Below are 465,915 nucleotides of genomic sequence, written 5' to 3'. Positions count from 1 at the left end.
AAGCTACACATTCTACTAGGTGAGCTATATCCTGGTTACTACACACAGATATTTCTAATGTTAATTTTTTAACTGATATTTTTAATGTTAATTTTTAACAACCACTATAACAGAACTAGAGAATATTTTCATTTATTTAGAATACTAACATTTATCCAGTGTTGGAAAACAATTTAGTTGACCTATGCTAATGGTTTTTTCTTGAATTTTTTTCTTTTCTTGCCACCATTTTCTTGCTCAATGCCTGCACAACAAGTCCACTCTGTCCAGTAGCCATTTTTTCTATTATGATGATGATGATGATGATAAAGAGAAAAATAGGGTGAGGGGCCAGGCAGTGGCACACCTAGTTAAGTACTCACATTACAATATGCAAGCCCCTGCCCCACCTGCAGTGGGGAAGCTTCATGAATGGTGAAGCAGTGCTGCAGGATTCTGTCTCTCTCCCTCTCTACTTTTCCCTCCCCTCTCAATTTCTCTGTTTCTATCCAATAATAAACAAATAAATAAAATTACAAGTTTAAAAAATGAGAGAAAAATAGGGTGAGAAAAGAGGCCATGGGGCCAGGTGGTGACACATCTGGTTAAGTGCTCACATTATAGGGCTTAAGAACCTGGGTTCAATCCCCTGGACCCCACCTGCAGGGAGAAAGCTTCACAAGTGGTGAAGCATGGCTACAGGCATCTCCCCCTTCCCCTCTTAATTTCTTTCTGTCTCTTTCCAATAATAAATAAATAAAATTTAAAAGAAAAAAGAAAAGAGGAGGGAAAGAGACACATGCAGCCTGCTTCACAACTTGGAGTGCCTGGCCCCTCTCCTGAAATGTTCATTGCACCCCAAACCACATCACTTTTGCTTGAGTTAAATATATAAAAATCAATAGGGCCAGAGAGATAGTTCACTTGGCTAGCACATTTGCTTTGTCATGGACACAACACAGGTTCCAGTCTGGCCCCCATTACAATGAAGGAAGTTTGGGTGCTGTGATGTGTCTTTTTCTCTGTCTCTTTATCTTTATTTCTTTGTATCTGGAAAAGTTGGGCTGGATCAGTGAAGACCCAATTAAATAAAAGATAAATAAATGAAGGGAAAATAATATTTATTTTTTAAACTTATTTTACAAGTGAGAGCCTTTCTTTCTTTTTTTTTTTTTTTATCTAAAGCCTTCTGCTGAAATTCTGAAGTTTTTTGCAAATAAGTATTTCCCATGCCCTTCTCTCTATCAGACTTTTAAGTTAATTAGACCATTCATGTTATATAGCTTGTGGATAAATAAAAGCGGTTGGTCAGAAGAGAGATGTTGCAACAGTTTTTTCAAGATCGATTCTATGCTAACATCTAAGGGTCAATTGTGAAATTTGCTATAAAAAAACAAGCTACTAATATTTACTTCAGAGATGATTATCACAGTTCTGAAGACATTTGATCTTTGAAGTCTGATAAAGTGATACCAATTTGCCTTTATTACTTGGTAGCAGTATGAACTTGAGGTTATTTAAACACTGAGCATGGACATAGAGTAAGATGGTATTTCGTGTAAGGGTTAGATAATTCACTGTAAAATCACACAGTGTGTGACTTCATTTACACATGCACCTTCTATTTAAAGTATTTTCTCCTCCTTACTTATACATATCAAATTCCTGTTGGTCTCTTTTGTCAAAGGTCAAGCAACATCTTAAGTGGATTCTTCTCTGTTTTAGATGTCATTTAATAGGCCATAACAACAATTTGTGAAGGTCTTTTAAAATTTTTTATTAATAATTTAATATTGATTCACACAATTATAAGGGGTATAATTCCTCACCAGTCCCACCACCAGAGTTCAGTGTCCCCATTCCCTCCACTGAAAACTAAAGTAGTTCTCCCAAGGTCACAACAGATAGTGTTGACTATTATTAAAAAAATAATAATAAGGCTGGGTGGTAACACAACCAAGGGAACACATTACCATGTGCACGAACCCAGATTCAAGGCCCTGAACCTGAGGGGGGCGGAGGACAAGCTTCATGAGTGGTGAAGCAGGTCTGTAGGCATCCCTCTCTTTCCACCCATCTCTTTCCACCCATCTCAATTTCTCTCTGTCCTATCAAATTGAATAGAAATGGTTGCTGAGAGCTGTGGATTCATATTGCTGGCACTGAGTCCTAGCAATTACCCTGGAGGCAAAATAAAAAATAAAAAAGATTCACTGTATGTGTGTGCCTTAAAATACTTGAAGAACTTAACTTCTACCAGATAAAAATTTCATTTCTAAATTCATGTGCCCAGCAGTCCCCCCACTCCCCTCAACAGTTTTATTCTCAAAGTTCTCAGGTAGGCATCATGTCATAGGCATGCTCTAAGACTGCCATTATTAGCATGACATATACTCTCTCAAAATAACATTTTTCATTTTTCTGGGAACTACATGGATAGGTTTTTCAACTTGCTTTACTCTGCTGACTTTCCATTTTCACACTCTCCTCAAAATTCATATTTTGGAATTCCATATCAAAAAATATCACTTGGATTGGGAAGACAACATAATGTTTATATAGAAAGACTTTCCTGCCTGAGACTCCAAAGTCCTTGGTTCAGTCCTCTGCAACACCATAAACCAGAGATGAACAGAGCTGTCTCTATTTTTACCTGTCTTCCTGGCCTTTCTCTGTCTCCATTTCATTATTATAAAATATATCTTAAAAATGTATCAGTATCCAACAACGATGACAACAACAATAATAACTACAACAATAAAACAACAAGGGCAACAACAGGGAATAAATAAATAAAATAAAAATATTAAAAAAAAGAAAAAAAATGTATCAGTTATTCCTTCTTTGCTTGGAACCATCTGCAAGTCCTTAAATCACCCTTGTACCCCATGAAAATTTTAACACTTTGCTAAAAGCAGTCTTAGAATAATATTCCTGTTGTAAATATTGGTGATTTCAGTGAGCAAGAAAAGTTCCAATTCTTTTTCTTTTTTTTTTTTTGCCATCACGGTTATTGCTGGGTCTCGATGCTAGCACTATGAACCAGCTGCTCCTGGTGGTGGCCTGCCTGCCTGCATGCCTTCCTGCCTCTCTCTCTCTCTCTCTCTCTCTCTCTCTCTATATATATATATATATATATATATATATATATATATATATATATCTTTCTTTCTCTTTCCTGATTTTCATTAGATAGGAACGAGAAATTAAATAGGATGGGGAGATAGAGAGGAGAGAAATATAGACATCTGCAGATGCTTTTGAAGTGGACCTCCTGCAGGTGGGGAGCAGGGGCTCCCAGGTCCTTGTGCTTAATAATATCTGTGCTTAACCAGGTATGCCACCACCAGGCCCCCCCAAATGTTCCAATTATTTGACAGCTTAGTTTATTTTTTTTTTAAATTTTTTTTTATTATCTTTATTTACTGGATAGAGACAGCCAGAAACCGAGAGAGAAGGGGCTGATCGAGAGGGAGAGACAGAGAGACACCTGCGACATTGCTTCACCATTTGTAAAGCCTTCCCCCTGCAAGTGGGGACTGGGGGCTCGAACCTGGGACCTTGTGCACTATAACATGTGCACTCAACCAGGTGCGCCACCACTTGGCCCTAGCTTAGTTTATTTTATAAAAGTTTTCTACTCTAATAACCTTGCCTTCTACCAACCTCAATGGACATATCACACACTTCATCACATTTAAAAACTTCTTAAAAGGTTATTTCCACCTTCTGAATCCACAACGACCCTGGGTCCATGCTCCCAGAGGGATACAGAATGGGAAAGCTATCAGGCGAGGGGATGGGATATGGAGATTGGGTGGTGGGAATTGTGTGGAGTTATACCCCTCCTACCCTATGGTTTTGTTAATTTATCCTTTCTTAAATAAAAAATAAATTAAAAAAAATTCCCTTCCCTCTCTTCTCCTCTCCCCCTCCCCTCCCCTCTCCCCCTCCCCTCCCCTCTCCCCCTCCCCTCCCCTCTCCCCTCCCCTCTCCCCTCTCCCCTCCCCTCTCCCCCTCCCCTCCCCTCTCCCCCTCCCCTCTCCCCTCCTCCCCTCCCCTCTCCCCCCCTCCCCTCCCCTCTCCCCCTCCCCTCTCCCCCTCCCTTCCCCTCTCCCCTCCCCTCTCCCCTCCCCTCCCCTCTCCCCTCTCCCCCTCCCCTCCCCTCTCCCCTCTCCCCCTCCCTTCCCCTCTCCCCTCCCCTCTCCCCTCCCCTCTCCCCCTCCCCTCTCCCCTCTCCCCTCTCCCCTCCCCTCCCCTCCCCTCCTCCCCTCCCCTCCCCTCTCCCCCTCCCCTCTCCCCTCTCCCCCTCCCCTCCCCTCTCCCCTCTCCCCCTCCCTTCCCCTCTCCCCTCCCCTCTCCCCTCCCCTCTCCCCCTCCCCTCTCCCCTCTCCCCTCTCCCCTCCCCTCCCCTCCCCCTCCCCTCCCCTCCCCTCCCTCCTCTCCCCTCCCCTCTCCCCCTCCCCTCTCCCCTCCCCTCCCCTCTCCCCCTCCCCTCTCCCCTCTCCCCCTCCCCTCCCCTCTCCCCTCTCCCCCTCCCTTCCCCTCTCCCCTCCCCTCTCCCCTCCCCTCTCCCCCTCCCCTCTCCCCTCCCCTCTCCCCTCCCCTCTCCCCCTCCCCTCTCTCCCTCCCCTCCCCTCCCCCCTCCCTCCCCCTCCCCTCCCCCTCTCCTCTCCCCCTCCCCTCCCCCTTCCCTCTCCTCTCTCCCTCCCCCCTTCTCCCTCCCCCCTTCCCCCTCCTTCTCCTCCTCCTCTCTCTCTTTTTTTTTTGGCCAGAGCACTGTTCAGCTCTGGTTTATGATGGCATAGGGGATTGAACCTAGGACTTTGGAGCCTCAGGCATTAGTCTGTTTGCATAACCATTATGCTGTCTCACCCACTTAAATTCTTTATTTATCCTTGGTCTCCTAATTTGAGTGCCTCAGGATCCAGCCATTTTGTTTTGATGATCTTCTATCCAGGTGGATTTAATTCTACCTACATGTTGACAATTCCAAGCTTTTTATCTCTGATCAGGATTTTACTGTCATATAGATTTGTCCACTGTTTATTCACCAGTTCTCTTTAGATACATAATAAGTGTCTGATATGTAATATATTCCAAGTTATTTCCTCATCTAGCCTTCACAACCTTTTCCTCCTGAAATACTCCTAATCTTAAAAAAAGTGTAATTCTATCCTAGTTACACACACACACACACACACACACACACACACACACACACACACATTGGGATCATTATTGTTTTCCTTAAGACTCTAATTTAAGAAAACTCAAACTATATTCAGAATCTGAATACTTACCATGTCCACTTACCACTCTGATTCTGAATTTCTTCGACATCCTACAACTTAACTCTCAGAGTCACCCCTTACATTTACCACCCTTCCTCCTTGTCCCATGTCCCCTGTGTAAATCCCCAACACTAGATCATCATGTCAAAAGAGATATGACATTGCTCAAGCCCTCTAATGGCTTCCTTCCTCAGCGTATAATTCAAAGTGTGATGTCAAGGTATTAAATATAGTCAAGATCCTTCCCTAGACTGTTTTTCTCTAAGTATCTGCATAGCTCACTCAATCATCTCTTAGCACCCAAAGGACACTTTCTCAGTGAGAAATTCTCTGGACATTCTTTTAGACAATACTCCATATGATCTCAAAATTTCTTATTTTACTTATTCTGGTTATTCATTCAATATTAACTTTACTTAAATATTATCAGATTTATGTGCCTCAGCAATCATAAACTCACACTCATGGTAATTATCAGAGAAGAGTAGGCTTTGACTATTTAGTTTACTGCTATTTTCCCAGACTTATTAAATCATTAATAATTTTGATTATATATAAGAAAATTTCTCACTTAAAGACAATTTGAAGGAATTTAAAGTGATGTCAAAAGCAAAGACTTAAATGGGTAGATCCATTCTTGTGTAGGTATTATCCTAATTGATATTGTGAGATACTGTGGTCTTGGAGGTGGCGCAGTGAATAAAGCATTGGACTCTCAAGCATGAGGTCCTGAGTTCAATCCCCAGCAACACATGTACCAGAGTGATGTCTGGCTCTTTCTCTCCTCCTATGTTTCTCATTAATAAATAAATAAAATCTTTTTTTTTCTAATTCCATTCCAGAAGATTCACTTCCTAACAAAGTCCCAAAACCTAGATATAGACCAGGTCCCATAAGATAGAGCATATGTTCACATGTATCCATAAACTAGGTCAAAATATATACCTGAAAGCAAAAATACACAATAGTCTGCAGTGAGTCAGTATCAAGTTCATAATAAAATAGTGACTACTTACACTTAGATACCCTCCTCATCTACTTCCTATTACAGTTCTCTCACTCCAAAGCTAACCTCATCAAAGCAAGGACTGCAAAAGGTGAATAAGGGTAAGAGACTGGCATACTTTAACGATGACTCTTTAGTCACTGTCAGGCCACCCCATCAGCTGGGGCCTTATTCAGGGAGACCTGAGATTCCCAAACAGACATGATGGGCATAGACCTCAGATAAATCCCTCTCTCCATTGTTACTGATCATTTCTATCAGGAACAACAAAACAGACCCCTTTGTGGGCCCCCACAGGACCTTGCCCTCAACTTGGATCAACACCAGTAGAGAATGTTCCATCCTCCGAAGGGAGGATGGACAACATATTGTATACTATACCTGAGGAAGATGGGTCGATATTGGGGCAGCAAGGGATGTTCCTACTCATGACCACAGAATGTAAGCTCAGATCTACAGGGATGCAGAGGCTCCTAAGCTAATTATGGGACCCAGATCAGATCAAATCGATGGGTTTTCCAGTTAACAATATTTATACCCCTTTACCATAATAGGGAGCTACTCTCTTCCCCGATCCAGCTTTCTGGTCCTTTTCCCAGCTGTGCCATCATCTCCCCAGACAATAACTTGGATCCACCTGCATACAAGATTTCAGGCTCAGGGGCAAAAAGAAAAAGGAAAAAAAAATAGTATAGCCACAGGCCCTGTAGAATTTAACTAAAATATGCCTACTAGCTATCTATAAAATGGAGGACCCCCCCCCCCATCTCTTCACCTACACTATTCCAGCCTTTAGGTCCAGGATTGGTGAACAATTTGTTTGGCTTTGTATGTTAACTCTCTTGTCAACCACCAGGTTCCAAATGCTAGCATGATGCCAACCAGACTTCCCTGGATAGACAACCCCAACAATGTGTCCTGGAGCTCTGCTTCCCCAGAGCCCTTCCCCACTAGGGAAAGAAAGAGACAGGCTGGGAGTATGGATAGACCTGTCAATGCCCATGTTCAGCGGGGAAGCAATTACAGAAGCTGGACCTTCCACCTTCTGCACCCCATAATGACCCTGGATCCATATTCCCAGAGGGTTAAAGAACAGGAAAGCTATCAGGGGAGGGGATGAGGTATGGAATTCTGGTGGAGGGAACTGTGTGGAGTTGCACCCCTCTTACCCTATGGTCTTGTCAGTGTTTCCATTTTATAAATAAAAATTATTAAAAAATCATTATCTTTATTGAATAGAGACAGCCAGAAATTGAGAGGAAGAGGGGAGAGGGATGGAGAGAGACAGAGAGACACCTGCAGCCTTGCTTCACCACTTGTGAAGCTTTCCCCCTGCAGGTAGGGACTGAGGGCTTGAAACCGGGTCCTTGTACATTGTAACATGTACACTCAGCCAGGTACATTACCACCTGCCCCTTCAAGTAAATTTTTTACATTTGATTTGGAATACATACTATCCTAGAATGAAAATTACTGATTCAAAGTACCCAAGCTTCTTAAAAGTCACATTTAAAATTACTATCCAGAAATATTCTACCAATGGTAGCCAACAACTGCATCTCTCAATTAATATCTATCAGCTTTACACAATTCAGTGTTACACAATTAGCTTCAAAGTAGAATTTCACTTTTTTTCACCATATTTATTTGATACAGACCACATTTCTGCTAATCCTCTAGGTCCTATATGATCTTCTGAGGACATTCCTTTAACATATAAATATTCTTTTAAAAATATTTTTTAAATTTATTTATTTTCCTTTTTTGTTGTCGTTTTTATCATTGTTGTGGTTATTATTATTGTTACTGATGTTGTTGTTGCCGGATAGGACAGGGAGAAATGGAGAAAGGAGGGGAAGACAGAGAGGGGGACAGAAAGATAGACACCTGCAGACCTGCTTCACCGCTTGTGAAGCTACCTCCCTGCAGGTGGGGAGCCGGGGGCTCGAACCCAGATCCTTTCGCTGCTCCTTGCACTTTGTGCCACCTGTGCTTAACTTGCTGCGCTACTGCCCGGCCCCCAATAATAGATACTTCTTTCCTCCACTCTTTCTAGTTTCTTTCACTCAAACTCAGCATACCTTGTCATGCTCAAATGGCAAATATGTATTCTCATGGATAACATCAATATAACATATGGTTTCCTTTTTAAAAATATTATCCTTATTTATTGGATAGAGACAGCCAGAAATGGACAGGGAAGAAGGAGGTAGAGAGGGAGAGAAACAGAGACACACCTGCAGCACTGTATCAACATTCCTGAAGTTTCCCCCTGTAGGTGGGGACTGGAGGCTTGAACCTGTGTCCTTTTGCATTGTAATATGTGCATTCAACCAGGTGTGACCCAGCCCAGCCCCCATATAGTTTTTTTAACATAAATTTAACTATACCAGTATTCTGATGAATTATTAACACTACAGAATACACATTTTATTTTTTTCCTGAAACCTTCAATATTCTAGACTCTAAGTTGTTCATTATTACACGACATAACACTACTTACAATGCTACAAATTATTCAGTTCTCAATTACTACTAAAGTGTTCTCTGAAATTCCAGTCATCCTTAAGTTCTTGAATCATTTTGTCCATTATCCTCAGGTCTATTTAAGGAAGTTCTGTGCCCCATAGACTTCTTCGGAGCTTCAGATATTTAAGACATTAGATATGTCTCTAATAATTTTTTCTAATGCAGCACACTGACTAAATCAATTACTCATAAGAGTTAAGACCAGAGTCTTCTAGCAGAATTTGGAGCAATTCAGATTGTATTAGTGAGCGGGAACTAACATTATATCTATAAACTAGAAACAAATACAAAAACCTTGGCAGGCAAAATAGATCACCTGAATAGTGTGCAAGTTCTAGGCCAGCTCCCACCACTTGGGGGGAAGCTTTGTTGCTTGGGAATCTTTTCCACTCCACTCTCCTTCCCTATCTCTGTTGAAGGTCCACTGACACCACACACACATACACGCACACGTAAAAATTACCTGTGTTGTATGTTAAATTCTCCAGCCAGTAGGTGGAAACAGATTCCGTCTATTTGTAGACACTAAAATAAGTTTTTGACAATATAAGCAAATTCACATACTTGAATAGTCATTTAGCACTTTGCAACAAAAGCTGCTTTGTCTAGGAGTCCAGTTTCCTTGGGTGATATTTAAGCAGTCACTAATCCCTACTCAAAGAAGTTTATGAACCTTCAGCAATTTAACCCATGGCTAGAATATTACATTGTTTCCACTATGCAATTTAGAATAAGCAAAAATAAATATATTAAGAGTAAAACATCTCTTGAATAGGTTTTTGATGTTAGGATGGTAATCACAATACATGGCAAAATGAATTCTCTTCTTCTTATTATTATTATCCCAAAGGAGAGTTGTAGTAAGCTTAAAGTCAGGAAAAGGGACTTAGCTAATAAACACAAAGCCACAGCAGCAGGGAGGGTACACAGGACTGAATAAATTGACATGGGACCTGTGAGCTCTAGAGGGAAGTAATGTATCTATGATGTTTGTTTCAAAGGTTGACGTGATTCTGGCTACCCATTAAATGCTTGTTAAATAAAATGGTGAGTGAGTCAATAGAGGTCTGAATGGTTTCTCGTCTTAGGATTTGAGATATCATCATGCAAAACTTATGTGTAAAGGCAAGTGGAAAGGGAGCTGAGAATGATTATGTTTAGAGCTATATAATCATTACCCAAAGATACTTCTGGAACCTGTGAATTTAAGGTACAGGGCAGTGGTGCAACTAGTAGATCACACACATTACTATGTTTGAGTGAAGGGATTCAAACCCCCTTCTCCAGTTTCTACCTGCAGCGAGGCAGCTTCATGGGTGATGAAGCAGTGCTGCAGGTGTTTCTCTGTCTATCCCTGCACCTTTTGCCTCCAGGGTTATTGCTGAGACTTAGTGCCAGCACTACAAATCCACTACTCCTGGCAGCCATTTCTTTTTTTCTGGATAGGACAGAAAGAAATTGAGAGACAAGGGAAAGAAAGCGAGGAAGAGAGAAAGACAACTGCAGATCCGCTTCCCCACTTGTGAAGTGACCCCTTTGCAGGTGGGGAGCTGGGGAGCTTGGGGCTCAAATCAGGATCCTTGAACTGGTCCTAGTGCTCATACTATGTGTGTTTAACCTGGTGCACTACTGTCTGGCCCCCAGTCTCTCTTCCTCTCGGTCACCCCCTTCATCTTGATTTCTGGCTGTCTCTATCTAGTAAATAAATAATTTAAAAAATTAAAAAGAAAAGTTAAATTAAAATGGCCTCTCAGAGCGATAGACTTGAAGGCACCAAGCCCCAGTGAAAACCCTAGTGGAGGGTGGAGATAGATAGCATAATGGTTATGCCAAAACACTTTCATGCCTCAAAGTCCCAGGTTCAATCCCTGACACCATCATAAACCAGAGCTGATCAGTGCTCAGTAAAAAAAAAAAAAAAAAATAAGAAAACCCTAGTGGCCAAAACAAACAAACAAAAAATGGGAGGGAAGGGGATTTAACTACAGAGATTAGAGGAGATACAATGGCAGAAGTTGACTCTAAACATGGATGAGGTCACAAAGTGAACAACAGGTTGACTACTAGTAGAAGAAAAAAAAAAAGCCAGGAAATACATTGTAATCCCCTTACAGCTTCTGTGAAAAAGCAGCCCTGCTCACAGTGTGGCATTAATCTGGTGAACCTGATTTCAGAGCCATGACCCTCAGGACTTTATGAGAACATATTTTACTGTTTGAAGGTGCTTCCTGCAGCCCATCAAGAGGGCAAGTTTCTTCCTCATAGCTCAGCTCTTTTCTGCTGCTGGCTCCCAACTCTTACCTGGTGCAAAAGTGGCCGGTGGTACTTGTCTTAGGCCTCTTACTTCACTGAGTATAATCACCTCCAGTTCCAGTGCTGTCTGTGTTATCCCAAAGGATACAATGGCATCTGTTTAACTGCAGAGTTGTAGAATGAGTCTGTGTACACATATAATAAGTCTCTGTGTGTAACTTCCTTATCTAGTAGTCCCTGCTCAACCAGCTAATTTCTGCTCATATGTGGACTACAGATAATCAAAATATGAGGGAAAGTATTCCTCAGATTTTGTGAGAATACTGTGGCTGCTGGCAGGATTGGGGAGGGAGGGTGCTGTGGAGAGTGAAGGAAGACCCAGAACTTGGGTGGTGGGAATGGGATTGAAATGACAGAACTCTTACACTTTTGGAAACCTGGGTTCAACCCCCCACCTTTTTCTTGTAAAGAAAAGCTAGGGGGCAGGGGCAGATAGCATAAAGGTTATGGAAACAGACTGTCAGGCCTGAGGCTCCAAAGTCCCAGGTTCAATCCCCCGCACCACCATAAACCAGGGCTGAGCAGTGCACTGGTTAAAAAAAAAAACAAAAAACACACACCTATGGACATCTAATCTTTGATAAAGGGGCCCAAAATATTAAATGGAAGAAGGAGGCTCTCTTCAATAAATGGTGCTGGGAAAACTGGGTAGAAACATGCAGAAGAATGAAACTGAACCACCTTATCTCAGCAGAAACAAAAATCAACTACCAAATGGATCAAGGACATGGATGTTAGAACAGGAACTATCAAATATTTAAAGGAAAACATTGGTGGAACACTTTACCACCTAAACCTCAAGGACATCTTTGATGAAACAAACCCAATTGCAAGGAAGACTAAAGCAGAAACAAATCAATGGGCCTACATCAAATTGAAAAGCTGCTGCACAGTCAAAGAAACTATCACAGAAACAAGGGGACTCCTTACAAAATGGGAGAAGATATTCACATGCCATATATCAGACAAGAGACTGATCACCAAAATATATAAAGAGCTCAGGATATTTAGCAACAAAAAAAGCAAATGACCCCATCCAAAAATGGGCAGAGGATATGAACAAAACATTCACTTCAGAGGAGATCCAAAAGGCTAACTAAACATATGAAAAACTGCTCCAGGCGGCTGATTGTCAGAGAAATGCAAATCAAGACAACAATGAGATACCACCTCACCCCTGTGAGAATGGCATACATTAAAAAGGACAGCAGCAACAAATACTGGAGAGGCTGTGGGGACAGATTAACCCTTCTGCACTGCTGGTGGGAATGCAAATTGGTCCAACCTCTGTGGAGAGCAGTCTGGAGAACTCTCACTAGGCTAGACATAGATCTCCCATATGACCCAGTAATTCCTCTCCTAGGGATATACTCCCAGGACTCCATAACACACAAACAAAAAGATAAGTGTATGCCTATGTTCATACCAGCACAATTCGTAATAGCTAAAACATGGAAGCAACCCAGGTGTCCAACAACAGATGAGTGACTGAAAAAGCTGTGGTAAATATACACAATGGAATACTATGCAGCTATTAAGAACAATGAAACCATTAGAGCCCCCAGCTCCCCACCAGCAGAGGAGTTGCTTCAAAGGCGGTGAAGCAGATCTGCAGGTGTCTATCTTTCTCTCCCTTTCTCTGTCTCCCCTCCTCTCTCAATTTTTCTCTGTCCTATCCAACGACAGCAACAACAACAATAATAATAGCCACAACAAAAAACCAACAAGGGCAACAAAAGGGGAAAAATGGTCTCCAGGAGCAGTGGATTCCTGGTGCAGGCACCAAGCCCCTGCAATAAACCTGGAGGCAAAAAAAAAAAAAAAAGAGAGAAAACGGAGTCAGGCTGTAGCTCAAAAGGTTAAGCACAGGTGGTACAAAGCGCAAGGACTGATGTAAGGATCCCGGTTCGAGTCCTGGCTCCCCACCTGCAGGGGAGTCACTTCACAAGCAGTGAAACAGGTCTGCAGGTGTCTGTCTCTCACTCTCTGTCTTCCCCTCCTCTCTCCATTTCTCTCTGTCCTATCCAACAATGACGACAACAATAATAACTACAACAATAAAACAAGGGCAACAAAAGGGAATAAAGAAATAAATATTAAAAAAAATAAAATAGCTTTGTAAAAATATAAAAAATTCAAAAAAAGAGAACAATGAACCCACTTTCTCTGACCCATCTTGGATGGAGCTAGAAGAAATTATGTTAAGTGAGCTAAGTCAGAAAGATGAAGACGAGTATGGGATGATCCCACTCATAAACAGAAGTTGAGAAAGAAGAACAGAAAGGGAAACTCAAAGCAGGGTTTGATTGAATTTAGAGTAGGACACCAAAGTAAAAACACTGGGTTAAGGGTGAAGATTGTATATTCACTTCATGAGACAGTGGGGTGGGTGGATGGGATGGGACACAGTCTTTTGTTGGTGGGAATGGTGTTTATGTACACTCCTATTAATTTGTAGTTATATAAATCACTAACTAATATAAGACGGGAAAATTCATTGAATGTCTCAAACTTTTTAATGCACAGACCACAGGCTGAGTATTTGATATGTTGGCTCTCTTAAAACCTTAGACCAGGGAGAACAGAAGCAACCGGTGGCACAGCTATATACAAATGATGTCAAAGGACATAAATTATGGTGATGCTGTGTATGATACAGCGGATCCTAACAAAGGGATTTTTCAAAGTTAACCCAATTGCCAAATAATATGATTAGAGCAATAACTATCTATTGCCTTCTTAAACCCTAAGGCAGCAGGAACCTCCCGTTTCCTCTAAAGAGCCTATATTTCCCCCAATCTTGGAACCTCTAGAGTGAGGTTCACTTTCCTACATGCTTCTTTCATGCATACCAAATGATATTGCATCTGCTGATCCCAACTTAATCAATGCAGTGAGTACCAAGTACCACCTCAGTATGCTTCACTTCAGACTATGTCCAGAGACATCAAGCATGGAATGTCAACCCTTCAGCCTCATTACTTGGGTGAGACCTTTTCTTCCATAGGATTCTCTAATTCCATTCCAGGTGGTTCACTTCCTAACAAAGTCCCAAAACATAGATATAAACCAGGTCCCATGAGATAGGGCCTATGTTCACATGTATCCATAAATTAGGCTAAAATATATGCTGAAAGAAAAAGTACACAATAGTCTGCAGTGAGTCAGTATAAAGTTGATAATGAAATGGTGTCTAATTAGACTTAGATACCCTCCTCACCTATTTCCTATTACACTTCCCTCACTCACTCCCAAGCTATCCTTATAAAAGCAAGGACTGCAAAAGGTTAATAAGGGCAAGAGACTGGCATACTTTAATGATGACTCTTTAGTCACTATCAGGCCACTCCATCTAGCTAGGGTCTTATTTGGGGAGTCCTGAGATTCCCAAACAGACATGATGGGCCTCAACCTCAATTAAATCCCTCTCTCCATTGTTACCAGTCATCTTTATCAGGAACAAACAAAACAGACCCCTCTGTGGGCCCCCATAGGACCTTGCCCTCAACTTGGATCAATACCAGTAGAGAATGTTCCATCCTCCAAAGGGAGAATGGACAACATACTCTATGCTACACCTGAGGAAGTTGGGTCCTGATACTGGGGCAGATTGGAATGTTCCTACTCATGACCACAGAATGTGAGCTCAGATCTAGAGGGATGCAGAGGTCACATAGGCTCCTAAGCTGAATATGGGCTGCAGATCAGATCAAATCGATGGGTTTAACAGTCAACAATATTTACACACCTTTCCCATATTTGGGAGCTACTCTCTTCCCTGCTTTCTGGTCCTTTTCCCAGCCATGACATCATCTCCCCAGACAATAACTTGGATCCACCTGCATATAAGATTTCAGGCTCAGGGAAAAAGAAAAAAAACAAACTAGCATAGACACAGGCCCTTTGGAATATAACTAAAACATGCTTACTAGCTATCTACAGAACAGAGACACCTCCCCCCCCCAACTCTTCATCTGCACTATTCCAGCCTTTAGGTGCATGATTGTTCAACAATTTGTTTGGCTTTTTAAGTTAACTCTCTTTTCAGCCACCAGGTTCTAGATGCTAGCATGATGCCAATCAGACTTCCCTGGACAGACAACCCCAACAATGTGTCCTGGAGTTCCGATTCCTCAGAACCCCGCCTCACTAGGGAAAGAGAGAGGCAGGTTGGGAGTATGGATCTATCTGTCAACACCCAAGTTCAGTGGGGAAGCCGGACCTTCCACCTTCTGCACCCCACAATGACCTTGGGTCCATACTCCCAGAGGATTAAAGAATAGGAAAGCTATCGGGGGAGGGGAGAGGAGGGGATATGGAGTTTGGTGGCGGGAATTGTTTGGAGTTGTCTCCCTCTTATCCTATAGTTTTGTCAGTGTTTCCTTTTTATAAATAAATTTAATAAAAGAAGAAAAGAAAAAAAATTAGTTGGGGCCAGGTGGTGGTGCACTTGAGTAAGCGCTCACATTACAGTGCACAATGCCCCAGGTTCAAGCCCCTGATCCCCACCTGCAGGGGGAAAACTTTACAAGTGATGAAGCAGGGCTTCAGGTGTCTCTGTCTCTCTTTCCTTCTATCCCCCCCTCAGTTTCTGTCTTTATCCAATAATGAATAAAGAAAGAGGGAGCCAGGAGGTGGCTTACCTGTCTAAGCACACATAGTACTAAGCAGCTACTATGAGCTCAAGGATATGGGTTTGAGCCCCCAGTTCCCCACCTACAGGGGGTCCAATTCATGAGCAGCAAAGCAGGTCTGCAGGTGTCTTTCTTCCTCTCTCCCTCTCTATCTCTCTTCCTCTCTCAATTTCTCTCTGTCCTTTGCAATAAAATGGGGAAAAAATGGTTGCCAAGAGTAGTGGATTTGTAGTGCCAGCACTGAGCCCCAGCCATTCCCTGGAGACAAAATAAACAAACAAATAAATAGAATAACGAGGTGCTGTGCAGTGGTGCCGTGGGTTAAGCCCACATAGTACAAAGCACAAGGACCAGCATAAGGATCCCCACTCGAGCCTCCCCGCCCCCCCCACACCTGCAGGGGGGTCGCCTGGAAGGCGGTGAAGCAGGTCTGTAGGTGTCTATCTTCTCTTCCCCTCTATGTCTTCCCCTCCTCTCTCCAATTCCCTCTATCCTGTCCTATAAAATGAAAAAAAAAAAAAAAAAGCCTCCAGGAGCAACGGATTCATACTGGCAGCACGGAGTCCCCAGTGATAACCCTGAAGACAAGGCAAAACAAAACAAAACAAACAAACAAAAAAAACAAGAAAAAAAATTACAAGGGGCCAGGCAGTGGTGCAACTGGTTACGCACATACATTACAATGTACAAGGGCCCGGGTTCAAGCCCCTGGTCCCCACCTGTAGGGGGAAAGCTTTACAAGAGGTGAAGCAGGGTTGCAGGTATCTCTCTCTGTCTCTCCCTCTCTCCCCTCTCAATTTCTCACTGTCTCTATCTAATAAATAAGTAAATAAAGACTTTTTTTTAAAAAAAGAAAAAGTTACAAGAAAAATTAGGTGGCGAGCGTAGGACTTGCAGTAGGGGGAGGGCATGTGGGGGGCAGGGACCCCCTCCCCCATCAGGACCTTTGTGCTGCCATCCTGCTCTCTACTTTCCCCTCATCTTTTCTTCCTGAGTGACTGGGTTTTCTTGTTTTCATCCCCGCTGCATGTCACGGCCCTTCCATCTGTCTAAAACACACACACACACACACACACACACACACACACACACACACACACACACACTTTCATGTGGCTGCTTGCTTGGACTCAAATGAGCTTGAAAGCAACTGGCCAACTGTGGTTGTGCATATTCTCCGCAAATACGATTATGCATAGATTTATTTTATTTTTTCTTTCTTTCCTTCCCACACAGCCCTGCTCAGCTGTTTCAGGGGGATTGAACCTGGGACTTCAGAGCCTTCAGGTCTGAGAAGGTTTTGCAAAAACCATGACGCTACCCCCCTCAGCCTGGCTCCAGCACATTTTTTTTTCTTTCTTTTTTATTTTAATGTTTTTTTTATTATTTTATTTTATTTATTTATTCCCTTTTGTTGCCCTTGTTGTTTTATTGTTGTAGTTATTATTGTTGTTGTCGTCATCGTTGTTGGATAGGACAGAGAGAAATGGAGAGAGGAGGGGAAGACAGAGAAGAGGAGAGAAAGATAGACACCTGCAGACCTGCTTCACCGCTTGTGAAGCGATTCCCCTGCAGGTGGGGAGCCGGGGTTCGAACCGGGATCCTTATGCCAGTCCTTGTGCTTTGCGCCACCTGCGCTTAACCCGCTGCGCTACAGCCCGACTCCCTCTCCAGCACATTTTATCCCCTGTGGATGTTTCCTCCGAGGGCAGTTGGTCTGCCGGAACATAAGCCATTTATAGTCTGCTCACCTTTTTATTATTATTTTTTAAAATTTTTTCCAAGAAAATGGAAGGTGGCTGGGTTTTTTCTGTCAGACCCTCAGATTGTGAGTACCCTCCACCCTCCACAGATGCCATGTTTCCCATGGAGCCAAGACAGGGTGCCCCCACCCCCTGCCTTACCCTTCTGGAGAGCCTGAGGGCTCCCCCTGCTGCAGCCACACCCTGGGGGTGCCGCACCCCCCCAACACCCCCAGGTGCCGGGCTGCAGAAGCCAAGGTCCGCAATGTGGCGCTGAGCAAGGGCAGTGCGCGCACTCCACGCCCCTGGAGCACGTCCTGCGTGGGGCCTATGTGCACGTGCTGGAGAGAACGTGCAACGCGTGCGGTGGTGTGAACGTGCAGTGTGTGCGTCAGCTGGTCACATGTGTGCGTGCCGTGCCCTGCGTCTGACGTGCGGCGCATAAGCATGTTACGTTGGGCGTGTCTCAGGAACACGTGTCTCAGTATGGCCACCCCCTAGGAGGCTCATTCACTATTGGGGCGCCTACCTGTGTGATTCCCCACCTTCAGGGCTACCTGAGCAGTGGCCTGACTGGGTGGAGCTGGGATAGTGATGAGCCCCGGGGCCACACAGAGTTCAGGCCCGAAAACTCGGCCCTGGGCGGTGCTTTGATGTGAAGCTCAGGAATGTCCAGCAGGTAAGACCTGGGGATTTTTCTAGTGGCTCCTTTACCCTCAGCCATGGTTTGAGTGAGTTATCCTGGTTGACAATGAGGAGGGGGGTCTTCCTTCCCCTCCATTAGAGTTCTGGGCTGGTAGACCTGACTCCTCCCCCAGAGTGCTTCCCAGGGGCTGGGCCTCTTGGAAGAGTTCTCTGCCACCCACTCCACCCCAAACATAGATGCTGCCATAGGTCTCGTGACCTCCTGCAGTGACAGACAACCCCAGCTAAAAGTTTTGTTTCTTTTTAAACTACATTCTTCTTCTTTTTTATTTATTTATTTTTTTGCCTCCAGGGTTCTCACTGGGTTAGGTGCACGCACTACGATTCCACTGCTCCTGGAGGCCATTTTTTTTTTCCATTTTTGTTGCCCTTGTCATTGTTACTATTGTTATTGCTGCTGTTGTTGTTGGATAGGAGAGAGAAATCGAGAGAGGAGGGGAAGGCAGAGAAGGGGAGAGAAAGACAGACACCTGCAGACCTGCTTCACTGCTTGTGAAGCGACCCCCTTGCAGGTGGGGAGCCGGGGCGTCGAACTGGAATCGTTGAGCCAGTCCTTGTGCTTCATGCCATGTGTGCTTAACCTGCTGTGCACTCATTAATGTGTGAACTGGAGAAAGTTACTACAGTTGAGTATTATTAATAACAAGGCCTACCTAGAATGAAGTTATTTAACATTCTCCCACCCTTTAAAAATATATAATGTTTACACTTGTGAAAACCATAATAAACTTTTTGAATATTAAAAATTAACCTACAGAGGAAAATTAAGGGAGAAGGCTATTTACCTTGTGCTTTTTCCACAATCATTTTGCCGCTAGTTGTATGCCTTGCTAGTGCAACTGTCACCCATGGAACACTCATCATTTCGGTTTTATTTTTATTTCTTTCTATCCCCAGAAATAAGCCTGTTCATTTCCCCCCCTTCTCAGGCGACTGTGTGGTGAATTCTTTCTTGAGTGGTCAGGTTGCAGATAGACTTGTAAAGGTGTTTGCTGCATACAGTGTAAGTATGGTGACCGCCAATAAACTTCAATGGTTTCTAGAGAGAGAGAGAGAGAGAGAGAGAGAGAAAACGACTTCTTGCAGACGAGGCCAGATGTTGTGAAGATCTTCTCTGTTTGGGAAGATCCTGTGCATTTGCTGTCTGCATGGCAGGAGATGAATTTGAGATATTTCTAATGTCCCAACTTTAACTGCTTCCACCTTCACTGACTATTATTTAAGTTTCCTTTTTTATCTTAAAATTTTTATTGGGGAGAAATTAATGGTTTACAGTAAATACAGTTGTTGGTAAATGTGTAAAACCTGTCAGCTTTCTGCAAAACACTCCAGTCCCCCAGCTTAGGTCCGCCTCCACATCATGCACCTAGGACCTGAAAGTACCCCCATGCCACATGCACACAGGTCTGAATCCATTACTTTGTTGCAATGCAATAAACTCAATCCAAGTTCTGCTTTTTGTTTCCACTTTATGTGTTGTTGTTTTTTTTTTCCTCCTCCAGGGTTATTGCTGGGGCTTGGTGTCAGTATGTGAATCCATTGCTCCTGGTGTCCATGTTCTCCCTTTTATTGGATAGGAATTTGAGAGAGGAGAGAAAGACACCTGCAGACCTGATTCACTGCTTGTGAAGTGTCCTCCCCCCCAACCCCACAGGTGGAAAGCCTAGGGCTCAAATCCAGGTCCTTCCAGTTAGTATTATGTGTGCCTAATCTGGTGCACCGCCACCTGGCCCCCTACCCTTACTGTTCTTATTTCTCAGTCTCTCATGTGTTGTTGGACACCTGGGTTGATTCCAGATTTTGGCTATTACAAATTGTGTTCCAATGAACATAGGTATACACTTTTTTTTTTGATGGGTATGCTTGGTTCCTTAGGATATATCCCCAGGGAAAGAATTGCAGGTCATAGGTTAGGTCCACTCCTAGCCTACTGGGAGTTCTCCAGACTACTCTCCACTGGAATTGGACCAACTGACATTCCCACCAGCAATTCAGGAGGGTTTCTTTGCCCCTACAGCCTCTCCAGCAAACCTGCCAGGGATTAAACCTGAAACCTCACATATCTAAATCCTGAGCTCTAAAATTGAGGTTTCCCCCCAGAATTTATTGGTCATTGTTTTTTTAAAAAAACTACTCAACTGTTAAAAATGATTGATGAAGTCATCTCCTGTGCTTCATCTTGGATGGAGCTGGAAGGCATTAGATGAAGTGAGATGGACAAATGGCAAATACTAGATGATCTCACTTATAGGTGGAATTTTAAAAAGTACAGGGACAGAAAAGGAATCACAAAGGAGAACATGGATTAGATGTGATGTGCTGCACCAAATCATAACTCTGGAGGAGGAGAGGAAGGCAGGGGCTGAAGAAGGACTTGGGGTCTTACTGTATAAAGATAGAAAAAGTGGGTGGAGGGTAGATACCATAATGGTTATGCAAAGAGACTCTCCTCCCTGAGGCTCCAAAGTTTTAGGTTCAATCCCCTGAACTACCATAAGCCAGAGCTGAGTAGTGCTCTGGTAAAAAAAAAAAAAAAAAAAAAGAAAAGAAAAAGAAAGAAAAAGAGAGAGAGAGAGAGAGAGAGAGAGAGAGAAAGAAAGAAAGAAAGAAAGAGAGAAAGAAAGAAGGGGCCAGGTGGTAGCACAGCTGTTAAGAGCACATGGCGCAAGGCACAAGGACCTGTGTAAGGATCCTGGTTTGAGCCTCCAGCTCTCCACCTCCAGGGGGAGTCACTTCACAAGTGGTAAAGCAGGTCTGCAGGTGTCGGTCTGTCTTCTCCTCCTCTCTTGATTTCTCTTTGTCCTATCCAGCAACAACGATAGCAATAACAATAATAATGACAACAACAACAACAAATGAAGGGCAACAAAAGGGAAAAAATGGCCTCCAGGAGCAGTGGATTTGTAGTGCAGGCAGAGAAATAACCCCAGAAATAACCCTGGAGGCAAAAAAATAATATTGGGGAAATAATAATGGTTATTGGTAATTGTTATGAGTTCACATTGTGACAAATATATCTGGTCATCCTGTTCAGAGCCTACACTGACAGGAAGTTCTTCAGGCTTCTTTCTAGTTGTTTCTGGGGCATAACTGCTTTTGATCAGCTTTTTTCAGATTGAGAGAAACAGAGAAGGGGGTGTACCCCGATTCTATATGCCAACCCCCTAGCCACTGTCTTACTGGTGTTTGGATCTAGAAGTTTCAGAAAGTAATGAAGGTTAAATGAGGTTTAAAGGTGGGCCTCTTAACTCAGTAGGACTGGTGATCTTATTTGGAACATATCTCTCCTCCCATTTCCCTGCCTTTCTCTCCCCACCCCCACAGGAGCACTGAGCAAAGGCCATATAAGAGAGAAGTCTACAAAGCAAGAAGAGTGCTTTCACCAGAAACTGAGTCAGACTGCACCTTGATTTCAGAATTGCCCTTCAGAACTGTAAGAAAATGTTTTCTGATTTTTAAAGTCCCTTCTGCCTCCTCCAGCCTGTGGTAGTCTCCTATAGCTAACTAAGGAGACTAAATAGAGAGCCTGGATCCCATGAAGTCAGATGTCACTACTCGGATAAATTTCTAATAATGTGGAAGGGGCTCTACAGCTGGGCATTGGGTAGATGATAGGTGAATTTAAGGTACATTCTGGGAAAAGCTGGGGTTCTTGTGAAGTAACTGTTGGTACATATATTCAAGGCAACTCTGTGATAGAAAACAAAGGAAAGGGGGAGATAAGCCCTTATTTTTCCTGGAGAATGTTTAAGTGGGTATGCACAGAATGTTGGTAGAAATAAGGGTATTAAACGCCTTTATGGTTCATGCTGCACCCCCCTGCAGCGGGGGAGCGGTGCCTCGAACCTGAGTCCTTGCACATGGTAATATGTGTGCTTGATCCGGTGCGCCACTGCCTACCTCCCCAAAGTAACTCATTCTAGTATCAACTCTTTTAAAGTCCAAAGATGACATCTAGAGTACAGTTAACTAATCCTGAGATAAAATTCCCCTCCAATTTTGAACTTGTGAAACCAGACAAGGAATACAAAGTAGGGGATAGGCAGCAGACAGACAATCCTATACTAAGAAGGGACAGTAATAAAAAGAAAAAAGACAGCAAGTTCCAAAGAGAGTCTGATATGTTGTTTGTTAAATTTGATTCTCAAGTGTGAAAAGTCTGATATGTCGTTTTGCTTTGGTTTTTAGAGACACCAGACCTTCTTTTAATGCCGTGGAGACCATACTCAAACTTGTGTCTCCAGAAACTTGGAGAAGCAGCTATTTGAGCAGTACTTCTTTTACATCTTTTTTTTTTAATTTCTTTATTGGGGGGTTGATGATTTACAGTCAACAATAAAATACAATAGTTTGTACATGTGTAACATTTCTCAGTTTTCCACATAACACAACCCCCACTAGGTCCTCCTCTGCTGTCAAATCCCAGGACTTGAACCCCTCCCCCATCCCAGGGTCTTTTACTTTGGTGCAATACACTAACTCCAGTTCAAGTTGTACTTAGTGATTTCCCTTCTGATCTTGTTTTTCAACTTCTGTCAGTGAGTAAGATCATCCTATATTCATCCTCCTCTTTCTGACTTATCTCACTTAACAGGACTCCTTCAAGCCTCATCCAAGATGGGGTGAAGAAGGCACATTCCCCATTTTAAATAGCTGAGTAGGTTTTTCATCTATTTAATGGGGTCTTTCTCATCCAAATGAGGTGGTGGTATGGGATTAATTTTAGTTTTGTGCATTATGTAAGTATGGGTCATACATATGTCTTCTTTGGAGAAGTGTTTGTTCTAACATTTTCCCCATATTTTTTATTGGATTGTTTGTTTTTTTATGTGGTCATTAAATTGTATGAATTCTTTATATCTATTGAATATTACCCCCTTGCCAGCCAGTTGTATGATATACAAATACCTTCTCCCAGTTTCTAGCTTACTAGTGAACCCTCTGTGCAGGGTTACCATGTGGTGTCCAGGGGCTTATAGTCAGGTTTCTGCACATGGCATAGTTTGCATAATGTGTGTTCCACTGGGTGTGCTACCTCCCAGCTCTGATGCTTTATCTCTACAGACTTTGTTGGGAGTGTCCATATTGTATCTATCTTGTTTTTTTCTAAAGATTTTTAAATAATTGTCTTTTAAACCTAGTTTACACAATTATAGTGTATTGCCCTAGATTATCTAACTTACATTCACTGTGTTTTTCTTTTAGAAGCGCAGTATTTCAAACCTTAAATTACCAATTTCTAAGGAAATGAAATGCTAAGTACCTCTTCATGGCTTGTAATAAGTATTGATTATCCTCATTGTTTACAGACACAGATAAATACAACTGGAGAGACTATTGATCTAATGAAATGAATGAATACAGACACTGTAACATCCACAGTTTATAACTACATAATTGGGTCACGTTAGTAGGCTGGAAAGGCTCAGCTTCATCATCTGTAAAACGGGAATTGTAATACACTTATCAAAGTGACTGGCATAGTGAGAACTATGATCCTCAGTTCTGATTTTGAAAATCTTGCCTAAGTTAGTGTAATTTTTCTCCTTTATACTTGGGTCACTCTGACCTCAATTCTACTGGAATGCCTCAACCAAGACAAGTGTATCAGATTAAAAATTGCACACAACTTCTAGACTATAAGAATAACTGCTCTGCTGGGAATACAAATAGCATATCAGTGAACAGAAGACAAAATTAGTAAATAATATAAGGAATGTGCATGCACATTAAGAGTCTTAATATTAACTTTATTAGCTGCAGCCAACATATTCAACTGCATTTGTTATTAAGTGCATTATATAAAATCCAGGATCAAAAATAAAGTAGACTTTTTGAAAGGAGAAAGAACTTATACATTAAGCATCCATTTAACTAGAATATTGTGTAGAATTTCCAGAAGTCAGACACTATGACTTCAAGTCATAATTTTTCTAGAGCTGTGTTTCCTTGCCTGGCCAGTAGTTAAAATTTAGCAAATGATCACTTGTAGAACAAACTTCCTTCCTGATACTTGCAGACATCATTGTTTTTTCTCGCTTGGTCCTGAAGTTTCTGTGTTTTAAGGCATAATTTTTCTTTAAAGTGAGAAGTACTGCCATACTTAGGAAAATGGACATTGTGCCCAGTGTCATCGTAAGTCCGAGATATATGTGTCTAGAAGAAGAAAGAGCCTTAATCATAATTATAGCAATTGATCTAAAATCTGAAAATAGTCAATACATGAATCATTATCAATAAAATCAGCATGAGGATGGTTTTCCTTAATTCTGGGAGCTTGCTTTATTTGGTAGCTTGCTTTATGCATTTATATTGCAAGATTGAACCTCACACATACATGCATTACTACCATTTTCATTGGGGGGTAGCACTGTACTGGACCTTTCTAGGTTGTCATGATATTCCCAAGTGGGATCCTGACTCATACTTGAGCTACTTGCATGGCAGAGCACACACCCCACCTGGTGAACTCTCTCTCCAGATCTCAGTGGCTTCAAAAAGCTCTCTGACCATCTGGCAAGTATGTTGTAGAAAGAAGTGTTTATTGTCATTTTTAGTTATTACTAAATATGTGATCAGTCTTATCCTCTATAAATTATTTCCTTACATAAGTTGACTGTGCCCTATTTACCCAAGTCTCTGTTTCTGTTAGTGTAATAACAATATAATATATAACAGTATAATAACAATAGTAACAATAATAACTATTATTATTATTTTCTTAGCTATAGACAGAGAGAGTCAAAGAGAACACAGAAGAGAAGCTTCCTTTAGTACAGTGGGTGCTGAGCTCTAACCTGGGTTATGCACATGGAAAAGTAACAAATTGTACTTAAAAGTGAGCTAATTTGTCACTTTGTAATTTGATGATGATGATGGAGCTGCTGCCACTGGGGAAAGAACACAGGGCTTTACATGCGTGTGAAATCACCCAGAGATTTCTCCAGCCAAACTTTTCCTTCTTGTTTGATAGACAGAGAAAGAGGAGCTGAGTGGAGAGACACTTTAGAACTGCCCTACTATCCACAGGACTCCCCCATCCATGATGCTGCCATGTGGTGCTGAGACTCAAACCCAGGTTCTTACACATACAAGGAATGTTTTCTATGACATACACTATCTCTTAGCCCCCAATATAATTGTAATAGTACCCACCTTCACTCTCAGACATGTCTAGGTTTTAATTATAAATTATATGGCTACTCTTATCCTTGCATCTTGCCTACTTTTACAGAATAACTGCAAGAAAATGTTAAGGGAAAAAGAGGTTTAAGTCACTTTCTCTCTCAAAAAGCCTTCAATTCTACAGTCTAATAAGCTAGCAAGTTATGAAACAGCAGGTTAAATTATTCACACATGCTAAAACTTTACTGAGTTACATTGTCTACACATGTGATGAATAGAGCCTTAGCAAATATGAGGAAAGTGCACACTCCATTTACAGATCAGATCCCTTTCAAAGACCAGAATAAAATTCTCACGTAGCTTCAAAGCCTATTAAATCAAACTGATTTAAGATTGTTGGTTCAATTCATATCCAACTTTCAATTTGCATGGTTAAGTACTAAGATTCTAAAAAAAATGCTCAGATTGTAAGATCAGAAAATTCTTCTTGCTTTCAAACTATTGAAACATAGCAATAAAAGGACTAAATGTTTGATGAATTGATCTGACTGGTCCCATAGTGAACAGTCATGTCGCTCAGTCCCATGTACACAGAGAAAACCTTTTACTTTTATGCATTTCAAGTATTGGAATAATTGAACATCAGTTTGGTAATAAAAGCTGGACAGATTTAGAGCCAAATCTAACTCTTGCCTCAGGGGATTATAGCTGACGTAAATGGGTCAGTTTGGCTCAGTTTGAAAAAGAATAGAATTAAGCCCAAAATGTGACCTAAATTTAAATGCTTCTGAGTTTCAGGGGATTAACATCTTATGTATACAAACTTTCAGAATTCTAGTCTCTTAAAAAAGATGGCTAACATTTATTAGGTATACTTTATATAGTATCCTTATCCTTAGTAGTGAAAAGACATTAGTAATTATTAGTACCAATTGTATTGTGCAAACCTGGTAGTTTGAACAGTGAACACAGGATTGAGTTTGATACCATACCTAAAAGCATTTGAATCATACAATCTGCAGAATCCTCTATTTCCACATCTTTTAAATCTCCATTTAAGGCATGAAGTGTCAATCAAAACTCCAAAATATACAGGAGCTGGGATTCCTGCTGTGAGAAAGGAATAACGTGCATGGTTATTTGGTTAGTCTATAATCAATGATTATCTGGGACCATTTACTTTTACTCCAAAAATTGCTATTTTGGCCACAACAGGATACAGGGTATCCTATCCATGGGAGAAGAGGATCTGCCACCACCTCAAATAACTTAACACAATATCTTGAATTGAGTACATTGAGAAACAGGGAAAGCTCTGAATACAGAACATAAGTTTCCCTTTTGTAAGGGAGATTTACATTTATAAGTGAACACTGCATTAGTAAGGCTATTTCTCTCTTTATTACTAGGAAAAGGATAACTTAATTACAAGAGACTCAAAGGAGAAGGCTCCTACTTCTGCATAACAGAGCTTACCCTTGATTACCAAACTTTTTTCTCAGTTAACTTTGCTATGTGTGCTTTCTTTGTCTCAAAGTTGTAAACACTTTTTCCTTTGTTTCTGTCCAGATATCTATATAAATCCATTTGTAACCCTTTGAGCGAGATATCCCTGAGTTTTCCCCGTGTGTACTGTGTGTGTATCAGGACATATATGTGGGAATTGATTTGTGGGCTCTTAATTTCATACATCTGTTTGAACATTTTTGTTACAATACTATACCAGAAATTGTGATTATTAATACCACATAGAAGAGTTTGAAATTGGGAAGCAAATTATCTTCATTTGTCTTCTTTTTGTATCAGAATTGCTTTGACTATGTGGGGTCTTTTGAATTTCCATATACAGCTTAGCATTTATTATACTTTATTGAAAAATATGCCCGGTACACTTGTAACCCAGGTTTTAGCCCCAGTCTCCCATGGGTACTGTGGTTTTGATGGAAGCTCTAATATGTTGTCTCACCCGCTCTACCACTTTAAATGGAGAAAAAAAAAAGCAGAAAAGATGGTAAATTATGAATGTAGGAGGTCCTGGCTTCACATAAACACACTTATAAATGCAGATAAATAAATAAGAATAAATGGAAAATGCTATTGGAATTTTGATAGGTTTTTAATTGAATTTGTATACTGTTTTAGGTAAGGTAGCCATTTTAGCAATAGTGATAACTTTATTGTTTATAAATAACATATATTTCCATTCCTTTGTATCTACGTACTTTTTGTGTTGCATTTACAATGTATAATTCTTTCACATCCTTTGCTATGTTAAGTCTTATGAATATGGTCCTTTTTAAGGCAATTACAAATGTTGTTCTTAATATTTTTCCTGATTTATTTGCATACTGAAATTCAACCTGTTTTTACACTGATTATATGTGCTACTTCTTGGCTACACCCATTTATTGTTTCTAGTAAAATTTCAATGGAGTCTCTTAGGGTGTTTTATGTTATCTGAAAATAGTACTAATTTTTGCTTTTCCAATTTGCATTTCTGTTATATCATTATCTTGTTTAGTTCTAGTTAGAGTGTACAAACTGTGTTGAATAGTAGTAGCGAGAGTATGCCTGATCTGAAGAGAAGAGCTTTTCAAGTTTTTATGACTGAGTATGTTACCTGTGGCTGTGTCATCTCTATCCATTACTATATTATTTATCATATCCTCTGTGTGTGCTTGTTTAAGATGTTTTTTATCATAGAAGAATGGTAAACTTTGCCAAGTAACATTTTTTTCAGCATATACTGAAATTGATTATATGATTTTATCTTTCCACTTACTGCTTGGGATGTTACATTAACAAATTTATATATCTTGATCCATCTTTACTTCCATAGAATTAATTCCACTGGTTGTGAGGTATGATAGTTTTAATGTACTGTTAAATCTGATTTGAAGATTTTTACATCTATTTTCATTGGAGAAATATGTAGATTTCTCTTTTTGTGTGCTCCTTGTCTGGTTTTAGAACAATATTCAGGACAATAATCAGGACAATATTGACCTCATAAAGTATGTGAATTTAAGAAGAAGGATAGGTGTCTATTTTTATTGAAAGTTTGGTAAAATTTATTGGTGAAGCCATCTGGCACTGGAGTTGTATATTTTGAGAGATTTAAAATTACTATGTCATGTTTTGTTGTGTTTGATATGTTCCTGTTTCCAATTCTTTCCATTTAGCTTTAGAGGTCTATCTGATCCTAAGATTCTGTACATATTTTCTAGATTGTCCAGTTAGTTGGTGTATAGACTTGATGGTAGTCTTAGGAACCTTTGTTATTACAGTACCCATTGTAATATCTCCTTTTAATTTCTGACTCATTTTACTAATGTGTTCTTTTTCTTAGTGAACCAGGATAAAGATGTGTGTGTGTGTGTGTGTGTGTGTGTGTGTGTGTGTGTGTGTTTGTGTGTGTGTGTGTGTGTGTATAGAAAGCACAACTGAAGCTTCCTGGGTTGCACAGAAGTCAAAGCAGCACACTATTCAAGTAAGCTTTTTTGCCAGTGGTCAATTATGGTTTTGTTTGCAAAGACAAAGTTCTTTGATTCATCATTTCTTTGTATTGTTATTTGCATTTCTATTTCATTTATTTCTGGAGTAAGTTTTATTATTTTCTTCTATTGACTTTGGCTTTGTTCATCTTCTAGGTTCTTTTCTCAGATATCAGGTCAGATCATTTAAGAGTATTTTGTTTTCTTAACATTAATACTAGTAATTTAACACTGTTTTCTACAAAATTAGCAGAATTCAGGAGTATTTCCTTTTTTTACATATTTTTTAGATTTTTATTGATTTTTAAATATCTTACTTACTGATCACAAAATCACCTTATATGCCACAGATAGAGCATTGATTCTCCACAAATATTTCTGGAACAACGTAAAGGGAAAGTCAAGGAAATGTGTGAAGGGAAGGAGAAGTAATGGACATAAACAAGAATAGTAGGGATCAGACTATCTCAGTAATTTCATTATGCATAAATCCTATAAAACATGTATAAAAACATACAATACAAACTTGAGATGCTACCATAATTTAAAAAATTGATTATACTTACCAAGAACTCTTACTGCTAAGGTGTGGATGCCCAGGGCAAAAGACTTAAGCTGTGGCTTAATACACCTGAAAACAACAACAGCACTATTAAACTAAACAGAGTTAATTAAATCAGTTGCATTAATGATAGCCTACTTAATACTTGTTAAAATTCAAGTAGCATTTATGGAGAAATTCCTAATGACTCAGAATAGGAAGACAAATTATCTAAAAGCCAAATTCTGCTGCATGCAATGTACCACAGAGTTTATAGATAATTCTTTTAGATGGTAAACTCCTGAAAAACATATTGAATGGTACTTGGTAAAGTAAAAATCACAAGTTTAATGAAAAAAATAATAAAGACCCAGGAAAAAATGTTAATGAAGCTTCCACAATCAGAAGAACAATAAAGGGTCAACAACCTCTAACTGAGACTTTTGTCCTAATGTCACTGTCTCATTGAACAGACATACATAGTATCATCGTGGCATGCTCAGTGTTTTTACTAAATAGTGAGGAGCTAACTTTACCAGAGAATTGCAAGAACTAGAGAATACAGTTTTTAAATTAAAAATAATAACTTGCATTACAATTTAATGTAAAATAATAATAGACACCTTAATGTGACTATTTAGCTTTTCACTGATGACCTCACCTGTTGAATTTAATAATCACAATGATACATTGTAACCATGGAGTGTTAATCACGCCTATAATCATTTGTTCTCTACTTTAAGAAATACAAAAGTCACTTTTACTCTTTAAATTCAAGCCCACTTCTGATATTAAAATATACTGTAGTTCATGTAAGCAACTGGTGGTAAGGAAAATTCTTCCACTTGTAGCCTTGGTTATTTATTTTTCCCAGGTTACTGGTTGTTAAGAGTATAAGAAGCTGGGAGTCAGGGTGGTAGTGCAGTGGGTTAAGTACATGTGGTGCAAAACGCAAGGACTGGTATAAGAATCCCCTTTAAGGCCCCCGGCTCCCCACCTGCATGGGGAGTCGCTTCACAGGTGGTGAAGCAAGTCTGCAGGTGTCTTTCTCTCCCCTTCTCTCTGTCTTCCCCTTTCTCCATTTCTCTCTGTCCTATCCAACAATGACATCAACAACAACAATAAAAAAAAACCAAGGGCAACAAAAGGGAATAAATAAATATATAAAAAAAGAGTAGAAGAAGCTAAAGAAGGGGTCAGGTGGTGGTATAGCAGAGTATACAGGAAGACTTGGATGCAAGCCCCCACCCACCAGCTGCAGGGGGGAAGCGAGTGAGCAGTAGAGCAGTACTACAGGTTTGTCTCCATCTCTGTGTGTGTGTGTGTGTGTGTGTGTGTGTGTGTCTGTCTGTCTGTCTCTCTCTCTCCCTTTTCTTGATCTCTATCATAAAATACATGGTCATTGGTAATGGCGGAGTTGTGCAGACATGATAACCGTAGTAGAAAACAAATAAAGAAAGGAGAAGGAATACTCATCCATGAAAAACAGTTGTGGTATAACAATTCTGGGGCAGTCCTTTATCACTTTTTTAAACCAGTGCTCTCATTTATATACACAAATGTCTCTTGTTCTCCATAAATCCTTTTATAAATTTATGCATATCATGTCCTATTTTCTGTGTATCTTTCCTAATCAATTCAAAGTGAAAGAAATTAGATATTTTTGATTAACCTCACTAGAATAACCTAATTATACTTGGGTGTATGAAATTTAAATCACCTATTTATCTCATAAAGGATTTATTTCCAGTTTATCTTATTTATCATCACTGAGGTTTTGCCACTTTGGACTGACTTTTCCAGATAGAGACAGAAAGCCAGAGCCCATAGCACCAAAGATTGCCTCCATGTTCAAAGGGACCAAGTTCAAACCTTTTATCATGCACATGACAAAGCAGGTACATTATACAAATGAACTATCTTGCAGACCTTGAAATTTTACTTTATATGTTAGTAATTGTGTATATATATATATATATATATATATATATATATATATATATATTATGTTTAGTTCATTGAATAATAGTAATACCTAGAAAGTTAGCTCAGCTGGTTAAGTGTGCATATTACCATGCACAGGGACCTGGGTCCAAGTCCTTGGTCCTCCCCTGCAGTGGGAAAGCTTCACAAGTGGTAAAGTAGTACTGCAGGTTTTCCTCCCTCCCTCTCTCTCTCTCCCTCCCTCCCTCCCTCCTTCTCTTCCTCCTTCTCTCCCTGTCTCCCTCTCTTTCAATTTCTACCTATTACCTTTCAATTTCCCTCTGTCCTATCATATAAAGTTTAAAAAATCCTTTAAAAAGTTCATTAAGGAATACAATTTTATTGTTGAGAAATCTGGTTGTAAAATTAATATTCCAAAATTTAGTTTACAGAATTATCATCAGGAGGGTATGTTTCCACATCCCCTCCAGATAAAAACTAGAACATTCCACTGTCTACCAGATAGTCATTTTGTTCCACTATGGAGTCTTAGATTCCCAGCCTCCTGTTAATGTTCATTATATTTTTAAATGGAAGTATTTAGAAAATAACAGAAATCTATGATCAGCTCCTCTTTAAATTTATGGTAAAAGTGTAGTTATTCACTTAAAATAATGTAAAGGGGTATAATAGCTTTTAGATTATTTACATATTTATGAACAAAAATATTTTAAGTAATTGGCATAATAAATTCATGGATAAAAATCTTTAGGTGATCCAGTAGTGATAAAATCCTCCACAGAGGGAGTTGGGCGGTAACACAGCAGGTTAAGCGCACGTGGCGCAAAGCGCAAGGACCAGCGGAAGGATCCCGGTTCAAGCCCTTACCTCCCCACCTGCAGGGGAGTCGCTTCACAGGCGGTGAAGCAGGTCTGCAGGTGTCTATCTTTCTCTCCCCCTCTCTGTCTTCCCCTCCTCTCTTCATTTCTCTCTGTCCTATCCAACAGTGATGACATCAATAACTACAACAACAATGAAAAGCAACAAGGGCAACAAAAGGGAAAATAAATGAAATTTATTTTAAAAAATCCTCCACAGATAATTTGTCAGGTCAAGAATATAGAGAAAAGCTAATAACCTATGTAGTAAACTACTACATGCAAAGCATTCTGGTATTAGATGAGCCTTTGCAGTGTTTTTGAAGTGTATCACTTACAATTAGTGGAGATATGTTTAGTTTAAAACAGTGTGTTCATAATACTTAATATTTTATCACTGGTATTAGTAATAGCATACTTTTTTTACTGAGTTGTTAGGTGAGGCAAACATTAATACAGCTTTTGAAACCAGTGGTTTATAAACATTTTTAATTAGGTAAGCTTCTACTACTGATCATAGTTTTCTGTAAACATACAAAGTATGAAAATGGAACATGAATGTGGGCCAATATTCCTCCAACAGCTGTAAGAAACCATGATTTTATTGAGCAGAATTTCAAATTACTGCTCTAGATGGTAATAGTATGTTACAAGACTATAATATAAATAAAAATCTGAGTGGAGAGAGTCAGTGTTCACCTCAGGAGCACTATGTATCCAGGTATGCCACCTAGGGATAAAGTATAGGATGTGATGACTGAGATTACAAGGAAATACAGAAACATATTTGGACATCCATTATCTTTCTGACATCTGCCCACCGTGCCAGATAAATTTCCTGATTTATAGGTTATATTTCCAACACAGGTGCAGTTATAAAATACCTGTAACATAACAGAGAAAAGTCCAATTATTAGGGTAATTAAAGTTAAAGGTACTTGAAAGGTACACAAAATCTTTGTATACACAGTTCATTACCCAAACAAGATTGTTAGCCTACAAACTATTGATGCTACAGAACAATTTTCCAGAAGATTCTAACAAGTCTAAACCATCTTTTTGCTGGTCTGGTTACTGCATGAGTCTGCCCATGCTCAGCCTCTCCCTTTTGTTAGTTAGCCATCATCTTTTTTTCCCACACAGTAACCAAAATGAGCCATTAAAAATGACAGTCTGGGAGTCGAGCAGTAGCACAGCAGGTTAAGCGCATGTGGCGCAAAGTGCAAGGACAGGAAGGGCGTAAGGATACTGGTTTGAGCCCCTGGCTCCCCACCTGCAGGGGAGTCGCGTCACAGGTGGTGAAGCAGGTATGCGGGTATCTTATCTTTCTTTCCCCCTCTGTCTTTCCCTCCTCTCTCCATTTCTGTCATATCCCACAATGACTAACTACATCAACATCAACAACAATAATAATCACTACAACAATAAAACAACAAGGGCAACAAAAGGGAGTTAATATAAAATAAATTTTTAAAAATGACAGTCTGGGGAGTCGGGCAGTAGCGCAGTAGGTTAAGCGCACATGGCATGAAGTGCAAAGACTGGCAAAAGGATCCCTGTTCAACCCCCCTGCTTCCCACCTGCAGGGGGGGGATCCTTTCACAAGCAGTGAAGCAGGTCTGCAGGTGTCTATCTTTCTCTTCCCCTCTTTGTCTTCCCTCCCTCTCTCCATTTCTCTCTGTCCTATCCAACAACCTACATCAATAACAATAATAACAACAACAACGATAAAACAAGGGCAACAAAAGGAGAAAAAAAAAGCCTCAAGGAGCAGTGGGTTCATGGTGCAGGCACTGAGCCCCAGCAATTACCCTGGAGGCAAAAAAAAAAAAAAAAAGACAGTTGGATTGCATTGCTGGGCTCATCCTTCCAAATGACTTCTCATTATACTTGTATAAAATTCCAGATTCTTATGGGTGGCTTACACAGTTATCCACAGTGGTGGTGCTGGACCCCATTATGGTCTTAACGTTCAGTGACATTTAAATCTCTCTGCTTAGTCACACACAAGGATTCCCTTATGCCCTTGCCAGTACACAGATGTAGCAAGTTTAGCCATGTCTAGTGACCTTGTCTTCTCCATTGGATATATATCTATATATAAATAACATATATCACCGCCAGGGCTATCACTGGGGCTAGGTGCCTGCAGTACAAATCCACTGCTGCAGGCAGACATTTTAATTCCTATTTTTTCTTTTTGATCAAAATAGAAAAATTCAAAGGCAAAGGGCAGATAAATAGGGAGAGAAAAAGATACCTGCCTCAGTGCTTTGATGCTTGTGAAGCATCACTCCTCCCTTCCTCCCAACTAATATACTAATTCTTTCAACAAATTTGGTTCCACTGCCTATGGATTTATCTCCTGTATCCACACCAAATGACCATTGTTTAGTAAGAGCCAAGACTCCTACATGTGTGATCTGCAGCTAGGTTGGCACCTGAGCCGCCATAGAGCTGTGCGCTCATACACTGTAGCAGGTGTGGCCCATGAGCACATACTTCAGAGATATTTGCTTACAATAGCTTTTCCACTTCTGATGGAGGTTTGGCAACCAGCAAGACATGGTGATGCATATGTGATTCCATTTTCACCACATATGGGCTCCCATTTTGTCTCTGAACATTTGCATCTTGAATTGCAATCTGAAAAGAGATCTCGTTCATGATAAGAGGCAAGTTTGTTTCTGAAAAGAAATACAACAGCATAAAATATTATCTCTTAGTGGATTATACCCTAGTAGCTCCAATACCTTAGTTGCTTCAACAACTGAATCCCAAATGATATAAGTAGTGCTTTCAATAAAACTGCCTTTTGGAAACCTTAGTATTAGTAGAAATGCTAGCTACTGTGAATTTTATTTTCTTTCTGAAAATAAAATTTGTCCTAGAAAAGGAAGACAGGGGACCTACTGGGGGTTGTATTGTTATGTGAAAATTTGAGAAATGGTATGCATGCACAAACTATTGTATTTATTAGCAACTGTAAAACATTAATCCCCCAATATAGGAAAAAAAATTTTTAATTGTTTTAAAATAAAACTTTCAGAGCAATTTTTGACATCACTTCAAAGAACTGCGGGCTATATGACTGAGTGTGTGTGTGTGTGTGTGTGTGTGTGTGTGTGAATTTCTTATGTAATTGTGATCTGAGCATCAACAGATGGGGCGTTGCTCATGATATGGTGAAAAGAAAACTAATCCATCATTATACATCATTTCAGCACACTGTCAACATTTATAGGAGCTGCATATTCTACTTGTGTGTGTCCTATTGATAAGACCATTATCAATTTATGCAACTCTTCTCTCTCCTACATATCTTCCCCCGTATGTTGTTTTCTCCTATCACACATCAGCCTCTCTTAAATGATTTCATGCTATTTCTGTTAATTTTTTAACATGGTGACTGGCCCTTGTACATGCAAGTTGATGGTTCCTGGATAAACATTTTCATTTTTTTTAATAGTGCAGAGGAGACACTGCAAAATTGCTTCACAATACATACAGCTTCCCTTGCTGATTTTTGGCATTCACATGTGTTGTTGGGGGTTGATAAGCATGTTAAGATATATCCTAAAGGAAGTCGGGCGGTAGCACAGTGGGTTAAGCACACACGTGGTGCAAAGCACAAGGGCAGATAAGGATCCCGGTTCGAGCCCCCGGCTCCCCACCTGCAGGGGAGTCGCTTTACAGGTGGTGAAGCAGGTCTGCAGGTGTCTATCTTTCTCTCCCCCTTTCTGTCTTCCCCTCCTCTCTCCATTTCTCTCTGTCCTATCTAACAATGACAACATCAATAATAATAACAACTACAAAAACAATGAAAAACAACAAGGACAACAAAAGAGAAAATAAAATATTTAAGAAAAGATATATACTGTACTCAGTGAACTATCTTCTGGCCCTATTAAGTCACAATATTTTTAATACTGATTTATTTTTGGATAGAGACCGAAACATTGAAAGTGATGGGGGATAGAGAGGGAAACAGAAAGAAAGACACCTGCAGCACTGCTCCACCACTCATGAAACTTCCTCCCTGCAGGTGGGAATCAGAGTTTTGAACCTGAGTCCTCATGCACTGTGATGTGTTTGCTTAACCAGGTGTCCCACCCACCAGGCCCCACACAGTTTATTATTATTTTGTTTGCCTCCAGTGTCGTCACTCCTGGTGGCCATTTCTTCCTTTTAAGTTATTTTTTATTGGATAGGATAGAGATAAACTGAGAAAGGAGCAAGGATAGAGAGGGAGAAAGAGAGACACTTGCAGACATGCTTCAATGCTTGTGAAGTACTCCCTGCATGTGGGTGTAGGGAATCTGTGAGGATATGGTTGAGCTGGGTGGAACCTCCCATTGAAAGATGGGTGCCTAAGGAACACGGTCTTCCTGTCAGTCTCTCTCTACCAGAGATTGAACATGGGAGAGAATGGCCTTCAGGTTCAGCTTCACCTGTCAGACTCTCTGCCTCACAGGGACTCTGCATTCCCAATACAATAGCTTACTTCCTTGTCTTTAAACCAAATGCTCTGCTTATTCAAAAGCTATCAGAAATTATCATACCTGACCCATCTTCTCTCTGCCCTCAGGATACCTCTCTGTCTGCTAGCCATTGATAACCTTACTTCCTCATTCCCAAAACAACTCTCCTGCTTACACAGATGCTATCAGAGGCCCCTTTTCTCACTTCTTTGTTCTTGCCCTTCTGAATAAGACTATAACCAAACTGTACCCTCCTGACATGCAAGGACCCCTACACCCATGCACATCAAAGCCTAGCTTCCTCATTCTTTACATCACTCAACTGATAGTTTTCCCAACCTCTTACCTCTCTCTGCCCCTTTTCTGCTTTAACCATATATGGTATAAACAAGCTACCTCCTTCTGAAACCCCTTAAAAGTCTTGCCTCTCCTATCAATAAACAGATCATTGCTACCAGCTTGGTCTCCAGGTCATCTCTTGTCGCGGATACAGAGCGAGTCCCGTAAGACTCAGCCCCTGCTGCCTCAGGTGACATTCTCCTAGACCCCCGTATCTGGTGTGCAACAGAGTGGGCACGCCAGGAGTCTGCACCTGAGAAGAGGCCTCCCCACAGGAAGAAAGGCATGTGGGGAACCTGGGTCCTTGTACATGGTAATGTATGTGCTTAACCCACTGTGCCACCACAAGTTATTTTAAAAACTTACCAAATACTAGATTTGGTAGGAGAAAAGCTTGTCCTTAGAGAGCTGCCTTTTCATTTTAATAATTACATAATTTGATCGTCTTTTATTCTATTTTTCTCCACCTCTCCCATAATTCCTTTTCTTTCACTTCTATTGCTTCCTTTCACTTAAATTGCCCAATACCTGTACTTTTACTCATTTTGGATTAGTCACATTTCTCTGTTCTAAAAGTTTATATAAATATACTGACATCTACTTGGTATTTATCATTCACTGATGTTCAAAATATAACTTTTCCTATTTTGAATTTACTTCTCCTCTCCCCATTTTTTAATCATGGTATATAAAGGTCTTAAGTAAAAAACGCACTGTCATGTACTGTCATGAAGATGAAAATTTTAATCTATCATTTCTGTGACTCCACCACCAAAAATAATTCATGGCTTATGCTACACCAAGAGTTCTAGTATGAGAGTCATTTTGGCCATTGCCTGTAAGATGCAGTACAGTATTAGAGATCATAACTTCATAATCAATATAACAATAGTCCAACCAGTAGGAGAATAGCTATGAATTTAGTCACTTCTGAAGTAAAATCAAAAGGCCCCGAAAATGTCTCCAGTCATAACATTGTTAATTAGATTTCCTGAGAAGTCATCGAGGAACATTTGATCCTGTTCTCCTTTGCAACGTATTAATTGTTCACAAAAGTTGGTTGGTTGTATGAGAAAATATGAGTATGTGCTTTGAAAGCCCATAGTTACACCACCATGTGAGCACTACAGGGATGAGAACACAGCAAGTTAGAGCTTAATGTTGGCATGATCTAGGCTAATTTCTCATTTGCCTGAGCAGGAAACCCATGCACAATGTGGGCAGATAATTTCCTCCCAATTAATATTGCTTAGTCTTGGCAAACCCAAAAGAAGAACCTTTTCAGACTTCTTGATACAATGTTGTTGTTTTGCATCAGATTTAATTTTGAATCTTGTATAAACCAGATTTTTTCTATTACCACATATAAAACATATTTACAATATTTTGTTTAATATTTAGAATCAGAGCCATCTTTGGAGCAAAGAAAACTAAGGATAAACCCCCAAGGAGTATGTTATATTCATAAAATCAATTGTTTTATATTACCAAATATAATTAAATTTATAATCCAGGGTGATCTAGAATCAGAAGTTAATTGCATAGATAATGAAGTGTTAACTGTGTTATTTAAAATTTTGATAAATTTATCAAATATGCCAGAGTGTTTATATTCAGGTGCACTTTTTTTCTTTTGAAAATAGTTATGTTAGGTGGGAGATATTTCTCCCCACTCCCTCCAGCTTCCAATAGCAGAACTGTTTTTTTTTTTCATGGACCTTCCATATGACCCAGTAATTCCTCTCCTAGGGATATACCCCAAGGACTCCGTAACACCCAACCAAAAATATATGTGTATACCTATGTTCATAGCAGCACAATCAGTAATAGCTAAAACCTGGAAGCAACCCAGGTGCCCAACAACAGATGAGTGGCTAAGAAAGCTGCAGTATATATACACAATGTAATACTATGCAGCTACCAAGAACAATGAACCTGCCTTCTCTGACCCATCTTGGATGGAGCTAGAAGGAATTATGTTAAGTGAGCTAAGAGTCAGAAAGACAAAGAGTATAGGATTGTCCCACTCCCACTCATAAACAGAAGTTGAGAAAGGAAAACAGAAAGGGAAATTCAAAGCAGGATCTGAGTTTGGAGTAGGGCACCAAAGTAAAAATCTCTGGGTGGAGGGTGAGGGTAGATGATTGGCTTCACTGGGGGAGGAGGTGAGATGGGAGTAAAACTAAGCTTAAGTTTTATATCTTTACTGTTGAGAAAACTCTAAAATGTGGAAAGCAATTTTAAAAGTGTTAGAATGTTCTAAATAATAAGAACACTATTGCAGTGCATTATAGTCTTCTAAGATAATTGCTTTTAATGCCAAGTATTCATACAATGAATATATTATCTTTCATTTGTTTGAAAACATTTAATCTTTTGTTATGTAAGTATTTTTAAAATGTGAACCTCAAGAGTTTTCTGGTGATATGTTAGCATTTCTTTCTTTTTTATATATTCTTTAAATTTCTTTATTGGGGAATTAATGTTTTACAGTCAACAGTAAAGACAATAGATTGTAAATGCATAACATTTTCCAGTTTTCCATATAACAATACAACCCCCCACTAGGTCCTCTGTCATCCTTTTTGGACCTGTATTATGTGTTAGCATTTCTTAAGAGACAGAATGATGGGGGTCAGATGGTAGTATAGTAGGTTAAGTGCACGTGGCGCAAAGTACAAGGACCTGCATAAGGATCTTGATTCAAGCCCTGGCTCCCCACTTGCAGGAGGGTCGCTTCACAAGCGGTGAAGCAGGTCTGCAGGTGTCTGTCTTTCTCTTCCTCCTCTCTGTCTTCCCCTCCTCTCTCCATTCATTTCTCTCTGTCCTAGCCAACAACAACAATAATAACTACAACAATAATAAAACAAGGGCAACAAAGGGGAAAATAAATAATAATAATAAAGAAATAAAATAAAGAGACAGAATGATAATATAGATAGTATATTGAACATTGAAGAAACTAATTAACCTTTTGAAACTTTTCTTTAAACAGGATTAAAAAAAAAGCTTGGCTCATAAATGTGCTCTGAAGATACATGTGAGATAATAAAAGTGAAGTTTGCATATTGCAAAATTCCACTCGCACATTTTCCTGAACAGTTTAGATGGCAAAAAGTCCAAGGGATGTTCACTTAGATACTCAGGGAAAATCAAGTTGATGAAATTGACAGAGACTGAAACATGGAGACAGGATAGAAAAGGATGGAAGGCTACACAGACAGAGAGCTAGAGAGCAAACACTGTGAGGAACATTGCCCTTCGAGCCAGAGGCAGAGTCTGGGCAAGTGTAATCAGGGGGCTTGGACTGTCACACATAAGTGGTGCAAATATATATTTTTTAATAATGTATACATTGGTGGAAGGATAAAGAGAACTGCCTGTGGGAACCTGTAGAGTAATGGGAGGTCTCTTCAAGGCAGTGGGCAAAGCAGTTTCTTCAAGATAGATTCTAAAAACTAAAAGGTTATTCATCCATTCTAGTAGGTTGGCATATGTTAGGAAGCAGAGTACTCTGGCAACCAACTAAAAAGAACTAGAGACTACTGATAGGTGTCACAGAATTGAGGGATAGCCATTCTCTCCTAAAACTTCCCATGCTTTGAGTACAGAGACCATCAAGGATGGAAGGAAACTGATTCTAGTTATTCAGATGTTCAGAGAAAAAAAATAATTATTTCCATGACTGGCACATCCATTTTGTGCCAGGCAAGTATGGATTATTCTCATAATTATTATCTTGCTACAGTTTTACACTGTCTTTTTAAAAATATCTTTATTTATTTATTATTGGATAGAGACAGAGAGAAATTGAGAGGGGAGGAGGATAGATATAGAGGGAAAGAAATAGAGAGATACCTGCAGCCCTGCTTCACCATGTGTGAAGATTTCCCCCTGCAGGTGGGGACCAGGAGTTTGAACTTGGGACTTTGAACACTATAACTTGTGCACTTAGCCAGGTGTGCCACCACCTGGCCCCACACTGTCTTTTTAAAATGTCATATATTTTCATTTAAGGTAGCCTTACTTTACAAGATTATGTTTGAGATGTACAATTTCATACCTCTTCAGTATAATTTAAAGTATCTTAAAAGATAGTTGTGGGCGGGGTAGATAGCATAATGGTTATGCAAAGTCTCATGCCTGAGGCTTCAGCTTCAGTCCCCCACACCACCATAAACCAGAGCTGAGTAGTGCCAGGTTTTAAATAGTTGTTAGTTTTGCTTTAAAATGAGAAAACCTAGGTGGATTAAATTGAATGATGCATAGTACACTACAAAGAATGAACAGAGGCCAAGACTCATTACCTGTGTTTATCATTATCAGATTACTTACCTAGCATAAGATAAGGGTGTAGCATTTTTATATTTCTCTAAAACATTTAAAAATCAAAGGAGATAACAAATTTTGAATATAATGACCACTTCCATGTCAAAAGCATTTTCCACCATTCCACAATACAATAATTCTTTAAAGCTCTGTCAGTAATCAATATAATTAGTCAATCTCCTCAAATTGCTTGGTGAGTGAACATACCCTTGGTAGGAGACAGTTAGTCCTGCCACATCAGAGTTCTCACAGCCCAGTGCAAACAGGGACAGGAATAGGAGGTAACCAAAGACAGATGATCCCAAGTAAAGTTTTGCAGCTCCATGTACACCAATTCTGAATTTTTTCATAATGATGCCTCCAGAAAATATTCCCAGGGCCACTGCAGGTATATTGATGAGCCCTGAGGAACAAGAAGAAAAGAAAAAGTGTGTGTGTGTGTGTGTGTGTGTGTGTGTGTGTGTGTTTGCCAAGAACTAAACTTTGTAGAAATTCTGGCAAAAATACAAGGACTAAATAGGCCAAAATATGAATTTATTAATTTATTTTTGCCTCCAGGGTTATCACTGGGGCCCACTGGCTGCACTACAAATCCACTACTCCTGGAGGGTATTTTTCCCCACTTTTTGCCCTTTTTGTTGTGACTGTTGCTATTGCTCTTATTGTTGGACAGGATATAGAGAAATAGAGAGAGTAGGGGAAGATGGGGGAAAGAAAGAAAGACACCTGCAGACATGCTTCACCACCTGTGAAGCAACCCCCATGCAGGTGGAGAGCCAGGGGCTTGAACCAGGATCTTTGAGCTGATCCTTGCACTTTGTACCATGTGCACTTAATAATTACAAATACTGCATCTCTAACTCATAGCCCAATGTAGCATCCTTAAATAAAAATTAAACCCACTGAGACTGGGTGGTATCATAATACCAGGTAAAGATTACATGTTAGCAGGTGCAAGGACTTCCATTTGCAAACCTGGCCCCCATCTGCAGAGGAAAGTTTTACAAACAGCGGAGCAGTGATGCAAGAGTCTCTTTTTCTCATGCCCACCCCCGGCCTCCCTCTCCCTATTTCTTTCTGACTCTAAAAAGGAAAAGAAAGATAAAAATGGCCACTGGGAGTGGTGGAGTTGTCAAGCATGCACTGAGCCCTAGTGATAACCCTGTGGCAAATAAATAAATTAATAAATAATAAACCCACTGATATCTAGTTATAATAATAGATGCAAACTTCCTTCTTTGTTTTACTTCATCACTTTCTTTTCTGTTTTAGATTTATATATCTAGTTTCCATACTAAATTTCATAGAATTTAAGATACCAAATGTATCATGAACTATATAGTTATATTTTCTAATATTTTTACCTTATTTGATAAGGACATCTTGTTTCCTCTTTTTATTATTTGACTACACATTAAAATGACAACATTATAAATCAACATACTTTGGAAGGAGCATGATCATACAATTACATTTTTTTTAAAAAGATGTTAATTTTTGCTTCTTCAGCTAGGCTGAGGTTTGCAGGTGTAGCATATGACAGATGAACCAGACATCAGCTGAAAAGCATATAGTAATGAATAGTAACTAAGCACTACAAAGGATTCTGTGTCTATAATGTAAGTTCCTTTTCTAATACATAAATATGCATAATATTTGACTTTGAATCCTACACACACACACACACACACACACACACACACACACACACCCCATAGAATCCTATTGCATCTTTCAATTCAATCTTCCAAAAACAGTATAGAAAAAAAGTACATCTTTTGAAGACCAGGCTTTGAACTGAAATTCTTGGAAAATATGTTTAAAAGTTTATTTTGAAAAAAATTGTAAAGTATGAATTGAACCTAGGACAAAGGCATTATAGCATAAAGTATATCATTTTGGTAACTACATTTGATGCTGAATTCTAACCTTCCCTAGCCCTACCTGGCCTTGAGGAGCCTGAGTATTAAAAAGGGATTATTCTAGGGACTCCAGCTTCTCGGTGTGTATTATTAAAAATCAGGAATATTCCTTCCTTACTGACTTTTTAAAAGAGGTTCTATTTTCTTAAAACTTCCAAAAAGTTTTTGTCATCTTAGCTCCAAACCTTTAAATATAACTGATTCGTTTGAAGCAGTGTACTCCCAAAATCCTACTCTAATTCTCCCATTTTTATCTTTTAGCATCTCCTTTTTATTTTGTTCCATATGATGTCATCATTGTATCTTAGAGAATTAATTCTTCCTACTTCCAAGACTAGGTTTGTTTTCCCCCTGTACTGTGAGTTTCCCCTGACATCCTTTAGCACAGCCTCTGCCAGCTATATGGTGCCACCAGGGGAGTAATCTGACTACACTTTTTGGTCATCAATATGCCCTTTTCACCTGCAACCAGACCTCCTAGTGCTGGGAACTCAGAGACATTTCCTACTTGCCACAGTTACCTGCTAGCTTGTCTGTTTTGCACCTCTTACCCTCCAACCAAACCTTCAAAGCAATAACTGTGCTTACCATGAAATTTTGTGCTCCTTGAACATTTTCCATAAAAATGTACTAAAATATTAAGTGCCAGACGTGTCCTATGGAGGCACCTTTCATTCCTCTTCTATTCTTCCTAAAGTTAATATAACGCATTTATTGGCATGGAAGGGATGTTGGGGAAAATTTAAACCCTAAATATTGCTTTAGGTCACCATTTGATAACATGCTTAGATGTAGCACTTAATGTTGAAAGTAAAAGTTCAGTGGCACAGTCAACATTCAGAGAAAGAATCATCCAAAACAGATTAATAGATGCAAAATCTCCACTATCCAGGATTGTTAAAGGAAAAATCCATATTCAAACTGTGCTCAGCTGGTCTTTCCCCTGAGATTTCTTTCAGAGATAGAGATATAAAGTAATGATCTAAATACTTTATGAAGAAGAAATGATTTCAAAACACTCGTTTCCTGTTATAAAGGAATATGTTCAAAGGAAAAGGCATTTTTGTCTCCAGTATTAGCATCAAATGATGTCTTCTCAAACTACAGCTTTAAGACATATGCTCAGTGTTAATAATATAAAATGTTTTGTGTGATGTTCTCAGAGTCATCTTGCAGAGCTGTGAATAATTCTTCCTTAGAATTATATCACAAATTATCTAAATATCTTACTGAAGATGTCCACTCATTTTATTTTATTTTTAAAATATATTTATTTATTTATTTATTATTGGGTAAGACAGAGAGAAATTGAGAGGGGAGGGAGAGATAAGGAAAGAGTCAGAGAGACACCTGCAGCCATACTTCACCACTAATGATGCTTTGCCCCTACAGGTGGAGACCAGGGTCTTGACCCTGGGTCCTTGTGCAGTGTAATGTGAACACTTAACAAGATGCACCACCGTCTGGTCCCTTCACTCACTTATTTTTTAACTTCACACTTAAAATCCCATGTTTAATTATCAGTCTAAGGACTAAAACACTTTTCTCTAAGTTACTGAGGGTTAACTAGATGCAGCTAAGTCGATACCTATTGGAAAAAACATGGAGGACAGAGAAGCATACCGATCACAAAGTTGGCCTTAGATGATGACTGCCCATACTGTTGCTCAATGTATTTTGGTTTATATGTCACCATGCCAAGTAAGGAGTTGAACTGAACGGTGCTAGCACACAAATATAAGAAGTACACTGGATTTCCAAAAAGGCTCTTCAGTGATGGAAGAAAATCTGTAGGACAGAAATAATATGGAATCGTTAAAGATAGTGCCATACTTGGTAGAAGATGCAGCATGACATATGTGACTGAGTTCCATTATCATAGCTACCAGCAGTGCTGGCAGTGTAGCACACTTGAACACTGTAAATATTAGACCATCAGTACCAGTCAAATCTGATCTCTGGCCAAGTTCAGACTGAGAAACACATATTCTCTTCTAAAGCTCGGGTCTTCCTCATGCTGTTAAATTTCCATGTAGAGGGAATTCATTAGGACATATTTGGCCTTTGATCTCACACCACACTCACTCCTCGGTCACTGGGGGGAGATGTGCATGGTTATCAAACAGGGGTATCTCATGTATTGAGGCCTTTAGGGATTTAGCCACTTTTTATCCACTCAGAAATGGTAACACTAGGTAGAAGTTTAAAGGGTCTAAATAAAAAGGTAAAAGAATGGAGAAGTCAGTAAGGAAGGCCACCAAGACTTTGAGTTGTGTTCTTCAGTTTTCTTGTACTAAAGCTGACTTTTTATTTCACTTTGTTTCCTGTATATTTTCTCAGTTTTGTTCTAAACAAATGTGAGGGGGAGGAAAGGATGTCATTTCTAGGCCCCTAAAGTCCCAGCAGAAAAACAAAAACTACTTCATAATCAAGGAGAAGCTGACTCACCTCTTGCCATTTCCGTTATTTTTGCTTTTTCTCCATGGGGTGCTTGGTACTCTGTGTGATCACCCACAATGAACTTGGATTTCTCAGAGGAGGAGTTGGAATCATCTGTACTTTGAGGTCTTGGTAGACTCTTTGGTAAATACCAAAAAGGCATGGCTGCTAGAAGACTCACGATCCCTGCTATAAGATAGCCTAGCCACCAGGCACCCACCCACTGAGGGTCCTTTGGAGTAATGCTTATGTTATCTGAAAAACAGAATGGATGGCCAAGTAGCATACATACACACCAAAACTAAGCTGTTGAGGGAAGCCTTAAAATTTTCAACACAAGCTCTAGCACAAAAGTACCTAATACTTTCATATGATGACTTTTGTGAATAAGTATTATTTTACTTTTAGAAGGAATGTGAGTTTCTGAAGCATGATATTTTCTTGTATTCCTTAGACTAGAAGTATTGAGTCAAAATGCAAGGAAAAAAACATACCAAGTAACAACTATGGAAGGCTGAGGTAGCCTCCCACCAATACACATACACAGACATACACATACACACTCACTCACTCACTCACTCACTCACTCACTCCTTCCCTACAGAAGAAGTTCTCAAAAGGAAAGCTAACTTTCACTGTTTAAATGTTTTAAAGTTTAAATGTTTTAAACATTTTAATTGGAAATTTAATGAGGTAATTGTAGATTCATAATCAATGATAAGAAACAACTGTCTGTATAGATTCATATACCTTTTGTTTGTGTCCACCTTACCAAAAGATCTGTTAAACAAAAAAGGGAATTTTGTTTGCTAGAGAACTTTGAGCCCTTGAATTTTCAACTGAGTTCATGAATACATATATATTGGCAGAATGTTGAGACACCTGAAACCAACAAGTAGCCATAATTTGAAATCTTAACTATGCTGGAATGTGTTTGAACTGGCAAAGCAGAAATGGAAAATGATACATGTGAATAAGAAACCATGGGTTATCATTTATAATCAGCAGTTGCATTTTCATATTCCATTTCTTGATATGTAGGATGTTTTTATCAATTTATTTCCATTATTATTATCATTCTACGAAAGATTATTACCTGGTCATTTTATAAAAAGGTCAAGTTTATTTCCACCAAATAAATGAAAATAACCACAGTAAATGAATAAATAAAAATAAATTACCTTACCTAGGTTTACAAAGCCAATGTCAACATACAGTTTGGCACATAATGAGCCTAAAAGGAAGCCAAAGATCGGTCCTATAATTGCAACTGTCTGCACACACCCTGCACCAAGAAAAACAATTATTTGATTTTATAAATTAATACAATTTAACAAGTTAAAAATGGAATCTGGTTAGCAGCTGAATATATTTTAAGTGCTCATTTAGGAGTACTTAGTTTATCAAATTGTCAACTCCACTGAATCAGGAAAGCAGTCCTTAGGGTAGAGAGAAAAACAAATGCTTAAAGTATTCATTATTTTCCAGTAAGAAAGCAGCATCAAGACTCCAGAGAAGTTAGCGACCCCGAATGGAACAAACTTTACTTGATAGGATTAGATTCTACTAGGGAAAGAGAGAGGCAGACTGGGAATATGGATCGACCAGTCAATGCCCATGTTCAGCGGGGAAGCAATTACAGAAGCCAGACCTTCCACCTTCTGCAACCCACAACAACCTTGACCTTGGGTCCATGCTCCCAGAGGGATAGACAATGGAAAAGCTACTGGGGAGGGGATGGGATATAGAGATTGGGTGGCAGGAATTGTGTGGAGTTGTACCCCCCCATCCTATGATTTTGTTAATGTCTCCTTTCTTAAATAAAAAAATGAAAAATACAAATAAATAAATAAAAAGGTTTATGCTACCAACATGAAAAAGTACTTATGTTCATAACCCCTGTGAGAGCTATATTTACATATATTCCTTTGCAGCCAGCAAAGGAACTGAATTTGGGAGCTTGGAGAGGAGCTCCCTGCAACATCAGGACTAGCCTGGGCAACTTTAAGAGGTCAAGTGGAGCAGACTGCTCAGTTCTAATGAGAAAGAAATCTCCTTTTATGCCATGTATCTTCCATCTACCATTCATTTCATCCCAGAACTTAGTGGACACATGCTCTTGAGAGGCAGTTAAATTTTTTAAATATTTATTTCCTTTTGTTGCCCTTTTAAAAAATTGTTGTTGTAGTTATTATTGTTATTGATGTCATTATTGGATAGGACAGAAAGAAATGGAGAGAGGAAGAGAAGACAGAGAGGGGAGAGAAAGACACCTGCAGATCTGCTTCATCGCCTGTGAAGTGACTCCTCTGCAGGTGGGGAACCAGGGGCTTGAACTGGGATCCTCATGCTGGTCCTTGCACTTTGTGCCACAGTTTAACCCACTGCACTACCGCCTGACTCCTGAGAGACAGTTAAATTAAGTGGAGTATGTAGCAGCTACCAGATCCTTTGTGGACTAGAAAAGAAGGTGAAACACCCATGGCTCCTAGAGAGAAAGGGTATATTCTTAGACTACTGCATGCTTATCTTGGCTGCACCTTTTCTCTACTTCCCAGAGTAATTGCCTAGCTCATATGCTGGATGGACCTTCTGTTCCAGATCCACTTCTGACCTAGGCTGCCATCTTCCAGGTGCCCTATTTCAGACTGCAGCCTGCAGGGTGCTACATGTAGCCCAGTGCCCAGACTCTGTATAGGGATGGGCTAGCCAAAGAACCTGGCTGTAGCTCTCTGTTATGCATTTACATTGTGTTTTTAGGCTAGGCTTCCTGAAGTGTGGAACATAACTGGTTTTAGTCATCCCTTCATCCTGTAGTTTCTAGACGATAAGATACTTGACATTAGATGCATCTGGCTTTGGAGTTTGCTCTTTTTATTTTGCTATATTTTGTTTTGTGTGGTGTGAGTGAGTGTGTGTGTGTGTGTGTGTGTGTGTGTGTGTGTGTTTCTAGTAACCAGTTTCATCATGTAAATCTGTTTCAGACACATGGTTATGCAAAGCCATGGTTAAATTCCTTGATTCCTGCATCCCACACAGGTAAAAATGTTTTAAATAATTAGCTATTAAAAGATGGAAAGCCATTTCCAGGGCTACAGAAATAAAGTCTTAAAAATGTAATACCTTAATGTTTCATCAGTACAGAAATCCAATATAAAGAAGCTATATATAAAATCTGGTCTGTAAATATACAAAGTCATGTATATATAACACAACAGTTGAGCTCTCGGCTTATTTTAATGTGACATCCTCTGTCTAATGCAATAGGTCCTTCTAACTGATGCTTTTTTAAAAATTATCCAAAAACCTCAGTGTGGACTTTGTAAGTGTGTGAATTGAATGAAAAAGTTGGACATGTAGTATAAAACCTTCTGACGACGGCCATACCACCCTGAACATACCTGATCTCATCTGAAGTTTAAGACCTAGTACACCCCATTTAGATTAGGGTGAAAAAACCCAGGAACCCTGCTTCCCATGCTTTCGTGGGCATTACCGATATAGAAAGCTGCGTTGTTTTCGCTGGCAAAATCATCAAGATAGGCGATGCCTAGAGGTTGTATGGGAGTTTCTCCAATCCCACGAAGAAGATTCCCCAGGAAAACATAAACCCACATGGAGGAGCTGGCATCAGTCTCACATTCTTGAAAGTAAACAAAAGAATGGCAGATCACCGTCAAAGTTAAATATTTATTCAATACGCCACCAAATTGTTCTTAAAATCAATTAGAATGCATAAGTGAAATTAGCAATAAGCATAATTTGCTAGGAGTTTGAGTAAGATTAGAAACTATTTTGTAACTTCAGTATTTTAGGCAGTGTAAATCCCTTTGAGACTAAACAAGGAACTCTACTGTTTGCTGTTACTATTTCTCTTTACCCCTTATTTTATGACTTTTAAATTTTGTACTTATACTGAATGCTTTGAAATCTTGTACTCCACTAACATATGCTTTCTCTCTAGGACAAAATACAAAATTTTGAGCAAAATATTTTCTCACCTGTATCTTTAACTTTTTTTTTTTTTAGCAGAAATCACTTTTAATTTTATCACTGACCAAGTTTTATCTGAAGTTCAAAATTTTACATAGCATTTGTTTCAACTCTGGCCACTACTGTCCACAATTACAGTTGTCTGACAATGAATAAGCATTTTAGAGTTCATTATCTTTAGAGTATCTTTACAGTATCTTTAGAGGAAAGTTCAAACCATACTATATTTTTAGAACTTTCACAAAAGACATGTCTTAAATATTACCTGAAGCAGGATAATTTCCCACATATTACAAAAAAAGACATTGTTTTGAAGAATTTAGTCTTCTTTAGTCTTTTTTACTATCTTTATTTATTTACTGGATAGAGACATCCAGAAGTCAAGAGGAAAGGGGGGTAGAGAGGAACAGAGACAGAGAGACACCTGCAGCACTGCTTTACCACTCGTGAAGCTTTCCCTCTGCAGGTGGGGACCAGGGACTTGAAGTTGGGTCCTGGTGCACTGTTACATGTGCGCTTAATTAGGTGCACCACCACCTGGCCCTTCTTCTTTAGTCTTTGTGAGTAAATTAATCTTCAACCATCACCACTGCTGAATGGTCTTTTCATGCCAGGTATTGGATTAAGTGGTTTGTAGCCTTCTAACAGTTGAATTATCCTCAGGGTCTCATGAAGCAATAATTATTTTCACCTGCTATCAATAACTACTTGTGGAGTGATTTTTCAAAATAAAGTGTGGGTTATGTTAAGAACTGGAGAGAATACTTTTGAGTAGATGAATCAGCATGTATACCAGAAATAATCGGTGGTCAATGGTCAGTCATGCTGTTTTTAGTCCTGACTCTTCATTTTGTAGACATATAGCAAGTCACTGGAAGCTTCACTTGCCTTTTCTGGATTTCTATCCAACCTCTACAATATGCAAATGCCTTTTGTAAAAAAAAAAAAAAACTATTGCAATGCCTATATTCTATCCCTAACCTCTGTGTGCTTGTAAGACTAGTGTTTTCTTTTCTTTCTTTTTGCCTCCAGGGTTGGGGCTCAGTGCCTGCACTATGAATCCACTGCTCCTGGAGGCTATTTTTTCACTTTTATTGCCCTTGCCATTATTACTGTTATTGTTGACATTGTTGTTGGATAGGACAGAGAAATAGAGAGAGGAGGGGAAGACAGAGAGGTGGAGAGAAAGATAGACACCGTGGTCCGGGAGGTGGTGCAGTGGCTAAGGCACTAGATTCTCAAGCATGAGGTCCTGAGTTCGATCCCCGGCAGCACATGTACCAGAGTGATGGCTGGTTCTTTCTCTCCTCCTATCTTTCTCATGAATAAGTAAATAAATTCTTTAAAAAAAAAAAAGACACCTGCAGACCTGCTTCACCACTTGTGAAGCAACCCTCCTACAGGTGATGAGTCGGGGGCTCGAACTGGGATCCTTACTGTGGTCCTACTCTGGTCCTTTGGCTTTGCACCATGTGCGCTTAACTCACTGCTCTACCACTGGACTCCCCTAAGACTAGTGTTTTCTTATTACATTAGCTACAAGCCTGTTGAAAGCTATTGAAATTTATATTAAAATTGCTTATGACATAAACAGATAGCTCCTCAGTCACCCTAGCTGTTCTAAGTACATGGAAGACACAAATGGGAAGTAAAGTAGTGGGAAGCAAAGACATTGCCTATGCCCAGCACCACAGAAGTTTCTGTTGAGCAGCTTTGTTCAAGCGTGCTGCGGGAGTTGTGACGGAGCATTTTTCAGGAGACTCTATATTGATCTAGTACCTTTAGGATGAAGCTTGTATCTCCTAATTCTAAAGAAAAGGGCTTAATGGGAAAAGGGGAAGAAATAGGTTGGATTGTGAGCATTATTTTCTATTGTGGTTACATTAAATGTTTTCAATTCCAATTGCTAAATCCTGTATTTCTCTTTTTTAACATTAAAGACTTAAATGTGTCCCAATTTGCTGCATTGTAATTTGTATCATGTCTTTTCCCTGATTGTCAAAAATAACAGACATCCTGAGAGGGTGCCTGCTTTGCCATACACACAGTCAGATTCCAGCCGCTGGTGCTATGTTGTCTTCCCCTCTCTCAGTCTGAAATTTTCTGCCTTGAGTAGTAAAGTCCCAGTGATGGCAAAAGTACATAAAAGTAGCAAATTGTCCTCCATGCAGGTACCTCATGCACAGATGAAAGTCCAAACTATTTAGCTCAGGTTCTTACCTCTTGATGCTGTCCTGAATTAAGTGTATGATGCATTATAGTTGTATGTAAACAATCTCCATCCTTGCCCATAAATTTGTGTGTCCCCCTCAGTGTACCTGCTAACCTGAATTCATACTCTCCTCTTCTAGAATCATTTCTTTTTTGAATACAACAGAAGTTTATGTAACATCAAACTTTTTATTTGTTTTATGTTTTCCCTTTTTACTGCTTTCCTATCTCCTTGACTCTGAACTCCCCTTTTATTCAAACAGTGTTTGATGCTCAGGGAAGAAGATGTTTCAAAAGAAAACATTAGTGAGAATACTAGGATTTTATGGTATATACAAATATTTGGATTGATAGAGATATAAAAAGTAATGATTTCCAGGGCTGGAAAGATAGCTTATCTGTAATGTTTGCCATGTGTACCACCCAGGTTAAAGCCTGACCCCCATGGCACTGGGGGAAGAAGCTTTGGTGCTATGAAATATTTTACTCCTTCCCTCTGTGTCTGCCTCTATCTGAAAAGTTTACCCAGAGTGGTGAAGCTTTGGCAACAACAACAGAATAATGATGATTTCTATGCTTCCTAGAAAAAAAACTGATTCCCAAGGCTAAGATTACGGAGTGAGATTCAGGATGGTGTAGAAGAGGTCTTAAACGTGATGGTAAAGAGAGAGGAGGTTATTTGAACTCATTGTACATTGCCTGTACAATGTCCTGGAGACATGTCATACACTTATGGGTAGGTATGTGGGTTCCCTGAGCAAGGAGAATCTGTGCCACCAGTCAGGTGAAGTAGGGAATTAGCAGGACTGCAGAAATAAGATGTCTGCACAGTCTAGCCACACATAACTTCTTTGGCTTTTCACAGGGCTTTCACTGTCACCATGACTCTAAAGTTCCCTAGGACAGCTCACACAACAATACTGAATAGTATGCATCGACCATGTGGAACTTTAGAACTCCCTGCACCTTTTCTTGTGTAGGAAATAGAACTATTGAAAGGGCCAGGCTGTAGCACACCTGGTTAAGTGCACACATTACAATGCACAAGGACCCAAGTTCAAGCCCCTTGGTTCCCACCTGCAGGGGGAAAGTTTTGCTTGTGAGTGGTAAAGCAGGGCTGCAGGTGTCTCTCTGTCTCTCCCCCTCTCTATCTATGCCCCGTTCTTAACTTCTGTCTGGCTCTTCCCAATAAATAAAATTTTAAAAAAGACAATATAACTACTGAATATGTCTACATAACCTAAGAGGATCACTTTTATATCAGAGAAAAAGAAGATCTTTTGTGCTAAAAATATAAGGGCATGCATTTCAACATCAGATGATCTTAGGGTGAAATGGTGACTAAATACCATGACCAGAGGGATTTTAAACATTTAACTAGCAAGGGACCAATATAAGAGCCCTCTGAAACTGGCCGGTTGTACTGTTATGTAAGCTCCTGAGAATGTAGCAAGTTCTGTGAAGAACAAGAGTGGTGAGGTGCAAACTGAGATTAAGATTTTCCCATTCTGATGAAACACAATAATTAAACTGTTTTCTGGGGATATTATTTACCTCTTACCTGAGATAGGGAACTGTGATTTGTACATACTAAACTAGTTTAACCATATTTTCACAGCCTACCTTAATTGCAGAGACTGAAAATTTTCTCAGTCAATGTTAATGTTCCTCCTGTCTATAAGATTTAGTTTTCTGGGAGTCGGGCGGTGGCGCAGCAGGTTAAGTGCACCTGACACAAAGCGCAAGGACCAGCTCAAGGATCCCAGTTCGAGCCTCTGGCTCTCCACCTGCAGGGGAGTCACTTCACAAGCGGTGAAGCAGGTCTGCAGGTGTCTGACTTTCTCTCCCCCCTCTGTCTTCCTCTCCTCTCTCCATTTCTCTCTGTCCTATCCAACAACAATGACATCAATAACAACAACAGTAATAACCACAACAATGTTAAACAACAAGGGCAACAAAAGGGAAAATAAATAAATAAAAATTAAAAAATTAAAAAAGATTTAGTTTTCTGTATACTAGGACATTCTCATGTACTACTCTATATTATTGAATTTTCATGGCACTGTAATTTCTCTATTTTATAATCAAGCCTTTGACTACAAAAATTACAATTTTTTGTCCATGATAAAGTATAAATTCCAAAAGTTTATACCAGTAAGTAAAATCAAAGAATCTCACCATTATTTATTTTGGATTTTGATTTTTCCATAATTGAAACTGACAGTTCATTGTTTGACTTCTGGAGACATGGAGAGATGCTTACAGTAGAATTGGAGAAAGGAGAATACCTTTCATATCTGTACCTGTATAAAACAAATACTTTCTGAACAAAGACAGATCTGAAGAAGAAAATTACCCAGGACAACAAAAAAGAAAAATAAAAACAATTGTTCATAAAGGTTCAATTCAATATAAATGACTATTACAAATCACCTACTTCCATGTGGAAAATATTTCATAAAATCATACCTATACCTGATTTAGAAGAAAAAGCAGTATTTTAACAACAAATTACCATCCAGTGGTCTATGAGCTTCAAATTTTGTAGAGCAACTCAGTACTCATTTTAGAGAACACGGGTCTTTGAGACTATTTAGGCTCGTGGTATCTTTATTCTCTACATTTGTCAATCAGACTTAAATTATTTGTAAGTTTGTCCTTTTCTGTGTTGGTGAGGTTCCAGAGCTAGATAGACCAAACAGCCAATGTTTAATGGTAGGACAGTTCCAATTCTATCTAATTCTTTTTTTTTTATTTGTTATTGGATAGAGACAGAGAGAAATTGAGAGAGAAGGGGGAGATAGAGAAGAAGAGAGACAGAGAGACACCTGCAGACCTGCTTCACCGCCTGTGAAATGATTCCCCTGCAGGTGGGCAGCCGGGGACTTGAACCAGGATCCAAATCGGTCCTTGCGCTTTGCACCACATGCGTTTTACCTGCTGTGCTACCATCCGACTCCCCGTTCTATCTAATTCTATCTCCGCAAGTTCCACATTCCCACTTTATCTTTGTTCCAGTGTTATTCTTCATCAGTATGGGTTTCCTATCTGTTTGTTTTGCCACCAGGGTTATCACTGGGCCACCCTGTCCAACGCTTGATGTCTCATCACCAAATCTGGTCCCCTACGCCTACACTGAACTTCTTTGTTCCAGTCTCTTGGAAACAGAGTTGGCAGTCAGCTGAGGTAAAGGACAAACACCTCATCACAGACCCCTGCAAGCATCAACCTGGCTTTGACCTAGCACGTTATGATTGGGCCCTCCTCAATCGCTATCGAACAGGCCATGGCCAGTGCGCCGCTATGTTCCATCGCTGGGGAGCCAGAGACGACCCGAACTGCCCCTGCGGCTACAGACAGACTATGACCCACATAGTCAACGACTGCCACCTCTCCAGATTCAAAGGAGGTCTCGAAACTTTACATCAAGCTCAACCTGACGCTGTTGACTGGCTACGGAAGAAGGGCAAACGCTAGAAGAAGAAGAAGAGCCTGAAAAGTGCAGCCACCTCCAGCACCTTTGTGTCAGGTCCACTTTTCCTCCTTTAGATAGAGGATTAGAGACAGGGAAAAAGAAACAAGGTGACAAACACCACAGCAATGGCCCACAATTTGTGAAGCTTATATCTGAAGACTCTCCCATATACTGGGTCCAGGGCTCAAACCCAGCTTCTGAACATGTTACCAGGTGAGCTACCTGTCAGCCCCATGACTGACTGAATTTTAGATGTCTTTTGTATTTCATTAAATTAACATTTTTGTCATATATATATATATATTCCTTGTAAGATAAAACCACTGAGGGTTTTGGTTTAAAGCCAAATGGCTTAATTAGTTAGCTAAGAAGGACTGACTACAATCAAGTAAGTATCTTGAAAATCAGAGAAGAAAAAGTTTCCATGTCTATCCATAGCAAAAATGTCATGATAAAGTGATCTAAAATGGTCAATAAACACAGCTTTGATACTTAATTTTATGAAGTATGATATTGCTTTAAAGAATCATTGTAGTCATTCTCTTAGTCAGTAAAAGATAACCAGAGAGAAGGTTAGTAGTGTGAATATTCATATATTTCTGGGAAAGTCAGAAGACTTGTTTCAAGATTCCATCATTACAAGACACCTAACTTTGAGGAATTCACCAAACTCTTAAATATGGTTCTTATATTTAAAATATATGATTTGTTTTTCTATTCCATGGGTGGTTGTAAATGAAAAGATTAAAATAATGGTGAAAACCTTTACAACTACTACTGTTGAATGTAAGTACTAATTAAAACACTAACAATCCCATCAAAGGTAGACTTCAGGGTCAATGGGTATAGAAACCCCATGTCTACCAAGACAGGTCTTTGAGATACTGTTTGGACAATGTAATAATATGTACTTAAGTCTGTCATTCCAGTCTGTCATAATTCAGCATACTGAATTGTTCTTTAACTATAGGACATTCATTTGTCAATTACCTTATAGTACATATCTTTATTCACATAGTTTGTCTTCACAGACTAATTGCTGAATATAAATTTTTAATAAAAATTTCCTTTTATTTTTCTTGACATCAATGTACAAAGAGTATAGTGATTTTTTATTAACTTTTTTTGTCTCTAGTGTTATTGCTAGGGCTCAATGCCTGTAGTATGAATTCACTGCTCCTGGAGGCCATTTTTTCTCCTTTGTTGCCCTTGCTGTTTATTGTTGTTGTTGTCATTATTATTGTTGGTATTGCTGTCACTGCTGCTGGATAGGACAGAGAGAAATTGAGAGAGGATGGGAAAACAGAGAGGGGGAGAGAAAGACACCTTCAGACCTGCTTCATTGCTCGTGAAGCAACCCACTTGCAGGTGGGGAGCCAGGGGCTTGAAACAGGATCCTTATACTTGTCCTTGTGCTTTGCTTTGTGCCATGTGCGCTCAACCTACTGCGCCACCACCTGGACCCAGATTGTTTTAAGTAAGATTATAAAAATGCCTTAAAATTTAACCCAAAAAACCTGGAAGCAACCCAGGTGACCAACAACAGAGGAGTGGCTGAGCAAGTTGTGGTATATATACACAATGGAATACTATTCAGCTATTAAAAATGGTGACTTCACTGTTTTCAGCTGATCTTGAATGGAGCTTGGAAAAATCATGTTAAGTGAAATAAGTCAGAAACAGAAGGATGAATATGGGATGATCTCACTCTCAGGGAGAAGTTGAAAAACAAGATCAGAAAAGAAAATACAAGTAGAACCTGGGCTGGAGTTGGTGTATTGCACCAAAGTAAAAGACTCTGGGGTGGGTGGGGGGGAGAATACAGTTCCAAAAAGGATGACATAGAACCTAGTGGTGGTTGTATTGTTATATGGAAATCTGGGAAATGTTATGCATGTACAAACTATTGTATTTATTGTCGAATGTAAAACATTAATTCCCCAATAAAGAAATTTAAAAAAACTCACCCAGGAAAATAACATTTAAAACCCCCCATATTACTCTTAGCTGTGTGTCTTACTTTTAAGTCATTGAGTATGGCATAATGAGAGAAACACAGTTGTTGGTTAAAGCAAGTGACATGACTGCTACAACTTACCGCTCCATGAAGAACTGAGGCATTGCAATGAGCAGCGTTCCCACTCCCATGATAAGGCACCCTGCTCCAATTACTTTTGGCCTGTGAAGTTTGGCTCCAAAGTAGCTAACAAATGTTATAACTAAGAGATTCCCTTTGGAGGAAAGAACAAAATATTCACAAATCAGAGAAATTACAAAAAGTTACCACCATACCTAAATGAGTCCTATAGCAGGTGTACTAGTGGTTTTGATTCCTCTAAACTATCCTCCTACCATCTGTCTTCACCATCACTGTTTCATTTTTCTTTCTATCAGAGATGACTGTGGAAATTATCTCCCTGCTCATTACCTAGCCATCTCATTCTCTTATAAAAATGGTTTCAGTTACTAACTCATCTTCATTTTCATCCATTTTATGTATCCTTTTAAAGTATTTTATCTGTAAATCTAATTGTAGAAAGTTTCTGTTAGTCACTCTCAAAGTTTTTGGAGTTTGAAGTAAAATTTACATTCTGTTTCTTCATTAATTTTTTCTATTAAAACTCCTACTGGTTCCCCATTTGCTTCTGAAATGTACATTACCTTGCATTAGCTGGTATTTACAATAGACAAAATAAAACTAAATGCAATTATGAAACTCATATTTGCAAATGATGTTTTATAACTTGCTTATATACTTTTACAAAATACTCAAATAGAAATTAAAACTCCTCTACATAAACACATTCAGGAATACATCAATATATATATGGGAGCAGAACAGGAAATCAGCATTTCTAATATTGAAATGTGATGGTGGAGATTGGTCCTGGAACATGCTTTAACAAATATTGTCTAGGGCCTTGGATTTCAAGGAACCCTAACATTTTATCTGTTTGAACTTGGGATGTTTGGTAAGAACTGTAATGTTAGATTAAATAACTTAGTGATTCTTCCATCAGTTGATTGTAATGGTTAATGGGTGGCCTTGTTTTAATATTCTTGATGTTTACAAATTTCTAGCCAGATTGCATTTCCTTACATCTGTAAACACTCATCTAATTTATCAGTTTGTTCTCATTCCCAACTTCAGTCAAGTACAAAAAGAGTAAGCAGCAATTTTTATTTATTATTTATTTATTTATTCCCTTTTATCGCCCTTGTTGTTTTATTGTTGTAGTTATTATTGTTGTCATTGTTGTTGGATAGGACAGAGAGAAATGGAGAGAGGAGGGGGAAGACAGAGAGAGGAAGAGAAAGAATAGACACCTGCAGACCTGCTTCACCGCTTGTGAAGCAACTCTCCTGCAGGAGGGGAGCCGGGGCTTGAACTGGGATCCTTACTCCGGTCCTTGTGCTTTTGTGCCACCTGCTACAGCCTGACTCCCAAGCAGCAACTTTTATAGTTTTGAAGAATGCAGTGAAAAAGCAGCTTGCATAGTGGCTCTAGAATAAATCAAACTCTTTTAAATTCTGTATTAAAAGAAATTTAGTTAAGTTTTGATATTTTTTTAGTTGACACTTAAAATATTTAGTAGAAAAAGAAAGTACGACATTATGTTGGCAGCTCTATGTAGATTCATTAACATGTCATAATAAGTAAACCAACATAAAGTGAGACCTAACCATTTTCTATGCAACACGCACACGTGTACACACACATTCACTCTGCTACCCTGCTACCTACCCTCTTCAAAACCTACACCACAAAAAATCCACACCACCATTATCTCATAAAAAAGTACTCATGTTTACACAGATTGTGTTTGCGTCACTTCAGTATTTATGTCAAAATACTGCATTAACATTGTTCTCCAGAGATAGTTCTGTTTTCTTTACTTAGCTTTCTTTATGAATTTTTTTCTTTTTTTTTCTTCAACCAAAGCACTTCTCAGCTCTGACTTATAGTGGACCTGGGAATTTAACCCAGGACCTCTGGTGCCTCAGGCTTGAAAGTCTTTTTGCATATCCATTATGCTGTTTCCCCAGCCCCTCTCTGAATTCTCATAAGATTCTTTTGGAAAATAAATCATGGTAAACAATCCTTAAAAATGTATTGGAGGGCAGAGGAGATAGCATAATTGTTACACAAAGAACTTTCATGACTCAAGTCCCAGGTTCAAACCCCTAATATACCATAAACCAGAGCTATGCAGTGCTGTGGTAAATAAAAGAAAGGGAAAAAAAGTGAGTGAGAAAGATACCAGAAATATTTCAAATGTACCTTTAGTAGTCTCTGAAAAAACCAATCCAATGAGTTCTAAAGGTGTTTTACCAAACTTTCAAAAAAAAATTTAATTTTATTTTGTCTCTTGTCTCTTTTTCTTCACACACACAAGCTTTTTTTTTTTCAGTAAACAGGAAAAAACGTTACTGAACTCATAAGACTTAATATGAACCTGAACAAAAACAATGAAAAAAAAGTCCATGTGTACTTACTCCAAGGGTATGAGGATGTGCTAAATTTAAAGTTCTATTAATTAAATGACTGTGTTAAACAATGGAAGGAAACATTTCTCCATGATTCTATTAACTGAACCAGCAAAAAAAAAAAAGAATTCAACATACATAACAACTCATGTATGGTAAGCAAAGTATTCTAAGTATGGTAAGTTTTCAAAATTGCTCAAAGCCATATAGGTCATATATTACTTGATTTATTAAAATGTTTTGTTGGGGGCTGGGTGGTAGCGCAGCAGGTTCAGTGCACGTGGCACAAAGCACAGGGATCCATGCAAGGATCCCAGTTCAAGCCCCTGGCTCCCCACCTGCAAGGGGGTTGCTTCATGGGTGGTGAAGCAGGTCTTCAGGTGTCTTTCTTCCCCCCTGTCTTCCCCTCCTCTCTGCCTGTCCAACAACAATGACAATAAAGGCAAACAAAATGGAGAAAAATGGCTTCCAGGAGCAGTGGATTTGTAGTGTAGGCACCAAGCCCCAGCAATAACCCTGGAGGCAGAAAAAAAAAGTTTTGTTAAGATTTATTTCATTTTAATGAAAGGTAGAATGAGGATAAATCACTGTTCCATTCTGACTTATGGTGGTGCTGGAAAATGAACCTGAAAGCTCCTGGTCTCAGGCATGACAGAAAGAGAGAAAGACACCTGTAACATTACTTCACCACTGACAAAGCTTTCCTCCTGCATGTGGGGACCTGGGGCTTGAACCCAGGCCCTTGCACATTGTAACATGTGCACTCAGCCAGGTGTATTGTCACCCAGCCCCCAGAAGAAATTTCTATACAGGAAGGAAAAATGGTGCCACCTTGAAATACATCAGAGTTGACTAATAAAAAGTAAGCAGGCAATTGTTGTCCACATGGACATGGACATGCTGTCTTATTTAAGGAGGAAAAGAAAAAAAAAAAACTGAGAAAGACTTACTGAAGCTCACAGCCTGGAGGCATAAACTCCCTAAAAGCCTGGGGTCTGTGTTACAGGACTGTAGAAGGCTTCCCTCTGCCATACCTCACACCACTAAAGGCTGGTTTACAGTAGGTCTGGACTTTTTAGAGGCCAGGCAGTGGTGTACCTGGTTGTGTGCACACGTTACAATGTGCAAGGAACTTAGTTCAAGCCCCCAATCTCTACCTGCAGGAAGCAAGCTTTGCAAACCATGAAGCATTGCTGCGTATGTCTCTCTGTCTCTATCTCTCCTTCCCCTTGATTTCTCTCTATCCAATAAATAAATAAATAAATAAAGATAATATCCTCAAAAAGAAAAGACAGAGCCACCATGAGAAATAGCTATGGCAGAGGTATTGGGGATTATCAAGTTGGGAATTTAAAGCTGTGATCAAGATGCTGAAAACTCTGGGCCAGGGAGAAAACATAATGGTTATGCAAAATGACTTTCATATTTGAGGCTCTGAGATCCTAGGTTCAATCCTGCATCACCATAAGCCAAAACTGAGCAGTGAATTCTTTGATTAAACAACCAACAACAACAACAAAAACCTAAGAGCTCTAATGTATGAAATGCACAGCAAGGACAAACATGCAATACAATCAGAGAAATTCTAAGAATCAAAAGTTCATGTTAGAGATGAAAAAAAACCTGTAACAGAAAGGAAGAAATCTTTTTGTGGGATAATTAGTATACTGGACACAACTGAGGAAAAGTATCTATGAACTTCAGGATATATTAATAGAAATATCTAAAACTGATAATAAAAATATGCCTAATGACAGTTTCAACGAAGAGAAGCAGAATATGTATAACAATAGCTAATGATTAAATCTAACACCAACCATATATTCATACTATAGAAAGCTAAAATGAAAAAAATATATAGCCTCAAGTCAAAAGGTAAAAGCCCATCTTACTATAAAAGAGCAAATAAGATTGGTATCTGGCTTCTGCAAAATTATGCAGATAAGAGTGCTACATAATAACATGTTCAGAGAAAAAAAAAACCCTGAAACTATCAACTGCTAATTTAAACAACTAAGAATAGAATTGCCATTGTTGGCTTTGCTCTACTGCTATCATTTAATAGAATTCCATTCTCACAGAGTGGGGGTTGGGCAGGCAGTGGTAGGAGCACATACTTTTTACTATGTTCAAGGACCCAGGTTCAAGTTCCTGGACCCCACTTGCTGGGAAAGCTTCTTAAGTGTTATAGCTTTCTCTTTTTCTCTTCCTATTTCCCCCTTCTCCCTCCATTTCTCTCCATTCCTTTCTTTTTTTTTATTTTATTGCTGGGGCTCAGTGCCTGCACCATGAATCCACTAGAGGCCATTTTGTCCCCCTTTTGTTGCCCTTGTTGTTGTAGCCTTGTTGTTATTATTTTTATTATTATTGTTGATGTCGTTCAATGTTGGATAGGACAGAGAAATGGAGAGAAGAGGGGAAGACAGAGAGGGAGAGAGAAAGACAGACACCTGCAGACCTGCTTCATCACTTGTGAAGTGACTCCTCTGCAGGTGGGGAGCTGGGGGCTCGAACGGGGATCCTTACCCTTTGTGCCACATGCGCTTAACCCACTACGCTACTGCCCAACCCCAAATTTCTCTCCATTTCTATAAAAAACATGCAGGCACCAAACCCCAGTGATAACCCTGGATGCAATAAAAATAAATAAATAAATATCATCTTTATAGATGATGCAACATCTTGTGGTTTAGCTGCTGAAAAAATTATATATACATATAATAATAATATAATCTTGTGGTTTAGCTGCTGAAAAAATTATATATACATATAATAATAATATAATCTTGTGGTTTAGCTGCTGAAAAAATTATATATACATATACACATACACATACACATACACATACACATACACATATACATATACATTTTTTGGCCTCCATGTTTATCACTGGGGCTCGGTGCCTGCACTACAAATCCACTGCTTCTGGAAGCCATTCTTTCCCATTTTGTTGCCCTTGTTGTTATTGTTGCCATTGCTGCTGTTGTTGCTGTTGGATAGAACAGAGAGAAATCAAGAGAGATAGGGAAGACAGAGATGGGGAGAGAAAGATAGACACCTGCAGATCTGCTGCTTCACTGCTTGTGGGGAGCCTACAGGTGGGAAGCCGGGGGATCGAACAGGGATCGGTAAATTGGTCCTTGTGCTTTGTGTCATGTGCAGTTAACCCACTGCACTACTGCCCAGCCCCCTAAATAATTATATTTTTAAAAACTAACTGGATTCCTTCTAATTCTGAATCACTACACTTTTTGTAATATATGACTTTTCTGTGAAGACTTCAAATTCTTTTGATACAAAATGCCAATAGCATCTCACCTTATCCTTATTTGCTCAGAGGAAAATCATTCTCTCTTACACTCTGGCTCTCTGGCTGATGAAGAATTCTGAACTGTTTGAGTCATATAATAGTGGACAGACACCTGGGTTAGAAGATTTAGTATTGGCTTCTCAGATCAAACTCTTGTCTATTACAGCATGAAGTCATAGCAAATTCTGTCCAAATAAGCTTTTATGTATCTTAGCAGAAAACAGAATGCAGTGAGAATGTCAGTTTACCACCACTAGAAGATCTGGTATTACAAAATAATGTCAGGCATCTGCAATACCTACCAATTTCAAAACTACCATCAATAACTCCCACCAGTGAAGAGGGGATATCAAACCTTCTCTCTATCTGAGTGATGGTGCTCTTCAGATAGCCTTCTGCCAGTGCTTTGGCAAAGTAAATGAAGGATAAGGCACTCAAGAACACCTAGAAAATATAACATGTAACACTTAGTCTGACTCCAGTTTGACATACACCTGGAAATTAAACAAGCAGAATCCAAACCAAAACAAATGTCACAAGTGTGATATCCCTGAAGATTTCATTCAAGCATCGTTATAGGTTTCCTTCTGTCAAGCCAATTAGAAATCCACAATTCTCTAAAAAATTCAATATTCACTTAAGGATATATATTGAATACCTTCCTTATTTTTTTCCCTTCCTCTAAAGGAGTGTTCAAAAGAAGAGCCAGTATATGGTGAAACAAAAAGAAGAATGACTCATTTACAGATAAGAACACAGAAAAATCATAAACCAAGCACTTCCCACCTTATCAAAAGTCTAGAACTCATGAGTCTGCGTTTAAGAAGAGATCATATGCAATGGCAGCAAACACAGTAGACCAAAAAAGAGCAATTGATAGACCTCTGTTTAAAGACATACCTTAATTAAATTCATACTCCAGTCCCTATTCACTGAAGACAGTTTGGTTTAGGTTTATACTTTGTGCTAGACTTAGGTCTCTAGTGAAGTATTCACAGGATAGGTTAGGATTTGTAAGAAAAACATGTATTTGTTAGGAAATATTTGGTATAAAGACCAGAACTTGGAGTCACATAGAACACCATTTAAAAAGCAGCCATGGCCCAAGAAAATTTTTTTTTTAATTATAAAATGGAAATAATATAGGTGGTTCAAAGGTTTTTTTTTTTTTTGTCATTAATTTATTTATAAGATAAAAAATATCTACAAGACCATAGGATAAGAGGGGTACAATTCCACACAATTTCCACCACCAGGGTTGTATATCCCATCTCCTACCTTGAAAGCTTTCCGGTTCCTTATTCCTTATAATGGACCCAGGGTCATTATGGGGTGCAGAAGATGGAAGGTCTGGCTTCTGTAATTGTGTGTCAGCTGAACATGTGCTGCCAGATTACTACTCAACCCTGGTTTATAGTGGTGTGGGTAACTGAACATGAACATCTGGGACCTCAGAACCTCAGGCATGAGAGTCCTTTTTCTTTTTTCTTTTTCTTTTTTTTTTTTGCCTCCAGTGTTATCACCTGCACCACAAATCCACTGCTCCTAGAGGCCATCCCTCCCCCCTTTTGTTGCCCTTGTTGTTTATCGGTGTTGTTGTTACTACTGTTGTTGTTGTTGTTGGATAGGACAGAGAGAAATTGAGAGGGGAGGGGAGACAGACAGGTGGAGAGAAAGATAGACACTGCAGACCTGCTTCACCACCTGTGAAGCGACTCCCCTGCAGGTGGCGAGCCGGTTCTTGAGCTTTGCGCCACGTGTACTTAACCCGCTGCACTAGCGCCTGGCCCCGGAGAGTCTTTTTTCATAACCACTATGCTATCTCCCCACCCACCAAAGATTAAATACTTTAATTTCTTGGTACAGTATCTGGTATATGGCAGATATTTAATCAAAACTATTTTTTCTCTTTCTATTTAGGGAGGATAATACGATGAACCAGGACAAGTAATATTTAATAGTTTAATATGCATGATCAGACAGAAATTAGATTGCCTAAGAAAATGATGCTTAGTTGTTACCCAGTGTACTCTGGATAAGGGCAGAAATGGTTCTCATTGCATTATTTGTAGTTAACCTGCTATTTGCTTTCATTATTTTTGCTACACTCATTTCATTTTTATTTAAATGTTTTAGACAACCTAAGAACAAATGTACAAGTAAAGATGCAGTAAAACTGAGTTGCTTGATACCCATCATTTCATATATATCAAGCACAGAAGTAAAATGAAAAGCTCATGTGTTTAACTTTTTTTTAGTTTTTTTTTTTTTTTTGCTTTTGTGTTTTTTTCTTTTGATACTTGCCTAACATGCATGTGCTATAAAAATAGTTAACAGGGAAAATAACTTGAGATGATGGCTGGCTTTGTTTAATGTCTTATGAAATTTTCATGAACAATCCAAGCATAATTGTTAAGAACACTTGTATTAAGTTCATGTAAATGGAATAAAAATTTTATGAATGGAGTTGTTTTTTTTTTTTAAACAAGTGATGCTTTAAGGGGCCAGGTGCCTGGTTAAGTGCTCATATTACTATAGGCAAGGACCCAATTTCAAGCCCCTGGTGCAGTTCTCACCCACAGGGGGAAAGCTTCACTAGTGGTGAAGCAGTGTTGCATGTGTCTGTCTCTCCCTCTCTATCTTCCTCTCCCTTTCCCTCTCAATTTCTCTCTGTTGTATCAAATAAAATAAATAACATTTTTTTAAAAAAGATTAAAAAAGAGTATCTTTAAAAAATTGCCTCAGGGACCAGTTGGTGACCCACCTGGTTGAGCACACATATTACCATTTGCAAAGGCTTAGATTCAAACCCCTGGGGGGAAGCTTCACAAGTGGCAAAGCAATGCTACAGGTGTCTCTCAGTCACTCTCCTTTTCTGTTTCTCCCTCCTCTCAATTTATGCTCTATAAAATAAAAAAATAGTATTTTTAAAATAGCATCAAAGATTTAAAAAAAATTTTTTTTTGGTTAGATTGTATAGAAAATTCCGGGGGGGGGGGGCGCTGGGTGGGTGCATATATTAAAATGCACAGGGACCCATTCCAAGCCCGAAGTCCAAGCCTGCAGGGGGAAAGCTTCATGGGTGGTGAAGCAGGTCTGCAGATTTCTCTCTGTCTCTCTCCCTATCCCCCCTTCTCTCTCAATTTCTGATCATCTCTATACAATGAATAAAGATAATAATTGGAAGAAAAAAAATTCCAATTTGGTTGGACAGCCAAACACTTTACCTAATTCTTTGTTACTCTACCTTGAGTTCCCCACAACAGGGCTGTTTCTCTTCTGAGGAGGAATAGTCTGTTTTCAAAGAAGGCCTCCTGTCAGGGTGCACTGGATTTTTGCAGAATAATTGAGTATCTTCTTTGGATGGAGTGTCCATTATGAAAATATTCCTTGACCTGTCAACACTGATTAAGAACAAAAGATTCAGAACATCTTTTTTAAATCCATACAGTTTTAAATTCTGTTGTGTTTTGTTTTTTTTTTCCACAGAGAATCACAATTCCATAGACACTGTTTTAGGTGAAGCAACCCTTTTATACCACAGCAAGTTGGCAACATTTTTCAATTAAAATCTAGCAGGATATTCGATGAACTCATTCTGCTACTGAAATTCTGTAGCCAGCATTCTTTTTACATCCTTCCAGTTTAAGCCTCATTATGGCAAAGGAGAAATTTAAATGTTGCCTTTGGAATAAGTAATGATGTAGAATTTTGTTAACTTTGTGGTCTTGCCAGCTAAAACTAGAAACAGGCAGGAAAGGAAGAGGAATTCCATCTGAATATTGATTCATTAGAATGAACTCCTTAAAGCCTTTCTGCCTATCATTTTAGCAGAACGGAGAGAAAAGATCAATGTCCATTGCAGGGCCCCAAAGCACCAGATTTCTGTGAAGTCTGTATCATTCAACATAAGCATTCAAATAACATAAATAAATAAAGTTTGTCTATCATTTTTATTTGACAATTAAGGAGATAGCTCGATTTTTCATTGAAATATTCAGATGAAAGAAGACCTTACTTAGCCTCTTAAAGTAAGAAAGAGAACCATCTATCCTGTGTATAATTCCTAAACTCCCTTGATTACACCAATCCCTAAATAAGCTCACATTCTCTAAGCCTGACTTTCAATATTTGCATACCCTCAACCATACTTCTTTAGGGTTGCACAAAGTTCAGTGCCTGCCTAGTAATGCAACCAGACTCAAGTGACACAAAAATACAGTAATGGGGGCTGGGTTATGGCGCACCTGGTTGAGCATATGTATTAGTATGCTCAAGGATATGGGTTCAATCCTATTCCTCACCTGCAGGAGGTACACTTAATGAGAGGTGAAGGAGGGCTGCAGGTGTCCTTTCACTTTTTCTTTCTCTCTCTCTCTCCTTCTTTGTCTCTATTATAAAATAAAATCCTAAATAAAAGAATAGCTTATCCAAATTCATTAATATTATGAACTTTATTCACCTAAATAATCTCATTAAATTCAAACTGTTCAGGGAAGAGGGTAGCTCCCTAATATGGGGAAGGGGTATAAATATTGTTGACTGTAAACCCCATCAATTTGATTTGGTCTGGGGCCCATATTCAGCTTAGGAGCCTATATGACCTCTGTATCCCTGTAGATCTGAGCTACCCTCTTCCCTGATCCAGCTTTGTGTCCCTTTTCCAGCCATGACATCACCTCCCAAGACAATAACTTGAATTCACCTACATACCAGATTTCAGGCCCAGGGAAAAAAAATAGTATAGCTACAGGCCCTTTGGAATATAACTAAAATATGCCTACTAGCTATCTACAAAATGGAGGGCCCCCTAACACTTCATCTGCATTATTCCAGTCTTTAGGTCCATGACTGTTCATCAATTTGTTTGGCTTTGTATGTTAACTCTCTTTTCAGCCACCAGGTTCCAGATGCTAGCAGGATGCCAACCAGACTTCCCTGGACAGACAACCCAGAGACCCGCCCTACTAGGGAAAGAGAGAGACAGGCTGGGAGTATGAATCGACCAGTCAATGCCCATGCTCAGCAGGGAAGCAACTACAGAAGCCAGACCTTCCACCTTCTGCATCCCACAATGACCTTGGGTCCATACTCCCAGATGGTGAAAGAATAGGAAAGCTATCAGGGGAGAGGATGGGATACGGAGTTCTGGTGGTAGGAATTGTGTGGAGTTGTACCCCTCTTATCCTATGGTTTTGCTAATGTCTCCTTTTTAAAATAAATAAATAAATATATATATATATATATATATATATATATATGTGTGTGTGTGTGTGTGTGTGTATCAAGGGCAACAAAAGGGAAAATAAATATATATATAAACATTCAAACTGTTGTATATGTATATTACATCTCATTTGATGCATTAGTGCTATATAGTTTCGTCAATCATATCCCCAATAAAGTCAAAAACAAGAGAGACATAAAATACATTAAAATCTCATTTGATGTAAGATATTATATAATAAAATTTAATGTCCATTCCTGATTAAAAACAAAAAAAAATCCTAAGAGACTATAAACATCATATATCAGTTGGATTACTAAAATGACTTTGGTTCACCTGCATGTTAGCTGTTAGGCTCAGGCAAAAACTAGTAAAGCCATGGGCCCCTCGGAATATACCTAATATAGACCTAGTATCTTTTTCCAAAATGGAGACCCCAAATATGCTATATTCTTGCCGTTAGGTTCCTGATCACTAAACAATTTGTTCTGCTTTATATCTTAATGCTTTTTCAGCCACCAAGTAGCAGATGCTACAAATCTGACTTCCCTGAACAGACAACCCCACCAAAGTGTCCTGGAACCTCACCTCCCCAGAGCTCTAGCCCACTAGGGAAAGATAAACAGGTTAGGGGTATGGATCCACCTACCAATGTCCATGTCCAGTGGAGAAGCAATTACAGAAGCCAGACCTTCCACCTTCTGCACCCCATAATGATCCTGGGTCCATACTCCCAGAGTATAAAGAATAGGAAAACTTTCAAGGGAAGGGGTGGTGGAAATTGTGTGGAGTTGTACCCCTCTTGTCCCATGGTCTTGTTGATATTTTTATTTTATAAATTAAAAATAGACTTTTTCCTACTTTTTTTTTATTAGATAGGGCAGAGAGAAATTGAGAGGACAGGAAGATAGAGGGAGAGAAAGACAGACACCTGTAAACCTGCTTCACTGCTAGTGAAGTGAACCCCTGCACATGGGGAGCAGGGGCTCAAACCTGGATCCTTACTCATTGTAATAGATGTACTTAACAGGATGCACCACTGCTTGCCCCCCCATGACTTTTCCAGAATAGTGTTTTGCCAGAAGAATTAAAGAGAATTTAGAAAACACAGGTCTACACAATCTTAACTTTTTTCTATAAAAATGAGTACTTTTTTTTTTCTGCCACCAGAGTTTCTGCTGTGGATTGATGTAGGCACTATGAAACCACCACTCCCTGTGGCCATTTTTTCCCTTTTTTAAATTTGATAGAACAGAGAAAAATTGAGAGAAGAGATAGAAAGAGAGAGACACCTGCAGGCTTGCTTCATCACTCTTGATGAGTCCCCATTCCAGGTGGGGACTGGGGACTTGAACCCAGGTCCATGATAATGAGTGCATATAACCAGGTGCATCACCACCCAGCCCCCACTAAGTATCTTTAATTAAACTCCTGGAGAGAACCAATATAGTAATAGTAAAACAATATAAATATAAATAGTAAAACAATATAAATGTTTGTAATGAAATCTTTGAAGTCACAGAAAATATAAAATTTATCTATATAGAACCATTAAAGAGTTTATTATAAAAACATAAGCTATAAAATAATACATATAATAATAAAAAACTTATATATAGTTATAAAAACTTCAGCATGTTTGAAGAAAAAGACAACACATTTCTGGCTGGTGATATTATAAATGATTTTAAAAAACTTTTGTTATCTCTTTTGATTTTTTCATGAACATATATTCTTTAACATAAAAAATATTTTTAAACATTGGAAGATTTTTAAAAATTACTAAAAAGTATATATACTTTCTGGCTTATAAGCCAGAAAGATTTAAAAATGAAAAATATTAGATTTAAAGTGTAGAATGCAACACTCTTCCAAGATCCAGACTATAGAATTCAAATTAGCCTACTGTTCTATTTTTGCTATTTCCTCTCCACTACAATACTAAAAACAGTAACCAGAAAATGTAAATAGATTACATAGTAATAGAAAATAACTGTATCCTATAATATTAATGTTTAATAAAATAACATTTATGCTAAGAACTTGAGACTTTGGGACACAATTTCTTCTTCTATATGGAAGCACTGGCACAAAAAGGTCTCTAACCCAAATTGAGAAACAACAAAATCAATAGCCTAGGTTAATATTGTATGAGGGGCAAACTAATAGCCTGCCTCAAACATCGATGCTATAGAGCTTTACTCAATATATGGTTTCATTTTGATGCCCCATTTTCATATTATATCAAGTGCATTATTTTGCAAGGAAGTTGTAGTTTACCAGCATGGAGGTTTTCATTCATGTATGAAAGGGGCTGAGAAAACTCAGTGACATGAATGAACAGATTCTATCTCTCCCTTCTCCCCTCCCTCCCATTTATAGTTGCAGAAGTAGAGCAATAACACTTAGTAGACTAATTTCATTTTGTTAAGTCCTTAATTGCTCTTGTACCAACTTAAATCATGAACAACAGGAAGAGAATGATGGCAGGGTTTTCACAGAACACCCTAGTTAGAGTGTAACTTCTGAAAGCCAAATACATAGCAGAAAAACTGTTATTCCTCAGTTCAGTTTGAAAGCAAATTGAATACACACTGATTACAAAACCACTCTTCCTGTCTTTAATGTGTGTTAGCGTGTGTGTGTGTGTGTGTGTGTGTGTGTGTGTGTGTGTGTGTGTGTGTGTGTGTGTGTGTGTTGTAGCTGGGAAGACTGTGGATTGATGCACTGAGTCTATGTAGCCAATCCTGTGACACAGACTCACAAAGTTAGAAATATTGTCACATCATCACTCCCTTCTCTGTATCTCACGTGGGGAAGATACCTGGACTGGCTAACCTCTGACACTTGCTAGGGAGTGTGCTGCCTAGAAATATAAGTATTTGTGTCAAATTTAAATTTAGAAATATTTAAGTGCCAGGTTTGTACACACACATACACACACACACACACACACACACACATCTTAAAAAATAATAAGGGTGGTAAGGGTTGTATTTTATTTAATTCTATCTTATAGACAGGTTCAGAGCAGTTTAGTGACTTGCCAAAAGCTACCCAACACATAAATACCAACATCAAAATCTGAACTCCAGCTTCCATTTGATCTGACTTCTTTAACCAGTATTCCCTTCTGTTTCCATCAACTTAACAAGGAGCCTAACAACTTTCATGGGGAAGAGTTAGGATCAGACACAGTGCAGAACAAAAGGATTTCTTAACCTCTTTTCTATGGACATTGAATGTGATAGTCACAAACACAAAGGCAGAGATCCAAATCTTACCTGGAAATAGAGATCTAAGATGATCAAATCCTCTTGCACAGGGAGAGGCTGGACCACACTGCAGAGACTCACAGAGGAGTCCCTCCTGAGGTAAATTCTACAGTATCTCTGAGCAGTTTTGACAGGTAGGTGGCCTGGATGGACAGACAGCAGATGAAAACAAAGAAAAGAAGGGTATGGGCCAACCCAGGGCAACCTCTTCTCTCTCCTGTTTCCTCTTGGCCTCTTTGGCAGGCTGCAGAGAATTGGCCACGCTGGCAGAGCCACTGACGTGCATCTCAGCTCCCAGGGCACAGAAAGAGCTGAAGCTTTTGAGCCATTTCTTTGCAATTTGCTGCAAGTTTAAGGCCACACGTGATAAAGCTTTCTTTATGGGAGAGAGTTAAAAAAGAAAAAAGAAAAAGAAAAGCCCACTTGTGATCTTACTTGCTGATTCCCAGAAAACACAACTCTGTAGGGGGCAGAGGGCTAGGGAACAGAAGCAGGAGGAGGGATGGAAATTTGTAACAGATCTCTCCTCTTCCTTCCAAGAAGTTTTCAAGCCAGTGCTCCTTGAGGACATCACTGGGATCCTTCTGTTCTTTTTCTCTCTTTCTTTAATGCTCACGAGCTAATTCTCTGCATGATTTCGTTTCCCTTTGGGATTCTAGAATCTTCAGGGACCACAAAATCAGGTCAGGATCAAAGTCTTGCGGTATTTTTCTCCCCAAAAGTTCACTCTCAAAGACACATGATCATCTGCTCATATCTACGATTTCTGAATCAAGAAAAAAAAAAGTTGACTTTTTTGGCATCTATTTATTCTGCCTAATTCCAAAGAAAGAAAATTCCTTTCACTGAGAAATCCTATAATTCTAATAAATTCATTTTTTAATAGAGTACAATTTTAGAGGACTTTGAGAAATATTTGCTTGTGCTTGATTTATAGTAATGCATGCACTGAGAGCCAGATCCATCGTATTCTTAATTGGCTGGGACTCTTGTTCTGATCACTTAACTTTACTCTCCAATGATGTACAATGGATTATTCTTTTCCTTATTTATCTTTTAAGAGATAAATAGGCAGAGAGGAGGGGTTAGAGAGTGAAAGATACCACAGCACTGAAGCTTCCTTTACTTTGGTGGGGGGCTGAACTCAAAACTTTGGTCACACAGGTGGCAAAGCAGCAAACTATTCTAGTGAGCTGTTGATATTTCACTGGCCTTATACAGCAAAATTTTTATTTGTTAAAAATAGATTTGCTGGATTGCTTTAAGGATCAAATTGTATCTTCTATTCAAATATGCATTGCAAATGACAAAGGACTAAGTGACTGAAAGGTATTGTTAGTGCATATATTACCTCAGCTTACACAATATCCAGGACCCATAGTAATCAAATAGTATAAGTACATTTTTCTACAATAAATGATATAAAATGATATATACAAGTAAAACAAAAATAACCTTACAGTGAAGTAATGGTATATCCAGACTCTAGCCAGTCATACATTATATTGTAGCAACCAGTTATGAACAGTCATTCTAAAATATTTTCTGCTTTAAGTATTACTAATAGGTGACATTAGTGCATTAAAGAGGAGACAGTATGTACCAACTAAGAGTGCAAGGGGCCTACTTCTCAGCAATAAAGGTTATTCTCTCCTGAGAGTAATTTGAACAATACTTAACTTGCTCAAATTCACTACTATAATTCTTTTTCTGTTATCTGCAATCTGTAGCTAATGTTACTGTTTTGAATGTACATAATCCTTATTTTACATGATATTCAGTGCTTCTCACATACACCCTTGCATTGGTTTCAATCTTGATTTCATTCCTGAGACTAGAAGTTAGAAAAATGTTCTAACACTTCACGAATACTAAGTGTTACAGGTTTTGCAAGCCATTCACCCTCTGTCAAAACCACTCACTGTTGCCATTGTGTTGTGAAATTAACCATAAATGAATGCACTGCCTAAGGCTGCCATAATGAAGTAGCACAAATTAGGTCTTGGAGTTTTATTTTCATATTTCTTTTTTTTTAATTTTTTATTTAAGAAAGGATTAATGAACAAAAACATAAGGTAGGAGGGGTACAACTCCACACAATTCCCACCACCCAATCCCCATAACCCACCCCCTCCCATGATAGCTTTCCCATTCTCTATCCCTCTGGGAGCATGGACCCAGGGTCACTGTGGGTTGCAGAAGGTAGAAGGTCTGGCTTCTGTAATTGCTTCCCCGCTGAACATGGGCGTTGACTGGTTGGTCCATACTCCCAGTCTGCCTCTCTCTTTCCCTAGTAAGGTGTGTCTCTGGAGAAGCTGAGCTCCAGGACACATTGGTGGGGTCTTCAATCCAGGGAAGCCTAGCCAGCATCCTGGTGGCATCTGGAACCTGGTGATTGAAAAGAGAGTTAGCATATGAAGCCAAACAATTTGTTGAGCAATCATGGATCCCAAGCTTGGAATAGTGGAGAGGAAGTGTTAGGGAGGTACTCACTGCAAACTCTAGTGTACTTCTGCTTTCAGGTATATATTTTGCAGTAGTTTATGGATACGTGTGCACATAAGCTCTCTCTCACAGAAACTGGTGTATATCTAGGTTATGGGACTTTGTTAGAAAGTGAACTACCTGAGATGAAATTAGAGTGTACTATAAAAGGAAAGGTCTCACCCGAGTAATGAAGCTGAAGGGTTGTCATTCCACACGTGAAGTCTCTGGATACAGCCTGAGGTGAAGCATGTTGAGGTGGCAATCGTTGCTTTGGTTAGGTTGTGATCGGCGGATGCAATATTATTTGGTTTGGATTGGGAGATGCATACTGGAAATATTTTCATATTTCTTGAGATGTACATTCCAAAAAAAGATTACCTCACAGTCATACTCCCTCCAAAGCCTTTAAGGGAGAAACCTTCTCGCCTCTTACACCTTGTTGTGTTTGCTGCTTGCTGTCATTCTTTGACTTGTAGATGCACTATTCCAATCTCTGTCCCCAGTGTCATTTGGCCATCTTCTCCTGTTCTTATAATGATAGCATTTGTGCTGAATCAGGGCTCACTATTCACCTTGTGATAACTTGACTGCATATGTAAAGACACTTATTCCAAATTAAGGTCATATTCACTACTATGAAGAGTTAGGAAGTCAACATATCTTTTTTTTTTCCCCCTTTGGAGGAAGGTGAGGCACAATTCAACCCATAGCACTCATATTCTAATTGCCTTTCTTACCTGAGTTGAGTTTCATGCAAACACTTTAATCACTTACTTCATATTAGCCTTAATTCCCTTGTTCAGATACATTGTTGTTTGAAAATCATGGTTTAAATTCCATTTTTGTCTACTCTATGTTTATATCCACACTGCTTATAATGGATATAGAACAACTCACTAACACTCCCTAAGCTTATTTGGAACTTATGACAGTTGTCCTTGGTGTGCTTAACCTGCTGCGATACTGCCCAGCCCCTTACACTATGTTCTTTTTTTTTTTAATTTTTTATTTAAGAAAGGATTAGTGAACAAAAGCATAAGGTAGGAGGGGTACAACTCCACACAATTCCCAACACCCAATCCCCATAACCCACCCCCTCCCCTGATAGCTTTCCCATTCTCTATCCCTCTGGGAGCATGGACCCAGGGTCGTTGAGGGATGCAGAAGGTAGAAGGTCTGGCTTCTGTAATTGCTTCCCCGCTGAACATGGGTACACTATGTTCTTATTACCTGCTTTCTCTCCTGTCCTATGGATACAGGTCTATGTTTCTTATAAGTCAAATCATTTCTCTTTATCCTTTTCTAAAATTTCTCTTCTCTGGAACTTTTCTTATTAACTCTAACTTGTTCTTGCCTCCATCACTACTACTTTCATCAGTAACATCAGAAACCTTCCAATTAATAAATGCACTGATAGGGAGTCAGGCGGTAGTGCAGCCGGTTAAGCGCACGTGGTGTGAAGCACAAGGGCCTGTGTAAGGATACTGGTTCGAGCTCCAGGCTCCCCACCTGAGGGGAGTCGCTTCACAGGTGGTGAAGCAGGTCTGCAGGTGTCTTTCTCTCCCACTCTCTGTCTCCCCTCCTCTCTGTCCTATCCAAGGAAAGCAATGACAACAACAATAATAATAACCACAACAATGATTAAAAAATACAAGGGCAACAAAAGGCGAAAAAGTGGTCTCCAGGTGCAGTGGATTCGTGGTGCAGGGACCAAGCCCTGGTAACCGTCGAGGCAAATAAATAAATAAATTTAAAAAAAATAAATAAATGCACTAACCAGTTTCCAGACTTTACTTTCTACTGACCTTCTAGCAGAGCTTTATTCTGTTGATTTTACCTTTACCTTTGATCCATTTTCTTCATTGGATTTCAGAACATCATATTGCCTTACCTTTCTTCCTACCTCAGTAGACATTTGCTCTGGAGTATCTTGTTCAATTTCTGGAATGTCTTCTTTGTCTTATATGTACCTACTTCATTAGTGACTTCATTCAGGTTCTTGGCTTAAAGTGTTATAAGATGAATGAGGTTAAGGAAAACTGTAGTTCCACAGTTGAGAAAAGCATCTTCATTCTGATATATATATATACATGTATATATACATATACACATACACACATATAACATATACATATCCTAATTCCACACTAAAAAAAAAAAGAAAATTAGACCAATGAACAAGAAAAATGGGATGGGGATGGGGGAGCGAACAATGGCGCACCAGGTTAAGTGCATGTAGTAGGACGCACAAGAACTAGTGAGAGGATCCCAGTTTGAGTCCTGCTTTCAGCCTACAGGGGACACTTCAAAAGCAGTGAAGCAGGTCTTCAGGTGTCTTTCTCTCTCTCCCTCTCTATCTTCTCCTTCCTTCTCAATTTCTGTCTGTCCTATCCAATAAAAATGAAAAACAACATAGGAGTACATACCTCTTTTTGGTTGGGTGTTATGGAGGTTCCAGATGCCACCAGGATGCTGGCCAGGCTTCCCTGGATTGAAGACCCCACCAATGTGTCCTGGAGCTCAGCTTCCCCAGAGACCCACCCTACTAGGGAAAGAGAGAGGCAGACTGGGAGTATGGACCGACCAGTCAACGCCCATGTTCAGCGGGGAAGCAATTACAGAAGCCAGACCTTCTACCTTCTGCAACCCTCAATAACCCTGGGTCCATGCTCCCAGAGGGATAGAGAATGGGAAAGCTATCAGGGGAGGGGGTAGGTTATGGAGATTGGGTGGTGGGAATTGTGTGGAGTTGTACCCCTCCTACCTTATGGTTTTGTTAATTAATCCTTTCTTAAATTAAAAAAAAAATGAAAAACAACCTCTAGAAGCAGTGGATTCCTAGTGCTGTCAGAGAGCCCCAGTGATAAACCTATAGGAAAAAAAAAGTTAATAGGGAGGCTGGGTGGTGGTACAGACATTACAGCACACAAGGACCTGTGCTTAAGCCCCAATCCCCATCTGCAGGAGGGAAGATTCACAAGCAGTGAAACAGTATTGCTGATATCTTTTTCACTCTTTCCTTCTTGCTCCCCCCACTCCTCTCTCACTCTGAATCTTTCAAAAATATTAAAAGTAACAAGAATTAATAGGTTCAACAATACTGAATTGACATCTATACATATCACAAGAAATAAACTATGGCTTCTTGCTGTTACCAAGCTTAATGATACAAGAGGGATGGCATGCCATACAGAAACAGCAAAGAGACCATGAATGCTAGATTGTAGCAAAAGAATTCAGGAACCAAGTTGAACAGGACCCTGTTCAGCAAATTGCAGACATTTAAAAGGCAGTAAGAAAAGATAAACCAGTTGAATGCACACATTACCATGTGTGAGGTCCAGGTTCAAGCCTCCACTCCCAACCTGCTGCAGAGAAGAAGCTTCATGATCAGTGTAGCTGATCTGCAGGTGTCTTTTTTTGTTACTCCATCTTTTTCTCCTCCTTGCCTCAATTTCTCTTTACAGCTATCTAATAAAAAATAAAAAGATAATTAAGAAGAAGGAGAAGGAGAAGAAGGAGGAACAGTGGCTTCTGGGAGTGATGAATTCAATATGTAGACACAGCCCCAGTGCTAACACTGGCGGAAATAAAAAAAAATAAGAAAAGAACAATATCAGTAAGGGGTGAACACGCTAAGAACTTACAAAGAAGCTACATGATCACCTTTGACTGTTTCAACAGAACCATTTCAGTACATTTAAAACTGGTACTTAGGTGAAGGGGTTGTGCATTCCGCCCTTTCTGTTTGGCATGTTTATCAGACTTCTACTTTTTTGTTCATTATAATGAGGCTTCTGTGTTTCATACTTTCCACCCAGATGTTTACAGAGAGATGGGGCAAGGGGATATCATAGCACCAACACTTGCTTCTTTCAATGTGGTGGGGGCCTGGCTTGAACCTGCTCGTGCAGAAGACAAACCAGGTACACTATCCAGGTGAGCTATCCTGCTGGCCCTCAGCAGAATTATGAATACATGAAGACACACTGCTCTATATAGATGTATTACAACCAAATAAGAGATGAGGAATTTCATATTTCATTATTTTCAAACTTCTAATAATTAAAGAAGGTAGGTAATGACCATCAATGACTAATGTTATAAAAAAAATAGTCATTTTGAACATTTTGTTGCAAGTCAGAACTAAAATTACCTTTCTCTTTACTTCTGGGTGGGGATAGATAGTATAATGATTATGCAAAGAGACTCTCACTCCTGAGGCTCCAAAGTCCCAGGTTCAATCCTCCATACCATCATAAACCAGAGTTTACCATTGCTCTTGTGTAAAAGAAAAAGACAAAAACAAAAACAAACAAAAAAGCCAAATAAGCCATCTTCTTCCTTTCAGATTTATTTTATTTGATAGGACAGAAAGAAATTGAGAGAAGGGAAAATAGAGAGGGGGAGAAAAAAAGGGGGACACCCGCAGACCTGCTTCACCACTTGTGAATCTTCCCCCCTGTATGACCAGGGGCTTGAACCCAGGTCCTAGTGCATGGCACTGTGTGCCATCAATGAGTTGTACCACTGCCTGGTCCCCACAAAACAACTCTTAATAAACCTCAGTTAGGTATAAGTACCGATTCATATGAAATATAGCAAAGAAAAATGACCTGTTAAATGACAATTTAGAGATGAAAACAACAAAATCCAGTGTTGAGGGTCATATTGCAACTAAAAAAACAATCTACATTAGTGGATGTTAATAGCAATACTGCATTTTATCATTCTACTCTCACAGGGATTACAGGTGGTACCCTAACTTAGCTTTCACTAGGCTTACCTGACATTCTCAAGACTGAGTCTCTTCTTCTGACCCCATTGTCCTGCTGATTTTTGCAGTTGGACAAGCTTCTGCACTGTGGGACAATTTGTGGACCATATGATTTTATTCCCTTTAATGTGTTCCTCATCCTGTCCTTGATTTGTGGAAGAATGATAGCCCTCAAAGATATCCAACTCCCGATCCTAGGGTACCTATCAGCATAAGGTCATAGAGCAAAAGAGACTTTTCATATGTAGCCATAATTAGCGATGCTAAAACTGTGAGGAGATCAGTGCTCAATTCAATCATTTGAGCTGTTGAAAGCAAAGATGTTTCTCTAGCTGCAGACAGCATAGAGCAGAAGAGGAAGTCAGGGTATTAGGATGTAAGAAGGTATCACTTTATTGACTTAAAGATGGGGTGGTGAGGGTAATGAAAAGAACAACGTATATTCAGGGAGGGGAAGGAAGTTCAGGGAAAGGTAGGAAACAGCTCATCTGGTAGAGAGCCCGCTTTATCTTGTGCGAAGACCCAGGTTAGAGCCCTTGACCACAACATTGGGAGCACCTGCTTGAGGACACTTCACAAACAGTAAAACAGCTCTGTGGTGTGTTGTTAAAATTTCGTATGCTCTTGCCGGGCGGGCTAGCTTCACGGCGGGTAACAGAGACGCGGAGACAACGGCTGGGCAGGGAAGCTGTATTTCTTTATTCAGGAACAACGATTCACAAACTAAGACAAACTAATCACCAAACAGAACTCGGCTGTCTCTTTGCGGCGGCGCAAGCACTCTCTCTTACTCTGGAACTCAGGAACTTTCCAACTCTGGAACTCTGGAACTCTTGTACTGGGGAACCCCCTGAAACTCTTCCACTGTGGAACTCTCTCTTACTCTGTTACTCTGTAACTCTGGAACTCTCGAACTCAAGAACTCAGGAACTCTGGCTAACTCTGGCACTCTCGAACTCAGGAACTCTGGCTAACTCTGGCACTCTCGAACTCAGGAACCCTCTCCCTTACTCTCGAACTCAGACACTCTCGAACTCAGGAACCCTCCCTCAGGGTTCCTTGGGGCGGGGCCAAGCAGGCCCGCGAAATTAATTGGACTGATCCAATTCTCTTGGTTTGGGGAGGGCTAGAACAAACCAATGTAAGGCATACGACAATTCCCCCTTTTCTTTTTAACTAAATGACTATAGTATCAAGGGTGTGGGGTGAACAGAAACATATATAACAAAAACCAGCATGTTGCCAAGGGAAGGCCTGAGGGGGCCATATCTGAAAAAAAAAAAACACATTTCTTGCCTCTGGGGGGCTACTTGCCTTGAGGGGCAATTGCATGGGGGCAGGGAATGGCCTAGGGTCTCAAAGGCAGCTGGCTGCAACTTACTTACTATGAAACCAAACTTGTTATTAGCATATCTACTGCACGATCCAACCTTTCTAATAGAGAAGGAATTTGAGACTTTTACATATCAACAACATCTTTTAACCTTTTGTTACACCCATTCAAGATGGAGACACACCCTAGGTGTGGGCCGGAGAGGAAACCTCAGGCATGAGAATAATTAGCATAGCCATTGTGCGATCTAGCATTTCTAATAGAGAAGGTAGTGTTTTACATATCAACAAGTCTATTTAACCTTTTGTTTAGACCAACTTAGTTAAAATATATTGATTGTTAACTAATTTTTACCTCAGACTTTAAATGTAAGTTAATTTTTATCTTTATGAGAATTATATTGAAAACCTTTTTACATTTAACTTTGACTAGTAAGAATTTAGCCTTAAAGCTACTGTTTACCAAACTTTAAACATACACATAAACATGGTCATTAATACACAAGGAGAGAAACCTTTGTTACGAAGACATGTCATTTTAAACACGAATTTAAGTCTGTACTGTCTTAGTTGTTGGGGGGAGGGTTCACCATCTGGAGGTGGCTTCCCGCGCAGCTCCACTTCTAGGAATTGCAGGTTGCGATCTCTGCACAAATCTCTGCGTACTCCAGCTTGTCTGCCTTCAGACCGTACCCGCAGCTGGAGATCTCCTGTGCCCAGTTTCGGCAGGGAGCCTGGGGGTCCGGGAGGCCCGGGATGGTTCCAGAATTCATAGAAAGAGGGCAGGCAGGCCAGCTTTGCAGAAGGCGTGGGCCTAGATTCCCAGGGGTGGCGGCCATGATGGGCCGCCGCGGCCCTGCCATGTCTGCTGCCCTGTTTGCAGTGGCCGAGCAGTGTGGAAGGATCACGCGTCCAGTGCCCTGCGCCACGCGGTGGAGAGCCGGCTCCTGTGGGTTGGCCTCGGGCTCTAGCGTGGAGGCATCGGGCTCTTGTGTGTTGGCATAGGGCTCAAGCATGTTGGCATTGGGCTCCTGGGGCTTTTGTGTGCTGGCGTAGGCCTCCTGCGGGCTGTGGGGCTGCCGGGCTGCGGTGCGTGGGGTTGTCTGGGCGCAGCCGGCTGGCTGGCTGTTTAACCAGGTGGAAACTGCAGCTCTGTGCCTCGCCTCCCGCCTGCTGGCTCTTCCGGCTGGCTGTTCTGAGTTCGCCCGAGCGAGTGGAAACCACAGAGTGGTCCAGAGATAAATGTTCCAGAAACAGCAAAACAGTCTCGTAAAGAAAGAGCAGAGGCCTTTGGAGATCTCTTCACAAGCAGAAGAGAAGGCCATAGTGCATAGGTAGCCAAATTGTCTTTACTTATCTGAGAGATGTGCAGGTCAGGTCCACGTGGGCGCCATTTGTTGTTAAAATTTTGGAAGCTCTTGCCGGGCGGGCTAGCTTCACGGCGGGTAACAGAGACGCGGAGACAACGGCTGGGCAGGGAAGCTGTATTTCTTTATTCAGGAACAACGATTCACAAACTAAGACAAACTAATCACCAAACAGAACTCGGCTGTCTCTTTGCGGCGGCGCAAGCACTCTCTCTTACTCTGGAACTCAGGAACTTTCCAACTCTGGAACTCTGGAACTCTCGTACTGGGGAACCCCCTGAAACTCTTCCACTGTGGAACTCTCTCTTACTCTGTTACTCTGTAACTCTGGAACTCTCGAACTCAAGAACTCAGGAACTCTGGCTAACTCTGGCACTCTCGAACTCAGGAACTCTGGCTAACTCTGGCACTCTCGAACTCAGGAACCCTCTCCCTTACTCTCGAACTCAGACACTCTCGAACTCATGAACTCAGGAACCCTCCCTCAGGGTTCCTTGGGGCGGGGCCAAGCAGGCCCGCGAAATTAATTGGACTGATCCAATTCTCTTGGTTTGGGGAGGGCTAGAACAAACCAATGTAAGGCATACGACAGTGGTGTCTCTACTTTCCTTTTCCTCTTGCCATCTACCTTAAAAAAAAAGCCACAGGGAGCAGATGAATCATGTAGGCATGAACTTTAGTGACAGCCTTGTTGGAAAATGAAAGCTGAAAGAGATTCTCAGAAAATGGCCAGTAAGTCATCTCTGTAACTACTAGGAACTATGTTTTGTCTGCACCAGAGTGTGCTCAGCAGGATACTGTTCCATGGAAGTTTCAAGATGCCCAAAGAGAGCCCATGCTGACATTATTTCAGCCCCCCAGAAAAACACAATGCTTAGTCCAACCAAGTCACCTGGACCCCTGACCCACTAAGTTGTAATTTATTATGGCAGAAGGAGAGAACAAAGGCATTATCTTTATCTGCTACCAAGCCCCTGAAGACCAGAAACCAGGTCTTTAGTGACTCCTCCGGCATCTAGCAGGGAAAAGCCAGTGAAACTTACAAAAGAGGGAGGAGAGGTCATGACATGGCAGGAAGCAATACCCTCCTCCAACACCTACCTCTGTCTGGGCCCAGTAACCCAGTCTGCACAGGTAGATCTTGACCCCCTATTTTGACGGAGCAATAACAAAGTACCTCTAGCACCAAAAGACATCCTTTCCCTCTAGTTATATAAGCACCACTTTTATTGGCTTATTTTTATTGGTAGGGTTTGGTGTCCACATTTCAGACTCAGTCTCTTGGGGTTCAGTGAGACCAGGAGTGCAGGTGCTCTGTAGAGTTAGACTAAGTGTGGCTGAGGTGACCAAGGGCACACAGCTCTGGCTTTTGAGGCTTTGCACTGCAGACTATGGACACCACACTTCACTACAACATTCCCATCATCCCCCTCCTTACTCTATCTTGCAAATGAACATTCTTCTTACCTCAGACCACTTTTGCTAGCACCTTAGTGCAGGAAAGTGATGCAGGTTCAGACCAGATTACCCTTCCACTGAGGATCAGAGCATCACCAGTAAGACAAAAATCCCTGTTAAAGAGATGAGTTCATAAGCCTATTGTGCTGTGTATGCTGGAAGATTTGTGTGCATGTGCATATGCATGAACACACAAAAGGGACAGTATAAAGGGTGGAGTGCTCCACTGCTATTATCAGCCCTGGACATGTGGGCAGAAGTGATAAATGACTGGCTCCTTTGGTGGAAGAGTAGTTTGAAGTCAGACTGAAGGGAGCTTGAGTTTCCAGGCTTATGAGTGGGGATTTTTTAATTCCAAAGCTAATGTAGAAACCATTGTGTGTAGACTGAATAATTAATTCCTTGAGGTCTTTTATCTGGTTTCTGACAAATATATTCGTATTAATGAGAGCATTGAATGTCTTGAATCATTCAGACGTTTCTTATATTTTCAAATACAAAGAACACAAGTAATTCTGAACCTCAACAAATAAATATTACCATATATTGAATACCCAGAGATAATCTACAGGGTATATTGTAGAATTTATAAGGTAGGTGGGAATGCTGTCTGATTGACTGAATTTTGAAGTTTACCAGAAGTGTGGATATCTTCATTTTGGTGCTAACTACTGGGTTGAAGAAATGTGAAACACTGTATGAAGACAGTGCAGTTAATAATCTATGAATGATGGAGAAGGGAGTGTAACTATAGTTATTGGGACTCCAGAAGTCTTCAGAAATGACAGAAAGACAACAAATGTCTCACTACAGTATATACCAGTTACAAGTCATATATTTGGATGAGAGAAGAAATGATCTCCTCAAAAGATGGGATGGAGGACTTGGCCTATGAAAATAACTACATCAACCATGCTGCCACAGAATTATTTTTATATCATACATTATATTCATATTCTAATATACACATTGTGACACAATTTACTGTAATGTTAACTTGTGTACATATGTGTGTGTGTATACACACACACACACACACACACACATATTCAAGAGGCACTTCTAGTAGTTCTGAAAAAAAAGGAGAATCACTATAATCTCTAAGCTAAAAGGAAAAATAAATACAACATACTTTTTCTGCCCAGATTCTGATTTTTATAAACTACTAGTCACTAAGTCACATAGCAAATACTTGATAGGATGATATGCAGTATTGCTACATAGAATAAGAGCAAGCTGTATGCAGAAGATAAGTTAATTTCATCTGCAGAACAGTCACTTAAGTTCAATACCACACTCTTGTGTTCCTAAAAGATGACACATTTGGAAATTAACTAGAAAACATATTCAAGATTTTTGACAATGGTGAGAATTACACTGCTAACAAATTATCATATAGAAGTGACAGCCTTATACTATTATTTTGGTTGGTAGTTACATGAAAATAATGCTCTTTAGGAATACTAAAATTAAGTTAAATTAAACCTGACCTACAAAATAACATTCTAGGTACAAACATACAATTTGAGCTTTCTACTGAGAAGGTAGTGACTGGCCAGAATTAATCACTTCAACAGGAATCTGAACCAATTTTAACACCAAAAAAGGAAATCAGATTAACCAAACTTACCCCCGAACACTCTAGATTCATTCAGATACACCCAAGTATCATTATAGAAGGGGATCATTTTGGGGCCAGGTGGTGGCGCACCTGGTTGAGAGCACCTGTTACAATGCACAAAGACCCTGATTTGAGCTCTAGGTCCCCACCTGCAGGGGGAAAGCTTTGCAAGTGGTGAAGCAGGGCTGCAGATGTCTCTCTGTCACTCCCCCTCACCATTTCCCCCTTCCCTCTCAATTACGGGCTGTGTCTATCCAATAAATAAATAAAGATAATAAAAATTTTTTTTAAAAAGGGGGAGCACTTCATTTTCATTGTTTTGCACTGAAAGTTTCAAAATACAAAAGCACATTTCATCTTCTGATTGGCATGGAAAAAAATTTCTTTGAATAACTATCAGACTAGATGGATCCCTAGTTACACTTGATTCTATTGCTTTTCAATAAACAAAATGTCCTAGTTGTAACAAAGATGTTAGGCCATGATCCATTTTTGCATAGAAAAACAGAAAAATATATCAGGCTTTTCTAAAGCCCAGTATTAAGAAATTAAATGGCACATATAAATGGGGGGAGGGGAGTACCAGCTAAGAAAATCAAGCCAGACCTTCCGCCTTCTGCATCCCACAATGACCTTGGGTCCATACTCCCATAGGGTTAAATAACAGGAAAGCTGTGAGGGGAGGGGATGGGATATGGAGTTCTGGTGGTGGGAATTGTGTGGAGTTCTACGAACCCTCTTATTCTATGGTTTTGTCAGTGTTTCCTTTTTAGAAATAAATAAATAAATAAATAAAATAAGAAAAAAGAAAATAAGGTAAAATTCTCCTGCAACTATTTTAGAGTATTACAAACCAGTGATTTAAAAAAAAAATACTAAAGAATATGTTCTGGAGGTAAAGTCATTTAAGTTCCACTAACATATAGACACGGTATTATTATTTATATATTTTTATTTTTTGTAGACACGGTATTATTTAGAGATAGTAACACTATTGTTCTGCATTGGGCTTATGACTAAAATGAAGTATCTGATATACTATAGGATTTCCGAGTTATAAAATAGCTATTTTTTTCCCCAAAAGAAGGGTGATGAGATATTCTACCTACGAACTAGTTATATACACAAGGAAAATATCTTTTAAATATTTACTTTTTACTTTTACATGAGACCAACTGAGTATTTTTCTATAATGTAGAAATTAAAATTGCTAGGGGGAAAAAAAAAGTCCTTCCTCTGGATTCAAGTAGCAGTTTTCCAGGTCTAAGGACTAATTCACATTAGTGCTTGTTATAATGAAGGAATTCAGGGTTGAAATACAATTCTATGAAGTTCCTTTACTCCAAAATAAGCAAATAGCTAAACTGGGTCACTGCAAAGACGCAAGGGTGTCCTGGGATGATCCTTTGAGTTTTATGGAGTGTTTACTACTAGTTCACAACTCTGCCTGTTTCCTCTTTAGGGTCACAGCTGCACTCTCAAGTGTGGTTAGTTAGAACTTGAGGTGGGCTGCATTTGCTTATTCTCATTCCTACATAGAATCTCTAAATTTTTCCGTACTAATTTTGAGTTAAAGTAGTAAAATATCAGAGAAGCCATAGTTCTCTTGTATGCACTTGAATTTTTTTTTAAGTTTCTTACTATTGTACATTTGAAATAAGTACTTCTACTGACATTGAACATTTAAAGCATTACAGTATTTATCACTTTTCCACCAACTTCAAATTCAGCTTACCATTTGATCATGCATAGCAGATGAATGCAGTGTTGTGATTCATAGACTTGGTCTGTGAAAATCAGGATTCATAATTAATTTCTCTTAATAAAGATAAGTATTAATTTTTTAATTACTATAATCTAGTAAGATATTATACATCAGAGTATTAGTCTTTAAAACAAGCCGGACCATGATAAATTGCTGAATTTATCTTTTTTATTGGAGTAAATCAGAAGATCTCAGACTATAATTTGTCCACTTAACCTAATTATTGAGATTTAATTTAATTTATATATTTATGTACTTATTAGTTCCTTAATCAAATATTACCCTCCCTGGAGATTGAAGGACATTAGAAAAATAAGCATTTTTCTTTCCAGCTTTGTGCTATGAAATAAGGGTTCTAAATAGTCATGATCATACAAAAATATTTAGCAATTTCATACTATGGGGTATCATTTTGTGAGCTTTGTTTCAATTGAATAATTTTGAAAACTGTTTAAAAAGAGTTAGTTTAAAACAAGATAGTATTTAGACATCCTTAATATTACTTACATAGGATGATTCAGTATTACTCTGAAGCAATTTTCAACGCTTGCATGATTAAAAAGACACTTTTTGATGTGAAGCAGTGAGAGGAGTCTGTCTGAAAATGGACATGTTCAGTATTTATTTATAAGAAGACCTGCTTTTTCTTCTGTGCTCTAGAGCTCCTCAGGGAAGCAGAAATCCATGGATAACAGTGCCTGTCAAAACAATCAAACTTAACATTTTAATATGGATGAGAACCAGGTGCCTGGAAGTAAGAGTCTGGGATTCTTTTTAGAGCTTTAAGCGTATGTCAAAAGTTAGTTTTGTTTCATATGTCAAAAATTAGTTTTGTTTCATATGTACATTATCCCATATAGTTTATGGGCTTACCTGCATTGAAATCATTTGTACTAGATTGGTATTTTTTAATCAGCAGATTAACATCGTGGTCTGCCAAGTAAATAACACCTTAATTCTCAGTCTTATAACTACAAACACATTTAGATGCAAAACACAATTTTATCACCACTTTTAGCCTGCTGTTGGGATAATCTAGTAGTGTGAACATAAAGTGTCAGTTTAAAATAAAATATAAAGATAAAATATAAAGCAGCATATTGTTTTAAATATTTATTTACTTGTAACCCTTTGTTGTCCTTGTTTTTTATTGTTGTTGTTATCGATGTCATTGTTGTTAGATATGAGAGAAAGAAATAGAAGAGGAGGGGAAGACAGAGAGGGGGAGAGAAAGAGAGACACCTTCATATCTACTTCACCACCTGTGAAGCGACTCCCCTGCAGGTGGGGAGCTGGGGTTTGGAACCAGGATCCTTATGCTGGTCCTTGTGCTTTGTGCCACGTACACTTAACCTGCTGTGCTACCACCCAACTCCCAAAGCAGCATAATTTTAACACATGAAATCTATTAGGCAGTAGCACAGACTACACAGTATCCATGGTATCTAATGAACTGAAAATGTTTGTGTGTTCTCAGTCCATCAGTATGAAGAATACGATATTCATACAAACCTCATCTAAAACCATTATGCATTTTTTGTGGCTTAATTAATTTGTGGCTTTGGTTAATTAACTCATCCCCAAGTGAATTTCCATAAAGAACTTGAGTATTTTCTTATAGAAAAAACTAATATGAATATAGGATAGTCATTGTCCTTGATTTGAAATTCTTTTTCTTAATTTATTTTTTATTTAAGAAAGGATAAATTAACAAAACCATAGGGTAAAAGGGGTGCAACTCCACACAATTCCCACCACCCAGTCTCCATATCCTACCCCCTCCCCTGATAGCTTTCCCACTCTCTATGCCTCTGGGAGCATGGACCCAGGGTCATTGTGGGTTGTAGAAGGTAGAAGGTCTGGCTTCTGTAATTGCTTCCCCGCTGAACATGGACGTTGACTGGTCAGTTCATACTCCCAGTCTGCTTCTCTCTTTCCCTAGTAGGGTGGGTCTCTGGGGAAGCGGAGCTCCAGGCCACATTGATGGGGTCTTCAGTCCAGGGAAGCCTGGCTGGCATCCTGATGGCATCTGGAACCTGGTGGCTGAAAAGAGAGTTAACATACAAAGCCAAACAAATTGTTGAGCAATCATGGACCCAAAGCTTGGAATAGTGGAGAGGAAGTGTTGGGGGGGGGGTACTCACTGCACACTCTAGTGCACTTCTTCTTTCAGGTATATATTTTGCACTTGTTTATGGATACGTGTGAACATATGCTCTCTCTCACAGAACCTGGTGTATATCTAGGTTTTGGGACTTTGTTAGAAAGTGATCCACCTGGGATGGAATTAGAGAATGCTATGAAAGGAAAGGTCTCATGCGAGTAATGAAGCTGAAGGGTTGTCATTCCACACGTGAAGTCTCTGGACACAGTCTGAGCTGAAGCATGTTGAGGTGGCAATCGTTGCATTGATTAGGTTGCAATCGGCAGATGCAATATTATTTGATATGGATTGGGAGAGGCATGCGGGAAAGTGGGCCCTATCCTAAGGTTCTAGGACTGGGGGAAATATAGGCTTTATAGTGGAGATGTGAGGTTCCTGCTGTCTTAGGGTTCAAAAAGACAACAGATAGTTATTGTTATCATCACATTATTTGGTAATTGGGTTAACTTTGAAAAGTCCTTTTGTTAGGGTTTGCTGTATAGTACCCAGTATCTTGTATATAGCTGTGCCACCAGTTGCCTCTGATCTACTTGGTCTAGGCTTTTGAGAGAGTCTGCATATCAAATACACAGCCTATATATTAAAAAGACTCAGTCTGTGTTTTAAAAACTTTGAGACATACAATTAATTTTTCCCCTCTCATATTAACTTGTGATTTATATGGCTACGCTTTACTAGGAGTGTACATAAACACCATTCCCACCACCAAAAGACTGTGTCCCATCCCACTCACCCACCCCCACCCCCCACCGGCCCAGGAAGCTGCATGTCTACCCCTCACCACAGGGTTTTTACATTGGTGCCCTACTTTCAATTTAGTCAGATCCTGCTTTTAGTTTCCCTTTCAGATCTTCTTTCTCAACTTCTGTTGATGAGTGGAATTATCCCATACTCATCTTTATCTTTCTGACTTAGCTCACAACATAATTCCTTCTAGCTCTGTCCAAGATGGGTCAGAGAAGGTGTGTTCATTGTTCTTGATAGCTGCATAGTATTCCACTGTGTATATATACCACAGCTTTCTCAGCCACTCATCTGTTGTTGGGCACCTGGGTTGCTTCCAGGTTTTAGCTATTATGAATTGTGCTGCTATGCACATAGGAGTACACAGCTCTTTTTGGTTGGGTGTTATGGAGTCCTTGGGGTATAACCCCAGGAGAGGAATTACTGGATCATATGGAAGGTCCATGTCTAGCCTTCTGAGAGTTTTCCAGACTGCTCTCCACAATTTGAAGAATTTTAAATTTGAAATTCTTAGAATGCTTTAGTTCTTGGTCTTTTCCCATAAAATGAATAATTGTCCCTCTAATCTTAAATTATTAAAATGAACTGAGGATCAGCATATCCTTAGTCTCACTTCATGGGGAACATAAGGCAGAAACAAATGACCTAGAATGTTGGTATAAATTGCAATGTTGCTGACTAAGCGAGATGGTGAATGAAATGAAAATCAGTTTGGCTTCAACATGTATAGATACTCTAGCTCTCATTTATCAGGATCCGAGCTGTCAATATTTAAAAATTTGTTAATATTGTCCTCATGCAAATCTCTCAAAGAAAAATCTTGCTTCATTCTATATTATTGGAGCTATCTGCTTTACTGGAGTCTTCTGCCAATTTGAAAAAAGTAGTTTATTTTCAAAATGACACAAAAATTGGGACAGATTTTCTAGGGGAGTCAGGATTAGGATAGAAGAGATGGACATAGAGACTATAACTGTGGCATCATTATTATTTTAGAAATATTGTACTGCCAAGAGAAAATGGAATTCCCTTTACTGACATTAAAATAACAAGGCTACAAATCAAAACAAAACTGAAATGGTGTTCTGCATCATACATTTCTTGTTAGGAGTTTTTCATCACACAAATAGTTCACTTTTGTAAAGCAGTCATTTCAAACTTTAGACTTTATTTACAATGATAACTTTAACATCTTTATTACTTTGAAAATAATTTATATTTTTCCATCATTTAAAGTATAATAGGCCTGAGTCTCATGCCTTTTGCACAGCTTTTTACCTTCAAAGTAAGTTCTCTGGAAAAGTGACTGGGGAAAAAGGGAAATTGCAAACCAAGAGAGGCAAAGGACAGGAGAAAATCAAAATACATCCATCCATAGGAACAGTCTGCATGACATATAATACCTTTTCTTTTGTTTGACAGGGAATCTCAATAGTTAGGATTTGTTCTGGAATTCCACCAAAAAGGAACACAGACCTGTGTCATCTGCTTTTAGAAAGAAGATATTTTCTTACATATCAGGAAATTCCTTCACTTTCAAATGAAGATAGATGTAGATACATCTCTGTACAGAGAAACACTCTATGTCTTCTACTTAGGGCAAGACCAGGTCTCATAAAAGTGATACAAAAGAACTTAAATATCTAATGTAGCATCTTCATGAAAGAAAATTTTCTAAGGGCTGGCTTAGGTAACTGTAGAGACATCTAGAAGTGTTCTGGAAATGCTTTTGTTGACACTGATAGTATACCTGGGCTTTTACTGAATATGATCAGAGTCACCAGTCAGTCCCAACTTTTCCGACCATTGATTTCATAGTTGTCTACACAATTATCATTTTCACCAAATGGGATAGACGCTCCTTCATCTGAAAGACCTGAGTTTATCAAATGGCACCTATAAATAGGCTCATATAAAAATGTTGTAGATTGCAACAAAGATACCGGCACCACAGGAAGTAAGCTCAAGTTGGAAGTGAACACAGTAATATTGCTGTTACCAACTAGCGGAAGAGCATCACTAACTGATGTGCCTTTTAAAAAATTTTTTGTGGCCCTAGGTGTTCTTTAGGATGTACATGAAAGGCACACACTTCACCATTCTGCTTCAGTGACTTCTAGCTTTAGTAAACCAGCAATCATTTTGAAGCAGAATTTGTCAGCCTGGGCTGAAGAACAGAGTTCTGGAATGAATAGGTTCTGCCAGCTTTAGCAAACACCATTGTTTTCAACTTGTTGATGTGCCTTGAAACAAAGCACGACTGTGGCAGGTTAAAGCATTTTTCTACTGTGGCCTCCTACTCGAGGCTTTGCAGCTCTGAAGAAGCTGCCAACACTGTTCTAGACTCACAACTGTTCTGCTACTGACTTGGTAAATAGCTGTGTTTTCCTTACACTTACACTTAATTTAGATATGGCATGGCAGTTGCAAGAGGGGGAAAGATTAATTTTGTAAAGTGATCAGAAGAGGTATATATGGGTATAAACACTTTTTGCTTCTTTCTAAGGAAGGTGTTAGTTAAATTCACTGGGGAAATGCACTTGACTGTAATTTTTACAAACACTGATACAAAAAACAATAATAAAAAAAATGGAAAATAGCATAGTAAGTCCTTAATAATGAAGACCTGGTGTTAACTAAGAGAAAAAAAATAGTAAAATGATTCTAATTAGTTCCATGTCCATTATTATGTTATGTATTTCTTTAATTATTAAGAAATCTATCTTGAAATCATATTTATTTTTATTATATTGTTTTTCCTCTTTAGAACATGTCATGGACTATTATAAAATCGTTAGTCTGGAAGGGGAGAATGTAAGATCTATTCAGGAGAGACAAAGGCATTATAAATATAAACACTATTCTATGACTTCAGAGAAAATAAAAAGTTGAAATCACAGTTAAGGTTTACCTAGAAGCTAAGGTTTAGATAATAAGCAGGTTTGTATGTAATATTGCAGGGAGAGTTTTAATCAAGAACTTTTGGGAGAGAATTAACACCAACTATAGAAATTTAGTATTGGTGGAGAAAATTTTCTACTTGGGAGATATGGACCCCCAAGCTAGCAAAAGATACTAGTGAAAAAAAAATTTCTTTGCAGCATCTTCATTTAATTGGCATAATACAACTGCATCAAAGTCTCATTTAAATTAGAATAGACATATGAGTGGCTGTTCATAGTTCTCCATGCACATGAATGAATTATCACTCTCTTACTGGGTTTGAATTTGCTACAATGTATAAAAATGGTGATTAAAATATAACTTTATAAAAATGTTTCCCTTTTCCCCCCTTAAAAAAAGTTTACTATCTACAGAAACAAACAAAAACCCCCAATTTTCATATTTACATCATGATAACTATTCATGACAAATATAATAATAGGAAATAAAATTGAAAGTGAGTATCAACTTTTTTTTTTTTAAATAAGAGGTTTGGCTCACAGCATAAACAAGTGTAGATAAACAAACCAGGAAAAAAATTACTTTTAATAATAGGCCCAGCTCCCCAAATCCCTCTATAATCTTCCCTGCCAAAAGAAGCGTGACCATGGCCTTACTTCAGATAGAAAGGGCCTAGCCACACAGTGTGCGCCACGCAGCCGGACTACCAGGGTCCCTCTGACACTTGCCAAGGATCAGGCCTTCCCTAAGTCAATAAACATCAAACTCCAGATGGAAAAGATTCTTCTTCTCTGGCTAAATATCCCACGTGGATTTCTGCTTGCCCTCCTTTATTTTCAAATTCTCTATGACATATCACAGCAAATTAATAAGACATGGGACATCAAAGTTAAGAGCAATTGCCCACGTCTTCTGAGACAAGCTTTCAGATCCCTATGAAAAGGCTTGACTCTAGCTCCTTCCTCGTTGTTTATGTATTACAAAAATTATCCCCTTCTAGAGTGATTTGATCTTAGGTGAGAGGCAGTCCTACTCACACACAGCTCCTATACATTCATTAGGCGATTAGATTTAGAGAATGCCTGTCTTCCAGGTTTGAGGCCGGGGATAGAGCGCCTCCAAGTGGTGCATAGCAGTAGTACCAATCACAAGGCCCTGTCACCCAGCCTGAGAACACCTTCCTCTGCAGAGAGATCACTGCTGAAGCTCAATGGAGCAAGACATTTGGAAACACTGCTTCTCAGGGGACCTCCACAGTGGACTTCCTTCTGTTTGTTCACGTGCTGAGTCATCTGCTGCTGCTAGTCTATGAACTACTAAAACACAACAGCCTCTCACCACACACACACACACACACACACACACACACACACACACACACACACACACACACACACAGTTGGCAGGTTGTATAAGAATTCAAATAATGCTCTGGAACTTTCATCTCTGACTCCTAAGAGCAAAAAGCTCCTTAGATGTAACCTATGTTTGCTGCACTGTTTCCCTGCTAAGCCGCACCATTGCCTTTGTGATTTGTTTTCCTTTACAATTTATCATATCAGTGACCACTATATACCTTAATATGATTGTTAACTACATTGTGGAGCCAGTAATCCTGGCTTCAGTGTGTGTTTGTGTGTGTGTGTGCATGTGGAAATATGTTTTACACAGATCTACGTGACAGCTTATATACACACACATATATTTCTTCCTTAAAAAAAAAAATCCTTAGAAGCTGGTGTTGCAATGTGAAAGCTTCTTTGAACAAGATTTTTTTTGTGTGTGTTTTGTTTTGTTTTTTAAAGAATGTACCTCACTGTAAAAATAAGCACATAAAATGCAAGGAATTCCAAAATGCAATAACCATTTCCCATCTTCTCATATTTCTACAGTGTTGTGTCTAAGTGTTGTGCTGGCATGGAAAGAGTCTGTGACAAGTCACACTGGAAACACAGCTCATTCTAATCATTGTCACTGATTTGGCTCTGTGGGTGGGACTTCCTCTCCCCTTGGCTTTCCTTTCTCTTCCTCTTCCTCCTTGATGGCCTGGATCTGATCAGAGGGGTGCTGTTGAGGGGGTGGGTCCAAGGATTGGCTTTCCATGCCTGCCATCCTCTGTTCCTCTTCCATGACTTTCTTCCACATTTTGTGGTTCTGCAGGAGGTGCTGGGTTATTTGGCAGTAGATTTTCCTCCTTTTGAAAGTTTTCTTTCCTGAGAAAACAGCAAATAAGATGACTTGTTTATGTGTAATGAAATGATGGTTACTTCTTTTCACATTACTATTAGGCATTAAGTACTACCATGGGCTGCACAGTGTAATGTTTTCAGAGTATGGAAAATAAGATTAATAAATCACTGGTATATAGTGTGGCTAGTATTTAATAATGTTAAGTCTCCTTGTATCAAGATATTATCCCTCTACATTATCCCTATACATACAGACTCGTGTTTTTTGTTACAACACTGAAATGATTTCTTGTTTTATCTTGTCAACAAATTCAACTCAAAGATGTCTATGAAACTTATTTCTTTAAAAATAGCTTTGATATTACTTTTTTGTGGCCTGAAAATTTAATTTCAAAGTCTTCTTCCAAGTTGGCACAAATACACTTTTTCATCTTCCTTCTTCTATCTAGACTGCCCTCCTCTTCATGTGCATGCAGTAAACTCTTCTACTTTCCTTTGTTTTTTATATATATTTATTTATTTATTCCCTTTTGTTGCCCTTGTTGTTTTATTGTTGTAGTTATTATCGATGTCATTGTTGTTGGACAGGACAGAGAGTAATGGAGAGAGGAGGGGAAGACAGAGAGGGGGAGAGAAAGACACCTGCAGACCTGCTTCACCGCCTGTGAAGTGACTCCCCTGCAGGTGGGGAGCCGGGGGCTCGAACTGGAATCCTTTCACCGGTCCTTGCGTTTGGCACCACCTGCGCTTAACCCGCTGCGCTACCGCCTGACTCCCACTCTTCTACTTTCAAGCAGGTGCGTCCCCTCCTTTCAAAATGCTCAGTCACTGAAAGTTCATGTCCATTTTAACACCCAGTCAGATTTCACTGAATGCTGTCTTCTGAACCATTATGCCATTCCATAATATACTACTTAGAGATATTGTTTTCCTTTTCTTAATATCTTTTTTTCCTTTATTATTTTTCCCCTTTGAACTATGTATACAAAATCATTTAGGGAAAATATACTATATACTAAATTTAGCACATATATATATATATATATATATATGAATAAATCCAAATTCTTGCTATAAACCAATAAAACATATTAATACATTAGACCTTCTAAAGTGAATCTTTAAAATTACTCTGCTATTGATGTCTTGCACTGGCCTATTTCCTGTTTGTTTTTATTGCAGTTATGTGTACATCAGCTTCTGACAAGAGCTTTTTTTAATGCTAATATATTGTAACTCAATCCTTTGAATCAGGAGATTTAAATCTGACCACGGGCAGAAGACATGAATCACAGTAAAAGGAAACACCACTGCTCAAGGTGACTATTTCCTTTGAATGCCATGCACACGCACAGCAGTACATTCATAGGGAAGGATCTAACAAACGCTCAATTTTTCTCTTTTTCATTTCAGGGCAACCCCCATGAGAACAGCTGTTCTCTTTTTAATGCTGTTAAGTGTTAGCAATAAACCTCTCTGGAATTAAACCGAATAAGGTGACGTAGAAGAAAGTTTGTACCAAATAAATCTGCGTAGATTAGAGTCTGCAGGTGGTCTAAAACATGCCTGGATTGGGAGCCAAATTGTTCAGCACTGGAACCTTTTGAAATGAGAACAAAGAGCCTTTCATAGCTCAAATTTTAAATGCAGCTTAGTACTTCATTAGAAACCTCTTAGTTCACTGTAGGAATCTTTCAGATTTAATTATGAGGTGGGGAAAAAGCCTTCTATCCCTAGGATGCCATATTGAAACATTTTATTCTGTGTTTCCTGGGAGACCTCCAAGTTTCTGCAGATTGCTGAAATTATCAGTGTATACTTAATTTTTTTCTGAAGTCTACGTTTTTAAGTTGAACCAAGTTAGCCACCTCAGGCAAAATGATAAAATATAAATACTAAGAGTCAATAATAATGGACTAGAAAATTATAATGGACTTATAAATGTGGACGTTTGGGTTTCCTTTCTAGTTCTGCAGTCTTGGGAGGCTTCTGTACTCTGAGCTTCAGTTTAGTCTTTTGTAAGATGAGGTAACTGAATTAGAGGTTCAGTTACATGTTTAAAATTCCACTGCTCTGGGGGAGCCAGGTGTTGACATACCCATTAGAGTACATACATTATGATGAGCATGCAACAGCAGCCAGGTTCAAGACCCCAGTCTCCACCTCAGAGGGGAAGCTGCGATAGAGCAATGCTAAAGTTGTCTCTCCTTTTTACTTCCTGTTTCCTTTTCTCTCTGTCTCTTACCTCTATCCAAAAGCAAGCAATAAATAAATAAAAATGGACACTAAAAGTGGTGGAATTGTCATGTAGTCACCAAACTTCAGTGATAAGCCTGGTATGTAGTCACCAAACTTCAGTGATAAGCCTGGTATAAGTGAAAAAAAAAGAAAAAAAAAAAAGAAATTCCATTGCTCTAGGGCTGGGTGATGGGTCACCTGGTAAAGTATATAATTTCCCAAGTATAAAGTTCTGATTTCAAGCCCCCAGTTACCACATGAGAGTGCCTCCACAGAGAAAGTTTCCCAGATGGTGGAACTACCAGTGCTATGGTGTCTCCCACTCTTCCTTTCCCTGTCTCTATGTTTCTACACTTCATCCCCCCCCCCCCCCCAACACACACACACAAGAGCCTGGACCATCGGAATCCTGCAGGCACTAAGAGTATTATCCCTGGTGGCAGAAATAAAATAAAATAGTCTATTATTCTATGTAATCAGTCAAATACTAAACACCAACATTTCTCAACAGCATTTTCATGATCATAAGAGAATACTTAAAGATTTACTCCACTGTGGTCTAAGAAGATACTTGGGATGATTTCAATGTTCTTGAATTTGTTGATACTGTCTTTGTGGCCTAACATGTGCTCTGTCCTTGAGGATGTGCTGTGTGGATTTGAAAAGAATATGTATTCCAGGTTTTTGGGGTGAAGAACTCTGAAAATGTCCAGGAGGTCAACTCTGTCCATCTCTTCATTTAATTCTTTTGTTTCTTTGCTGATTCTCTGCTTCGTTGATCTAAGCGTAAGAGTGGCGTGTTGAAGTCTCCCACTATTATTGTATTATTATTGATGTATTTTTGTAATACTTTCAGTAGGTGTTTGATGTATTTAGATGGTCCCTCATTGGGTGCATAGATGTTAATAGTTGGTAAGTCTTCTTGGTTGACTGAGCCTCTAATCATTATGTAATGGCCTTGCCTATATTTTATTACTTTATTTAATTTAAAATCTATGATGTCAGAGATGAGAATGACTGTTCCTGCCTTTTTTGTGGTCCATTAGCCTGTATGATAGTTTTCATCCTTTCACTTTAAGTCTGTGTTTGTCATGTTGGGTCAGGTGGGATTCTTGCAAGCAGCATATGGTTGTGTTGTGTTTTCTGATCCATCCTCCCACTCTGTGCCTTTTAATGGGTTTTAATCCATTTACATTTATTGATATTATGGATTGAATGTTTTGTAGTGCCATTATTCAACAATTTTTTATTTGCCCTGATATATGGAAAGTATTATAGTGATGTTCTTGTTTATGGTGATGTTGTATATGGGACAGCAAATCCTAACAAAGGGATTTTTCAAAGTTAACCCAATTGCCAAATAATGTGATTAGAGCAATAACTATCCATTGTCTTCTTAACCCTAAGACAGCAGGAACCTCCTATTTCCTCTATAGAGCCTATGTTTCCCCCAGTCCTGGAACCCCTAGTGTGGGGCTCACTTTCCTGCATGCTTCTCTCAAGTCATACCAAATGATATTGCATCTGCTGATCCCAATCTAATCAACACAATGAGTACCACCTCAGCATGCTTCACTTCAGACTGTGTCCAGAGACGTCAGGCTTGGAATGTCAACCCTTCAGCCTCATTACTTGGGTGAGACCTCTCCTTTCATAGTATTCTCAAATTCATTCCAGGCAGTTCACTTCCCAACAAAGTCCCAAAACCTAGATATAGACCAGGTCCCGTGAGATAGAGCATATGCTCACATGTATCCATAAATTAGGGCAAAACATATACCTGAAAGCAAAAGTACACAATAGTCTGTAGTGAGTCAGTATAAAGTTCATAATGAAATAGTATCTAATTAGACTTAGATAACCTCCTCACCTACTTCCTATTACAGCTCTCTCACTCACTCCAAAGCTAACCTTATCAAAGCAAGGACTGCAAAAGGTGAATAAGGGCAAGAGGCTGCCATACTTTAATGCTGACTCTTTAGTCACTATCAGGCCACCCCATCAGCTGGGGCCCTATTCAGGGAGTCTTGAGATTCCCAAACAGACATGATAGGCCAGGAACTCAAATAAATCCCTCTCTCCATTGTTACCAGTCATCTCTATAAGGAACAACAAAATAGACCCCTTTGTGGACCTCCCATAAGACTTTGCCCTCAACTTGAATCAACAATGGTAGAGAATGTTCCATCCTCCGAAGGGAGGATAGACAACATACTCTATGCTACACCTGAGGAAGTTGGGTTGATATTGGGACAGCATGAAATGTTCCTACTCATGACCATAGATTGTGAGCTCAGATCTACATGGATGCAGAGGTCACATAGGCTCCTAAGCTGAATATGGGCCCCAGATCACATCAAATCGATAGGGTTTACAGTCAACAATATTTATACCCCTTCCCCATAATGGGGAGCTACTCTCTTCCCTGATCCAGCTTTCTGGTTCTTTTCCAGCCATGACATCATCTCCCCACATAATACCTTGGATCCAACTGTATATCAGATTTCAGGCTCAGGGAAAAAAAAAAAAAAGGAACAGAAAACTAGTATAGCCACAGTCCCTTTGGAATATAACTAATATGCCTACTAGCTATCTACAAAATGGAGGACCATCCAACTCTTCCTCTGTACTATTCCAGCCTTTAGGTTCATGATTGTTCAATAATTTGTTTGGCTTTGTATTTTAACTCTCTTTTCAGCCACCAGATTCCAGATGCTAGCATGATGCCAACCAGACTTCCCTGGACAGACGACCCCATCAATGTGTCCTGGAGCTCCAATTCCCCAGACCCCTTCCCCACTAGGGAAAGAGAGAGGCAGGCTGGGAGTATGAATCAACCAGTCAATGCCCGTGTTCAGCGGGGAAGCAATTACAGAAGCCAGACCTTCCACCTTCTGCATCCCACAATCACCTTGGGTCCATGCTCCCAGAGGGTTAAAGAATAGGAAAGCTATCAGGGGAGGAGATGGGACATGGAGATTTGGTGGTGGGTATTGTGTGGAGTTGCACTCCTCTTATCCTATAGTTTTGTCAATGTTTCCTTTTTGTAAATAAAAAAATAAAATAAAGAATAAAAAAGAATACTTAAAGATAATCTTTCAAAAGTTGCATTACCAAAATGTTTCTGGTGAATATTTAGCTTTTAATGCTCATTTGTGGAAGACAGTAGTAAGCAGCAAGTATTCAGTTTTCAGCTTGATAAAAAGGAGAAGGTTGTGTAGGGCAGTAGTGCACTGGGTTAAGTGCACATGGTGTGAAGCACAAGAATCCTGGTTGGAGCCCCCAGCTCCCCACCTGCAGGGGTCGCTTCACAAGTGGTGAAGCAGGTCTTCAGGTGTCTATCTTTTTCTCTCCCTATCTGTTTTCACCTCCTCTATTTCTGTCCTATTTAACAACAATGATGGCAATAACAATAACAATGATAAACACCAAGGGCAACAAAAGGGAAAAAATAGCCTCAGGAGCAGTAGTTTCATAGTGCAGGCACAGCAATGACTCTGGAGGCAAAAAAAAGAAAAAGAAAAGAAAAGAGACTAACACATTTGAACTTGGAAAGATACATGGTAATTCAGCCCTACAGAACAGAAAAGAGTCACATCTATTGACAAAGTCTAGCGTGATAAATTAAGGTTGTTAAATGTCCTAGGCTGGGGTCTTCAGATGTTAATGGCTGGACTATGTGTTCATTATTATGCACTGTGTTTGAGTTCAGTGAGTCATCAGTTAGGGCCCATGGGAACAAAATATTTCCAAGACTAAGCCAATAACACTTTTTCAATAATCTTTGTGGAAACAATGTCTGTCCTTAGTCAACAGTAAACTGCCTGGCTCTCTGAATGAAAACAAAGTAGAAAGAAAGACAAAGGAAACTAAGGAGTGTCTATTAAGTGAATAAGTAAATAACCCATAAATTCCAAGTCTTTGGTTCTGTCTCTGATTTTGTGCAAGATCAGCACAAAATTTCTAATGGAAACACTTACTTCACTATATAGAATATTAAATGAAAAAGTTTTAATTTCTTTCTCCCTGTAGAATTCTGTAGAACTTGATTTCACCAATGTATAGCTAATACCTCTTTATTTATGCATATATGTGCTTATAGTAGGCTCTACTATGTGGGCAAAATGTTAGATTATCTTTTACCACCTCAAATGAACCAAATAAAGCCTTTTCCAGGGATAAAAAAAAAAAAAAGCAACAAATGGTCAGTGTCTCAGTGTCCTTTTGTTAAGTAATAATAAGGTATTTTTCACATGCTTTATTCTTATTATTTTACTAGATTACTACTCAACTCTGGCATATGGTGGTACTGAAGATTTAACCTGGGACCTCAGAACCTCAGGCATCAACATTTTTTTGTCTATCGATTTTGCATAATCATTATGCTATCTCTCAAGCCCAAATGTTTTTCATTGACATTCTTTCTTGTAAAGACCTTGAAAAAAAGTTAAGTTAGTACTTAGTCTATGATGGTAGAACAACATACTGTGTTCACAAACGTAACAGTGTATTTGTGCAATAAACTCCATTATAAAGGTTATGGAGTTTATTAATTAAGCGGTTTTATAATTCTTCTCCTCAAGCAGGTAAAAAAACAGAGAATTTAAAGATGGAAATAAGCTACTTTCATAGTCAATTAAAACAAAATCACATTAACAGCAGTGATCAGATGTAACTCCTTGGCATATTCACTACTGCCAGACCCTGCTCTGAACCCTTTATCCAGAAATTCTCACTGGGATCATTTCAACAACTACTTAATCTTTGTATCTCTGCTACCATTCCAAGCTCAACAATATTCTCAACACAGCTGACAGTTAACATACAAAATGATTCAACTAGCATCTCTGCCCAGAACTGCTGAAAAGACAGACAAAACTGGGACTCACGCGGAGACTGACAAGAGTCCTTCCTTCAAACCCCACATCACATGGCTCATCTCTGACTTTCTCCTACTGCTTTCACAATCCTGCTTCTCTTCAGCCACCATAGGCCTCCTCACACACCTGCAACATCCACTCAGTGCCCAATTTAGGCCCCTCTCCAGGAAATGCTTTTTCCATTCCTAGACTTCTGTGTTACTCCCTCGTTTCTTTCACATCTTTTTCAATCATCCTTATTTATTCTTCTGTAGTTATCTTATCTGAATCTTTAACCTTTAATTTCACATTCCTCTTTCCTTCTTTTTTCTATACTCGAGCATGAGTATATAACCTAACATATTATGGATTTACTAATTTGCTTTGTTTAGTGCCTGTCAACCCCACTAGACTGTAGTGATAAAGGAATAAGGATGCATTTTTGTCTGATTTGATCTTCTTTAAATATATATTTGGATAGAAAGAGAGGAGAATGAGGATAAGAGAGAGAAGAAAAGGAATAGGAAAAGGAGGAAAGAGGAAAGGGAGAGGGGGAAGGAGATAAGAGCGGGGAGGGAAGAGAGAAATAGAACACACAATAGCAAAGCTTCCTTCAGTGTGGTGGGGGGCCAGGTCATACATAAAGCAAAGGAACGCACTAGCCAAGTGAGTTATTTTGCTGGCCCAAATTTGACCTTTTTTTTTTTTTTTCTTCTCTTTTTTGCCTCCAGGGTTATTGCTGGGGCTTGGTGCCTGCACTACGAATCCACTCCTCCTAGAGGCCATTTTCTTCATTTTGTTGCTCTTGTTGTTATTGCTGGACAGGACAGAGAGAAATGGAGAGGGGGAGGGGAGACAGAGAGGAGGAGAGAAAGATAAGAGACTTGTAGACCTGCTGCAACCACCTGTGAAGTGACCCGCACTATGGGTGGGGGAGCCAGGAGCTGGAACTGGGATTGTTATGCTGGTCCTTGCACTTTGCGCCATGTGTGCTTAACCTGCTGTGCCACCTCTGAGCCCAAAATTTGACCATGTTAATCAAATATTTGGTAGCTGAATGAATGTTTGTAACTAAGCATGTACTTTTTTTTTAGGGTTATCACTGGGGCTTGATGCCAGCACTATGAATCCACTGCTTTTGACAGCCATGTTTTCCTTTTTTCTTTCTTTTTTTTTTTTTTGGTTATTGGATAGGACAAGGAGAAATTGAAATTGAGAGGGATGGGGGAGATAGAGAGAAAGACAGACACCTGCACCTGCAAACGTGCTTCACCACTTGTGAAGTGGACTGCCTAAAGGTGGGGAGTGTGGGCTCAAACCTGGTTCCTGGTTCCTTGTGCTTAATATTATGTGTACTTAACCAGGTGCACCGCCACCCAATCCCCCTAAGTATGTATTTAATAACTATTTGTGGAATGAAGGAGAAATGAGTGACTCATACTACTTTGAATGGCCCAGTCAATATGGTACCTGACTCTTTTTCATTCCTGAATCACTGATAGTCTAACGAATAGGCCTCAGCTGTTTTGTTGTTGTTACTTTGTGACATCAAACATATCTTTGTATGGACACTATCTTTTTTTTTTTTTTTTTGCCTCTAGATTTATTGCTAGAGCTCAGTGCCTGCACTGCAAATCCACTGCTCCTGGAGGCTAATTTTTCCCTTTTGTTGCCCTTGTTGTTTATCGTTGTTATTATTGTTGTTGTTATTGCTACCATTGGATAGGACAGAGAGAAATCAAGAGAGGACAGAAAGACAAAGAGGGGGAGAGAAAGATAGACACCTGTAGACTTGTTTCACTACTTGTGAAGCAACCCCCCTGCAGGTAGGGAGCTAGGGGCTCAAACTGGGATCTTTATGGCAGTTCTTGTGCTTTGCACCTTATGTGCCTAACCTGCTGCACTACTACCCTGCCCCCTGGACAAAGTATCTTATCCCATAGTTTATAAATTCTGCTATGAGGTTGGAGAGAGTGGTTATGGATAATCAAATGCAAGAGATTATATCTGGCATAAAGTGTAATTCATGAGAAACAAAGTTCATGGAGTCTAAGTAGAACAATCCTAGCACAGACACGTTAGAGACAGGTTTTATCACTTACTTGAAGGTTCATTATTTTCACAGGCTTCCTCTTCAATGGGCCCTTCCTCCACCTCTTCCACCACCACCTCCTCTTCGTCTTCTTCTGGGTCATCAGTATCTCCCGACTCATCACTGTCTTCCACCCATTTCCCTGGCATTAGCCCAGCAGAGTCATAGGAGTTGCACAGTGGCCCCACAATGTGAGAAATAAAGGATTCCTGCAGATTGGCCAACTGAGGGGCAGAACGGTCCATGAAAGGGCTGATGGGTAACCCAAGGCTGGCTTCTTCATCACCCTAAAAACAGTAGTTTAGGATGAACTTGACCAGAAAGGTAGGGGTCAGGTAAAATTTGAAATAACTGCAAAGTCAACATTTACATGGCATCTAAAATAAGCAAGTAGCTTCTCACTCATGTGGGATTCACTCACTTCACTTGACTGCTCAGAGAGTCTAAGCAAAAGACCAAAACGTGTGGAGAAATGTACTTTTGTCATTCATCTCTTTTGTGATCTAAGGGGTTTGGCTTTCAATCATGAAGAAATAGAACGACTGCTGTGGTATTATAGACAAGACTCAAACAGACTAAAAAGCTTGTACCATCAAAAAATGCATTGACTTTCTAGGGGTGAAATGAAATCATAAGCAATCCTGAATGACTCACATACAGAAAAGATAAAAAAGGAAAATCCACTTGCATTATTTCTTTTTTTCTTTTTTTTATCCACCAGCATTTTCACTGGGGATCCATGCCTGAATAATTCTTCCACTCCTGGTGGATTTTTTTTTTCCTTCTTTCAAACAGAGAGGGCAAGGCACAAAAGGAGAAAGAGAGAAAGAGAAAGGGAGAGAGAGACGGAAAGAGAAAGAAACTTTAGCACTGATCCACCACTCGAGAAGCTTCCCCCATGCAGAGCAGGATCTCCAACGTGAAGGCTAGACGCTTGTATCTGGGTTCTTACAAGTAGCAAAGTATGTGTTTTACTGAGTCAGCCATCTCCCAACTCTTAAGTCTTAGCAGCTGACATTTTTTTTTTTAATCACAGCAGTAACTTACCCTTAAACTAAAGCATAGAGGCACCTTGAGCTACAATATTGGCAGTAACTATCAGATATATAATGCACCATATTTTCTCTCTGCTTTTGACTGTTGGGTGACTTAAATAATTTGCTTCACTTCTCAAAGTAGCTACTGTAGCTCAGTTTATGATTGAATTAAAGCTTCTATGATGATATGCTTTCTAGTATTACTGATTTGTATGTTTAGTAACATTACTGTATTCCTGCTTTTCTTTTTGGAGTGTTTTCATTCTTTCTGGGTAAAATTCTCAGATTGAAACCGGTGACTTAGGAAAACTAATGAAGGGAACTAGACCAACATATCAGCAGTGGTTATACATGTGCAGTAGACTTGCAATAAGTGGTCATTCCATTACCAAACTACCTTCTGCAGATACCTGTAGAGTTTTTATGGCTATTATTTAGTCTAATTGTTGTCGTTTTAAAACATTCTAACTAAAACTGGCTGGTGCATTTCCTGATATTAGTATGAATACAAAATAGGTTATACTTGACAGTTTTGGAGAGTTTTGGTAAATACATACATTATCTAAGTATGGAGTAAGAAAAAAACAAGTTACCTGTTCATAAAATTCATTGACGATACCCTCTGTCCACTGAAGATGAAGCTCTTTACATTTAGCCGGCCCGTTGATATCAGCCAATTTTATACACATTTGACAAACCAGTAGACGGTCATTTTCATTGGTCCAGTCTATTCCAACATCATCATTCACCTGTGTAAAGGACAACGTTTTGTTCCAATAGGTGCAAATGATGCACCAGATAATGAGAAGTTAAATATTTATTGTCCTATCAGGTGGAGATCAGAATACCAACTAATAAGAAATCTCTCAGTTGTTTAAATAGTTATTGATTTGTATAAAATGATAACATAGCCTGGGACCAGGTGGTGGTGCACTTCGTTAATCATACATATTACCATTTGCAAGGATCAGAGTTTGAGCCCCTGCTCCCCACCTGCAGGGGGCCAGCTTCACAACTGATGAAGCAGGTCTGTAGATGTCTGACATCTTTCTCTCCCTCTGTTTATCTCCCAATCCTCTCTCAATTTCTCTCAGTTCTATCTAATAGAATAAAATAAGAATAAAGAAAAAAGGAAAAAATTGTCACTGGGAGCAGTGGACTCAGTGCTGACACCAAGGCCCCAGCAATAACCCTGGTGGCAATAACTAAGTTAGTCAGTCAGTCAGTAAGTAAATAAATAAATACATGGTAACATAGCTTAAGTACAATGATGAATGATGCATAAACTGTTAAAGAATTGAAAGGAAGCTATTTAAAATTGGGCTGTGTTACTAATTAATCTTCAAATGATGCAGCTGCAAATGAAATACTCTTGGGTCTTTAGGACATTTTGATTTAACATTTTAACATTTCTTACAGTCACATAAGTTGTGAGTTCACTAAAGGATTTGAGCAAAATCAAGCAAAACCATAATGGCAGAGTTTTACTATTTCTCTGCAGCATGGAGTATATTTATAAAAGACATAATAAAAAATGAGTGCTGTTCAATACCCTGATTCCATGACATCTTTCTTTTTTTATTATTATTATTTTATTATATTTATTTTTTATTGGATAGAGACAGCCAGAAATCAAGAGGGAAGAGGTGATAGGTAGAGAGACGGAAAGACACTTGCAGCATTATTTGACCACTCACAAAGCTTTCCCTATGCAGGTGGGGACTGGTGGCTCGAACCTTGGTCCTTATGCACTGTAACATGGGCACTCAGCCAGATGCACCACCACCTGGACCCGACATCTTTCTTTTTTATTTCTTTATTGGGGAATTAATGTTTTAAATTCAACAGTAAATACAACAGTTTGTACATGCATAACATTTCCCAGTTCTCCATATAACATTACAACACCCACTAGGTCTTCTGCCCCATGACATCTTTCAATGTGACCATAAAATGAAAACTGGTACAAATCTGGTTACCTTGGCATTAAATCTGGCTACAAAGTCAAAGTGTTTCTTCAGGTCAGTGGCCAAAATTGCTTCAATGACAAGGAAACGGAAATGCTTAAATTCCACATGGTCAAGGTTAACTAAGAAGTTATACTCTGGCCTGGACATGAAAAGATTCCATGCAGCAGCTGCATGATGATTCTCCAACACTGAACGGTCATTATAGAGCACTGCCTAGACAAATAAGAAAGGGAAGAGGCTTTTTTGTTTTGTTTTGTTTTGTTTTGTTTGTTACTTAAAAAAAAAAAACAACACACACAAAAATGAACATGCTTTGCGAACTGTTTTCATGAATGGCAGAAATGTGACCTTGTCACTTCTGGTTATTGGGAATCACTCATTGCTTAATGAAATTTAACTACTAGAGGACATTAAAAAGGAAAATTTCACTTTTTTTTGTACAACCTATTTAAAATAGCCTTCTCATTAGCTAAGTAAACTCAGATTAGCCTTTAATTAGTTATGTCAACCCTTCTATATAAATTTTTATATCTGAGAAAAAAAAACACTATATACATTGACAACTGATTACTATTATTGGTTAAGTTCTTATTTTATAATGCTCATTTCCTTGAAATTTCATTTCAAATTCTTGCAAACAAGGCCTTTTAAAGTTAACCTTTATAAGACTTATTTGCATACCACATACTTTAACCATAAAACATTACATCTGTACAAATATGCCTAAATATACAAATATACCTGGTACTACTCTTAAGAAGTAGTGCCTAAATGTGCTATTAGATAAATATGTTATTGATAAAGAATAAAGGAGTTGGTGAGAAGCTCAAAATAAAAATGTCTTACCTATAATCACCCTTTATTAATTAAGGGCATATAGTATACATGCATATGTCTGGAGTTTTCATATAGTGTGGACTAAAGTTACAAAAGGAAAGTTGTCTAGAGAAATAATTGAATAGAAGTGTACTATACAAAGGGTGGGGGTACATGAACAAAAAGAAAAGATGAAAATTTAATACTGAGATAAAGTTACATCTACATGCTAGAAAATTTGAATGGTAAATGGTGAAGTTAAGGAATTTGCCAATTGTTAGAGAAAATAATTTTGGTATTATAAAAGGCATACTAAAAAAGACAAAAGTAAGTATTCATAAAAAATCAGTACAGTTGTATACAGAATAGGGGGGAATTCTAGAATTGTATTATAAAAAAATGTTGCGGAAATAGATGGGAATGAAGTAAAAGACGAAATCCAAACCACACAGAAGAAGAGTACGGAACCAGATTGGCCTCTAGATTTTCTATGAAAAAGACAAAATAGGATTTTAGGATATTTAGTTGCATGGATCCTCCTGATTATATTATGGACAAACTGTATTTAGCTATGTAATTTGAGATACCAATATACTTAATTTGATTAATATTTGTCTTAAACTTAAATACATGCAAAGGCAGACTTATTTAAAGCTATTACTTATAAAAACACTATGTTTCAGTAAAAGAATTCTCACAAATGAAATAAATTCATTTTTAACTTCTACTAACCAATGGAAATGACATAAAATCAATAATTGCTACAACAAATATACTTCAAAGAAATAGGATTTGTACACAAGGCAAGCTCATATTCAGAAAAATCCAAAAAAGATTTGACTTTTTTTTTTTTTGCTTCACTTTTCAGATATTTGATAGGACAGAGGAAAATTGACAGAGAGGAAGGGAGAAAGAAAGACGCCTGAAGCACTGGTTTAACACTTTTACTCCCTTCAAACAGGGGTGCAGGGTTTGAACCCAGGTCCTTGCTTATGGTAATATGTACAATAAGTCAAGTGCACCACCTCCTTCCTGACCCTAAAAGCTTTGATTCTTTAATCTTTTCAGAGAGGGCATTTTGTACAGGTTAGATTTTTTGTTGGGAAACTGAGATGATTCAGTAACATGAATATATAACATGAATGTGTAAAAGGTACATATATAGGAATATAGTTTTTTAAAATATTGATTACTTTATTTGATAGGAAAGAAAAAAATTGAGAGGAGTAGGGGAGATAGTAAGAGAGACACCTGCACAATGCTTGTAAAACTTTCCCCCTGCAGGTGGAAACTGGAACCCATGTGTTCTCAACTAGTATGCCACTGCCTAGCCCAAGGGTTTTTTTGTTGTTGTTGTTGTTTTCTTTTCTTTTTTTTTTCTTTTGTAGTTGTTTTTGTTTTTAGACTGGAATTTAGAAGGCATTCCCCTGGGTACTAAACCTGCCATTAATTTATTGAAATAAACCATACTATCTCTTCATTTTTATCTTGGGCTGGTAGAATAGCTCATTTGGATAGTGTGTTGCCTTGCCTTGTGTGTGAACTAGGTTCAACCCTGGCTTCCACTGCATTAAAGTAAGCTTCAGTGCTGTGGTCTCTTTAACTTTCTCTCTCTCTCTCTTTACTCTTTAACTTTTTATTAGCTTTATGTATTGGATAGAGATAGCCAGAAATTGAGAGGGTAGGGGGAGATAAAGAGGTAGAGGGGTGGGGGGGGGGAGAGAGAGAGACAGAGACCTGCAGTACTGCTTTACTACTTGCAAAGCTTTCCCACTGCAGGTGGGGAGTGGGGCCTGGAACCTGTGTCCTTGCGCATTGTAACATGTGTGCTCAACCAGGTGCACCACTACTTGAGCCCATCTTTTTAACTCTCTATCATTTATTCTCTGCCTTCTCTGTCTCTGTTTAAAAAAGAAGAGGAAGAATTTCACCCTGTGACTAAACAGAATTTAACTCATATTCACTTGATGTTTGTTGGGAGTCACATTTACAAGACTACTTTTCTTCAGAGAAATTTCGTAATAGAATAATTTCTCCTTTTCAAAATCACAAAGATTTACCTGAGGAGCACTAGTTGCAACCAAGAAAGCATTAGTCCGTCCTGGGTGATCATAGTCATGCATGGCTGCAGCCACATAAAGTGCCATCAACTCTAAGGCAGGGATGTTGCCAGATAAGCAACCGTATTTATCATCTTGCACATTATACATTTTTGAGAACACATAGCCCATATGACTGTGTGTGAATCCACTGTCAGAATCTAAGAAGAGGACAGAAGTAGGATCCTTAAAACAACTTAACAGGTATTTGTTTTATAAACACACACACACACACACACACACACACACGCACACACACGCACGCACACGAGGTCCAATAGCTCACAAGGGAGCACAGATGTACATACCTGAATCACTTGCTGATCCATGATCACTGATCACAGTTGAGAGGCCTGGAATAGGTTGTGTAGTAAGATACCACACAGCATGTAAGACGTCAGTGGCATGAATTCTGTTATGATCTGCAACCAGTGCAAAGGAACAAGCATTAATTTGAATACTTGGGGTCTGAGGTCCAAGAGTGCCATCTACTGGATAAACAGTCTAGTCTATCAATTTAATACCACAGTAGAAATTAGTCAAACACTATAGGACAAATAAATAGGCTTTGATGACTCTTCCATTATGTACTCTGTAGTATCCACAGTATTAAAGAAAAAATACACTCTCAATATTCATTATGCAGGCAAATGTCTAAAACCTGTTTTTAGTGTCTACTAGAAATGTATATGGAAAACTCACTATGTGATACAACTGTAAGATTGATTCAAACTACTTTCAGGATTCTTAAACAATACTTTGGAGAGGAACAGAATCAATGAAACATTCATAACTTCACTCAATTTTTATCTTAATAAATTATAGATGAATATAATATATTAATATCTCTGTTCCTCTATATCAGACTTTAAAGTTGTAAGAAACTGAAAAAATCTTCCTTGTATATGTAGGTAAAATACACAGAGCAAAATTTAAAACTAGAATCAACAATGTTCTCTATCTAGAAATTCTTATTTGGGAAACAGTTCTAAGATACACCTAAATACCCAAAGAGAAAAATAAAAATCTTTCTGATTATGCTAAAGATTCTCATGCCTGCTATTCTGAGGTCCCAGGTTCAATCCCCAGAAACATTAAAAGCCAGAACTACAATGTGTTCTCCTATCTCTCTCACTAAAATAAATAAAATATTTTTAAAAAATCAGTAGACTAATGTAGAGATCTGAGTCATTTAGGAGAGAGTAAAAACTATGGGAAAATCAAATCCCTTAGTTATGATGTCGCAGAAATTATTTTTATTCCATATGCAAATGTAATTTTAATCGACAGAATATCAAACGTCATTAATTATATCCATATAAACAGTGGAAGTTGACTACAGCTGATCAGATCATTGACCTATATCTGGGAATACAGCATTAATTCATAGATTGTATAGTGAGTAGCTGTTCTTTAATATTCTTAGTTATTTCCTTTCTTTAAGTGTTTAAATAACTTCATATCCTTTGAGAAATCATCAACACTTATGTCAGTCATGGGTGTCCAAGAAGAGTGGGCCCTGGGAAAATGGTATTAATGAAACAAGGCTTAATGTAAGATGCTTTCAAACGATCCTTTCATTGTTTTCTTCTTTCTTCTTACTCCATGGTCAGACTTTTCCTTTAGGTCCAATGCATTCAACTCCTTTCTCCTCTACAAGATCAGTCCTATTTTGTCTGCAATCTTATTTTCAGACTAAATTACTTATTCTCCTCTCCTGTCACACATCATCAGTGGTACATTTTCATTCCAATATATCATAGGAGCAGCATTTTGAAATAATATATTAGTAATGGACAGTATGTTGATGTGTCCTTTCTGGAAATGCCTGTGTTTTCTGTGTCTCCATATAACTCTAGATTCCACTAAGATCTTATAAGCCACACATTTCTTGTAAGTCTAATTTTATAAGCTACCAAGAACAATTTTTATTTAACTTCAACTCTTTGCAATTATGCAAACATAAAATCTATTATAGCAAAGTTAAAACTTAAAAGTTATGATATGATTTGAATTTGTATGTTTTAAGACATGTTCCAACACATATGACTATTTTTCATACTATGCATTTATTTCTTAGAAGTAGCAGAATAGTTCTATGCATTCTCACAACTTCCTCAGTTTATTTTTCTCTAGCTCCTTACATTTTAATATCTAGGAAAATTCTACTTTTATGTTCTAAAATACTACATGTTGAAAAACCTAACATTATCTTCTATGTTCCCATTTCTCATTATAAGTGACAAATGTAATTCCTATAACATCAGAAGTTCATGAGCTTAAACATCTGACTGTGCTTCTTCCTTCAGGCTTTGTATCTATCTGATTTTTTTTTTAATTGTTTCAAATTGTGTATCCACTGCCACTTTCAGCCACCTTTTACTTTATAATTAGACCATCACCACATGTCTCTCTACCTTCAGTTAAGGTCCCCTTATATTCAGAAAACGTCAATCGTTAGAGATTCCACTCTGCAGATATTGGAACAAAAGCAGAATTTACTCAATAAAACAATGATTCTTATTTTGTAAGTGTAAATACTTACATTGGACATACTATGTATAAAGCATCATTTTAACCCATGTTAAATTACCAACTCATTGTATGAATTAAGAAACGAAGCATATAGAGAGCCATACAGTAAACACCCAGGTTCTTAGCACAGCTAAGAGGCCAGGTCTCTATCAGATTTGGATGGCCTCATCACTGTGTTATGTAAGAGTAAAATGTTTATAATATGCAAATGTTATCCCATTAAGCAGCAATATCAGCAGGTTTTAAAGTATCATTTCACAAATAACTTATACTTACAAGGAATTTCCCTGTAGCCAATCTCCAGAGCATGAAAGTAATTCATAAATTCCCTAATTGGGATTTTAAAAGCTTCAAAGAGTCCCATGTCTTCAAAAAGTCTGTAAGATACCTGTGAAAGAGAAAGACAAGACTTACAAAGCATCCTCAGTATATATCAGATATTTAAAAAGGACATGGGGAAAGTATACATTCCATTACCCATATTTACTCATTGCCAACAGAGATACTGGAGCAAAGAAAAAAATTTTATGGCTGTACAGTTTATTTTTTCTAAATATTTATTTATTTCCTTATATTGATATAAAGTAAATTGAGATGGAAGGTGGAGATAGTGAGGGATAGAGAAAGAGAGTCACTTGCAGCACTGTTTTCACAGCTTGTGATGTTTCCCTCCTGCAGGTGAGGACTGGGGGCTTGAACGTGGTAACATGTGCACTCAACTGGATGTACCACTGCCAGCCCTATTATCTATTTTTTTAAATACAGACATACACCCAAGAAACAACTAATCAATATAGCACTATAGATTATAGGAACTTTCACATCACCCAGTTGAGCACACATTATGTTATGCAAGGTGAAGGGTTCAAACCCAGGTCCCCACCTGGAGGGGGGGGGGCGATTAGTGGGTGGTGATGGAGAGCTGCAGGTATCTCACTTTCTCCCACTTTTAAAAAAAAAAATTATCTTTATTTATTGGATAGAGAAAGCCAGAAAGAGAGGGAGAGAGAAAAAGAGACACCTGCAGGCCTGCTTCACCACTTGTGAAGCTTTCCACCTGCAGGTAGGGACTGGAGGCTTAAACCTGGGTCCTTGAGCATTGTAACATATGCACTCAACCAGGTGTGCCATCACCGAGCCCCCTTGCTCCCTTTCTACCTCCTCCTTTCTTCTAGATTTCTTTAGTCTCTATCCACAAATAAAAAATATATTTAAAAATATAGATTCAGTAGAAGTAACAATGTCTAAACCATTTTTCTTCAGTTGTCTTCCCTCTTCCAATCCTCTCTCATATATCTATTTTCTTTCCAATTACTTACACAATTTTGGTGACTCAAAAATTCAATCAAGGGGGTGCCTATAGGTGTAATGGATATGTTGGACATATAGCATGATGGGAGGGGGAAAAGGGAAAACCATGGAAGAAGGTAATGGGGGAAAGACATGGTTATTTATCTGGTGGAATGGACTCCAGCACCATTGGAAATGGTCTCTTTTGATACCACAAAGGCTGTGTTGGTTGTAATTCAGGAGACTTATTCAGAGAGAATTTTCATTATTTGCGTTCATTCTTAAAAATTTTCTTGAAAGATGTCTTCTAAATCATAACAGTGACTCCTAATATATAGCCATAATAATATTTGGTATTTAATAAGTGAGTTACCTGTTCTAAGTGATATATATATATATGTATATATATATATAATATTCTTATAATACGTACATAAATTATCTACAAACCATTTTAAAAGACAAATTAAGTTGTCTATTTGGATGAAAGAAACCAAATAAAGCCCAGTGTTTCACCCATGGAAAGGCATGGGTGCTGAACTGCTGCCTCAATTTTTATTAAGAATAGTATTATTAATCCATATAGCACTTATGAAATAGATAAAAGCAATGAATAACATTTGAAAGTAAACTGAGGCAAAGAGAGGTTTAGTAACTTATTCAAGTTTATACAGTTAGTGTATTGATAGAGCCAGAATTCAAGAAAAATATTTTAGTTTCAGATTTTTTACTTCTGTGTTTCAAGTACTGCTGCCATTATTTGCAAAGCAATATTGGTTGAACACTAGCAAATTCCTAGTGTCTCCTGTTATTCTCTTGAAACAGCTAAAGATAAATTGAAAAAAATGAAACAGCCAAGTATTTCAGAGTATGCTTTTAAAATAGAACATTTTTTTAAAGATCAACAAGCTACTAACAGTCAACCACCAGCAATCCAAACTCATGAAGAAAAGACACCATTAACTGGGTAAATGTGAAAAAGCAAACATCACCCTAAAACCCAAGGATGTCCTTTTAAATTTGGTAAAATAAACATGATAATTATCAAAAGGGCCGGCAGTATATTGAGACTGAGGACTTATTTCCATTGCACATATGACTGTTTAAAATTCTTTTGAAGTGAGACTTTTTCTGTGTAGTCTTAGCCAAAAGGTGATTTCTTGGAATGTTCAAGTTAATTCATTTCAGCTGCCCCAAAACCTTTTTTCTTTAAAGGGGGGGGGGGGTAGCCTTTCACACAGTGAGATTCTTTCTTTCTTTCTTTCTTTCTTTCTTTCTTTCTTTCTTTCTTTCTTTCTTTCTTTCTCTTTGTTTCTTTCCTTTCTTCATAGAAAAGAAAGAGAACTACCCCTCACCACTGGGTTTTTACTTTGGTGCCCTACTTACAATTTGATTAGGTCCTGCTTTTAGTTTCCCTTTCAGCTCTTCTTACTCAACTTCTGTTGATGAGTGGGATCATCCCATACTCATCTTTATCTTTCTGACTTAGTTCACTTAACATAATTCCTTCTAGCTCTGTCCAAGATGGGTCAGAGAAGGTGGGTTCATTGTTCTTGATAGCTGCATAGTATTCCATTGTGTATATATACCACAGCTTTCTCAGCCACTCATCTGTTGTTGGGCACCTGGGCTGCTTCCAGGTTTTAGCTATTATGAATTGTGCTGCTATGAGTACAGGAGTACACACCTCTTTTTGGTTGGGTGTTATGGAGTCCTTGGGGTATAACCCCAGGATAGGAATTACTGGATCATATGGAAGGTCCATGTCTAGCCTTCTGAGAGTTTTCCAGACTGCTCTCCACAGAGGCTGTACCAATTTACATTCCCACCAGCAATGTAAAAGGGTTCCTCTGTCCCCACATCCTCTCCAGCATTTGTTGCTGCTGTCCTTTTTTGGTGAGGGGTAGACATGCAGCTTCCTGGGCCAGTGGGGGGTGGGAGTGGGTGGGAGGGATGGGTCACAGTCCTTTGGTGGTGGGAATGGTGTTTATGTACACTCCTAGCAAAATGTAGACATATAAATCAGTAGTTAATTAATATGAGAGGGGGAAAATCAATTGTATGTCTCAAAGTTTCTCAAAACACAAACTGAATCTTTTTAATATATAGGCTGTGTATTTGATATGCGGAGTCTCTCAAAAGCCTAGACCAAGTAGATTAGAAGCATCCAATAGCACAGCTATATACAAGATACTGGATACTGTACAGCAAACCATAACAAAAGGACTTTTCAAAGTTAACCCAATTAACAAATAATGTGATAACATTAACTATCGATTGTCTTTTTGAACCCTAAGACAGCAGGAACCTCACATCTCCACTATAGAGCCCCTACTTCCCCCAGTCCTGGAACCCTTGGATAGGGCCCACTTTCCCGTATGCATCTCCCAATCCAAACCAAATAATATTGCATCCGCCGATCACAACCTAACCAACGCAATGATTGCCACCTCAACATGCTTCACCTCAGACTGTGTCCAGAGACTTCACGTGTGGAATGACAACCCTTCAGCTTCATTACACGGGTGAGACCTTTCCTTTTATATTACACTCTAATTTCATCTCAGGTAGTTCACTTTCTAACAAAGTCCCATAACCTAGATATACACCAGTTTCTGTGAGAGAGAGCTTATGTTCACACGTATCCATAAACTACTGCAAAATATATATCCGAAAGCAGAAGTACACTAGAGTTTGCAGTGAGTACCTTCCTAACACTTCCTCTCCACTATTCCAAGCTTGGGATCCATGATTGCTCAACAAATTGTTTGGCTTCATATGTTAACTCTCTTTTCAATCACCAGGTTCCAGATGCCACCAGGATGCTGGCCAGGCTTCCCTGGATTGAAGACCCCACCAATGTGTCCTGGAGCTCAGCTTCCCCAGAGACACACCTTACTAGGGAAAGAGAGAGGCAGACTGGGAGTATGGACCGACCAGTCAACGCCCATGTTCAGCGGGGAAGCAATTACAGAAGCCAGACCTTCTACCTTCTGCAACCCTCAATGACCCTGGGTCCATGCTCCCAGAGGGCTAGAGAATGGGAAAGCTATCATGGGAGGGGGTGGGTTATGGAGATTGGGTGGTGGGAATTGTGTGGAGTTGTACCCCTCCTACCTTATGTTTTTGTTCATTAATCCTTTCTTAAATAAAAAATTTAAAAAAGAAAAAAAAAAGAAAAGAGAACTCATGAGTTCTATTTAGCAAGGCAAGCTGCATTTCCCCAAAGTTCAATGTTTCATAAATCAGAAAATCAACAGTAATAAAAAGATCATATAGTAGTATGTTTCATTTTGAATGATGATTGGAAACATAAAGCTACATTTATGAGTCTTACTGAAATCTGTCTTTCAATTCTGACGTCTTGGCTACTGAGGCACATGTAAGAGTCTTAGACAATGTTTTGTGGCAAAGATAACCAAGTTCCATAGTTCCATCCCTCCAGGCATAGAACTTCAAGGGGGAAAGGGTACCTGCCACTTGTATGGTAAAACTGATTTCTAGTCCTATTCCTGATTCCTGCCTGGTCAGCCTCCCCATTTGTAGAGTTCAATGATATAAGTCTGTGTGTCTTAGGAAAAACTGAAAAGTGTTTACTGAAAAGTGTTTGAAATGAATGCAAAAAACCTGGACTCCTAACAGGGATAAAGTTGAGTTAAATCCCAGGGATGGTGTTTACCATATGACTTTAGGTGAATAGATTTATTTATTTATTAATTACCTCCAGGGTTATCAATGGGGTTTGGTGACTGCACTATGAGTCCATTACTTTTGGAGGCCTTTTTTTTTTTTTCCATTTTTGTTGGCCTTGTTGTTATTGCTGTTGGATATGACAGAGAGAAATTGAGAAATGAGGGGAAGACAGAGAAAAGGAAAGAAAGAACTGCTTTACCATTTGTGAAGTGACCCCCCCCCCCTTGCAGGTAGGTTGACATGGTTTGAACGGGGATTCTTACGTTGCTTCTTGTGCTTCTCGCCATGTGCTCTTAACCAGTTGCATTACTGCCCAGCCCCTAGATCTTTTAAGATTCACTTTTGGGACAAGGCAGTGGTCCATTTGCTTAGTGGGGGCTCAAACCTGCGTCCTTTAAGTATGTGTGTGCTCAACCAGGTGTGCCAATGCCTGGCCCTCCTCACCTAAGTAAATATTATTATTCAACAAGTTAGATAGTCATCAGTGTCTCTGCTATAATTATTATTCAGTCTAAAGAATGCATCTAAAACATTTTAAAGTAATTTTAAAAATATTATGTCATTTTTCCTTTTCATTAAGAGTGTGTCTTCTGAGAGATGTTCCGTAATAGAGCTAATCCATCGTGTTAATTTGTTTTGTTTTTTGAAAGTAAAAAATTCACCTTTTTATTTCTGTATTTTTTTTTCTCTCCAGGAAATAAACATTTCTTTGGGAAGCCTTAAAGCCTAAAATATGTGTTGCATAGCAATAGTTCATATTCTTTTATTTATTTTAATTCACAATGGTGCCTTCCATATAAAAACACAGAACTCTATCTGACAATTCTTCACAGCACTGGTTGTGCACGGGGGGGGGGGGGGGGGCGGGGGGGAGTATTTCTGTGTATCATCTTTTTCTTTCCCCCACAGCTTAACTACTGTAATATTCAGAAATAAAAAAATGGCCACAGGGAATAATTATAGACAATGAATTAGTGTTTAAAATTGGCAAGTTATTTTTTCCTTTTGATGTTATGTGTTATCAGAATTTTATATTATTCCTCCATCTTACTTGTGTATTTCTATCTCCTTCCATCTTGTATTAAAATATACACAACAAATTTCCAGCTTCTTTTGTTAATCCATCACCTGATAATTTATAGAATGCTGTTGTACTCAAATTTCCTTTATGTACCAATATACAGCACTGGTGTAAAGCATGTACAGAGCTTGATGTCACCAAGGAACTGTTTTTTTTTCTACATCTAAAATCACACATATGAATGCATTTCTTACCTGACTAAGATGCGGCCACATTTTCTTCCTATTTTTTCCACCAGATCAAAAATTGGAAAGTTCCATGTACTAAGCTGCTCCATAACTGAGTCCAAATTATCCATGACAAGAGGTTCTGGAGCAAGAATTAGTTTTTCCTGAAATGGAGATGAAAATGTTTCACCAATATGCACTTTTTCTACAGTGTGATTCATGCTTTGGGAGGTTCAGTTTAGCAGCAAGTTTAGCTGAAATAAGTGGCTTGAAACTTTTAGGGGGAAAGGATCCTAATGTTTCTGATCATGGGTTGTGTATTAATAAGTGCTTGTTATCACTGGTTCCTATGTATTACAACAAAATAAATCAATATTTCTTTCCCAAGTTAAAAAAAAATGTTTTTTTGGTCTACTTGCAGGCCTCAAATAGAGATTTGAAGACTTTAAAACACTCTGAAACTATGTGTAGATTTATCTCTTTATATATTCATACACATTTTTCTGGGATGTGGCTTTCCTGGCTTGTATTATACTTTCAAAATGCATGAGAGAGAGAGAGAGAGAGAGAGAGAGAGAGAGAGAAAGAGAGAAGAAGAGAAGGGGAGGAGAGGGAGGGGAGAGGAGAGGCGAGGAGAGGAGAAGAGAAGAGAGAGATAATGAATTACACCTACTTTAATTAGCTGAATTTGTATTATTGCTACAAAATCTGCATTTATCTGGGAAAGTGACAGTTCACACATTTTTTTTCATAGAGATTTTGATTTAATTCACATGGTGTGCATTTTTGAAAGAAACCTGCACCACTTAAATTCAAAACTGGTCCCAAATGAGGACATTCTTAAAAGTCCATTTATAAAAAATAAAGCCAAAGAAACATGTAATTTATCTTGTCTGGTGATTCTTTGGGTTTAAAAGTACAAATGCTAAATTGGAGATGAATGCTGATTTATCCAATCACTAAATGACACAAGCATCAATTATCAATAAAACTTAAGGAAACTTATTTTGATTCTATTGACACATGGGGGAGGGCATTAATACATATGTAGCTCCAGTGAGGTGCAGCTGGTTATCTATGGTCCAGTGTGTCTATTTCAAAGTCAGTGCAGAAGCCAGCTCCTCAGGCCTGTGAGTTAAGTGATGTAGGCCTACCAGGAATATCATATTCTTCGGCATGCACGTATTGCAGGCTGATGCTTTCCTCAGTTGGTCCCTGGAGCACTCGGTCTCATCTTCATTCTGCACAATATCGCTGCTATCACTGTTGTTATTAGTTTCATAATCAGAGGTCACTTGAGTGGTATCATCTGTAGTTGACAGAGAATAGCTGATTATGAAATTTGTGATAGAAAGGCTCTGTTAAGATACTTCTCCTAAAATCCATGTGGTAAATACAGTGTTTAGGATCCTATACTATTCTTCCTTCTAGAATCATATAAGAATACAGGATTGTTATACAGAGGGAGAAAGCACATGCTTTTAACCCAATACAACAGATAAAATTAGGATCTATGACATACATGACATTGGAGAATTCCTCAAGAGCAGGGCTTAGATCAGTAGTTCATACTTTAAAAATCCTTTGACTTTATATTTCTTTTCTCCCTTACACATTTTCCTACACACTTAAGTACTAACATTGGAATGGGCATAATGGTAATGGAAATTGAGTTAGCACCCCAGAACTAAGTAGTCTATAGAATATGAAGCTAGAACACGTGCTTTAGCACCTGTGAGATACTCCCTAGAAATCCGCAGATTCCTTTGCTAACTACCTCCTGTCTCTCATTATCCTCCTTTCCAGGAAGTACAAAGCCTTGCCAGCTGAATAATGCCAACTGTCTTCAGGACATGCTCCTGAGAAGACTTCAAGAAGTTTCTTAAGGCAGAATGCAGAGGCTGGAAAAAGTTTCTGCAACATTTTTCAGGCTGTTCCAGGAAGGAGGAAGCAGGTAACTTTCCCTTCCCACTATCCTCACTTTATAGAAAGGAAATCCAGGCACAGAAAGGATGCAAACACTGCCCAAGGTGACCAATTGACAAATGTTGTCATCACAAGCATTTGAATTCAGTATGTCTGAGTCTCCTTTTCACACTCTACTTTTGGGGAAGTTTAATTTATTTTTTTTTTACATAAACGTTATCTTCCCCATCATTACAAAGATGGTCTCCTTATCTATCTATCTATCTATCTATCTATCTATCTATCTATCTATCTATCTATCTATCTATGTAAACAGAGCACTGCTCAGCTCTGGTTTATGGTGGTACAAGGGACTGAACCCAAAACTTCGAAGCCTTAGGCATGAGAGTCTATTTGTATAGCCATTATGCTATCTACCCTGCCTGGTCTCCCTCTCTTGTTTCCTATACATTTTATTTTAGCTCTTGCATTTATATCTATGAGTTATATCTCAGAGTAATGCTCCATAAGGGATAGGACAAGAAATGTCATTCATTTTATTCTAGTCCCATTGGATTGCTCTGACATCTTTATTGCAATATAATGAGCCTGTAGCTATGGGTCTAATTCAAGGCTTTCTACTCTATGCTCTGCATTATATTTTTGATTCCCATGTAGCACTATACTCTCTTGAGTAAAGCTTTTTAAGTCTTCAAGTCAGGCAATAATATTTTTTGAATATTTTTTCTTTTTTTTTTTGTTAAAAAGTTCTCTTAATGAAAGAGAGATAGACAGGCAGACAGACAGAGATACCAGTGCATCATGTTGGCATATACAATGCCTGGGATGGAACTCTGGAAGTCATGCTCAAGAGTCCAGTACTTTATCCACTGCTCGACTTTGAAGTGGCTTGTTCTCCTTTTCAAAATTGTTTTGGATAGTTTATTGCACATGCTCATATATTTATTCAATGTTACTAGGGAATAGTGGCATTTTGTGTAGCCTATTCCAAACAGTATTTTATGGCACTTTAAAAAAGATACAGGGGCCAGGTAGTGGCACACCTGGTTAACTGCACACATTACAGTGCTGAAGGACTGGGGTTCAAGCCACTGGTCCCCACCTGTAGGGGAAAGCTTTACAAGTGGTAAAGCATGCCTCTCTCTCTCTCTCTCTCTCTCTCTCTCTGTCTCTCTCATCCCCTTCGTGATTTATGGCTGTCTCTATCCAATAAATAAAGATAATTTTAAAAATTAAAAAGAAAAGATAGAGGGGTAAAAGAAGGAGACGGGGAGGGAGTAAGTGAGAGAGAGACAAACCACAGCACAAAGCTTCCTCTAATGCAGTGGGAGCAGAACTTGAACCTAGGTCTTATACATGACAAAGCTGCATACTACCCAAATGAACTGTTTTGCTGGTCTATTAGCACTTGGATTCAACCTTATTGAAATTTTCTCTTGCAACTGCCTCTGTATTAGAATCAGACATTTTAGGCAAAAGCTGACAACTTTTAATCTCAGAATCTGTAGGAAAAAGTGAAGAAACACACACAAAGGCCATAGTTCTATCTGAGACAACAAACATGGTAAGAAAACACTCTCCTGTCTCAGCAGAGCCAAAGAAGATAGGGAATTGCAGAGAATGAAACATTCTAAGTTTGGAATGTTGTGAAATTAGATAATGGCCACAAAGCGAATTCTCTTTAGGATATTCCCTTGTCCTTGCTCCTTGTTCTTTACATACTGTCACAACACACCATCCTTAGGTAATTAATTTATCTTCTTGAGTATATAATAAGGTACCCAGACCATTAAACGGGGAAAGCAGAGTCTCTTCAACAAATGTTGTTGGAAAAAATGGGTTTGCAGAAGAATGAAACTGACCACTGTATTTCACCAAACACAAAAGTAAATTCCAAGTGGATCGAGGACCTGGATGTTAGACCAGAAACTATCAGATACTTAGAGAAAATGTAGGCAGAACTCTTCCACATAAATTTTAAAAGACATTTTCAATGAAACAAATCCAATTACAAAGAAGACTAAGGCAAGCATAAACCTATGGGACTACTTCAAATTAAAAAGCTTCTTCACAGCAAAAGAAACCACTACCCAAACCAAAAGACCCCTCACAGAATGGGAGAAGATCTTTATATGCCATACATCAGACAAGAGGCTAATAAAATATATAAAAAGCTTGCCAAACTCAACAACAAGAAAACAAATAACTCCATCCAAAAATGAGGAGAGGACATGGACAGAATATTCACCACAGAAGAGATCCAAAAGGCCGAGAGAAACAATTGAGAAAATGCTCCAAGTCTTTGATTGTCAGAGAAATGCAAATGAACACAACAATGAGATACCACTTCACTCCTGTGAGAATGTCATACATCAGAAAAGGTAACAGCAGCAAATGCTGAAAAGGTTGTGGGGACAAAGGAACCCTCCTGCACTGCTGGTGGGAATGTAAATTGGTCCAACCTCTGTGGAAAACAGTCTGGAGAACTCTCAGAAGGCTAGAAATGGACTTACCCTATGATCCTGCAATTCCTCTCCTGGGGATATAGGCTAGGGAACCCAACACATCCATCCAAAAAGATCTGTGTACACATATATGTTCTTGGCAGCACAATTTGTAATAGCCAAAACCTGGAAGCAACCCAGGTGTCCAACAGCAGATGAGTGGCTGAGCAAGTTGTGGTATATACACACAATGAAATACTACTCAGCTATAAAAAATAGTGACTTCACCATTTTCAGCCAATCTTGAAAAATTCATGTTAAGTGAAATAAGTCAGAAACAGAAGGATGAATATGGGATGATCTCACTCTCTGGCAGAAGTTGAAAAACAAGACCAGAAGAGAAAACACAAGTAGAACCTGAACTGGAATTGGCATGTTGCACCAAAGTCAAACACGAAGGGTTGGTGGTGGTGGTGGTGGTGGTGAGAATACAGGTCCAAAAAGGATGATAGAGGACCTAGTGGGGTTGTATTGTTATATGAAAAACTGGGAAATGTTATGTATGTATAAACTATTGTATTTACTGTTGAATTTAAAACATTAATTCCCCAATAAAGACTGAGCTTCTGGTCTTAAAAAAAAAAGAAATGTTAAAGCAGGTAAATAAGAATCATCCATTGATAAAGTCTACAGCTGATGAAAGCAGTTTTCTTTTAGAGAGACAGAGAGTAAAAGATACCATAGCACTGAAGCTTCCTTCAGTGCTGAGGGGGCTAGGTTTGAATCTGGGTCATGCACCTGGCAAAGCAGTACACTAAGTGAGCTATTTCACTGGTCCAAAAGCATTTTTCTACATGATGTATTTAATATTAACAAAAGCAGATTCTTAGGCCTGCATCAATACAAACAAAATAATAGTTACTACAGTATGAACAGCAAATACTAACTGCTTGAACTGACCAAGACCTTAAACTGAGGGCTTTATGAACTTTAAGCAATTTAATTCTCTCAACAGTCCTTCTTGGCAGATTTCTTTTATTATTCCTGTTTTATATATGAAAAAACTAAGACACAGATTACAAAGTATGAAGAAGCAGAATATGTACAGAAACTAGATTCCAGTGGGCAGGTTCTAATGTCTTCTGTAAAGTTGGGTCCAGGACAGATGATTTGCTTACATGTTTATAATAATCCCTGCAGAATCCTTCCCTGGAGTCTGCCACAGGTCTCCCCAGAGTATATCCAAGATAGCCATCACACTCCATCACAATCACCAGTCTACATGACAGTGCTATATAGTCTATAAGATAGCCTCTCATTTAAATTAGATATGTGGGGCTAGATGGTGGCACACCTAGTTGACACACATGTTACAATGTGCAAAGACCTTGGTTCAAATCATTGGCCCCCACCTGTAAGGAGAAATCGTTTCAAGCAGTTATGTAGTGCTACAAGTGTCTCTGCCTCTGTCTCTGTCTCTCTCTCCCTCCCTCTAGATCTCTGTCTGTCTCAAATAAAGAAATTGATTAAATTTAAGTTATATACACATTTTTATATAGTCAAGAGAAATGTTCTGGATAGTTTTGCATCAATATTTTACCCCTGACTAGCTCAAAGAAACAAGGCTAAGAAATATTTTTATTTCCTTGTCATTTTAACACTGTAGTTTTAAAAATGTTTATTTATTTATTTTATTATTGGATAGAGAAATTGAGAGGAGGGGAGACAAGAGAGGGAAAGATACAGAGAGAGACCTGCAGCCCTGTTTCACCATTTGTGAAGCGTCTCCTCTGTAAGGGGGTTGGTGGGGGACTAGGGGCTTGAACCTGGGCCCTAAAAGCCGGAAAGAGATGTTAATGCCTTGATTAGGAGAAAAAAAATAAATAAAGGCTCTGCATTTTGAGGACAGACTCCAGAGTATTACCAGTCCTGCTTGCTGTCTGCACGGCTGTGCTGCTTCCCTCCAGGGGCCTGTTGGCAGGATTCTCCTGGGAGTAGGGTCTGCCGCAGCTGCAGAAGATCAGAACATTTGTGAGCACATCCTTCCTCCCCAACACTATTGTGTGTACACCATTTACATGACCATACAGACAGACAACCTTTACTAAATTAGTCTCCCTTCTACTTCCATAAAAAAGGAAACATTTCCTTTTTTCTCACATGTGGCTGCTGGACCACTGACACACAGTGCTTGGTTCTGTCTTAACTGTGTGTTCAGAAGAGGGATGGGAAAATGCATTGCTCTTCCTCTATTGCAGTGTAAACTCTGTGTAACATGAACATTGACTGGTGACAAATGAATTCCTACTATCAGATAATGTGACATTATTTAGAGAACCTTGGGGCAGGCAACTACATATGGATGGGAGCAGCTTTGTGGAAGCTAACACACACTCGGGCAGAACTATCTTCTCCAATGGAGTAGCACTGAGACTACCTAGAAGCTCGGAGAGACAGAGCTGTAGATCACTGAGAGGAGGAAGAGGGCAGGGCTCTTAACAGGAGGCTAGAGGGTGGGGAATACTTTTGTTTTCGCAGCAGTTTCAGATGTTTCTCATAGCAAAGAAGCAGCCCCACAAGTGATCTGGCGTGTTTCCTTTCTCATTCATTTTATTTTTAGAGATGTTCTGGTTAGGTTCTAATTCTGCATCTTACTTCTAGGTTCTTTCTGTCTGATTACAAAGTTTCTCAGAGGGGTTTAGTTTGTTTGTTATCGAAACATGGATTACTTAACCTACAGGGAAAGAAAGGGGAGTTAGGTTATTACCAACTCTATGAAATGCCCGTCTCACTCCCACCCCCAGGTAGTGCCTATATATGTAACGTATAATATATAACAGAGATAAGGATTGTCCAGTTAGAGTGCATCTTCATCCTCAGTAAACTTAGTTTTCCAAATTTTGAGTGTGAGTGGCCAGGCCTCACACACAAGTATATCTGATTATGAAATCCCATCAGTTTGATTTAGAGGGTCAAGAGCAAATGACAGGAGCAAAGGAAAAGTAAAGTGGGAGAAACTGATGGGTTTATAGTATCTGCTTGGTAGAGAAGCAGGGTTTATTGGTTTTGAGAATTGTTCAATGCAAGATAATACTTAAAAGGAACACTTAAATTAGTAGTTTAAGTATACTCCCTTTTGTGCCAAAAAAATAGTTTGTTGCACAGACACTGCAGCTGCCAAGAGACTGCGATTCAACGCCAAGCCCCGCAAGTTCAGCAGGGGAAACCACAATAATTAGTCGTGTGTTTCTGGAGCTCTCTGTGCCTACATGGGTGGCTGCCTTGAAGGCAATAATAAAACATGGTTTGAATTATAGATTTATAAAGCCCAAACAAATAAAACACACACTACTGGATTTATAAACATTACTGAACAAGTAGGCAGTGAAATTCCCTTGTTTTTCTCCAAAACCTCTTCTATAAAGATCCCATTACATGCTTCCTGCTAAGAATACAGAAAACAGGCAATGTTGAGAAAAGTCATGCAGGCAGTAGATGCTTTCTGTGCAACACTCTGCTTTCTCCAGGGACCTGCTTTCCCAAGTGGGAGGCCACAGCAAGAGCACCTGGGTGCTCCATCAGCCTCCATCTTGGCTTAGGACCACATCACAGAAAATGCCTCTCAAAGGTATTCTGTCAACTTAAAGAAACTGTCTCTGTGGTGTAATTCAGAAAACACTGGATGAAACAGACAAGCAAGCAAGCAAACAAACAAACAAAAACATGAGGTTTTCTTTGTGCAGGACTCCACAGAGCTTTAAATAAAGTGGTGGCATTATGAATCTCTGAGAGAGAAATGTACACCATCTGTCTTACCACAGAATATTCTTTTGTGTATTAGGATAGGTGGTGTTAATATTCCAGAGAAATTATTTTATCAAAAAGCTGTCAGAAAGAGAGAGCAGCAGAATAACTTGAATGCTGGATAACTTTACTATGACCCTGGTCAAATAAACAAAACTGATTTTCCCTTTTAAACTATTTGCAAAGAGGAAGGAAGTAAAAATAAACATGTGAAAATAGCGATATAATTGGTAGAGTTTATGAATGATGTATCTGAAAATGAAATCTAAGTTTAAAACTGAAAAAAAATATTGATAAAATCTGAGTCAAATTTAATATTAGAAGACCATTATGTAACTAATTTATTCAAATCCTTATCCTTCTTAACTTTAGAAAAAGAAAGACTGGGAGTCAGGTGGTAGCACAGCGAGTTAAGTGCACATGTGGCAAAGCCCAAGGACTGGAGTAAGGATCCCGGTTCCAGCTCCCGGCTCCCCACCTGCAGGGAAGTCGCTTCACAAGTGGTGAAGCAAGTCTGCAGGCTTCTCTCTTCCTCTTCTCCTCTTTGTCTTTCCCTCCTCTCTCCATTTTTCTCTGTTCTATCCAACAATGATGACATCAGTAACAACAACAATAATAACTACAACAATAAAACAAGGGAAACAAAAGGGAATAAATATTTTAAAAAAAGAAAAAGAAAGAATGTTTTATTCAAAGTGCTTTCATGATTATTCATAGTCTTCAGGCACTTTCTACTTAAAATGATGTGCTGTTTTAAGATCAGCTACTCAAGAATAAGCTATTAAAGAATAGTAAAATATATTAGTAATAAGAGGTATTTCCTAGTGAACACATTGGTAAAATAGTAACTCTTAGCTTGAAAAGTTCTATTTCCTTCCTCTGGGATCAATGCCACTTTGCAATTCCACTTCCACAATTGCTGAAGTGCTTTGGAGGCTCCACATGAGTCCAGCCATTATGTGTCTTGTGTGTGTGTGTGTGTGTGTTTTCCCCATATTTAAATGAATGGAAAATGGGAGTTGCAAACTTAGGATTAAATACTTTCCAGTAGTATGAAACATTCCTTGCAGAATAAATTAAAAGAACATTCTGGAGCCAAGCAGTAGTAGTATATCTGGTGATAGGACTCAGGTTTAAGCCCCTGGCCCCTATCTGCAAGGAGAAGCCTCATAAGCAGTGAGGCAGTGCTACAGGTGAATCTCTGCCTCCTTCTCTATCCCTCTAGCCTCTCAATTTCTGCCTCTTTAAAAATTTCCAAGGGCTGAGGAGAAAACATAGTGCCTATGCCAAGGATTTTCATACCTAAGGCACTGAAGCCCCAGATTCAACACCCAGCACCACCACAAACCAGCGCTGAGCAGTCCTCTGGGCCCTCTCTCTTTATCTCTCTCTCTCTCTCTCTGTCTCTATTTCTCCCCCCCTGTATATACTAAATATAACAAGTAAAAATTCCAATAACACTAAATTACCTGATATGGCTCTTTAGTTCTATGTTTTGTAGATTCCCTAGCAGAAAGCAACTGATACAACTCAATGTTTTACACTAACTCCAAAGATCTGTACTGGAAGCTTTCTACTGATAAACAAAACCACTTTCTACTTGTTACTGTCACCTACGCAAGCAGACCTATACTTCCCAGTATGGACTAGAGGTGAGTGTTTCTAGGATAGAAAGTGGTCTTGCTGGAAGCAGCTGAGCTCCAGTTAACCATCACCAACCCTTACCTGCTACATAACACTGGTGGTGTCAGGATCTGTGGAGACAGGTCAGGGGCACTCTGAGTGTAAGTCAAGGCCCGGTGAGAACTGAGGCCTTGCTTGGCAAGGGTGCCAGCAGGCTCTGGAAACTGAGCTGCAGAGGTTTTGCTGACTGGGCTGCTGGCAGGGGTCCCTTGGAGAGGTGAGGCGCAGGGTGAGGGGACAGGGGAAATTGTGGTGAGTGCACCTGAAAAAGAAACAGAAGGACAGGCAATCAATGTCTTTGCAATATAAACTGGCAATCCAGCCTTCAATGGGGCCCCCTTATAGCCCAGTGGGGACCTTTACTGACTCAGGTCAGGGGGCTGGTCACCCTTGCACCCACCATTTGGCCATGGGCTGGACTACAGGGATGTCTTCATGGCCTGAAATATGCCCAAGGAATCATCCTGAAATATTCAGTGGCAATGTTGACAAACACAGTTAGAGCTTCAGTATCCCTGAGTCATTTCAGGATAGAACGATGTTATTTTCTCCACGTTCCCCGCCCCCCTTTTGTGTTTGTTTCTTGTCATTCTCACATGATGATCACAGTTCAGATATACTCATACATTTGCCTTCTCTGAGGTTGTAAAGTTTTTTTTTTTTTTTTTTTTTTTTTTTTTAGCAGCAGCTATATCTTCTATTATCTCAAACATGAGCTGCTATAGAGCAGGACTTGGCAGACAGTCAATGTTCAAAATATGTAAATTAAGGTAGTGCATTTTTTGATAGGTGCTTTATTAAGCATCCACATTTTCAGTGAGACAGGGTTTTCAGCAGACTCATTTCAGACAAAAGAAAGCATTTTAACATGTGGTAAGGATTTATTTCAGATCAAACAATAGAACTCATGATTAAATTCGTTTATTCTTTATTGTGAAAAAAAAAAATTTGCAGAACGCTGGCTAAGATATCCAAGTGTTAACACCGAACTATAGGGATGGTGTCTTTTGATGTTTCTCCCTCCCAAACGAGAGAATGAAGAGAAAAGGACAATGACTTTGGAACAGCCCCTTGCAGACCATCTTTCCTAATTTCACGGCTCAACAATGTACCATAAAGCAAGTGAAAATGAAATCACTAGAAGGGGTTTCCTTTTTCGAGTCCTTGAGGATATACTCAGCAGGCTTATGTCCCAGGATAATTATGTCTGGCAGACAGGAATGTGTACCCCCAGTTCCCTCACAAGTTTAACACCTAGAGGTTTTCTACATTAGGGAAAGGAATACATACCTGTAGAAGGGCTCCTGTGATCTTTTTTTTGTTTCAAAAGTGTGTGTGTGTGTGTGTGTGTGTGTGTGTGTGTGTGTGTGTGTGTGTGTGGTCTGTGGAGGGTTGTTTTAAATAAGGAGAAACTGCACCCCTTCTTTGATTAGCTGTAAAGGTCAAAGGCCTCTCCTAGATTTTTTTCTCAGTATTTCCAAAGTAGATTCCTAAATAACACACCAGCCTGTTTTCATAATGAATAGATACACCCAAACAGATCCAGGGAGGTTAAACAGCCTCCCCAGGGGTGCAGTTCTACAAGTGGGAGCAGGGAGAAGTGGGTAATCCTGGCTGTTGTCAGAGAAATGTGGTTTATGAGTCTCACTCCTATCAGACCTGTCACAGGAGGAAGGACATTTTACTAGCCAAACAGTATTTGAGATACTGTTGACAGTGCTGTGCCCCATGCTTTTTGCTGTGATTGCTATTTCTAAGGAAAAGACTTCGCTTTTTTCCTAAAAAGACACTGATAGCCCTTCACATGCAATAGTCATGTGAGCCAAAGAAAAGTAAGTTTTGTCAATCTTTAACAGAGAGTTTCAGCCCACACTGTGTGCAGTATGTTGAGTAGAGGTATCCCATGAAGTCCTACCAATTGTATTATGTGCATTCAACCCAGTGTGCCACAGCCTGGCCCCCAAGACCTACCAATTGTACACTTTCTTAGAAAAGGAAGATTTTATTTAGAAAAGGGCAGGTGGTGGAGCACCCAACTTGAGCACAAACATTACCATGTACAAGGTACCCAGGTTCAAGACCCAGGTCCCTACCTGTAGGTGGGGAGCTTTACCTACCATGAGGCAGGGCTGCAGGTGTCTCTCTAGCACCCCCTCCCATCTCAATTTCTCTCTGTTTTATCAAGTAAAAAAGAAAAAGAAAAAGGTGTTCCAGCATAAATTCAACTTTAGTATCTCAAATACTTTACATTCTATCTTAAATGTCAATTTAGAAAATGAAGGAAAAAGTTTTCACAAAGCTCTAAATCTCTTCCCATCTCTTTACTGCCATGTAACATTACATTACATTACATTATATACATATATAATTACTCATGCATATGTGTGTGCTTACATTACCAAAAAAAAAAAAAAAAGGCCTGGAAAGGACCACCTCCATTTATGGTTTTTTGCAAGGTAGAAAGAGTCTCCAGATAACCCAAGAACAGTGGTGTAAGCATTCAGAAGCTGAGTGTTCTCTCTCCTATCTCTCCCTATATCAGGAAAAAAAAAAAAGGGAAAAACAGTGGCCACCAGAGGTATGTATTCTTCATGCAGGTACCTATCTCTAGCAACAGCCTTGGTGGAAAAAAAATGACCTAGAACAGTGAAACTATAGGAATGATAAATTCCCCTTCCTCCCTTACTCTCTTTGTTCTTATTGCCACCAGAGCTATGGCTGGCACTCAGTGCCTATAAAATGATGCTACCACTCCCAGTGACCACTTTCCCCTTCCTCCTTCCCTACTTTCTTTTCTTTTTTGGATACAGACATAAAAAATGAGAAAGGAGGGAGTCGGGCTGTAGCGCAGCGGGTTAAGTGCAGGTGGCGCAAAGCACAAGGACCGGCATAAGGATCCCGGTTCGAACCCGGCTCCCAACCTGCAGGGGAGTCGCTTCACAGGCGGTGAAGCAGGTCTGCAGGTGTCTATCTCTCTCTCCTCCTCTCTGTCTTCCCCTCCTCTCTCCGTTTCTCTCTGTCCTATCCAACAACGACAACAACAATAATAACTACAACAATAAAACAACAAGGGCAACAAAAAGGGAATAAATAAATAAAATAAATATTTAAAAAAAGATGCTTAAAAAAAATGAGAGAGGAGATAGAGAGTCACAGAGAAAGAGAGACACCTGCAGTCCTGCTTCACCACTCATGAAGCTTTCTTTCTGTAGATGGTGACCAGGGGCTTGAGCCCAGGTCCTTGAGTATGATAAAGTGTACTTTATGGGCTATACAATCACCAGCCCCAATAATTTTTTTCTTAATACTCACAAATCTAGAAATACTATTTTATATGTTTTAATGCTTGTTGAACTGACTAATGATTTTTACAAATATTTATTTATTCACCATTTTGGCTAGTTCTTGAATGCTTACATAACAGTTTTCTTATTTATAGATTGCTTCCATCATAAATTCCTTTAGATTTGACAGGTTGCAAATTTTGATTTAACTGAAAATGTCTTATTTATTTATTTATTGCCTCCAGGGTTATCTCTGGGGCTCGGTTCCTACACTACCAATCCACTGCTCCTGGAGGCCATTTTTCCCATTTTGTTGCCCTTGTTGTTGTTAATGTTATTGTTGGTATTGATGTTGTTGTTGCTGGATAGGACAGAGAGAAATTGAGAGAGGAGAGGAAGACAGAGGGAGGAGAGAAAGACACCTGAAGACCTGCTTCACCGCTTGTGAAGAGCAGGTAGGGAGCCTGGGGCTTGAACCAGGATTCTTATGTGAGTCCTTGCACTTTGCGCCATGTGCGCTTAACTCACTGTGCTACCACCCAAGCCCCTGAAAATGTCTTAAATTCACTATTATACTAGCAAAGAAGATGGGTCAGGAACACCATTTTGGTTTGATAGCTCTGAGGAAAATCTGCCATACTCTGATGTCCTTAATTTCTTCTTCTTTTTTTTTTCCTTCATATTTATGCACTTAAGGGGCCAGGTGATGGCACACATGGGTGAGTGCACATATGGCCATACTCTAGAACCTGGGTTCAAGTCCCTGGTCCCCACCAGCAGAAGGGAACTTCATGAATGGTGAGACAATGCTGCAGGTATCATTCTCTTTCTACCTCCCCCCCCAACTTCTCTTTCTCTAAAAAGGAAAAAATCTTTATGCATTTATATATGTAAAAGAGAGAGCACAGTGTGGCGTGTGCAGTACAAGGATCGTACTCAGGACGCCCTATACACAACGCCAACATCTAGTTTGCTGCCCCAGCCTCTGCACTTCATTGCCAATATTTCTGCTCTTAGGCAGACTGCTTTTCCTGAAAAGGAAATATGTCTTTCCCTCTGTCTGACTATAAGACAAAAGTCTTTAATGTTATGTAGTCTCACTGGGTTGTATCCCATGTTTTTCTCCTTTATTCTGGCTCACACCAAAGCAATCAAGCCCCCTTCATCCTCTACTCAAATCTAGGACTACATACACACACCCTATGGTTTCTTATCCCTTCTTCTACAACTCAAAAGCCATTGAATTTTACAATTTCTCACCTATGGGACTTGCCGGGCTTTTCTTCCCATTCTCCCTGCATGATTTCTATCTTTGCAGTATTTTATTATGCCTACCCCATCACATTCCCTTGATTACATTTTCTAATGTTGTTTGCTGCTCTGTAATTAGGTCTTTTGTTATTGTCATTATTTTTTTTGTGTGTGTATGTGTGTGACCTTGTATACTTTTTTAAACATTTACATATTTTAGAAGTTGAGTATTGCCATCCTTAAGAGATCTGTAATGCTCCTGTGGCCTGGCTTTCTCTATCTTAGGTTGCTTCCTGTGTCTTATAGGAATCTTGCCTCTAAGCTCCATTTCCTTGCGATGCATATGCTAAAATTGCATGACCTGTAACTGATGATGCTTTCCTCCCCAAAAGATCAGTATGCATTTACTTAGAGAGCTGGGGGTTGCTACAATACTTTAGTGCCCCTTTAAAAGTCTCAAGTGTAATGTGGAATGCTCCAAATTCATTCCTCTACCTTGATGGGGTTCCAGAGAGCTCCAGTAATACTGAACTAATCAGTATTTGCTCTCAGGGCAATCTCAATTAAGTAGTGTTCTTGGATCAGGTGAAAGCTCTATTCTCTTTTGCATGTCGCTAATGACTTTTAAATTATACAACTTAATGAACACTTCTGAAAAGCAGAGAAGACCAAACTAGCTTTAGAAAAAACAGATTCTATGTTCCCTGTTTCCTTCAGTCATACAATTCCAACAAAACTGTATTTCTATATTAAGCAGCAGAGAGTTAAGCAGAGTAGGTGCTAAATGGTTTCAAGGAATAGTTATCAGGACAAAGGGAAAGACTATACTAAATTTTCCTTTCCAAGATGCAAAAAAAAGCAAAAGAAATGCTTCTTTAAGTGGCATCTCTTTTCCAAAGTGGCCTCTGAAAATATTAGTGGAAGGTGAATGTTAAGTTCTCTAACCATACTCCTTTCAGAAACACTGTCATAATTAAAGGTCTGCTTCTGACTACAAAGCAGTGGCTTATAGGAGATCCACACTTCCCTGAGAAGAAATAGAGAAGCTGAACTTAAAAAGAAAAACATGGGGCCAGGTGTTGAAGAAAAACATGGGGCCACCTGGTTGAGTGCACACATTACAGTGTTCAATGACCCAGGTTCAAGTCCCTGATCCCCACCTGCAGGAGGAAAGCTTCACAAGTGATGAAACAGGGCTGCAGGTGTCTATCTCTCTCCCTCTCTATCTCATCCCTTCCCTCTCAATTTCTCTCTCTGTCTTTATCTCATAGCAAATAAATACATAAAATATTAAAGAAAAGAAAAGTATCCAATCTAGTGAGAAAGGGCAGTTTGCCCAGGGAGGAGCCAAGTGGTGAGTTTCTAAGTTGCTATAAAGGTGGAAGGTCACAAAGCTAAGCAGAGTGCTCTGAGAGTCTCCTTGAGCTTTCTGCAGAACTGAGATCTGAACATGTAAGAGTATTCTGAGAAGATGTATCAGGGTCAACACCTCGGGCTCTCCATTGGGAATGTAGGAGGAGACCATTCTGAAGCTAAAAATGCAGATAATATGGCTTCTAGTATTTAATGAACTTAATCAGATCCAGACTTAATCAGATAACTTTCTCTCAAACCATTCTACTTTCCTACCTGAAACTTCAGTTGTGAATTTCCTTTCAGAGTATTTCTGTTTGGGAGTTAAGTGACATAAAGATTTCTTTGGGAAAAAAAAAAACCCATAAATGAGACATTTCCTTGAATCAGATACATACCAGGACTCCTGAAAAGGTATTTTAACAGGCATTAGAAATGAATCTGAAAAGTCTTTCCTGAGCTTTTATAAACTAGTGCTCTGGGAGATTAGTTTCTGTGGGGACAGTGATTTCCAACTCATCTATTAAGTTCCAGATAGAATGTCTGATACAGAGACCTTGGGAAAAAAAAATTCACCTCTGACTTTTTAATTGGTCCCTGAGGCTTTTTCTTTTTAGAGAATTCAAGTCAAATACACCCGGGGCAGGAATCCTGCTTTCCCATTTGGCTTGGTGCACTCTAGCTGCACACTCAGTGAACACCAACTCTTCTCCTAGATTCTTACCTGGTCGATTCTGTTTCTTGGCCTTGACATGGTTTGCAACAGAAATGGCAAAGGAGGAAGTAAAGGATCTGCTCTTGGTGAGCGTCATTGATGCTGGGTTACTCCAGGAGTCGGAACTAATTGCACTACAAAGACAGGATAAAGAACAGTGAGGAAATAGTTTACCATGACTAGGGCAGAACTTGCCAGAATCCAGCTGTCACTTCCATAATGGACCTGCCATCCAGGGATGGTTGAGGGTCAGTGACAGAACTGTCTTGACTTCCCACTGACCAGACTTGTCTTCTAAGATCAAATCTCTGCTGCAGTGAGGGAACAGACACCCATCAAACAGTCTGAGCTCAAAAAGGAGAGAAGACAAATTTCCACCTCATTCTCCTAGGCAATCCTCTTCCTCATGTTTTCTAAGACTTTGGCAACTAACACTTCACTTTGGTGAAGATGTTAGTGCACATGCATTATGCTCTGAAAATCAGGATGTCCCTATCTGTAGTCTGTATGGTTTATTATTCTTCATTTGTTGATATTCAAATATTCAAAGATAATAAATAGTCTTTGTAGTATTGGTTTGGAAGTAAAAGTGTTGTGTTGAATTTTCAGTCTACTATTTTTTAAAAAAAAAAACTAGTTTACTTGCTTTATTTTAATGCGAGAGATATAGAGAGAAAGGCCAGAACATTGCTCAGCTCTGGCCTATGGTGATAACAGGAACTGAATGTGGGATATCAGAACCTCAGGCATGAACGTCTTCTGCAAAACCACTATGCTGTCTCCCTAGCCCCTCTACTATTTCTTTAATGGTAATACCCTGGAAAGACAGATATGATGATCTGTGTCTTGTAAATATTCTGTGGATAAGCCAGCAATTGAAAATACTGATGCTGGCTAGTAGGGAACACAAGGTACTGGAGAGTAAGTCTTAATCCAGGAAATATTTTTAGTAGGACACATACTTGGTCTAGCTAAGCTGCTTCTGAATCTGGAATGAATAAATCTATGGAGAATTCGGTTGAAAAAAAGTTACATAGCCATGTAATTAATAGCATATACATTTTGGAGGTGTTCCAAACCAAAATTTCTCCACATACATTGCTCACAACCTTGTAATATGAGAAACAGAATCCATCCTAATTCAAGAGAGAAAGGAATTTAGGAAGCTACACTGACAATCCTGGACGGCTCCAAGGGAAAAAAGGCTTGGATTGTGGCCTACCAACACCTGTGTGCTTTCAAGCATTAGTAAGTTTGAAACTGGACACAATCTATAATTTATGTGAGCATAATTTGACAACTTGACCCTTTGCCAATCTGAGATTGGCACTGAAAGCAGCACATACCTGGTCTGAGTGACTTACTGGAAATAAACCTCAAACTGATGGAATTAGGGGGTCATGAATGGGTGGAGACTGTCAGACAAGCTGCAGAATTAAAGAGGCATAATTTGGAGGTGTTCCATAACCCCAGTGCCTTCCCCTGTGATAGCAGTATTATGCATGCACTGTGCAGAATCTTGCATGTTAAATGTAACCAGGACATCAAGTAAAAGGACAAGATTCAAGAGAATAACAGGGCTTTTAGGGTGCTGCCACAGTGTTAAGACTTATCAAAGGGAAGAACGGCAACCACATGTTTTGCTGTTGCCTTGTGATAATTAGTGCATTAAAAAAATTATTATTGGATAGAGACAGAAATTGAGAGGGGGAGGGGAGATAGAGAGAGTGAGAGAAAGAGAGAGACCGAGACCTGCAGCTCTCTGCTTCACCACTTGTGAAGCTTCCCCCATCCCCATGCAGGTGGGGACAAGGGACTTGGGTCCTTATGCACTGTGATGTGCATAATTAACCAGGTATACCACCATCTGGTCCCATTAGTGCATTTTTAATAGATAAGATTAGTAAATTTATTAGTAAATTGCTTAGTAAATTTGAGGGAAAATCAAAGCAGGATTTGACTGAATTTAGAGTAGGACACCAAAGTAAATACCTTGGGTTGAGGGAGAGGGTGGATGTTCGGCTTCATGGAGGTGGGGGTGGGGTGGGACACAGTCTTTTGGTGGTGAGAATGGTGTTTATGTACACTGGTATTAATTTCTAGTCATATTAATCACTATTTAATTAATATGAAATGGGAAAATTGATTCAGTGTCTCAAACTTTTTAATACACAGACCATAGGCTGAGTCTTTGATGTGTTGAACAGAAGCAACTGATGGCACAGCTATATACAAATAATGTCAAAGGACATAAATTATGGTGATGTTGTGTATGATACAGCAAATCCTAACACAGGGATTTTTCAAAGTTAACCCAATTGCCAAATAAAATGATTAGAGCAATAACTATCTATTGCCTTCTTAAGCCCTAAGATAGCAGGAACCTCCCACTTCCTATATAGAGCCTATATTTCCCCAGTCCTAGAACCTATAGAGTGGGGCATGCTTCTCTCAGTTCATACCAAATGATATCACATTTGCTGATCCCAACCTAATCAATGCAACGAGTACCAAGTACCACCTCGGTATGCTTCACTTTAGACTGTGTCCAGAGACATCAGGCGTGGAATGTCAACCCTTCAGCCTCATTACTTGGGTGAGACCTTTCCTTTCATAGGATTCTCTAATTCCATTCCAGGTGGTTCAATTCCTAACAAAGTTCCAAAACATAGATATAGGCCAGGTCCCATGAGATAGGTCATATGTTCATATGTACCCATAAATTAGGGCAAAATATATGCCTGAAAGCAAAAATACACAACAGTTTGCAGTGTCAATACGAAGTTCATAATGAAATAGTGTCTACTTAGATACCTTCCTCACCTATTTACTATAATACTTCCCTCACTCACTTCCAAGCTATCCTTATCAAAGCAAGGACTGCAAAACCTGAATAAGGGCAAGAGACTAGCATACTTTAACAATGACTCATTAATCACTATCAGACCACCCCATCAGCTAGGGCCCTATTTCCCTATTCGGGGAGTCCTGAGATTCCCAAACAGACATGATGGGTCTAGACCTCAAATAAATCCCTCTCTCCATTGTTACCAATCATCTCTATGAGGAACAACACAATAGACCCCTTTGTGGTACCCCACAGGACCTTGCCCTCAACTTGGATCAACAATAGTAGAGAATGTTCCATCCTCCAAAGGAAGGATGGACAACATACTCTATGCTACAACTGAGGAAGATGGATCAATACTAGGGCAGCATGGAATGTTCCTACTCATGACCACAGATTGTGAGCTCAGATCTACATAGATGCAGAGGTCACATAGGCTCCTAAGCTGAATATAGGCCCCAGATCACATCAAGTAGATGGGGTTTACAGTCAATAATATTTATACACCTTTCCCATATTAGGGAGCTTCTCTCTTCCCTGATGCAGCTTTTCGGTCCTTTTTCTTCCAGCCATGATATCATCTCCCCAGACAACAACTTGGACCCACCTGCATATCAGATTTCAGGCTCAGGGAGCTCCAGTGGCGCAATCGGTTAGCATGCAGTACTTATACAAATTTCAGGCTCAGGGAAAAAAAAAAAAAAAAACTAGCATAGCCACAGGCCCTTTGGAATATAATAAAATATGCCTACTAGATATCTACAAAATGGAGACTCCCCCAACTGTTCATCTGCACTATTCCAGCCTTTAGGTTCATGATTAGTCAACAATTTGTTTGGCTTTATATGTTAACTCTCTGGTTCCAGATGCTAGCATGATGCCAACAAGACTTCCCTGGAGAGACAACCCTACCAATTCCTGGAGCTCCAATTCCCTAGAACCCCGCCCCACTAGGGAAACAGAGAGGCAGGTTGGGAGTATGGATCGACCTGTAAACACCCATGTTCAGTGGGGAAGCAATTACAGAAGTCAGACCTTCCACCTTCTGCATCCCACAATGACCCTGGGTCTATACTCCCAGAGGGTTAAAGAATAGGAAAACTATGAGGGGAGGGGAGGGGATAGTGTTCTGGTAGTGGGAATTGTATGGAGTTGTACCCCTCTTATCCTATGGTTCTGTCAATGTTTCCTTTTTATAAATAAATTTAAAAAAGAAAAATGTCGACATATATGATACTTTGAATAAAATATTTAAATATCAAAAAAAAGATTAGTAAATTGTTTCGAGTTTAATCTGACACTCTAAGGCTTATGTTACTTCACCTCTTTTCATCATTTTCAGAGTTTTTTTTAAATTGTTGACTAAGAGAACTTAAACTCTAATTTTTCCCCTCTTCTAATACCAACTTACAAAACTTATCATTCAGAAACACTCGGAATGGGCAATGAACTCTAGAATCTATCAAATACAAATTTTAAAAGCATATAAGATAATATTTGTTTCATATCCTTCTTAGAAATCTTACCCAACTATTTGCAATGCCTGGAAATTTGAAACAATAAAATGAAAGGAAACTTTGAATGAGATAGATAACTATACTATTTTCTTATAGCACTATCCCTTTTCAGCTTCTTCATTTCCTGTGAAAAAAAATTTATGTGAGGTAATGTGTTGTAGGAATTTTAATTTCTCAGTATATTATACAATAGATTATTGTATTTTCTTTGCAGAATTTTAAAAAGGTAAGATCTTAAAGTAACTGGATCTTTTAAGCCATGTATGTATGCAGTTAAGAGAAAAGGCAAGACCTGAGCACTACTCAGCTCTTGCTTTTGGTGATTCCAGGGAATGAACCTGGGAACTCTGGGGTCTCAATTATTTCCTTTGCCTGAACTTATTTTTTAACATATCTCAAAAATTATGTTAATAAGCTTAGCTGGAAACTTCCTTATACTGTCTGGATTTTTAAAGGGAAAAATGGGATACATTGGATCGACCTTCCCGTGGTGCATCCGTGAGTACCCATTCATTGGGGAAACTGACGATCCTTCCTAGCCGACTGAATCCACATGGATCCCAGTCACTTTCAAAGCCATTAACTGGCTACGGAAGAAGGGCAAACGCTAGAAGAGGAAGAAGGGAAAAATCAGAATACATGTTGAGTTTTGTTTTGTTTTTGTTTTTTCAGTTATAAAAAGGAAACATTGATAAAGCGTTGAGTTTTTTTTTTTTAACTTAATACTTACTTTTATTTTCTCATGTTATTACGAGGACTTCAAGGCTCCAGGCTGAACTTTTGAATAACGATAAAAAGAAACAGAGACAGGGGAAGTGGGGGCACCACAGCACCTAAGATTCTTTCAGTGTGGGGGAGACTGGGCTAGATGCCTGATATAACAGCAAAGTATTCAAGGTAGCTATTCTGCTGAACCTATGTTGAAAAGTTTTATGAACTTCAATAAGAGGCGCTTTAATTGATACAGAATAAATGATCTTCCGGATAAAACAAATGCTAGCTACACATTCTAGTCTATATTGATTAACAAAGCAAATACATTTATGAATAAATATACCAACAGGGCTATAATAGACAGGCAGTTTCATGTAGAGTGTTGTGTATGATTCTGACTGACTTGTACCTTTTTGTTGCTGTCTTTTTAGAATAATTTTATTTTTAAAGCTTTTTATTGTGAGAGAAAGGAGGAAGCTGAGCCACCTCCAGGACTCAACCCCTCCAGTAGTTGATCTCTGCTTAATCTCATGCACATATGATGACTTGGACTCTGGAAAGGAAAATGGGTTGGGGGAAATCTTGACTCATTCTCTTCCTCTAGCAGCCATGGCAGAGGAGATAGTCCATGTCTGCAAGGGAAGAGCCCCACCCTCCACACATGTGGATTCCATTGTCTCAGCTCTTTCTCTTAGGTTAAAAAGCTTGACCTGTGGAGAAGGAACTACAGAAGCCAGGATTCCCACCTTCTGCACCTCATAAAGGTGCTTAACCTGGTTAAGCAGGTTTGAGAGTGGTGAAGCAGGTCTGCAGACATCTCTCTCTCTCTCTCTCTCTCTCTCTCTCTCCCTCTTTAACCCATCCTTCCCTCTCATTTTCTGGTTGTCTCTATCCAATAAACAAATAATTAAAAATATAAAGTAAAATAATTTTGGTCCCTATCACCAGAGGGGTAAGAGACAGTGGGAGATGACCAGAGGGCTCCAATTCAATCAAGAACCAGAAAGAGAAGAGGAAAAAAGGAAGGACATTTGGAAATGTGAATAGGTGTAGGCGTGACTTATAAAGGAAGAGTAGGCAGGACCATGGGCGGAGGAGGAGAGGTAGATAGCATAATAGTTATGCAAAAAGACTCTCATGCCTGAGGCTCTGAAGTCCCAGGTTCGATTCCTTGCACCACGATAAGCCAGAACTGAGCAGTGCTCCTCCGACAATAAAAAAAAAAAGGAAAAACAGGCATATATATATATATATATATATATATATATATATATTTTTTTTTTTTTTTTATAGAAATAATAATCAATCCACATCTGTGACCTTGGGAGAACTACTACAGTTTTCAATGGAGGGAAGGGGGACATGGAACTCTGGTAGTGGGAATGGTGTGGAATTTCACCCCTAATGTCTTATGATTTTGTAAATCAATATTAAATCCCTAATTAAAAAACAAAAAAAAAGTCTGGCCTGGCCCTAGCAGTTTCTATTACCAGGGTTTATAGCCTCCTTTCTGCTGCTATGCAGTGGGAGTCTTGCATAGCTGACTTAGAATGATCAGGGCTTGACTGGTCATTTCACTGAAATAAAAAAAAAAAAATCCTGGGAGTCGGGCTGTAGCGCAGCGGGTTAAGCGCAGGTGGCGCAAAGCACAAGGACCGGCATAAGGATCCCGGTTCGAACCCCGGCTCCCCACCTGCAGGGGAGTCGCTTCACAAGCGGTGAAGCAGGTCTGCAGGTGTCTATCTTTCTCTCCTCCTCTCTGTCTTCCCCTCCTCTCTCCATTTCTCTCTGTCCTATCCAACAATGACAACAACAATAATAACTACAACAATAAAACAACAAGGGCAACAAAAGGGAATAAATAAAAAAATAAAAAAATAAATCCTTAAGCCTGTTAAAGCACCTATTGATAGCTTCCACCTGCTTTCTCTCCTAGATATACCACAGCTCTCTTAAGGGCTCCTTTGTAGAGGCTCAGGCCAAGGACCTGCTTCTGAAGATGCACTTTCCATGCAGAAAACAGGTTCTTTCAGAATCTTTTCAGGCTGATTTGGAATTACCCAGGAAAAATTATCTGGATGCAAATTTAGAGCCAAGGACTTTCTCTAGTTACCACTCCCCACTTCGATTCTCTTGATCAGTTCAGTCCTCAAAGAGCCTTGATTAAAGGAAAGAAATGGAATGGAAGAAACTAAAGGGCTAAAATACAAATCAGTTGTGTGATAAATCAGTAGTTGTTACAAAACTGAAGAGGGTTTTGATTTTGTGTCTGACTGGGGCAAGAGATGCTCTTTGTCTATCTTTTCTCTATTTCCACCCGTGACAAAGTGTCAAACCAAACCAGTGACTTTGCATGGTCCTGTTGGCATTTCATCATATATACTTCTACCATAAAGGGCCCAAATCAAATGCTCTCCAGAATGAACTTTCATTTCTTCATAGTGGCAGTAAAGCTTTACCATACTCAGACCTTCTATCAAAACTACGAATAGTACACTAAAATGAAGAAATAGCAAGACAGTGGGTGGGGGTGGGGATTCTACATCCAGGCCAAAAAAAGCCTACATGCAGGTAACATATCTATGACTAGTTTTATGGGGCACACCTGGTTGAATGCACATATTACAGTGAGCAAGGACCCAGGTTCAAACCTCTAGTTCCCACCAGCAGGTGGGGGGGGATTTTCACAAGTGGTGAAACAGTGCTGCAAGTCCCTGTCTCTCTGTCTCATCTTGATTTCTTCCCATTTCTATGAAAAAAAAAAAACACATAAAAAGTAAATAAATGTGCCTTTATATAAGAGTAATTTTATGACAAAGAAATGCATACAAACACAATGTTGATGAGTTAGGGAGCCAGTCCAATTATATACATTATGAACATAATTCATCCAGCAACAAAAACCATAACCTAAAAATCACTATGCTATTAATTATCACTTATGAATATCTGCTGCTGGATATCAACACTGGCAAATACTTTCAGAGAAAAATATTTCCAATGACTTTTACTTTCTCTCTTTAGGAAATGTTTCGTTCCTGAGACAGATGGGTTATTATTCACCTGTGGTGGTGGTACTGGTGAAAACTTTTACAGAAATTCAAAACATAAGATGGAATGGAACTCCAGTAATACATGTAGAAGTTATTCCAGTTTGCTTGTTTCTATAACAGTATTATACCAGAAGCAACCATACGGAAGAAACTAGATAAGGCTATATTTAATCAAGAAAGCAGGAAAGGTCAGAAATCATTGAAATTCTAGTCTATGAAAAGTTCCCCTTTCTCTGGCAATCTCAGAATGTGTTTCATTTATATGCAGAGCCAAGGCCAGAAGAAAATGAGCATTTCCATCATGTCGTTCAACAAAGACATGGTTATTTTTTCACTTATTAGGTCATTAATGAAGCTGATGCGAATGTTTCAAAATCCTAACAGCATATGTTAAATGTTTGCATAATTACTGAACTCATTATATTATTCTTGATAGAAAAAGAAGAAACAAGAGCTCCTGATAAAAGCAATCATAAAATTCAAGATAACATTTCCTCAAAGTTCTTTCTAAATCTCTTTTAAAGAATTCCCTATTGATTGTGAGAGAGGTACTGAGATAGAGGCCACAGACAGAGGCCAGAGAATTGTTGAACTCTGGCAGAAAGTGGTGCCTGGGATTGAACCTGTGGTCTCTGGGCCTCAGGCATGCACGTTGGTGCTCTAACAGGTTGAACTATCTCCCCAGTCCCAGATCTTAATATTACCTTTTCTTTAGCATTTGGTAATTCTTTCCCGCCTTTCTCTCCCTCCCCCCCTCCGTCCTTCTGTCCCTCCCCTCCCTCTCCTCCTTCCCCTCCCTTCCCTCCCCTCCCTCCCTCCTTTCCTTCCATCCCTGTCCTTCTGTCCTTGTCCTTCCATCCTTACTTCCTTCCATCTTTATTGGGGTTAATGGTTCCCTGTGCAGCTGTTGACATACAGATACAATTTCTCATTTCCCTGCTCATCACACAACAGGACTTGAAGGTTCTCTCTACCTGCTTCCTCCCTTCTCTGCCCCAGAGCTCTTTGCTTTGGTGTAATAGGTAACTGATTTTTTTTTTTCAAGTATCTTAGTAAAATTGGAACTAAGTTGCATCATGTTTAAATCTCTGGCTTTCTGAGGATGATGCACATTTGGGTCCTCTCTTCTGAACTTCAGTGACTGCTAGTTGATCTGGTCTTGTAGGGGTGGAGGTGTCTAGCCATCACGTACAAATGTCAGGGTAGAAGCCTTACATTTAAATATCAATATGAATCTAGTCTAGGGAATATAGACTGTCTTTATTCTGAGCTCCACACTTCCCATGCAAAGTCATACTATCAGACATTAACTGGAGTCCCTGGCCCCATCTATACATAAAGCCACACAGGATGGCCAGACCTGACCCTCATTATTTCTCTGATGTCAACCATGTTTTTCATGTTTAAAGTTGGTCTTCAAACAACTATAATGGGTCGGGCCCTCCCACCTCCAGTGGTCTGCCAAGTTGTTGGTAAGGCAAAAGATTATTATTTTTTATTGCCACTAAGATTAGTTGCTAGGGCTCAGTGCTAGCACTATGAATCCACTGCTTCTGGTGACCATTTACCTGTTTTCTTTTTACTTTACTTGATAGATTAGAGGGAAATTGTGATGGGAGGGGAAGACTGAGATTTAGAGATACCTGCAGACCTGCTTCACTGCTTGTGAAGCTTTCCCACTGCAGATGGGGAACAGGGCCTTAAACTTGGATCCTTGTGCAGGGTAATTACACTCAACCAGGTGCGCCACCACCTGGAACCCAAGGAGAAAGTTTTGAAAGCAACAGGAGCCTTATCCCACCTGGAGGAAGGTGCCTCATGCAGTTTGATGCTGGCGCTGCGGTCCCTCCGCACAGGGGCCGGCTCCAGCGTGGGCAGCCCGGTGGCTGAGGTGGTGGTGGTCCACGTGGAAGACACTCGTCTCAGCAAGCCTGGGGGCAGGCTCCTCCTCAGGCGCTAGCAAGAGAACCACTGGTTTGATTAACTAGCACATACATATTTTCTTTCTTTCTTTCTTCCTGGTACCAGACATGTGCTCTGCTGGATGAGCTCTTTGCCAGCCTCTACAGCAAATTTTCTCTCACTGGCTGTGATGTAATATAAAAGATTAATGTGGCCCATTTAAGGGAAAGTGAATTTATTAAATTCTACTTGATGAACATCAACTATTTAAAATCTAGGTGCATAATGAGATGCTCCCTGACTGAACCAAGTACAACCCTGGCTCCAACTGTATTGGAGGGTCCTTTAGTGCTCTCTCTCTCTGTCACTCTCTCTCCTTCTCATGCTCTTTCTACCTCTCCTTTTTCCTCTCTACCTCTCTCTCTCTTTCAGTTGCCACAAGGCTTATTTCTATCATGCCTGCATGAAAAAGTCGTATTTTTATTTTACTACTGATAAAGACATGTGCACTCTACTAGGGTGCACTACTGCCCAATCCATCTCTCTGCCACTCTGTCTTGCTCTATCTGGAAAAAGTCATCCTGCAGTGATGAAGTCCCAGTAATCACACACACACACACACACACACACACACACACACACACACACACACACACACCCCTCTGGCCACACTGGATAACTAAAAAAAAAAAAAAAAAAATTTAGGGATATCTGCTGCATTAGTTATTCAAAAGGGGGTTTATAGATTTGAGAGCTAATTATCTTCTTCTAGCGTTTGCCAGCTAATTATCTTAGGGGTAATGTCAAAGTCTCATCAGTTTAACAGGGTTTACAAACCAACACACATATAATAAATGAGATATGGTGAGTAGAAATTTCTCCTCAAAGTTACTAGTTTGGGGCATGGATTAATTTATACTATCTTGTACAGTCACTTCTATACCAAAGTATTTACTTACTTGCTTTTCTTTTCTTTGATTTAGAACAGCAGGAGCTAAGTGTAAGTGTGTATCCCACATAACACAGTGGTGAGTGGAGTGAGTGTCTTAGGAGGCTTTTGGCAAGGCCATAAAAACTGACTCCTCTGAATGGAGGGCTGAGCAGCAGGGAAAGGCCTAGCCTTTGTTTTTCAGGCCATATCCCACGTGGGTGGGGTAGATGCTATCAGCACCAAGGCAAGATTGTAAGCTCCCAGGACAAGCACCAGAACTCTGAAAAGTATCTCCCTAATTCAAGGGCACATATGCACCACTATGTTCATAGCTGCATTATTCACAATAGCTCAAGTGTGGAATCAGCCTACATGTCCATTGACATATGACTGGATAAAGAAGTTATGGGTTGAGGGTAGGGTAGTAGCACAGTGGATTAAGTGCCCATGGTGCAAAGTGCAAAGACTGGTGTAAAGATCCTGGTTTGAGCCCCTGGCTCCCCACCTGCAGGGAGGTCACTTCACAAGTGGTGAAGCAGGTCTGCATGTGTCTGTCTTTATCTCCCCCTCTCTGTCTCCCCCTCCTCTCTCCGTTTCTCTCTGCCCTATCCAACAACAACGAAATCAATAACAACAACAATAACCACAATAACAATAAAACAACAAGGGTAACAAAAAGGGAAAAAATTAAAAGAAAGAAATTATGGGATATAATGAAATACTACTCTGCAACCAAGAAAGATGATATTGTATCCTTTGGGACAAAATGGACATAGTTTCAGGTGATTATGCTTAGTGAAGTGAGAGAGGAAAAAACAACTATCACATGGTTTTGCATATATATATATAATATATAATGTAAAATATATATAATATATAATGTAATATATATTATATATAATATATTATATATATATAATGTAAAGAATTGAAACACATGAATTTGTATATTTAAAAAAAAAAGCATCAGCCAAATCATCACTAAGACTTTGTTAAAACTATGGTGGTTATCTTGCAGGTAGGGGGAGAGGAGGGAGTGCACAGAATTGTGATGTTGGCTGCAATGTGGAAGAATACCCTTGTGTTCTTGTAATCATATGATCTTGTAAGCCACTATTAAGTCAGTAATAATAAAATAATATATATGGCTATGAATACTGAACTATTATGGTGAAGGAGTTCTTCTAATACAGCTGTAGCAATATCTGATCCCACTTTTATTTCCACAGGCTCAGCTGGTAGACCAGTTGTATTAGCATGGTATATATACACACTCTGCTCTCTTCTGAAAATGGCAACACTGTGGCTTCAGCAGTCCTGGTTGGCTTTTTCAGATAGAAAGGGAGAGACAAAAACAGCCGGGGAAAGAAGCACTGAAGCTTCCTCCAGTGTCATGGGGACTGAGTTTGAATCTGGGTTGTGCACATGATAGAAGAGGCACACTATCCAGGTAAGATATTTCACTAATGTTGGTAAAAACTTTTGAGATGGGATGTCTGTGATGCCTCAGGATTTAAGAATAGTTGTTTCTGTGATCTCTTCATGAAAGGGGGGGAGGTGTCAAGCACTGTAGACATCAGTACAGTCACGGCCTCTGTACCTGCCACTGAACTTACGGTCTATTTGAAACCCAAAGGCATCAGTGCACCTCCCCCCACTCTCTCCATGCCAGTAGAGGCCTATCATGCTCAGCCACACCTTCCTCAGAGAAGAGATGCGCAGTGCAGACTGTGAACACCTTCCTGACCAAGCTGGGTGAGGAATACATTCGTGAGTCAAGCAACAAGACAGATGGGCCAGCCATCAGCTCAAGGGACAGTGAGCTTACTTACTAAGTTGATAAAGTTCTGAGTGTACCAGAGACTATTAAAATCCTAATTATAGGGTCTGGGAGAGAGCTCACTGGATAGGGCATGTGCCTTGCCATGCTTGTGGCCCAAGCTTGAGCCCTAGAACTACATGAATCTCTCATGACATTGGGGGAAGCTCTAGTACCATAACGTTTCTCCACCTCCCTCTGCTATTCTAACCAATTTTATTTTATTTTATTTATTTTTATTTATTGTCAGAGCACTGCTGAGTTCTGACTTCTGGGAGTGCCTAGGATTGGGCCTGAGATCTCTGGTGCCTCAGGCATGAAAGTCTTCTTTGTCTTCTTCTTCTTCTAGCGTTTGCCCTTTTTCCGTCTAATTCCGTCTTCTTTGTCTAATCATAATTCTGTCTCCCCAGTCCTTAAATTGAATTTTAAAAAAGTCAGTCCAGAAGCAGTGAAATCAAACATGAGTGAATTCTCAACATCTCAAATAAAATTAAGATTTTTGTTTCTGCCTTTAGTATGACTTGTTTTCAGCTGATACTATGGTCTAAAGTAGAAGTGGGATCTAATTTCCAATAGTTTACTTTTATAAAAATACTTTCTAATATGTAAATAAGGAAAAGATAGTAACTAAATAATGAAAAAAGCTAGAGGATCTTACATTTCAAAAGGCAATGATTTTTTTTTTCCCAAGAGCACTGCTCAGCTTAGGTTTATGATGATGTTGGGGATTGAACTTGGGAGCCTCAAGCATGAGAGTCTGTTTGCAGGAACCTTATACTATCTCCCTTCACCCTGAATCTTAATCAGAACCTACACAAGAATGGGAGCAAGGGCTCATATCATTATTTTTTCCCTATATTTTCCGTAGACTAGAATCTGCCATCAAGGAATAAAACTTTTTCAAGAGTCAAGCCTTTATACATGTGTGATTTCACTGTCACTGGGTTATACTTTTTATACAGAAAGACAAAGAGGAAAGGAGAGACACCACAGAATAGGCTTTTCCTCTGCTGCCATAATACTCCCACATATGGTGCTAGAAACTGAACATTCTTGAAAGTCCAAACTGAAAAAGTAACATAAACATGTAAGTTCTTTATTTACAGGAAGGAGAAATCAAGTCTCTAAGATGCTTATGCCTCCGGTGACCATGACAAGTAGTCCTTCCCTGAGCTGCTGACAGGGATCTGCATAAGGGTCTGAGGCAGACAAAAAGGCTCAGGAGACATGAAAACTTAAAGCTCAGGACTGGAAAAGTAGCTCACTTGGATAGTGCACTGCTTTCCTCTTGTTTTCACTTGTATGCAACCCAAGTTTGAGTATAGCTCCCATGGCAGTAAAGGAACATTGGTGCTGTGGTCTCTCCCTCTTTCTTTCTCTGTTGCTCTATCTAAAACGAAATGAAATGAATAAAGGAAACAACATGATCGTTCTGCCAATAGACTCTCGTGTCTGAGACTACCAGGTCCAGGTTCAATCCTGAGCACTGTTCTGGTTATAAATAAATAAATAAATAAATAAATAAATAAATAAAGTAAAGCAAAAGAGGGGAGGGGAGGGGGAGGGAGAGGGGTAAGGGAGAGGAGAGGTAGGAAGAGGAGAGAAAGCTCAGCCCTTCAGGAATGCAGCATGCAGACCCACCCTGGGGATGGCCAGCTTGTCTTTCTCCGAGCTCTCTTCGGAATCCGAGCAGGTGATGCTGTCACTGAAGGATACCACAGGGCTGGCCCTGGGCTTGTGGACAGCTGGGAAGGTGAGCTGGGTGCTCAGCAGGTTGCTTACAGCCCTCAGTGATGTGCACACATTGGGGGGCAGCGAGGGGTCCGCCAGTAGGTCTGTGATGAGCCCATGAGCCTCACCCATCACGGCGATGTCCACGGTGATGCTGGTTCCTGAAGACTGAACCAGAGAAATGGTTAAGGAAGAGGCTAGAAGTGCAGAGTCATGCACATGTGTCCTTGTGCTGAGATTTATATATGGTAACTGAGATGGATATGTGGGTGTGTTTATTTATTTTCTTGTTGGGGATTGAACCCAGAGCACTGCACTGCTCTGGTTTATGATGCTACTGGGGATTGAACCCAGGCCCTTAGAACCTCAGGCATGGAAATATTTTTGCATAATCACAATCCTGTGTCCCCAGCTCTGGGCTTTTGCAAGGAGACAGATAGCTGCTATCTATGCTCACGGGACTGGCAGACAGTAAAGCTCACAGAACACACCTGCTTCAAACTGTGAAGAGACTGCTGATGACTTCTGCCATATTTGTGTTGGGGCACACTCCCCAATGCTGCAGTTTTGGGGTGGGGAATACTCTGGAAGAGATTCCAAAAATAAAAGCTAGTTTGCAAAAGACAGAAAAATGTTATGAAACTGGAAAGTACAGGGTCAGGCATGCCATATACAGAGGTCAGCCTTTAAGTGGGTAGTAGTTAGCAATTATATTCTGAAACAATACTTATATATCATGTAATTTTAATTTTAGTAATATATCTGACCTTTGACCAAAATGGGGCCTAGTGGGACCCTCTCCACATGCAGTTGCAAACTCAACTCTGATTCTCCCAGACTACTGCTGAGAGGAAGTCTTGCTGATGATGGAAATGTATATAAAGAGACGAGCAGACAATTCTGTTCAAATCAAATATATGAAAAGTTACTTGGACTTCTGATATTTAGAAATGAAAGTGAACATAATAAAACAACTTTCACTTTTCACTTAATTTTTTTTTTCTTTTTACCATCAGGATTATTGCTAGGACTCCGTTTCTCACATGATTCCACCATACCATGTAGAGTGTGTGTGTGTGTGTGTGTGTGTGTGTGTGTGTGTGTGTGTGTGTTGTGTGTATGTTTTCTCCTCTTCCCTTTTAAATTTTAGGGAGGGTGAGAGAAAGTGCCAGTGAGTGGGAGTGTAAGTGCACACAGGAAAGATCCACCTGCATATGAGATTTCAGACTCAGGCAAAAAAAAAATACAGTAGTATAGCTATAGGACCTTTGAATTATAACTAAAATATGCCTACTAGCTATCTACAAAATGGAGGACCCCCCAACACTTCATCTGCACTATTCCAGCCTTTAGGTCCATTATTGTTCCACAATTTGTTTGCCTTTGTATGTTAACTCTCTTTTCAGCCACCAGGTTCCAGATGCTAGCAGGATGCGACCAGACTTCCCCGGACAAACAACACCACCAATGTGCCTTGGAGCTCTGCTTCCCCAGAGCCCTTCCCCACTAGGGAAAGAGAGAGACAGGATGGGAGTATGGATTGACCAGTCAATGCCCATGTTCAGTGGGGAAGCAATTAAAGAAGCCAGACCTTCAACCTTCTGCATCCCACAATGGCCTTGCGTCCATACTCCCAGAGAGTTAAAGAATAGGAAAACTATCAAGGGAGGGGATGGGATATGGAGATCTGGTGGTAGGAATTGTTTGAAGTTGTACCCCTCTTATCCTATGGTTTTGTCAATGTTTCCTTTTTATAAATAAAAAAATTAAAAAAAAATAAAAGCAAAAGCAGCAGAGACACCGCAGCAGCACTCCAGTTGTGAAGCTTCTCCCCTTCAGAGGCTTCTACCTGATGGCCCTGGACTTGAACTTAGGTCATTGTGCATGGTACTGTGTACATTCTGCTCAATGAACCACATGATAGCTCCCAAGTTTCAATTTTCCAAAATGAAAAAGCAATAAAAGATCAACAGCCTCCAGTATTAACAATGGTTTGATCTGTATGAAAAATAATCCAATATTTGAAGGAAAATGTGTGCTTTATCAATCTGTCATTTAAATGTATATCATATACTCAGCAAAATAATAGATATCTCATCTAAAGAAAAGCTACAAATTTTTTAAATTATAGGGGGGCAAGAGCACAAAGGGTAAGCGTTGCTCTGACAGTAACCAAAGAAGATAGGCATACATACTTATCAGTGGAGAGATTTAACATTGTTAGTGTCCCATAACAATTTAGAAAACAAGCACAATATGTATGTCACTAATACCTCTGTGAAAGTAAAGCCCTCAAATGAAATTAAAGCAACATTACAGTCAATAAGAAGTAAATCATCTAGATTGGAACTGGCCAGGCAACTAAAATGAACATATTTGCTATTTAAAAAAAATTTCCTACTGTCAGGTTTTTTGGCTTTATTGGTTTTCTGACTCAAGAAGAGAATTGCCAAAGGGTTGAAAGTTACATCATACATAAGAAGTTATCACCAATTGTTGGCTCAGATTACTAAATTCTTGAACGACACAAAAATCTAAAACCAGTAGTCAGATTCTTTTGCCACAAACACCAAACTAACCACACATAAAATGCCAAAAGACTGAAAGATAGGCAGGCTGCTATTTTGGTGAATAGGACACCAGTTAAGGATCTCAGGGGACACGGGCTTTGTTTAATGAAAGATTTTCATCAGATGATAAAAAACATGAAACAACGAAGTGATTCACAAGGAATATTTCTACACCTACTTAACTTTAAACATAATATAATTAAATTTCGAGGTATGCCAAATAATAGAAATATTTAACTATTGGAACCTTAAATTGTGATCATAAATACTAAGGCCAACTTCATATCAAAGCTTCTTTAAAGGAAAATCTTACTTAATGAACAGCCTGACATCATCTTTACAAGGCTTTACAGATGCAACCAGTCACATAGTTCATTCTCAGGTTAAGTTGACCACTTTCTAAAGCTCATGGCACTATGAACATCTCACTTTCCCTCTTAATCCCCAGCCTCTCCTGGAAGTTCAATGTAATAGTGACCTGTGACTTTCCTAAATAAACGCAGCCTTGATGGAGGAACATCTATATGACACTAGTCATGGGAAACCGAGACTCAGAGGATTTGGAGTTATAAACAAGAAGTTAAAGAAACAAATGCATTTAATCACTAATATCAAACATTACTTCCAGGATAGGCATATAATAGTCATTTCAGTCAAAGATTTGCTTCCACTTTTGACTATTACTGAGCTAATACTTTGAAAATTGCATAGGAGTATAAAGAAGGGGAAATCACATGTGAGTAAGATGAGTTTACCAGAGCAATTTGCACTCTCTAAAGGCTACTCAAGTTTCTAAATTGCTCTATCTTTCAAATTTTGAAAAATTCTATCAAACAAACAAGACTATGTAATCAGATTATTAACAGAATATAAAATAAATTACACATATTTTGGACTGGGGAGAGAGCATAGTGGTTATGCAAAAGACATTTATAACCTGAAGCTCAGAAGTTCCAGGTTCAATCCCCAGCACCACCATAAGCGGAAGCTGAACAGTGCTCTGGTCTCTCTCTTTGTATCTTTCTCTCTGTATCTCTCTCATTAAGTAAAAATAAAGTGAAACTTTAAATAATAGAATTATGTATATTTGGCTAGCATGCTAGATTATTGGGTATGATACTGTGCTTGCTTTGTCCAAATACTACTCAAAAATGGACACTTTCTGAAAGAAAAAAAATTATCAGAAGGCTTAGCAATAACTAGAACAAGATAAATGAAAACAAAGAGGCAAGTATTTCTCTTAAAATGAAGGAGCCCAAGGGAAATATCAGAATGGAATTATAAAAGATTTTTTTTTTCCGAATTTGCTATTGAGGTATCTGGTGGAGAGTGTGGGGAGAGGATAATGTGCCCAATTCTTGAGAGTGCTCCCAGTCCTTGGAGGCAACACTGTTACTTAAGTTACAGCTCCTCTTCCCACAAATTTTGAAGCAAAGATTAAATTGATAATTTAGTGAAGTGGGTTGGATCCTTGCCCAAAGGCAGAAAATGTAGTCTTCAAGTCTTCTGACTCAGTGAATCATCTCATGTGTCATTTGCTTTGGAGATGAATATATTCTAACTGGAGGGAAAGAGTGAGAAATAGCACTAAGGCCCCTTTCCACAACTGTGCATAGAACTCAGCAGGGTTACAAATGCTCAAGCACTAGATTGAGACACATATCTGGATGATCTACTAGAAATTCTACCTGCTTCAAATGAGGACATTTGGATATTGTGTGTCGTTGACTGTTTCCAAAATGAAGCCCAGGTTTGTCCACCCCTCCCCAACACAAACAACAGAGAAAGTAGGGAGACAGAGAGAGAGAGAGAGACAGACAGTCCACAGCACAGAAACTTCTTTCAAAACCTGGGGCATGCACATGACAAAGCAGCACACTACCCAAGTAAGCTATTTCACTGGCCCATTTTTTTTTTTCTTTTAAATGAATGAAGACTACAGAGAAATTAGTTCTCTACCAATAAAAACAAAAGAAGGTAACAAAAAGCCAATGCCTAAATACTTTCACTCCTTAATTCATAGATCAGCATACTCATAAAGCCTCTAACCCTCATAGTCAGTTCCCAGTAATAGTTCTAAGATACAGTTTAGGCTCTTAGAAAGTAACTACCAAAGTCCTGGTTCCAGTTAACTTGGTTGGTTGCTCTAGTATGATCTGTAGCACTGTATGAAATGAATCCTAAAGGCAGGAAACTTAGCTTCATTGTTAGCAGTATTATTATTATTATTATTTTCTTTCTTTTCTGTTAGTCATCCTGGGAGGCACCCCGGGAGGCAAACACAGCATGAGAAAAACATTCTTAGGGAGAAGAGAGGAATAAACAGGGGAAGGGATGACACATAAGAAGGAAGAGTCACTGGGACTGCTTAACACAGCTTTGGTCCCCAATGCTGGGAAAGGACGCCTGTTGGGTTTATGGGTCCCCTCCTACCTCTGTAAAGCACAGCTTGTCTCCCACCCCCACATCCTCCTCAAACTCTTCCTCTGGGAGCCTGTCTGGGATCCTGGGAAATATTAACACTGCCTCAGTCCATCATGTGCTAAATTCATCTAGAAGATGAGCTAGATTCAATAAATGATCTCTGGTACATTACTGGTTCTGACCTCAGTGCCAGCAGAATTGCCTATGTGTTTACACTTTCCTCAGATCCATTTATAATTTTAGACTTGAAGTTGGTTGGGAAATTTTTAAAAAATGAAATCATGTGAACATTTTGCAGTAACTCACTCACTGTAGGCTGAGCCTTGGCTAAGTGCCACCCTCAGGAAGCAGATGTTTGCTTATTTTAATTTTCTGGTAGGGGGTACACATTTACATTTGGACTCTTGCCCTGGAGATAATATATATGTACAGCAGGAGGAAAACATATAGTATGCCACCAAGTGGGGTGGTGGACACAGCTTTACATTCTTATGTCTTTCCCTATCATCTGCCTGCAAACAAACCAAAGTGGCGGTGCTAGAAATTCCTCATTTTATGTCTTTAAGTACTTTCCAGATATCAGTGAATTCACTCAGTGTCCTCAGAAATAATAATGGTCACAGTATACTGTATATTGTTTTACGGTTTAGGAAAGAGCTGTATTTCCTAAGCTGCTAACTCTGGTTTCTTCAATCAGAAAAGAGAAGCTGGGGGATGGTGGTAGCATACCTAATTAAGTGTATGTATAACCATGCACAAAGACCTGGGTTCAAGCTCTTTCTCTCCCTGAAGGAAGAACACTTCATCAGCTGTGGAGCAGGTCTCAGTCTTTCTCTTTTGGTGTGTGTCTCTCTCTCTCTCTCTGTCCCTCTCTCTGTCCCTCTCTCTGTCTCTCTCTCTCTCTCTCTCTCTCTCTCTCCCTCCCTCCCTCCTTTCCCTTGCCCTTTCAACTTCTCTCTGTCCTGTAAAGTAAAAATAGGGAAAAAAAAAAAAAGGCCACTGGCAGTGGTAAATTCATAGTGCTTCCACTGAGCCCTAGTGATAGTCCTGGCAGAAAGAAAGAAAGAAAGAAAGAAAGAAAGAAAGAAAGAAAGAAAGAAAGAAAGAGAGAGAGAGAGGGAAAGATAAAGAAAGAGAGAAAGAAAAAGGGAAGAAAGGTGGTAGGCAAATCAACGAGGGACACAGGAAAAGGAGGAAAAACTTGGCTTAGTATTAATTAGCAATTAATTAAGATAAGTAAGAGTCAGCCTTCCTTCCTTCCTTCCTTCTTCCCTCCCTCCCTTCCTTTTACCCTTCCTTTCTCCTCCGTTATTTTTAAGGAAACACGGCTTGCCCAGCACAAGCTGATTTCACCCATTCCAGGTGGAGAAAAACACAGAGAGAGAACTGGCGAGGTGGAGAGACACCATTGCCACAGAAGTTCCCATGTGGTGCTGAGTGGGATCCTGGGTGCGCCTGTGCCAAGGTCTGCGGCCCACCCAGTGAGCACTATTATTTCTGCTGTTGGTGGAAATAACTGGATACTCTGATTAAACACAAAGCTGTAGATGTCCTAAGAAAAAATTAGAATCTAAGTCTGCACTCATAAAGCTGAAGAAGGTCTTTTGTCAGAGTTTAAAAATTGCTATTGAAGCTGAGACTTAGTCTAAAACAATTTCAGTGAACAACAGATGGCAGTATTCTGCCTTTTTAGAGAGCTTTGATTGTTGAGTATCTCATTTTGGTTGATCCTTGTCCTCTAATTAAAGACAAAGTTTACTTTTCTTAACAGATCAAAAAAATACACACTAGAATAAGAAAAACTTATATGATTATCAGTGCAGAGAAGTAAATAATTTCAAACTGCATTAAATTTACTGATCATTGTTAAAGTGAAACAACAGTCATACCTGTAGTAATGTCTAAATTAACACACATATCAGTTCTGCCACTTTTCTCTAGTACATAAGACACAGTTAAATTTTTAATTTTCCTCATGCACAATTCAATTTTTCACATTATTTCTTATTGTGACAGAAAAATACACACAACCTCAAAACATACATCCAATCACAAAAGCTTTATGAACCACCAATATTTTTTGTTTTTTTCCATATTTGTGACAGAGACAGAGATAAACAGAGAGAGAGATAGGCAGGCATGTGCAGCACTGATCCATCACTCCTGAAGCTTCCCCTGTGCAGGTGGGGACCTGAGACCTGAGCCTGAGCCCTCACATATGGTAATGAGTATGCTCTACGAGGTGCACCACTGCCCGTCTCCTATATGAGCTTTTGTGTCCATGGGCGCTGTGTTATCACTGGACTCCTTCTGTGCAAGGAGCACTTCTCTATGCCATGAATTTGCAACTTATGGTGGGGCAGCCTTACTTGCCTCCATGGCCCCATGCCTCCACCCCTCTCCTTCATCCACTAGGAGCACCAGCAGAAGGACAAATGAAAACTCCTGCAAGTTTGACTTACATACAAGCCCCTAGCCTGGTCTCACACATATTCACAGGCACTGTCACAGCACTTGCTACTGCACTGCAGCCAACTTTTGGTGGATGATCAAACAATAATCATCAGCCTTCCTCTTTTGGGTGCAAAGTTACACAAGGTTAAGGCAAAGCAGATTTTCATTTGCTGACTTAACCAGAGACTAGTTTAGCATCTGTTTCTGGGTAAGCACTCAATGATATAAAAATGAGGGATAAAAACATATTTAAATTACTAAAGACATGTACATTTCCTCTCTTTGATTCCATGTCTTAAAGAAATGCAAAGCAAACAAATAAAATAGTAAAATTTAAGAATATCCTTAAAACAAGCAATTGCATTTTCTGGAAACCATCCTAAAAATGCCAGTCTTCTAGCATTTTCATACTGACAAATGTTAGGCTTGAATACTGAAATAATGAAAAAAAATTTACATTCAACAAATCAATTCTAGAATAACTATTATATAGGAATTAGTGAAAAGACCAAGAAAAGTCAGAGCATTAACCAAGGAAAGTATCTTGGGACAGGGTGTGTCACACACAGTAGACTGTACACTATACCAAGCAAGAGGACCCAGGTTTAAGCTCCTGGCCACCACATGGGAGCATCACAAAAAGGGATGTTGTACTGTTTTTCCTCTGTATTTTACCACCTATCTGAAAAACAAATGAACAACAACAAACAAGTCCACTGGGAATGGTGGAATCATAGAGGCATGAAGCCCACAGGGCATTCCTGGTGGCAAGAAGAAAAAAAAAAAACATTTCTCCATTTTTCATATGATCAGGTACACAAATGAGAGTAAGCTGAGGATGGGGTACTTGGCTGAATAATGTCTCAGGTGGGAAGGATGTGAGAGGTTTGAAGGGTAGAGATTTTGAAGGAGACTTGAGTCCATCTCAAGCCCAGCAGGGCACAGAGCAGTCAAGTCTCTGCAGGTCATGACAGGAGCAGGGAATGTGAAGGGAAAAGTCAGGCTGACTTTGTTGGTGATTTGGAGACATGGGAGGCAGAGCATCCTTCCCTGACTCATGGATCAATGCAGAAGGAAAGCTTTTTTTTTTTTTTTTTTGCCTCCAGGGTTATCATTGGGGCTTGTGCCTGCACTACAAATCCACCACTCTCTGGAAGCTTTTTTTTTCCTATTGTTGTTATTGTTACTGTTGTTGTTAATGGACAGGACAGAAAAATCGAGAGAGGAGGAGAAGACAGAGGGGGAGAGAAGCACACCTACAGACATGCTTCACCACTTGTGAAGCAACTACCCTGCAAGTGCTGAGCCAGGGGGCTCAAACTGAGATCGTTATGCACTTAATCCGATATGATACTGCCTGCCCACCAAGGAAAGTATTTTGATACTTATGGGAGACTGTCATCCCTTAGTAGACATGTGATGGTGAGGGACTAGCTCAATAGGCATATTAGTAGAGACACTACTTCTACAAATTGCACTAATTCCTTTGTAGAAGTAGAATTTGTAGAAGTAGGGACTGGCTTTTATCATAATTTATTGTGGCTTAACTATTTTTTTTGTAATTTTTCAGTTGTTGTTACTTTACAGTGGTTTACAAAGTGATAAAATACAGGAGAAGGGCCACAAGGAGTCAGGCTCAAGCTTCTAGTCTCCACCTGCAAGGGATAAGCTTCGTGAGCAGTGAAGCAGTGTTGCAGGTATCTCTCTCTTCCTCACTCCCTCTATATATTATCCTTCCCTCTCAATTTCTCTCTGACCTATCAAATAAAATAAATAAAATTTAAAAGATTGCTAGGTAGCAGTGGACCCTGCTAGCAAAAAACAACAACAACAACAACAAAAACAATTAAAACTAAAACTAAAAAAAAAAATAGAAAAGTCAGGGATATATTTTCACAGCCATAAATGTGTGTGTAAATCACCATATCATCCAGCAAAGTTCTTGTGCCCTTCCACTCCCTCTATTAAATGCTAGTTTTCACAAAGTCTTAGAGACAGTTAAACTGTATTTCTTTATTAAGTGTGCTTGTTTTAGTCACCTATATTCCATCCATGAGTGATTTAAAACTTTCACTCAGAAGCATTATCTCCAGTTAGTTTTACTCTCATGTGCCTTGTAAATTAGTCACTGCCTTTTTACTGCTATGCCACCTCCAACCAATCTTTCTTTCCTTTTTGGATGATCTCTTCTGCTTATACTTTGTTGCCTTTTCACATAAAATTATAGGCTCAGTAACATAGAAAAGCAACCTGAGTGGGGCCGAGCAGTGGCGCACCTGGTTAAGCGTCCCCAGTACTAAGTGCAAGGACCTACACAAGGATCCAAGTTCAACCCCCCAGCTCCCCACCTCTAGCGGGGACGCTTCACAAGTGGTGAAGCAGATCTGCAGGTGTCTATTTTTCCTCTCCCTCTCTATCTTCCCCTCCCCTCTCAATTTCTCTCTGTCCTATGCAATGAAATGGAAAAAAAAAATGGCTGCCAGGAGCAGTGGATTTGTAGTGCCAGCAGTGAGCCTGAGCAATAACCCTGGAGGCAAAATAAATAAATAAATAAATAAATAAATAAATAAATAAATAAATGCAACCTAACAACATACTGGCTGGATGGAGACGGTGTGACAGTAGGGCTTATGGTATGCAAGCTTGAGGTCCCAAGTCTCATCTCTGATACTGCATATGCCAGAATGATAATCTAGGTATCTCTCTCCTTGATACAAACAAGTCGTTTTATTTGTTTATTTATTTTATATAAAACTAATTAAACTGGCATACAGAAGACAGAAGACTAGCTGTCAGATGAAGAACTAATTACAAAAGCCCAAGGAAGCATGAAGGCAGAGGCCAGGGCAAAGTGTTTGCATGAAAGAGACAGATGTAAAGCTCCACTAGCAAACTGTTCTTCCAGATAGGGGATGCACTATCTCTTCTTAAAAGAAAATAAGGTTGAAAAGGAAATCTGGCAACAGGTTCCAGATACTCAGCCATGGCATTCCAAGTGGTCTAATCTTATCCGTGGGTAATTGAGGGATGAAAGACATCTGAGAAGGAAAGCTGGGACAGGTGGAGGTGTGGTGTAGACACTGGATATGCTCATGAAGGCTGTGATTCCAGCAGCACTGGAGCAGGAGGGGAAGGAACAGTGAGGAGAGTCAGCTCACCACAGCATAGATGCCATGCTGGACCATTAAAAAAATAATAACAAAATACTTCTTGCTGTAACTGTTTTAGTTACTCTATTCACAGTTTTCTCTTGTTTTGTTTGTTTGTTTGTTTTTTCAAAAATCTCTTCAACTTCTCCTGTACTTGGATGGTTGGCTTGGACAGATGTAAAAGTCACATTGGGTCTAGAAAAATCTAAGAAAGTCTCTCTCTGTCTGATCATGGCAGTAGCTCTCCACAGAATGAGCAGACAGAAGTAGGGTGGGGGGTGAGAGGAGGTTCTGAATTTCCTCAAATTATGTTTGACTACACATGTATATTTTTAAAAACTCAATTAATTTCATCTTTAGCCACTAGTCTAAGATTACAAATTATGTGGTGATGTTTCCAAACTTAGAAACGGATCACAACTTAAAACATTTTAATTTTTTTGGAATTAAAAATATACATTTTAAAGATAAATAACATGTAAATTATAGTGAAGTTCCTTGATTAGCTCATACAGGCTTATACAATCTGTATGGCAGTACATTTTTGTTTTCCACTGTAAATGCATCCTATTTCAAATACATTGCAATATTCTCCTACTCACCATTTCTTTTATTTATTTTGGACAGAGACTGAAATTGAGGGGGAAGAGAGGGGGGGAGATAAAGACATTTGCAGCACTGCCTTACCACTTGTAAAGCTTCCCCTCTGTAGGCTGGGATTGAGGGCTTGAACCCAGGTCCTTGGGCACTGTAAAGTATGTGCTCAACTAGTAGCACCACTGTCTGGCCCTTTCTCAAACACATTCGGGGGCTAGAAAGAGTTCACTGGATAGGATATGCTTCTAGGTCTGAGTAGAATCCAGGCTTGGCGTCACATAGGGGAACCATGTCACAGAGGGAAGCTTTAGTGCTATCATGTATCTGTGTTTCCTCCCCTTCCCACCAGGCAGTGAGTGAAATTGCAATTGTGTGAAGACCAAGATACATGAGGAAAAGGAAGAGAGGCTGCTGATGGTCTGGATCAGAAATAGAATATAGAGGCACTGAAAACATTTGTTTCACTTATTTAGTAAGTATGTTATAACCAAACACCACAGGGTTCCTGGTACTGTCTCCTTACATTTCTGGGCTCCAGAGATGGTAGAATCTGGGTTACTTTCCTCAGGCAACTTGCAGCCCAAGGGATGGTGGCCTGGAGACTGAGAAACATCAGTGGAGAGGAGAGTAAACTGAGGGAACCCTGTGGATGTAATATTGCCTCTGATTATGAGCAAAGTGAAAGTGGCTCTCTCTCACAACACAAGTCTCAAAATGCCTACATCCAGTCATACGCTTCTCTTTCCAAAAACGAAAATGGCTGCCCTGACCTGAGTCCCATTGCTATCCATACCTCTCCTCAAAGGAGTAAGTACTTCACACTCAATTTCCAAAAGCTAGATTTGAATCCTTTTCCTTCACATCTACAATTCATTACTTCAACCCAAATCACAACTCTCCAACTTGGACTCTCGGGCTCTCCAGCTTTCTGGTCCCCCAATAAAAAGTAGGGATCTGGAAGCTCACAGGCCTCTCAGAGGACTTGAGGGTCAGCCATTCACTAAGTGATTTGAAAAATGAGGTGAGCTGCTCTGAGAAGTCTCTGCACACAGAGAAGTCTCTGCACTGAGCCTATAAAAGCATTTCTTCCTTTTAAAGAAGGTTACTCATGACTCCAAAATTACATTACAAAGGGAATGATGTAAGTTTGAAACCAGGAAACAAAAGGTTAAGGGAGTTATGTATCAGAGTCAAGTAGATAATTTAAGTGGAATTCCAAGCCAGACAGTCTAAAACCTACACTATCTATCAATCACAATTTTAAATTGCCCACCAGCATTTGGAGTTAACTGTTCCTGTATCTGGCCACTTACCTTTAATGATGTGAAAGTAACTTTGCCAATTTGCTACACACTGTTAGTTTTTCAAGCTCTTCCTTCAATTAATCTTCATCGACTCAGGCTCTTGTTATCAAGGGGAAGTTATTAACGTCATCAGAAAACTCTGAAAATTCATGGTATACTCCCTTCCTTCACATCTTTAAGAAAAATCTAATTACACTCTTCCCAGAACTAAGCCTAAGGGAAGACCCCACTATTACATGTTGTCTATCAAGAAAAATGTCACTTATTCTTTGCCCCTATTTCCCACACTTAAGTTAAATCGTTTATAACATTTGCTTCTGGTAGAAAAAAATTAGTGAGTATTTATTGCTACCAGGGTTACCACTGTGGTTCAGTGCCAGCATTTTATTTTTTAAATAAAGAATGAGACAGAGGGAGATAAAGAGGAGGAAAGAGACAAAGAGAAGGAGATGGACTTGTGCAGTACTCCACTGATTATGAAGTTTCTTCCTGCAGTTGGGGACAGAGAGGTTGAGCCCAGGTCCCCATGCAAAGCAACTTACACATGTGTTTTTCTAGTGAGTTATCACCTGGCCAAAGAGAGGGAGATTTCATGGGAACTCCTGTTGCAAAAATGAAGACAGATGCATCTGCTTATAAGTCTGGGTTAATGACTTCAGTTTAAGAAAATGCTTTCAGTTATAAACTTACTACATTCAGGAGACATCCAGATAATATTATCTTCAGATCAGCAGACCCCAGTAGCTCAACCAAGATATCTGACAGGCCAAATATCAGCCCATATCATAAAGGTTTTACCTGAGAAGCACTTTTCAAATGATACCCTACTCCTTAAGTTACCCAAAACATGAGCAAAGGAGGAAATTAGGCAAGAGAAAAAGTCATTTTGTCATAAGGATAAGTCATCAGCATTTATGTCATAGACTTGCTTTCTTGTGGGTATAATAGCTAGTTCAGTCAATACTGCCATATACCAGTGGGATAGCAATGACAGGGTATCTAAGAAATCCTAGGATACCAAGGACAGGCTATCAAAGAAATACAAGTGGCCAACAGTTCATCAAGACTCAGCACAGATTTTCAAGACAAAGTTCTATACAAAGACAAAACCTTTTCTGATTGTAATCTAATATGATTAATAAAACTGTTGGTTAAAATAAGGACTGCTGCTTTGGGAGGGAATTACAATGAAAGGTCTAGGGAAAGCTTCTTTCTCTCTAGCTACATTTCAGTGCATTTTAGCTTTATCCCATCTTTAAATAAGCAGACAAGATGGAAGTATGATGCCAGAGCTTTAATTAAGATATCCCAAAGAAACAAGCAAAAGATTATAAAAACAGATGAGAACAGACGCGCAAGGGATCCTCTCATAGACTTACTCTGAGGACGAATTGAAGACCATAAAACTATCTGGGAGACGCGTAGTAGTGCAGTGGGTTAAGAGCACATGGCACAAAGCGCAAGGACCGGTGTAAGGATCCTGGTTCAAGCCTGCAGGAGAGTCGCTTCACAAGTGGTGAAGCAGGTCTGCAGGTGTCTTTCTCTCCCCCTCTCTGTCTTCCCCCCTCTCTCCATTTCTCTCTGTACTATCCAACAATAATGACAACAATAATAATTACAACAAGGGCAACAAAAGGGAATAAATAAATATTTAAAAAAACTATAACAGAGTGAAATTTAACAAAAACAGCCTCAAATGATCTCCCTGCTGGATATACCATGCTAACATTCTTATGTACTATAGTGTATATCATCATCCACACTTCATATCCATACTTTATACAAAGAAGGAAATGTTATGCTCTAAGGAATTTCCATTACTCTGGAAACTCAGATCTTTTAGCCCATCTTCCCTCTGGATATAGTCACCCAATATATCCCACCAGTATCTCAGACCCACACACAAGAGAATATTTCATCTCCATCTTCTGGAACCCTCTCTGCCACCTTTATTTCTGATCTTGGCTAGCAACAAAAAACACTCACCAAAACTGAGCACTCTGATTTTCTTTTTTAACTCACCATGTTACTTACTGACCTCTAATATTGGCCACCAGGGCTAGAGATTTCTACCAAAGAGTGCCTTCCTCCATCTCAGTATTTCCCATGAGGATGGCTGCTGGTTTTGTCTTCACTGCAAGTAAGCAACCACATCCTCCAGCTTTCATTATGGTGTTACATCAGCCTAGCACACTTCATGTCTTCAGTATATTTGAATTGATGATCAAGATCCAACTTTTAAATACAAAAACACTGTAACTTCATTCCCAAAGTGACATCACATTAATCATTCCAGCCTCAAAGTCTCCACAGGACTCTGTTCTAGCATTTCTTATCACATTGTGCTGGTGTTAATTGCTTGCAATTAAATTTCTGGCCTGATTCTGAAATCGGAGGACAAGAATAACTTGTATTCATTTTCATAATCTTAGAACTCAGCAGACTGTAGAGGTTCTAAAAGCATAATTTTTGTATGAATTCTGCCTTCCAATACACCAGGATCACCTTAGAAATGATCCTCGGACAATCTGGATGACTCCAAAGCAGTCCAAAACTGTGGTCTATGCTTGCCCATGTCTAGTCTGACAAGGTCCCTGGTGGGGATGTCAGGTTGCTGAAGGTACTGCCTGCAATAAACACACTCATCTGATGGGTAGATAGATTCCCAAGAACAATGGACAAAAGGGGGTAGGAGGTGGTGCAGAAGAAAGGAAGGGCTGAATTAGTTCCTTTCCTTTGAATACTCTCCCTGATTTTCATTAGTCCTTGATTTGTGAGTGTGAGGTTTATTGCAAAGACTGTTTCATGACTACTCTTCAGGGAACATGGGCATGCTTAGCAAGGAGTGCCTTTCTTTGCAGTAAGGACATATTCTCTTCAGAAAATACTAGGACATAGTGGAAGAATAATAAGGATGGACTACTTTTTCACTTATAAATATTTCTTATTAACAGTTTGTTATAAGATTACAATGTATAGTTCCACGCCATACCCACCACCAAAGTTCCCTGTCCCCAACTTTCCACCTCCCAAAGATAACCACCAGAGTTCTCGCAAGTCTTACAGTTTTCTTGCTTCTGTTTTGTTTGGATTTTTTTTTTTCTTGGCAAGTTTAAGTAAATCAGATCTCTAAATTTGACTTATGAGTGAAACCATTTAGTAGTTGCCTTTTATTTCTTTACTTATTTTGCTAAGCATAATCACCTCCAGTTCCATCCCAAAGGACACAATATTGTCTTTTTATTGCAGAGTAATATTACATGGAATATATATCCCATAACTTCTTTAGCCAATCATCTGTTAATGGGCATTTAGGCTGCTTTCCCTCTTTGGCTATTGTGAACAATGCATATACGAACATGGGGTGCATATGTTCCTTCCAATTAAAGTTTGAGGGACTATTGGCTAAATGTCTAAGAGTAGTATTGCTTCATGAGTTACTTTCATTTTTATTTGTTAAAGAACTCTCCATACAGTCTTCCAAAGGGGCTGTATCAGTTTGCATTACCACCAGCAACATAGCAGAGTTCTCTTTTCTCTGCAACCTCTCCAACACCTGTCATTTCCTGGTTTGCTGATATAAGCCATTCTCTCAGGAATGAGATGGTATCTCAGTGTAGTTTTAATTTGCATTTCTTAATGATAAGTGAAGTGGAGCATTTCTTCATGGGTCTGTGGGCCATGTGTATCTCTTCTTTAGAAAACTGTCTGTTTAGTTCTTTGATCCATTTTTTTATTGGTTTATTTTTTGCTTCCTCTGTAGATCTGTACCAATTCTGCATAGATATTTGATAAAAGTTTTTTGTCTGATGTGTGATATGGAAATATCTTCTCCTATTTAATCAGTTTGCTTCTGATGTGTAGAAGCTCTTTAGTTTCATGCAATTCCATTTATTTACTCTTGTTTTCATTCCCCATGCCTTGGGGCTTGAGTCTCCAAGTGTATCTTTGATGTGAAGGTCCTGCAACGTTTCACAGACATTCTCTTCTATAAATTTTAGAGCATCTGGTCTAATATCTAGACTTTTAATCCATTTGGATTTGACATTGCTGTGTAGTGTCAGATGGTGTTCTAGTTTCACTTTTCTACATGTGTCTGTCCAATTTTCCCAGCACCACCTGTTGCATAGACCTTATTTACCCCAATGAATGGTTTTGGCCCACTGGCTATATATTATGTGTTTGTATATGTGTGGGCTCACTTCTGGGTTTTCAATTCTGCTTCACTGATTCAAGTTTCCATTTATATGAGCATATGCACTGTTAAGTCCCTTTATGAAATGCAGGTTGATGACTTATAAAGAAAGGTGAGTCTGGAGATCCACAGTCACCATTTCCCCACCGACATTGGTCAAAACAAACATCACCTATTGGCTTTTTTTAGTCTGATCAGCACACAGGCATACCATATACCTAGACATACTAACAAAGATCACTTTTTGACTTAAAAAAAATTTAAATAGCTTAAAAAAATACACATCTTTAACTGAATCATTCAATAGACAAGAGTGAACACACTTCAGCACCACCATCCACCTAAAGTGGTGAAGGATTGCTTTGTAGCTTGGAAGACTAACAGAATTTGTACTGAGCATTTGGGCAGGTGATGAAAATGCTATTTGTATCACAAAAAAGAATGAATACTGATGATAAGGAAAAATAGAAAGGAACAGCTGGAAAGGAAAAGCTGGTTTAATGTAACTCATAGACTTCTTAGCTGACTGACTTGAGCTTTCATAAGAAACTGGTAGAGGCAGACTTAATATCAAGAAACACATGTTAAGTTAGTGACAAGTGACAGTACACATTAAGCTTATTTGAATCATTTCAAACAGAAAGTGAATCTCCCAAGCAAATTTGTGATGTGAGTGGCTTCTCAGCCTTTAAATCTGCATAGGTCTTATCTCAGTAGATAGATTCAATCTCTCCTTGGATCAGACATAGTATGTTCTCTTTGAATCCTATATTTCCCCCCTCTGTACACCTTGAATTATTCACTACCACCCAAATTTTCAGCCAACATTTTTCAAAGAGAAGTTAGGATTATGTCCTTATTCTTTCTTCCTATGCCTATCCTAATCCAGTGGTGACAGTGATTTCTACTTGTCAGATTTTAAGGATAGTTTTTAGTTCCTGTGTTACTGTACTTCTTAAAAGTTTGCAGTACTGGTGACATTCAGTTTCTGAACACCTCTCTTCCTTTAGCTCCCATGATATCACACTTCTCTCTTTCCCTGTCACTCAGAACATACTATTCTGTGTTTTTTTTTGTTCTGGAATTTCATCTTCATATTCCATCTCAACACACACACACACACACACACACACACACACACACACACGAGAAAGAGAGAAAAGAGAGAAAATCCTCAAGTCTTACCACTTAGCTCCCTTCTATGCTTATTCTAAAGACTCTTTACAACGATATCACAGGACCAGTCAGGTAATTCAGTGATGTTAACTTTTAAAACACTTTCTGGAGTTCACTGCAACACATCAAGCTCACAAAGATGTCTGTCAAATTAAGGAGTGTATTGCCTTATTCACTGGTTTCTTTGCCCAGGTCAATGTCTACACTCCCAAAGCAAAACCCTGGACATATTAAGTGTTCTAATTTGTCTGACAATGCTACTTCTCATGAAAAATGACTATACTGGTATTTGATGTAAGTTAAATGCATGAGTTCATTGAAACCAGAGTTCTCTGGGTGAATGTAGTATGCAAGTCTTGTGTCTGAGTAGAAAGTGAAGACATCAACCAGTTGCTCAGTTAGAGTCTTGGGGCTGAGTCCTGGGCAGACCATCATTATCACTGCTTCCCATTGAGAAGGTTACTGCTTTGTGAAGGAATGCAAATGCTCCAGTGGTTACTCCCTACCAAAATGGCTTTGCATTAGGATCAGAGCATGAGCACTAAGATCACCAGTCCTGAAAATCCACAATAATTGTGTCCCATTAATGGTGTATTCAAATAATATGGCATGGTGCTCTGACTCTAAGGTTAGTTTAACAACTCATTATTCAACTCTTTGTCATGGCATGATGTTCAAAATAGAGTAAATTATGTATCTCATCTCTAGCTACATGGCTTATAGTGACTTCAAGCTGTAGCACTGCTCAGAGTATGGCATATACCACATTACTGCCCAAATGAAAAGCTGATTTATGATTGAGGAAGGTCAATTAGTAGAACATGCTTTTCTTTGGAGAATCAAATGGATCCTAGGCTGGTAGTCATAGAGCTTTGTATGGGACAAGTATATGACAAAAGCATCCATCATCACTGGGACTTGCATTCAGGAACATCTTGTTTTATTCTGGCAATGTTCTGGCAAACCTTAGCACCTTCAATAATGATAATGAATAAGCACCATTATAACAGAACAATGGCCCACACTTATGATGGGGACAAGTGCTGCCACTTTCAAAATCCTAAGAGCTAGGACATGCAAAGTATGCAAACAGAGTCTCATGCCTGAGGCTCTTAAATCCCAGGTTCAATCCCCTGCACCACCATAAGCCAGAGCTGAACAGTGCTCTGGAAAAAAAAGAAAGAAAGAAAGAAAACTAAGAAAATTCAGGTTCCTGATGGGGCTGGGTGGTGGTGCACTGGTTGGATGCACATGTCACAATGTGCAAAGATCAGGTTCAAGCCCCCAGTCCCCACCTGCATGGGGAAAACGTCACAAGTGATGAAGCAGATCTATAAGGGTCTCTCTGTGTCTCTTCCTATCCCCCTCTTCCTTCTCAATATCTGGATGTCTCTATCAAATAAAAGAAGATACAGTTTCCTGGTCATGCCTACATCAGCCCTGTCCTTGGCAGTTCAGAGGGAGAAAGGAAACAGGAAATTCATCATCATCACCACGATCCCTTCTACTCCATTTCCTTAAACCATAAACCAGAGCCAAAAAATAAAATGAAACTGAAAAGACCACACTGTCCAGAAATTCCACTCTTACTGTTTATACATAGAAACATGGCTAAGGGGGGCCAGGAGGTGGCGCACCAGCTTAAGTGCACATAGGACCCTTACAAGGATCCGTTCCAGCCCCCCCGCCCCAGCCCCGGCTCCCTATCTGCAGGGGGTTGCTTCACAAGTGTTAAAGCAGGTCTCTAGGTGTCTATCATTCTCGCTCCCTCTATATTTTCGATCCTTTCTCAACTTCTCTCCATCCTAGGCAAAAAAGAAAGAGAGAGAGAGAAAGAGAGAGAGAGATATGGAGGGAAGGTGGGAGGAAGGGAGGGAGGGAGAGAGAGAGAGAGGAAGGAAGGAAGGAAGGAAGGAAGAGAAAAATGGGGAGTCGGGCAGTAGCACAGTGGGTTAAGTGTACTTGGCACACAGCACAAGGACTGGCATAAAGATCCTGGTTCGAGCTCCAACACCAGCCAGGGAGTCGCTTCACAGGTGGTGAAGCAGGTCTGCAGGTGTCTTTCTCTCCCCCTCTCTGTCTTCCCCTCCATTTCTCTCTCCATTTCTCTCTGTCCTATCTAACAACAATGATGACATCAATAACAAGAACATTTCTCTCTGTCCTATCTAACAACAATGATGACATCAATAACAAGAACAATAACTACAACAATAAAAAAGGGCAACATGTTTAAAAAAGAGAGAAAGAAAGAGAAAAATGGCCATTTTTCTCTGTCCATTTCTCTCTGTCCTAACAATGACATCAATAACAAGAACAATAACTACAACAATAAAAAAGGGCAACATGTTTAAAAAAGAGAGAAAGAAAAAGAAAAATGGTCTCCAGGAGCAGTGAATTCATAGTGCTAGCACCAAGCCCTAGTGATAACCTGGTGGCAAAAAAAATAAAAAAATAAAAAAAAAAAAGGCCTGATCTTGCAGATGCACTTGGAGCAAGGAAAACTGAGTGTGCCTTTGAGTGTGTGTGAGTGTGTGAGAATGTGTGTGAGTGTGTGAGAATGTGTGTGAGTGTGTGAGAATGTGTGTGTGTGTGTGTGTGTGTGCGTGTTTGTGTTTCCTTGGCAGCATAAGAGCCCACAGGGAGAACTACTCCAGCCTTGCCTATCAGGAGCAAGTAGTCCTGGCAGCCATGTTTCACATCAGCAGTGGATGAGACAGCACATGATAATTGGTCCTGCTCCAAGTGACCTCCCCATCATCAGGGTTTCACTGCTCTGAATAGATCTCTTCAGATAGAAAGAGACATATAGAGACAGAGGAAGAGGGAGAAATATATCACAGAATTGCAATTTCCTTACTGCACTGGGGACTGAGCTCAAACCTGAGTTATGCGCATGAAAAATCAGATGCACTATCCAGGTGAAGTATCTTGCTGACCTAAAGCTTTTTGTAAAAATATTTATTTTCCCTTTTTTATTGTTGTTGTTGTTGATGTCGTCATTGTTAGATAGGACAGAGAGAAATGGAGAGAGATGGGGAAGACAGGGGGGAGAGAAAGACACCTGCAGACCTGCTTCACTGTCTGTGAAGCGACTCCCCTGCAGGTGGGGATGCAGAGACTCAAACCGGGATCCTTACACCAACTGGCTGCACTACTGCCAGACCCCCAACCTAAAGCTTCTTATTTCAGCACAACACACAGGCTTCCTACCACCAAAGTTTCTGATGTGCCCCTTGTGCTTGGGTTTAGGTGAAGGGCTGGGCCAGGAAGAAGGCAATATTTGCAGCACACCTCAGGTCTGTCACAAATGTCAAAGCATTTACCCTGAGCAATCTGAGTTACAGCCCCTAAGGACTTCCTCTGTCATAACAGTACTTAGGCCTGTTTTTCTTCATTTTCAAATCAACTCTAGAAGCAGTTGATGCAATTAGCACTCCCAGAAAAACGTACATTGCAAACTGAATGTATTTGATAACCTAGTGAGCTATAAGTTTGTCAACTGCCAGACATTAAAGCAAAGGAGAACATGCAAACTGCCAACAGCAGCAGAGAAGGGGAGGAGCCCACAGGTCAGAACTTGACATTCATAAACTCCTTTCTTCCACAAACAGACTCATAGCCTTCTTCAAAATTCCATGTTTTAGCTCCTCCAGATGGTGCTGGGAAATGGGGGTGAGGGTAAAGACAAAGCCATTCAGGGCAGGTGGGGACAGCCCAGTGTGGTGTATCTGCATGAGCTCATGGCCCAGTGGGCAATTTTCAGTCTAACAGGTCAAGTCAGTAAACCTGTATTTTTTCCATTTCCAACCTGTCACAGTCATTTCTGAGGCTTCAGATGATACCAAACTACTAGGGGAAGATGAGAGCTAGTGGGCCCAGAACCACAGTTAGTTAGAACCCCAGTTAGAACCCCATGGCCAATCTATTTGTTTGTTTGTTTGTATGTTTGTTTATTTATTTTGCCATCTGTTTGCTTCATCCCTTAAGAGAACACCAGGAAGTAGTAGGAAGAGTTTTATGAGGGCACCAGGAAATATTATTCACTATATGAGGTGCTTTAGAAATATAGCCACACCTAGAAAACAGAAGTCCAAGAGAAAACGCACATAATCATAACAGATTAATGGAAAACTGAGTCCACCTGAGACTAGGTCTGGGGATAAAACAAGAAAAGAACCCAGAGTGGGGGAGTCGGGTGGTAGCACAACGGGTTAAGTGCACATGGTGCACAAAGTGCAAGGACCAGCCTAAAGATCCTGGTTCAAGCCATCTGGCTCCCCACCTGCAGGGGAGTCGCTTCACAGGCGGTGAAGCAGGTCTGCAGGTGTCTGTCTTTCTCTCCCCCTCTCTGTCTTCCCCTCCTCTCTCCATTTCTCTCTGTCCTATCCAACAACAACAATAATAACTACAACAATAAAACAGCAAGGACAACAAAAAGGGAAAAATTAATAAATATAAAAAAAAAAAAAAAGAACCCAGAGTGGGGCAACTCTCTCATGTCTGTCTGCACACTATCTTGCTTCTTTGAAATAGTTTGCACACCTGGCCCAGGGTCTTTCCTGACTCTTCTGAAGCGATGTCTTGAATGGAACAGCAATTCTAGGGGGACTGATCCCCACCCAATCTTAGATCCAGGGCCAGGTGTCCTGTGACAAAGTATGTTTCTAAGGTTCTTTCAGCTACTAGCGGCCTCTGCAGAGGTGGCTTTCTGAATGAGACAGCCATGTCCTAATTAGAGCTGAGTATCTCAGTGCCCTCTGCAACTGATAATGACCCAGGCCAGCCTCTGTGCATGTTCCCCTTATCAGAGTCACTTTAGGTAACAGAGTCCTCCAACAGGCCTTCCAGGCCTCAAAGGTCCAGAGCCCTCATTCCTCCTATGGTTAGGGAAAGCTTTATACCACTTCTGGGAATGCAAATGAATGAAACTCCATGTGACAGCTGTAATAAAAGGCTCCTGTCTTTTTGCAAAGCATTCAAATGCCATCTGGCAATTTCGTTGACATCAGCAGGCATAAAAAAACAACTGCCCCCACCATCTTCTGCATCCTTCCCTGCCACCTCCCAGTGCTTCTCTCCCCTCCTTCCTTCCTCCCCAGTGGGCTGAATGCCCCAACTTTTCATTACTGAGAAGGGTGGGAAGGGTGGGAGGAGAATAACCTGTGTAAAAGATCCCCCTACCCTGCATTTCTTGTCTGTTCTCTTTTTAAAAACATCAGCATCATCAGCATGGCAGTGAGAATGGTAGCTGGGTCCTTGCCTTTCACATTCCATTTTGATGTTGGAGAGACATTACATAAAAAGACATTCTAGAGACTTTTCCTATTTGTGTCTTAGAGCTTGTGGGACCTTTATTCTGAGAACAGAGGTGTTAAAGAAAACTATTAATCTAACTTCTGATCCAACACATGCTTTCTTTGATCAGTGGAAATAAACACCCAGTATTACACTGGGAGTCAAGTCAGCAGCCTGAGGCTGGAGGCACTGAATTGTGAACTTGCACATTATATATTAGCCTTTCAACAGCTCACTAGATGCCGAGATGAACTTTGCAATGGGGAAATCGAATGATGGAACCATACACTCCACAAGAAGTGTATTGTTCTCAGTCATCAAACAGAAGCAATCGGGTCAACTGAAATACTTCTACCCTGCTAGAGAAATAGGAACACAGAAGAAACACCAGCCCACAAAAATTCCCTCCAGCAGGTCTCATAAAACAAACAAACAAATAAACAAAAACACCTTAACATCTGCACAATTTAGTAGGGCAGGGGAGTGTCCAGTGCCTGCTGCCTACTGTAGCCTCTTTGCAGGGCAGAGGCTGTAAGCTTACAATGCCAGGTCTGTTTCTGGGGAAGCAGACAAGCTCTGATCATAGGAGGAGGAACACGGCCTTATGCAAAGCCAACTGACTAGTCTCCTGTGCAACTACTCATGTTTTCTATTAAGCATAAGTCCTCTAAGTAACTATTAACAAATTTTAGCATTCCTGAGAGATATTGCTGCAGACATAATTCTTCACCTTTCTAAAATGGTTGCTTTTTTATCAAAAAAAAAAAAAAGAAAGAAAAAGAAAAGAAAATAACAAAAAACTTTCGAACACTGACATTCTTTTAGGGTCATCTAATTATAATTTTTTATGAAAATCCACTCATCCATTTAAAGTGCACACATGACTATGCTACTTTTAGAATAAAATCCTTTCCACTTTGCTCTCTTATCGATTAAACTTTGGGTCCTGGGCCAACAGAATAGCTCACAATCCCTCTCCTCAAGAGGAACTGGATGACTGCATTGTAAATGCCCTGCATCTGTGCCTTGACTGCAAGTTTTACTTTCATTACAGTATGTCCATCCCCCCATGAAGTTGTGGATACCATTAAGGCAGGATAGTAGTTTTCATCTTTGTGTCCTTAATGCCTAGTAGGCTGTGAAAGAGAACTAAAAAAGGCAAGAAAAGGCAGAGGAAGTGGCTCAGTGGTACAGAATCTGTCTTACCAGAAGGCCATGGATTCCATCCTTTGCACTACATAGAAGTGGAGAGACCAGTAAAGAGAACATCACAAGTGACCCAAAAGTACTTTGGTCTGTCTGTCTCTCATTTTAGAATACAAAAGAAAAAGATTTTAAAAAAGAAAAACTTGAGCATGGAAAAGAAGCCAAAAAGAAAAGGCATCGATTATGATGAAAATTAGCTGTCCAGGTGTCCAGGTCAGAGAAGAGAGAGCAGCTGCCTTTCAGGTCCAAGTCTCCGTCCCTTTCACTGCATAAGAGCAGTGGGTGGCAGAGAGATGCTTTGAGTTCACATTCTCTCATATTTCTATTTTTCAATATTATATTTTATTTTAATGGTATATATATGTGTATATATGTGTGTGTGTGTGTGTGTGTGTGTGTGTGTGTGTGTGTGTGTGTGTGTGTAGAGAGAGAAAGAGACCAAGACCACAACAATGCTTAGCTCTGGCTTACAGTGGTGCTGGGACTTCAGAGCCCCAGGCATGAGAGTCTTTTGCAGAACCATTATGATGTCTCCCTAGCCCTCTCTTTTTCTATCTATCTCCCCTTCCTCTCTCAATTTTCTCTCTGTCTTTTCAAATAAAGGAAAAAAGGCCACCAGGAGCAGTGGATTCATCATGCAGGCACTGAGCCCCAGAGAGAACCCTTGTGACAGACAAACGAAAACCAGAAAATGGTATTACAGAAGAAAAAATGAGTTTTTATGGCTAAAAAAAAAAATGGAGTTTAGGAATCACTATGCGCCTAGTACTCTGATGGGCATTTTTACACATTGCCCAATGAGGAGTCATCAGATTAAATGGGAAGTGCTGTCACCATTTGGATTTGAGGACTGAGGTGAACAGAGGGACTGGGTGGTTAATGAAAGGCCCCTTTGCTGATAAGTGGTGATCTTAGATGGGAATGCAGCAGAGTCCACCCTGTGAACTTAACATCTCAGAGCTTTCTCAGATAATGACCTGTATCAAGTTTCTGTTGTTGAGGGAAAAACAGAATAGGCCAGGAAATGAATTGTTGAAGTTAAGGTCAATCTTGCAAAGTTTAAGAATAACTCGATTAGGACACAAGACAGAAACTCAACAAAGCACATTTGGAAAATACCAACTCAAGGTTCCACCTCAATTGTGCTTCAACTCCAGGATTTCTGACAGCTTCCTGTTATGTTGGTATGCTTCTAAATTCTGCTTCTAAGACCCCTTCTGTTTCATTGGTTTAATCCCCCCTGCTTAACACTGTATTCTATTTACATAACCACTGTTAACTAAGCACTACCCTGCCTCCAGGGCATTGGTTTAATCCTCACTGTTTTGCATGCTTTTTCCTTCTCCCCACCCTCTATCCTACTTACATTCTCTTCGGACCTGACTCTTCCGCCTCAGGATAGAGAAGGACAAGATTGTGATTAGAGATAGCTTAGATTGCGCTGCCTTCCACATGAATAATGACTGAACTGTGTACCACTCAGTCATGAGTCCCTGGTTGTCTCTCTTTCCCGCCCGTGAAGCTAGCCTGGCACTGGTACGAAAGGTAATTAGTAGCTGCTGATTTAGAGAAAACATCTTCATCACACATATAAACTAAGGGGATTTTTCAAAAATGCCTGTCACTTGGTAACTGCTATTTTTTTTTTGCAAGCTGTTTATATTAGTTTAAGAATGGAAAAATAAAACATCCAGGGATCCCTGGCAGAATCAGACAAGGGCAGATGTCAACTGAGCAACAAAAAGAAAAAAAAATGAAACTGAGGGACTATTGGTAGACTTGTATATTTAAATTTGTAATAATGAGCTGAAAAATCTAATACACTTTCTAGGAAGAAATGTAGAGAAAAACCTAGTATTACAGTATGATGTATTAATAATTTTTAATTTAGTACCTATAACATGTTTATTTTTTTTATCAAACAGGATTTTCTAAGAGTTTTACCTGACAGTAGCCTTTAAGTGAAATTTAGTTTTCTTTTTTTTTTTTTCCTCCTCCAGGGTTATTGCTGGGCTCGGTCCCTGCACCATGAATCCACCGCTCCTGGAGGCCATTTTTCCCCTCCTTTTGTTGCCCTTGTTGTAGCTTCGTTGTGGTTATTATTATTGCCCTTGTTGATGCAATTCGTTGTTGGATAGGACAGAGAGAAATGGAGAGAGGAGGGGAAGACAGAGAAGGAGAGGAAAGATAGACACCTGCAGACCTGCTTCACCGCCTGTGAAGCGACTCCCCTGCAGGTGGGGAGCCGGGGGGCTCGAACTGGGATCCTTACGCCGGTCCCTGCGCTTTGCACCACATGCGCTTAACCCACTGCGCCACCGCCCGACCCCCGAAATTTAGTTTTCACAGAAGCTGACAAAGAAGTCAAGAGAACAGATTGAAGACATTTCCACAATACATATAATATTTGCTAGGGGAAGAAAAAAAAGCAAGACTTCAAAAATGAGCAGCACTAGAAAAGGATGACATTCAGAATCAACATCAAACATCAGTCACAGGAATGCTTTTTAGTTCTTTCTAGGACTGTCCTCATCAACCAGAACTCTTTTGCACTTCATGACTCTTGAGAGAAACTAAGCAGCTCTTCAGTTTCAATTACTCTAGATAGTTAACTAGGACTATAGACTATATATTATAATTTATATAGTAGATATCTAGAGAATATATAATCTATTATATTAAAATCAATACATATTAAGCTTGTGTTTTTTTTTTCTCACAACTAGTGGCTATAAAAATAAAAAAACTGTGGTCTGGGAGGTGGCAGTGGATAAGGTGTGTTAGATACTCAAACATGAGGTCCTGAGTTCAATCCCTGGCAGCACATGTACCAGAGTGATAATCTGGTTCTTTCTCTCTCTCTCCTCCTATCCCTCTAATTAATAAATATTTTTTAAAAATAAAATAAACTGTTTTATTAAATATTAGTATTTACTTCAAATGACCTTCTTTTTTTCACATCCTGCTTATTTGTTCCTTTAAAGAAAATCACTTTATGGGGGTGGGGAGGTAGTGGTTTACACTACAGCTGTTGACACACGGATATAATCTTTCTTCTCCTTGTGATAGGTGTCTGCAGGACGCTCTCATCCCCAAGCTTGGTCCTTTTCCACCATCAGGCACCAGGACCCCAGAGTCCTCTCTAACACCTTATCCCTCCTCAACCCAGACTCCTTTATTTTGGTGCAATCAATAAAAAAGCAAATAAAGATAACAGAAATTAAATCAAAAGAACAGTTATTCAGGGTTTATCACATCCCAGGCTCCAGTCTAAGCACTTTACATAGATTACGCCATTTGAATCTAGTTATCACTTATCACTCTGACAAGACAGTACTAACATTATACACATTTTGCAGATAATTCTGTGGAGTTGAATTGTCTTGCCTGTGGTCATGCACATGGAAGTAAGTGATGGACCTGAATATGAGTCCACTTAGTCTTTGACAATGCTGCCTGTCCTCTCTTAGCCATGCAACCCTCCACTGTAGCCCGACTGAAATCCAATTTAAAGAAAAGTACTATCAGTGCTCTCATTCCTAATGAAAATACCAGTAACATTAAGGAAGACAAAAAAAAAAAGCAACCCCTTTTAGAATAGCCTAAGAATCACCAGAAGAAAACAAAGATCAAGATAGTGATATTTTATGACCTTTAATTTCAAAACTTCTTATTTATTGAAGCTATAAGAACATGTGAAATATCTAAAACATTGCAAAGACCTAGCTTCTCTACTCAATTTATACTACAAATGAGACAAATTAAGGAATGGAGGGAGTATTAAACAATTTAATGGGGAAATGTGCAGAGAGACAGAAAGAGTGAAAGATAGTATACACCAACACAGGGCAAAGCAGTGCTCTAGTCAAGTGAGATATTTTGCTAGATCCACTTGATAAGATTTTAAGCATGTCAAATTTTTGTCAATGAGCATGGGAGGAAAAGGAAAGGACTTAGGAACAAGTCTGCAATTTGGGGAAGTATTCTGCAGAATTCAAGAACTTCTTAAGGGTAGCTTATAAACGCTAGTTTAATTGAAATGATTATTCAAATTAGTTTTCCATGCACACTAATATTGCAGGAAACTATTGTTTCTAAATGTATGTACCTATATATGTGTATATTCTTATTGCTATAATTCTATTTCAATAGGCTGTAATTATTACAGTATGCTGTAATAATAATTCTGAATTTAGTACCTATAACATGTCTATTTTTCTATCAAAATAATTTATTTTATATTTAATTCTAAATAAAGGGCCATAAAATTTCCAGTAGATCCCTACTTAATTGGAAGATAACAACTTTTTTGGTAAAGGTATGTCTTTAGAAATCTCTGAACCAGAGAAGAGAGACTTGTAAAGACTGAAATAAGCCAAGTATATGTTTTAAAAATTGAATATCTGAAGAGAATGTGCTCTCTGTAATATTAGTCAATGACACCAAAAATTCTATGTGAATTTTAAATTTAAAAACCATGTGCATAGGATCATACTAAGGTTTAGGGTGCAAAGGGGGGAAAATACAAGCTTTAATCCTTCAGTGTTCATAATGTCTATGGATGTGTATATTTAGCAGGTTTAGCAACAAATCCTAACAAGAGGAGAAAAGGCAATAGGTGAGGAAATAATGACTACATTTGAATCTACATCCTGAAGTATGATCTCATTAGCATCTCATAACTTTCCCAGACTATCCACATCTTTATTTTAAAAGCCACTTGTGTTATGATCTTTGTTTCCTTGTTTTTTACCTATTTATTTATTAGATAGAGACAGAAACTGAGAGGTGAGAGGGTGATACAGAGCTAGAGAAAGAAAGATATTTGCAGTACTGCTTCACTGCTCACAAAACTTTCCTCCTGCAGGTGGGGACCTGGGGCTTTAACCTGGAACCCTGAGCATTGTATTGTTTGATGATCTTTTTGCCAAAATAAAATATCACACCCCGCCCCACCCCAAAATAAAGAAAACTAGAATTTCACTTCAAACTCCTAGGGGTCTGAAAATATTTGGCAATAAGTATGTCCTTTGACATCCAATTGCTATCTGCTATTTTGAGTTAATTTCATAGTAAGGATATTAATCTATTTTCTAGTTTGTCTTTACATATGCCATTGTTTTAAGGTTCAATATTATAAACACCTGCCTTTCATAATTTTAAATGATATTTAGAAAAAAAATCTGTCTTCTGTTCTTTTGTCCCAAGCTCAAACTAGTTTATCATAAGAATGGCTGTTTAACATATTTCAGTGATAGATATTTCAGAGACTTTGATTTTCCTGAAAGTGGAACCTTCCATTTCCTTAAAAAAAACAATTGGAGACACACTGTTCCTTTCTCTATTATTCATAGTTCACCCCTATTGCTTATGTGGTCTGTCCTTTTGAATATGCCAGAACCATTGACTGCTGCTGTTAGGAAGTATGTGCACATGCTCTAAATGTCAGGATACCAAGAGCCTGTGGAGGGTGCAGGAAACTTGAGTATCAATCTACGCTATGCATTTCTGCTCCCGGACCTAGCACTTATTATTGCTCTTGGATTCATGGAAAAAAATAGAAAAATATAATTTGTAGAAATTTTTCCTGCTTCATGATCAACTAATAAATAGTAAAGAGGGCCCAGTGATGGTACACTTGGTGCACTTGGTTGCACACATTACCATGTGCAAAGACCTGGGTTCAAGGCCAAGGCCCCACCATCAAGGGGGCAGCTTCACAAGCAGTGAAACAGTACTTCAGGTATCTCCATTTATCTCTTCCATTCTATTTCCTCCTTCCCTATTGTCCTCTCCATCTCTATCAAAATAAATGAATACATGACATATATTTTAAAAAAGAAAGAGTAAAGAATCAGAAGGCCTTAGGTATCAAAATACAGACAAGTTTACAGATTGTTATGATCACAGCAGTTACAGAGCTGAATTTGGAAATGTCCCTTTCTTCTCTTGCCCTATTTTTATCCATTCTTCACAGCCACCAACATCTGTGGATCTACACTCACTTTTCCCCAACTTCTGCCCACTAGGGGCAATATAAGATGGGTTATACTGTCATTTATATCTCTCTCCCCCTTCCTTTTTTCTGGGGGTGGGGGTGTAAGAAGGGGGAGATACAAGGGATTGAACCTAGGACCTTATACACACAAAATATGTACTCTACTCTAGAATTGTACCCCTGTCCTTACATGGCTTTTTCAATTGTTAAATGTCCCTCTGTTTTTTAATACAAAATATAAATTTGGAAGTCATGTCTTTGAACTCTAGGAATTGTCATAATTTAGCTATTCCTTCCCCCATCTCTGTCCCCAAGACATAAGATGATTAAATCTGGTGCCAAAGCCTCAAAAGGTGGCTCAACACAATAAATATAACATGGATGAAATGAATTTTGATTAAAGAGATACTTGTTGCCACCTAAACAACTCCTGTTGGTTATAATTTGCCTCATATTTATTAAAATTGGGTCTATATTCATAGTCTTACTTCTCTATCCTGAATATTATAGCTTTTTCATTTTCTTCTAACTTTGTATTAAAGTATTAACTAAAATCACTGCATGCACTATTGACTACATAATAAAAAGTCACTCAGAGCCTGGCAAACAAATAAAAGTAGGTAGTTGTAAAAAACAGATAAAAAATATCTGAGAAGATCTGAGAAGAACACATGCAACACTGAATTCCAGCACCTAAGAAGGTAGATGACAGACCAAAGCAACAAGTAATTCTGGGGAAGGACCTGGGTTCAAGCCCTGCTCTCCACACCTGCAATGGGGAAACTTCACAAGCAGTGAAGAAAGTAATGCAGCTATCTCTCTGTCTCTCTCTCTCTCTCTCTCTCTCTATATATATATATATATATATATATATATATATATATATATATTCTCACTCCCTCTCATTTTTCTCTGTCCTATAAAATTAAAAGGAAAAAAAAAGGAGAATATGGCCACCAAGAGCAGTAGATTCATTTTGTGCAGTCACCAAGCCCCATTTATAACCCTTATGGGAAAGAAAGAAAATGAATGAATGAGTGGATGAATGAATGAGAGAGAGAGAGAGAGAGAGAGAGAGAGAGAGAGAGGGAAGTTCTAGCAGACTGACCCCAGAGCAGGATGTAAGCAATGTGAGTTGGGTGCTGTGTGCAGTATTTGACAACGTAAGACAAGAAACAGATGAGCTCAGAAAAGCCTAATTCATTTGCAAGAAAGAAAGGGGAATGAAACCAAAAGGTCATAAACAGGAAAGAGGCAACTGCCTGCCATTCTCAGATGTCTAAAGCACAAAAAAGGAAGGTCACCGAAGTAAAAAAAAATACCTATGTAGCTCTGCCTTAGTCAAGGTTAATCAAGAATATTGTCATCAAAGCTCTCAATGGATTAGGAAGATGTCTTCCAGGAAAATCTAATTAAGATCCTTCTCCTCCACACTTCCCTTCCATGGAGTAAAATAATACAAGAAAAAGACTCAAGACACTCTTCTAATGGGAAATTTGCTAAGTTTTATCAACAAGTTCTGATTCTGTCAGATTATAAGTATCTAAATTGGAAGTGAGAAGCATAAGCCTGAAAAATTGAGTAGAGCAAAGCTAAGAAAAATCAGATCAGATCAGATCAAATCAATGGGTTTACAGTCAACAACATTTATACATCTTTCCCATACTTGGGAGCTACTCTCTTCCCTGATCCAGCTTTCTGGTCCTTTTCCAGCCATGACACCATCTCCCCAGACATTAACTTGGCTCCACCTGCATATCATATTGCAGGCTCAGGGGGAAAAAAACTAGTATAGTCAAAGGCCCATTTGAATAGAACTAAAATAGGTCTACTAACTATCTACAAAACGGAGACACCTGCCCCCCCCCCCAACTCTTCATCTGCACTATTCCAGCCTTTAGGTTCATGATCAGTCAACAACTTGTTTGGTTTATATGTGAACTCCCTTTTCAGCCACCAGGTTCCAGATGCTACCATGATGCCAACCAGACTTCCCTGGACCAACAACCCCATCAATGTGTCCTGGAGCCCTGCTTCCCCAGAGCCCTGCTCCACTAGGGAAAGAGAGAGACAGTCTGGGAGTATGGATCAACCTGTCAACGCCCATGTTCAGCGGGGAATCAATTACAGAAGCCAGACCTTCCATCTTCTGCATCCCATAATGACCCTGGGTCCACACTCCCAGAGGGATAAAGAATAGGAAAGCTATCAAGGGAGGGGATGAGATGCAGATTTCTGATGGTGGGAATTGTGCGGAGTTGTACCCCTTTTTTTTTATTTAAGAAAGTATTAATTAACAAAACCATAGGGTAGGAGGGGTGCAATTCCACAAAATTCCCACCACCCATTCTCCATATCCCACCCCCTCCCCTGATAGCTTTCCCATTCTCTGTCCCTCTGGGAGCATGGACCCAGGGTCATTGTGGGTTGCAGAAGGTAGAAGGTCTGGCTTCTGTAATTGCTTCCCCGCTGAACATGGGCGTTGACTGGTCGGTCCATACTCCCAGTCTGCCACTCTCTTTCCCTAGTAGGGTGGGTCTCTGGGGAAGCGGAGCTCCAGGCAACATTGGTGGGGTCTTCAGTCCAGGGAAGCCTGGCCGGCATCCTGATGACATCTGGAATCTGGTGACTGAAAAGAGAGTTAACATACGAAGCCAAACAAATTGTTGAGCAACCATGGACCCAAAGCTTGGAATAGTGGAGAGGAAGTGTTAGGGGGATACTCACTGCAAACTCTAGTGTACTTCTGCTTTAAGGTATATATTTTGCAGTAGTTTACGGATACATGTGAACATATGCTCTCTCTCACAGAAACTGGTGTACCCCTTTTATCCTATGGTTTTGTCAATGTTTCCTTTTTATAAATAAAAAATAAAAATCTGTAGATGCCATAGTTTGCATAAGAAGCTGGGTGGATCAACTGAAAAAGGAGCAATATCTTTGAGATAGTCATATTGTTAAAGAACCATTTTTTAAACTAACACAACCTTTCAACTCCTAATTCTTGAGGAGTAAGAAGTGGTGAAATAAGGACACTCAAAAGGGGACATGATTCCCAATTCCAGTGAATAGGGGGTCTGTGAGGTGGGGTAATCAGAGCAGGGGAAAATCTCTTAGGTTGGAGCCAGAAGTTCAGAGGAATGTAAAGGAAACAGAACAGAGGTCTAATAAAAATGCATGTCATCCATAAATTGCTTCCCAGTAAATTTTTATTTTCCACCTCTAGGGTTATGGCTAGGGCTCAGTGCCGATACTACAAATCCACTGCTCCTAGCAACTAACTTTTTTTCCCATTTTTTATTGGATAGAGATGGGATTAGGCAGGGAGCCAGAGGCTCGAACCAGGATCCTTCCTCCAGTCCTTGTGCTTCATACTATGTGGCTTAACCTGGTATGGTCCCCGGCCCTGCAAACTTCTGGGATGGCTAAGGATTCGTCATGCAGTATGACTTCCTTTCTTCCTGTTGCTCAGGACAATGCATATTATCCTAAGTGTCAGAGGAAGAGAAAGGGAGAATTTAAAGAGTTATTTTATTTTATATAAGGTAGAGGAGAGAGAAATAGGAGAGGAAGAGGGAAAGTACAATGAGAGAATTTAAAGAGTTATATTACTGTATATAAGAGAAAGCAGCAGATGGGCACCACCAGAACACTTCCCCAGTACTTGTCTTAGACATGAGTTCTTGTGCTCTACAAGTATGTGTGTGCATGTGCATGTGTGTGCCTGTGCCTGTGTTATTTGGGGAAGGGAAAGATGGCTAGCCGGTCTTTTACATTTAGATTTCTCTAGACAAATAGGTACACATGGGCTAAATAGAGCTTCCTTTAAACTCAAATGTTAAAGGACCCAATTCCCAGGATCCCAAAATACAATACTATTTGAAGATTACATCTTTAGTATGATCTTTATGAAATATGATTGCTATCTTTGAAAAAAGGGGTATTTGGAGATAGATCATAGGGAGAACATCATGTGAAGAAGACCAAGTATTTACCCCAAAGACATGAAAATACTAATTTTCAGGGATGCATGTATCCCCAGATTCATAGCTACATTTTTCACAATAGCCAAAATATGGAAGCAACCTAAATGCCCATTGACATATGACTGAATAAAGAAGTTATGGGAAATATATTCAGTGGAGTACTACTTAGCGATTTAAAAAGAGCCCCATTCTCAAATCTGATACCATCTTCCCAGACAATATTCTTGGTCCACCTTCATAGTAGCTATCTTCTCAGGAAAAAAATTACTAAAGTCATGAGCCCCTTGGAACATACTCAACATAGACTTCCTCGCTTCTTCCCACACAAAGAGCCCTAATCTCATCTGTTCTATTCCTACCTTGGGTTCCTGTTTATTAAGCAATTTTTCCTGCTTTGTACCTCACCACCTTTCAGCCACCAAGTTGCAGACACTATTATGATACCATCCTGACTCCCCTGGGCAGATGACCTCACCAATGTGTCCCAAAGTCTCCCTTCTTCAGAGCCCTACCCCAGAGTTTCTACCTGTGTTGGTAGAAACAGGCTGGTTGTATGGAATGACCTACCAATGTCTATGTCCAATGGAGAAGCAATTACAGAAGCCATTCCTGCCACCTTCTGTATACCATAAAGAATTTTGGTCCTACTCCCAGAAGGATAAAGAATAGGGAAGTTTCCAAAGGAGGTCAAAGCACACAAAACTCTGGTGATGGCAACTGTATGGAATTATACCCCTGTTATCTTACAATCTTGTTAATCATTATTAAATCACTAATAAAAATAAGAACTAAATAAACAAGATAATGATATAGAACTTAAAAAAATGATGACACTGTGTCCACTGGAGAAAATGGCTAGTATTGGAGGTGATTATGCTTAGTAAAATAAGTAAAGACATGAAAGAAAATTTCCAGATGGGTTCACTCATATGTGGAATCTAGAGAACTAATACACATTAACTTGAAAAAAATAGTATTCAATGAATCTCTTAAGACCTTATGGAAAGTATGGCAGTTATTATTATTGGGAGGGTGGTGGCAATGAACTTTGGTTTTCAACTATACTGCTATTATCTTACAATCTTATAAATCACTACTTTTTTTTTAAAGAAGAAGGGTAAGGGGTACCAAATATTATCTGCTACTGTGACAGGTGATGCCTCACTGGACAGCTGCTGCACTTTGTCTGAAAGTGAAGATAACACAGTGCCCCAACTTGGAGTATGACAGACAGCATGTGACAGTGCAAAAAAGAAGCCTCATAGCTTTGAGAGTCCAGTTCTGGCTCCTGTTGCATGATCACCTCATGTACCCTGTATGACAGTGCCTGTATATTAGATTCAAGTCATAAGGATGATGGCTTTTCATGTAGCCCTGTAGAGCGTATCTAGACTAAGGTCTGCCTGGCACTGCATACACTCAGAGATAATTTCAAACTGAGGCAAAAGCAAACTTGAAGAATGTCAGCTATCAAACACCCAGCTACCCACCTTCTCTCTGGAACAAGTTAAGATCAGATATATAGAAGTCTCAGGGAAGCCCCAGCAGAGAAGGAAAGAGTCAACAAGTGGTGAAACAGAGCTATAGGTGTCTCTCTTCTCTCTTCTTCTCTATCTCCCCACTCCCCCTTTTTTTTTTTTTTATTTATTTCTGTCTTTAACCTAAACAAATAAATAAATATAAAAAGAAGAAGTCATCTCAGGGAGGATCTTCTTCCTTAGCTTGAGACAGCTTTTTTTTTTTTCTATTTCAAAGATTTATTTATTGATTGAGGAGGAACAGACCCAAAGAAACACTCTAGCATATGTGATGCCAGGGATTGAACTCTGTACCTCATGGGAATCCATTGTTTTATCCACTGTGCTACATACCAAATCACATCAACAGGTTTCTGACCTATGTTTGTTATAGTTTGTTTCTAATTTTGCATCTCACGTTCCATCTTTTGAGAATGATGGATTCACCTTTCTATATATTTTCATGAGGTTACTCTTAATTATATAAAGGTATTGAAGATTATTCCTGTGCCATTGATAAATAAAATGATTACAAATTTCTAGCCCATGTCACATTTGATCTACCTGCCACTAATAAAGTCATATAGTTTTAAAGCAAGATGGGGCATTAGCGATTACTCAGATGAATCCATGACTTCTAAAATGAATAAATGGGCACACAAAGAGGTTATCTGTCTGAGTCAGAATCATATGACTACCTGGGGCTAAACCAGCTCAGGCTTGTGTTCAGGCTCTGATTTCCAAGCTTCTGGAATTGATGCAAATGACACTTGAACCTAAAATGCACTGAAGCAAAAAATATAGTTCAGTGATGCTGTAGGAGGAGAAGTAATTTTCTGGTTCTTTAAGATCCTTTAGTGCTTCTTTTACTATCTGCTGGCTGAATTTTAAACTCCTTAGCTAGGTAAAGAAACTGTTTAAGTGGTTCCTATCACTATTTCAAACCCTCTTGACAACCACACAGAGGGAAAGTGTGTTGACAAAGGACCACAGACGTGTTCTGATATGTGTGTAACTTTGTCCTGGACTGTTCATTAAAAACCACACACCCTTTCTATGATTTTGTGCTTAGATAGTCCTTGGTCCAGTTTCTACTTGATTTTGAGAGATGCCCTAGTTCTTTCTTCCTCTAAAACACCACACTATAATAGCACTTCTTATTCCTGGCTACTAACTAACTCATTGTGATCCTTGTATTTCAACAATCTCACCTAGTTTAGTTCACAAGGTTTGAGCCATGTCTCTAGTCTGGCCATTTTTTTTGTGATCCTCACATTTCTTTTTAATGTGTGCAATTGCCTCTAGGTTATGAAGAACTTCTTTTTTTTAAATTTATTTATAAAAAGTAAACATTGACAAAATCATAGGATAAGAGGGGTACAACTTGTAAGTGAAGGCATCACCATAACATTAACAAAATTAAATCCATAGGCCCCTTAAAATGTGCTAATTTCCTTTGCATCTCCTACCTTAGGGAATGGCTACAAAGTAGATGCTGTAATTTCAAACAAAAATTAAGCCTTTTAATACTCTGGGCCCCCTTATCAAAGATTAGATGTCCATAGGTGTGGGGATTTATTTCTGGGCTTTCAATTCTGATCCACTGGTCTGTGTGCCTATTTTTGTTGCGGTACCATGGTGTTTTGATGATAAAGGCTTTATAATATAGTTTGAGATCTGGGAGTGTGATGCTTCCATTTCTGTTTCTTTTCCTCAACATGGTTTTGGCAATTCTAGGTGTTTCCAGGTTCCAGATAAATGATTGTAGTGTTTGTTCTATTCTTTTAAAGAAGCTTGGTGGAACTTTGATGGGTAGTGCATTAAATTTGTATATGGCTCTGGAGAAAATATTCATTTTGATGATATTTATTCTTCCAATCCATGAGCATGGGATGTCTTTCCATTTCTTTTTTTTTTTTTTTTTTAAATTTTTTATTTAAGAAAGGATTAGTGAACAAAGGCATAAGATAGGAGGGGTACAACTCCACACAATTCCCACCACCCAATCCCCATAACCCACCCTCTCCCATGATAGCCTTCCCATTCTCTAGCCCTCTGGGAGCATGGACCCAGGGTCGTTGAGGGTTGCAGAAGGTAGAGGGTCTGGCTTCTGTAATTGCTTCCCCGCTGAACATGGGCGTTGACTGGTCGGTCCATACTCCCAGTCTGCCTCTCTCTTTCCCTAGTAAGGTGTGTCTCTGGGGAATCTGAGCTCCAGGCCACATTGGTGGGGTCTTCAATCCAGGGAAGCCTAGCCAGCATCCTGGTGGCATCTGGAACCTGGTGATTGAAAAGAGAGTTAACATACAAAGCCAAACAATTTGTTGAGCAATCATGGATCCCAAGTTTGGAATAGTGGAGAGGAAGTGTTAGGGAGGTACTCACTGCAAACTCTAGTGTAATCCTGCTTTCAGGTATATATTTTGCAGTAGTTTATGGATACGTGTGAACATAAGCTCTCTCTCACAGAAACTGTTGTATGTCTAGGTTATGGGACTTTGTTAGAAAGTGAACTACCTGAGATGAAATTAGAGTGTACTGTAAAAGGAAAGGTCTCACCCAAGTAATGAAGCTGAAGGGTTGTCATTCCACACGTGAAGTCTCTGGATACATTCTGAGGTGAAGCATGTTGAGATGGCAATCGTTGCTTTGGTTAGGTTGTGATCGGCGGATGCAATATTATTTGGTATGGATTGGGAGATGCATATGGGAAAGTGAGCCCTATCCAAGGGTGCCAGGACTGGGGGAAGTAGGGGCTCTATAGTGAAGATGTGAGGTTCCTGCTGTCTTAGGGTTCAAAAAGACAATCAATAGTTAATATTATCATCACATTATTTGTTAATTGGGTTAACTTTGAAAAGTCCCTTTGTTATGGTTTGCTGTACAGTACCCAGTATCTTGTATATAGCTGTGCTATTGGAAGCTTCTAATCTACTTGGTCTAGGCTTTTGAGAGAGTCCGCATATCAAATACGTAGCCTATCTATTAAAAAGATTCAGTTTGTCTTTTGAGAACCTTTGAGACATACAATTGATTTCCCCCTCTCATATTAATTAACTACTGATTTATATGTCTACATTTTGCTAGGAGTGTACATAAACACCATTCCCATCAGCAAAGGACCGTGACCCATCCCTCCCGCCCACTCCCACCCCCCACTGGCCCAGGAAGCTACATGTCTACCCCTCACCACTGGGTTTTTACTTTGGTGCCCTACTTACAATTTGATCAGGTCCTGCTTTTAGTTTCCCTTTCAGATCTTCTAAGTCAGCTTCTGTTGATGAGTGGGATCATCCCATACTCATCTTTATCTTTCTGACTTAGTTCACTTAACATAATTCCTTCTAGCTCTGTCCAAGATGGGTCAGAGAAGGTGGGTTCATTGTTCTTGATAGCTGCATAGTATTCCATTGTGTATATATACCACAGCTTTCTCAGCCATTCATCTGTTGTTGGGCACCTGGGTTGCTTCCAGGTTTTAGCTATTATGAATTGTGCTGCTATGAACATAGGAGTACACACCTCTTTTTGGTTGGGTGTTATGGAGTCCTTGGGGTATAGCCCCAGGAGAGGAATTATTGGGTCATATGGAAGGTCCATGTCTAGCCTTCTGAGAGTTTTCCAGACTGCTCTCCACAGAGGCTGTACCAATTTACATTCCCACCTGCAATGTAAAAGGGTTCCTCTGTCCCCACATCCTCTCCAGCATTTGTTGCTGCTGTCCTTTTTGATGTATGCCATTCTTGCAGGAGTGAGGTGGTATCTTAGTGTTGTCTTAATTTGCATTTCTCTGACAATCAGTGACCTAGAGCAGTTTTTCATATGTTTGTTAGCCTTTTGGATCTCCTCTGTGGTGAATGTTTTGTTCATTTCCTCTGCCCATTTTTGGATGGGGTCATTTGCTTTTTTGGTACTAAGTTTGCTGAGCTCTTTATATATTTTGGTGATTAGTTTCTTGTCTGATGTCTGGCATGTGAAGATCTTCTCCCATTCTGTGAGGGGTCTCTCTGTTTGTTTAATAGTTTCTTTGGATGTGCAGAAGCTTTTCAATTTGATGTAGTCCCATTGGTTTGTTTCTGCTTTGGTCTTCCTTGCAATTGGGTTTGATTCATCAAAGATGTCCTTGAGGTGTAGATGGGAAAGTGTTTTACCAATGTTTTCCTCTAAGTATTTGATTGTTTCTGGTCTGACATCTAGGTCTTTGATCCATTTGGAGTTGATTTTTGTTTCTGGTGAGATAAAGTGGTTCAATTTCATTCTTCTGCATGTTTCAACCCAGTTTTCCCAGCACCATTTATTGAAGAGAGCCTCCTTCTTCCATTTAATCCTTTGGGCCCCCTTATCAAAGATTAGATGTCCATAGGTGTTGGGATTTACTTCTGGGCTTTCAATTCTGTTCCACTGGTCTGTGTGCCTATTTTTGTTCCAGTACCATGCTGTTTTGATGATGATGGCTTTATAATATAGTTTAAGGTCTGGGAGTGTGATGCCTCCATTTCTGTTTCTTTTCCTTAGGATGTTTTTGGCAATTCTAGGTGTTTTCAGGTTCCAGATAAATGATTGTAGTGTTTGTTCTATTCTCTTAAAGAAGCTTGGTGGAACTTTGATGGGTATTGCATTAAATTTGTATATGGCTCTGGGGAGAATGTTCATTTTGATGATATTTATTCTTCCAATCCATGAGCATGGGATATCTTTCCATTTCTTGGTATCAGTTTCTATCTCCTTGAGTAGCGACTCATAGTTTTCAGCATACAAGTCTTTCACTTCTTTGGTCAACTTTATTCCTAGGTATTTGATTGATTTTGCTGAAACAGTAAATGGGAGTGATTTCTGGATGTCTTCTTCTTCAGATTTAGTGTTTGCATAAAGAAATGTCACTGATTTTTGTACATTGATTTTGTAGCCTGATACCTTGCTATATTGCCTAACAACTTCCAGTAATTTTCTACTGGATTCTTTAGGTCTTTCTATGTATACTATCATATCATCTGCAAATAGTGAGAGCTTGACTTCTTCCCTTCCAATCTGTATCCCTTTGATTTCTTTCTCTTGCCTGATTGCTATGGCAAGAACTTCCAATACTATGTTGAAGAGTAACGGTGACAGTGGGCAGCCCTGTCTAGTCCCTGATCTGAGGGGGAATGCTTTCAGCTTCTCTCCATTGAGTATGATGTTGGCTGTAGGTTTGCTATATATAGACTCCACTATCTTGAGGAATTTCCCATCTATTCCCATTTTTTGTAGAGTTTTGAGCATGAATGGGTGTTGGATTTTGTCAAAGGCTTTCTCTGCATCTATTGAGATAATCATGTGGTTTTTGGCTTTGCTTTTATTGATGTGATGAATGACATTGATTGATTTACGGATGTTGAACCAGCCTTGCATTCCTGGGATGAATCCCACTTGGTCATGATGAACAATCTTTTTGATGTGTTGCTGTATCCGGTTGGCCAAGATCTTGTTTAATATTTTGGCATCTATGTTCATCAGAGATATTGGTCTGTAGTTTTCCTTTTTTGTTCTGTCCCTATCAGCTTTTGGTATCAGGGTGATGTTGGCTTCATAAAAGGTGGAAGGGAGTATTCCTGTTTCTTCAATCTTATGAAATAGCTTCAGAAGTATGGGTATTAACTGTTTCCTGAAAGTTTTGTAGAATTCGTTTGTGAAGCCATCTGGTCCAGGACTTTTGTTGTTGGGGAGATTCTTAATAACGGTTTCAATTTCTTTGTCTGTGATTGGTGCATTTAGATTTTGTAGTTCTTCTTGGTTCAGTTTTGGAAGTGCATAGGTTTCTAGGAATTGTTCCATTTCTTCCAGATTCTCTAGCTTGGTGGCATATAGTTCTTTATAGAAGTTTCACAGAATTCTCTGGATTTCTGTGGTGTCAGTTGTGATATCTCCTGTATCGTTTACAATTCTATTAATTTGAGTCTTCTCTCTTTTTTGTTTGGTGAGTCTGGCTAGGGGTTTGTCAATTTTGTTTAATCTTTCAAAGAACCAACATTTGGCTTCATTGATCTTTTGTATGGTTCTTTTATTTTCGATGTTGTTTATTTCTGCTCTAACTTTAGTGATTTCTGTCCTTCTGGTTGCTTTAGGGTTCCTTTGTTCCTCTTCCTCTAAGTCCTTGAGGTGTGTAGTAAGTTCGTTCATTTGGGCTTCTTCTTGGTGTTTAATATGTGATTGTATAGCTATAAGTTTCCCTCTCAGTACTGCTTTAGCTGTGTCCCAAATATTTTGATAGGTTGTGTCTTCATTTTCATTAGTTTCCAGGAACATTTGAATTTCCTGTTTGAGTGAGTGTCTGACCCAGTGGTTCTTAAGGAGCATGTTGTTTAGTTTCCAAATTCTATGTCTTTTAGTAATTTTCCGTTTGTTGTTAAAAGTTAGTTTTACTCCACTGTGGTCTGAGAAGATACTTGGGATGATTTCAATGCTCTTGAATTTATTGATGCTGTCTTTGTGGCCTAACATGTGGTCTATCCTTGAGTATGTGTTGTGTGGATTTGAAAAGAAGGTGTATTCCAGTTTTTTGGGGTGGAGGAGTCTGAAAATGTCCAAGAGGTCTAGTCTGTCAATCTCTTCATTCAATTCTCTTGTATCTTTATTGGTTCTCTGCTTTGTTGATCTGTCTAAGTGTGAGAGTGGCGTATTGAAGTCTCCCACTATTATTGTATTACTATTGATGTATTTTTGAAATTCTTTCAATAGGTGTTTAATGTATTTAGATGGTCCCTCGTTGGGTGCATAGATGTTAATAATTGTTAAGTCTTCTTGGCTGATTGATCCTCTAATCATTATGTAATGTCCTTGCCTATCTTTTATTACTTTATTTAATTTAAAATCTATCGTGTCTGAGATGAGAATGGCTGTTCCTGCCCTTTTTTGTGGACCGTTAGCCTGTATGATAGTTTTCCATCCTTTCACTTTAAGTCTGTGTTTATCTTGTTGTGACAGATGGGATTCTTGCAAGCAGCATATGGTTGGGTTATGTTTTCTGATCCATCCCCCCACCCTGTGCCTTTTGATGGGTGAGTTTAAGCCATTGACATTTATTGATGTTATGGATTTAATGTATTGTAGTGCCATTGTTCTAAAAAACAATTTGTTTACTCTGACATATTGCAAGTATTATAGTGATGTTCTTGTTTATAAGAGGTCTTTTAGTACCTCTTTCAGGGCCGGCTTGGTGATAGTTGCCTCCTTTAACTGTTGTTTGTCTAAGAAGGTTTTGATCCCTCCATCTAGCTTGAATGAAAGTCTAGCAGGATATATGATCCTTGGTTGAAACCCTTTTTCATTCAGGGCTCGATAGATATCTTGCCACTCCCTTCTGGCTTTTAGAGTTTGAGTTGAGAAATCTGCAGAAAGTCTTATGGGTTTTCCCCTGTATGTGACTTTTTGTTTCTCTCTTGCAGCCTTTAGGATCCTTTCTTTATCCTTACTTCTTCTCATTGTGACTATGATGTGTCTTGGTGTCTTCAGGTCTGGGTTGATTCTGTTTGGTACTCTCTGGGCCTCTTGCACCTTGATATCCTTTCTGTTATTCAGGTCTGGGAAATTTTCTTGTATTATTTCCTCTAGAATGTTTGCTTCCCCTTCCTCTCTTTCTTCCTCTGGCAGGCCAATTATATGAATGTTACTTCTTTTGAGATCATCCCATATGTCTCTGTTGTTGTTTTCAGTGTCTCTCAATCTCTTTTTAAGCTCTTTCACCTCTTTCTTAGTTTTCTCTAACTCATCCTCTGTCTGACTAATTCTGTTTTCTGCTTCTGTTAGTCTGCTTTCCCTTGCCTCAGCTTCTTTCTTCATTACAGCTATTTCAGCTTTCAGTTCTCTAATTGTCTCAAGAAAATCAGTATTTTCCTTGGGGGTCTCAACTGTTGTTTCCCTAATACTGCCATTTCTTTCCTCCAATGTTGTTTTCATTTCTGTGATTAATAAGTTTATTATTGCTTGCATACTTTTCTTATCTATGGTTACTTCTGACTGATTTGTGGTTTCTTCTGGGCTCTTGTCTTCATTCATTGGGGTAGCAGTTTTATTTGTTTTTAATCTACCCATTTTTTTTTTAATTTATGTGTTTCTCTCTCTTTTTTTTTTTTTTTTAATGCTCTGTTGTTCCTCAGTTGTTGTGTTTTGAGCACAAGTAACACTGTACTAAATACCTTTATGACAATTGCACTCACCAACCTCCGGAATAACAGTAGCAACTGAAGTAAGTATTGAAGGAGTTTGATCGTTACCAGTTAGCCAAACAATTTCTCCAGTCCGTGAAAAAATAGTAACCAAATCCCAGTGAAGAAAGAGAAAAGGAAGAGAGGATAGCAAGAATAGACAGTTATGCAAATCTACTATCCAGTGTATATTCTAGGGGTAACAAGAGTGTAAAGGGAACTAGAGCAGAGATAGACACATAGAGAGTCCACTCTGGGTCAGATTTCTTCCCCAAAGTAATTCACAAATTCAGAAAGGCAAAGAAGAAAGTAGTGTATGACAAGATTAAAAAAAAAAAAAAAAGAGAGAGAGAGATAGAGAGAGATAAGAGAGAGAAAAGGGAGAAGATAAGAAGAAGAGTTGTAATTAAAGAGCAGTGCGAGGAACTTCCCAAATGTGTATCAGTGAATAAAAAAAAAAAAAAAAAAAAAACCCTGTTTGATGGTATGGGGTATCCTGCTAGTAGCTGGTCCCAGGCACTGCTTCCGGGGGGGGGGGGGGGGCGGCGGGAAGGATGTATGCTTGAAAATTAAAAGGAAGAAAAAAGAATTTTTTCCCCTACTCTAATTCTTAACCCAAATTAAGTTATAGACACATCCTTGGTATGATCGCTATGGCCCCTTATTGGCTGGCCTGCTAAAGGCAGAAAATCCTATTGTTTACACGAGATGTGTCCGGAGCTCAAAGGCTAGCCGCTTCTCAATCGCCATCTTCCGGGAAACCCCGCCCTCCAGACTTTTTTAAAGGATTTCTCAAAAATGAAAACTAGCTCCAAGTCCTTTGATCCAATGAGAGCTATACTCAAGAAGTCTTTGGATCCACCCTCAGGGTCGCGGTGGACCCTGGCGACTCCCAAGAGAAAGCCCCCGAGCTAAAGTGCTCTCTCCGGGTCCTCTGCCCGCCACGCTCTGCAACCGGTGGAGGAGCAGCCTTCCCGGGCCGGCGGAGGACAATGCCCAGCGCACTCGCCTTGCCTGGCGCCGCCTGGGAATTCTGGCGCCCCGCTAGTCCGTGTCACCTTTGTTCTAATTGTTAACCCAAATTAAACTGTAATCACTTCTTTGGTGCCCCCCCCCCTTATTGACTGGCCTGCTAAAGGCAGAAAATCCTACCATTGCAGACGATGCTATCAGAGCACTCGCTGTTAGCGATTTCTCAGGGCGCCATCTTCCCCAGGACCTCCGTCTTTCCATTTCTTGGTATCAGTTTCTATTTACTTGAGTAGTGACTCATAGTTTTCAGTATACAAATCTTTCACTTCTTTGGTCAACCGAATTCCTAAGTATTTGATTGATTTTGCTGAAACAGTAAATGGGAGTGATTTCTGGATGTCTTCTTCTTCTTCAGACTTAGTGTTTGCATAAAGAAATGCCACTGATTTTTGTACATTGATTTTGTAGCCTGATACCTTGCTATATTGCCTAATAACATCCAGTAGTTTTCTGTGGATTCTTTAGGTTTTTCTATGTATACTATCATATCATCTTCAAATAGTGAGAGCTTGACTTCTTCCTTTCCAATCTTTATTAATTTATTTATTAATTTCCAATCTTTATTAATAAATAAATAAAATCTTATTTAAAAAATTTTTAAAAAAGAATGGCATACATTAAAAAGGACAGCAGCAACAAATGCTGGAGAGGCTGTGGAGACAGAGGAAGGAACCCTTTTGCATTGCTGGTGGGAATGTAAATTGGTACAGCCTCTGTGGAGAGCAGTCTGGAAAACTCTCACAAGGCTAGACATGGACCTTCCATATGATACAGTAATTCCTCTCCTGGGGTTATACCCCAAGGACTCCATAACACCTAACCAAAAAGAGGTGTGTACTCCTATGTTCATAGCAGCACAATTCATAATAGCTAAAACCTGGAAGCAACCCAGGTGCCCAACAACAGATGAGTGGCTGAGAAAGCTGTGGTATATATATACAATGGAATACTATACAGCTGTCAAGAACAATGAACCCACCTTCTCTGACCCTCTTGGACAGAGCTAGAAGGAATTATGTTAAGTGAGCTAAGTCAGAAAGATAAAGATGAGTATGGGATGATCCCACTCATCAACAGAAGTTGAAAAAGAAGATCTGAAAGGAAAACTAAAAGCAGGATCTGACTAAATTGAAAGTAGGGCACCAAAGTAAAAACCCTGTGGTGAGGGGTAGACATGTGTCTTCCTGGGCTGGTGGGGGTATGGTTGGGTGGGGTGAGTGGGATGGGACACAATCTTTTGGTGGTGGGAATGGTGTTTATGTACATGCCTCATAAAGTGTAGTCATATAAATCACTAGTTAATTAATATGAGAGGGGGAAATTAATTGTCTCGAAGTTTTTAAAATACAGACTGAGTCTTTTTAATATATAGGCTGTGTATTTGATATGTGGACTCTCTCAAAAGCCTACACCAAGTAGATCAGAAGCAACTGGTGGCACAGCTATATACAAGATACTGGGTACTATACAGCAAACCCTAACAAAAGGACTTTTCAAAGCTAACCCAATTACCAAATAATGTGATGATAACATTAACTATTGATTGTCTTTTTGAACCCTAAGACAGCAGGAAACTCACATCTCCACTATAGAGCCTATATTTCCCCCAGTCCTGGAACCTTAGGATAGGGCCCACTTTCCCGCATGCCTCTCCCAATCCATATCAAATAATATTGCATCTGCCGATTGCAATCTAATCAATGCAACGATTGCCACCTCAACATGCTTCAGCTCAGACTGTGTCCAGAGACTTCAGGAGTGGAATGACAACCCTTGAACTTCATTACTAGGGGAGACCTTTCCTTTCATAGTATACTCTAATTACAGCCCAGGTGGTTCACTTTCTAACAAAGTCCCAAAACCTAGACATAGACCAGGTTCTGTGAGAGAGAGCATATGTTCACACTTATCCGTAAACTAGTGCAAAATATATACCTGAAAGCAGAAGTACACTAGAATTTGCAATGAGTACCCCCCCCCCCCAACACTTCCTCTCCACTATTCCAAGCTTTGGGTCCATGACTGCTCAACAATTTGTTTGGCTTTGTATGTTAACTCTCTTTTCAGCCCCCAGGTTCCAGATGCCATCAGGATGCCGGCCAGGCTTCCCTGGACTGAAGACCCCACCAATGTGGCCTGGAGCTCAGCTTCCCCAGAGACCCACCCTACTAGGGAAAGAGAGAGGCAGACTGGGAGTATGGAGCAACCAGTTAACTTCCATGTTCAGTGGGGAAGCAGACCTTCCACCTTCTGCAACCCACAATGACCCTGGGATCATGCTCCCATAGAGAATAGGAAAGCTATCAGGGGATGGGATGGGATATGGAGATTGAGTGGTGGGAATTGTGTGGAGCTGTACCCCTCCTATCCTATGGTTTTGTTAATTTATCCTTTCTTAAATAAAAATTAAATTAAAAAAAATTAAATCTTTTGCAGCATGCACACGCACACACACACACACACACACAGATACAGGTATAGACAGACAGCCACATATTCTTAAATATTTATCAAGGTGCACGATGGTGGAGAAGGACCTAGGCAGGGGGTGTTTTGCAGAAAACTGAGAAATTTTACCCATGTACTAACAACTGCATTTACTGTTTATTGTACATCATTAATCTCCACAATTTTTTTTCATTATCAAGGGACTGAACAATGACACACTCATGAGCCGCATATGTTACAACATGCAAGGACCTGGGTTCAAATTCATGGTTCCCACCTGCACGGGAAAAAGTCTCAAAAGCACTGAAGCAGTACCGTAGGATTCTCTTTTTCTCTTCCCATATCTATCTCCATCTTACCTCTTAATTTCTCTGTTGAAAGAAAGAAAGACAGAAGAAAGAAAGGTAGAGAAGGAGAAGTGGAGGAAGGAAGAGAGGGAAGTAGGAAGAGAAAAAAATGGCCACCAAGAAAAGTGAACTCATCATACTGGCACTGAGCCTCAGTAATTACCTTGGTGGCAATAAAAAAATTAAATAATAACTGGCGGTGGGAGTTCTATGGAATTATACCTAATATTTTATGAATCATTAATAAAATAAATTATGAAAATAGTTACCAAATATATTTTGCTAGGTACTAGGGACATAATCAAGATAAAGCATCAGTGAGATCTGTCCTCTTACAAGTTACAGGTTAGTTGTGAGATGCATCAAATCAAAGAGGTATTTTAGGATTTTTTTTGGACGCATTTTATCTGAAAGATAACAGTCCACTACCTAATTGATCACTCACAGGCAAGGATATATAATGATTTTTTTGACCAGTGTTTCCAGATAACTGGTAAAAATGGTTTTCTATTCAACAAATTATATTTTTGTGTATTTCTATAAATTGAAAATCATTAGAATGTGACTCTGTCTGATTTCATTTCAGCTGGCAGGTGGCTGTTCAGTGCTGTAGTCAGTTCCTCTTATCTGCTTCTTGTTTGCTCATAGAGGATTCAGTGTTTTCCTATAAAGGCAGACCAAGGCAGTTCTGACTGCCTATGTCAGGTAGGCATCATGCCTCTGGTAAAATGCTCATTAACCTGTCATTAATTAATTTGCATACGACAGCATCTTTATTTCAGCATCCTCACATTTTAATTTTACCCAAAGTTCCTATTTCCTGTTAATCTAACATTCAGTTGTCAATCTAACAATCATATGAAATAGCGCTCACAACTGATTATGTGAGGAGACTTTATTCTTAAAAGCCCTTCTTCAGGGAACCAGGCAGTAGCACACCAGGTTAAGCATACATATTGTGAAGCACAAGGACCAGTGCAAGGATCCTAGCTGGAACTCCAGGCTCTCAACTTGCGGGGGGGGGGGGGGGGGAAGCTTAGCAAGCTGTGAAGCATGTCTGCAGGTGTCTATCTTTCTCTCCCCCGTCTTCCCCTCCTCTCTTGATATCTCTCTGTCTTGTCCAGGAGCTGTAAATTTTTAGTGTAAGCCTCGATTTCCTGTGATAATCCTGGAAGTGGTAGAATCATACTGTTGTGGAGCTCCAATGGCAATAAAACAAAGTAAAATAAAATAATTAGCTTCAATAATCATGTATATAAGAAATTACATGAAATTATCAGATTATAATTTATAATTAAACTTCACTTGCTAATTCAAATGAAAAGGTTTGAGCTCAAAAAAGAAGGATGAAATAAATAATCAGGATCTTTTAACATTGAAGTTCAGTAAAAAGTAGGAAAAAAAAACTCTTTGCATATACAGAATTCTAAATCAACCCAAAAATCATCTGTAAATATAATTTGTTATAGATTAAATAATGTGACTGGCTGTATACTACATGCATATGAAATATGCAGAAAGGACCTCCAAGCACTATGAAATCACATTATTAATAGGCCATGTAGGTGATTTTTGAGGTTGCCTCCTTAATCACCTAAAGCCCAAATTATATATCAAAATCAACTTGTGAGACTGCATAAAACTCTTTCTATGGCTAGAATAGATTAAAATGAATTTTTCTGTATTTTAATAGTTTTATTTTCCTTTTTTAACACTTTGTCCTTGATTTTATAGCTTCTTAATCCTAATTAAATGGTTTGATAAACCTAAGGAAGACAAAGCTTACTCAATGTAAGCTATAGTTTGTTTAGTGCCAATTTTGTTTAGTGTCAATTTTCAAAGTTAAAAAGTCCAGTTTTTTTGGAAAAGGATGACAGAGGGCCTAGTGGGAGTTGTATTGTTATATGGAAAACTGAGAAATGTTATGCATATATAAACTATTATATTTACTGTCAACTGTAAAACATTAATCCCCCAATAAAGAATTTTTAAAAATGTCCAGTTTTAATGAGGACAACTTTGTCTTAATTTGTTTTGCAAAACATAGCATGCAAAAAATAGTATCCACATGGAAAATACCCTAAACATACTTAACAGATGTTGTTGTACTTATTTTCATAAATTACTTCAGAAGCAGTCATTCCAAATAAGATAAAAATATATCTTAATGATGTAGTCAGGGGTAACTCAATAAACAGTGTTACATGACATTTACTTAAATTTGGAAGGGAGAGAATTTTCTCCTGGAACAATACTGTCAAACCATTTCTTACATATCAAAGTTATCTGGAAGCCCTACCCAACTAAGGAAAGAGAAAGAGGCTGGAGGTCTGGACGTAGGGATCAATCTGCTAATGCTCATGTCCAGTGGAGAAGCAGTTGCAGAAGCCAGACCTCCCACTTTCTATACCCCATAAAGAATTTTGGTCTCTACTTCTAAAGAGGGAGAAATTTTAGAAGGTGACCAGAGGGCTCTAAGCTCCAATTCCATTAGAACCGGAAAGAGAGGAGGAAGAAAGGAAGGATATTCAGAGTAGCAATAAGTGTAGGTGTAACTTAAAATGGAAGAGAAGGCAGGGCCATAGAAAAAAGGGCAAATATAAAAACATATAGTGATAGAAATAATAGTCATCCCATATCTGTGAGCTTGAGAGAACTATTGTAGTTTCCAATGGAGGGAATGGGGGTGCGGGACTCTGGTGGTGGGAAGGATGTTATTGTGTGATTTTTGTGAGTCAATATTAAATTACTAAGAAATTTTTAAAGTAATTTGTGGATAGGAAGGCTCAGATTCATCATTTGTTCAATGTGGCAAAATTCTCTGCCAAAAGATGATTGTGAGCTACCTTTCTGTATCTAGAAAGGACAAGAAAAGCAAGTGTGACCAATGAATGCATGTGATCATTGCACCAAGGTAGCTTTGTAGGCCAGTTGTCTGAAGCCCAGAGGGAGTGGAGTGGTACATGATCTGGACATTCAGAGGGAGACATGGTTTGGATCTTTCATGCCACACACAGGGCTGGGGAGAGCCACAAACAGAGATCCCAACAAGCTGGTGATGTTTCTAGCTGTCATCCAAATGAGCATTTTACCCAATTCCAGACACTTTTTCTTTAATGACTCACAATACACTGTATCCACACAATAACCATCCCAACCAGTTGGTATCTCATTTCCTAATCTTTGACTTCTGAAGGTGCAATCTCTTACTAAAGGGATAATGTGTGCATATATACTTAATGGTGGGGTTGGGGTCTTTATCACTTCAAAGCTCATTCTCTTTGCCACTACATCAACTTGGTTTTCATTTTAGTGTAGGACTATACTCTAAAATATGTAGTTCTGGGTCATGGCACACTCTGTAAAATGCACATGTTACTGTTTGCAAGGAACTGAGTTCAAGACCTTATTCCCCACCTGCAAGGGGACAAGCTTCACAAATGCTGAAGCAGTGCTGCAAGAATCTCTCTGGTCCCCTTTCACTCTCAATTTCTTTCTATAAAAAGCTACTTTAAAAAAAAATTTAATGTCTACTTTCATTGAACTTTCCAGGAGACTTAATAAGTGTTTAGTTTGACCGATGTTTGACGTTAAGAGGAAAAGGGATAGTGAAATTTACTTCACTGGACTGTAGCTAGTTAAATTAGGGCTTATACCTGGCTTAGAGGTCTTCCACAAATCATATGAAGAGGCCATTTCTATACCACCATGAATAAAATAACCAGTCCTGCTGCGTATGTAGGAGTAGATTGGGGCATGTTTGAACTAGGAATTTTCTATATACACTGTATGTAGTAAATTCAATTTATATACTGAAGGCTTGGCAGAAGGAAATGAAGTGGTATATTCTCTTAGATATAAAGGTATTTTTTCTGTCAGAAAGAAATTTTGAAATGTTTATTTCATGCACATTTACAGAGTTATTTGGAGAATCTACAACTCAAAGATTCACTGTTGAGTAAAGTAAAACATAATTAAATCCTTGGAGAGTCAAACTTTATGACCTCCATTAGACACTCAAATTGTGTTTCTAATTAAAATTAAAGTTTAATAAATTGTTAAATAAAAATAAGTTTATTCATTTTAAGTGAAGGTAAATGGTACTGCTTTAAATGAAATGAATTTCCATCTTATCTGACAAGTTATTTTATGGCCTGGTGATAAATCTAAGCTTAAATATGTCTTAAATGCAATATAACAGAGTAGAGCCAAAGCATTGCTTTAGATTCATATGAGGTCAGAACACAACTTCACCTCCTCCTCCTTCTGGTTCTGGTATATTTGGAAGGTCCTATAAAAAGTTCAAGATAGTCTTATCATAACTGTATAAAGCCAGCCTAAAACTCTGTAGCATGAACTTCTTTAAGGGCAAACTCTGGTCCTGTTTTCCATGGGCCTGCTCTGTCACTAGCACCATACCCCACACAGGGAGTACTCACAATTTAGGTAAATTACTATCAACTTTCCAGAACTGATTTGTAAATTCAGAGATTATATAAAGTACCAGGCACAATATATGGCAAAAACAACAACCACTATCCAGTGAATGTTGGGTGCTTTTCCTTTGTGGTTAACTTATGGCATATGTCTAACATTTTATACCAAATGTTTCCTTTCTGTCACAGAAATCAATGAGAAACTGCTTATCCCTAAAGACTGTCATTATAACCAATGTGAAGAAAAGGCACTAAATTTGTCAATTTATCAAGTTAGTCCCAGATAAACCAAACTCAAGTTTGGAAAGTTCACTAAGATTAGAGATACAAGGATTGGCATTTTACTAGAAGTGACCTATTAGCAAACACAATATGAGGGGAAGGTATAGTGCCCTTTCTGATACTTTACTTCACACATATTAAGGGTATTTTAAATACAGGATAAAATACACACTAATGCTATAGAACTGGGGGCTTCATGGCCATGGGGATGGGTATTTTCACTTGAAATACAACCACTTGCCTATTCTTGGATGTAAATATACTGTCTTCTCAAATAACTGTTTTTTCAGTAGATCTTTATTGTTGTCTACTATGCTAGCTTGATGTCATATAATTTAATACAGAACATATTCCATTGAGAGGACTAATACAGGGAAATAAAGAATCAAATGCATTAGCAATCTTCAGATGAATGCAGATTTGATACTGGTAAAATTTCTTGACAATTTCATCTTTTACATATGGGTGAAAAGACAAAATTTTCACAATACTTCTAACTTTTGGATTAAAATGGTAGGCTTTTATTTGGGAGTAGATCAAACAATTTTGAGCTAATGATACATTCTGTTTAATGTTTTAAGATAATTTTGTAAAAACTAAAACTAAGTCTAGTACATTATGAAAATGTTTGGCCCCAGGTGGTTCTTTTGTTAACTATTAGTGGTGAAATTAACCTAGTGAAATGGTTAAGAAACAAGTTTAATAAGTTGATCATAGGCAACATTTTTCAAACTTTCTGAATTTCTCTTTTTAATTTACTTTATTGAAGTAATACTGGTTTAAAACATGACATGTATTTTTTATATTTCTTTATCATTTGTTGTTGTTTATGAAGTTTTCAACAACTATTCTATAACAATTTTTAATCCTTACAGTAATAAGTAAATAAATAAATGCTATTCAGAGCTTTCACTGGCAGTGCCTCTGTAATTTAGTAAGTATTTTCTACATGTGTGAATATCCCAAAATCTAAATTAGACTGCAGCGCTCCAATTAACTTTCAGGAAAGCACAAGGAGCATTTTCTGACTCCAGACTTTCTAACATCTTCCTCTCTATCCAAAATAAATCAGATTTCTTGTACCTTGGAAAGCATCATGGTATTATATTGTTCAATTCTTTTGTAATCATATTTGTTCTGCCTTTAATAAATACCTTTCCCCTCCTTCTATTTTATTGAATAGGAGAGAGAAAAAAAATTGAGAGGGGAGGAGGAGATAAGAGAAGGAGAGAGAAAAAGAGACACCTACAGACCTGCTTCACCTGAAGTGTCCTACCTGCAGGTGGGGAGTGGGGGCTTGAACCTGGGTCTTGTTTCCCTGCCCTTGGGAAACATCTTAAACAGAATATTTCCTAGTCCCAACAAGATGTCTATAGATAGAATCTCTCCGTAGGAGATGTTGAATGGTTAGTCTTAATTCATAAAAAGGATTGCTTTAAAATAGCTCTCTAGGCGGCCTGGCAAATGAGCATCAGACATGTAAATCTGAGGCCCCAACACCTCAGTTTCAATCCCTGTTACCACCACATGCCAGAACTGAGCAGTACTGTGGTATCTATCTAGTTGTGATACAAATACTTCTTTGAAAAAATAAACTGTCTCTTTTTCTCAAAATCGTTTTGGCCATTCTAGGTGATTTCTAGTTCCAGATAAATGATAATAATTTCTGTTCTATTCTCTTAAAGTAAATTGGCGGGAACTTGATAGGTATCACATTAAATTTGTATATGTCTCTAGGTAGAATATTCATTTTGATGATGCTAATTCTTCTAATCCATGAGCATGGGATATCTTTCCTTCTTTTTTTTTCTTTTTGTATCATTTTCTATTCCCTTGAATAAAGACTCATAGTCTTCAATATACAAGTCATTCACTTGTTTGGTTAGGTTTATTCCAACATATTTTGTTGATTTTGCTGAGATAGTGAATGGGAGTGATTTCTGGATATCTTCTGACTTAGTTTTATGTAAAAAAATGCCACTGATTTTTTGTATATTAATTTTGTAGCCTGACACCCTATTGCCTAATGATTTCCAGAAGCTTTCTGCTGGATTCTTCAGGTTTTTCTATGTATACTATCATATCACCTGCAAATAGTGATAGTTTGACTTCTTCCCTTCCAATCTATATTCCTTTCATTCCTTTCTCTTGCCTGGTTGCTATGACAGAACATCCAGTACTATGTTGAAGAGTAATGGTTATGGTGGACACTCCTGTCTAGTATCTGATCTGACCAGGAATGCTTTCAGCTTCTTCTCACTGAATGTGATGTTAGCTGTTGGTTTGCTGTATATGGACTCCACTATCATAAGGAATTTTCCATATATTCCCATTTTTTGTGTGTATGTGTTTTGACCATGAATGTATGTTTGATTTTGTCAAAGGCTTTCTTCACATCTATTGAGATAAACATGTACTTTTTGGTTTTGCCTTTATTAATGTGGTGAGTCACCTGTCTAGTTGACAATACTAATTAATTGGAGGGGCTAGGGAGACAGTATAATGGTTATGTAAAGAGCTTTTCATGTCTGAGGCAACAAAGGTCCCAGGTTCAATCTCTAGCACTGCCATCAGTCAGAGTTCAGCAGTACTCTGGTAAAATAAATAAATAAAATAGATTTAAAAAACCAATTTAATTGGAATAAGTAGTTTGACAATAAAATTTCCTGTATTTTTCTTCATTTCTTTATTGAGGTAATTATGACTACTGGGCATGCACATGACTACTCACTTATAATTGTGCATTCATAAGGAAATACTTATTAATACAGTAGATTAAAACATTACTTGAAATTACATAAAGTGTTTCAAATGTTATTATCTAATACTTGAATACATGTTTAACACTACTATTTGCTTTAAAAGAAAACAATAAGCAATCCATCTTACTAGTGATCTTGGAAAAACTATTTTCACATATTCTAATTCTTTTCCAAACTCTCCAAATAAAAATACACCATATTCTCTAAGTCTCTTTACAGTAAAAACAGAAAGTAAGTTTACTAAAGTCATATCTACTGGGTGGTGAAAGAATATTTTAAGGAATCATTTATCTACAAGTCAATGAATTTTGAATCAAAGTATAAAATTGATTTTTATTAAATCTTGGTGGTAACCTCGTTCAAGCCCCCAGCTCCCCACCTATAGGGGGTAAAGCAGGTCTGCAGGTGTCTACCTTTCTCTCTCCCTCTCTGTCTTCCCCTCCCCTCTCCATTTCTCTCTGTCCTATGCAACAACGACATCAATAACAACAACAATAACTACAACAATAAAACAACAAGGGCAACAAAAAGGTAATAAATAAATACATAAATATTTAAAAAGTCTTAGTGGTAAGTATATGGTTCTATGGATTGTTCACTTTAGTTTGTTCTATGTTAAAAGCATTTCTTAATACACACACACAGAGAAAGGTGTCAAATATTTGATAATTATTATAACATTTTTTTTAGTTCCAGTTATATTCCAGTTAATCACATAATATGAATAAAATGCTGTTCAAACCAAGAAAATTGTTTTTCTTCCATACTGTATCTACCAAGTGCAATTTTCATAAGCATAAGAGCAATATAAATGAAAAAGAAATTTCTTTAAAATATCTGGAAATCAAGATTACTTATATTGCTATTGTTTTTATAGTTTTGCAGAAACAAATCCTAAAATACAGTGTTTTAAAATAGCAAATACCAATACTACTCATAAACAATGGAGCTTTACAGTAAATGCCAGGCATAAATTTTATTGAAAGTAAATCATGGTCCAGGAGGTAGCTCAGTGAATAAAGCATTAGACTCTAAAGCTTGAGGTCCTGAGTTCGAGTCCTGGCAGCATATGTACCAGAGTGATGTCTGACTCACTCTCTCTCTCTCTCCTCCTGCCTTTCTAATAAATAAATGATCTTTAAAAAAAAGTAACACTACATGCCTTCTTTTTTCTGTAACAATTTATCAAGATGAAATAGTGTTCACAGTCAAATGTAAGTGTTCCTTTATTTACAATTAACAAAACCAGTTGAAGTTTATGAACCACATGCTTTAATGAAACACATACAATGTAATCTTTGTAAGATATCATGTTTTATTTAAAGAGGTTAATATGTATTATTCCATGGTTGCACTGCATTATAGCAATCTGCATTGTAATAATAAGGGTTATGACACCCTTATTACTGTTGTTCTTACAACAAATGATTTTTAAAGGAACATCTGATATACTTATTTATCTAAAGTTAAAATAATGCATTTTCTTCTCTTGTCTTTTTCCATAAACAAAAGTCACAGTGCCAAGACCAAAACATAAGAAATGGTAAAATTATATTTTTTTCTTCTTTTTGAACAAAAATAGCAATGCCAAGTTCAGTTTGTTCCATTGGTTGTAAGCCAAAGAAATGGCAAAAAATAAATAGTGAAAAGCCTGGTCTCATCATGTGTCATAAGTTTCTATTAAAATACATCTATAAATTTCAGATCTTTGGGCTACATGAGACGTGATCACTGCAGAGGCTCATGCCATGAGAGAAAAGGGAAAGGAGGCAGGGAAGCAGGCACCTCACTGGCCTTGAGTATGAGAACATGCTCCTATATGGAAAAACACACTTTTACGTACTATCATATGCTTAATTAACATCAATATGACAGTTTTACCTTATTTCACTATGCCAGTTCACAGGATGAACAATAGCACAGCTCCATATAATATAGCTGCCCAGATTTTAAAATGAGGTATCTCAGCTTACCTCTAAGCTTTGAAATAGAAAAGCTTGTAGACAGAGTAATAATAGAAAGAAGATATAAAGCTTTTTTTTTTTTTGAGGGACAAAAAAACAGAAAACAGAAAACACGGAAAACGCAGAAAAACAGAAAACGCAGTGGAGGGACATTATTATTTTTTTTTGATATTTCAGAAATAATTTGACTAAATCCAGTGGGGTTGCTTTGTTTTTATTATATATTAGAAGAATTTTCTCTAATATTTTAGTTTCAGTCAGATGAAACTTAAGAGCTGGAAATCTCAACTATGCTTTTCAATTTCAGTGGCAAAGAGACAAAGAGAGGGAGGGAGAGACAGGAGAGGAGAGACACCATGGAAGCACCCCACCATTCATGAGGCTCTATCTTGACTCCATGCCTGATTCCCTCATGTGGTTCTGGATCAGTGGCCCAGGTCCTTGCACATGACATACCATGCTCTATACTAAATGAGCTAACTCCTAACATCTAACAAACTTTCATTATTTTATTTATTTGTTTATTTATTTATTTATTTTTTAGTTCTTGTTGCTAGGCTCTCCCACTCTGGGCTGATCTTTCTTTCTTTCTTTCTTTCTTTCTTTCTTTCTTTCTTTCTTCCTTCCTTCCTTCCTTCCTTCCTTCCTTCCTTCCTTCCTTTCTTTCTTTCCTTTTTTTTTCTGAAAGAAAAAGAGAGAAACCAGGAGGTGGTACAGTGAATAAAGTGTTGGAAACCTCAAGCATGAGGTCTTGATATCAGTCCCTAGTACCAGAATGATTTTGTACTTCTTGCTCTTTCCTTCCCTGTCTTTCATTAATTAGTAAGTAAATACAAGCCAAGGGAAAAGGATGCAGGGGAATGCAAAAATAGAGAGGCAGAAGATGGGGGGGGGAGGAAGAGGGTGGTCCAGGGAGGGGGCACAGTGGATAAAGCAATGGACTCTCAAGCATGAGGTCCTGAGTTCAATCCCCGGCAGCACATGTACCAGAGTGATGTTTGGCTCCATCTCTCTCTCTTACTCTCTCCCTCTCTCCTCCTATTTCATTAATAAATAAACAAAATGTTAAAAAAAAAAAGAAGAAGAGGAAGGAGATGGGGAAAAAGAAGGGGAAAGTGAAGGGGAAGGAGCAAAAAGAGAGACAGAGTCATAGCACTGAAGCCTTTCCCAGTGTAGGGAGGCCAGGCTTCTACCTGTGTTGCACACATGATAAAGTCTATGCACTATTCAGGTATACAATTTTTCGACCGTCTTTTTATTTATATTAGAAATACTTTTTAAATATCTATGTGTTAGACTGTTATAATGACAAGAGTGAATATATGCTAGACTAAACTACTAATCAGAACTTATTTAAAATAAGGAATGCTATTCAAACTTACCTAAATCTAAATATTTATTTTACAAATATGTTAATATTTCTACATCAAAAGGAAAATAAAACTGTCCTAGGATTGCATTTCAGAAATCATGCAGCGGATACTTTAAAAAAAAAAAACATACAGAGACCTGAAACTAAAATAAACAGCAGCATAGTGCCCAGTTACCAAATACTAAAGAACTGTCAAGAAATTACCAACAAGTAATCTGTAAATTACCATAATCCTAAAAGAATTAAAAGAAGTGCAGTGAAGGTAGGTGTGCAATATGCCACACCCTCAAATCAGAATCCTTGCATTAAAAAAATGTTCTGCATGTCTCTAACCTTAACAATACAGCTGTGATTATAACAACTTTTCTTTGCTTCACAAAATGCACTCACTTTTCTCTATTTAACTAATCTACTGAGCCCCTTCTGCCTCATCTTGATAGGAAAATTCTTTCCATTCTCCTGGTTCTAATACTTTAAGAACTAGAATTTCTTGATCATTGACAGTTTTTATTTTTATTTATTTTCTTATAGTTGCCAAGGCATCACCAGACAGACTTTTTCAGATAGAGAGAAAAGGGAGGGAGAGAAGGAAAGACACCATAGAACCAACCTTCTTTTTTTTTTAAATTTTTTTTATTTAAGAAAGGATTAATTAACAAAACCATAGGGTAGGAGGGGTACAACTCCACACAATTCCCACCACCCAATCTCCATATCCCACCCCCTCCCCTGATAGCTTTCCCATTCTCTATCCCTCTGGGAGCATGTCAATGCAGTAGGAGCCAGAGTGGAACTTGGGTTGTTTGCCTAACAAAGCAGGTATGCTACACCCAGGTGTGTGGGCCTTTGAAATTTCTGTTCCTTCTATTTGTCTCACCCATAATCTCTACCCATGAGTTTTTTATTTTCACTCCCAAACTTTCAAAAAGTATTTATAGTTATTTTTTAGTGTCTATTGCAGTGTTGTGTAAACCTTTCTGCAGAATTAGGATTAAGAATGATTTGAAAAGGGGCGCCAGGTGGTAGTGCAGCGGGTTAAGCACACATGGTGCGAAGCACAAGGATTCTGGTTTAAGGGCACGGCTGGTAGCATAATGGTTAGGCAAAGAGACTCTCATGCCTGAGGCTCCAAAGTCCCAGGTTCAATTCCCTGCACCACCATAAGCAAGAGCTGAGCACTGCTCTGGTTAAAAAAATAAAATAAAATAAAATAAAATAAAATAAAATAAAATAAAATAAAGGATTCTGGTTTAAGCCTCCAGCTCCCCAACTGCAGGGGGTCTCTTAACAAGAGGTGAAGCAGGTCTGCAGATGTCTATCTTTCTCTCCCCCTCTCTGTCTTTCCCTCCTCTCTCCATTTCTCTCTGTCCTATCCAACAACAATCATGGCAATAACAACAACAACAACAACGATAAACAACAAGGGCAACAAAAGGGACAAAATAGCCTCCAGGAACAGTGGTGAAGGTGTGGAACCCCAGTGATAACCCTGGAGGGAAAAAAATAAAAAGTGATTTGAAAAAAACTGTCTACAGTGTTAAAATGGAAACTGTAACAGATATGCTAGTGAGAACTGCCACGTGTAGAATTCAACCACAGGGCCACGGAATGCAGCAAGTAAATTAATTTGATTCAAGTTTTATAACTTGCAGAATTCTAGTAAGACTAGGCTCTAACTTGTAACCTTCAGAGTTTTCCAGTAAGTGGTCATTGCATAACTCATCACCACAAAAACAAACAAGCAAACAACAACAAAACACCATCACCAACAAAACCCCCTATGATCTGGAAAATCAGACTTGAGAAGCTTCAATTTTGTGACTTGTGAGACCATGGAGGTTCACTAATATGTCTAATGTTGTTCCAGGATTTTGCTTTATAGTTATTAACAACAGTTATTTGGATCTACTTAACTTTTCACAATAACTGTATTCTATGCAAAATAGGACAATCTTTTGTGCTGACAACAGAATGGCCAAGCAATCATCTTTCTCCAGTGTGTGTGTGTGGGGGGGGGGGGGGCGGGGGCGCGGGGCAGGGCTAGAACTTCTGAGGGATGGCAATATGAAATAATGTGGAGGTTGCTATTAAATAATCTTTAGTTTTTCTCTTAAAATAGAATAAAGTGGGAGTCGGGCTGTAGCGCATCCGGTTAAGCGCAGGTGGTGCAAAGCGCAAGGACCAGAGTAAGGATCGCGGTTAGAGCCCCCGGCTCTCCACCTGCAGGGGAGTCGCTTCACAGGCGGTGAAGCAGGTCTGCGCTCTCCACCTGCAGGGGAGTCGCTTCACAGGCGGTGAAGCAGGTCTGCAGGTGTCTATCTTTCTCTCCCCCTCTCTGTCTTCCCCTCCTCTCTCCATTTATCTCTGTCCTATCCAACAACAACAACAAGGACAACAATAATAACTACAACAATAGAACAACAAGGGCAACAAAAGGGAATAAATAAATATTAAAAAAATAGAATAAAGCAGCATTCCTACATTATAAGTAAGATGTTTTATATATTAGAAATGCCAACTTAGACACAGTCCTTCAATAATGACTTAAATAATTTAAATAAAACATTCATTTTTCCAAGTTTGTAGAAATCCTAGAAAGGCACTAAAAATTATTTTGATACTTTTTGTTAGTATACCAAAATAGATGTCCAATTTTACCCTGAGAAGTCATTTCAAATGTCCATTTCCTTAATCCTCACTACATAAAAGACCTTCTAAATGTCATATAACTTCTTATACCTTCCTTCTCCTTCACCTACTCTGAGGGATGATTTATTCTAGTCAATATATCTCAGACTTATTTTGTCTCCTATAAAAATCTAGTAGCCCAATTTTCATTAGCTTTTGCCTATTAAAAAGAGCAAAAACTTAAAAATCCTCAAAATATTCCTTTTAGACAATACTTATACAACTAAAAAAGAATAAGATCTTACCATATGAAAAACACTACAGACACATATCAAATATGCAATAAAACATATCCCAATGTCATTGATTGCAATTCAAAGAAAAATTTAATAATTCTCAACTGAGTATACCTTTTTAGCAAGGCTGAGACAAAATCTGAAGGCTGAGACAAAATCTGAAGGCTGAAAGCATTTTCCAGAGTGACAGCATTTACTTTCTAGGAAGTATTTTGCATTAAAATATGCAAAATACTGCATTCATTAATTAATATTTATACTAAAAGATTTTACAAAGACAGAATATAAGCTACAAAAAGTAAGCATATTGAGAAACTGTCTAGTTTATAGTTAGCAATTTCTAATTTAATTCTTTTGAAGTGTGCTTCCGTATGCTAAGAAAAAGTGACTTTTGTTTAAACTATTTATAACCCCTACAGATAAATACCTGTCACCAATAGCCCTTATTTATAACTGCTTTGTTTTATTTCATGTTAAGAACTAGAAAGTTATGATTTGGCAAAAACAGGCATAAAGGCAGTGCATGTGTCAAATGAGGGCTACAGTCACCAGGATAAGAGGGTCATTCAATAAGCATTAAATAGAATGTCCACTGATGTATAAACATAGAGTGAGTGCATAAATGCTAACGGCAATTATTCCTTTTATTCTGTGTACTTACTTCATGCCCAGTCACTGATGCCCTTTAGGATAGAGCAGAACCTTTTAGAAAGAGTAACTTACTCAGGGTCATCTCTGAGTTCATCAGGAACACAAGCATGGCATAGACAGTGACATGTTCTCCCTCAGACTGTAACTTGCAAACACTTGAATGCTCAGGAGAGAAATGAATGCATTTCCCCTTGTTTTATAGAACAAGATCCTACCGAGTAAACTATCTTTAGATGAAATTATGCTCTTTAAATCTCCTCTTTGGCAGACTTGAAGACTGAACTTGAATGAAAATGTATAAGAAGCATTTTCCTCCCTTCCAAAGGCACAGAAAAGATATTAGTTTCAATGCGTTCCAACTCTATACAATTTTGTCTTTTAATGGGGCACTTGATGATGTCTGGAGACTTTTTCACATTCGCAACCGGAAGGTGGAGAGTATACTACTAGCATCTGTTGGGTAAAGATCAGAAGGCTCAGAATATTCAGAACACACACACACACACACACACACATATTTTTGTTGGAGAATTTCAAAAAGTCAAGTAGTTCTTGAAATGATTTCCAATGCATTGCTAAAAGTTGATGAATTACTACATAAAAAAGTGAGAAAGACGAAAAAGTTTAATTAAGAAACACCATAGCTACAGAAGAAGTATCACTGGAAGCCATATTCATCTATGGCATGAATGACTCCTTGGTAACATGGGCACATTAACTCCCGGTAATACATTCTTGGGAAATCTGAGTGGGTGTTTTTCAAAAATGTTTTAAACGTATATGGCATTATTCCAACTGAATCAACAGTTTAGTCAATCTTCTTAATCTTGCATTAAAAAGAGATGACTAAATCCAGAAAAGAACTGATCTATACTACAAGGAGGGCAAATCTTGCATTCATCCACTTTAGAAGTTAGTATTAATAGATACATTCTCTTGGGTACCCAAGTAGACAAGATATAGAAATTTAACAATTTCTCATTAAAATTATCCCTGACATTGAACATGCGTCAGCTAATTCATCTAGGTAGAGATGCTTCTTATTCTAGAAATGGTGCAGTTTGGAACCCACGGTAGCTGGTAGACAAAATCCAGCTACTAAACAAGACTTAAGTGGTTTTGAAAAATACTGATAATTGGGTTAGCCTATACTAATAACTTTGTTCACCAGGATATTTGGTTACCTTGTTATATCATACATATAATAGTTCAACTATTTAGGAATATTCAAACTAAAATTTCATTATCTAAAATAATACAATTATTTGAAAAGTAGATCATACAGAATGATGTTTCCTTGATGAGTGAGATCCAATTCTAGTTGATAAAGTCTGACCTCACTGTTAGTAGTAAACCACTATTTATAAACTAAAATATTAAAGAACTTGCACATCTCTATTCATAAATATAGTTCTTCTAGTTTTTACTAGATTGAAACGTTAGTATGTCCATATATTCACACACTGGAGTACTTACTTTTCTCACATAAAGACCTTCAACAAAGTGATAAGTGAACCCCTTGCAATTTTCCTCCTGCCATTTTTAAACTTTTCAAGAGTGATTTTCACTGCCCCTTTACACTTCATACTGGAAACTTTTCTTCAGGAACTTAAAGGGGCAAAAATACCCAACTAATTGCCTTCTGAGAATTTCATCCCCTGACTTTATTTGGTATTCCTGGGAATGCTGCCAGATGAAAGAGGTCCACATGCTGCTGGAAGTTTATTTATCATTTAGCATCTTCCCTAATTTGGATGCTCTACTGTTTAAAAGCAAATACTTTCAAAAGAGAAAAAGAAAAATATCAGCTAGAAAGCTGGGAGTGAGCTGACAAATCACATCACAGAACTATTGAGAATAGAGTAAATAAATAAATGTGAATTAAATTCACACCAAAGCTACAGAGCTACATGCAAATAAAACTTGGAATATGAGGGAAGCCATGCATGCACTTTTCCATATGGTATAATATGATATATACTTGATATATAAAAGGTTTAATAACATGCTCAGACAGTTTTGGAAAGCTGGATACAATGTTTTCTTTAGGAAGCATCAAAGGGGAAAGCCAAAAGAACCTTAACTCTATTCTGGCTGATTTGTTGTTTTCATTTTTATTAGTGACTTACTATTGAGTTATAAAAGTATGTGATAATAGGGGTATTATTCCACACCATTCCTACAGTGTGTTGTTCTGTGTTCTCATTCCCTTTACTGGAAACTGCAATGTTTCTCCCAAGGTCACAGATATGGGTTGACCATTATTTTTTTCTCTTTATTGGGGAGATTAATCCTTTATAGTCAACAGTAACTTGTACATGTATAACATTTTTCAGTTTCCCAAATAACAATCTAACCCACCCACCTAGGTCCTCCTCCACCATCATGTTCTAGGACCTGAACAGCACCCCAACCCCCAACCCAGAGTCCTTTACTTTGGACTATTATTTCTATAACTATCTATGTTTATATATAGTTATTTATATGCCTTTTTTAATCCATGGTCCTGCCTTCTCTTCTTTTTTAACATTTCTCCCCCTCTAGGGGTGTAGACCAAAATTCTTTATGGGATACAGAAGGCAACTGGCTTATTATTATTATCATCCCTTGAGCACACATTCACTTTAGATAAAATCTATGTGCCTCTTGAAAGCCAAAGGTTAGTTCATTTTGGACTCAAGTCTAAAATTAAAAACACATCTAACATATATTGGTGTTTTTTATTCAAAGTGATCTAAGTGTAAGTTTCATTTGCAGTTCACTCATTTAGCTCTGTCAGAGCTCTTTGTTTCCTTTTCAGTATTTCTTGATACACAGAGAACAAGTCAATCTTCTGTTTTAGATATCTAATGTAACATTTACTGCCCTTTTCTACTTTTCAAAAATTTTCCACTTTTTTTTAATATTCATATTTCCATTTGTAAAGATCTATTTATGGTTTCAGGGGGAGAGGGGTTAGAACAGTGTTTATTGGGGGCTCCTGGAAGATGGCGGACTGAGAAGCTGCTAGTGGCTTGAGCTCTGATCACATAATCTGGAAACGGTAGGATTTTCTGCCTTTAGTAGGCCAGTCAATGAGGGGTCCTAGTGTTGAAACCAAGGAGGTGACTATAACTTAATTTGGGTTAAGAATTAGAGTAGAAAAAGGAACAAAAATATTTTTCCTTTTAATTATTAAGCACACCGCTCCCCCCCCCCCCCAACCAGTCCCTGGGGACCAGCTCCTAGCAGAATCCCCTGCTGAGCTTCTGTCTTTACCAAATTCCTGTCCCACCAGGGAGTGTCATTCATTCTAAGTCTATACCCTTCTGAAACCTCTGGCCTTTTTTCTTTCTAAGTAGCCAAACCCCCCACCTCACCCCGCATAGCTAATTAAATAATTAAAAATAAATAATTACTTAAAAAACTCTTTCCTTTCACCGCTCTTTTATGTCTGTTCTTTTTCTTATCTTTTTCTTTTTTCTCTCTCTTTCTTTTTTTATTCTTTTTCTCAACTTGTCATCCTTTCTTCCTTAATCCTACAGCTCCCAAAGCCACAGGCCCCAGCCCCCACACCACCAAACAGTATGCTTTTTTAAATTCACTGATACAAATTTGGGAATTATTTTGGGGAAGAATTCTGACTCAGAGAGGTCTCTCTATGTTTGTATCTCTGCTTTAGTTCCCTCTATATGTGTGTATCTCTGCTCTAGTTCCCTTTCCCCTCTTGTTACTCCTAGAATATACAGTGGATAGTAGACTTGCATAACTGTCTATTCTTGCTATCCCTTCTTTTTTTTTTTTTTTTTCTCTTTCTTCTTCACTGGGATTTGGTTACTATTCTTTCACGGACTGGAGAAATTGTTTGGCTAACTGGTAGTGATTAAACTGCTTCAATACTTGCTTCAGTTGCTACTGTAATTACAGAGACTGGTGAGTGTAATTGTCATAAAGGTATTTAGTACAGTGTTGCTTGTACTCAAGACACAACAACTGAGGAACAACAGAGCATAAAAGAAAAAAGAAACACATAAATAAAAAAATGGGTAGATCAAAAACAAATAAAACTGCTACTCCAATGAATGAAGACCAGAAGAAACTACAAATCATCCAGAAGTAACCATAGATAAGAAAAGTATGCAAGCAATAATAAACTTATTAATCACAGAAATGAAAACAACATGGGAGGAAAGGAATGGCAGTATTAGGGAAACAACAGTTGAGACCCCCAAGCAATTTACTGATTATCTTGAGTCAATTAGAGAACTGAAAGCTGAAATAGCTGTAATGAGGAAAGAAGCTGAGGCAAGGGAAAGCAGACTAACAGAAGCAGAAAACAGAATTAGTCAGACAGAGGATGAATTAGAGAAGAATAAGAAAGAGGTGAAAGAGCTTAAAAAGAGATTGAGAGACACTGAAAACAACAACAGAGACATATGGGATGTTCTCAAAAGAAGTAACATTCATGTAATTGGCCTGCCAGAGGAAAAAGAGAGGAAGGGGAAGCAAACATTCTAGAGGAAATAATAGAAGAAAACTTCCCAGACCTGAATAACAGAAAGGACATCAAGATTCAAGAGGCCCAGAGAGTCCCAAACAGAATCAACACAGACCTGAAAACACCAAGACACATCATAGTCACAATGAGAAGTAAGGATAAAGAAAGGATCCTAAAGGCTGCAAGAGAAAAACAAAAAGTCACATACAAGGGAAAACCCATAAGATTATCTGCAGACTTCTCCACTCAAACTCTAAAAGCCAGAAGAGAATGGCAAGATATCTATCGAGCCCTGAATGAAAAAGGGTTTCAACCAAGGATAATATATCCTGCTAGACTTTCATTCAAACAAGATGGAGGGATCAAAACCTTCTTAGACAAACAACAGTTAAAGGAGGCAACCATCACCAAACCGGCCCTGAAAGAGGTTCTAAAAGACCTCTTATAAACAAGAACATCACTACAATACTGGCAATATATCAGAGCAAACAAAAAAAATTTTTTTTTTGAACAATGGCACTACAATACATTAAATCCATAATATCAATAAATGTCAATGGCTTGAATTCACCCATCAAAAGGCACAGAGTTGGGGGATGGATCAGAAAACATAATCCAACCATATGCTGCTTGCAAGAATATCATCTGTCACAACAAGATAAACACAGATTTAAAGTGAAAGGGTGGAAAACTATCATACAGGCTAACGGACAACAAAAAAGGGCAGGAACAGCCATTCTCATCTCAGACACGATAGATTTTAAATTAAATAAAGTAATAAAAGATAGACAAGGACATTACATAATGATTAGAGGATCAATCAGCCAAAAAGACTTAACAATCATTAACATCTATGCACCCAATAAGGGGCCATCTAAATACGTCAAGCACCTACTGAAAGAATTTCAAAAATACATCAATAGTAATACAATAATAGTGGGAGACTTCAATACCCCACTCTCACACTTAGACAGATCAACAAAGCAGAGAACCAACAAAGATACAAGAGAATTGAATGAAGAGATTGACAGACTAGACCTCTTGGATATTTTCAGACTCCTCCACACCAAAAAACTGGAATACACCTTCTTTTCAAATCCACATAACACATACTCAAGGATAGACTACATGTTAGGCCACAAAGACAGCATCAATAAATTCAAGAACATTGAAATCATTCCAAGTATCATCTCAGACCACAGTGGAGTAAAACTAACATTTAACAACAGACAGACAATTATTAAAAGTAACAGAATTTGGAAACTAAACAACATAATCCTTAAGAACCACTGGGTCAGAGATTCACTCAAGCAGGAAATTCAAATGTTCCTGGAAACAAATGAAAATGAAGACACAACCTATCAAAATATTTGTGACACAGCTAAAGCAGTACTGAGAGGGAAACTTATAGCCATACACGCACATAGTAAAGAACAAGAAAAAGCTCAAATGAACGACCTTACTGCACACCTCAAGGACTTAGAGGAAGAGGAACAAAGGAACCCTAAAGCATGCAGAAGGACAGAAATCACTAAAGTTAGAGCAGAAATAAACAACACCGAAAATAAAAGAACCATACAAAAGATCAATGAATCCAAATGTTGGTTCTTTGAAAGATTAAACAAAATTGACAAACACCTAGCCAGACTCACCAAACAAAAAAGAGAGAGGACTCAAATTAATAGAATTATAAACAATGGAGGAGATATCACAACTGACACCACAGAAATCCAGAGAAATCTGCGAAACTTCTATAAAGAACTATACGCCACCAAGCTAGATAATCTGGAAGAAATAGAACAATTCCTAGAAGCATATGCACTTCCAAAACTGAACCAAGAAGAACTACAAAATCTAAATGCACCAATCACAGACAAAGAAATTGAAACCGTTATTAAGAACCTCCCCAACAACAAAAGTCCTGGACCAGATGGCTTCACAAACGAATTCTACAAAACTTTCAGGAAACAGTACCCATACTTCTTAAGCTTTTCCATAAGATTGAAGAAACAGGAATGCTCCCTTCCACCTTCTATGAAGCCAACATCACCCTGATACCAAAAACTGATAGGGACAGAACAAAAAAGGAAAACTACAGACCAATATCTCTGATGAACATAGATGCCAAAATATTAGACAAGATCTTGGCCAACCAGATACAGCAACATATCAAAATGATTGTTCATCACGACCAAGTGGGATTCATCCCGGGAATGCAAGGCTGGTTCAACATCCGTAAGTCAATCAATGTCATTCACTACACAAAAACCACAGGATTATTTCAATAGATGCAGAGAAAGCCTTTGACAAAATCCAACACCCATTCATGCTCAAAACTCTACAAAAAATGGGAATAGATGGGAAATTCCTCAAGATACTGGAGTCTATATATACTGAACCAACAGCCAACATCATACTCAATGGACAGAAGCTGAAAGCATTCCCCCTCAGATCCGGGAGTAGACAGGGCTGTCCACTGTCACCATTACTCTTCAACATAGTATTGGAAGTTCTTGCCATAGCAATCAGGCAAGAGAAAGAAATCAAAGGAATACAGATTGGAAGGGAAGAAGTCAAGCTCTCACTATTTGAAGATGATATGATAGTATACATAGAAAAACCTAATGAATCCACAGAAAACTACTGGAAGTTATTAGGCAATATAGCAAGGTATCAGGCTACAAAATTAATGTACAAAAATCAGTGGCATTTCTTTATGCAAACACTAAATCTGAAGAAGAAGACATCCAGAAATCACTCCCATTTACTGTTTCAGCAAAATCAATCAAATACCTAGGAATTCGGTTGACCAAAGAAGTGAAAGACTTATATACTGAAAACTATGAGTGGCTACTCAAGGAAATAGAAACCGATACCAAGAAATGGAAAGATATCCCATGCTAATGGATTGGAAGAATAAATATCATCAAAATGAATATTCTCCCCAGAGCCATATACAAATTTAATGCAATACCCATCAAAGTTCCACCAAGCTTCTTTAAGAGAATAGAACAAACACTACAATCATTTATCTCGAACCTGAAAACACCTAGAATTGCCAAAAACATCTTAAGGAAAAGAAACAGAAATGGAGGCATCACACTCCCAGACCTTAAACTATATTATAAAGCCATCATCATCATCAAAACAGCATGGTACTGGAACAAAAATAGGCACACAGACCAGTGGAACAGAATTAAAAGCCCAGAAATAAATCCCCACACCAAGGGACATCTAATCTTTGATAAGGGGGCCCAAAGGATTAAATGGAAGAAGGAGGCTCTCTTCAATAAATGGTGCTGGGAAAACTGGGTTGTAACATGCAGAAGAATGAAATTGAACCACTTTATCTCACCAGAAACAAAAATCAACTCCAAATGGATCAAATACCTAGATGTCGGACCAGAAACAATCAAATACTTAGAGGAAAACATTGGTAAAACAGTTTCCCACCTACACCTCAAGGACATCTTTGATGAATCAAACCCAATTGCAAGGAAGACTAAAGCAGAAACAAACCAATAGGACTACATCAAATTGAAAAGCTTCTGCACATCCAAAGAAACTATTAAACAAACAAAGAGACCCCTCACAGAATGGGAGAAGATCTTCACATGCCATACATCAGACAAGAAACTAATCACCAAAATATATAAAGAGCTCAGCAAACTTAGCACCAAAAAAGCAAATGACCCCAGCCAAAAATGGGCAGAGGATATGGACAAAACATTCACTACAGAGGAGATCCAAAAGGCTAACAAACATATGAAAAACTGCTCTAGGTCACTGATTGTCAGAGAAATGCAAATTAAGACAACACTAAGATACCACCTCACTCCTGTAAGAATGGCATACATCAAAAAGGACAGCAGCAACAAATGCTGGAGAGGTTGTGGGGACAGAGGAACCCTTTTACATTGCTGGTGGGAATGTAAATTGGTACAGCCTCTGTGGAGAGCAGTCTGGAAAACTCTCAGAAGGCTAGACATGGACCTTCCATATGATCCAGTAATTCCTCTCCTGGGGTTATACCCCAAGGACTCCATAACACCCAACGAAAAAGAGGTGTGTACTCCTATGTTCATAGCAGCACAATTCATAATAGCTAAAACCTGGAAGCAACCCAGGTGCCCAACAACAGATGAGTGGCTGAGAAAGCTGTGGTATATATACACAATGGAATACTATGCAGCTATCAAGAACAATGAACCCACCTTCTCTGACCCATCTTGGACAGAGCTAGAAGGAATTATGTTAAGTGAGCTAAGTCAGAAAGATAAAGATGAGTATGGGATGATCCCACTCATCAACAGAAGTTGAGTAAGAAGATCTGAAAGGGAAACTAAAAGCAGGACCCGACCAAATTGTAAGTAGGGCACCAAAGTAATAACCCTGAGGTGAGGGGTAGACATGCAGCTTCCTGGGAGAGTGGGTTGTGGGATTGGTTGGGAGGGATGGGTCACAGTCTTTTGGTGTTTGGAATGGTGTTTTTTTTATTATTATTATTAATGAGAAAGCTAAGAGGAGAGAGAGAACCAGACATCACTCTGGTACATGTGCTGCCGGGGATTGAACTCAGGACCTCCTGCTTGAAAGTCCAACGCTTTATCCACTGCGCCACCTCCCGGACCACGGGAATGGTGTTTATGTACTCTCCTAGTAAAATGTAGTCATATACATCACTAGTTAATTAATACGAGAGGGGGAAAATTAATTGTATGTCTCGAAGTTTTTCAAAACACAAACTGAATCTTTTCTCAATATATGCAGTGTAATTGATATGCAGACTCTCTCAAAAGCCTAGACCAAGTAGATCAGAAGCATCCAATAGCACAGCTATATACAAGATACTGGGTACAGTACAGCAAACCCTAACAAAAGGACTTTTCAAAGTTAACCCAATTACCAAATAATGTGATGATAACATTAACTATCGATTGTCTTTTTGAACCCTAAGATAGCAGGAACCTCACATCTCCACTATAGAGCCTCTACTTCCCCCAGTCCTGGAACCCTTGGACAGGGCCCACTTTCCCGTATGTCTCTCCCAATCCATATCAAATAATATTGCATCTGCCGATCACAACCTAACCAACACAACGATTGCCACCTCAACATGCTTCACTTCAGACTGTGTCCAGAGACTTTACGTGTGGAATGACAACCCTTCAGCTTCATTACTCGGGTGAGACCTTTCCTTTCATAGTATACTCTAATTCCATCTCAGGTGTTTCACTTTCTAACAAAGTCCCAAAACCTAGATATACACCAGTTTCTGTGAGAGAGAGCATATGTTCACACGTATCTGTAAACTACTCAAAATATATACCTGAAAGCAGAAGTACACTAGAGTTTGCAGTGAGTACCTCCCTAACACTTCCTCTCCACTATTCCAAGCTTTGGACCCACGATTGCTCAACAATTTGTTTGGCTTCGTATGTTAACTCTCTTTTCAGCCACGAGGTTCCAGATGTCATCAGGATGCCGGCCAGGCTTCCCTGGATTGAAGACCCCACCAATGTGTCCTGGAGCTCAGCTTCCCCAGAGACACACCCTACTAGGGAAAGAGAGAGGCAGACTGGGAGTATGGACCGACCAGTCAACGTCCGTGTTCAGCGGGGAAGCAATTACAGAAGCCAGACCTTCTACCTTCTGCAACCCACAGTGACCCTGGGTCCATGCTCCCAGAGGGATAGAGAATGGGAAAGCTATCAGGGGAGGAGGTGGGATATGGAGAATGGGTGGTGATAATTGTGTGGAATTGTACCACTCCTACCCTATGGTTTTGTTAATTAATACTTTCTTAAATAAAAATAAAAAATAAATAAATAAATAAATAAAAAAGAACAGTGTTTATCACTGGCATACGGCATTGCAAAATTTGAACCTGGGCCTCTTGGCATTTAAGGCATAAGGCTCATGGGCTATCTCCTGGGCTCTTCTCAGAAGTCTACACACCTTGCTGGCAGAAGACTGAAGTCAGCAGGCTCACAATGTATCTTTCATTTTGTACTATCTGTTCCTATTTCTTCTCTTGTCTGGTGCTTCCCAACACCCCTGTCCAACCCTGCTTTGCAAAGCATATGCATTTATTCCTTTTTGTAGACCTCCCTAGTAGTTCATTTACCAGATGATTAGCTTTTTCTGAAAAGGGGTGAATGATAGGGCATGGAGAGGGACAGAGTGAGAAAAACATAAACAGGCCAAAAAGGTGTTTAGAAGAAGGGTATTCATTCCCTTTTTTGACCCACACTATTTTCTCAGTCTTTAAATGGGTGGCTACTGAGAAATTTTCAGTTTTCATATCACCAGGATCAATTCTCATTGCCACTGTTAATTATTAAGATATTCATTTCAGCTTAGCACTTCACTCACTATTTCTATAATTTCTTTCATAAACCCAGTTTTCTTTTAGATTTTTTTTACTATTCCAATGCAATTTTCTTTTTCTTTTTTTTTTTAGTTTTTTAAAAAATATTTATTTATTTATTCCCTTTTGTTGCCCTTGTTGTTTTATTCTTGTAGTTATTATTGTTGTTGTTGTCATTGTTGGATAGGACAGAGAGAAATGGAGAGAGGAGGGGAAGACAGAGAGGAGGAGAGAAAGATAGACACCTGTAGACCTGCTTCACCGCCTGTGAAGCAACTCCCCTGCAGGTGGGGAGCCGGGTTCTAACCGGGATCCTTATGCCGGTCCTTGTGCTTTGCGCCACCTGCGCTTAACCCGCTGCGCCACAGCCCGACTCCCCCCAATGCAATTTTCTATATTTCTGTATATTGCTTTCCATCACTACTTCTAGATAATACTGTATTCTCACAGTTCACTGAAGTCTGTCTTATCACTAAGCCCTTAGTATGACTCATGCTTTCACTTATTTATTTCTACCTTGAGTTATTGCTTTGACTTAGTACCTGTACAACCCTACTGATCTGACAGTTACATCCCCTTTCTTATTTATTTATTTTGGCACCATGATTATCACTGGGGCTTAGTGCCTGCACTAAAAAATCTACTGCCCCTCATGTCCACTTCCCCTTTATTTCTTTTAATTTGATAAGACAGAAAGGAATTGAGAGAGGAGGGGCAGCTAGAGAGGGTGAAAGAAAGACACCTGTAGCCTTTTGCACTGCTCATGAAGATTTCCCCCTACAGATGGGTTTCATTATTTCCCCCTTGTTTCCATTTAATGGTGGATAACAGTCAGAGTGACAGAATGTGAGAGAAAAAAATGGAGGGAAGGAGGGAGTGAGGAAGGAAAAGAGGAGAGAGGGAAAGACAGAGAGAGAAAAAGAGAGAGAGAGAGAGAGAGAGAGAGAGAGAGAGAGAGAAGCAGACACAGGTGGGGAGAGACATACAGCACTGCTCTGTTGCTAGTTAAATTTCCCCCCTGCAGGTAGAGACTAGGGGCTTGAACCTAGGTCCTCACACATGATAATGTGTACACTTTACAGGCTGAGCCAGCACAAGCACCCAGTCTTCCCCCTCCCCTTCTTGTCTTCAAGCCCTGCCTGCAGCTTCAGTCCTCATCCCAATGAAACTCAATCTTTATTTCTTCTGATTCTGCTGCTCTGTTGTGAGCTGTCACCTCTTCACCCCAGTCTCGTCCCAGTCTTACAGCTAGTCTTCTCCAAGAATCAACCTTTTCCCTCTTAATAACTCTCTCCTGAGATCCATCTACTAAAGAAGTCCGTCATGAGCTTGTGTTCCCATACTGACATCTACTCCAATCTGGCTCAAAATGGCATCAAAATGGTGTCTCAAGTAATTGCCTGAAACTCCTTTACCTCATGGAGACATAACTGACATGAGTTTTAGGGGCACAACATGATGATTTAACATTTGGATATATATTGTGAAAATGATTACCACTCTAAGTCCAAGTAACAACCACCTCAAATACCCTTTTGGAATTACCATCCTCCCTTCTCACTTACTGCTGACATTGAATCCGTCATCTTTCCTAGAAGTAACTCAGTGCTCTGTATAACGATCCTTCAAGTATTTAGTTTCTGAGTCTGAACCCTCCTGAATTCTCATATGAAGTCATTAATATAAGGCACATATTCCTACACAGGAGTTTATGCCAATAGTCCCCATCCAATGTGTTTGTGAAGCAGCATGGGCAAAATCCACATACATCCAAACATTTCACACATTCTTCCATCTCTAACCTTCATAGGAGCTTTTGATTTTTATCATCTCTCTAATCCTACGGCTGGCACCTTACCCATCCTAACCCAATGGTTGGGGCACATCAGTCAGCAGGCGTTTGTCTAAGGTTTGAGTTCTGACACTTTACACAGTACTTGAGGAAGCTCCATAGCAGTTGTATACACACACACACACACACACACACACACAGAGAGAGTCAGAATTATAAAGAAGCCTAGAGTAGTGAAAATGCATATTTGTAGGATCCTAACTCCACAGAATAAGCAAACATTAACAAACTATCAAGCTTATCTACACAATGTAACACTGAATCTGCCAGTGTATTTTACATACAAATTATATATTCAAGTATGCCTCTACATCCAGCCATAATTATTAAGTTCTTGGAAAGTGGCAACCTCATCAGTCACATTTTCCTCAAAGTTATACCCACTATAGTGCTGTGCAGAGTAGTGACTTAAAACCTGCTCTTCGTTAAAGTAAAACGAGATGGGATTTAAGTGAAACCTTGGAGTGTGAGTGAGATACTAAGAATTCCACACACAAAACTAATCCATGTGAAGTTCCCTTTGAATGACGAACTTAATTGGTATTGTCTACAAAAATCAAAGGAAGATAAGAAAGGGTCAGTGATCTAAAACATAAACTCAGTGTCTCCCCCCCCACACACACAGTGGAGAAATAAAACCAGATCAGTGGTTATTATTTTAAGCTGAATCTTTTTAATATATAGGCTGTGTATTTGATATGCGGAGTCTCTCAAAAGCCTAGACCAAGTAGATCAGAAGCATCCAATAGCACAGCTATATACAAGATACTGGGTACTGTACAGCAAACCATAACAAAAGGACTTTTCAAAGTTAACCCAATTACTAAATAATATGATGATAACATTAACTATCGATTGTCTTTTTGAACCCTAAGACAGCAGGAACCTCACATCTCCACTATAGAGCCCCTACTTCCCCCAGTCCTGGAACCCTTGGATAGGGCCCACTTTCCCGTATGCCTCTCCCAATCCATATCAAATAATATTGCATCTGCCAATCACAACCTAACCAACGCAACGATTGCCACCTCAACATGCTTCACTTCAGACTGTGTCCAGAGACTTCACGTGTGGAATGACAACCCTTCAGCTTCACTACTCGGGTGAGACCCTTCCTTTCATAGTATACTCTAATTTCATCTCAGGTGTTTCACTTTCTAACAAAGTCCCAAAACCAAGATATACACCAGTTTCTGTGAGAGAGAGCATATCTTCACACGTATCTATAAACTACTGCAAAATATATACCTGAAAGCAGAAGTACACTAGAGTTTGCAGTGAGTACCTCCCTAACACTTCCTCTCCACTATTCCAAGCTTTGGGCCCACGATTGCTCAACAATTTGTTTGGCTACGTATGTTAACTCTCTTTTCAGTCACCAGGTTCCAGATGCCATCAGGATGCTGGCCAGGCTTCCCTGGATTGAAGACCTCACCAATGTGTCCTGGAGCTCAGCTTCCCCAGAGACCCACCCTACTAGGGAAAGAGAGAGGCAGACTGGGAGTATGAACCAACCAGTCAACGCCCATGTTCAGCAGGGAAGCAATTACAGAAGCCAGACCTTCTACCTTCTGCAACCCACAATGACCCTGGGTCCATGCTCCCAGAGGGATGGAGAATGGGAAAGCTATCAGGGGAGGGGGTGGGATAAGGAGATTGGGTGGTGGGAATTGTGTGGAGTTGTACCCCTCCTACCCTATGGTTTTGTTAATTAATCCTTTCTTAAATAAAAAATTTAAAAAATTTTTTAAATGCTTAAAGCGTAGTCTACTTATAATTTCCAAAGAATATTTTTATTTTAGTTGTTATTTTTTTCATGTTTGGGTATGTGTATTTACTTTTTATTTTAGCAATGCATAGCTGAGTTGAAAAATCAAGAAGACATTAAGAGTAGACTAGATTTAGAATAGTCATTTAGTTAGTGGACGGGGTGCAAGAAAGAAAATGATGCTAATAGTGGTAATTCATGCAGGAAGGTACTAATACCTTTGATTATACTTTATAACATTTATTTCTGTATATAAGTGACCAATCCAAACACAATGACAAATTACAATACACAAGTAGATCACCTGGGTAAAAACAATGCCTATCTTGCAGAGTAACCATGTCATACAATAGTATTGATACATCACTTTGAAGAGGTGTGCTCCTACCATGTTACTTAACATGTCTCCTCTGTAAAAGTGACTTCAGTAACTAGCCATGCAGCTCCTTACCTGTGCTCACCTTCATATTTTGCTTCTGTAGAATCACAAAACATTGTGAGTCATTATTCATGAACAATCTTGTATAAATTCTGATGTCAAATATTATAGATGTGGACAGAAGAAGAGGTGACAAGGAAGTAGAGCATAAAAAGAGTGAAGGAAAACAAGAATGGAACTTTTTGGGATAATCCCAATTTAATTGGGCTGGTTTATATTATTTACTAATCAAATTGATAAAGGACAAAAATAAAAGCCATGGGGAGTCAGGCAGTAGCGTAGCAGGTTAAGCCCATGGCACAAAGCACAAGGACCTGTTAGGATTCCGGTTCAAGCCCCTGGCTCCCCACCTGCAGGGGAGTTGTTTCACAAGCGGTGAAGCAGGTCTACAGGTGTCTCTATGTCTCTCTTCCTCTCTATCTCTCCTTTTTCTCTCATTTTCTCTGTCTCTATCCAATAACAAATAAAAATGATAATAAAAGACATGGTGATGAAAAATCTCAACAGAAAATACTGGACTGGCCTGGTTTTACTTTCTCAGTGACATGAATTAGACACTGATGCCTGAAACATACTGAAGACACAAGTCTACATCAGCTTAACACATCACACAGAAGTTCACACTTGACAGTGAATGCTTGTATGTACATACAACATTGCACATTCACACTCTGGCTTTTTAGTCGTAAATAGAAAGTGTGAGCAACAGAGATAAAATGTTCCACCCACTCAATTCTTGTTTGACACGTTCATATTGAGGTAAACATAAACATAGACTACAGTAAGATAAATGCTTATTTAATTGCTGGAGCACAAGAGACTGTAAAAGGAGAGATCATTTTCTAAGCATAAAATCCTGTCTTTATTCTGTCAGGCAAAGTAGTTATGAAAGCAAAACAAATCCACATTGTCTAATTAGGTCATTAAACAGCATAAATGCGTCATGGAAGCTTTTCTATTTGCCTAAGACATAAAGCAAGGCAATGAAAACAGTCTGGTAATATAGAAAGGTTGAGCATTTGTTTCTTTTAAAAAAATAATAGCCCCTTTCATCTTTCTATTTCCTTAAAATGAAGACAGTTAATTTAGAGACAAATTCTGTAATTAGTCTGGGGTTTATTCACTCAGATTATATCTCAAAATATTTAGCTAGAACAGGATAATAGAAAAAAGAAAAGAATACATAGAAAAAATAGCAAAGAAGTGGCTAAAATGAAGATTATGAACTGCTGATCAAAATGCATCTTGCAGAGATTAATATAAATATGGAATTTAAATTCATATAAACACACCCAAGCTGGGACACCAGAAGGCAGAAGGCTCTGCATTGGAAGACACTGGCATCTGCCTTCAGGAATTGAAAACCAGACTTTAATTATAGCTAACTTAAATAAAAACACATGGCAGGGTTATTTTGCCTCTGCCCCTCTCAACTTCTGAATATTTTTTTTGAATTTTAGACAACTAATGCATCAAAAAGTTATGACAGTAAACAAATGGAAAAGAAACTTACCTGTGATCCTCTTGGCCCTCGCTTGTGGTCCCATTCTGAATGTCCCATGAGCTGTAAGCAATATAATAATTTCAGTAAATAAAAATGCTATTTATTTCAAGGCAACATTTTTCAACTCTTAGTCTTAAAGAATTATTAGGTATTTGAAATTTATATGTTATATAGTCAGCATGAATAAATTAACATAACTGAAGTAACAAACTTGTGTTGGATAGCTAATATTTATACATGCTAGTCTTTCTGAAAATATTTGATATCAGTGTGAGATAAAGAGGGTCTGCTAAGGAATAGTTTCACATTTCTGTATTAGGAATATTCATAAATCAAGTTCAATTGTGTTAATCTCTATGTGCATATTATTAAAAATTCAGTGCATTTGGAAAATACATTGGAGAAATCCACTAGTGGGACTTAATCTACTCTCATGGATGATAAGAGCCAGAAGGCCAAACTATTTCCATGATTTTTATTTCTGTTTTGGTTACATCACAAAAATATGAGAGTTCTAAGAACAGTTATTTACTGTGAAAATAAACCACCAGTGTCTCAAAATGTAGATTTTCATAAAAACAGACTATACAGGGAGTCGGGCTGTAGCACAGCGGATTAAGCGCAAGTGGTGCAAAATGCAAGGACCAGCGTAAGGATCCAGGTTCGAGCCCTGACTCCCCACCTGCAGGGGAGTCACTTCACAAGCGGTGAAGCAGGTCTACAGGTGTCTAGCTTTCTCTCCTCCCTCTTTCCCAATCTCTCTCCATTTCTCTCTGCCCTATCCAATAACGATGACAACAATAATAACTACAACAATAAAACAACAAGGGCAACAAAAGGGAATAAATAAATTATAAAAAAAATAAAAAAAAAAACCTGTATAACACCATTATTCCCATAGTGGTAAGCAGTCCTGAGTTACTCTGCTAATAAATCACAGTACTTATTAATTGAAAAAAGTAGTGCACCATCAAAAGAAGAATACTAAGGAAATAGCAGATACTGAGAATGTACCACCTATCCAATATGTTCCCTGTTCGCACATAGCAATGCTAGAGCTCCTTACTACTGATGAACAAGGAGCAAAATGGAATACACAACACATCCATGTGCACTGCAAACTGCTACACAACAGAAGTGATTCCTAGTAGCATAATAAAAACATAAAGCCCCCTAATAATAACAATAACATTAAAATGATAGCTTTGTACAGCACAATTAAGAAATTTTTGAAAAACATTTAGTGAAAGCAGTAGCATTTTCATTGGTTGGCAAATAATCTTCCTGAGTAAGACTCAACTATCTAATAAATGCTCACTTATACCCAAAATTACAGGCTCAATTCAGTTTCAACCAAAAGTTAACTGTACTGTGGGAAACTGGAAAAAAAAAAAAAAGCTAAAACTTGTATCAGAGAGAAGAAATGTAAAAGAATTAGGTGATAATAGTGGAGATTAAATTGACCTAGGAGAGGATCAAAACACATTTTCAAATTTAACCCAAATGAAGTAATAATGACTTAAGACCCAAGATATAAATGAATGGGATGTGGAAGGCAGTTCTGAACTCAGGCACATACAACAGCATGTAAAATGGTAAATAAAATTAAAAAAAAAACTAGTATAGCCACAGACCCTTTGGAATGTAATTAAACTATGCCTACTATCTACAAAATGGAGACCCCCTCAACTCTTCATCTGCACTATTCCAGCCTTTAGGTTCATGATTAGTCAACAAATTGTTTGGCTTTGTATGTTAATTCTCTTTTCAGCCACTAGGTTCCAGATGCTAGCATGTTGCCAACCAGACTTCCCTGGACAGACAACCCCACCAATGTGTCCTGGAGCTCCAACTCCCCAGAGCCCCACCCTAGGGAAAGAGAGAGGCAGGCTGAGAGTATGGATCAACTTGTCAATGCCCATGTTCAGCAGGGAAGCAATTATAGAAGCCAGAACTTCCACCTTCTGCATCCCACAATGACCTTGGGTCCATACTCCCAGAGGGTTAAAGAATAGGAAAGCTATCAGGGGAGGGGATGGGATATGGAGTTCCGGTGGTGGGAACTGTGTGTTGAACCCCTCTTATCCTATGGTTTTGTCAGTGTTTCCTTTTTGTAAATTAAAAAAGAAAGAAAGAAAGAAAGAAAGAAAGAAAGAAAGAAAGAAAGAAAGAAAGAAAGAAAGGAAGGAAGGAAGGAAGGAAGGAAGGAAGGAAGGAAGGAAGAAAGAGGAAAAAAAGTGAGTAAGTGATGAAAACTTGATAATATACAATAAAAAGAAAAATAAGTTCAAGGAAGAATTTCAAGATGTAAAACCCAGGTTCAAGCCTTCATTACACCACACAGGAATATTATTGTACTGGGGGATATTTTACTACCGTGGTATCTATCTAGCTGTACCTCTGAGAAAGATGCCTAGAGCAATGAAGCACTCTGGGGAAAACAAAAGTAACTCAGTAACTTCAAGGTATTAATCACTATTTATCTAACAAAAAGGGGAACTATTTAATAAGTTATAGAATAGAAAATAATATAAAACAATAATTAATATTTGGTTCACAGTAGTTTTCCAAACATTTCATGAGAGATATTATATTATCAAGCATAATAAATTGAAATATATAACAAAGTAATTTTAAATTACTCACTTTTAATAAAAACATAGTTAATTGTTGTGAACCCTGGGATTTCTTCATTAATCATTTAGTTATAGTTTGGCTAATACAATTTTGGGTGAAATAGCCCAGAAACAACTATCATAAAAAATTGACTGCATAATAGTTGATATTTATTCAAATGTTTTTTTTTAATTTCTGAATCATGTCTCTACTAGTAATTAAAGTACTACGAATTTAAAGTTAATTATTATTATAAGGGTCACAGCCACTAATAAACTAATAAAATAGTATGATTTAAAAACTTTTAACTGAAGAACACTTAATTAGTTATTTACTAAAAATTTGTTCTGTGATGCATTTCAACCACCTATGCTACTATGTTACCGATGTCTTGGGAATCTCCCTCAGGAAAAAAAAGGTCCTTGTTTCATCGATCACATTAAGCTTTAGGTCATCAAGAAAAAATTAATTTTTAAGCAGAAGGCTTTTCTTTCTCTTTCCTTTACTGCTTTACTTAGATCTCCTGAAAAGAAGACTTTGTAAAAGACTGTCTTTGCCACTATTATCCCCTATGCTAATGGGCTAAAACAAATATGGTGATTTGGTAGATATTACTATGCCTGAGGAAAATAACGAGGTAAATAAACTTCAAAAATATAATCTATGGTATACTGACTTCAGAAAATGTGATTGTGAGAGGTGATACATCAAGAAGCATTAGAAAATATTTATAAAGATAAAATATGGAATTCATAACCGAATACATTAATTCTATCAGAGAGGTCAATTTTCAGAACCCAAAATACTCAAAATAAAAATGCACTTGAGTCATCACTGAAGAAAATGTTTGTTGACTGAAAAACCATACCTTACAAAAGAAATCTTCAAAATTAACTTCCTAAGTCTTATTAATGAAAAAGATTCAGAGAAAATAAACTCTATTACTATATATGTTATTATATTTAAAAGTCTTAATTGACTGAGCATTTAATACTATTTTAAAATATATTTTAAATTATTTATTATTTTCTTTTCATCCTCCTTTTCTTCCTTCTCTCTACCTTCCTTCCTTCCTTTATTTTCTCCTTTTTTCTCTTTCTTTTCTCTTCTGTATTGTTTGTGTGCTTCTTTATTCCAGACTGATTTTTGGTGTGCTTTTTTTTTTCATATGAAAGAGAGAGGTAGAGACAGAGAAAAAGAGAGAAAGGGAAAGACCCCACATCACTTCAGCTTCCTAAAATGAGGTGGGCGCTGTGCTTAAACCTGGGTCATATGCAAAGCAAACCAAAGCAAGCACCTTATGCAGGTGAGCAATTTTGCACTCCTAAATATACTTTCAGTGTAATAAAACTGTTACAGAAATCTATATGCAATGCTAGATAAACTCTAAAAAGAAAGAAATTCTGAAATGACAAGATAATGGGATGTTCTCTATTCAATAAAACAGTCAAAGATATCAACATGAAATTATTTCCCTTTTGTTTTAATGAAATAAAGCCCTATTTAATTCTTCTGTTTGACTATGTATGTATGTATGTATTTACTTATTTATTCATTCATTTATTTATTTTGACAGGCCAGGCAGAAATTGACAGTGGGAACGGAGAGTCAACGACACTTGCAGCACAGTTTGGCTTCAATGTTTGTGAAGCTTCCCCATGCACCTGGGAACTGGGGACTTGAGCCTGGGTCCTTGTACATGGCACTGTGTGTTCGCAGCTGAGTGTGCCACCACCCAGCCCCAGAACTCTATTTTTACTTAAATAATATGAGCCAAAACCTTAGCATTTATTATTTCAATGGAAAGTATATGTGGTCTGTAACCATATTTTTGTTTTTTCAATGCAGAGAGAGGTGGTGGTGGTTGGACAGCGTTGCAGGGCTTTAGTCTTCTCCATGATTCTGGCAGAACCCGAGAGGGTGGATTGAGGAGGGCCAGTAACATTGTATGGAATTTCACCCTACTTTCACACAGAATTTATTTTACTGACATAGGAGCCCTATCCTCAGACCTTGCATCACAGGCTAAAACAAGCAGAACATTTTCAGTATCTTCTCAACAAAATATCCATCATATGATAAAAAAAGCTTACTTATTACTAATGCCTACTTGACTCATTTGTTCACTGTAAATATTCCTGTTAAAGCAGAATCAAAAATCTCAATATTTAAGGAAGGACATAGACAACTTTCTGTCCCCTAATAATGAGAACAAATGAAACTAATTTGGTTACAATCAACAGTAGAGAGGAGAGACTGAATCGTAAAGTGAATTTCAGAACAAAATGCGAACTGATGTGTATGTTACAGCAATGAATCAGGTATGCAGAATAATGTTAAGTGGCAGCTAGCCAAAGCAGGCATTTGACATTAACATGGGCCTGGCTAAAAAGTCAGAAATAGGATATAGACCATGAGGAACAGAAGTAGAAATTGTGGAATTACTATTAAATATTTTGCCATTGAATTCATCAGAGCTAAACGTTTCTAGATAAATGACTAGCAGCATGATATCCAGGCCATTTGGAAAAGAGACAGAGCACTTATTAACAAGGCATGTTAGCCTTTTAGAGGATTTTAGGATTTGTTATATAAAAGTTCCAGAAATATGAAACACAAGGAAGGTAGAATGGGGAAAACAGAAAGAGTTTTATCAATTTTGACTGAAACTAGAAAAATAAATAAAACCCAGGAAATTTAAATATATTCTGGTTGATAAAGAGAACAAGACTACTTAATTCGGCGGGCGGGGGGGGGGGTCATGCTATCTCTCATTATCTATCTAAAAAAGGGTCCTCTAGGCTACTTAACTATGATTACTCTCCTGGCAAATGACATTTTAATAAGCGTCTTCCCAGAAGGTTTGGGGATGTATAGGTCACAACAGTTATGTCTACACATGGTAAACAGAATCTTCCATCTGATACAGGAATTTTCTCTCTCCACACACACACACACACACACACACACACACACACACACACACACACACACACACAGCTATTTTGTCTCCTTTCTCACTCCTGTTAATTCAGGATGAGGAAACTGAAGACTATATATATATATATATATATATATATATATATATATATATATATATATATTCCTTAGGGAAAAAGACACTAATATATAAGAAAACCCAAATTTCCTTGATACTAAAGTCATCTTCATCCTATGGCACAGATTACTCTCTCATTTATAAGGATAAAATTTTACATCACAGCCTTCAACTAACAGTGTGTTACACAGAGCTCAGTTCCAAGGAAAACAAAACTGCTGCCAAACACCAAATTTAAAAAGTTCACGGGAGAAGCAAAGGCAAAGTCAGCATGGAAAGAAAACGGCTCTATCCAAGCTGAGATATTTTTAATAAAAGCATGAGAAATGAGGATAGTTGAAAGTATATTTCTGTAGGTAAAATATTTTCCTTTCTTGTTTATATATTTGCCCTGTGCTATTTTTCTCCTATTGTGTTTGTTTGTTTATATAAAAAGTCATGACTTTTTAGGGAGTTCTTGGGAGAAAAATTCACCATCCCTATTACTGAAGGGATGAAAGTTGGAGGAAAACCACAACTTGAGGTGAAATAAAAAACAGCCCCTATATTCAACATGTGTGATTCTGCTAGCCGGTAAAGTTTTAGACCCCTCTACAGCCATGAGCAGCCTTTACCAGAACTGATAATTGTTTATCTTATAGGACTAAACTTTGATGACCATATTCAGACTTTATAGACCTAGCATATGCTTAACCCTTGATGATAATTGCTTATTTTGCCTTTTACCTGTTTCACCCTAATAAACCTTGTATTGATTAAACCAGTTCCCAGCTCCCGCTGTGAATCCTTCTATATGCACCACAAGCTGCCCCAACCCCCATACCTCTTTTTAACTTAATTTACAACATTCTACTTTCCCAGCTTGTATAATTTTAGTGAAGGGAGAAAGATCTCAAGGATCTCAATACAGAGTTTACAGGTGATGATAAAGCTCTGAAGATGTTTATTGAAAGTAAAGCATGGGGCATGAGTGGGGCAGGGTAAGTAGGAAATGAGAACAGAACTCATTTTGAGTAGATTAGTTATGTATGGACAGCCAAGATTTGATCAGGAAACTGCAGAAAATAGGAGAATCTGACAGAAAGGTCTTTGGAGGACAGGCATGATCCAGAGGTGCAAAACCCTGAGACAAGACAGTGAACAGCACATCTGAGGAACAGCTGGGTGTGTTGCAAGGTTTAAAAAGAGTGGAGTCTTTTTACCCACAGGTATGTATTTGGCATTTATTCCCTTCCTCTAACATGAAACTATCCAAAATGTTTAATTATTAGCTCCATTAACACGGATCATTTTCTCCACAGAAACTATTATAAGCCTGGGATTCATACTTCTCCAGTCTCCTCAGTACAAGTTCTCAACTATTTCATCCAAGTACCTCTGTGCTAGTCACAAAACGTAGCATCCTAGAAGGGTCCTTTTACGTGTGTGTGTGTGTGTGTGTGTGTGTGTGTGTGTGTGTGTGTGTGTGTGGTTTATCACCAGTCATAAAGTGCATATCAAGCAGTGAGTTCCCCAGCTCCATGGTTAGGAGAATATTACCATGCATATTTGTCTTTTTTTTTGGGGGGGAAAGGGGGTGAATGACACCTTGATCGACTATTCTCAAATAGATTCACAGAGAGAATGAACTAGCACTGAAGTTTTCTTCAGTGTGAAGATGCTGCCACGTGATGGTGTACTGGGATCCCGAACCTGGGGAAGGAAGGGTTCACTCTCCCAAGAGAGCTATCTTGTGTACAGCTTTACCAGATGGCTTTCCCCACCTAAGAGGATTTTTTTTACACCTGGTGTAGATCAGAGCAAGTTTAATCTAGTACTTCGGTGGGGTTGCTCCTAATTCTGGCTATTTTCATTCTGCCACCCTACCAACTATTATTTATTTATTTTCTGTTTTGTTGCCCTTGTTGTTTTTCATTGTTGTAGTTATTATGTTGATATCATTGTTGTTGGATAGGACAGAGAGAAATGGAGAGAGGAGGAGAAGACAGAGGGGGGGAAATAAAGCTAGACACCTGCAGACCTGCTTCACTGCCCGTGAAGTGACTATCCTGCAGGTGGGAAGTCAGGGGCTGGAGCCGGGATCCTTACGCCAGTCCTTGCACTTTGCGCCACATGCGCTTAACCCACTGCGATACCGCCCAACTCCCTCAACCTATTATTTTTTACCTTAATTTCATTTTATTAGTGATTTAATATTGATTTACAAAATTATAAGATAACAGGGGCATAATTCCATACAGTTCACACTACCAGAGTTCTGTGTCCTATCTCCTCCACTGGAAACTACAGTAGGTTCCCAAGGTCACTGAAATGGGCTGATTCTATAACTATCTATATCTATGTTTTTCTCATTTTAAAAAAAATAATGGTCCTGCCTTTGTTCCCTTTCTAGTTTACCCCTATACCTACTTGTTGGTATGCATGAGACCCCTTCTGTTTCATTTGGTTTAAATCCTCCCTGCTTAACACTATTCTATTTACATAACCACTTCATTCTATTTACATAACCGCTGTTAACAAGCACCTCCCTCCAGGGCATTGGTTCAATCCCCACTGTTTCATGATATGTTTTTGCTCCACCCCTCCTCCTTGTCACACCCTGATCCCTTCTTTATCACACCCTGATTTTCACCAGTCACTTTTCTCTCCACCCTCTCTATGTCACATCCTGTTTCCACCCTACTTGGGAAGTATATATAAAGACAGCATTATGAGTTTTAGAGTACTGTACTGTACCTTGAGTTCAGCTTAGCTCGTCTTAGATTGTGCTGTGTCCTGCATGAATAAAGAGATACTGCCTACAGCTCAACCATGAATCCCTGGTCGTCTGTTACCCACTTGTGAAGCCAGCCCGGCGAAAACAACATAACCCGTCGAAAACAACACCTACTACTACTTTCAGGTGTCTTTCCTCTTCTCTCTCTGATAAGCAAAACAGTGCCTGGCTTCCTCTGGTGTTTTCCAGATTTGCTTTCCTTTCACTGGTGGTATAAAAACAAGACTCTTGGTGACAAATGCTTTGGGTCCTTGTGGAATGGGGGTACAGAGCCCTCTCGTTTATTTATCCTATTGTTTACCTCTCTGGGTGTATGGACCAAAATTATTTTTGGGTTGCAGAAGGTGGGAGTTCTTTTCCCCCACCTATTATAATGGAGTACAAAATTTAAAACAACACTGAGCTCTTCAGATAAGGACCCTGGAAATCTTCATTTGGTTTAGGTCTTAGGCAGAAGTCATTAGTAGAATCCACAAGGCTCCTACACATGACCATCCAGGTTTCATGACTGTGGTTTAGGAGCTAAAAGCTTGTAGGGGGCATTTCTAAGGCTTCACTTCTCTGCTTTTTCTTATTTATTTGCCTGTCCCCCATACACAGACAAAGAGGGAGGGAGGGGAGGGGAAGATGGAGAGACTATAACCTAAAAGAAGTTTCCATCAATGTAGTGAGGCTCACACATGGTAAAGCAGCATACTACATAAGTACTCAAGTGTGTTACTTTGCCAACCTCACTATATGAAAGATTTTGCTAAAAATAGCAATTGATTTTGTTAAACTATACACACTATATATTAATTATATAGCATAATATATATATTATTTTATTTTATTGCCTCCAGGGTTATTGCTGTGGCTGGATGCCTACTGTATGAATCCACTGTTCCTGGAGGCTATTTGTCCCTTTTTTGCTGCCCTTGTTGTTGTTATTGCTATTGGTGTTATTGGATAAGACAGAGAGAAATTGAGAAAGGAGGTGACAACAGAAAGGGGGAGAGAAAGATAGACACCTGTAGACCTGTTTCACCACCTGTAAAGCGACCCCACTGTAGGTGGGAATCCAGGGGCTCAAACCGGGATATTTGCTCTAGTCCTTGTGTTTCATGCCATGTGCACTTAACCTGCTGAGCTACCACCTGACACCCAACGTTTGTTAATTTTAATAAGCCTTAAAGCAAAGGAACATAAGTCAACTAAATATCAGTTCTCTAAGTAAGTACACTAGTAAGGAAAAGAGAAAAAGAATTTGATTAGTACTCATGAAACTTATACTAATAGTTGATGTGACTTGATTTATTTCTCTAAAATCCATTTCCATTTAAAACTGTGGAATAAGAGAAAAAATTAATTTCTTTTTTTAAATTTTTTTCATTATCTTTATTTATTTATTGGATAGAGACAGCCAGAAATCAAGAGGGAAGGGGGTGATAGAGAGGGAGAGAGACAGAGAGACACCTGCAACACTGCTTCACCACTTGTGAAGCTTTCCCTTGCAGGTTGGGACCAGGGACTTGAACCTGGGTCTTTGCACATTGTAACATGTGCATTCAACCAGGTGCGCCACCACCTGGCCCCTGAAAAAATTAATTTCTTGTAAAATTCTATCATATTTTAAAATATTGATGAAGGAATTAAACATGTATAGTAAGTTAGGTCATATGTTAGGGTAAATTCTCTATTACTGTACCAAGTTTACTGTATTCATTCCCTATTTGTCCACAGATTCACTCATACAGTCTTTTGACAAAGTTTTATTAGGTTCCTAATAGAATACACTTTACTCATAGCTCTATATATTCTTAAATAATTTATTCATTCTCTTATTATGACATGAGAATGGGGAAGGGGCTTTAGAAAAAGAACTAGAACATCACTCTAACATAGGAGAACTGAACTTACTTCATACATGCAAGCCCAGTACTTCCAGTCATGTTGTGCTCTGTGTAAAATGTAGCAAAGGTGATAACTGCCAAACGACAGAAACCAGATCTTGAGGCATTCTGTGATTCATTAATACAGTATAGCACAGTAAGTAAGTATGTGGTTTCTCCAGCCAAAATGGTTGGTTTAAATCCCACCTCTGACATGATACATTATTTCAGAAAATTTACAAAATGGCAGGTGTCTCCAATTCCTTCTCTCTGGGATTTAGATAAGAGTAACATAAAACTGTTCAACAATTTGTTTGGCTTTGTATGTTAACTCTCTTTTTCAGTCACTAGGTTCCAGATGCCAGCATGATGCCAACCAGACTTCCCTGGACAAACAACCCTACCAATGTGTCCTGGAGTTCCAACTCCCCAGAGCCCCACCCTACTAGGGAAAGAGAGAGGCAAGCTGGGAGTATGGATTGACCAGTCAACGCTCATGTTCAGCAGGGAAGCAATTACAGAAGCCAGACCTTCCACCTTCTGCATCTCACAATAACCTTAGGTCCATACTCCCAGAGGGATAAAGAATAGGAAAGCTATCAGGGGAGGGAATGGGATATGGAGATCTGGTGGTGGGGGAACTGTGTGGAGTTGTACCCCTCTTATCCTATGGTTTTGTTAATGTCTCCTTTTTTAAATAAATAAAAAATAAATAAAAAAGAGCAACATAAAACTCTTGTGAGTTTTAGGAGTGTTAAAAGAATCAATATACAAAAAAAACTTAATGTAATACCTAGTGCTTGCTAAGTACTTAAAAAATGTCAGCTGCTGTTGCTATCATTATTATATATTGTTTATGTGTGGTTGCACTTTTAATTCTTTGAGAAGAGTATTTAATTCAGATGATAGGTATGGTTTCATTCTAGTAAACTAGAATAAAGAATCCCATTTCTTGCTCATACCTACACAGAATTTATAATGTTTGATCAGATTTACAAATAAAACAAAACTGAAAATATCATTAATAAAAGTCAGAGGTGATTCATGTATATAACCAGGAGTATAATGAATCAAATTCTGTTATTTTTTGCACCACAATTGGAAAATGCAGATTTTAACACTGCCAGGTTCCTGAGGCCTACAGGTAATGAGAACTAGAAAGGTGTGCTCTCCCTGTGGGAGAGTGGGAGAGCAGAGAAGGTTGAGAACCATAAAACAAAACAAAACAAAACACCCAAGGTCTCCAAAGGTCAGCTGGGAGACAAACCTGAGTGTGAGTCTGGTCAAGATTACAAAGACCTGCACCTTCAGATGTAACAGCCTTCTTTGTATACTGATTCATTTAACACTCTTAACACGCATAGACTTTGTTACTCTTATCTAAAACTTAGAGACAGGGAAATGGAGGCACAGTAACATTAAAATTGTCTGAGATAATGTATCAAGTAAGATTGAATATCATATCAGAGGTGGGATTTAAACCAGACAACCAAATCTTTAATGACAACTGGTGGTTAGGCCTGAAAAAAACAAGTGGACAAAACAAGCCAAACAAAAATCCACGTAAATGCTTCAAAAAACCAAACTAAAAAAAGATTCCAGTTCTGAGCAGCTGAGAAAAATGAAGCGTGCTTTGGAAGCAGTAAACATGTCATGATGGCTTTAATTTATTAACTCAACTAAATTCAGGTGAATCTTAAAGCTCAGAGAAGGACTGTAAGGGCCTGCAAATATTTACAAATCCTCAAACCCTTTCTTGTTCTTTATTTCTTCAATTTGTGTAACAGAGTAGAAAGCATTTCTTTAAAAGCTCTCCTTTGTTACTTTTAGCTCTTCATCACTTGTTTTTGGTTAGATCAAACTAATATTTTTTTTTCAGATTTCTTCTATACTCAAGACTTCACATATACAGTTTCTTATGAAAAGACTCATTCAAGGGTGTCCCCATGCAAATTATTAAAACACAGTTAAGTCTACTGGGACAACTTCATGAGACTAATAATAAAACTGACCCCATTAGAAGAAAATCTTAGAAATCCTAGAGAAAATAATGATATCCACACATAACCTTCGTTGTGGCAAAGCATTAGCTCAACAAAATTCATGAGGCCTTATATTTGGACACTTTTAATTTCAAATATACTCATTATATATCCTCAAATAGAATAAATTTCCAAGAAAACCCCGCTCCCCACGTGCCAGGGACTCACTTCACAAGTGGTGAAGCAGCTTTACAGGTGTCTGTCTTTCTCTCCCCCTCTTTGTCTTCCCCTCCTCTCTCCATTTCTCTCTGTCCTATCCAGCAGCAATAATAACTACAAAAATAAAACAAGGATAACAAAAGGGAATAAATAAATATTTAAAAAATTTAAAAAATGGATGAAAATCACTAATTAAATCACCACTTTCAGTAACAAGAGGTCTTAAAATCAGTGTGACTTATTAAAACAGACCTCTTCACTGACATAATACTTTAAAAATTCAAATATTTTAAAAGGACATGAAATACTGAATTCATTTTTATATAATTTCCTTCTAATGGAAATGATGTATTTCCCCAAATATGCATTTTTATTAAAATATTTAGTCCTATTTAATGTTTAGGCTGTGTTTTTTTATCTGTGCCTCCTCCCAATCAGTAAAATGAAAAAATTCCAAATATTTTATATGCTACCTCCTCCTGTGGATTTTGTTGAGAAAAATACAAATGGATAAAGGCAGAGGACAGCATGTGCCAGTTCCATTATATATCCCTTGGGTTTATTTCTTCCTCCTCTGAACATGGTTTTGACAAATTTCTTCAGTTCTTCTTTCTACAATTAGCTTTAAGATTTTTCTTTTTTGCAAAATATGTGCATTTTGAGCTTTTATATATTGCTGGAAACATTTTACTATAAGGCACAAAGATAAGTCTTAGTCCATGCCAAAGTGAATTATATCCATGCTCAAAATTTGACCAGTTCTTCAATTCTGTTTCATAGCCCCAAAACAAATTGGGTAGGTTGAAAGGAGTTCCATAAGTTTAGCCTACAATTAGTGCTCTTGAGTAGAAAAAGTTCTTTGGAGGGGGAGAGTTATTCCATATGGGAACATATAACATGGGTCTCTATTTGGAAGTAAACAAAAAGAAATTGGTAAGGCAAAACAAAGATTTAAAAAAATAGACAAAACAGGTAGATAGCATAATAGTTATACAAAGAGACTCTCAAGCTGAGGCTCTGATGTCCCAGGTTTAATCCCTTGCACCACCATAAACTAAGAGTTGAGCAGTGCTCTGGTAAAAAAAAAAAAAAAAAAAAAAAAAGTATACAGTACAATCTGAAATTGTCTATATCACTGGGATAAGAAAAATAGGTCTAAAAGGACTGTCATGCCCTGTCTCTGTTTGCTGGGAAATTGTGCAGATACAGTCACATCTGCCATGTTGTGCCCTCAGGGTATTGTCAATTCCCTGAGATAGAGTGCTTTGGTTACTCCTCCCCCTTCCCATTCTCATGAGTGTTATTATCCTACCCTGGAGTGCTATGGTTACTCCTCCCCCTTCCCATTCTCGCGAGAGCTATTCCCATAAAAGCCCTCCTTCCTCCACCCCTTTTTCTCTTGCCCTCCTTTCACTTCAGTGATTAGACGCAGGGAAGGTTGCTGCGCAAGGCGGCCATTTTTTGCTACCTCCACGTGGCCCAAACTGCTGCTCTCTCACCCAACTCTGAGGTGCCAGCGCAAATAAAGGATTGAGTTCCCTTTCAGCTCCAAACCTACTTTTTCTGTCCTGCCGCCTCAAGTGACATCTGTTCATAGCTTAAGTATGAGAATTGAGACTTAGTTTTGTTCTTCTCCAAGGCAATTACTATATACCAGAACTTGTATCAAAGGTAAAGCATAAAAAAGGACAAGAACTTAAGTGAATCTGAAGAGAAAAACAAAGATATAGACAAACAGTAACTTAAGAACAGTTACTTAAAAACACCATTCCAGGATGCAGAAAGGGAAGCTTGACTGATGTGTCATTAACTAACCATTTATTTCTTATTTTTTAAGTAATTTTTGTAGTGATTTAATAATGACTGATAAAACTATGGTATTAGAGGGGTGCAATTCCATACAGTTCCCACCACCAGACTTTCATATCCCCTCCCTTCCATTAGAAGTTATTCTATTCTTTATCTTTCTGGGAGCATGGACCAAAGATCTTCATGGGAAGAAGAGGTGGGAGTTTGGGCTTCTGTAATTGCTTTTCCACTGGACATAGGCACTGACAGGTTGATCCATACCCCCATCCTGTTTCTATATTTTGACCTTATAATTTTTGATCCATGCCTTAGAGTGAGCGGGATACTTGTCTCTTTGGTTATCTGTCTAAATTGCAAACACCCTTAATTTTTCCTTTATGGTAAGAAAAAACATTTAAAAGGAAGTATACAATAAAGAATTTTCAATTAAATAACATTTTCTGTGATTACAACAACTTAGAGGTCTGGGTATTTTACCAAGAAACTTATTTCAATGTACATTGTGATGTACACATAAGGGGAAGGTGGAAGTTGGCAAATACAATGTTTACAAATCACTGCCTAGTTACAAAGTTATTTATTAAAACTGCCACAAAACCCCTTCTTTTCCCATTCTTAATTGAGGCATTTAATTAAATCAGTAGAATTAAGTGCCACATTTGAAAATAGGACCCTTATTGAAATATCAGGGCAATTTCTTATTAACCTCCATTTCTTCCTCTTTGGAAATAGAAATAGAATAGAGGCTGTTAACCTGTTTTGAACTTCAGAGTGTATATGTAAAAACCTCAAGATTCTATTCTCAGAAGAAGGTCAATTCATTTTTCAGAATCAACACATTACATAGTCTAAATGTATAGTCAAATTGAGCTGCACAGCTTGGGGGAGTGATATTTTTCCTCTTTCAGACAACTATTCTCTAGAGAAAAATTTCTTGAGATCAAAAGACAATTTTACTCTTACTAGCCCCAGGAATGGAAGTTAATTATTTTTAGGTTCAATGTCCTCATCTATAAAATATAAGGTATGGATATGCCCAGATTCATATAATTATTAAGAAGAGAAGATGAACTAATCAGTGTTAGACCATTCAATAGCTTCTAACTTATTTTAATAGTAAAACTGAACTACCACTTACACCCTACAAAGCAGGACATTGCTTACCTGGCCAGGAGTGAATTTTCCTATTTCTAAACACATTATTCATTCTTTCTCTTCATTCAGATGTCATTACAAATAATATCTCCTGTGAGATCATTAGTGATCATCTATCTAGCCACCCAGGTATCTGCGTATCCCAAATCAGCAAATATTAAATTAGTGGTGACTCTGAGCCAAGCTTGATACTGGAGTGAAGAGGTGATAAAGGCCTTACATTACAGTTACTTTCCCTCATTTCTCTCCAGCATGGCTAGAACCTTCCATTACAATCTCCTTGTATGTCTCTCATTCTAAAATATAAATGTTAAGGCAGCAGAAGCTTTGCTGATCTCATGAGCTATGTATACCTCTGACACCAGTGAAGGGAGACTTGAAACATACCTGATTAAAGAATGCATATCTGCAAATTAAATAAAAGAAGTATACTAGTTAGGAATTTAAAGAATGGAAAGTTGATTCTAATAGTCTCTAGTGTGAAAATACTTCTAAGTATTCAACCCCATTATGTCTAGAGTTCTTCTACTACATGCATATTAGATGTCAGGCTCAGGCAAAAACTAGTAAAGTCATGGGCCCCTTGGAATATACCTAAAATATATAAATATAGATTTAAATGGAGACCATACACACACACACACACACACACACACACACACACACACACACACACACACACACACACACATTTACTTCCAGGGTTATTGCTGGGGCTCAGAAGTCTCAAAACTTTACATCAGGCTCAACCTGACGCTGTTGACTGGCTACGGGAGAAGGGCAAACGCTAGAAGAAGAAGAAGTGCCTGCACTATGAATCCACTGCTCCTGGAGGTTATCCCCCCCTTTTTTGTTGCCCTTGTTGTAGTCCTTGTTGCTATTTATGTTGTTGTTAGAAAGGACAGAGAGAAATCAAGAGAAGAGGGGAGACAGAGAAGCGGATAGTAAGACAGACAAACCTGCAGACCTGCTTCACCACTTGTGAAGTGACCCCCCTGCAGATGGGGAGTCAAGGGCTCAAACCGGGATCCTTATGTTGGTGGTGTCCTTAACCCTCGGCACTACTGCCCAGCCCCCAAGAGACCTCAAATCTTCATCTGTAATATTCTTGCCTTTAGGTTCATGATTAGTCAACAATTTGTTCTGCTTTCTATCTTACCTTTTTTGTTCAGCCACCAGGTTTCAGATGCTACCATGATGCTGACTTCCCTGGGCAGAAGACCATACCAATGTGTCTTAGAGCCCCGCCTCCCCAGAACCCTGCCCCACTAGGGAGACAGAGAATATGGACTGACCTGCCAATTCCCATGTTCAGTGGGGAAGCAATTACAGAAGCCAGACCTCCCACCTTCTGCACCCCATAACGGTCCTCGGTTCATACTCCCAGAGGGATAAAGAACAGGGAAGCTATCAAGGGAGGGGATGTGACACAGAATTTTAGTGGTGGCAACTGTGTGGAATTGTACCCCTCTTATCCTATAGTCTTGTCAATATTTCCATTTTATAAATAAAAATTTTTTAAATATGTATTGCAGGATCTATAAGTCAGTGGATGAACAGAATGCCTCACCATGCATGGGGTTTGATACCTATTATTGAACAGGACAACCATGGGCAGTGTTAATAAGAACAAAAGCTGGAATGCTGGAATGATAACATGGTATGTTATCCTCTCTCCTTTCTCTCTGGTTGTCTCTCCTTTTCTCTATTCTCTCTTTCTCTCATTAGATAGAAGAAAAGGGGTTTGGAGATAACTTACTGGTATACCACAACACTCTACTTATGTATGAGGACTGTGTCTAAGTTCCCAAAAGCACATGGGAGTACCGTGGATGGAACCAGTGAAGCTTAAGGAAGAGTAGAACAGTGTAGTCTCTCTTGCCTACCCCCCCCATTTATGTTCATATATGAATAAAAAGAGTCCATTTGGAGTGGAAAATTATAATTAAATTAATTTGTTAAAACCCAAAAAAGAAAAAAGTGGATAAGTAAGTTACTCAGCAGTATAAATTAAGCATGAGGTCCTTGCTTCATTTCTGGCAGCACATTACAAAAAAAAAACCTTGTAAAATACTTTGTCAAATTATACTGGATAAAGTGTCTGTAACTTTAGTTTATAAATTCTGTGGCATCTCCTAATGAAAATACAGGATTCTGAGTTGCTAAAAGTTTAGGGAAGCAAACCTGTGCTCCAACACAGGATATCTTGCCTGTCATACTCTGTCATATGGAGCCAACAACTTGGTTCATGTCTGTACCATGCATTTCTTACTTTTCCCCCTTCTTCACAGAAATTTTGCTTTACTGCTGAGCTACCAATATACTCAGCTTAGCAACTGTACTTCCTGACCTTCCTTCTTTTTTTATATTTATTTATTTTACCTTTTTGTTGGTCTTGTTGTTTTTCATTGTTGTTGTAGTTATTATTGTTGATGATTTTGTCGTTGTTAGATAAGACAGAGAGAAATGGAGAGAGTAAGGGAAGACAGAGAGGGGGAGAAAAAGATAGACACCTGCAGACCTGCTTCACCACCTGTGAAGCGACTCCCTTAGAGGTGGGGAGCCAAGGGCTCGAACCAGGACCCTTACACCAGTCCTTGCGCTTTACACAAAGTGCACTTAACCCGCAGCACTACTGCCCGACTTCCCCCTGACCTTCCTTCTATGACAGATCCGGTAAGCAAGTGGTACTGCCTCAGCCAAAGAGATAGATGTAAACAGAAATCACTGTCTGAAACTTCCAAAAAGGCTTTCAGTTTTTAAAACATGTATTAGTTTCATGGTATACAGAGAGAGGGAGGGAGGGAGGACACCAGAGTGGCACTCTGGCATATGTGGGACCCAAGGTTGAACAGGGGACCTCATGCTTGTAAATCCAGAGCATTATTATTATGCCACTGCCTGTATTGTATAAAAATTCTTGAAAAGCAGGTATCTATCGTTCTCCCCTGCTCTCTGTCTTCCCCTCCTCTCTCCATTTCTCTCTGTCCTATCCAACAACAACAACATCAATAACAACAACAATAATAACTACAACAATAAAACAACAAGGGCAACAAAAGGGAATAATTTTTTTTAAAAAAGTCTTAAAAAAACAGAGATACTGAAAGATATAGAGGGGAGAGATGGTGGCACACCTGGTTGAGAACATATGTTACAATGCTCAAGGACCAGGGTTCAAGCTCCCAACCCCACCTGCAGAAGGAAAGCTTTGCAAGTGTTGGAGCAGTGTTGCAGGTGTCTCTCTGTCTCTCTCCTTCTCTATCACCTACTCCCCTCTCAATTTCTGGCTGTCTCTATCCAATAAATAACTAACCACTAAGCTTTTATCTCCAGTCCTGATTTTTCTTTTTTAAAGCAAGATGTGATTAGCTTGTTTTCCTTGCCCTTCTGCCCAACTTCTTCCTGCCTTACAGAGACGTAGAACAATCATCTGACCACAGTAACCATGAAAGAAAAATAATTGCCTCTGCTTCAAAGTCCTAAAGCCATGAAGATGTCATCATAGAATTGTATCTGATCAGAAAAGTGTGAATCCAACCCTATGCAGACTCTTCCATAAGGGCAACTATAATGACAGGCAACCATTAAACACCAGGAAAGGACTTGGAAGTAGAAGAGAAACAGATCCACACACATTAACTGACTTTGGATTTACTCCAAAGCAAAACCATAACATTCTAACTGTATGGTTAGTACATAGAGGAACAATTTGTGTCATGAGTTTAATTCTCATTATGTACACAACATACCTCAAATTTAACCTCATGAATTAAACAAATATGGCAGAAATAACTTGCTCACTTTCCTTTGCTTCTTTCTCCCTGGATCTTAAATGGTATTTACTTTTTTAAAAAAGGACAAATGCCCAGAATGGTTGGTGAAAAACAGTCTGAAGACTAAACCAGGGGCTTGGTAGTGACACAGCTGGTTGAGCATACATGTTACAATGTGCAAGGATCCGGGCTGAGCCCCCAGTCCTTGTCTGCAAGGGGAAAGCTTTGCAAGTGGTGAAACAGTGCTGCAGGTATCTCTCTGTCTCTCACTTTTTCTATTACCCCCTTCCATCTCAATTTCTGGGTGTCTCTATACAATAAATAAACAAAAAATATATTAAAATTACAAAAAGAAATATTAAAGAAAAAGACTAAACCAAAATTATTATTTTTGAAATATATTTTTTGGACTCTGATACTAACAATCTGATGCAATGAAAAATAATTAAAATGGATTTTGGAAAAACTAAGGACATACACATGCTATTTTAATACAGAACTTCACATGGCCTTTTATCTTATGACCTTCCAGTGAGAAAGCAAACAAATATATTCCTAAGTGCTCTCAATTTCCTCAGTGGTAATTTTTATAACAGATACTGAACTCATTTTTATGAAGCATCCTGTGTAACAGCGAGCCCATTTTGAGGAACAATGAAATGAAGACTTTTTATTCTTCCACATGTTGTACTTTCAAATATACAAACCAAAATTTTTAGAAAAGTACAAAAAATCATAAAAAATAAGCATTAGCCCGGCTTCTTGCTTGCTTTCTGTCTCATGTGAAACTTTCAAATGTAAAATGGCATCTAACCTTAAAGTTGCCTTTTTTAGAATAATTTCTCCTTTTGTTCTGATGGGAAAGTCTCAACTGTATAATTTCACCATTATCAACACATTTTTTTTTCCAAATAGAGTACAAGAGACAGAAGAAAATAAAGGGGGGGGGGGGCTGAGCAGTGGAGCACTGGGTTGAGTGCACCTAGAATGAAGTGCAAGGATCTGCACAAGCATCCTGGCTCAAGCCCATGGCTCCCCACCTGCAGGAGGGTTGCTTCAAAGGTGGTGAAGCAGGTCTGCAGGTATCTTATCTTTCTCTCCCTCTCTCAATGTATCGTCCTACCCAACAACAGCAGCAGCAATGACAGTAACAATAACAACAATAAGGCAACAAAATGGGGGGAAAATGGCCTCCAGGAGCAGTGTATTCACAGTGCAGGCATGAAACCTCGCCGATAAGCCTGGAGAAGAGAAATAGTCTGGGAGCACAAGAAAATGTTGAGTATCATCTGTTGATGGGGAAATGCAAACTAAAGTCACAGTAAGAAATCAAATCATACCCATCAGGATGGCTGTTGGAATACATGAAACACAGAAGCAGATAAAGGCCCGCACTGGGCACTGGTAAGGATATGGAGAAATAGGAACCCTTAGATTTTGCAAAGGAAAAAGTCAAGTAGTATAGCCACACTGGAAAAACCACTGGGCAGTTTCTCACAATGTTAAATGTGGAGTTACCATATGATCCAACAATTTTGCTCCTAGGCAGGGACCCAAAAGAAATGAAAATCTATATCCACACAAAAATCTGAACACGAATGTCTATGCAAACATGAATCATAACAGCTGAAAAGTGAAAACCACTCAAGTGTCCATTAACTGATCAACTGACAAACAAACTGTGGATTGTTTATATAATTTTATAAGGCAATAAAAAGAAATGAAATACTGATTCATGCCTAACATGGATGAACCTTCAAAACACAGCATGCCAAGTGAAAAGAGGTCAACCAAGAAAGACCACAAGTAGTTTGGCTGCTTCCATTAAAAAAAAAAAAAAAAGAATAGGTAAGTCTATAATGATGGAAAAATACATTTGTAGTTGACAGAAACTGGAGTTGGTGGAGAGAGGCAGGAATGGGAAGTAATTGTAGATGAGTACAAGGTTTCTTTGATGAGGAGAAAAATGTTCTGCAATTAGTTGTGCAGCTTTGTGTGTGTACACACACACACACACACACACACACACACACACTGAATTTTAAACTTTAAAAGAGAAGAGTTGGGGGCCAGGCAGTGGCACACCTTGTGAAGTGAACATACTACAATGTACAAGGACCCAGGTTCAAGCCACTGGTATCCACCTGTAGGGGGAAAGCTTCACAAGTGGTGAAGCAGGGTTGCAGGTATCTCTCTGTCTCTCTCCATAATTCCCCCCCTCAATTTCTCTCTGTCTCTATCCAATAATAAATTAATTTTAAAAGGGAAAATATTATGATATATGAATCATTACTCAAGAGAGCTGTGCTTTCTTTATAGTTCTATACATCCCACACTAAAATATACCTTTAAGAAAAAAATGCGGTGGGGTATAGGGCTGCTAACCTGGTTAAGCACACACATTACCTTACTGTATATGAGGATGCAAGTTCAAGCCTCTGGTCCCCACCTGCAGGGAGGGGGAAAGCTTCATGACTGGTAAATTCATACTGAAGTTGTCTTTCCCACTCTACCTACCCCTTCCCTCTCAATTTCTCTGTCTTTACCCAAAATAAATAAATTCATAAAAATTAAAAATATATTATCTTTTTAAAAAAATATTTATTTTCTTTTGTTGGCCTTATTGTTTTTTATTGTTGTAGTTATTATTATTGTTGTTATTGATGTCATTATTGTTAGATAGGACAGAGAGAAATGGAGAGAGGAGGGGAAGACAGAGAGGGGGAGAGAAAGACACCTGCAGACCGGCTTCACCTCTTGTGAAGCGACTCCCTTGCAGGTGGGGAGCCGGAGGCTTGAACTGGGATCCATACGCCAGTCCTTGTGCTTTGCGCCACCTGCACTTAACCCGCTGCACTACCGCCCGACTCCCTAAAAAAGAGATTACCTTAAGGTAGTCTTTAAACAAAGAAGGAAAGATAAATGTGAGAGCTTTAGATAGGCATTTGAAACTGATAACTATTCTACTGAATAGTAGTAGAATTTTGATGGTGTGCATGGCTTATATACATTATACAGGCATATACAAAATTTATACAGTATGGTAAATCAAGAATCTTTTTATTAAAAAGTGAAAAGATGATTCAGTAATCTTATAGTAATGATTATTCAAGTAGTGTTTTGACCAATGTAGCGGGGGGGTAGGGGGAGGTGCTACCAGCAGTGGTGGAACCATGTAGAGACAAAGCTCTAGTGAAGCTCTGGTGACTGGAAAAAGGAAAAAAGAGTACATTCATCTAAGGGGTTCACAGTGTGCAGAGTGCTGGAACTGCAAGTATAAAATCACAGATTCAATCCCTGGCCAGAGTGATGCTCTGGTTTCCTCTCTCATTAATAACAAACACATATTTTCAAATTTTTAAAAAAGCCTAAAGCATAGGATAAACAATTTTAAGAATACTCAAAAGTTTCCCATGTTAAACAAATCAACTGATTCTCAGCCTAAGTGTCCAGTTGCCTTTGTAGTTATTTTTGAAAGTACTATTCCTGTCAAAATAGTTTATTTCATTAATAGCTCTATGTCTTTTTCAACATAATTCCCAAGTGAAGCTATACTTCTCAAGGCTCAAATAAGTTGTCCCATTAAAAGCTCACTGACCAGTAGAGTGAATTTCACACTAATGTTTGGGTCTAAACTCTACTGTGTAAGTGAACTGCAGAAATCCTTTTCACTTTTCTGAGCCTTAGTTTCTAAGTAAACTATGACAGTACTTGCTATACTGATCTCACGGATGGTACAAACGGACTGAAAAGGAAAGAACAAACATAAAAGGACTTTCTTATTCAATATAATGATTGTTAGCATAAGAAATCTACTTATGGGAGTCGGGCAGTGGCACAGCGGATTAAGCGCACGTGGTGCAAAGCTCAAGGACCAGCAGAAGGATCACAGTTCGAGCCCCCAGCTCCCCACCTGCAGGGGAGTCGCTTCACAGGCGGTGAAGCAGGTCTGCAGGTGTCTTTCTCTCCCCCTCTGTATTCCCCTCCTCTCTCCATTTCTCTCTGTCCTATCCAAGAACAAGGACATCAATAAACACAACAATGTTAAACAACAAGGGCAACAAAAGGGAAAATAAATAAATAAATATTTAAAAAGAAATCTACTTATATTATGATCAATTTTTAAAATTTCTTACAATGAATTTTGTACATTTAAGACCAATCATCTTTAATTTTAAGATTTCTTATTTTCACACCAAATAAACATTATTTTTTCCCTGTACTGGTGTAAAAGAGGTGACTGCTTATATGATGCTATCAGCTATCATTCTTCACAACCATGAAATATGTGTTCATATAGATATAGCTTTTCTTTTCTTTTCTTTTTTTACACAAAGGACATTGCTTTTGCTAAGGCCAAGAGAACAGGGGGACAACTTGTTTAGGAATGTCAAAATAAACAGAAACCAGTCTAAGAGCATGACACTAAGAGGAGAGTTGCCTGGGTATCAAAAATCTGTTCTGATAAAGAGAAACTCTTTGGCCCCTGGGAACTTCAAGCAGCCAGCTTTGGGGTGAATTTCCCAGGGATCTGTCCCTGGGATTATCATAAGGAAGAGCTTTTCTTGGCTGAAATGTGAACCAGTCAATGATAAATCTCTTTTCATTCTCAGGATTCCAATTAAACCATCTGAACTTACACTGAACAGAGATGTTTAGTACCACGGTCACTTTCTACAAAATGAACATGGCATTATTCTAATTAATGCACACAGATTAAAAGGCCTGGGGGAGGACTTGATTGATCCTTGTTCCAATTTTTAATTTGTTGAGCTTGGTCAAGCATACACATCTCCCTTTTTAATTTACTAATTAATTTTAACTTGAAAAAAAAGGAGGGAGCAAAAGTAGGGCTTTTTGTATACTATCAATTCTTAGAAAAATGAATTGCACAGTCATTAATATTGATTTGTAGACTCATACCCAAGTCCTCTAAAAGAAATTTGAATATGTGATTTATTGGCATTTGATTTATCTTATGAATGGATATTCAGACCCTTATTTTTACTTTCTTGAGAACTACAAGCCCAGAAGATGAGGTTGGTCAAGTTAGCTGCTATAGGGTATGACAGCTATGGTTTGAGTGTGCATGCACAGAAAAAAAAAATAATTACAGTGTTCTCTAGACTTCATTGACTGAGAATTTAAAAAAAATATTTGGTCAAGGAAATTTTACTTCCTCAAACTTGATTCTTCAATTTAATATGATACCATTAGCTTTCAAAAACCTATTATAAAGGAAATAGTCTGTGTGAAAAAATAACCAATGGCAGGTAATAAAAAAATGACAGGTGGGAGCTGAGTGGTAGCGCAGCAGGTTAAGCTCAATGGCACAAAGCGCAAGGACAGGTGTAAGGATTCCAGTTTGAGCCCCCAGCTCCCCACTTGCAGGGAGTTGCTTAGCAAGTTGTGAAGTAGGTCTGTAGGTGTCTATCTTTCTCTCCCCCTCTGCCTTTCCCTCCTCACTTGATTTCTCTCTGTCCTATCCAACAACAACAGCTATGACAACAATAAGAACTACAACAATGGCAACAAATAGGAAAAATAGGCTCCCGGAGCAGTGGGTTTGTAGTGCAGGCAGAAAGAGACAGATTGGAGTCCAATCTGCATTACCTCACAAGTCAGTTCACTAGGAGATGATGATTAGTAATCTCTATGATATATTCCTTTACTAGGGCACCACAAGAATGCAATATGGTTTGAGGTATGACAGACTTGAATAACAAACACTTATGATCTCAGGTTCTGGGGGTGATAAGTCTTGCATTAACAAGACACCCTCCTCTACAGCCTTTAAGGGGTGACTGAATGGCTGTTGCTGCTTCTTAGGGCCTTAGGATTTTTGGCTAATGACTACATCCTTCCAACCCTGTCTCCAGATGGCTATCATCTTCCCCAGTGGCTTTCTGTTCAAATTCCTGAAAGAATTTAAAGAAGATCCCAGGCATACTAAATCAGACAGAGTCCACCTAAATGGCTTCATTTTAACTTGACTGCCATTATAGAGATGCTACTTTTGAACGAAGTCACAGAGTCTTGGGGGTTGAATGTCAATACCTCCTATGAAGAAGAGGAAGCAATTCCACCCACACATAACTTATTCTCTTTTCTCAATGGTAGCATTGAAAAGATGGATTATGTAGAGAGTCAACACACCTATATGGATGAAGATACTTTTTAAAAAAAATTAATATTTATTTGTTCCTTTTTGTTGCCCTTGTTTATTGTTAATAGTTATTATTGTTGTTGATGTCATTTTATTTGGATAGTACAGAGAGAAATGCAGAGAAGAGGGGGAGACAGAGAGGGGAGAGAGAAAGATAGACACCTGCAGACCTGCTTCACCGCCTGTGAAGTGACTCCCCTGCAGGTGGGGAGCCAGGGGCTTGAACTGGGATCCTTATGCCGGTCCTTGTGCTTAACCCACTGCACTACCGCCCGACTCCCTGAAGTTACTTTTATTTGTTCAAAATAAAAAGAACACAATTGGATCATCTTCATATATTCCATTTAATTAAGTGGAATATATGAAGAAGTGAATGACAGTTATCAGATATATTTTCAAATATAAAGAAAGGGATAATTAAATCAAAGAAACTAAAAAAAAAAAACTATCTCACAGACTCTAATGAGAGCAATGTTGGCTATGGGGCTGGGGGCAAGAACTTTAGTGGTAGACTATGGTGTATACATACCCCTGCATCTTATAAACTATTAAATCACTAGTAAAAACTATTTAAAATACCTTCATGAATGGCACTGCTAGCAGTGATCTAAGGGCCTGATTGCCCTCTGTACTTTCTAGAAAATCCTGAATAAGATTAGTAATGTTTCCTGATGAACCATATAACTATTTGGAATACCTCTGATTGACAGTTTTAAGATTAGAAAGGCTCCAAGACCTTTCTGTCAGAACTTCTCTGATTTTAAAACTCATTTTAGACATTCTTGATATATAAATGAATAAGCAAAATATGGTGAATAATCTGTATTTTTTTCTTAATTTCTTTATCGGGGAATTAATGTTTAACATTCAACTGTAAATACAATAGAGTTTGTACATGCATAACATTTCTCAGTTTTCCATATAACAATACAACCCCCATTAGGTCCTCTGTCATCCTTCTTGGACCTGTATTCTGCCCCCACCACCACCACACAGTCTTTTACTTTGATGCAATATGCCAACTCCAGTTCAGGTTCTACTTGTGTTTTCTCTTCTGATCTTGTTTTTCAACTTCTGCCAGAGAGTGAGATCATCCCATATTCATCCTTCTGTTTCTGACTTATTTCACTTAACATGAATTTTTCAAGGTCCATCCAAGATCGGCTGAAAACAGTGAAATCACCAATTTTTATAGCTGAGTAGTATTACATTGCATATATATACCACAACTTGCTCAGCCACTCATCTGTTGTTGGACACCTGGGTTGCTTACAGGTTTTGGCTATTACAAATTGTGCTGCCAAGAACATATGTGTACACAGATCTTTTTGGATGGGTGTGTTGGTTTCCTTAGGATATTATCTCCAGGAGAGGAATTGTAGGATCATAGGGTACGTCCATTTCTAGTCTTTTGAGAGTTCTCCAGACTGTTCTCCACAGAGGTTGGACCAACTGACATTCCCACCAGCAGTGCAGGAGGGTTTCTTTGACCCCTTTTTGGGGTCAAAGCATTTGTTGCTTGATCTCCAGCATTGGCTGCTGTTACCTTTTCTGATGTATGACATTCTCACAGGAGTGAAGTGGTATCTCATTGTTGTTTTATTTGCATTTCTCTGGCAATCAAAGACTTGGAGCGTTTTTTCATGTGTTTCTCAGCCTTTTGGATCTCTTCTGTGGTGAATATTTTGTCTATGACCTCTCCCCATTTTTGAATGGAGTATTTGTTTTCTTGTGGTTGAGTTTGGCAAGCTCTTTATATATTTTGGTTATTAAACTCTTGTCTGATGTATGGCATGTAAATATCTTCTCCCATTCTATGAGGGGTCTCTTGGTTTGGGTAGTGGTTTCTTTTGCTGTGAAGAAGCTTTTTAATTTGATGTAGTCCCACAGTCCCATATGGGATATTTGCAGTCCCAGATGATCTCCTTTGGTATTCCTAGTTGACCCGGAGAGGAGAGGAAAGAAACACATTTGCTGTTGCTCCATAGCCTCTCCTATATGTCTAATCTGTTATTTTTAAAATTATATTCACAAGCCTAAAATTATTTATTGATTAACATGAGAGAGAGAGAGAATCAGAACACCACTTTGGCACATGGGGCTCTGGGAATCAAACTCTGAACCTCATGCTTGTTGAGTTCCTGACTTTATCCACTGTGAACTTTCCAGGTCCAACAAATATATGTTATAGCCCAAAGTTTCAGCTTGGAAACCTGGATATCAGGTGGGTTGGGGAGATAGCAAAAGGGTGGTGTGACATACTTGTTTGCCAGAAGTCTTGAAGAGGTGCATAGTTGAATCTTAGCCATCACTATATACTGGAGCTAAGCAAAGATATGGCCTCAGTCAGTCTGTCTCATCAAAAGAAAACTTCAAAAAAAGAAAATCATAAACTAGAAGAAGGAAGAGTATCAGATGACCTAATTCATGGTGGAATTTAAGAAACAAAGAAAGGAAAAACAAAGAAAAAGTAAAATTAAGACTAGCTAAGGCCTATTGCAGCAAAGCCAAAGACTTTAAATGGGGTGGTGGGAAAGATTCAAAGAGGTGTTGGAAATCCTGTGCTTAATGGGAGAGAAAAATTCCAGTTAGTGGTGTGAGTGGTGTGTACACACTGACCATAGGGAGATGAGAAACTCTACTGGTAAGAAACCTGTGTTGTAAACCATTACTTTCCCTAATTAAATGATCTGGGTAAAAATGAAGAAAAACACCTTCATTTTTCAGGGTCCATCAATATTTCCATCCCCTTTCTGATATTTTCCAATTTTCATGACCAGAGTCCATGTACATATGAGCCATGTTTCTTCCATATGCTCTACTCCCCTTGGATCAGATATCTCCAGGAATACCACACCCTTTTTTTTTCTTTTGTTATCAGAGATATTTATTTTTATTTTTCCTTCCTTAAGTATACTGTGTTTTTATAACTTTGCACACACATTTTCATTATAATATGGTTAGCTGCTTCATTCTCTTTATTTCTATAACATCTCCAAGAAGCACTAAGCCCTATAGTCAACTTTCCTCTCCTTTGTGTGCAGCACTCTGAGATGTTTATTATTATTATTATCATCTTCATTTATTGGATAGAGACAGTCAGAAGTTGAGAGGGAAGAGGGTGATAGAGAGGGGAAAGAGAGACACCTACAATACTGCTTCACCACTCCCAAAGCTTTCCCCTTCCAGGTAGGGACTTCGGGCTCAAACCCATATCCTTGTGCATTGTAATGTGCACTCAACCATGTATGCCACCCAACCCCTCCTATGCTCTAGCTATGATGACCCAGTCCTGCCTGCCTCTGTGGGTTGTGCTCTGTACTTGGGAAGCTCAGCACCTTACTTTCCTCAGCTGTGAAAGTGATATATACAAATATAAACATATATACTGTGATATATATATTTCCACACTACCAGGTATAAGAAGCAGCCTCAATTTAGCACTCATTCACTCCTAAATTAATAGAGATGTGATCAAAACAAGAAGGAAGATAAGTGACACAGCATACACAGTCTGGAAACTAGAAATATCAGGCTTACCAGGAATCTGTAATAAAAAGAGAAGGAGAAGCCTTCCATCTTTTCCCTTGGCTGGTTAGGAGATATACCTTGTCTGTCCTTGTGCCTATAATTCAAAGTGTCATCATCTCCCCCTGGGGAGACTGCATGGCTGACACCTCCAGAAAAGTTCTCAATTCATAATTCAACACCAGCACCATGTGTTCTCACAAAGCCTGGCTGTGCTCTTATAATGATGTGAGGGTCTGGGAGCTGAGAAAAGGAGTGAAATGAAAGGGGGGGGTACAGAACAGAGATAGACAGAAAGCAAACCACTGTCAAACAATGTGACAACCCCCTGGATTGCCAAGGGTTCCCAACCCAGTTTTTACCATTTGAGTTACAATTCCTGATAAAAAGAAAAGCATCAAGAGGCCAAAGAAATGACTCAAGCCATCAAAGCATTCCAAAGCCTATGGGTGTTTTAGTGGTCATGTTAACAATCCTGCTTAGAAGAATCTGCCTGGTCCACTTATAAACTCACTTTCCATCTGAACTCAGAGCTCAAACAATCAGGCACCATGCATCTCCAGCTGGGCTGGCAGGACCTGAGGAAGGCTTATAGGTTTTTTTCTTTTTCCCAAGTTTTTCTTTTTTTTTTTTTTTTTTCCTTTGGTCTTTTAAAGTTATACAGACATGCACAAAATGGCTGCTGCTTGTACCTCTTAACTGCCTCAACATATGAAATGATGGGGTTTAAACAGTAAAATAACAATATAGTGGGGGAAAATCTTGCCCCTGGCATCAAGTATTATAAACATCAAGGAGTGCCAGTATAAACCTTTATTCAAGAGACTGGGTTCTTTGTCAAGCAATGCCTTTCTTCCAAAACATCCTCGCTGCCATATGTCTGCACCCGGCCAGCTGCAGATCTAATAAGAGAGTTCTTATTCATCTTGTATAATGTTTTACAGGTTTGCCACGGGGGTCACTCTCCGTGAGTTCTTTACGTCAGAGCCAGCTCTCTAGCAAACAGAGGGCTGAGAGATGCCAAGAAATGCAGGTTGGGAGGAGGGAGGCCAAGGAAAAAGAAAGGAAACAGAGCATCAAGCTTACAGCCTTTCCGTTTATCTTGCTCTCTAATGCCAGAAGCAATGTTTTCATTATTATGCAAGAGAAAGAAGAGAAAGAGACAACTATCAGGTCATAAAAACATTATTATCAGAACTGTAGAACTAACTCTTTCTCTCTTTCACTCTATCTTGACTATAGAATCAAAGAAAGAGGAGACATTCATCTTTTCAGATGCTCAGTAACTAATTATGCTGAGATGTTGGATTCATCCTGTTAAAAAATAATAATAATACAAAGGAGACCTGCTTTCTGATGGCCTTAAATTTGAAGATCTTGTAATTTACCTTAGAGTAGAACTCAGATACACTATCCATTTCAAATATTAATATCCTCAGTCTAAGTCACGTTTATCTCCAGTGAAACATTATAAGTAAAATAAAATCTGATTAAAACAGACATTTAGTATCTTCAGAACAAAGTGGATGATAGTTTTTACTGAGTACTCACTACCCCAAGTATCCCAGGCCCTGTGATAAACTCATTAAGGAGATTTGTAGAATGTAGGTCATTCATGAAGCCACAGTCTATACTGCCAGATGCTTAGAGCTTTAGAAGACATGTCACAAATGTCCACATCACTTTCTTTCTTTCTTTTTTCTTTTTTTTTTTTGTGTGTTATCTTGCTTTAAGTTCACCACATTTTTTCTATAGAAAATTTGTTAAGAGAGTTTTTACATTCTTGATATGATTGAAATGAATTTTTATGCAATCTAAAAAAATTAAAAAAAAAATAAATGAAGTACTAAAGGCTCCTTAAGATAGACTTGTTTAAAAACCAACCTGAGAATATATTCAGTAAAGAGAAAAATAATTTTTTAGGACAGAAATAACACTACAACATAGTAATTTCTACTATGTGCCAAAACCAAAGTGTAGAAGAAGATGCAGCTGTATATCAGAGATCTACTCACAGGTAATAATCTTTGCATGAATTGTCCAGAAAAGAAAAAGTTGTATCAGGTTTCTAAAGACCTTACTGTTGACTTTTTGTGTATGTTCAAAATAACACTTATTTGACATAAAATCCTAAAGGAGGAGAAGGCTCTTGATTCTACTGGGAAAATTTATTTTTACGGCTTTTCATCTTTATTAATGAATATTCAGAGAAAAATAAAAAGTCTTCCAGTGGGAAATATTTCCTTGGCTCTCAATACTGATGAGATAGTAAGTAATTTTTGATAACTTATTTTATAGACTTTTTATTTTGCCAACTCTCTCTTACTCCATCATTTGTAATCTCGTCCATTTAGAATTATTCCTTGGTAAACTCATCAGGAAGCCCCAACCCCCCCAAAGCAAATATAATCCTTTACATAGGCTGTGAAATTTTAGTGTCATTTTTCATAAATGTATATTCATAAATATAATATGGCCAGCAATTGCATTATGTTTTGAAATACTGACCTGGGCATTAAAAATATTTAATAAAAATTTAATATATTTAAAAATTTAAAATATATTTAAAAATTTAAAATATTTAATAAAATATCCAAGCAATTCAATGGTAGGATCTTAGAAAGATATTTGGAAAGCACACAATAAAACAGATGACATAAAAGGGAATTAAAATTTAAGTCCTAAAGACGTGAAACAGAAAAAGTAAAATAATTATTCTTTTTTAACATTTTTAATTTTAATAAATAAAAAATTTAACCAAATATGCAGAAAAGGCAGTAGCTTTAGATCAGAAAATTAGTTGTGTAAAAGGAACATATAAACTTCATAATTAAAAAATAATTATTCTTACAGCCCACTTTTAGACCTATTTTTTATCAACAGTTGGCCTATCTCTGTGTTATTCCATACAAATACATCAGCAACAGGCTTATAAAGGCACAAACTCTGTGTACTTTTATTTTCCAGATATGAAAATTAATGTTTCTACAAAGTTAGTACCCCAGGGAGTTGGGCTGTAGTGCAGTGGGTTAAGCGCAGGTGGCACAAAGCACCAGGACCATATAAGGATCCTGGTTGAGCCCCCGGCTCCCCCACCTGCAGGGGAGTTGCTTCACTAGCAGTGAAGCAGGTCTGCAGGTGTCTGTCTTTCTTTCCCCCTCTCTGTCTTCCCCTCTGCTCTCCATTTCTTTCTATCCTATCCAACAACAAGGACATCAATAACAACAATAATAACTACAACAATATAAATAAATAAATAAATAAATATTAAAAACAGGTTAAGTACCCTACATAGACACAGAACAAATCAATGTGTGTAAGGGTCAAAGAGAAAAAAAACAGGCATAAGGATCCCAGTTTGAGCTCCCAGCTCCCCACCTGCAGGGGAATCGCTTCACAGCCAGTGGTGAAGCAGGTCTGCAGGTGTCTATCTTTTCTCTCCTCCTCTCTGTCTTCCCCTCCTCGATCTATTTCTCTCTGTCCTATACAACAACAACAACAGCTATAACAACAATAGCAATAACAACTACAATAAGGGCAACAAAAAATGGGAAAATGGCCTCTAGGAGCAGTGGATTTGAGTTCAGGCACTAAGCCCAGCAATAACTCTGGAGGCAAAAAAAAAAGAAAGAAAAAGAAGAGATGACTTCATCATTTTGAATAGCTGAGCAGTATTCCACAACTTGCTCAGCCACTCATGTGTTAGGAAACCATCTAGGTTGTTTCTAGGTTTTTTGTTATTACAAATTGTGCTGCTATGAACATACATATACACAGATCTTTTGGGATGGGTATCTTTGCTTCCTTTGGATATATTCCTAGGAGATGAATTACTGGGTCATAAGGTTTATTGCATGAAACCAAAGGACTTTGAGACAGAGGACAGGGAAAGAAGTGGGTGAAATGGAACTTCCAGGTTCTGGTACATAATGATGTAAAAGGACCTGAGTTGGGGGTGAGAGTCTTTTGCAGACACCTGTCATGGTGAGATGCAAATTTGTACCCATGTGCCAATAACTTTACTGTAAACCATTAACCTCAAAAATTTTTTAAAAAACTGTTCTTGCTACTTATTTATTGTCTTCCTTATTTGTTTGTTCTTTTATTTTCTAGGACAAAGAGAAAATGAGGGGGATGGTATGATAAGAGGAGAGAAAATTTTACCTGTAGGGCTGTTTCACCTTCTATAAAGCCTCCCTTCTGCAGGTGATGATTAGGGGTTTCAACCTAAGTCCTTGGTGATGAGAGTGCTCAATAGAGTGTGCCAATCCATGGATGCTGTTTTTGTTTTCAAAAGTTTTAAAATCACTGTGTAGGAAATTCGGAGATAGTTTAATGGGTAGAGAACACATCTTAGCAAGCATGAGAGCTTGGGTTTGATCCCCATAACCATGTAGGGGCATCATAAATAATATTAAGGTCCATGCTCCCAGAGGGATAGAGAATGGGAAAGCTATCAGGGGAGGGGGTGGGATATAGAGATTGGGTGGTGGGAATTGTGTGGAATTGTACCCCTCCTACCCTATGGTTTTGTTAATTAATCCTTTCTTAAATAAAAAAGAAAAAAATAATATCAAGGGAATTTCAGGGGTGATAGAACAGTACTTTGGTATCTTTACTCTTTTTTGTCTCTTTCTCCCTCCCTCTCTAAGTATATAGAAATTTTAAAAATCTGGGTGTCTAGGAGATAATTCATTGAGTAGAGCAGGAGGACTCAGGTTTAAGCCCTTGGCCAACCCATGGGAGCACCATGCAGAAGGGAAACTTCGCAAGCAGTGAGGCCCTGCCATGTTGTCTCTCCTCTCTCTCTGCTTCCTTATCTCTCTGTCTGGGAAGGGGGAATTGGAGGGAGGGGGAATGAGTCTGCTGTGAGGAGTAGAATTACACTGGCCACAATGTTTGGAAAGAGAAGAAAAAAAAACTGAAATAAGAAATAAGAATCAACTCTGTCTCTTTGCCTCTCTATCTCTACCTCCCCTCTCAATTTCTCTCTGTCTCTATCCAATAATAAATAAATAAAAATAAAAAAGAAATAAGGATCTGGATCCATTCCCTAGAATCATATACAATTACCACACAGATATTTAAAAACAGATGTGTAGATATCCGTTCCCTATTTAGCTGGATAGATATTAGTGAGGATCTAGCTGTATGCCAGGTAGTGTTAACTATAGAAACAAGTGAGGCATTTCTTGGGCAGGTGCATGGCCCTGTGTACACCTCTTAGGGGGCACCCACAAGGCATCCCCTTGCTTAACATTTGGCAAAAAGAATCTCCTCATTCTGGAACATCTGCTTTCCTCGTGAGACAAACTTGCCACATATAAGCAGGGAAACATTAACTGCATCTTTCTAGAAGAGAAGATCAAGGAACAACTTTGGTAGAAATCACCTGTCTTATCCGAGATGATAAACACAAGTCCAACTTCTACTCTTACAAAGAAGCCAACAGCCATTTCCACAGCCATTTCCATAAGCAGTGCATAGTACACTAGGTTTGCTACATAGGTCAGTTTACATTACATTAATATAAAGCTAACTGGCAGCAGGTGGTGGTGCATCTGATAAGCACACACATTACCATGCACAAGGACCCTGATTCAAGCCCCCTAGTCCCCACCTGCAAGGGTGGGGGAAGCTTCACAAGTAGTGAAGCAGTGTTGCAGATGTCTCCCATATCTTAGAAAGATACAAATACTGAGGTAATATAGAGTATCAGTTTAATCAGGACACAGCCAGTATTTAGTTCCCTATGTAAAATCAGTAAAGTGTATTTATGTCACTATAGTGTCTATCTCACATTTGAGAAAAGCATTCAGCATTTCCCTATCTGAAAACAGAACATTCTCATTATTGAAGTTTCAGAATGTTATCACCATTAATTTATATGGAATTTTTGGGCAGTTCCAGGCCCCCAAAATAATAAAGATACTAAATAAAATCTTCTTACTTGGAGTAGAGTGGTGACACATCTGGTAGGTGCACACATGGCAGGGATATGAATAATGGTTATGCAAAGAGACTCTCAGGACTGAGTCCCATGTTCAATCACCCACCCCACCATAAGCCAGAGCTAAGCAGTGCACTGATTAAGAGGAGGAGGAGGAGGAGGAGGAAGAGGAGGGAGAGGAGGAGGAGAAGGAGTAGTAGTAGTAGTAATAGTAGTAGTAGTAGAAGAACAGTGGGAGGGGGAGGGGGAGGAGGAAGAGGAGGGAAAGAAAAAAAGTGCATTTGTTATCATGTGTGAATACCTAGGTTCAAGTCCCAAGACCTTAGGTGGGAATTTATCAGTCTCTAGAAAAAAAATTTTAAAAAACAAATTAAAAAAAAAAAAAGACCACTGGGAATGGTAGAGTCAGTCATGCAAGCATCAAGCCCCAGCAAAAAAAAAAAAAAAAAAAAGCCTAGTGGCAAAAAGGAAAAGAAATACTAAAAAGAAATTTTGCTTCTGGATATTGAGGGAAACCTACAGGAGCTCTTTTTTTAAAAGAAAATGTGATCTTTATTTATTTATTGGATAGAGACATCCAGAAACTGAGAGAGGAGGAGGAGATAGAGAGGGAGAGACCAAGAGAGACATCTGCAGCACTGCTTCACCACTTGGCACAGCTTTCCCCCTGCAGGTGGGGTCCAGGGGTTCAACCCAAGTGAGTCCTTGCGGACTGTAACGTGTATTCAACCAGGTGCACAACCACCTGGCCCCTATAGGTGTTCTTGTCACAGGATACTGGTTAAAAACTAAGCAATGAAGCTACAGCTTATGCCAGTTCCCCAAGTTCAAAGAGCCACAGTAACCTCCAGTCTCCAGCCCCTCTCCTTCATAGTATCAACAGGTCAGGAACCAAGACCATGCCTGGTTTTGTACATCCTGTATTACAGAATCGCTTGGGCTGTTAAACTAAACCTCTTTGAACGGATGGATGCATGCATCAGTGATAACAAGGACAGTAAATGCCACCTGCTGCTATGAAAGAGATTAAACAACATTCAAAATTACTTGTCATTTCCTAGCACTGAATTAGAAAGCATCAAATGAAAAAACTCCCATTGATTCAGTCAAACATGTAACTTTGCAACTCTGTCTTCTCCTTCTAGCATTTGCCCTTCTTCCGTAGCCAGTCAACAGCGTCAGGTTGAAAGCTGTCAGGAGCTGCTTGTTGCTGGCTTTGAAAGTGACTGGGATCCATGTGGATTCAGTCAGCTAGGAAGGATCCTCAGTTTCCCCAATGAATGGGTACTCACAGGATGCACCATGAGAAGGTCGATCCAATGCAACTCTGTAACTGAGCAAGTCAAGAGTTTTCTCTGAGCTCTGTTCCCATCTGTAAAATGATAAGATGGCCTTCTTGCCTTGAAAGTTTATTCTTACATGGGGTGGGGGGGGGAGTATTAGTGGGGATAGGGAGAAGTCCTTAGCCTACTTACAGTTTCCAGCTTTGAGTGTTATAACAAATTTTTCTAGTTTCATTCTCTTGGTAACAAGTCATCTCAGTGCATTTATCTTTAGTCTTTACAGTTAGGTAAGCTTAACCATATAAAGCAAAATATAACGCAGTAACGGAAAGTAAAAGCATTTGATTTTGAAAACCTCTTCACTATTAGCCACAACAAAGAAAACCTGAAAAGTTAAATCAACCACATTTTAAGGAATTTGAGAATCTCAAATCCTAAAATAACTCAATCAGTATAAAGCAAAGGAGATCAGAGGTTTCAATTTTTCACATATGTAAATATTCTACATATTGGGCCCATCTGAAATATCTTAGGAGTTGAACTGGCTATGTATACTGTATGACTATTTCCCCAGCACTTGGAAAGATAGAAATCACTTTCACATTTCCACTTCCTTTAAGACCTACTTTATTACAGGGGAAATAAACAAATTTCATCAACAGCTAATTGACCACACAGTGAACTAGACCTGGGGATAATATAAAAGCAGAGACTGTGGTCAATGAACATTGATTTTGCACAAAAGACTCAATATTTACCCTTAATAAGAGTTCGAATAAAATTCCATGTGAAAAATAACCATGTGTCTTTCTTCCCAGCTCCAGAATAATTGCTATCACTCTTATCACTACTTGAGCTGAGTATACCGCATGTATTTTCCTAGTGCTCTGTTGTCCAGACAGCATTAAGCAAGCTGTGTCCTGCAGCAAATGAGAATCCACATCATTAAATATTCAGAACCTCTACTCTGCTTTGGATTCCTGAGTTAGTTTTCAGAGTTACAAATGTGATGGTCAGAGTACTAGAACTTTTAGCCTATGGTATCTACTCCAATATCCTGGTTATCTACCAGGAACTTCTCAAACCATGGCCATGTAGATACAGGTGGTGAGGTCTTAGAATCTAACACCTGGGCTAGTCATTAAAGAAAAAGAAAAAAAAAAGAGATTGCAGAGTTAACACAGAATTTGGAGCCATGTATTCAAATGCACATTTAACATATTAGTGGTACAGCAAGTTATAATCATTCGCAACCACTTGTTAAATGTGTGCTAGGTCATGCACTAGATGTCTTAGAGGCTCAAGGGTCAGAGAGCGACAGCAGAGTTAGAACACAGGACTTGTTTGATACCTTACTTTTCATGCCTGACACCACACATGTGAGAGCCGAGTGGTGCTCAGGTCTCAGTGTCTCTCTCTCTTTCACCTCTCCTCCTTCTTATAAACAGTATTTTTTAATCTTGAACTAAGCACTATAATAGGTATTATTAAAATACCATAAAACAAATCTATATTGCTAGGAACACATGGAACTCACATTTGTAGACAAGTTCACTTCTAAAACCCATATGCTCCCCTGTAGGTTTCACTGTTCTGTTTGGCCATGATGTTTAAGCCTCAATAAATGTATAAGGAAATCTAAAGCAAATGATTTATTCTGGAAAACAATGACTTTTAAACAACTATAAAAATGACAGAAACTGAAACAGAGCTGGAATCCAAGTACTCTGATTTCAAGGATAGTGTTCTTTTAAAGACAATAAATTCTAATGGTTGTGTTGGGGCAATGTGGGTTTACATGGTTATGTTTGAGGGATACAATTTCACTTCTCTTCAAAGTTTGTGACAGCAAGCCCCCACCCAAGCCCCAGTAGGGATATGCTTTCTCCACAATCCTCAGGTAGTTCTTCACCCTCCATCCTGCCCACTTCGTCTGTTAACTTCTTTTTTAAAGTACCTATTTATTTACTGAGTAGAACACAGAGAAATTCAGAAGGGAACAGGAGACAGAAAAGAGGGGAGTGTGGAAGGTAGGGAGAGATGAAGGAGGGAGAGGCTAGGGAGAGGGAGAGGGACAGAGAGTGACCTGTGGCATTGCTTTACTACTCCTGAAGGTTCCCCTGCAGATGGGGTCCAGGGACTTGAACCCATGTCCTTCCTTGTACATTGTAGGTGACCATGCCCATTCCCCACTCACTCTCCCCTCTAACTTCAGTGCTGTGTTTAAATCTTGTGTAGAACTTCATGATGTTATCACATCAAATCCTAACAACTGTGCTTGACCTTAACACAGCACAAAGAATGGAATTTATACAAATGGTGTGGGTGTGAAACCAGTGGCTATTAGAAAATATGGCTGAACTGGAGCACTCATAGGGAGTTTAGCAAAAAGAGACTATTCCTTTCAAAAATGTTATACCCCAAACCATAGCAGTTCATTCAGCAGTCAAAAGTAATACCCTGGAATGATCTGAAAATAAAGAGCTAACCAAAATATTTGCTAGAGAATACAATGTAATTTTTTTTATTAAGCTGATTTTCTTGTGACCTAAAATAGCTGACCTTCTTTTGGAAAAATTCAAGCACTAGAAATAAGGATATAAAAAAGGAAACCTGACAATTATAATTCAGCAGTGTACTGAAATCAACAGAATAAGACCAGAAGTCACATCAGTAGACACTATTTATAGAAAAAAAGTGATCTTCAGAAAAGTTACATGCCTCACTATGAGACAGTAATTCTCATATTTAGTTGCACACTGGAATCAAATGAGGGGCATTTAAAATCTTGTCAATTATTATTAAATCACTAATAAAAATAAATAAATAAATAAAATGCCAGGCATCACATCACATGGGGAAACAGCTCTGGTGCTGTGGTCTTTCCCTTTCTTTGCCTTTCTCTCTGAACAACAACAAAAATGTCTGTCTAGGCCTGGTGAAACCACACAGGCATGAGGCCACAGCTCTGCAAAGTCAATGCATATAAAAACAATTCAAGGAATATACAAAGAGGAAAATAACTGGGTTATTTTAGTGGGCTATCAGAAAAGTAAAGACATACTTTTGCATAGAAAAACAAATTATATTTTATATTTATTTTTAAATAAATAAGTTATATTTAAATAAGTTATATTTTATATTTATTTTTGCATAGAAAAATAAGTCATATTTTAATTGGGTAATCAGAAAAGTCATGACACATTTTTGCATAGAAAAATAAGTTATAACTTTTCCAACAACTCAATGATCAGGAGATATAAAAGTTACAAAATTGATTTCTGAAATGTTATAGCTTTTCTGACAACCCAGTGATCAAGAGATAAAAATCACAAAATTGATTTCTGACATTAGGAAATAGTGGAGTGGACTGAAATGTCTGCTGGGATTGCCAGAGTGCCAAAAATCTTTCTCAAAATAATTCTCCAAGGAACTTATTCATAGCCTTTTTAATGGGGGGAAAAAGACTATTTACTTAGTTGAAAATTAAGCTACAAAGCAAATATTTCCAGAATAAATAGTTCACACTGAGACAGTTTTAGTGAGGGAAACAGAAGATAGTGCAGTAGAAAATAAACAAACAGACACTATGTGAGAGGGAAATGGGCAATAAACGAAAGCACAGGACGCAGAAAATGGGCTTTACCTGATATGGAAAACTATGTTTTACAAAGATTCTATAAAAGGCTCTTGTCCAGAATATTATGCTATGTTTCTTGCCTAAAATGAAGCAGCTGTGGGCCCAGATGTGGTCTCCCACCTCCAGAGAAGCAGGTTAATATAGCTTTAATGGTAGCAGATTAGATATGTGGCCTGTTTGTCAGACATAATTGAATCTGCATTTTTGAGAATAGCTCTTGATGACGCACAATGTCACAAATCCAACATAAGAAGGGCAGTTAGAGATCAGATGACAGAATGTGTGTGTTAGTGGAAGATAAATACTGTGTGTCTATGAGAAGTACAAATGTAAATTACAGCGAGATTCTTTATTTTGATTAGGGATGAAATTCCTTATCTAGAAAGGCTCTCCTCTTCAAAGAATAATTTGAACATCCCCATTTATGGGGTGGGGGACAAGCTTTCTTTGAGTCAACTACATCTTTATAATTTATTAAACATAAATAATCATAAAAAATATTTAAAAATCAGAAAACTGATGATCCCAACAAACCTTTGATATAGCCAATACAAGAATCAATCCCTGAAAGTCCTACATCTTACCCTGATAAGAACATCTTGCTTCTCAGTTGTTATCAATTTGCCAAATGGCTGCTCTAATATTTGCTCTGTTGAAATGAACCTTTTTAAAGTAATTAGCATGGGATAAAATATAAAGAACTCTAAGAATGTGTTTTTTTTTTCCTGATTTAATTGCCATTTACCAAATTCATTCTACAAATGTGTATGGGGCACAGACTATGTGTCAGACACTGTCCTAGATACCAGCAAAGATCAGTGAGAAAAACAAACAAACAAAAAAGTAGCTTCATCAGCATGAAGCTTACATGCTAGAGAAAGAGGAGGTAAACAATGAAAGTAATAAATCAATTCAGGCAGAGGTTAGATAGTATAATGGTTATGCAAAGAGACTCTCTCATGCCTGAGGTTCCAAAGTCCCAGATTCAATCCCCCCCACCTCACCTCCACCCCTGCACCATCATAAGCCAGAGCTGAGCAGTGCTCTGGTAAATAATCAGTTCTACCACATTTGATAAGTGTTCTCGGAGGAAGGGACAAATAAAGAGGATTGCTAGTTTAGCGAGGTGGGCTTTCAACTGGAATTAGGGGATCAGAGTAGCTCATGTTGGGAAGGCAGTATCTGGTAATTGATTTGAAGACATAGGGCCAGAGGGAATGAGCTATGAGGATGCCTTAAGATGAAAGCATCTCTGGATATGAGAATGGCCCATGCAGAAGCCCTCAGTGAATGTGCAGAGGGTACAGAGAAGAGAATGCCTGTGAGTAAGCTGAAGGAGGGTAAGCAAAGAGAAAGGCAGTAAAGATGATTCTTGATCACTGTGGGTTTGAACTGTGTGACTTCATTTTGGTGTCATTTTTTCAGCAAACATATAGTTAACCCTTAAACCTCAATAAAAAATATAGCCAATGCATTTTCTCTTCCCACTAGTTTTCTTAGTAACATGTTTTCCCCCCTTTCTATACCTTACTCTTAAGAATACAACATACAATACCTATAAGATACGCTAGCTGACTTACTATATATTGGGAAGATTTTCCAGTCAATGAGCTACTATATAGTAAGTCTGGGAAACTCAAAACGTACAGCACAAGAGTTATGTTTTTATAGGAATGGTTAACATACACACACTCTCTCACACGCCTGTTTTTGTAAGCCCCCAACCCCCCAAAGAGATGAAGTAATGACAAAGATAATAGAATTGGATTATAAGGGATGCCAGTGGGTATGTGTATAAAGTCTGAATCACTGCAGTGTGTCAAGCAGAAGAGAGCCATCTTCTAAGTCACCTAGGCTGCTCTGATGTAGAAAAGTACAAGGACCTTAATTTCTACAGAACTAGGGGTAGACAGGGTATTACCTAACTATAGTTCTAGTGGCAGTGAGGAAAGTAGTTCAGCAAGACTCTTACCTGTGTCTGCAGGTGGGACTAAGTGTATTCGCAGGTGGGCTGGGCTAGTGAGAAACAGCATGAAAGGAGAAAGATGCCTCCAGGATCTTCATCAGAGCAGGTGGAAGCCTGAGCTTGCCTTGGGCTTCAATGAGGAAGGCTCATTGAGGGCTAAAGCAATCATTGGGAAGGCTCATTGAGGGCTAAAGCAATCATTGGGGATGCATGTAGAGTTTGAGATGCCTTAGATATCCAAGTGAAGAGGTCAATTACTGCAGCTGTAAATAGAATCTGGAATTCAAGAGAGAGGTCCAACTAGAGACAGATGTTTAAGAGCAGTCAGTCTGATGTCTAACTTCCAAGTTAGGAGGATAGCTTTCCTCAGTTACTTAACAAATGCCATGTTCTTCACCATAAGCTTTCACATTCCTTATGACTCTGAATTCCTACCACTCTCCTGTTTTTCAGGCTAGAATGTTCTCTTTTATCATTATATTTATTTATTTATTTATTGTGGCACTGGGCCTTGGTCAGACACAATTCCACCATTCCTAGAACTTTTTATTTTTCTTTGATTCTTTTTTATTTCTCTGAAGATAGGCAGAGAGGTGGAGGAGGACACAGAGATGGAGTAGGAAGGAGGGAAAGGAGATAGGAGGAAAGAGGCCTTAGGGCTCAAACCCAGGGCTTTGCACAAGGTAAAATGAGAGTCCCACCAGGCAAAACTAAGGATGCTATTTGCAGTCCTAGACTAGAGTATTTCAAAGATTAGTAAATTAAGTTGAAAAAAAGTCTCAGCAATTTGACACTAGCCAAGTTCCCTTAAGACAATGAATCTGGGGGAGGGGGAGGGGGGAGGCAGACCATGGATTCATATATAGACTCTAGCATTAGCTATGTAATATCAAAGACCCAATACAAATAGAAGCATCTTCTACCTTCTGGCTGTGAAAAAGGATAGAAGGAGTTCCAAGAGTGGATGCAAAATTGTGAACCATTTTCCCCTGGTGTAATAAAACAAATCTATGTAATTATTTGAATTAAGTTTATAATTGAGCTTAGTAACTTTATAAAGGAGTAAGGAAAGCTTATAAAGCTTCTGAGGATTCCAGTCAAAACGTTTAAAACATTTAACAAGGTTGGCAAAATAGCTCATTGGCAAATGTGCTGCTTTACCATGTGTGAAGCCTGGGTTAAACCCAGCACAATTTTCTCTACCCTACACCCCACCCCACCTCCCGTCTCTAAGAAACAAAAACAACTTAACAGCTCTGTTTAGCTGTTTTTCTTTTGTTACTGGAGCAGTGTACCTGCATGCTATCACATTTCCTGGCACCTCCCCCCCCGCCCCTTTTTTAGCCGGATGGGAAAATTATGATGGGAGAGAGAAAAGAGAGAAGCAAAGTCACCACGTAGCATTCCATCATTCATGAAGCTTTTCCTTGTTCTTATGTGGAACCATGTGGTGGCTCGGGGCTCAGACTGGGTTTTCATGCATGTAGAATGTGGATCTAAAGAGTGAACTATCTTCAAGCCCCCCAGTTTTGTTTCATAAATATCCTATCAGGCCAGAAATCTCTTGTGGATAGTGTGCTGTTCTGACAAGTGGATGACCCAGGTTAAAGTTAAACCCTGAACTTGATGCACTGAGGAATGCTTTGATGGTGTGCATGTGTGTATGTGTGTGTGTGTGTTGTATATTGTGTGTGTCTGTGTGTCTTTTTCTCCCTGTCTCTCTCTGTCTCTACCTAAAAAGAAGAGGAAAAGATAACACTGCATATATTATCTTTTTGAAAAATCACCTACTGCTCACAAGTCGCTTTCTCTCTCTCCCTCTCTCTCCCTCTCCCTCTCTCTCCCTCTCTCTCTCTCTCTCTCTCTCTTTTTCTTTACCAGAGCACTGCTCAGCTCTGGCTTATAGTAGTGCAGGGAATTGAACCTGGGACTTTGGAGTCTCAGGCATGACAGTCTCTTTGCATAACCACCATGCTATCTACCCCTGCAATACAAGTCACTTTTTTTAAATGTCAAATAATATGTTTCAAATTGTGAACATGTATGTGGACCATTAGTTATTTCTTAAAAACAAAAAATAAAATATTGCTTATTCATTTGGAACTACATTTTTTAAAAGAAAAAATGGTAAAAATCTCCTTTCTGGGGCTGGGCTGTGGCAGACCTAGTTGAGTACACACACTTCCAGGTGCAAAAACCTGGGTTCAAGCCCCTAATGCCTACCTGCAGGGGGGAAGCCTCAGGAGTGAAGCAGGTCTGCACTTGTCTCTTTTTCTCTTTATCTCACTTTCCCTCTCACCTTCATTCTGTCATATTCAAATAAAATAATTATTTTTTTTAAAAAATTCTCTTCCTTCCCAGTAACTTGGGTTTAAACATATCATGTGCTGTATTTCTCCCACATCTGTACTCAAGTTTATGTAGTTTATATAGTTATTCAAGATGCAAATAACCTGACAAGCAGGTAAAAGTATCAAATAGTATTCCAGAGGATGTTTATGGGAAAATGGTAAATTCTGCTATAAAACTAAAACTTTGCCTGAGGGGAGCTGGTGGCAGCCCAGTGGACTATGTGCATGTGGCGCGAAGCACAAGAACCAGCGTTAAGGATCCCGGTTTGAGCCCCTGGCTCCCCACTTGCAGGGAAGTCGCTTCACAGGTGGTGAAGCAGGTGCAGATGTCTATCTTTCTCTCCCCTCTTTGTCTTCCCCTCCTCTCTCCATTTCTCTCTATCCTATCCAACAACAACAACATCAGTAACTACAACAATAAAACAACAAGGGCAACTAAACAGAATTAAAAAAATCTTAAAAAATAAACTTTGCCTGAAAAAAGTGCAACATTTGAGAAAAGGTGGAACAGATTTTTTAATACAAGACAAAAAATGCTATTATGACAAAAATAGTTCCACAATTTTCTCTAGCAAAGAGATTAATAAAAATGTTCCATGCACCCATTTAAACCTTAATATCCAAGAGACATTCACAACTTCTGTTCTCTCTGCTCATGACAGAAAGATGCAGAAATCATATTTCAAAATTAGAGGTTATATTTTTAAAACTATATAACTTATAGCAAATGTACTTATATATCATGGATACAAGTAATCTACAAGTAAATGCCTACTTTATGAATTTGAACTAAAACTTTCAAGAAAAATAATTTAAAAAAATATTTATTTATTTTTCCTTTTATTACCATTATTGTTTTTGTTGTTGTTGTAGTTATTGATGTCATCGTTGTTGTTAGATAGGACAGAGAGAAATGGAGAGAGGAGGGGAAGACAGAGAGGGGCAGAGAAAGATAGACACCTACAGACCTGCTTCACCAGTGAAGTGATTCCCCTACAGGTGGGGAGCCAAGAGCTTGAACTGGGATCCTTATGCAGGTCCCTGTGCTTCACGCCTTGTGCACTTAACCCACTGAGCTACCACCTGACTCCCCAAGAAAAATAATTTAAATGTAAATATTAGCATGGGTTATGGTTTTATAGGAGAAGTTAACTCAGAGAACAAACATTGACTTAACATTAGCATTTACAAAATAAACTTGTGGAAGAACTCATATTTATTTAACCTGTTCTATACACACAGACACACACACACACACACACACGCACGCGCGCGTACATATCCCCAGTCCTCATTGCTTCTTAACGTGTTGCTAGAGACTATCGCATACTCTTTACAACTTAATAAATGCTTTAAAAGCCTGTAGCCATTCTTTCCTGAAACCCACTGATGGTGGCTTAGCAGATACTGAAATCTGTCTCTGTGGAGCCACTGGCCAAGGACTTGGTGCCTCTCTCCCTCCTATTCAATCAGACCAGCTGCATATACTATGCTAGTCTGAAACAAAGTGTCAAGTTGTTTACAAAATAACTTGGGGAACCACTGTCCTAAAAAATTCCAAATTGCAACTACACTTAGAATTATTGAGCCATCAAAGTTACACATTTGTGTCACAGAACTACAGAAAGAAAAATGGGACCTTCATGAAGAGACACGTGGGTTAACTTTATTTTTCCAAAAGAAACAAGGGGAAAATGCATCTGCTTTGTATAATAAACCCATACTTTTGACACTGGCAGCAGCATTAAGTACTGTTGTTACAAAATGCTGTTATTTTTAGTAATTCATTGCACCATGGTGTATCTATGTTGATAAAAACACTTTAATACAAAGAGTTCTTTTTTATTTTATTTTTTTATTTATTTTTATTTATTCTCTTTTGTTGCCCTTGTTATTTTATTGTTGTAGTTATTACTGTTGTTGTTGTTACTGATGTCATTGTTGGATAGGACAGAGAGAAATGGATAGAGGAGGGGAAGACAGAGAGGAGGAGAGAAAGATAGACACCTGCGGACCTGCTTCACCGCTTGTGAAGCGACTCCCCTGCAGGTGGGGAGCCCGGATCCTAGCTCAGGTCACTGCACTTTGCACCACCTGTGCTTAACCCGACTCCCCAAAGAGTTCTTTAATAAGGTCTAGAGAAGTCTTATATGCAGAGAGCACTACACTTCACAGAAAACTATTCAGTGAGACATTCACTCTGGGAATTAACCAAAAGATGTTTAGTTACTAGCTGTAATGTATATGTGAGAGAATAAAGTGCAGAAACAAACAAAAAAGATTGACAAGGAATGCCAAAGTCAGCAGTAGTATGGTATTCTTTGGTCCAGCTCTTGACTTGACACTGAGTGATAAACTCATTAGGAACTGACTGTATTTGGAATTCAAGTACTAACTCATAGCATACAAAGTTCTAGAAAACAATTGCTCAGGTTGGCAAAATAGCTCCCCTGGATAGTGTAGCTACTTTGCTACAAGCTTGACCTAGGTTCAAGTCAGGCCCCCAATGTACTTGAGAAATCTTGGTGCTACAATTTCTTTCCCTCTATCTCTGTTTCACTTTTGATCTGAAAAAGTGGTCCCTAAGCAGGGAAACCCTTCTGAAATAAAGGAAGGTGTTGGTATGCTTCTGGATTCTGCTTCTAAGACCCCTTCTGTTTCATTGGTTTGGTCCCCCCTGCTTGGCACTGTATTCTATTTACATAACCACTGTTAACTAAGCACCGCCCTGCCTCCGGGACATTGGTTTAATCCTCACTGGTTCATGCTTTTTCCTTCTCCCCGCCCCCTATCCTAGTACATCCTTTTCGGACCTGACTCTTCCACCTCAGGATAGAGAAGGACAAGATTGTGATTAGAGATAGCTTAGATTGTACTGCGTTCCACATGAATAAAGACTGAACTGCGTACCACTCAGCCATGAGTCTCTGGTCGTCTCTGTCTTCCGCCCGTGAAGCTCAGCCCAAGAGGAAGGAAGGAAGGAAGGAAGGAAGGAAGGAAAGAAGGAAGGAAGGAAGGGAAGAAGGAAGGAAGGAAGGGAAGAAGGAAGGAAGGAAAGGAGAAAATGGTATAATAAGAGGAGAGCAAAAGAAACAAATTTCTTACTACACACTTGGAATAAATGCTAAATCTAAAGGGATGGGAGGTGGGTAGCACACCTGACTGTGGTCATATGTCACCATGCTCAAGGACCCGGGTTCAAATCACAACTCCCTATCTGCAGGGAAGAAATGTCAGATGCAGTGAAGCAGGGGTTTCTGTGTCCTATCAGATAGAAGAGGGGGAAAAGTTGGGGGCATTCACCCAGAGCATTCATTGCATAGGTACCAAAGCCCCAGTGATAACCTGGTGGCAATAAAAAAAAAAAAATAAAACAAAACAACAAGATAAAAACTAGCTCATTTGTAGCAGAAACTTCAGATGAGTTTGCCCAAAACACTTGCCTCTTATTGAGGAAGTGTAATTATGTTCCCTGGAATCAGTGGCTATGTCATTTATCTACATGACAAGGGGAACTTTGTAGATGTGATTAAGGACCCAGAGACAGAAAACTTATCCTTACTTATCTGACTGGACCCTAAGTAATCACAAAGGTGCTTCAAAAAGGTCCAGGAGATAGCTCACCAGGGACAGCACACACTTCACTATGTGTGAGGATCCAAATATAAGCTCCCCAGGCCACATGGGAGCACCAGGCATGGTGCCAGGGGCACCCTTGTGAATGGTAAAACATGCTACAATGTCCTATTTTCTCTCTGAAGTTAGAAAGTGAAACTATGTATGCACAAGTACTTGAAATCACAAAAAATAAAATTAAAGCACTACAATCTACAGATAGTGAACCTCAAAGCAGTCTATAAATTTAATGACTATCAACAAGAATGGTTATATTGAAATTAGGGCCAAAAACCAAAGCTAAAAAGTGTGAAACTATATTAACACAGTGTAATAGTATCTTAAAATAAGCATCTGAAAACTTAGCTTCTTAATAATATCAATTATCCACATGATTAGAAACAAAAAGTAGAAATTCAAATTAGGTGATGCATTGAGATAAAAAATGATCAATATCGGGAGTCGGGCTGTAGCACAGCGGGTTAAGCGCAGGTGGCGCAAAGCACAAGGACCGGCATAAGGATCCCCGTTCGAACCCCGGCTCCCCACCTGCAGGGGAGTCGCTTCACAGGCGGTGAAGCAGGTCTGCAGGTGTCTATCTTTCTCTCCTCCTCTCTGTCTTCCCCTCCTCTCTCTATTTCTCTCTGTCCTATCCAATAACAACGACCACAATAATCACTACAACAATAAAACAACAAGGGCAACAAAAGGGAATAAATAAATAAAATAAATTTAAAAAAAAAATGATCAATATGTAGCTATGTAACTCACCCCATCTATCATATCATCCATGCCTTCTGTTCACTGGTTTCTGACTGATAAAAATGTTTCTATTTTGAGTAGAAAATCAATAAGCATAAAAGAAATGTACTTTCCCTTGCATTACTTTTTACACAGTTTTAAGTTCTGTCTATTGGTGATAGAATCATTTTGCTATGAGACACCTGTTAAAGCTCTAAGAATCAGACACAGTAAGTTGGTGAAAATTCAACATTATAAACTAGTACAGCTATGAAACTTCATATGAATATTACTGGGTATTTTAAATCAGTGTATCAACTAAGCATATGTCTTAGATCACCACTGGTGAAAAAACTCTAGGCAAAAGAAGAAAAGAAAAAAAAATGGTAGAAACTGGAGAAAAATTACAGAAAGTAAAAGAGTAGATACCTATACAATATATGAAGATGACTAAGTGCTGCCGATGGTGGTTTCCTACCAGGTTTTGTTTAAGTCCTGTTTTCTCAAAAATGTAAAGAGACAAATATCATCTAAATGGAGAGGAAAGTACTTCTACAAAGTAACAAAGCAAGTTAAGTGGTGGAGCCAGGAATCATACTCTGACAAATTCCAGCTCTATATGATTCCCAAACATCACTCCACAGCCCTCTCCTATGCCTATTATGAAATAAAATCAGTGTTACAGAATGCAGTCCTAAACTCAGAGGCTGGTTATTTCCTCAATACCCAACCACATAAAACAAAGGGAATTGATAAACTGTTCTTATGTTTACTTTCCTTTATATAAACTAGAAAGGCTAGATTAGATGCCAATTTTTCTTCTTCAAAAGGTTAGAATTCATATTGTAAAAGATTTTGTTTTGGGAGCCAGGTGGTGGCATCCTGGGCACAGGTCAGTATGCACTAAGACTCAGGTTCATGTTCAAGCTCTTGCTGCCCACCTGCAAGAGGAGTGGAAGGTGGGGAGCTTCATGAGTAGTGAAGGACATATGCCCATATTTCTCTGTCTCTCTTCCTCTCTATGCCCCTGTCTGCTCTCAATTTGTATTTCAAATAAACTAGAATGAAAAGAGAGAGACTAGACTAGAGAGAGAGAGAGAGAAAATGGCTACCAGAGAGTGGATTCATGGTGCTGTCACTGAACTTCAGCAATAGCCCTGGTTATAATAAATAAACAAGTAAATATTGTGTTTATTTACATATGTATGAGAGAGACAAACCAGAACACTGCTCAGCAATGACATACACAGTGGAGGGATTTGGGTTCCTAAGTCATACATTCTGTCACTGAGCATTCTTCCTTGCCTCCAAAGTTCAATTTAGATCTATAATTCATTCATTCTTACACATATATATGTTTTGTAAATATATAGTAGAAAATACCTAGAAGACAGAAGAGGCTCTAGTGGGGTTACAATTGCTATGTGGGAAACTGAGAAATGTTACACATGTTCATACTATCATATTTTATTTTATTGTTGACTGTAAACCATTAATTCCCCAATGAGGAAATTTAAAAAAACCTATTCCATTTGTCAGAGCTATTTCCCTCGATCCCCGCCCCTGTTGCTTTCTTTCTTTCCTTTTTTTTTAAATTGCCACCAGGGTTATCACTAAGGCTTAGTGCCAGCACTGCTTCTGGTGGCCATTTTCCCCCTTTCTACTTTATTTTTATTTGACAGAACACAGAGAAATTGAGAGGGGAGGGCATACAGAGATGGAAAGAGACAGAGAGACACCTGCAGTCCTGCTTCACTGCTCATGAAGCATCCCCCCTACAGGTGGGGAGCGGGTACTTGAACCCAGATCCTTGCTCATGGTTATATGTGTGATTAACCGAGTGCGTCACTGCCTAGCCCCCTTCATTACTAATCATAGTAAAGGACAGAAAAGAACTCCACTAGTGTCACTTCACTGAGGGTAGCAGACAATAAACTTTAGTGAGCATCCATCCTCAGGGAAGGTATTGTCTATAAATGATATCTGAATTGTGATCAGACCAAAATGAGAAACAAAGACAAAAACATAACCTAGGGAAAGATCTTTCTAGACAGGAGACTCAATACATTAACTCCTCCAAGGTCAATCATGTTGGACATCCTACTGACTAGATAGGTTATTTATTTAGCCACGAGGGTTATCTCTGGGGCTCAGTGTCTGCACATGAAACCATTGCTCCCAGTGGCCATCCCCTCGCTCCGCATTTTTTTTTTTTAGATAGGATAGAAATTGAAAGGGGAAGGGGAGATAGAGAGAGAGAGAAAAAGAGAGACACCTGAAGATCCGCTTCACTACTCCTGAAGCTTCTTACTTGAAAATGAGGAGCAGGGACTTGAAACTAGATCCTCGAGCATGGTAATGTGTACACTCAGCAAGTGTGCCACGATCCAGACCCCAGTTCTTCAATTCATGATTCTCATACATCAAGTGATAGATTAAGAATGATTTTTTGCCTCCAGGGCAAACATATATATATGTACACAAACACACACACACACACATATATTTACCGAGACATCAAACTAACTAGAATTTGTAAACAGTCTAGAATGGTCACTTAGAATATTTATGGTCACTGCAAAAAATAGCTTCATTTTTATATAAGAGCTCACAAGATGAACAAACAGCAACTCTTGGTATAATTCTTAGCAAAATAAGAATAAGGGTATTAAACTATTATACTCTGAAAATAATCTCAAACCACTTCTATGACCCAAACAGAAAGTCTAACTCAATTTATGTAACTAAAAAGTGGATGTAAACAGATTAAGGTAATAAGTTTATTATATTCAAAGTAAAAATATCTTTTGTGGTTATTAATGTAGAATTAAAACTCTAAATAATTTATGCCTTTATTAATTTAGCTTCATAGATATTTACTTAATACTTTACAGGCAGTAAATAAACCCTGAGTGTGTAACCCTGAGGCTACAGAAATTATAGTATTTTAGACAAAATTCTAAATAAAGACATACTACCTTAGACTCAAACAGTGTTTTTCTCTCTCCTGAATTAATCTTTTTTTATCTTCCAGAGTTATCACTGGGGCTTAGTGCCCATACTAAGAATGCACTGCTCCTGAAGGCCATTTAAAAAAAATAGCATAGGACAGAGAAAAACTGAGAGAGGAGAGGGAGATAGAGAGGGGGCGAGAAAGATAGACACCTGCAGACCTGCTTCACGGCTTATGAAGCAAACCCCCACTGCAGGGGAGCCTGGAGCCAGGATCCTTGCATAGGTCCTTGTGCTTTGTACTATATGTTTTTAACCTGGTATGATACCACCCAGCCCCCTCTTGAATTCATTTTTCTTTTTTAAAAATTTATTTATTTTCCCTTTTGTTGCCCTTGTTTTTTTAAAAATTATTGTTTTGTTGTTATTGTTGTTGATATTGATGTAGTTGTTGTTAGATAGGACAGAGAGAAATGGAGAGAGGAGGGGAAGACAGAGAAGAGGAGAGAAAGACACCTGCAGACCTGCTTTACCACCTGTGAAGCCACTCCCCTGCAAGTGGGGATCCAGGGGCTCAAACCGGGCTTAAGCTGGTTCTTGAGCTTCGTGCCATGTGCGCTTAACCCGCTGTGCTACCTACTGCCTGACTCCCCTGAATTCATTTTTCTGAGATTACTTTTTTTCATTTATTAATTATAGAGGTGCAAGAGACAGAGCACACACACATTTGATGCCTAAGATTAAACTCATGATCTCTTACTTTTAAGTCCAGTGCTTCAGTGCTTCTAATCATTGCATCATCTCCTGGGCTGCTCTAACTTTATCCATGAAGAACGTTTGCAAACCCAAAGCCAACGAAAAGAAGTGACTCCTTACTCATAAACTTGTCCAAGCATAGTATTAATAAGGAAACACCAGCCTGGTTAGATGTCATAGCAGTTACATAAAACTGTCATAGCTGAGAGTCTGAGGTCAATCCCTGGTACTAACATAAGCCAGAGTTGAACAGTTGTATGGTAAAGGCAGCGGTAGAGAGTAGAGATAGAGATGAGGGGGAATTTATGCTTGAACTATGATGTCATGATAATATTTTTATTATTCCGCAATGCTTACCAGACTCATTTAAAGAAAACAGATAGGAATCCTGGTACTATATTCATATACCTCTACTTATTTCCACTAACGTTAATAGCACCGAATGGGAAATATAAATCAAATTGAAAGTATTCAGATCATCAAATTCAAGGTAATCCAAGTGTGATGACCTAGTGAGAATAGAGACATTATTTAATATGCAGATTCATTTAGTACAGTAACAAAAATCCAATAGCCCAGAATATTTATCTTGATTGTAACATGTCTCATCTCTCCACTTGGTATTTTACTAAGTGCATCTCATGAAAAACATATAGCAGAGTGTCAGGCAGTGGCACATCTAATTAAGCACATGTATTACCATGTGGAGCGACCTAGGTTTGAGCCCCCTCTTCCTTCCTGCAAGTGGACTCTTCAAGAGCAGTGAAGCAAGTCTGCAGCTGCTTCTTTCTCTCTGCATCTCTAGTGTCCCCTCCTCTCTCAATTTACGTCTGTCTTATCTAATAAAAACAGGGGGGGAAAGGTTAAAAAAAAAAAAGACTGCCAGGAGTGGTGGATTCACAGTGCCAACACTGAGCACCAGAGATAATACTTGTGGGGCAAAAAAAAAAAAAAAAGCATACCATACTGCTGGCGGCAGTGTAAATTGGTATGGTGTTCATAGGAAGCAATTTGGCAATAGGTATGAAAAATATCAAAGGATTCATACCATTTTTAACTAGTAATTATGCTTTATAGAAATATATTGTAAAGATATCTGTAATTTGAGTCTTTATTAGTCTTTTTCCAATTTTTCATTATTATTTGTAATGAGAAAATCAGGACACACCACAAACATAATAACAAAGTTATGTCACAGCTATGAAATAGAATGGCACATGATCACTAAGAGTGTTCTTAAACATGTAAGACAAGAAAAAAATTGCTTGCAAAATTGAAAATGCATTTCGAAACTAAGCATAATGTATTGCTATATCTATGTAAAATGCCTAGGCATAGAATAATTACAAAACATAAATCACTCTTTATCAGAGTCAAATAATTTCCCCCTTTTCTTATTATCTAGAATACTCTCTAAACACTGAGTTTGCAGCAGTAAAAGTTGAAGCAACTTCAAATATGATATTTTGAAGCCATTTCAAATTGACTAGGATGTTATGCTAGATGCTAGGGATTAAGGCTTAAATTTGAGCCCTGAGGATATGATGTTAAAGGCACTTGAAAGAGAGAGAGAGGGAGGAAAAGTTGGCAGGAGCAGATTACACAGCCAAATCCTGAGCCAGCAGTGAGAAAGTATGCCACAGATTTTTGGAGTGAAAAGGGAGGCAGAAGACTCAGAAAATTCATGAGACATTAGCTTTTCCAATGCTTACAGGGAACAGTCCCCAAATTGAGTGATATTAGACAGAAGGTATGTTTGCATAAATAGCACTATAACTTTGCTGCTTCACAACAATCCCATTTATGCTAAAACACTTATTTGATGGAACTGATCAGCAATATTCCTAGAAGAGATTGCCCCTGAAGTCACCAAAATAGTTGTTTTACAGTATTGTTTAAAAAATAAAATAAAATAAAAACTTATGGCTACCAGTGTTATTGCTAGGGCTTGGGGTCAGCACTATGAATGCACTACTCCTGGTGGCCATTTTTCCTTTTTTCTTTTCATTTTTACTTAATAGGATAGATAGAAATTGAAAGGCAAAGGAAAAATGGAGAAGGAAAGACAAAGAGAGACATACACAGACCTGCTTCAACACTTAGGAAGCTTTTGGCATCTACAAAGCTTTGGCTCCTGTAGGTGGAGACCAGGATCTTAAAGCTGGGTGTGTTACTCACTGCTTGGCCCCACTTAAATTCATTTTTCAAATTTTCTTCAACCTAAGTTAACTACAGCGTAGAGCAGGCTGTCTGAACAGATAGTTTTCTAAAAAAGAGATGTGTATTTCACATAAATATGAGAAAATGCTCCAGTAACACTTAGCATTAGACAAATGAGCATCAAAAACACACTGGCATTCCACTTCACACTTGTGAGAACAGCTTACACCAATAAGACAGGAACTGACAAGCATGTTGCCAAGTATACAGAGAAAAAAAAACTTTGTTAAATTATATGGTAGGAATTTGTAAACTGGTACAGCACCTATGGAAAACAGTTTGAAGACTCTTTAAAGGAATAAGAAGGAAAAGAACTTATGATCCTGCAATGCCACTCCTGGGCATTTACCCAATGGAAATGAAAACACTAATTCAGGTGGACATATACACTCCTATAATTACTGCATAATGAAATTATTAGATATACAATATATATGGAGAATAGTATTATAGGCCAATAAAATAGGCGAATCAGATATAGTTGTAGTTAAGATATATAAATCAAATATAGTTATAGATACATTATTTCATTTAAAACCTACATACACCGTATAAGGTTTCTATCATCTCCATGTAACGGTGCTTCTTAGATCCATGTCCAATGAAGTAAACCTATGCAAGAATTTATCCTGGAGTTTGTAAGTGTAAATATCAATATTTTGATAAAATATAGGAAACCAAGTGCATAAAACACTGAACACTGAAATTCGTCAAAGTTAAAGGCTATAAGAAAAAAAGAATCTATAAAACTTTCCATGCTCTATAAATCTGAAGTTAGGACACAGAAAAATTAAAATATCAGTCACTTACTAAACTGTTGTACTAAAATCACTCAATCACATTCCTTTTTAATCAGACTGATCTGATGACTTGATCTAAATAGTACAGGGTCTTCAGTAACTCCGTTGACTGAGTCACTTATATTCACTTAGGACCCTGGTTCATTCATATAGAGAGAGTATTCAAATCCACCACACCATAACAGATTAAGGTGCATGCTGGCACATGTATCTTATTTAATTTTAAAAGACTGTGCACTACCTACAGTAATTTATTTGAGAAATTGGATTATAGAAGGGAATTTAAAATTGTAAATTTATAGGACTATTGAGTTAAATTTCATTTTGTTTTGCTAATAAAAATGAAATTTACTGAAATATCTCAGACATTTCTGGGGTGACAGCAATAAGAATTAATACTATGTATTAAGATTACCAAACTCAACAACAACCAAACTCAGCAACAACAACAACAAAAACTCCATCCAAAAGTGGGCAGAGGATATGGACAGACTATTTAGAAAAGAAGAGATCCAAAAGGCCAACAGACATATGAAAAAATGTTCCATGTCATTGATTGTCAGAGAAGTGTAAATAAAGAAGGGCCAGATGGTGGCAAATCTAGTTGAGTACACATGCTACAGTGTGCAAGGACCTGTGTTTGAGCCCTTGGTCCCCACCCAAAGGGGAAAAGCTTTGCAAGTGGTGAAACAGTGCTTCAGGTATCTCTCTTTTTTCTCTATCTTGCCTCACTCTATTTGACTGTCTCTGTGCAATTAATAATGATAATTTTTAAAGAAATGCAAATAAAGAAAATGAGATACTACTTCAGTCCTGTGAGAATGCCAGATATCACAAAGTAAAGTAACAACAAATGCTGGCGAGGTTGTGGAAGTAAAGGGACCCTTCTGCACTTCTGGTGGAAATATTAATTGGTCCAAGATTAATTGGGGAAGAGTCTGGAGAATTCTCAAGAGCCTAGAAATGGACTTTCCCTATGACTCAAACTTGGAAGCAACTTAGGTGCCTAACAACAAATGAGTACCTAAGAAAGTTATGGTCTATATTCACAATGGAGTACTACTCAGCTATTAAGAATGATGAATTCACCTTCTTCATTTCATCTTGGATGAAGCTTGAAGGAATCATGTTAAGTGAGATAAGCCAGAAAGAGAAGGATGACTATGGGATGATCTTATTCATGGATAAAAATTGAGAAATAAGAAAAGAAAAGAGAAACAAAGTAGAACTTGGACTAGGTTTGGTGTATTGCACCAAAGTAAAGAATTTTGAAGAGGAAGTGGGGAGGGCTGTATGTTTGTTGAGGGTAGATCTAGTTCCTGGTGCATGATGGTGGAAGAGGACCTAGGATAGGCCTGAGAGTATTTTTCAGAAAAACTGAGAAATTTCACCCATGTGTTATTAACAGTATTTACTGTAAACCATTAATTTCCCCAACACATAAACACACTGTACTACTACTGATTACTCATTTCAAGAAATGTGTTATACCTATAAAATAATCTCCTTAGAATAGATACCCTATTTAAATGTTACAGTTCTAATTGTAAGACTCATAAGAATGTATAAATATTCTCTTTCTTTCTTTCTTTCTTTTTTTTTTTTTTTGGCCTCCAGGGTTATTGCGGGGGCTCGGTGGCTCAGTGGCTCGGTGCCTATACTGCCAATCCACTGCTCCTGTGGCCTTTTTTTTTTTTTCTCCATTTTTACTGGATAGGACAGAGAGAAACAGAGAGGAGTGGAAGATAGAATAAGATAAAAATAGAAACCTGCAGACCTGCTTCACTGCTTGTGAAACAATCCCCTTGCAGGTGGGGAGCTGGGGACTTGAACTGGGATCCTGGTGCGGGTTCTTTCACTTTATTCTATGTGCACTTAACCTCATGTGCCACTGCCCACCCCCCATTAATACTCTTCTTAAGGAATATTTTAAAATTTTATTTATTTGTTTTTAATTAATTTATTTATTTAAGAAAGGAGACATTAACAAAATCATAGGATGGGGAGGTACAACTCCAAACAAGTCCTGCCACCCAATTTATTTATTATTGGAAAGAGATAGAGAGAAATTGAGAGGGGAGGGGAAGACAGAGCTTGAGAGAGACACCTGCAGCACTACTTCACTACTCGTGAAGCTTTCCCCCTGCAGGTGGAAACTGAGGGTTTGAACTCATGTCTTTGCACACTGTACTATGTGCGCTTAACCAGGTGTATCACCCCCTGGCCCTTGTATAATTCTCTAACACAGAAGTCTAGATAATGTGTTGTATATTGATGCTGTTGAATTGTTTTTTTCAAAGTCCACAGATAAGAAAATAGTCAATAATCACTAAATCTTTATTCCTCCCATTATTAATAATTATTATCAAAAAACAGTGGGTACAAGCTCTTTTGTCAGAGTGAGAGTCAAGAGTGTAATTTAACCTTACACTGCCAAAGTGTAATTTAACCTTACACTGCCAACTGTACAGTTTCCTCTAAGGAAGCACTGAAGTGTAATGTAGCATTTGCTTCAAAATATACTGCATGATGAGCCTGTATCTGCAGTGTTTTATAAGGAACTGAGGTCTAAACCACACTCATATGCATAAATGACTCTGCTCAGCCACAATACACCAAGATTTAACTTCTCCTTTTCCATGCAGTTGATATTATATTCACAAAAGACTTCTGAAATTCACTTCAACCTTACCAGTTAATGTCCTCTGAGGAGAAAATGTTAACTCTGTTAGCAATTGTGTCCTATTGCTAGAAACTTTGAAATGCTTCATTTCCACATATTCATAAATAATTGCAATTACCTTTTCTGATAAATAAGAAAAAACAATCTTCACTTTCAAATGACAATGAATAACAGACTTGTGGGAGTTGGGTGGTAGCGCAACAGGTTAAGCGCATGTGGCGCAAAGTGCAAGGCTGGCGTAAGGATCCCAGTTCGAGGCCCCAGCTTCCCACCTGCAGGGGAGTAACTTCACAGGAGGTGAAGCAGGTCTGCAGGTGTCTGTCTTTCTCTCCCCCTCTCTGTCTTCCCCTCCTCTCTCCATTTCTCTGTGTCTTATCTAACAATAATGACATCAATAACAGTAACTACAACAACAATAAAACAACAAGGGCGACACAAAACGGAAAATAAATAATAAAAAAATTTAAATAACAGACTTGTATCCCTGACACCCACCTAGCTCAAGCAATGTTTTTATTTTAGCACTTAATAACGAATGAATCGATTCTACTCAATGGGGAAAAAAAAAGTAAAGGAGCAAACTTTCTCTTTCAATGCTCTCAATCTGAAATAATAAGCACATTAGTTACATATGCGGTATATCCTAAAAGCTGAATCCAGCTTACCAGAAAAATCAATGTGAGCACACAATTCCACGACTCCTAGGACTAGAAAGCCTCCAGATGTCACTCAAATCCCCTTCCACAATCAAGGATTTAACAGTGAAAGACTGCCAACAGAGAATATAACAAAGCCCCAAATCCTTCAGCCTCTATGACGTCAAGACCTGAAACGTGGGGAAATCCAAGTCTTTCATTACTGGAGAATAAATGTTAACAATCAATGTCTCCAAGTTACAGAAGTAGCCTGGCCTAGGACCCATCTGTCATCAATATCTAAATTAATGCATATTACTTTCAGACATTTTTTTCCAAAGAATAAAACTATATACTCCAGGGATGAGGCAAGATACACAATTAACTATACACTTTTAAACAGTGTACCTTATCATAATGTGAGATGGCCTATAAAAGAGTTGCATTAATCACAGATGTATTTAGATATAGGTAATTTTCCTTCTTTCAAAGAAAGTGGTAGAAAGCTTCGCATTGACTTTCCATTCTCCCCATAAAATTATACATAAAATTATATCCATAGGACAATAGGCTCGTCTGTCTTATTTTCAGAGTACTGCATTTACTTTTAACCAGAACAATGCATTTCTTAGGAAATAGTAAGAACACAAGGGTGATATTCATTTTCATGTCTACCTTGAACTTGTCCATTCTCTTATGGACTGTTATGACAAACTAGCTTCCTACATTACAATGACTCTGTCAATTATAGCCACAGAAACTCTTTCTCTTTAGCAAGGATTTTTTTTGTATCAGTTACTAGGAAAGACAAAAATATATAAATAAATGCATCCTTTCTGTCATCCATGAACTCAGATTAAAGCAAAACACAGAAATGTCTAGTGATGTAAGGAAACAACTGGACATTTACTGATAAACTTACTATGGCATACAGAGATGTTGATTTATACTATTGTATACTTGAAGTCTGCAGAACACTGATGCAATGCTACTTCCCCTGGGGGGGGGGATACTGATTAGGAGATAAGTTGCCAGGTAGAACATATACTTTCTTGTATGTGATTTTCAAGTATCAGCACCACACTGTGAGTACCATGGATGATACCAGGAAATTTCTGTGGTAAAGTGGTGTTGTAACATCTTTTTTTTTTCCTCTGTCAATTCTCAGACTCTCAAAAAAAGTAAATAAATAAAAGAATAATAAATTAAGGTCCAGAGGATGTACAGTGACATTGTGCAAGCAAGGCCCAGGATTCAATCTATAGCAATGCATAAAAGTACATCAGTTAAAAATTTTAAGTGAACAAAAATAAATAAATGTAAGAATCTATCCTTAAAAGCAGATATTTGTAAATTTGCATGTTTAGATAACTGAGGATGTAACTAAATTTGGAAAGACTCTCTTTGATGTTTCCAAAAGAAATCTTTAATTGTCTAAGAATTTTTTTTTCCTCCACCTAGTTGACTGCACATGTTACCATGCTCAAAAACCTGGGTTCAAGTCCCTGTCCCTACCTGGAGAAGGAAATCTTCACAAGTTTTCAATCCCTCTCTACCTGCTTTTTTTTATGTCTATCTCTAGCCAATGAAATTATCAAAAAAAAAATTGTTCCTGAAAAATGTTTAAAGTCTTTATAAAAATATGTAAGATCACCTTGACACTGAATATTGAATACCCAAACATAATTAGGCAACTAAATATCAGGAATGAGAGTTAGCATTCACAGCATTAAAGAAAGAGTTAATTCTCTTAAAAGTCTGTTAATTTAAAAAGACTGAAAATATTTATCTCATGAGAATGACAACAGTCAGATATGTGGACAAGTGACTGAAGATTAGACTAATGTGGCAACATTCTAGGATCAGCAATTCAACTGAAATTTTGCCTGTAAGTGAACATTAACAATTCCTGCTCACCAACCCTAGACAACATCTTTGCAGGTTGTTCTTAAAAGGTGTGACTGGTATCAGCTGAAACAAGGAGAACTCCTGATTTCACAATAAGATAAATGAGGCAGGGAAGGAGATTGAGAAGGTGGAGTGGGATATTAATGATACAGGGGAAAGGAGAGAAAAAGCATAGCACTGGCATACTGCCCACAATGGGAGCAAAGGAAAGAGTTTGCAAGGTAGCACAATTTGTAATAACCAAAACCTGGAAGCAACCTAGGTGTCCAGCAACAGATGAGTGGCTAAGAAAGTTCTGGTATATGTACAATTTTGAATACTACTCAGCTATTAAGAATGATGGATTCACCTTCTTTACTTCATCTTGAATAGAGCTTGAAGGAATCATGTTAAATAAGATAAACCAGAAAGAGATGGATGATCTTGCTCAGAGACAGAAGTTGAGAAATAAGAACAGAAAGGAAAACACAAAGCAGAATATGGACTGGTTTGGTGTACTGCACTTAAGTAGAGGACACTGGGGATAGAAGAGGGGGAGTTCAGATCTTGGTGCATGATGGTAGAAGAAGATCTAGGTTGGGAATGAGAATGTTTTTCAGAAAAGTGAGAAATTTTACACATGTACCAACAACTGTATTTATTGTAGAGTGTTAATACCCTCAATTTAAAAAATAATGTTTAAGATAGGTATGTTTTTGATAGCTTGTCAGTATGTGTTTATTTAAACATATCATGATGTTCACTGGTAACTTCATGGACAAAGTAATGTCAGTGGAAAGGAACACACATAATTAATTTTCAGTTGCATTCACTTTAGGCGGAAAAACAGAATTATAATTGACAAAAATAAAATATTGACATAAACTGCATGGAAAACTTGAGAAAGACTTTGGGATAGGCAAAAAAAATAAGACAAAAGAAAACAAAACAAATTTGTGATGCCCTGAACAGCTAACACTTTCTGGTTAAATCTGGTTTTTATTGCTTTTGAGCTATTTTACAACTCCAGAAGTAACGGGAAAATAAGCCGCAATGCAAATAACTGTCACAATACAGACAATAGCAATGCAGCTGTGCCCATTGGAATGAGACAAATTCTTGTTCCATATATTCTGATCAGTTTGGCATCTTTTAAGAAACTGTTTGACTTATTTCACGAGTGAAGATAAAAAGAGATGGGAGGGGCAACACAGCTTTCCTCTGGTACCAAGAATGGAACCAGGAGCCTTGGGTATGCAAACTAACTAGCTGAGCTATTTTCTCTGTTGTCCTTGTGGCATCTTTTGAAAATTCATTTCATCAATACTTATCCAGCTATCAGTGAGTGGTACTTTGACCTTTACTGTGAATCAGTTAGAGCATTATACTGGTGCCCTTTGTTTATCAACTTAGTAACCTATTTGGCATGTTATTTATTTTCATAGACACATGACTCATGATGTAATTTTTAAAAAAGATTATCCTTTAGCTCTTCATGTAGACATATGTGCTACTCAAAGGAGCACACAAACATCAATAAGATCCAAGAATGGGGGTAGGGTGGTAGTGCAGTGGGTTAAGTGCATGTAGCACAAAGCTCAAGGACCAGCATAAGGATCCCGGTTCGAGCCCCCAGATCCCCACCTGCAGGGGAGTCACTTCACAGGCGGTGAAGCAGGTCTGCAGGTGTCTATCTCTCTCTCCCCCTCGCTGTCTTCTCCTCCTCTCTCGATTTCCCCCTGTCCTATCCAACAACGAACGACATCAACAAGAACAATAATAACCACAAAAAAGCTACAACAACAAGGGGAACAAAAGGGGGAAAAATGGCCCCAGGAGCAGTGGATTCATGGTGCAGGCACTGAGCCCCAGCAATAACCCTGGAGGAAAAACAAACAAACAAACAAAAAAACAAGAATATCCTTATTGAGGTTGGCTTATAAGTTGTTTTTCCTACAAACATTTATTACATCTCCCCAAATTTAATAAGTATTGGTTGGGGCCAGGCTGTGGTGTACCTGCTGTGCAGGGATTCTGGATCAAACCCCCAGCCCCCACCTGCAAGGAGAAGCTTCATGAACACTAAAGCAGTGCTGCAGGTGTTTCACATTCTTCCCCTCTCTCCCTCTCCCTCTCTCTTTCAGCTCTTCCCTCTCAATTTTTGTCTGTTTCTGTCCAAAAAATAAATACATATGAAATATTTTAAAAATAAATAAGCATGGGTTGCTTGATAATAAAAAGTAGTTTTGAAAACTAAAGTGGGTCAGCAATACAACTCACCTGGATAGTGTGCCAGCTTTTCCATATACACCACCTAGGCTTAAACTCAGCCCTTAGAGAATCGGGTGGTAGCCAGGCAGGTTAGGCGCAGGTGGTGCAAAGCCACAAGGACTGGTGTAAGGATCCCAGTTCGAGCCCCCGGCTCCCCACCTGCAGGGGGGTCACTTCACAGGCGGTGAAGCAGGTCTACAGGTGTCTACCTTTCTCTCCCCCTCTCTGCGTCCCCTCCTCTCTCCATTTCTCTCTGTCCTATCCAACAATGACAACATCAATAAAAACAACAATAAAATAAGGGCAACAAAAAGGAATACATAAATATTTTTTAAAAAATTAAAAAAAATAACAGCCCTTGTCATAATGGAGAATTTTTTGGTGCTGTGGTATCTTCTCCTTTCTCTATTTGAAAAAGCTACCTCAGAGTGGGAAAAACAAACAAATATACAAATAAGCACTCGCCCATTAAAAATAATAATAAAAAAAACTAAAGCAATCCTTTGTGAGTTTCAAACAAATATTAATGTCTATTCTTCTTTAATTCATTCAAAAGCATCCAGTTTATAAATTTTCAGTCTCACACTTGTGAACTACTAAACTGCCTCCCTAGCCCAATTATTCCCACTCCTTCCTGCCTTCCTTCCTTCCTTTCTTTTTGTGGGGAGGAGGAAGTGAGAACAAGGTGAGAGCTCAAAGCTCCACTCTACTATCCATACAGTTTTCCTTGCTGTTCCATTGTGGTGGCTTGAACTGAACCCTGAGCCTTGCCCAGGAAAGTGAAGCGTTCTAACAATGAGCTAATTCTCATGCCCCATTTTTTCATTTTTCAAAAAAAACATAAGAGGGCAACTGGACAGTGGTGCATCTGGTTAAGCACACACATTATCATACACAAGGACCTGGGCTTGAGTTCCACTTCCCACATACAAGGAAAGTGCTTCACAAGCAGTGAGCCATGTTTGCTGCAGGTGTCTTATCTTTCTGTGTCCTTTTCTATCTCCCTCTCCCTTCTCAATGTCTCTGTCCTATTCAATGAATCTAAAAAAATAAATGAAAATGAGAGAGAGAGAGAGAGAGAGAGAAAGGAAAAAAATGGCCAGCACTGAGGCCCAGCAATAACCCCGATGACAAAACAAACAAAAAACTATGAGCAATATATACTCTAGAAATTAAAAATCACTAACTGCAAACAATTTATCATTCTTTCAGTTGAAATATCAGGGTAATGTATTTTTAAACGAAAGACCTGGCAGAATAAAATGGAAATAAAAATGTGAACTTATATTAGCACGTAAAATAATTATGCCTTGAGTATAATTTGACTAAACAGAGAAATAACAATAAAACTATAAGCAATGATATCCAAATTTTAGTAAGATGAAATCCTTAATCTAGCTGGTTAGACTGCAGTTTTCTTGGTTCTTCCAAAATGTACTGTTGCAAAGTGCTCATTTCATACTTTTTTTTCCTAGTTCACTAAAAAAGAACATAAAACAACTTTGTTTTCCAAAGTCTGTGATATAACAAAAGAACACAGATGCATTAATTTGCTTCACAAGATATAATAATACTTGAAGGCACTGATTCCATCATAAATAAGACAGGTGTAACCGTTGGATTAAAGAATTTTCATACAAGTGCCAGTATCAGCACATATAAGACAGGAAGTAGGTAACTCCATTATGTAGCACAATTAAATATCAGCCAATTGTTCTATTAATTAAATCAACATACATGAGTGGCCTTCTTTATGTTATTCTGAGCACTCAAATTAAAACTAACAAGTACATGGAAAACTTACTGAAATGCATCCCTGAAAACAAATCAGTGTTTCAAAAATTGTTTGGGTTAGCCAGTGTTCCTTCAAAATACTGAAGTTCTAACCTCCTACCCTCACCCTAGCTCAGAATATTTAAATGTGACCTTAGTCAGACAGAGCAGAGAAATCTACAGGGGCTCAACTTAAGGTGTGAGCACTAAGAAGGGCCTTGAACTAATCTGTCTATAAAATGGAGGGGATTTGGATTTAGAGAGGGAAAATGATAAGAAGATACTAGAAGAATGGCATCTACAACCAAAGGACACCTACAATGAGCAGAAGTGAGGAGAAACAGACCAGTTTCCCTATGACAAGTTGTCTCAAAAATTCCATCTTCTTCAGCTTCTGCAGTCCTTGCTTTGCTAAGGTTAGCTTTGGAGTGAGAGAACTGTAATAGGAAGTGGGTGAGGAGGGTATCTAAGTCTAAGCGGACACTATTTCATTATGAACTTGATACTGACTCACTAAAGACTATTGTGTATTTTTGCTTTCAGGTATATATTTTGCCCTAATTTATAGATACATGTGAACATATGCTCTATCTTACAGGACCTGGCCTATATCTAAGAGACTGGCATACTTTAATGATGACTGTTTAGTCACTATCAGGCCATTCCCACAGCTGGGGCCCTAATTGGGGAATCCTGAGTCTCCCAAATAGACTTGATGGGCCTAAACTTCAAATAAATCTCTCTCTCCATTGTTTTTGGTCATCTCTATCAGTAACAACAAAATAGACCCCTTTGTGGGCCCCCATAGGACCTTGCCCTCAACCTGGATCAACAATGGTAGAAAATGTTCCATCCTCCTTTCAGAGGATGGACAACATACTCTATGCTATACCTGAGGAAGATGGGCCAACATTGGGGCAGCATGGAATGTTCCTACTCATGACCACAGAATGTGAGCTCAGATCTAGAGGGATGCAGAGGTCACACAGGCTCCTAAGCTAATTATGGGCCCCAGATCACATCAAATTGATGGGGTTTACAGCAATATTTATACCCCTTTCCCATATTAGGGAGCTACTCTCTTCCCTGATCCAGCTTTCTGGTCCTTTTCCCAGACATGACATCATCTCCCCAGACAATAATTAGGATCCACCTGCATATCAGATTTCAGGCTCAAGGAAAAAAAACAAAACATTAGTATAGCTACAGGCCCTTTGGAATACAACTAAAATATGCCTACTAGCTATCTACAAAATGGAGGACACCCCCCCCCCCAATGCTTCACCTGCACTATTCTAGCCTTTAGGTCCATGATTTTTCAACAATTTGTTTGGCTTTGTATACTGACTCTTTTCGGCCACCAGGTTCCAGATGCTAGCAGGATGCGACCAGACTTCCCTGGACAGACAACCCCATCAATGTGCCTTGGAGCTCTGCTTCCCCAGAGCCCTTACCCACTAGGGAAAGAGAGAGACAGGTTGGGAGTATGAATCAACCTGTCAACACCCATGTTTAGTGGGGAAGCAATTACAGAAGCCAGACCTTCTACCTTCTGCTTCTCATAATGATCTTGCGTCCATACTGCCAGAGGGTTAAAGAGTATAGAAGCTATCAGGGAAGGGGCTGGTATACAGAGGTCTGGTGGTGGGAACTGTGCGAAGCTGTACCCCTCTTATCCTATGGTTTTGTCAATGTTTCCTTTTTATAAATAAAAAAAAAAAAAGAATTCCATCTTCCTGAATGTGAGAGGACACATTTCTGTTGCCTAAGCCATTCAATCAGCAATGCTTTGTTACAGCAATTACAAGGAACAAATGTTTAGTATTATATCAGTGCTTACTTGTGTCTCCAATTTTTTTTTCTGTGTTTAAAAAATATAGAATTTTAAATGATAGAAGAGAGTGGGTCCTCCATAGCAACTGAACTGACTAGATTGTTAAATAACATAATAGAAAAAAAAGAAATAGAAGGAGACAGCAGAGGACATATGTTTAACTTTAACTTAAGGCAAGAAATCAAAGATGCAAGTATCTTTATATTATAAAGTCAAAGTTTCACTCAAGGATGCATGACACTGAGCTACTCTCAAAGCAGATAATATTTATAATTAATGACTATTACTTTCCCCTCATTTTTAGGTAATTTGCCAGAAAGTGCTCTAGCTTCCAGGACTGATGTCTGGGCTCTTTGCTGCTGTGAATAAAAAAAGTATGTCTAGGCAAAGTACTACTATAAACATTTCATGCTTTAAAAAAAAAAAACCAAGCAGGAACTATCATTTGCCTAATTCCTATTTCATATCATCACACTTTGCACTTTCTAGGAAAAAGAAATCAAGCCTTTCCCGTCCACAAAAACATGAAACATTGCTTCCGAAAGACTGGAAGCAACAAACTAAAAATTAAGCAATTGTTGCCAATTAAATCTGTAGTACAGCTGTGCCCATTTAAAAAGAACAGCTGTTGAAGAAATAAAAAGTACATTCTCTGAATCAAACTCCAAAAATTTAAAAACATAACAACATTTGATTGAATAGATATTTATTAGTGACAGCTCCATATGGCTTTTATAGATTCTCTGACATAAGCATTAGCTTTTGCTTTTTACACTAGAAGCTGAGAGGCATTTATCTATGAAGCCATCAGACTCACTCACTTCCACTTTTGTACTCTGAGAAACATTTTATTTTATTCTTATGTGCATTGTACATGGAGCAGCTTGGTTATGTATTACTGTGAGCAAACGAGTTGCATTTTTTCAACTTTATGTGCTGGATCTCTTTCTTTCACCTAAAACTCAGCTTTCTCATCTGCATGATGTACTGGATGCTTTGTTTCCTGTATTAGGCCAAGGAGAGCATATCTGCACATTTAAAGCATATGCAGAAAAGAAGACAGAGTATTTCTCTGCAGCAGGGCTTTCTAGTCAGTTATCCTGGAATAATAATAACATTTGTGACTCTGTGTGTGTTAAGAACATTCTTCTATCTCAAGTTGCTTAAAGTTGCAAGGGAAATGCCTGTGGACAGAGTATTGAAGTAGCCACTAAAATACAAAATATGCTTCCTTTTCCAGTTAAGTGACTACTATAGTCATAAAGTCTTAAGAGCTGTGGTAATAAGAAGTAATAATAATGGCTATTTTTCATAATTGCCACAGAAAATTTATTGGAAGTTGCTGGAAAATCTATGTATTTTTCTATGCAAAAATGCATCATTATTTCTGACAACCCAACATATTTATCAGGTCCATTCCCTGGGATCTATTATTTAAGCCAGGAATCTGAGTAGAGTTCAGGGGCTTTGAGAAGAGAAGCTTTGAACAGTAAATGGGGTTACTTTTCATGTTCAGAGATACAAATAAGCATTAAAAATTTTCCATCACCATATTCTTATGGTGTGTGTGTGTGTGTACACGCACGTGCATGCAAGCATGCTGCTGTACATTCATCTCCCAAATGCTAGTCCCATGGTGTCCAATATTTAGTTAGGCTTAGATTTAGATAAAAGTTTTCCAATCTGGGTCAGCAGGGTCAGTCATTGACTAACAAAAAAAGAGAAAAAAAAATCAGCTTATACAGATGAAAATTATTTAAACAAATTAAATGTGCATGCAAAAACCATCTGAATAACCAAGTTTAAATACTCATTTGCCAGTCCTTCTATAAAGAACAAATCCTTTCAAAGTACACTTGACCCCTTAAAAAAAAGAAAACCTAAACACCTGTAATGATGGAGGTTTAGTTTATCAAACAGTTCTCTAAATAGTTCAGAACAACGTATTCCTAATTATTTAATGTAGGTATATCTAGTGTAACACAAGTGATACCTCCACTTGGCTTTCGGGAAATCTTTCAAAGAAAGTATATAATAGTATTTATAAAACAGCAATAAATAAAAGCGCCCACTTATATTTCAACAACTGATACTTAAATTTTAATGCATAACTGCAAGGCCAGGAAGATCTCAGACTATTAAAGCACAGAATTTGCATGCCTGAGACCCTAGAGGCCACAGGCTCAATCTCTCACACTATCTGACATCAGAGCTAAGGAATTCTCAGTACTCTCTCTCTCTCTCTCTCTCTTATAATATGCATAAAAGAGAATGTCTATTTGCAACAGTCAATATAGTCAGGAACAAATACAATAGTGGGCCATCAGTCCTCAGGTATTAACAGAGACTAGAGATCATTGATTAATTCGATCAGTGAAGAGAATTCCTCCCAAGGTTTCTTCTTATGCCATGTGTTCCTTCTGCACTGTCAATGCTACTTTTGTTTGGTTAGCTTCCCCTCCTAGAATATATCACTGATGAAATTTGGTGAAAAACGCTATCTGTAAATGTTTCTTCCGTACTTTTTCTTCTAAGACATTTCTATTAGATAAATTTGCTTCTAGAAAAAAAAAAAAATGGTTGCAAAAACTATTAGAAGAAGGAATGTGATCCACAACAGACACTAAAGGATAAAAGTTTCTTCCCTGGTCCTTATGGCAGCCATAACATCATCTCCCCAGGCAATAATCAGGATGCGTCTGCATATCAGATTTCAGGATCAGGCAAAACAAAAAACAAAACAAAACAAAACAAAAAAACACTAGTATAGCCACAGGCCCTTTGTAATATAACTAAAATATGCCTAATAGCTATCTATAAAACTGAACCCCCCCCCCAACTCTTCATCTGCATGATTCCAGCCTTTATTATCCATGACTGGTCAACAATTTGTTTGGCTTTGTATGTTAACTCTCTTTTCAACCTCTAGGTTCCAGATGCTAGCATGATGCCAACCAGACTTCCCTGGACAGACAGCCCCACCAGTGTGTCTGTGAGTTCCGCTTCCCCAGAGCCCCACCCTACTAGGGCAAGAGCAAGGCAGGCTGGGAGTATGGCTCGACCAGTCAATGCCCATGTTCAGCAGAAAAGCAATTACAGAAGCCAGACCTTCTACCTTCTGCATCCCCCAATGACCTTGGGTCCATACTCTCAGAGGGATAAAGAATAGGAAAGCTATGAGGGGAGGGGATGGGATACAGAGTTCTGGTGGTGGGAATTATGTGGAGTTGTACCCCTCTTATTCTATTGTTTTGTTAATGTTTCCTTTCTTTTTTTAAATTTTTTTTTATATTTATTTTTATTTATTTATTCCCTTTTGTTGCCCTTGTTGTTTTATTGTTGTAGCTATTATTGTTGTTGTCATTGTTGGATAGGACAGAGAGGAATGGAGAGAGGAGGGGAAGACAGAGAGGAGGAGAGAGAGATAGACACCTGCAGACCTGCTTCACCGCCTGTGAAGTGACTCCCCTGCAGGTGGGGAGCCGGGGTTCGAACCGGGATCCTTATGCCGGTCCTTGTGCTTTGCGCCACCTGCGCTTAGCCAATGTTTCCTTTCTTATAAATAAAAAATTAAAAAAAAAAGTTTCCTCCCATTCGATGAAAATCATCAATGGACCAAGTTAATAAAATAATTCTTTGGGAGTCGGGCGGTAGTATAGTGGATTAAGCACAAGTGGCGTGAAGCGCAAGGACAGGTGTAAGGATCCTAGTTCGAGCCCCTGGCTCCCCACCTGCAGGGGAGTGGCTTCACAGGTGGTGAAGCAGGTGTGCAGGTGTCTGTCTTTCTCTCTCCCTGTCTCCCCACGTCTCTAGATTTCTCTCTGTCCTATCCAACAATGACAACAATAACTACAATAAAAATAATAATTCATCAGTTTGCAACTAATTAAGGTATTCATCCCTTCCAAATAATTCTTTGTTTTGTAAATGTTCTAGCCTATACATTTGAGAGATAATGTTTCTAAAAGACACAATTGGTGATATTATATTTTATAGCTCTTAGTTCACACAGCAGCTGACCCATAACCAGAATAATGTTTTAATTCTGGGTGTTCTACTATGATAAATAAGGGAGAAATTATAAAACTTAGGGGCAGATAACCTCTTTTATATAAATTTTAAATGCTATATAAACAAATGTTCTTTTGCATTGATTTGGTGTTTTCTTCCATGATTTCCTACCACATGTTTTTATAGCAGTGATACTAACAGCAAAGTCACTCCCATGGCATGTTCATTTACAAATCTCCAAGAAAGTCAAAGCTTTGCAAGGTCACCCCTCTTATCCCACTATGATCATTATTAAATAACTAATAATAAAGAAAAAAATATTGTGGAGAATTTGAACCCTTCAGCTTCATTACTCAGGTGAGACCTTCCCTTTCATCGTATACTCTAATTCCATCTCAGGTGGTTCACTTTCTAACAAAGTCCCAAAACCTAGATATACACCAGTTTCTGTGAGAGAGAACATATGTTCACACGTATCCGTAAACTACTGCAAAATATATACCTGAAAGCAGAAGTACACTAGAGTTTGCAGTGAGTACCCCCCTAACACTTCCTCTCCACTATTCCAAGCACTGGGTCCATGATTGCTTAACAATTTGTTTGGCTTCGTATGCTAACTCTCTTTTCAGTCACCAGGTTCCAGATATCATCAGGATGCCGGCCAGGCTTCCCTAGACTGAAGACCCCACCAATTTGTCCTGGAGCTCCGCTTCCCCAGAGACCCATCCTACTAGGGAAAGAGAGAGGCAGACTGGGAGTATGGACCGACCAGTCAATGCCCATGTTCAGCAGGGAAGCAATTACAGAAGCCAGACCTTCTACCTTCTGCAACCCACAATGACCCTGGGTCCATGCTCCCAGAGGGACAGAGAATGGGAAAGCTATCAGGGGAGGGGGTGGGATATGGAGATTGGGTGGTGGGAATTGTGTGAAATTGTACCCCTCCTACCGTATGTTTTTTTTAATTAATCCTTTCTTAAATAAAAAATAAAAGAACTTTCTATCCCCCCCCCAAAAAAATAATATAATTGAGGGACTTCAGCTTTAGTCTACTTTCTCTTACACCTCTCTACCTTCTTGCTGCATAAGCACTAGTCAAGCAAAAACCAATTGAAGGCTTTATTATACAGTGATGATGTATTAGCATGCAAAAACTTTGAAGTAATGGCCAGTCTTTTATTTTCTGAATTTCATGTTTACATTTTTAAAAATTGTTTTATTAGGCAAATTTATAAGACAGATATTGTCACATGAGTATGATTTATCTCTACATGATGTGTGTCCACAAGTCCAACTACCAACATGAGTCCTTCTTCACCATCATGTACTAGTTTCCTAAAGCCCTCTTCTGCCTCCTCATCAAACAGAATCCTTGGTTTCACTGCAACAGACCACACCTGTTGGGTAGTTGCCATCTCCCCCTGGCTTCTTCTTATCTATATGTCTATATAGGGATTTACTGATCCAAAGGTTTGGTCTATTTACATAAATCACTTTTACATAAAGCACTCCAGGGCATTGGTGGTTCAGTTATAGGATTCTCGCCTGTTCCGCCCCCTCTTTGTCACACTCTGATTTTCACCAGTCACTTTTCTCTCTACCCTCTCTATATCACATCTTGTTTCCACCCTACTTGGAGAGTATAAAAACAGCTGCTCTTCTGATTAAAGACACTTGGAAATTGCTTTCCGGCTCCGAGAGTTTCAGAGTGTATCTCCTGCGGAAGTTGGTGCAGCACGTGTTCCTGATCCCTCTCCCACACAGCAGCCTAGATCAGCTCCAGTTGAGTTCTCTCCAACCCAGAGAGCACTAGCTCGGGAAGAAGTACCCTCAGGCTATCCCGGCATCTGGCGCCCGAACAGGGACCCGTAAGCAGCAGATTTACAAGAAGACATCTTAGATAAGTACACACCTTTTGGGTATCTGCAATATTGTGTTAAGGCACTGTGATTTTTTTTTCTTTTTTATTGTTTTCCGGAGATCTTTCCACCATGGAAAATCTTTTCCAAATCCTGCATTCTTTTTCCAGTATACAATTTTTATATATCTGGGACATTTTTCTCGGGGCTTCACCTTATATCCTGTTGATCATCATAGCAGCTTTTAAGGGATATATAGGGCAACCTCTCAAAAGGCTTAAGAAACTAGAGGCTGAGGTCCAAGAGATAAAAGAAGTAATCATAGAACTTAACCAGCACCTTAAAAACAAGAAGAAACAAAGGCCTGTTGTGATCTTGACCCACCCTAATTCCTCTGCATCTTGCCCTGAGGCCCCTATTTTGGCATCTTGCCCTGAGGCCCCTATTTTGGCAGACACGTGTCCGAATTCTCCTTTGGACTCCACAGCCACTTCTTCGGCCACCCCCATTTTGGCAGAAACGTGTCCGGAACCTCCTGCTGCCTCCACGGCTGCTTCTTCACCCCACCCTGTTCATTCCCCCTTTTGATTTCTTTTTTAAGTCTTGATATCAATATAAAATGTTTAGTCTTAAACTGTGTGAGTAAAGATGGTTCAACTATGACAGTAGTTCTAAATTCACATTTGAAATGATATATCTTATTTACAAGTTTTTCTCCTCCTGTGTGTTATAAACTACATGTTTAATATGCGTGTTTCAAGTTTGGTAAACATTAACTTGACAGTTAAATTGTAACTTCAAAGTTACATTTTTACGAGAAGAGGTAAAATCAATTCATTTAAGTAACTGAGTGTTTAAGGTAAAACTCTAAATATTCAATGTGACAATTCATCATCTCCTAAGTTAAAATACAAATTCTCTATACAGGACATTTTTGGAGGGCCCCCAAAAATGTCCTGTAAGCTATCTTGTGGAAATTAATCCACAACAAATTTGACATCAATCTGATATTGTAAATGTACCAAAAAAAAAAAAATTGTCACTAAAATGTGTTAACTCTAGTAACCTGAGTTTGCTTAAAAACCCAATGTAAAAATAGTTAAAAATCAATATATGTAACTTAAATTCGGTATGAAAATTTTGCTATATAAAGACTGCTACATGAGGTCACGTAAGATGACCTTTACACAAAATTATAAAGATACCTAAACCAGTTATAATCATTAAGTTATCAATTGTAGTAAACTTCTAATTTGTTACAAAGTTTTTTCATAAGTAATTGACTACAGCTATGACAAGCCTTCACATAAAAAAACATCTGCTCATATAAAATCCCCAGAAATCCATCTTGGACCCCTGACCTCTGACATCACCCACAATTACAGCCATCCCCCGAAACCCATGATGTGACCTGACACGATCTGAAAAACCTGATTCACAGACTCCAAAGGACAAGACTTTCCTACTGCCTTTCTTTCAACCATCGGTGTCTGCTCTTCCTGCTTCTGTTTCGCCCATCATGTTTTGGCGGTTCCAGGTCACTCTCTACAGAGAAGAAAAGTTCCGGTGGCCGTCCTCCTCCATCAAGATAGACGTGTGGCATTTATTTCCTGGCCGTTGACATTAGACTGATGCTTCTATAAAACTCGCTGGACACTCCTTTTATACTCCTGGACTTCTTAAAGAATGACTGTAACAGTTCATAAAACTTACCGCCAGCTGACTCGGGATTTTGCAATGCCAGATCACCCCTCTAGCCCCTCGGCTTATCAGGCCCCCACTCCTCCACCCATCAGGCTCACTCTGTCTCTTGCTACTCTTACTTATCCCTCCCTGTCTTGTGCTAGTTATTTTTGAAGACACTTACACACTATCATTCTGCTTTCTTCCCAACAGGTTTCCGTTCACCCCTACACTGCTATTCCCTTACAGAGATGAAGCCTTTTACAGACATTGACCCAGTTATATATGGCCATTAAGTAAGAAGAAGATGTTGGAGAATTGTGAAGATATGGTTGAGCTTGAAAGGGCTTGAGCCTGAGGGGTGTGTCAATCCTGTTAGTCTCTCTCTCCACGGAGAGGTTGAGCAAAGAGAGACAGTAGAACCCCAAAAAAGGTGTGCCTCTTATCAGTCTCCCTGCCTCACAAAGTGCCCCACACTCCTGATACTATGACAAAAAGTTAAAAAAAAAGGGAGAGATGTTGGGTAGTTGCCATCTCCCCCTGGCTTCTTCTTATCCATATGCCTATATAGGGATTTACTGATCCAAAGGTTTGGTCTATTTACATAAATCACTTTTACATAAAGCACTCCAGGGCATTGGTGGTTCAGTTATAGGATTCTCGCCTGTTCCGCCCCCTCCTTGTCACACTCTGATTTTCACCAGTCACTTTTCTCTCCACCCTCTCTATATCACATCCTGTTTCCACCCTACTTGGAGAGTATAAAAACAGCTGCTCTTCTGATTAAAGACACTTGGAAATTGCTTTCCGGCTCCGAGAGTTCCAGAGTGTATCTCCTGCGGAAGTTGGTGCAGCACGTGTTCCTGATCCCTCTCCCACACAGCAGCCTAGATCAGCTCCAGTTGAGTTCTCTCCAACCCAGAGAGCACTAGCTCGGGAAGAAGTACCCTCAGGCTATCCCGGCACACACCCAATGCAAGTTTTGCTGTTTTCCCTTGTTTCTTAAATTTCACCTATAAGTCAATCAATAACTTTCTTATAGCAAGTTACATAGGCACTCATGTAAATGCAATTCAGAAAATGAAGATGAATCATTTAAGAATCTTCAACTGTTTACAATACAATATTCTCCTCAAATTCTAGGCTCATTATATATTTATGAGCATGTTTTCTTCTTCCTTTTTCTACCCAGAGTCTAACACAAAATCCGTATAGGACATGAAAGATGTTTTCTTTAAAGAATGCTTAAATTAAGATGGTTTCTTTGAATGAACCGGCTAAACACATTTTTTTTTTATTTGTCACTCTCTCCCCCAAGCAACCCCAGATGCAGTCGTCTGAGATCCAAGTGTCCTCCATGTAATTTGAATCACCTTCAAACCACACTTTTTGCCACGCTGGCCCCAGTAAAGCATTTTATAAATGTTCCTGTGTTTGATCAGAGAACTGAGATTTAGACATTAAGAACAAGTAATATATATTACAATCAAAGTCTTTCTCCTTAACTTGATTTTAACTTCCAGTCTGGGTGATTTTTTTTTTCCTTTTTTATTTTTTTATTTGATCTCTGGGTGATTTTTAAGTCGGCTCTCAACAAGGGAGATGTAAGAATCAAGGACTAGTACAGGGGCATAAACTGGTAGGGACTTAGGGAGAAATATATGTAAAGTTTTGCACTGAACAGGTCAGAGGTGTGGGAAAAGGTGCCCTAACAACAATACAACCATATTATATACATAACAAGGGAGAAGTCTCCACATTACTCACTGAAATGACCCTTTTTTACCAGCACACGATGTTGGTAAGTTCCATGTAAGGAAAAAAAGTAATGTTCTTCAACTCCTATTCTGATTTTAAAATTATACTTATTTATTTATTTTTTATTTGATAGGGCAGACAGAAATTGAGAGGGGATGGGGAAATAAAGGAGAAGGGAAGGAGACACACCTGCAGCACTACTACAAGCTTGTGAAGCTTCCCCCCTGCAGGTGAGGGCTTGGGGCTTGAACCTGAGTCCTTGAGTTGAGTGATGTATTAGATTAACTAATAGTGGTCTGTCCGGCATTAAGCCAGTCCCCCGGCTCCATTCTGCATTGCTGATCCTATGGCCTATTTACATAATCATTGTTTTTGCCTGAAAGATTCCCATCCACTGATCTATCTCCTTTCTATCTTGAGACCCGCCCTGCCTGTAGGGTAACATTAATCCCACCCACTAAAACCATCACAACAGTTGGTAAGGAAGCTTCTACCTTCCCAGCATGCCTTTTTCCTTTTTCTACCCCCTTCCCCAGCAATTTCCATTTCCGACTTGCCACTTCTGGTTTTATCCTATGAAGACACTTCTGTTTCTGGTTTCTCTCTCTTCCTCTCTTCTGCCTCCTGACCTAGAGGAGGGAAGGCGTGCAGGGGGAGGCTGACTCTGGCCATTGCAGTTTTTGGCTCCACGTGGCTTAACCTGCTGCACTCGGGGCTCCCACATGAATAAAGATTTGTATTGCTACAGCCACGAGCTTGGATCCTGGATTGTCTCTCTCTCCCGCCCACGACGCTAGGCCGGCAGTGGTCTCTGTTAATTCTGTTGACTCTGTTTTAAGAGACTGGATTTTTAAAAATGCATTAGGGAATAATATCTCAAAGTCAAATACCTCATAGTTTGATGTTCCTGAGAAATACTAAAGTACCCCCCAAAATAGGGATAAGACACCCTGCATTAATTTACAATTTTCTAAGCAAAAATAAAGGAAGACGGCAAGTTGAATGAGTATAAGGAACGTTGACAATGATTATGGGGAGATAAAAAATAGGAAACATGACAAAAACCATCTTGTAAATCACCATTTCCATTAATAACATGATTTTGAAAAATAAAAAAAGAAATCTGACCAGAAAAAATGTAGATTTTTAATAAATTTTGAAAATACCACATGTAAACATTTTTAAATTAAGATGGTTGCTTTCAGCTCTGTCATTAAGATGGTTAGGAAAATGCATGGAAAGACTTATTCACCATTCAAAATTCTATGCAAGATGCATACATCAAAATTTTTACCTGGAAATTATTTAGAGCCTATAATAAAAGAGGGGATTTTAAAAAATATTAGCTTTAACAATAGGAAATACAATTTAAAAAACATGGCATCTTTTTGCTGCTTATAAGGATTTTGAAATATATAATTATTCCACTAAAATGTGTTCAGATTATAAAGCAGGAGACATGCTATTTAAATCACATTTCAAAATAGGTAGCATAGATGGATAAAAAGTATGATTTCCTAGAAATTTTTACAGTAACAACAAACAAGTAATAACATTCACAGGCAATTTTTAATATTGTTGAATACATCTTTTTGTTTTTTTGAGCTCTTATTGAGTGTTAGGGCACTCACTCTTGCTAAGTATTAAACTGCCTCCCCCCTTACACTCAAAGAAAGAAAAACGGGCTCACTGAACAAAGCATGTGCAGTGGGTAGAGTCAGAGGCTCTGTGTCCAGTCCTTACCATGAATGTGACATAACTAAGTGCTTCCAGATGCTGGATCTGATGAAGGATTATAAGATGCACATGGCTGCCTGAGGTGCTTATGTCTGATTGCAACTATCATTGTATGTTCTCAGCAGTCTCTTTGAGATCATTATTTTTTCCCCTTAAGACACCACCTCAGAGCATGACGCCCCCTCTTTATCCCTCACAGACAAGCTGTCAATAGGAATCTAACCATCTTCATTCCTAGGAGCCTTTTAAAGTAAAGATTTACAGGAAGAACAATTGCTAAAGTTAATTATCCCTTACTCTCACACTTGTTATTATGAACATTTCAATTGTTGACAGACTATTTTGAAAGAACATGAGTCATCAGCAGAGCCTCAGAGTCCTGCACATTTTATTTATTTGTTTTTTAATTAATTATTTGAGAAATGAGACTTCCGAGGTTTCAAGTAGCCAACTTTGTGGCTTCCAGAAGAAGATTAGATCTGGAAAGAGCTGCTGACTCTAGTGACAAAGGAGTAAAGCCAGCTGTTGGAAATGAGTCAGTGAAGACTTTTAAAACTCCATTTTCTGTTGTTACAAAGGGAGAGAAGGGCCCACTAAGATGGCTTTCAAAAAAGAACTTAATTCAGTTTAAAGGTCTCATACTCAAGTAACGTGCTCAGGGACAGAAATAAAGACATCTTTCTAGGTTTCTTCCTATAACTTGTTCTTTCCCGGGGACCAGGGCAGCAGCACACCTGGTAGAGAGCACATGTTGCCACATGCAAGGACCAGAGTTCAAGCTCCTCAGTCTCCACCTACAGGGAGGAAACTTCACAAGCAGGTAAGTAATGCTTCAGGTGTCATTCCTCTCTCCCTGTCTACCCTTACCTTTCCTCTCAGCTTCTCTCTATCTCATTTTTTAAATATTTTTATTTATTTATTATTGGATAGAGGCAGAGAGAAATTGAGAGGGAAAGGGGAGAAAGAGAGGGAGAGAAGCAAAGAGACACCTGCAGCCCTGCTCCACCATCTGTGAAACCTCCCCCATGCAGGTAGAGACTGGGGGTGGGGGGCAGGGATGGGAAGGCTTGAACCTGCATCCTTGCATACTGTAATGTGAGCACTTAACTAGGTGTGCCACCTCCTGGCTCCACCTTCTATTTCTAGCAAATGAAAAATAAATACAATTGAGTTTTCTTTTCTTTATTATGAAGTTAGTTTAAACACACGCACACCCTCTAAGTAACATCCTCTCAAGTGGTTTAATCATATGAACCTCTATTTCCATGTATCAAATTAAACAGTATACATAAAGTGCTTAACACAGTGACAGTCAGTGAAAGAAAATGTACCCATCCAAGGTCAAAACTGCTTCTTCCTGTCCAATCTCAATCACTCCTAGTTCTGATAGTCTCTTACTTCCCACAAAGACTTTGTTCAATCAAGAGGTTCTAGACTATTTAAATTCAAAACTCCAATACCTCTAATAACTCAAAGCAACAACTTAATGCCATGAATGCTGACACATCTGGGGAATACATATCCATAACTGAAACTTAATTCAAAATGCACGAAAAATATAGGTACACTGGTGGGTTGGTAAAGAGGTGGAGAATGGAGAGAGATGTGACTGAGCAAATACTGTACAAAGTTAACAATAGAACTTAGCTGCAATGTATTTGGATATGCCATGCACAGTCCTTTCAATTTTTCAGTGTGTTTGTCAACTTCCATTTTAAAAAGTTGGACGAGCTCAGGATATAACTGCTCTTCATAGAACCTCTGAATCTTAATGAGTCTCAAGGTTCAGTTACAGATAAAGGAAACAGTGGGGAGGGATTGAATGGACTTTCACTTTTAAATCTAGTATAATCCTTGTAGTATTGACTAAGACATTCAGAATTTTAACTCAAACACAGAAAGCTTGAGCTGTCTAGCTAATGTATAAATCACTCAGATGAAAGCAACAACATTTTCTCTTTTCCTCATGATGTAAAATATCATGTCCATTGGTCATGAGGGTCTCTTCTAAGTTAATCCTGCTGATCATCATGTACTGGAGAGACAGTATAACTGAAAAGTGAGTCTTTATATCCTATATGTGAATTTTGAGAGACCAAATCATGAATATGTAACTCTAAAAATCATGCCTCTACTATTCTCTGTTCCACATCCTTCCTAAGACCAAACCAACTAAAAAGACACACACAATTGTTTTATGTTTAACAGAGGTTTAAGCATAAATTTAGGGTCCCTATTTATCACCTCCGCCTAGCTAAATGCTGAATTATTTTGTTTTTGCTTTTAGCCTTGCCAGTTTGTTTCACATCTAGAATATTTTTTTCCTTATGACTGCTAAGTATATATTATTTGCTTGAAAGTGGAAAATGGAGGTTATTGCTAATCAGAAATTAAAAGGTTTGAATTCCTTTTAACTTGAAAACTAGATGATAATTACTTATGTATTTATTTTAAGCGCATGTGGTGCAAAGCGCAAGGACTGGTTTAAGGAACCCGGTTCGAGCCCCTGGCTCCCCACCTGCAGGGGAGTCACTTCACAAGCGGTGAAGCAGGTCTGCAGGTGTCTATCTTTCTCTCCCCCTCTCTGTATTCCCCTCCTCTCTCCATTTCTCTCTGTCCTATCCATCAACTCCATTAACAACAACAACAATAATAAGTACAACAACAAGGGCAACAAAGGAACAAATAAATGAATAAATAAGGGAAAAGGGGCTGGGCAGTAGCACAATGGGCTAAGCGCACGTGATGCGAAGCGCAAGGACCGGCATAAGGATCCCGGTTTGAGCCCCCAGCTCCTCACCTACAGAGGCATCGCTTCACAGGTGGTGAAACAGGAAAAAAAAAATTTTGTTTATTCATTTATTGGACAGTAACAGAGAGGAAAACAAAGGTGGGAAGGATAGCTAGAGAGGGAGAGAGAAAAGAGACACTTGCAGTCCTTATTTTACTGATAGTGAAGCTTCACCACCACAGGTGGAGACTGGAGGCTTGAACCTGGGTCCTTGCACACTGTAACATGTGCACTCAACTGAGTACACCACTACCTGGTCATGATAATTACAATAATTACTAGGGACATATGATATCTTGCTTTTGACATAAAATTTCTAAAATGAGGAAATGAAGTATTTGTGGTGAAACATTTAACTCATATTCTTCGGATGGTAGCTCTAGATTTTACATACAACTTGTAGGAAAACATGCAGCACACATATATGTGTGTATGTGTGTGCTTATCAATGGACTTTGAACTTCTTGAAAATACTAGAAATATACACATATATATATATTTTGAGGAAGCACTTGCTAAGTATCTGCTAGAGAGAAGATCCTGAAAATAGGGCACAGCAATGGGTTTCTGGGTGAGATGAGGGGTTGCCCACCTGCACTTATTCCCAGATATTATTAGCAGACTATAAGACAATTTCTCTGCATTTTTTTTTTTTAACCAGAGCACTGATCAGCTCTGGCTTATGGTGGTGTGGAGGACTTAACCTGGGACTTTGGAGCCTCACGCATAAAAGTCTTTTTGCATAACTATTGTGCTATTTACCACTACCCTCTGTTCTGTTTCCTTGAAACCCCCAGTGACCCTGTTATAATATTCAGCTGCCACTTCCTTGCTAATAAAAGAGAGGAATATAGGGCATTCAGCAATTATGTTCTCAGTAATTTCCTATGTATAGTTTAATAAGTGCTGACATTTTCAGCCCACAGATTCAAAACAATTTGATGGGTTTCATCAGGAGTTTTAATTCTGTTGACATTTATTTTTGCTCTTTGGGGAAAGACTTTTCATCTAAACCCCAAGGCTTTGGTTTGAATTCTCATGGAACTAAGCATATGTTCAAGAGACTCAGACTTTACCCTTCTTGGATAACTTAGGTAATCACATGGAATGACTTCCCCTTCAATGCCAACTGAATTTTCCTGAAGTAGGTTCACAGTTATCTGATGCTACAAGAAATACTAGGCAGGCAATGATCAAAAGAGACAAGTGATATGAAACCTGTCTTCAAGTTCCCACCTTGAGGGCAGAAATAGCATTGCATTACTCTTTAGCCCAGGCAAGTTTTTTTGAATGCTTCTAGAAACTTTCTTATCACTGTATATGTCAATCACAAAGGAGTTTTATTCTCCATGGATTAGGATCACAACCTCCATTAAATCCACCTAACAAAATGCAAACATAAAATTAAATATCATGTAACACAAAATACATAAATACACTTGTCTCTGTTACCTATAACCTGGGACAGATAACAGTCCTGGTTCCCAATCTAAGGGACATTATAGATGAACTGTTTATTTTGTGAAATTAGTATTTTGCTTGTCAATAAGAACGAGACTGTGATAGTAGGTTTGTTTTCTGTGTGTTTTTGTTTTGTTTTGTTTTGTTTTGTTTGATAAATACTGTGCTAATCCTCAAAATGAAAAACAAGGGAAAAAACCTGTCTTTTGTATCTTAAAAATAAAAATTAAGCAAAAAGCATGAAAAAGTGATTGAATATAGAGACTTAACTAAAAAGAAAGACCTGCTTTTAAACTCTAACTTCTAAATTGAGCTAAAAAGCAAACTGAAACATTTGCACAATTCTAGTGCTATGATTTCTTGGCTCTGGCTCCCTCTACTTCTGCTCCAAGCTTATCTAGCACCAGGCTCCTGCATTCCCCATAGTACGGTCTCAAAATATCTCCTCTTTACTTTTCTCTTTTAACAGGAGTAGAATCCGTGTTTTCAGCCCATTGTGTTCCAGTCTACCTTCATATATATAAAAACAAAAGAATTATTTTGTTCATTGTATATCAGGTCTGCTTTAAAGTTATTAAATCACTATAGAAACAAGGTGCAAACAATCTCTGCATCATTTTTCTTATCACTAGATATTTTTTATATTTCATTTATTGGATAGAGAAGCAGAGAGAAATTGAGAGGGAAGGGAGACAAAGAAAAAGGATAGATAAACAGATACCAGCAGCACTGCTTCACTACTCATGAAGCTTCCCCCTGCAGGTGAGGACTGGGGGCATGGCTGACAACTAGATTGTTTTTTAATTGCCTCCAGGGTTATTGTTGGGGCTTGGTGTCTGCATGACAAATTCATGGCTTCTCTCCCCTATTTATGTTATAGGACAGAGCGAAATTTTGATGTCTGACAGAGATAGAGAGGGAGGGAGAAACAGAATCACTGCTCCACTGCTTGTGAAGCATCACCACCTTGCAGATGGGTGCCAAGAGCTGGAACCCGGGTCCATGCACATGGTAACATTTTACTCATCCAGATGAGCCACTGCCTGGCCTTGTAAGTTAGAATTCACCCTAAGGCGAAACTCAAATGAGAAAGCAAGGGTTAGTTCAGTCAAGATGCTTGGCCCAAAGGTTGAGACACTGAACTAATTTCACTATTCTAAAAAAGGACAAGAATTTAGGTATTTGAAGATATGTATATTCTATGTAAATATTACTACAGATTTTTTTCTACATTTAGTATAAGTAGATTATACGGAAAAGGGAGCTTCTCACCATTATATGATAGAATTCTTTAGTCATTCATTACTGACCAATAGTAGTCTAAACAGATAACTTATCAGACTGTATGTAAATCATTTGGTTACTATGGTCTGTAAATACCCAACAATCACAACACCAAACTTTACCAAAGCAATAAAAGGACAGGATATCAGTCTGGTGTTGTGACAGATAGAATAATGCCCTCAATGATAATAACCATACCTTAGCCACTGGCAGCCATGAGGGCTATCTCTTAAGGCAAAAGGAACTATGCAGACGTGACCCCATGAAGGGTTTGGGATTAGAAAGAGTATCCTGAATTAACAAGGTGGTTGGAAATGTTACCGTAAGGTCCTTACACGTGGGAGGACAATGAGGATCTACAGACCACAGAGGCAGAAAGCAAGGTGAGGACCAAGACAAGATCATGATGTTGGCTTTGAAGATGGAGAAAAGACTCAGAGCCAAGAAATACAACTCCAGATGCTGGGGGTGGGGGGGTAGAAAGAAAAGGAATCTTCCCTTAATATATTTGGAGGGAGAAAGTGATGTTGCAACCATGATTTCAGAACCTAGCAACTGATTCCATATTTCTGGCCTTCAAAACTGTGAGAGAAGAAACATGGTATTTTCAGTCACCAAGTTGGTGAGTTTGCTATAGAAGCCACAGCCATATTGAGATAGCACAGTAAAAATTCACCGTTGGAATAAACTAAAGAGAATGAAAATTCAAGAAAATGTCCTTCCAGTGTGAAACTGACAAAACATATATGCAAAACATATGAGAAAAGATATCTATCCAAGACATATGATACAAGAAAAGGACAAATTTACTAATATTTAATATCACACTGAGAAGGGAGACTGAAGCTAGCAGGTAGAACACCCACTTTACCACAAGGACGGGAGCAACATGCATTACAGGTGCTGTGTTGTTATCTTTCCTCTCTGTATCTCTATCTCTGCCTGTATATTTTTTTCTTTCTTTCTACTATTATTTTTATTATTATTTGTAGCCTTTTTATTTTATTTTATTTTGTATTTAATTTACTAGTGACTAGAAACAGTGAAAAAATTGAGGGGAGAGAGAGACTGACCTGCAATCCATTTTACCACTTCTGAAGCTTTCCCCCTGCCGGTGGGGACCAGGGGCTTGAACCCTGGTCCTTGCACACTATAGTGTATGCTTAATCAGGTGTGCCACTCCTGGCCCTTTTTTCTTTATTTTTTTTTTAATTTAATTATGAACGACAAGTCCACTAGATAAGAGGGGTTCAATTCCACACAATTCCCACCACCAGAGTTCTCCATTCCACCCCCTGCATTGGAAGCTTGCCTATTCTCATCAGGGTTATTGATGAGGCTCACTACTGGCACTACAAATCCACAGCTCTATTATATTGGGTAGGATATAGAGAAATTGAAAAAAAGGAGGGGAATATGGAAAGGGAGATATAATGATAGAAATCTACGAAGTACCGTCCCCTATAAGTGGGAAGTGGGGGCTTGAACAGGGGTCCTTGAGCATGACTACATATATATATACATATATATATAAAATTGGAGTGCCACTGCCCAGGTTCTCTTTTTTTAAAAAAAGACTTTACAAAAAATGGTGGAATCACACAGGTACAAAACCCTGGCAATGCTAAGAAAATAATAAAGAAATTAAAAAGAAAACACACACACACACACACAACTTGTATTAAGTACTTCTCAAAACATGAAGTGAATCACATGTAAAAATTTTACTGTGTAAATATGACCTTATATTATTTAAAATGATAGTTCATATACACTTGGTAATGTTGTTAGACAGTAACTTGGTTATTTTCCCAAACAGTTTGCCTTTTAATATGAGTCAGATTTAACCCCCACTCCAAGGTTAAGCTCACATTTCCATATCTAAAACATTACAGAGGAAACCCTGGTAAGAGACATTCAACTGTTCTCTATGTACACACACACACATACACACATACACACAAACAGGACACAGTCTACTAGCTACTTACTCTTTCCTTGAAACATACTTCTTCAAATGAGTTGCAGATGCAATAATGGGGTCCTTTAAATTAATAAACCCCCTGAGAGTTGACTAGAACCAGATAGATTTAATAACTGAAGAGTGGCGGATGGTATATTGAGAACTGAGTAGTTGTACCCTAAGCAGAAAATAAACCGATAAAAACCAGTAGTTTCTGTGAATTTTCAGAATTTCTTGCTGCTTTGTGTTTGCAGTAGGAGTAAAGGGAGGAGGAATGTATGAAAGTAAACCATCCATAAAACTGACCTCCAAGATGTCCACTATCAGGCACTGGAGAGTTCTACTAAAACCTCAGAAAGAAATAGGGGGAAAACATGTTAAGATACTTTGAAGTGTGCTATGCATACACCAAGGAATCCTATCCTAGTTGTCTTTTCTTATGCAATCTAACAGGAATTATGTCAGAACAAGCATATCCTTGAGTCCTGGACTCTGATCTACTAAGTGAGGAGCTTTGGAGGTGGTGTCAGAGAATCTTTCCCCCCCCTTTAAATATTTTATTTGTTAAATTTTAATGAGTGAGAAATACAGAGAGAAAGATATAGAGAGAGACAAGAACAGGACTCAGTTCTAATTTATGGTGATGCTGGGGATTGAAACTGGGACCTCAGAGCCTCAAGCATGAGTCTTTTGCATATCCATTTTGCTGTCTCTCCAGCCCCAGAGAATCAAGAAAAGACTATCAAGGACATCACACCTTACAAAGAGAAAAATACTGTTTTCATATTTCTTTCAAGGGCTAGTGTTCAGCAGAACAATTATTTGACTAATCCTTTGACTAATTATTTCAGTGCCAACCAGTAAAAATATCCCCAAAGTTACCTTCTCCCTTCCATTCCAAGGGCCAAATATAGTAGTCAGCAGGCTTATAAATGATATTTAAAAAATATTTTTTCAGTGAGGTGACCAGAAAAAAATAAAGCCTGAAGAGGAATACATACCCGATATCAAATGGTATTTTGGTGTAAAATCTAAATTACATTACTTCTTTAAAATGTGCACTTTTAAATAAATTACACCAATTTACCTGAATCCATGCCTATTACTTTTTCAGTCAAAATTTTGGGATTTTATTTTTTGAAGGATGAGGTGATATAAAAAAAATGGTTTAGAGAACTGTAAATTTGCTGTGCAGAAAACATGATTTCTTTGGTGGAGCAGAGACCAGAGAGAAGAGGGGTCACAGAGGCTAGGTATTCTCCATCACTACAAAGTAAGGCTCACCTGTGAGCTCTGCTAAAACCACTAGTGTAGTGCACCAAAGTAAAGGACTCTGGGGCAGGGAGAGTGTTCAGGTCCTGGAATAAGATGTCAAAGAAGGACCTACGTGGGAGGTTAGAGTGTTACATGAAAAGCTGAGAAATATTACACGTGTACCAACTACTGTAGTTCACTGTCAACTGTAAACCATTAAAGAAAAAATATTAAAAAGCTCCCCAACTGAAAATAAGTAAATAGGGGCCAGGCTGTGGTACACCTGATTAAGTGCTCACATTACAGTGCACAAGGACCCAGGCCCAAGGCCCTGGTCCACATCTACAGGGGGAAAGCTTCACAAGTGGTGAAGTAGGGCTGCAGCTGTCTCTCTCCCTCTCTATCTTCCCCTCCCCTATCAACTTCCTCTCTATCTCTATCCAATAATAAATCAATAAATAATAAAAAATAATAAATAAGTAAATAAAACCTCTAGTGCACCCATCCTTCCTTATATGTAGTTGATCTGAGAGGGAATCTTGTGTTCATCACATTAAAAAGCTCCAAATTAGATTTTAACTTTCTGTCAGGGTTAAAGACCATTGGCAGACAATTTAAAACCAGATCACTGACTACCCTTAAATGCACACCAGAACACCTCAGAGAGATGAGGAGTCCATGTGTCCGTCTGCTCTCTGAACTCTTCAGTGGATTTACAGGATAAAGCCTGGGAAGGTGGCAGATGGAGGCTTCCCTGGTAAAAGGCACCTGCAACAATGCTCAAGGACCTGGGTTCAAGTGCCTGGTCCCCACCTGAAAGTGGGGGGAAGGTTCAAACCCTAGAACGGCCTGGGGGATGCCATGGCACCAAAGAAAATTCTAGTACTGTGGTCTTTCCTCTTTCTCTTTGAGATAAAAACAGTATCTCACGAGAAGTGGGATCACACAGGCACAAAGTCCCAACACCACAAATAAAACACACAAAGAAAACAAAAGGAAAAAAAAAAAATCCTGTAAGCTAGGAGTGCCAAACAATAGGAGTTCATTGTCTCCTAGTTGCGAGGACTGGAAATCCAATGTCAAGGAGACAGTATGAGCCATTTCTGGTGAGAGCTCTTCCCTGGCCTTAAAAGAGCACTAATCTCATCATAAGGACTATGCCCTCAAGACTTCATCTACCTGACCTCAAAGGTCCCGTCTCCACAGTGGCAGGGTGGGTAAAGCTTCAACATCTGAATGTGGTGGACAAACTCCATCTTTATTAAAGCCACAGTACTATTATGCTCAGCTAAAGCCCAAATTTATAGAGTAGGAAGTTATCTGAATTAGTGAGAAAGGAGAAACTCCTCTCCACCACTTCTACTCTTGCGTCCCTAAATTACCCCCATACATCTCTAAAATACTTTTATTTATTAATTTTATTTACTGAGAGAGAAACAAAGAGAGAAAGATACATGAAGAGGCCACAGTATGCTCGGCTCTGGCTTATGATTGTGCTGGGGACTGGACCTAGGACTGAGGAGCCTCAGGCATGAAAGTCTTCTGCATAACCATTATGTTGTCTCTCCAGTCCTCTAAGTGCATAATTACTATAAATCACAATATACTTCCATGCCCAAATTCCAATTACAAGGAATTCACTGTAATTACAATTTATACACTGGCTTAGTGTGAATACAGGTTAGTTATTTAATGACAATCTGAAACCAGAAGACCCTTAGGACATCATGCTTTCCTAGATATGTGCTCACTCAGATATCACTGATTGTGTGACTTCTCTCTTATCCACTGAACTGAGATAAAGCTTCAGAACACTGAACCCAACATTCCAACTGCAGTCAAAATAAGACTCAGATTTTGGGTTTTCCACTCCTACATTAACTAAAAATTCTTACATGTACCATTAAATCCATCAACAAATTTGTTTCTTCCAGTAGGTGAAGCTTTAGTATATTAAAAAAAAAAAAGGTATGCTGACTAGGCTTCCCTGGATTGAAGACCCCACCAATGTGTCCTGGAGCTCAGATTCCCCAGAGACACACCTTACTAGGGAAAGAGAGAGGCAGACTGGGAGTATGGACCGACCGGTCAATGCCCATGTTCAGCGGGGAAGCAATTACAGAAGCCAGACCCTCTACCTTCTGCAACCCTCAACGACCCTGGGTCCATGCTCCCAGAGGGCTAGAGAATGGGAAGGCTATCATGGGAGAGGGTGGGTTATGGGGATTGGGTGGTGGGAATTGTGTGGAGTTGTACCCCTCCTACCTTATGCCTTTGTTCACTAATCCTTTCTTAAATAAAAAATTTAAAAAAAAAAAATTTAATAAATAAAAAAAAAAAAAGGTAACCCTATAATATAAGAAAGTGGGTGATACTATTCAGTTCAGTTATTCAATATTGTTACACAACTCAGAAAATGAAGGGCTGGGGGCCAAGTGGTAGTGCAGCGGGTTAAGCGGTCATGACACAAAGCACAAGGACTGGAGTAAGTAACCCATTACCCAAGTCTCTGCTAACTACCACTCTTCTGTGTCTGACATTTAAAAATTTCACATGTGGGAGTCAGGGGGTAGTGCAGTGGGTTAAGTGCAGGTGGCATAAAGCGCAAGGACCAGCGTAAGGATCCTGGTTTGAGCCCCCAGCTCCCCACCTGCAGGGGAGTCGCTTCACAAGTGGTGAAGCAGGTCTGCAGGTGTCTGTCTTTCTCTCCTCCTCTCTCTTCTCCTCCTCTCTCCATTTTTTTCTGTACTATCCAACAACTATGACATCAACAACAACAATAATAACTACAACAATAAAACAAGGGCAACAAAAGGGAATAAATAAATATTTTTAAAAGTTTTCACATGTAGGTGGGATGACATAGTATCTGTCTTGATCTGACTTGCTTCACTTTAGCATGATGAAGTCCTCCATCTGTTCATGTTGATGAAAACTGCAGGACTTCCTTCCTTTCTTCTCAGGACTAAGTAATATTCCACTATAAACCCAGCCCACTGTCTTTAACCACTCCTCCAAAGACACACTAAAGGCATTATCTTGGGTGTATAGATAACGCTATAGTAAACTTGTAAGTATAGGTATCTCTTTGAGAATCCTATTTCCATTTGCTTGGGTAATGCCAAGCAATTGCTGGAGCACAAAATTACTAAAGCAAATGATAGGGATTTTTTTGTTGTTGTTGTTTTTCCTCCAAGGTTATTGCTGGGGCTTGGTGTCTACACTACAAATCCACTGCTCCTGGAGGCCTTTCTTCCCCATTTTATTGGACAGGACACACAGAATTTGAAAGGGGGGGGGGTAGAGAGGGAGAGAGAGAGAAAGATACCTACAGACATGCTTCATCACTTGTGAAGCAACCCCCCCTGTAGGTGGGGAGTCGGGCGCGATAATCAGTATCCTTGTGCTTCATACTATGTGCACTTAACCTGGCACAGTACCGCCTGACCCCTGATAGTTCTATTTTTAATACAATTTTTCCATAGTGCAGCACTAATTTATATTCCCACCCACCGATAGCCCTGAGAAAAGGTTTTCCTTTTCTCAGCAGCCTCAGTCACCACTGTTACTTCTTGCTTTTGGCAATAGCCATCTAATAAATGTGAGGTGTTATCTTATTGTGGATTTGATTCCCCCCCACCCCCCGTGACTAATGATGCTGAACATTAACCTGTTTGTCATTAGTATGTCTTCTTTGGGGAAAAAAAAAAAAGGCTTTTTTAGTTCTGCTGTTCATATTTTTTTCAGACTTTTTCATATCAACACATATGAGTGATTTATGTAGGCTGAGCATTCATTACAAGATATGTGATATGTAAATATTTTCTCCCATTTCTCCCTGGGCTGCCTGCTCATTGCGTTGACACTTTTTTTTCCTGTGCCAAAATGTTTAGTTTAATGTCAGCCCACTTATTTATTTTTGCTTTTATTGCCATTCCCAAAACTTATCTTCCAAAGGAGAGAGATTATGGTTAAGATAGGATGCCTTGAAGCCCACAGAATAGCCTACTTGGATAGTGCACTGTTTTGCCACGTGTATGACCCAGATTCAAGGTTGGCCACCAGCACTCTGAAGGAAGGTTTGGTGCTGTGCTGGATTTTTGTTTTGTTGGTGGGATCTTTATTTATTTTTTCTTTCTCTCTTTCTTTATTTCTATGTGTTTTTCTCTTTCTAACTGAAAGGGGGGGAGAGAGTTGGCCCAGAGTGGTGAAGCTCTAGAGATGACCCAAGAGGCAAGGTAGAACACACATTACCATGAGCCAGGAAGAAGCTTCACAATGCGTGGAGTGATGTTGCAGTGTTTCTCTTTTCCTTTCTATCTCTCTTCTTCTCTGACTCTCAGTGTCTGTCACGTTGGGCTGTTTGAAAAGTCATAACATATTGGTTTATGTTTTCCTATACAAAAATTAGTCATGACATTTTAAACAACCCAATATTTAAAGGGGGAAAAAAAGTCATCAGGAGCACTGCATTTATAGAGGCACAGAGCCCTGTAGCAGAAGAAAAGATGTGATGATGCAAGAAAATTTAGGAAAACTAGGAAGAGACAATTTTCCAAAGTCATTTTTTGGCAGAGGATGCCATTTAGAATTCCCTGAAAGCCCATTAAATAACAGCTCTGCCATGGGAATAACTATTTTGTCTACCTTCATTCTTCACTCTAACATTTAACTTCATAATGTAAGCATTATTTACAAGTGCAGCACTGTTATACTATGCTAAATAATTTACTATTTTTACTTCCTAAGTAATTCGCCAATGAAAAGAAAATATTTTTATGACATTCTATTTCCTTTCAGTTGTCCTCTAGATATCATGCAGCATGAATGACTCTTAAAGACAAAGATACCTGTGTTAGCTAAAAGGGAATTACAGGTGTTTATAAACTGAAATAGTTGCAAAGTAATTATTGTGAGTAAAACAGCTTTTTGATTTTTTTTTTTTTTTAAACTAGAGCACTGCTCAGCTGTGGCTTATGGTAGTGAGGAGATTGAATTTGGGACATCAAAGCCTCAGGCATGAGAGTCTATTTGCATAACTATTATGCTATCTCACACACCCAAAACTTTTTTTTTAAGTTATTAAACTTTGGAAGAGTCCATCAGCTTCTGAGCTGAATATGTTCCCTGAAGATGTTTGTTTGAAGAAAGTGTGTGAAGAAGGTAATAATGCAAAGCTGATGGGGAGGGAATGCAGTGCCCAGATAAGCAATTGCTAGAGATACTTGGAAAATGTCAGTCAGCTACAAAAGGTTAGGGAATGGCTTGAGAATCTTCCAGGGTTAAACATATACATGAAAAAAATGCATTATTGAGATCTGCCAAAACCATGTCACACAATACTAGAAATAGCCTGGAGTCATTTCTATCTATATATACTTTGTGATGATTTTTCAAGTTCCTGCTATCTGGCTCTGAACTAGGGAGAATCACTCTCAGTCTCCTAGGCTTTGCCTAAGACCACAAACTAGTATAGAAAACTTAATCATCTGCCTTACAACTTTCCAGACAAAAGACTAATGATAATAACAAATATATAATGGGAAAAATGTTATTAAAGTGAAAAAAAGCAAGGTCTGAGCCAGAAAAATATAAAAGGGGATAGTCAACAAACAACTGCAAATGGAAAAATAAATATCATAAAGAATTTTTCAATAGAGTTTAATGCTAGAAGAACAATGCTGCTATTTTAAAACCTAAACAAGGCAATTTGCTTTGCTAGGGTTTGTAAAGCAGACTTGCTGTTAATTTAAGTAAGTGTTTCAAGAAATGTTCTTATTTATTCACTGACCAACATTCCACAATTTAATTAGCTCAAATATTCAGATTAAAAATGGGCTTCCTAACAACACAAAGTAAGCAGATCCAAATCTAGTAAGGAATATTTGAAAATGTCTTTCTTATGCTTTAAGCAAAGTGTTACACTTATAAAAGGTAAATAAAAAATTAAACTCTCTTGTATAATCAAGAGTAATAGCTGATTTCTATAAGTCATTTCATGCTGAAATACTTAGTGCAATGGAGGTCTGCATATCTCCATCAATTTAAAAGGGGGCTTGACTAAACCATCTCTAAAATTTATTTCAGAAATGAAGATTCCTAATAGACAAAAGAAGAGTGTCATCATCACTAATTTCTTTATTTATTTCCACCTTAGACATCCATGTATTTATTTTTAGTGACTTTCAAAACTACAAGGTAACAGGGGTATGTATAATTCTGCACTGTTCCCACCACCAGAGTTCTGTATCCCCTTTCCCTTTATTGGAAGCTACAGTAGTTCTCCCAGACTTGCAGATATGGGTTGACTATTATTTCTTTTTTTTGTTTGTTTGTTTGACTATTATTTCTACAACTACCTGCCTATGTTTGTATATGTTTGCCCTTTTTTCCCCTATGATTCTGCCCTTCCATGTCACACCCAGATCTATTACTACTTCTGAATGTCCTTCTCTCCTGGTCCTGATGGAGCTGGAGTTCAGAATCCTCTGATCATTTCTCCCTATTATTTCACCCCCTCTGGGAATAAGACATCCACATATTTATAATCTACTGTCTACCAAGTCATCTGCTATTTCTCAAATCAGAAATTTTTACTAGATGAAAAAAAAAGAGCTAGTAACTTAGAATTTATGTTTAACAGCTGCCTCCCTTTATTTTCAATTAATGAAAGTTTGAATCTACTTATTTAAATAATACACAGGTCAACTAGTTCAACAACCCAGAAGAAGCTTTGGAAGGCATAGTTGACAAATTCTGCCCACCTAACAATAAGGAAAACAATGTCTAAAAAAAAAAGTACAAGAAGACGAAAGAAAGAGAGGAAGAAGAAAAAGGGGGAGGGGGAGAGGAAAGAGAGAAACTAGATTCTATTTCTGCAAAATTTGAATTCAACTCTGGAATTAAAAAGGCTGTTTTCCACTCATAATGAAAGCATGGAAAACATGTTCAAGATCATCATTATAGCATTCAAACTTAATAATAAGGAAAGAAAGACAGGTCCTGTTAGTGCCTCTCTGGAGCAGGTAGAGAAGAGGTAAAGGAAGCAACATTTTACCATAAAATTCAGACTTACATTATGCCAGAGAAAGCTGCAATCACAGTAGTCAGGGATATAGAAAGGGATCTGGAGATCACCCAGTTGGGTGCCCACCTTACCATGCAGGAGGTTCAAGCCCAGGCACTGTATGGGGACATTATGGCAACAGGGGATGCTCCATGGATGGTGGAACAATGCTACAGTGCCTTTCTTCTGTCTTCTCTGTCCATCTCTCCATATGCATCCCTGTCTCTCTTTCTCTCAGAAATTCAGAAAAAAAAGAGTCAATAAAAGGAGAGGAAAAAAAGAGGGGAAAGGAGGAGAGGAGAGGAGAGGAGAGGAGAGGAGAGGAGAGGAGAGGAGAGGAGAGGAGAGGAGAGGATTCAGCTTATGTACAAGGCCCTGGTACTAATAAAAGTAGGAAGTTTAAGTGATTTATATATTCAGACTAGATTTATTGAGAACATTAACTATACAAAATCAGAGCTAGAAACATAGACCAAATGGTAATTTACTATAAAAATTCTTTTTAAAATGCACTCATCAGGATTTTGCCTGAAGATAATCTTCTTAAAACTACAGTGAAGGTTTTTTTTTTTAACAACATTAAAATTGGAAGTCATTATTATTCACTGTCAGTCATTAGATCACAGGAGACATGATCCAGGGCACACTGGCAGATGGTTCTCCCACAGGTACCTTTCCAGCTACCTGTATCATCTCTTCAGCTTATTGAAACACAGAAGGATGATTCTCAGCAAGAACTCTTCATTACGTTGGGAGGATGATATATCTTCATACAATTTCAACGTAAAATGAAAAACAAACAAAAGCAACACTGATTTGCTTATAGAAAAAAAAATGTGACCACACTCACAGGGCCCAGGTACCAGGGACAAGTGTTTGTGGTGTACAGAAGTCTCCTGTTTCTTTGTTTATCTTCCAACAGTCTGGTTTATCTTCCAACAGTCTGGTTGTCAGGTCTCAGACTGGGAAAATATGTCCATGTTGCATAACACATCTCAGTGCTCAGTGTACTGGGCAAAGAGTGGGGCCACAGGTCTCCCCAGGACTATCTGGATGGATCTCTAGGGAACATGCTTTTCAAGAGGCATAAAAGGAAAATAAATGGACCACAAAGTTGGGTTGTAACCTGCTGACTTATCTCATGGATTCAGATATACAATAATGGTCTCTATGGTTTGAACTTAAATTTGGTTTCTTGTTGAATCAATGTCTCAAAGATTTTATAGAAGAAGAAGATCTAAGACCAGTAACACATTGAGTACATATCTGTATTATTTATCATGCTTTCTTCTTTTAGAACATTCCTTTAGATATAGTCTTTAGTTCTTTTTTTAATATTTATTTATTTATTCCTTTTTGTTGCCCTTGTTTTATTGTTGTAGTTATTGTTATTGATGTTGTTGTTGGATAAGACAAAAAGAAATGGTGAGAGGAGAAGACAGAGAGGGGGAGAGAAAGATAGACACCTGCAGACCTGTTTCACCGCCTGTGAAGCAACTCCCCTGCAGGTGGAGAGCGGGGGTTGGAACTGGGATCCTTCTACTGGTCCTTGCACTTTGCACCACCTGTGCTTAACCCACTGTGCTACTGCCTGACTTCCAGTCCTTAGTTCTAAGAAGAACTGCATGTCCCATTTGCTTCCCCTTTTATTCCATCTCTAAGATTTACAACTTTCCTGTTTTATTCAAAGCATGCTACCACTTAAAAATTATAGCATAGTTAACATTCTGGAACATGTTAAGCAGTTAGTTTGGTGAGTTGGCATAAAGGGAACTGTATCAGAACTGTATGCATGCATAATATTGTGCCTTAATATGAACTAACATAATGGTTACTCTATTCTTCAAAATACTTTAACTGCAGAAATGGAAAATGTCATAGTAATGAGGAGGAAAATTTCATGAGTTACCTTCAATTTCACTCACTTTTATCCTCAGAAACAAAGGTTTAATGAAAAGCACCCAGAATTTTTACACATTATATGTAACTTCAAATTTCTTTTTTCAATACTCATTTATTTCACATGAAGAGAGAAGCCAGAGCACTAACTTGGTGCATGTAGAAGCAAGAACTAAATCTGGAGACTTAGGCATGCAAGTATAGCATTTACTAGTTGGGTTAAATCCTTTGTCAACATCTACAAAGTTCTTTAAAAATTAAAAGCATCTTAGGTGGCAGCACACCTAGTTGAAAACACACATAATGATGTACAAGGGCCTGGGTTCAAGTCCCCACCTGCAAGAAGAAGCCTTCATAAGCAGTTAAGGACTACAGGTGTGTCTCTTTCTCCCTTTCTATCCCCCCTTTCCTTCTCAATTTTCCTCTGTTCTATCAAATAAATAAATATTTTTTTAAATCAAAATAATGTCATGGCTATCAGCCAAATTCATTTTAGGTTGCTTTATATCTTCATAAGTTACCAACTGTTGGTTATTTTGTAATAGTATGATTTACTCAATATTATTAAAAGATTGATGTTTAATAGCATGTGATAATATTTCTCCTAAAATATTTAGTTTCCTTCCCTTTTTTCTATGTTTTTTTCTTTTTTATTCTTTACATTTTAAAAAAAGTTTAATATTAACACCATTCCCACCACAAAGGTCTGTATCTACCACCCCTCCACCCCCAGTGAAGCTGAACATCTACCCTCACCCTCCACTCAGAGATTTTTACTTTGGTGCCATACTCCAAACTCAGTCAGATTTTGCTTTGAGTTTCCCTTTCTGTTCTTCTTTCTCAACTTCTTTATATAAGTTTCCTTCTTTATATAAGAAAAGCTTTCAGGGTCAAGCAGTAGCACACACCATTGAACACACATGTTACAAAGCAAATGGAGCCCTCCTTGGTCCTCACCATAGGGGGAAAGCTTCACAAGCAGTAAAGCAGTACTGCAGATGTCTTCTATCTCTTTCCCTATTCCCCTCTTCCTTCTTAAATTCCCTCTACTTCCATCACACACACTTACGTATATGATTTTATAGTACTCAGGTATGTTGGACACTTTTAGGTAAATCATTTGAAAACTCCAACTTATTGACATATCTAGGTCTATATGTTTCATTAAATAGGTAATATTTTATCGCCCAGTTAAAGAACTGTATCTAGTTTCCAAGGACAAACATAACTTGTAACACACAGTTGCCAAGCATAGGTTTGAATCACTTATTTTGAAGTCTTTATTAAAAAAAAAAAACTTTGAAAGAAATTATTATCTAATTCACAGTAAAATGTCTTATCATCACAAACATTCAGAATAAAATTACTCATTCATTGGTATGACTGTGTGCGTGTGAATAGTTATGGACATGTAGAATTGCACTATCACCATAATATAGTATACAGAAGTGACTATTTATGATTAAAATTAGGTGATTATTAGACACAGTATTCATATATTCACTATCAATGTTATAGATTTAAAAACAAAGCCTGAGAAAATATTCCAAGCATTTATTTATTACCTGGGGATAGGCCTTATTAGGTGACTGCATTGCTTACTAATTATATACAATCCCCATTTTGAAAGGATTATACCAAAAATAGTGGATCTACTAAAATGCTATAAGTATCACAATGTAATTCAATAAATTATAAATATATTGACATATGTGTACTTTTAATAATTATATTAAGGCCAGTAAAGTATATTAGCATTTTAACATAATTAATACAGGGCACACTTTTTTGGACATAATCACTCCAAGAACAGAGCCACCTAGTGGCAAGTACAGAAAGACAATTATGACATCAAATTAACAGAGGAGATAACATTAACATGAGTATGAACCATTATCATTAATAAGTATGCACACACACACACACACATACAGAGAAAGGGAGGGAGAGGTTGCACCATACTGTTGTACAGTGTCCAGATGTGGGGGAAGGAAGGTACTAGGCATCTCCTTCTTGATGTTTCTTTGTGATTACTTTAATAAATTTTACTTTGCAAGTAAAAAAAAAAAAGGGGGGGAGGAAACTGGGTTATGATACACTCAGTTGAACACACATTCACAAGACTTCAGGGTCAAGCCTCCAGCCCCACCAGCAGGGGGGAAGTTTCATGAATGATGAAGCACGGATTCAGGTATCTCTCTTGCCCTCTCAGTATCATTCTTTCATCTCAATTTTCTCTACCCAATAAATGAGACATAAATTAACAAATAAAAATTGAAAAACGTGGTCTGGGAGGTGGTGCAACGGTAAAGCTTTGGACTCTCAAGCACGAGGATGAGAGTTCGATCCCCAGCAGCACATGTGCCAGCATGATGTCTGGTTCTTTCTCTCTCCTCCTATCTTTCTCTAAATAAATAAATACTCTATTTACTTTTTAAAAAGTTGAAAAACAACTGAAGAAATTTTGATCACTGAAACAAGTGTAAATATTGCAAAGGAGAAGAAAGCTGGTAGTCTTTCAGAACATATAATGCTTCCCTTTTCCTAACTGTAGATCTTCTTGCATCTAGAATAGATCTGCTGTGGTGTAAATGGAAGATAAGACCAGATACTTATCACAGACTCTGCTGATTCTTACCTAAGAATACATTATAAAGTATTTACATATAAGGCAAAAGCAGTAAGACGACCTTTCAGCAACACAATAAAAATTAGAAATTCAGGCGGTAGCACACCAGGTTAAGTGCACCTATTATAGTGAGCAAGGACCTGGGTTCAAGCTACCGGTCCCTACCTGCAGTGGGAAAGATTTATGAGCGGTGAAGCAGGGCTGCCAAAGTATCTCTCCGTCTCTCTTCCTCTCTATCTCCCCCTTCTTCCCAATTTCTCTTTCCAGTAATAAATAAATTAAAATATTGAAAAATTAAAAATGTATGTGAAATCTTTAAAATATTTCCTAATTACTCATCAACATATTTGTGTCTTATCTACACACTGACACAGAAAAAGGAAAAGATAATTATTTTCATTTTTCAAAGGAAGTAATGGAGATTTGGAGAGATCAGCTGATTATCTCCACCTCTGGCACTGATAAAGGTCTTTTGACTTCCTAGTCCACTGCTCCTCACACTATAGCAATCCTAATGGCTAAACCTTAACAATATTTTCCTTGGGAATTGGGCAGTAGCACAGCGCATTAAGCACACGTGGCACAAAGCGCAAGGACCAGCGTAAGGATCCCGGTTCAAGCCCCCAGCTCCCCACTTCCAGGGGAGTCACTTCACAGGCGGTGAAACAGGTCTGTAGGTGTCTATCTTTCTCTCCCCCTCTGTCTTCCCCTCCTCTGTCCATCTCTCTCTTTCCTATCTAACAATGACAACAACAGTAATAACTACAACAATAAAATCAAGGGCAACAAAAGGGAAAATAAATAAATATATATATATATTCCTATTTCATCTCAAAAGATGAACTCTTATTCTTAATTTTTCCCACTGAGGTTTTACACCTGCATAATTCTACCACACCTGGGAGACCCTTTTTGGGGGGAGGGAGGTAGAGTGAGTGAAAGATGGAGAAGAAAAGACAGACACTATAGCACTGCTTTACTACTTGGCTCATAAAGCTTCCCCTCTGCAAGGTGCTCCCACATAGTAACAGAGAGCTAGAAGCCAGTTCCTTCCTTCCTTCCTTCCTTCCTTCCTTCCTTCCTTCCTTCCTTCCTTCCTTCCTTCCTTCCTTCTTCCCTCTCTTCTTTCCTTCCTTAACCATAGTACTGATCAGCTCTGGCTTATGGTGGTTTGTGGGGGAACTGTACTTCCTGAGCCTCAGGCATAAGAGTCGCTTTGCATAACCATTACACTATCTATCCCTCAGTTTTTCAAAACATCATTAAAATATGTGCTCTCCAGAACAAGCTATCTCCCAAACTGACTAAATCCTAATTTTAGATGGGCATAGGCAACATACCAGAACTAAAAAAATTGGCCTTGTGTATAATCAGAGTACAGATTTTACTTCCCTAAAGTGTATTGATATTTTACAAGGATCTTATTAAATTAATAGTGATCGGGAGTCGGGCTGTAGCGTAGCAGGTTAAGCACAGGTGGCGCAAAGCACAAGGACCGGCATAAGGATCCCGGTTCGAACCCCGGCTCCCCACCTGCAGGGGAGTCGCTTCACAGGCGGTGAAGCAGGTCTGCAGGTGTCTATCTTTCTCTCCCCCTCTCTGTCTTCCCCTCCTCTCTCCGTTTCTCTCTGTCCTATCCAACAAGGACAACAACAACAATAATAACTACAACAATAAAACAACAAGGGCAACAAAAGGGAATAAATAAATATAATAAAATATTTTTAAAAAATTAATAGTGATCTGGAAAAATAAATCTTAAATTTCTGAAGTGAACTGATAACAAAAGAAAAAGTTGGGTATTATAGATAACATTTAAAAATTCTACATAAATCAAGCTATCATTAATAATAATCCATACAAATAAGACTGTAATACTAAAAAAACAAAACAAAACAAACAAACAAAAAAACTCTGAAGAGAGGTACACAAATATGGTAAGAGATCTGAGTGAAGTGACAAAGAGAAGCACTTCTTTTTTTTTCTTTTTTAATATTTATGTATTCTCTTTTGTTGCCCTTGTTGTTTTATTGTTGTAGCTATTACTATTGTTGTTATTGATGTCATCGTTGTTGGATAGTACAGAGATAAATGGAGAGAAGAGGGGAAGACAGAGAGGGGAAGATAAAAATAGACACCTGCAGACCTGCTTCACCTCTTGTGAAGTGACTCCCCTGCAGGTGGGGAGCCAGGGGCTCAAACCGGATCCTTAAGCAGGTCCTTGCGCTTTGCGCCATGTGCATTTAACCAACTGCGCTACCACCCGACTCTCCAGAAGCACTTCTCTTTCCTTGCCTTTGTCTTTCCTTTCAGTTCCATGTTATATGTCATTTTGAAATCTTCTAGTACTAACTATATTCTGACATATTATGCAGTGGGTTAATAATATCTAATCTTGTCCATAAAATAGAGTATTATATGCTTGCAAAATGACATCTTGAAACATACCTGTCTTTTTTGCTCATTTGGAGAACCAGTCAATTAAAACTCATTAAAATCTGCTACAAGTCTGTTTTAATAGGCATGGTGCCTTTAAAAACTTCAATCATCAATAACCATCATGTTTCAGAATTTGTTTTTTTAATTATCTCTAAACTTTAGCTTTTTAACATTTTATTTATTTACTGGGTAGAGACAGAGAAATTTAGAAAGGTGAGGGGAGTTAGAAAAGAAGTGAGACACCTGCAGCATTGCTTCACCAAACATGAAGCTTTTCCCCTGCAAGTGGAGACTCAGGGCTTGAACTCAAGTCCTTGCACATGATAACATGTGCACTCAACCAGGTGTGCCACCACATAGCCCCAATTTCTGGGTTAAATCAATGTTTAGCATCAATTATTTAGGAAGAAGAAACAACTGTCATTATCTTGGTATCAAAATGTTTGACCTTTATGTTTTATATCCTTGCATAAAAGCAAACAGAAAGAAAGAACCAAAATGCACTGCATAATATTGTTTCCAAATTTAAATTATTCACATAGCAATTCTTTGTGATTCTACAAATTATGTGCCAACCACCCATAGTATAATATACCTATGTTGGGACTTTTCTTCAATTGAAATTATTCTCTAAAACAATGTACCACTATTTAAATGGAAACTCAGTAAAACATTCTATATGTAGAATTTGGCCAAAGAATTTTTAAAAATCACATGGAAGAAGTGTTGCTGTGGTTAAAGCATTTACTTTATAAGCATGAAGTTCTGAGTTCAATCCCTGGCACTGCAAACACTAGAGGGATGTTCGAGTTCTCTCTTTCTCTTACTATTACTAATAACTAAAGTAAATCTTTCTTTTTTAAGTCAAATTCACTGAGAAGCAATACCATGCCAATGCTTGCATTCTATCAAAATACTGTTTCCTGACAAAAGCTTGAGATCAGATCATTACTCTTTGTTACAAAGGGAGACGAATAAGAGCTGAAGGGATGCTCAAGACATATGAACCCCATGGCGAACTCTTTTCTCTTCCCATTAATCAGAACAGTGGGAGAAGAACTAAGAAACAAATCATTTAGTGAACACTGCCATTATCTACAAGCATTTCTGCATCTGAATTCATCTTTTGTATCATTGTGTATATGGACTCTCTATTTCAAGAAAGAATGGAGTATATCATACTAGGTACATATTACTTAAACAGAAAGTCATACTTTTATTTGATCAGGAATAATGAATGTTAAGTTAAACATGGCCTGGCCCTCAGCTGCTATGTGCAGTGTGAATGACAGCAGAGAACCCTACAGGGGTGGAGGAAACTGAACAACACCTTTATCATCATCAACCCCATGACACAGCTAAAATATATTAACAAAAGCATCTTTAAAGCAGTGTGGGATGGGGGAGGGGGCAGTTGGTGCTGTACCTGATAAAGCACACACGTAACAATGTACAAGGACTCAGATTCAAGCACTGGTCCCAACTACAGTGGGCAGAGAGGGGTCTTCACAAACAGTGAAAAAGTACTGTAGGTGTCTCCCTCTTTCTCTTTCCCTCTCTCCCTCTCTCTCTCTCTCTCTCTCTCCCCCCTTCCCTTCTCAATTTCTCTCAGTATCCAAAATTAATTAATTAAAACACTTCACAGGAAGGAAGGAAGGAAGGAAGGAAGGAAGGAAGGAAGGAAGGAAAATAAAACAAAGCATCTGGGTTAGCTCTGGCAAAATAGCTCACTTGTATTGTACACTACTTTGCCATATCCCTAAGCGAGGTTCAAGCCTAGCCCCCACCACTTTGAAGGAAGCTTTGGTGTTGGGATTTCTTCCCCTCATTTTGCCTTTCTTTTACAGGTTTCTCAAGCTTTTCTATCTACAAAAGGAGCCCCAGAATGACCAAATTCAAACAAATAAAACACAACAAAAAGCAAAAAAAAAAAAAAAAACAGCCATAGGCTGAAGCCATCTTTTCAGGGAACAAATGTGTATATATATATATATTATTTACTAGATAGAGACAGCCAGAAATCAAGAGGGAAGGGGGTGACAGAGAAGGAGAGACAGAAAGACACCTGCAACACTGCTTCACCTCTTGCAAAGCATTCCCCCCTGCAGGTAGGGAGGGACTTGGGGCTCGAACCTGGGTCCTTGTGCTCTGTAACATGTGTGTTCAACCAGATGCGCCACCACCCGGCCCCGGAACAAATGTTTTAAAGAGGTGCTGTCAATAACCCTGGAAGACGTAACCAAAATTTTGTCCATGCTGTTGTTCTAGCAAGTCCCTCAAGTGATTTTTTTTCTCTCTCCCTGAACATCAACACACACATAGTTTTCATGTTTCTACCAGTGTTTAAAGGTCTCCTCTCAATTCCCGGGTTTTTAATGTCTTTTCTCTTGAAGTGCTCTTATAGACTCCAGATGAGAAACTTCAGAGAAAGCCATATGTCTTGCTTGCTAGCATCCTACTCATTTCTCAAGCCATCTACTTCCTAGCCATATTATGTTCTAATAAATGAGTCTGCCAAGTGAAGGTACTGAGTTGGGAACTGAAGGTGGATGATTGGAAAAAGCTATTTATTAACTATTTATTTATTGACTGACTTCTAACAGGCCACCGCAGTACAGGCTACTGGGAACCCCTGCAGGGGACAGAGTTCAGCCTGTAGGGCCCAGAATATTAACAGCAGTGGCTGCTCAGATCACCCCAGAGGCAGCAGTATGATTCCAACCCTGGCAGCAGGAGACTCTGCCCTTCCTCCAGCAGTTCAGCATCAAATGCACTTTCCAGGCCCCCTGCTGTACTTGGAAACAGCTTTCTGATCTTTGGGCACCAGCCCTTTCTCCTTCTGACACCTTCAGTCCTTTGTTTTCTTTGAGAAAGATTCCCTTCATTCAGCTTCCTGCTGCTTGCATTAAAGTCAGTTCATACTTTCTGAAAGAATACTGCCCACATAAGAAAACCAAGTTAGCACACATGTGATTTCTCTTCCACTCATGAATGGCATTACATGGGAAAGATCTGTCATCTATCAGATTAGGACTGGTGAGATAGTTCACCTGAGAAGGCTCCTACCTTGCCATGTCATATCAACAGCTGAGGTTCAAGCCCACAGTGGGAATAGCACAGCACTGGGAGAAGCTTCAGTGCTGTAGTCTCTCTCTCTCTCCTTTCTGAAAAAGTTGGTCTGAAGCAGTAAACTCACTTATGCACACAACCCTGGTACATCATAAAATTTGAATTTAAAATAAATAAATTTAAGGTTAATGTTGCAAAATCTGTAAACACACACTTATAAAGTGCATATATATGACACATATGTATATGGACATATATATGTATGCACATGTTTATGTATATACATATATACATCTTTGGCTGTGTATATTAATGCTATTACCCTTTACATTTAATTGTGTGTGTGATACACACACACACACACAATATATATATATATGAATGTATACTCACACATGAAGCCACCACAAAGATAATATACTCTTCAGATGTTTATCTCTTGACTATGCATGATATATACGATTTTATTTATTTATTTATTTATTTATTTATTTAATAGGACAGAGAGAAGTCAAGAGGATAGGAAGTAGTCAGGGAAAGAGAGATACTGTAGTACTTTTTCACTGCAGGTTGAGGCCGGGGGGCTGAACTCCGGCCTTGGCACAAGGTAACATATGCACTCAACTGGGTGCACCATCACCCAGTCTCCACTAACTTAGATTCCTAATAAGAGAATATAATAAAAGGCACATAAACTTTAAAAGATTTGTTTCTGAATCCTAGAAAAACAGCTCATTTTCTTGTTAGCTTTCACACAAACTCAGCAAAGCTGAGGACTAGGAATTTTGTTTAAGTTCTTATTTATTTAGTTAGTTATTTTGCCTCTCGTCCCTGGGGCTTGGTACCAGCACTATAAATCCACCACTTCTGGAGGCCTTTTTGTCTGCCCCTCCCCCCATAGGACAGAGAGAAATTGAGAGGGGAGAGCAGACAAGAGGGAGAGAAAGACACCTGCAGTTCTGCCTCACAGCTTGTGAAGGGACCTCCCTGCAGGTGGGGAGCTAGGGACTCAAACTGGGATTCTTGTGCAGGTCCTTGTGCTTTGCACTATGTGCACTTAATCTGGTGCACCACTGCCCTACCCCCCCAGTTCTATCTTGCAGTGAAAACTACTCCCAGATTTAGGCAGTAGGTTGTGTACTAATCACTGTATTCTGCAGACCTGATTCCGTGTGTGTGTGTGTGTGTGTGTGTGTGTGTATGTGTGTCTGTCTGTAAGATCATGTTAGAAAGAGATTAGGAGGAAGATACTCAGCAGCAAAAGTATTTCTCAATAAGCCAGCTCACTCTTTTTTTTTATTTTATTTATTTATTCACTTTTGTTGCCCTTGTTGCTTTTTTGTTGTAATTACTATTGTTGTCGTTGTTGGATAGGACAGAGAGAAATGGAGAGAGGAGGGGAAGACAGAGAGGAGGAGAGAAAGATAGACACCTGCAGACCTGCTTCACCGCCTGTGAAGCGACTCCCCTGCAGGTGGGGAGCTGGGTTTCGAACCAGGATCCTTATGCCAGTCCTTGTGCTTTGCGCCACCTGCACTTAACCCGCTGCGCTACAGCCTGACTCCCAGCCAGCTCACTCTTAAACCTATACAAGAAGATATTCCCAACACTGCATCTTTATCCTCATCTAGCTAAAGACGTGTAGGATAAATAAAATTCCTATTATTGGATTGGAAGAAGGGAAGAGAAAGCTGTAACAAATTCAGTACTACATGGGACTGGAATGGGGATGGCAGGTAGATTCTCCACATGAACTAATTATAGCAAAGCTGACAGGAAACACAGTCACAACCTTGAAGTCAAGCTACAAAATCACCAGGCACAGCCCTTCATACTTTTGTGACAGCACAGATAACTCGCTTATAAATAATTAATCCACACATGTGAAAATGAGCACATACAGAAAGATGAATGTGCACCAGTGGATTAAAGGATTCAAATTCCTATAACCCAGAAGAAAAAAAAATAACAAGAATTTTTTTTCTTCTTTCACAGCCAGGGCTTGCAGGGACTTCCTTTCTATTCCTACTGATCTCTCCTTTTCTTTTTGCAGATAGACATGAAAGGGAAAGAGAGACCACATGAAGTTACCTGTGCGTGCTGCTCCCATGTAATGGCTAGGGGCTCAAAGTCAGTTCCTTGTACATGATAAAGTGTGCACTCAACTGGATGATCTCTCTCTTAGACACTGGAAATATTTTTGAAGATAATGATACCAAGGTTCATAACAGCTAGGTGCTAAAGGTAATATCTAATGGAGTCACCAGAACAATCATAAAATCTAACTATAGCAATAAAGAATAGTGTGGGGGGTCGGGCAGTAGCGCAGCAGGTTAAGTGCAGTTAAGTGCACATGAAGCAAAGCACAAGGACCAGCGGAAGGATCCTGGTTCAAGGCCCCCAGTTCCCCACCTGTAGGGGAGCTGCTTCACAGGCAGTGAAGCAGGTCTGCAGGTGTCTATCTTTCTCTCCCCTTCTCTGTCTTCCCCTCCTCTCTCGATCTCTCTGTCCTATCCAACAATGAACAACATCAACAACAACAATAATAACTACAACAACAAGGGCAACAAAAGGTGGGGGGGAATGGCCTCCAGGTGCAGTGGATTCAAGGTGCAGGCACTGAGCTTCAGCAATAACCCTGGAAGCAAAAAAAAAAAAAAAAAAGAATAGTGTGATAACTTATAGAGGAGATAGATTCCAGATGCAGCAATTTTAGGGAAATAACAATAACTTTTCTAAATGACAATTTATCTGACATGTTTATTGATTTAATCAGGGAACAGTTTTGAAGTTATTTATTTTTCCAATTTTACAGCATTGTCATAAACTATGACAAATTGATTATAACTCAAGTTAGTTTTTAACAGATATGACAACTCAGATAACAAAATGTTCTGACTTCTAACCTTCCAAAAGTAGATTAAGACTTATAATGTCCTAGAATATAGACTTTATGCCCTTTTCTAGCAGGTAAATTTAAGAGCTTAATAAACCATATTATATTCTGAAATTGCTACTTAGATTTTACAGAGTTGATAATATTACATAATAATTACTAAGAATAAAAATTTCTCATATAATTCATATAGTAGTACCCTGACACACACATACATGCATGCATGTGTTTGTATTTATGTTGCCAGGGTCTTACCCTATGTTATTTTATCATTCTTGGATCACTTTTTCACTGAGAGAGACACAGAGAGAAAAAGAGACACTACAACACTAGAGCTTACCTAGGTACCACAGCATTCCCATGTGGTGCTGGGACTCAACTCGATTCTGGGTTACACACATTACATGGCATGTACCCTACACAGTGAACCATCTCTTTAACCTTTATGTATAGATTTTTGACATGTGTTGTATGTGTGTGTATTCACAAACATGTATATATTCATTTAGATGTAGATGCATATACCCATGTACTCTTAATTTACATCCATCTTATTTTATCCATAAAACTAGGTAATACTATTGAGAGTTCTCTATAAAGGTAGAATGTAAATCTAAAGTCTAAGCATGAGATTATTATTATTTAAAACAGAAGAAATCAAATATGTCCTACTTAAAAATACATAAAACAGAAATAGTTTGTTTCAGTGCTCTAAATATCAGAAGAATTCTTCACTTAATTCTTTCTCAGAATTTGCTTGACATTTTATCTTTATGTGGCTTGTCTTTTTGTTGGAAGGAGATAAATCCCTTGGAATGAAGTGGCTGTTAGCTAGGCTGATATAATAAGACGATTAAAAGGATATCCTGGGAAGGAAATTTTTGGAAAAACTCAAGCCAAGAGTGGACAAAACAAAAAGTAAGGTTAATTGGCAAAGTTATCTCCAAACAGAGAGAGAAATTAATCTCGCAATGCTCCTCTACTAAAAACTCATCTGAAAGTATAAACAAACACTTTCTTAATTCTGGCAGGCAAATTCACATGTTTAATTATGTTTCCTTGTTATGAAGAACTACTTCATAAAAGAAGACAAGAGCTAAAAAGGAATATTAAGCATTAATAAAGTGAAGCAATCAAACTAGTAATTGATCAATTATCATGTAACCTGGTAACTAACTTGAGATAGGCATAATTGGATTTCCAGTCATTATTTTGGGAAGAGGATTCTCTATGATCAAGAGAACTCTTCTGACTTTGCCTAGTTTCCACTCTCTCCACTTTGACCAGTTGTTGACAAACATACTTTGCCTCACAGGTATCAATTAAGACTATATGGGACTTGCTTCAACCTGGACTAAGAAAGATGAGTATTTTCATCAATATGTTGGGAATGTGATTTCTCAAGAAACAAACTTGAAGGAATTGACATCATGTTTAATTTGTTTTATTTATGTATGTGTGTATGCATGTAAGTATTTTACCAGAGCACTGCTCAGCTCTGGCTGATGGTGGTGTGGGGGATTGAACCTAGGATTTTGGAGCCTCAGTCATGAGATTCTCTTTGCGTAACCATTATGCCATCTGCCCTCCAACCCATACATGAAAATCTGATATCTGCTTTTATTAGATCCTCTCCAATGTATTTGTATATTATCGCTTCCTCAGTTATGGTTAATATGTAAGCAACTGCCAGAGGACATATTAAATTCAGTACTTATAATCCATCTTCCTTCTGTATTTCAGTCAATTTATCCCAATATAGCATCTGTTCCACTTCTCTGTTCTGAACTGTTGATTCTTTCATTTTTTTTTATTATTAGTGATTCGATATTGATTTAAAAAATTATGAGATAACAGTATAATTCCACACTGCTCCTACCACCAGAGCTCTGTGTCCCCATTCCCTCCATTGGAAACTACAGTAGTTCTCCCAAGATCACAGAAATTGGTGGTCTATCATATATGCATACATATATCTCCACCCCCCCCACCCCGGTCCTGCCTTCTCTTCCTTTCTAAGTCACAGCTACACCTGCTACTACTTTGAAATGTACTCCCTTTTTTCCTTTCTCCAGGTCTGTATGGAACTGAATTTCAGAGCCCTCTGGTCATCTTCTGCCTTCTTGGAGGGGGGTCTACCATGGGAAAACCACTTATAGACACACACTGTTTAATGGACAATTTGCACGCTCTGTTTAAGTGGACAATTTTTAATTAACCTATATATTTTTCTAGAATTTTCTCTTTAAAGCTTTTTTTCATGAAAGGAAATTTATCATTTCTTATAGTCACGTGCCAGACTATTATTGAAAAATATAACAGATAGAACTGCCATAGAGATCAATGATGAACCTAGGATAGCTTTAGATATATCACATTGTAATATACCCTAAAATGTGTTCAAGAAGACTAAAGAGGTGTTATTTTATCTATTCTTGATATTTGTAATATTTAAAAATACTTGCCTGCCTCTTGTGCCTCTAGAGAAATAGAAAAGCAGCAACTAATAAGGTGTTTGCCTGTGTATTTGTAATTAGAAAGATTGCCAATTCCAGTATCAGCAGACTGAGACGACTGGGATTATTGAAAAGCATCTTACCAATACATAGGAAATGATGAATCCCATCACAAGAAGCTTGTTCATGCATTCCTTCATCTTTATTTAACTAGCAAACATCTGTCATATGCTTACTAAGTGCTAGGAACCCTGTTACCAAAATTGATGTTAGCAGAAAAAGATATACAGGGCCCTACTGTTAGGAAACCTGTATTCCTTTTACTGGCAGTAAGGAAATAGCATATGCCAAGGGGAAATATGGACAATTCAGGTAAAAATGGTAATGAAAGAGAGTGAGCATGGACTTCTTAAAAAGATAACTTAAGGTAAACTCAAGGGATGAGAAGCACTGGAGCAGAGACAGTGAGGAAATAAAAGACTAAAGGGAAAGCCCAAAGTATAACTTGGACTAGAGTTGGTGTATTGCACCAAAGTAAAAGACACACTGGGGTGGGGAGGGTTCAAGTTCTGGAATATGATGGCAGAGGAGGACTTACTCAGGGCTGAATTATTATGTGGAAAACAGGGAAATGTTATGCATGTACAAACTACTGTGTTTTGCTGTCAACTGTAAACCATTAATTCCCCCAATGAAGAAATTTTTTAAAAAGATTAAACGAATTGGGCATAGAAAGGTGGAACATTCAAGGCAAAGGAAAAGGATGTACACATAACCCAGGGCAGGTTCACAGCAAGGAGCAGATGTGATCAGAGGAGTATAGGGAAAATGAGGTCAAAGATCCAACAGGTTCTGTCTTGGATGAAATCACCAGGAGTGTGAAGGCCTTTGAATTTGCACTGAATGAGAGGGAAAGCCATCACAAGATTGTAGAGATGTGCCAAGGTCTGACTCACCTGGCAAAGAGTTCATTCTGTTGCTGTGTGATGAGTAAGCCATGAGAAGGCACCTTGGAGAAGCCTTCTGCCATAGTACAGACACCAAATGATGGCGACAAACCCTAGGATGGTAACTGTGCAGGTGCTAGGGAGTTGGGAGACAACCATATTCTCAAGTTAGGTGGAAGAGATTTGCAGAGAGATCAAATGTGGTGTGTGAGAGTGATTCAGTTCAGAAGCATAGCTCCAAAATGCGTGCCCTGAAGAAAAATGTGATAATGAATATGTCAACAAAAGTGATCTGAACATGACCTCTATTTGTAATTGAAGGACAGAAAATTTCCAACATCTTAATCTTATAGACTTTCTTCTCTATCCATATAACTACACACACACACACACACACACACACACACACACACAAACACATGGGGTGGGGGGGGGGCAGGAGGGAAACTTTAATTTACTCAGTTCTTTGATACTCTGACAAATCATAGTTTTTATTTCCCAATGTTTTGTCTCCACATATGTCTTTAATCTGAAAAGTACTACAGAGCAGAGAAAGGCTGGGTAGAAGGCAGGGAAGCAGGCAGATAGAGATAAATAGATAAAATAAATTTTAAACTCAAACCAGTGAGTCACAAATCAGAGAGATAATATCCAGGGGAGCCTACCACCCACCATTCATGTCAGTCATTAAGTGCTGACTTACATATTTCTCATAAAAACTGACACTTCTGGGGGCTGGGTGGTAGTGCACTGGGTTAAGCACACATACTGTGCTTCACACAGATCCCGATTCGAGACCCCAGCTTCACATCTGCAGGTAGGTCGCTTCGCAAGCAGTGAAGCAGGCCTGCAGGTGTCTTTCTCTCCCCCGTCTTCCCCTTTCCCTCCTCTCTCAATTTCTTTCTGTACCATCCAACAACAGCAGCAGCAACAGAAACTATAATAATAACAGCAACAACAACAATGGAAAAAAGATGGCCTCCAGGAGCAGTGGGTTAGTAGTGCAGGCACTGAGCCCAAGTGATAACCCTGGAGGCAAAAAAAAAAAATGTTGAAACTGCTCCTTCACAGAATTATTTGTTCTTCTGCACTAAGGTCACAGAACTATTAACTAGTTTAAGCAGCATTTTCCAAACTTATGTTTACTACTGGGCAACACAAAAGAGGAAACAAGCTCTTTAATTAGGTCAATGAGAAGAGGATGGCCACAGGCAAAGGGAAACTGTCAAAACTTGGTGAGGAGCTTAGTGAACAGCCAAGGAAGAGGCAGACAGCAAAGCAAGAGGCTAGTATCAACAGATGCTTCATTCTAGTAGTGATGGATTATGAAAAGGGGAAAAAATGTATATCAAACAATTGATTTCCAAATCAAAAGACTACGTGGCTTCAACTATATTCAAATATTTATAGATTGTTAAGGTCCACATACTAATGCAAGCAGAGCAGGAACAGTGAACAAGAAGGGGACTTTTACTGCTTTTGCACAACCTAGTTTCTGTGAGTCTGTACAAGTCACGTGCGATACTCAGAGAGGAAAAACATGATTCAGGAGCCCTCATACTCAACTGGAGATTGAGGATATGGGAAGCACTCCAAGAGGAAGCAACCTCTCGGCTGAGAGCTAAAGAGGCAGAGCATGTTAACCAGGCAATAAAAGAGGATTGTTCTGATACAGGAACAAGGCTGACTCAGCAGGTGAAGGGCCTATGACTCAGGGCAGAAAGACATTTCATCTGTGTGTGCACAGCTCTCAAGATGAAGAGACAAACCATGGAGCTGAACAGTTGTGTGTCCTGTGGCACAAATATTCCTAAACGAAGAGTAAACCCAGCTATTTCCAAAAGAAGGCCGATATTTTAGTCTTGTACATGAGAAAAATTCTTCCAGACGCCAGGGAGCCATTTATAATGTAGTGGGATTATAGAGAGGGAAATAAATCCCCTTTTGCTTTGGGAACTGTTGACATTCAAAGAATTCAATGTTCCTTCCTTCCAGAAAAACAAAAATGTTAACTATAGAGAGATGAGACAGACCCTGCAGGGTATTTAGGAGGCCCTGTAATACCCTGATGTCTGAAAACTTCCTGCAATCCAAGTTTGAGATACATAGCTACAAACTGATTTTTTACAATGACTTTTGTCCTCCAGGGTCTTTCTCAAGTGCTACCAAGGCACACTTCTCAACTCTAGATGCTTCAGCTGATATTTTGAAATGAGAATAAAAAGTCCTGGTGCATAATGGTGGGAAAGGACCTACGATGGTGGTGAAAGTGTGTTGCAGACTATCCCAGGAAGATGACAAACTGTAGGCATGTGTCAACTACTGTACTACAAACCATTAGCCAGCCCCCCCCCCCACATTAAAACAATAAAATGGAGGAAGTAATACTAGTTAAAACAGCAAGCTTTGTATAATGGAAACATCTTTTTGCAAGTGACTGGGTTGTTCACCTGTACATCCTGCAATTTTCTGACTCAGTTTTGAGTTAAAACTGTTCACTGCCCTGAACATGTTTGCAGGCCCAGTCACAAAGCAGAGTTCTCATGCACCCAAGTAAACGCTCACCCTTTGTTCAGCAAGGCTCATTGTTCTGCTGAACTTCTTCTTATTATTTTTTTTAGTTTATAAAAAGGAAACATTGATAAAACATAGAATAAGAGGGGTACAACTCCACACAATTCCCACCACCAGATCTCCGTATCCCATCTGCTCCCCTGATAGCTTTCCTATTCTTTAACCCTCTGGGAATATAGACCCAAGGTCACTGTGGGATGCAGAAGGTAGAAGGTCTGGCTTCTGTAATTGCTTCCCTGCTGAACATGGGCGTTGACAGGTTGATCCACACTCCCACCCTGCCTCTCACTTTCCCTAGTAGGGTAGGGCTCTGGGGAAGTGGAGCTCCAGGACACATTGTGGGGGTTGTCTGTCCAGGGAAGTTTGGTCTGGTGCACTTCTTATCCTCATAGTGAAACCTATGAGATCTAGATTCTGACATGCATTTTCCCTTCTGCTGAGAAAAAACTGCCGGCATTCTGATGAGAAAATAGTGCCAGCATTCATCAACATCTGAGCCTTAGCTTCAGTCTGTGCTACATGTTATTATTACAAAGAGTAGTAAATCAAATCCCAGAATCCTCTGAGATAACAGCTGACCAGAAGAAAAGCCAAAGGCTTCAGCTTATTGACTAGGGTCACTTCCTCTCTCCTTCTCTCTCTCTCTCTCTCTCTCTCCTTGCCTCCCTCCCTCCCCCCTCCCTCCTGGGTGCACTCCACTGTTTGCAAGCCCCTATATCACACCACACTTACCTTGTTCTTTCCTGCTGCACCCACCCCTGTGACATTAAGCATATTCCCTGGAAAGCATCTCTCACAGGAAAGCACACATCTTGCTCTCCTATCTTCTCATTGGTTCTTTCTTCCTTCACTAACCCACAGAAGAAAAGAGGCAACCTTTGCATAGCAGACAGCCTGCTGGATTTTGCACCAGAAAACCAGACATATCAATAATTGGAGTGAAACTTATAGAGAAGGGATGGTATGTACTTTTGTCAATGGCTATTCTGAATGAGTTAAATTCTTCTGGTACAAGGTGCTCTGGTGTTCTTTGAGAATGGATGGGCTCTAAGAACTCAGGAAGCATGGAGATAAGAAAATGTAATGTGTAAATGGGGATCTGGGACCCAAACTCAAAGACTACCAGGGCACTGCCTCTGTTGCAGCCAAAACCAATAGGTGAAACTCTTACATCAGATCTTCTCAGGAAGGGTTGCATTAGAGAAAGGGAAGAAAGAGGCTGGAGAGACAACATAATGGTTATACAAAAGACACTCATGCCTTAAGGTCCCAGGTTCAATTCCTAGCACCACCAAAAGCCAGAGCTGAGCAGTGCTCTGGTCTGTCCCTGTGTATTTCTATCTCACTGAAATAAAGTAAATATATTTTTTTTCTTTCCTCCAGGGTTACTGCTAGGCTCGGTGCCTGCACCATGAATCCACCGCTCCTGGAGGCCATTTTTTCCCCCTTTCGTTGCCCTTGTTGCTGTAGCCTTGCTGTGGTCATCATTATTACCATTGTTGATATTGTTCATTGTTGGATAGGACAGAGAGAAATGGAGAGAGGAGGGGAAGACATAGAGGGGAAGAGAAGGATAGACACCTGCAGATCTGCTTCACTGCCTGTGAAGCAACTCCCCTGCAGGTGGGGGCTCAAACTGGGATCCTTATGCCGGTTTTTGCTCTTTGCATCACGTGTGCTTAACCCACTGAGCCACCGCCCGACCCCCAATAATTTTTTTTTTTAAATAAGAAAGGTAAGAGACTGGAGGTGGACAGAAAAAACACCATCCCTGATCCCATCTCCAAGCAGTCAATCCTCTTCTCATTCTCTGGCCAGGCAGCCGGGATGACTGGAAGCCTGTTAATTTGATGCTGCTGGAGACAAGAGGGAGGTGACATTTATGCACATGGACAGAGAAAGCAGGCACTGTCCCTAGGAGAGAAGAGGTCTTTGGATTCTCACAAAATATGCACCCCTTCTTTCAAGCATGTGAGGGGAGGGAGGAAGGGAGGAAGGGAGGGAAGGAAGAAAGGAGGGAAGAAGGGTGGATTAAGTGAGAGCAGCTCAGAGAAGACTATTTTTAAATTTCTTGGTAAGGATGGCTCTCTTGCCCTCTGACATTCTGGAAGTATCCACATGTCCTGTTTGCAGGCCATGCTGTCTGGAGGCTGTCAGAGCAGCTCCTGGAGGTGGAGGAGGGCTCCTGCTGGTCTTCTCACAGGCTGCTGCTAAACACTGTGGCTGAGCATTTTGAAAGCCTTGTGACCCAGAAAGGAGATGCACTTTAGGAGTGCTGTAGGGACCTCAGGGAGCATAAGACGTCATCAGTCTATTTATACCTCCAGGAAGGAAAAAATGAGTCCAGGCCAGTGACTCCACACTCAGGGATGGGGCTTGTAACATTCATCTGGAAGATGCAATCACTAGGGCAGAAGAGGAGATGAGGTATAGCCACATCCCAGCATTTCTCTCTGTCTTTCTAAAATGTGGCTGGCTTTTAAAGAATTTCCACTGGATCCTGGATGTTTCCCACTGCTGGGAAGAGCAGGCTGAGTTGGGGCTGGAGACATTACCACCCACGTCGGTAAACTGGCGTCACTGCACGCGTACAACCATGCTCACATTTGGCTGTAATCTGCACTCATTTGGACTTGCTGAACATTTTTGGGGAAAGTTTTTTTTTTCAGGCTTAAGCAAGTATTGGATCAAATCTTATAGATACAAGTCTTACAGACATTTGGGGGGGATAAGAAGGCTTATATAGAATTGCTCAATATAGTAGATTTCTTTTTCCTAAGATACACTGTCAGTTTTTCTGCAATGGAGAAAAGTTTCCAGAGCAAAGCAGGAGGGAAACACACAAGTTCCTGTGACTGAGGAAGTCATTCAGTGGGTAGAGTCAGGATTTACATGAGTGAGGTCCTGAATTTCATGCCTGCTACCATATATACCAGAGTGGTGCTCTAATTCTCTTCCATCATCTCTTTTACACACACACACACACACACACACACACACACACACACACACACACACACTCCTATTAATAAAAATAAAATATATTTAATACATGGCCAAGGAATAACTCACCCAGTAGAGCATCTCTACATGGGAAAGCTTCGGGAATGGTGGAGCAGTGCCATGGTATTGCTTCTCTCTCTACCTTCCTCCCTCCTCTTCCCTCTATCTAAAAATAAAAAATAAATAAATAAAAATCATCAGAAAGGGCATAGAATCCTTCATGCATGAAGTGCTGGTGAAAATCCTGGTGGCAGTCAATAAATAAGCAACACATATTCAAAGAATCCAAGTATTGACTCCAGCCTTCTAGCTGTTTTTTATGTAAGCAATTCTGTGTTAGACCTGATAGAAATGATGCTGTGAAACTGGCCAGTTTTTCTCTTTTGTCACACATTTATTTAAGGAAAACATGCCAGCCTGATATGCTCTTGGGTGACTGACTTTGTAGCATGTGCTGGCTTTGCTGACATTGCTGAGAGGATAAGGTTTCTCCTAAAGCTTGAGACTGAGCATTTCCTACTGTAACTTGGACTAATCCAAGTGCTCTTAGACCTGGAGCCTACATTCCTTCCTAGATCACAAACCAATTTCTTTGGATACACCCCCCACTAGCCCCCAGCCCCACCCTCCACCCCCCATTCATGGAACAAAGACTTCTTGGTTGGTTAATACACAAATATTCCCACCAGGGTTAGGCAGTCCACTTAAGGTATACTTCACACCTCATGTTGGGATTTAATCCACCGAGAATTCACTTTCAACCCTTCTATCCCATTCATTTCTTCTACAGTGTCACTGAGACGGGGCAAAACTGCAACCTAAATAAACTCTTCAGATTAAAGAGAATCAGTATTTTAGGTTTATGTTGTTGTTTATTTGTTTATTTTACTTTTAAAAGATTTTTGAGCATTTAAATTGTTATCAAGTCATGGCAATCATAAATTCTTAGCTACATAGAGAAATATAGTGACTGCTGGATAAGGTCACCAGATTAAGGCAGGATAATGACCTCATCTTATTGAAACTAGGTGGGTTTGACTGACATGAACTGGTGAATTTAAGAGGTTCTGCTACTGTTCTCACACATTCAGCGACAAAGTAGGAATGACTGGGCATTTGGAGGATTTTCAGTTCTATTTTACAAGCTGTTGGACTTGACTACATTCTTATAAACTACTCATGAGCATGCACTTGCAAAGAACTGGCTGAGAATTTCCAATATTTAACACCATGCAGTTCTGTAGAGTCAGTTTATTTACCCCTACTTTCTACCACATGGTAGGACTGTATATTCCTGTCACGTGACGTTTGAGGAGGCCAGCGAACTCTCTGCACCAGGGACTGCACCACCAACTATGAGCCAGTGTATGGCTGTCTGAGCTTTCTCTCTCTGTTCAGGTAATCAGGTAAGTATATGCCAGGTGGAGCTTCCTCGAGGGGGAAAAAAAATCACAGTTTCATCTTCCCACTAAACCACAGGGGCATATATTTCTTAATGAAAAGTCATGAAGACTGCTTGGACCTCAACACATGCTGGCGACGACACACAGATCCGGTTGTGATAACACACCTCACAATGGATGTTTGAGAAAGGAAAAGAAAAATGACACACATCAGTAACTTTTAAAGACTTTTCAGTAGAGGATGGATATAACTGAGGGTTAAAATTCAGTTTGATGCACTTCAATACTACACTGAAGTCTGTGAGAATGGCCTTTGTCAAAAAGGTAAGAAAAAGTAAGTGCTGGCAAGAAAGGGGAGGAGAGGCACTCTCTCTAGAACATCATTTGGCAGGAACGTAAACTGGTACAATTACTATGGTAAACAATAAACTATTTCTCAAAATAGTAAAAATAGCACCAGATGATCCAGCAATTGCATTCCTAGATATCTATCCAGAGAATCTAGAAACATATAAACACTGTGCAGTCTAGAAAGTGACACAGTGGATGAAGTGTTGTCCTTTCAAGCATGAGGTCTTGATTCAATCTTGGGCATCAAATGTGCCAGCATGATGCTCTGCTCCTCTCTCTTTTCCATACACACATACATACATACAAGCAGAGACAGAAGATGTGGTTTATATACATAGTGAAATACAAATCACCATAAAAAGATGAAAGTGTGCCACTTTCATCATGAATGACACTGGATGAAAACAAATCAGAAGGAAAAAGACAAATAGCATGATTGCACTCAGATGTGTTATGTAAAGAAATAAAGCAAAGAGGGAGTCGGGAAGTGGCACAGCGGGTTAAGTACTTGTGGCACAAAGCACAAGGACAGAACCGGCATAAGGATCCCGGTTCAAGCCCCCCAGCTCCCCACCTGCAGGGCAGTCACTTCACAGGTGGTGAAGCAGGTCTGTAGGTGTCTATCTTTCTCTCCCCCTCTGTCTTCCCTTCCTCTCTCCATTTCTCTCTGTCCTAACAATGATGACATCAATAACAACAACAATAATAACTACAACAATAATAAAAAAACAGGGGCAACAAAAAGGAAAATATATAAATAAAAAAATAAAGCAAAGACAAAGAAACGAAAAGAAAGAAAAGAAAAGAAAACAGAGCAAGCCTCTGGATTCTGATCAAAGAACTTAGGCTATTGGGAGAAAGAAAAGAAGCTGAAAGAGTGGCAAGGAGTTCAGTGGATGTGATAGAGGGATGCTGGCATACTGGCAGTAAGCATGGTGTACTAGCACCAATTCTAAGAGGTGTGAAGCTATAATCCTTAAACATATACTATGTTGTAAACCAAGGTTATCTCAAGTTAAAAGAAAAAAAAACTCCATTTTGATGTAGAACTGAAAACAACATGTCAAGTTATATAAAGAGTTAACTGATGTTTCAATATTTCTTTTCTTTATTGGTGGGATTAATGCTTTACAGTACTTATGTAACATTTGTACTTATGTAACATTTCTCAGTTTTGCACATAACAATATAACCTCACCCCCAGGTCCTTCTCTGGATGTTTCAACATTTAACAACAAATGAGACTACAAGTGAGGAGGGAGAAGGTTAAGGAGAGAAAGAAAGAAAGAAAGAAAGAAAGAAAGAAAGAAAGAAAGAAAGAAAGGGAAAAGAAGGAAGGAAGGAAGGAAGGAAGGAAGGAAGGAAGGAAGGAAGGAAGGAAGGAAGGAAGGAAGGACTCCAGAAGGAGGAACTAACCTGGGGAAAGGAGAGAAATGAAAAGATGAGAATTCAGAAGACGCCAATGTCAAACAGAGCTAAGTAGTCTGTCCATGACTGAAGAAACATATAACTGACAAGGAAAAAAATCATTTCAATTTTAAGCAAATGCACCAAGCAATCAGAAATGTAATTCTGATAGGTTACTGCCTGCAGTTTGAAAGTAGAGTGGAAGAGAGGAATGAGTGGGAAAAGGAGAATGAAACAAGACAAAAAGTCATTGGGGGCCAGCTAACCTGAGATGTCTACTTTCTAGCTCAGCTCAATCACAATGAGCAAAGCTTTGGTGCTGTGGTGTCTTTCATCCTCATTCATATATTACCCCCCCCCACCTGAAAACATCAGCCTGGAATAATGAAGCCTTGGCAACAACAGTAAAAACTCAAGAGTCATGGGGAAAAACACATTACTCATCTTGCTGAAAAACATCTCACAAGTCACCAGAATTCACAGAATGGGATGTGTATCATCCTCTCTAGTTCCAAATGTCCTTCAACACCAGATGATAGAGGTTAAAGGTCAAGGCGCCATGTTTCTGGCTCCCAGTTAAACTTTTGTCATATATTAGCTGGTTATAACCCTGGCTTCCTTCTTTATCTATAAGCATTTACTTCCTGGGTTTATTGTAGAGATTTAAATATGATAATATATCCCTAATGTCTACTTTAGCAAAGTACTTGGTTATTTTCATTGATTTAACACTAGTGCTCTCAACATATAAGATTTTAGGAGTACAGTTTCACACACACAGATACACATGCATACAATCCACTGCACCCCCAAACAAAGTTCTTGTAACATCAACACTAATAATAAGAACAAGCTTCTGTATCCTGATACATAAAGGGAAGAAAAATAACCTATTATATAGCTGGTCAAATAGTACTCTATATTTTATTGATGAAACCAAATAAGTAGAGAGAAAAAAAAATTACTGCTAAAAATTCCAGTTAGCATCTGCTACTATTAAGATAGAGAACTTAGGGTGTACATCTATTAGAAAGAGATTTTTATCTACACCTATTATTGGGGGAAGGAAAAGAACTCTAGTCTAAATAACATTATTGTTAAGAAAAAAATGTAAGAAGATTCACCAAGTTTAATGCAGGTGAATTTGATGACATGGTGGCTGAAAACGCCTCGTCCCAGATGGCTGTAATGTCAAATACATCCCCCACAGGGGTCCCTTGGACAAGTGGTGTTCCCTGATCTCCTGAGAGCCTCAGAGATGCCCTTAAATCAATTAAAATAAATCAATATCCTGCCAAAATAGAAAAGAAGGAAGGAAGGAGGGAGGGGAGGAAAGAGGGAAAGAAGGAAAGATAGAACCCTGTAGTGTGAATGGCTACAACGACTGAAGAGAACTCTAGCCTAATTCCTATTATATATTCTACACAGAAAAAGAGGCCCAGGCTTTACAAATAGACCTTTTAAGATATGGTTGACTCAAAACCAAACCCAACCTGTAAACAAGAGGGAGTAGACTTTATTTAAAAATAACAGAACACTGGGAAGGGGAATCTAGATTTTAGAAAAGAAATAAACTTTCATTCCTCTCCCCACACGGGGTGGGGTGTAGGCAAGGAGAGCTGAAGAGCTGAGGGGTGGGAAGGAGGCTGACTGGAGCCAATGGTTTTCTCTTTTTTTTTTTTTTTCTTTGCCTCCAGATTTATTGCTGGGGCCTGGTGCCTGCCACTGTGAATCCACTGCTCCTGGAGGCTATTTTTTCCCTTTTGTTGCCCTTGTTGTTTATTGTTATTGTTGTTGGGTAGGACAGAGAGAAATGGAGAGAGGAGAGGAAGACATTGAAGGGGAAGAGAAAGATAGAAACCTGCAGACCTGCTTCACTGCTTATGAAGATAGCCCCCTACAGATGGGGAGCCAGGGGCTCTAACCACGATCCTTAAGCTGGTATGCGCTTAACCTGCCACCTGACCCCCTGGTTTTCTCATTTTTTAAATAAAGTTTTATTTTTCTTTTCCTTAGCACACAATCAGGAAATGCTGAGTTAAGTGACAGGACTTGTTAAAGAAAAATTGCATTTGAAAAGCAACCAATCCTGTTGAGCACACATATTATATATAATGAACAAGGACTCAGGTTCAAGCCTCCCCACTCTCCACCAGTGGAGAAGCTTCATCAGTGGTAAAACAGTGTTGTGGTTATTTCTTTTTTTTTTCTTCTTCTCTCTCAGTTTCTCTGTCTCTATCCAATAAACAAACATTAACAAATACAGCTCAGTAATCAGGTCCTTACATCCTGAAAAGTATGGCCCAGGAAATACTGCTTCAGTTGTGACCAAATAACATTTAATGAAAGTTAGGGAACAACTCTACCATTCGGACAGCAACTTCTCTGAAATAGACTTTGACCTTTTTCTCCACCCTCTGAACTTTTCACTAGAGCCAGCTCCCAGCTGCCTGGAGGATAATGGAGCCATCCCAGTTTCTTTTCCATTATAAATTACTTTGGAATTTCAGTCCTTTCAATGGTAAAACTAAAAAAATTAATCCAAACTGCTCCTTGTAAAACACAGACTGAGAAGTATCACAGACAGGATACTGAGTTTTAACTTTTCACCCTTCAAAGCAAATGCAAAAACTCTTTCAAATGTTCCTTCCTCTCACGCTCATTAGAGTCAAAGTTTAATTAGATTTCTTTGGATCTTACACTCATTGTGTTTTGAATTTTTTCTTTTTATTTTTATGGAGTGTCCAAATAAAAATTATCAGAAACACACAAGTTAAAAAATTAATGTCTTTGACATAAATCCAAATAGGTAAAGAAATAATCGTTTATGTTTAGTCCGTTTAATCAAAAATATTGTCACAAAGCAAAGCTAGCTATGTGTTCCTATTTTTTCCCAGACTGACTTATGCAACATCCTGGTGTTTAAAGCTTTTCTGTCATGGAAAAATCTGTCTCTAGGGTGGGGGATAGGGAGGGTGTCCCATTTTCTTTTGAAAGTTGTAATTCAAAACAGATAAACAATACAATAAACATCTTGTGCTTTGCAAACACTGAATTATATGTTGCAAGACTACAAGGTAAAGACAAAAACACCCATGTGAAAGTAAAATCTTGGCCAATGTTTTTTTACTCACAGTATATTCAAAATGCCAAAATCTAAGTATTTTTCCCAAGTAGTCAATAATACATAGTGCTGGAGTACATTAAGTCCTATATAATATATTCTTTAATATTTTAACTGTATTTTTAATATAGAGACAAAGGCAAAGAGTCAGAGCCAGAGTGAAAGACACCACAGTGTAGAGGCTGCCTTAAATGCAGCAAGGGTCAGGGACACATGACAAACCAGGACACTATCCAAGTGAGCTATTTCACTGGTTCAGTTCTATATCAAATAGTTCCTTCCACTGAATTACAATAGTAGTTCAATGAGAATTAAAGGGCAGGAAAAGGGAAAAGTAATTTTCCCACCCATAAATGGACAGAATCAATAACATAGAATTATAAAACCTTGGGGGTTGGGCGGTAACACAGCAGGTTAAGCGCACATGGCATCAAGTGCAAGGACCGGCAGAAGGATACTGGTTCAAGCCCCCAGCTCCCCACCTGCAGGGGAGTCACTTCACAGCAGGTCTGCAGGTGTCTATCTTTCTCTCCCCCTCTCTGCCTTCCCCACCTCTCAGTTTCTCTTTGTCTTATCCAACAACAACAGCAATAACAACAACAATAATAATCACAACAGTGATAAACAATAAAGGCAATAAAAAGGGGAAAAAATGGCCTCTAGGAGCAGTGGACTTGAGGTACAGGTACTGAGTCCCAGCGATAACCCTAGAGGCAAAAAAAAAAAAAAGAATTATAAAACCTTACTCATATTTCTCACTGTTTCTATGTAGAAGATTAATTGATATAGTTAGATGACATTTGTTTTGGATCTTATACATAAGTGTTAGGGAAAAAAATTTAAATAACTTTACAATAATACTGTGTATTTTGTCTTATTCTCTTTGACACTGAAATCTTTGCTACTGTCAAGCCCTTAGTTCCAAAACTACTTGAGAGGGTGACACTTTTAAGTCTTAACTGGCATTCACAGAAAACCATAGAAAATCCAGTTTTAGAATTAAGTGAAGATTTCCACTTTTTAAGTTTCTGAAGTGGACTTAAAGACAGAGCATACCAAGGGTCAGAATTCTCTGAGAATCAAGACATTGAACTCATGATTAGGAGTACCTCAGCTGGAAACACAGGGCATCATCCCTTCCCTGAAGCCACTCTGCAGGGAACATACTAGCTCAGAACACAACCCAGCTCACAGCAGAGGCTAGCAAGACAGTATGACAGAATGGTAAATTAGTCCAACATTTCTGTAGTGTAGTACATGTCTGGATACACAGCCTATTTCTCCATACTGTGCTTTGTGTGGCTTTTTAGATGAATGACTTTAGATCCACATTTGTTCATATTACTGAAGCACTAAAAGTGATGTCAGCATGTACAAGTCATTATTTCTCTGAATTCACATAGCTGAGAAATATATTTGACTGAAGGCACAAAATCAGTGGCAGGGCAACTCTGCCTTAATGTTCCATACAGTAAACTTCTATATGGAAGAATTAGTGTGTGCTTAACGTTATAGAGTGAATACTCAAAAGCCCATTGTGCTGAAGAGAAATTGAAATTTAAGAGACTGATGAACTCCTGTGGATAGTCAGGTGTTTCCTTAAAGAGAAACAGGATTAAGTTGGTGAACATCAGAGACAAGAAAGTTATAGAGCCTGGCGATGTTTTCTCCACCCAACAGTAGGAGGCTTTCTATACTAGGTAGAATAAGAGACAGAAGAACTCAAGAAAAGACTCAATGTTAGTAACCCCATTATAGAGATCTGACATTTTGTCATCTTTTGAGTCATCTCCTAATATCTAGGATTAAAGGAGATGTGTCTTCCCTTCTTCATCCAATTAATACCTTCGACTTCTGTTTCCATAGTTCAGACTTGAGGAGTTTATACACAAAGAAACAACAGGGCATCAAGTTCAGAAAACTCTCTGAAACTTTACCCAGATCCCAAGATGAGAGGTAAAAAGTAAGAGGAAGAATAGAGCAAAAGTCACCACTACTATAATTGCAGAGATGAGAGAGGTGCGAAGTTTAACAAGGACAGTAAGGGAAAATAAAAGTTGTTGGTCCAAGAGGAGGCGTGGTAGACAGGGCTCTCAACTATGAAGTCCTGAGTGCAATCTCGGGCAGCACATGTATCAGAGTGATGTCTGGTTCTTTCTCTGTGTGTGTGTGTGTGTGTGTGTGTGTGTGCCTAACATTCTTCATGAATAAATAAATAAACTCTTTAAAAAAAAAAGGAAAACATAACGTGAAACTTGGGCTGGGTGTTATGTATTGCACCAAAGAAAGGGACTCTAGGGAAAAAGGAAAGAGATAGTGTGGAAGGGCTCGGGGTTCCTGGCATGGGATGGTATAAAAAGACCTAAGGTGGGAGAGATTGTGTCTTGCAGCCAACTATTATGGGGAGATGAGAGGCTGTACCTGTGTGTCAACAACTGAAGTGTAAACCATTAACGTCCCCAATAATATGACACACACACACAAAAAAAGGAAAGAAACAGTTTCATCAATCCTGCAAATAAAGTGTTCTCTAAGCATGTTTGATTTGATTTATGCTTAGCCAAACCTTGTGAAGCCTGAAAGTCTTCATTTGCAATTGTAAGAAATGATCTGGGAATTAGATACAGAATCCAAAGTGGCAGTCCCTATTTTCAAATGGGCATATGATCTTTATTGAGAATGCCAGGCTCTCTGGTGTGAGTTGATGATCTTCTACCCCTCTCTGAGAGTAGAGAAAAGGAGAAGTTCCACTAATTATTCTGAGTCCCTCAGAGCAGGAGGCTCTGGAAATGAAGCAGAAGCAGAAAGCAGCACTTACTCATCAGCCTCTGAGAGCAAAGCTGACCAGAAATCAGAATCCTCCTGATGAACTCATGCATACCTCCCACCAAATTCCCAGTCCCTCCAACTGAATATTTTCCTCCTTAATCCCAGATACTATAACTGTCAGTCATTTCTGGTCTGTTATTCCAATATGAGAAGTCTGACTTATGCACCATAAAAGTCTTGGGAAAAAAAAATATCTTTGAACCCTGGTGGGCTCAGGGGACTGGTAATGGAATATGTAAAATAGTTCCTTGGGAACAGAAAGTGGCTTTTTTTTTTTTAGTATAATCCTCCTGTGCCCCTCACTCTCCCAGGTGGTGCTAAGTCATCCTGCAGCTGTTGCTGTCAAGAGTCACTATAGAGGGAGTCGGGCGATAGCACAGTGGGTTAAGCGCACGTGGCGCAAAGCACAAGGACAGGCGTAAGGATCCCAGTTTGAGCCCCCAGATCCCCACCTGTAGGGAAGTTGCTTCACAAGCAGTGAAGCAGGTCTGCAGGTGTCTATCTTTCTCGCCCCTCTCTGTCTTCCTCTCCTTTTTCCATTTCTCTCTGTCCTACCCAACAACGACGACAACAATAACTACAACAATAAAACAACAAAGCAACAAAAGGGAATAAGTAAATAAATAAACATTTTTTAAAAAAAAGATTTTAAAAAAAGGGTCACTATAGCATCCCAGGTTTCTTCTCACTGCACAGGGTCCTCTTTAGAGATCCCCAACTCCAGAGGCAGATTAGCAATATTTGCATCAATTACATGAGGATTTGGTTGAAGTGCAGAGTTCTGATGTATGAGATCTAGGTAGGGTCTGAGGTTTTGAACTTGTAAGAGCTCCAGGTCACAGTGATGCTACAGACCTGTACACTTTGAACACCACATATCTATCCCAACTTTACCATGTAATGTAATGTGAGGGCTCCACAAAAAAAAAAAATCTGCATCAAAAATTTCAAACTTGTGCTGAGGGTGTGCTCAGTGGTAGAGTGGATGCTTCATAATTATGCTGCCCTGGCTGTGACTCTTATCACCCACCTCCCCTCCAAAGATCTCAACCTTGCCCACTAAAGAAATATTAGAAATACAATATAATAAGGGTGGTAGGATGTATAAAAATAAAAAGCAATGGACTTGGAGGCAGCAGGTTCTGAGCTCAACTCCCAGTGCCTTGCCTGTCCTCCTCCTTCTCTCTGGATTTTTGTTGAAATGAGTTATCTTTAAAAAAAAAAAAAAAAGGTAGGGTAGAGGGGGCTGGATGGTGGTACACCTGGTTAAGGACACATATTAGTACTATGCATAAAGACCTGAATTCAAGCCCCTGGTCCTCACAATCGGTGGCCTGCAGGTATTTTTCTCTCTCCCTATCTTCCCCACATCTCTCAATTTTTCTGTCCTATGAAATAAAATAGAAAGGAAAAAAAGGTTGTTGGGAGCATTGTATTTGCAGTGTGGCACTGAGCCCCATTAATAACTCTGGAAGAAATAAAAGAATTAAAAATCAACTATTGGAAGTTGACACCTTCACTTTTTTTTTTTTTAGAAGTGGGTTGTTTTCAGGCCAGAGAGACAGCCCAATAAGAAGGATAATTGCTTTGCCATGCATGCAGCCCAGAAACCACATGAGAGGTGGTAAGGTAGCAGAGGAAGCCCTTTCTATTTGAATGAAGTTCATTTGTTTGTTCATCTAGCCTCAGAAGGAACAAGAAGGAAAGCAAAGTCCCCTGCCCCCCAGATTAACATTTGTTCCGAAATCTTTAGTCCTTGGAAAAACTAGATACACTCTGCTCTTGACCAATCATCTGATGAGAAACTATTCTGTCTAAAAGATACAATCTCAGGGCAGTGAGGTTCATATTACACAAGAACCATACTGAATTAACTAGGAGAAAGACAGTTTGTAGCTCACATTTAATCCACAGCTACTCTACATCAGATTGTGGGAGTTTAATTTCTGACTTTCATTCAGAACTTGGCTTCACTAGCTTTTCAGAAAGATAGCTATTAAACATTCATTTTATTTTGCTTTATTTTATTTTAATGAGAGAAATACAGAGAGAAAGACCAAAGCACTGCTCAGCTCTAGCTTACAGTAGTGCTGGGGACTGAAACTGGGACCTCAGAACCTCAGGCATGAAAGTCCTTTCCATTACCATTACACTATATCCCCAACATGCTATTATATATTCTTCATAGCACCAGGTACCACCCCCACTCCATCCCTTTTCTTTTTTTCCCCTTTATTGGAGGATTAATGTTTTACATCTGACAGTGAATACAATAGTTTGTACACTCATAACATTTCTCAGTTTTCCACATAACAATATACCCCATACTAGACCCCATCCCTTTTCTTTCACATCCTGTAAGCTATATGTATTTGCTTTCTCTGACTCTGCAGACACTAACTCTGAAGACAGACTGTCTGCTGGGGTTCTCAATTGTATCTACTGCATCGGTCTGCTCTGGACCTATCCCAGGACTAAGGACTTACTAAAACCAGAGAGACCCTCTAAAAAACAATCCATTCTAAATAGTTCTTCTTCATAAAATATCAAACAAATCTGAAGCCTCCAGAGAATTTCAATAGAAAGAGATAATAAATCTGTCTGTCTCCCATCCTTGTCTTTACAAGGCTTGCAGCTGCTAGTATGATTATACACAAGAATGGGCAAAGGACACCTGACCAGCTGAACAAACCCACTGCCCATTCTGTTTCTTCTTTCCCCAAAGCTGAGGTCTTAAACATTCAGGACTTCTCAGCTCCAAGATGCTTTATCATTCATACAGAGAGACAGAAAGAGTGAGAGACACCAAGGCACCAGAGCCTCATCTACTGGTGTATAACATCTTCTATATGGGGCTGTGGCTGAAATCTGGTTCACCCTCATGGCAAGGTTTGTGCCCTACCTGGTGAGTGATCTCTCCAGTCCTACTTATGATCTTCTAAAGCAGCTTTTCATTCTCCTGAACGTAAGAAAGTTTCACACAACAGACATCTTACAGAGGCTAATATTCAAGATACAGAAAGAACTCACAAAACTAAACAACAATAAAATAATACCTTCAAAAAGTAGAAGAGTTGAACATGTTCCTTACTAAAGAGGAGATACACCCCACCTATTAGGAGGGAGCTTCATGAGCAGTGAAGCAGGTCTGCAGATGTCTGTCTGTCTCTCTGTCTCTCCATCTTCCCTTTCAATTTTTCTCTGTCCTATCAAATATGAGAAAAATAAAATAAAGAAAAATAAAGAAAAAAAATAAAGAAAAAAGAATGCAGAGGATGGATGGCAGTGCACTTGGTTGAGTGCACATGGTACAATGAGGAAGAAAATTAGTTCAAGCCCCTGGTTCCCCCACCTGTAAGGGGAAAGCTTTTGCAAGCAGTGAAGCAGGGCTGCGTCTCTCTGTCTCTCTCCTTCTCTATCTCCCTGATCCCTCTTGATGTCTGGCTGTCTTTATACAATAAATGAATAAAGATAATTTTAAAAAAAGAATACATACAGGCAAATAAAGGTATGGTGAACAAATGAAAAATGACTATGGAGAATAAAGGGAAGGGAGAGTTTGGAGAAGACATTAAGGTCCTGGGGCATAAGGATGGGAAAGGATCCAAGACGAAGTAAAAGCATTGTATATGGGGGCTGGGCAGTAGTGCATCAGGTTAAGCGCACATGGTACAAAGCTCAAGGACTGGGAGTAAGGATCTCGGTTTGAGCCCCCATCTCCCCACCTCCCGCAGGTGGGGAATCACTTCACAATTGGTGAATCAGGTCTTCAGATGTCTACCTTTCTCTCCCCCTCTCTGTCTCCCCTTTCTCTCTCAATTTTTCTCTGTCCTATCCAACAAAATAAATAACAACAATGAGAAACAACAAGGGCAACAATAGAGAAAAATGAATTTTTAAAAAGTGTTTTATAGACACTTATTACAGGGAGATGCACTCATGTATCAACAAATTACTGTAAACCATTAACCTCCTTAATAAAATTAGAAAAATAAACTATTTAAATGTTCTATTATATTCAATTTCACTCCTGGGTACTTATCCTAGGAATCAACACACACACAGGAATCTAAAAGATATGCACAGCTATGTTCTCTGCAACAATTGTCATAGTAGATATGATAGGGAATTGACCCAAGTGCCCAAGAATGGCTGAGTAATTAAAGAAAATGTGCTATATAGATTCAGTGGAATACTACTCAGCTACAAGAAATGATGAGGTGAGCCTTGTGCAACAATGGACAGAACTGTCAAGCATCATGCTAAGCAGGATGACTCAGGAGAAATGCAAATACTGGATAATGCCCCTTATATGTAGGAATGGAAAGGAACAAAGTAAGAGAGAGACAAAGCCAAATGAAGATCATTTTTTTAGACTCTAACCATAGGATATAATTCACCAAGGGGAAAGGGAGGAGACAGATGGACTGTGGAACTGATGGACACTGATATCTGAGTGGTGTGAAGAGGTATAAAAACTATACCCTCACAACACAGACAATTGTGTAAATCAGTATTTAATAAAATAATAAAACTGTTAAGATAATTAAATTGAAATAAAGTAAAGCAGATCTATGGATCTTTTTCCCAAGCTCACAGATTAACCAAATTTAGTAGTGTAGGGTTTGCTTTCTAACAGACATCAGAACAAGCTCCTTCCCCCCATCCCTCTGAATCCTTTCAATTTTAATTTTACAAGTCTTTAACTTAAAACATACACACATTTTCTGCCCCATTTCAGAGACTTTGCTCAATCTGTAGAGAAGAAGTAAAAAAGCAGGCATGAAGAGTTGCTTGGCAGTTAACCACACTTTAAACAGGCCTTGCTACTGTTTAGCTTTGAGAAAGACATGGAAATTTCCAAGCTTGTAATGTCTGCCAGACCCATGAGAGGGAGCAGCAGAGAACACAATGCCATGATGTATGGTGTTCAGATGAGCCACTGACAGGAAATACAAGTGACCCAAGAACATTAGCATATGGTACTACAGAACTCCTCAAATCAACAAGATTTGAGTCCAAAGAACACAGATCACCATATCCCTGTGGCCAACAGCCATCAGTATCCCCTAAGCTTTGTATAGCTCCGATTCAGTGGGGTAAATGACATGGGTTCTTATGAAAGTAAGAACAGTAAATAACTGGGATGCTCAACACCTGGGCTACTCACTGACAACTGCCTGGAGCCTTTTGATACTTTCAGACTTCAAGATGGTGCCTCTAACTGAACAATATGATATACATAAGCTTACATGGAAGAAACCAGAAGACAGGGAAATATGTCAAAATCTTAATGCACTGAAACAATCATTTTCCCCTACATTATTAGTTTGTCCTATGTGAAATGCTAACATCATTAGGAAATTATTTAAGTCAACTTTTAATGTTGATATTAGATATGATTTAACTGTGTTTTGCTTTCCAGATGTGAAATTAGACTGAATGCTCAAGAAATCTTCAATATCTGCCTCTTACCAAATATATTTAACTAGTGCTTTAAGCAATAGAACATTTTCCTAAACACTACAAAAACTTTTCTATATTTAAAAAAAAAACAGTTTAGTGTTAATAGCCAAATAATTGTATTGAGTATTTCAAAGTGAGTCAGTGATTTTATCACTTCTCCTAATGTTTTAGAAAGATTTAGTTTTCTGGTTTCTTAAAATTATTGATAGCAATTGAAGAATACTTTGAAGTTCTGAGTATAATATATCTATGTGCTAAATTATATCATGCTTTAAGGAGAAATTTAATAAAAGACATAAAATAGGGATACAGTTCAAATAGATTCCTTAAGCCCTTTGAAAAGGTGCTGCTAATAACACTTTAAAATGATTTATTTAAACATGGACTGTGAACTACTGAGTTATTGAAAAACTTATGGCATTATTTTTCTGATTTTCTATGTAAAAAATGTGTCATGGCTTTTCTGACAACTCAATATAAACAACTCAAATGGTCATCAAAACATCACAGAGGAAAATACAATCACTTTAAATTTTACAACTAAAGAAGTGGGCCTTAGGCATTTAAAGAACTTGCCAGAGGGCTAGGAGGTGGTGCATCTAGTTAAGTGTTCATATTACAGTACACAAGGACCCAGTTTCAAGCCCCCGGTCCCCATCTGCAGGGGGAAAGCTTCATGAGTAGTGAAGCAAGGCTTTAAGTATCTCTCTGTTCCTCTCTTTATCTTCTCCTCTCCTCTCAATTTCTATCTCTATCCAATAATAAATAAATAAACAAACAAATAAATAAATAAATAAGAACTTGCCCAGGATCTCACTTCTATGTAGAATCAAGAATTCAGCTGTCTCTACTCAAAGCCCACAAAAACCCTACCCTCTAAATACACTACTGTTTGCTACTTGTGCTACACAGCACAAATACAAACATTTTAGTTACTAAGTTGGAGTCACAGATACCGCTACTAGCAATACTTCCTTCTATAAGTTGTGAAATTTTTGTTTTATAGACTTTTTTATGGCTGAAAAGATCAGAGTTTGAGTTTGCCAACTTGTTTTATTACTGCATACCAGGTGTGATCACCAGCTTCCAGGAAGAAGCACTGGATCATAGGTCTAGAAAAGCTGAGCTGAGATTATGATCTAGCCAGAAATCCTTTGTGGGAGTCAGGCAGTAGTGCAGTGGGTTAAGTGCACATGGCGCAAAGCTCAAGGATAAGGATCTGGTATAAGGATAAAGCTCTGGTATAAGGATCCCAGTTCGAGCCCTGGCTCCCCACCTACAGGGGAGTCAATTCACAGGCAACTCTCCCCCTCTTTGTCTTCCCCTCCTCTCTCCATTTCTCTCTGTCCTATCTAACAAAAATGACAACAATAATAACTACAACAAGGGCAACAAAAGGGAATAAATAAATATTAAAAAAAAGAAAGAAATCATTTGTATACTTTGGACCCAATCTCCAAATGAGTCCGTGAGGAACATCTGTGATTCAAAAATGACTTCTACAATCACTCTCTAGATATATTTCAGACTCAACAGCATACTTTACACTACACACAAATGTATTTCTCAAAAGCTACAATTAGATGAGTGAAAGCGCATTCCAATATTAGTATGGTTTGTTATTGTGAGGCTAAGAAAACTGAAAAAGTTTTCAAAGCTATTAGAGGGATAGTTTGGAGGAGGTAAAAGATGTAGGAATCCAGAGAACTACTGTTACAATTGACAAAGGGAGTTGGGGAGAAAATCCAGCCTTTGATAGCACACAACCTCCATGCTTGATGCTGCAGAGGTCACAGGATCAATACCCAGCATCACCATACATACTATGCTATATATGGTACTTAAGAGTGGAGAGTCAACCCTAGTGGGCTACACTGTCAAATGGGACTCCTCCCTGCTACAGGAAAATACTTTAGGACAAGTTCAAAAAGCAATTTTTGGTTTTAATATTTTAATTTTTTTCCCCAAAGATCAGATATTATAATGAACTCTGACTCACAAAATAGTGCACGAAGGGATATCTTTGAATTTCAAGCTCTCTGTTTAAGTGGTAATATCTTCTTAAAGGAGTTCCTACTACTAAGTTAACTGCTCCCTTGTTTTTGTAGAAATATACTTGAAATAAAGAGACACTAGCAAATATCTAAATACCATATGGGACAAGTCATGGAAAAAGAGAGTTTACCTACAGTTCACATAAAACTGAGATCTCAAAGGGAGATTATTTTGAAAATATACAAAATAAATATAAAAAAACAAACATTTGGGGACATTTTTTACTACAACCCTAGAATCATATGGCAAAACGCAACAGATGTTGGCATTTGGGTGCTGGATGGATGCTGGAATAACAAAGAGTCGGCATCCAGGACACTTAGACTTAGACCATGAATTGGATGCTTCGGCACTGGAAACTGAATGAGATGCTGCAATGACTGAGATAAGAAAGCAAAACATCAACAATAGACACCACAGAAAAAGCAAAAACATGGGGGGCTGAATGGTAGCACATCTGGTTAAGGGCACTTGGCGCCAAGGGCAAGGACCAGAGAGTAAAGATCCAGGTTTGAGCCCCAGGCTCCAAAACTGCAGGGGGGGGGGGGGGTTGCTTCACAAGTGGTGAAGCAGGTCTGCAGATGTCTATCTTTCTTGTCTCCCTCTCTATCTTCCCCTCCTCTCTCAATTTCTCTCTGTCCTATACAACCACAGCAACAATAACAACAACAATGCCAACAAAAATGGGAAAAAATGGTTTCCAGGAGCAGTGGATTCACAGTGCAGGCACCAAGCCACAGTGATAACCTTGGAAGCAAAAAAAAAAAAAGTATACACACCCTGTTTTCTAGTCATGTCTAAATATGTCAACTTGCCCTTTTACAATCTCTCCTTCCCAAAGTGTTCTGCATAGTTGGTGCTCACTAAAGTGTGTAGTTGAAGATGCCTAGACGAATTAGGTCAGTTTCCCCACCTCACAGGGTTAAACTACCTCACTGGCTAGAAACTACCACTCACTTAAGACAGAGACTCTCAAACACAGACATGCCAAACACTGTATCTGTCCTAAGTCATCTTACATTCTAAATGCTAATGTTTAACTATTTGAAAAACAGGAGATGAGCTACAATCAAAAAGCAACCATTTGAAGAAAAAAAAGAAACTGAAAATCAAGTTTAGGTATGCTTTTTTCCCCAAACCTATATTCTCAAAGGCAATATTAAACAAAACAGCTTAATTATACTCAAAACCATTACATAATGTAATGCTTATTAACATCATCAACTATAGTCATTAGCTTCAGAGATCCTAGAGGAGAATTCATGTGGCAGAGTCGTAACAAGAGGATAGGAAAGGGAAGTTGACATAGTGCATGAGTTCTAGTTACACTATCTACCTATTATAGAATTTATTTTTTTCTGAATAGTATGGGAGGATTACAGTATATTTTAGATTATCATAGTTTATTATAACCTGGAATTACAAAACAAAAAATATGAACATGCCTTTGAATTATCTGGAAAATCTTTTTTTCTTAGTACTTATTCTGCACCATGTTTAAACACATCTAGAATATGGTTAAGCCTAATAAATAAAATTTTATTGTGGCCCACTGGCACAATAATAGGTGACAGAATTTGAGGATATGAGGTCTACCCCCAGCACTACACATGCTATAGTGATGCTTCAGTTCTCATTCATATTATCTCTCTCATCAATAAATAAATCTCTAAAAACCACTACCCATCTTCCATCAGAAAATTTAAAACCACTGTCTATCTTGCTTCTCTTTCAATGAAATAACGAAATGTTGAAACCAAGCATAATCTAACATAATTGACACTCATGGTATTAATGAAGTAGGCAAATGTTCTGATGTATTTAATGGGGTTCTAGGATCTAGCACACTCCTAACCATTAGGAGAGCATATGTTTAAGAGGAAAAGAAAACCATCAGTAAAGCAAAATGCCTCCAAAACTGAAACTCAGTTTCCAAAGCTTTTCCAAGAGGTATCAGCTATTTTGCAGTAAAGTACTTTCATTTTAAACAGTTATTAGAGAGATCCTTTAATGTACTGGTAGGAACCTCAACTACTCCAGATAAGATATTCAAAGGAACACATTTCCACCATTGTAGTATTTCCACCCAATTAGGAATCAGAGATAAGAACCATGAATTTTTTCTGATAGATTTCCCAATACCATAAAACAATAAATTAGGTGTCTCTCTCCTCTCCTCTCCCAGATCAACTAGGAATACCAAAACAGACCACCTGAGACCACAACAAGACAGCACCAGAATGACTTCAGGAACCCAGCAAATCATTGGTAAATGCAGACACGTGTGGCTCATAGACAGAGAGGAACCTAGGGAGAGATTGTGTCTGGTAACAGTCCAACATATTACCAGTTGAGACACCACCTCCAGTCTGTTTCACCAACAAAAAGATGGCTGAAGGGAGGTGAGGACTCCCCTGAGACTCACCAAATGCAACTGTAAGTATCCACTGCTACTGCCCTCAGAGCAGCCACAGGAAGGCCCTGTGTTGACAAAGGGGGACAGATAACTAACCAGGAAACTCAGGAGAAGAGCTATACCTCTGTGGCCTAGCAGTGGGGCTGTGAGAGTCTCTTTGCATAACCACTGTATTATCTCTGCCCCAGCCTGCTTTATCTCTTAGTCAGGAGTCACTAATTAAGCTATGAAGTCCATTTATAGTTTAAAAGCCCTCAGGCTCCCAAAGCCAACAGGGAAGAAAAAAAAACAAAAGAGGGTTTTAAACCACTGAGCTCCTACACAGGGATTAAAATAATACTGAAACAACTATCAATTTCTACAACTGTGAACCCTTTAATTACCTTCCTTAGACACAAGTCAATTCAGGCAAGAGTGATCAGTAATTTGCAAAGTACTAAGAGAGGGACCTCATAACATACTATATAGAATGGTTAAACCAACAAGAAGAAATATTGGAGAAATGAACCAGGACAAAGTCCAGAGAAAAAAAACCCCAAAGGGTGAAGCACAAAATGATGAGGTCAACATCCAAACACTAGTTAAGGAAATAATAACAAGAGTGAGTAAAATCTTTGAAAGAATTGTCATCAGATATGCAGAAACAACCAATGAGACTATGGAAGTAATTACTAATTATCTCAAGGTTATTAGAGAACTGAAAACTGAAATAGCTGAGCTAAGAACACAACTAGCTAAACAAGCTAAAACAGTATCAGAACAAAGTAACAAAATAGATGAACTCCAGAAAACAGTAGAGGGGAGAAAGAATAGAATAAATGAGGCTGAAGATAGAATTAGCAAGATAGAGGACAAATTAGAGACAACTAAAAAAGAAGTAAGAGATATCAAAAAGAGATTAAGAGATTCTGAAAACAACAACAGAGACCTATGGGATGACTTCCAAAAAAATAATAATATATGCATTATTGTCTTACCAGAGTAAGAAAATGAGGGAGGAGAAGAAAGGATTCTTCAGGACATAATACCTGAGAACTTCTCTATTATAGATAACATCAAAGACATAAAGGTTCCAGAAACCCAGAGGGTCCCAAACAGAATTAACCCAGACTTAATGACACTAAGAAACATCATATTTAGAATGGAAAGGAAAAAAGATAAAGAAAGGATCCTGAAAGCTGCAAGATAAAAACAAAGAGTCACATACAGAGGAAATCCCATAAGATTTGCAGCAGACTTTAAACAAACACTACAGGCCAGAAGAGAATGGCAAGATATCTATCAAGTGCTCAATGAGAAAGGCTTTCAACCAAGACTACTGTATCCTGCTAGACTGTCATTCAGACTAGATGCAGGCATAAAAACCTTCTCAGAAAAGCAACAGTTGAAGGAATCAACTATCACCAAGCCTGCCCTGAAAGTTCTGAAAGGTCAACTATAAGCAGTCAGACCACCATAAATAGGCCATATATCAGAAAATTCTAAAACAATACAAGAATGGCATTAAAATATCTTCAATGTTTGATATCAACAAATGTAAATGGCTTGAATTCACCTATTATAAGGCACAGAGTAGGAAGATGGATCAGCAAACACAACCCAACAATATGCTGTCTATAGGAAACCCACCTAACTCAACAAGACAAACACAGACTCAAAGTGAAAGGATGGAAAACTATCATACAGGCCATTGGCCCACGAAAAAGGGCAGGAACAGCTATTCTCATATCTGACACAATAGACTTTAAAATAAATAAAATTGCAAGAGATAGGGATGGACACTACTTAATGCTCAGTGGATCAGTCAATCAATAGGACTTAGCAATTATTAACAACTATGTATCCAGTGAGAAGCCATCTAAATACATCAAACATCTACTACATACAAACATTGCTACAGCAATATATTAACAGCAACACACTAATAGTAGTGGACTTCAACACCCCACTATCTCAACTTGACAGATCATCCATGCAGAAAATCAATAAAGACATGAGGGAGCTAAATGATGAGATAGATAAACTAGAACTATTGGACATTTTCAGAGTCATTCATCCCAAGAAACTGGAATAAACATTTTATTCAAGTCCACATGGGTCATTCTCAAGGATAGACCATATGTTAGGCCACAAAGACAGCATCAGCAAATTCAAGAGCATTGAAATCATCCCAAGCATCTTCTCAGATCACACTAGAATTAAACTAACACAACAATAAACAAAAGATTAGTAATACTCCAAAAATGTGGAAGCTCAACAGAACACTACTTAACAACTACTGGGTCAAAGAGGAAATCAATGAAGAAATCAAAATGTTTCAAGAGTTCAATAAAACTGAAGTCACATTCTATCAAAATATTTGGGACACAGCTAAGGCAGTACTGACAGGGAAGTTCATAGCCATACAAGCACACATTAGGAAACAAGAAAAAGGACAAATGAACAGCCTGATTGCACATCTTAAAGACCTAGAAGAAGTAGAACAAAGGAACCCTAAATCAACCAGAAGGACAAAAATCACTAAAGTTAGGGCAGAAATAAATAATATTGAAAATAAGAAAATGATACAAAAGATGAATGAAAGTAAATGTTGGGTCTTCGAGAGAGTGAACCAAATTGGCCAACCTTTAGCCAGACTCACAAAACAAAAAAAAAAGGGACAAGACCCAAATAAACCAGATCATAAATAAAAGAGGAGATATCACAACAGACACCACAGAAATTCAACATATCCAGTGAAGTGACCTCCCTGCAGGTGAGGAGCTGGGGGATAGAACAGGGATCCTTGCATGGGACCTTGCACTTGGGTGTGCCATCACCTAGCCCCATAAAAGTTTTTTTCATAACCATTATGGTATTACCCTCCCCCTCCCAGCCCCAGTTTATTTATATATTTACTGTTTACTCATGAGAGAAAAAGGGAAGGAGAGAGAAGCAGAGCATCACTCTTGCAATTGTGATGCTAAACACTGTTTTTGGGACCTCAAGTTTGTGATTTCAAAACTTTATCCCAGGAGTCACCTCCTGGGCTACCATAGAACAGGTGTTTTTATCTTTGCTAGTGTGAAAAATTACATGTCAGAGGCAGGGGTAGATAATATAATGGTTATGCAAAGAGATTCTCATTCCTGAGGCACCAAGAGGTCCCCCTGGACTGCAGGCTAGATTAGCTATCAACAGGCAAGGGGGTGGGGCCAAGTAGATAGACATCATAATGGTTATACAAAGGATCTTTCCTATCTGAGGTTCCAAAGTCCCAAATACAATCCCTATCTACCACCAAAGCTGAGTAAAAAAAAAAGAAAAAAGAAAAGAAATTCAACATATCATGTGAGGCTTCTATGAACAACTATATGCCACCTAGCTAGAAAACCTGGAAGAAATGGACAATTTCCTAGATACCTACAAACTTCCAAAATTAAGTAAAGAGGAACTAGATAATATGAACAGGCTCATCACAGCTAATAAAATTGAAATAGTTATCAAAAACCTTCCCAAGAATAAAAGTTCTGGACCAGATGGTTTTATAAATGAATTCTACAAAGCCTTCCAAGAAGAACACCTATAATTTTAAAAGAATTCCAGAATATTGAGGACACTGGAATAGTCCCTTTCAGCTTCTATGAAGCCAACATCACTCTGATAACAAAAGCAGACAGGGGCATAACCAAAAAAAAAAAAAAAAACTACAGACCAATACTTCTGATGAACATAGGTGCTAAAATATTGAACAAAATTCTAGCCAACCGGATACAGCAGTATATTAAAAAAGATTGTTCATCATGACAAAGTGGGGTTTACTCCAGGTATGCAAGGTTGGTTTAATCAAAAACCGTGATCCACCACATCAATAAAAGCAAGAACAAAAACCACATGGTCATATCAATAGATGCAAAGAAAGCCTTTGACAAAATACAACATCCCTTTATGATCAAAACACTTCAAAAAATGGGAATTGATGGAAAATTCCTGAAGACAATGGAGTCTATATATAGCAAACCTACAACCAAAATCATACTCAATGGTGAAAAACTGGAAGCATTTCCACTCAGATCAGGTACTAGACAGGGCTGCCCACTATCACCATTACTATTCAACATAGTGTTGGAAGTTCTTGCCATAGCAATCAAGCAGGAACAAGGAATTAAAGGGATACAGATTGGAAGAGAAGAAGTCAAACTCTCCCTATTTGGAGATGACATGATAGTATACAAGAAAAACCTAAGGAATCCAGCAAGAAGCTTTTGGAAATCATCAGGAAATACAGTAAGGTGTCAGGCTACAAAATTAACATTCAAAAGTCAGTGGCATTCCTCTATGCAAACACTCAGCTAGAAGAAATTGAATTCCAGAAATCAATTCCTTTTACTATAGCAACAAAAACAATAAAATATCTAGGAATAAACCTAACCAAAGAAGTAAAAGACTTGTATACTGAAAACTATGAGTCACTACTAAAGGAAAAAGCTACAAAGAAGTGGAAAGATATTCCAGGTTCATGGGTTGGAAGAATTACATCATCAAAATAAATATACTACCCAGAGCCATATACAAATTTAATGCTTTCCCCATCAAGATCCCAATGACATTTTTTAGGAGCATAGAACAAATGCTACAAATGTTTATCTGGAACCAGAAAAGACCTAGAATTCCCAAAACAATCTTGAGAGGAAAGAACATAACCAGAGGCATCACACTCCCAGATCTCACATTGTATTATAGGGCCATTGTCATCAAAACTGCTTGGTACTGGAACATGAATAGACACATTGACCAGTGGAATAGATTTGAGAGCCCAGAAATGAGGCCCCACACCTATGGACATCTAATCTTTGACAAAGGTGCCCAGACTATTAAAGGAGGAAAGCAGAGTCTCTTCAACAAATGGTGTTAGAAAAAATGGGTTGAAACATGCAGAAGAATGAAACTGAGCCACTATATTTCACCAAATACAAAAGTAAATTCCAAGTGGATCAAGGACTTGGATGTTAGACCAGAAGCTCTAAGATACCTAGAGGAAAATATTGGCAGAAATCTTTTATGCATAAATTTTAAAGATATCTTCAGTGAAAGGAATCCAACTGCAAAGAAGACTAAGGGAAGCATAAACCTATGGGACTATATCAAATTAAAAAGCTTCTGTACAGCAAAGGAAACCGCTACTCAAACCAAGAGACCCTTCACAGAATGGGAGATCTTTACATGCCATCCACCAGACAAGAGGCTAATAACCAGAATATATAAAGAGTTTACCAGACTCAACCAAAAGAAAACAAATAACCCCATCCAAAAATGGGGGGAGGACATGGGCAGAATATTCACCATAGAAGAGAACCAAATGGTTGAGAAACACATGCAAAAATGCTCCAAGTTTTGATTTTCAGAGAAATGCAAATAAAGACAACAATGAGATACCACTTCACTCCTGTGAGAATGTCACACATCAGAAAAGGTAAGAGCAACAAATGCTGGAGAGGTTGTGGGGTCAAAGGAACCCTCCTGCACTGCTGGTGGGAATATAAATTGGTCCAACCTCTGTGGAGAACAACCTAGAGAACTCTCAGAAGGCTAGAAATGGACCTACCCTAGGATCCTGCAATTCCTCTCCTGGGGATCTATCCTAAGGAACCCCACACACCCATCAGAAACAATCTGTGTACACATATGTTCTTAGCAGCACAATTTGTAATAGCCAAAACCTGGAAGCAACCCAGGTGTCCAACAACAGATGAGTGGCTGAAGAAGTTGTGGTATATATACACAATGGAATACTACTCAGATATAAAACATGGTGACTTCACCATTTTCAGTGGATTTTGGATGGACCTTGAAAAATTCATGTTAAGAGAAGTAAGTCAGAAACAGAAGGATGAATATGGGATGATCTCACTCTCAGGCAGAAGTTGAAAAACACAATCAGAAGAGAAAACACAAGTAGATCCTCAACTGGAATTGGAGTATTGCACCAAAGTAAAAGACTCTGGGGTAGGGTGGGAGAGAATACAGGTCCAAGAAGGATGACAGAGGACCTAATGGGGGTTGTATTGTTATATGGAAAACTGAGAAATGTTATGCATGTACAAACTATTGTATTTACTGTCGAATGTAAAACATTAATTCCCCAATAAAGAAATTTAAAAAAACAATAAATTAGTCCTTTATCAAAGTATTTTTGTTGACATACAAGGATTAAAGTATATTTATCTGACAGAGAGGGAGAGGGAGAAAGGAAGAGTTACCAGTATAGTGAAGTTTCCTTGAGTAGCAGAGTGCTTCCATATGATGTGGAGGGTTGAGCCTGTGCCATGTATAAGGTAAGTTAGGCGTCCCACCTGAATAAAAGTGAACCAGTCACACATACCCTTCTTCCCCCCCCTTTTCATGATGGGAAACAGCTAATAGAAATTTCAAATATAAGCTTAACTATTCTTGTAGTCATGTCAGTTTTAAAAGATCCTCATGGACAGGGGTAGACTGCATAATGGTTATGCAAATAGACTCCCAAGCCTGAGGCTCCAAGGTCCCAGGTTCAATCTCCTGTACTACCAGAAGCCTGCGCTGATCAGTGCTTGGCAAAAAAAAAAAAAAAAAGGAAAAAAAAAAAAAAAAACCTAGCCTGTGTGGTCCCAGAGGTGGTGCAGTGGATAAAGCATTGGACTCTTAAGCATGAAGTCCTGAATTCAATCCCTGGCAGCACACATACTAGATTGATGTCTGGTTCTTTCTCTGTCTCAGAAATAAATAAATTATTTATAAAAAAAAAAAAGATCTTCATGAATTTTCCAGGAATCTTCACTTCCCACACTCAGTAAGGATACAATGCACAAATCTCATTTTAGTGGATGCAAGCAGTAAATTTATAATCTTTAGCTACACGCAGTAATTCTTACAGCAAGAGCTAGCATCATTAAGGAGAACATTAAGAGACCCCAATATAAAGTCTCCTAGTTATAAACTTCTACCTTAACTGTGATTTAAAGATATACATGTCTGATTATATTGGTCCTACTTTGTGCTTTCTAGGCAATGCACCAGGATGGCGTTTTTCCCCGCCTAATGGTAACCTTGGAACTAATTGGAGACAGGTGTTCCAGTCCCTCTTAATCTTCTCTGAGTTAAACAGTTCCATTTCTTCTGCTTTCTACATGATTTTTAGACTTCTGGCCCTCCCGCTTGTCAATGTCTTTCCTCAAATTATGGAGTCTTGGACAAAACATAGTATTCCAACTGTGATCCAGCCAGTGTGAAGTACATCAAAAACACTGTTGTGATGTGAACATTCTGAGTACACATGGAAAAGCTACAAGAAGGCTTTTCTTTCTTCTTTTTTAACCAGCTGCATCAGATAGCTGGCTCGTGTTAAATCTGCAGTCAAGGAAGACCTCCAGATGTTTTTCACAAACAGAAAGTGCTCACAGTCAGTTCTCACTTAGAGTCAGTTACCTCTTATTCCAATTCCAGGCAGATAAATCAGATATGTAGCTGCCTGAGAGGATAGTATCTGGGATAACTCAGTGTCTTTTAGTACAGAATCTTTTTTTTAATATTTTTAAATTTTTATTTACTTGGGTAGAGACAGAGAGAAATCAAGAGGGGAGTGAGGAGACAGAAGAAGAGAGAGACAGAAAGACACCTGCAGTACTGCTTCACCACTTGTGAAGCCTCCCCCCCCTGCAGGTGGGGGCCAGGAGCTTTAACCCTGGTCCTTGAGCACTATAGCATGTGCACTCAATGAGGTACACCACCACCTGGCTCCCAAAATCTTTTTTTAAAATTGCCAATTGAAGTACTCAGATGTCATTAGCAGAATCTGAGATTTTCCCTCTAAGAAAGATCTGTATATTCTAACAAAAATTTACATTTATTATTACTTCTGTTTGAGGTATGGCAGTCACTGTCATACTTTTATTTTATTTAATTTAAATTTATTTCTTACCATAGCACTACTTAGTTCTGGCTTGTGGTGATCCTGAGGATTAGACCTGGAATCTCTGAGCCTTATGAGTGAAAGTCTGTTGCACAGACTGCTTAACTATTTCCCAGGTCCTTCTATCTCTCTTCCTTTCTTTTCTGGGACATCATGTATGATGCTACTGCTACCAAGAAAACTCTTTTTTTTTTCTTTTTCCTCCAGGGTTATTGCTGGGGCTCAGTGCTGGCACTATGAATCCACTGCTCCTGGTAGCCATTTTTTTCTATTTTATTGGATAGGACAGAGAGAAATTGAGAGAGGAGTGGGAGATAGAGAGGGAGAAAGAAAGATAGACATCTGAAGACCTGCTTTACCACTCCTGAAGTTTCCTGCCTGCAGATGGGAAGCTGGGGGCTTGAACCTGGATCCTTGTGCAGGTCCTTGCACTTAGTACTATGTGTGCTTAACTGGGTGCGACACCACCACCACCACCACTCATCTTTTTTCACCTTATTTCAGAGAGAAAGAAAATGACAAAACCAAGAGAGGCACCACAATACTGTTCCACCATTTATGGAGCTGCCTCTGGTGTCCTAGTACTCCCATGTGGTGCTGGGTTCAGAACTAGGACTTACTTCATTACATTGAAGTTGTTCTAAGTCATTAAAAAAATACAAACCTTCTCTGGTGCAGGGAATTATCAGAATAGGCCAGCAAAAAGACTTTCATATTTGAGATTCCAAGGTTTCAGGGTCAATCCCTACACATTCTCTCTCCTTATAGATGTATATATCACTTGGTACAGACACACACACACACACACATATGTGTGTATGTATCATATTTAATGTGTATATATATATATATATATATATATATATATATATATATATATACTCTCTGTCTAGATACCTACTTTTCAAATATGCTGTTACACCTTCGTAAATTTGAAGCTTGTTCTTGAAAATATATTAACTCATTCAATATGAATTACAACTCAAGTAGGTCTTATTGCCATGTGCATTGTAACAAATAAAATGTGACATAATAATTAAATATCTTATCACAAATTCACCAAGAACAAAGTCATAGTCAATACTTGATAATATAGAGCCAGACTGGGCCTAAAAAATAAATAAGTCAATGTTATCATAACATTATTTGGTAATTGGGTTAACTTTGAAAAGTCCTTTTGTTAGAGTTTGCTGTATAGTATCCAGTATGTAGCTGTGTATGTAGCTGTGCCATTGGTTGCTTCTGATCTACTTGGTCTAGGCTTTTGAGAGAGTCCGCATATCAAATACACACCCTATATATTAAAAGACTCAGTCTGTGTTTTAAAAACTTCGAGACATACAATTAATTTTCCCCCTCATATTAATTAACTAGTGATTTATATGACTACACTTTACTAGGAGTGTACATAAACACCATTCCCACCATCAAAAGACTATATCCCATCCCACCCACCCACCCCCACCCCCTACCAGCACAGGAAGCTGCATGTCTACCCCTCACCACAGGGTTTTTACTTTGGTGCCCTATTTTCACTTTAGTCAGATCCTGCTTTTAGTTTCCCTTTCGGATCTTCTTTCTCAACTTCTGTTGATGAGTGGGATCATCCCATACTCATCTTTATCTTTCTGACTTAGCTCACTTAACATCAATCCTTCTAGCTCTATCCAAGATGGGTCAGAGAAGGTGGGTTCATTGTTCTTGATAGTTGTATAGTATTCCATTGTGTATATATACCACAGCTTTCTCAGCCACTCATCTGTTCTTGGGCACCTGGGTTGCTTCCAGGTTTTAGCTATTATGAATTGTGCTGCTATGAACATTGTCTTTTTGAACCCTAAGACAACAGGAACCTCACATCTCCACTATAGAGTCTATATTTCCCCCAGTCCTGGAACCTCAGGATAGGGCCCACTTTCCCACATGCCTCTCCCAATGCATATCAAATAATATTGCATCTGCCGATCGCAACCTAATCAACACAACGATTGCCACCTCAACATGCTTCAGCTCAGACTGTGTCCAGAGACTTCACGTGTGGAATGACAACTCTTCAGCTTCATTACTCAAGTGAGACTTTTCCTTTCATAGTATTCTCTAATTCCATCCCAGATGGTTCAATTCCTAACAAAGTCCCAAAACCTAGATATACACCAGGTTCTGTGAGAGAGAACATATGTTCACACTTATCCATAAACTAGTGCAAAATATATACCTGAAAGCAGAAGTACACTAGAGTTTGCAGTAGGTACACCCCTAATACTTCCTCTCCACTATTCCAACCTTTGGGTCCATGATTGCTCAACAATTTGTTTGGCTTTGTATGTTAACTCTCTTTTCAGCCACCAGGTTCCAGATGCCATCAGGACGCCAGCCAGGATTCCCTGAACTGAAGACCCCACCAATGCGTCCTGGAGATCTGCTTCCCCAGAGACCCACCATACTAGGGAAAGAGAGAGGCAGACTGGGAGGATGGATCGACCAGTCAATGCCCATGTTCAGCGGGGAAGCAATTACAGAAGCCAGACCTTCCACCTTCTGCAACCCACGACCCTGGGTCCATGCTCCCAGAGGGATAGAGAATGGGAAGGCTATCAGGGGAGGGGATGGGATATGGAGATTGGGTGGTGGGAATTGTGTGGAGTTGTACCCCTCCAACCCTATGGTTTTGTTAATTTATCCTTTCTTAAATAAAAAAAAAATTTAAATTAAAAAGTCATGATGCCTTTTAGCCCTAAACAGGTGATTTAAAAAGTAGTCACTGTGTTAGACACTTGGGAAACAGAACAAAATGATACATTATCATCACATTTCTATGGTTGTCCTAATTCCATTAAGTAAACAGAAAAATAGAAACATGATAAGCAACATAAAAAGAACTCAGACATTCTGAAAGACTCAGTAATTTTATACTGAGCCCATAATATGAAAGTCACTTTTAATGCCACTAAAAGGATCATAACAATTAACAGTGGTAAAGCAGTTAGAATAAAGTATGGCCCCAAAGATATGCCTGCTCTGTTCTCATTTGGTAAACCACATACATCACCATATGCAAAGACCTGTGCCGGCTGGCTCCACGTGGTCTGAACCAAACCCCCCCCATCCTATAATAAAGATTTGTGTACCCCTTTGCTCTGGACGTCCGCTCTCTTCTCCGCGGTGCAGCCCGACACCAGACCACCACAACAACATCTGGCGCCCATCGTGTTCCGTACCCACACCACGCCTGGCATGAGGTCTTCGAAACCGCCCAGACACAGGTAAGTGGCATCCGCCCACTTCTGTGGCCCTCCACCATGGGAAATTTCTCGTTTTATGAGGAGGTGTCCCAGTCATTATCTCTTGACCTGGGACAGATTCGCGCTGTCATAAACGGTTAAATTTTCGCTACCCCTTGGATTTTTTTAACTATGGTCGCCACTTTCAAGATATGTAAATCGTGGTATGCCATAAGGATAAGTGACCTTGAGGCTGAGGTACGAGAGTTAAATGACATGTGCTTAAGACTTAGACGTCCTAAGCGATCAGCGGCTAAACCCAAGAATTCCGTTCCCACAGACATGCACACGTATTCGGACGCTCCTCCTCTAACCCCGCCCCCTTCCGCCCCAGTTTCAGCTCCACCTGAGGTTTTTGCGACCCTGAACCCCCCCCCCCGCCACCAAGGTTTCAGATCCACCTGCATCTTCCATGTTCCTGACCCTGCCCCCGGCCCTTGCTGCCCTGGTTTCAGCTCTGCCTGCAGCTTCCGTTTTCCTGACCCCGCCCCCGCCCCTGCTGCTGCGGTTTCAGCTCCGCCTGAGGCTTCATCGTCCCTGACCCTGCCCCCTGCTGATACGTCACCATTAAGGGACCTAGTGGCTGAGATACGAGAGCTAAAGGATATTTTTTCAGCATTTAAGGATTTTAAACCATGTGCAGTCCACCCCGGGAGCTCCGTCCCCGTAGATATGCGTTTAGTCTCCCCTGCAGCCACTACAGCAGTTTCTACGGCACTTTCCACTTCTGTAGCTCCCTCTCCCGTGCCATCGGACCAAATCCACACATTCCCGGTAAACTTGGCCCCTTCTAAACAAAACCCTCAGCCGTGGCAGCCATATTCCTTTAAAAGTCTTGGAACACTTAGAAAAGCGGTCAGGGAGGACGGAATGCATTCTCTATAGACCAAGTCCATCTTGAGGAGTTTTTACCAGCATTTAAATACACCACAAGACTGGAAAGATCTGGCTCGTGCTGCACTCCCAGACCCACTCTATCTTCAGTGGCAGGCATGCTTCCACGATGAGTGCTCTAGGCAATCGCAGGAAAATAGTAACAAACAGGTAGAATGGAATTCTGATGCTTTGTTTGGAGCAGGAGCTTATGAATCTGGAGCTCAGCAGGCAGAAGCCAGGTTTCCAATCGGTTATTTTGAACAGGTACGCATCTGTGCAACACAAGCATAGGAAAGGGTGACCACACCCGATGTAGATCCGTCAGCTCCCATTAACTCTTTTCACCAAGGCTCTGATGAGTCATTGGCGAGCTTCATCTCAAGGGTGAAGAGAAGCTTAGAGAGAAAGGTTTATAATCCTGACGTCTGCACACTACTCCTGCGCTCTATTGTCTGAGAAGGCATGACACCACAATTCCATCAGGTATGCCTTAATCTTAAACACCTACACCCAGATAATTGGATTCTAGCGACACAGGAACTTACATCAGGCAATTATGGGGCACCCGCTACGACACAAGTCTATGCAGTTGCCCCACGTAAGCAAAACAGGGCCTGCTTTCAGTGCCGTCGCCAAGGACATTGGCGTAACCAATGTCCTGATAAGTTGCGACCATGCCTCCAGTCAGGGAAACCACGCCTCCAGCCAGAGCAACCCCGCTTTCAGTCAGGGATCCAGAGACCACGTACTGTTTGTCCAAAATGTCGTAAGGGGTTTCATTGGAAGAGAGATTGTTGGTCCCAATTTTATAAAGATGGTTCGCCCCTGAATGGTACAAATTCAGGGCATGAGATATTGTGGACCACTCCTGTTTTAGAACGGGGCCACCCTTCTATGACAGTAAAGATTGGCAATATTCCTTTTAAATTTTTGATTGACACAGGGGCAGAAAAGACGATTTTAAGGCAAGAAGAGGTTCCCCAAGATTGGGAACTTATCCCTGGACCCAGTTTACATGGAATAGGAGGGATGACCAGAGCATTTTGCACACGAGACTCGCTCATGTGGGAAGACCCTGAAGGTTCTACTGGACACTTCCGCCCTTTGGTAGCTAATATTAGCACCAACTTACTGGGCAGGGATCTTCTGGAATGTCTTGATGTTAGGATATCCACAGACGCCTCTGCAGAGCGTAAAACTCATTCCCACGATACCAGGTCTATTCAGCACCCCCAATACTAAATGCCACTGTTCGTAGCCAAACACCCCGCTTAAGCTGGCTTTCTAATGAGCCTGTCTGGGTGGAACAGTGGCCTTTACCTAAGAATAAGCTAAAAATTTTAAAAGAGCTCGTCTGAGAGCAGTTGTCCTTGGGACACATTCGTCATTCTCGAAGCCCATGGAATACTCCTGTCTTTGTGATTAAAAAGTGCTCGGGAAAATGGCGCCTCCTGCAAGATCTCCGTGCAGTAAATAAAACCATGCTGGTCTGGGGCTCCCCCCAAAGGGGTTTGCCTCTTGCTTCTGCAATTCCCACGGGAATTCCAATCATAGCTATTGATATACAAGATTGTTTTTTCTCTATCCCCTTGCATCCGCGAGATTGTAAACGTTTTGCCTTCTCTGTTCCATCTATTAATAACGCCAGCCCTGCTGATAGATTTGAATGGGTGGTGCTGCCCCAGGGTATGGCCAATAGTCCTACAATTTGTCAGGAGGCTGTTAAATCTGCCCTTGTCCCATATATTCATAAGGGCCTTAATATTTTTCATTATACAGATGATATTTTAATATGGGGAAAATCAGATACAGATCTCTATGCCTTACGTGATTTTCTCATTCCTGCATTAAAGAAAAGCGGCCTTAATGTAGCCCCTGAGAAGATACAGCTAATCCCTCCAATATCCTTCCTAGCTTCAGAGATTTCTCTAACGCAAATTCATCCCTTAAAACCTAATGTTACCTTCCCTTCTAACCTTACTCTTGCTTCTTTACAAAGTTTTCTAGGAAATTTAAATTGGCTTAGGCAGTATCTCTATCTGCCCACAAGCTGCCTCCAACCACTGTTTGACCTGTTGAAAGGAAACAGCCCTCTTCAAAACGTAAGTTAACTCCTGAGGCCTCCTTGGCACTGGAAAGGGTTAACCAGGCCCTCCAGGACATGCACCTTGTTCGATTCTCCCCCTCCTCTCCGGTAAACCTTCTAATCTTCAACTCCACCCCTACAGTAGTAGGGGCACTGTGGCAAGACCATGGGGTTCTCGAGTGGCTTCACATGCCAGTAGGAGGAGCTCCAAGACTCCTCACTGAGATAGACGCGTTAGCATTCATGGTTCGCCAAGGGAGAAATAGGTCTGTGCAGGTCTTAGGGAAAGAACCGGATTTAATCATTCTGCCCTTTTCTCTCACAGATACAGAGTGGCTTATACGCCATCATTCCCGCTTTGCCATAAGCTTCGTGGGGTTTCCAGGACAAATAGATAACCATTTTCCTTCTAATAAATTGATAGCTTCTTTACCTCTTCTGCCTCTACTAGCACCTAAACTTTTCTCTCGGGATCCCATTCCCTCTGCTCCTATAATCTTTACTGATGCCGGAAAAAGGGGAGCTGCTGCCCTTATATATTACCCAGACAAACAATCTCCTAAACCTCTCTTTACTGAGCTTCCTGATAATTCCCCTCAGTACAAAGAACTTTATGCTGTTTTTCTTGCACTAAAAGCTGTACCAGAATCATTCAACCTTTTTTCTGACAGTGTGTATACTGTTAACTTACTTCCATGGCTTGCTCGTTCTTATGTGAAAATTGATGACAACCCACTTTCCCCTCTCTTGATTCAAATCGGCTCTATGCTCTCTTCTCGAACCCAACCACTGTATATTCAACACCTTCATTCCCACAGCCCTCTTCCTGGTTCCCTGTCCGAAGGGAATGCTGCAGTTGACCGCCTTGCCTCCACAGGAACTTTCCCAGTCTCTGTCTCTGATCTTGCTAATTTTCATTCTCTAACCCATGTTAATCTTAAAGGCCTTTGAGCTCAATTCCCTGATGTTCCTGTACCACAGTTAAAACATATCCTTGCTACATGCTCTTCTTGTGCAAGTCTCATAAAGACACCTGCTATCCAGACCCTTGGGGTTAACCCCCGAGGTTTAAAAGCTAATGCTATTTGGCAAATTGATGTCACCCACATACCAAACTTTGGCAAACAAAAATATGTGTTTGTCTCAATTGATACCTTTTCTAAATTTATGTGGGCTACAAATCAGACAGGAGAAAGTGCTAAAAAGCTTGTAAGCCATATGCTCTCTTGTTTTGCCGTTATGGGGGTCCCATTATTTTTTAAAACAGACAATTCACCTATGTTTACAAGCAAACAATTTAAAGATTTTTGTTCCCTCTGGAATATTACTCATACCACGGGCATTCCCTACAATCCACAGGGATAAGGCATTGTCGAGAGGGCCCATCAAACTCTGAAGGCTCAACTAAATAAAGATAAAGGAGGAACATATCCCCCCAATATCCAGCTATCAAAAGCCTTAACTACGTTAAATCTCTTTAATATTTACAATAACTCAGCCTTATCCCCTATTATTCTTCACTGGCAAACACCATCTACCCTCCCATCTATTAAGGTCAAATGGAGAGACCCACTCGATAAAATTTGGAAAGGGCCTGACCCATTATTGACCATGGGAAGGGTTTTCACATGCATTTTTCCTCAAAATTTCTCTAAACCTGTCTGGGTTCCTGCCCGCCATGTCTGATAATACCCACAGGATGGCGCTGTTATTCCTGAAGAACAAGAAATACTACAAGAGGACCAGATGCAGGATACATCCCAGGACCCGTAATACGACATGGCAGAACCTACAAAATCTGGCTCACAGAGACCTCTCTCCTACCTGTATGTCTTATGTTATAACTGGCCAGTTGTTTTTGTGAGTGAGTGTGTTGAATGACAAAAAAAAAATTTTGCATGACCCATCTGCTTGGAGTACTCTAAAAGGTAATTGGCTTTATATAAAAATGCTGGACGCAGCCAAAGTTTCTGGAGACGTCCAGAAACATTCCAAAATTTTTTTTCTTTCTCCCTCTTTTGAATTTTATATATAGTTTTGGTATATATGTAAGTGTTTAGTCTTAAACTGTGTGACTAATGACAGATTTAAATTTGTTCTTAAATAATGTGTTTTTATAACAAAAGTTCTTTTTCCTCCAGTTTGTTATAACTAAATGTTTATGGGTATGTCTCAAGTTTGGTAACACTAACTTAACGGTCAAAAGTGTAACCCTACAGCTACACTTTTACCAGACAAGGTAAAAATTAATTTGTTAAGGTAACTTACTATTTAGGTAAAAGTCTAAATGTTCAACGTGACTATTCATTCCCAAAACTAAACTATATAAATTTTATATACAGGACACCTTTGAAGGGCCCCCAAAGGTGCCCTGTAAACTATCTTATGGAAATTAATCCACAACAGATCTGGCATCAATCTGGCACTGTAAACGTTAAAATCATTGTCACGAATATGCGTTAACTCTCTAAGTAATTTGAGTCTGTTTAAAATACATATTTTAGCTAAAATTGGTCTCAAGATCCTGTGGTAGAGGCTGCTACAGGAGGTCACATTAGATGACCTTTAAATAAAATCATAAAGAGATTCTAAACCAATTATAATCATCGAGGTATCAACTATCACAAACCTATAACGTGTTACAAGTTCAAATTAACCACGAGAAGCACATTGTGTTTCTTTCACAGGAATCCCGGAAAAACCATCTGAACCCCTGCACACCCTGACGTCACCCACTAGATGGCACGACTACCGTGGCACACCCCCGAAACCCTAGATGTCACTCAACGCGATCTGAAGAACCTGATACACAGACTCCAAGGACAGAACTTTCTTCATGCCTGGTTACCGTTCCTGCTTGTCATGTGTTGGCAGTTCCAGCTGGATATCTGCAGAAAAGCAACATTCCAGCGGCTGACCTCCCTCATGCAGCGTTGCATCCCCTGCCAATTCTTCCCCTAGCCATCTACTTCGGACTGAGACTTGTATCGGACTTTCTGACATACCCTATATACATTTTACACAATTTTGAAGCAGCTTATTTCCCTTCACGCTGCTGGTTTTTCATAGACTGATCCTGAGTAATTCATAGACTTTACAGACTGTTGCCTTGAGGACTATACAATGCCAAATAGCCCCTCTGTTTGGTGGGTCATGCCTCCTGCCTCCCCCTCATTATGTACCCTTGCCCCTTTCCCCACCCAAGCAGGGAATGTTCCTTTACACACCAATCCTTCCCTTCATACCACACTGGCTTTTACTACTCCCCTACTTGTCCCTTCCTATTTTGTTATATCATTTAGGCTTATGCCCAAAAGGTTTCTGCCCCATGATAGTCTTTTACAGACTTTGTACATCTTATGCAATTACTAGATAGAAAAGATGTAGAGATATTGTGAAGAGATGGTTGAGCAGGCTGCGCTTAAACCTATGAGATGAGTCTCTCCAAGTAAGTCTCTCTCTCTAAAGAGGGTTTGAGCACAGGAAGACGCATAAATCTCACAAGGTTCGCAGCCATTTAAGCCTTCCCTCTTCCACAGAAAGTCCTACATCTTCCCATCTGAGCATGGCATTCCTCTAAAACATTTAAGCCTGCTCCATTCCATTTTTCTTTACTGTGTCCATTTAGATATAAAGGGATAGGAGGAGATGTTGCTGAGGAGTTATTCTGATGCAGTCTTCGCCCCCAGGTTTTTCTACGCCCCGCAAAATCCTAGAGTGCCCCCTTCAACCAATCCTGGCCATACACGTCACTCCTGGTTGTCGCCCAATAAAAAGCCCCCTCACCCCCCCCCCCTCTGGGCTCTCAGCTCTCCCTCTCTGAAGTCTCGCTCCCTGCTCTCCCCCCGTGGTCAGGTAGTGGGGACGGCCATTGCCGGCTGGCTCCACGTGGTCTGAACCAAACCCCCCCCCCATCCTATAATAAAGATTTGTGTACCCCTTTGTTCTGGATGTCTGCTCTCTTCTCCGCGATGCAGCCTGACACCAGACCACCACAACAACAGACCTGGGTCCAAGTCACTAGTCCCCTGCAGGGGTGAAGCTTCAGGAACAATGAAGGAGCACTGTAGGCATAACCCAGCAATCATCCTTATGGCAAAAAGGAGAAAATGTTGCTCTTTTGTCAGTTCTTTCAGATGGATGTCACATAATTCCATTCCTGAAACCATCCATTTGCCTAAGAGGAAAAGCTATATTGAAGCAAGAAGTCACCAAAAATTCTTCTAACAACCAATAGTTAAACCCATTTGGTTTCAAGTATGACTGCTCTGCTATGGAAGGAGACTGGACAGGAGGTAAATGGCATGACTAATCGACTTGGGATAGAATTGTGCTGTTGTTGCAGGTTGCTCTAATATTCTGAATGGATATTCTATTACATTGTAAACTATAGGGGTTATGAGTATTTATTCAAGTTTTTTAAAGGGCTGTTTGGATATAGAGGTTGGGTGGTGCCCCCCTCCCCAGTAGAGCATACAAGTTACCATGCTCTAGCCCACGGTCCCTGCATGCAGGGGGTAAGATTCACAAGCAGTAGGGCAGTGCTACAGGTGTCTCTTCTATCGATTTGTCATTCTTCGTGTGTGTGTGTGTGTGTGTGTATCAAAAACAAACAGGCAAAAAAAAAAAGGATTTTTGGGATTAGTGGGTTTATACAGGCACTGAGACCCAGGAGTAGGCCTAGTGATAATAAACAAACAAAAAAAATCATTAAGACTATTTTTTAAAATTTTTATTATTATTTATATCCCATTTTGTTGCCCTTGTTTTATTATTGTTGTTGTTGTTGATGTTGTCATTGTTGGATAGAACAGAGAGAAATGGAAAGAAGAAGGGAAGACAGAGAGGGGGAGAGAAAGATAGATACTTGCAGACCTGCTTCACCACCTGTGAAGTGACTCCCCTGTAGGTGAGGAGCCAGGGGCTCGAACTGGGATCCATGCGCTGGTCCTTGCGCTTTACACCACCTGCACTTAACCTGCTGCACTACCACCCGACTCCCTGTAAGATTAATTTTTAAAGGCAGCTAGGCTTTCTCTTTATCCTAAATTGAAACTGGCACATTTTTTATAGTTTCCAAAATAACAATAAAAAGTAATCTTACATGTATGCTTAACAATTTCAATGCAAATTATCCATAAGGCAAGTATAAATCTTATCCCATCCTAGCTCTCAAACAATTGTTGAATGTTTTCTGAATTATCTTAAAAATGTGCAATGAAGATAAGGGACAAGTGCATGTTGAAATTCATAGTTTAAAAGTCAATAATTCTTCTACATATCTTTACATCTATTGATATTTATTGTTATCTTTCTCCTGCACAGAAATCTATGACTCTACTTAATCCATTTATTTAAAAAGGGGAAGGAGGTCCCTGGGCAGAGGACCTTACCAATGTATCCTGGAACACCATCTCTCTGGAGCCCTGCTCCACAAGGAAAAGATAGAAACAAGCTGGAAGTATGGATCCACCTGTCAACACCCATGTTCATCTGAGAAGAAATTACAGAAATTACAGAAGCCAGACCTTCTACCTTCTGCACCCCATAATGGTTCTGGGTCCATGCTCCCAGACAGATAAAGAATAGGAAAGCTTCCAGTGGAGGGGATGGGATATGGAACCCTGGTTGTGGGAAATGTGTGGAATTTTACCCCTCTTGTCCTATGATTTTGTTGATATTTTCTATTTTTTATTTTATAAATAAGTTAAATACAAAAAGGGGGAGGAAGAAAAAGAGATAAAGAAGTGAGATATCCCCTAAAGTAAGTTATCCCCCAAATCTGAAAAGGAAAGGATGCTTTATTCCAGATCATGTCTCTCTTAGTCATTATCTCCCCTCCCCTCCCTACCCTCTGCCTTCCAAACAACTGGTCAGCTTGTTCACAAAGCACTCTATAAGATAGCAAGAACTAATATGATTACTCTGATACCATCAAGCATTGCAAGCAAAAATTATCTTATTAAAGTTATAGTTTGGTAACCCCTGTTGTTTCCTAATCCTGTGAATATGATTATGTTAACAAATACAAAAAAGACAATACTTTTGAGTTTGTATCAAGTTTAGTCACTAAAAGACACTCCTACTTCTTCACTCTCACAATAAACACAAGGTCAACTCCATATACAGAGTTCTCATTTAGCTACATAACAGCTATGATCTGCTTTTTCTATACCTTGGACACCTAATGAGTGAAAAATCAGCCTGTTCCCTGCCCACTGTACCTCCACTAGCCTTACCTTGGGATGTGTTCTGGAAAAAGTGCTTATTATCTCAGCCAGCCAGTCCTGCATCCCAACAAGAGGCTGCAAGAAGCTAGGCCTCCTGCAAGAAGTCTTGAATTCCTTTGCGACAAAGGTAATCAAACTGTTACAAGAGGAGTGAAGGAAGAACAGAAAAGATGAAAATAATGGAGACTGAAAGCACAGACTAGTCACTCACCAGAACTTAAACTGTATGCATGAGAGTCCACTAAGCTTTATAATTATTTCTAAACCAGAATTAATGATTCTGCAAGTCTGTTTTTGAAGGAACACCTCTGTTTGTCCAGGTGCATGAGGTTGTTTCCTCTGCCACAGAAAAATAAGTTCAAGGCATTATGAAAAGAGTACACTTAAAAGGAAGGCTTTCTCCTTAGTCATATGTATGCTAGGAAAAGTTTCAGGATTCAGCCTCACAGAAAAAGTTAACCAAGACAGACGTGAGAGCATGTGCTCATGCTGTTGATTGGAGGGGGGAGGGGGGGACAGGGGATTGAGTTCATTGTAGATATATCCAACTGTCATTATTTTTTATTGCAACTTTTATTTCAGAGTTAGGACCTGCAGCCACACCAACCCCCCCCCACACACACACACACACACACTGCAAATGGACTATGAATCTGGATTCAGGTCCTTGCACATGTGTTCTCTACCCAGACGCTGGGTAATCCAGTTTAATACACTAAAAGCAAGTAAGTGCACAGAGTATATAAGTAAATGTAATAACAACAATCTAAAACTACAAGCCAGGTTCAGATATTTCTATCATTGTTTTGTAGGAAATCTACTATCCTATGAGTTAGTCATCCTTTAGGTGGGAATGAAAAAACAGTTATAACTTGAACATGATTATTATTACACTGAGTATCCTCAGGACTTGAATTTTCCAAAGAAATGTCCACACTTGACTTGATGTAGCTCCTTAGCAGTCTATGCTTTCAGGACTTCAAGGGCCAACTATTCCAAGGAGCAAGAAGCAAGACAGACATGAAGCTTGAATACCACTCTCAGGAACACACAGTGCTTGCTCTGACCCAGTCACAAAGCCAGCTTTGCTTCACCTCTCCCATTTCCGGTTGGGTTGTAAGTGGAAGGTTAGAAACAAATTCCATTCCCAAGCACAAAAGTCAGCATGTCTTTTTTCTTAATTACCAATAAAACTTGCAGCACATATAAGTATTTAATGCTATTTGCTTGTTTTATACTAGAACTATAAACCCTTGAGACAGATGGCAATATAACTGTTAGATGATACAGATTAACTTGACTACAATTAAAGCAGCAAACTTCAAAGCCAATAAAATACTAAGACTCTTGAGTTGTTACTTGGTGGTTACTTGGTGTAAATACAGATGTAAGTCTGATAAAGACATGTTTAAATAATTTGATTATCAGAGTTACAACGAGTGGTATAAAATGTCTCCTGAAGAAAAAAAACACTAAAATTATGTTCACACAAAGGCAAAAATAAGTGACAGAAAAAGTCAACATCTATAAAATAATAATAAAACTAGGAAAGTATATAAATGTATGTATCTAAAAATCAATGGCTGTATATTTTAGAGTGGCTAGTCTGACACATTAATAATTTCTTGACTAATGGAATATAAAAGTTTATCTGGCAGTCGGGCGGTAGCGCAGCGGATTAAGCACTCGTGGCACAAAAGTGCAAGGACAGGCATAAGGATCTCGGTTCGGTTCGATCCCTCCACCACCACCACCACCCCCCACTCCTCACCTGCAGGGGAGTCACTTCACAAGTGGAGCAGGTCTGCAGGTGTCTATCTTTCTCTCCCCCTCTGTCTTCCCCTCCTCTCTCCATTTCTTTCTGTCTTATCTAACAATGATCAATAACAACAACAATAACTACAACAACAATAAAAAACAACAAGGGCAACAAAAGGGAAAATAAATAAATATTAAAAAATTTTTAAAGTTTATCTAATGCTATTAATGTACTATCATCACCACTATATGGTTTCACCATTTCAAATGCCTTTATTTTACTCCCAAGCAAATCGTATCTCTATTTACACTTAACTCTTCTGGATCAGAAAAAAAATTGCTCTTTGGCTCAGTTCTGCTGCTTGAGACAATATTGAACAAGTCAGCCCTTAGCCCCCCATCCTTCCTCTGTTCCTACTAAAGTCAAATCCAAATTCCTGTCAGATTCAGATCATATGAATCAAGATCAAGACAGTCATCTTTCAATATCTGATAACTTACCTTGCATCTGATAGAAAAGTGGAATGACCCCACCCAGAAATTAAAATTAAACCCAGAAATTCCAAAAGTTTGTATATCTGGAGATAAGCCTGAAGTGCAGGATCTTTGGGTAAGTTAACACCGTAAGTCAGTCCCTCAAAGACAACGAAAAACAAGACTTGTGCTCTTTCCTCTGCAGTGCTCTTGAGAACTCATGTAACTAAGCCTTCACCTTGGACATCTGTTTCTGGGATAGTAACTAAATTTACCTCAAGCGCTCCCTAATTCCACAGCCAGTGAAAGTCCCTGACCTGGCCTTTATTCCGGGTCAAGAATGCTAGCTTCTTGGATGTGAGGGTGATTTGGCTGCGACATCTGTCACCCCACTGATCACCAGGGTTGATTCGGCTGATCTGGATGGCTAGGTGGGTGACCCCTTCCTCCCTCACCGCTCCACTGAGCTCCACTGCATGCACTCAGTCAGTTGAAGAGGACGGCCTTCCCCCAATAGAGACCAACTGGTAGCTGCGCTCCCCTGCTAGAACCTCCAAACAAGCTCTCAAGAATGCTAGCTTCTTGTAATTATCAGTTGAGCTTGCATTCTTTTTATGGATGCTAGTTTATTCCTGGGTTTACACTATATTACACATCACATCAGTCTCCGGAAGACGAACAAACCAATCTCACATATTTAAAATAACACAATGTTCATATTCATTAATTTATGAGACTTGAGTATGGAAGATGAAGATATGAGTGTTTCATAAGTAAGAACCATACTGTAGTAGTCACAGAGGTTATTGAGCAGGTAGAATGCTGGAAATGAATATGTGAGAGTCCTTGGTTCAATTCCTGGAAGCACATGGAAAGGAGCCATGCTTTGACTACTCATTTATTCTCATAAAATACATTACTCTTAAAAAACAAAAAGCGAAAAAAGAGTCACTTTGCAATTTAATGCCAACTCCTAGTTGCCTGCATTGGCCTCCTGGTCCTCTAATCTCCATCTCTACATCTTTTGGAAGTTGCTGGGAAGATTTCAGAATGTACTGTTGCACAGATATTTCCCCTCTCTCTGAAGCCTGCGTTTGGTATAAGAGTGATGTTGGCTTCACAGAAGCTGGAAAGGAGTATGTCAGTGTCCTCAATCTTCTGGAAGACTTTTTAAATTAGAGATGTTCTTCTTGGAAGGTTTTGTAGAATCCACTTGTAAAACCATCTGGTCCAGAACTTTTATTCTTGGGAAGGTTTTTGGTGGCATTCTCTCCATACTGACAACTACATCTAGACCTTTTCCCAAGACAAAGTTTGGTGATCACTGCAGAGTCAGTAAGAAATTCTTCACTCAGCTAAAAATTAGTTGTTAAAACTATCATCATGACTGTCTTCACTAATATCAAATTTAACCAGAGTTAAAATTGCAATAATTTATAAATGATACTGAGTCTGTAATGAGTGTTTATTATATACAGATCTAAATCTCATCATTACAATGAAACTAAAGCACTGAAGCAACACACTGTGACTCTTTTTTTTTTTTTTTGTGAAATCTGACATTTTGAAATGCAGCCAGTTTAAGAAAGGGGCATCAAAAAATTGCCATTGGAAACACAGTTCTTCCCTCCAAAATGCAACTCCAAAAGGTATTTCACAAAGTATTTTAAAAGCCATTGTTCTAAAATATCTAAAAGTTGTGTTCTTCCACTGTTAATTACTAGACTATAAACTACTGAAGTGCAGAGCACTTAGCTTCTTTAATTCATAATCCTATATATAGAATTGAGGAAATCACCAGAAAATCTAGTAAGGGGTTAATAATAAATATTTAACCCCCACACCTATGGACATCTAATCTTTGATAAGGGGGTCCAAAGTATTAAATGGAAGAAGGAGGCTCTCTTCAATAAATGGTGCTGGGAGAACTGGGTTATAACATGCAGAAGAATGAAACTGAACCACTTTATCTCACCAGAAACAAAAATCAACTCCAAATGGATTAAAGACTTGGTTGTTAGACCAGAAACAATCAAATACTTAGAGGAAAACATTGGTGGAACACTTTCCCATCTAAACCTCAAGGACTTCTTTGATGAAATAAACCCAATTGCAAGGAAGACTAAAGCAGAAACAAATCAATGGGACTATATCAAATTGAAAAGCTACTGCACAGCCAAAGAAACTATCACACAAACAAAGAGACCCCTCACAGAATGGGAGAAGATCTTCACATGCCATACATCAGACAAGAAACTACTCACCAAAATATACAAAGTGCTCAGCAAACTTAGCACCAAAAAAGCAAATGACCCCATCCAAAAATGGGCAGAGGATATGAACAGAACATTCACTCCAGAGGAGATCCAAAAGGCTAACAAACATATGAAAAACTGTTCTAGGTCACTGATTGTCAGAGAAATGCAAATAAAGACAACATTGAGATACCACCTCACTCCTGTGAGAAGGGCATATATCATAAAGGACAGCAGCAACAAATGCTGGAGAGGTTGTGGGGACAGAGGAACCCTTTTGCACTGCTGGTGGGAATGCAAATTGGTCCAGCCTCTGTAGAGAGCTGTCTGGAGAACTCTCCCAAGGCTAGACATGGACCTTCCATATGACCCAGTAATTCCTCTCCTGGGGTTATACCCCAAGGACTCCATAACACCCAACCAAAAAAGAGGTGTGTACTCCTATGTTCATAGCAGCACAATTCATAATAGCTAAAACCTGGAAGCAACCCAGGTGCCCAACAGATGAGTGGCTGAGAAAGCTGTGGTATATATACACAATAGAATACTATGCAGCTACTAAGAACAATGAACTCAACTTCTTTGACCCATCCTGGTCAGAGCTAGAAGGAATTATGTTAAGTAAGCTAAGTCAGAAAGATAAAGATGAGTATGGGATGATCCAAGTCATCAACAGAAGTTGAGAAAGAAGATCTCAAAGGGAAACTAAAAGCAGGACCTGACTAAATTGAAAGTAGGGCACCAAAGTAAAAACCCTGTGGTGAGGGGGAGGATGGACATGTGGCTTCCTGGGCCGGTGGGGGTTGGGGATGGGTGGGTGGGATGGGACACAGTCTTTTGGTCATGGGAATAGTGTTTATGTACACACCTATTAAATTGTAGTCATATAAATCACTATTTAATTAATATGAGAGGGGGAAAAATTGTATGTCTAACAAAGGGACTTTTCAAAGGTAACCCAATTACCAAATAATGTGATGATAACAGTAACTATCCATTGTCTTCTCGAACCCTAATACAGCAGGAAGCTCACATTTCCACTATAGAGCCTAAACTTCCCCCAGTCCTGCGACCCTAAGGTAGGGCCCACTTTCCCGTATGCTTCTCCCAATTCTTATCAAATAATATTGCATCTGCTGATTGCAACCTAATCAACGCAATGAGTGCCACTCCAGCATGCTTCACTTCAGACTGTGTCCAGAGACTTCAGGTGTGGAACGACAACCCTTCAGCTTCATCACTAGGGTGAGACCTTTCCTTTCATAGTATTCTCTATTTCCATCCCAGGTGGTTCAATTCCTAACAAAGTCCCAAAACCTAGATATAGACCAGGTCTCCTGAGATAGAGCATATGTTCATACGTATCCATAAACTAGGGCAAAATATATACCTGAAAGCAGTAGCACACTTGAGTTTGCAGTGAGTACCCCCCCAACACTTCATCTCCAATTCATTCCAACCTTTGGGTCCATGATTGTTCAACAATTTGTTTGGCTTTGTATGTTTTTTTTAAATATTTATTTATTCATTTTTGTTGCCCTTGTTGTTTTATTGTTGTTGTTATTGATGTTGTTATTGATGTTGTTGTTGTTGGATAGGACAGAGAGAAATGGAGAGAGGAGGGGAAGACAGAGAGAGGGAAAGAAAGACACCTGCAGACCTGCTTCACCGACTGTGAAAGGACTCCCCTGCAGGTGGGGAGCGGGGGCTCGAACTGGGATCCTTACACCAGTCCTTGCACTTTGCGCCAAGTGCACTTAACCTGCTGAGCTACAGCCTGACTCCTGGCTTTGTATGTTAACTCTCTTTTCAGCCACCAGGTTCCAGATGTCATCAGGATGCTGGCCAGGATTCCCTGGACTGAAGACCCCACCAATGCGTCCTGGAGCTCCGCTTCCCCAGAGACCCACCCTACTAGGGAAAGAGAGAGGCAGACTGGGAGGATGGATCGACCAGTCAATGCCCATGTTCAGCAGGGAAGCAATTACAGAAGCCAGACCTTCTGCAACCCATGACCCTGGGTCCATGCTCCCAGAGGGATAGAGAATGGGAAAGCTATTGGGGAGGGGATAGGATATGAATATTGGGTGACAGGAATTGTGTGGAGCTGTAGCCCCTCCATCCTATGATTTTGTTAATGTCTCCTTTCTTAAATAAAAAAAAATAAAAATTAAAAATAATAATAAATATTAAGTGCAATTGTATTTATAACAAAAAGAGTTGGAGAGCAAAGAAGATAGCATAATGGTGATGGAAAAAGGCTCTCTTGCCTGAGGTGTCAAAGTTCCAGATTCAATCCCTGGAGCCACCATAAACTACAGCTATGCAGTGCTCTAGATAAATTAAAAAAAAAAAAAGGCAAAACTGTGAAGAAGGAACAAGAGAGAAAGAGATGTTTTAATAAAATATAAAACACTAAGATACAGAAAGGGTCCTTATTATGAAGTGATAGCAAGTGATCAAAATATGTCACTGGAGTCTTCACACTTCTAATGGTTAAAAAATGGCTATAAACTACCATTAACCAAAAAATACTGAAAAAAAGCAATATTCACTGTACTTCTAATTCATAAAATAGAAAAGCATCGTGCTGGGCCAGGAGACAGCTCATAGTAGAATGTGAACTTCACCACATGTAAAGACCTTGATTTGAGCTCTGGCACCATATGGAAACACTATGCAAAAGGGACGAAGCTCCATTAACAGTGGAGTAGTGTTGTGATGTCTCTCCTTCCCCCTCACTGTCTCTATATGAAATTTAAAGGGGGCAGGGGAAGAGAGAGTACAATAGGAGCCTTGGAATCACTCAGGTGTAAAACCTTCCTAAATATAGGCACTAAAAGCTGTGTGTGTGTACTGTATTTTGATAAAAATGTTAAGATGCCACTATTTGAATATTTAAGTTTTACTTTACTAAACATTTTCCTAAAAGCCAAGACTGAAAATCAATGTAGCATACAGAAAGGAATCCTGTCATTCAAATAACATAATCTAAAATGTCCTTGCACATGATTACTGTACTTCTGTGAACTGTCAATTAATTTTTTCCCAAAACTTAATTAATTCTAAAAGTTAAGAATGATCATGTGTTAACAACAATTGTTAGCTAATGGCAGCAAGTATAGAGGAGAGGTACAATTGATACACTTATTCATTCAACATCAGTGTCCATTATAGCATGAACTCCAGTTGTGGTAGCAAGGTTTTTAATCTTGTAAACACATTATATACATTCTGGTGAAGTTTTCTACCACAATGTGTAAAATTTGCATTTCGGGAACAAATAAAGCAAATTTACTTCCTTAACAGGGTATGTTTAAAGAAAAAAAAATCACAATAGGCCCTCCATATACTATGAGCATGAAATTCAGAGGGTGTCATGTAAAGTTGACTTGTTTTACTATTGTACAAAGTATCTGATCCTAAAGGAAGGTCTCTTCTAAATTAGAAGTGGCTAAGACTGGACCATAGTTCTTAGTAGACGTGTAGTAGTACAGTGGGTTAAGCTCACATGGCTCAAAGCACAAGGACCAGTGTAAGGATTCTGGTTCGAGTCTTGGCTCCCCACTTGCAGGGGAGTCACTTCACAGGTGGTGAAGCAGGTCTGCAGGTGTCTGTCTTTCTCTCCCCCTCTCTGTCTTCCCCTCCTCTCTCCATTTCTCTCTGTCCTATCTAACAAAGACAACATCAATAACAACAACAATAACTACAACAACAATGAAAAACAACAAGGGCAACAAAAGGGAATATAAATAAATAAATAAATAAATAAATAAATAAATAAATAAATAACGAGAACAAAGGCCCATAGTTCTCTTTTAAAAAAAAAATCGGGAGTCGGGCGGTAGCGCAGCGGGCTAAGCGCAGGTGGTGCAAAGCACAAGGACCAGCGTAAGGATCCCTGTTGGAACCCCGGCTCCCCACCTGCAGGGGAGTCGCTTCACAGGCGGTGAAGCAGGTCTGCAGGTGTCTATCTTTCTCTCCCCTTCTCTGTCTTCCCCTCCCTCTCTCCATTTCTCTCTGTCCTATCTAACAACGACAACAACAATAATAACTACAACAATAAAACAACAAGGGCAACAAAAGGGAATAAATAAATAAAATAAATATTAAAAAAAAATTTTAAAAAAATCTTCACCTACTTCCTATTACAGTTCTCTCACTCACTCCAAAGCTAACCTTATCAAAGCAAGGACTGCAAAAGCTGCATAAGAGCAAGGGACTGGCATATTTTAACAATGACTCTAGTCACTATCAGGCCACCCCATCAGCTGGGGCCCTAATCAGGGAGTCCTGAGATTCCCAAACTGACATGATGGGCCTAGACCTTGAATAAATCCCTCTCTCCATTGTTACCAGTCATTTCTATCAGGAACAACACAATAGACCCCTTTGTGGGCCCCTATAGGACCTTGCCCTAAACTTGGATCAACTATGGTAGAGAATGTTCCATCCTCTGAAGGGAGGATGGACAACATACTCTATGCTACACCTGAGGAAGATGGGCCGATATTGGGGCAGCTTGGTATGTTCCTACTTATGACCACAGAATGTGAGCTCAGATCTAGAGGGATGCAGAGCTCACATAGGCTCCTAAGCTGAATATGGGCCCCAGATCACATCAAATCAATGGGGTTTGCAGTCAACAATGTTTATACACCTTTCCCCTATTAAGGAGCTACTTTCTTCCCTGATCCAACTTTTTGGTCCTTTTTCCAGCCATGACTTCATCTCCCTAGACAATAACTTGGATCCACCTGCATATCAGATTTTAGGCTCAGGGGGGAAAAAGAAAAAAGAAAAAAAAACAAACAACAACAACAAACCAGTATAGCCACAGGCCCTTTGGAATACAACTAAAATATGCCTACTAGGTATCTACAAAACAGAGACACCTGCCCTGCCCCCTCAACTGTTCATCCGCACTATTCCACTCCTTAGGTCCATGATTGGTCAACAATTTGTTTGGCTTTGTATGTTAACTCTCTTTTCATCCACCAGGTTCCAGATACCAGCATGATGCCAACCAGACTTCCTTGGACAGACAACCCACCAGTGTGTCCTGGAGCTCCACTTCCCCAGAGGCCTTCCCCACTAGGAAAATAGAAAGATAGGCTGGGAGTATGGATCGACCTGTCAATGCCCATGTTCAGTGGGGTAGCAATTACAGAAGCCAGACCTTCCACCTTCTGCATCCTACAATGACCTTGGGTCCATATTCCCAGAGGGTTAAAGAATAAGAAAGCTATCAGGGGAGGGGAGGGGAGGGGATACAGAATTCTGGTGGTAGGAATTGTCTTATCCTATGGTTTAGTCAATGTTTCCTTCTTATAAATAAAAAATTATATATATTAAAAAAGGCTGGGCCATAGTTCTACATTCATATGCCCATGTATTATGAGGTACCTGAGTGAAGGAGAATGTTTACATAATCTAACAAAATGTCTAGCAGGATCTGGGCAGCTGCTTAACACATGGCTTTTAACTATGTAATTTTAGCCTTCTTTGAAACTGTGAATATTCACTCTCACACATGTCCACAAATATACACTTAAATGTTGACTGTACACATTCATGTTTTAAACCTTTGTGAATTTATATCGGAGATTCACTTTCTAATGCATTATCTGAACAAATATTTATTTTATCTTTGGGCATTTAAAATATGTTAACAGGCTAGAGAGACAGCTCATCATGTAGTTAGGGTGACTGCACAACCATACGTGCAGTCCAGGTCCAGGTTCTGATAGTACATGTGATTTTTTTTATGTAAAACAGCAAAGCTCTGTTGCTGGGGTACTTCTCCTTTTGTCCCCTGTTCCTCTTTGTGTGTCTCCTTTGTCCTTCTTTCTCTATAAATGAATTAAAAAGTAGTAGTGAAATTATGTATGACAGAGACTCCAGCTTCACAAACACACACACACAGAGAGAGAGAGAGAGAGAGAGAGAGAGAGAGGGAGGAAACAGCCTTTGTGAATCAAAGACAGTAAAAACTAGCTCATAAGAAAGCAACTTAAAGCCAAGAAGGAGTCTGCCTGATGGTGGTGTACCTAGTGAATATGCTTGTGCAGGACTGAATTTCAAGCTCCCATTCTCCATCCACAGGGCCAGGGGGGTAAACTTCACAAGTAGTGAAGCAGTCCTGCAGGCCAGTCTCTGTCACTATCTCTGTCTCTCTCTCTCTTAGCTCCAGGGTTATCAACAGGGCTCAGTGTCAGCACTATGAACCCACTGCTCCTAGATGCCATTTTTTTTCCTTTTATTGGATAGGACACAGAGAAATTGAGAGCAGAGGGGAAGCTAGAGAGAGGGATAAAAAGATACCTGCAAAACTGCTTCACTGCTTGTCAAGTGACCCCCCTCCCTGCAGGTGGGGAGCCAGGGACTTGAACCAGGATCCTTACAAGGGTCCTTGTGCTTCATATTTTGTGCACTTAACTGGGTGAGCTACCACCTGGCCCCCAATCTCTCTCCTTCTCTATCTCTACTTCCCCTTTCAATTTCTTTCTGTCCTGTAAAATAAATAAGTAAAATTAAAAAATGGTAATTTTTTAAAAACCAGCCTAGTAGAAGTTTACTTTAAAAAAATACATTTTAGAGCATTTATCATCAGGTCCTTAAATTTGAAGATACTAAGATGATATGCTTTTATACAACTGATACCTTTTATACATTTTAGATTCCTTCTTCTTCCATTCCCAATTTTACAGATCATCATATGGCAGCTTAGGAAAGGTCCCTGCAGCTGAACCTCAGGCAGCACTATGGATGTCACTGGAGCAGGGATGCTGACCTCAAGAGGAGCAGCCTTGACTCATCCCATCAGATGTTAGTTTCAAATGCTTCAGGGGGACAGTTAGTTAATATTTTATTTTTCTATATGAGGATGTTAAGAGCCACAAAAACTGAAGACCACATCCAGAATCCAATCACAACCAGGTCCACAAACTGGTCTACATCCAAGCATGGAAAAAAAACCCACTTGTATGTGACAATGAAATCCAGGCTGCTGGACTCTTAGTGTCCCCAAATCCATTGCCCCTTAAGTGCAGTCTACACAGAGCACTAACAGACCCTAAAAGCAATCTCTGTAAATTGCCATGATGGGATGAGTTGTAAAACAAGGAGCCTGAGGTTTATCCAGAGTGAGCTGAATACTTTATCATAAAAGGAGCACCTTCTTTAAATTAAATCTACATGATTACCCCTATGGGAAACCTAATGGATTGTATTCTGGCTGCAATTACAATTGAGACACATGTTTTATCTGTCAAACGGAGCATGAGTGCCAAATGAGGCCCAAAAAAGGAGCGTGGGAAAGGCTGTGGGTTGGGGTAAAAGTTAGGGAAACAGCTGCTGTGGGCCTGATACAAAAAAGAAGGAAAAAAATAGCCAGAGAGAAATTAGCAGCAAATATCACATAGCTATTTCTATATTCTGTGGTTTAAAAAGAAGGCCTTTAAGTAAAAGATATTTTGGAAGGTTTTAAAAAAACATTATTAACCTTATCAGCAATCCTGTAAGCATTGGTCTTTATGAACAAAACATCATGACTTTTTTATAATCACAATTTTACTGTGTTTGACATACATAAAAGTATTTCTAGTAATGGTTTATATTTGCTTATGAGATCCACTTTAGAAAATCAACGTTATACTCTTAAAAATAGGATTTGCTCCGTTCAAAGCAAGAGGGGAAAAAAGGCTACTATGAACATAACTCAACATAATTGTGTTTTTATTATGTGCAAATATCTGTGTTGAGCAAAGTTGATTTGAGTCTCTGAAGAATTTGTAATCTTAGAAAATATGGCTGTTCAGTAAAACATTTGCAGTTTTTATTCACTCATTAAATATTTCCATTTTTTTTTCCACAAGGACTAAAACCATTTCACAGGGAAGCTAAATTCTAGTCAGAAATCACTAACAGGGAAGAAACTATAGGATACTGTAATAACAAAAAAGTACTGGGTAGAGAAATTATGGGAAACAACTAAAAGCAGTATCTAGGGAATCACTTTATTTGATAACTTTGTGTAAACAGGACCAATGCATACACTTAAACAGATCTGATAACCTAAGAGATGACTTAAATACTGCTGTTACCAAACAGTATTAAGTATAAACATAATATAACAAGACTTTCACCCCCTACAAATTATAATTCAAGTCATCTTTGACTTCTGTATTAAAAAAAATTAGAGAAAAATAAGCCTGAAAGAATATTCTGTATTTCTTCTTCTAGGATTCAAAGAAAAAAATCACTAAACCTTACAGGGTCTCATTGGACTACTTAAATTATATCAGATTGGATGATGTACAAAGATATTTTCACTTAGAAGATTTTAAATATATATCCATCTATTGTAAATGTGCCCCTACTCTTGCTAAAAATGCATGCTCTCAAGAGCACTTCTTTTCCACAGAGTGCCTTGCTGCATATTCAAGAACACTTTTCTACAAAATTTCAGTAAGTCTTGTCCATTTCTATGGCTATACTGACCATCTGCATAGATTATTCCATAATCTACAATCTGTACCTGAGCCATTTCCTGAGCCCCATGGATAAAGTATCATTTCTCCGCCATTCTTTCCCATAGAAATCTATAATATACATTCCCTCATGCACAGTAATGTGCTTGTAATTACTTAATGTACAAGAATGCACAGCTGTGAGTTGGTGAGACTTTGTTCATCACTCTATTTTAGCACAAGATACAGTTTGTATTTCAACCCACTGTGACTGAACTGAATGTCTAATATCTGCCTTCTGGTACCTGTGTGAATTAGTACAAGGCAGCTCACCTGTAGAATGCATCTGCTTTGCTATGTAGGCAGCAGAGGTAGAGCCTGGCCCACATGACATGGGAGGAACCTTTAGTGCGATAGGATCTAGCCCTCTGTCTTCGTTTCATTGTCTTTTATGTCTCTAACTGTGCCTAGAAAATTCAGCTCAGGGGGGCAGGTTGTATGTAGTGCAGTGGGTTAAGCATACATGGAGCAAAGCACAAGGACCAGCCTTAAGGATCCTGGTTTGAGCCCCCAGCTCCCCCCCCTGCAGGGGGGTCGCTTCACAACCAATGAAGCAGGTCTGCAGGTGTCTATCTTTCTCTCCCCCTGTCTTCCCTTCCTCTCTCAATTTCTCTCTGTTCTATCCAACAACAACAGCAGTAATAACAACAATAATAACAACAACAATAAACAACAAGGGCAACAAAAGGGAAAAAATAGCCTCCAGGAGCAGTGGATTTGTAGTACAGGCACCAAATCCCAGCAATAACCCCGGAGGAAAAAAAGAAAAGAAAAAAAATTCAGCTCAAAGCGATGAGGCCATTAAAGGTGGGAGGGGAGAACACATAATGGGGAGTAAAGAGAAAGAGAGAAGAGGGAAACCAAGATTAAATTGATACTGGGTCAGAGTGTGCCTGCTTTGCCATGCATGTGGCCTAAATTCAAGCCTGGTAGAAGTTTCACTGCTTCACTTCTCTGTCTCTGAAAAGAGTTGGCCCAGAGTGTTGAAGCCCCGGCAAAAGCATAAATAAATTACATAAATAAGAAAATAAGTAAAATATGACATTAACATTTACCTGAGGTAGAAAAAAGAGGAAGAGTAAGAATCAAGCTTCCACTTGATAATGTCCTTGAACTCGTTTCAGAAAACATCTAATAATGCTAAGAAAGATGGGATATTTAAAAAAGAAACCCAAAAGCAAAAGCGCAAAGCAATATTCTTTAAACAATAACTCCTGTGCCACCTACATGGGAAGACTTCTGTTTCAAAATTTAGTAATTCAAGTCGAGTTTTATTCAGTTGTTCTCTTTCATGGATATCTCATTTAAGAATAGTTACCAATAGATAATATCAACTGCTTCTCATTTTAGACTGATACTAGGCTTAATATACTATAAAGCAAATAAGATGTCCATGTACCTCTCAGAAGAAAAAGAACTATGAATAGGAGGGGGAGATAAAATAATATCAGTAATTTTCTTAAATGCTTTCAGACTTAAAGGCACATGCAAGTAAATTAAAGGTGGGTGGCTTAGAAACAACAATGCAAAAGAAAACAACAGGCATCAGGAAAGCTTTTCAAGCAGGTTCAAAATTTTTTCTATTATTGTACAGTTAACATAAAAAGTATCACGGACACAATTAGGTATTTATTGCCCATTTAATGCATATTTTCACTAATGTATGTTAATGTAGAGCTATACAGATGTGCAAGTTGCCAAGACATTGAAATCTAGTGAGTAAACTACCATGCAGAGCGGCATGTTCTATACCATTTAATAATGAGACCCTCAGAAGGTATAAAGAAAAAAAGGAAAAGGGTGAACTCAGAATCATGTCAACCTAATGAGTGCCAAAATTACAATTTAGTCTACAATATAAATGAATCTTAAAGGCATGATGGTGCTCAATGAAGTAAGACAATCCCTGAAAAATAAATAAGTATCTACCATAGTTGATCCAAGTTGAGGGCAAGGTCCTATGGGGGCCCACAAAGGGGTCTATTGTGTTGTTCCTGATAGAAATGACTGGTAACAATGCAGAGAGGGATTTATTCGAGATCTAGGCCCATCATGTCTGTTTGGGAATCTCAGGACTCCCCGATTAGGGACCTAGCTGATGGGGTGGCCTGATAGTGACTAAAGAGTAATCGTTAAAGTATGCCAGTCTCTTGCCCTTATTCAGCTTTTGCAGTCCTTGCTATTTGGATCAACAATGGTAGAGAATGTTCCATCCTCTGAAGGGAGGCTGGACAATATACTCTATGCTACACCTAAGGAAGATGGGTTACTGGGGTAGCTGGCATCATTCCTATTTATAACCACAGAATGTGAGATCAGATCTATAGGGTTGCAGAGGTCACATAGGCTCCTAAGCTGAATATGGGCCCCAGATCACATAAAATCAATGTTTATAACCCTTTCCCCTATTAGATCCAGCTTTCTGGTCTTTTTCCCAGCCATGACGTCATCTCCCCAGACAATAACTTGGATCCACCTGCATATCAGATTTCAGGCTCAGGGAAAAAAAAAAAACTAGTATAGCCACAGGCCCTTTGGAATATAACTAAAATATGCTTACTAGCTATCTACAAAATGGAGTACCACCCAAATCTTCATCTGCACTACTCCAGCCTTTAGGTTCATGATTAGTCAACAACTTGTTTGGCTTTATATGTTAACTCTCTTTTCATCCACCTGGTTCCAGATGGTAGCATGATGTCAACCAGACTTCCCTGGACAGACAACCCCACCAATGTGTGCTGGAGCTCCATTTCCCCAGAGACCCACCCTACTAGGGAAAGAGAGAGGCAGGCTGGGAGTATGGATCAACCTGTCAACGTCCATGTTCAGCGGGGAAGCAATTACAGAAACCAGACCTTCCACCTTCTGCATCCCACAATGACCAAGGGTCCATACTCCCAGAGGGTTAAAGAATAGGAAATAGGAGGGGGATGGGATGGGATACAGAGTTCTGGTGGTGGGAATTGTGTGAAGTTGTACCCCTCTTATCCTATGGGTTAGTCAATGTTTCCTTTTTATAAATAAAATATTTTTAAAAGATACATAGATAGATAGATAGATAGATAGATAGATAGATAGATAGATAGATAAGATAGAAACACAGATAAATAGTCAACCAGTATCTGTGACCTTGGGAGAACGACTGCGGTTTCTAATGGAGGAAATGGGGACACAGAACTCTGGTGGTGGGGACAGTGTGGAATTTGTAAATGAACATTAAATCACTAATTAAAAAAAAAAGAATAGGGAAGCTATCAAGGGAGAGGATACAGAGTTCTGGGGGTGGAAATTGTGTGGAATTGTACCCTTCTTATCCTATAGTTTTGTCAATATTTCCATTTTACAAATAAAAATTTTAAAAAGTGAAAAAAATAAATAAATAAGTCAATGCCTGAAGGACAAATCCGATAAGATTCTGCTAATACTATACTGTTGCAATTCGATTACCCCAAAGTAGTCAGATTCACAGACACAGAAGTTAGGGTGGTGGATAACAGAAAGGGAGGAGGAGTTATGATGAAGCAGTACAGAATGCGGCTCTTCACTTCTAGTGAAGTGCTAGAATTGGGATGAGGTTGAGAGCTACCCATCCGCATGAATACACTAAATGAACATTTACAGTAGTCAAGATGGTAGATTTTATTATTTGATGTGTATTGATACCACAATTGAAAGTACCCATTTTTAAATGTGGAAATGTTATATGTCAGATTGAGATTGCAGAAAAACAGACTAGTTAGACCATAGGCTGGAAGAGAGGAAAGCTGAAATTAAGTGAGAGGTTCCAGCCTGACAAAGAAGAGTATTAACCGTTGAGTAGGTTTGAGAGAAACATCTGAATGGAAATGATTCAGACAGCTGGAGGCATAGATAAGAGCTCTGTGGATAGAACAGGAAATAGGTTGCTTCTTATTTTTGTGTTGCTAGTCCTTGAGAGGAGGAAACCTAGATTTTAGAAAACAAGGTTTTGAAACATACTGAGAAATATGAATAACAGTATTAAACAATGATAGTATTACCTACATTATTATATGATGTGCTGTTACATGCTTGTTATTTATTATGTCATATAAGATATATAAGTGTTATTTGATTGTGCAATATTTTAATTATATTGTCTATGGTTTACATTACTAATTACATTATCTAATAATCATTACACAATAATGGCTCACCATCTACAGCATACAGCTCTCAGAAGTATGCCTTTTGCACCTATGCTGTCTGCATTTTATAAAAGACTGACTAAACATATTCTTGAGTTAATCTGAATTAATGGACCGAATCTCATTGCTCAGCTTAGATCCAATCAAGTACAGGAAAGAAAAGTCATGCCAAACAGGCATGGCTTCCAGAAAATATCCTACTCTGAATATAGCCAAATAATCCAGCAAGAATCATCTACAATAGGACCAATAGAGCATACCGTCCTAGAAAACCTGGGTTGGAGCCCATGCTACCACACAGAAGGGCCTGTAAGGTGGAGCATCACAACAGGTGTTTTTCTTTTTCTTTCTCTCTATCTCTGTCTCTTAACTTCTATGAAAAGAAAAAGAAAAAAATGCCACCAGGAGCTATGGAGTCATGCAGATATAAGGCTCAGAGATAACCCTAATGGCCAAAGACTCACATGTCTAAGGTTTTGAAGACTCAAGTTCAGGAAGGAAGGAAGGAAGGAAGGAAGGAAGGAAGGAAGGAAGGAAAGAAGGGAGGGAGGGAGGGAGGGAGGGAGGGAGGGAGAGAGGAAGGAAGGGTTAAGCTTTTTTTTTTTGTTGCCTCCAGGGCTATCACTGTCACTCTTCCCATTTTCTTGCCCTTGCTGTTGCACCTGTTGTAGTTGTTATTGTTGTCATAGCCGCTGTTGTTTTTTGATAGGACAGAGAGAAATTGAGAGAGGAGGGGAAGACAGAGAGGAGGAAATAAAGACAGATACCTGCAGACCTGCTTCACCGCTTGTGAAGCGACCCCCTGCAGGTGGGGAGCTGGGGGCTCGAACTGTGATCCTTACGCTGGTCTTTGTGCTTTGCGCCACGTGTGCTTAACCCGCTGCACTACTGCCCAGCTCTCAAGCATTTTTTTTTAATGATAAAGTCCATCCATGTTCTTGGTGAGATTTCTAAAATAAGCTGCATATATGATTTTTCTAATAAAGCTGACTATATATGTTTTTCTAAAGAGTGTGGTACAAAAAGTCTGATTGGGGAAACAGGTAAGTAGTCAGAAGGAAACTTTATATTTGAATCACCTGGTAGGTAGGAAATCACTAGCATTTGGGGACATTAAACAGTATGCATATATATGTGTGTATGTGTGTGTGTGTGTGTGTGTATGTATGTATGTATTTTAAATATGTATGTGCTAAACCTACTCCTATCCCTTTCCAAAAAAAAAATTACAAGCTATGGAGCTGTGGACAAGCAAGGATGTTTAGCAAGTAGTCAATGGGTCAAAGAATATGAAGCATGGCTGGGAAGGAAAATAATTAGATATACACAAATCAAATGATCTTGGGCTAAAAATTCCAAGAGTTAAAACTTTAAGAATGGCAATATCCAGCTAGAGAATAGCTCATGGAATAGGGTGACTGCCTTGCCCAGCTTTAAGTCCTGATGCCAACTGGGGGTAGCTCTGGTGTGGTGGCATCTCTCTCTCTCTCCATATACATATGAAAAGGTGCCTCCAAGGGATGTGTGGTAGCACACCCTAATAGGTGCACAAGTGCAAGGACCCAGGTTCTATCCCCCAGTCCCCAAGGAACAAGCTTCATGAGTGGTAAAACAGTGCTGCAGGTGTCTCTCTGTCTTTCTCCCTCCCCTCCTCCTTTCAATTTCTCCCTGTATTATCAATAAAATAAGTAACTAAAAATAAAAAAGGGTGGCCTCCAGGGGTTGGTGAAATCATGCATGCATGAAGCCCTGACTCAAAAGGGAAGAAGGGCAGAATTCACATTGTAAACATCATTCAACGTATTTATTTTCTAATCAGTAAATTTATATAAAAGGGGCCAAGTGGTGGTACACTTGGTTAAGATCATATATTAGGGAGCCAGGCACTGGTGCAGTGGGTTAAGCACACATAGTGTGAAGCGCAAGGACTGGCATTAAGGATCCTGGGCAAGCGCCCGGCTCCCCACCTGCAGGAGGGTCCACTTCACAGGCAGTGAAGCAGGTCTGTAGGTGTCTTTCTCTCCTCCTCTCTGTCTTCCTCTTTTCTCTTGATTTCTCTCTGTCCTATCCATCAACAAAGATAGCAATAACAACAACAATAATGACAACAACAACAATAAACAGCAAGGGCAACAAAAGGGAAAAAAATAAATAAATGAAAAATTTTTTAAAAAAAGAATTTAAAGGAAAAAAAAAGAAAAAACACATTAAAGGAAAAAACACATTATAGAGTGCCAGGACACAGGTTCAAGTCTCTGGTCCTCATGTACAAAGGGAAAGCTTCAAGAATGGTGAAGCAAAGATACAGATGTCTCTCTGTCTCTCTATTCCCACTCCCCTCTCATCCAATAATTAATAAACTTTTTTTAAAAAGTATGTATTTTTTTAAAAAATGATTAATTAATAGAATTCCTTAATGAGTGCTATGGTATAAAATTTATAGTTAGCCCACCATTGCCTGCTTGATGATCTGGGACTTAGAATTGCCATCTAAGAACTATATTTCCCAAAAAACTCTGCATGGCTTCCCATCAGACATCTATACACAAGCTTTCATCTTTAAGCCTTCATCTATACAAATCAAAGTGCAAGACTGACCCTGTGTACAGGCAGGGGGGTGGAGAGGTAGGTGGGCATAACTGGTGAGGCTTTTTTTCTCCATTCTACTATATCTTTCTGTTTCTTTTTACTTGTGGTGTCTATACTTAAATATTCTAATTCCAACACCTTGTTGGGGGGGCCCCCTCCCTAACCTCTCTCCATGTCATGTCTCACTTAACTAATCCCTAGTAAATTTACTTTTCCTCCTTAACCTTATCAGCCTACGTTTTCTCACTGCCCTGTGACCTTGCACATCCTACCACCATCTCTGACCATAGAATTTTAGGGAGTATGCATTATTTTGTGAAGTCAAGGATAGTTAAGAGCTGACCAGGTTGGTGCCTATCTCAAAGAGCTTAAATCATAGTATCTTACATTGGAAATCACTGATCTCACTCCTTTCTTTTCCCATACCTACAAGTATATGGCCTAAGTAAATGTGATTTTAAGTTCAGAACTCAATTAGTTGTAAGCAGGATACAGCTCCAACATTCTAACTAAGTTACCTTTGCTACAACTTAATTCAGTAAAAAGGACAGATTGATTATTTCCCCTGTCAATGTTATAAATCTGAATGAAAAGAAACAAACTTTACTAAAATGCCAACAGAGTTTAGGAAAATAACACATATTCCTTAAAAAAAAAAAAAAAAAAAAAAAAAGCAGGTGATTTCTCTATTTAGGTTCTCTCAAATTCCTAATACGAGGATGTGCAAATGTCACCATAACATTTTTCTGTCTTTTAAATTATTCTTTTTCAGACATCTAGCCAAATGATTTCATTTTAGAAATGAAAACTTAATTTCCAAAAAGAAAAGTATTTCAGGAAAAGCCTTTGAAAGGAAACATCTACCAAGAAGTTCAAATAGAAAACTAGATACTGAGCTTTGAAGACATTATTCAGTTTCATGGGTAGCAAATTACACTAAATATTAGGGTGTCTAATATATGTATAGTCTCTCAACATAGATATGCACATATGTGTATGTAGAAGATTAAATTTCTTATTGCTCTAAAAACTCTAAATAAAATATGATTATAATTTATAGTCTACACTTATTTTAATTTACAGTAGAAAATTCAAATTGCCCTTAAATAAAAGTGGCAAGTAATATTAGTCTTTTTATAAAAATATATATTTAGAATGTGACTCTCTTAAATCTTTCATTATAGAATTATCACTTTGATCATCCTAAAACTGTCATTTCCTTTAGGAAGCAGTTCCAACAAATTATTCCATCATAACCCAGATGTAAATCTAGTTGCAAGGGAAAACAGGTCCTTAAAGTGTAAGGACATCTGTGCTCACAAATTCTAGACTCTGTTCCACATTGGGAAGAGATATTGCCATCCTCTGTCTCTTTCATAAGAGTAAACAAACCTGTTTTTATCTTTATGACTATTATAAAACATGGTTAAATGCTCTCCTGCAGACTTCTAATTCTTGCCAGCAGCACAGTCCAAGATAGTTGCTAACCTTTTGGATAGTTAACTCTAAGGGAGGGGATGACAAATAATGAGCACATTTTGGAAGAGGAAGCCATTCAGCTTTGGGGAAAATACCTCTCAACATTTTAATGGCTTCTGAGGATGCTATTGTACTGTTGCATTTGAAAGGAATTCAAATTGATAATGAAGACCTTGAGCAAGCAAGAACAAATTTAATTAAAGAGAGTGTGGTCTAGGTACACACCCACACACTAAGGAAATGAAATAAATAAATTTGATTACCAATTAGTGGCAATAAAAAAATCTAAGTGGTGACATTCCTTAAGGACAGAAGGAAAAAAAAAAAAGACATTAGTGCACAATAAGTAGGAGTTGCATATTGTTTTTTTGACTCCTAATTAACTTTCTTTCAACAAATCCCATTAATACATAAGACTTCTTTGGTTTTAGTTCTAATCTTTCTTGATACACAAATTTGTGCTTCTCAGGAACCAGCTTTAACACTGATGACCACATCATAAAAGTATCTTTCTCTGAAAACTTCAAGTTAGGATTATATCCAACATAACCCTCAACCTTCCTTAGAAGGTTGAAAGCTATTTCTCTTATTCAGCCATCAAGATTTTGGCAATAGTGTGAATATAAGGGAACATGAAAGTTCCCTTTCAAAAAAAAAAAAAGTTTGAGACTGACCCCAAAATTCAGTGTTTATAACAGAACTCATGAATTTCTTGCATAAATTGAAATTAATGTAATATTTTTTCAAGTCACTGCACATAAAAAAAGAAAAGAAGGGGCCAGGTGGTAGCGCAGTAGGTTAAGCCACACTGTGTGAAGTGCAAGGATCAGCAGAAGGATCTTGGTTCCAGCCCCAAGCCCCCACCTGCAGGGGGTGGCTTCATAAGCAGTGAAGCAGGTCTGCAGGTGTCTGTCTTTCTCTCCCCCTCTCTGTCTTCCCCTCCTCTCTCCATTTCTCTCTGTCCTAGCCAACCACAAGGACAGCAATAACAACAAGGGAACAAAAGGAAAAAAATAGCCTCCAGGAACACTGACAGCCCCAGAGATAACCCTGGAGGCAAAAAGAAAAGAAAAAAAAACAATGTCTGGGTTCCACCTCAGACTAAAATCCTTATGGATTGGCCTTAGTAAGTGATATGCCTTTAACATTCTGAAAATGTGTCTAAGGCACATTTATTTCCCGTTGCCCTGTGTCACCTTAACTGCTTAACTTACTATTTATCCAGGAACAGAATTACCTGCCCAGCTCCATAGACACTTTCTGATTCTAGCTCTGTAAACTTTAAATACCATCTATAAAGAACCAGGTGGTGATGCACTTGGTTGAAAGCACATATTATCATGTCCCTACCAATAGGAAGAAAGTTTTACCAGTAGTCAATCTGTACTACACGTGTCTCTCTTCTTCTCTCCCTCTCACTCCCCCCTCTTTTCTTAATTTCTCTGCCCTATCAAATAAGAGAAAAAGAGATAAGAAGGCAAAAACATTGTTGAAGTGGTTTCATAAATAGCACCCGTAAAATTGAGATAACCTCAAAATTTCACGATTGTCATATTTAATGAAAAATGTACAATTAAAGATATCTCTACATTTCCAAACATGGTGAGCCATTTACCAGGGAGTAAGATTATATATGGCACAAGATAAACATAAACCACCATGTGGGCAAGGAGCTCACTCTCATTTATACAAATACTTCTGATCCAAGGTTAACAAAAACAACACATGCACACATATGTTTCATATATGTATATATATATATGTTTCATATATGTATATATATGAAACAAAGCAATAAAACAGTGTCATGGAGATTCTGAGGAAGAAGAATAAACTTTCAATTGAGAAGATGATAAAATGCAGGTAGCTGGGTAAATTTTATATGTTAGTTCCAGCTGGAGATCAGGAGAAAGAGAAGGTCAGCAGAGGTGGGAGGCAGCAATGTGGTAAGAGAAATAGGGAATCAAGGAGCAGAGAGGAACGATTCAATTTGGCTACAAAATTGTTGTGATGAAGGAATCAGCCTTGTAAAAGGGCTACAGGGGAGGAAAAATAGATGAAAGTCTAAATACCATATTAAAATATATTCATTCTGGGAGTCAGACAGTGGTGCACCGAGTTAAGAACACATAGTATAGAGCGCAGGGACCCACCCAAGGATCCCAGTTAAGACCCAGGCTCCCCACCTGCAGGGGGTCACTTCACAAGCAGTGAAGGTGGTCTGCAGCTGTGTATCTTTCTCCCTGCCTCCCCACCTCAATTTCTCTCTGTCCTATCCAATTTTTTAAAAAAGGAAAAAATGGTTGCCAGGGGCAGTGGATTCATTAGTGCATGCACTGAGTCCCAGAGACAACCCTGGAGGCAAAAAAAAAAAAAAAAAGATACTCAATATTCATTTTACTTCAAAGACAGCCAGGAATGACCTACTTTGTGACATAGGACTGATGTGGTTTTATGTTAGTACTCACCACAACTACTGTCAAGATGCAGTTTCTAAATGGGGAACACACACCACAGTGGTCCATGAGATGAGTTAATATTTAAAAAGGAAGGCCACAGGAAGATTAGCTGGGAAAGCACAGGAATCCATTCAAGCAGGACATATGCGGGCCCTAAACTAGTGAGCACAGAAAAGGAAAGGAAGGGCTTCCCATAACAGTTATCACTTTGAAGAAAGTTATAACTTGTAAATTCTAATGCAATGGAAAAAGGAGATCTTCAATGCCAAAGAGACTTAAGACTCCAATCCAGGCTACACATATCAGATAAATGATGAAATCTGAAGTAATCACTTAATCTCTGTGTGCTTCAGACACTGATAATAATGTGTACCTCTAATTTATTAGGAGATCTAGAAGATGTGATATGTAGGTAAATACTTAGTGTGATAAAGGGAATCAACAATAGGGAAAATTTGGGGCACTGGGTGGCGATGCATCAGGTTGAGAGTACATACTACCATGAACAAGGACCTGGTTCAAGCCCCACCTCCCCACCTGCAGGGGGGACATTTCACAAGTGGAGAAGCAATGCTGCTTCTCTGTGTCTCTCTGTCCCTCTCCCTCTCTATCTCCCCTCCCCTCTCAATTTCTCTCTGTCCTATCAAGAATAATAGAAAGGAAAAACATGTGCCCACCAGGAACAGCGAATTCATAGTGCTGGCACCAAGCCCCAGCGATAACCCTGGTAGCAATTAATTAATTAATCAATTAAATAAGAAAATGTCAAAGGGAAAAGGAAAAAAATATGAGCTAAAATATTAACAAAGTTAAGGACTCTAAGTTTTTATATAAAGCTTATGTAAAGTTTATAACTAAGAATTCAGCTACTGATTGTGCTGCCCCTGTAGACAGCTTCAGAAGTAGGATGCTTTTCATTCTATAATGTCCCTCTGATTCCAGACAACAGCTCTTTATTTCAAAACAGAGTTCAGTGAGTTACGTGCCAGAACCTAGAAATTGACCTCCAAAAGGGTAGGTGAAAGTAGATCTTAGACATGTCTGGGACAGAGAAGAATCCGAAGACCCACATTAAAGTATATGTTAACGGATGCTTCCAAGGAGAGATAAAGTTAAAAGGGAACTACTAAACAGTGAAAGCAGGGGATTCTTACAAAGCTCTTCCTTTTGTCCAGTTCCATCATTCTTAAACAAAAATTAGACACCTTCTGAAGAACTAGACTGTGAATTATATAAATACACAGTAGATTGTTTAAAGCAACAATTAAAAGGTTTGCCAAATAAGACAGATAACCCATGCTCACAACAGTTAGAGATTCATAATAATGACTTATTGATTTTATAAGTGGAAAATTAATGCTTCCTTGTTGGACAAAAATAGTGAAAAGAAAATTATGGAATGCTTTTGAAACAAATGTATTATTCCTCTGCACAGTTTTGCAACTTGTTAAGAGAGATGTTTGATTTTGCAACTGAAATTACAGTTTCCAGTTTTTTTTTAATCAGTTCTTTATAATTTAAATATTATATGTACTGGTGAGTCAAATGATAACATTCCAATTTTGAGCCTAATGTAAGTTCCAATTATGTACTTAAAAGTCTCATGTGTACCTTTTATTCTCTTCCTATAATCTTTCATACTTGAATGAGCATAAGACAGATTAGAACCAGTTTTGAGAAAATTATTGCAGATAAATAAACTCTACTATATCACTTCATCAGCATGATGGTGTTGTACAAAAGTGTATTAACCATTTAACCATTTTTGAATAATAGAACATTTTCACTACTATACCCAAATTCATAGCAGCATTATACATAATAGTCCCCAAAGTGGAAACAACCTGAGAGTTCTACAAAGGATAATCAAAATGTGAGAACATATCCAGTGGAATATTACTTGACTTTTTAAATGAAGGGAGTTCTAATGCATACTACAGCATAGATAGGTGAATCTTAAAAACCACAAATACGTCAGTTAGATCAGAACACACATTGTACCATATTTGTTTAAAAAATGCCTTGAATCATGAAAATCATAGAGGTACAGCATAGAATGGTGGCTTCTAAGTATTGAAAGGAAGCAGAGAGGAGGGGAGTTAATGGGTAAAGTGATGGAAATAGTAATGTATGATTATTTTTCATACTAATTTATACATTCATGTGTATGTTTAAAGTAAATAAAATGTATATATGCATGAGTGACTGGGTCAGCTCAGCATTAGAGCACATGTCTATGTTCTATAATCCTGGCAACATATAACAAGAAAGAAACAAACAGAACATCATAAATGGTAGATCAGTGCCTTGCTCCCATTTTCATAAAAGAAAAGGGTGGTAGACAAATTTGGATAGAAATTGCCAGTACTTGCCAGAGGACCTAGTGGGGGTTGTGTTGTTATGTGAAAACTGAAAAATGTTATGCCTGTACAAATTATTGTGTTTACTGTTGAATCAAAACATTAATCCCCCAATAAAGGGGAAAAAAAGAAAGAAAATGAAAAAAAGTGGCTTGTGGGATTGGAGAGACAGTATAATGGTTATACAAAAGACTCTCATGCCTGAGACTTCAAGGCCCCAGGTTCAATCCCCTGCACCACCATGAGCCAGAGAGGAGCAGTGCTCTAGTAAAATAAAATAAATATAAAAGTGGCTTATGACCACAGGAATCACTGAAACAATGACTTAGCAAATAAAAAAAATTCAGGGAATCAAGTGGTAGCACAGCAGGTTAACCACAGGTGGCACAAAACACAAGGACCGGTATAAGGATACCAGTTCAAGTCCCCAGGTCCCCACCTGCAGGGGAGTCGTTTCACAAGCAGTGAAGCAGGTCTGCACGTGTCTGTCTTTCTCTCCTCGTCTCTGTCTTCCCCTCCTCTCTCCATTTCTCTGTCCTATCTAACAATGACAACATCAATAGCTATAACAATAAAACAACAAGAGTAACAAAAGAGAATAAGTAAATATTTTTTTAAAAATTCAATTCAGAAAAAAATAATTGCCAGTACTTGGGTAAAGGTGTACATGTATCAATAAGCAAGGAGCAATTATATAACTCTAAGTTAAAGCGCTCAATAGCCTTTGGTGATTAGATTTAGACCTAGTAAACCTGGAATCCTAGCTGAAGTGCCTAAAGAAGGCACGATAAATTCTCTAACTGATTAGCGTTAGACAAAAATTAGCCTGGCAGAAAGGTCCAAAGAAGTCAAATTCCAAAAACCTAATTCTGGTTGGGTTCAACAAATGACACTCAATACTTAAAACAACTGGGAGAAAGTCTAAGGTCATCAGATAAAGAGAGGACTATAAAAGCTGGATAAGGCCAAGAGACTGGCCGGCCACACTTAATAATAGCCCTTTTGGTCAGTATCATACCATCTCATCATCTGGGGCCCTAGTTAGAGAATCCTTTGATTACCATACAAATATGATGGGTCTATACTTCTAATGAATCTCTCCACCACCACTGCTCACTCTCCTTAGGAACATCATCATAAGCCTTCTTGCTGGCCTTCCCAGGACCTTGCCCTCACCATAAAGTAGTGATGGTAGGGGCTGCCCCAGTCTCTTAAGGGAGACTAGGGCATCCTGCACTGAAACTCAAGGAAGACTGGTCCTAAAATGAGTGTAACCTGCAATGTTCCCAGCTGTGATCATGACCTTCAAGCTCAGAACAATAGGGATTTAAAGGTTACACAGGTTCAGGTATAAAATATAAATAGAGGGGCCACAGTGCATCTGGTTGCACGCACATGTTACAAAGTGCAAGAATCCGGTTTGAAACTCTGGTCTCCACCTACAGGGAGAAAGTTTTGCACTGGTGAAGCAGGGCTGCAGGTGTCTCTTTGTCTCTCTCTCTATCATCCCCTTCCCTCTTGATTTCTGGCTGTCTCTATCCAATAAATAAGTAAAGATAATAAAAATAAAAAATTTCAAAATAAAACAAAAAACCATATATGGACCTTGGGTTGGGTGAATAGTGGTAGTTAACTTTACTCATAGTTTTTTTCAAGAATGGGAGCTACTCTCTGCCCTAATCCAACTTTCTAGCCTTTTTCTCTGCTCTGACATCATCTCCCCAGACAGTATCTTTACCCAACTTCATGTTAGCTATCAAACTCAAGCAAAACAGGAACCCAAAAGTAGGAACAGAACAGATGAGATTAGGGATTTTAGGATAGAAAAAAAGCTAAGAAATCCATTTTAGGCATGTTTCTAGGGTTCCTGTTCATTAACAATTTTGTCTTGCTTTATCTCCTGCCACCTTCCAGACACCAAGTTGCAGAGGCTATCATAATTGTATCCTGACTTCTCTGGGCAGACAACCTCACCAGTGTGCCCTGAAACCTCACATCTCTAGAGCTCTACCCCACTAGGGAAAGATAGAAACAAGCTGGGAGTATAGATCAACCTGCCAATGCCCATGTACAGCAGAGGCGCAATTACAGAAGCCAGAATTCTTATCTTTTGCACCCCAAAAACAATTTTGATCCATACTCCCAGTGGGGAAGAAGTGATAGGAGGAAGAGGGTAAGGATCCGAAGAGAGAGAAGGAAAAAAGGAGGAACAATTAATGTGTGGCTTGGAGAGGAAGAAAGGACAATACCTGGAAGATAAAGGGGTTAATTATGTACAAATGTAGACAGATAGTGATAAAGATGACAGTGAACCCATGTCTATAGCCTTGGAAGTACTGCTGTGGATTACAATGGAGGGACTGGGGTTGGGGGGGTGGGAATGGTGTGGAATTATACCCCTGTTGACATGTAGTTTTGTAAATCAGTATTAAACCACTAGTAAAATTAAAAAAAAAAAAAAAAGATTGCCAGTACCCCTGAAAAAAAGGTTATTCTCATTGGCATATGGCTATCAGTCAATTCCTATACAATGGATGAAAGAATTAAAGTTCAATAAATTCTCAGAAAATTCCCTGTTTATTCTAAATCTTCCCATATTTAATCAATACTAGCACAATGTTCATTCACATGATCATTGTAAGTGTCCTGCCTTTCGACATTAAAGTTACAAATTCCCCTCTTCTCTACTTATCACCTAGAACAACTTATAATTAGTTCTATAAGTATTAAGGACAATTAGGCTAAGTGTCCTTTTGTGTGAACTGCCTATTTTTAACTAATGAATATAATATATATGCCTTGTTTAAAATACATACTCAACATGAAGTTTATTTATAGTTTAAATTGAAAGTAAAATCTTTATTTTTGTTCAAAGAAAATGGCACGCTATGTATGTAGTGTTTGGGAAATATTTTAAACATCATACTATTTAAATTAAATTATGATTTTGCAAAGTATACCATACTAACCATATTAACTTGATAATTTATTATCATATATACTTTACTATGTTCTACATAATATACTACAGATACTTTTCTTACATGATCTATTACCTATCATATTAACTTCATAAATCACTGTTGTACGGTTCCAGGAAATAAACTCTGTCTTAAAACCTACTGTAAATACAATTCAAGTCTCCATAGGTACTGATAGTACCCAGAAGTATTCTTGAAATGAGTCCAATTTCCTAATCCTAACCAAAGGTCAAAAAAGAATTTAAAAGATATGCTATGACACAGGTGTCACAGTAACTAGCAATGTATATGTGGAAAACCTTTACCTATGATTATTGACTGGTAAAATGTATAGAGATGATAATCTCACTGTGCCTGTTTATCTAAAAACTGGACTAATGTTATCAACCTCAAGGCATACAAGTAAGTATTAAAAGCATTCATAAGTATTAAGGTCTTGGAATTTAGTCTGGCTTAAAATAAAATAAATATATTTCTATTAGTTAATGTTATTTACCTCACAATCAACTCAGTCAATTCCTAAGACATCTCTAAGGGGCATTAAAAAAAAAATTCTCTAACAAAACCTTTACTTTGAGAAATGAGGCATTGTAGCTAACCCAAAATCAGGTACATTAAGCAAAGGCCATACCACAGCAGGGGTTTGGCTCACTTGAAGTTTTCTGGCCATTTTTATAGTGGCTAATACTACTTTTTTTTTTACATTTATCGATTTATTATTGCTACCAGGGTTATTGCTGGATCTCTGTGCCTGCACGATGAATCTACTGCTTTTGGTGGTCTTTTTTTTTTTTTCTTTTTGTTGATAGGACCCAGTGAAAATGAGAAGGAAGATAGGAGAGCAACACCTGCATCCCTGTTCCACTGCTCATGGTTTCCCCCCTGCAGATGGGGATTAGGGACTTGAACCCTGATCCCTGTGCTTAACTGGGAACACCACTGCCCTGCCTTGAATGCTTCCCTTAAGTCATGGCAAGCAGAACTAGTCACAATGCTACTGACACAGAAGAATTCTGGAAGCTGCACTCCCTTCTGCTAAGTCTACGGAGACAACAGAGAGGAGGAAATCTGGACTGAGCAGGCAGCCAGCCAGTAGACCTTCTGGGTACATTCTTCATGTAAACATAAATTTAAAGATGGTCCAAACTCACTCATCAGGAAATTCTGCAATCGCCTCTAAAAGTAACTTTACAGAAACTTCTCGGTTTGCCTTGTTGAATTTAAGATTCTTAGTTTGGGTGTACTGTTCAAATATACTGGTAACTGTGATATTTCTATCAGCCATCCAAAATATAATCTATACCTTGCAGTTTTTCACAGTTAGAAGTTTACTACGAGGGCTTGGAGGTGGGTGGCAAACTTAGTTGAGTACACCTGTTAACAATGCACATGCCCTCAGTCCCCATCTACAATAGGGAAGCTTCATGACAGGTGAAACTGTGTTACAGGTGTCCTTTTCTCTGTCCCTCACTGTCTCCCATTTCCTCATTGATTCCTCTGTCTCTATCTAGCAAGTAAATACGTACATAAATTATATTTACTGCATATATTCTCTATGTTCTTATTCAAGTTCTTCATAAATTGCTGAAGAAGACCCAGGCAGGGAAAGCATCCTGGCTCTGGATATTCAGATTATAAATTTTCCTCTTCTCTACTCACCACACAGAACAACTCCCCTGGGTTCAGTGCCAGCATCACATGCCAGCAGGGCAGATAAAGGGATCCACATGAACAGCTTTATCATGCCAGTCGCATTTTAATGGGTCCCACAGCTTCACCACTTTTAGAAAAGCAGTAAAGAGTGGAAAGCAACTCATAGAGATAAGCTACCAAATGGGCAGCTCTGGAAGTTGGAAGAGAGCTTACGCTATTATCACACAGTTCAGTATTTATAGTGGAAAACTTTGGGGGGGGGGGTCATTACTGCTATTTATTTTCTTGCTTACAAAAAGAAATAGATGCTTTTCAGGAGAGAGAGAAAAAAAACAACTTCTAATCACAGGTGTATGTAGGATTCTTTTCACAAAACACAGGTCATTTCTGCTAATAATTTATTTTCTTTAATGTTTGCTGTCTTGAATATTCCATTCTTCTAGATCTACCCAAGCTTTCAGATATTCTTTACTAGGTCTTTAGATGTCTTCTTTTCTGTCTCTTTCTCTCTCTCTCTCTCTGTATGCATATAGGTAGAGAGAGACTATGTATATGTATGTATATATACATGTATATATAAATATATTCACACTTAAAGATATGTTTTCTTTTTAAGATTTATTTATTCATGACAAAACAGATGGGACATGAGGGGGCAGAGAGAGAGGACAAAGATGAGATGTGGGACCTCATGTTTGTAAATCCAGAATTCTAGCCACTGCACCACCTCTCAGGCTGCAACTATATGTTTCATTCAATTCACCTCTATACATTATATTTTCAACCTCTTGTTCCTTATAAAATCATGCAAATACAACACTACCAATCACCAATTACATTCTAAACATATTATATCTGTTGTTTACTGAAAGTAGTATCTTCCAAGTTGCAAATATCATTTTATCCAACAGAGTAAGCTTATAAGCATAATTTATCTTTTTAATGTAACTCCAGAGAATGAATCAAGAGTCTCACAAATGTATAAGATAGCTGAGTGGCCTTCCTAGTCCAATCTTTGTTTTAATCCACATACTTAGGCAATAAAAGAGGAGGAAGGGGAGAAGAAAGAGAGAGACAGAGAGAGAAAACCATTATAGTGCCACTTCACCATGCATGGAGGGCCTCCTTGGTGCTGTCCATAGTGCTTCTATATCATGATGTAGACTGAACCCTGTTTTCAACCCACAATTTCATGCATGATAAGATATATGCTCTACCTGCTAAATTATCTCCCAAGCTTACCAACTGCATATTATAAAATAATACATTTAATCTCAGAGCACTTAATCAGCTTAAATCCAGGACAAAATGATTAATAAACAGCTGGAATGAAGAGAAAACTATTAGAATATTACTCTTTCATAGAGAAGCTTCTAGTGAAGGAGATGGGATATGGCACTCTGGTGGTGGGAATTATATGAGTTGTACCTCTCTTATCCCACAATCTTGTTGATCATTATTAAGTCACTAATAGTAATAATAATAAGAAAGAGAAGGAGGAGGAGGAGAGGAAAAGAAAGAGGAAGTTGTTGAAAAGTAAGAAAACGCAAAGCAGAACTTAGACTGAGTTTGGTGTATTCACCAAAGTAAAAGACTCCAAAGTTCTCCAAAGACTTCCAAGGCATGGAGGCAGAGGAGGACCTAGTGGGGTTTGAATCAATATGTGGAAAACTGGGAAATGTTACATATATACAAACTACTATATTTTACTGTTGACTGTAAACCATTAATCCACCCAATAAAGAAAAAAAAATGATTTTTCTTCCTTGTACTTAACTCAGATCCCTCCAACAATACAACTTATCTTATTATCACCATTTTTACACACATAATCTTATTTTCTTCAGTGAAAACTGCAGTAATAGAATCTGGCATTTCTTTTTTTTTTAATATTTATTCCTTTTTGTTGCCCTTATTTTATTGTTGTAGTCGCTGTTGGATAGGACAGAGAGAAATGAAGAGAGGAGGGGAAGACAGAGAGAGGGAGAGAAAGATAGACACCTGCAGAACTGCTTCACAACCTGTGAAACGACTCCCCTGCAGGTAGGGAACCGGGGGCTCGCACTGGGATCCTTATGCCGGTCCTTGCACTTTACACCATGTGCACTTAAGCCACTGTGCTACCACCTGACTCCCAGAATCTGGCATTTCTGAAAGAAGACATAGATAGTACAGACTGATTACAATACTTTTCTGAAAGCTTATGTATTATACAAATCAATATGTAACAAAATTAGATTTTAAAATTTTCTTGGGCATGTCTTAGTTTGGCAGTTTGTTTCATTCCAATGTTAGATAAAGTATGCCTTCTTTTATCATCCAGAGTGACACAAAGAGGTTTCTATTTCATCCCAATCCATGAAAAAGCAACTCATACCATCGTTAATGTGAAGATATAACCTTTGAGAACAGTCAGTGCTCTCGCTATGCCTGGCCTCACACTTTATGATTTCCCTGTAAGTTATAAGCATGAACTCATAAACTATAGAAAACAAATAATGAAGCATAACTTTATGGGGAAAAATATAAAACAGTCTGCCATTCAAGGTCAGAAAACCAGTAATTAAAGTCAAAAGTGAAATCCAAATGACCTGTAAAAATCGAGGCAAATACTGTCTCCTGCAAGAGTATTTTACTGCTGTCAAATGAAATTTCTGAAAAGGCCCTTCCTCTAAGCTCTATTTATTTAAATCTCTCCTTACAGGAACTTTGTACCGGAAAGTAAATGCTCAGTCGGTCCACAAATTAAGTTCATGCCCTTTTTGGATCAAGGCTTATAAAGGCTGTGATTTGTGATTTTTGTTTTTCTCATTTCAACATACCTAAGAGACCTTCCCCCTTTCCCCCCACCCCCCACCCCCCACACACACAACTGGTTCTCTATAGCATTGACTCAGGAGGTAGGATGGTCTACCTAGGGAGAACATACCAAAAGCAAGGGCAGTACAGACATGAAAAAGCCTACCTTGTTCTAATCACTTTCATAGAAGACAAAGAGCTATTGTTACCACTATCTAAAAGAGCTCACCCAGGATGAAGAGTTCATCCTGACACTGTTGATAAAGGCTCTAGGTAGTTTTGTTGTAAGCAATTTCATACCATAAATTGATTTCTCTACCATGACAATTTTGCCTTAAGAGAGAAAAGAGTGAAAAAAGAAAAGAGGGCATTCAAAAAGGACCTCATGAGACATGAAAAATAAAAAATTAAACAGAAATATTAAATATTCAAATGTAACTATATTTCAAATAATACAAAATATTCAAATATGTTGAAAATATATGTTGGTTCATGGCAATACTATCCAAAGAACCAATTTTCTATTATGGATTATACCACTGAAGAGTTTATTTTCTGTGACTTTTGTTTGTTCATAGCATTATATATTTTAAAAAATATTATGTTGGTTGTCATACTTACTATCAATTACTTACTAGAAATATACAAACAGGTAAAATAATATCAGATCACATGCTACAAAGTAGAAAAATGTTGATATAGATCTTCAAAGAGTTGGCTTTTTTCATCAGTAAAGAAATGAAACCAAACCTTTTTTGTCTTTTTCATTTTAAAATTATCTTATGACTACCTATGTAGTGAAAATGCCTTTAATTTTATTATTTTATTTGTTACTGGATAGAGACAGAGAGAAATAGAGAGGGGGGAGATAGAGAGGAAGAGAGACAGAGAGACACCTGCAGACTTGCTTCACCGCCTGTGAAGTGACTCCCCTGCAGGTGGGGAGCGGGGGGCTTGAACCAGGATCCTAACTGGTCCTTGTGCTTTGCGCCACGTGCACTTAACCCAATGTGCTACTGCCCGACTCCCGTGAAAATGCCTTTTACCAAGATGTTTAGGGAGAAACAACCAGACATAGTTGAGAACAGTTCCAAAATTGCTGACAATCTGATATATCATTTCCCAATTACTGCTTTGCATCTTAGATCTATGTATGATGATACTTATAAATGTGATAAATTACTGAATATACAAAATCATGCAAAATAATCTCACAATAAACTCATTTGAAGGTCTCCAAAGTCTTAGCTGGCCAAAAAATACACCTAAATCTGTAGATTATTTCACTGGCCAATGTCAAAAAGCAAATGCAACCTTAGTATATATTCAGGGTCTTACAATCTACACTGTGGTTTAATAAGTTAGTATGTGATATAATAATATATCTTCCTCCCTACTCACCTCCATTCTTAGGCATTTAGATAGGGGATTGGTGCTTAGACAGTTATTTGTTGAGGAAATGCCCACACATTATTCCAATACCAAAAATGGTGATAGTTGTGCATCATTCCAGGTAGGCCCCATTGAAACTATTATACCAGGTTCTGAACATCATAATTTGAGTTTGGAGGGAGGGAAGGGGAAATGGTATGTAAGGGAATGTGGTTACTACTATCAACACATGGTCTTGATTAAGCAAAAGTTGGATGAGGTCCACTTGTTAAGGATTTCATAAATTTACCTCCTCTTTTAATTTCCCTCCAGTTTTCTACTTTCTAGAAAAGTTAATATGTACATAAACAAGAAGATAAAAGTCATGAAAGAGGGGGAAGAGGAGTAAAGGGGAAGAAGGAAAGAGGGAGAGAAGGTAGACAAAACTGAGCAGAAGGGGGAGTCGGGTGGTAGTGCAGTGGGTTAAGCACAGATGACGCAAAGCACAAGGACCAGCATAAGGATCCCAGTTCAAGCCCCTGGCTGCCCCCCTGCAGGGGAGTTGTTTCACAAGTGGTGAAGCAGGTCTGCAGGTGTCTATCTTTCTCTCCCCCTTTCTGTCTTCCCCATCTCTCTCCATTTCTCTCTGTCCTATCCACAAGGACAACAACAATAACTACAACAATAAAACAAGGACAACAAAAGGCAATAAATACATATTTTTAAAAACTGAGCAGAGGGAATGAATATGCAGATTTTAGTCAATCAGTCAATCTATCAATCAATCAAAACTTCCCTTTGACCTCTGAAAAGCCCTGAGATCCCCCACCCCCAACCTGCTCTGCAGCTAGGAGAGAGCCCAAGACTGCATCTAAACAAAGGTGTTTGAGGTTTTTGTCTCTTGATATGCATTTTCTCACAAACAAGATGCTTTCTCTCTCCAAGACAATTATCTCTTGCATTTGAAATATACACTTTGTGTTCAATCAAGAAGTTATAAATTACCATATGTCCGCACAGAGAACTGTAGTTACTTACTTTTAAATGTTGATGGGGGAGTCGGGCAGTAGAGCAGAGGGTTAAGCGCAGGTGGTGCAAAGCACAAGGACCAGTGGAAGGATCCTGGTTTGAGTCCCCAGCTCCCCACTTGCAAGGGAGTTGCTTCACAGGTGGTGAAGCAGGTCTTCAGGTGTCTTTCTCTCCCCCTCTCTGTCTTCCCCTCCTCTCTCCATTTCTCTCTGTCCTATTCAACAATGATGATATCAATAATAACTACAACAATAAAACAAGGCCAGCAAAAGGGAATAAACAAATAAATATTAAAAAAATAATATGTTGATAGGATGTAATTTTCCTCTCTTGGACTGTGAAGCCTATTTCAAAGCAACTAACTGTAATTCTCTCTTTCTTTATCATCTCTCTCAATCTCTTCCTCTCCCTCCCTCTCCTCCTCTCATCTCCTGTTCCCTCCCTCCATTGACTTTTCTAATATATAATCCTCCCCCCCAACTCCACAGGGAAGGGTAAGCCAATATGGCTTGGGGAAGAAAAATCATGTAAAAGTATTAATTCAATGCCATACCTAGTATACCCTTTTCCTCACCCCATCTATCCTCCCTCCATACCAATACTCAAGTGTCCTTAGATATAAGTCAGTCAGAGATTTTGGCTCTCATTTCCACCCTTGAATGAGAACTGGTAAGGCTTTCAGACCCAACTGCCTCTTCAGGAGATGGTGGGACAACTAAACACCTCAACCTAAAGACGTTTTGTCTTCCACTCTGCTGCCGCAACCATCTCTATCCTATCTCTTTTTTAAAAAGTTCACTTTAAATCCGCCCTCCACACACACACCAAAAAAACTAGATCATCTGCAGAAGCCAACACAGAATCACATCTGGCATCCAGCTCCAGGGCTGCCTTTCATGCCCACAGCAAAAATACAGTGAAATGTTTTCTTAGATATATGTAATATTTTCTTTCATTTTTGTTTTGCTTTGTTTTGTTTTTGATAAGAGCAAAACTAACTTATTAGTGGTGCAGGGGATCAAACCTGGGACCTCTTACATGCAAATCCTGTGAGCTGCTGCTTCACATCTCCTTGGCATAATCATCATCATTACTACCATCATGGTTATTGCTAGGGCTCAGTGCCAACACTGTGAATTCACTGGGCCTAGGTGGCCATTTGATCCTCTTTTATTTTTTTTCTATTTTATTTGATAGGACAGAGAAATTGAGAGGGTGGGAGAGCTAAAGAGGAAGAAAGAGAGATACCTGCAGACCTTTCTCCACTCATGAAGCTTCCCTGTGCAGGTGGGGAGCAGGGGCTAAAACCCAAATTCTTGCACATGGTAATGTGTGCACTCAACCATGTGTGCCATCTTCAGGTCCCCTCCCCCTAGATATATTCTTCACAAAGTTCCAGAGTTTATTAAAACCTGCTTACTATTAACATGAGCCTGTGAAAAAGTGAACCATAAATCAATAAAGACAAACATAATGGAATGGAAGATAGAATTTTACCATAAATTCCTGTTGAGAGTGATGGCCTTTGTGCATTAAATTTAGGTATGTCCTTTCTGGAGAACAAAGGTCTCAGAATTGTCTGCCTCTGTAAATGTTTAGCACTTGGCACTGTAATCTTCTGGTCACGGTAATCCTCTGGTGATGAAGTATCTTTACCATAAGGTGGAGGAGGGGGTATAAGGGCAAATTACTTTGAACCCTGTCCCAGCAATTACTCCCCTCTTTCACCTGCTATAGGCATCCTTCATTATATTCTGTAATAAAAAGATAAATAAACAAAAGAGGAACAGTGGAAGTTTTCTGAGGAGAATTCTCACAGGCAGATGAGCTAATTTAGTAATAACCTAGAAGATAACCTGTCAAAGGTGTCCTTCCCACTAGGAACTAAAAGCATTTATCAGTAAGCCCTGACACTCTGATCTTCCTTACAGTTAGTTCCCTAGTGTGAATTAACCACCTGACATTCTGATTGATAGGTTATAGTTTTGTAATTAGTATGTCTCCAGGATGGATGACCTCTACTTCCGTGGAAAAAGGGCATCTCTGACCTGCAAGACAGAGAGCTGGACTCCCTCCAAATGTGAACTTGAGTACTGGAATCAACTGGTCTGATGTTTGCTCACTCAGAGAAATGCCAACAAGTCTCTAAACCCTACTCAACCATCTCAAATATAAGTAGCAAATGTTAACCTACTAACTCTCCTAGGATAGAACAGTAAAGGGAAGATGGAATACTTGAACAAGCTTTTCTTTTTCCCACTCTTCAACCACCAAGTCTAATTATATCACTTCATGAGAAAAGAGATGGCTGAGACCACAGTCTTGATCTTTTAAAGCACCAAAACCAATAAACCTGGTTTAGTATCTCCAAATGGAGTCCCACAGAAATTTAACAGTTCTTCAAATGAGAAAACAGGCTGATAATCCTAGGTATGGAGATGTTTTTGTAAAATGTTACATACACACTGTTTTCTTTACCTATTCCTTCATCTTAATAAGCAATACCAAATTTCATTTTTTGCAGAAAATGCAAAGAATAAGCTACCAACAACAACAAGAAAGTCCTGACAGGGGCCAGGTGGTGGTACATCTAGTTAAGTGCACATATTATCAAGCACAAGGATCAGGGTTCAAACCCCTGCTCCCCACCTACTGGGGATCTGCTTCATGAGTTGTGAAGCAAGTCTGCATGTGTCTGTATTTCTCTCCTCCCTGTCTCCCCTCCCCTTTCAATTTCTCTCTGTCCTATATAATAAAATTTAGAACAACAACAAAAAAAAAAGGCAGAAAATGGCTGCCAGGAGTGATAGATTAGTTGTACCAGCACCGAGCTCCAGCAGTAACCCTGAAGGCAATAACAAAAAAAAAAAAAAAAAAACAGGGGAAGTCAGCAGGGGTAGTGCAGCAGGTTAAGCACATGTGGCGCGAAGCGAAGGATGGGTGGATCCCGGTTCGAGCCCCTGGCTCCCCACCTATAGGGGAGTCGCTTCACAAGCAGTGAAGCAGGTCTGCAGGTGTCTTTCTCTCCCCCTCTCTGTCTTCCCCATCTCTCTCCATTTCTCTCTGTCCTATCTAACAATGACAACATCAATAACTACAACAACAATAAAAAAGGGCAACAAAAGGGAAAATAAATTTAAAAAGCATTAAAAAAGGATTTTAAAATAGTAAGTCCTGACAAGCAAAACTGAAACTAATCAATACTATGCATAGTGTAATTCCAATGCATAAAACTCAAGTCATATAAATAACTCATGTCTGCATGTGAGCTATGAATGAATTCTGAACTATGAAATGAAGCTCTTAGATTTTATTTGTAGAATAGGGAGAAACAATAAGCAAAATTTAATTGTGCATCTTTTTATATTTTTTATTATTTATTTTCCCTTTTGTTGTCCTTGTTGTTTTATTGTTATTGTAGTTATTGTTGTTATTGATGTCATCGTTGTTGGATAAGACAGAGAGAAATGGAGAGAGGAGGAGAAGACAGGGAGAGGGAGAGACAGATAGATACCTGCAGACCTGCTTCACCGCCTGTGAAGTGACTCCCCTGCAGGTGGGGAGCCAGGGGCTCGAACCGGGATCCTACGCCCGTCTTTGTGCTTTGCGCCAGCTGCGCTTAACCCACTGCACTACTACCTAACCCCCTTAATTGTGCATTTTTAAAGAGCTTTGGTAGACAGCATTCTTTCAGGCAGACTTTTCCAAAAGATGTTTACTAGTTTGAAAAATCATCAGTATAAAGTTAATTTTTATTTGCAAACTCATGGGTTCAATTATCAGTGTCATAAGCTCAAAGCTTTCCTTATATATATTTTAGAAAGAATTTCCTTTCCTTACTCAAATACAATGTTTTCATATTCATGTCAAAGGTGGCATGACTGTAACAGCCATGTCATAGAAATCACTGCCTCCTTTTAACGTAAAAGAGTCCCAACAGTCTTAATAAAAAAACGGGCATATTTAAGAGCGCGCGTGCGCGCGCGCGCGCGCGTGCGCGTGCGTGTGCGTGTGCGTGTGTGTGTGTGTGTGTGTATTTCAGCATATGGGTATGTATGCTTTGAGGTAGTTACCCAAATCACTGATATGTCAGTCTACAGCTCCAGGCACTCTTTTCAGAGGATAACATGCCAGTTAAACCATGATTTTTTAAATATTTGCTTAGTTATTGAGAGAGAGACAGACAGACAGAAAGGAGCTAGAGCACTCTTCCAATATGTGCAGGGAGGGGATGAACTTGGGCCCTCAACCATGCTGTCCTGAGTTCTACCTGTGGAGTCACCAACCCAGCTACCATGCCTCCAATTTATTTCTGTATGTGCTGTCTAATGTGAAGGTCACACTTCTGCCCATAAAAAGGTGCTGTTTCCAAGTCTAACAACTGATGCAGTGACCTGGAAAATACTGGGAACATCCTCAGAGGATTGCCAAATGAATATTTCTTTATAAAGTTTTACTTGTCTTTATAACTTCTGGTAATAAAATATGCAAACAGTACTGCAAATTTAGAAAATACAGAACAGAAAAATAAAGCCACATAAGATAACCCACCCAAATAATAATGGACATTTTGGAAACTTTCCTTTTCACTTTGCATTTGGTTGTTGGCTATAAGTATTCCCTATCCTAAGTTCTCTCTCTCATCAGAGTATTTTCTCTGTGTGGTTAAAAACTGCTGATTTCATATTTTAAAGTCCCTTATCTTTTGCTGCTCCCAAGCAGAATATAAAATATTCCACAATCAGATATTAACCACAGTGTGAAGTTAGTAAAATTCTGAGATGTTACAATGCAATCAAGCTATCATAGTCTAAATATTTAGATACCATCTATCACTGTAGGTCTCAGAAAGTTGACAAAAGGTCTGAGCTAATATGAAAACAAAATGTAACCACTTCCTCTATAAGAAGGTCTGGGATGTATTGGCAACATGCCTTTAGGTAAAAGTGGGAGTGCAAAGCTGACCAGATAGTGCACCTGGGAAACTGTCTGCTTTACCATGTGTGCAGCCAAATTAAGGCCTGGCTCTCAAGGCCCTGGGAGAAGCTTTGGAGCTGTGGTGCTTTTCCTTTTCTGCTTCTGTCTCTCTTTCTGCAAAAAGTCATCAGGAATCAGTGAAGTTCTGGCCACAGAATAACATTTTTATAAATGAGAACATTTTTATAAATGAGATTGCCAGTGTCAATAAAATAACTGATTTAAATAGTGCATGGCTTTGCCAAGTGTAGGACCTAGGTTTAAGCCTGGGTCCCATGGCATTGAAGGAAGCTTCGGTGCTGTCCTCTCTCTCTCCCACCTCCATCTCCCTCTCCCTATTCCTATCTCTATCTAAATAAAATTAAAGTTCAATATTTTAAAATGAGACTTTCAGATTATCTAAAGAGTATTAGAGAAAATCTTGAATTTCCGTTGCACGTCTTGCACTTTCTCTAACATGTTTGCTGCACCAGAATTTAAAATACTGTAGCAGTTCTAATAGGACATAAGAATGGCACTTTAGTAAAAAAAAAATATTTCAAAATATAAAGACACTTAAGAATAAAATTTCAAAAGCAACTTTCATCAAAGTAAATATTTTAGTACACTAACAAGCTAGTAACTTGGGGCATCTGAGATATTTAATTGGAATTTGTTTCAATGTAAGAAGATCTGACAGTTTTCTTGAAAAACAGATCTACAATTTGTGCATCTTCTGAAAGGCAAATACGGAAGATAAAGGCTTTTTTTTTTTTTAAGAAAAATCACTAAACTTTTTTAGAGCAAGAAATGAAGAGATGCATTCCTTAAATGTCAGGTTTTTAGATCTAAGATAAAACAAGAAAAGAACTCATTCCCCTACCCTTACAAATGAGCCAATACAGGACTGAATGATATTACCTTCAATATGCATTTACAATCTACACATTAACATAACTACTTGGTTAAATTACTGATGTTCTTTGAATCACCCCACAGTAATCAGACTGGTTATCCTTCTTCCATACTAACACCCGTTCTCCCTTGACAAAGAGGCCCAGTGATCATACTCAAAACACTTAATATCCCTTCACTTGCTTCTACTTGGAGGAACTTCTTCAGTGCCCAAGCTCTCCATTTTTTTCAATTTCCTGTCTCACAAATTTGAAAACCAGAGAACATTCTATACCCAAACTGGAAGGCAGGAAGATTACTCCAGGTTGAATTTCTAAAAAACCAGGTAACAGTAGAGAAAGATGATAATGGACTTATACTCTGGAGATCAAGAGAGCCACCACCTCACATAGACTGAATGAATCTTTAGTAAGGACCCTATAACAGAACCCTGTGGGAGCTAATGAAAAGTTGAGACATCTGGAGGAATGTCACTCTGTGGTGAAAGAAACAATCACTACCTTCTCCTGAGGTCACACCTGAGCTGATTATTCTACACAGTGACAAACTGAAGCCCCTGAAAAGAATGGAACCAGAGATAAAGAGTGAGAAATAGTAAGAATGTTATAGGAATTTTACTATGACAAATGAAATCTGTCTAAAACTAAAATTCCTAGAAGAAAATGTTTTTCAAGTCAAAATATGTGTTGTGAGAGTGACAAGAGCCCAAATGAAGTTTAAAGCACAAATCAAACTTCTGTAGGAAGATTCCTATCTATTTAATCCATGGATGAATGACTGACCCTAAAGGGCATCAAAGTATTTCCACAAATGCCTTCAAAGACTCCACCAGTTTTGTTAAGTACCTGTACTCTTTTACATTTGAGTTATCTTCTTCTGATGTCCCCAACACTATCTTTGTCAGGTATTTCTTGTTCCACTCTTAAATTTATCCACCTCTCCATGATTCTTGTTTTTTCATGCTCTTGGTTTCAATTTAAGCCACTCTTTAATGTTTCAACTTATTTCCAGGAGATTTGCATTTTTTGTGAGATTTGCAAAATCTGGTCTTGTAGTCCAATGCATATTTGGTTGCATTGGTTTATAATGTGTTTCTTCTGATATCCAACCTACAAGCTTCAACAGCATGATGCTGCATGGATAGGAATAGGTAGTATTTCTGTTTGACAAAAACTGATTTCATGGGGCCAGGCAGTGGCGCACATGGTTGATCACACATGTTACAACATGCAAGGACCCAGGTTTGAGCCCCGTCTCCACCTGCAGGGGAAATGCTTGTGAGTGATGAAGCAGTGCTGCAGGTGCCTCTCTGTCTCTCTGTTTCTCTCCCTCTCTATCTGCCCTTTCCCTCTCGATTTCTGACTGTCTCTATCCTATCAATAAAGATAATAAAAAGTAAAAATAGAAATTAAAAAACCTGATTTCACTAGTTTCATTCATGCTACCTTCATCCCTGAAGAACAAGGCTGAATTATACCCTTTATTATAGTTAGGATTATTACAGTTCAGAATGTTGAAGAAATGTGTATTCATTACAAAGCCTTGGTTGATCTCACACTAGAATATTCTTTTTACTTCATATTAGTATTGCAGCTTACTTTAATTTAGACTTTATAACAGCCACGCATTATAAAGTAAAATATTTATTCCTATTTTACAAGTGGAGAGTTTATATGCAGGGTCATCTGATAATTTCTTAGAGATATCCTCAACAGAAAGCTCAAAGTGAAATGTTATGAATGTGACATGTTCAAGATCTATAATCAATGTATATATAAATAAGCAGTTTTCTGTATGATGCCTGTCAAGCAAACTTAAACCATTTGTTTAATCAGACTACAAAAATCAGGACTTTGTGCCCAGCTTCAGTAGAAGTTGGTAGTCCTGTGTTTCTCAGTCATAGAAGAGAACTCTTTAAAAACTCAGGTATCTAAAAGCATGCTCCGTGAACTAAACTAGAATATTTGAGGGAGGCTCTAGGAGCATGCATTTAGATAGGCTTCCCAGATAATTTTGTTCACACTAATATTTGGGGACTATAGCAAGCAGCTCAATTTAGAAAGTGTCAGCTGACATATAATTATAAACAGGTGGTGTCAGGCAATCTTCTGGAAGCATTTGAAGAAAGCCTACCAATCTACAAATCAGAGGCTATCTACTCTTTTTTTTTTTTTTGCTTCTTAAATTTTTTTAACGAATTAATTTTCTCCTTTTTGTTGCCCTTGTTTTTTTATTGTTGTTATTATTATTGTTATTGCTGTTGTTATTGATGTCGTCTTTGTTGGATAGGATAGAGAGGAATGGAGAGAGGAGGGGAAGACAGAGAGGGGGAGAGAAAGACACCTGCAGACCTGCTTCACCACCTATGAAGTGACTCCCCTGCAGGTGGGGAGCCGGCGGCTCGAACCGGGATCCTTAAGCCGCCGTCCTTGCGCTTCGCGCCACGTGCGCTTAACCCGCTGCACTACCGCCCAACTCCCAAGGCTATCTACTCTTAACTTCAAGAGCAACAGTGTGATTAACACGGTATTATAAATATATAGAGGAATTATTAGAGAAAAAATAAGTATCTTGAAATAATAAGAGACACTCAATGAACAATGGAAGTCTGCATCTTAAGTAAGATTCATCTAAAGACTGACAATTTAATCTAGCCTGCCACATAAAAGGTCAAGTTCACCCTCAAGATGACCAAAGGTTACACTTACAAACTTGAGTGATCAGTGTGCTAAAGAAGAAGAATCAATGTCTTGGCAAGTAATGCACGTCCAGAAAGTTCATGAATAGCATTATGCATTCTAAAACTAGCCTAAAAGCCTTTGGTCTGAGGACAGATTCTCAACATTTGGATTCTACAATCTCTAATCCTCCAGTGCAGGGCTGCATTTCCCACCCACTGTCCAGAAATGGCTCTCTCAGGTTTTTCTCTTCCCAGTCATAAGCAACTGGAGCCTTTAAGTGCACAGCATAATGTACCCAAAACTGAGATCATTCAGAATTATTTGTTTCAAATGGAGGAATGATTCTTTTGGTCATGTTCTAGTTTTATTTTCTACACAAGCATAGCACTAGTTTCTTCATCTCTTACATTCATTTTGATGGTTACTTTCCATATCTAAATGCCAATTTATTTTTGAGATAACTTAATCAGTGTTCACTATTACTTGTAGTCAACATTCCCAACCAAATTCTCAACACACTTTTCACTTAGGGTGAGTTAACTAACTGCTTGTAAAAGTTCCACCAAAAACACTGAAAAACTCTCCCTATGTTTCCTGAAAGGGATAAAAAGAACCAATCCAATTGTTAGTCCAGTTAAAATAAATTAAGAAAAGCACAGAAATGAAGCTACTATTTAGGTCCTGTTTATCTGGCAACAACAATTCCAATTATAGCAAAAATAAATTATTCAGGGTGAAAACAGACACTATTCAAGACAGTACAGAACAATTAGCTTCCTGTCCCCAGTTGAAAATGTAGCTAAAAGGTTTTGCTTCTTTTGGAGGAAAATATGAAATCTACTTGAAAACAATTTCATTGCAAGAACACATTTTTATTATTTCAAAATTATACTCTAAGTTTAACCAAAACTAACTTATCAGTTTTCAAGTAATAATCAGATTTAAAAAAAAATAAGACAAAGGAAACCTCAAACTCTGAAAAAATTCAGTAATGATGACACTTCTAGAAAGCCTATGAGACCATTTGACAACCAGACTAAAAAAAAAAAAAAGTATTCTCCAAAAAGAAAGATGGAAATAGTTTTCTCTGAAAAAGAGAAAAATAAGTAGCAAAATAAGTAGTCCAACATATTCAAAAGAGATGTCTCTGATTTTAGTGAGCAGATATCCAATGCTTCTATTTATTGATGCCAGGGCAACAAAAGATTCTTATGTGATTTTTAAAATGTCAATTTTAACATTTTTTTTATTAAATACTAAATTGACAAAAAATAATCAATAAAAATGAGGGAAACTTAAAAAGAAACACACACCCCTAAATCTTGTCAATAAAATCTTGTAAACCTTTTTTTTTTTTTTTACTTCATCGGGATTTTGAATTTATGCTGTCTTCCAAACGTCTAGATTATGCCATATAACTGGACTATCACTAGAGTTTGGTCATTCTGGAAACAACTAGCTCAAAATATACTTTCTAGCTGATCACAATTAAAAGATGAAATAGACACTGTTTAAAGAAAATACAGCTATTTACTAAGAATTTCTCAGAACTGCTCAAAGTGACAGTGTGTAAAAAAGAGAGAATTAAAGAGCATCCACTAGGAGCACTTTGCAGAAAGTGCTCTAAGTGTACTCTTTCCCAGTTACTTTATTAGTTGAACATGGGGGAAACCCCAAAAACATTGGGGGTTTTTTGTTGTTTATTTTTTTTCTTTTTTAAAAAATGTTACCCTAATTTCAGAGATTCTTCTGAAGTTTATGATGATCTCGGTTGTCGTCGTGGTTATTCTGTTAGGAGTGTACTAAAAATACACATCCAGGACTTAGACTTTAAGGCAGGGTTTCTTACAAATAAGGACAGAGAAGATTCTCAGTCCTCTTATCAGACATTTGCAATAGAAAATAATAATGGTAATAAGTAATACAAACACCCTAAAATGCAAGTTCTGGCTTGCTAGCTCATTTTCTTCCTTATATAGAAGTTTATTTAAATTGATATAATCACTAGGTTGATCTCTGGAGATTGCAAGGGTAAATAATTCTGATTAAGCAATGTCTTTTCCACCCATGTGTACTGCCAATCTGTCACCTACACCAAGCAAACCACTTAGGCCGGAATTTTCTAAGGAAATATTTATAACTAAGACAAGGAGCCTGGAAGATTTGCTTCCTTTTAGAATGAAAATTATTATCATCTAAAATCTGATGCCATTAGTTCCCCACAGTAAAAGGGAACTGTGCACAGTTGCCAAGGCAACTCAACAGGTTCTATCTAGCCTTTCCAAACTTTCTGAGTGCCTCTTGCTGACTCCCTAACAAGGGGATGTTTTATATTGCAGGGCAAACACTAGGTCCTGGGGACTGCTTCTTCAGTGAGCCTGTTCATTTGAGACCCTAAAATACTTAGCTTTAAAAACAAGAACTGTTTCCTTTATTTGTGTTCACACCAGTTCAAAATGTCCTACTGATGCTGACTCTCCATGGGCTGCCACAAATTTAAACATCTCCCCGCCCAAAATGATATGCCAGTGACTTCAAACTTCCATTTGGTTTACTTCAGTGGATTATACCTGGAGAGAGGAAACATTCGCTATAGACACAGCATAAATATGCAACTATTTAAACTTTCTTCGGAAGATGGAAAATTTTAATTAAAATCCTATTAAATCAAAACCACAAAATTTGGGCGAGCAGAAAAAGTTTCCCAATATTCTGACAAGGTAATGTGGGCTGGTGAGGGTTAGAACGACATTCCTTAAATTTTTTAACACATTCTAAGGAAGAAAAATCTATTTGATATAAAAAGAAATATGAAATAAAATGCATTGCATCAAGTCCACAGATATGGACCCTCTGTGAAATGTACAAGGCTACTCTCTTCATTAATTTAAGCAATTTCAAACATAACTAGGGGAAATGCTAAGAAGGGTGATCAACACTATGGCATTTTGCTTTTCAGTTAGTTACTTTGAAAAGTCTGAGGACATTTTTTTCCTTCTTTTAGCCAAAGGTGATTCTTTGTGTGTCATGATTCCATTACTGTTTGCTGTGTTTAGTGTTTCCTAAGTTATTTGTGATTCTCTATATGTCATTATGTTTATTCTGAAATGAACAGATAACATACCCTGTTTTTTAAGGGAAAATTATGAATCAAAAGTCACTATTAATATCATGAAATATAAATTAATATACAATCATTCTTTTATTTTATTATTGCTTTTAAGGGAGAGATGGAGAAGGCAGGAAGAGTGAAAAAAAGAGGCCACAGCACTGAAGTTACACTCCAGTGTAGCAGTGTAGCAGGAGTCAGCTTGAACCTGTCATGTACATGACAAAGCAACATGAGCTATTTCATTGGCCCTATGGTCATTCTTTTTAAATACATATAAAGGAATAAACCTATAAATACATATAAAGGAGAAAAAAGGGAGCTGGTAGTGGTGCACCTACTTGAGTGCACATGTTACAATGTGCAAAGACTGTGGTTCAAGCAACTGGTGGTGAAGCAGTGCTGCAGGTGTCTCTCTTTCTCTCCCTGTCTTTATCTCATTCTACCCTTCTGATTTCTGGCTATCTCTATCTAATAAAGATTTTTTAAAATATTTTTTAAAAAGGAGTAAAACATAATTTTTATAATATGGATAAGTAACATCTCTTTAATTCTCAATGTAACATAAGAGCTCTGCCTAGTATGAAAGGAAGATGTCATTTAAAAGTTGCTGGCTTTGTGGAGACAATGAGACTTATATGCATATAAATAAAGTCATTACACTGCATTCTCAGATTTACTTATCCCTTAAACTCATGCAAATTAGTCCAATTTTAATTTTAAAAATAAGAAAAAATTACCCCAAAATTAAAAAAAAACCTTAGTACCTTTTTCTTTTTTAACATTTTATTGAGTTATTATTTATTGGAGACAGAGAGAGATCAAGAAGGAAGGGGTAGGTGGAGAGGGAGAGAGACAGAAAGACACCTGCAGACCTGCTTAACCACTAGTGAAGCTTTCCCTTTGCATGTAGGGACCAGGGGCTTGAAACTGAGTCCTCAGGCATTGTAACCTTGAAACTGAGTCCTCAGGCATTGTAACCTCACTGCCTTTTTCATGTGTTTAAGTTTTCCAGTTTAATATGCAGTTTAAAATCAACTAAAGTTCAAAAGCCACCTAATCTCAATTCCCAGTTGAGAAACCCCACATTTTCCAAATCTTTAATACACATAAATACACATAAAATACACATAAAATAATACACATAAAATAAAACCACTTCATTTTATATATTCATGAAAACTGTGTTTACATAAGCAATAGTAACAAGTCACCTGTCCTTTAGAAACTGTTACAACTAGCAGTTTTGTTACTTCAGTCTCCTAAATTACAAAGATAACACCTACTTGGCACAACAAATATGAGCACTATTTCTAAAGAGGCATTAGATAACTTATACAAAAGTCATCCTGAACATGATTAATCACATGTTCACACTGTATAAACAGGCAAACCTCTCTCCCTCTCCCTTCCTCCCTCCTTTAAACCTCCCCCCTCCCCCTCAAGATCAAACTCAAAAGGCAAATTAATGATGAACTGGAAATCTTCATACCTGATTATAATGCAGATTAACATAAATATTCCTTATTAAAGACTGCTAAATTCCTCCTCCAAGTAGCTAAATCACAATCACATATTTTGATATTTGCAATAAACATGAAATTAACAAAAAGGAGAAAAACAGACTTACCAATTATTATGGTATGTAGTGGTAAAAAAAAATGAGTGATCAGGGGCTGAGTGGTAGCACAGCAGGCTAAGTGCACAAAGCGCAAGGACCTGAGTAAGGATCCCGGTTCGGGCCCCCAGCTCCCCACCTGCACAGAGATTGCTTCACGACTGGTGAAGCAGGTCTGCAGGCATCTATCTTTCTCTCCTCTTCTCTGTCTTCCTCTCCTCTCTCAATTTATCTCTGTCCTATCCAACACAACAGCTATAACAACAATAACAATAACAATCACAACAAGGGCAACAAAATGTGAAAGGTGGCCTCCAGGAGCAATGCATTCGTGATGCTGGCACCGAGCCCCAGTGATAATCCTGGAGGCAAAAAAAAAAAAGTGATCAAACTTACATATAAAGTGTGAAGGATTGTATATTAAATACCATCATTAACTCTATACAGATTTCTCATTATAACTGAAGAGGTGATGCTAATATTTAAGAATTTTATCTCATGATTTAATTTCCCTTTTTAATTTTGTTAATTTCATCTCATTAAGGAGATCTAGCTGGACTCTGCAATGTGGCAGTGATTTGCCACATATGCCTGCTGAATAAGGGAAATGTGACCACACCAAACTCATAATTGTTGGCAGCAAAAACCATACACCAGATATTAATATTTAGAACATAAAAATTAAGCACAAACTAACCTGATGTTTTATACTGATTCATGATGACATGGTATAATGGCTTAAACATTACTGTCATCATGACTTTTGCCTGTTTCTTTCTAATTTTATAAGTGGCTACTAAAAAATTAAAATTAAACCTATGGCCTGCGTCTTATTTCTATTGGACAGCGCTTATCTACAATGCCAAAAGAACTGTTTTCATCAAAGCCACTGGGTGACACTGTTTCTCCACTGAATTGATACAACCAAAGCCATTTCCTGGCAAATGGAAAAATCTCAACATGTAGAGGCATATGCCCTCCCCCACCAACATAATCTGCTCCTTATAATCATTCATATTTTTAGCATGAAAAAAACATATCTTTGCTTAAGTAATTTTATAATCTTGGGAAACCTGGCTATACTTAAAAATGTTGATAAGGGACTCAAATTCTTCAAGAGTAAATGATAGCTGTAGTCAAACACACAGGTTGTTTACTATGTGACTTTACCCACATAGCTTTCTACTTTCTAAATGGTAATGTTCTTCAGGACCTCCTCTCAGATTCCACTCTATTTACTTACATGGTAATCAATCCCCAAGGAAACCATGCAAAATAACTTAGGTGAACAAAACCAGCCAGTTGTTTCAGATAACAAAGCAATGTGTTACTGACAGGCAGGTAACATTTTGCCTTGAATGTTCAGATAGTAAACATGTTTAAATCGATTTGTTGAAAAACAAAAATCAGTCAATTACTCCACAAAGTTAGACTTTGCGATGTAACAGATATTCATTTCTGGGGCAAAGTTCTGGTTTCTATATTCCAGAGGCTGTCTGGTATGATTTGATGTCCAGAAAAGTTTATAGCTATGGCTCAAAAGAGATTTGTGCTATCTATGTTGGTAGGGTTTTCTCACTCTTTGAATTCTGAATGTGTAAAATCACAAATGATACCTAGACTTAACATGACTTAAAGCTGACTCCTGGCCTCCCCTGCCCCTTAGCCACCTATTCAAGCCCAAAGGAGAACTGGAGGGCAACAACACTTTGCCTCAAGGGGGCTATACATACTCAAGAGGCTGGCTTTCCATTGGCTTCCTTCTTTCCCTTGGCAAATTCTAACTAGACTGGAGAGGGACTAACTACAGCCAGCATAGAATTCTACATTTTAACATCTTATCAAAATAAACTGTGTTCCTCCATAAACCATCCCAAGATACGAAAACAATCAACACACTATACTGAAGTTGTAACATGCCCTAAATTCTATATTTGTACTTTATTTCAGAACCAACTGTAAACAGTATACATTCACTTCCTTTTTAAAGAAATGCATTTTATCTTCAAAACATTAAGCTAAAAGTCTAAAACGTGTCTAACTGTTGTGATGAGAACTTTCAGATACATCAATGAGCAGAAGTACTTTCCAAAAAGAAAGCCTGCTCTAAGCAATAGTGCATATTCCTGCAACTACTAAGAACTTATTGAAACAGTTTACTGTGATTTCCCCTTTACTTATAATGAGGTCTCATTACCCGAAGGAATGAGAGACATAGAAGCTATGTCAAACCTATGTATAATTTGTATGGTTTCTAAGCACAAGGTCTAAGGCACATTTGATAGACAGACTAACCAAATAGCTTTATGTAAACCTTTATATAAAACTTGAGCTAAGGGTAGCATCTTCTTTTCAAACATCAGTATATATTTATGTTGGACACATTCAATTATTATTATTACTGTAATTATTATCCAACTGATCTGCCACTGAAATCCATGCAAAAGCATTGCCTCCTCATGACTTCTACATATGTTTAGCATCCCTCCCATCAAAACTGTGTTTCATACTGATTACAATGCAAATACACATTCTCAATTCAAAATTGAAACAACACCCCAGAGGGTCGGGGGAGGGGATGATTCCACTTGAGAACTCCCACCAGAGGTAAAAGTATATATATGAAACTACTCTTCCCTCTATAAAGGAAATCATATTGATTTGAACGTTATCAAGTGCATATCTTAAAGTACAATCATCTGGAGATTTTGGAAACTTCTGTGGCTGGTTATGAATTACTGGGCAGTGTTTCATTGAGAACATAAATACAAACAATGAATTATCTTTTCTACTAAAGAATTTTTAGAAGACTATCAAAATATTGAAAAAAGAAGAGGGGGGAATGTAAGGGAGGGTAGAGGAGGGGATAGAGAGGAGAAGAGAGGGACATCTTGGCAAAGGAGACACAGGGCCAATTAAGTAAACAATTCACCTTAATATTTAGGGAACCCTGTGTGTGATTAATTTCACAAAGCTAAAGAAACTTGACCAAGCCAGGGAGATAGCTCAGTGCATTAGAGTACCAACTTGTATGCCTGAGGCCTCAGAGGCTGCAAGCTCAGTCCTGAAACCATTTTATGCCAGAGATAAATAGTGATCTGGTCTTGTTCTCATAATAAATAAAAGAGAGAAAGAAAGAAAGAAAGAAAGAAAGAAAGAAAGAAAGAAAGAAAGAAAGAGAGAGAGAGAAAAGGAGAATGGAGAGATAGAAGAAAGGAAGGGAGGGAGGAAGAGAAAAAGAAAGGAAAAAAGAGGAGGGAAAGGGAGGGCAGAGGAGAGGGGAGAGAGAGGGAGAGGTGGGAAGGAAGAGGGGAGGGGAGAAGAGGGGAGAGAAACCCATGCAAAAGAATTGCCTCCTCATGTTAAACTCTATCAGGATACCACAGTATAACAGCTTTACACACCTTTGAGATTATATCTCACATCAGTTTAACATTTTCTGAAAAAATATAACTTCCCCTCCTGAACCCAAATAGACTCTGCATTTTATGGATCAAATAATAGAAGTTTCCACTGAAGTCTACACATTCTCCATTGGACTGGTACTGGCAAAGCCATACAAATAGAAGTCTTAAAATACAACATACAAATATACTTCCAATTTTGAGGACTGAGAATATCCTACTTCAGTATACTATATGGGAATATATTTAATCTAAAATGAAAAAAAAAAAGAATGTAAAGCTTTCATTCAACTAGAATTTTGCAGATTACTGTCAGAGCTGTACTTACTAAGAGAACACAACAAATTCACACAAATGTCACTACAGATATAATGAATGTTTTTTCATGCCAATGTCAGTCACCCTGCCTGCCTGCACCCCCTCCCCCAGGCTTTTCAAAATGTATTTCATACACAGAGTCACTGTTCTGGTTGTTTATTTAATTAACATGACAGCCCAGCATACACAGCATTTCTTTCAGTTCTACAGTTTTAACTTTTTTACACGTTAGACTCAATACAGAAAGAGTAAAATAACTGTTTGAGTCTTTCCAACCTCTGTAAATTTATATAGATTTGCTGACTATTTCTGTCAGGTAAAACCGTTTTCTTGGTAATGCTTTAAATATCTTTATTCACAACGTCAAATCACAATCTTATGGCCCACACAGAAAAAAAATATATATTTTCCCTCACTTCTCCCAAGGGGTAAGAAAAGTCTTGTTTTTCCTTTTTAATGTTTTCAGAAGTTGACGTTAATTCATTTTAATTCTGTCACCACGTCATAAATAATCATGTATCACCATAAGCTTAGTTACACTACTAAAATGTCACAGAGCCTACAATTTAATTAGAAACCCATGATTGTTTCTGAAATGTACTCAAGTAAAAAAATAAGCTATGCTTTACTGAAATGTTTTTAGGGACTTCCAGGATAACATGTTCTATATCTTCACAAAAAATATGTTTGCATTTTATGTTTTAAAATTCAATATAGAGCTTATTCTAACCTTACATAAATTCTACTTTTTTTACCAAAGACTTAAGGCCTACCATAGAAAAACACACAACATTCTCCTATTTTAGTTTTATTCTTGCTTGTTTGCCTGTATTACTTGAAAACATCAGTGATGAAAAACTTTACTTTTGATAACCCATCACCAGACTCCCACTACATTCCCCAAAAATCTGCTTTTTTGCTAGAGAGATTTAACTAAGAACTCAGGGGGCACATTAGGAAGAGGCAACTGATTTTTAATTACAGATTGTATATAACAGAACTCTACATTTCTGGCTGATGTATCTATCACAAAGAATTTTATTGTTTTTTTAAAAGAATTTATTTATTTATTCATCAGAAAGATAGGAGGAGAGAAAGAACCAGCCATCACTGTGATACATATGCTGCCAGGGATCAAACTCAGGACCTCATGCTTGACAGTCTAGTTCCTTAGGCACTGCGCCACCTCCTGGACCACACAAAGAATTTTATTCTATGATAGCACAGATACATTAATGGAGCAAGGCACACATCTTTGTGTTTATTTTAGGTGAAACTATAGGCAAACATCAACTAAAATAAGATGGCACTGGCTTACAATTCTCCAAAAGTTGCAAGCATTAGGTAGTTGCGGTAATTAGAAAATAACCAATCTGTTCTTTGTTATATGAAGAAAATAGAGGCAGCCCTTCAATACAATTTCCAAATGCTAAAATGTGCGCAATTAAAACTCTCTTGAAGTTGGAGAGATAGCTCAGCCTGCGAGAACACCAATTTGCATGTCAGAGACCCCAGAAGACTCCAGGTTCAATCCCTGATATGACCTTTTTTTTGTAATGTTATTTATTTTCCCTTTTGTTACCTTTGTCTTTTATATTGTCGTTGTAGTTATTATTGTTGTTACTGATGTCGTCATTGTTAGATAGGACAGAGAGAAATAGAGAGAGGAGGGCAAGACACAGAGGGGGAGAGAAAGAGAAAGATAGACACCTGCAGACCTGCTTCACTTGCCTGTGGAGCGACTCCCATGCAGGTGGGGAGCCGGGGGCTCAAACCAGGATCCTTACGCTAGTCCTTGCACTTTCCACCACGTGCGCTTAACCCACTGTGCTACCGCCTGACTCCTGACACCCTTTTTTTTTTTAGAAATATTTTTAAACAAATTTTTATATTTATTTATTTCCCCTTTTGTTGCCCTCGTTTTTCATTGTTGTTGTAGTTATTATTATTCTTGTTATTGATGTCATCGTTGTTAGATAGGACAGAGAGAAATGAAGAGAGGAGGGGAAAACAGAGGGGGAGAGAAAGATAGACACCTGCAGACCTGCCTCACCACTTGTGAAGTGACTCCCCTGCAGGTGGGGAGCCAGGGGCTCCAACCGGGATCCTTAAGCCTGTCCTTGAGCTTTGCACCATGTGCACTTAACCCCCTGCGCTACTGCCCAACTCCCCAACACCACTTTTTGCCAGAACTGAAAAGAGCTCACTGCTCCTCTCTGTCTTCCATCCTCCTGCACATGAAAATAGGTAAAATTTGAAAACAATTAAAAAATGTATGATTATATACAGATATAAAATGCATGTTATCTAGTAATTTAAGAAAATCTAGTATATTCCAGTATTTAGAGGATAAAGAAGAAACTTGAGGGATATCTTTGCATTCAGACATGAAAGGCAAGTAAACAAGATATACACAGCTTAATAGAAATATCTGCTTTATCTAACACCACCATTCAAGAAAGTACACTTTGACATACAGATCTGCAAATCTAACTCCAGTACTAAGGATACAGGGCCAGCCTAAGTGAACTAAAAACTCAGCAAATGCTACAGGTTTTCTTCTGATAAGATGAAAAGATGCATTCACATATAGAGACAAAAGTCTGATGAATTTTATGACTCTATACTAGACTTACTTGTCCTTTCTTTGCCTGAGGTCATCTTTATTATCAGCTCTGCAAAACTCAATTCCAGATGAAATATCCACTCTACAGACTTAATCATGGTTTGGAAAGGAAGGGAGAAGGAAGGTAGGGCAGATGGGAAGGAAGGCTATTTATCTGCTGGTTGTGTGTCTTAAGAAAGTTTATCACCTATTCTCTTTGAACCTTTAGAATTGAGAATCACTGGAGAGAGATAATACATAAGCGAGTAGAGTAGCTACTATCACTCATATGTGGGGTAGGGGGTTGAAATCCCTTCACCTTTAAACCTCACAATGAGCAAAATTCAAATACATTCTCAAGAGACCTTTGCTGACTCTGAGACCTTATTTTAAAGCTTAATTCAAAAATCACTTGTTGCCACCTGAATGTTGTCTTGAGGACTTTTTTTTTAATAACTTCTAATCAGGAAGCATTCAGGTGTGTTACATTTGAACTATAGTTATTGTGTGATTCTTGACTTCGTAAAGTATGCAGATGACAGAGATACACTTTGCACCCTTAATCACAAGTGTTTCCTTATGATGAAACAGGCCATTTACTGTACAGCTCCTGAACTTTTCCCAGGGGTAGAGAAAGATATGGGCCACTGCCCAATCATGTAAGGTACTACCCTACATTAGTTCCCACTCACTCCCCACAACAAAGCTGAACAACACTTTAATAGGTCATATAAAACGTAGTCTTCAGTAATACACACACACTCACCCATGTCCTCATTAAAATGTCAAGGATCTTAATTTGTGCTATAGGTAACCTTGTTTTTCCATCAGCCAAAGACAAAGTCTATTACTTTAGGATATTCTTCACAAACAAAACCTTTTTAAACATAGTAACCAAAGACAATGGCCAAAAGAGTTTACAAACATGTATTTCAACAGCATTAATCAACAAAACATTTAAAAATGCAATGCCCATTTATTTTCTTTTAAGCTTGCTGATAATCCAAACTCTCAATTTATTAATTCAAATCAGAGAAAACCAATAACACTGTGTGTGGGTTGATTAGTACTGCTGGCTACTTAGCCTAACTAAACACCTTCCATCTCAAATTCACCTTTAACTCCTTAACATCTATATGTTAATGTGAATTTTCAGAAATTTAATTGCAGAGGCTAAATGGTATTAATTCAATAGCAAGCTATTTATGATTAAATCACAGATTTCCTTAGAAATCATGGTTCAGTTCAACAATGATCACATCACATTTACATATAAATTAAAGTACTTCCTAACCATAAATTAAGCTAAAAGTGCTTTCATTTAAAACAAAGAGACATTCCTTCCTATAGCTGTCAAGAAAAAATTCAATTGTATTTCTGTAATTGATTTACCCTTATATACTTTTGATAGGGCAATTTGCAAATCACTAGAATAACATAAGTATCTGTTCATGGCCTGTTTTTAACTTTACTTTTGGAGTAAACAGTATCAATAAAAGTTGGCTTTATTTGAAAATAAGCACAGTGACAATGATGCTGTCATCTATCCTCCTGAATAATATTAAACAAACACATTCTGTATAGTCAGCTCTACTTCAGAAACAAACTAACCACCCACACCATATGGTGACTGCTAATTCTTAGAAACACCTAAATGATTATCCACGAAAGAGGAAAGGCTGACTACATCTCTAGCTCCCTACTAGCACCGTTATAGGCATGTATCTAGATGGGAGAAGTGTAACTTTCCACTTGCCACACAGAACCAGTGCTCCACTCCCACCCGCAAGTGTCACATCTGTTTGGAGCAGGGGTGAGCACTTAGGCCTTTTCAGATACATCATGTATTTAAAATTATGATTTATTCTTTTATGTTCTTTTAAACAATTGTATCTATAGTTTTGAAACAATGCTTAGTGGTCCATCCCCAAAACTCAACTAAGACACCTTTATTCACTGCTCTTTACTTTTCCTTCCTTTCTGATTCTTTTTCCACTAACAATCTTAGAAATATTCCCCTGAATTAGTCTTTTCTGTACACCCTGCATCAGTCCACTTGATATTCAAAATCTCCAAGTATGTACACATTCCAGAGATACGTTATTTCCCACTAAGCACAGTCCACAACTCTGACCTACTGTCTCCCAAACTGAAGTTTATGATTGTGATACAAAACACATGAGCATATAACACTGTGCTCTCAGTGACATTACAAAAACAAACTGCGCTTCGAAAAGGCAAACTTACTGCAAAACCAGAAGGTGTGTGTGTCAACACCTCTCTTTCAGGCATTCCTTACTTTGCTCTAAAATGTTTGTACTGAGTTTCAAAAATGTTTCTCTCTCTCCCTCTCCCCCCCCCACACACGCACGCACTTACTTTATAAAAGCTGAAGTAAAGAAATCTGGAAGAAGTACACGTGTTTAAAGAAAAATCACCCACTTCTTAAAGAAAAAGAAAAAAAACACTAAACTCCATTTGACAATTTTTGTTAACAGGCAAGTCTGCTCCGAGGACTGAAAGCATCAGGGAAGGCACCGACCAGGTGTAATCGATCTGGAAAGCTGGTCTCTCTGTGGGCAAGCCTCTGCTAGCTTTCTAGTTAATCCTTATCCTCTGTCAAATCACAAAACACGGCTGGGGGGGGGGGGTCCCCTGATGGTTTGTAGTGAGTCTGAAGTGACCCCATTTTGGGGGGTACAGCCCCCCCCCCCAACGTCCCAAGCGCGCCTGGGAGGCGAGCAGCCGTGCGTACCTGTTCCCTGGGTATGCAGGGCAGCGAGGTCCTCCGGTGCGACTTGCCACCGCAGCCCGACATCTCGGCGGACACCACGGAGCTGGACCGCCGTCTCCTCTTCAACACCGGGGGGTCTTCCCTGACCCCGGAGACCTGCGGAAACCCAAGAGGTTCCCTCGGAGCCGCTGCAGGCAGCAGGATCTGCTCCGCGTACCTGGCCAGGAGAAGTCCCAGCGCGCCGGCCAAGTACGCCAGGTAAGGTCTCCAGGCGACCTTGAACCTCTCTAAGGAAAGGAGGGCCACTGTCCTGACTGCGCTAGTCAAGGCGAACATGAGGACGCCCAGCCGCAGCCGCAGCCTCAGCACCAGCCATGTCGCCGCGGCCAAACAGCTGAGCACCACCCCCGCGGCGGGGAAGGAGAGCAAGTGTTCGTCCCCAACGCCCAGCCCCAGCTGGACGAGCGCTTCCCCCCCGCAGCAGGCGGCCAGCAGCGCGACGGCCACAGGCAGGCGCACCCCGGTGCGCAGGAGGCACAAGCCCATCCAGAAGAAGGCACACAGGAGACTGAAGAGCAGCGCCGAGGGCTGCAGCCAGGGGCTGAGCGGCGCGCCGCCCCCGGGAGCGCCTCCCCGAGGCCCGGGAAAGACGCCCCCTTCTGCTCCGGGGGCCGCTTCCTCCTCCTCCGCGCCCGCCGCCTCCTTCCTGGGCTCCAGGTCACTGGCGACCTCTCCGCAGACGGGCCGCGCCAGCAGCAAGGACAGGGAGCCCGCAAGCAGCGCCCAGGAAAGTTTCCCGGAGCCCCGTGGCGGCCGCGGCGCCAGATCCCCCCAGAAGCTGCCTGAGTCCCGCCGCCGCGCCGAGGCTGCGCGCCCCCTGCCGCGGGAAGACCGGCGGGGTTCGGCCATGGTGCGTCCTCCGCGCGGGGTCCCCCAGGCCCTCCGGGCGCCCCCACATGCGCTCACACACAGTGTGTGTGTCTGTCTCTGTGTGTGTTCGCTCCAGTCCCACCCTCTGCACACGCCTTTCTCCCGGGGCTCACGAGCCGCTGAAAAGTTGCCTCTTTCTAGCAAACTCCTGGAGAAGGCTAGCTGCTCCGGAGACACCGGCGCTTCCAGAGGCAAGCGAGCGCCCCAAGACTTCCTCCTCAGCTCTCTCCGCCGAGCTTTCAGAAATGCTCTGCTCCTCCCTCCCCCTCCCCACTTAGGTCCTCCGGGGTCTCTTCCGACTCAGGGGCGCTAGAGGTGGCCCCCAGCGCGCGCTGCACCCAGGCAGAGGCGGCAGGAAGGGTCGGGGGCACGGGGAGAGGTCGGGGCCATCCCCGGTGTAGTAGTCGCGGGCCCCCTTCTCTCCGTTCCCGCGGCTCTTTCTCTATCACTCTTTCCCTAACCTCCGCCGAGTCTCCCCCTCGCGGCCCCAGACAGCTGACCGCCATTCCCCGAGGCAGAAAGCGAAGCCCTCCCAGTGCCTGTCGATCCGGAGCATGGCAAAGGGTGGAGAAACTAGGAAAGAGGGCCGAGAAGGAACCGAGAAGTTGCCGAAGGCCCCGTCGGAGGGAGGCTTGGTCCAGAGACCAGCGACTGCCTCTCTGGAGGAAAGGGGAGGGAGGGAGGGGAAGGGAGAGAGACTCAGAAGAACGGAGGGTGAAGAGGAGAGAATGAGACTTGCTCTTTCTCCACCTCACCCGCACCCCCCATCTTTTTGGTGCTAGGTTGGTGGTGATTTGCAGTTTTGGTGGAGGGAGACGAGGAAAGGACTATTTTAAAAGGCAGGCAACTGGAGTGAGCGAATTTTTTTCCTTTTTTTTAATTTTTTTCATTAAGAAAATTCCCCAGGAAAGCTGTCCCAGCCTCCCCTCCCGGGAGGCGGAGCTGCTCAGGCCTATCATTCCCCAGGAGGGGCTGCACACCCTACCTTACAAGCTGCTTAAAAGGTGGGGAGGCTGGTCCACTGTACAGCAAGCAAGCCTGCCCGCAGCAGCAGAGGACATGGGGTCAAAGGCTGAGCCTCAAGCTGGGTTCCCTCCTTGCTTGCTTGCTTTTTTTTTTTTTGGTGGGGGAAGACAGAAGACATTGTGCTGGGTGGGACACTGTCATTTTAAAAGATACCCCAACCTCTGCTTTCCCATTTCTGCATTCAGAGATACTCCCCATCTCTACATTCAGAGATGTTCCTGTTTACCAAGTCAGTGACTACAGCAAACCCATTTTAGGTGGGCTGGTGAAGTCTTGGTCTCTTTGACAGAGAACTCAAGTGTGTCTTGTTGGTCAAATAATGGTAACTCAGTAAGTTACCTGGACACCTAGAGTACTATTAAATATGGGATCGCTAATTGAGGGGTGGGGAGCTACTTTTAAAAATTGTATTGTAAACTAGCCATGCAGTTGGTAGATGGCAATTACACTGACATTAGTAACTAAAATCTTGGCAGAAACCCAGTCTATCAGAAATGATTATTATTCTTTCTAATCCAAGGAGTGGGGTAAGGTGGGGACAGATCTAAGATAGACTGTGTTTCAAGGATTATGGAATACTATCATGACAAAAAATAAAAAACACTTAGAATTAGCCGTGTGTGTGTGTGTGTGTGTGTGTGTGTGTGTGTGTGTGTGTGTGTGTGTGTGTGTGTGTGTGTTGGAAAGAGCACATACCCAATTTCACCACTCACTGCAGGCCAACTTTTTCATAGACAAAGAGTGAGAGATGGCACAGCACAGAAGCTTGTCCTGTTGTCCCAGTACCCCCAAACACTGTTCCCTTTGCTAATGTTTACAGGATGTAATGTGGTATCTGCAAAACTAAAAGGACATCTTTAAAGATATAATTTTAAGTTGTGAAAATAATTCTATATCTACTAGATGGTCTTTAAAAAATTCCTTTAATGTTTCCTAGGATCTACTTTTTGTTTTTGGAACAGGAATATACTGATACATGCTTGTTCATTTTCAATATGGCTACCACCTTAGAAGTCATCGGTCTACCCAAATAATATTAATAACCCAATTTTGTCTAAATTATCCTGACATTCCAGGTTAGAGTATGTTTACAGCCAGGAGCATCTAAATAATTGGTTCAATATGCCACTACATTTTGTGTAGAGATATGAAACAGTATAAAGAAAAGCCAAAAGAAGATACTTGAACTACATTTAATTTTCTTGGGTAAGGAGGGGGAAAAGATGGCTTAAATCTTAAACTCTGCCATGTCATGGAACATCCTGCAATAGGAACCTGCTCTGCTTAGAGGCAAGCATTGATATTAATATTATGGCATAAATAGCTCTGAGATGCTACAGCCTCTCCATCACATGCCCAGAAATGTGATGCCCTATGGAGAACAAGTTGGACATCTAGTCAGTGGCAGTGGGCACCATCTGTTTAATAATTAAGGGAACAGTCAGTAGTGTCTTTGCCAAAGACAAATGAGCCCCCTAGTGCATACATACAGGCATGCATGCATGAATACATACACGCATACTCCTGAGTTTCATTTTAAACATGTGATTCATAGACAAGAGCCTACCTGCCTCAGATACCTCAGAGTGAAAAATCATTGTCTATCAAATTATGCCAATACCCACTGATATCACACATAGTGTATTAAAATCAAAGACTGAAAACATAAAGTGAAAAGGAAAGGTTTCATGAAGGGTATTTTAGACTTAATTTTCTTTGTTCCAGTTGCCTTATTACTTTTGAGAGTAGACATATTGAAAGTAACTGAAAAAATAAATAAAAGAATGTAGTTTTATGACTGAAAAAAAAGTATGACCATATGTTGAATAAAGGCATCTTTGAAGCATGCAATTATATTAGAGAAGCAAAGCCTTTGTCTCACAGAAGCATCAGTGTGCCACTAACTGAAAGAAGGGGCTAACCCTGTATTTAGTGGAGCACATTAAATACAACAAGGCCCAATACATAAAGTGGACATTGAGTAGTCACACAGAAATAAAAACTGCTGTTTTTCTATGGATAGCGATGATTCCCTAATCAAGGAAATGATGATGCAGTTAAATAATATGAAAAATGTATTAATAAAAGTGTGAACAGAAATAAAAATTCATATTTGCCTGGATAAGATTCTCTGCAAGGTAAATCTAATGAATGTGTCTTCATTAGTGCTTCATGGAAAGTATCTAGACATTAACCCCTTTGCATATCATTGCACTTTGTCAAATGTACTTACACTAATGGGAAGCTTATGAAATTCAAAAATCTTACACCCCATAATGTAGCCTGTCATTCTTCACTACCTACTAGGAATATATATTAATTATTTGGAAGTTACTAAGACAGTGGATCTTAAAAATCCTTACCACAGTAATAGCCACAACCTGGAAGTAACCCAGGTGTCCAACAACAGATGAGTGGCTGAGCAAGTTGTGGTATATATACACAATGGAATACTACTCAGCTATAAAAATGGTGACTTCATTGTTTTCAGTTGATCTTGGATGGACTTTGAAAAATTCTTGTTAAGTGAAATAAGTCAGAAACAGAAGGATGAATATGGGATGATCTCACTCTCAGGCAGAAGCTGAAAAACAAGATCAGAAGAGAAAACAAGTAGAACCTCAACTGGAATTGGTGTATTGCACCAAAGTAAAAGACTCTGGGGTGGTGTGGGGTGGGGGAATACAGATCCAAGAAAAACAGAGGACCTAAAGGGGGTTGTATTGTTATATGGAAAACTGAGAAATGTGATGCATATACAAACTATTGTATTTACTGTCGAATGTAAAACATTAATTCACCAATGAAGAAATTAAAAAAAAAAAAACTAACAAAAGAAGTGAAAGACTTGTATACTAAAAATTATAAGTCACTACTCAAGGAAACAGAAAAAGACACAAAGAATTGGAGAGATATTCCATGTTCATGGGTTGGAAGAATTAACATCATCAAAATGAATATACTACCCAGAGTCATCTACAATTTTTTTTTCCCCCTCCAGGGTTATTGCTGGGCTCGGTACCTGTACCATGAATCCACCGCTCCTGGAGGCCTTTTTTTTCCCCCCTTTTGTTGCCCTTGTTGTAGCTTCATTGTGGTTATTATTATTGCCCTTGTTATCGAACAGGCCATGGCCGGTGCACCGCTATGTTCCATCGCTGGGGAGCCAGAGATGACCCGAACTGCCCCTGCGGCTACAGACAGACTATGACCCACATAGTCAATGACTGCCACCTGTCCAGATTCAAAGGAGGTCTCGAAACTTTACATCAGGCTCAACCTGACGCTGTTGACTGGCTACGGAAGAAGGGCAAACGCTAGAAGAAGAAGAAGAAGAAGAATTGCCCTTGTTGACGCAATTCGTTGTTGGATAGGACAGAGAGAAATGGAGAGAGGAGGGGAAGACAGAGAAGGGGAGAGAAAGATAGACACCTGCAGACCTGCTTCACCGCCTGTGAAGCGACTCCCCTGTAGGTGGGGAGCTGGGGGCTCGAACCGGGATTCTTATGCCGGTCCCTGCGCTTTGCGCCACATGCGCTTAACCCACTGCACCACCGCCCGACCCCTGTCATCTACAATTTTAATGCTATCCCCATCAAGAGCCCAATCACATTTTTTGGGAAAATAGAACAAATGCTACAAATTTTATCTGGAACAAGAAAAGACCTAGAATTGTTAAAACAATCTTGAGAAGAAAGAATAGAACTGGAGACATCATACCCCCAGATCTCAAATTGGGCCATTGTTTTACCAAAGTAAAAAACTCTATGATGGGTGTGTGTGTGGGGGGAATACAGGTCCAAAAAGGATGATAGAGGACCTAGTGGGGGTCGTATTGTTATATGGAAAACTGATAAATGTTATGCATGTACAAACTATTGTATTTATTGTCAAATGTAAAATATTAATTCCCCAATAAAGAAATTTAAAATTAAAAAAAAAATCCTTACCACAAAAAAAAAGTTTGTAACAACCTGTCATGAGATGTTCTAAGTACAGTAGATCATTTTATGATACATATAAACCATTTTGCAGTATATACAAATATGAAATCTTGACACTACACACTTAAACTAGTATACTATATGTCAGTTGTATCTCAATACATTGTTTAAATACTGATTGTCTTATTATGATCTATATTAAGGAACACTACCACACATTTTTACATATAACTACTCGAATGGAAAGATCTCTAAATCCTGATTTAATGACTGTTGCCCAAAAGAGAGTTATAGAAAACAAATCAAACAAGCAAAGCTGTTTTAGAAAATATTTATATAAACTACTCATAGGGGCAGGAGTATATAGCAATATTATTTGATATGAATTGAGATAAGCATGCAGGAAAGTGCGCCCCACCCTAAGGTTCCAGGACTGGAGGAAATATAGGCTCTATACTGGAAATGTGAGATTCCTGCTGTCTTAGGGTTCAAGAAGACAATGCATAGTTATTGTTATCATCACATTACTTGGTAATTGGGTTAGCTTTGAAAAGTCCCTTTGTTAAGATTTGCTGTACAATACCCAACATCTTGTATATAGCTGTGCCACCGGTTGCTTCTGTTCTCCCTGGTCTAGGCTTTTGAGAGAGTCAACATATCAAAGACTCAGCCTATGTATTAAAAAGACTCAGTCTGTGTTTTAAAAAGTTCGAGACATACAATCAATTTTCCCCTCTAATATTAGTTAAATAGTGATTTATATGACTACAATTTAATAGGAGTGTACCTATGTACACCATTCCCATCACCAAAAGACTGTGTCCCCTCCCACTCATGGACCCCCTGCCGCCCAGGGAAGCCGAATGTCCACCCTCCCCCTCACCACAGGGTTTTTACTTTGGTTCCCTACTCTAAGTACTAATTACTTTTAAAAGAATTCTAATCTGAAAAAAAAAATCCTAATCTGAAAAATATAAGCAACACATTAGTAAATGCCTAAGACAGAAACTGTATTAACAGTTTGCTTTTGTGTCTAATTACTTAAAAACAAACATTCATTTTAATTTAAACACAAAGCAGAAATTCTCTTCTGCTGGACTCTGGGCAGAGCCATACAATAATGGTATAAGAAAATCAAAGAACTTAAATAGTTTGTTTCCAGGTATAAAGCAAGGAGAGAGCTTAAAATAGGGGAAGAGTGTGGGAATTTTCAGTAGCATCATCAAAATCAATGAATTGCAGTCTGTACTTACTAAAGTATACAAGTATGGGTCTCTCTATTAGAAGAACACCTCAATTACTATTTCTAGAAAATGAACTGATCTCACTAAGATCTAAAAGAAATATAAAATAGTATGAAAAAAATCTACATTGGAGATAGGAGAAGAAATAAAGATTGATTCAGTGCCTCAGTAAATTACAAGAAACTAAGACTGAATTCTTATTAATTTCATGAGCCAATACCCCCTTTCTACTGATTTGCAGACCATTCTAAAGTACAAGAGCTTACAGATGAATTTCATTTTCAATTAGAATATATTTATAGAGAGAAGTCTGAGGTTGCTTAATAAAAGGAAATTACAATGTAGTCCGTATCTTTTAAAGTTCTGCTACTGAAATGTTAGCTTGATTTTTACCTTTACTCTCAAAAGTTACAACAGCATACAAGTACCATGTGGATGTAATAGTGGAATGCCTAGACAACAGATGTAGATAGATAGATAGATAGATAGATAGATAGATAGATAGATAGATAGATAAAGATTGATAGTGATATAGGAGAAAGAAATCATGGGCCATGAGAGTAGGCCATAGAGTCAAATCAAACCAAAGAGCCTGAACAATGTGATATGAAAACAGCAAACACAATAAATAACATGGGGTATATGCATAAAGATACATATATAGATATACATATGCAGGTAGTTGTATGCATATAGACAGATGTGCACGTACATATAGCAGAATCCCAAAAACATCTGTGATGGGTCAATTTAATCCTTTTTTATCTAAAACTAGCATTTATAAAGGTCAATGAAGTGAATTTACTTATAATTTTGGAGAAAATCAGCTGAATGCATAGAATTAAGTAAAGGATGTAGAGATAAAAAGAGATGCAGATAATTTACCCTGAAAATCAACCACCAGTAATCCATTGCCCATTATTCTTTTCATTTATGACTAACATAAATAGAAGGCATGTTTAAAAATAGAATGAAATTATAAAGTGGATTCAAAACTCATAAAATGAATAAATTATGCAATTCTGGAAATATCCCAGTGCAAATATCTATACTGTGATTTGCCTCTGTGAGAGTAATTTTATATTTATTATCCTAATTAATCTTCACAATGTATGTGATATCAGTGATGCTTACATTACTGTCTCTATTTCATACAAAAAGATATCAAGGCCCAGAATGATAAAGATTTGCTTAAGTTCATAAAACAGGAAAAGCCTCAGAACCTAACTTCTGTGAATCTTTGCTTTCCTTGTTTGTGTTGGGGTTTCACTGCTCCAGGCTGACTTCTTCAGTTAGAAAGGAAGACAGACAACATTGACAGTCCTCCTAGTGTCCAGGGCTGGGATTCTGGACTGCTGACTGTGTCATTTTTATCTTGCTATAAATTAATATATGCATCCACTAATTAATCTGAATTATATAAGAAATAGAGGTCACCAAATTTCTCACTTGATCAAAAAATTTTTTTAGAATTTTTTCCCTTTGTTGCCCTTATTGTTTATCATTGTTGTTGTTCTTATTGTTCTTGTTATTCTTTTTTTTTTAAAAAAACTTCATTCATTTTTCCCTTTTGTTGCCCTTGTTATTTATCGCCTTTGTTGTTACTATTATTGTTGTTGCTGTCACTGTTGTTGAATAGGACAGAAAGAAATGGAGAGAGGAGGGGAAAACAGAGAGGGTGAGAGAAAGACAGACACCTGCAGACCTGCTTCACCCACCACCTGTGAAATGACTCCCCTGCAGGTGGGAAGCCAGGGGTGAACCGGGATCGTGATGGGTCTTTGTGCTTCACACCATGTGCGCTTAACCTACTGCACCACTGTCCAGCTCCCTTGTTATTCTTATTGTTGTTTGATAGGACAGAGAGAAATTGAGAGAGGAGGGAAGGCATAGAGGGGGAGAGAAAGATAGACACCTGCAGACCTGCTTCACCGCCAGTGAAGTGAACCCCTTGCTGGTGGGGAGCCAGGGGCTCAAACTGGGATCCTTATGCAGGTCCTTGAGCTTCACATCATGTGTATAATAGAATTGTTTACTGATGTGCTTGAGCATGTCATTTAGCCGTTAGGTTCATAATTAGTCAACAATTTGTTTTTGCTTTTTTTTATTGTTTATAAAAAGGAAACATTGACTAAACCATAGGATAGGAGGGGTACAATTCCCACCACCAGAACTCTGTAGAGATCCCCTCCCCTGATAGCTTTCCTATTCTTTAACACTCTGGGAGTATGGACCCAAGGTCATTGTGGGACACAGAAGGTGGAAGGTCTGACTTCTGTAATTGCTTCCCTGCTGAACATGGGCGTTGACAGGTTGATCCATACTCCTAGCCTGCGTCTCTCTTTCCCTAGTGGGGAAGGGCTCTGGGGAGTTGGAGCTCCAGGACACATTGGTGGGGTTGTCTGTCCAGGGAAGTCTGGTTGGCATCATGCTAGCATCTGGAACCTGGTGACTGAAAAGAGTTAGCATACAAAGCTAAACACATTGTTGACCAATTATGGGCCTATGGCTGGAATAGTGCAGATGAAGAGTTGGGGGGATCCTCCATTTTGTAGATAGCTAGTAGGCATATTTTAGTTGTATTCCAAAGGGCCTGCAGCTATACTTTTTTTTTTTCTTTTTCTTTTTTCCCCTGAGCCTGAAATCTGATATGCAGGTGGATCCAAGTTATTGTCTAGGGAGATGATGTCATAGCTGGAAAAAGGACCAGAAAGCTGGATCAGGGAAAACAGTAGCTCCCTAATATGGGAAAGGGGTATAAATATTGTTGACTGTAAACCTCATCAATTTAATGTGATCTGGGGCCCATATTCAGCTTAGGAGCCTTTGTGACCTCTGCATCCCTGTAGATCTGAGCTCACATTCTGTGGTCATAAGTAGGAACATTCCATGGTGTCCCAATATCGACCCATCTTCCTCAGGTGTAGCATGACAATGGATGGAGGGATTTATTCGAGGTCTAGGCCCATCATGTCTGTTTGGGAATCTCGGGACTCCCTGATTAAGGCCCCAGCTGATGGAGTGACCTGATAGTGACTAAAGAGTCATCCTTAAAGTATGCCAGTCTCTTGCCCTTATTCAGCGTTTGCAGTCCTTGCTTTGATAAGGTTAGCTTTGGAGTGAGTGAGAGAACTATAATAGGAAGTAGGTAAGGAGGGTATCTAAGTCTAAGTAGACACTATTTCATTATGAACTTTATACTGACTCACTACAGACTACTACAGACTGTTGTGTATTTTTTGCTTGTTTGACTTTATATGTTAACTCTTCTTTCAGCCACCAGATTCCAGATGCTAGCATGATGCCAAACAGACTTCCCTGGGCAGACAACCCCAGCAATGTGTCCTGGAACTCCACTTCCCCAGAGACCCTGCCACAATAGGGAAAGAGAGACGCAGGCTAGAAGTATGGATTGACCTGTCAACGTCCATGTTCAGCAGGGAAGCAATTACAGAAGCCAGCTTCCACCTTCTGCACCCCATAATTACCCTGGGTTCATACTCCGAGAGGGACAAAGAATAGGAAATCTATCAGGGGAGGGTATGCGATATGGAGTTCTGGTGGTGGGAACTGTGTGGAGTTGTACCCTTCTTATCCTATGGTTTTTGTTAGTGTTTCCTTTTTATAAATAAATTTTTTTTAAAAAAAACTGTTTTCTCTGTTATTCATACATTGGTATTCTTTTCATTTTTAAAGTAACTGCTGCATATCATGTTAAGTAAAATAAGTGGGAAATATATATTAACAAAAATATAAGTCATAATGTTTTAGTATTTTGACCATTTCAGAGTTGTTCTTCTAAAAAATAAAAAGAAGAATATGTGAAAGGATTTACATAGTTCCACTCTTTGCTTTCAGAATGATTAATAATATTCACTAACATATGTGAATGGGTGTGACAAAAAATAACATCATAATTGGATAAAGATAAAACCACTGGCACAGATATTTCAGTGCTTCTCAAGAATCTCCACAATTTAGTTGGATTCAGGCTCTGTTGATACTGTGATCCAATTAGTAAGTAGTTTGGATCCTTTTTTTTAAAAAAAATTCTTATTATCTTTGTTTTTCTATTGGGTAGACAGTCAGAAATCTAGAGGGAAGGGAGTGATAGAGGAGACAGACAGAGACACCTATACACTGTTTCACCACTCACAAAGCTTTCCCTCTGCAGGTGGAGACTGGGGGCTTAGAACCTGGGTCCTTCAGCATTATAATATGTGCCCTGAACTAGATGTACTACCACCCGTCCCCCAGTAGTTTGAATCCTTAAGTAAAGGTAACTGAAGAATACTGGCACTAGGTTATCTGAGACTAATTGTATTTTCAGTGTTCTTTTTACTTGTAGCTACATTGAATCTTACAAAGTGGAGTGCTATGTGTTACATTGTCTCTTAATCCCTGCCTCCTCAAAGGCATCAACCCACCAAATGGCATTTGTGACCATGCATGTTTGGTTGACTTAAACACAATAACTATGTAATAAAAGAATAACAAACACGTCCAAATACAACAGTTTAAAAAGTTACCTGGTGGAACTATAGGAAAGAACTATTATTTACTCCCAATATGACAAATACAGACTGCAAATACTAAAGTCCATTATCTTTCCCATTAATATGAAGTTCAGAAGAGAAATCATTTTCTATGCTTCTCAATAGATCAGTATCTCACAGACAGGTACCAAGAGGGAATGGCCACATTTGTTCATCTGAGTTGTTCTAAGTCTCAAACTGGGAGGCATTTTTTTCATTCTATTTGAACCACAGAGCTATGGTAACTTTCCACAGAAATGGCAAATTACATACAAAGATTCAGCTCAATGATTTCCTTTAACCAAAATCTAGAAGTGTGCATTTTGAGCTCAGTAAGAATAGTAAATGATGCATGGAGAGGAGTAGTGTGGTTCTTCTGCCTCAGAAAAGTGGTGAGTTCAAATAAATGCAGGAATTTGTAAGTCTTCTCTGACAATCACTCTCCTCTCTTTGATCTGGTCTTTCCAGTGACTTTATTTTTCCTTCATCTATTTTTCTTTTCTATGCTTCTTGGTTTACTCATCATTAAGAATATACTAGGTATACTATATACTAGGTTTTTATAATAATGATGAATATATTATACAGAAAATCAAGGGTACTCATAAGTAAGAGACATGGGAGCTATGGCTGATACAAATCTAAGAGAATCAGGTAAAGCTTTTTGGTTGTTCTAAATGAAAGCACTCTTTATTTCACATTTCTATCTTACTCTACTGCTTATCACAAATAAAAGTTATTAAAGGAGCTAAAGAAAAGCCCAGAGAAACTGTCAAAAACATACCATTCCACCATCATATATAAATAATAGAGTTCCCTGAAATTAACATTTATATTAGTTTATTAGCAGTGTGGTTTTGAAAATTGTTTACAAATAGTTATATCCTAGCATGAAAATCATTCAAACAGGTATTTTTTTGTTATTGTTGTTGTTTGTATTTGTTTGATTTGTTCTGTTACTTCTTAAAATACCATAAAATAATATGTTCTTTCTGTCTGAATTCTCTCCTATAGAAATGCTTGTCATCCTCCTGAAATTTCCAAGTCTCTCCTCTCTCTTTCTCTCTCTTTTCCAGGCCTCCCTATGAAGTTGATATTGCTATTCATCTGGAACTGGATTGTAGAATACAAGGGCACTTCCTTAACCTTATAAAAATGTTCTAGAATTTTTAATAGGCAAAAGTGGTTGGAACCTCAGTCTTCCATCACCTCCAATGGAGGATTCTCCACAGCATCGTGCTCCACAGCCCAGCTGGGAGTTGGCTTGGGGCTGTATTGGTATGGAAGAGGGCCACCGACTGAATCATCGACACCACATCCTACAGCATCTCCCATCCAAGTCTCCCCAGACCCACCCCTGCTGGACACCCAGGTCTGGAGAGATGACAGCTTCAGAGCATGTCCTAACAAATTTTGAGTTTCCAGCCTTTGGTTTTCATATTGCATTTCAAGATCAACATCCTTATTAGCAGCAGTATATTTTTCACTTTAAATTTTTATAGCATCTTTTCCATGGAGAAATTCAAAGCAGGCTACTGAACTTCATTACCACACAGGCAGAAATCCTCAGGACACCTCTAGGAAGGAGATGTTAATTAAGTGAGAGAGAATCTCACCTCTTCTTACAAAGGCCAATCATTAATAACTAATGAATGAAAAGACGTCTTGAATCCAGTGGTCACTTGGAATAATTAGAGTATATTTTCTCAGCTGCCTCTAAAGTAAAATGGTAATAATTTAACCAATATATTTGGGCTGACAGCTAAAATAAGTTTCCTCTTACACCCAAGCAGCAGAACTAAGTGAGACGAGAACAGACTTCTCTCTGTTCCCACTTGATTTTGGAAAACTCACACGTTGTCTTCAGAGCACTACAAGCCCAGCTCACACCACTGCCTTTCTCTGTCTTCACTGAAGAGGTCCTGAAAATTGGGAGGACATAGCTAGTATTTATTTTACTTTATTTCTTTTTTTTTCCCCTTTACCTTCAGACCTTTTTTTATACTAAAAAAAAAATCCATTCTCTAAATGACAATTACAACTTAAAATGATAAAATGACATGGGGGGTACTTGATAAGGCATGAGCCCAGCCGTCAGGAATGATATGACACCAATATATACAGTTCACAGTATAACACAGGGCCCCCCACATGGATTGAACTCCCCATTATAAAAGTACTTTGTAACATCAGTGAAGCAGATGGTGTTAGTTCCCTTTCTGCATTCCCAGACTATATACACTCGAACTTATTTACTGTGTTCACCTCTGCCTGAGAACTATAAAGCCTGTACCACAGACTCTGTGCAGACCAGGAGATGACTTTCCTTGCATTTAGATGTGGGGTGGGGGTGATTTGGGACAGACCCTCCAACTCAGGAGATAGTCAGGGCTTCACTTCACTTAAAACTCTGGCTGCTGCCTAGACATGGTGGGCATCTGGCTAGCTGACCAGTCAGTGGAGAAAGAAGTCACTGTACCCATAATTATGGGTAATTCTGAGGTGAGATTGGCTACCACAGAATCTGGGAGGGAGAAATAGAACTGGAAGTCAAGGAATTCACTGAAGAGCCTCTTGGTACTTTCCATCCCAGCAGGGAATCTTATCAAGATCAAGATGAAAGCAAGTTCAGGCCAGACCCCTCACAGATCAGGGTGTGTGTGATCCACCAGACAGGCAACTGAGGCTGGCTGAGGGTGAGCATTGTTAAATAGGGGAAGAAGAGTGGAAGAGGGAGCTTTGTTTTTAGATATTGTCCATGTGTAGATATGAGGAGGCCTGACAGGGAGAGAAAGGAGAAAGGAAAAATGGAGAGGGGGGATCAGGAAAAGAGTAGATTAACTTCATGTAAAGTATGAGGATATGTGGTGCAAGTAAGTGTATGTCCCCCCTGCCAGTGCTTATTTGCCTTGTAATGGGGAGACTGTCTTTGTAAAAAGCATGTTTCTTCCTATCTGGGTTTGGTGTGTGCTATATCCCCAGGAGAAGACTCTTTAAGTTGACAATTTTGTATGATCTTGGAATGATGCTATAAATATCAGAATGGCTCATAGCAAAAAAAATTAATAATAATAAAATTAAAAAAAAATCTGCATCCTGAATTAAGCCTACAGGGTCCAGTTCATAGACAGTTCTACAGCAAATCTGCCATTTGATGTAGGATTGATCACTGTGTGCTGGAGCAAGCTGGTAAGGTTTTTTTTTCAAGTACTAGCTCTATGCTTCTCTTCTTAATTCATTTAGAGACATTACCTTGGCAGCCTGAAATGGGTTCTTACAGGATTGTTTACCTTATGGGAATCTATAAACATTACAAATCAGTCCCTCAGCCCCATTCCACCCCCAGTCCCCAAATGCTAAGTGTTAAAACATTTATCAGCATATCACTTACTGGTCATTGGGCTTACTAATCTGATGTAGGGGACAGATAACAGGTAAAAAAAAAAAAAAAAAAGATCTTGGGGTTGGGCAATGGTGCACCTGGTTAAGTGCATATATCACCATAAACAAGCATCCAGGTTAGAGCCCCTGCTCCCCACCTGCAAGGAAGACACTTTATGAGTGGTGAAGCAGTTCTGCAGGTATCTTTCTCCCTCTCTATCTCCCCCTTCCCTCTCAATTTCTCTCTGTATTGTCAAATAAAAATAGTGTTTAATGTAAAAAGAAAAAAACAAAACAGAAGCCAGGCATTGGGATATCGACCTTCTAGCTCCAATATTCTTGTGAGACTTTTCCTAGCTCATAGGACTCCTCAGTTCTATTTTGGGTGGCACACTTCCTAAGAAAGTTACAGATCCTAGATAAGGACTAGGTCCCAAGAGATAAGGCACATGTATCCATAAGTTAGGGGAAAATATATACCTTAAAGTAGAAATGAACAACAGTCTACAGTGAGTAGACTAAGACTCAATAAGTGCAGCAAGCAAGTAAAAAAAGACACATAAAAGTGAAAGAAAGAAAGAAAGAAAGAAAGAAAGAAAGAAAGAAAGAAAGAAAGAAAGAAAGAAAGAAAGAAAGAAAAGAGAAGAAGGAAGGAAGGAAGGAAGAAGGAAGGAAGGAAGGGCGAGCACTGGACTCTCAAGTATGAGATTCCTAGTTCAGTCCCCAGCAGCACATGATGTCTGGTTCTTTCTATTTCTTCTCCTATCTTTCTCATTAATAAAATAAATTAAAATCTTAAAATAAAAAAGCATTCATCAAAAAAAACAAAAACAGACATCTCCAGTTAGCATAACTCCTAACTCTGTGCTAAAGAACTATAGATTATTAAAGAACAATTATCTTCAAATGATTTAAATATTTCTAATGACATTATCTAATTATCCAGTTATCCAACACCAAAATTTTGAATTCACCAATTACCTTTATTTCTCAAGCCCCAAATCAACTCTTCTTAAGGAAGATCTTTTATTTTTTCTTTTTTGCCTCCAGGGTTATTGCTGGGGCTCGGTGCCTGCACTACAAATCCACTGCTCCTGGAGGGCATTTTTTCCCTTTTGTTGCCTTTGTTGTTTATCGGTGCTGTTGTTACTATTATTGTTGTCATCATTGTTGAATAGAACAGAGAGAAATTGAGAGAAGAGAGGAAGACAGAGAGGGGGAGAGAAAGATAGACACCTGCAGACCTGCTACACCACCTGTGAAGCAACTCTCCTGCAGGTCCCACCGGGACCTTTTTGCCAGTCCTTGTGCTTTGCGCTAAGTGTGCTTAACCCGCTGTGCTACCACAGGAAGATTTTAAGATTCCAGAAGAAAAGAACAACTCTCCACCTGAATATTTATTTCTCTCTTTTGGACTGTGGCCTGAATATGGTTTGGGAAAGAAACACAGTTCAGTTTTTTCCATGGGCCTTCTTGACCTACACCAGCTGTTTTGCTATAAAGCAAACCCCTGCAGCTTTCCTAGCCTGGCAAAGCTGGGAAAACCATAAATATTTTTGGCAAAGCAGTCCCTAAAATAGGACTTTCTTTTTAATTTCAAGATCACAGAACACTAGTCAAAGTGGTATACAGAGGTAAACAGCTAAAACATATTTTTAAAGCAAATATGTGGTGATATAGAAATATTTCTCACACTAATCCATGTCAAAGATGTAGCTGAAGTGCTAGAATACCATGCTGTAGAGGAAATGTCATTTCAGCTGGAGATTAGAAACAACACAAGGTTCTGTGAGATGCAAAAGAAAGGTGCTAAGAGCCAACCAGAAAACAAGATTACAGTTCCAGAGCCTAAAGAATATTTCTGGACCACTGGTTTCCAAACTCCCCTGCATTTCAGAAACAACTGGTGGACTTTCCTGGGTCTCAGTATCATGAATTCTGATCCATTAGATTGAAAAGAGGCCTTCAAAATATGCATTTAATTTTTAAAAATCCCATGTACTATGATTCCTCTAGTTCCTGGAACATACCTGTAAACTCCTTCATTAGACCAACTTGGTCATCCCAGAAACCTCCAGAGGAGATAGAACTCTGAGGTCCATCAACACAGCAATCCACACAGTGTTACAACTGATTCTTAAACATCAGAGGTTTGGGGGCCTGGCAGTAGCACAGCAGGTTAAGTACACATGGAGTGAAGCTCAAGGACCTATGTAAGGATCTCAGTTGGAGCCCCCTGATCCTCACCTGCAGGGGGGTTGCCTCACAAGCAAGCAGTGAAGCAGTCAGCAGGTAATCTATCTTTCTCTCTCCCTCTCTGTCTTCCCTCCTCTCTCAATTTCTCTCTGTCCTATCCAACAACAATAGCAGCAATGGCAACAATAAAAATAAATAAATAACAACAACAAGGTCAACATAGATGAGAAAAGTGGCCTCCAGGAGCAGTGGATTCGTAGTACAGACACCAAGCCCCAGTGATAACCCTGGATACACACACACACACACACACACACACACAAAACACACAGCAGAGGCCCTCTTTTTTTATTTTAATTAATTTATTTATAAAAAGGAAACACTGACAAAACCATAGGATAAGGGGGGTACAACTCCACACAATTCCCATCCCTCCCTTGATAGATTTCCTATTCTTTAACACCCTGGGAGTATGGACCCAAGGTCATTGTGGGATGCAGAAGGTTGAAGGTCTGGCTTCTGTAATTGCTTCCCAACTGAACATTGGTGTTGACAGGTCAATCCATACTCCCAGCCTGTCTCTCTTTTTCCCTAGTGGGGAAGGGTTCTGGGGAATTGGAGTTCCAGGACACATTGGTGGGGTTGTCCGTCCAAAGAAGTCTGGTTGGCATCACACTGGTATCTGGAACCTGGTGGCTGAAAAAGAGTTAAGATATAAAGCCAAGGGAGTAGGGCAGTAGCATAGCGGGTTAAGCGCAGGTGGTGCAGAGCACAAGGACTAGTGGAAGGATCCTGGTTCGAGCCCCTGGCTCCCCACCTGCAGGGGAGTCGCTTCACAGGTGGTGAAGCAGGTCTGCAGGTGTCTATCTTTCTCTCCCCCTCTCTGTCTTCCCCTCTCTTTCCATTTCTCTCTGTCCTATCCAACAATGACAACAACAACAACAACAAAATATATAAAGCCGAACAAATTGTTGAATAATCATGAACCTAAAGGCTGGAATAGTGCAGATGAAGAGTTGGAGGGAGGGGGTCTCCGTTTCGTAGATAGCTAGTAGGCATATTTTAGTTATATTCCAAAGGGCCTGTGGCTATATTAGTTGTTGTTGTTGTTGTTGTTTTACCCTGAGCCTGAAGTCTGATATGCAGGTAGATCCAAGTTATTGTCTGGGAGATGATGGCTGGAAAAAGGACCAGAAAGCTGGATCAGGGAAGAGAGTAGCTCCCTAATACAGAAAGTAAAGGTCCTCTTATACCTCTTACACACAGGGTCATACTGCTCACCACCCCTAAATAGCAGTGGGTTATGCATTCACAGATTCAGCCAAAGATGAATTATCAGTTGTCTGACTCCACAAATCTGAAACCTGTAGCCAGCTCTAATGGATTTCAGCATCCAATTTGCGCTTTTTTGGGGGGGGGGGGCGGGGAGTGTCTCCTGATACCAAGAGCAAAACTTCAGATAAGTAGGTATGTTTGGAGAAGTTAGAGTAGGGAGTAGTGTCTTTCATCACTGAGTTGTTGAAGTGTCAGTAATACATAAGTTCAACCCACTAAAATAATGTCAACAGTTATTTGATTGTTAATTATTACTGTGCCTCTAAATTAAAAAAAAAAAAAAGTACCTGAAAAGTACTTGGAAGAAGTCAGAAGGAAGTCACACACCTGGACTCATAAATACTTTCTTTTTTTTCTTTTGATGCTTTTCCATCCACAGCAGCATAATCTCTAGCTTCCCTCTCTTTCTCATGTGAATGTCTATTTCATATGGAGCAAATAGAACAGATTTAAAAATAAATAAATAAATGGACTAGGTCACATGTGGAATTGAGATAACTGAAATACATACAATATATGAACTTTCAAAAGAGAAATAAGACACAAACTCTAAGACTTTATCAGTGTTTCCTTTTTATAAATAAAAATTAAAATAAATAAATAAAATGTAAAAATTAGCAAAATAAATAGAAGTAAGCTCTGTAAGAAACTATATTAAATCCAAAGGGTGTAAATTAAAAAATAAAATAAAATAAAATAAGAAAGTGCCATGGAGGAGTTAGGCTACAGAAGTGCATCTCAGATAGATATATATAGAGAGTGCACGTTTCTATGAGCAAGAGCATAGGTTCCAGATCCCAGTCCCCACCTGCAGTGGGTAAACTGCACAAGAATGGCTACCAGGAATGATGCAGTCATTATGCAGGGGCATTAAGTGCCAGCAATATCACTGATATTACAAAATAAATAAAACAAAGTGTCATAGAAATTATAGACAGAGTTGACAAAATTCACAGTCTCCTTTACCATCAATGATGTCCAGAGAAGTTAAATGACTTGTTCAAGTTATTTATTCACTTCATACATGGACCCTTGTTGTTTTCAAGAAAGTGAGAGAATAAGAATTGAGAACCATGCTGAGGCATGACCACATGGTGGTCTGTAGAGTCCAGAGAAGTCTGACAAGAGGAGTTTGGAAATTCAGAGAAGTCCTTAAATTAATCTCTGTTGGAAACTAAATAGTCCAGGGTGGGGATAGATAGCATAATGGTTATGCTAAGATTCTCATGCGTGAGGCTCCAAAGTCCCAGGTTCCATCGCCCACACCATCATAAGCCAGAGCTGAGCAGTGCTCTCGTAAAAGAAAGAAAGAAAGAAAGAAAGAAAGAAAGAAAGAAAGAAAGAAAGAAAGAAAGAAAGAAAGAAAGAAAGAAAGAAAGAAAAAACCTATATGGTCTACATGTAAAACAGAATTTTCCAGAGTTCTTTTTTTAGCACATACTTGTAGGAGATAATAAAGGGCTACAGTGAGGCTCTGGCCTGAGGAATTAATACCCAGAGCACTGAACAAATGTATAGCCAGTGTGAAGGTAAATAAATGGTTGCTGCTACAAATAATTCAGTTATATAAGAAGTTCATCTGTCTAATTCTTTGTCCAACCAGTTTTTTTTTTTTTTTTTTTGCTTCCAGGTTCATCGCTGGGGCTCAGTGCCTGCACCAAGAATCCACCACTCCTGGAGGCCTTTTTTTTTTTTTTCCTGGAAGCCACTTTTTTTTCCCCTTTTGTTGCCCTTGTTGTTTATTGGTGCTGTTATTACTATTATTGTTGTCATTGTTGTTGGATAGGACAGAGAGAAATTGAGAGGGGAGGGGAAGACAGAGAGGGGGAGAGAAAGATACCTGCAGACCTGCTTCACTGCCTGTGAAGCAACTCCCCTGCAGGTGGGGAGCCAGGGTCTCCAACTGGGATCCTTATGCTGGTCCTTGCGCTTTGCACTACGTGCACTTAACCCTGCCCTACCGCCCGGCCCCCTGTCCTACCAGTTTTTAATAGTTTGAGTCATCTATTTTTAGTTTCCTTCAAGAACTACTGGTCAAGCTGAGGTGACTATCTAGTTGAGTTTTATTTTTCATTGTATAATGGAACTGCCTTTTTTTGTTTTTGTTTTCACCCAACACCTTTTTTACACACAATCTTTAATCTAATAACACACAATCTTTCTTTTGAGAAATAAGCAAGCCTTCCTCTCAGGCTACCCAAGGCAGGGCTGACAGTTTCTTCAACTTCAGCAATGGCTACCATGAGTCAGCATCAGGCCCTGTATCCCTGGTCTGGAGATTTTGGTTCAGGGATGGGTATATGATTCCCTAAGGATCATGACAAGATCCAGGATGGTTATGAAAAGGAGGTTCTCAGATGTGAGGGCGATCTAGCTGTGACATCTGTCACCCCATTGATTGCCAAAGTTGATTCAGCTGATCTGCCTGGCTAGGCGGGTGTCCCCTTCCTCCCTCACTGCTCCATGTGCATCGCTTGATAGAAGACCTTCCCTGAATAGGACCAGTCTTCAGTGGAGGGTGGAGGGTATAGGAGTAGCTGCGTTCCCCTGTTAGGACATCCAAACAAGCTCTCAGGAAAGAGAGGTTCTCCCTGCAGCACTGGATATGAAATCCAGACTTTCAGCAGTGTTTATTCAGGTAGAGAGACCATGTCAACAGATGAATTCAACATGTGGAAAGAAATCAATCCAAGAGAATCAAGGAACTGTGATAGTGTTTGCATCTGCACATCAAGTTGACCAAACCACTACATTATTTCTGGTTATTTACCAAGGTAAATGTCACCCTAAAGACTTATTAACATGGGGGTTAGGCGGTGGTGCACCAGGTTAAGTGCACATAGTACAAAGCTCAAAGATCCTTGCAAGGATCCCAGTTTGAACTACTGCTCCCCACCTGCAGGGGGAATGCTTCACAAGTGGTAAAGCAGGTCTGCAGATGTGTATCTTTCTCTCCCCCTCTATATCTTCCTCTTCCCTCTCAATTTTTCTCTGTCCTATCCTATAAAACTGAAAAGAAATGAAAAAAAAAGGCTGCCAGTAGTGCAGGCACTGAGCCTTAATGATCACCCTGGAGGCAAAATAAAAAAAAAAGACTTATTAAGTTAGATTTAAAAAAAAAAAAAAAACTCCAGTGTTATCAACTATCTACCTTCATGTAACCCTTGTTTTTAATAACTTTTACAGATTAGTAAGTTAGCTTTATCCTATTTTGTTTTTAGAGATCAGCTTAAAAGAAGCAATATCAATATTCATGATGTTTGGGCTGTAATCAAATCAATAAGCACTTAATGAACAGATACGTTAAACAGGAATTAGTATACTGTATCCTTGAAAGTGTAAACTTACAGCAATTCTCTTTTATAAATACTGCTCTTGGGCTGGGGAGATACCATAAAGGTTATACAAAAAGCCTTTCATACCTGAGGCTCTTCAGTCCCAGGTTTAATCCCCAGCACCACCATAAGTCAGAGCTGAGAAGTGCTCCACTCAAAAATTAAATTATTAAAAAATGCTGCCCTGCTATGTTCAACATAGGGCCAGAATCATGCCTACAAGTTACTAGGTTCAGAGTTCTGTTGTTAAAAAAACTAGAGAGGGGCCATACTGTGGTACATTCAGTAGATCACAAATGTCACAGCAAGGGAGAAGCTTCACAAGCAGTGAAGCGATATTAATGGAGTCTCTCATCTTCTCTCATTCTCTCTCTCCCCCTTCCTTCTTGATTTCTTTTTGTCCTACCAAATAAATAAATGCATAAGTAAATAAAATGTTTTAAAAATCATTTAAAATAATACCTAGGAAGTTCTGCATCAATGCAAAAGACTATGAGAAAGGAAAGGCCTGGAGGGGATGGGAAGAGGACCTTAGAGCCCTGGTATATGATGCTGGAAAAGGATCTAAGTTGGTGGTGAGAGTGTAATGTAGAAACCTACCACAGAGCAATGAGAAATTGTACCCATGTGCCAATAACTGTACTGTAGACCACTGAACTCCCCAATAAAATGGAAAACAATACCTAGACTGTTTACTGTTAACCTCAAAGTCCTATGAAGAAAAAGTGCTGAATAAGAATGGCATGGTAGTTTGTTGACATCTAAATATATGTTACAGACAGAGAATGGTAGTAAGTAGAGTTTGGAATTTTTCTTTTTTCCAATTCCATATTATTTCTTCAGTGAGGCCAGTAAGGTGTGTCTGTTCAGGTCACACACAAGTAACTTTTCTTCATCCCTGTCAATTTGCCTGTGTCTTCTTCTTTATCTCTCTTAACTCTTCCATATGGGGACAATCACTTCTCTGTATCCCCAAATTTTAATAGTACAAAAACTCCATTTTGATCTGGAGCTGCTGTTCACATTCTAATAGAGAGTCATCACAAGTTGTATATAGTTCACTGTGAGGGCTGTTTCACTCCTTGCTGTCAGCTGACTACTGCAGCTATTTATTAGAGCAGGACTGGCTTCTGTCTCTGTGTGAATAGTCAGCCACTTTCTGCTTGCTCTGAGTGCTCTTTGTCTGCTGTGTCTGCATTCTGCCAGCCCTATAGCCCTCACAAGGAGGAGGATGTATATTCCACTATTTTGGCTGTGAGAATAAATTCCAGCTTAAGTCCAAGGTGAAAGTGAATCCCCCACTCAGCAAAAACATGAACTCAACTCTACTTCCTGTGTACCCCATTACAAACCCTGGCCACAGCACCCCAGGTTTCACAATGGAAGCATTTCATGCTTAATAGCATGTGCTACACTAGACACCTTGGGAAACAAAAGCACCGGGGCACACTCCTTGCCTGGCAAAGTATGAGCTCTAGCACAGGAAATAAGATTTGTATGTACACTGAAACACACACGTGTCTGGGCACACACGTGCACAGACCTTAAAACTAATGCAACACATGTACATGGAAATAAAAATGCATATATATTCTCACTTGCTAATTTGAAGAAACTATGGTAATTTTTATCTGGGAAGATTTCTTAGAGAAACTACACTTGAATAACGAGTTGGAAGCCAAGAAGGACTTTTGAACTTGACTATGGCCAAAGGAAAGATTCTTTAAGCCAGCTGAGTATGAAGAAGGAGGAAGAGGAAAAGGATTACAGAGGAAGGAAGAGGAGGAAAGAGGGAGGAGGAGGATGAAGAAGGGGAGGAGGAGGAGAAACAACGGCAACCTCCTCCAGGACTGAAGAGACAGCTCAGGTCCTTAAAGTACCCAATCTCTGCTGCTCTGGTTCTCTCTATGAAAGCCCCTAACAAGTAAATAATTCTTTTAAAACTTGTTCAGTGAGTGCATGTCATTATGTAGACTACACACATTAATTCTTCCACCCCTTGTCATTGCTTATTTCAACCCTGTGAACACCAGTTTATATCTTGTGGATTCCCTTGGGTGATGGATATTTATCTATTATTATTTTTAATTCTTTATTTGATAGAACAGGTAGAAATTGAGAGGAGATGGGGAGATAGGGAGACAGAAAGAGAGACATCTGTAGACCTGCTTCACTGTTAGTGATGCTTCCCCCACTTATGGATGGGAACTGGGGCTTGAACCTAGGACCTTGCATGCAATTGGGTGCACCACCATCCAGCTGTAGGTGATAGATATTTAAATGAGTTTCTTATGATACCTTTGCCAACATCTAACAGAACTTTAGCATGCAATTTACTCTGCTATGTGAAAAATACTAATGTTTTTTAATTAAAAAATTCATGTTAAATAATCATTAGTTAGCAATTCTATCAGATTTTTAAATGAGCCAACCCATAATGTTACAGTTTTCTCAATTTATGGACTGATCCGTTTGTTAGAAGCCTTTATTATAAATTCACTCATTCTGAAAATATTTCTCCAATGATTTTAAAATAAATAAAACCCAGACTTTGCCTTTAAGCACCAATAAAATCAGGAATGCATCAAAGCAAGAAATTCAACGTGTAGCTCAGTGTGGCTGTGATAGAGTTCCACTGTTCAAAGGCACTGGGAAATAATCCTGGAAAGGTGTAATATTTATATGTCAAGTCTATCTTACCACAACTTTAGATCATATTTGAAAAAAATATATACATATTTTCCCCAGTAAGTTGCCAATGACATTTTGGAAGGTGCCCATTCACTTTGTTTTGTGGTCTTATTTATAAATATTTTCTGCATCACACATCATGGTCACTTTTAAAAAGTGAGACTATCTTGAGGGGTTTCTTTTGATAGAAGTACAAATAAACAAACACAATTTAGACAGTTCACTTAAATGAAAGTTTGCTATTTGTAAAGTCAAAAAGTAGTATTTTATGGCCTGACTTTAACACGCCAGCCTGATCTTATTTGACAAGATGATTTTTACCAAAATTTTTGATGAGAGGGGCTGGGAGTGAACTTGATACTCACTGAATCTAGAAATGACTAATTATTCATCATGCTGAAGGACATCTCCCACAAGTTGAACATACATATTTATTGTACAAACTCAGTACTGATTCCAGTATCAGCTTCTTCCTCCTTTCTCACAGATGCAGAATTATCTGAGTCATGG

At 39.0% G+C, this 465,915-nt stretch overlaps 2 protein-coding genes and 1 long non-coding RNA gene across 6 annotated transcripts; 1 reads left to right on the top strand and 2 right to left on the bottom strand.

Moving 5' to 3' along the window:
• Positions 1–23,931: 23,931 nt before the first annotated feature.
• Positions 23,932–72,128, bottom strand: SLCO1C1 (solute carrier organic anion transporter family member 1C1). Of its 4 annotated transcripts, XM_007538261.3 has the most exons (15): positions 71,666–72,128; positions 66,402–66,549; positions 63,457–63,598; positions 57,451–57,583; positions 54,056–54,180; positions 49,170–49,316; positions 46,860–46,958; positions 45,683–45,928; positions 44,858–45,022; positions 41,520–41,715; positions 34,685–34,850; positions 32,863–33,047; positions 29,388–29,452; positions 26,320–26,437; positions 23,932–24,358 (listed from the first exon to the last, which is right to left on the bottom strand). In XM_007538261.3, the coding sequence occupies exons 2-15, from the start codon at positions 66,528–66,530 to the stop codon at positions 24,136–24,138; spliced, it is 2,139 nt and encodes a 712-aa protein (XP_007538323.1). In that variant the 5' UTR covers positions 66,531–66,549; positions 71,666–72,128; the 3' UTR covers positions 23,932–24,135. The 4 variants fall into 4 exon arrangements, with proteins under 4 accessions (XP_007538323.1, XP_060050457.1, XP_060050458.1 ...); XM_060194474.1 differs by lacking the exon at positions 49,170–49,316; XM_060194475.1 differs by lacking the exons at positions 66,402–66,549; positions 71,666–72,128 and adding an exon at positions 63,163–63,363 and having other exon boundaries at positions 63,457–63,575.
• An 18,391-nt stretch (positions 72,129–90,519) lies between these two features.
• On the bottom strand, positions 90,520–442,986 carry PDE3A (phosphodiesterase 3A). Its single transcript, XM_060194472.1, has 16 exons — positions 440,810–442,986; positions 228,008–228,058; positions 149,227–149,484; positions 144,735–144,889; positions 134,811–134,935; positions 128,241–128,460; positions 124,636–124,721; positions 119,496–119,650; positions 118,374–118,505; positions 112,387–112,519; positions 109,884–109,997; positions 109,537–109,736; positions 106,670–106,873; positions 105,284–105,439; positions 103,664–103,940; positions 90,520–94,488 (listed from the first exon to the last, which is right to left on the bottom strand). Exons 1-16 carry the CDS (start codon positions 441,695–441,697, stop codon positions 94,247–94,249), a joined length of 3,396 nt encoding a protein of 1,131 aa, XP_060050455.1. The 5' UTR covers positions 441,698–442,986; the 3' UTR covers positions 90,520–94,246.
• Positions 441,567–454,126, top strand: LOC132539421 (uncharacterized). Its single transcript, XR_009550704.1, has 3 exons — positions 441,567–441,698; positions 452,107–452,211; positions 453,544–454,126. It is a non-coding gene; the product is annotated as an uncharacterized LOC132539421 (long non-coding RNA).
• The last annotated feature ends 11,789 nt before the right edge of the window (positions 454,127–465,915 follow it).

The sequence above is a fragment of the Erinaceus europaeus genome, chromosome 7 (genome assembly GCF_950295315.1).
Source record: "Erinaceus europaeus chromosome 7, mEriEur2.1, whole genome shotgun sequence".
Lineage (NCBI taxonomy): Eukaryota > Metazoa > Chordata > Mammalia > Eulipotyphla > Erinaceidae > Erinaceus > Erinaceus europaeus.
Note: the sequence above shows the minus strand (reverse complement) of the source record. Positions and strands in the feature narration are given on the sequence as shown.

Coding starts and splice junctions, on each gene's coding strand:
- SLCO1C1 (XM_007538261.3), bottom strand. CDS start 66,530: ATGGACACTCCATCCAAAGAAGATACTCAATTATTCTGCAAAAATCCA. Junction 41,716..44,857: donor TAAGGCCAACTTTGTGATCG/GTATGCTTCTCT, acceptor CTTGTTCCTCAG/GGCTCATCAATATACCTGCA. Junction 24,359..26,319: donor TATGATTCAAATGCTTTTAG/GTATGGTATCAA, acceptor TTCTTCTTCTAG/ACACATATATCTCGGACTTA.
- PDE3A (XM_060194472.1), bottom strand. CDS start 441,697: ATGGCCGAACCCCGCCGGTCTTCCCGCGGCAGGGGGCGCGCAGCCTCG. Junction 124,722..128,240: donor CCACCAGTGTTATGTAGCAG/GTAAGGGTTGGT, acceptor GATCTTCTGCAG/CTGCGGCAGACCCTACTCCC. Junction 118,506..119,495: donor CGAAGAATATGATATTCCTG/GTAGGCCTACAT, acceptor TCTCCATTTCAG/GAAAAACTAATTCTTGCTCC.